At 41.3% G+C, this 487587-nt stretch overlaps 4 protein-coding genes across 12 annotated transcripts; 2 read left to right on the forward strand and 2 right to left on the reverse strand.

Moving 5' to 3' along the window:
* The first annotated feature begins 57261 nt into the window (after positions 1-57261).
* NWD2 (NACHT and WD repeat domain containing 2) lies at positions 57262-184275 on the forward strand. Of its 2 annotated transcripts, none has more exons than XM_019962128.2 (3): positions 57262-58503; positions 156302-156390; positions 184115-184275. In XM_019962128.2, exons 1-3 carry the CDS (start codon positions 58353-58355, stop codon positions 184268-184270), a joined length of 396 nt encoding a protein of 131 aa, XP_019817687.2. In that variant the 5' UTR covers positions 57262-58352; the 3' UTR covers positions 184271-184275. The 2 variants fall into 2 exon arrangements, 1 of the variants encoding a protein (XP_019817687.2); XR_011567144.1 differs by lacking the exon at positions 57262-58503 and adding an exon at positions 105750-105857.
* Positions 184276-231352: 47077 nt separating this feature from the next.
* Positions 231353-337748, reverse strand: LOC109560143 (uncharacterized). The gene is made up of 5 exons (XM_070790735.1): positions 337692-337748; positions 329526-329641; positions 301421-301916; positions 263906-264011; positions 231353-231618 (listed from the first exon to the last, which is right to left on the reverse strand). The coding sequence occupies exons 1-4, from the start codon at positions 337746-337748 to the stop codon at positions 263910-263912; spliced, it is 771 nt and encodes a 256-aa protein (XP_070646836.1). The 3' UTR covers positions 231353-231618; positions 263906-263909.
* Positions 301737-383700, forward strand: PGCKA1 (PDCD10 and GCKIII kinases associated 1). Of its 8 annotated transcripts, none has more exons than XM_070791271.1 (5): positions 301778-301854; positions 342819-343115; positions 359617-359672; positions 380510-380563; positions 381960-383700. In XM_070791271.1, exons 4-5 carry the CDS (start codon positions 380532-380534, stop codon positions 382891-382893), a joined length of 966 nt encoding a protein of 321 aa, XP_070647372.1. In that variant the 5' UTR covers positions 301778-301854; positions 342819-343115; positions 359617-359672; positions 380510-380531; the 3' UTR covers positions 382894-383700. The 8 variants fall into 8 exon arrangements, with proteins under 8 accessions (XP_070647370.1, XP_070647375.1, XP_070647372.1 ...); XM_070791270.1 differs by lacking the exon at positions 301778-301854 and adding an exon at positions 333838-336786; XM_070791269.1 differs by lacking the exon at positions 342819-343115 and having other exon boundaries at positions 301737-301854.
* Positions 383701-400201: 16501 nt separating this feature from the next.
* RELL1 (RELT like 1) lies at positions 400202-480479 on the reverse strand. Its single transcript, XM_070791276.1, has 7 exons — positions 480256-480479; positions 440253-440477; positions 436052-436123; positions 427009-427066; positions 424082-424318; positions 419656-419794; positions 400202-402251 (listed from the first exon to the last, which is right to left on the reverse strand). The coding sequence occupies exons 1-6, from the start codon at positions 480341-480343 to the stop codon at positions 419659-419661; spliced, it is 816 nt and encodes a 271-aa protein (XP_070647377.1). The 5' UTR covers positions 480344-480479; the 3' UTR covers positions 400202-402251; positions 419656-419658.
* Positions 480480-487587: the final 7108 nt, after the last annotated feature.

Genomic DNA, 487587 nt, shown 5'->3' on the forward strand with positions numbered 1-487587 from the left:
GAGTCAAACAAGAGAGCTCAGGGAAGGGTAGAAGATAAAGCATAGAGACCAAGAAAACAGAAAAACGAAGTTGAAGAGTGATAAACAACAGGAAGACAGAATCGCGTTTTGGATTAGTCCAACAGTGCAGTGAGTAAACTAGAGCTATGCAGATCAAATGGGGGAATCTCAAAACATGGCAACGAGTGAGAAAAGCACATCACGGTAAACTATATGCAGTATGGCTCAATGATACAGGAAAAATATATAAATCAAAAATGAAAGGGAAATTTTGCTTCTATTGATAGTATACTAAGTAATGGCATGTTAGTTGCCCTCTCTGATAAGGATGACTAGAGAAATGGGACACAATATATTAAAGTTCAGTTTGAAAACATTGGCACACTAGCAAGTTATATAAGTACTACCATGTGATGATAGAAATCCAGATAGAGGAGCTCAGCACTTGCGGTTTATGTCAATAGGGACCAGAAAGAAATACATGGTTCATTCAAGTGGCATGATTGAGGCATGATCTGTGAGGACACAATTTGTAAAACCCTGGGTAGTGTAAAGGGAAGCCAGTGAGAAATGAGGCACCATAGGATGAACAACATGTTGTTAGAGCACCGTTCTCAGCCCTAGCCATAATAGAGTGGAGAAAGGAAGTAGTTGCAGAACCTAGAGAGAGCTGTGGGAAATGATGGTTTTTCTGGTCAGGGACTTAGAAAGAACAAGATTGGAAAATTGGTGCCAAGGAATTCTGGGGAAGAGCTGTGTTATGGACCCCTTAAAATGTACAGACTGTGAAGATATTTGTGCCCTATCTGAATACCCACCCATGGGTTTCTACTGCAGAGTAGGCTCTTAACCAGGTGGACAAAATGATGTAGTCTGTGGGTGTTAGTCAGCTTCTCTCCCAAGACAGAGTGCTTCCTCTTTATGCCCACGAACAAAGTAGCCATAGGGCAGGGATGGAGGTTATGCCTGGGATCAACAGAACGGACTTCCCCTTACCAGAGCTGATCTTACTAAAGCTACTGCTGAGTTCAACACTGAGTCCCCAGCATGGCAGCATTCCATGGAGGGACCAACTGATAAACTATTAGCAGGTTGATTACATTGCACACCTTTTATCATGGTGGAGACAGAGACTCATTCTTATTGAAATAGACATATATTCTGGGTATGGATTTGCCTTCCCTACCTATAATGCTACCACCATAACTACCATCCATAGTGTCACAGAATTAATTGGAAGTTGAGACTGCCACCTGGCCATTTGATGCTTTTTATGCCACTGACCTAGGAGGCACAAAAGATAGGAACTCTACTCCTAGAGGCACTGATTCTGATTTCCAACACTTGGAAATCAAATCAAATTGTGGAGATCAAATTGTTTCCACACAACAAAGGCAGGGAAGCCTGTGCCTAAAAGCCAGGGGTTTCCAGGGCACCTCACAATGGTTCACTGCACAATAGTAAAAATTAACAGAAAACCACAGCAACAGAAAAGGCAGGACAATTGTGAATTGTATTCCTTAGAAACGAAGGTTTGGGTCACTCCTCCAGGGAAAGATGCTTGCTCCTTGGAAGAAAAGCTATGACAAACCTGGACAGCATATTAAAAAGCAGAAACACCACTTTGCCCACAAAGGTCCATCTAGTCAAAGCTGTGGTTTTTCCAATAGTCATGTATGGATGTGAGAGTTGGACTATAAAGAAAGCTGAGCACTGAAGAATTGATGCATTTGAACTGCGGTGTTGAAAAAGACTCTTGAGAGTCCCTTGGACTGCAAGGAAATCCAACCAGTCCATCCTAAAGGAAATCAGTCCTGAATATTCACTTGAAGGACTGATGCTGATGCTGAAGCTCCAATACTTTGGCCACCTGATGTGAAGAACTGACTCATTTGAAAAGACCCTAATGGTGGGAAAGATTGAAGGCAGGAGGAGAAGGGGACGACAGAGGATAAGATGGTTGGATGGCATCACCGACTCGATGGACATGAGTTTGAGCAAGCTCCGGGAGTTGGTGATGGAGAGGGAAGCCTGAAGTGCCACAGAAAACTGGGTCACAAAGAGTCGGACATGCTGCTGCTGCTGCTAAGTTGCTTCAGTCGTGTCTGACTCTGTGCGACCCCATAGACAGCAGCCCACCAGGCTCCCCCATCCCTGGGATTCTCCAGGCAAGAATACTGGAGTGGGTTGCCATTTCCTTCTCCAATGCATGAAAGTGAAAAGTGAAAGTGAAGTCGCTCAGTCGTGTCCGACTCTTAGCAACTCCATGGACTGCAGCCCACCAGGCTTCTCCATCCATGGGATTTTCCAGGCAAGAGTACTGGAGTGGGGTGCCATTGCCTTCTCCGGAGTCGGACATAACTGAGCAACTAAACTGAATGATCTTCTTCTTGCAAATCTCAGTCCGTGTTTTCCTGCCATCCAATCTTGGCCCATCAAATGTAGACCAACTTTGGTCCAAAGTAGCCCAAAGACTTTCACCACCAGCCATGGTGGGCTGCAGACATACCCTCTTCAACAATACCTGAATCTGATATTTGGCAAAACTAATACAATTATGTAAAGTTTAAAAATAAAATAAAATTAAAAAAAAAAAAAACAATATCTGAATCTTAGCCTTGTGTAGGGCAGAGGAAGGGTTCCAGGTATGTCCTTCCTTGAGTTCTGTCCCTCAGCCCTGAGGTATTCTTTAGAGTTCCCCTTTATTCCTTCTTTCTTTTATAAACAGCACATTAAAATTTAACCATGATAGTCTTTGTCTTTTAATTGGAACATTCATCCCATTTGCTTTTTTAAAAAATGTTCTATATATTTAAAAATTCCCCATTTGTTTTTGTATCAACCAGGATCTTGGATACAGAAAGCATGAAAGGTCACAGAAAAGACAAAGATATCCCATGTAAAAGGAAGCTGGAGTACTCATATCAATATTAGATAAAATACACAGTAAGATAAAAAGTATTTCCAGAGATTAAAAGGGACAGTTCACAATAATCAGAACTGCAATTCAGCTGAAATATTGCACTTTCTATCTGCTAAATAACATGGCTTCGAATATATATAAAACTAAAACAAACACAATAATAGTAGGAAGTTTTAATAAACCTGTCTCAGAAACTAATAAAACAAGCAGAGAAAGAATTTGATAAGAATATAAAAGACTTGAATACTGAATTGATAAACCTGATCTGACAAACTAACATCTGCAGAATATACTTTTTTTTTTAAGAGCACGCCAGAATATATTTGTTAACCTACTAAATGCTGGGGCAAAAAGCATAACTCAAAATATTTCAAAGGATTTAAAACACACGCAATATGTTGAGTGCCAAATCTACATACCACTCATGCTGAGATCCAAAGCTTTATATCCAAACCATGACGATCGGAGTAGGCTTGTGAAAGTAGATTTTGCCCATCTTTCTCAATTCGACATTAGTGATGTTACAGTGGTAGCTTATGATTGGACACATCATGGTGGGGATGTTTTACACCATGGAAATGGACAAATGCTACTCCCCAAAAAGAGCTTTCTTCTTTATTGCTTGAGAGTTGGTTGTTGAACATTGCTTCCCTGGTAGCTCAGCTGGTAGAAAATTTGACTGCAATGCAAGAGACTCCAGTTCGATTCCCAGGTTGGAAATATTCCCTGGAGAAGGGATAGGCTATCCAATCCAGTATTCTTGGGTTTTCCTGGTGGCTCAGACAGTAAAGAATCTGCCTGCAATGAAGGAGACCTGGGTCTGATCCCTGGGTTGGGAAGATTCCCCTGGAGAAGGAACAGCTACCCACTCCAGTATTCTGGCCTGGATAATTCCATGGACAGAGGAGACTGGCGGGTTACAGTTCATGGGGTCTCAAAGAGTCGGACAACCTAGCGACTTTCACTTTACCTTTGTTAAACATTTACCAGCACACCAATGTACCCAACCAGTTCTGAACTATCTCCACAAGGATGTTGTAAAGGCATCTCAGTATCTATACAACTTAAATCAAATTTATCATCTCTGCTCTTCAAGCTTGTGCACCCTATATCAGTTTTCTAATGACATCACCAACTCTCTAAGTACATAAACTAAAACCCCAGAATTTTTAACACTTCCTCTTCTTTACTCCCACATTTAACCAGTCACCAAGCCTTCTACATTTTATGTTCAAAACTTGTCTCAAATGTGTTCCCTTTTCTCCTGCTGCTTTTTAACAAAAGTACCCTATGATCTGTACACAGGCTTCCAGGGATGCTATTCAAAATATTTAAGAACTAATTATAACTAAGCTTGCCCAATCAGAGAAGAAGTTAGCTGCAGTACAAGACAGAGTCCTGCAGACATACTGGTTGTTATTAATAGATCAAGAGAAAGTCCTGGGTTCCTAGGGGTAAGTCAGGTAGCCAGAGCTGCAGTAGTACATGGCATTCAGAAGCTTAAGAAAGCAATTTAACAAGCTGCAAGGGTGTTATTTCAATAGATTAACAACATTAAAGATACACCAGTGTGTACCAGCTAAATATTTGTCCTGAGTATGCTGTGTGTACTATGGAGGTGCACACGATAACTTAAATATTATATATATATATATATATATATATATATATATATATACTGTTTAAATAAGATATGTGTTTCTATTATTAATGCATGCTTAAAAGTATAATATGCCAAATTTGGAAATATACTTAGTATAAATTAGATAGATATATAGGTACACAGATAGAAAATACCCTGGGCAAAAATTAGGTAAATGACAGGACTGAGGAAATCATGGTACCCAGCCTCCACTTTCTCCCCATTCTGATTTTTCTCCTTCAGTGCTGCCAGAGTATTTTTTCTAAACACATATTTGATCTTTTAATTTCATAACTGAAATTGTTTGACATCTATCCATTGCTTATGGAATAAAGCACAAGCTCCCTGAAAAGGAATACGGTGGTCTTACAAATGTGGCCTCAGAGAACGACTTTTACAATCTCTAGAGCCTCTACATTTTTAGCCTCATGGTCTTGGATCAGATATTCCCCAGCTGGCAAATGCTAGCTTATCATTCAAACCTCAATACAAATGTCACTCTTTCTGGGAGGCTCCCCCAAACATTTTACATAGGATGAATGGCATCTTCCATTTGCTTCTGATGCTCTATGTTTGCATCACCATTTAGAAGGCACAGTGTACTGACGGGAGGAAGATCCCCCTCCTTCCATTGCCGTCTGTTGAAAGGATTTGATTTCTCACTGGCAACCTCTCCCAGAGAATGGTCACACAATATTAGAATTCTATATTAATTATGGTGCACTCTAAGTTTTTGTAACAAAGAGAATACAGAGTGCATAGGTTCAACAAGACAGAAGTGTCTTGTTTTTTTGCATGCAATAGTCGAGGAATGATGGGACAGGTCTAGGGGAAAGGGCCTAGAATGGTGGACCATTCTCAAAGTGCGATGTCCATCTCTGCTTCCACAGTGGCTGCTCTGCTCTCATTCTCAGATCAGTGTCCAGCAAGTAGGAGAGAAGCAAAGTACGAGCACTTCATCTACAGGGGATTTGGTGGAAGTTGCAAAAATCACGTCTTACCAAATCCTGCTGCCTAGAACTTGGTCAGATGTCTCTACCTACCTGATCACAAAAGAGCCTCGGGAATTTAGTCATTACCTGGTTTAACAAAGTCAATTCATTCAGTTGCTCAGTTCTGTCTGACTCTTTGCGATCCCATGAACCACAGCACGCCAGGCCTCCCTGTCCATCACCAACTCCCAGAGTCCACCCAAACCCATGTCCATTGAGTTGGTCATGCCATCCAACCATCTCATCCTCTGTTGTCCCCTTCTCCTTCTGCCCCCAATCCCTCCCAGCATCAGGGTCTTTTCAAATGAGTCAGCTTTTCGCCTCCCTGTCCATCACCAACTCCCAGAGTCCACCCAAACCCATGTCCATTGAGTTGGTCATGCCATCCAACCATCTCATCCTCTGTTGTCCCCTTCTCCTTCTGCCCCCAATCCCTCCCAGCATCAGGGTCTTTTCAAATGAATCAGCTTTTCGCATTAGGTCGCCAAAGTATTGGAGTTTCAGCTTCAACATCAGTCCTTCCAATGAACACCCAGGACTGATCTCCTTTAGGATGGACTGGTTGGATCTCCTTGCAGTCCAAGGGACTCTCAAGAGTCTTCTCCAACACCACAGTTCAAAAGCATCCATTCTTCAGTGCTCAGCTTTCTTCACAGTCCAACTCTCACATCCATATATGACCACTGGAAAAACCATAGCCTTGACTAGATGGACCTTTGTTGACAAAGTAATGTCTCTGCTTTTTAATATGCTGTCTAGATTGATCATAACTTTCCCTCAAAGGAGTAAGAGTCTTTTAATTTCATGGCTGCAATCACCATCTGCAGTGATTTTGGAGCCCAGAAAAATAAAGTCAGCCACTGTTTCCACTGTTACCCCATCTATTTGCCATGAAGTGATGGGACCAGATACCATGATCTTAGTTTTCTGAATGTTGAGCTTTAAGCCAAGTTTTTCACTCTCCTCTTTCACTTTCATCAAGAGGCTCTTTAGTTCTTCTTCACTTTCTGCCATAAGGGTGGGGTCATCTGCACATCTGAGGCTATTGATATTTCTCCCAGAAATCTTACCCAGTTGAAAATCTGAGAGGTTCTATTACAGAAGGAAAAGGGAAAAATGGATGGTGAACACAAATTACCAGTTGATGCCTCAAACATGAAACACAAATTTCCATTTTATCTATATAGTAGGCATGCAGATAAAAGGTTTTATGGGGAAACTATTGGATTGTTGGTCCCAGTGAGGTTTCTGGTTACTACGGTATTTTAGCCATTTATGGTCTCTTTTATTACTGTTAGTATTGCTGCAGCTTATTCTATAAAACCAGGCATATATATGATCAAGTCTCTCGGCTCACATATAAATCCTGTTATTTTATAGGACCACTAAACTCTGGGTCAGCTTGTGTGTGTACTTTATTTATATAGATGGGAAAGTAAATTAAGTCAATCTTATTTTTATTTTCCACTTCAATAGTATAAACCTTGTTTCTTACAAGTAATCCATTTTCCAGAAATACAGTTATCACATCCTTTTTTAAAATTGTGTGCATAGCTCTGGAGTTATCTACAAGTTCATACCTTAAAATGTTTAGCTGACTCATAACTCTTGCCACATGGCTTCAGTTCAGTAAATGATGCACTAAACCTGAGCAAGAAAGCATTGCAATCAAAGTATGTATTCACTTTGAAAGTGCTTCACTCAATATGCCAGCAAATTTGGAAAACTCAGGAGTGGCCACAGGACTGGAAAAGTTCGGTTTTCATTCCAATCCCAAAGAAAGGCAATGCCAAAGAATGCTCAAACTACCGCACAATTGCACTCATCTCAGATGCTAGCAAAGTAATGCTCAAAATTCTCCAAGCCAGGCTTGAACAGTACATGAACCGTTGAATTCCAGATATTCAAGTTGGATTTAGAAAAGAAAGAGGAACCAGACATCACATTGGGTCATCAAAAAAGGAAGAGAGTTCCAGAAAAATTCTACTTCTGCTTTATTGACTATGCCAAAGACTTTGACTGTATGGATCACAACAAACTGTGGAAAATTCTTCAAGAGATGGGAATACCAGAACTACCTGACCTGCCTTCTGAGAAATCTGTGTGCAGATCAGGAAGCAACAGTTATAACTGGACATGGAACAATAGTCTGGTTCCAAATAGGGGAAAGGAATACATCAAGGCTGTATATTGTCACCCTGCTTATTTAACTTATATGCAGAGTACATCATGAGAAATGCTGGGCTGGATGAAGCACAAGCTGGAATCAAGATTCCCAGGAAAAATATCAATAACCTCAGATACGCAGATGACACCACCCTTATGGCAGAAAGTGAAGAGGAACTCAAAAGCCTCCTGATGAAAGTGAAAGTGGAGAGTGAAAAAGTTGGCTTAAAGCTCAACATTCAGAAAACGAAGATCATGGCATCCGGTCCCATCACTTCATGGCAAATAGATGGGGAAACAATAGAAACAGTGACAGACTTTATTTTCCTGGGCTCCAAAATCACTGCAGATGGTGACTGTAGCCATGAAATTAAAAGATGCTTGCTCCTTGGAAGAAAAGTTATGACCAACCTAGACAGTATATTAAAAAGCAGAGACATTACTTTGGCAACAAAGGTTTGTCTAGTCAAAGCTTTCGTTTTGCAGTAGTCATGTATGGATGTGAGAGTTGGACTATAAAGAAAGCTGAGCACCAAAGAATTGATGCTTTTGAACTGTGGTGTTGGAGAAGACTCTTGAGAGTCCCTTGGACTGCAAGGAGATCCAACCAGTCCATCCTAAAGGAAATCTGTCCTGAATATTCACTGGAAGAACTGATGCTGAAGCTGAAACTCCAATACTTTGGCCACCTGATGCGAATAACTGACTCATTTGAAAAGACTCTGATGCTGGGAAAGATTGAAGGCAGGAGAGAAGGGGATGACAAAAGACAAGATGGTCGGATGGTATCACCAACTCATGGACATGAGTTTGAGTAAACTCTAGGAGTTGGTGTTGGACAGGGAGGCCTGGCGTCCTCAGTCCATAGGGTTGCAAAGAGTTGGACATGACTGAGTGACTGAACTGGACTGAACTGAAGCACCAATTATATTTTTTAAAGTGCTGTCTTGGGCATCATAGTAAAATCTATCAAGCTTTCCATCTGGTCTCAAATTAATAAACATTTGCCTTCCGCATTGAACAAGACTACAGTGATGCTAGGGTTAAGGAACCTTAATCAGATACAATTATGAACTGTAAGTGTTTTGGCTTGAAGCAGTAACATACTTTGTTTTCTATGAGAGATACTTTCACTTTTCCTACTGGGGGTTCTTCTTTCTGCATCACTGTGTATAAATTACTTCTGGAGGCCAAACATGTCCCAAAGTGAATATTCAAGCATGATTGAGAGTTGCCTCACTGAGCTTGCCTCCATTAAGAGCATTCTCCAGTGCAAAATTAAATTTAAATTAATAGCCTTTCATGATCCTCTGGATAATCAGAAACTGAAGGCCTGCATGTCAAAGATGGCAAACTGGTCTACGCATGTCTCCACAGTGCTTTCCATGCCGCATATGAAAGGAGCTGCCCTTCACACCCTCACTCCCTGTTTCAAGAGCTGGTGCTCAACCATACTTGTGTTAGTGGACAGGTCATTAGTATAAGGGTTTTCTAGGCTTCTTCCTCTGCAATCAGCTAATGAGGATTCTACCTTGACCCTCGTACTCTCTTTGCATCCTCTGCCATGAGAGGAGAAGCTCTGTGATGCAAAGTGAAAAAGACAAGCATGTGCAGACTTAAGCTAGAAGAGATGTTGCAGAGGAAGTTTTGAAATGAGAAATGGGAGCAGCCACTGTACATGAAGGCAGGGGTTGATACAGAAAATTGGAGATACTTAGAACTGAATGGGAATTTTAAGAATCATGATATTTAGTAAATATAAGAATATATTTAAAAGACTTGAATTGCTTTGAAATTGTTTGTGGTTGCTGAAATTGTGTCCATTGATTATCAGGTTGATCTGGCATTGAATCTAGTGGATACTAGCTTTCAGGCATTATACCTATCATATTTCCCTCAGCACTCTTTATTTCTGGAAGAAGGGAAGGGGCCAACTTTGACATTATATTTCTTAAATATTGGCAACTCAATGCTGACCTCAACATTCATCACTTTTTAAAATCACATGTATAGATAACTAGGAGAACAGAGTCCCTGTTGGTTGTATTGAGTGTAGACAGGATCAGAAAAGAGATTGGAATGCTTCCATGGTGATGGAGTAAACCAGAGACAGCCACCTGGCAATTTCCCCTTCCTCATGTAATCTAGTTAAACTTTCTAATACCTATGCTCTCTCTCAACTGTTCCACCTTCATTCCTTTGCTATCTCATATCTGGTCTCTGCAGCTCTTTTGAGAAGCCAAAGGGTTCTGGAAACCTCAATGATATGGAGATAGTATAACAAAGCAGGGGAGAAGAAACAGTTCATAATCAAGCAGTGCTATACTGTGCTTAGTCACTTGGCCATGTCCGACCCTTTGCAACCCCATGAAATATAGCCCGCCAGGTTCCTCTGTCCATGGGGACCCTCCAAGCAAGAAAATTGGAGTGGGTTGCTATGCCTTCCTCCAGGGTATCTTCCCAGCCCAGGGATTGAACAAAGGTCTCCCGCATTGCAGGTGGATTCTTTACAGTATGAGCCACCAAATCAAGCAGAGCTGAGTTCAAATTGTGAGTTCATCATTTACTTCCTTGGGGAAGTTACTTGAATTAAGAAGCTGCAGTTTCTTTCTCTATAAAGTAGAGATAATGATAGAAACTGTCACATGGAGTTATTTTGAAGATTAAGTGAGATAGCTATTATAAAGTACTTAGCCTGACACCCAGGCTCTTCCCTAGTGGCTCAGATAGTAAAGAGTCTGCCTGCAAAAATAAACAAATGGGATCTAATTAAACTTAAAAGCTTCTGCACAACAAAGGAAACTATAAGCAAGGTGAAAAGACAGCCTTCAGAATGGGAGAAAATAATAGCAACTGAAGCAACTGACAAACAACTAATCTCAAAAATATACAAGCAACTCCTACAGCTCAACTCCAGAAAAATAAATGACCCAATCAAAAAATGGGCCAAAGAACTAAATAGATATTTCTCCAAGGAAGACATACAGATGGCTAACAAACACATGAAAAGATGCTCAGCATCACTCATTATCAGAGAAATGCAAATCAAAACCACTATGAGGTACCATTTCATGCCAGTCAGAATGGCTGCGATCCAAAAGTCTACAAGCAATAAATGCTGGAGAGGGTGTGGAGAAAAGGGAACCCTCTTACACTGTTGGTGGGAATGCAAACTAGTACAGCCACTATGGAGAACAGTGTGGAGAGTCCTTAAAAAACTGGAAATAGAACTGCCTTATGATCCAGCAGTCCCACTGCTGGGCATACACACTGAGGAAACCAGAAGGGAAAGAGCCACGTGTACCCCAATGTTCATCACAGCACTGTTTATAATAGCCAGGACATGGAAGCAACCTAGATGTCCATCAGCAGATGAATGGATAAGAAAGCAGTGGTACATATACACAATGGAGTATTACTCAGCCATTAAAAGGATACATTTGAATCAGTTCTAATGAGGTGGATGAAACTGGAGACTATTATACAGAGTGAAGTAAGCCAGAAAGAAAAACACCAATACAGTATACTAACGCATATATATGGAATTTAGAAAGATGGTAACAATAACCGTGTATACGAGACAGCAAAAGAGACACTGATGTATGGAACAGTCTTTTGGACTCTGTGGGAGAGGGAGAGGGTGGGATGATTTGGGAGAATGGCATTGAAACATGTATAATATCACGTATGAAACGAGTCGCCAGTCCAGATTCAATACACGATACTGGATGCTTGGGGCTGGTGCACTGGGACAACTCAGAGGGATGGTATGGGGAGGGAGGAGGGAGGAGGGTTCAGGATGGGAAACACATGTATACCTGTGGTGGATTCATTTTGATATATGGCAAAACCAATACAATATTGTAAAGTTAAAAAATAAAATAAAAATTAAAAAAAAAAAAAAGGAGTCTGTCTGCAATGCGGTAGACTTGGGTTCAGTCCTTGGGTCTGGAAGATCCCCTGAAGAAGGAAATGGCAATCCACTCCAGTATTCTTGCCTGGAAAATCCCATGGAAGGAAGAGCCTGACAGGCTACAGTCCATGGGGTCACAGAGTCAGGCAGGACTGAGCGACTAACAGACAGTAGCTTGACACCCAACCCACAGTAAGTCCCAAACAATGCTAGCCATTTTAATTACTATTAACACTTTTATAATGTTGTGGCCCCGTATTCAGTAGCTGCAATTATCATTATTATTGCCATCCTATATCACTCTCCAACTCCTCTTTATCTCTGTACCCTTTCTTTCTTTCAAGACCATGGTCAGAATTCATCACAACCTCCGTCTGAGGTTCTCAAGGTTAAAGAATTTCCTGGACTCCCTGCTGATATCCATCTTGCCCAACCAACAATTTCTCCCCTTCATCTCCCTGGTGCCTCAGTCTGGCCTGAACTCACAGCTCTTGCCTGACACCACTAATTCTAACCTCCAGAAGACAAAGCAAGTCCAGTGTTTAATCAAAACAATTTTCCCTGTATTGTAACCTTGATTACGGAAACTCCCACCATCAAAAAAAAAAAAAAAAGAACTATTCAAATGTTAACTTTTACCAGGTGATTGTCTAAGGACTTCTGTGAGGAAAGGAATTGGATTTTTTTCATTTAAATCTGAAACATTTCAATTAAGTATACAAATTTGAAAGGAGAACTTTAGAGAAAACCTTTAAAGGAATTATTCTGATCCTGAAAAATCTAAACCAACTTACCCACAATTATTTTTCCTCTAATGAGGGAAAAAACTCATAGAGGTCAGAAGAAAACAATTTAAAAATGGAGCAAATAAATCTAAAATTTTATGATTGTCTATCCTCCCGTTAATCCTGTGAGATAGGTGGTGTCATCTCCATTGCACAGATGAGGAAAAGACTGAAACAACCTAATTAGAAAGCATCAAGGCTGAACTAAAAGCCTCAAGTGTCTGACTTCAAAGATTATTACAGAACTAAACATTATACTCAACAGCAGACCGAACCCCGTGACAGGGTTTTTCCCCACACACACACTTCCTTGTTACTCTCATAGATGTCCGTGATAACACAGTTCTGTTCAGTTCAGTCGGTCAGTCGTGTCCGACTCTTTGCGACCCCATGAATTGCAGGACACCAGGCCTCCCTGTCCATCACCAACTCCCGGAGTTCACTCAAACTCATGTCCATTGAGTCGGTGATGTCATTCAGCCATCTCATCCTCTGTTGTCCCCTTCTCCTCCTGCCCCCAGTCCCTCCCAGCATCAGAGTCTTTTCCAATGAGTCAACTCTTCGTATCAGGTGGCCAAAGTATTGGAGTTGCAGCCTTAGCATCAGTCTTTCCAAAGAACACCCAGGACTGATCTCCTTTAGAATGGACTTATTGGATCTCCTTGAGTCCAGGGGACTCTCAAGAGTCTTCTCCAACACCACAGTTCAAAAGAATCAATTGTTCGGTGCTCAGCTTTCTTCACAGTCCAACTTTCACATCCATACATGACCGCTGGAAAAACCATAGCCTTGACTAGACAGACCTTTGTTGGCAAAGTAACGTCTCTGCTTTTGAACATGCTATCTAGGCTGGTCATAACTTTCCTTCCAAGGAGTAAGTGTCTTTTAATTCCATGGCTGCAATCACCATCTGCAGTGATTTTTGAGCCCAAAAAAATAAAGTCTGACACTGTTTCCACTGTTTCCCCATCTATTTCCCATGAAGTGATGGGACCAGATGCCATAATCTTAGTTTTCTGAATGTTGAGCTTTAAGCCAACTTTTTCACTCTCCACTTTCACTTTCATCAAGAGGCTTTTTAGTTCCTCTTCACTTTCTGCCATAAGGGTGTTGTCATCTGCATATCTGAGGTTATTGGTATTTCTCCTGGCAATCTTGATTCCAGCTTGTGTTTCTTCCAGTCCAGCGTTTCTCATGATGTACTCTGCATATAAGTTAATTAAGCAGGGTGACAATACATAGCCTTGACATACTCCTTTTCCTATTTGGAACCAGTCTGTTGTTTCATGTCCAGTTCTAACTGTTGCTTGCTGACCTGCATACAGGTTTCTCAAGAGGCAGGTTAGGTGGTCTGGTATTCCCATCTCTTTCAGAATTTTCCACAGTTTATTGTGATCCACATAGTCAAAGGCTTTGGCATAGTTAACAAAGCAGAAATAGATGTTTTTCTGGAACTCTCTTGCTTTTTCCATGATCCAGTGGATGCTGGCAATTGGATCTCTGGTTCCTCTGCCTTTCTAAAACCAGCTTGAACATCAGGAAGTTCACGGTTCATGTATTGCTGAAGCCTGGCTTGGAGAATTGTGAGCATTACTTCACTAGCATGTGAGATGAGTGCAATTGTGTGGTAGTTTGAGCATTCTTTGGCATTGCCTTTCTTTGGGATTGGAATGAACACTGACTTTTTCCAGTCTTCTGGCCACTGCTGAGTTTTCCAAATTTGATGGCATATTGAGTGCACAACTTTCACAGCATCATCTTACAGGATTTGAGATAGCTCAACTGAAATTCCATCACCTCCACTAGCTTTGTTCGTACTGATGCTTTCTAGGACCCACTTGACTTCACATTCCTGGATGTCTGGCTCTAGGTGAATGATCACACCATCATGATTATCTGGGTTGTGAAGGTCTTTTTTGTATAGTTCTTCTGTGTATTCTTGCCACCTCTTCTTAATATCTTCTGCTTCTGTTAGGTCCATACCATTTCTGTCTTTTATCGAGCCCATCTTTGCATGACATGTTCCCTTGGTGTCTCTAATTTTCTTGAAGAGATCTCTAGTCTTTTCCATTCTGTTGTTTTCCTCTATGTCTTTGCATTGATCGCTGAGGAAGTCTTTCTTATCTCTCCTTGCTATTCTTTGGAACTCTGTATTAAGATGCTTATATCTTTCCTTTTCTCCTTTGCTTTTCACTTCTCTTCTTTTCACAGCTATTTGTAAGGCCTCCCCAGACAGCCATTTTGCTTTTTTGCATTTCTTTTCCATGGGGATGGTCTTAATCCCTGTCTCCTGTACAATGGCACGAACCTCCATCCACAGTTCATCAGGCACTCTATCTATCAGATCTAGTCCCTTAATTCTATTTCTCACTTCCACTGTATAATCCATAAGGGATTTGATTTAGGTCATACCTGAATGGTCTAGTGGTTTTCCCTACTTTCTTCAATTTCAGTCTGAATTTGGCAATAAGGAGTTCATGATCTGAGCCACAGTCAGCTCCCGGGCTTGTTTTTGCTGACTGTTTAGAGCTTCTCCATCTTTGGCTGCAAAGAATATAATCAATCTGATTTCAGTGTTGACCATCTGGTGATGTCCATGTGTAGAGTCTTCTCTTGTGTTGTTGGAAGAGGGTGTTTGCTATGACCAATAGAAAGGCATGTTTTATTGTGTGATACTCCCTCAGTTTGAGCCAACTACCCTCTAGCATGCTGACAACTTCTGCACTGAGTTCTCATGAAAACCTGGTGTACTGAGTCACGGGTCAACACAATTCTGTTGACCAAATTCCCAGAGACTTTTAAAAAATCACTTTACTGGAGTTACAATGATGAGAAAACAAGTTATACAGAAAGACATGCTGAGAGGGCAGCTGGAAAATGTTCTGAGCAATTACAGATAAGCAGCATTTCTCCTATTTCATTTTCAGAATCACAGCAGATTCAACATTTGGAGGAGAAAATAAGAGAACTCATGGAAAATCACCATGAGTGAGTAAGAATGTCTCCAAGTTCTACTGTGCTGTGTACCTCTTGTGAGGATCCCACCTGCCTCCATGCCAATTACTAGCAAAACTCCACTCTGAACTAATATCATGTAGGAAATATAAGAGAGCTGGATTATTTTCTAGCACCAGAAAGTTTTGCTTTAAGCATTGATTTTATCCACCCACCTTAATGCATTTGCCCTATAATTTTTTTCAACAACATCGCTCCTTTACTTTTCAACTGACAATGAAGATCTCTGATGTGTGGTAGACATTAGTGCTGCTCACCAATTTCCAGGCTCCTTTTTCTAGGTTGTAAGGATATTGTTCTCCTCTGCACTCTAGAGGTACATTCTGGCCAGGTGATTTGGCTTGGCCAGTGAAATGTGTACAGATATAAGGTGTGTCAATTCCTGCCAGAGTACTTATCAGTACTTGATTGAATCTCCAATGCTGGCTCTTTGCCTTTCTGCAGTGATCAGGGGGCATGTGTTGATATAAAGTTGCCATAAGAGCTGGAAGGATGAACTAACACATGGAAAACAGGCCTGTGAAGAGTCATCTAAACTACTGCAGGCATACATGAGCAAGAAACAAACCCCTTTCATGCAAGGCCACCGAGATTTCCAAGTTGTTCATTACTGCCATTGCAGTGTGTATTCATCACGTTTGTCCTTGGCTGAGAGGAGTAGAAAACTCCATTACAATGGCTTAAACAAATAAGAAGTCTTATTTAGCTCGCATCATAAGGAGATCCAAAGAGGCAATGTAGGATGGCTCAGTGGTAACTTCCACGACCCAGTCTCCTTCCAGCTTCCTACTCTTCCATCTCTGGTCATGGCATTAGTCCTCATGGTATCAAGTGGTTCCTGCTCCTACAGATATCATGTTCATGCTGAGAGCAAGAAGAAGAGGCAGGGCTTTGTCTTTTACTTTAGGAAAGAAAGTCCTCTTTGGAGATTTTTACCTTTGTCTTGCTGGCTAGAAATGCATGCTGTGGCCAACACTAGCCACAGGGAGATAGGGGAAGATGTTTCAGCTTTGAACTCTCTAAAGTAGAGGAAGATAAGGGAACAGAGGTTTGTGAGGTAGCCAGTCCATGGTTTCTGTTACCACATGATTATGAAGATCATTCAAGTAATGCCTAAATAGTTTTTTGTTTTTTGTTTATACATTTATAGAGTGACTACCACCTCCATTCTCTTGTTCTCTCTTTTCTACTGAAAAATAATTGACATATAGTATTGGGTGCTTTTAAGGTATGAAGTGTGTTGGCTTAATACATTTATACATTGCAATATGATTACCACCATAACCTTGGTGGTAATCTCTATTAAATAACAAAATGATCGAATTCTCATTGTGTGTGTGTGTGTGTGTGTGTGTGTGTGTGTGTGTGCATGTGTATGCAGGGAAAATGATTAAGATCTTAGCAGCTTTGAAGTTTAGAGCATGGTATTGTTGACTATAATCACTATGTTGTGCATTGAATCTCCAGAACCTATTTACTGACTAGTTGCAAGTTTTCATCCTTCAGCAACATCTCCCCAGTTCCCTAACTCCCCTGCCCCTGGAAATCACTATACTGCTGTTTCTATGAGTTCAACTTTTTTAGAACCCACAGAAAAGTGAGATCATACAGAATTCATCTTTCTCTCTGACTTATGTCACTCAACATAGTTTACTCAATGTCCATCCATGTTGTCCCAAATGGAAGGGTTCTTCTTTCTCATGGCTGAATAATTCCATTTGACATCTGCTGATGGACACTTAGGTTGTTTCCATATCTTGGCCATTGTGAATAATGTTGCAATAAACATGGGAGTACAACCATGCAAATTGCTTTTAAACAACTATTAGCTCACAAAACCAAATTTCAAATACAGCATTAAAAAGAATATTTATATAATAATACATTTTATATTATAGCTAAATATGTACGTGTCTTTTAGTTTTGTATGGCTCATTCTGTCCTGTATCAGTGAAAGTGTCACAGAATGACAGATATCCACAGATTAGCAGAAGGATTGAGCCCATCCACTGAATCACTAGTTCTAATCTTCATGAGCTGACTCTTTAATATTCTTGAGCCTTCAGACACACATCATCTAATTTCCATGTAAGCACAAAGCCTGGGTAGGTCACAATATGTGGATACTTATTCATTTATCCCACAGATATTTATTGAAACTCTACTCTGGAATAGGCAACTTGCTATGCACAATATCATAGTTAGAAATATCAACAACCTCAGATATGCAGGTGATACCACTCTAATGGCAGAAAGCAAAGAGGAACTAAAGAGTTTGGTGAGGGTGAAACAGGAGAGTGAAACAATTGGCTTAAAACTCAACATTCAAAAAACTAATAGCATGGCATCTCATCCCATCACTTCATTGAAAATAGATGGGGGGAAAATGGACAGTGACAGATTTCATTTTCTTGGGCTCCAAAATCACTGTAGATGGTGACTGCAGCCATGAAATTAAGACACTTGCTCCTTGGAAGAAAAGCTATGACAGATCTAGACAGTGTATTAAAAACAGAGACATCACTTTGCTGCCAAAGGCCCATATATTCAAAGCTCTGGTTTTCCAGTAGTCATGTATGGATGTGAGAGTTGGACCATAAAGAAGGCTGAGCACCAAAGGGTTGATTCTTTCAAACCGTGGTGCTGGAGAAGACTCTGACTGCAAGGAGATCAAACCAGTCAATCCTAAAGGAAATCAACCCTGAATATTCATTGGAAGGACTATTCTCAAAGCTGAAGCTCCAATACTTTGGCCACCTGATGCAAAGAGCTGACTCACTGGAAAAGATTCTAATGCTGGGAAGGTTTGTGGGCAGGAGGAGATGGGGATGACAGAGGATAAGGTGGTTGGATGGCATCACTGAGTTTGACATGAGTTTGAGCAAACTCCAGGAGATAGTGAAGGACAGGGAAGCTTGGCGTGCTGCAGCCCATGGGGTGGCAAAGAGTTGGACACCACTTAGGGACTGAACAACAGTGACACACTGTATCTAAGTGAGGCACCAGCTCCCCTTCCAAGAACTCATGATCTGGAAAAATCTAGACTGATCAGTAAGTATCCACAGTGCAATGAGAGCAATGGCATTGATACTTATATCGTTATACCTCTAAAGGGGAAAATAGACTGGGGAGTGCAGAGAGGATGGGAGAAGATGGGAGGAAGTGATCTTTGAACTAGGTGTTGAACATTTGAATAGGAGCTTTCCAGGAAAAAGGGTTGGGAAAGAGATGCTTCCACAATGAGAGGAAAAAAACATCCATAGTATTTATTCCAAGAATTGCAGAACTTGAAGATTCTCCAAGCTTTGTTTCATCAACCTTTACTTCATATATTTTGAAAAATACTACAGTAATAGCATGGCGGGACTATGTATGTCTGTTATCACTAGATTTCCCCCCAATAAATTATGCAAAGAAATTGGGGGAAAGGAGTGGTAACTAGAATATAAGAAGAGATTCAAGCTTCACTTGTAAGATACATTGAGTTCAAAAGGCTGCCCTGTCAAACCTGCAGCTGTGATTAGGAAAGCCAAGTGTGCTCTTTCTTTTATTTTATCCCACAAAATAGAATTTGAAGTTACAGATTTTTTCCACCAGGGCTGAGGGAGGCTTTTGTGAGAGCCTGTGATATTACTGAAAACAGTGGGAACTGGTGGTCCTTTTGTGCCTACATTTAAATAGATCCCTCAAGCAATTGAATTCTTGTATCAGACCTCGCTTGTATTCCCTCTTAGCACTCTGTGTACTAGACGCTGGAATATAAAGGGAAAAAACCTGCAGAACATGGCTTATCAAATCTTCCAGTTACATCAGTTACATCATGAGTGGGTAAAAATAGGCCTTTTCATCACTACAACTATGTACATTTTATTCATTTGCACCAAGTACAATTGTCTTGGCTTCAGACCCCTTGGATAAGGGAAAGTTCTCAATAAGGCAAATGTCTAGAAAGTTCCATGAAAATACGAACCATGTTCTCTTTGCTTTTGTACTTTTCTGTAACTAGTGTAATGAATGTCCCAGCTGCATCATACAAACGGATAGGCTGGTTGGTCGAATGAGTTCATAAATGAGAAGAGAAGCTGTGGAGTTTAAGATAAAACAGCAGAATATCATTATTCTGGTGGTTTGTATTGTTGCAAAATCTTATAGATATTACTCAGAAACAAAGGAAAAAGAGCTCTACGTAACAACAGTACTTATTAAGTGCCAGCAGGCACTGTTTCTTATTAGTGCTTTGCATATGCTGACTCATTTAGTCTTCCCAACACCTCCATGGGAGTAGCCTTGGTGTTGACTGGGGTTAATCAACCCAAATCACATGTCTGAGAACAAGGGAACTTTGAATTTTCCAAAGAGAAATTGGGGCTCTGAGTAATAGATGATTGGGTGGAAGCCAAAAAGTGCCTACCACACTCATAGAATGAGTAGCATAGCCAAGACTGAGCCCACATCTCCTATTTCAGACTAATGAGCCCTCACTATGCCCTGCAATCCACCTCCCAGAGCAAAAATATATATGATGAATCACAATACATTCATTGTTTTTTTCTCATTCATACAATAAATATTTCATTCATTAAACTAACATTTACTGAGCAGATTATTTCTTTCTTTACATGGATGCAGAAGCTATGGCTCAAATACCTTACTTACTAAGTTTACGAAGAAGCTTTTAGAAGACATTCTTCAATTTACTGAAAGCCTCATCTTTTCTCCATGTAGTATTTTGAAGTGATTCACTTTCAGCTCAAAGATGTGTGGGACATAATGTTTGCAAATGTGAGGTTAGTATTTGTGTAAGATACTAACACACAAGACCGCCACACCTGGGGATTCATAATCAATTCATATATTAGGCTACATTCAGCTTAGGGGCTAAGAACTTCCCAAAGACTACTCCAAAATGAAGCAGCTTCACAGACTTTCTCTTAGCAGCCCATGAGAATCAGCCCTTCCTGTGAACACCTATGTATTCTTTTAATTTACCATACCATATGCAGAGGGGGTCCAAGCTTTAAGCCATGAGCAGAAAAAAGATGCCCTATGCCCTCTGTCTCCTCTTTTGTTTTTTAATCAAAATGTAGTTGACATAACGATGTTATGATGGTTTCAGGTGTACTAAACAGTGATTTGACTTTTACATATAATATGAAATGATCACCATGATAAGTCTAGTAATAATCTGCCCCACACAAAGTTATTACAATATTGCCCAACATATTCCTTGTGCTGTATATTACTTCCCTATGGCTTATTTAAAAGGCAACAAATAACAACTGTTGGCAAGGATGTGGAGAAAAGGGAACCCCTTACACTGCTAGTAGTTTAAGTTGGTACAACTGCTATGGAAAACAGTATGGCGAGTCCTCAAAAAATTTAAAATAGAACTAATATATGATCCAGCAGTTATAGAAGTTGTTCTAGGCTTTTACCCAAAGAAAACACAAATTCAAAAAGATATATACTGCCCAGTGTTCACTGCAGCATTATTTACAATAACCAAGATATGGAAGCAATTCAAGCACCCATCAATAGGTGAATAAATATAAGAGATGTGGCATATATATCTATAGTAAAGTATTACTCAGCCATAAAAAATTGAAATCTCGCCATTTGTGATAACATGGATGGGTCTAGAGTGTATTATACAAAATGAAGTACAGATAGAGAAAGACAAAGACCATATGATCTCACTTATATGTGGTATATAGACAAACGAAACAAAATGAAAACAGATTCACAGATAAAGAGAACAAATGGTGGGGCAGTGGAAGAATGGGCAGGGTAGGCAAAGGAGATTAAAACATACTAACTTCCAGTCTCTTCTTTATATACATTTTAGAATTCTATTTCTAGGTAAAGAAAAGTATAGCAGGAAAAGGATAAACGAAAATGGAGTAAGCAGTATGTTAAAGATGCCTCACTGCTCTCTTTTATTTTTAGACCCTGTTCCTTCAATAATTTTCCATCACACCCAACATGTGACAGGGCCTGTTCTGCAGTGGACAAAATACACACGCCAGTTTCTGACCCTGTGAAACTTATGTTCTAGCGGACTTTATGTTTCAGTAATATTCAAAGAAAACAGGCTGGAGCACAGAAAATAATTGAAATACCTTATCAAACTTTTTCTAAAGTCAAACTCAAATTGTCAGCAATGAGTCTTCAGTCTCAAAATGTCATGAATAGGACTCTCCCCACCCACATACTCACCCCACCAGCACGTAAGAGAATGGAAACAGTACATCATAAATGATGAGGTGAAGATGTGCCTTGAATGTCAGAAATTCCAAACTTAGGTGAAGGGAAAATTGAGAAGGAGTAGGCTTTTCAGTTAATACAATGTCACCTCAAGAACTGGGTTGAAATAGTCCAGAGTTAGCAAGTCAGACTTGAAGTACTGTAGAAGAGAACGAGATAAAGTCAACAATCCCATGGAAAGGAAAAAAGATTGTTGAATTACATCATGTAAAAATAGCATTTGATAAATTAGATTTCAGGGAAGTTTTGACTCACTCTCTGTTAATGCTCCCTGGCAGCCTGTGTCTAGAAGTGGAGAGCTGGTCAATTGTCCAGACCCTGTCAGAATCTTCTTCTTATTCTGAACAGATGCCTTATTATGCAGGATAATTTATTATAATAGTATTATCAGTGAAGGAATTAACTAAATGACTCACGAAATTTGTAACCAAGCCCAGGAGTGCTCACCTGTAACACCTATGAGCAAGACCTCAGGTTGGGGTATGGTTTGCTAATGACCACGTGTTATTAATCACAAGGGACACTTCTCCCTGATTTTAGACCTGGAAAATAAAAAGCTCTTAAATTTCTGTGAAACCAAAGGGTAAAGTCTTCTGTGATTCATTAAGCACAGGCTCAAAGTAACACAGCAATTCAGTAGTGCAACATCGGCTGAAAAGTTAATGGCATTTGAATCGAGTGACTATGCCGTGCAGTAAATTCAGGTGCAGTAAATCCAACTAGATAGAAGTTGTTAGGTATTTTTTTTCCAACAAGTTTTGAGAAAGAAGGAGAAGAAATCTAACATTTATTAAATGACAACCACCTGACAGCTATCTTATCACATTTAATCTGTACAGAAATCCTACATCCATTTTGTAGATAAGGAACCTGAGACTCAGAGAGGTAACGTAACTGGAGTAACTTGCCCTTGGCCACACCCTCAAAAAGGTAGTGAAACCAAGACATGACTCTAAGTCTTAGCTTTCCAGGCGCTCACACTCTGCATAAAACTGCTCACCACCATGAGGGTTCCCAGTGAGTGGCACCTATAATTCCTACCTTTGATGGATTTATATCTCTGTTAAGGAAATGAATACATAGACGCAGAAGCTCAAGAACAAAATAATAGAAACATCAGAAAAGAAGTGCAATAATGCCTTGTGCATATATAAGCTTTATAGTTTTCAAGATGCATTCATTTATGTTGCTTTTCTTAATCATCAAAAAGCTCCTGACTCATATATTTCAAGCAAGAAGTATTCCCATGTCTTTGCTTAGGATTTGGTATTTGAAAGAAATTGGATGCAATCCTCACACTTATAAAAACGTAATCTTTACTAAAATATATGGTACATTCTGAAAACATTGGCCTGGACTGTCAGTTCCCACATAAGTTCAGGAACCAGAGCACCCAGGAGCCACAGACCTCTCAGAGGAGGGCTATGAGATATTGTCCCATAAATCCAAAATACCAAAAATATAATGGTGTGCTATATTAGACACATTATGCTAGCATAAATGAGTGATAGCCAGCGCCAAAGGTTTAAGGAGAATGTGTGGGAGGCAGTGGAGAGACAACATTGAGAATGGATCGTCCAATACTTGTGGTTGATATTTCTGCAAACTATGTAAAAGCATCTTTCTCAATAATGAACTATCCTGATTCATTTCATGGAATTCCCAAGAGGAGCCCTAACAGCATGGAAGGTGATGATCCAGGAATTCAGACCCAAAATAAACATACAGATGAATGATGCTTATTCATTTCTGTGGCTGTGACAACACAGTTAATATTAAACTTGGTTCATCAGTGACCACTTCAGGATCACACTTTCATTTTAGAGAAGTGGAGTCAATGTATAGTGAGAGACAGCTGTCTATAGGCTCAGTACCAGGTGCTTTGCTATACATACACAAAATGCTGAAGGATATACTGTTATCTTCATTTTTAGATGAAGAAAATGATATCTCCAGAGTCCAAAGCCACACAGGGTCAGTAAATTATAAGACCTTTTAACATGATGATAGCAGTTTTACTGATCTCATAAAATTAGATTAAGGATCATATGAAATAACAGGGAAAGAGAACTTTGAATATTTTACACTTTCATGATAAGTTTATTGTATCGTCATCACTGTAATTACAATGATCATCAACATCAGCAGTTGTCATCAACAATTCATCTCTTTTTTAAAGAGTTATTTGCAAAACTGTCACTCGATAACAAATATTAGCATCAAAATTATTTTACTTGACTTGCATATCATTTTCATCAAGACAGTTTTTATGATAAAAAAAGCACATCTCATCAAAGACTGAACCATAGGATTTAATTTAGCCTCGAAAGGAGCAAAATAAAGACCCAATAACTATTTAGCAATGATATCATTCACTTTAGTCACATAGGCAATCTAATAAGAAAGCAAGAATGGGGAGAAACAGAGGAAGAAATGTCATGCTTAACCCAACCACACTAAGCCAACATTTTAGTGTAAGTGCCTTCTGGTTTCTTAATATTCATATCCTGCTGCTACTGCTGCTGCTAAGTCGCTTCAGTTATGTCCGACTCTGTGCAACCCCATAGACAGCCTCCTACCAGGCTCCTCTGTCCGTGGGATTCTCCAAACAAGAATACTGGAGTGGGGTGCCATTTCCTTCTCCAAAGGATCTTCCTGACCCAGGGATCTAACTTGCCTCTTCTGTGATTCTTGCACTGCAGGCAGATTCTTTACCGCTGAGCCACCAGGGAAGCCTGTCAGTTTAAAGTGTACGACATGTTAATTTGATATACTTACATATTGCAATGTGACTATCACATTGGTCTTAACTAACACTTCAAATCATATTTAAAAATTATCATTTCTCCTTTGTAGTGAGAATATTTTGTGAATATTCCCATCAAGTCCTTTACCCATTGATCTGTCCCATTCTCAGTGATATTTCCTTAACAGTTTATACAAGCTCTTTTTCTAAAGATGGTATTTTTCTCACCATAAACAATTGCTAAAGTTTTCCTCCTTTTCATGCTTGCCTTATGGTTTTGATTGCTTTAATGTTTGAAAGGTTTAGTTCTACATTTATGTAAATCTCTCTATTCCAATGTGACTTTTTTATTTGCGGAGGTGGATTTCTAAACTTAGAAATGTAGGGCCTCAGTAGAGGTTTAGTAAATATTCTGTTCTGGTTTTTTTCAAGATCTTGTAAAGTATAATTTTAAAATTCAACTGTCTTGATCAAGTACAACTTGTAGTGCAGTGATGCCAGTCTCTCTTGGGTCTAACCAGTTTATCTGCCTTTTCTCCCAAGTTTCTTTATACTCTTCTTGCTCTGCTGCTGCTGCTGCTGCTGCTAAGTTGCTTCAGTCATGTCCGACTCTGTGCGACCCCATAGACAGCAGCCCACCAGGCCCTGCCGTCCCTGGGATTCTCAAGGCAAGAACACTGGAGTGGGTTGCCATTTCCTCCTCCAATGCATGAAAGTGAAAAGTGAAAGTGAAGTCACTCAGTCGTGTCTGACTCTTAGCGACCCCATGGACTGCAGCCTACCAGGCTCCTCCATCCATGGGATTTTCCAGGCAAGAGTACTTGAGTGGGTTGCCATCGCCAAATGCTGGTACTTCTCAGAAATCTGCCCTGATCCTCTTCTCTTTTTCCTATGCATTTTACTGCCCCCTGGACAGTCTCACCTACACCCATTACTTCAGTTACTCCCAGCACAGCTTTGACTTCCACATCCCTATCTCCAGACCCAGTTGTCTGTGTCAGAAACCCAGACATCATTGTTAAGTGCCTTTCTCCTTCACAAGCTTGACAACCAGATTCAATGGATTCTGCCTCCCAATTTAGCTCCTCTTCCTTTGCCCTCCTTTCCATCCCCTTGCCATCCTTCTAGCCCTGGCTTTCATCTGGACAGCTGCAATTGCCTCCTTACTAGTTTTCTTGCCTCTGCTCTCATCCCTTCCAGCAGCTCTGGGTGATAAGGTATCAACATGCTGTAGCTTCCCTGTCCAAAATTATCTATTTATCAGCAGATCAATTAACAATCACAGAACAGGAATTATAATAAAGTCATGCAGGGAGGTCCAAAGACAGGGGTACCTAACGAGACTGAGATGAGGAGATCAGACAGGTGAAAGAGTTGATGGTAACTGTGAATAAAAACTTGGAAAGAAAACAAGGACTTCTTCCCAGGAAACCTATGGAGATAGATTCTAGTATCTAACATGTATTGAGGGCCTGACTCAGTCAGGCATTTTATCTATAATTACTCATGGTCTTCATAACAACCATTTGAAGTAGGTACAGTTACTAACCTCATCTCAAAGATGAGAAACCCCAGCAAAAGGATAGCAAAGACTATGCCTTTAGTCATGTTGCTGGAGAACAGAAGAGTGAGGCACTCTAATCCCCAGGTCCTTGTTCTTAGCCATTATGCAAAACTGTCCCTTTTCAAGTGAAAGGGCTGTGGGGTGGGGAAGGAGACAAAGACAGTGTTAGAGGTTGAAGACGAATAAAGATATGACTTTAGGTATCCTGGTTAGGTAAGCCATGAGTCCCAGTCAGGAATTCTGGGTAATGACCCTACACTACTGTGTTAACTTTGGAATAGTAATTAATATTTAAGTGTCTCAATTTCAGCATTTGAAAAATTAGGCTATTGGCACTTCCTCTTCTAGTTTCTCATGAGTCAAAAATGTTATTCCTTAGAGTATTACTAGCATTGTTAGCAGAACTAGTAGCATGGGGATCAAGGGATAAGAGAAACTCGTCCTCTTTACAAACATTTCAAATATTGTTCTGTTGCAAAATGGGAGGAGGAAGCTTGGTTTCCAGAGGCCTTGAGCTCTACAATTATTTACAGATCTTATTCAGTGTCATTCAGGTATGGAGTCTGCTTTCCTTCTTCCTCCAGCTTTTAGACTCACTGGAGAACTTCTCAAAGCTTGTGAACCTCACTGTCAAATACTCTATCCATCTTAAAAAGGAAGCAGCTTTGGGGAGTATAGTACAGGTTCCTAAAAACAGGAACAGCCATCTTTAAGAAACAATCTTTCTGATTGGCATCTCTGCCTGCCACCTTAGCTCATCCACTGTAAGGCTTGGATCTGGACCTTACTGAAAATGAAAATGCTGCCCATGAGTTATTCTAGAGATGAAACATTGACATCAATTTAATTCAATCTGCCTCCAAGGCATTAATCTTGTTTTATCCCATTGAAAGAAAATTTTGTTGAAGAACTTTGTGTCAGGGACAAAGTTAATCAAAAGGTGTTAAGGATTTTCTTTCCTTCTTCAGGAATCTTTTAACTAAACTGACACTTAGCCACCTACACTGTTTCTATAGTAATCTTTTATTAACCAGAGTCTTCTAAACACAAAAAATAAGCCTAGACTATCAGCCTAGGAAACATTCAAAATTCTCATATTCTGTATGAAGCCGTATTTTTTATTTCCTTGCCTTAGTAATTTGAAACTATTGCTCAGTGACTCAGGGCATCTCCTTCTAAACATATTTGTTGGAAAGAACTTCAGTATATGCTATAGCTCAGAATAATATATCAACATTTGAGAAGGAAGTTATATATTTGGCAAATTCTCCTCCCATTTTGGGAATCCATGTGTAGATCCATGGAATGTTATTATAAACTATCCCTGGGTTCTATTAGACTTTTGTTTTCCATTGATTGCTATGTACAAGAGGCCAAAGCAATTAAAGGTGGTATCAATAATCGAAAAAGAAAATGTCATAACAATTAAATGGCAGCTGGAAATTTGCTGCATTGTACAATAGATCAATATGCGTTACAAAATCAAAAAGAATCTGAGCATTTGAATTTAAAAACATGTAAGAAATGGGAGCATAATTTTTTACTCTAGTGCTATTACATAACTTACTTCTTAAACTGTAAGGAAAAATACAATAGCAAGTGTTAGTGAAATTAGCCTGTCTTACACAAAGATTCAGGGACTTCCCTGGTGGTCCAGTGGTTAAAACTCTGAGCTCCCAATGGGCCTGGGTTCAGTCCCTGATCAGAGAACTATATCCCACATGCCGGTCAGTGTGTCAAACACACACACAGAGGCAGATAACCAGCCTTGGGAAATGTTTGTCATTCAGTTCCGTTCAGTCGCGCAGTCATGTCCGACTCTTTGTGACCCCATGAATCGCAGCACGCCAGGCCTCCCTGTCCATCACCAGCTCCCGGAGTTCACTCAGACTCACGTCCATCCAGTTGGTGATGCCATCCAACCATCTCACCCTCTGTCGTCCCCTTCTCCTCCTGCCCCCAGCATCAGAGTCTTTTCCAATGAGTCAACTCTTCGCATGAGGTGGCCAAAGTAATGTTTATCGTTACCTATATTCAAAATATTTTAATAAGTATATTCAGTCCCAATGCCCCAACCTACCTTAAGACCAAGAAAGAAGAAAGTATCTTTTGAAGATTTGATTGATTGGTGGTGGTTGCCTGTGGAGCCAGGTTGAAAAAAATTGTGAGGCTAAACCAAGACTCAACAAGAAAGACTGCTGGGACCAATTGTGGTATCCCCCATGGATATTTAGGGTTGGGGAGGGGTGTAGAAAACATTATAACTACTTGTCCATCTTAAATCTCAAGGCATGTTTGTGGAACGTGAGTGATATGTGTGAACATTCTTATGCATGTCTCTCAGTGCATCAGTGAGCTACCACTAGGTTGTATGTGTTAGTCTCTCAGTCATGTCCAACTCTTTGCAACCCTATGGACTGTAGCCCACCAGGCTCCTCTGTCCATGATATTCTCCAGTCAAGAATACTGGAGTGGGTTACCATTCCCGTCTCCAGGAGATCTTCCCAACCCAGGGATCGAACCTGGGTCTCCTGCATTGCAGGCAGATTCTTTACCACATGAGCCACCAGAGAAGCCCCACAGCTAGGTTGTAGAGAATGCAAATATTCAACTTTACAAGATAATACCAAATTGCTTTTCAGAGTGACTTTACTAGTTCACACTTCTACTAGCAATGAGGACTCTCAGATATGGAGAAATTTCCATAACTGTAAGTGCCAGAGACAGATTTGGATATAGATATATCTCCAGAGAATTCTTTTTACATTGCATTAACTACTTAGGGATATATGATGAGCTCACAAGACTCAAGGAAGAGAAGCTTGCTCAAGAGGTTTGAGGTAAAAATCAACATATGACAGAACTCCAAGAAAATTCTAGTGGGAATAGAACAATTTTGACCAAAATTGAGGTTTCTGTCTGAGCTTATCACATAAAGAATGAGAATTCTGGATTTGAAAGATAGTGTTGAGTGTGGTCCAGTTAGAGTTGAATGAGTCCAGCTTCAGAGAACAAATCTGGCACTTTCCACATTAACTACCAGTTTCCACCTTAAAGGTTAACTTTAAGTAACCTTTAAAAGTAACTTTGCTTGCTTCAGTATTTTCTTGGTAGGCTGAAGTTAAAACAGTCCACAGAGGGAAAGATAAAGTCCTATTCTAGGAGGATATTCTTGATCCATGGATAGAAAGTTGTCTTCCATTTGGGGGTATACCATTCGGTTTTGTTACAATGATAAACAACATGTTTTAAAATGTATTAGGAATGGTTTTCAGCTATATCTGCAGTAAGCAAGTGAGGTGAAAACATCTAAAAATGTTTTAACTTGACATATATTGATAACACAAAATGGGAAGATAATAGGCTAAATTAATTGCCTTTTATGCCCTATAGTTATAAATACCAGCCTCTATGCATTTAAGCTGAATCAAGATGTTTAAATCTCTTGACACTGAAAGGAAAAAAGTGAACTTTTCCCAAGCCACATAGAACATACAACATTTTATAAGTTGCTTCTTTTGTGTCAGTTTGATTTTTTTCAATATTGTAACATATGATATAAAACTTAAAGAATTAGAGATAGTCCTAAGACATATTCACTTCTCAAACACATTAATTGATTCTCAAATTTAAAATGAGTCCTAGGTCTTGATATAAAATTGCCAAATTCTTTTTTAATCTCAACCCAAACCAACTTTTTAAAAAGTTCTGTTATCTCACTGAATTTTTTTGGTTTCATTTTTTATCTTTGGTGAAATTAAACTTTACATTAGATTTTATTTTTATGAAACATCCAAATTCTAACTTCTTGCATAGTTTCTATTTTTATTTATTATAAACAAAAATATTATTATTATTATTATTAGGGAAAATTATTTTCCCCTAAAACTATTATGCACTTAATATAATTTTTAGATTTCAAAAATAACAAAATTTGCTTAATAATTCCTCTTTAAAGGGTAATATCAGACTGAAGGCTATCATTTAAAAATCTGTTTCAAAAGAAGCATTGGTAATTTTGCTGACCTTTATGGTATCATATTTCATTGATATTCAGCCAGTAACATATTATTTGGTCCAAGGTGGTTTGTTTTGCTTTAAGTGGCATCATTTGGTTTCATCTCATTTTAATCCAACGTCAACAACTTTTAAATCCCCATGACAGCTCCTTATAGTGTTCGTGTGTGTGAGAGTGTGTGTATATGAATGGGCATGAGCCATCTCTTTCATATTCAAGTTACTGTTGAAGACAAGGTCATTATCCACAGGTCCAAGTAGCTAATTAAGCCCAAATGTGCAGGCAGGCATGCACGCAGGCTGTTGTAAACAGGATCTTCATCCCTGCTATCCAATGCCCACTTCCCATTCATTGTCAGTCGTTACAACTCTGTCTCTTCCTCTCAGGCTTCTTTGGAACAGGTTCATCTGCCCCTACTCGTTTGAGCCAGCAGTCAATTTGTTTTTGGTTTTCTAAATTGCATAGATAGGTTCTGTTAAAGTGCTTTAGTCAGTTATCATGAAGCATTTTCCTCACATCCCCTTTCACCAAGGAGCCAATTCATTAGCCACACAATATCTCCTTATCTGTTATGAAGTAACAAATAAAACAAAGTGAAGAAATCCCAAGCAAATTCAAAGTATAGACATATTCAACAGTTTTGATTCCGATTCCAGTGGCGCTCCACTTCCGAGCCAATGACAAATGAGATAGGGCAGCTGTCTGGAATGCGGTCATTTATCACCCATTAGGTAAAACCTCTATCGCAACTGCTATCACAAAAGCTTTCTAATTAGGAAAATGTGCAATTCTGTCCAGCCTCTCTTTCTAAACTTACTGGGAGCCCTGTGCTGTGATTCTGAAGCACAAGGCTTGCTTACCAATTAGCAAAACAAACCACACTGAAATGTGTAATCGATTCTTTAAACTGGGCACAGAGCCCAGGAATGAAAATTCTCTGACCTGTTATAACTAATGTTACCACCATTACCTCTTCCTTCAATTATTCAGGCTTCTTCCAAGCCGGGACTGGATTCCTGCTGACAGTAATGTGGAACACACTCATTAATCATTTTCTTGTCATTGTCTTCTGGCAGGGGGAAGGGAGTGATGCTCACTACCAAAAATAGAATGCCTTCTCTCTCTGATAAATAGGAGAAAACTGTAATGAATATGTTGTCCTGTCATGGGCAATTCCATCTTTAATTGTCTTGAGAAGAAGCATATAATATTGGTGCTATGTGTCTACGTATCATAGGCATACAGTACTAAAGACATAAATAGATACTGCGTTAAAATAAGTGCTTTTAAAAATAACTGTGAACATAAACTTTAGCTATACTAATAATTTCTGAGTCACAGAACATTGAATTTTTTAAGCAATAAATGTTTGATGCATGAAGGCTGACATTTAAGTTTTCATTATACATGAAAAAGACCCATTTGTGTGTGTGTGTGTGTGTTTATGCATACAGGAACATTTTTATCTCCCTATATTTGTTTACATTTGTTTGTAAAACCCATCATGCTGGATCACAACTTTCAAAGATTTCCAGAAGGTTGTCATTACACACAAACCCAATATAATAATAACATCATAAAGGCTATCATTTTGAAGAGAAGGAATCACTGCTAAAATCCATCTAGTCACATGTCTTCATTTTATAAGTGAGGAAGTTGAAGCTCAGATAATTATTATTCAAGAGACTACAAATCCTTACCGACACAGGCTCCCAGCATGGATTTTTTTTCCTAATCCTGTGTATCCATGTGCCCATTCTGGTTTAATGTGAAGTCTCAAGCAAGAAGGCAAGATACTCAGTGCTCCTGGATCATCTGTTCAAACCCTGATATATGCTAGTTTGAGTTTAGTGAGAGAGCATCAGCCCATTTTTCAGTTGAGAAAACAGAGCTAGAAAAGTTAAGTTGAGTAGTTAGTTAGAGGCAGACTAGTCAGTCAGAGTTAGGCAGAGTAGCGGTTGGTATCCAGGCTTCCTGGCATCTAACAACAAGAAGTGAACAGGATTACTATGATTAGATGCCTGATAGTCAGCTCCATTTCTCTTCTTTTATTCAGAAAAAAACATATATATGGAGAAGAAAATGGCAACCCATCCAGCATTCTTGTTTGGAGAATCCCATGGACAGAGGAGCCTGGCAGGCTGCAGTCCATGGAGTTACAAAGAGTAAGACACAACTTGGCAGCTGAACAACAGCAACAATATACATGTGTGTGTATATATATATATATATATACACACACAAACACACATACATATATATGGGCTTCCCTGATAGCTCAGTTGGTAAAGAATCCGCCTGCAATGCAGGACACACCGTTTCAATTCCTGGGTCAGGAAGATCCGCTGGAGAAGGGATAGGCTACCCACTCCAGTATTCTTGCCAGAAAATTCCATGGACTATACGGGGTCCATATGTGTGTGTGTGTGTGTTTATTTTTTGGCATAACTGTAAAAATGGCTATGTTTGTCTTTATACAGGTATAAGTTAAGGACTGAAAGGGCATTGGTGACTCATGTGTTTGAAAACATCACTTGGATTATTCTGCCAGTGAGTCTTCCTAGCGGTCTCTGGGAGTCATTCTAGGGCTGCATGCTTAGAAAGATGGTTCTTAAATCACTCCAATTAGCTTTTAGTTTCATCCATCACCATCTCTCACTCCTATAAAATGAAATACCAAAAGCAAACACTTATGGTTTTCAACATACTGGCCTGTGGATCAAAAGCGTTAGCTAATCATTTTAGTTGATATGTACATGGTGAGAATGGCTTGAGGGAGGTCAGCCACCACCCACCGTGTCATACAGCAAAGTCAAGTGGGGAAAAAAGACACAATCACCCATTATTTAAAACTCACCATTTGTTTTGCAAGTTGTTTTCTTCCTTTTGTCTTTCCCTCACCAACCCTTCCTTTCATATTTCATCTTTTATGACTTTTCTTTTCTCTACACAGTATTACCTTTCACAAAACAGAGAAACCAAAACCTATTTGTTCAGTAAATTAGCTTGTTAAATTGCCCTGATAAATAATTCCCCATTGATAAAATGAACCCCAGGTTGACAAGCATGGGGATATAGGATATATGGATCTGGGTTTGTGTCCTAATTCTGCTCCAAATAAGAAAAAGCTGGGTTCCCTTGGGTAAGTTACTTAACTTCTCTGAGCCTATTTCTTCACTTGTAAAATTGATAATCATCAACTGGAGTAATTGCAAGACACAAAGAAGAAACTATATACAACAGTGCTTAGTAAATTAAGTTCTACATAAATGTTATTTTTTTTAACATTACCAGATTTTAATTAGTTTCTAATCTTGTTTCATATGACAAAGTAAAATTAGTGACTATTCTACAGATATGGGCTTCCCAAGTAGCTTCAGTGGTAAAGAATCTGACTGCCAATGCAGGAGACATGGGTTCAATCGCTGGGTCGGGAAGATCTTCTCAAGTAGGAAGTGGCAAGCCACTCCAGTATTCTTGCCTGGAAAACTCCATGGACATAGGAGCCTGGTGGGCTACAGCCTATAGGGTCACAAAGAGTCAGACACAACTGAGCAATTGAGTGTACACGTATGCATTGCTATAGATTGCACTATAACATTTATATGTTCAAACTTTTGCCAATAGTAACTTGAAAATTTACTTCAGCATTTGATACCTAAACCAAATGTTAATGAAATAAATCACTGTAGCATGTAACTCAATTCACATCTCGGTTGATTGGTTTGACACAGAATCACTGACAGTCTGAAAAGAATATCTGCTTGCAGAATATCTGCTTAGGCCTGAAAAGGCCCAAGTGTAAACTGCATTTATAAAGTTTATCTGCCATCAAACCTATCTAAATTTCAACTAAAATTTATAGCACTCTTGGTTACACCCTCTCATCAGAGCTTCAAGCTGCATTGGATATTCTTATCTTTCTGTGTCTTATCTGATTGACTGGAGCAGAAAAAGAAATTATGTTCTATTTCCTGCTGTCCTGTGTTTCTGAGCTAAAAGTGTCTGGCCCCAGGTTGTCACCATAAGTGAGCCCAGACATTTCTCAAAAACATTCGAGTGTCCTTTATTGTGGAGAGGTTTCCACAAGAGTTTTTCCAGAGCTCATCTTCAGAAAGTTTACAATCTTCTGATAAAAGAAAAAACTACTTTGGAAGAGCAGCATATCAACCAAAGTAAACGGCAAAACACACACTTCTAAAGTCACACGAGGTGCAGAGTCAAACGTCACTGAAATGCAGGTCACAAATTCAGAAGTAATAGCACTATTTTAAAAGGTGGGTTAAGGGAGGTGGTGAAAGTGAAGATAAGTTTTTGAAGAAATAATAATATTGTTCACAACAAATAAAGTTCCCAAATTGTTTCTTATAACGTTCAAGGATCCTCTTTGCCCTGACAATGAAGCTCAAACCTCTACTCAAAGCATAATTCACTGGACAAGTAGTTATGGAATAGTGCCCTGGGCCAGGTAGTGGGGAGCCCGTACCAAACACAGAGCTTCTGGGACTGCTCTTTTACACCTCACCCACATCTTGCTCTAGAGAGGAACTGCATACACCTATAAAGTTCCCCAACAGTTTCCTTGTTTTTCTGCTTACTTGCCTTTGCTCTTCAAAGAATGACCTTCTATTTCCTTTGAAATCCTTCTCATCTTTCAAGGCTTAGCTCAAAGGCACTGCCTTCATAAACTTTGGCTAATAAACCTTTTGGAGCCAATTTCCAAAGCCCTTGACTGTAACTCTGTAGTTACTGCTACAACAACATATGATCGACTGGGTGGCTTATAATCAATAGAAATTTATTTCTCACAGTTCCAGAGGCTGAGAAGTTCAAGATCAAAGCACCAACAGATTCAATGTCTGGTGAAAGTCCACTTCTTGGTTCAAAGGTGGCCCTCTTCTTACTGTGTCCACAGGTAGCAGAAGGGGAGCCTCTCTGGAGCCTTTTTTATGAAGTCACTAATCCCAATCTTGAGGGTTCTACCCTCATAACCGAACACATCCTTGAGGCCCCATCCTAATGCCATTGCACTGGGGGTGAGGTTTCAACATCTGAACTTGGAGGAAAACAGAAATATTCAATCTGTAGAAACCCCTATTATTAATAATTGAGTAATTAATTGATTAATTAATATTCAGTTAATAAAAATTCATTCATTGGGAAGCATGTCATAAATGGAAGGAAAGTATATGCTGGTAACACGGTTCATTAGAGGATTCAACAATAAGCTGTTCCTACACACATCAAGGATTATCTCTCTCCCTGCCCTGATCTTCCCAAGGAGATGATATCACAGGTTTGCTCTTAGTGGCAGTTGGGTCAGTAAGGCCAGCCTCCAAGCACTGCTGACAATTTTGAAGTAGAAGAATAACAAATATGAAGACAAAATAATGAGATTGCAGTTCTGTTCAGAATCTAGTTGGGAAGTTCAGTTCAGTCCAGTCCAGTTCAGTCACTCAGTTGTGTCCGACTCTTTTTGACCCCATGAATTGCAGCACACCAGGCCTCCCTGTCCATCACCAACTCCCAGAGTCCACCCAAACCCATGTCCACTGAGTCGGTGATGCCATCCAACCATCTCATCCTCTGTTGTCCCCTTCTCCTCCTGCCTTCAATCTTTCCCAGCATCAGGGTCTTTTCCAATGAGTCAGCTCTTCACATCAGGTGGCCAAAGTATTGGAGTTTCAGCTTCAGCATCAGTCCTTCCAGTGAACACCCAGGACTGATCTCCTTTAGGATGGACTGGTTGGATCTCCTTGCAGTCCAAGGGACTCTCAAGAGTCTTCTCCAACACCACATTCAAAAGCATCAATTGTTCTGTGCTCAGCTTTCTTCACAGTCCAACTTTCACATCTATACATGACCACTGGAAAAACCATAGCCTTGACTAGACAGACCTTTGTTGGCAAAGTAATGTCTCTGCTTTTGAATATGCTGTCTAGGTTGGTCATAACTTTCCTTCCAAGGAGTAAGTGTCTTTTAATTTTATGGCTGTAATCACCATCAGTAGTGATTTTGGAGCCCAGAAAAATAAAGTCTGACACTGTTTCCACTGTTTACCCATCTAGTTGTGGAAGTCAGATATGTAAGAGAAATAGCTCTCATTGATAAATGGACATCAACTCCTAAAAGACTTTGCGTGTGGCAATTTTAGTATAGCCATATTACTTCTTAAAAAGGGCACCATGAGGAAGGCTTTGGTCAGTGATGATGGGGAGGTAAATGTGTTTCCTTTTTCCCTTTTGTGGCCTGAGGAAATCATGTCCTTAAGCCCTAGCTAATCATCAGAGTGAACTTGGACTCCAAGGACAGAACAACCCATTAAAAGGATATAACAGGCATTTGAGATTCAGATTTATCACACCTTTTCAATTTTTTCTTGGGAGAAATCTATTTAGAAATAATGAATAATTAAAATTAATATTAAAAATATATTTTAAATGTCTATTGAAAGTCTCATTTTTTTGTTTTTTATTTCCTTGTAATTTATAATCAGAATTGGGAGCCCATAGCAAATTTCAAGCTCTTATTTTTCACCAGAATTCTTCACAAGGGATAGTTGGTAGGGTTTTCTTTACTTGTTTTTTTAGTGTACTCTCCAACTGTAGTGGGAAAAGTGCCTACAAATATTGCTAATGGGTGAGAAACTGCACATTCTCTGGTAACACTGGTGAGAAGCCAAGTACTGAGTGAACACTACTATTTCCAAAATGATTTATGTGAAAGAGCCCAAAACTATGGTTAACTGTTTTTCACTTTGCCCTATTTGATAAGAAATTGCTTTTAGTAACAGGCAGGTTGTCTGCCCAATTTTTCACCTACCGATGAACTTCACTTTGCCTCTTCTTACAATTAATGCATTAGGCATGCTAAGCAGCTCTCAGGTTCTATTCTATAATAGGAAGCAGGAAATTCTGCAGGATCTGCAGGCAACCTGTGATGAGAGTCTTTTGAGACCATAGCCTGTAACTTTGATGAGGAGTCTCTCTCTGACTTCTTCAACCCCGCAATTATATTCCATTAGTAAATGGAGGGATCAACTGTGATTCTTAAGTAGTTAGCCAAAGAACCACCTGATTTAAGCTGGAAAGGAATGTATTAAGGACTCTAGATAGCTTTTGACATTGCTTGGAGGATGGAGAACCAGGCTTGGAGGCTTTGTGGCCAAATGTAACATCCACTTTACTCAGGAGCATAGTCCCAAGAGAGACCCAGTACATCTGGCAACACAAATATGAGCCCTGGATACACCTTCAGAGTCTCCTTCTCTGCTGGCTCTGGAAGCCATGTGTCTCTGGGGCTGCCTTTGTCACAGTCAGTTCTTCTCAATGCTTGCTTCTCTTCTTCTCTACCTTCCAGATCTATGACTTATAAGTAAATGTCTTGGTTGACAGCACCTAGATTCCCTGCTGAGGCCATAACCACTTAAAAAAAAAACAAAACTGGAAAAAATAATTTCTGATACCCTCCCTAGGGACTCTTATAGTAGAAAACTCCCCAGAGTAGGCATGTTCAAAGGTGCCAGACTGCCAAGAAGAATGACAGAAGTCCAGTCTTCCTTGGTTTCTCAGCAGAGCCGGAGTATCAGCCAACATTCTAGGTCAGGGAGAAACAAGAGGGTCAGGAGGGTATGGTGTGTTTCTGTTCAACTCCTCCATTCCCACGGAACCCTTACCACTTTTTCTTGACTTATTAACTGAATGTCTTTGAGCCAATTACTCAATATTTGTAGTCCAAGCCATCCGCCTGACTGGAGTCCCTGCAATTGCACTCACACCCTCCAACAGCGCATTTCCATGCCTAGTTGAGCTTTAACAACATAAGACTGATGATGATATTTCTATGCTTAAGACATTCCAAAAACTGCCTAAACACACCGTATGACAGCCTGCAAGACCCTACAGGAAGTGGTCTCTGCCTAGATTCCCTTCAAGGCATCTAGGACCATCCTTCCCTTCATTAACTGTTCCTCAGCCCCACTGATTCTCTAATACAGGCAAGTCTGACTCAGAGCCTTTGTCCTGTGGCTTCCCATACAGGTAATGTTCTAACTCCAAGTCATCACCTGGGTGAACCCTTCTCATCATTCAGGTCTCAGCTCAAATGCCACTTCCTCAGAGAGATTTTCCTGACCACCCTATTTAAATTGGACACCTCTTCCAACTTCTTATACCATACTCTTGTTTTAAAATCATAGTTGTTATCAATACCTAGATTATCTTATTTATCTATTTATCAAACTATCTATTTTCTGTTTGCACTACTGAAAAATGAGGTTTATCTTGGTATCTCCAGTGTTTAGAACTGTGCCAGATTCCTGAGCTTCTGGCTCAATTCCTTCCACACTCTTCTCATTCCAGACTTCCCTCTGCCCCACGTCCTTGCACCCTAACTGAATTCCCTGTCATGTGTTTGAGCAGATGGGACCTCCTACTTCCCATGTAGCAGATGGTGTCTTTTGTGGCTAGTGTATCAGGGTATCAGTAATCTGGCTATTGAGCACATGACCTAAGTCTATACGGCTGTGAAGCTGGGGAAAAATTGAGTGGGGGAATGAAGAAGAAAGATTGGCGATGTCAGGCAGGCTGGAAGTCATATGGGCAAAGATGTGACAAAGGTGGCTATGGATACGGGGTTGATAACAAGAGTCAAGAGTTGCTTGACTTGCTGTCTAGCAAGAGCCTGACCCCAGCTGTCATTTCTTAGTGACATTTTCTTAGATGAGCACAGCAGAGAGGAGTAAACAGGACTAGGCATGTAAACTATGTGTCTCATCAAAGATCTATTTCTTAGAGACACAAAGACAGCAGGATTAGCTACAACATCCATATGCTTGGTAAAACTTCTTGTTATTAATAATACCAAGTCCCAAAAGTCAGGGTAATCCAAATGGAAGAGGGGCCTATTTGGATTATCCCAGTGATATCTGGACTATATGAACTTCCTTAGCTTCAAAAGACAGATGGCATCTTTTACCTTCAAGTAAAGTTCTATTTTAATTGTCTCCTTTTAATGTTTAGCTGAACTGACTCCACCTTAAGTAAACCAGCAAACAAGCACGTCCTCAAACAGAAGTGTGTCCTCAGACAGGCATCCACTGAGATCCCTACATCTTAGACCTTGAATGTTGTGATGAATGAGTGAGGTAATAGTTTTCAGTCTTAACTACTTTCTCTTTAATTATTTGAAATATCTAAATAATTACTTTCATTTCATTCTGCTAATGGAGAATTAGACATGATGTTATAAAATGCGGTTTGTGGTTTGCAGTTGTGTTACCCTAACCCCATAAAGAAGTCCAAATCTCCTACTCTCTAATCAAAAAACTTACCAAGGCCCAGGAGTATTGAATGCCAAGTGATGAGTGAGTGGGCAGGGAAGAGTTCAAGCTCTTAGTTCTTCCTCTCTACTCTTGGTCCTCCTGACTGAAGGTTTACACTCTTGTCCCTCCAAACCATCTTTCCTCTCCCATTGATTGTTAGATATGTTTCTGCTTTCTCTCTCCTCCCCCCAGGGACAGTAATGTCTAGTCATTTCCTACCTGGGAAGAAAAGAACCTTCAGGCAAGCTTCTCACCTGTCACTTAGGTGGACGACTTGTTTGAATCACTGTTTCTACTTTGATGTGAGGTGGTAGAAGGAGAAAATCCCTCCTGGATCAAGAACAAGAAGGGGAAATAAATTCCAGAAACAACCACATTATTATTTGGAGATACAACATTGACAAGGTTGCAAACAATGGAAACCACATGAGGTATTTAGATAAACAAAGGTCAGTTCATTACAGGAGGAAAGGTTTCTTTCCTCTTTCTATGGCAGGGAAAGGCTGGGATGCTGGCCGACCTCAAGAGTAACCATGACGTAGAGGTTCAAGCTCTCCCTGAACCCATTTTCTACATCTTGCCTTTTGTCTCTGTGTCTGTTGCATGTCTTTCCCTCTCTCACCCGTTCCCTCTTCTCTCTTGCTTTCTAGCTCTTTCTCTCCTGGTGCTTACTGTAGTCGTCAACCTACTCTGACTCTGTCTTAGCTAGCTTCTACTGCTTCTCTGGTGCATGTGGAAGAAACATAGCATGGATGCTTCCTGGATTTACCTGTTACGGGTCCAGCCACCCAAATCCCCAGGGAAAGGACTTGACAAGCCTACTGAGTTAATGTTACATGAACACGGCAGCCCGAGACAGCACTTCATCCATGTGAAACGCAGTCACATTATGGAAGAGCAAGGGACCAAGGATAAGTGGCACAAACAACAAATATCTACCATATAATTTACTTACAATGCATGGCAAATTGTCTTCCTAATGTGTGAGTGTCATACCAGCTGCAGAGTGTATTTCATTTCACTTGAGAACAAAGAGGAGCAGTAGACTCTTGGAAATAGATCTTTCTGAAATCTGTATCAGCATACTTAACTAAAGACGGGATCCTGCTTTTATCATTTCAATTGTGAGAAATCTGTTGGTGCTCTGTGTGGCTGCCCACAAGATTAATGCTTTATTCTACATTTTTAACAGATGGAGAGCTTTCTTCATGTACTATAATTCTTACGTCTAGAGCCAGATGGAGTAAGGGAATTAGAAAATAACGATGCATAAAGTAAATATCAGTTGCTGCTCCTTCTTTTTCTTAGGACTAAATTTTAATGTCATTTTTCCTTTCTGTCTTTCCTCAAGGTTCTCCTTCAGTCTTCATCTTCAAGTATCTTTGGTGACATGTATGCACTTCACAGTACAAAAAGGTTAATTGGTGCTCAATAAATTCTTGCTGAAATAAACTGTGTTTGTCTAATAGGTGCAAAGTATCACATGGCTGATTTTGCTATTTCTCCATTGATGGAACAAGCAAATAGGGAAAAGAAAGATGTTAAAGTATTTATCAATTCACATTAGAAGTCCTTCATGGATATTTCTGCAGTGTTGTGATTATCTTTGCAACTCTAAGCTGTGAATGTACTTTCTTTTTTTCAGAATTAACAGTAGTGTGGTTCCCTTAGGGAAATACTAAAAATATTCTGTTCCACATATGGCTTTCTCAGTGTTAATGCAGGTGTGTATGCCTTTGCTGGATGCAACCACTTGTCTTTTATTTTGAATATATTCCAAGATTATTTGAAATGATGTGGGCAGCTCATTCTAAAAGCATTTATTAAGGACTTCCTCCATGCTAAGTGTTGTGTAATTCCAAATAAAAAGCTCAGATAAACAGTTAAGGTAAGAAAATGGTTTTCTTCTCACCTCTTGTTGACATTTTGCATCTTTCCAAAAACCCAACTCATAAAGTAGGCTGTATAAATTCTAATTTATAACCTCTTCACTATTCCTATTTTCAAATGATTCATATTTCCCTATTCTTTCCATAATCAAAGAGTTTTCAAAAATTGAAATCTGCTCCCATATTTCCTAGTTATTTTTTCTCATTTTAAAATAGATTAAACTAAGATTTACATGTGCTACTGCTAAGCACTTTTGTTGTTATTTTTTTTTTCTCCAGATTTTTTAACTCAGATGTGTACTGTTCCCTTTTGGTGGTAGACGGGAAGAAATATTTTTAACAGAAAAAAATTTAACTGAATATTTAAAGAACCAGAGACTATTTTCTAGAAATAGGTTAACTGTTCTCTCCATACGTAGGGTTGTGTGTAACCCAAGTAGTGGAATGTGGCTACTATCAGGTTAATTTTGGTCACTATAACAACCAACACTAACAAAGAACATGCAAAAAGCTTTCTTAAGGGAAAAGGTCCTTTCCTTAAGAACTGAAATAAATATCTAATAAGAATTTTAAGGAAGTAGAGATTTTTATCTCTTCCAGTTCTTAAATATATTAAATTTTTGCTTGAAAGTCCACATATACTGAAAGAATTAGCAATGCCTTGAAAGCACTCTTATCAATCCTTGTAATTTAGTAACCTCTTCATGATGTAAAAATGACTCAAGTGTATGTGTAACTCTACTGCCTAATGAATTTCTGGAAAGAGGGGGGTTTTCATTAATGCAAATCTGTGAAAAATCTGAATTCAGTGAAACAAAGGTTTAACTACAGATTGACTATTGAAGCTTTGACATATTCTGCAACTCCACATCCACGAAGTATTGTTTTACTCCCTAAAAGAGTTTGCATACAGTACTAATAGCATCTTTAATCACAGGGCTTTAAGGCATTATGCAGCTACTTCTGACAATGTTGATTTGCAAATGGAGATTCAGAAAAGTTAAGTAATTTGGATGCTATTCTTTTCTGCCCTCATTAAGTTCACAGGGCTCTGCCCAAGCTCTATCTAGGAAGAAAACAAACTGTGACACAGATTACACTGTCCATCTGGGTCACTGCAGCAGTTCTTAGTGATCCATCTGTACTGATACCGGAGATACAGGTTGGGAGCACCCATTACTGTGTCGCCACCACCCCCACTCACCTTAATCTCCTCTTCCGAACTCCTGCTGTACTCATCCATACATTGAATTATTAATCACTCACAGTTCCGTACCGTTGCTTAATCATGTCATGGTCATTTGTTCAACTGATGCATAATTATGAAACATTTACTATGGAAAAAGTATTATTCTAGTCTGGTGTATGTGTTCTTTTTTTTATCTTACTCATATAAATACTTCTATCTCGTTCAAAAAGAAAAAAAAAGGTCTTAAGAAAACTTGGTTTTCTATGGCAGTGAGGAACTGTGGAGTCACTGTTCTCAGGGAAATCTAGGAAATCTAGGAAAGAAGATAGGACTAGTGTGGTTTTCATTAAGACACTCCACAAATATTCCAGTTCTTTATTCCTACTTGTATATTTGAGTTGAAATTACTAACCATCACTAAAGTTGGGTGTGACCCTGTAACTTCTTTGGCTAATGAAACGTGAAGTCATGCATATAATTCCCAGGTGGAAGTTTTAAGGGCCAATAGGCAATTTACCACATTCTTTTTGTTCTACCGTAGTAAACCACTTCAGTATTCTTCCCTTGAGAACCCCATGAACAGTATAAAAAGGCAAAAAGATAGGACACTGAAAGATGAACTCCCCAGGTCGGTAGGTGCCCAATATGCTACTGGAGATTAGTGGAGAAACAACTCCAGAAAGAATGAAGGGATGGAGACAAAGCAAAACAACACCCAATCGTGAATGGGACTTGTGATAGAAGCAAGGATCGATGCTGTAAAGAGCAATATTGCATAGGAACCTGGAATGTTAGGTCCATGAATCAACGCAAATTGGAAGTGGTCAAACAGGAGATGACAAGAGTGAACATCGACATTCTAGGAATCAATGAACTCAGATGGACTGGAATGGGTGAATTTAACTCAGATGATCATTATATCTACTACTGCAGGCAGGAATCCCTTAGAAGAAATGGAGTAGCCATCGTAGTCAACAAAAGAGTCCAAAATGCAGTACTTGGATGCAATCTCAAAAACAACAGAATGATCTCTGTTCATTTCCAAGGCAAACCATTCAACATCACACTAATCCAAGTCTATGCCCTGACAGGTAATGCTGAAGAAGATGAAGTTGAACTGTTCTATGAAGACCTACAAACCTTCTAGAACTAAAACCCAAAAAAGATGTCCTTTTCATTATAGGGAACTGGAATGCAAAAGTAGGAAGTCAAGAAACACCTGGAGTAACAGGCAAATTTGGCCTTGGAGTATAGAATGAAGCAGGGCAAAGGCTAATAGAGTTCTGCCAAGAGAACACACTGGTCATAGCAAACACCCTCTTCCAACAACACAAGAGAAGACTCTACACATGGACATCACCAGATAGTCGACACCAAAATCAGACTGATTATATTCTTTGCAGCCAAAGATGGAGAAGCTCTATACAGTCAACAAAAACAAGACCAGGAGCTGACTGTGGCTCGGATCATGAATTCCAGACTGAAACTGAAGAAAGTGGAGAAAACCACTAGACCATTCACAGGTATGACCTAAATCAAGTCCCTTATGATTATACAGTGGAAGTAAGAAATAGATTTAAGGGACTAGATATAATAGACAGAGTGCCTGATGAACTATGGATGGAGGTTCATGACATTGTACAGGAGACAGGAATCAAGACCATCCCCAAGAAAAAGAAATGCAAAAAAGCAAAATGGCTGTCTGGGGAGGCCTTACAAATAGCTCTGAAAAGAAGAGAGGTAAAAGGCAAAGGCGAAAAGGAAAGATATACCCATTTGAATGCAGAGTTCCAAAGAATAGCAAGGAGATATAAGAAAGCCTTCCTCAGCAATCAATGCAAAGAAATAGAAGAAAACGATAGAATGGGAAAGACTAGAGATCTCTTCAAGAAAATTAGAAATACCAAGGGAACATTTCATGCAAAGATGGGCACAATAAAGGACAGAAATGGTATGGACCTAACAGAAGCAGAAGATATTAAGAAGAGGTGGCAAGAATACACAGAAGAACTGTACAAAACAGATCTTCATGACCCAGATAATCATGATGGTGTGATCACTCACACTCATCTAGAGCCAGACATCCTGGAATGTGAAGTCAAGTGGGCCTTAGGAAGCATCACTATGAACAATGCTAGTGGAGGTGATGGAATTCCAGTTGAGCTACTTCAAATCCTGAAATACAATGCTGTGAAAGTGCTGCACTCAATATGCCAGCAAATTTGGAAAACTCAGTTGTGGCCACAGGACTGGAAAAGGTCAGGTTTCATTCCAAACCCAAAGAAAGGCAATGCCAAAGAATGCTCACACTACCGCACAATTGCACTCATCTCACACGCTAGTAAAGTAATGCTCAAAATTCTCCAAGCCAGGCTTCAGCAATACGTGAACCGTGAACTTCCAGATGTTCAAGTTGGTTTTAGAAAAGTCAGAGGAACCAGAGATCAAATTGTCAACATCTACTGGATCATCAAAAAAGCAATAGAGTTCCAGAAAAAACATCTATTTCTGCTTTATTGACTATGCGAAAGCCTTTGACTGTGTGGATCACAATAAACTGTGGAAAATTGTGAAAGAGATGGGAATACCAGACCACCTGACCTGCCTCTTGAGAAACCTGTATGCAGGTCAGGAAGCAACAGTTAGAACTGGACATGGAACCACAGACTGGTTCCAAATAGTGAAAGGAGTACGTCAAGGCTGTATATTGTCACCCTGCTTATTTAACTTATATGCAGAATACATCATGAGAAACGCCGGGCTGGAGGAAGCATAAGCTGGATTCAAGATTGCTGGGAGAAATATCAATAACCTCAGATATGCAGATGATACCATCCTTATGGCAGAAAGTGAAGAGGAACTCAAAAGCCTCTTGATGAAAGTCAAAGTGGAGAGTGAAAAAGTTGGCTTAAAGCTCAACGTTCAGAAAACTAAGATCATGGCATCCAGTCCTATCACTTCATGGGAAATAGATGGGGAAACAGTGGAAACAGTGGCTGACTTTATTTTTTGGGGCTCCAAAATCACTGCAGATGGTGATTGCAGCCATGATATTAAAAGACGCTTACTCCTTGGAAGGAAAGTTATGACCAACCTAGATAGCATATTCAAAAGCAGAGACATTACTTTGCCAACAAAGGTCCATCTAGTCAAGGATATGGTTTTTCTAGTAGTCATGTATGGATGTGAGAGTTGGACTATAAAGAAAGCTGAGCACCGAAGAATTGATGCTTTTGAACTGTGGTGTTGGAGAAGACTCCTGAGAGTCCCGTGGACTGCAAGGAGATCCAACCAGTCCATCCTAAAGGAGATCAGTCCTGGGTGTTCGTTGGAAGGACTGATGTTGAAGCTGAAACTTCAATCCTTTGGCCACCTGATGCGAAGAGCTGACTCATTTGAAAAGACCTTGACACTGGGTAGATTGAGGGCAGGAGGAGAAGGGGATGACAGAGAATGAGATGGTTGGATGGCATCACCGACTCGACTGACATGGGTTTGGGTGGACTCCGGGAGTTAGTGATGGACAGAGAGGCCTGGCATGCTGTGGTTCATGGGGTCGCAAAGAGTCAGACACGAGTGAGTGACTGAACTGAACTGAGCTGAAATGATCATAGAAATGTATGAGAAAGTAGTGCTTCCATCAGCCATGGCTTTAGAGCATCCACTATGAGCAAATCTCCTCTCCCAACCTTCACTCAATATGTAGCATGAGTGAGAAACTTTTGCCGTATTAAACCACTATGATTTTTAAACAGTTTTATTGAGATATAATTTATATGCCATCAAATCCTTCTGTTTAAAGTATACAATAGTTCTTAGTTATTTTACAAATTTGTATAACTATGACCTGATTTTAGAACACTTTCATCAGAACAACATCATTTAGAAGAGTTCATCAATAAGAAATCTCATACCGATTAGCAGTCACTCTCCGTTTCTCCTTCATCTTCTCAGCCCTAGGCAATCACTAATCTACTTCTGTCCCTATAAATTTACCTATTCTGGGAATTTCACACAAATTGACTTGAACAGTATGTGGTCTTTTGTTACTGGAGATTCATCCATATGGTAGTATCTCTCAATAATATATTCCTTTTTATTGCTGAATACATTCTATGTATGTACTACATTTTGTTTATCCATTCACCATGCGATAGACTTTTGGGTTATTCCCACTTATGGGCATTTATGAATAATGCTGTTAGAAAACATCTGTGTGAAAGTTTGTTTTGATACGTATTTTTGTTTATCTTGGAATTTCTCTAGGAGTGGAATTGCTGGATCCTATGATGAGTATGTTCAACATTTTGAAGAATTATCAAACTACTTTCCAAAGTGACTGCATCATTTTAAGTGCACATCAGCAATGCTTAAAGTTTCCAAGTCCTTCACATCCTTACCAACAACTGCTATTATCCGGTTTTTCTTATTATAGTCATTCAAGTGGGTATGAAGTGGTATCTACGGCAATTTTGATATGCATTTTCCTACTGAGTAATGATGTTGTGTGTCCTTTCACATATTTATTTATCATTTGTAAATCTTTTTTGAGGAAGTGTCTACTAAATTGATCATTTTATAACTGGTATATTACTTATTATTGAGTTAAAAGAGATCATTATATAATCTATACACAAGTCCCTTATCAAATATTTGATTTGCAAGTATTGTTTCCCATTCTGTGGGTTGCCTTTTCACTTTCTTGATGACATGTTTGCAAGACATAGGTTTTCAATTCTGATAATGTCCAATGTTTTTTTTTTTTTTCTTTTATTCATTTGTGCTCTAGGTGATATATCTAAGAAAGAATTGCCTAAACCATAGTCACAAAGATTTACTCCTATAACTTCTTATAGGAGTTTTATAGTGTTAGCTCTTACATTTAGATCTATGACCCATTTCAAGTACCTTTCTATGTGAGGTGTGAAGCAGAGGTCTAAATTCATTCTTTTGCATGTTGATATCCTGTTGCCCCAGAACCATTTGTTGAAAAGATTCTTATTGGCACCTTTGTCCAAAAGCAACTGATCATAAATATAAGGAATTCTTCCTGGTCTCTTAATCCTGTTCTACATGTGTCTATTCTATGCCAGTACCACACATAGTTACTGTAGCTTTGTAACATGCTTTAAAATCTGGTGGTGTAAGTCCTTTAACATTGCCATTCCTTTTTAAGGATTTATTCAACTCATGTAGATTTTGCAGTTCCATGAGTTTTAAATTCAGCTGAAATTATGCAGAAATAAAGAGGGAGGGAGAGAAGGATTATATGAGTTGGAATTTCAGGAGATAGCATTAAATCTGTAGATAAATTTGGGGAGTATTGCCATCTTAATATTGAATCTTCTGATCTATGAACATAGAGTATCTTTGTTTATTTAGATCTTCCTTTTTTTCAACAATGTCTTGGTTTTGGTCTTGCACTTCTTTTGCTAAATGAAAGTGAAGTGAAAGTGTTAGTCGCTCAGTTGTGTCCAACTCTTTGTGACCCCATGGACTATAGCCCTCCAGGCTTCTCCATCCATGGGATTTTCCAAGCAAGAATACTGGAGTGGACTGTCATTTCCTTCTCCAAGGGATCTTCCCAACCCAGGGATAGAACCAAGGTCTCCCACATTGCAGGCAGACTGTTTACTGTCTGAGCCACCAGGGAAGTCCCAAGTTTATTTTTAATAATATTTTAATCTTTTGGGTGCTATTGTGATTGAAATTTTCTTAATTTCTTGTTTGTATTATTCATTGCTAGTGTTTAGAAGTGGAACTGATTTTTGTAACCCTGATAAATTCATTTATTAGTTCTAGTATTTTTTTAGTAGCTTTTTGGGATTTTCTACATAGATGATTATGTTGTCTGCAAATATAAGCAGTTTTATTCTTTATTTCTAATTTATCGCCTTTTATTTATTTTATTTTCCTAATTGCCCTATCTAGAACCTCTGGTATGATACTGAAGAAAAGAATCTCTGAGATTTTTGAGGTTGGTTGCTATTGCAATGTAACCTTGTCTTTATATCAATAATGCAAACATTAGAACGAACGAAATAGAGATGGATTCCATTTAGCTGGCAAAATCAGGGAAGGCTTTTATAAGAATGATTTGGAAATGATAAGCCTTGAAGGGTGAAAGTAGAGATATTCAGTCCCAGAAATTACAATATTGAGTTCTATACCTTGATTTGCTCAAAGTTGAGTGGTAGATAAAGAGTAGAGAGAAGACAGGAAATAAGAGTTAAGAACAGAATATTTGTGACATGGTGTACTGGAGACTTCAGAATGAAAGTAGAAAGATCAATTCGGAGGCTACTGCAGAAGCCTAGAAAAGAAACAGCAAGTGCCAGAGCTGAGACGTAATTAATGCTGCCCATTCCCAGACCTCTCCCGTGCTCACATTTAGACCTTCGGCAGTACCTACACTCCATCGACCCAGACTCCTAGAGCCCCCCAACTCCAAGCTAAAGGCTATTTACCAGCTACTGAGCATGAATCTTTATGTACTTTGTTCCTGGCTCTCTTTTGATCTTGGACCCCAATGTCAGAAACAGTATGGCTTTCCCACTTTTAAATTGCTAGATTACTTTTGAAATTCTGTGATCTTTTCTGTTTTGCCATAGAGCCAGGAATCAATGTCTTTCTCTTCCTTTTTCATGTTACTCTAGCCTTTGGCTTAGCTAGATTTCCTCATCTCAGCTGGCTTGCAGTGCAGTAAAATGCAAGGTCCTTGATTCCTACTGGTATCCTGACAACCCTCATCCCCAAACACACAAAACAAGATGCAAACAGCCAAAATTTCTCAGTGGAGTTGTAGTAATTGACTGGTTTGGTTTTGCTTGATTTTACTAGATTTATAAGGATTTTTAAATCTACACATTTTTTAAAATCTGGCATAGTTTTGTTGTCATGGCACCTGCTTCAAATCAATAACTATGACTAGCTGGGCTTCTAACAATTGTTACCATTCCTGACTATCAGGCATTGTACTAGGTCCTGTAACATGCCTACTGTTCGCAGCAAAGTAGGCAACTCGTGTTCATTTCACAGAGATGGACACTGAGGCTTAGAGAGGAAAATTTATTAGGCTATAGCCACAATTTTTAAATGTTGGAGCAAGTATTAGAACCCACATTTATCAATTTGTCTCTAAAACCTGCTTCCTCCTATTATAGTCTACTACTTTTTTGAATAGAGCTCATGAAACACCTTTTAGATTCTTGCTCTTATATTGTTGGTCATTTGACTCTTTGCTTCCATGTAGTCCTTTTATCTATAGTGTCAACTAATGTCTTTTCAAGTAGTTACTTGTCTTATTGGGTTTACTTGTGTTTAAGAAACCTCTAAAGTGATTGGTGTTCATGTTCTTAGAGTCTTGCTCTACACAGACACCATCATTTTGGTGTCCCATACTAAAATGGACTTCCTGAGAATAAGGTTTGTCCTTGGAGCAACAAAGTGTTTAACAAGTGTTTTTTTATGAATAAATGAACAAATAAATTAAATGGATGAATATATGAATGGTAAAGTTTAATAGTTCATTCTTATGACTGGCATTTGCACTGTTTAAAGGCAGTGTCACCCAGTAGCAGAAAGAGCATGGACATTGAATCTCAGCTTCATTGCTCATAAGCTCTGTGAGGATGAACCATTGCTTAACCTAAGCCTCAGATGGTGCCTTTGTATAATGAGTAATGGCATCATATGGTATATTGAAGACCATATGAGAAAATGAAGGTAATGAATGCAACATGCAGTAAACATTCACTGACAATACCTCCCCTCCTTTACCTTTAAGACCAATTTTGCAACCTAAGTTTTCATCCAACTTTCCTTGTCTTGAGCTAGTTCTCCTTTGCTTGGGTAATTGCATTGGTATACTATCTAGCATTGAGAGATGGAGTGAGTATATCATGATGTTTGAAACTCAGATTGTGGAGCCAGCCTGTCTGCATGAGAGTTCATGCCCCACCACATCCTGGTGATCTAGACAAGCACCTTGATGTTATCTTGCCTCAATTTCCTCATATGGAAAATGGGAATAATAATAGTGCCTTCTTCCCAGGGATGACAACTTAGAGTTAAATAAGTTAATGTCTATGAAACTCACAGGACTCTAGCTAGCCCAGTGAAAGTCACTGAAGTGTTTACTTTATTACTATTATTGTTATTGATATTATTGTTATTACTACTACTACCACCACTGCTTCAGGCACTTTAGTAAAAGTGCCCTACGTTTTTCTTGGAAGTAAGAATCTGACTGAATCTCTGGCTTCTTCATTTGCTATTGATCTCCAACCACTGATGCTTACTACTGGATATCACAAGTGCCAAATGCCTCTGCCTAAACTCTCTGAGTTTTTTGCTGCTGAAAATTATCTCCAAGTACTTGCAATATCCGTAAGTTAGTCTGTCTCAGTTTCAGGATCTATTCATTCACTGTCATATTTTGAGACATACAGAGTTCAAATGTTCCAAAATTAAGTGGTCCCTAGATCACTGAGTGGGGTGTGTGCGCGTGCATATATATAACCTCTGCTGTCATGTTTTCTGATTCTCTGCTATAAACAGTTTTTTTCTCATTTCCAGATAGCAACCCTTCCTCTTCCAATTCATTGTCTCGAATCTGTTATGGTTCTGCCAACCAGGATAACCTCGTTTCTTTGAATTGTGAATATAGTAAATGTGAAGAGACTCTGACAGAATGCCTCTGGGGATCTCCTAAGAGTCAAGGGAATGAGTAAGTGTTCAGTATATGAACATTCTAACATATAGTATGGCTGCTTAGAGTATCTTCTTAGCTCATTTTCTTAGTCACTGTTGTGGTCCAGGAGAGGTAAGCTTTTTCATGTTATCTATGTCTTAAAGAGGTGGAGCCTCATTATTCTAATTTTATTACAAGGAATGTAAAAAGCATTCAATTCATCCCTTGTCCGCATCTTCCAGATACTCTGGCCATGTTAAGAGCAGAGGAAGTGTACTGTACACTGCTGGGGTGGGGTGTGTAAGAGTTTTAACTATCTGACCTCTGACCCTCCTTCTTGTATTCAGAAAACTCTGCACTTCCTGAGTCAAGATGCAGGACAGATGGTCACTCTCCCTGGCCTCCTGGCCTAGGAGAATCCAGAGTGAAGATTACAGGGCAAGAGTGATGGCAGTGTTTAGTGTCGCTGCCAAGGGCGCCAGGGGTAGTATGCAGCGAATGGTGCCCATGGTGGCAGGGGTGCCCAGCACTGTTCAGGCTGCAGCAGCAGAGTCCGTGCTGTCCTAGGTGTCTGTGCTTGTGACACTTTAGGTTGTGGATCCAGCGAGCTGACCTCTCCTGGCCCAAAGCCTAGTTCTCCGTCCCTTCCAACAATATTATTACTATCCAAAAAACTGCTTATATGCTTAAGCCAATCAGCACCTGTTCTGTTGTTTTCCACCTCTGTGTTGGACAGATGGCTTATTTATTATTTTCTGCCCAAACCATTCATAGAGCAAGCACTTGACTTCAAATGACAGTTTATTATTTGAATTGAATTGGACCACATATTGGATTATGGTCTGTACATTTTATCATCATATGTTATTAACACAATTATTCAGAAAAGGTGGCAAAATTCTATTTTGACTTATGAACTTCCTCTTTAATTTTACTCCCCTGAGCACTTCATAAACTAGCAAATAGTGTTCAAATCATTTTTAAAAACCATTTTTTCCCTCTGTTTTCTGCTAGGACTTTTACAATTTCAAGACTTAAGTTTAATCCATTTTGAGTTGATTTTTCTTCATGGTGTAAGATAAGGGCATATTTTCATTCTTCTACATATGGATATCTAATTTTCCTAACAATACTTATTGAGGAAATTATCCTTTCCTCATTTGGCACCCTTGTAGAAGATTAGCTGACTGTGTATGCGTGGATTTATTTGTATTTTGTTCCATTGATTGATGGGTCTGTTTGATACCAGTAATATACTGTTTTGATTACTATTGCTTTGCAACATAATTTGAAATCAGGTAAACAAATGAAATGAAAAACAAATGGGCTTTGTTTTCTTGCTCAAGAATGCTTTGGCTTTTTGGACTCTTTTGTGTTTCTGTATGAATGTTAGGATTGTTTTATCTATTGAACTTGGCAATGATATTTTTGGATATGACACCAAAATCACAGGCAACAAAAACAAAAATAAACATATGATATTATATCAAACTAAAAAGCTTTTGCACAGCAAAGGAAATCATCAGCAAACCAACAGAATGGGAGAAAATATTTGTAGGCCATATATCTTATAATGAATTAATGCAACAAATATATAAGAAACTCAAACAACTTAATAGCAAAACAATAATAATAATCACCCAATTAAAACACAGGCAACTAACTGAATCAGTATTTCTCCAAAGAAGACGTACAAGTGGATATATGACAAGATCATTAACTGTCCAGGATACGTGAATCAAAACTACAATAAGATATCAACTCACACCTACTAGGGAGGTTGGTATTTAAAATATGAAAGACTAATGTTGACAGGACGAGGAGAAAAATCAGTCCCTGTACACTATTGGTAGGAAGGTATATTGGTACAGCTTTTATGGAAATCAGTATGGAGAGTCCTCAAAAATTAAAAATAGAACTATCATATGATCCAGCAATTCCACCTCCTGGATGTATATTCAATACATTCAATTTAAATTCTCTGGGCCTCTTGTACTCATCTTTGAAACTGTTCATAGAATTAAAGGATATGGAGTTTATCTTTGACTCAGTGAAAATATAAAAATTAGTGTAAATCAGCAATGTAGCTAACATTGCTATCAAAGTAGAATGTTTTATACCCTATATTATTTGGTTTTTCTAACAACTAAAAATGCAAATGATATTCATCAATTTGGCTAAATGTATCTTATGTGTTGGTATCCATGTGGGATATTATAATTAATCTATAGTTTGGTGTCCAGAGATCTAGTTTTGACACTGGTTTTGCCAGCCACCAACTGAGTGATCTGGGACATGCCATTAAAATTGCTTGATCTGCTTTTTCATATTAGAAAAATAGGGAGGAGGTAGAAGTATAGTTTATCCATAACCTACCTCACGGGGTTAGAGTCAAAATGAGTTAACAGGTACGAAAGTGCTTTGTAAAAAGTAATTCTCTAAGTAAGTATCAGATTATGGAAGAAGAATGTCATGAGGTGGAAAAATATTTGATGATCATAATACAAAAATAAAACATTTAATTTAGAAATATAAACTAATCTATAAATTTTTATTAAGAAACTTACTTTCTTCTACTTTGTATGATGTGCATTGTGCTATCATAACAATGTAATTGTTTAGAAGGTTGCAAGAAGCAGAAGGCTCAAAAAATACATTAAACAGATTTGGAAGGGGGTGGATATAAAGTTAGAATTTCTGAGTCATGAAAACATCAGATAGCAATTTCAGAAAGGTGTAACTTTATTTAAAACCAAGCTGCTGTGAATTCTATCATGCTGCAGACACCTCTGAATCAACCATCTCTGTCGGCAAATTATTATGGTGACAAATTCTCACATAAACTGAAAATTTCCATTTTGTAAACAAGTGGGTTCCTGATGGTTTGGATGATATCCTGAGCTGGAACTTTGGAAAATGAACTCCTTGTTTGAATGACCCTGTGTAATCCATTTCTCACTTTAGCAAAGAAATTCAAATATGTATCACCCTTATCAGGGAGCCACTGTGAACAATTAATGTAACATTAAGTTTAATGTACTCTTCTACAAGTTTCAGACACACAAAAACACATAGTTGGCTTCAACAGCTAGATTTTATGAAACAGAACAGTATGTGTTTTATTGGTCATCTTTATAACACTAGGAGTTCTATTCCCACTTTTATCCACAATAGGATAGATGCTGAACACTGGCTCAGAAGCATCCAGGCCAGAATATTTGTTGTACAAGCAGGTAAATACTTGGATCTTTCTTCTGCTGAGTCAGAGTCAGTCACAGGGACTCTGATTATGTCCTTTACAATCACCACCCCCATCATCTAAGTAAGATAAACTGAACAGGTGATACAGCCATGCAGGTGGGTGAAAAGCCACCAGGCTTCATGGGGAAGGGAAGGAGATGAGGTACTTTGGCATACCATTGACTTTGGAACAAGCAACCTGTACATACATCACAAGAGGTATACAAGGGTTATCAAGTGGAGAGATAAGAGAGGTATTTGGGATCCAGGGGGATGAAATGAGACACCCATTAAAAGTCTTATACAGAGTCTTAGTGTCTAGCTTACAGATGTTTAGCATATCAATATTATTGTAGTTCTTTTTCTCCTGTTCTATAAAATTATTTTGGGGGGGGCATCATCTATATACTGACAGGAGTTGAATTCCTTGACAACAAGGAATCCTTCTAGCATTATGAGTAGAATAAACATAGCAGTTATTTTACCTTTGAGCAGCCCTTTTTTATCAAGGGCTGGCATCACTATTTTATAAAGATAGGAACCTCTTTGTGGTCCTCTGGTCTGCTAATTGGGGTGAGTGAGAGGACAGAGAAGGGAATCCCTCTTCCTGATCACAAGTTTGGCCCTGAGTCCACTTTTATTTTCCAGTTTCTATTTCCAGGTGCTCTTCCACATGCTCCAGCCAGCTTCAGGGATGATATGAGTTTACCTGTGGTCTTATGAGGAAAAAACAGGACCTAAAGACAACAAGGAATCTAGAAGTCTTTGTCATCAGATCAACAGCTGGAAGATCAACAGATCAACAGATAAAAGCTGGAAGTGTCTAGTCTTGTGAGATCTTACGGCAGACCTTCTTTCCTATTTTGGTCTATAATAACCAGTCTTCCACACCTGTGAACACAGGCCTGACCATCTATTGTTCAGGTTACTAAAGATGTCAGCCAGGACCAGACCTGGGCAAAATTAGAAAACAGAGGTGGTGTACTGCAAAGACTACTGAGATAGGGCCCCAAAGCCTGGATTCCAGCCTGGGCATCAACTAGTACATGACCTTGGACAAGTCATTTCTCCTTTTTGAGACTTGGGTTTCTTTTGTGTATGTAAAATGGGAGTAATAATAACATGTTTGTAAAGTGTTTTAAACAGATAAAGCAATCTCGACACTGTAAGTCAGGACCTTCTTTCCACATTGATGCCCACCCATTCCCTTGCCTTTCCAGTTTCTCGCCTTCCCCACTATCCACTTCCATAGCCTACAGTTAGTTCCACAGGGTGGGAAATATATCTAGTTAATTCATAACAAAGTGTTAGCACCATGCCTTCCCTTATGCCATCTGCATGCTAATGAATGAATCTCTCGTTTTAGGCTACCCGATGTTAGCAAGAGACAGGATGGAAGAAGTAAATGGGTGTGCCTGTCTGTGTGTATGTGGCAGGGAGGTCATGTATCCTCATGTAGAAACCTCCCGAATAACCCAAGACAGCAGCCTGCTCTACCTAATGCAAAGCTGGCTGTACTGTGCCGGGAGCTTTCTGAAGCTTGGCCCCATAGATACTGTTAAATTCTCTCTCCTCTGCATCCTCGGTCTGCAGTGACACTGGCAGATGCTAAACTTCGGCCTGTCTAGAACAGTTAATTAGGTTACAGAGGCTGCCAAAACTCTCAAAGTCATCCTATGAAAATGAAATACTCTGAGATCTGAAACAAAGGTCAGAAGACACAAACACTAATTTGATTTTTAAGAGAGAAACCACAAAATGGGGGAGGGGGGCAGTGAGAAAGAAAGGGAGGCAGGTAGGTCCTCGACAATCTGGCAACTCTGCACCATAAAACAACATGGAGACGTGGCATGAAGTGGTCCTGGCTCCAGCAACAAATACTGTATATTCATAAAGAATGATACTGTAATAGACATACTATATTCATAACCTCTTCCAGAGAGCCCAGTCCAAACCTCCTGGGACATCAGGAGAGCTTTCAGACAGTTCCCCTTCCTACTGGAGAATGTCCCCACCTGGGAGTAATGACGCTGGAGAGAGGAAGGAGATAAACTGCTAAATGGAAATCAGTTGAATGAATACGTGGGCATGTTCAAGGTCTCTTTATTGGTTTCATCAAATAATTACAAAGTAAGAACTGCTGTCTGCCCTCAGGTTCTCAGTACTGAAGAGGCAGCCTTAAAAACCTAGAGACACAATTCTTCAAAATGGTTACCCCGAAAGTGTGTGTTGGTGCTGCGGTGGGGGTAACAAAAGGCAGCGGTGCGTAGGACTTCACTGCCACCAGCAGGGGCCAGAAGTGCATGTCAGGAGCTGCCTACAGCAGAAGCCCCAGGCCAAAGGCTAAAACTGGTAGCTGAGGCTGTCTTCACCCCGTGCCCACCCGCCCCCTCCACAATCTCAAAGATTTGGAAAAGCTGTTCTTCCTCTCTAAAACACAGTTGTTCCTGCCTTAAAGCTCAACATCAGGGGTTTGGAGACCAAACTCCAGTTAAGGTTCCAAAACACCCTCCTCCCTTACCCCACCTCACAATCCCACTTCCTGCGTGCCCTGGGATTTGCAGTATTTTGAAGGTGCAGTGGAGTGTGGCCCAGAGATGGCAATTTTAGGTTCAGTCCCTTTGCATCCCATGTCATCCCTTGCACTGTCCACCTCACGTCCCGACCCCTGGTTTACAGCCCCGCAACCGCTCTGGCCGTGTTAGATCCGCTTCAGGTAAACCCAACTCACGCTCTGCACGGACTTGGAAAAGCTGCCCTATGCCAACTCTGATCTCTCGCACCTTGCGCCAATCTGCGGCCACCTGCACTTTGCGGGACGTTGCGCTGGGAGGCGCTCCCCGGAGTCCGCACTAGCCTGCGGTGCCCAGGCGCGCGCCATGCCGCGCGGGACTCCCGGCATCCAGCCTCCCTTCCGGCGGGTCCCGGAGCCTCGGCTCTGGAGGAATGGCCCGGGAATGCGCCGGGGCGGGGGCAGGAAGGACCCCCCTGGAGCCTTAGAGACCTCGGGAGGACTCCCCGCGGAGATCAGCTCGAGGAAGGGTTCCGTGACCACGCGGCGAGGAGCACGTGAGCAGCGCTGCTTTGCTATAAGAACCCCCGCTCTGCTGCGCGAGGGGAGCGAGCGGAGCGGCAGGACGCGGCCACCTGCGCCAATAAAAAGGGCGACGGTGATACTCCCTCCAGGACACCCCAGACGGTCCCAAGTTTTGGTGCTTAGGACCCTGGAGGTCCGGGCTCCGCGGTGCGTCTAACTTTGAGGCGAAATTCCCAGCACTTAGGCAAAAACGCGCAGACACCAGCACGCGTGCGTTTTTGAAGATGCTCAGAGCTTGTTTGACCTCTAGTAGAGTTAGAGGAGGAGTAGCAGAAACCCTGAGCTAATTTCTCGTCCTCCACTGAGCAGGCAGCTAGGAGCGCCCGGGCTCGCCTTCAGAGAAGCTCGGGAGATCCCTAGCGGCCCGAGACCCCCGGCGCCCCAGCCGCCCTTTAATTAAGTCGCAGGATGTTCCTGCGCCCCGCCGGAGGCAGCTGGCGGTAAACTCCAGACGCCTTTTGTAGATAAAGTTTGGTCCGCTCTACTTGCCGGCTCCATCCCGGCCGCGTTGTCCGCCCCCTCCTCCTGCAACGGGCGCGGGCGGGGAGATGGCCGCGGGCTCGGCGACCGGCGCGGGCGCTTCCCGGCGCAAAGGGGCGCCGCGCGCGTAGCCGCCGCCACGCTGACCTCCAGCTCCCTCCTGCTACTGCGCTAAGCCGGGGCAGCGAGCGAAGGCGAACGCCCAGAGGGGCCGGAGGAGGCGGCGAGAGGAGCCAGAAGGTCCATATGGCCTCTCTCCGCCGGCCGGTGGTGTGCGCCACGGAGCTCTCCCGCGGCCCCTCGGGTTCGGAGCGGCTCTGAGCGGCGCCGCCTGCGGGAATCTACCTAGCCGTTCCGCGGAGCCGCGGGCAGGAACCCGAGAGCAGGAGTCGGCATCTATTCCTCCCTAAGGGCAATGTGGCCGGCCGGTGCGGGCACCAAGCTGCCCTGTCCCCGGGACTCTGCGCTCCGGCGGGCGGCTTTCTCCGGGAACCTCACCGCCCTGCCTTCTCACCTCGTGCCAGCCGGCCGTAGCGTCCGGGTCTTCATCAGCGCCAACCCCGAAGGTATGTCCCTCGCTTGCTCTTGTCCGTCTGCGCGGCGGGAGCCGAGAAAGTGCCAGGGCACAAGCGGGTACACCGGGCGTCCCCCGCGCTCCCTGCCTCTGGACCACACCGAGGCTGCCCTGAGCGCGTGGGAATTTCATTAGAATCACTTTTCTCCTTCCCTTGCTCGTTTCTTCTGCTTGCTGACTTTGCCTGGGGTGTCCATTTCTCGCCCCCTGCATTATTTCTGCCGGTCGGTCTAAGAAATATCGGAGAAATTAACAGACGCTTCTGGAAGCTTCATCCTGCCACCCCACCCCCACCTCGTATTTCTTCCCTTCAGCGGTTTCTTCTCTGAGGTTATAAACGCAAATAAATTTTCTCGGCCCCGCGACAGATTCCTGAATGGGGGCACCCTCCTTAGCCACTTGTTAAGGCCGAGGCGAAGTGGGAGCATAGGATTCTCTGAGCCTCGCCTTCTGCCGGTGTGCTAGTGGTGCCTTTGGTCTTGAGGGTCAGAGGAGACCCTGGCGAACCCAAGATCTACGGAGATCTTGGGGAAATGTGCTGTGCGGTCCCGAAAACAGGCTGGCGCTCAGCCCGGCGCTGGTTTCAAGGTGGAGCGTTCAGGATGAGCTCATCTCTATGGCTGGCTCTTAGGCTGGATCGTCCCGGTCTAGAACTTGGCCTTCTCAGTCGTGTTCCTGCTAAGGTCTGGGCACCTGGTAGCTGTTAAATGAAAACTTGTTGATTTATTACATTCACGAGCCACAGCGACTGAGCCCTGCGTCGTCAGTTTCTCGCTCCTGCTCATCCTGTGCCTTTCTGTTCTCAGTCCTAAATGTTAACTTTTATTCTCAGTAAGTGAAGAAAAGGTAGGATGCATTTGACTTGGACCAGATAAAACTGTAACTTGCTCTTTTCTAGAAAACTAAATGTTTGACCCTAAGATGAGATTATAGAAGACTTAAATAGACGTTTGTTATCGGAAACTTACTTTTGCTGCACTCTATCAAGCCTTGGGTCTGACAAGTAAAGAGGAAAAAAAAAGTTATTCAGTCATTGGATAGAATCATCATTTGTGAAAGCCCAAGACTCTGGTTGCTTGTGAAAAGCATTCAGAGGACCAATAAAAAATATCTTTCAAAAAAGTTGTTTCAAAAAACACTAGAAGCAATTTCGGGTGAAGTCCGAATTATGAAAAGAGGATTGGGAAAAGAATCATATAGATAACCCACAGTGATGAGTATTAGAAAAGCTGTGCACTCATCAGAGAGGGTGTGAATGGTCGTTTATCAGTTTACAACTGTGTTTCACGGAACTCAATAATTAAGGTGGCTTTAGGGCAGCTGCAGTACATTGTTTAAAATTCCTGTCATTTGAAATATGTCTTACAGGATTTTTTACTTAAATCTGGAAAGAGAAAACTGGAGCTGTGTAACCTGTTGCAGGATCTAAGAAAATCTGCAACTTAAGTGTTTCCGTGTTGTTTTTAAAGTTTTCGAGAAAATATCATTTTCCTGAGCTTAAAAAAAAAAAAAAAAAGCCACTCATGAGACAAGTTGAAATGTGCTGATGTAAAACCAACTAAGTAACATTTTTCTTTAAACAAGTTGTTTTTAAAGTACAATGAAAGTCTGTTAATGTCATCAGTAGTTTGCCTTTCTTTAAATTTGTAAAAATAATTCTAGGATAAACAGTGATAGTGAATTTTTATCAAATAAGATTAATATCGAATTAATAGTCACCATTAATGCTATTTTTCTTAAGCCTGTACACATGATTCTGTTAATTTTGAAGTTTCTTGAAATAGAAACTTTAGTGTGTATTAATCTTAGGACAGCAAACAAGAGGGAGGGGTGGATCTTGCCTTCTGGTCACTGAGCTGGGCAACTTGCACATTTATCTTACAAGACCAGATATGTGAATCTTACCCTGAGAAATTGCAATAGCGGTAGGACTTCAAGTTTTATCCCAAAAGGAGAGTCCAGGGTATATTAAATAGAAAAGATGGAGATGGGTTTTTTTTTTTTTTTTTAAGAGCCTGAACATGAGGCTTTGCAATCTCCGTAAATGCTCTGTCCAAGACAGCACTTTACTGCAAGATCTTTATGGATATGACTCAGGAAGCAAATGGTTGTGTTTTGGTGTGATCCAATATTAGATTGTTGGCCAATACTCAAGAGCCTCTCCACTGTCAAATTAAGACAGAGAATATTATCTCATGCTTTCCTTTACCAGCGGAAATCCAATTTATGCTCTAGATAAAAGCTTGTCTGTGAGCTCATAGCAGTTTAAGAATCCAGCAAGGGTCTCCCTTTGATTGCTTTACAAGGCTTGTGTGGCATTTCCCTATCAGTACTTAAAATAATACATGTCTTTAGAACATAGATTGGCTCATTCAGGTTTTGCTCTCAAACACCATCAAAGGATGGTGGACAAGAGGGTGTTCTTCCTATTTTACAGATGAGAAAACAGAGGCACCAGGTTAAACTAGCAGAATGAAATAAGCCAAAGCCTGCAGGGTACTCTTTGGCCCAGCCTAGATTAGTGTCCAATTTCTATAAATATCTACACTCATATGAACAAGAAAATCAGCTGGCTGTAGTCAGTAATTCTGGTCTTCCTCTTGAAGCCTGACAGCCCCAAGAAGCTGAATAGCAGGAAGGGACCATGGTTGCCCTGACCCACTGTACCCCCATGAAAAGGTAGCTTTACAAGCATTCAAGGAAATTTCAAGATTTTTTTAATTCTAATGGACATATTCCTGTTCAGAAGTATATCTACATCTGACTTGTTCTCACCATGTGATAGACACTGGGTAAGAACCAGCATGAGGGAGGCTGTAACTGTCCCCAATTCTCCTACGTGGATGGGTTTTGGATCTCATCTAGTCCCACCTCCCACCAATGTAGCTGTCCCATCTGTGGCATCTTTATTAATCCTTAGAATTTTTCTAGTCATTTAGTCACTGTCTCTCTGCCAGAATGGCACTTATACCTCCTTGGAACAGTGATTCTAAAACATAAAAATTCTCCAGTGTGATTATTCTGGATTGAATTGTCCATGAAGATGTGGAGAAGAGGAGCCTTCACAGCTCTCTCCCTATGATTGAAATTTGAGAGGCCTGTTAAATAATACTCCTCTTCTCTGCTTCAAGTCTTACCCAAGGCTCCTTTTCATACAAGGACATTAATCTCATATTGGGGACCCCACTTTCATGATCTGAGCTAAACCTGATTACCTCCCAAAGGCCTCACTTCCAGATATCAAATTGGGGGTCAGGGCTTCACCATATGAACTGGGGGGAAGGGTGGGGACAAACATTCAAGTCTTTGCCCCTGATCCCTCAAATTCATGTCCTCTTTGCATGCCAAGTACATTATTCCATCCCAAAGCTGCAAACAGTAGCATTAACTCTAAAGTCCAAAGTCTCATCTAAATGATTTGTGGGTGAGACTCCAGATAGGATTCATCCTGAAACAAAATTCCCTTCCAGCTGTGAAGCTGTTAGATGAGTTATGTGCTTCCAAATACACAACGAGGAGCCAGGTGTAGGATATAGTTTCTCATTCCAGAAGGGAGAAACTAGAGCAGTAGGAAAGAAGGGACGAAGGGTTCCATGCAAGTCCAAAGGAACCTATTATACAGAGTGAAGTAAGCCAGAAAGAAAAACACCAATACAGTATACTAATGCATATATATGGAATTTAGAAAGATGGTAACAATAACCCTGTGTATGAGACAGCAAAAGAGACACTGATGTATAGATCAGTCTTATGGACTCTGTGGGAGAGGGAGAGGGTGGGGAGATTTGGGAGAATAGCATTGAAACATGTCTAATATCATGTATGAAACAAGTCGCCAGTCCAGGTTCGATGCACGATACTGGATGCTTGGGGCTGGTGCACTGGGACGACCCAGAGGGATGGTATGGGGAGGGAGGACGGTGGAGGGTTCAGGATGGGGAACACAGGTATACCTGTGGCGGATTCATTTCGATATTTGGCAAAACTAATACAATATTGTAAAGTTTAAAAATAAAATTAAAAAAAAAAAAGCTTAGGGTCAGAGAAAACCATAAAAATGAGGAACTAAAATGTCAAACTAAAAAAAAAAAAAAACCCAGCAAGGCAAATACCATTAGGTCTTGCGGCTCTAGAATATTCCTTTTTGGATTGATGCTTTGCCTTCTGGACCCACTAGAGTGTTTGTCTCTCCTCTTATGTCTGCAAGGAAGGAGTCACCCACCAAAGTCCCAGGAGGCCCTGCCCCCAAGGCTTTAGGCAGAGGCCACCTCTCCTATTGAACTCCAGGTGATGCCATCCCTCAGCTTTGAAACCAAGGAAGCAGCCCTGATGCTCTCTGAATCTTTGGGGTCATTCTTCCTCTGTCTCGAAGAATAACCCATGTTCACAGGCAGAAGCCCTGTGGTCCAGTCCTGTAGGTCTGACAGCTTTCCTTTCTGTCATCCTGTCTCCACCAGTTCACACTGGCCATGCTTCTGCCAGGGGAGGGGCCCATGGTTCACACCCATCCTCATTTCTTTACCAAATGGTTGTGTGACCACACCCTTACTGTGCTTTTCAGAGCATACCTCCACATATTTTTGCAATATGGATAGGCTGAGAGCTTTCAAGATCATCAAGTTCTGATTCCCTTTTACTTAACAAAATTAGTTCTTTAGTTCATCTCTTTCTCATTTTACTATAAACAAACCAAGGTACTCCTGCAAAACTTTCTTAAAAATCTCCTTAGCTAACTATCTGTTTCATTGGTTCTACTTTCATTGGTTCTACTTTGTCTTCCACAAAACACTAGAATATTGTTCAGCCAAGTTCTTTGCTATAACAATAACTTTTCCTCCATTGCCCAAAACTTGTTCCTCATTTCTGTATCCTCCCAAGAAGGCCTTTGAAGGCCTTTGTTATCCATAGTCTGGTGATGATTATTTATGTGTTCTCTGAATAGCTGTCACTCCAACTCTCCTTTTTCTGAGCCTCACCAGAGTCCCCTTTATCAGTCCCTCATGGCATTCTTGGCTTTTTCTAGTGCACACCTCAAAACTCTTCCAGCTTCTACCCTGTTCCAGAGTTGCTTCTCCATTCTTAGATATTTGTTACAGCAGCACACCACTTGTTGGTGCCAGAGGTCTCTTAATTTCCTAGGGTTGCCGTAACAAATTACCGCAGATTGGGCTTTAAATAACACAAATCTACAGTCTTATGATTCTGAAGTCTGGAGCCTGAAATCAAGCTGTTGGCAGGGCTGTGCTCCCACGGGAAGGCTCTGGGGAAGAACCTTTCTCTGCCTCTTTCTACTTTCATGCCAATCCTTGGTGTCCCCTGGCTTGTGGCTTTCTCTCTCCAGTGTGTGCCTTGTCCTCATATGGTAGAAAGAGAACTTTTATGTCTCTTTTTCTAAGGCTAAGAATCCCGTCTTATGACCTCATCTAATTATCTCACAAAGGCTTCACCCCAAAATATCATCATATTGGGGGTTAGGACTTCAACATGTGAATTTTGGGAGACACAGCCCTTAGTCAATAATACGTAAAATGTAAAGCTGAAGAAAAACCAAAAACTTGCCTTTGTTACTAATAAAAGCTGAAGCAGGCCAGTGCTCCTTATCTGTGATCCTTTGAGCCAGATGTGATTTTACAATTCCACATTTTTTAGATTTAGGGCAAAAATGGTACATATATTGTTACTAATATCCTATAACCAGATACGAATGTGTTTATAAGAAAACATGACTAAGTGCTATACCGTAGAACTTTCTGCAATGCTGAGGGTCTTATCTGTATTATCCTATGTGCGAGCACTAGTTACATATGGCTATTGAGCTTTTGAAACTTGGCTAGTATGATTAAGAGTCTGAATTTTTAATGTCATTTCATAGTAACTGACTTAAATTTGAATAGACTCTTGTGGCTATTGGCTACTATATTGGACACAAAGCTCTAAGAAGGGTAATAAGGACTATAAGTGGCTTCATCTTCATAAGGTTGGGTTTTGCCACCAGGAGTCAGGTCACTTCAGGTTTTGCTGCCAAATGAATTAAGGAAAATTTTGTTTTCGATTCTTGGGGGATTTTGTCATTTCAAATAAGGGCTGTGGATCTTTATTGGGAAATATAGCTTTTAACTTTAGGCAAGTGGGTTTCCCAGTACTGAGCCTCTGAACTGTACAGACTAAGTAAGTCACTACAGCGATGGACAGACCAGACTCTCCCCTCCCCCATCATGGACAGAGCTGACCCCTTAAAATGTATGATATGGAGGAGCTGAGAATGACAGGTTTGCTTACAAGAGAGAAAGAAGGGGCTGGGTTATTTGTGCCCAAATTTTCCTTCCAAATGCAGCCATCAGATAAAGACACTTCTCCCCGAGGGATAAATGCCAGCCCTATTCAGGGCTACTAGTGGATCCCTCTGTGTGTCAAGAGACATCTGCAGTGGAGACAGAGCTATCTCTAGCACCTTTTTTTTGTTCATCCCCCCACTCCCACACAAACACAGATCATCTTTGAAGGTTGTACACAATGTTAATGATAAGAACCTGAGCCCATCCCCACTTAGGTTTTTTACTTGACTTGTCTTTGCATCTTTCCTGACTCTCTTCTCCATTTCTTTTTAAAAAATAATTTTATTTATTTATTTTTGGCTATGCTGGGTCTTCACTGCTGCACGGGATTTTCTCTAGCTGGGGTGAGTAGGGACTCCTCTCTAGTTGTGATGTGCGGGCCTCTCATGGCGGTGGCGTCTCTTGTTGCAGAGCATGGGCTCTAGGGTGTTTGGGCTTCAGCACTTGCAACACCTGGGCTCATTAATTGTGCATTTCAGTAGTTTGGTGCATGGGCTTAGTTCTTCCAGAGCATGTGGAATCTTCCAGGACCAGGGATCGAACTCGTGTCTCTGTATCGGTAGGTGGATTCTTCGCCACAGAGCCCTCTTCCCCATTCCTTTGGAATCTTATATAGGAAACCTTATTCTCCAGTTGGCAGAAGTCAAAATAACAAGAGATCTATTCCCTACAGTTGCTGCAGCCAGTGGCCATTGACCTTAACTTGTGTTCTCAGACAAGAGGCAGAAAGATATGCATCAAGAAAACCACAAGAAATTTGTGAATATTCTTCACCATGGTTCTTCTTTCTTTTCCTACAATGCTAATTTCCAAGCTCCATAATTTTTTCATTGTTTTATGAGTTATTGAAAAAAATACAGTTAGGCACAATAAGAAGTGTGTTATATATACACACATACACGCTTTTGATAGGCTGAAACATCTTTCAAAATTAAGAGTCTTAAATGAGAATATTGCAAACTGCTATTTTACAATAAATGCACACAAGATGTTTATAATAAATGAGTTCTAAAATTTTAATAGTTGAATCTTCTGGTCCTTCAGCAAACATTTTTCAGGCAGGAGAGACTACAGATGGCTTAGTGGTAAAGAATCCACCTGCCATGTAGGAGATGGGGGTTCAGTCCCTGGGCTGGGAGGATCCTTTAGAGGTGGAAGTGGCAACCTACTCCAGTATTCTTGCCTCGGAATTCCCATGGACAGAGGAGCCTGGTGGGCTATAGTCCATGGGGTCACAAAAGTTGGATATGACTTAGGACTAAACAACAATAACAGACTTGAGAGCCAGACTAGCTGGGATTTACCCTTCCTCAATGCACCATTTAATGAAGTGATTTCTTAAGCAAGTTGTTTAACGTCTTTGTTCTCAGTTTCATAATCTCTGAAAGAGAACTCTGCCTAAGAGGGTTATTGAGTAGTTGAAATAAGTTAATAGATGTAACTTACTTAGAACAGTGCTGGACACTTGTTAAGCATTATTTGCTGTTATTCTCTTTAAGTTTCCACTGTGATCCAGACACCCTGTGGGTATGGAAGTGCCGAGAGGAACAAGGAATTAAGGAATGCCATCTGCCGAGGCATCAGTCAGAACTCAGCAGTAAAAATGAAGAGCATTCCAGATATGTTCAGGAACTAGATGTTTCCCCCCAAACATTGTGAGGGTCAGAGAAGTGAAAGTCAGGGGCACTATTGGGCATTTAGGTCACATTGCCAAAGCTGTCACCCAGAGGACAGGAGAATGTAGAAGCCACTGCCAGTCTACACCGCTGGAGACTCGGTAGCTGGCTGGTTTCTCCAAGTACCCTTATCTGCTGAACCTGCATGTCAGCCACCACAGCTGGTGACAGAAGAACCTCTTGGCTTCCCTAGCCCTCCAGATCTCACACAGATGTGTCCCCCTGGCCGAGCGGGATTACCTGTGGACCCTGGCAGCAGGTGTGACCAGGAACCTCTAGGCTTCCAGCCGCTGTGCCCCAAGGGAGAGGGTGAAAGGCGTGGTAATGGATCCTCAACCCCAAGAAACAGTATCTGGCAAGAAGCAGTTACATGCACTCGTTTGCTTCCACAGCCAGTAGGTGTTCACAGAGCACCCACTCCCTATGGGTGCTGTTCTGGTGCTAAGAATACAACAGTAACAAAACAGGCCAGGTCTCTGCTCTCACAGAATTTACGTGAATGATAAAAATATATGTGATGAGCACAGAGCTAAAATATGAGCAGAGAAGTGAAAAGACACTGAGGAGTAAGCCAGCTTGGGGCTCAAGAGTGAGGGTTTGGGAGGGCTCCCCAGAGGAAGGAGTAGAACCAGGATGTAGAAACTTCTACAGGATAATTGAACCTGAGGCAAAGAGGTGGGAGATCTCTACAGGGAATAAAGAGGGATAATCTTGATTATTCCACAAAGAGCTTTTCTCCTTTTGAATAAGAGTGGAGGTGATGTATTGAGGTGATGGTATTTTTTGTCCTTTGAAAGTGGCTCATTTAGAATGACACTGAATGGAAAGTGTGACTTGGGCCATATAGGTACTCTATACAAATAGACCGTGATTTTATGATTTAATAGGACTTCTTGGTGGCTCAGACAGTGAAGAATCTGCCTTCAATGCAGGAGACCCAGGTTCCATCCCTGGGTCGGGAAGATTCTCTGCAGAAGGGAATGGCAATCCACTCCAATATTGGGCCGTATAGGTACTCTGTATACAAATAGATTATGACTTTATGGTTTAACAAATCATCTGTGCATGCTGCGTGCATATTCAGCCACTTCAGTCTTATCTGACTTTTTGTGGCCCTGTGGACTGTAGCCTGCCAGGCTCCTCTGTCTGTGGGATTATCCAGGTAAGAATACTGGAGTGGGTTGCCATACCCTCCTCCAGGAGATCTTCCTGAATCAGGGATCAAACCGGAGTCTCTTGCATTGCAGGTGGATTCTTTACCCCTGAGCCACCTGGGAAGCCCAATAAATCATCTACTGATTTTTAAAAACTCTTGTAACACCATAGCAGTGATGTTAATTGCCATTTTAAAGATTTTCTGCAAGTTCGTATTTTGTTTCAGTTGTCTATTGCTGTGTATCAACCAGAGGCTTCCCAGATGGCACTAGTGGTACAGAACCTGCCTACCAGTGCAGAAGACATAAGAGACGTGGGTTCGATCCCTGGGTCCAGAAGATCCCATGGAGGATGACACAGCAACCCACTCCAGTATTCTTGTCTGGAGAGTCCCATGGACAGAGGAGCCTGACAGGCTACGGTCCATAGGATCACAAAGTCAGACACAACTGAAGTGACTTAGCATACATGCCTGTGTACCAACTCGCCCCAAGATTCAGTGACTTAAACCAGCGATTTACCATTTCTCCCTCCTGCATCTGGCTCCTCTGTGCTCCTCCATGAGGGCTTGCTCACTCCAGCTTTTTCTCATCATTTGGATTCATTGTAGGGATTGCTTTCCCAGAGAAAGGAAGTGGAAGCTACCAGGCCTCTTCAGGCCTGGGCTTGGAAGTCCCAGAACATCTCTGTACCTGCATCCCATCTGTGTGAGTCATTAAGGTAAGACCAGAGTCAAAGGGATCTTAAAAAAGTCTTAGGAAGTAGACTCCATCTCATGATGTCAGGAGAGACATGTACATGTAGGCAGGAGAGGTTTTCATGATGGCCAACTATAAAAGCTGCGGAAACCCCCAGTTATGTCTTTGACATAACTGTATTAAATGACATAATACATGAAAATGTAGTAAATTCATAACCTGAAACATAGCAAATGCTCAACAAGCATTGCTAATAATGATAATTGTTGTGACGATGATGATTTGTTAAGGCTGGACAGTGAGTCTGTAAATTCCACCCTTCTAAAACCTTGCAGATTCTGAAATGAGGGGAAAAAAGACCAAAGGCTATGCAGATAGGAGATAAATTATCACCACTGCTGGTGATAAAGATAACGCAGAGCATTTTTGTACCTCCTAACACTAAATACAAGAATTGGACAATCTTCCATTCCAACACTGGTGTGAGGGGCAAGGCGGGGCGGGGGGTGGGGGGGTCTGCTTCATAGAACCTGAAGCCTGGCGCATACCCACGCTCTCCGAGGACAAACAGGTCCATTCCCCATGAGAGGGGTGAGCAGGTGGGTTAAGCTTGCCTGCTTTATTCTTCCTACATTTTCCAGTCAAATAAGTCACCTTCTAACTTCCCACCTGAGCTCTGGGGAGGGTAAATGAGACAGAAAAGAGAGGCCAGGAGCCTTCCACTCCAGAAGAAACTTCCAGTTAGGAGAAGAAAGGCTTCTTGCCTAACACAGATATTCACTTATTTCCACTTAAGCATTCATACATGATGAAAGCCTTCAGTTACCCAGAACCATTTAAATTGGATATCTAGTTTGGCATAGCCCAAATTATATCACTGTGAAATATCTTAATAGAAGAGAAGACAGTGAACAATAGGGTGTTACATATCTTAAATGTAAAAGAAGCAATTACATGCAAATATGCATATCAGAATACTTTCATAGGGTAAGTGCTTAGCAAGGCTTTGGAAAAAGTCACTTTATCTGTCTAGAAATAGTTTGTTTTAAATCACTAAGTTTTGGGATACATTGATATGCCACAATACACAACTAAAAAGAAAAAGTGCAAACTCACAAACACCTTTGAAAATGGTTAATGTTGAAATTCCTACAGAGTAACAGGAATTCAGCTACAAAGTAATTGGGTATGACAAAGTATGCTGGCCAGTCTTTTCAACTCAGATTCTTGTAAGTCTTTTTGTTAATGGTCATATGATTTAAATAAAAGTAAGTCTTGTGGTAGATGGCTCACAAAGATCCTAGGTGTTGAGTTACGTACAATCTAAAAGTGAGGTGATATTGATTTAAAGATAGCTATCACTTCAGGGATTTAGCTTATATCATAATTTTGCTGCAATTAAACAGAATTCATTCTACAAATTAAAGTATGTTGGCTATTATATAGTTAGGAAAACAATTTGTATAATACTGGAATCAAGATTGCCAGGAGAAATATCAATAACCTCAGATATGCAGATGACACCACCCTTATGGCAGAAAGTGAAGAACTAAAGAGCCTCTTGATGAAACTCAAAGAAGAGAGTTGAAAAAGTCGGCTTAAAGCTCAACATTCAGAAAATTAGGATCATGGCATCTGGTCCCTTCACTTCATGGCAAATAGATGGGGAAACAGTGGCGGACTTTGTTTTTTCGGGCTCCAAAATCACTGCAGATGGTCACTGCAGCCATGAAATTAAAAGACGCTTACTCCTTGGAAAGAAAGTTATCACCAACCTAGGCAGCATATTCAAAAGCAGAGACATTACTTTGTCAACAAAGGTACATCTAGTCAAGGCTATGGTTTTTCTAGTGGTCATGTATGGATGTGCGAGTTGGAGTATAAAGAGAGCTGAGCACTGAAGAATTGATGCTTTTGAACTGTGGTGTTGGAGAAGACTCTTGAGAGTCCCTTGGACTGCAAGGAGATCCAACCAGTGCATCCTAAAGGAAATGGAAGGACTGATGTTGAAGTTGAAACTCCAATACTTTGGCCACCTGATGCGAAGAAGTGACTCATTGGAAAAGACCCTGATGCTGGGAAAGATTGAAGGTGACAACAGAGGTTGAGATGGTTGGATGGCATCACTGACTCAATGGACGTGAGTAAACTTTGGGAGTTGGTGTGCTGCAGTCCATGGGGTCACAAAGAGTCGGACACAACTGAGCTACTGAACTGAATACTGAGTTAATGAAAGGATTAAAAAAATTGCAGCTGTGGATCCAATTCAAAGGGAATAATACCCACTTCCAAGGAAATACTTCCTTGAAATCTCATTTTCATTCCAGAGTATTTTAAAGCTTTGACATGGGTACACTTAAAACAGAGAGCAAAGCCCAGATGTCAGGTGTCTTATTCCAAGAGTGATTACAGAATCTAACTCAGAAATGAAATCACAAAATTGAAAGGGTGTCCTTCATAATGCTTAATCTGATCCATTATGTATCGTGTCATTCAGAGGGTTTCTTGTCACTGAGTATATTTCCTTCAGATTTTATTCTGAGCATCAGCTGAAATATTTATTGGCTAGGCATTGCATAGACCAGACTCTGAACTGGTTGGTGTGCAGAGTTACAAAGGAAGTAAGAGGTCCATACTGCTCCCTTTATTCTTTAGGCTCATCCATCTAGGAGGCAGGACCACCACAACTGTCAGGAATAGGAGCACTGTGAGGGGGATGTTTGCGTGCAAAGGTCAGTTGGAATAATTGGAATCAAACTGTCATATCTGATATCCCAGTCAAGCATGAGCTGGTCAAATTTAGTTAAAAGGGAAAAGCCAGGATGTATCTAATCTAAGAAAGAGACCTCTGAACTGGAGTGGAGGGCCCAGCGGGGAAACTGGTCCATTTGCGCATGATGAGAACGCTGAAAAGATGTTCAGAAGCCCAAATAATCTATGTAGAGTATCAATTATGATAACAATAAAAAGGAACATGTAGGAGAAATGTAGACAGATCCAGAGGCTCCCACCTCTGAGAAGCTACCATCTGTAAGTATGTATCTGCAAACTCAAGGGGGATGAGAGCCTTTGTAAAATACGAATTTCATAATTTAATGAAATTACTCTGAATTAGGAATCTTATAAAGGGTGAGGCTGCGAGGTTCTTGTCACATGGGTCTCCCAGTTTTTTGGCATACCTCCCCTTCACAGGTGGGAAATGGACTTCTCTCTGAATCTAGACGCTGTTTTTGACCAACAGGGTGCAGAAGAAATGGCACAGTGCCAGTTTCTGAGTCCAGGCTCTTAGAAACTGGCCCCTTTATTTTCTGTCTCTTGAAGCACCAGTTCTTTAGACCCCAGTCACCCTTGGAGGCTTCCCAAGTTGTTCAGTGGTAAAGAATCTGCCTGCCAATACAGAAGATGCAGGAGACACAGGTTTCATTCCTGGATTGGGAGGATCCCTTGGAGAAGGAAATGGCAACCCACTCCAGTATTCTTACTTGGAAAATCCCATAGATAGAAGAGTCTTTCAGACAACAATCCATGGGGTCACAAAGAATTGGACAAGACTGAGCACACACAGACCTCCTTGGCTGCTGCTGCTGCTGCTAAGTCGCTTCAGTCGTGTCCGACTCTGTGCGACCTCCTTGGAGAGATCCCTTAAGACAAGTGAGTGGTAGCACCATCTTGTGGGCAAGGAGGAGGAGCTGTCTTGGAAGCAGGTCTCTACCCCCACTTCTTCCCATACCTACAGTCTGCCCAGCTGATGGATACTGTATGGAGCAGAGACCTTCTCCCAACTAAAACCTGCCCAAATTGCGGCTTCAAGAGAAAAATGATTATTTTAAGCCAGCGATTTTTATTTGTTATACAGTAATCAATAAGTAAAAGTGGTAAAATGAACAAACCCAGTGTAGTGTGGACCAGCTAAGGTGAGTTTGTGGGGTAGATCTGGATTTGTATCTTGAGATTTGTTAAAATGTTGGGTAAGTCTTCTAATTTCCTCAAGTTTCATTGCCCCTCCAGCTTCTGAGAGTTGAGCGTAATAAAAACCTCCTTCCAAGGTGAGCTTGAGAAATAAATGAAATACTATACATAAGCGCCTAAAACAATACCTGAAAAGTAGCGGGGACTTAAACATCCTGAATCAGAATTTGTGAAAAGCCCTAGGCAATACAGAAAAGAGGTTTTAGTTTATAAGGAAATGAGAATTACTTGAATAGCTGCTTCTTTGTAAATTGTGGTATGAAATGGGTCCTTATTCTCAAATTATGCCACCTATATAATCATATATGCTTTAACTAGAGGAAACTATATTAAAGCAGTGTATTTTTAAAATGTTGATATAACACATAAATATGAATTCAGCCCAGTTTATGAGGTATTAGGTTAATAAGTTGCACCTTTAAATAATAGAGCAGCCACACCTTATAACTTATTTTTTAAAAATCATCTGCCCCCCCCCCAAAAAAAAATCCCTTGAAACTATAGGTAGAAAGCAGATTTCAATAAAATGACATTCAGAATAAAAAGTTAGCATTTTCTCCTTGTAATGTCAGATGTGCTAAAATCTTCTACTAAAAACTGTCACTTCTTTCACACATAAAGGATCCCTTTAATGTTGCTTTAAATCTCCATGAGGGTTCAGAGATCACTTTTTAACTCCTGTTAATCTTTTAGATCTAGATGCACAGTTTGCTTGCCACAGATGTTCCAAAGAGCATGAAGTGCCCACATTTATGAGGGAAGGACTACTCTTGATAAAACTGAGCAGCCGTCTTTATCTAAGGAAAGATTTCAATACAGATCTCATGTATGATTGAAACCTGTCTCATTCCAAGTGGCTACTCTGATAGAATGACCCAGCTTTGCATAAGCTGGTCATTCTTGTGTGCGTGTGATGGTTATTGTAACCCCGCACAATATTGATGTTCCTGTCCATGTTTGGGATAGAGGAAGGTAGAGAGGAGGCATGACGAGAAGGGGGAGATGGAGCTCTTGAGTGAATGAACACATGATTCCAGCCAGAGTTAGATGGATGATAACTTGAATCTGGAAAGGCTTGATTCATTTGTTCATTGATTCAGCTCTATAAATCTGAGAGTAGAATGGAACAGGAAGAGAAGGCCCTGGCATCTAAGAATTTTGAAACAGAAACAGGTTTTGTTTTTTAACTTTGTGTTTGGTGTTCCTTGGAAAGGGCTGGATACTTGGGCAGTCTGGTCCCTCTGGGGCAGGAGAGCCAGGATACTGAGCATCATCAGGACGGGTGGAGGGGGGCAGTTGGGCAGGAGCCTTCCTTACTCCATGTCCCTCACATGATTATCTAAAGAAAAGGAACTGAGAGCATTGGCTAAATGCTTTCCTTCTTTTACTGAGATTTCTAAAAAATATTTGAAGCTCATTCTTTGGATCCAGTACTTATTTTATAATCTTTTCTTTTTGTTGTTCATTACCCTTTTCCTTTTGGAAACTTACAGTCTGTTTCACTGTGTCAAAAAGAAAAACAAGAAGGTTTTCACTTTTGCTGATATTATGAATAGTGTTAAAGCAGACTCACGCTCTGCAGGCAGTTTCTATTGTTGTATAAGCGGGAAAGGGGTCCCTTTTTATACTCAGCTGATCCCAAAATGCGAATGTAAATTGCCTGCCTGTAGTACCTGCAGATGGGGGTAGGGCAGTACAGGTTTCTAGGACCCAGGTTTCATGTGATACCACAGCATCCAAGAATCACAGCACTGGCATCGTGGATTCAATTCTGCCCAGTGTTTCCCAGCTGTCCGACCTGGGGCAGGTTCAAATATCAGTCTTTCTGTCAGAACAAAAAACGCCTATATTGTATATCTTACGGAGTCCTGAGGATTAAATTCTTACGTTGTATACACACAGTGATCCCTACATAGAAAGCATTCTTTTCTTAAAACTCTTCCAAATATAATAAACAAGTCTTAAACTGACTCGAAGTCACTATTAAGTAATTAAGTTTCAGTAAAATAACTAAAATTTAGTACTCACATCGGAGAAGGCAATGGCACCCCACTCCAGTACTCTTGCCTGGAAAATCCCATGGATGGCGGAGCCTGGTAGGCTGCAGTCCATGGGGTCGCTAAGAGTCGGACACGACTGAGCGACTTCCCTTTCACTTTTCACTTTCACGCATTGGAGAAGGCAGTGGCACCCCACTCCAGTACTTTTGACTGGAGAATCCCAGGGACGGGAGAGCCTGGTGGGCTGCCATCTATGGGGTCGCACAGAGTTGGACACAACTGAAACGACTTAGCAGCAGCAGTACTCACGTGGAGTAGATGCTCAAGAATTCAATCTCATCTTAAGAGAAATGAAAGTGGAGAGGAGGTGGGGGCCAGTTACCTCTGGACCTAGCCTTCTCAGGCATTCCTGCAGCACCAGCTCTGCCAAACCAGCTCTAGTTCCCAGAACCCATCCCTGATCATTCCAATCCCTGTCATCTCCCACTCCTGCCCACAGTGGGGCTAACCCTCTCTCTGTCAATATACCCAGATTCCTCATACCTGTATGACTCACCAACTCCTCTGGGTGAGGCCAGCTAGATGCCCACAGGAATGGTGGTAGAGACACAGCCTTTGAGACCCATCCTCCAGGCCAGGGCTTCCATTAAGCCACATTCCCTGAGTGCAGCTCCTGATTTTTTTTGTTGTAACAGCCCAAGGGAGAGGAAATTGGAGGAAAAGGGTATCTTTCCCCACCCCGCAGGAAAAAGCAGGGACTGAAGGATGATGAGGTGAGACGAGATTTCTGCCATGAAGCCAGACAATGGCAGTGCAGTTTTAAATCCCCATGCAATTCTCATAAAAACAATGAGAAATCAAATAGCACTGAGGTAATGGTCTAGCTACTATGACTTTTGGGACCAGTTAGCAACTTTGCCACTTTCTTTACAGCAAGTTTCATTTTGTGTTCCATTTAAGTCACGCACAGCCCGGCTTGTGTAACACCCATTTAGAAGTTGGAGAGATTTGAGTTTTTCTGCTAGAGAAATTTCTGGTCTTCTAACAGCCTTGTGTGTGCATGTAGTATAACATTTGTATCCTAGAGGTGATATGAGGTGGTAAAGGGACGTGAAATGGGCTGAAACATCTTGGCTTCTATGTGGGATTTGGACAGTACCTCTGTGACCTTGGGCAGTTCTCTCTGGAACTCTTTTCCTCATCTGTGGAATGAGGTGGATGAAAAACAGGACTTCTGGGACCTCTTCCAACTTCAGTATTGCATTATTCCATTTCTTTGAAACTACCTAGCAGTTTTGTTTTATTTTTTTTTTCATATTGAGAGGAAGTCAGGAGTCTAACTCTACCTTTGTGATTATGACTATGATCTGAAAAATGATGATAATATCACCTATTTTCCTTGACTCATAAATTTGTCATGATAATGAATGGAAAAGCACTTCTGAAACTGAAGTATATTATAAAAGTGAACACTGTTGATTATTTGAATGTGGAAAGTATAACAGAGGACAACCAAGACCGTTCCCAACTGTCCTGTATTGAAACTGGGGGCTGTGAGTATGATGAAATAAGCAAAAAGGACATCTTGTCTAGGCCTACCAATGGGAATTTGAGGTTTACAAAATCATCAGGACTTTGGATAAGGTGGTTAAACATAAACTCCTTGATAGAAGGGGTTGGATCTCCACCCTGAATTGTGTGATGGGATTAATCACGTGTGTACATACAGCACATGATACACACAGAGATCACTGAGTAATCAAGGTTGAAGGTTCAGAACCTGGAGCTGGAAACACTTGAGTTTGAGACCTGGCTCTGTGCCATTTTCTGACTCAGTGACCTTGTTACTGCTGCTGTTCAGTTGCTCATTCGTGTCCGACTCTTTGTAATCCCATGGACTGTAGCACGCCAGGCTTCCCTGTGCTTCACCACCTCCTGGAGCTTGTTCAAACTCATGACCATCAAGTCCATGATACCATCCAACCATCTCATCCTCTGTCATCACCTTCTCCTCCTGCCTTCAGTCTTTCCTATCATCAGGGTCTTTTCTAATTAGTCAATTCTTTGCATCAGGAAATAAATATTGGAGCTTCAGCATCAGTCCTTCCAATGAATATTCAGGGTTGATTTCCTTTAGGATTAACATGTTTGATCTCCTTTCAGTCCAAGGGACTCCCAAGAGTCTTCTCCAACACCACAGTTCAAAAGCACCAGTTCTTTGGTGCTCAGCTTTCTTTATAGTCCAACTCTCATATCTATACAGATCAGATCAGATCAGTCATGACTACTGAAAAAAACCATTGCTTTGACTAGACCGACCTTCTTTGGCAAAGTAATGTCTCTGCTTTTTAATATACTGTCTAGGTTGGTCATAGCTTTTCTTCCAAGCAGCAAGTGTTTTTTAATTTCATGGCTGTGATCATCATCTGAAATGATTTTGGAGCCCCCCAAAATAAAAGTCTGTCACTGTTTCCACTGTTTCCCCATCTATTTGCCATGAAGTGATGGGACCAGATGCCATGATCTTAGTGTTTTGAATGTTGAATTTTAACCAGCTTTTTCACTTTCCTCTTTCACTTTCATCAAGAGGCTCTTTAGTTCCTCTTCGATGTCTGCCCTAAGGATAGGATCATCTGCATATCTGAGGTTATTGATATTTCTCCTGGCAATCTTGATTCCGGCTTTTGCTTTATACAACCCAGCCTTTCTCATGATGTACTCTGCATATAGGTTAAATAAGCAGGGTGACAATATACAGCCTTGACATACTCCTTTTCCTATTTGGAACCAGTCCTTGGTTCTTGGTGTTGCATCTTTGCCTGCATACAGTTTTCTCAAGAGGCAGGTAAGGTCATTTGGTATTCCCATCTCTTTCAGAATTTTCCAGTTTGTTGTGATCCACATGGTCAAAGGCTTTAGCATAGTCAGTGAAGCAGAAGTAGATGTTTTTCTGGAATTCTCTTGCTTTTTCTGTGATCCAATGGATCAATGGCAATTTGATTTGATGCCTCTTCTAAATCCAGCTTGAACATCTGAAAGTTCTCAGTTCACGTACTGTTGAAGCCTTGCTTGGAGAGTTGAGCATTACTTTGCTTGCGTGTGATATGAGTGCACTTGTGCAGTAGTTTGAACATTTTGGGCATTACCTTTCTTTGGGATTGGAATGAAAACTGACCTTTTCCAGTCCTGTGGCTGCTGCTGAGTTTTCCAGATTTGCTGGCATGTTGAGTGCATCACTTTCACAGCATCATCTTTCAGGATTTGAAATAGCTCAACTGGAATTCCATCACTTTCACTAGCTGTGTTCGTAGTGATGCTTCCTAAGACCCACTTGACTTTACACTCCAGGATGTCTGGCTCTAGGTGAGTGATCACACCATCGTGGTTATCTGGGTCATTAAGATCTCTTTTGTTTAGTTCTTCTGTGTTTTCTTGCCACCTCCTCTTAATATCTTCTGTTGAGAGGTCCATACCATTTCTGTCCTTTATTGTGCTCATCTTTGTATGATATGTCCCCTTGGTATCTCTAATTGAAGAGATCTCTAGTCTTTCCCATTCTATTGTTTTCCTCTGTTTCTTTGCATTGATCACTTAGGAAGGCTTTCTTATCTCTCCTTGCTATTCTTTGGAACTCTGCATTCAGATGGGTATACTTTCCTTTTCTTCTTTGCCTTTAGCTTCTCTTCTTTTCTCAGTTATTTGTAAGATCTCCTCAGACAACCATTTTTTCTTTTTGCATTTCTTTCCATTTGGGATGGTTTTGATCACTGCCTCCTGTACAGTGTTACGAACCTCTGTCCTTAGTTCTTTAGGCATTCTGTCCACGAGATCTAATCCCTTGAATCTATTTGTCATTTCCTCTGTATAATTGTAAGGGATTTGATTTAGGTCATACCCGAATGGCCTAGTGGTTTTCCCTACTTTCTTCAATTGAAGTCTGAATTTGGCAATAAGGAGTTCATAATCTGAGCCACAGTCTGCTCCCAGTCTTGTTTTTGCTGACTGTATATAGCTTCTCCATGTTTGGCTGCAAAGAATATAATCGGTCTGACTTCAGCATTGACCATCTGGTGATGTCCATGTGTAGAGTCATCTCTTGTATTGTTAGAAGAGGGTGTTTGTTATGACCAGTGCATTCTCTTGGCAAAACTCTGTTAGCCTTTGCCCTGCTTCAATTTGTACTCCAAGGGCAAACTTGCCTGTTACTCCAGGTATCTCTTGATTTCCTACTTTTGCATTCCAATCCCTTATGATAAAAAGGACATCTTTTTGGGGGGCATTAGTTCAAGAAGGTCATGTAGGTCTTCATAAAACTGTTCAACTCAGCTTGTTTGGCATTAGTGGTTGGGGCGTAGACTTGGATTTTTGTGATATTCAATGGTTTGCCTTGGAAATGAACAGAGATGATTCTGTTGTTTTTGAGATTGCACCCAAGTATTGCATTTTGAACTCTTGTTTATTGTGAGGGCTACTCCATTTCTTCTCAGGGATTCTTGCCCATGGTCATCTGAATTAAATTCACCCATTCTGGTCCATTTTTGTTCACTGATTCCGAAAATGTTGATGTTCACTCTTCCCATTTCCTGTTTGACCACTTCCAATTTACCTTGATTCATGGGCCTAACATTCCAGTTTCCTATGCAGTATTGTTCTTACAGCATCAGACTTTACTTTCACCATCAGACACATCCACAAGTGGACATCGTATCCACACGCGGGTGTTAATTCCACTTTGGCTCAGCCTCTTCCTTCCTTCTGGAACTCTTTCTCTGCTCTTTTCCAGTAGTATTTTGAGCACCTATTGACCTGGGGAGTTCATCTTTCAGTGTCATATCTTTTTGTCTTTTCATACCTTTCTTCGGGGTCTCAAGGCAAGAATGCTGAAGTGGTTTGCCATTCTATTCTCCAGTAGACCATTCTTTTTTCAGATCTCTCCACCATGACCCGTCAGTCTTGGATGGCCCTACATGGCTTGACTCACAGTTCCATTGAGTTAGACAAGGCTATGATCCATGTCCATGTGATCAGTTTGGTTAGATATCTGTGATTGTGGTTTTTATTTCTGTCTGCCCTCTAATGGATGAGGATAAGAGGCTTGTAGAAGCTTCCTGAAGGGAGATAAACTTCCTGGCTGTGGGGTAAACTGGTGGGTGGGGCCATGCTCAGTAAATCTTTAATCCAATTTTCTGCTGATGGGTGGGGCTGTGTTCCCTCCCTGTAGTTTGGCCTCTTCAAAAGGACTTATGCCAGCACCCTGAGGCTCTCAGAAAAGTGCCCCTGACTGTCGACCCATGCCTCTGCTGGAGACTCCTGGATACTCACAGGCAAGTCTGGGTCAGTCTCTTGTGGGGTCATTGCTCCTTTCTCCTGGGTCCTGGTGCACATAAGGTTTTGTTGTGCCTTCCAAGAATCTGTTTCCCAAGTCCTGTGGAAGTTCTGTAAATCAAATCCCACTGGCCTTCAGTCAAATTTCCTGGGGATTCTTAGTCCCTTTGTCAGATACCCAGGTTGGGAAGACTGTTCTGGGCCCTAGAACTTTTGCAACGGTGCGAGAACTTCTTTGGTGTAATTGTTCTGCAGTTTGTGGGTCGTCTGCTCTACAGCTTTATAGTGGAGTTAATGGTGACCTCATCCAAAAGGACTTAGGCCACATGCCATGCCTCCCAAGTGTGCTGCAGTCAGAGCCCCTGTTCCCATAGTAGGCCACTGCTGACCCGTACCTCTGCAGGAGACAAATGCTCAAAGGCAGGTCTGGTTCAGTCTCTTGTAGGGGTCAGTGCTTCTTTCCATGGGTCCTAGTGTGCACAAGGTTTTGTTTGCACCCTCCGAGTGTCTCTGGCAGGTGTGAGGTTTGATTCTGAATGCGATTGCACCCCTTCTACCATCTTGTTTAGGCTTCTCCTTTGCCCTTGGACATGGAGTATCTTTGTTTGGTGGGATCCAACATAATCCTGTCAATTGTTGTTCAGCAGCTAGTTGCAATTTTGATGTTCTCGAGGAAGATGAGAGCATGTCCTTCTACTCCACCATCTTATTGTTAATAGTGACCTTAAGCAAATTATTTAAGCATATATATGGTTAGAGAAATTCTCTCTAAAATTGAACATATCATAGAATTCTTATGAGGCCTAAATGAGGTAAAGCTTGTGAAATGCTTATCACAGGCCTGGCACATAATAAGCTCTCACTGAATGTTAACTAGATTTATTTTTATCATATTGTTATTATCTATTAGCTCCAGTACCTCCTTGCCTAGAAGATGTTGACAACTCAGCTAGTTAAAGAGGTGACATCAAGCCTGCTTCTACTAGCTGGCAGTCATTAAGGAAAGAAAAAAAAAAAAAAAACTCATCTGCCAGTGGTATCTTCGTTGCCCACTCAATTAGAAGAGGGAAATCTATGTGACATGATGTTACAGTTGGGAGACATTTATATTCTGTTTGTTTGTATTAATCCAGAATGTTTATTTCCAACTGTCTGTCAAGGTTGACATCTTAAGAGGCCATGGTTGTTATAAACATACTAAAACGTGCTTTTGTAAAATTATCGTCAGAAATAAGTTAATGAGCTAGAAGAATAGGCATGCCCTCATACTTTCCAGTCAGACCACGTTTTTAATCAGAAATTCACAACAATTTAACAAATATTTATTGAGGGATTTCTTCATGCTAGACACTGTTCTAAGCACAGAGGATGTAGAATTTAACGGTGTTAAATTAACTGTTTATTTAACATGCACATCACTTCTGCTGTCATGGATTTCAATTTCTAATGGAGGAAACATGTGAAAAAAAGCAAATAAACTAATATATATTTAAATATCTTTGTAAATCTTATAAACTCCATGGGATGACTCGTGCTGTGAAGAAAAATGAAGCAAGGTAAGGAGAAAGAGTAATGGGCAGAATTACCTTTTCCCCAGTAATGAGTGGTCAGGGAAGGTCTGCCTAATGAGGTAGTATTTGAATAGAAACACAAACAGAGAGGAGGAATGGAGACAGTCAGAGACCTGGAGGACAAATGTCTCTGCCAAGAAGTACGTGCAGAGCAGAAGGGGTAACTGCAAAGGTCCTGAGGCAGAGCACACCAAGAAGAAACAAGCTCACTGTGGTGGAAAATATACAGCCTTGACATACTCCTTTACAGCCTTGATGTACTCCTTTTCCTATCTGGAACCAGTCTGTTGTTCCATGTCCAGTTCTAACTGTTGCTTCCTGACCTGCATATAGGTTTCTCAAGAGGCAGGTCAGGTGGTCTGGTATGTCCATCTCTTTCAGAATTTTCTACAGTTTATTGTGATCCACACAGTCAAAGGCTTTGGCATAGTCAATAAAGCACAAGTACAGTTTTTTCTGGCACTCTCTTGCTTTTTCCATCCAGGAGATGTTGGCAATTTGATCTCTGGGTCTTCTGCCTTTCCTAAAACCAGCTTGAACATCTGGAAGTTCATGGTTCACGTATTGCTGAGGCTTGGCTTGGAGAATTTTGAGCATTACTTTACTAGCATTCGAGATGAGAGCAACTGTGGAAAATTCTGAAAGAGATGGGAATACCAGACCACCTGATCTGCCTCTTGAGAAATTTGTATGCAGGTCAGGAAGCAACAGTTAGAACTGGACATGGAACAACAGACTGGTTCCAGATAGGAAAAGGAGTACATCAAGGCTGTATATTGTCACCCTGTTTATTTAACTTATATGCAGAGTACATCATGAGAAATGCTGGACTGGAAGAAACACAAGCTGAAATCAAGATTGCCAGGAGAAATTTCAATACCCTCAGATATGCAGATGACACCACCCGTATGGCAGAAAGTGAAGAGGAACTAAAAAGCCTCTTGATGAAAGTGAAAGTGGAGGGTGAAAAAGTTGGCTTAAAGCTCAACATTCAGAAAACGAAGATCATGGCATCCGGTCCCATCACTTCATGGGAAATAGATGGGGAAACAGCATCAGACTTTATTTTGTGGGGCTCGAAAATCACTGCAGATGGTGACTACAGCCATGAAATTAAAAGACGCTTACTCCCTGGAAGGAAAGTTATGACCAACCTAGATAGCATATTCAAAAGCAGAGACATTACTTTGCCAACAAAGGTCCGTATAGTCAAGGCTATGGTTTTTCCTGTGGTCATGTATGGATGTGAGAGTTGGACTGTGAAGAAGGCTGAGCGCCAAAGAATTGATGCCTTTGAACTGTGGTGTTGGAGAAGACTCTTGAGAGTCCCTTGGACTGCAAGGAGATCCAACCAGTCCATTCTGGGGGAGATCAGCCCTGGGATTTCTTTGGAAGGAATGATGCTAAAGCTGAAACTCCAGTACTTTGGCCACCTCAGGGGAAGAGTTGACTGATTGGAAAAGACTCTGATGCTGGGAGGGACTGGGGGTAGGAGGAGAAGGGGACGACAGAGGATGAGGTGGCTGGATGGCATCACTGACTCGATGGACGTGAGTCTGGGCGAACTCCGGGAGTTGGTGATGGACAGGGAGGCCTGGCGTGCTGCGATTCATGGGGTCGCAAAGAGTTGGACACGACTGAGTGACTGAACTGAACTGAGATGAGTGCAATTGTGTGGTAGTTTGAGCATTCTTTGGCATTGCCTTTCTTTGGGATTGGAATGAAAACTGACCTTTTCCAGTTCAGTGGCCACTGCTGAGTTTTCCAAATTTGCTGACATATTGAGTGCAGCACTTTCAAGACATCACCTTTTAGGATTTAAAATAGCTCAACTGGAATTCCATCACCTCCACTAGCTTTGTTCGTAGTGATGCTTTCTAAGGCCCACTTGACTTCACATTCCAGGATGTCTGGCTCTAAGTGAGTGATCACACCATCGTGATTATCTGGGTCGTGAATATCTTTTTTATATAGTTCTTCTGTGTATCCTTGCCACCTCTTTTTAGTAACTTCTGCTTCCATTAGGTCCATACCATTTCTGTCCTTTATTGTGCCCATCTTTGCATGAAATGTTCCCTTGGTATTTCTAATTTTCTTGAAGAGATCTCTAGTCTTTCCCATTCTATTGTTTTCCTCTGTTTCTTAGCATTGATTGCTGAGGAAGGCTTTCTTATCTCTCTTGCTATTCTTTGGAATTCTGCATTCAGATGCTTATATCTTTCCTTTTCTCCTTTGCTTTTCGCTTCTCTTCTTTTCACAGCTATTTGTAAGGCCTCCTCAGCCATTTTGCTTTTTTGCATTTCTTTTCCATAGGGATGGTCTTGCTATCTGTCTCCTGTACAATGTCACGAACCTCCGTCCATAGTTCTTCAGGCACTCTATCTGATCTAATCCCTTCAATCTATTTGTCACTTTTACTGTATAATCATAAGGGATTTGATTTAGGTCATACCTGAATAGTCTTGTGGTTTTCCCCACTTTCTTCAATTTGTCTGAATTTGGTAATAAGGAGTTCATGATCTGAGCCACAATCAGCTCCCGGTATTGTTTTTGCTGACTAGATACAGCTTCTCCATCTTTGGCTGCAAAGAATATAATCAATCTGATTTTGGTGTTGGCCATCTGGTGATGTCCATGTGTAGAGTCTTCTCTTGTACTGCTGGAAGAGGGTGTTTGCTATGACCAATGCATCATAGTTCTTAGCAGTTCTTAGCAGAACTCTACTAGCCTTTGTCCTGCTTCATTCTATAGTCCAAGGCCATATTTGCCTGTTACCCCAGGTGTTTCTTGACTTCCTACTTTTACATTCCAGTCCCCTATCATGACAAGGACATATCTTTTGGGTGTTAGTTCTAAAAGGTCTTGTAGGTCTTCATAGAACTGTTTAACTTCAGCTCCTTCAGTGTTACTGGTTGGGGCATAGACTTGGATTACCCTGATATTGAATGGTTTGCCTTGGAAACGAACAGAGATCATTCTGTATTTTTTGAGATTGCATTCAAGTACTGCATTTCAGACTCTTTTGTTGATTATGATGACTATGATAGGAAAAGGAGTATGTCAAGGCTGTATATTGTCACCCTACTTATTTAACTTATATGCAGAGTACATCATGAGAAATGCTGGGCTGGATGAAGCACAAGCTAGAATCAAGATTGCTGGGAGAAATGTCAATAACCTCAGATATGCAGATAATACCACCCTTACAACAGAAAATGAAGAGGAACTTAAGAGCCTCTTGATGAAAGTGAAAGAGGAGAGTGAAAAAGTTGGCTTAAAGCTCAACATTCAGAAAACGAAGATCATGGCATCGGGTCCCATCACTTCATAGCAAATAGATGGGGAAACAGTGGAAACAGTGGCTGACTTTATTTTTCTGGGCTCCAAAATCACTGCAGATGGTGATTGCAGCCATGAAATTAAAAGACACTTACTCCTTGGAGGGAAAGTTATGACCAAGCTAGACAGCATATTAAAAAGCAGAGACATTACTTTGTCAACAAAGGTCCATCTAGTCAAGGCTATGGCATTTTCAGTGGTCATGTATGGATGTGAGAGTTGGACTGTAAAGAAAGCTGAGTGCCAAAGAATTGATGCTTTTGAACTGTGGTGTTGGAGAAGACTCTTGAGAGTCCCTTGGACTGCAAGGAAATCCAACCATTCCATCCTAAAGGAGATCAGCCCTGGGTGTTTATTGGAAGGACTGATGTTGAAGCTGAAACTCCAATCCTTTGGCCACCTAATGTGAAGAGCTGACTCATTTGAGAAGACCCTGATGCCAGGAAAGATTGAGGGCAGGAAGAGAAGGAAACAACATCAGATGAGATGGTTGGGTGGCATCACTGACTCAATGGACATAAATTTGGGTAAACTCCCTGATGGACAGGGAGGCCTGGTGTGTTGCAGTTCATTGGGGTCACAAAGAGTCAGATACTACTGAGCAACTGAACTGAACTGAACTGTGGTGGAGAATAGATGGAAATAGGGCAATTTTCACAAAATATAGCATCCTGTATGCTAGGCACCCACCAACCAGAATAGGTACCATCTATCAGCAGCCAGTAAGCTGCACCTGTGTGTCTCTGCTGAGCATTAGCCTTGTGGAAAAGGAGGTCAGGGAATGTGTGGAGATCATGTGCAGCCATGTATGTCATCTCACCCTCATTTCTAGACTTAGCTTCATAAACTTTACCCACAAAAGATAAGGGTTATCACTATTTATTTGGATAGCATCTCATTCATTGATTACACTTATTTTTAAAAGTTATTCTAAAAGAAAATTCCAGAAGTATTTCCAAGATTGTTGAAAAAGAGGGTATGTCACTGTTGACTTGGATATATGGAAGTTTGTTATAAATAGATTAGATCAGTGTTTTAAGTTCAGCAGTTGTTCAGTGTCCTAATGAGGTAGAAAGGCAAAGCCTAACCTGCGTCTCCTGCCTCTTGGGTCCCTGGAAACTAGAATGGGAAGGAAAGAGACATGGTAATCGGATCTTCCAGAAAGCAGGTGGAAAATGGCCCCAAGCTTTGGAAATAATACTCTTACAAGAGAGGAAATACCATGTACACATATGTGTCCTAGGTAAACAGGAAATTCTCTCTCAGGTGGCAGAAGGTGGGGCCAGCTTTGGTCTCTGGGTGCTGGAAAATGGCATTGGCTTTGCTTGGTGTAGCTCCAAGTGGATCCCTTAGGAAACCTGTTACAAATTCCTTAAGAGGGAAAACTAAGGCAGCAGTTCTGGAGCCTCTTATAAATTTGTTGGCTCAAGGAACACCAGCTTTATCTTGTCTACATCAAGGAAAACAGAAGCAGTGAGATTGTTGGAAATCAATAGCTGAGGCTTAAGTGAACTCACCTGAAGCATCTCGGAGTCCAGCAGGAGCTGCTGTGATGTGACCTTCCTCAGGGACAGTGGGGATGCATGATACAGTTTTCACAACTGCTAAGACCCCAGGGCACTTTGTAAATATTAGAGTCTGTCTTTGCAGCAAAATGCAGCGGCACACAAGCAGGACGCATAAGCCACATGTTTCATAGCAGATCCTCAAGGTAATCAAGAGTCTCATACTGGCTATTACTTTTACCTTCGGACATCCACCCGTTCACTCAGGGCATACTAAGTGCACGGCTGAGCTGTCCACCACTTGCTTTCCCCCAGTCTGATCTGAAAGTTGAGGGAACATAAGATGCACAAGGTGTTAACAATGTAACACAGGATTATGTGGCTTTTGGCTCTGAAATCCGAGATGCCAGGTCCAGTATTTGGAATTCACCACTTTGTGTGTCTTCTTTCTCTCAGCTTTGGTTTTCTCATCTTTTAAATGGGACTAAGCCATGAAATTAAAAGACGCTTACTTCTTGGAAGGAAAGTTATGACCAACCTAGATAGCATATTCAAAAGCAGAGACATTACTTTGCCAACCAAGGTCCGTATAGTCAAGGCTATGGTTTTTCCTGTGGTCATGTATGGATGTGAGAGTTGGACTGTGAAGAAGGCTGAGTGCCGAAGAATTGATGCTTTTGAACTGTGGTGTTGGAGAAGACTCTTGAGAGTCCCTTGGACTGCAAGGAGATCCAACCAGTCCATTCTGAAGGAGATCAGCCCTGGGATTTCTTTGGAGGGAATGATGCTGAAGCTGAAACTCCAGTACTTTGGCCACCTCATGCAAAGAGTTGACTCATTGGAAAAGACTCTGATGCTGGGAGGGATTGGGGGCAGGAGGAGAAGGGGACGACAGAGGATGAGATGGCTGGATGGCATCACTGACTCGATGGACGTGAGTCTGAATGAACTCCGGGAGTTGGTGATGGACAGGGAGGCCTGGAGTGCTGCGATTCATGGGGTCACAAAGAGTTGGACACGACTGAGCGACTGAACTGAACTGAACTGATAGTACTTGACTTATATTGAGAATTAATGAGATAGTGTATGAAAAGAAAAAGGGGCAGCAGAGGATAGGATGGTTAGATAGCATCACTGACTCTATGGACATGAATTTGAGCAAACTCTAGAAGCTAGTGGAGGAAAGAGGAGCCTGGCATGTTACAGTCCATAGGGTCACAAAGAGTAGAATATGACTTATCGACTGAACAACAACCAATATGAAAAGCACTTAACTTTGTGTCTGGCATAGTGGACACATTAATACTAGTTGTTCTGATGATTCAAAATGGAGACATAATTATAAAAGACTGGGGATGGTAGAGGAAGATTAGAAGAAACAAAAGGAAGGAGGAGGAGCAGAAAGATGCAAGGAGATGGGGAGGAGAACATGCAGGGGGAAAATTAGCCAAGAAAATCAAACAAGTGTGCCAAGCTATGTGAAAACAAAACATTGAAATCCCCTATAAATTTTACCAGAGTCAGAGAAATTACTTGAGAGCAAGAGACTGATAGACTGGAAGGGGCCCTAACTGGTTTTTTTTTTTTTTTTTTAAGGAGCAGGAGGTAGAAGAAGAAGTGATTTTAACAGTAGGATTTTGTGTGGTCATTGGAATCAAATGATGATTGTTTTTATTCCTAACCATTTACTGAGTGTAAACAGTGAGATGAGTAATACTTTCTGAGCATCCCTGAAACAAAACAGCAATTAAAGAGAGTGCTGGGGTTGTACCTGATGGTTATTAAGATGGAGATTGCAGACTACAGTTAATAACCATTCCATTTATTTCAGATTAAACTAACCAAGCCATTCCAAAGTGAAAGAGAATTTTGGACCCAACTCCTTCAGTCTGTCTGCATGCGTGCTCAGTCATATCCAACTCTTTGCGACTTCTTAGAGAAGGAAATGGCAACCCACTCCAGTGTTCTTGCCTAGAGAATCCCAGGGATGGGGGAGCCTGGTGGGCTGCCATCTATGGGGTTGCACAGAGTCGGACAGAACTGAAGCGACTTAGCAGCAGCAGCAGCAGCAGACTGTAGCCCAACAGGCTCCTCTGTCCATGGGGATTCTCTGGGCAAGAATATTGGAATGGGTTCCCATGCCCACCTCCAGGGGATCTTCCCAACCCAGAATCAACCCAGGTCTCTGTGTCTCCTGCTTTGACAGGCAGGTTCTTTACCACTAGCGCCACCTGGGAAGCCCTCAATCTGTCTGTCCACTCCCAATTTTAAGAGGTAACTGTCAGCTTAAAATTCACATCTGACCAAATTCAGATGTAATAGGTGATTATTTTTAACCAGTCCCTTCCTATGTTATAGGAAGATATGGAGAATTTGAGTGGCTTGTTGAAAGTTAAATAGCTGGCATAAATCTCATCTGTCAATAGCATTTCAGATCTTGCTTTCTTCTGGATGTGATTTGGGTAGTTTCTTCCCCTTCGGTAAAATGATATTTCTGTCTCCTCCTCGTCCTATCATTTCGGTTTTTTACAACTTGCTGACCTTTTTCCTAAATAGGTCATTTGGCTGTACAACCAGTAAACTTCATGTTCTGGAAATTTTTGCCCAAGGAAGTTGAATATATTTTTATCTGAATGTGTCCATATTTAAAAACTGCTAAGGTTATCAGTCAGTTCAGTTCAGTTCAGTCGCTCAGTCGTGTCTGACTCTTTGCGACCCCATGAATTGCAGCACGCCAGGCCTCCCTGTCCATCACCAACTCCGGGAGTTCACTCAAACTCATGTCCATCGGGTCGGTGATGCCATCCAGCCATCTCATCCTCTGTCACCCCCTTCTCCTCCTGCCCCCAATCCCTCCCAGCATCAGGGTCTTTTCCAGTGAGTCAACTGTTTGCATGAAGTGGCCAAAGTACTGGAGTTTCAGCTTTAGCATTCAGTGCTCCACAAAATAAAGTGAATGCCCTTATCCTGTAACAAGACATTTTCAAAGGTTCAAAAGATGCAAAAATGAGGTTTTATTCTGTAAGAAGTAAAATCAGAAGTAAATACAGGATATAGCTCTTTCTCATTAATGCCATTATATTCTGTATACATATGTAACATCCTACTTAAGTTCTATAAAAGACTGGTCATATTATATTTAAACTTTTTATATTATATTGGAGCATGATTGATGAACAATGTTGTGATAGTTTCAGGTATACAGCAAAGTGATTGTTAAACATATATATTTTTTTTCAAATTCTTTCCCCGTTTAGGTTGTTACATGATATTGAGCAGAATTCCCTGTGGCAAACAGTAGGTCCTTGTTGGTTATCTATTTTAAATATAGTAGGGTGTACATCTCAATCCCAAACTCCCTGAACTATCCCCTCCCCTCCCCCCAGTAACCATGAATACATTCTCTTAAGTCTGTGAATCTATTCCTATTTTAAATAAATTCATTTGTATCATTTATTTTTAGATTGCACATATAAATGATATCATACAATATTTATTTTTCTTTGTCTGACTTACTTCACTCAGTATGACAATCTCTGGGTTCATCCATGTTGCTACAAATGGAATTATTTCATTCTTTTTAATTGCTGAGTAATATTCCATTGTATATATGTACCAGTTCTTCTTTATCCATTTCTCTGTTGATGGACATTAGTTTGCTTCCATGTCTGCATTGAACATTGGGTGCATGTATCCTTTCAAACCATGTTTTACTCTGGATATATGCCCAGGAGTGGGATTGTATGATCATATGGTAGCTCTATTTTTAGCTTTTTAAGTAGCCTCCAACTTCTATCCATAGTGGCGGTACCAGTTTACATTTCTACCAGCAATGTAGGAGAGGTCCCTTCTCTCCACACCATCTCCAGCATTTACTGTTTGTGGATTTTTTTTTTTTTTTTTTATGATAGCCAGGCGTGATACCTTATAGTTTTGATTTGCATTTCTCTAATAATCTTTTCATGTGCCTCTTGACCATCTGTATGTCATCTTTGGAGAAATGTCTATTTAGGTCATATTTTTTTATTGCATTGTTTGTTTTGATGATACTCTGTTGCTTGAGCTATTTGCAAATTTTGGAGACTAACCTCTTGTCATTCACATCATTTGCAGATATTTTCTCCTAATCCATGGGTTGTCTTTTCATTTTGTTGTTATGGTTTTCTTTGCTGTGCAAAAGCTTTGAATTTAACTAGGTCCCATTTGTTTGTTTTTGTTTTTATTGCCAATACTCTTGGAGACAGATTTAATAAGATATTGCTATTTTTAGTGTCAGAGTGTTGTACCTATGTTTTCCTCTAAGACTTTATAATATCAGGTCTCACATTTAGGTCTTTAATCCATTTTGAGCTTATTTCTTAGGTATGGTTTTCATTTCATTATTTTATATATAGCTGTCCAGTTTTCCCAATACTGTGTATTGAAGAAACTGTCTTTCCCCCATTGTATAGCCTTGCCTCCTGTGTTGTAGATTAATTGATTATGTGCCTGGGTTTATTTCTGGGCTTTCTATCCTGTCCCAGTGATCTGTTTTTGTGACAGCACCATGCTGTTTTGTTGGCTGTAGCCTTGTAGTGTAGTCTGAAGTCAGGAACCTGATTTCTTCCTGCTCTCTTTTCTTTCTCAAGATTGCTTTGGCTATTGGGGTCTTTTGTGTCTCCATACAAATTTTAAGATTATTTTGTTCTAATTCTGTGAAAAATGTCCTTGATAATTTGATACAGACTGTATTAAATCTGTAGATTACCTTGAATAGTATAGTCATTTTGACGATATTGATTTTTTGAATCCAAGAACATGGTCTTTCCATCTCTTTGTGTCATCCTTGATGTCTTTCATCAGCAACTTATAGTTTTCAGAGGACAGGTATTTTGTCTCCTTAGGATTATTCCTAAGTATTTTTTTTGGTACAATGATAAATGGGATTATATCTTGAATTTCTCTTTCTGATCTTTTGTTGTTAGTGTGTAGAAATGCAATAGGTTTCTGTGTATTAATTTTGTACCCTGTAAGTTTACCAAATTCATTGAGCTCTGGTAGCCTGATTAGGATTTTTTCTCTTTAAATTTTAATCCTCTGGTAGCCTCTTCAGGATTTTCTATGTATAGTGTCATGTTATCTGCAAACAGTGACAGTTTAACTTTTTCCAGTTTGGATTCCTTTTCTTTTTATTCTCTGATTGCCATGGCTAGGACTTCCAAAACTATGTTGAATAAAAGTGTCAAGAGTGGACATCTTTGTCTTATTCCTAATGTTTGTGTTTTTTTGTTTTGTTTTGTTTTGTTTTACAGTTTTTCCTTATGACTGATCTTTAGTCTCACAACGTTGTGGTTGGAAAAGATGCTTGGTGCTTCAATTTCTTAAATTTATCAAGGCTTTTTTTGTGGCTCAGTATGTGGTCAGTCCTAGAGAATGTAAGACTGATCACATTTATATTATACAGTATATGTTTCTAAATATTTTAGCCACTTAATACCATTTTCTAATCAAAATGACATATGTAGGATAAAAATAAGAACTTTTATTTGAAGTAACTTTTCTACCATACTATCATAATATGCTGGAGATGTTTAATGCAGAATTTATAAGGTAGAATGCACCTCAGAATAGGTCTGCTAGCCATGAAGTACTTAAATTAATACAAATTTCAGCAATAGTAAAATCAAATCACAGCATTCTATCTCAATCCCAAGTCCATACCATTACATGGCTTGATTGCAATTTTTTCTGCCCCTCCAAACAAGTGGAGGAGGGCAGAAGAAAAAGAAGGACTGTAGTGACAATACTGAATAAGGGATAAGACCTAAAAATCCTGATGTAAAGTGATATACAGTCGACCCTTAAACAATGCACAGGTCTATTTACATATGTATATTTTTCAGTTTAGATAAATAGATATAGTGTATTACTATAGTGTAGTTAGGAAGTATCTAGCAAGTATCTGTATTAGTTTCATATTGCATCAATAACAAGCTACCACAAATTTAGTGGCTTCAGATCAGATCATATCAGTCGCTCAGTCGTGTCCGACTCTTTGCAACCCCATGAATCGCAGCACGCCAGGCCTCCCTGTCCATCACCAACTCCCAGAGTTCATTCATCACGTCCATCGAGTCAGTGATGCCACCCAGCCATCTCATCCTCTGTCATCCCCTTCTCCTCTTGCCCCCAATCCCTCCCAGCATCAGAGTCTTTTCCAATGAGTCAACTCTTCACATGAAGTGGCTGAGGTACTGGAGTTTCAGCTTTAGCATCACTCCTTACAAAGAAATCCCAGGGCTGCTGCTTGCAGTCCAAGGGACTCTCAAGAGTCTTCTCCAACACCACAGTTCAAAAGCATCAATTCTTCGGCGCTCAGCCTTCTTCACAGTCCAACTCTCACATCCATACATGACCACTGGAAAAAGCAGAGCCTTGACTAGACAAACCTTTGTTGGCAAAGTAATGTCTCTGCTTTTCAATATGCTATCTAGGTTGGTCATATCTTTCCTTCCAAGGAGTAAGCGTCTTTTAATTTCATGGCTGCAGTCACCATCTGTAGTGATTTTGGAGCCCGGAAAAATAAAGTCTGACGCTGTTTCCACTGTTTCCCCATCTATTTCCCATGAAGTGATGGGACTGGATGCCATGATCTTCATTTTCTGAATGTTGAGCTTTAAGCCAACTTTTTCACTCTCCACTTTCACTTTCATCAAGAGGCTTTTGAGTTCCTCTTCACTTTCTGCCATAAGGGTGGTGTCATCTGCATATCTGAGGCTATTGATATTTCTCCCGTCAATCTTGATTCCAGCTTGTGTTTCTTCCAGTCCAGAGTTTCTCATGATATACTCTGCATATAAGTTAAATAAACAGGGTGACAATATACAGCCTTGATGTACTCCTTTTCCTATTCGGAACCAATCTGTTGTTCCATGTCCAGTTCTAACTCTTGCTTCCTGACCTACATACAGATTTCTCAAGAGGCAGATCAGGTGGTCTGGTATTCCCATCTCTTTCAGAATTTTCCACAGTTTATTGTGATCCACACAGTCAAAGGCTGTGGCTTAGTCAATAAAGCAGAAATAGATGTTTTTCTGGAACTCTCTTGCTTTTTCATTGTTGGCAATTTGATCTCTGGTTCTTCTGCCTTTTCTAAAACCAGCTTGAACATCAGGAAGTTCACAGTTCACATATTACTGAAGCCTGGCTTGGAGAATTTTGAGCATTACTTTACTAGCGTGTGAGATGAGTGCAATTGTGTGGTAGTTTGAGCATTCTTTGGCATTGCCTTTCCTTGGGATTGGAATGAAAACTGACCTTTTCCAGTCCTGTGGCCACTGCTGAGTTTTCCAAATTTGCTGGCATATTGAGTGCAGCACTTTCACAGCATCATCTTTCAGGATTTGGAATAGCTCAACTGGAATTCCATCACCTCCACTAGCTTTGTTCATAGTGATACTTTCTAAGGCCCACTTGACTTCACATTCCAGGATGTCTGGCTCTAGGTCAGTGATCACACCATCGTGATTATCTGGGTCGTGAAGATCTTTTTTGTACTGTTCTTCTGTGTATTCTTGCCACCTCTTCTTAATATCTTCTGCTTCTGTTAGGTCCATACCATTTCTGTCCCTTATCGAGCCCATCTTTGCATGATATGTTTTTTTGGTATCTCTGATTTTCTTGAAGAGATCTCTAGTCTTTCCTATTCTGTTGTTTTCCTCTATTTCTTTGCATTGATCGCTGAGGAAGGCTTTCTTATCTCTTCTTGCTATTCTTTGGAACTCTGCATTCAGATCTTTATATCTTTTCTTTTCTCCTTTGCTTTTCGCTTCTCTTCTTTTCACAGCTATTTGTAAGGCCTCCCCAGACAGCCATTTTGCTTTTTTGTATTTCTTTTCCATGAGGATGGTCTTGATCCCTGTCTCCTGTACAATGTCATGAACCTCATTCCATAGCTCATCAGGCACTCTATCAGATCTAGGCCCTTAAATCTATTTCTCAATTCCACTGTATAATCATAAGGGATTTGATTTAGGTTATATCTGAATGGTCTAGTGGTTTTCTCTACTTTCTTCAGTTTAAGTCTGAATTTGACAATAAGGAGTTCATGGTCTGAGCCACAGTCAGCTCCTGGTCTTGTTTTTGCTGACCGTATAGAGCTTCTCCATCTTTGGCTGCAAAGAATGTAATCAATCTGATTTCGGTGTTGACCATCTTGTGATGTCCATGTATAGAGTCTTCTCTTGTGGTGTTGGAAGAAGGTGTTTGTTATGACCAGTGCATTTTCTTGGCAAAACTCTATTAGTCTTTGCCCTGCTTCATTCCGTATTCCAGGGCCACATTTGCCTGTTACTCCAGGTGTTTCTTGACTTCCTACTTTTGCGTTCCAGTCCCCTATAATGAAAAGGACATCTTTTTTGGGTGTTAGTTCTAAAAGGCCTTATAGGTCTTCATAGAACCATTCAATTTCAGCTTCTTCAGCATTACTGGTTGGGGCATAGACTTGGATTACTGTGATATTGAATGGTTTACCTTGGAAATGAACAGAGATCATTCTGTCGTTTTTGAGATTGCATCCAAGTACTGCATTTCGGACTCTTTTGTTGACCATGATGGCTACTCCATTTCTTCTAAGGGATTCCTGCCCGCAGTAGTAGATATAATGGTCATCTGAGTTAAATTCACCCATTCCAGTCCATTTCAGTTCGCTGATTCCTAGAATGTCGACATTCACTCTTGCCATCTCTTGTTTGACCACTTCCAATTTGCCTTGATTCATGGACTTGACATTCCAAGTTCCTATGCAATATTGCTGTTTATAGCATCGGACCTTGCTTCTATCACCAGTCACATCCACAGCTGGGTATTCTTTTTGCTTTGGCTCCATCCCTTCATTCTTTCTGGAGTTATTTCTCCACTGATCTCCAGTAGCATATTGGGCACCTACTGACCTGGGGAGTTTCTCTTTCAGTATCCTATCATTTTGCCTTTTCATACTGTTCATGGGGTTCTCAAGGCAAGAATACTGAAGTGGTTTGCCATTCCCTTCTCCAGTGGACAATATTCTTCAGATGTCTCCACCATGACCCGCCCATCTTGGGTTGCCCCACAGGCATGGCTTAGTTTCATTGAGTTAGACAAGGCTGTGGGCCTAGTGTGATTAGATTGACTAGTTTTCTGAGTATGGTTCCAGTGTGTCTGCCTTCTGATGCCCTCTTGCAACACCTACCGTCTTAGTGGCTTAACACAACACAAATTGACTGCTTTATCAAGAAATAATTCGGATCAGAAATCTGAATTCACTCTCACTGGGCTAAACTCAAAGCATTGTCAGGCCTGCATTCTTTCTGGAGGGTGTAGAGGGGAATGTGGAGCAGGTAAGGCAGAGACAGATTAAGAAGAGTACACTTCTTAACTCCTGGCTGAGAAACCAGTCTGAAGTCAGACATTACTAAGTAATGTCAGAATTACTAAGTACTGTTGTTGTTTTTTTTTAAGTAACTATGGAGATTCCATGTAACTGCTTCACTTTATCTATTCTGAGCACCTTGGACAGTAGATACTACAGTACTACCGTTGGTGGTTGGTTAAGTCTGTGGATGTGGAGGATGTGCAGAAACAAAGGGCAGACTATTATACATGGATTAAACTCTTGTGTTGTTCAGTGATTAACCATACTTCTAAGATGGTGACTTGTGGTAAAGTATAGAAAGTAGTAAGATTGAATTGACCTTGCTCTGCGTAGTCTCTCTATATAAAGTCTCAGGGAAATCTGGAATATGGGATCCAGATCTGGGACCTTGAAAAATAGCCACTGGCATTGACATCTGAAAAGAAGCATCTACCAAGCATAAAACATGTACGTTAGTTTCTGTTAGCTTCATATTGCTTCCATAACAAGCTACCACAAATTTAATGGTTTAATACAACACAAATTGACTGCCTTACAGTCCTAGCGATCAGAATTCTGAATTCCCTTTTGCTGGGCTGAAGTCACAGCATTGACAGGACAGTATTCTTCTGGGGAGAATCTATTTCCTTGCTTTTCCCACGTTGTGGAGTCTGCTCGTATTTCTTGGGTCATGGCCCCTTCTGTATCTTCAAAACCAGTAGTGTAGCATCGTCCACATCTCTCTATGATTCTATTTCCATTGTCATTTCTTCTTCTCCTTCTAACCTCTCACTAGGGTCTTAGTGTATGTTTTGAGAACACAGATTTGAGTCCTTTACTTGTACCAAGAATTAATATTTTTCTTACAACTAAAATATTAACTCATAACAGTTGCAACAATTAATGATAAGTGGGCTCTGCCCCCAAAGACTTCATGTCTGATGTCTGATAAGGGAGAGAAGCACAGAAATAGAACATTGGATGCAGTGAGAATTGTAAAAACCAATTGATCCCTTTATGGGACTACTGCATGTCTGACTTCAGACTGATTCCTCAGCCAGGAGTTAAGAGGTCTATTCTTAATCTGCCTCTGCCTTACCTGTTCCACATTCTCCCCTAGACCCTCCAGAAAGAATGCAGGCCTGACCAATGCCTAGACTTCAGCCCAGCGAGAGTGAATTCAGATTTCTGATCTCTAGGACTATAAAGCAGTCAATTTGTGTTGTGTTAAGCCACTAAATTTGTGGTAGCTTGTTATTGATGCAATATGAAACTAATACAGATGTTTTATGCTTGCTAGATACTTCCTAACTTTTCAGATGTCAAGGCCAGTAGCTGTTGTGTAGTTCCTGGGTGTAGATCCCCAGTCCATTTCCTTCAGGAGCCCTCTGTGCAAAGAAGATAGCTTTATAGTCAGAAATTACCCATGTGCTCCTCATCAACCCAGAAACATCTACAGTACCCCATATCACATGTGGAATAAAGTCTCCTCTTCAGGAGCCTGATTTGCCAACCCTTCAATTTGGCATTATCCTTCCAGCCAGCTGATTTCTTTCTGTACCCTGCCCTCACCTGTTTTCCCAAATGAAGTCTTTGTGTTTCAGTTTTAAGGTTGATCTAAGGAATTATTAAGTACTGTGTTTTTTTTTTTTAATAACCATGGAGATTCCACGTAATTGCTTCACAAGGCAATGGCACCCCACTCCAGTACTCTTGCCTGGAAAATCCCATGGACGGAGGAGCCTGGTAGGCTGCAGTCCATGGGGGTCGCCAAGAGTCAGACACAACTGAGCAACTTCACTTGCACTTTTCACTTTCATGCATTGGAGGAGGAAATGGCAACCCACTCCAGTGTTCTTGCCTAGAGAATCCCAGGGACGGCGGGGCCTGGTGGGCTGCCATCTATGGGGTCGCACAGAGTCAGACATGGCTGAAGTGACTTAGCAGCAGCAGCATCTATTTTGAGCACCTTGGACAGTACCTTGCCTGACAGGCACCCAGTGAATGAATGTGCAGTATTACAATACATAGCTTGAATGTTGATAAAACAATTACAAATGTAAATTATACTATGGTCCTTTTATACAGTAAGATCACTCTTCAGTATTAGTGATATGTTCTATAATTATTAAGACCTTTTAAGAGGCTATTTAATAATACTTAGTGGGTAAAAGCAGACCATTGGCATGAAGAAGTCAGTTTTTAAGAAGATTTTTCTGGCAGCCATCTGCATGAGGGATGAAGAGGTGAGGGAAACTGGAGATAGGTAGACAAGCATAAGGCCTATGCACTAAATCAGGCATAAAAGGTGAGTGTCCAGGACAGGAGTTTCCCAAACACCTACCATAACCTATTAACATCTGTTATTATTTAAATATTGCTAAAGCTTATTTGACAAATGGAAATAAGTCATCAGGCTTTTTTATTCCATTAATTGATCCAGAAAAAGTCCATTTTTAGCCAAGTAAGATCAAAGTGAATTTCAGATTTCCCACAGCACTGATTTTTAAGCCTAATCTTAAGAATTCCTTTGCCATTATGAGATTTATTTTTATTAGTATTACATGGATGTGTAAGTATATCAATAGTTTTATAGGAGTTGAGTAGCCTGCATCTTTGGCTAGGAAAAAGAGCAAATAATTGTATCATAATCACAAATAAGACTTTTAGAATAAAAGTTGCACATATTGACAGGGATGCCAATCACAATTTGGTTTGATTCAAGACAGCCAGATGCTTGTCTCTTTTCATGCTCTTGATGGTTGATTGTACTTTTTAATTAGGGAGAATGTGAGCTGTGCAAAACTGATGTCTAGAATAGTAAAGTGAAAAAATGGAAGGTTTATCCATAGTCTTCTTAATAATCATCATTTTATGCAATAAAATTTATATACAGTGAAGCACACAGATTTTTTTAAGTATACAGTTTGAATTTTGACAGTGGTTCACTTGTGCATCCAGAGCATAACAAAGCTATAGAACACTTCCATCACCCCCAAAACTATCCATGTTCTCCCATCTGTCAAACTCCACCTTACATAAGCATCATTCTTATATCCATCACCATGGATTGATTTTATTTTTGAACTTCATTCCAATGGAATCATACAGTAGGTACTTGATCCTGGGTCCTGTCACTCAGCGTAAGGTTTCAGATATTCATCATTGTTGGGTTTGTGTCAGTAATTATTTTTTTTATTGCTGAGTCCTATTCTCTTTTAGCAGCGTACCACAAATGGTACATTATCCTTTTGATAGGCATTCAGATTGTGTCCAGGTTTTTGCCCTTAAAAACTAAGCTGCTAAGAAAGTTAAGGGGTCTCTATGTGTATGTTTTCTCATTGATTAAATACCTAGAAGCAGAGTTGCTGGCTCAAAGGCTGACTGGGTGCTTAACTGCATAAACTGTCAGTTTCCGAAAACAGTTGTACCATTTTACACTCCCATCAGCAACAGATGAGCAATTCATATGCTTTATATAATTTGGTATTGTCAGTCTCCTGATGCATGTGAAGTAGTACCTCACTGAGGCTTTAATTTGCATGTTTCTGAGTAAGATTTGTATTGAGCATCTTTCATGTGCTTATTGAATGTTTATATATCTTTTTTATGAGGTGTTTTTCAAGTTTTTAACTGACTTTTTGTTGGGTTTGCTTTTTATTATTGATTCATAGAATTATATATTCAGTATACAAGTATTTTTGTCAAATACACATACTACAATTTTTTTTTTGCAATCTAACATGCTCTTTTATTTCCTAAACTGTCTTTTGATGAGCAAAAGTTTTCACTTTTGGTGAAATCTACTTTTATCAATTTTTTTATGTGTAGTGATTTTTGTATCCCAAGAAATCTTTTCCTATTTCAAGATAGCAATTAATTCTCTCATGTTTCTTCTCAAAATGATACAATTTTACCTTTTAAGTTTAGGTCTCTGATGCAGTTTGAATATTTATATATGGTATGAAACAGAGGTTGGGATTCATTTCCTACACATTATCTAGTTGACCCTGTGCCAAAAGACTTTCTTTTCCTCACATTGATTTGCTTTGACAATCTTGTTGAATATCAATTAACCATATATGTGGATCTGGTTTGGGATTGTTTCATTGGTCACTTTGTCAGTCCTCATTTCACTACCTCACTGCCCTGATAAGTGTGTAGCTTTATAGTAAGCCTGGAAACTGGATAGTTTAAGTCCTCCAACTATGTTTTTTATTTTCAAGATTGTTTTGGCTATTTCAGATCTTTCTAGTTTCCATGTAAATAGTAAAATCAGTCCATTTCTATAAAACAGCCTGCTGGAATTTTGGTTGGGATTCCATGGAATCTGTAGATGAATTCGGAAATAATTGATATCCTGACAATGATGAATCTTCAACCCATGAACATGAGTATATCATCAGTGTATAGTAGATTTCTGATGCTAAAGCTACAATACTTTGGCTACCTGATGAAAAGAACTGACTCAATGGAAAATACCCTGATTCTGGGAGAGATTGAAGGCAGGAGAGGGGATGACAGAGGATGAGATGGTTGGATGGCATCATCGAATCGATGGACAAGTTTGAGCAAGTTCCGGGAGTTGGAGATGGACAGGGAAGCCTGGTGTGCTACAGTCCATGGGGTTGCAAAAAGTTGGACACAACGGAGCAACTGAACTGAACTGATAGTAGATTTCAGTGAAGAGGTCTTACACTTCCTTTGTTAAATTATTTCCTAAGTATTTTCAATTTTGTACAGTTTTAAGTGAAATTATTTTATATAATTTTCTAATTGTTTGAATATTTGTTTCATAAATTCCTTTGTGGTGGGATTTCCTGGCGGCTCGGCGGTTAAGAATCTGCCTGCCAATGTAGGAGACACGGCTTTATCCCTAGATCAGGCAGATCCCCTGGAGGAGGAAATGGCAACCCACTACAGTGTTCTTGCCTGGGATATCCCATTGATAGAGGAGCCTGGCGGGCTACAGTCCATGGGGTCACAAAAGAGTTGGAGACTACTTAGAGACTAAACAACAACAAAAAATTCCTTAGCATTTTTTAGATAGACAGCCATGTCTTTTGGAAATAATAGTTCTGTTTCTGCCCTTTAGGTCATTACATTTTATTTCAGTTTCTTACCTTATTGCACAAGCTTATTGTACTCCAGAATAAGTTGTTGAACAAAAGTGATGAGCAGGTATATTTTCTTTGTTCCTGGTCTCGGGGAGACAGTGAATGTTCCAAATCTTAGGGAGAAAGTGTTCGGTGTTTCACTGTAACATATTATGTTAGCTTTAGGTTTTTTTGAGGTTGCCTTTTATCAGATTGAGAATGTTCCAATCTGTTCCTAATTTTGTGAGTAATTTTATTATGACTATGTTTTGAATTTAATTAAAGGCTTTTTTATATCATTTGAAACAATCACATGGGAGTTTTCTGCTAATTCTGTTATTGTGGTGAATTATATTGTTTATTTTAAAATGTAAAACCAGTTTTTTCTTCCTGGGATAAGCCTAGCTTTCTTGTGATGTATTAACTTTTTATATGTTGCTGAATTTTATTTGCTAATATTTTAAGGACCTTAACTATGTACTCGAGAAGGCTATTAAGCTAATTTTATTTTCTTCTTTTTGATTTGAATATTAGTAGTACAGACCTCATAAAGTTAGCTGAGAATTACTTCTGCTATTTCTGTTTTTTTAATCATTTGTGTAAGATTGATAGTCTTTCGTGGTTATATGGTTGACAGAATATACCACTGAACCCATGTGAGTCAATGTTTTCTTTGAGGGAACACTTTGTTCTTCAATTTCTTGAATAGATAGAGGACAATTTAAAGTTTCTGTCTTATCTTGCATCAACTCTGTGAGACTGAGATTTTCAAGGAATTTGTTTATTTCATTGTTGAATTTATTAGCATAAAATTGTGCATAGTATTCTGTTATTATTGATATCTGTAGGATGCCTACTGGTATCCCCTCTCTTCCTGAAACTTATAATTTGAGTTTTCTTCCTATTTTGCTTAATCAGTTTTGCTGATATTAATCATCTTAGTAGTATTTATTAATCTTATTTATCTCCCAGATAGCCATCTTTCAGCCATGTTAATTTCCTTTGCTTGCTTTCTTTTTCATTACTTCTGCTCAAATCTCTTACCCTCTACTCATTTGGGATCAATTTACACCTTTCCTGTTTTCTTATAGTGAAACTTAAATTATTGATTGTGTGTGTGTGTGTGTGTGTAATAAAGTTTTATTAAAGTATAAAGGAGATAGAGAAAGCTTCTGACATAGGCATCAGAAGGGGGCAGGAAGAGTACCCGCTTGCTAGTGTTAACAATGAAGTTATATACTCTCCAGTGAATCCAAAGAATGTCTGGAGGTTGTAAAGACCTCATCAGACCCACTCCCATAATTTACATTTTAAGGTAACACCGTCCTCAGGCAAGATACATCCTTGTAAAGACCAGGTCTACTCCCATAATTTACATTTTAAGATAACAGAAGGTTGAATCCAAAGACTGTCCTTAGGCAGGATACATTATTGTTATATAATCCTAAGGAATGTGGAGAAAGAAAAAAGTTTGTCCTTTCTTCCTCCTTGAGAATTCCAGACCCCTCTCTCCTTGGGGACCCCTAGACTCCTTATCAACCTTCCTAGGAAATGACTTTCTCATTCCCCCCTTTTCTTTTAGGAGAATTATGTTGCCTAGGGAAAAAGGGCGTCGTTCTCGTTCCATAACTACTTCCGAGCTGACAAGGGGTGTTGTCCCTAAATTGGTGAGGCAACATATTCTCCTAATCCTCATATTGAGGATATCTGATCCAGGGGCAAATTATTGATTTTAAACACATTTTTGATATTAATATAAGATTTTATGGCATTGCATGGGTCTGTCATGAAGAATGCTCCATATAAGCTTAAAGAGAGTGTGTATTCTGCATTGAGGGAAGTGTTCTATAAATGTCAGTTAGATTGAGTTGATTGATAGGCATTTTATATCATTGCTGCAGCTCTGCTCAATTGAAATTATTGAAATCTCCAACTGATATTCTGTTTTTCCTTTTAATTCTGACCATTTTTGCCCTGTTGTTGTTTTAGTCACTAAGTCATTTTTGCCACCCCATGGGCTGTAGCCACCGGCTTCTCTGTCCATGGTGTTTCTCCAGGCAAGAATACTGAAACGGGTTGCCATGCCCTCCTCCAGGGGATCTTCCCAACCCAAGGATAGAATCTGCACCTCCTGCATTGCAGGTGGATTCTTTACCATCTGAGCCACCAAAAAATTACTCTTAATAATTTGCCTGAGCTAATTCTGTGAAATCTGTCTCACTTCTAATATGCTTCCACTGATATCTCTACTCAGTTTGTACATAGACATATATGTAAGTTTTAAAAATTGTTTTAGTTTTTAGGTCTGGTATTCTGGGAGTCATCTCATGTTGTCTATGTAGGTTTTCATGAGAGATTGTGCTTGACTACTTTGTCAGTAAGTTCTCTCTTCACAATTTATGAATCTATATATAAAGTGGATAATGCATTTCAAACTCAGCCTATTTCAAATCCTGCTGTGGTCTTTATCTGAGCTCTTTGAGGTCTTTGGAGCTTCTCTGGTGGCTCAGATGGTAAGAAATCCACCTGTAATACAGGAGACTGGGATTCGATCCCTGGGCTGGGAAGATCCCCCAGAGACAGGTCTGACAACCCACTCCAGTATTCTTGCCTGGAGAATTCCATGGACAGAGGAGCTCATGGCTACAGTCCATGGGGTCACAAGAGTCAGATATGACTGAGCAGTTAGCTCGTTTGAGGTCTTTCATGTATATTTGCATAACTTTTGGTGTGAGTAGGAATGTGAATAGCCTGGATTCTCTCTGGTTTTCTCTGCATGTGCATGAAGCTTCAGCCATAACTCTGCTTTCCCCAACCATGACTGTATCCTCAGGTCAGTGGAACTACTTAATTCTTCCCATTTGTCCACTATTGAGATCATCATTTCTACCAAACATGCCTCTGCAAGTTGGTATTGTTCCCACTCCTGCAGCAGATAAAATGCCAACCCCAAGGCCTGGCCTGCCCTGACAGAACCTTTATGTCAACCTTGCTGGCCAGCAGCAGTTGTAAAACACCAATAATTGTAAGTGACATTTCTTCAAATATGCAACTAGATTGATGAAACATGGTTATATCAGGTGGGAGAGCAACAAACCAGCACGTACATGAATCTTGAAGTGCATTCCTGCCCTTGAGAAGGTTTTAATCAACCAGTCAACCCCTGAACTTTCATGGAAACAAGCACCCACTTCCTTGACCACTTCATTGTGGTTAAATGGACACAGCAACAGCAGCAGAAAATAGCGTATTTCCCAAAACATGCACATCTGCAAGGTAAACATTTAGTCCATTTTCTGACTTTACTACCATCCTCACTCATCCAATTATGTGCAGTTGGCTTTACAGCCCCTTCCCCGAAAAGAGGAGCGTACACAGCCAGTCAGTTTTGTTAAATGCAGCTTATTCAACTCCCTGAGAGAGATCTTCTGACTGTTATTGTCAGTTTTGTTAAAACATTAGGACAAGACAGAATAAAACGGACTGACTTAGTACAGGTATTTACCCCTGTTGCATTTGGCTGTTTTGTATAACATCCAGAATAATGGTCATAAAAGAGAAGACAAAATACAAAGGTAGATGAAAACAAGATGAGAAGTACACATGGTTAATATCAAACCTTATTTTTAAGTAGAGAAGGTGTAGACTTCACTGCTAAGCTTTTCTGGGTGTAGTTCTGTTTGTGACAAAGAGCTTTACTTTTTAATATAATTTATTTATTTTGGGCTGTGCTGGGTCTTTATTGCTGGGGGCAGGCTGTTCTCTAGTTGCAGCGGCAGGGGCTACTCTTTGTTGCAGCGTGCAGGCTTCTCGTTGCAATGGCTTCTCGTTGCAGGGCACTGGCTCAGTAGTTGAAGTGCATGGGCTCAGTAGTTGAGGTTCCCAGGCTCTAGAGCACACACTCAGTAGCTGTAGGGCAAGGGTTTAAGTGCTATGTGGCACATGGGATCTTCCCAGACCAAGGATCAAGCCATGTCTCCTACATTGGCAGGTGAATTCTTTACCACTGAGCCCCCAGGGAAGCCTGATGAGGAGCTTTATTATCACTTTGTTTTACAGGGGTTTTTTTCTTCCCTATTTCTACTGTTTACTTTCTTCCTGAATATCAGTCCCTTTGGAAGCCTAAATACAGAGAAATAGGACAAAGCCTTTAGTAGAAAATCTTTCTCACCAAATGGAAATATTGATTTACGAACAACAGCGAGTTGTATAACAGTAAAACTACACCTGCAGAAGAAAAGAAATTAACATGGTAATTTGCTGTATACTTTCATAATTCCAAAGATGAATCTCCAGAAATAATATGTAGAAGCAGAAGTTCATTGTAAATGAGTATCAGTTGCTTACTCCCAAATGTATTGTAAAGCTCCTGTAACATCTGGGCTAGATTGAAGGAAATACACAGTGAAAAGCAGAAGCATTTCCATTATATCTGTATTATCTCAAATTATTTTACATTAAGTATAATATAAAATAATTGTTAATGGCATGTTTCTAAGTCTATTTTAAACTCTCTCATTCACTTACTCATTTAAAAAAAAAAAACAAGAACAAAATCTCTTTTGAAAAATGTATTGCTTTATTCTCAGATTATATTATCAGCTATAGTTAATGTTAAACATGAGCATAATAATAAAATAAGTAAAAATGTGCCTCTAAAAAGTAAAAAATAAAACCAAAATAAAAATAAGAAAATTATTCCTAGATTGTAGCCAAGATCTTTTCTCTTAAAAGAATTTCCTGAAGGAAAAGAATGAATAAAGACACCTTTATCATTTCAGAATTAGATTGATAGCTACTGGAGTCATGTAGGAGTTGTGAGGGTAAATCATTGGGTCCCAACTGGGCATGCAAGAGGAGAAGCAGTTGCTGTCTGGTTGCGGAGTGGTTTTATGGCTCCCCGCTACGCACCTACAGTGCTGCATTGATCCAGGTTCCAGCAGGAAACAGATGGCCCCCTCAAACTAAATTATTTCTAGAGGGTTTAAGAAACAGACTTTTTGAGCAAAGCTTAGGGAAAGTGGAGAGAAATTACAGCACCCTGGGACCAGTAAGAGTAGAGCTGTTACCACTCCAGGTCCAAAGTACTCAGAAGAAAACATATTTTCAGAGACCCAGAGAGAAAGCCCTCTTGAGAGGACCCTTCAGTTCAGAACTCTGGGGAACAGAGACCGTTGCTTTTCGTTACTTTCTGTCTCTGGTCTCTTGCTGTGGTTCCCAGGCTCCACACATCACAGGGAGCTGGAAGATGAGGAGACTCACTGATGGAATTTCTACACATCAGCCTCCTGGCTGAGGAGAGAGAAGGTAGAGAAGGGAGCTGGAGGGGCAAGTGGAAGAAAGCCGACTCCTGTGTTTGTTTTAGAACCCTGCTCTTCTGGAGCTTATAGTCCAGTGGGGAGGCATGGTTAAAAACAGCCACAACAAAATTAAACATTAACACCAAAAAGCAAAGTATAAATGCAGGACTGTAGTCCAGACTTTTTTATGAAGGACCTCCATCCTTTTTCAGATGAACTACATAAAGGGTAGCCCCGTGGGGCAGTCTCTGGTCCCCACTCTTTTGAACCATACCAAGTATCTATGGGACCAGTTAAGTTTAGAATTCTGTTTTTTGAAAAGCTCCTATGTGCTAGACGTATAGTATAAAATTGGCATTTTAAAGTTGGTAAAATAAAGACTCGGTTCCAACCCTCCAGGGCTTGGTAGGATGAGAAGGAAAGGCATGTTTAATAGGTCTAGATGGACCTGTCAAAGGAGACCCTCAGGGTAAGGAGAGGACCAGGATTCATTGCTCATCTTGAGCACCCGTATGTGTAAATTCAGTCTTCCCTTCACTCACCCTGAAGGATTCATCCTTATGTTACATATGAGAAAACAGGCACCGAAAGGTAAAAGCCCAAGGTCACACAGTAAGTAAGCCTTGAAGGTAAGATTTAAGCTAGGTACTGTGGCTCTAGTCCCACGGTCAATCCTAAGCCTTACACTTCCCTCCCAGCCACTTCCCAACTCAAGAAGGTTAAAAAAAGAAAAAAAAAGAAAAAAAAGGAAGAATGGGAGGAGGGAGGTGTTTTTATTGATAATAATAGTTGTTGTTTAAAGAGGAGCTACAGGCTTACCTTGGAGATACTGTGGGTTCAGTTGCAGACAACCACAATAAAGGGAATATAGAAATAAAGTCAGTCATATACATTTTTTTGTTTCAGTGCCTGTGAAAGTTTCATTTGCACTATACCATAGTCTTAATTCTGCAATAGCATTATGTCTAAAAAAAGTGTACATGCCTTAATTAAAAAATACTTCATGACTGAAAAACGCTAGCTGTCGTCTAAGCCTTCAGCAAGTCACAGGCTTTTTGCTGATGGAGGGTCTTACCTCGATGTTGACAGCTGCTGGCTGATCAGGGTGAAAAGTGAAAGTTGCTCAGTCATGTACAACTCTTTGCGACCCCATGGACTGTAGCCCACCAGGCTCCTCTGTCCATGTAATTCTCCAGGCCAGAATACTGGAGTGGATAGCCGTTCCCTTCTCCACGGGAACTTCCCTACCCAGGGATCAAGCCCAGGTCTCCCTCACTGCGGGCGGATTCTTTACCATCTGAACCACCAGAGTGGTAGTTGCTAAAGTTTGGGGTGTCTGTGGTAATTTCTTCAAACAAGACAACAATGAAGTTTGCATCTATTGACTCTTCCTTTCATGAACAATTTCTCTACAGCATGCGATGCTGTTTGATAGAATTTTATCCACAGTAGAACTTCTGTTAAAATGTTACATCTTCTCAAAGTCCCTGCCACTGCTTTATCAGCTGTTTATGTTATATTCTAAATCTTTTCTTGTCATTTCAACAATCTTCACAACATCTTCACCAGGAGTAGATGCCATCTCAGCAAACCACTTTCTTTGCAGATCCATAAAAGTGATTCCTTATCTGTTAAGTTTTATCATGATATTGCATGAATCCAGTCACATCTTCGGGCTCCATATCAATCAAATTCTACTTTTTTTTTAGTACTGCCACCATATCTGTAGTTCCTTCCTCTCCTCAAAGTAAGTCATCCATGACAGCTGGAATCAAGTTCTTCCAAACTCCTGTTAATGTTGGTATTTTGGCCTCTTCCCATGAATCTCTGATGTTCTTAATGACATCTGGAGTGGTAAATATTTTCTAGAATGCTTGCAGTTGATTCTGCCCAGATCCATGAGCAGAATCACTGCCTATGGCAGCTATAGCCTTAAAAATGTATGTCTTTTTTTTTTTTTTTTGATGAGAATTCTTTTTTCCTTCCACTTTTATTGAGATATAATTGACACCTGTTAAGTCACTTCAGTCATGTCCAACTCTGTGACCCCATGGGCTGTAGCCTGCCAGGCTTCTCTGTCCATGGGGATTCTCCAGGCAAGAACACTGGAGTGGGTTGCCATGCCCTCCTCCAGGGGATCTTCCCAAACCAGGGACTGAACCTATGTCTCATACCTCTAGCATTAGCAGGTGGGTTCTTTACCACTAGCACCACCTGGAAGCCCCATAATTGACATAGAGCCCTATAAGTTTAAGGTGTACAGCATAATGATTTGACCTATATACATCATGAATGATTGTCACAATAAGTTTAGTAAACGTCGATTATCTCATATAGATATATACAAAATTAAAGAAATAAAATTCTCTTTCTTGTGATGAGAATGCTTAGGGTTTATCTCAACAACTTTCAAATATACAGCAGTGTGAATTATATTTATCACACTGTACATTACATTTCTAATTCTTATTTGTGTCTTTTAACTTGAAGTTTACCTTTTGACTGCCTTCATCAAATCCGCACCACCCCCCCAACCACCACATCTGATAACCACAAATTTCATCTCTTTTTCTATGAGTTTGTTTTTGAAATATAATTGTCTACCACATTATGTTAGTTTCTGTTACACAGCACAGTAATTCACTACTTCTATGCATCTCAAATTGATCACTCTGATAAATCTAGTTACAATGTATCACAGATAAAAAGATATTACATAGTTTTTGACTGACAGTATTCCTGCATTACATTTCATTCCAGTGACTCATTTATTTTGCAGCTGGAAGTTTGAACCTCTTAATTTGTCTCACCTACTTCTTTGCTCCCCCTAACACTTTCCCTTCTGGCAAACAGCTGTTTGTATCTATGACCATTGTTAGGTTTGTTCATTTGTTTTGTGTTTTAGATTTCACATATAAGCAGGATTTGTTTGACTTATTTCACTTAGCATAATATCCTCTAGGTCCATCCATTTTGTTGCAAAGGCAAGATTTCTTTCTTTTTGGCTGAATAGTATTCTGATGTGTGTGTGAATATGTGTGTATCACATCTTTATCCGTTCATCTGTTGATGGTTGCTTGAGTTGCCCCGTATCTTGCCTATTGTTAAATAATGCTGCAGTGAACATAAGGGTGCATTTATCTTTTCTAGTTAGCTTTTCATTTTCTTTGACTGGATACTTGGCTGAAGTGGAATTGCTGGTAATGTGGTAGTTGTGTTTTTTTCAATTTTTGAGGACTCTCTGTACCATTCAGCATACTAGCTGCACCAGTTTACCTTCCCACCAGCAGTGCCCAGAGGTTTCCTTTTTGCCACATGCTTGCCAATACTTTTTCTTTTTGGCAATAGCCATTCTAACAGGTGTGAAATGGTATCTCATTGTGGTTTTGATTTGCATTTACCTGATAATTAGTGCTGTTAAACATCTTTTGATGTGCCTGTTGCCATCTGTATGTCTTCTTTGAAAAAAATATCCATTCAGATCACCTGCCCATTTTTTAATCAGTTGGTTTGTATTTTTTGATGTTTAATTGTATGACTTATTTGTATATATTGTGTGTATTTTGGATATTAACCCCTTACCAGATATATTGTTTGCAGATTTCTCCTCCCATTCAATAAGTGGCATTTTTGTTTTGTTAATAGTTTCCTTTGCTGTACAAAAACTTCTTAGTTATATTAAATCAAATTTGTTTATTTTTGCTTTTGTTTCCTGGCCTGAGGAGACATATACCTCCAAAATATTACTAAGATTGATATCAATGGGCTTATTGCATATGTTTTCTTTTAGAAGTTTCATGATTTTCAGATCAGTTCAGTCGCTCAGTCGTGTCCGACTCCTTGCAACCCCGTGAATTGCAGCATGCCAGGCCTCGCTGTCCATCACCAGCTCTGGCAGTTCACTCAAATTCACGTCCATCGAGTCGGTGATGCCATCCAGCCATCTCATCCTCCCTTCTCCTCCTGCCCCCAATCCCTCCCAGCATCAGAGTCTTTTCCAATGAGTCAACTCTTAGCATGAGGTGGCCAAAATACTGGAGTTTCAGCTTTAGCATCATTCCTTCCAAAGAACACCCAGGACCGATCTCCTTTAGAATGGACTGGTTGGATCTCCTTGCAGTCCAAGGGACTCTCAAGAGTCTTCTCCAACACCACAGCTCAAAAACATCAATTCTTCAGCGCTTAGCTTTCTTCACAGTCCAACTCTCACATCCATACATGACCACTGGAAATGCCATAGCCTTGACTAGATGGACCTTCGTTGGCAAAGTAATGTCTCTGCTTTTGAATATGCTATCTAGGTTGGTCATAACTTTCCTTCCAAGGAGTAAGCGTCTTTTAATTTCATGGGTGCAGTCACCATCTGCAGTGATTTTAGAGCCCCCAAAAATAAAGTCTGGCACTGTTTCCACTGTTTCCCCATCTATTTCCCATGAAGTGATGGGACCAGATGCCATGATCTTAGTTTTCTGAACGTTGAGCTTTAAGCCCACTTTTTCACTCTCTTCTTTCACTTTCATCAAGAGGCTTTTTTCCTCTTCACTTTCTGCCATAAGGGTGGTGTCATCTGCATATCTGAGGTTATCCATATTTCTCCCGACAATCTTGATTCCAGCTTGTGCTTCTTCCAGCCCAGCGTTTCTCATGATGTACACTGCATATAAGTTAAATAAGCAGGGTGACAAGTACAGCCTTGACGTACTCCTTTCCCTATTTGGAACCAGTCTGTGGTTCCATGTCCAGTTCTAACTGTTGCTTCCTGACCTGCATATAGGTTTCTCAAGAGGCAAGTCAGGTGGTCTGGTATTCCCATCTCTTTCAGAATTTTCCACAGTTTATTGTGATCCACACAGTCAAAGGCTTTGGCATAGTCAGTAAAGCAGAAATAGATGTTTTTCTGGAACTCTCTTGCTTTTTCCATGATCCAGCGGATGTTGGCAATTTGATCTCTGGTTCCTCTGCCTTTTTTAAAACCACCTTGAGCATGTGGAAGTTAATGGTTCACGTATTGCTGAAGCCTGGCTTGGAGAATTTTGAGCATTATTTTGGTAGCATGTGAGATGAGTGCAATTGTGTGGTAGTTTGAGCACTCTTTGACATTGCCTTTCTTTGGGATTGGAATGAAAACTGACCTTTTCCAGTCCTATGGCCACTGCTGAGTTTTCCAAATTTGCTGGCATATTGAGTGCAGCACTTTCACAGCATCATCTTTCAGGATTTGAAAGAGCTCCACTGGAATTCCATCACTTCCACTAGCTTTGTTCCTAGTGATGCTTTCTAAGGCCAACTTGACTTCACATTCCAGGATGTCTGGCTCTGGGTCAGTGATCACACCATCGTGATTATCTTGGTCATGAAGATCTTTTTGTACAGTTCTTCTGTGTATTCTTGCCACCTCTTCTTAATAGCTTCTGCTTCTGTTATGTCCATATCATTTCTGTCCTTTATTGAGCCCATCTTTTCATGAAATGTTCCCTTGGTATCTCTAATTTTCTTGAAGAGATCTCTAGTCTTTCCCATTCTGTTGTTTTCCTCTATTTCTTTGCATTGATCACTGAAGAAGGCTTTCTTATCTCTTCTTGCTATTCTTTAGAACTCTGCATTCAGATGTTTATATCTTTCCTTTTCTCCTTTGCTTTTCGCTTCTCTTCTTTTCACAGCTATTTGTAAGACCTCCCCAGACAGCCATTTTGCTTTTTTGCATTTCTTTTTCGTAGGGATGGTCTTGATCCCTGTTTCCTGCACAGTGTCACGAACCTCATTCCATAGTTCTTCAGGCACTCTATAAGATCTAGTCCCTTAAATCTATTTCTCATTTCCACTGTATAATCATAAGGGATTTGATTTAGGTCATACCTGAATGATCTAGTGGTTTTCCCTACTTTCTTCAATTTAAGTCTGAATTTGGCAATAAGGAGTTCATGATCTGAGCCACAGTCAGCTCCTGGTCTTTTTTTTGCTGACTTTATAGAGCTTCTCCATCTTTGGCTGCAAAGAATATAATCAGTCTGACTTTAGTGTTGACCATCTGGTGATGTCCATGTGTAGAGTCTTCTCTTGTGTTGTTGGAAGAGGGTGTTTGCTATGACCAGTGCATTCTCTTGGCAGAACTCTATTAGTCTTTGCCCTGCTTCATTCCGTATTCCAAGGCCAAATTTGCCTGTTACTCCAGGTGTTTCTTGACTTCCTACTTTTGCATTCCAGTCCCCTATAATGAAAAGGACATCTTTTTTGGGTGTTAGTTCTAAAAGGTCTTGTAGGTCTTCATAGAACCATTCAACTTCAGCTTCTTCAGCATTACTGGTTGGGGCATAGACTTGGATTACTGTGATATTGAATGGTTTGCCTTGGAAACGAACAGAGATCATTCTGTCATTTTTGAGATTGCATCCAAGTACTGCATATCGGACCCTTTGTTGACCATGATGGCTACTCCATTTCTTCTAAGGGATTCCTGCCTGCAGTAGTAGATATAATGGTCATCTGAGTTAAATTCACCCATTGCAGTCCATTTTAGTTTGCTGATTCCTAGAATGTTGACGTTCACTCTTGCCATCTCCTGTTTGACCACTTCCAATTTGCCTTGATTCATGGACCTAACATTCCAGGTTCCTATGCAACATTGCTCTTTACAGCATCGGACCTTGCTACTATCACCAGTCACATCCACAGCTGGGTATTCTTTTTGCTTTGTCTCCATCCCTTCATTCTTTCTGGAGTTTTGGTTCCTACTTATTTAAGTCTTTAATCCATTTTTAATTTTTGTGTCTGTGTATGGTGTGAGAAAGTAATGCAGTTCAATTCTTTTGCATGTAGCTGTCCAGTTTTCCCAATACCATTTATTGAAAAAGCTGTCTTTTCCCACATTGTATATTCTTCCCTCCTTTTCATAGACTAATAGCCCTTGTAAGTGTGGGTTCATTTTTAGGATTTTTATTCTGTTCCATTGATCTGTGTGTGTGTTTTGTTCCATATCATACTGTTTTGATTGTCACAGCTTTGTGATATGATTTGAAATCAGGAAGCATGATGACTCCAGTGTTGTTTTTCTTTCTTCAGATTGTTTTGACTATTTCGGAGTCTTGTATTTTCATGAAAATTTGGAGATTATTTTTACAGTTACCAAGCCTTCTTCCTCAGAGGAATCACTATATGGTAGTTATAGCCTTACAAAATGTATTTCTTAAATAATAAGACTTGAAATTCAAAATTAGTCCTTGATCCGTAGGCTAATTCATGGATGTGTGTTAGCAGATGTGAAAACAACATTAATCTCATTGTATATCTCCATCATAGCTCTTGGGTGACCAGGTACCTTATCAATGAAGAGGAATATTTTGAAAGGAATCTTTTTCTGGGGAGTAAGTCTCAATAGTAGGCTTAAAATATTCAGTAAACCAGGTTGTAAATAGATGTACTCTTATCTGTGCTTTTTTTGGTTAATTTATAGAGCACACACAGAGTAATTGAGCCTAATACTTAAGGCCATAGGATTCTGAGAATGGTAATTGAGCATTGGCTTCATCTTAAAGTTACCAACTGAGTTAGCCCCTAGCCAAGACAATCAGCCTATCCTTTGAAGCTTTGGAGCCAGGCATGGACTTCTCTATAGCTATGAAAGTCCTAGATGGCTTCTTCCAATGTAAGGCTGTTTAATCTATGTTGAAAATTTGGTGGTTGGTGTAACCACTCTTATTAATTGTCTGAGCTAGATCTTCTGGATAACTTGCTACAGCCTCTATGTCAGCACTTGTTGCTTCACCTTGCACTTTTATGTTATGGAGATGGCTTCTTACCTAAAACCTCATGACCTAGCCTGTGCTAGCTTCAGACTTTTCTTCTATAGCTGCCTCACCTCTCACAGCCTTCATACAAGTGAAGAGAGTTAGGGTCTTCCTCTGGATTTGGCTTAACAGGATATTGTGTCTGATATGACCTTTATTCAGACCACTGAAACTTTCTCCATATCGACAGTAATGCTGTTTCTCTTTGTGTGTTCATTGCAGTGGCACTTCTAATTTCCTTCAAGAACATTTCCTTTGCATACACAACTCAGCTGTTTGGTGCAACGAGACCTAGCTTTCCACGTGAACTTCCTCAATAAGCTCAGTCATTTCTAGTTTTTTATTTAGAGTGTGTCTCTTCCTTTCAGTTCAATGCTTAGGGGCCATTTTAGGGTTATTAATTGTCCTGATACCAATATTTTTGTGTCTCAGGAAATAGGGAGGCCCAAGGAAAGAGAGACAGGGGAGTGCCTGATTGACAGAGCAGTCAACAGTTTATCAAGTTCATTGTCATGTGGGCGAGATTCGTGGCTCCCCCAAAACAGTTACAGTAGTAACATCAGATATCACTGATCTCAGATCAGATCAGATCAGTCGCTCAGTCGTGTCCGATTCTTTGCAACCCCATGAATCGCAGCACACCAGGTCTCCCTGTCCATCACCAACTCCCGGAGTTCACTCAGACTCATGTCCATCGAGTCAGTGATGCCACCCAGCCATCTCATCCTCTGTCGTCCCTTCTCCTCTTGCCCCCAATCCCTTCCAGCATCAGAGTCTTTTCCAATGAGTCAACTCTTCGCATGAGGTGGCCAAAGTACTGGAGTTTCAGCTTTAGCATCATTCCTTCCAAAGAAATCCCAGGGCTGATCTCCTTCAGAATGGACTGGTTGGATCTCCTTGCAGTCCAAGGGACTCTCAAGAGTCTTCTCCAACACCACAGTTCAAAAGCATCAATTCTTCAGCACTCAGCCTTCTTCGCAGTCCAACTCTCACATCCATACGTGACCATAGGAAAAACCATAGCCTTAACTAGACGGACCTTTGTTGGCAAAGTAATGTCTCTGCTTTTGAATATGCTATCTAGGTTGGTCATAACTTTCCTTCCAAGGAGTAAGCGTCTTTTAATTTCATGGCTGCAGTCACCATCTGCAGTGATTTTGGAGCCCAGAAAAATAAAGTCTGACACTGTTTCCACTGTTTCCCCATCTATTTCCCATGAAGTGATGGGACCGGATGCCATGATCTTCGTTTTCTGAATGTTGAGCTTTAAGCCAACTTTTTCACTCTCCTCTTTCACTTTCATCAAGAGGCTTTTGAGTTCCTCTTCACTTTCTGCCATATGGGTGGTGTCATCTGCATATCTGAGGATATTGATATTTCTCTTGGCAATCTTGATTCCAGCTTGTGTTTCTTCCAGTCCAGCGTTTCTCATGATGTACTCTGCATATATGTTAAATAAGCAGGGTGACAAGTACAGCCTTGACGTACTCCTTTTCCTATTTGGAACCAGTCTGTTGTTCCATGTCCAGTTCTAACTGTTGCTTCCTGACCTGCATACAGATTTCTTAAGAGGCAGGTCAGGTGGTCTGGTATTCCCATCTCTTTCAGAATTTTCCACAGTTTATTGTGATCCACACAGTCAAAGGCTTTGGCATAGTCAATAAAGCAGAAATACTCACAGATCACCTATCAAATATAATAATGAGAAAGTTTGAAATATTGTGAGATTAGCCAAAATATAACACCGAGACATGAAGTCTCCAAATGCTGTTGGAAGAATGGTACTGATAGATTTGATTGATACAGGGTTGCCACAGACTTCCAATTTATAAACACATGCAATATCTGTGAAGCATAACAAAGCAGACCATAATAAAATGAGGTCAGCCTGTGCTGTGTCCCAGCATTCTCTTACCACTTTATATTCTTGCAGCCAATACTAAATAATTGATTGGTGTTTATTTAATCTTTTCAAGCCACCTGTACTATAAATAAGTTAAAAACATGGAGTAATGATTCTCTGAAGTCTCCCATCTTTGCACTGGGTACCTGCCATCCAAAACACATGATGATACAATGAGACTCATCACCTGTCTAAAAACAGCAGAAATTATAGTAATAAAACATGAAGATCAATACAAAAACTTTTATTATACTGTGGTTTTACTCTCTCCTATTATATTTTAATCATGATGTAAAATATTTTGTACTGACTTATAGATGTAAGACTCATAACTAACTTAAACTCTCTCCTTTACACAGGCAGTAACATTCTTGTAGCTAAATCAAAGTAGTCTGACTGAATATAGCTTCCTAAAACCTCTACATCATTGTTAATTCCCTAGGGAAAAATAGACCTGTCTTTTCCGTACAATGTCTCTTCAATACAGTGAGCGTAATGTTGCTTATCTCATGCTATATTTTAGAGCAGTTATGCATAGACTTTTAGTGTTCAAAAACATAAGATAATAGTCTATTTAAAATTGCCATCCTATTTCTTGTAGATGCAACAGTTCTTTTAATGGAGGGCTGATAAAAATGAAAAACAAAGACATCCCAAGACCTTAAGCACAGGGTATGTAATCTGTTCTCAGACCAGAAAAAAAAAAAATATATTGCTTATAAAATGATTACACTGTAGCCATATTTTATTTCTGAGGTAGGGAAAAATACAGAATAGCAATAGTTTTTTCTACCCTGAACCTTGCTTTATTCCCTGGCCTTGAAGGTGCTTAGGAAAGCCTGTTGAGAAATTCAATCTACCTAGATACTGTTTCTTACACAGCAAATGCAGTTTGGGCTGTAAAAACAGTTAAGCCTCTTTCTGTTAAACATCAGTAATTATTTAAGTCAGACCCGTTGACCTTGCCTGTCAGTCCGCATCCTTGCGCAGTTTGAGTTGTAGAAATGTTCAGGTGCAGTCCTGTCACTCATACTCACCGTTTATGGACTATGTATTTGGCTCTGGCTGTTACATTGGGCATATTCGTGTAACATCTCTCTGTTTTGGATTTGGCGACACTGGTTTCTCCTTTCCTGGGTTCTGCTTGTATGGCACTTACGATATTACAGATCAAGTTGCACCATGAGTACCCTTGGAAAATTACTTTACCTCTCAAGACTCCCATTTCCATCACTGTAAACATTGTTCCATAGTTCCTTCTGTTAAAATTGTTGTGAGAAATAAATTGACAAATGTCAGTAATGTAATTATAATAGGTCACCTCTAATCAACATTTACACAGGACTTTGCATGATTACTGAGTTATTTTCAGATTATTATGATGGCATTAATACTACTTCTCTTTTATTGATAGGGAAACCTAAGTTCAGAGAGGTTTAGTAACTTGCCCCAAATCACACAGCTAGTTTGTGCTGGAGGCAGAACTCACATCCTCTGCCTCACTCTGATGCTGCAGGCCTCTTCCTTGCTACTCTTTAATCCTTATAGAGTCCATACTGAGCTTGCCTCAAATCCAGCCTTTTGCAATCAATGAATCAGTCGTGTCCAATTCTTGGCGACCCCATGGACTGTAGCCCTCCAGGCTCCTCTATCCATGAGATTTTCCAGGCAAGAATACTGGAATGGGTAGCTATGCCCTCCTCCAGGGGATCTTCCCAACCCAGAGATAGAACCCACATCTCTTATGTCTCCTGCATTGGCAGGCGGGCTCTTTACCACAGCATCACAGTTTATTGAAATCTTAGTCTTCTGTTTAGACGAAGACTCTTTACATCTTTTTAGAAACTGGTGTATTTCAGTGATTTGACACTTACCAGGATAAGACTCAACATTGTATAAGTCTTAAGATTTTTGTAGTATTTGTAAAGAATTGGAACATAAATATTATAAATGGAAGCATTTGGAAATTTACATGTAGTGAAGAGAGTCAGATAATTTGACAAAGATTTTTCTTGATACCTCAATAGTATCTGAGGAGTGTAAAGTGATCTCTGTCATCTGTCATCTCTGGGAAGAGCATTTAATTTCCTTCTGTTTACTCTTGAGTGGGCTTAGGAGATGAGGATCCTGGGGAATGTCCTCAAAGCTCTTGGGACTTAAGTTTTCTCATTTAAACTGAGAGGTTGGCTCTTAGTTTATTATATACATTCTATGAGGCTGAAGGATCACTGCAGATGTTTTATTTAAATTCCTTTAAAATATGTTTTGGCAAAATCCTCTGGAAGTTCCTTCACATTAAGTTATTCTAAATCAATATAGCCCTTCTAATCCATAGCTCAGAAAGCTCCACCTCAGGATCTCACAGTGCATCTCGGGGGACTTCCCCCAACTCCTTGGCCCCAAGTTCCCGTTGGACTTCTTTGTAGGGCACCAGACCACTAGGTTCTCCTTCAGCCAGGGTGACCCCATGTATCTGATGGTCCTATTTTACAGCTTATTTACAAGGATTTCCTCTTGGCATGAATCACATAAAAGTGGGGAATGAAGGAAGACCATTCACTGGGAAGAGTAGAACGTGGATGAGGTGTGCACACCTCTCCGCCCAACACCAGTGAGTGTCTGCTGCTCGGGATTCTGTGCTGGTCCTTGTGGGTAGTTGTCGCCAGGAACCAGGGCTGCACATCTGTATTTGCAGCCATGCACTGTCCTTGTATTCCTGCAGTGACTGGAGACCTGTGCTTGGGAGTAGCAGAGAGGGTTGTGGGCAGAAATGCAAGGAGCCTGTTTGCCTTCAGGAATGACATCCTTAGTAGTTGTTTCACTAGCGAGGTGCCTCTCTGCCAACTCCACAGTCAGAGATTTTCTTCCGTGTCTGATGATGGGCAGGACTGATTAAAAAAATCTTGCAACTGTGTATGACCTTGGATACCATCTTGGAAACTATTTAATTTAGCACTCCTTCGTGTACCATCACTGAGCCCACAATACGCTGATTTTATCCAGAAAGGAACAGAAGCCTATTTAATCTACGGTCATTATTGGCAGAATTTGAATTTAGTTCATGGGTCTCCGTTTCTGGCCAGCTTTGTAGCACATTATATAACTTGTAAGGAAGTAGATTTTTTATTTTGTGGAGTTTCTTTTAATGATCTCTGATATGTGTTCCCTGTAATTCAGTAGCATTTGGTTATTTTTCCAAAGCCCTAAAGTCATTAGAAAAATGGGTTGCTAAAACAAATTTATAAATAATTATCCTAAATGTTTCTCCTGTATTTTGAAAGGTGGTTTAATTGGCCAATATTTGAGACCTTCTGGTAGTATACAATATAAAAGTATAGTAATCTAGAAGAGATAAATTTGGCCATCCTGATTTATAATTTTTATAAGTACCCAAGAATCAAAAGAAAAATATCCTTTGGCATTTTCATAAATTCATTTGAATTGCATTAACTGATTTGCTGTCCACATGATGGATGTTTCTAAACATTTAACTTTCTTTGAGAAAACATGTAAGTTTTAGTTTTATTTGGACTAGACAGTATTTTCTAAATTACCTTTTGATAACAATATATTTTTTATTTGGGATTCTAAAATTTAAAGAAAGGCAGATTCTTTACCGTCTGAGCTACCAGGGAAGCCCTTCTAAAATATATCTAAGTATTTTATCTGCATGTCATTATTTTGATAGTTTTATGTAGAACTTTATAATAAGCTGATTTTTTTTCCATCAAAAATTTTTATACACAGAAAATTCTTTCCGCTTTGATGTTCAGAATACAGGGCATTCTGTTTACTAGTGTCACTGTTTATACTAGTCACATGATCACAGTTTTTAAATATTACTTTATCAAACCTACACTGAACAGAATTTCACACTGAATTTTTTGAAGACTTATCAAATATATTCAAGAATTTTGAAGCAGCCTCTTGTTAGAATCATGGCATCAACTGGCCTTAGGCCATATGTGTGGACGAGAGTCAGTTAAAAGCATTGCTCATAGAAATCTGCAGAGACAGTTTTCTGTATTTAGTTGACTGAACAATAGGATATAGCATCAGAGTATCACTTAATATATAATGGTTGTTTTCAAATAAAACTTTCATTGTCATCTGTCTAAGAAAAAGTCTTAACTTTCAAATATGATTGGTAAATTCATCATTTTTATGTAGTGTGGTGTTTTATCTGCATCAGCTTTAGAGACTCCTTTACTTAGCACTTCTGTTCATAGTAACAGCAGTGATGATGAAATCCCCAAGATGTCCTAGTGTTGACATATCATCCAAATCCCACGTCTGCTTATTGGGTCAGATTCCCCACACTGTCAGAGTTGGAGAAGTACATTACCTTTTTCCTGACATGTTACATTACTGTGAGCAGGCTCTTGATTTTTGGAACATAAAAGTAGTCTCACGAGATACTCACTTAGATATTAATCAATTCCAATTTTCATTGAGCTGTGCATGTGCAAAGACAGTTTCATGGCTTAGAAAGAATTAGAATCACTATTGTGGCAGGAGAAAGAATGTGGACTCCATGGTGTGTAGCCCAGATTAAACTATACTTTGGCCAGTACAACTTGTGTGTGCTTGGGCAAATTCCTTAGCAACTCTGAGTTTCCTCGAGTGTGAAATAGAGATCATGATATCTACTTCAAGTGATTCTTGTGAGGTTTAGTGAAACAATGTAGGTCACAGTACCTGAGCAGTTACTGAAAAGGTCTTAATGAACGTTACCTGACTAGACATCTTTACCCCTGTATTCTCACAGAGCTTAGCTTGATTTAATGATACCAAAAAAAAAAAAAATTAGTATAAAGAGAATAGGAGATTTCCTAATGTGAAGTGTTTTTTGTGGATCCTTTATGTCAACGGGAATAAAGCTGGTGCAAGGAAAATTAATTTCACACTTTAGCCTTCTGCAGATGCCTCCTGTTCCAGTATCTCTTTGGCCAGTATCACTTAACCCTGAGGTGAAAATGAATATAGCAAGAGGGAGAAACAGTTGTTCAATTTATTACAATAGCCAGGCTATCAAATTAAACATGTTATTTATAGTATTTCTAATTGTCAACCCAATTTGTGTATTAATTTGCAGGCTAACATGTGCAGAAATTTAATCAGCAGCCCATTATTTCCATGGAGGTTTAGCGGTTGTATTCAGGCATCAGAAACTCTTCTGCTGCCTCTGACGGAGTCCATGGGCACAGCAGAGGGCTTTATAGAAAGCACACATTGCTGTAAGCTGCTTATTTGCATTTGTTACACAATGCTAAACAATTGAACTAAATTCATGATTGGTTTTCAAGGGATTAACTAAACCCAATTGTTTTAGGAACATAAAAGAAATGGTTATGATTATACTAAACGAATCATCTGTTAGCTATTTAAATAAAACTGAGCTCTAGAAAAAAGACTTCTAAATTTGTGACAATTCCGTTCAGATGCTCAGTCCTGTCCGACTCTTTGTGACCCCACGCACCTCAGTATGGCAGGCCTCCCTACCATCACCAATTCCCGGAGTCCACCCTAACCCATGTCCATTGAGTCGATGATGCCATCCAACCATCTCATCCTCTGTCGCCCCTTCTCCTCCTGCCCTCAATCTTTCCCAGCATCAGGGCTTTTCAGTGAGTCAGCTCTTCGCATCAGGTGGCCAAAGTATTGGAGTTTCAGCTTCAGCATCAGTCCTTCCAGTGAACACCCAGGACTGATCTCCTTTAGGATGGACTGGTTGGATCTCCTTGCAGTCCAAGGGACTCTCAAGAGTCTTCTCCAACACCACAGTTCAAAAGCATCAATTCTTCGGTGCTCAGCTTTCTTTATAGTCCAAATCTGACATCCATATATGACCACTGGAAAAATCATAGCCTTGACTAGACGGACCTTTGTTGGCAAAGTAATGTCTCTGCTTTTTAACATGCTATCTAGGTTGGTCATAACTTTCCTTCCAGGAGTAAGCGTCTTTAATTCGATGGCTGCAGTCACCATCTGCAGTGATTTTCGAGCCCCACAAAATAAAGTCTGACGCTGTTTCCCCATCTCTTTCCCATGAAGTGATGGGACCGGATGCCATGATCTTCGTTTTCTGAATGTTGAGCTTTAAGCCAACTTTTTCACTCTCCACTTTCACTTTCATCAAGAGGCTCTTAATTTCTTCTTCACTTTCTGCCATAAGGGTGGTGTCATCTGCATATCTGAGGTTATTGAATTTCTCCCGGCAATCTTGATTCCAGCTTGTGCTTCCTCCAGCCCAGAGTTTCTCATGATGTACTCTGCATATAAGTTAAATAAGCAGGGTGACAATATACAGCCTTGACGTACTCCTTTTCCTATTTGGAACCAGTCTGTTGTTCCATGTCCAGTTCTAACTGTTGCTTCCTGACCTGCATACAGATTTCTCAAGAGGCAGGTCAGGTGGTCTGGTATTCCCATCTCTTTCAGAATTTTCCACAGTTTATTGTGATCCACACAGTCAAAGGCTTTGGCATAGTCAATAAAGCAGAAATAGATGTTTTTCTGAAACTGTCTTGCATTTTTGATGATCCATCAATGTTGGCAATTTGATCTCTGGTTCTTCTGCCTTTTCTAAAGCCAGCTTGAATGTCTGGAAGTTCACGGTTCACGTATTGCTGAAGCTTGGCTTGGAGAATTTTGAGCATTACTTTACTAGTGTGTGAGATGAGTGCAATTGTGCGGTAGTTTGAGCATTCTTTGGCGTTGCCTTTCTTTGGGATTGGAATGAAAATTGACCTTTTCCAGTCCTGTGGCCACTGCTGAGTTTTCCAAATTTGCTGGCATATTGAGTGCAAAACTTTCACAGAATCATCTTTCAGGATTTGAAATAGCTCTACTGGAATTCCATCACCTCCACTAGCTTTGTTTGTAGTGATGCTTCCTAAGGCCAACTTGACTTCACATTCCAGGATGTCTGGCTTTGGTTAATGATCACACCATTGTGATTATCTGGGTCGTGAAGATCTTTTTTGTACAGTTCTTCTGTGTATTCTTGCCACCTTTTCTTAATATCTTCTGCTTCTGTTAGGTTCCTACCATTTCTGTCCTTTATTAAGCCCATCTTTGCATGAAATGTTCCCTTGATATCTCTAATTTTCTTGAAGAGATCTCTAGTCTTTCCCATTTTGTTGTTTTCCTCTATTTCTTTGCATTGATCACCCAGGAAGGCTTTCTCATCTCTCCTTGCTATTCTTTGGAACTCTGCATTCAGATGGGTAAATCTTTCCTTTTCTCATTTGCTTTTTGCTTCCCTTATTTTCACAGCTATTTGTAAAGTCTCCTCAGCCATTTTGCTTTTTTGCATTTCTTTTTCTTGGGGATGGTCTTGATTCCTGTCTCCTGTACAATGGCACGAATCTCCATCCATAGTTCATCAGGCACTCTATCTATCAGATCTAGCCCCTTAAATCTATTTCTCACTTCTACTGTATAATCATAAGGGATTTGATTTAGGTCATACCTGAATGGTCTAGTGGTTTTCTCCACTTTCTTCAATTTCAGTCTGGAGTTCATGATCTGAGCCACGGTCAACTCCCAGTCTTGTTTTTGCTGACTGTATAGAGCTTCTCCATCTTTGGCTGCAAAGAATGTAATCAGTCTGATTTTGATGTCGACTATCTGGTGATGTCCATGTGTAGAGTCTTCTCTTGTGTTGTTGGAAGAGGGTGTTTGCTATGACCAGTGTGTTCTCTTGGCAGAACTCTATTAGCCTTTGCCCTGCTTCATTCAGTATTCCAAGGCCAAATTTGCCTGTTACTCCAGGTGTTTCTTGACTTCCTACTTTTGCATTCCAGTCCCCTATAATGAAAAGGACATTTTTTTTGGATGTTAGTTCTAGAAGGTCTTGTAGGTCTTCATAGAACAGTTCAACTTCAGCTTCTTCAGCGTTACTGGTTGGGGCATAGACTTGGATTACTGTGACATTGAATGGTTTGCCTTGGAAACGAACAAGATCATTCTGTCATTTTTGAGATTGCATTCAAGTACTGCATTTTGGATTCTTTTGTTGACTATGATGGCTACTCCATTTCTTCTAAAGGATTCCTGCCCACAGTAATAGATATAATGATCATCTGAGTTAAATTCACCCATCCCAGTCCATCTTAGTTCACTGATTCCTAGAATGTCAATGTTCACTCTTGTCATCTCCTGTTTGACCACTTCCCATCAATTTGCCTTGATTAATGGACCTAACATTCCAGGTTCCTAGGCAATATTGCTGTTTACAGCATTGAATCTTGCTTCTATCACCAGTCCCATTCACAACTGGGTGTTGTTTTTGCTTTGGCTCCATCCTTTCCTTCTTTCTAGAGTTATTTCTCCACTAATCTCCAGTAGCATATTGGGTACCTACTGACCTGGGGAGTTCATCTTTCAGTGTCCTATCTTTTTGCCTTTTAATACTGTTCATGGGGTTCTCGAGGCAAGAATACTGAAGTGGTTTGCCATTCCCTTCTCCAGTGGACCACATTCTGTCAGATCTCTCCAACACGACCTGGCCATCTTGGGTGGCCCATACGGCATGGCTTAGTTTCATCGAGTTAGATAAGGCTGTTGCAATTAGTAGTTGTGACAATTAGTAATTGATTTTTATATTAATTCCACATATGGTGTACATCAGTGTTTTAAGCTTTGGCTTACTTTCATTTTGAGCAGGACTGGGAAAGGTCAGTTTTCTCCAATCCCAAAGAAAGGCAGTGTCAAAGAATGCTCAAACTACCGCACAATTGCACTCATCTCACATGCGACCAAAGTAATTTTCAAAATTCTCCAAGACAGGCTTCAACAGTACGAACCATGAACTTCCAGATGTTCAAGCTGGTTTTAGAAAAGGCAGAGGAACCAGAGATCAAATTGCCAACATTCGTTGGATTATTGAAAAAGAAAGAGAGTTTCAGAAAAACATCTATTTCTGCTTTATTGACTATGCGAAACCCTTTGACTGTGTGGATCACAATAAACTGTGGAAAATTCTGAAAGAGATGGGAATACCAGACCACCTGACCTGCCTCTTGAGAAATCTGTCTGTAGGTCAGGAAGCAACAGTTAGAACTGGACATGGAACAACAGACTGGTTCCAAATAGGAAAAGGAGTATGTCAAGGCTGTATATTGTCACCCTGCTTATTTAACTTATATGCAGAGAGTACATCATGACAAACTCTGGGCTGGATGAAGCATAAGCTGGAATCAAGATTGCTGGGAGAAATATCAATAACCTCAGATATGTAGATGACATCACCCTTATGGCAGAAAGTGAAGAAGGACTAAAGATGAAAGTGAAAGAGGAGAGTGAAAAAGTTGGCTTATAGCTCAACATTTAGAAAACTAAGATCATGGCATCTGGTCTCATCACTTCATGGCAAATAGATGGGGAAACTTTATTTTGGGGGGCTCCAAAATCACTGCAGATGATGACTGCAGCCATGAAATTAAAAGTTGCTTGCTCCTTGGGAGAAAAATTATGACCAGTTATGACTAGATAGCATATTAAAAAGCAGAGACATTACTTTGCCAACAAAGGTCCATCTAGTCAAGGCTATGGTTTTTCCAGCAGTCATATATGGATGTGAGAGTTGGACTATAAAGAAAGCTGAGGGCTGAAGAATGGATGCTTTTGAACTGTGGTGTTGGAGAAGACTCTTGAGAGTCCCTTGGACTGCAAGGAGATCCAACCAGTCCATCCTAAAGGAAATCAGTCCTGAATATTCATTGGAAGGACTGATGCTTAAGCTGAAGCTCCAATACTCTGGCCACCTGATATGAAGAGCTGACTCATTTGAAAAGACCCTGATGCTGGGAAAGACTGAAGGCTGGAGTAGAAGGGGACAACAGAAGATGAGATGGTTGGATTGCATCACTGACTCAATGGACATGAGTTTGAATAAATTCCAAGAGTTTGTGATGGACAGGGAGGCCTGATGTGCTGCAGTCAATGGGGTCACAAAGAGTCGGACACGACTGAGCAACTGAACTGAATATTTTCATTAATTCCTGAGGTTTCCATTGACTTTTCATGGTACATATCTTAGCTTAGAATACAGGTTGGTGCCTAAATATTGATGGATTTTTGGATAGATACCTCCAACATGGTGCCATTATTTCAATTTTGCTACCTCAGTGAATATAATCTAGCTTTGGGTGTTGTAAATTGGAAATTTCCACATAACTTCTATATTTTTCATGAGTCATCATCAGCAGTTCTCATTTGAAATATGCTTATACCAAATAGTTGCACAGAAGCACCGTTTTTCAAAAATAAGCAATTTACTAAGAAATTAATACTTTGATTTAATTCATTTATGTCAGAAATCGCGATTCTAGTGAGTATTGTTTCTTAATGTCATTTCATCCATTTCCCCCCATATTGTTTTATATGAAAGACTACTTCTCTGAATCTATTAAGAAAAACAGTTTTACTCAGGAGGTAGGTTATTATTTTGATAATTACATTTTTCTTCATTTTTTCCCTCTCTCCCCTGAAGTGCATTCCAGAATACCCCATATAGTCTGTGGTTAATTGATGCCGTTGGTACTCCCATTATAGTTTGTCAACTTTTTTTCTTTAATTATAATTTTTTTGTATTCTGAAAAATATTACACATGCTTTGGCACCAACCAGGTTTAACCAATATAGGCTTCCATTTGTCTAAAGAAATGTTATTCATGTAGTGAAAATCCTTGCCACTGTTCTCTGCCTCTTTCCCTGGAGAAAGCAAAACATAAGTTTGTATCTGGTGTAGTTACGTCTGAAAAAGTTGCAAGATACAGGTATTCTATATACTATACATGGTACATTCTGCCAGAGAAGAAATGTGAGTTAAGAAAATGAAAGGCACTGATTTCTTTCTACTTTGGAAGGCATGCTGATGCCCCACCATGAACTAGAAGTGGTCTCAGTAAAGATGCTCTTACCTGAGATGGATGGTCAGGCCATTCCAGTTCACAATGCCTTGATCCGTGTTGTGTCCTCATGGGGTGGTGTTCTCTTTAAGGGATGACCTTAGGCCTGAACAGAAAGCTGCTGCTAACCCCTCTGCCTGACCACCCTTTCTTCCCATCTTGGGAAGAATCCCCTTGAAATTATGATGAAAATCAGAAATTCCAAGAAGACCCAGACTTTTATTTGTTCCATTTATTGTGTCTAAAAGAGTTTCTGGTATGTACTATGAATTCCATAAATATTTATTGATTGAATGAAGGTGTCACAGAAAATGAAAACTTTGCATTTTCCTGAGATTTTTAGAATTTCTTCAGTACTCCATCCTAACCTTTCACAACTCTGTGCTTTTGTGTGCTAACATCAGTTCAGTTCAGTCGCTGAGTAGTGTCCGACTCTTTGCGACCCCATGAATTGCAGCACGCCAGGCTTCCCTGTCCATCACCAACTCCCGGAGTTCACTCTGCATCTAAACAAAACCAAGCAACCATTTTCCCCAGCATTTTTTCAATGAAATATTTGAAACATACAGGAATGTTGAGAGAATTGTAAGTAATCATATGCCCACCACATAGATTCTACAGTTAATATCTTACATGTGTGCTTTCTCATACATTTCTCCATCTCTTTTTGTTATATGCATTTCATACCAAATTGTAATCATCAGTGCACTTCACCCTTCACATATCACACTATGAATATTATTAGATAGAGTTCAGTACTTGTTGACAGAGCTTTCATCTGCCTTTTGAGTTAAATTTACAATGAAATGAAATGTGCAAAAACCTAAGTGCATCATTTGATGAATCTTGACAAGTGCCTACATCAGTATGGAATAAACCTTGAACTAAATATAGAACATTGTCATCCCCTAAAAGTTTCCTCATGTAGTTTCCCAGTCATCCCCCATCCCCACCCCCAGAGGCAACCACTGTTGTGATTTTTTTCCACCATAGCTTAATTTCAAGCAACCAGTTATTGGCAAATGCTTTTATTCTCTGTTAAATAAAAGTACTGGTTGGATTTGGCCACATACATAGGTACCTGCCTGAAGGTTAAATAAGCGATCCATTTTCCATTTTCACATCCGTGCAATTTTCTGAGGCTGGAATTTCTGCCTCTCTTCTAATGGCTTACTTGCCCTTCTCCCTAACCATTTAACCACCTTCTAATCCTTCCTGATCGTTTCAGGTAAGCTACGAGAAGACGAAGCTGCCGTTAGAAAGTTAGAAAAGCACACCATTTCAGAATTAAATTCAGCCAGCATATATTAATAGCATACTTTGTGCCAGGTACCGGTCTAGACATAGAGGCTGCCAAGATGAATAAAACATGTAGAAGTTGCAGCACAGGAGATTGACACAAAAGCCAATAACTATTAGTCATTTGTTTACAGCATTTTAAAAATAGTTATTGAGCCTCTCCTGTGTGCCAGGCAGCAGGGATACAGCCCAGAACAAGACAAGCATGGTTCCTGCCCTCAAGAACTTCAGCCTAGAGTTGAAGGTGACCCTTAGAAGTGTGCCAAGGATCCCAAATCAGAAGTTCAGGGTGTTACAGGAATTGCAGAGCCAACAGATGGAACACAGGCCTTCTGAAGGGCTATAGGTGGTCAGAAAAGGCTTTGTGGAAGGAATTGCCTTAAGCTGTTATCTAGAGGACAAGCAGGAGTGAACTTGGTGAAGTGGGTATAAGGAGTTGATTGCAGGCATGTGCAAACAGCATGAGAAAACAAGTGGCAGGTTGGAAAGTGGAAATAAGGTGTAGGAGCAAGGGAAACGTGCCCCAAAAATGAAGGCTAGAGAAAGAGATAGGGGAAGTCCAGTGGATTCTTGTAACATTTATCAGGAGGAGGCAAAGGTAGTTAATTAACAATCTGAGCCACTGTCGTCTTCACTCTTCACCCCCCAGATAAAACTGTGGATTTATTGGATTAGCTTTTGAGGGTCATCTAGAATGGGCTGCATCATTGTTCTGGAAAGAAGCAATTCTAAGAGGAAGAGTTCAAGAGTCCTAGAGTTAAGAGATGATATGACCAAAAGAGTACAACACTTGGGAATATCTTTCACTAAGGAGGTGAAGAAAATAAATGATATGACAAGTTTAGGTTTAATTGACTTCTTAAAATATGCATCTCTGTCTAGTTCGGAATCCTGAGACCAAACCTGAAAGGGATCACAGGGATTCTTTGACCAAAGGCATGAATTTCACCATCTACTTCAGAGGCCTGAGATCAGCTCAGGGCGTGCTGCAGGAGTAACCATTGTCACGAGCAGGCCTTCCCCTGGGTCGTTAGTTCAGCAATTTAAAAATAACTAAATGTGGCCAGGCCCTCACCTTTGTACCACTTTGATTTTCTTGCATTATTTAATACCTTGTAGTAAAGTTTAGATGCCATAAAGAAAATAATAGTCCAATCTAAGGATTTGCTGTAAGATTGTTTCTTAAAAATACCTTAAATTGCAACATTTTGTTCATCCCAGATTATACAGGAAAGAAGCTGCAATTATTCAGCTGCTGCGTTGAACTACATGCTAGTGCTGATAAAATCTCCATTACCTTTTTGTAAATTTAATTTTAATTACATCAGTCTAGACGACTCCATGCAGATATTTACTTTTAGTATAATGGATTTTTAAGGGGAAATTTTCCATGAAAGCATTGAGCGTTGAATATTTCATTTGAAAGTAAATGCTAAAAGTATTTTTACAACATTCAATATTGATACTTTGGGGAAAAGTCAAGTAAAAGCATCCTTTAAAGGATTAAAAGGAAACGTGTTTTACAGGCTTTAGCTATGAGAAGTATTTAGAATTTCACACTAATAATAATAATAATGTGTTTTTGACAAAGAAAGCTTCCCAGGTGGTGCTAGTGGTAAAGAACCCTCCTGCCAGTGCAGGAGACATGAGACACGGGTTTGATTCCTGGGTCAGGAAGACCCTCTGGAGTAGGACATGGCTACCTACTCCAGTATTCTTGCCTGGAAAATTCCATGGACAGAGGAGCTTGGTGCGCTACAGTCCATGGGCTCACAAAGAGTTAGACACAGCTGAGCACACATGAGAATTACTGATAAATGCATTAGAGTGAAGGATAATGCTAACCTTTTGACTGTTTCTTTTTTCCTGTGTGAAGTTATATCAGTGTTCTTCACATGGTGTGACATGACTGAGGTATCTCACTCCTTTAGTTATGAGACCAGATGAACACATCCAAAAATACATAAGATCAGGATATTAACACTTAAAACAAAATGAAGGCACTATCCAGTACATACCTTTGGGATTCAGTTCAGTTCAGTTGCTCAGTTGTGTCCGACTCTTTGCAACACCATGGTATAGGTATCATATTAAACTGCCAGAATTTTCAGTTCTTGAAAATTTGGAAAATTCTCTGAGTGTGTGCTGACTCCTTAGACACTGAAGCACCTCTAACTGAAGATCAGTTGAGGTTAATTAAATTAACAGGATCACACAGCATTAGATTTAAAATATTTATGTTCAGTTCAGTCGCTCAGTCATGTCCAACTCTTTGCGACCCCATGAACCACAGCACGCCAGGCCTCCCTGTCCATCACCAACTCCCGAAGTATACCCACACTCATGTCCATTGAGTTGATGATGCCATCCAACCATCTCATCCTCTGTCATCCCCTTCTCCTCCTGCCTTCAATCTTTCCCAGCATCAGGGTCTTTTCAAATGAGTCAGCTCTCCGCATCAGGTGGCCAAAGTACTGGAGTTTCAGCTTCAACATCAGTCCTTCTAATGAACACCCAGGACTGATCTCCTTTAGGATGAACTGGTTGGATCCAGTCTAAGGGACTCTCAAGAGTCTTTTTCAACACCACAGTTCAAAAGCATCAGTTCTTCAGTGCTCAGCTTTCTTTATAGTCCAACTCTCACATCCATACATGACTATTAGAAAAACCATAACCTTGACTAGACGGACTTTGTTGACAGAGTAACGTCTCTGTTGATCTGATATGTGTGTGTGTGTGTGTGTGTGTGTATGTATGTTGCTGAAGACCAGACTTAATGACTCTTAATCAAAGGCCCTTACTTTAATGTATTTGATGACTACTAAAAGGCAGAGGAACCAGAGATCAAATTGCCAACATCCGCTGGATCATGGAAAAAGCAAGAGAAAGTTCCAGAAAAACATCTATTTCTGCTTTATTGACTATGCCAAAGCCTTTGACTGTGTGGATCACAATAAACTGTGGAAAATTCTGAAAAAAATGGGAATACCAGACCACCTGATCTGCCTCTTGAGAAATTTGTATGCAGGTCAGGAAGCAACAGTTAGAACTGGACATGGAACAACAGACTGTTTCCAAATAGGAAAAGGAGTATGTCAAGGCTGTATATTGTCACCCTGCTTATTTAACTTATATGCAGAGTACATCATGAGAAACGCTGGACTGGAAGAAACACAAGCTGGAATCAAGATTGCCGGGAGAAATATCAATAACCTCAGATATGCAGATAAACACCACCCTTAAGGCAGAAAGTGAAGAGGAACTAAAAAGCCTCTTGATGAAAGTGAAAGAGGAGAGTGAAAAAGTTGGCTTAAAGCTCAACATTCAGAAAACGAAGATCATGGCATCTGGTCCCATCACTTCATGGGAAATAGATGGGGAAACAGTGGAAACACTGTCAGACTTTATTTTTTTGGGCTCGACAATCACTGCAGATGGTGACTGCAGCCATGAAATTAAAAGACGCTTACTCCCTGGAAGGAAAGTTATGACCAACCTAGATAGCATAATTGAAAAGTAGAGACAGTACTTTGCCAACAAAGGTCCATCTAGTCAAGGCTGTGGTTTTTCCTGTGGTCATGTATGGATGTGAGAGTTGGACTGTGAAGAAGGCTGAGTGCCGAAGAATTGATGCTTTTGAACTGTGGTGTTGGAGAAGACTCTTGAGAGTCCCTTGGACTGCAAGGAGATCCAACCAGTCTGAAGGAGATCAGCCCTGGGATTTCTTTGGAAGGAATGATGCTAAAGCTTAAACTCCAGTACTTTGGCCACCTCATGCGAAGAGTTGACTCATTGGAAAAGACTCTGATGCTGGGAGGGACTGGGGGCAGGAGGAGAAGGGGACGACAGAGGATGAGATGGCTGGATGGCATCACCAACTCATGGACGTGAGTCTGAGTGAACTCCGGGAGTTGGTGATGGACAGGGAGGCCTAGCGTGCTGCAATTCATGGGGTCGCAAAGAGTCGGACACGACTGAGCAACTGAACTGAACTTAAGGTATATTCCCTTAGAAGATGCATTACTAGTACAAATTCTAAGATGCTTCAAAGAGATGAGTACAGAGAATTGGGGCAGGGGAGTCTTACTTGGCTCACCTCCTAAGCCAAACTCCGGTTCAAAATGATGTTAAGACACTGAGATGTCCGACATACATAAAGATCCGAACTGCATTCTCAAAAATATCTATGCCTATTAAACATAGACTAAATCTATTTCTGGAAATGTTTTTTGAAGTGATCAGTTGCTACTGATCCGTCCAATCACTTGTCAGTAGACTAGCACTGGGACCAATGATAGCTTGCTGCTTCCAACAAAATGGTTTGTTTCAACATGTCAGTATTTTTCCCAATTTGCATGGGAAATCAGCCAAAAATCGCTCTCCCTCTTTCCCGTAGAAAACATTATTTTTAACTTTTAAACACCACATGCTCTTAATTGATAGACATTTGTATCAATGGCCACCTTCTCATTATCTGTTACACTGCCTGACTACAGTGTTGGGGCACATTTCTCATTTCCTCTGTACCTCTGGGACAGCTTTGCATGTGGCCAGAGTGCAATACATATTTGCTAATAATTTAATTCATTAGCAGTATCTAGCAAATTCACATTTGTGCCTAAAAGCAGTCATTATGGGAGCTCTTTTGATCCCTCTTTGATGTCATCATGAGGAGTTGTTTTTTTTTTTTAAGAACAAAAATGTGAATTTAAATATAATCTTCCAATTTGCCACTTGTTGATGAACATCAGCTCTGACATGTGAATATTTCACTTTTACACTTCATATGTTGCCAAAAGGTTTGATTACCTTCCTTTCTAGCTCTGTATAGTACATTATATTAACTCCCTTTGAAGTACATTTCTCTTATACATTTGTACATTTAGTTTATTTTTATAGCCAGGCAGTAGATTGTATATATTTGGAGGATAGTGTTGATAGTGTGCAATAAGAGAAATTTATATGAAGAATGAATATTTACTTTTACTAATGATAGTAAGAATTTAAAATGCTTTATTAACGCAAAAGAAATCTTCATCTATCAGTTCTTGCAAACTATGTGTTATTGGTTAGTACTTAGCAAATGTTAAGCCTGGGACACTGTTCATTAAAAAAAAAAGAAAAGATTTAGAATTCAGAAAACCAAAGGAGGCCTATCAGTGAATATTCTAAACTAATCAAAAGCACAGTAAAAGGCTTATAGGTAAATGTCAGAAGACTAGCCAAGATTGTTCCACAAGTCACAGAAAGTCTCTCCTCTCCCCTGCCCCACACCCTGAGGGGAGAGGGAGGTGGTCTGTGTTGTCAGGGAAAGTAATGGGAGGGGAGCCACAGAGCTGACCAGATCTGATGCAGTGAGACAGGTGTGAGAGCTTCCAATTTTGTTGCTGTAATAATGGCCGTTCTCCCCAGGGCTCCCACACACCGGTGAAAAAGTACATTTATGGAAGTTCAGGAATGAGTATTATGCTCTTCACAGTTTTAACTTCAGCATACCACTACCTACCAGTTGATGGCTCGCTATTTCAGAGAAATCCTTGGCACCAAAGACTACAACCTAGTATGGTATTCCCAGGACTGTCTTTTTAAAAAAATAAATAAGCCTCCCACCCTTGAGCCCCAGGTATTCATTTGTGCTCCGTAACTCTTCTCATGCTGACTTTCCATAAGGAGCAGCTTGGAGAAGACTCTTGAGAGTCCTTGGACTGCAAGGAGATCCAACCAGTCCATTCTAAAGGAGATCAGCCCTAGGTGTTCTTTGGAAGGACTGATGCTAAAGCTGAAACTCCAGTACTTTGGCCACCTCATGCGAAGAGTTGACTCATTGGAAAAGACTCTGATGCTGGGAGGGATTGGAGGCAGGAGGAGAAGGGGACGACAGAAGATGAGATGGCTGGATGGCATCTCTGACTCAATGGACGTGAGTCTGAGTGAACTCCAGGAGTTGGTGATGGACAGGGAGGCCTGGAGTGCTGCAATTCATGGGGTCGCAAAGAGTCGGACACGACTGAGTGACTGAACTGAACTGAACTGAAGTAGGATGTGTCCCAGGCCCCAGATGTCCATCTCACCTTTTATTTTTAAGATAGCAGCAAACTAAGGGAGAGGGTGGACCACATTGATGAAGATGCAGCTTCTGCCTTTATCTCCATGTTTTAGATATTTCAATGAAATGGACTATGGTGACAACATTTTGCCTAGGTCAAAAAATTTCAGCTCTGATAGGTCTGATTATTTTTAAGGATCTGGAGACCTACTTCATGGTTGATTGAGTATATGGGAATCACTTAAGACTCCAGAGAAAATATTCAGCAAAAATTAGTCACAGGATATTAAAATCATTGTACAGGTCTTAAAGTATTATCCAATCAGAATATTCGATAGTGTGCTCATCCTGGTAAATAACCTGCACCCTGTGTTTGATTACCTCCAATAGCAGTGGCTCTATCTTTGGATAGATAGCTCATTGGATCTGGAAAGCTCTATCAAGTCAAATCCTTATTTTTAAATTTTTTTTATTGAAACTGTCTCACTGAACCTATCTGCTGCTCCTTACTCAGTGCATCTATTTGAATAGCTTTGCCAAAAAAGAGGCAGTTTCACTATATTCCCCTTTCTTGATTCTGCATGTCTTCACTCTAATGATTTAATCCTCCCTTGTGTTACGACTTAAGCACAAAATCTGGGTCTTCCTTTGCTCTAATTATGGCTTCAGTTATCCCTACTGTATAAACAATAATTCCCATAGACTTCATCTCTTTCTCTAATTTGGCTTTCATCAGCTCCTGGATTTCCAAATGTATCTAAGGCATTTCTGGGACAACCTTCCAAACCTATAATATCCTGAATTAAATACTATCTGCTACAGCCCATGGGGTTGCAAAGAGTTGGACACGACTGAGCAATTTCCACTTTCACTTTCCCTCCCAGAACAGTTCTCCTGCCCAAAGACCATGTCTTATTTTATTGTACTACTATTTTTCTAGTCTTCCAGATTGAAAATATATTTCCTTTTTATTTTGATATACGGTCAGCCAGTCCTCATTATTCACAGATTCCATATCAGTGAATTCATCCATGGCTGAAATTTGTAACTGCTAAATGAGTCCTTGTGCTTTTCCAGTCATCCTGCACGCATGCAGATGGTTGAGATACTCAGGTCACCTGATGTGCCCAGTTCCCTGCTGAGGTTGAACAAGGGGGCGCCGTGCCTTCTTGTCTCAGCTTAATACTGCAAACAAGTGTTCTTGTCACAGTCCGTTTAGTGCCACATTTTCCAGACTTGTGTGGGGGTTTTCTTGGGGATTTTGCTATGTAAAGGGGCTCCAAACTACAGTGCTGAAGTGTGTGTGCATAGTACTCCTGAGCACAAGAGGTTTGCAGAGCATGTTTGAGAGAAAATCTATGCACTAACGAGCTTCGTTCAAACATGAGTCATGCTTCATAGAACTTTACTGCAGGTGTGAGAATGGACTGTAATTTCAGACTTACAGAAAAGTTGTAAAAGAGTACAATTAATTTCCATATACCTTCATCTGAATTCCCAAATGTTAGTACTCTATCACGTTTGCTTTATCACACCCTCCTACTCTCTCTGTGTCTCTGTGTGTGTTTACATGTGTATTCACACATATAATTTTAACATATATGTATGTGTGTATGGGCTTTCCAGGTAGCACGGGCGGTAAAGAATCTGCCTGCCAATGCAAGAGGCGCAAGAGATGCAGATTCGATCTCTGCGTCGAGAAGATACCCTGGAGTAGGAAATGGAAACCCACTCCAATATTCTTGTCTGGAAAATTCCATGGGCAGAGGAGCACAGTGGGCTACAGTCCATGGGGCCCAAAGAGTAGGACGTGACTGATAACTAAGCACACACATGTGTGTATGTAATTTTAACATACATGTATATTCTTTGCACTTAAGTGCTTCAGTGTGCATTTCCTAAAAAGGATATCTCCTTATATAACAATACAGTTATCAATTGAGAAACATGAACTCAGTCTCACCTAATCTGTAGATCCTAATCTACCACTTGCCGCAGTAAGGCTGGACCCTGGGTTGCGTTCAGCTGTCACGTCTCTATAGTCACCTTTAATTCAGTATAGTTCCTTAATCCTTGACGTTAATATTTTTGAAGAGCATGCTGCAGTTATTTTGTAGAATGCCTTCAGTGTGGTTTGACGTTTCTGCATGATTAAATTGGTATTATGCTTTTTGAGCCAACCCAATTCAAAAATGATGCATTCTCCTCGGGACATTGTATCAGGAGGATTAGGATAGTGATTTGTTCCACTTCTAGTAATATTTGTTGATTGCTTGTTTAAGGTGGTGTCTGTCAGATTTCTCCTCTAAAATTATTGTTGATGCCCTCCATTCAGACCTCCCAGGAATAAACATCTGGTTAAACAGAGTTGGGTTTCTTGGCTCATGGCAACAAGTGAGGGTGCACACCGTGAGGAACTGGAGGATATCTCAGTGAGGGTGTATTCCAGTGTGTTAAGAGGTTCTTATTTTCATATTTGGATCTACCTGCTTAATTGGAGAAGGAAATGGCAACCCACTCCAGTGTTCTTGCCTGGAGAATCCCAGGGACGGGGGAGCCTGGTGGGCTGCCGTCTATGGGGTCGCACAGAGTCAGACACGACTGAAGCGACTTAACCAGCAGCAGCAGCAGCTCAATTATTGGGGGGAGATTTTAAGGAAGTGTGGTTTTACTCTCAAGTGGGTGCTATCAAAAATGGGTGGTTTCTCTATTGGTTACAGTAATAATTTGTATATAGGAGGCAAGAGGAATGGAGCAAAACTAAACTTGTATTTGGTAAATAAGCAGCACTCACATCAGCGGGAAGTGGGAGGTATTGATCATTTTTTGTGGTTTGGACAGTATTCTTGGTTTTGTTTTTTTTATGTGTCCACATGCATTTATGGAATGGTTCTGCCTATGTTTCACTCTAGCATGGTGACAGACCATCTAATACTGGCATTGTAATAAATTACTTACTTTCAGCAAGAGAACATGTATGTTCTCACATGTATGTGAGAACCAGATCTGTTCCTGTTCAGTAAGAGTCAGGGACTGTTTTTCTTCATGTTTATTACATTTTCTCCCTTTGAAATTAATGTAAGCACCCCTATTGAGGTAGATAGATGGATAGCCAGATGGGTGGGTGGCTGGGTGAATGAAGGTACAGATGGATGGGAAGGGAGAGAGTGCTTCCTGACAGTAGAAAGTTAATTGATAAATGTAAAAGATAATGGAAATAGAAAATCATTATTTGCCAACTGTAATAATTTAATGAAGCAGGGACCTTCAATAGATGCCCTAACTAATGGGTGAAAGCTTGAGGAATAACAGGTCATTCAGTTCAGTTCAGTCGCTCAGTCGTGTCCGACTCTTTGCGACCCCATGAATCGCAGCACGCCAGGCCTCCCTGTCCATCACCAACTCCCAGAGTTCACTCAGACTCAAACGTCCATCTAGTTGGTGATGCCATCCAGCCATCTCGTCCTCTGTCGTCCCCTTCTCCTCCTGCCCCCAATCCCTCCCAACATCAGAGTCTTTTCCAGTGAGTCAACTCTTCGCATGAGGTGGCCAAAGTACTGGAGTTTCAGCTTTAGCATCAGTCCTTCCAAAGAACACCCAGGGCTGATCTCTTTTAGAATGGACTGGTTGGATCTCCTTGCAGTCCAAGGGACTGTCAAGAGTCTTCTCCAACACCACAGTTCAAAAGCATCAGTTCTTCGGCACTCAGCTTTCTTCACAGTCCAACTCTCACATCCATACATGACCACTGGAAAAACCATAGCCTTGACTAGACAGACCTTTGTTGGCAAAGTAGTCTTAAATCATGTCTCTGCAAGATACCTGTCAATTAAAATGGACAAAAATAGTTATTTTTTAAAGTAGAGAAATTGTAATCACTCTGATGTGATGGTGGTGGTGATGCAACCAACTTTTACTGAGACATTACTGTATGAGAAGTACTTTATATTGATTTAATCTCAGTAAGGTAGGTAGTATGGACATTCTCTAAGGTTTTTAAAGGCTTATGGTCCAGCTCTAGGACATGCATGTTATTTAACCAAGCCAGTAATCAAACCCATGATTCCTCTTAACAGCCATACTATGACAGCTCCCTCTCACATGTATAAAATCTGTCACTCCATTTCACTTAAAATGTCTCTCCTTTGCACCCTTTCTTTTACTGTTGTAATAAAGATGTGAGTTCACCTTACCTTGTGTATGGGTTACTGTGGCTCTTTTGGGGCAATCCTCCCTGTTCCCATTTCTTTTTTGTCAGATCTGCCATTAGGGAATGTATCCCTTTGTACCTTCCCATAAGATCACATGTATCATGTCAGCAGATACTTCATCAGATCCAGACTCCTCATTTTCAAGACCCTCAGTAAGTTGCTGCCAGTACCATAACTTGTTTCCCTGTCCCATTAGGAAGTTTTGTTCTCAGACTCCTGCCTCTTTCTATAATAGGCTCCAGGTCTTCTTCTGCATCAGGAAAGCTCTCTTTTCTACCCTGCTCTTTTTCTGAATTCTACTTATTTTCAAGTCATAACTTTTCTAAAACATTTCCCCAATTTGGGCCTATAAATTAGCCTGGTGTCTAGAATGTGTTCCACTCAGTTTAATATGGAACAATTTTCTGTTTTCTACAGGTACCTTAGTTTTGACTCTTATCTAAAGCAGGGTTCTTTGCACTGGGGACCGGGCAGTGTTTCCTTTGATTCCCTGACGCCCAGCTGAGTGTTGGGTACACAGTAGAGTCTGGACAAATGGAGGACTGACTGACTGATGAATTACTCTAAACAGACAGGTCAGCCAGGTGCAGGGAAACGTCTGTCAGTAAGGGACAGCTGCATTGTAGACCTAGTATGAAAGCGTTTTTCCTGTAGTTGACTGAAAAGAATGATGAATTGCTTCGGTTCTGCATATTCTGCCATATGTATTCTTTCCTTTCCCATTTGATGAAAAGAAATAATTGCTGTTATCCCCCAGACTCCCAGCACACAAAGAAACAGCAAAAGACTAATATTTATAGACTAATTATATGTAACCCCTGTAGAATCCACCTGCAATGCAGGAGGCCTGGGTTCAGTTCCTAGGTCGGGAAGATCCCCTGGAGAAGGAAATGGCAATTCATGCCAGTATTCTTGCCTGGGAAGTCCCATGGACAGAGGAGCCTGGTGGGCTACAGTTTATGGGTCACAAGAGTTGTATACAACTTAGCAACTAAACAAAAACCGCCACCTGTACATTGCACAACAAACTACACGACCTGATGCTCCTCTAACACATCACACGCTTCTTAAATTTTCCTTGTTTTCCTCATGCTGCTACTCTTCTAGAAAATATTTCTTCCTTTCTACCTAAGAAAAATTTTATCTATATTTCAGGTCTTAATTACCTTCTCTGGTAAACTTTCCTCGATATTAGACAAATTAATTACTCCTATCTTTCTGCCCCAGTAGCATTTTCCCTATCCCTCTATTCTAGAATTTGCTCTGCATTACTGGGAATCCCATTCTTAGCTGACTGCTGTCTGGCCCCAATATACTGTGAATGCTGGGGGCAGGGATGTGCCTTGTGTGTCTTTTATTTTGGAAGAAACACTATAGCAACCAATAAATTTTAATGTGACAGGCACTTGTTGAGAACTATATGTGAATGAAGTCATACTAGTGGAGTGTGAAATTCCAATTATATTTGAATGAGGAGATCTGAGATGCCACTTATAGTTCTTACTGCGTGTTATTTAAATAGACTTTAACATGAAAGGAAGAGAATAATTAAAGATGAATTATGCTAATTTGAAGAAATTTGCTCTCAAAATTTAAAAGAAATCTAAAATTCCAAAGTTACCAATTTTGCAGTAACTTCACTTATTATGATTCACTTTGTAATAAAAACGAACTGTTTTTGAAAGGAAAAATATTATATTAAAACACAAAGAAGTATTTAATATCATTCAATAGTATGCATGGCTGTAACATTAATATCTAGTTGCATGATTACCTTACAAATATTAACAAGCAGAATGAACAAAGAATAAAGACACTCAAAACATCATTATTCTCCAGAAAACATGAGGAACTAAGATTTTAATTCTCATCCTGCTAGTTTTATCCGTGGATGGACGTGCTGTCGGTATGCACTGCTAGCCTGTCACATCTGTGCTTATCTGGGGCTGTTTTCTGGGTCCGCACCAGGGGACTGCAGGTAGCTTGGTGCTGCTCATCAGTGTGGAGTGGGTGGAACAGGGTGGCAGCCTTGGGGAGTACGTTCTTGTTCAGTCGCATCCGACTCTTTGCAACCCCATGGACTATAGTCCTCCAGGCTTCTCTGTCTAAGGGATTCTCCAGGCAAAAATACTGGAGTGGGTTTCCTTGCCCTCCTCCAGGGGATCTTCCCAACCTGGGGCTCAAACTCCCATCTACCTGCATCTCCTGCATCGCAGGCAGATTCTTTACCCAGTGAGCTGCTGTAAGTGACATACAGCATTATCAGTTTCGTATATATATAACAGTTTATTGTTTTGTTTATATACCTAGAAGTGGAATTGCTGGGTCATATGGTAGTTCTGTTTTTAATTTTTCGAGACTTTCATATTGTTTTCCCTAGTGGCGATACCAGTTTACTTTCCCACCAACAGGGCGTGAAGTTTCTTTTTTCTACACATTCTCACCAACGCTTGCAATTTCTTACCATTTTGACAAAAGCCATTCTGACAGGTGTGAGATGATTTTTTCACTGTGATTTTGATTTTCATTTCCCTGATGATTAGTGATGTTGAGCATCTTTTCATGTGCCTCTTGGCCATCTGTATGTCTTCTTTAGAAAAATGTCTGTTTAGATCCTCTGCCCATTTCTCAATTGGATTGTTTGTTCTTTTGTTGGTTGAGCCATATGAGTTCTTTGTATAGTTTGAAGATTAACCCCTTATTGGGTATATGATTTGCAAATACCCTCTCTCTTTTTCTTTTGTCATTGTTTTTCTTTGCTGTGCTGAAGATTTTTAGTTTGACGTAGCAACTAATTTATTTTTAGGCTTAGCTATATATTTACTAGTTTATTTGCATACCAGTACTTCTTGTATCTCAAATTTTTGTCTACTTGAAATAAATCCTCTATAATTTCTTTCTAAAGAAATAAGGCACAGAATAGAGAACCCAGAAATGAACCAACATTTATATGGGCAATTAATCTATAGCACAGAAGGGAAGAATGTACAGTTGGTAAAAGACATCCTCTTCAATAAATGGTTTTGGGAAAACTGGACAGCTACATGCAAAAGAATCGAATTGGACTACTCTATTACACCATACACAAAAATAAATTCTAAATTAAAGACTTGATTGTAAGACCTGAAACCATAAAGTGTACAGAAGAAAATATAGGCAGTAATTCTTTCACACCGATCTTAGTAATTTTTTTTAATACGTTGCCTTAGTCAAGTGAAACAAAAGCAGAAAAAAATGAGAGTACATCAAGCTAAAAATCTTTTGAACAGCAAAGGAAGCTATCAACAAAATGAAAAGGCTGCCTACTAAATGGGAAGAGATATTTATCAACAGTAGCTGATAAGGGGTTTATATCCAGAATCTACAAAATACTCTGACAACTCAACATCAAAAAACAATCTGATTGAAAATGGGAAAAGGAACTGAATAGACATTTTTCAAAAGAAGAAATACAGATGGACAACAGACACATGAAAAGATATTCAACATCACTAATCATCAAGGAAATACAAAACAAAACCTCAATGAGATATCACCTCATACCTGTCAGAATGGCTATTATAAAAAAGACAAGTGTTGGTGAGGATGTGAAGGAAAGGGGACACTTGTGCACTGTTGGTGGGTATATAAATTGCTGCAGCCACTAGGGAAAACAGTATGGAATTTCCTCAAAAAATTAAAAATGGAACAATCTTATGATCCAGAAATTTCACTGCTGGCTATTTTATCCAAAGAAAATGAAAACACTAAGTAGAAAAGATCTGTGTACCCCTGTACCCATTGCAGCATTACTTATAGTAAGCAAGATATGAAAGCAAACCAAACACCCATCAATATATAAATGGATAAAAATGATGTGATATATATATATATATATTTAAATATTAATCAGCCATAAAAAAGAATGAAACCTTGCCATTTGCAACAACCTGGGTAGACATACAGGGCATATGCTAATTAAAATAAGTCAGAGAAAGACAAATGCTTTTAATTTCACTTACAGTGTGGCATCTGAGAAAACAAATGAACAGAAACAAAACATCTGAGAAACAAAACAAACTAAACAGTTACAGATACAGAAAAGAAACAGGTGCTTGCTAGAGAGGAGGGGGGTAGGGAGAGGAAAGAAATAGGTGAGTGGGATTAAAAGGTACAAACTTACAGTTGCAAAATAAGTGAGCCACAAATATGAAATGTACAGTGTGGGGAATATCATCAGAAATTATGTAATATCTGTATGGTGATGTATCTTAAATACTTAGGTAGTGATCAAATCGCCAACATCCTCTGGATCATCGGAAAAACAAGAGAGTTCCAGAAAAAAACACCTACTTTTGCTTTATTGACAATGCCAAAGCTTTTGACTACGTGGATCACAATAAACTGTGGAAAATCCTTAAAGAGCTGGGAATACCAGACCACCTGACCTGCCTCCTGAGAAATCTGTATGCAGGTCAAGAAGCAACAGCTAGAACTGGACATGGAACAACAGACTGGTTCCAAATAGGAAAAGGAGTACATGAAGGCTGTATATTGTCACCCTGCTTATTTAACATACATGTAGACTACATCATGAGAAATGCTGGATTCAATGAAGCACAAGCTGGAATCATGATTGCTGGGAGAAATATCAATAACCTCGGATATGCAGATGACACCACCCTTATGGCAGAAAGTGAAGAAGAACTGAAGAGCCTCTTGATGAAAGTGAAAGAGGAGAGTGAAAAAGTTGACTTACTATTCAGAAAACTAAGATCATGGCATCTAGTCCCATCACTTCATGGCAAATAGATGGGGAAACAGTGGAAACACTAGAGAGACTTTATTTTGGGGGCTCCAAAATCACTGCAGATGGTGATTGCAGCCATGAAATTAAAAGACACTTGCTCCTTAAAAGGAAAGCTATGACCAACCTAGATAGCATATTAAAAAGCAGAGACAATACTTTACCAACAAAGGTCCATCTAGTCAAGGCTATGGTTTTTCCAGTAGTCATATATGGATGTGAGTTGGACTATAAAGAAAGCTGAGCGCTGAAGAACTGATGCTTTTGAACTGTGGTGCTGGAGAAGACTCTTGAGAATCCCTTGGACTGCAAGGAGATCCAACCAGTCAATCCTAAAGGAAATCAGTCCGGAATATTCCTTGGAAAGACTGATGCTGAAGCTGAAACTCCAATACTTTGGCCACCTGATGCGAAGAACCAACTTATTGGAAAAGACCCTGATGCTGGGGAAGATTGAAGGTAGGAGGAGAAGGGGACGACAGAGGATGAGATGGTTGGATGGCTTCACTGATGTAATGAACATGAGTTTGAGTAGGCTCCGGGAGTTGGTGATGGACAGGGAAGCCTGGTGTGCTGAAGTCCATGGGGTTGCAAAGAGTCAGACACAACTGAGCAACTGAACTGAGCTGAGTGATCATTTTGAAATGATACAGAAAAAAAATCACAGTTTTGTGTATCTGAAACTAACATGGTGTTGTATGTCCGTTATATGTCAAAAACAAGCATACAAACTCAGAAAAAGAGACCAAATTTGTGGTTATCAGAGGCAGGGGTGGGTGAGCAATAGATGAAAATGGTCAATATGTACAAATTTCTAAGATAAATAAGTACTAGGGATGTAATATACAACATGATAAATATAATTAGCACTTTATATGTGAAAGTTAGGGTAAATTGAAAGTTGTCATCACACACAAATTTTTTAGATTTATTTTTGAATCTATATGAGATAATGGGTGTTCATTAAACTTACTGTGAAAAGTCAAGTCCTTATTCTGTACACCTTAAACCTATACATTGTGTGTGTGCTCAGTCATGTCTGGCTCTTTGCAACCCATGGATTATAGCCCTCCCATCTCCTCTGTCCATGGGATTATCCAGGCAAGAATACTGCAGTGGGTTGCCATTTCCTCCTCCAGGGGATCTTCCCAACCCAGGGATCAAACCCACATCTCTTCTGTCTCCTGCATTGACAGGTGGATTCTTTATGGCTGAGCCACTTGGGAAGCCCAAACCAATACATAACTGTATGTCAATTGTGGTATGTCAATTATATCACAATAAAACTGGGGAAAAAATAAAATAATTGATAGGGAGAAAAAGAAGGAAGGAAACTCACTTTTTGCTTTTCTAAAAATATTTTCTTTTGCCCCTTTTGTTTGAAAGATTACTTTGCTGCCTATTTAATTCTAGGCTGACCGTTGCTTCTTATTTCAGCCTAGTAAAGATAATGTTCCAATCTTTGGCTTCTGTTGGTGGTGCCATGTCAGTTGAAAGTATAATTGTCATTATGTTGTAGGTTATCTGTCCTTTTTTTTCTCTAGCTTTTTTTAAAATCCTCTCTTTTGGTGTTCTTCATTTTCACCATAAAATACAACTTCTATATTTGTGTGTAATTCTTTATTAATGTCTGGAATTTGTTGGCCTTGCTAAAGATGAGGACTGGAATCTTTCAACAAATTTGGGGAAATATTTAGCCATTATTTATTCGAGTACTGCCTCTTTCTAAGCTCTCTTCTCCATCCTTCTGGAGCTTGAAAGATGAATGTTAGATTTTACTGTATTATCTGAATCTGTCAACTTTCCAGATTTTTTTCATTTCTTTCTACTATATTCTGGATAATTTGTTCCCATCTGTCTTTCTGTTCACTTAGTCTTTTTCAGCTACTTAACAATTCCACTGAGTTTTAATTTAAATTATTTTTTTTTTATTTCTAGAGGTACTGCTGTATTATTCTAAAAGACTGCTTTATTGATTTTTATGTGTGCTTCTTGTTCCTGTTGTTTTATTCAGTTCTAACTTTCATTTCTTTAAGCACCTATATTCCAGATAATTCAGTAATTTTTCTGTGTGGATGTGTTTTAGCTATTTTTTTTGTTTGTTTGTTTGTTTCAGCTGGTTCTAACTCATGGTGCCTTGTTTTCTTGTGTGTTTATTGATTTGTGTGTGTGTGTGTGCCTGTGCACATGTGGCTTAATATTCTTTGAAACTTTTAATTTGCTGAAATTCATTAACGCCTCATTAGAGATTATGCTTCTGGAGCACCAGGGGTCACTACCAAAGCAGGACAGTTTTTTGTTTGTTTTTTGTTTTTTAGCATTAATAAGAGATTTTAATCAAGAGGGTAAGGGAACCAAACAAACCTTAGTCTTATGCTTCTATTCAAAGACACTCAAAACTATTTTTTTCCTCCCTGTCCTTTCTAACTGCAACTTTATTTGTGACCATGTAATAAAGGCCAGTTTAAAATCTTTGTTTTTTGAAAAGTTTAAACCTTTTTTAAAAATATTAAACAACCAGGCTAGGGGGAAAAGTACTCAATACGTACTTTATTTATATCAATTGAGCTAATATTTCAGTACAATGTAACTATACAGAATATATACAATGCACATATATTATATATTCACAAAGCAAACACTATAGGCTCAGAACAGATTTGAAAAAAACATGATATTCACATCAATTACAACAACTCTAAAAATGATTGTAACATTGAAATGGCCCTTAGTATACAAAAAAGTCACACACACACAAATATATATATATATATATATATATATATATATATAGTCACCAAGAACTCTGGTTCCTGTAGAATACTAATAGCCAGATACTAGTTTATAAAATGCAAAGTTTCAACATCATATATATTTTTAATAAACAAAATGCAAAACCATTTTAAAATAAATTATAGGCTTGATATTTGCCAGACTTTAAATAAGATTAATTTGCACTGCTGATCTACAAGAGGCCAAGCTCGTGATTACAAATATCAAGGAGATTGTTTTTTCTGCCAAGTGCAAATGATATGGCAGCACATTTTCCTGGTGATGAAGATTTATTTCTGATTGACTCTCACACTGAAGATCTTGACTCTTTGAGGTCATGGCCTTTTACAAGGGTTTCCTGATAGACTCATCACTTTGGGGCTCTTTTGTGACCAGTGTACCCTGACCCACAGAAGACAAAAATCAACACTAGAGATCACCAGGATTTAGTGGAAAATAGCCAAAAGCTGGCCTTGAAGAATCCTTATTTTCTGAGATTACTGCTTTCACTGTGTTTTGGGCATTGCTTGGTTTTATTCAAAGTATGTGACATGTTTTAAAAGATACATTTTTAAATATTTGTATGCCATATTTGGGTCGTCTTAGTGTCATATTTGTGCAGGTTTCTTTTCCTCAATATTACCAGAAACAAGCCCAGCATTGTTATCTTTTATAGTTTACCCTTTTTTCCTAAAATGTATTGAAGTGTAGCAATAATACAGCTATTGAAGTTCTACTGGGAACTTTTAAGAGTATTTGGATAAACTGGTGGTATTTTTTAAATTTCATTTTAACTATGGCTTTCCCTAAAGCTTTGAAAAATATCTTGAAAATTTGATCATTTTTTAAGAAATACAGTGTGGGACAAGTTCATGATTGTTGTAGCTACTTTACTATTAATCTTTTAGTGCTGAAAATTCTCATAAGTAATAAAAAAAAATGCTTTAATCTTTGATTCCCCAAATTATTTGCTAGAAAAATTGCAGTGCTTATTGAGCATTTACCACATGCCAGGTGTTGTTGAAAGATTCCATCCTAATCTTGACAACAACCTCATAAGCTTGATGCTAGTAATTTTCATTCCATATGACAAATGAAAAAAATGAGACTTAACAATTTGCCTGAGATCACACAGCTAGCAGGTGAAGAAGCTGGGATTCAGACACGGGGAGTTTGGTTCTAGAACCACGCTCAGTCCCTCTGTCTTCCCTGTTTGATACCGGTTGGTATACTTAGATTGAGTAATGAGCAAGATTGACTAGGGTGTGCTTTAAAACTTCATTTAAATAATGGCAATGACAACATAATTGCAGAATATGCTGGAATTTTGATAGGGACTGTGTTGCGTCTGCAGATCACTTTGGAGAATCTCAAGCCTGTATTTGGTGAGGGTTGCCATTCTAGTAATATTGAGCCTTCCCATCCACAAACATGAAATGTCTCTCTCTCCTTTCAGATCTTTCTCTCAGCAAGGTCTTGCACTTTACAATGTATGTCTTGCATTGTTTTTGTTAAATTTCTTTCAGTGTTTTATTATTTTAATGCCATTGTAAATGCAGTTTTTCTGTTTCATTTCTGAATTGTTTGTTGTGAATATAAAGAAATACTGTTGTAGTCTATCCAGTGACCTTGTTGAAATCATTTATTAGTTATTATAATTTTTCTCTGGATTTCTCAGGATTTTCTACATATAAGACAATGTTGTCTGAAAATACATTTTCTTTCCTTTTCAATCTCAGTTTGGTTCAGTTGCTCAGTCGTATCCGACTTTTTGTGACCCCATGGACTTCAGCATGCTAGGTGCCTTTATTTTTCATTTGTTCTTCACTACACTAATTACAACCTCTAGTAAAATGTTGAATAGAAGTGATAATGTGTTCCTGATCACAACTGGAAAATATTCAGTCTTAAGCTGTGAAGCATAGTGCTAATTGTAAGGTTCTGTATAGGTAGCCTTTATCAGAATCAAGAAATGCCTTTCTGTTTTGCATGGCTGAGTTTTTATCCTGAATGGGTATTAGATTTTGGCAAATGTCTGGTTTGGGGTTTAGGATCATATAGACTTAATAAGTTGAAGTGTTCCTTCTACTCTATTTTCTGAAAGTGTAAGGGAGTATTTCTTTACATATTGTTATAATTTATCTGTTAAATTCTCTGGGCTGGTGATTTTCTTTGGGAAAATTTTTAATAACTAATCCAGATTTTTTAATTTGTTTTAGATTTCTTCATATTTTCTTTTCCTTGAGTCAGTTTCAAGAATTTCTGCTTGCAGAATTTGGTCATTTCAACCAGGTTTTCTGATTTATTAGAAATAAAGTTATTGTTCATAATTTTATGCCCTTATAACTTTTTAAAATTTCTGTAGCATCTTTATGCTATATTTCATTACAAATTATGATAGTTTGCCTTCTTTTTTCTTAATCAACCTAGCTAGAAGTTTGTAAAATTGTACTATGCAGTCAGAGAGCTAACTTTTGGCTTTATTGGTTATATGGGATTTTTTTTCCCTATTTTCTATTTCATTGATTTTGACTCTGTATTTTCCTCCTTCAGTTTTTGATTAAATTTGTTCTCTTTCAAGCTTTTTTTTCTTCTAGTTTTATTGACATAAAGTTGACAATACAGCACAGTATAAGTTTAAGGCATATAGCATAATTATTTTATTTATATCATGAAATAATTACTACAGTAAGTTTAGTGATTATCCATCATCTAATATAGATACAGAGTTAAAGATCAAAAACTGTTTTTGTGCATGTGATGAGAACTCTTAGGATTTACTCTCTTAACTTTTATATATAACATAACAGTGTTGAATATCTTTATTATGTTGTACATTACATCTCTAGTACTTCTCTGTCTTGGAGTCTGTAGCACTTTGGACTACCTTCACCTACCACCTCCATCTACCCCATCTCTGGTAACCACAAATCTGATCTCTTTTTCTGTGAATTTGTTTGTATGTTTGTTTTTGAAATATAATCGACCTGCGACACTGTCAGTTCTTATTACACCATAGTGATTTTTTTCTGTACATCTGAGAATGATCACCGCAATGTCTAGTTGTGGTATGTCACCACAAAGACATTATTTAGTTATTAACTATATTCCTTACACTGTATACTTCATACTCATGACTCATTTATTTTGTAGCTGGAAGTTTGTACCTCTTTAATCTCGCTCACCTATTTCTCACCCCCTCCCCGCCATCCCATCTCCTCTGACAATCACCTGTTTGTTCCTGGTATCTTTAACTCTTTCTGATTTGTTGTGTTTGTTCATTTGTTTTGTCTTTTAGATTCTGTATATAAGTGAAATCACATAGTATTTGTCTTTATCTGACTTATTTCACTTAGCATAATACCCTGTAGATCCATCCATATTGTTGCAAATGACAAGATTTCATTCTTTTTTATGGCTGAGTAATATTCCATTGTATATATGTATACCACATCTTTTTATCCATTCATCTACGAATGGACATTAGGTCACATTCATATCTTAGATATTATAAATAATGTGTCAATGAACATAGGGGTTCATATATCTTTTCTAAATAGTGTTTGAGTATTTTGAAAAATACCCAGTAGTGGAATTGCCGGATCACATAGTAGTTCTATTTAATTCTCTGAGGAATCTCCATAGGGTTTTCCATAGTGGCTGCACCAATTTACATTCACCCCAATAATGCATGAGGGTTCCCCTTTCTTTACATCCTTGCCAGCAGTTACTTTGTTGCCTTTCTGGTAATAGCCATTCTGACAGGTGTGAGGTAACATTTCATTGTGGTTCTGATTTGCATTTCTCTAAGAACTGGACATGGAACAACAGACTGGTTCCAAATAGGAAAAGGAGTACGTCAAGGCTGTATATTGTCACCCTGCTTATTTGACTTATACACAGAGTACATCATGAGAAACGCTGGGCTGGAAGAAGCACAAGCTGGAATCAGGATTGCCGGGAGAAATATCAATAACCTCAGATATGCAGATGATACCACCCTTAAGGCAGAAAGTGAAGAGGAACTCAAAAGCCTCTTGATGAAGGTGAAAGAGGAGAGTGAAAAAGTTGGCTTAAAGCTCAACATTCAGAAAACAAAGATCATGGCATCTGGTCCCATCACTTCATGGGAATTAGATGGGGAAACAGTGGAAACAGTGTCAGACTTTATTTTTTGGGACTCCAAAATCACTGCAGATGGTGATTGCAGCCATGAAATTAAAAGACGCTTACTCCTTGGAAGAAAAGTTATGACCAACCTAGATAGCATATTCAAAAGCAGAGACATTACTTTGCCAACAAAGGTCCATCTAGTCAAGGCTATGGTTTTTTCAGTGGTCATGTATGGATGTGAGAGTTACACTGTGAAGAAAGCTGAGTGCCAAAGAATTGATGCTTTTGAACTGTGATGTTAGAGAAAACTCTTGAGAGTCCCTTGAACTGCAAGGAGATCCAACCAGTCCATTCTAAAGGAGATCAGCCCTGGGATTTCTTTGGAAGGAATGATGCTCAAGCTGAAACTCCAATACTTTGGCCACCTCATGCGAAGAGTTGACTCATTGGAAAAGACTCTGATGCTGGAAGGGATTGGGGGCAGGAGAAGGGGACGACAGAGGATGAGATGGCTGGATGGCACCGCCGACTCGATGGACATGAGTTTGGGTGAACTCTGGGAGTTGGTGATGGACAGGGAGGCCTGGCATGCTGCAGTTCTTGGGGACACAAAGAGTCGGACACAACTGAGCGACTGAACTGACCTGAATAATCAGTGATATTGAGTGTCTTTTTCTGTGCCTGTTGGCCATATGTATGTCTTCTTTCTTTCATCTTTTTCTGGTTTCTTAAGGTAGAATCCTAAATTACCAGTTTGAGATCTTTCATTCCTGCTGTAGGTATTCAAAGGTATAGATTTCTCTCTAGCCATTGCTTTAGTTGCATTTCTTAACTTTTGACCTAGATTTTCATTTCATTAAGTGCAAAACATGCCAAGTTTAGTGCAGAGTGTCTTAATCTGTCCCAGCTTTTACTTTTCCACCAGGCCTTCTCATGTTTCTATGCTCCATGTACGAGGCTCAAAGTCAGCCTGAAGCACGTGGATAGCTTTTGATCTTTTATGTCTGTGAGTAGCCTTCTTCAGCCAGGAATTTTCAGAGAGCTTATCAAGACTGTCTTATGGCTGTTTATTTCACTGATTTCCTTGTAAAATTTGAATGAAGCCACAGGCTAGCTGAGCCACCGGGCTTCCCCGTTTGTCTGCTTCTGAGACTGCTACTACTGCTAACGGCGCTCATGGGCATGGAGTTTTCCCTTGCTCAGCTGCAAATCAGGTGAGCTTTCTGTGACAGTGAAGATGCTGATGTTCATAGCTTGACCCTCTCTGACATGGAGTCTAAGAAAGGGAGTGGTTAAGGAGGGATGGGAGAAACCCCATGCAAGAATCTGACAGACTCCACTGTTCTTATCTGAATAACTTATCTGAAGTTCAGTTACTTTTGATTAATAATCACATCCCAATTTGTTTTATGCCCTTGGTCTTTGGTTAATTTACATTAAAATGCTTCTTTTCATAATTTTGTCCAGTTTCATTATTGCTAATTAGAAAGAGTATTTGCTAAGTAAACTCCTTATTATGCCATACTTTGTCATTATTTTCTGACATCACCCCAGATTCACACATTGCTGTTAATCCTATTAACATAGTCAACTATTAATTTAAGATAAAGTTGAATTTTCATTTATGTTAACTTTATGGAGATAAAATAGTTTTTGAGTTTAATTAATGTTTTAATTATAGTAGCATCTATTTTCCCTTTAATTTATTGAGTCCTAGCTATGTGCTGCAGAGAAGGCAATGGCACCCCACTCCAGTACTCTTGCCTGGAAAATCCCATGGACGGAGGAGCCTGGTAGGCTGCAGTCCATGGGGTTGCTAAGAGTTGGACACAACTGAGTGACTTCACTTTCACTTTTCACTTTCATGCATTGGAGAAGGAAATGGCAACCCACTCCAGTGTTCTTGCCTGGAGAATCCCAAGGATGGCAGAGCCTGGTGGGCTGCTGTCTATGGGGTCGCAGAGTCGGATACGACTGAAGTGACTTAGCAGCAGAGGCAGCAGCTATGTGCTGGGGTCTGCTCTATTTTCTGTGATATAAAGATGTATGAGGATGTCTCTGCCTTTCATGAATTCACAAGTTTAATGGGGGAGACAGACTAAAAATAAATTACAAATATTATAATAAAGCATAATGCATGGTGTTATATAGGGGTGAGCAAAGTGCTCTGAGGTGACCAGGATATGCTTGTCTCTAGCCAGTAAGAGTTCACAAATTGTGGTGCTTTTGACTGGGACTCGGGAGGGTCTGAGTCTGCCAAACAATGGGATGCAGTAAATAGGGAATTCTGAGCATGGAAAGCAGTATGTGTAAAGACAAGGTTCAAGTAATATCTGAAAAATACTCTGGAGGGTGCATGGTAAACAGTGGTAGAAGATGAAACTTAGGTCAGAGATACATTTACATCTGCTGAACATTCTGGCCTTCGCCCTCTAGGCCAACAGATGCCAGTCAAGGCTTTTAGTGATCAAATTAGTTTTTACTTTTGTTTTGTCTTAGCATGTATCTCCAGCAGTTCTGTGGAGCATAAGACTGCAATGAGGAGAGACAAGTAACAGATCAATGAGACTGGAGACTTTTGGACTCTTAGAGTTGAGATGATGAGTACATAAATAGAGATTATTAGGAAAAAAAGCATAGCCAGATTCAGAGATGGTTATGATGAAATTGACAGGATTTAGTGACATTGAAATGAGGAACAGTAAGGGTAACTGGTTGGGCACAGAAGACTTGGAGGGCATGGGGATGAGGCAGCCTCTGGGAAGCCACCAAACAGGAAATCAACCCAGACCGAAGTCAGATAGGATGTTCAGTGTTTACTGGCTAAGGGGCCAGGAAAAGGAGGGAGGATCCAGGCAAGAAGAGATGTAGGGAAACTTGGGAAACCTGGCTGGAATGACAGCTGCAGGTAGATCCCAAATAAGTTTTCTGAGCTGCCAAGAGGGAAGTGACTTCACCTAAGGTCCATCCCCTTAAGTGTGGGTAGTGGGGGCGGTAAAGAAGTTCCAATCCAACGTGGTCAGTTTGACACTCTTATTTTTAATAAAAACTTGGAATTAATCTAAACCCTACTTGAAATAGGATAATGATATTGACTGATCATTCTCCCTCAACTAGTATTCCTCCTGAAGGTAATTCAGATACTGCACAGAGACCATCATTAATTCTGAAATCAGAGAGGAATTATTCAGAAAGCAACTCTTTGTAAACCTCTATAGTGCTACTAAAGTGTTTTACATCTTTTCAAAGGTGGGCAGATACAAATGGACACAATGATGGTGAAGAATAAATGATTACATACTTTGTCTTGATCTACACTTTTTTAAGAGGTCCCTTTTTATGGGCAACATTCTGTGAGTTAATTTTTCCTGTCCATGACATTCTAGTGTTTTTTTAATTGCTAACCATCCGGATTTGCTGTCAGTATGAATCAGGTTTTTTGTATAATTAAGCCAGCTTATCTGTCACCCAACATAATGAATCCATTCTATTTTAATTACTTTTCCATTTCCAGAACCAGTCATCCTGTATTAATACAAATATAGGAAAATCTGAGTCACTTTTGTACTATAAGTAATAACACAGAATGTCTATCATACACTTACCTCACATTTTTAGAAACATTCAACATAATTTGATAAAATATTAGTATTTTGCCAGAAACACAGAAACCAGGAAAGACATCCGTATTTTAGTTCATTCACTCTCTTCATGAAGCAGACTTCGTAAACCCTATAATTTATTTCCCGGAATTTCACAGTGTTGATTCTATATCCAACCAATGACACATTGTAATGTATGAAGCCTTTCTGTTTCCGAGGTAATTTCAGAGAAGCATTGTCTGTCAGCTCAGTTTTATCGCTTGTCCTTTTGCAGGTTTTTTTTTTTTCATTTACTCCTTCCTTAACTGAGCATGATTCTCGTCACTGGGGATGCAGCAGTGAAAGAGACAGAAAAAGGTTCTGAGTCCCATTGAACTCACGTGGCAGGTGGGAGAGACAGATGGTAAACAGCTGTCACCAATAGTGATGAGTAATGTGCAGAGAATTTGAAGAAGGTAGTGTGATAGAGAGGGCTTCTGTAGCTGGAGGGCTCAGGGGAGACCTCTCTGAGGAGGTGGCATTAAAGCTGACACTTGACTGACAGGAGATGCCATGAGATGATCGTGGGATTGAGCATTCTAGGAGGAAGTCATGGCTAGAGCAAAGGTCACGAGTGAAAATGTAATCCAGAAACCAAATGAACACCAGTGCTGCTGGAGTGACGTGAACTAGACAAGTGGTAAGAAATGGGCTTAGGGAGGGAGAGGACATTCAAGGTAAGGCTTGGGGATTTCGTCTCAAGTTCCATGAAGAGATCCTGGAGGATTTTAAATGAGAGAGTGATGTGATCAGATTTGTTCTTACAAGATTGGGCTGGCTGCTCTGTGGAGAATAGATGGATGGAGGCAAGTATGGAAACAGCAAGATAAGGTTCAACTGAGAGATGAGCTTGGCTTGCATCAGAGGTAAAGAGAAGTAGATAACTCAGATTTTTTGTTTCATAAGTATCAGAACTTTGGCATCCCTTAATCATTCAGGGAAGTTATTGCACTTGTCATTTTCAAATATTCTTTGCACAGTTACATATTTTCCATGGCTAGAGCAACGTGTGACATTTAGCTCTCTAGATTCAAATCCAAGTTCTCCAACTTAGTGGTCATATGACTTCAAGCATGTCTCTTAACCGCTTTATATTTGTTTCATCTAATATAAAAAATGGACTAGTAATCTTACCTATTTCATTGTTGACAGAAGTGACTAAGAAAATGCACATAAAAATACTTAGCACACTACTAGTCTACAGTAAGAACTCAATGAATGTTAGTAATTAGATACTGGATTTCTGCCTTAGCCTTCTTACTAAGACACATTTAGGTCTCAATACCCAGGAATAAAATTTACAGTAATAACAATTTTAAGAAGCAGATTTCTGCTCTTCATTTCATAATTTTTTCATGTATTATTAGGATACAGTTTTTTTAATATCTTACCAGTAATCTTTATTTAATATACTCCCAGATTTCACATCAGGTAATACTTCATTTTTAAAGTGACTTTTTGTTATCTGGGTTTTGAACATCTGTAGCCTTTTAGAGAGATTGAATATAATCAGTTTTACTGCAGAGTTTGTGTTTTCAACCCTTCAAACAGGGTGAAGGAGGATGGGCATGTGATGCCAAGATTATGTAAATCATGTGAAAGCTTAGTTCCCCACCCCCACCGGTGCCATAACAGCACCTGGTCACTGTTCGGGTGTGCCCTGCTCAAGTGTGGTCCTCCCGCTTATCCTGTGGACTTAGGTCCATGTTGGATCTGTGGTGGGAAAAGACCCTACTTGTTTGGATCACAGAGTAATCTCAAAGACCTTGTATAGAATCTTTGGTTCCCTTGTACACACTGGTTCCTGTCACTCTGTTGAGCTGCCGCTGCATCTCAGACTCTCAGGACTGGTTGTTTGCCTCTCAAAACAGGCTTGAGAACAGTAGGAAAGTAGAGTAGGTCAATGTGGCATATGGTTGAGTTTGTATGCACAGATGTTGTTAGAGAATAACAAGGACAGTCTTTTAAATTGGCTCCTCAGTTATAAATGTGGCATGCAGATGTTTCATGGTTATGGCTGGGATTGAGGTACATTTAGCAAATGGTCCTTTTCGTGAGATAACACATTAACCTAATTTTGAAAAGCTCTGATTCTCATCTCCATCTGAAGTTACTTGGAGAGGGCAAGTCAGTCTGTGCTGTAAGCATCTTATAGCATCATCCCTGATATGGAGCATCATCCAGCACAGATGGAATCTAGAATCCCCTTCTGTGCAGAACATTCAACATTAAATACATACATATTTTGTGGTTCTTCTGGTTTCGGGTTCTCTGTTTCTTCTTGTATTTTTAATGACAGATAATTTTTAAATATTTAATTCTGAAGCTTTTACACACTGTGGCACAGGTAAAGCAGTCCCCTCTCTGATGTAACAGCTCCCTAAGCCCAGAGTGGGAGATATTACTATTGAACCACTGGCTCGTTTCCAAGTACCATGTGTGGAATCTGCTAGTTTTTAGATGTTGACTCCTGCAGTTTGTCCCTCCTCATTATTGTGCTGATTGCACAGATGCTATTGTTTCTAAATGCTTTAGGAAATGACAGAGTCTAGATGTTTTGGGAAATCGGTAACAAATATGTGTGTGTGTATTGGAACATTTATACTCAGTGGAGATACACCCGGTAATCCTATGATTTTTCCTTTTACCTCTTTGAAAGTCAGTGTGGTTGTGGCTATTAAGAGATTGATGTGAGGGTCTCCATTAGTTTAGAGAATCAGCTGTGAATTCTCAGCTCTGCCAGCACCCGCAGAACTTACCAGGGGGCTCCCATCCATCCTGTATGCCTGATAGAGGGATCTCGGCTCTCCCTGGTCTGTGAAGAACAAGTCCCCTCCAGTAGATAAATATCCCATCATTTCACAGTGTAGCACCCCAGTTTGATTATATTCATGTTTATTTGTAAGCTTTCTTTTTTTTCTGCTTTCTTTTACATACGTGGACATAACTCACTTTCTGTGTGTTTGCTTTTCTACCACAGACACGGGAGCAGAAAGACAGGCACTAAAAGAAAATGTGTATCCTAAATTGAGAGAATTCTGCAGAGAAAACTATGGATTAGAATTTCAGGTAACTATGATATTAATTTCACATTTAACTTTATCAGCTAAACAACTAATGTTTGTTTCTTGTCACAACTTAGGTGTTATAAAAGACAAGTTTTAAGCTCTGGAAAATGTCATTTCTTTAAGCATGGATAAAAAGAAACACTGGAAAATAGAAGTAAAATATTTCATCATTTTTGAGGTTTTGCACTTTTACTCTCTGCTTCTTGGACCCTACTTATTATTGGCTCATCTTTCTCTTTGAACCATGTTTATCTGCTTTGTTACTAACCTCCACTAACATAAAAAGGCGAAGGTTGCAAAGCACCTGCCTTCACACTGGCGTCTCTAGAAACGTTGTGCATCTGAAAATTGCAGCTGGAACTTCCCTGGCAGTCCAGTGGTTAGAACATCATGCTTTCACTGCCGAGGGTATGAGTTCAGTCCTTGGTCAGGGAACTAAGGTCCTACAAGCTGTGCAGCACAGCCCAAAAAAAAGGAAAAGAAAAAAAGTACAAATTGGGATCAACTCTCTTACAAGTACTTATTTTTAGCATCTTGACTAGTCCTTGCCTTCTGTTTCACCTTTTAGTTTTTATTCACATTGTCAAATGTCCTTTTTCCCAAGTATTTCAGAATTTACCGTTTACCAAGAAAAAATATCAGCATTTCAAGAGGCTGTAACTGTGCACATCATTGCTGAAATTCATAAACATGGCATTGTAGACACCGTCAATTTGCCCATCTAATAGAGAAGTACTAGGAGACATTGGTCATATCCTCGACATCCAAAGTTTTTTGAAGTAAATGTCTCCTGCAACAGATAGCATTATGTAGTGAGAATTTGTTAACCTCATTCGCAGTGAACATCTTAACTGCTATCCGAACTACATGTTTACATTGTTAAGTAAGGAGAATGGACTAGAGGTTTGTAGTGTAAGAGTACAAAATGTGCCATTATTAATGGAAGAAAATTTCACCCTTCATTTGTTTCTTCCTGAATACAGTTGACCCTTGAACAGTGCAGGGGTTAGAGGCGCTGACCCTCTTCACAGTTGAAAATCCACGTGTAACTTTACGGTCAGCCCTCTGCATCCACAGTCCCTCTGTATCTACCATCTCTCCATATCTGCAGATTCAGTCAACCATGGATCATTTAATACTATAGAACTTACTAGTAAAAAAAAAAAAAAAAGCCACACATAAGTGGGCCCATGCAGTTAAAACCTGTGCTATTCAAGAGTCAACTGTAAATATTCCATCTTGGTATACCTCATAATGCCTTCTAATATGATGTATAAAATAATAGTTTCTAAATGACTTTAATCCTAATGCTTAGTGTCCATCAGCAACAAGCTAATACAACACAAATATTGAAGAGTTAACTCGTAAGTCACTGTTTACTTGAAAAACTATGAACCTAGATTCCTTGTTGAGAAATCAGCACTACTTTATATAAGGGCTCTGGTTCTACCGATAACAAGGTCTGGACTGTTAAAAAAATATGTCAGTTTCCAAAGACTAAGACATTCCTTGGGGACTCAGTTAGTATATAACCCAATTATTCCTTGGGTTGTACTAATAACAGGGTCTCGACTGTTTTAAAAAAAAGATTATATGTCAAAGTTTCCAAAGACTAAGACATTCCTTGGGGGTTCACTTAGTATAAAGAAATATGTCTAAGTATATTGATCCCATCTTTGAGTTTATTTGGGTTTTCATCACTTTTGTTAGTAGAAGATTGAGCTGCAGAACAGCTGCCATAAAACATGAAACTGATTAGGATTAGCTGAAGGGGGAAAAAATACACATTTTCTAAATTATAAGCATTTACAGGAGAAGAGAAATAAAGCCGAAGGAAAAATGTAGAAGGCAAGGTCCGTAGAAGAAATTAATGGCAAGGATCATTCCAGGCAAGTATATTGAATCCATTGATGAGAATCTCACAGCAGGGGAAATAGCATTGGGTAAAGTGTGATGTGGAATTGACTCCCAGCTCTTGACTGCGAGTGATTTAACCCATCCCCATATCCTTCACAGGCTTCCCTCCTAGCTCAGTTGGTAAAGAATCCACCTGCAATGCTGGAGACCCCAGTTCGATTCCTGGGTTGGGAAGATCCCCTGGAGAAGGGATAGGCTACCCACTCCAGTATTCTTGGGCTTCCCTTGTGGCTGAGCTGGTAAGAATCTGCCTGCAAGGAGGGAGACCTAGGTTCGGTCTCTGGGTTGGGAAGATCCCCTGGAGAAGGGAAAGACTACCCACTCCAGTGTTCCGGCCTTGGACTATACAGTCCATGGGGTCAGGAAGAGTCGGACAAGACTGAGTGACTTTCACTTTCACTTTCTGGTCCTTCACTATGTAAGATGGGTTGTGACAGCTTACAAATCCGAGGTTGTATTTGCTTTTTACCTTCCAAGCTTCTAAGCTCAAGTACATAATATCTGAATCTAAGAATATACCTCTTAGCATAAGGTTGATTATAGATCTTCCTGAGGCTGTGTTGAGCTTGCTGTGTATGGTTCTTGGAACCATAAAGAAATGGTTCTCTTTTCCAACTGCAGCAGAATGTGCCAGAAGCTTCATGAAAAAAAAAAAAAATAGTTTACCTGTACCATGTCCTGAATTCCATGTCTGTGCATTGGACCCAGGAGAAATGTATTTCCTAGAATTACTCAGACATACCGGGCTATTTCATGCCCTCTTGCCTTTGCTGTTCTCACTGCGTACAGTGCTTTTCTTCTGGTACTTGCCCTGCTTCACCTCCTAAGTCCCACTCACGGAGATTCTTCCTGCCTCACCTTAAGTCGTGCCCCTCCTGTTCTTGCCCACTTCTCTGCAACTGTGTGTCTTTTCATTTGGTTCCTTGAACACTTCAAGCCTATTCCCATTTAAGGATTTTGCACTGGCTGGCTGTTCTCTCTGTAGGAATGCTTACTGCTTCATCTTTACATGGGTGCTTTCTTACTGTTCTTCAAGTCTCTGCTGAAATGTCATTTCCTAGAGATGCTTCTATAATGACTCAATCTAAAATAAGGCCCTAGGTGTGCTCTCTTTTATATCATCCTGTTCTAGTTCTTTGCATAGCATATGTCAGTGTTGAATATTTTTCTTGTTTACTCATGTTTCTTCAAGAAGCAAGAAACAATCTTTCTCTCAAGATTGTTCCACAAGTACAGAGACTTGTCTGTCTTCATGACACCTACATTTCCTAATCCTAGAATAATGCCTAGCTCATAGTAACACTCCAAAACAATGTGTTGAATGAGTAAAGTCTCAGCCCAACCATTATCTGCTTAAAGAATCATTCTCTGATAGCCCTATTCGTCTCAGTTTATGCCACATACCCTGATCCCCTAAAACCCTGTGTATAACTCCCAGTCATTCATCTGGTTCATTTAAGAAGTATTTGTTGACCATCAGCAACATGCTAGACAACATTCCAAGTGCTGGGAATACAGGAAGAAATCATCACCCTCTTTCTGTGGAGCTTTGAATATTGTTGAGAGAGGCAGACAATAAATAGTAAATTCCAGTGATAACAGATGCATTTTATTGAATAAAAGATTTTTTAAAAAGTAAAGCATGATAAAAGGAGGTAGGGAATACTGGGTGGTCAGAGAAGGACTCAGTCATAAGATAGCCTTTGAGCAGATATCTCCAGAAAGTGATAGAGAAAATCTTGCAGATGTTTTAGAAGGAAAATCCCAGGTATAGGCAACCAGAAAAGCGGTTTTGGATGAGAATGTATTCAGAACATTCTGGTCTTGTTAAAAAGGCCTAGCGGTAATAGAGTTGAGTTGAGTAAGGGAAATGATCGTCGGAGATGACATCAAAGGCAGATCATACGGAAATTTACGGACGGAGATTAAGGACTTACAGTTTTCCTCAGTAAGAGAACATGATATGATTTATGTTTAACGGGTTCAGGGAGCTGGTAAGGGGTGGGAAGTGATGGCAGAAGCAGGAAGATGGTGCAAGTAAGAAATCATCATGGTACAGACTAGAATGAGCAGTTAAGAGATATCTCGTTAGATGAATTTTTCATCACCTGTCTATAAAGTCTCAAAGTTCTCAGGACTGGAATTGTGTCTTATTCAACTTATCCCAGTAATCAAGTAGCTGACGCATAGTAAGCCATTTAGGGTTAAATCTTTATTGAACTAAGTTGATAGACTGTGGAGTTACACTTTAACAGTGTCATGTACTTTTATCTCTGTGCCTGTTTGGCAAACTGTTTTCTAGTATTCCCTTTATTTTTTTTAATTTAAACTAAGAAAAACATCTGCTTCTGCTTTATTGACTATACCAAAACCTTTGACTGTGTGGATCACAATAAACTGTGGAAAATTCTGAAAGAGATGGGAATACCAGACCACCTGACCTGCCTCTTGAGAAACCTGTATGCAGGTCAGGAAGCAACAGTTAGAACTGGACATGCAACAACAGACTGGTTCCAAATAGGAAAAGGAGTACGTCAAGGCTGTATATTGTCACCCTGCTTATTTAACTTATATGCAGAGTACATCATGAGAAATGCTGGGCTGGAAGAAGCACAAGCTGGAATCAAGATTGCCGGGAGAAATATCAATAAACTCAGATATGCAGATGACACCACCCTTATGGCAGAAAGTGAAGAAGGACTAAAGAGCCTCTTGATGAAAGTGAAAGTGGAGAGTGAAAAAGTTGGCTTAAAGCTCAACATTTAGAAAACAAAGATCGTGGCATCTGGTCCCACACTTCATGGCAAATAGATGGGGAAACAATGTCAGACTCTCCAAAATCACTGCAGATGGTGAGTGCAGCCATGAAATTAAGAGACGCTTACTCCTTGGAAGGAAAGTTATGACCAACCTAGATAGCATATTCAAAAGCAGAGCTATTACTTTGCCAACAAAGGTCCATCTAGTCAAGGTTGTGGTTTTTCCTGTGGTCATGTATGGATGTGAGAGTTGGACTGTGAAGAAAGCTAAGCGCCAAAGAATTGATGCTTTTGAACTGTGGTGTTGGAGAAGACTCTTGAGAGTCCCTTGGACTGCAAGGAGATCCAACCAGTCTATTCTAAAGGAGATCAGTCCTTGGTGTTCTTTGGAAGGACTGATGCTGAAGCTGAAACTCCAATACTTTGGCCACCTCATGCGAAGAGTTGACTCATTGGAAAAGACTCTGATGCTGGGAGGGATTGGGGGCAGACGGAGAATGAGATGGCTGGATGGCATCACCAACTCAATGGACATGAGTTTGAGTGAACTCTGGGAGTTGGTGATGGACAGGGAGGCCTGGCATGCTGCAATTCATGGGGTCGCAAAGAGTCGGACACGACTGAGCGACTGAACTGAACTGAACTGAAGATTGTTTTTGGCTGCCCTGGGTCTTGGTTGCTGCATGTGGGCTTTCTCTAGTTGTAGTACACGGGCTTCTCTTTGCATTGGCTTCCCTTGTTGCAGAGTACAGGCTTGGGGCGCATGGGCTTTAGCAGTTCCATCTTCTGGGCTCTAGAGTGTAGGCTCAGTAGTTGTGGTGCACAGGCCTAGTTGCCCCTTTGCATGTGAGCTCCTAGTCCCCCAACCATGGGTCAAACCCATGTCCCCTGCATTGCAAGGCAAATTCTTAATCACTGGACCACCAGGGAAGTCCCTAAAATAAGATCTTTAATGAAAATGCATCAGCCTGTCTGATGATGTGAACTTAAGCTAATTTAATGTGTGATATATACCTAGTTGACTGCTCAGAGATGGGACCATTGAATGAAAAAAATGTCAAGCCTACTCAGAGGATTAAGCATACTTGGCTCAGGGAAGGACAGGGTATGTAAGTAAGAGGTTATTTGATTGGCCAGTGTTCAGTAAGTGCCCTTGGCTATGGGAAAGAGGGTAGAAAGGAAGAACAGGGAAATAAATGGGGAAAAATAAAGATGATTGGGGTAAAAGCAAGTGGTACAGGACTAGTAAATAAAGGGCTTTAATTATATGTCCACAGGCCATCCATCTTGCTTTCAGATGCTTTCTGTCCATTCTCACTGCTAAGCCCCTGATCTAATACTCATTGCTTCAAAAAATCAAATGAGCAAAGACAATCCTAACTGATCTTGTTCTTGGCTTACCCACAATAGGTTGCAAGTCCTAGAGGAAGAGACTAGTCCTCACTTATTTTTAAGTCCCCAGGGCTTGGGAAGAGGGTTCAACATTTACTGGATTTGGTAAAAGAGTGTCAGCAGAACTGCCTTACATCATCATCCTACTTGAGTTTTCCTATACATCACCAGAGGAACCGTACTTAAATGTAAGGTTGTCAGTTTCTTTGCTTAAAACTTTACAGTGGCTCCCTGCTGCTTACAGGCTCCCTCTGTAATATGATCCCAGCTGTCTTTCCACCTTCATCCACCATTCTTCCCAAAATAAACAGGCCATCCTCGACCTGTCCTTGGATCCCATCTTGCCACTTATTCATTCCTGACTTTAAAAGCTCATTTGCTCCATCTGTTTCAGTTTTCCTTTCTTATTACAAATACTCTTTCTCCTGTGCTTCCTGCCTTTCAGAATCCAGCTCCAGGCCTTGCTTTCTAAGAAGTTTTTTTCAGATTCCCAAATATCCCCTTTCTCCTCCCTGAATTCTTAGCAGTCTCCCCCATCCCAGCAGGTACCCTGAGCACGAGTAAACCTGATGAGGGCAGGGACCACTAACAGGATATCTGATTGATCTGGGCACTTAGCCGCTGGTGCATTTTGAAAGCAATTTCATTTCAGTCCAGCCACTCAACTTAGTATCATTTCTTAAGAATTCCTTCTGATAGCAAACATTTTGACAGGCACCTCATATTTATCTCACATCATCTTAGAAACCGGGGCTTTCCTGATAGCTCAGTTGGTAAAGAATCCACCTGCAATGCAGGAGACCCCAGTTCAATTCCTGGGTCAGGAAGATTCCCTGGAGAAGGGATAGGCTACCCACTCCAGTTATTCTTGGACTTCCCTTGTGGCTTAGCCAGTAAAGAATTCACCCACAATGCAGGAAAGCTGGGTTCGATCCCTGGGTTGGGAAGATCCCCTGGAGAAGGGAAAGGCTACCCACTCCAGTATTCTGGCCTGGAGAATCCCGTGGACTCTGTAGTTCATGGGGTAGCAAAGAGTTGGACATGACTGAGCGACTTTCACTTCACTTCATCTTAGTAATCCTGTTTCCTTTTCTTCACCTTTAGCATCCACTAAATCCCAAATACCTGCAGGATTTTCCTCCTAAATATTTCTTCAGTCTGTGCCATCTGTCCTAGTCTATATTACTGTCATCTTGACTATGCAGTAGATTATCTTGCTGGCCTTCATCTCCTCCTCCTCCTTCCCAACATCAACCCCTCCATCCCCAGACCTCCTCCATTGTATTACTGCTGTGGTATCTCTGAAATACAAACCAACTCATTCATCCGCAAGACACGTTTTGTACTTCTCAGCCTGGAATGTGAGGTTCTCTTTTCCATTTCCCCCATTCCCCACCCCAGTCTACTACTGAGTCCTGTCTGTCCCCTCTTCCACAGGCAGCCTGTTTTAGCCTTTGTAATCTACATTTGTGGGCTTCTCTGGTGGCTCAGTGTTAAAGAATCTACTTGCAATACAGGAGACATGGGCTTGATCCCTGGGTCGGGAAGATCCCTTGGAGAAGGAAATGGCAACCCACTCCAGTATTCTTACCTGGGAAATCCCATGGACAGAGTAGTCTGGCAGGCTACAGTCCATGCGATCGGAAAGAGTCAGACATGACTTAGTGACTCAGTAACAACAATCTACGTTCAGTTTCCCAAATAGATTCTTTTTATTCCCCTGAGTCTGCAGACTCACTGTGCCCTTTGTGTGGTGTGCCCTTAAATTGTCCCCCATGCCAATGACTAGAAAATTTTCTACTTTAATAGCATGTATCGTATTGTTTTAATTGCTTTTAAAATGTTTTTTTTTTTTTTTCCACCACTAACCGGAAGCTCCTTGAGATCAGAAGTCATATTATTTATATCTTTTTATCACCAGTCTTTTTTAGAGACCCTAGTTCATCTTATATACATAATAAATGTTGATTACAGTGAATTTATTGATTAAATGAATAAGACCCAGAAGCTGAGAGTCTTGACCAGGGCTGTGCAAAAGAAATATAATGGGAGCCACAGGTACAAGTCACAAATGCAATTAAACTTTCCAGCTACATTTTAAAAAGTAAAAGGAAACAAAAAAAAAATTTAAGAATGTATTTTATATGTCACTTTATATCCAAAGCATCGTTTCAACATACAAGCAACATAAAAATTACTGAGTTATCCTATATCCTTTTTTCACACTAAGTCTTCAAAGTCCAGTGTATATTTTATACTCATAACACATCCTGATTCAGACTGGCCACATTTCAGGTGCTCAGCAGCCGTATGTGGTCAGTGGCTTCCATGCGGGTCTGTGAAGTTCTAGAGGGAGTGGTCAAGGTGAGCCCATTCTAACAGCAGGGAGAGCCTTACTGCCCAGGGATGTGTCCTGCTGCAGGTGATGGAGAGACTTTATTAGAGGAACTGCAGTGGGGATGGAAATTCATTTGAACATGTTTAAAAAAATCCAGATGATGATTCAGAAAATAATTTTTCACTAGTCACATTAGTAACTTATATTTGATCACTTTGGGACATTGCATTAGTATAGCATGTCAACAACAACAAAACACACACACACAGTGTAAAAGCTATGAATCATGTTTTTTTGTGTCTTACTGTGGACTGTAGCCCAGGAGACAGCTTCTCAGAGAGCTCTGAGAAACTGTTCCAAGAGGTAAGGAGGAGATGGGTACATATGTGATTTTGGCAAAGTAATGAGCATGCAATAAACCATGAATCTCAGTAGCAGGTTGCTTCTGGTCACCAGGACAGGGTATCTTAATTAATGACTTTAGTGCTTTTCTAAGTGCACTCATCTCCAAGCCAGGCTTCAGCAATACGTGAACCGTGAACTTCCTGATGTTCAAGCTGGTTTTAGAAAAGGCAGAGGAACCAGAGATCAAATTGCCAACATCCGCTGGATCATGGAAAAAGCAAGAGAGTTCCAGAAAAACATCTATTTCTGCTTTATTGACTATGCCAAAGCCTTTGACTGTGTGGATCACAATAAACTGTGGGAAATTCTGAAAGAGATGGGAATACCAGACCACCTGACCTGCCTCTTGAGAAATCTGTATGCAGGTCAGGAAGCAACAGTTAGAACTGGACATGCAACAACAGACTGGTTCCAAGTAGGAAAAGGAGTACGTCAAGGCTGTATATTGTCACCCTGCTTATTTAACTTCTATGCAGAGTACATCATGAGAAAACTGGACTGGAAGAAACACAAGCTGGAATCAAGATTGCTGGGAGAAATATCAATAATCTCAGATATGCAGATGACACCACCCTTATGGCAGAAAGTGAAGAGGAACTCAAAAGCCTCTTGATGAAAGTGAAAGTGGAGAGTGAAAAAGTTGGCTTAAAGCTCAACATTCAGAAAATGAAGATCATGGCATCCAGTCCCGTCACTTCATGGGAAATAGATGGGGAAACAGTGTCAGACTTTATTTTCTTGGGCTCGAAAATCACTGTAGATGGTGACTGCAGCCATGAAATTAAAAGACGCTTACTCCTTGGAAGGAAAGTTATGACCAACCTAGATAGCACATTCAAAAGCAGAGACATCACTTCACCAACAGAGGTCCGTCTAGTCAAGGCTATGGTTTTTCCTGTGGTCATGTGTGGATGTGAGGGTTGGACTGTGAAGAAGGCTGAGCGCCGAAGAATTGATGCTTTTGAACTGTGGTGTTGGAGAAGACTCTTGAGAGTCCCTTGGACTGCAAGGAGATCCAGCCAGTCCATTCTGAGGGAGATCAGCCCTGGGATTCCTTTGGAGGGAATGATGCTGAAGCTGAAACTCCAGTACTTTGGCCACCTCATGCGAAGAGTTGACTCATTGGAAAAGACTCTGATGCTGGGAGGGATTGGGGGCAGGAGGAGAAGGGGATGACAGAGGATGAGATGGCTGGATGGCATCACTGACTTGATGGATGTGAGTCTGGGTGAACTCCGGGAGTTGGTGATGGACAGGGAGGTCTGGCGTGCTGTGATTCATGGGGTCGCGAAGAGTCAGACACGAGCGACTGAACTGACCTGAACTGAAGTATGGAAAGATGCAAAAATCCAGGTTCATAAAATTTCTATGAAGGCCTATCTCACCAGGTTACCCAGAATACAGAGGGCTCCAGTCTCCTTTCAGGGTGTGTTTAAGGTCAGTGACTCCAGTGGCTAATGACTTAATTCTTATAGAACTGGATAGTGAGCACCTTTCTACAGTTTTCAGATGCATAACCTGAAATCATTAATGCAACTTTCAAATATGCTGTGGAATTGGGACTACATAACTAAATGAGGCAACAGACTAAAACTTATGGTCAAGCAGTTCATTTGCCTGCTATCTAAAGACTTAAACTTTACTTGAAATTAAAAGGTGAAGGTGATGGAAATGCTTATTTCCCAGTATTAGATGAATAGTCCTTGTCTTGATAAGTGCCATTTGTTACCTTTTTCAGTGTTGCTAAGTACAGATTTTTTTTTTAAATTCCCTAAAACTCTTGCAATTATCTGTAACAACTTGGTCTCAGAACAGGAACTCCTGTGCTGGCCTAGTCCTTTTCCTTCTCTCCGCCAGGCAGGTGTTGAGTTCCTAGGGTGTAGGGAAGTGTGAGTGAACTCTGCAGCTCCAGTCAGCAGGAAGACCTTGCCAAACCTGCTCTCTGCCCCATGTTGACATTGTGGTGCTGCTTGAAGGCACCAGAGTGACCAGTGCTCGTCCTTGGTGAAGGTGCTTCCTGAGGCCCCTTTGGTCTAGAATTTTCTCTTCTTTGCTTGAGGTTCCATCTCTTCATATTTCCTTTGGCAGCACAGATCCAGACCTATCTACCTTTTTTATCTCTAGACCCCCAGTTAGATGCCATCTTCTTAAGCTGGTGCCTGTGTGAGTGAGCCCCATGGCAGCATCTCTGCCCGCTCCTCTAGAGTTACAGGAGTAATTACATATGTTTCTGCTTTATTGACTACGCTAAAGCCTTTGACTGTGTGGATCACAACAAACTGTGGAAAATTCTTAAAGAGATGGGAATACCAGACCACCTTACCTGCCTCCTGAGAAATCTGTATGCAGGTCAAGAATCAACAGTTAGAATCAGACATGGAACAACAGACTGGTTCCAAATTGGGAAAGGAGTACATCAAGGCTGTATATTGTCACCCTGCTTATTTAACTTACATGAAGAGTACATCATGAGAAAGGCCAGGCTGGATGAAGCACAAGCTGGAATCAAGATTGCCAGGAGAAACATCAGTAACCTCAGATATGCAGATGACACCATCCTTATGGCAGAAAGTGAAGAGGAACTGAAGAGTCTCTTGATGAAAGTGAAAGAGGAAAGTGGGAAAAGCTGGCTTAAAGCTCAACAGTCAAAAATCCAAGATCATGGCATCCCATCCCATCACTTCATGGCAAATAGATGGGGAAACAATGGAAACAATGGCAGACTTTATTTTCTTGGGCTCCAAAATCACTGTAGATAGTGACTGCAGCCATGAAATTAAGAGACACTTGCTCCTTGGAAGAAAAGCTATGACCAACCTAAGAAGCATATTAAAAAGCAGAGACATTACTTTGCCAACAAAGGTCCATCTAGTCAAAGCTATGGTTTTTCCAGTAGTCATGTGTGGATGTGAGAGTTGGACCGTAAAGAAAGCTGAGCACCGAAGAATTGATGCTTTTGGACTATGATGTTGGAGAAGACTCTTGAGAGTCCCTTGAACTGCAAGGAGATCAAACCAGTCAATCCTAATGGAAATCAGTCCCAAATAGTCATTGGAAGGTCTGATGCCAAAACTGAAGCTCCAATACTTAGGCCACCTGAAACAAAGAACTGACTCATTTGAAAAGACCCTGATGCTGGGAAAGATTGAAGGCAAGAAGAGAAGGGGACAACAGAGGATGTGAGATGGTTGGATGGCATCACCAATTCGATGGACATGAGTTTGAGCAGGCTCTGGGAGTTGGTCATGGATAGGGAAGCCTGGTGTGCTGTAGTCCATGGGGTCACAGATTCAGACGCAACTGAGCAACTGAACAGACCTGAATTGTTTTTTGATGTTAAAGTATCAAAAATGGAACCTGTCTTTCTCCCTTTTCCCAGTTTCCCAGTTGTTACCGTTTCTCAGTCTTCTAGACTTTAAAATCTTGGCTCACAGTCCATTCTACACTCTTTACAACCTAGATCCAAATAGCCGTTCCCCTTGATTCACTGGACACTGTTTCCTAGAAGTTCGCCTTGTCTTTTGATCTCACAGGGCTCTGTCTTTACTCAGGCTTCCATATCTTGATAGCTGAATATCTATGGTAACATTCTCTTGATCTTTCCTTACCCTGGGTGGTGGTGTGTTCTGGTCCAGACTGTACACAGCACAGCAGCTACTCAAATAACCTTATTTGAACTGTGTTTACCAAATTTCATTCATTCTAAGATGCATGTTTTTTCATCTCAGAAATTAGTATTTGTCTTACAAATAGTGTGTCATGGTGTAATTGACAGTGCATTTCTTTTTTAGTGGAATGTACAATATTAGAGCAGCCTACTACTGGTGATGCTTTATATTCAGTAGGATATAACACTTTATGTAATTTATGGGATACAGTGGAAATAGCATATGTTTTTCTGTTAGAAAAACTAGAACTCAAATTCTAGGTCTGCAAATTATCTATCCTGTGAGTCTGGGGAAATTGTTTGATCATTTTGACACACAGCTGACCCCTCTGGAAAATGAATGGGATAGTATTTATCTTCCAGGATTACGAGAATTCAGTGAGAGAACATAGCATTCCTGGCATATGGAAAACACTTAACCAGTGTTCCTTTTTTTTTTTTTTAATCCATCTTTTAAGTCTTGCTCCTGATTAAGAATCTGGCATCATGAAATTATTCACATGCATTTTTCTTTTGCCTTTTTTTAATATAGTAAAAGGCCTTTCATCAAGACATCTGTCTGAGGGGTGGTGCTTTGTGTCAGAAGAAATGTGAATGGGAAAAAGATTCAAGAAATATGTCTTGTACACAAGAAAGGTTTATGCAGCCAGACAAAAACCTTGGAAATCACACTGTTAGCTTGTGAGAAGATAGCTCTGAATTCCTTAAATCACTTCTTTAGCATATCAATCAGCACTGAGGACTCTGATCCTGAAGATCTGCTACGTAGAGAAGGCCCAGCTTGTCAGTAAGGCAGAGCTAGGACCCACCTGACGTGGTCTCTAGGAAAATGATGAAGAAGACAGAGGGGCAGAGTTCAGTAGACTTGCTAGCCCTTTCCCTTTCTTGGAGTTGGGCTTCAAAAAAGGGGAGGTGGGTTAGATAAATGAGAACAGCTTGCCTCTGCTCCCTGCTTAGGACTCTGAAAAGAGTTGGCCTCACAGCAGTCCCCGCTCTGCCCCTACCTCTCCCAGCACACCCAGATGTGGCCACATGATGGCCATGGCAACAAGGGACCATGAGATTGACCTTCTCAAGCTACCCTCAGTTACCATGTATCACATATGCTGAGGTAAGAGCTATTGTTATTCTCGAGGACAGGAAGAAGTGACCACACCTCTCCTAGGGTGGAAACACTGGATGGAGGGTGGGCCCAAGGCCTGGACTTCTCATCCCCAGCAGGGCAGGGTAGCCGTAGTTGGCTGCAGAGCAGTACCAGGCTCTGACCAATCTGAGAGGGAAAGGCCAGTATACCTAGGTTAGAGCTGCCCCAACCAGCCTTGCTGCCAGTGATGGCCATCACCTGGGACTGTGCCCTAGCGATCCATTTTTCCCCTTCAGAATGAGACCACCCAGACATCATCTTAGGAAAAGAAGGAGGGGATTGGAAAGCTGCAGTTTTTTCAAGAGTCAGCATCTTGATTCAAAAAAGAATAACCACTTACTAAAGATGGTGATTGCAGCCATGAAATTAAAAGACACTTACTCCTTGGAAGGAAAGTTATGACCAACCTAGATAGCATATTAAATAGCAGAGACATTACTTTGCCAACAAAGGTCTGTCTAGTCAAGGCTATGGTTTTTCCAGTGGTCATGTATGGATGTGAAAGTTGGACTGTGAAGAAAGCTGAACGCCAAAGAATTGATGCTTTTGAACTGTGGGTGTTGGAGAAGACTCTTGAGAGTCCCTTGGACTGCAAGGACATCCAACCAGTCTATTGTAAAGGAGATCAGTCCTGGCTGTTCTTTGGAAGGACTGATGCTAAAGCTGAAACTCTAGTACTTTGGCCACCTCATATGAAGAGTTGACTCATTGTAAAAGACTCTGACGCTGGGAGGGATTGGGAGCGGGAGGAGAAGGGGACGACAGAGGATGAGATGGCTGGATGGCATCACGGACTCGATGGACATGAGTTTGGGTGAACTCTGGGAGTTGGTGATGGACAGGGAGGCCTGGCATGCTGCGATTCATGGGGTCGCAAAGAGTCGGACACGACTGAGCAACTGAACTGAACTGAAAAAGTCCTTGGAAATATTAATTCAAACTAGGGTACCTGAATAGAACAGAAGCTCATTTTATCCTGATAACCAGAGGATAGAGACTTAGACAGCAGACCAAAGAAACTTTAGACAAAATAAAGAAGCTATATTCTCTGTGTCCATCCAAGATGTACACAGGTCAGTGAAATTATGAGTCTTATATTAGTTTGACCTTACTAATGATTACTGAACTAGTCAATTCCTTAGTCTCACACCGAAGGTCCATTGTCAGTTGTGTTGACATGCTTTTCCTCTATTGCATCTTCTTCCACCACCACCCTCATATTCAGTTGAGCCCAGTCTCCTCTATATTCATTTTTTCCTCCCGACTGTCTGCCTGCTCAGGAATCTCAAAATGCATTTTGCTTCCTGAGTTGCCAAAATACATCATTGGCTTTGTAATTAACAGGATGTGTTGTCATTCCCTTGGTCTTTTCTCCACATTGTCAACTAATCACTCCTTTCCCATTTTCCATTAATCAAGTGTGTGCCTCTTTCTAAAGTGAAATGCATCTCCCCTTATTGAATCACACATCATTTCACTCAGGCCAGCACTTCAATTTGTCTAGCTTGCTTCGCATTTTGGTTCTGTCTGTCAAAGCCTGGGCAGGTCTTACCAAGATTGCTATTCTGTAAAAGTCTTATAAGCGTGTTACATCATCCTGCTCCCATCCATGAGCCAGTTTATAAAAAGGGGGAAAGGAAGATTAGTAGCTAGTAGAGGTGATAAAAGGAAAGAAAAGCATTATGTCACCATTGACCTTTCTTGCTCCAGCTGAATTTTAAATACTGGCTCAACATTTCTGCAGTATGGAATGGCTCCTCTAGAATTCTTAAGCCTGACTTCCCAAGACAGGATTTTTGTTCCTCCTTTACTTTGTACATATAGCTGATCTTCTATAGAGCAGTGGCATTGTGGGAAACTCCAGAATTTATTGGAGGAGCTGTACTTTGCTGAACATGTAACTCTGCTAAATTGTGACTGTTCCTTACACAAACTCTGGAAATCACCCAAGAGGATTAGTCCCTCAATAAACAGAATGAGAGATCCCCATTTGCAGGTGACACTTAAGTACCCCAGTCAGGTCCAATCACCATGAAGTCTTTCTCAAACTCTGAACACAAGGTAGCTATTTCTTTCCATCCTTATTTTCTATTTCTTATAGAAAGGAGAGGAGACCTTTTAACAAGTCTTTGCACAGTTAAAGAACATTCATTTAAGAGGTCTGCTCTGTCAATAATCAGTTATAAACAACTGACAAAGTAACTGAAGCCCAGTTTTCTTATCTATAAAGCAAAGTGTTTCTTCAGCCCAATCTTGTTTCCTCTCAGCTCCAAAAATTATGATGCCTCGAGCTTCTGTCTACATTGGCAGGCCACATCACCTTTCTGTCATTGTTGCTCTATCTTGAGGTGCCTCTAGATACCCTCTCTGAAGAACAGTCTCCTGTGCCTGTATCCTTCAGGTCCGGCCTCCTGTCTTACTTCCTCATAATGTCTACCCTACATCCCCAGGGCAGGTTAAGGCACTTGGGTCCCATGGGCTTCACTCATTTATTCACAGACATTTATTGAGCCTCTGCTCTGCCTAGGCCAAGTCGTGCATGCAGTAGATACTCTAGTGTTGAAAACACACCTAGTCCCTGCCCTCAGGGAGTTTACAGTCTCACAGAGAATACAGTCATCGCGATGCTGACTGGGCTGGTGCTTGCTGCAGAGGAAATGCACAGAGCTTGGGGCCTGCATGATGGGGATGCCTTGTGGAACCTAGAGGCACAGGAAGGCCAGCTGAGGAACTGGTACCAGTCTGTGGAAAATTCTGAAGGCTGGGTAGATGGCCAGGTTAAAAAGAAGACCGTTTCTGGCAAAAGGAACATATTTTCATAAGCAAATTTGGGAAGGAATTTTATGTAGCACTCACTGCCTGCCAGGCACTTATTCTAAGTGCAGTATGTATATTAACTTGTTTAATCTTTCCTAGGAGCCTAGGAGGTAAATTCTGTCTTTGCATTTTTTTAGATAAGGACACTTAGAAATATTGAAAGTAACTATTAGAGATCCCACAGCTAATAAGTGGCAGAGTCAGAATGTGAATCAGTGCTCTTTGGCCCTAGGGTGTGTGTTCTTAGTGTACCAATAAAGCCTCTTATATATTCATGAAAATTTATATAAATGTTTAGGTATATAATTTATACCTGTATATATGTAAGTCTATGTGAATATATAAATGTGTACTCATGTATACACATGTTGTACAAATGTGTGTGAGGAATATACAGCTGGAATATGACCCATGAGTGACAACATGGTATAAGGTGAAGCTGGAGGAGAATCCCCATGGACAGAGGAACCTGGCCGGCTACAGTCCATGAGGTCGCACAGAGTTGGACACGACGGAGCGACTAAGCACAGCTCAGCTCGTGCAGGGTCTCATAAATCAGGTCACAGATTCTAGACTCTGTCTTCGGGTGATAGGAAGCATAAGCCTGGAAAATACTGTAAAGCGATGTTAGCAGCCCAGGTTCAAACCCCGCATCTGCTGCTTGCTACCTGTGTAATTTTGAGCAAGTTACTTCTCTATGCCTCAGCCTTTTCATTTACAAAATAGGGATATTTCTGCCTATTCCTATGTTTTAAGGAGTAAGTAAGTTACTCTGTATAGTGTCTGGTAGAATGAAAGGAAATCTTAACTAGGCCATCAGTTTGCATTTTAAAAAGATTCCTCTGCCTGTAGGGTAGTGAGTGGATGAGAAGGAGCAAGGAGAGGAGCAGGGAGATGATTTAGGAAACTAGCAGTCATACAGGCATGGGTGTGCACAGCAGGTCACTCCTGTACAGTGGTGGCTGATATTCCCCAGACAGAGCAGGGCCATCCTTGGGTCTTTGCCTGTGGTCAAGTGCTCTGCCCCTGAAGGAAGTTGGTATCTCGTTGCAGCCTGGCTAAGGTTCCTTTATGCAGTGAGTTTCCCCAGCTTGGTCTCAACATCGATGCATGGAGCTCCTGACCTGCAGCTTCTTTTCTGCCTTCAACAACTTCTGGTACCTTCTTTGTGTCCCCAAGTTCATTAAGCCTTAGTCAGAGGTCCTGCCTTAGTTGAGTGTTTAGTCCTTCCTTACCATCACATTACCATTCGTTGTTAGGACTGTCCCGAGGCCACATCTCCCAAGACACAGAGGCATCAGGTTTGAGGAGTTAGTCATCTTTGTGAGGCTTTGAATGAAACATTATCCTCACTCACGCTATTGGATCCTCTTTCTGAGGAGCGTGTATGACCACTGGGGCCAACCTGTTCTTGTGCTTGATTTAGGACTCAATTTTCTCAGAAATCAGGATACCTTAGTCATGCTCCCATCTATCCTATCAGATAACACTCGACCAAGAGAAAATCTGCAGGTGACCTAAGTCATCAGTATTTGCAATAGTTCTAATAAAGTGACTACAAATAACGTGCCTGAGTGAAAAACCCAAAGTTGGTTCTGTTCTTGTCAGGTTGGTTTTTTTTCCCCTTTCTTGTATCCCATGCATCTGGGGAAAGTCACTCTTAACCAGAGTAAGAATTTCCAGATTCATAAACCGTAGCTTATCACTGAAAACAGTATCTGACAAACCTAGTCTGAGGCATAAGAATGCATGTATACCTGTGGCTGATTCATGTTGATGTGTGGCAGAAACCAACACAACATTGTAAAGCAATTATCCTCCAATTAAATTTTTTTAATTAAATTTTATTTTTTTTAAAGAGCAAAAGGTCTTTTCAAAGCCATGTCTTGTAAAGACCAGTAAGACTAGAGAAATACTATTTTAATAGAAACAAACTCCTAACTATAAGTAATGTGAGTTTTTTCAGTACAAAACAAGATAATTCCTACAGAGCAAATGCCCTAGGCAAGGGCAGAATCATCAGAGTGAGTGTGTAGCCTCCCATGGTAATACCTTTGAGAAGCAGCCTCCATCTTAGTACCGTGTTTGTTCAACACCAGAACCAGTCATCTTGTCTCTGTAGTTACATTTTTTTGCATTCGGATAGTGTCATATGGCTTCCCAGGTGGCACTAGTGGTAAGAATCTGCCTGCCAATGCAGGAGACACAAGAGACTCCTGGGTAGGGAAGATCCCCTGGAGTAGGAAATGGCCCCCCACTCCAATATTCTTGCCTGGAAAATTCCCTGGGCAGAGGAGCCTGGCGCACGACAGCCCATGGGGCTGCAAAGAGTCAGACACTACTGAGCTACTGAACACACACAGTGTCCGATAGCATGGGAAAATTAAGAAGGAAAATATTTTGGAAAATACTTCAATTTCAGAGGCTCTTAATGTGAAACCATTATAAATTGTTTTTGTTTTATTTTGATAAAGCGTAAGGTTATTATTTGTTTCTTACACAGTTGCTTTATTGTTTGTTCAGTAATCTTGGTATTTAAATGATTGTGTCTGATTTCAACTGGTAAAATTTGTTAGAGCTTTTATTTTCTGGCTTTTTTTGTTTTCAGACCAATTCAGCACATTATAATGAGCATGATAAATTAGCTTCCCTGAGAATATTTTTAAAGAAGTTAGATAGTTTTAAGTGAAAAAAGATAAAATCAAATTACTTTCCTAAGCTTTTATATTTAATGATGTAATAAGCAAAGACACATAAAATGTGTTGTCAACAAGGTAGTATTCCAATAAATAGTAAATTAGATTCTAGTGTCTGCAGTGCTTGGACATTAGGCCAAAAGCTAAACTTAATTTTTAAAGTATATGATAAATCTTGTCTTTTTGAGCACTTTGGGTTCAAGCCACTTCTTGCCAGTTATTGATTATGTGGATATATGGCATTTCTGTTTGCCCATAATGGTGTTTTGTGTGGCATAAGCTAAATGTTTCATTTATTTATTTCTTCCTTGTCTTCATGGTTGCTTGATTTTATTTTTCATCATTTTCTGCTCATAAAGACATTTGAGAAAGAACAATTTAAATATTCTCTTACTTCCAGCTTTTCTTTAAACAGTGCAATTGAAGTAAGGATACATGTACCTATGAAGGCCTGGGTGAAGGCAGGGGTGGCCAGATTTTAAGGAAATAACAGGTGCAAAAATGATTATAAAAACTCCCATAGATGGCAAATAAATCTTGTGACATTTAGGCTTCTATTTAAAAAATAAGTGAATGCCTTGTTTTGACTTTTACCCTGGTCATTTGTTCACATATATTTAGTGAGATCTTATTGTTTAGCTCTTCATGTACCAAGTGCATGATTTAAACATTTCTGTTCTTACTCTCTCAGTTCTTTGAATTGGAGTTGTAAGACCTGTAGAAAATCACAGTCCAAGCTAGATGTGCAGAGTATTCCTGAGTGATAATTCAGTTCATGTATCATAAAAATTTGCCCACTTAAAGTATACAATTCAGTGTTTTTAGTGTATTCACAGTTATGTAATCACTGCCAAAATCAATTTTAGAATATTTTCATCATCCGAAGAAGAAATCCTGTCCCTTTGGCATCACTTCCTAATTGCCCTATTCCCCTCCCTCCCAGCCCTGGCCAACCAGTGATCTACTATTTGACAGTATAGATTTGCCTGTTCTAGACCTTTCATGAAAATGGAATCATGCAACAGGTGATCTTTTGTGACTAGCTTCTTTCCCTGAGGATAGCATTTTCAAGGCTCATCCATGTTGTAACATGTATCAGTATTTCATTGCTTTTTTCTTGCCAGAACATACCCCATTGTGTGATGTATATCATTTTTATTTATCCGTTGATCAGTTTATGGACATTTGAAGTGTTTCCACTTTTTGGCTATTATGAATACTACTGTTATGAACATTCATGTACAAATATTTTGTCTAGAGGTAGGTTTTCATCTCTCTTGGGTATATACCAAGAATAATTTGCTGGATCATGTGGTAATTCTGTTCAGTTATTTGGGGAACTGCCAGACTGTTTTCTAAAGTGGCTGCACTGTTCTATACTCCTACCAGCAGTGCATGAGGTTTGTAATCTCCACATCTTTATCAACACTTGTTATCAGTCTTTTTGATCATAGCCATCCTAGTGGGTATGAAGTGTTATCTTGTAGTTTTGATTTGTAATCCCCCTGATGACTAATGAAATTATCTTTTCATGTGGTAATATTGATTAGATTATTGTTTATTGGCAATCTGTATATATTCTGTGAAGAAATATCACTCAAATCTTTTGTCTATTTTAAAATGGATTGTCTTATTGAGTTGTAGGAGTTCCTAATATATTCCAGATACAAACCTATTATCAAATATGATTTGCAAATACTTTCTTCCATTTTAAGGGTGCCTTCTTCACTTTCTTGTTAGTGTCTTTTGAATCACAATTTTTTTTTAATTTTGAGAAGTCAAATTTAATTTACTTATTTATAACTTCGCAATAATATCTAAAAAATCATTGTCAAATCCAGGTCACAAAGATGTTTTCTATAAGAATATGATTTTATAGTTTTAACTCTTAATTTATGTTTAGGATCCATTTTTAGTTAATTTTTATATATGGTGTGAGGTAGGAATAAAACCTCACTCTGTTGCATGTAATTGTCCAGTTATCACAATACTGTTGACTGTTTTGCCACCCTTGTTGAAATTAGTTGACCATAAGTGTGAGAATTTGTTTCTGGATTTTTAATTTTATTCCATTGAATACACTTATGCCAGTATCACACTATCTTGATTATTGTAGCTTCATCAGTTCAGTTGCTCAGTCATGTCCGACTCTTTGCGACCCCATGAACTGCACGCAGCACGCCAGGCCTCCCTGTCCATCACCAACTCCCGGAGTCCACCCTAACCCATGTCCATTGATCATTGATGCCATCCAACCATCTCATACTCTGTCATCCCCTTTTCCTCCTGCCCTCAATCTTTCCCAGCATCAGGGTCTTTTTCAAGGCTGCAGTCACTATCTGCAGTGATTTTGGAGCCCAGAAAAATAAAGTCAGCCACTGTTTCCCCATCTATTTGCCATGAAGTGATGGGACCGGATGCCATGATCTTTGTTTTCTGAATGTTGAGCTTTAAAGCCAACTTTTTCACTCTCCTCTTTCACTTTCATCAAGAGGCTCTTGAGTTCCTCTTCACTTTCTGCCATAAGGGTGTTGTCATCTGCATATCTGAGGCTATTGATATTTCTTCCGGCAATCTTGATTCCAGCTTGTGCTTCTTCCAGCCCAGCATTTCTCATGATCTCTGCATATAAGTTAAATAAGTAGGGTGACAATATACAACCTTGATGTACCCCTTTTCCTATTTGGAACCAATCTGTTGTTCCATGCCTAACTGTTGCTTCCTGACCTATATATAGGTTTCTCAAGAGGCAGGTCAGGTGGTCTGATATTCCAATCTCTTTCAGAATTTTCCACAGTTTATTGTGATCCACACAGTCAAAGGCTTTGGCATAGTCAATAAAGCAGAAATAGATGTTTTTCTGGAACTCTCTTGCTTTTTTGATGATCCATTGGATGTTGGCAATTTGATCTCTGCTTTCTCTGCCTTTTTTAAAACCAGCTTGAACATCTGGAAGTTCATGGTTTACATATTGCTGAAATCTGGCTTGGGGAATTTTAAGCATTACTTTACTAGTGTGTGAGATGAGTGCAATTGTGTTGTAGCTTCATACTGAATTTGAAATCTGGAAGTGTGAGTCTTCCAACTTAATTCTCCTTTTGCAAGATTATTTTGGTTGTTTTGGGTCTCTTGAATTTCCATATGATTTTTAGGATCAGCTTGTCAATTTCTGTAAGCCAGCTGGAAGTTTTATAGTGATTGCATTGAATCTATAGCTTTATCTAGAGGTGTTGCCATCTTAATATTTACTCCCCCCAGCCATTTATAGGGGATGTCTTTCAATGGTATTTTGTAATTTTCAAAATGTAAAATTTACATTTCTTTTGTTCAGTTTATTTATGAGCTTTTTATTCTTTCTCATGCTCTTAAATGGACTTTTTAATTTATCTTAGATTGCTGCTGCTAGTATATAGAAGTACAGTTCGGTTCAGTTGCTCAGTCATGTCCAACTCTTTGCGACCCCATGGACTGCAGCACCAGGCTTCCCTGTCCATCACCAACTCCTGGTGCTTACTCAAACTAATGTCCATCAACTCGGTGATGCCATCCAGCCATCTCATCCTCTGTCGTCCCCTTCTCCTCCCACCCCCAATCTTTCCCAGCATCAGGGTCTTTTCAAATGAGTCAGTTCTTCACATCAGGTGGCTATAGTATTGGAATTTCAGCTTCAGCATCAGTTCTTCCAATGAACACCCAGGACTGATCTCCTTTAGGATGGACTGGTTGGATCTCCTTGCAGTCCAAGGGACTCTCAAGAGTCTTCTCCAACACCACAGTTCAAAAGCATCAATTCTTTGGCACTCAGCTTTCTTTATAGTCCAGCTCTCACATCCATACATGACTACTAGAAAAACCATAGCCTTGACTAGATGGACCTATGTTGGCAAAGTGATATCTCTGCTTTTTAATATGCTATCTAGGTTGGTCATAACTTTTCTTCCAAGGAGCAAGCATCTTTTAATTTCATGGCTGCAGTCACCATCTGCAGTGATTTTGGAGCCCAAGAAAATAAAATCTCTGTTTCCATTGTTTCCCCATCTATTTGCCATGAAGTGATGGGACCAGATGCCATGATCTTAGTTTTCTGAATATTGAGTTTTACAGTTGGATCTTATACATTGATCTTGTATTCTACAACCTTGCACAACTCATTAATTGTAAGTTTTTTAGTGGTTTCCTTAGAATTTTCAATATATAAGATTTTGTGATCTATGAATACAGGTGGATCTGCTTTTGCCTTTCCTCTATGGACTTATTTTATTTCTTTTCTTGCCCAGTTGCCCTGACTGGAACCTCCACCTCCAGTATAGTGTAGAATAAAAGTGGAAATACTGGGTATCCTTCTTCTGCTTCTAATCTTAGGTAGAAAACTTTCAGTGCTCCTTAAGTATCATGTTAGATATGTTTTTCTTTAAAACATGTCCTTTACTCAGGTGGAAGAAGTTAATTTCTATTAATAGTTGAGGGTTGTTTTTTTTTAAATCACGAAGCAGTGTTGGATTTAGTTGGACTCTTTTTGTATCTGTTGAGACTGACTATATGGGTCTTGTCCTTTATTAATATATAGTGTCTCCCATTAGTTGATTTTCTGATGCTAATGCTACATTTATGGAATAAATCCCACCTAGTTGTGTTATATAATTCTTTTTATGTGCTACCAGGTTAGGAATTGTAGTACTTTTGTTGAGGATGTTTATTTTCATAAGAGATGTTGCTTTGTATTTTCCTCATAATATTTTTGTCTAGCTGTGATACCAAGATCATACTGGTCTCAGAGTAAGTTAGGAATGTTCTTTTGTAGACTGAATAATTGATACAAATGCTTTTGTAAACATTGGGTAGAATTCACCAGTTTATCCATCTGAACCTAGGCTTTTCTTTTTATGCAGCTTTTTAAAACTTACTACTTAATCTCTTGTCATAAATATCTTCACATTTTCTATTCAATCTTGAGTCAATTTACATAGCCAGTGTCTCTCTAGGAATTTGTCCATTTCATGTAAGGGATCTAATTAATTGGCACACAGATGTCCATAGTATTCTCTAATAATTCTTCTGTTTCTGTAAGGTTAATAGTTATAGCCTCTTTCACCCCACATTTTAGATAGCTTTTTTTTTTTTTTTTTTTTTTGGTCTGTTCATTTAGTTTTGTCCCCTTTGTTGATCTCTTCAAGAACCAATTTTTGGTTTGTTTTTTCTAAGTTTTCTATTCTGTTTCATCAATTTCCATTGTCATCTATTATTTCCTTCCTCCTGCTTGCTTTGGCTTGCCCTTGATCTCCTCTTCCTATTGTCTTCAGTTAAATTATTGAAATCTTAATTTTTATATAGGTGTTTATAGGTCTAAATTCCTCTAAGTACTACTTTACTTGCATCTCACAGTTTCAGTATGTTGTATCTTCATTTTTCATTCATCTCAAAGTAATTTTTAATTTCCCTAGTAATTTCTTCTTTGATTCATTGGTTATTTAGGAGTGTTAATTTCCAAATACTGGTGAATTTTCCAAGTTTCTGTTATTGATTTCTGATACCATCCCATTGTATTCAGAGAACATACTTTATATGAATTAAATCTATTTAAGGTTATTGAGGCTTGTTTTATCATCTAACATATGGTCTATCCTGGAGAATGTTCTCTGTGGACTTAAGAATGTACATTCTGTTGTTAGATAGATTGTCCTAAGACATTAGAACTAGTTGGTTTATGGTATTGCTTCAGTCTTCTAGGATTTTGGTGATCTTCTTTCTAGTTCTTCTTCCCATTATTGAATGAGATATTCAGTCTCCAGTCGTTACAGTTGAATTGTCAGTTTCTCCTTCACTGTTGTCAGTTTGTGGTTCATGTATTTTAAGGCTCTTTGTTGCACATACATTTATGATTGTTATATCTTCCTGTTGGATGGACCCTTATTATAAAATGTCCCTCTTCATCTCTAGTTATATTGTTTTAAAATTTATTTTCTGTGATATTAAAATAGCCCTGTGAGCTTTCCTATGGTTGGTGTTGGCGTGATAAATCTTTTTCCACCGTTTTAACCAATCTGCCCAATGTATCGGAAAAGGCAGTGGCACCCCACTCCAGCACTCTTGCCTGGAAAATCCCATGGACGGAGGGGCGTGGAAGGCTGCAGTCCATGGGGTCGCTGAGGGTCGGACGCGACTGAGCGACTTCACTTTCACTTTTCACTTTCATGCATTGGAGAAGGAAATGGCAACCCACTCCAGTGTTCTTGCCTGGAGAATCCCAGGGATGGGGGAGCCTGGTGGGCTGCCATCTATGGGGTCGCACAGAGTCGGACACGACTGAAGCGACTTAGCAGCAGCCCAATGTATATCTCCTGTAGAAGCATATTGTCAAGTCTTGCTTTTATCCAGTATCAGTCTCTGCCTTTGTATTGTTTAAATCAGTCACACTTAATGTATTGACATAATGGTATTATTGACATAATGGGATTTACTTCTGTCATTTTACTTTTATTCTACATATTTGTCATTTGTTTTCCTCTATTTGCTTTGCTTTGCAGTGTGCGACTGTTTTCTAGTTTAACATTTTAATTCCTTTAATGATTTTTTCACTATTTTTGAGTAATTTTTCTTTGTAGTTAAAGACATATACATATTGTTAGTATAAATCATAAGCAGATTCTAAGTTAATTCCATTGAGCTAGGTGGCTCAGTGGTAAAGAATCTGCCTGTAAAACATGAGACATGGGTTCAATCTCTGTATCAGAAAGATCCCATGGAGAAGGAAATGGCAACCTACTCCAGTATTCTTGCCTGGGAAATCCCATGGACACAGGAGCCTGGCGGGTTACAGTCCATGAGGTCACACAGAGTCAGACATGACTTAAGTGACTCAGCAATAGAAAGACTACTCCCTTATAGCTCTGTTCCCTTTTCTCCCTTTTTGTGCTATTGTTATTATATATTCAACATCTAATAAGTTACAATGACATCATTATTACTTTATATAATTTTATGTCACTTAAAGGTTTGACTGGAATAGCAGGTATATATTTACAGCTTTTGTTACATCAACTTTTCATTTTTACCATTTCTGTATCTCATTTATTCTAAATCATACCTTTCCTCAGATCCTCAAACAGTGTCAGCCAAAAGGATGGGGACCAGGTTCTGTGTATGGTTGTTTGTGTATGGCACAACCGAGTTATCATTCACATTGCAGATTCGTGTGTTTATTTTGACAGTTTATTGGCAGATGGTCAAAAATGTCTTGTTTAGTAATTTCAGTATAAGAAGTTCAGTAATTTACAGTTCTGTCCAGTTAAACTTTGTGATGGTGAAGTATATATAAATATATCTGCACTTTCTAACATGAAAGTCAGTAACTGCATGTGACTAGTAAGCATTTGAACTGAATTTTTTAGTTTATATTAACTTTTAGATAACCACAGCTAATGGCTCTCATATTAGACAGTGAAGTTATATCTCAGATGTTCCCCTTTCTTAATATTAAAGCAAGAACCCTAAAATAAGTGTTCATAGTTTCATATGTTATAGAACTCATTGCCTGGGCCATAGGAATATTTTTTAAAGAATCTGTTATATCTCCATCAGCCACCTAAAAATTCAAGTGCAGATAGACAGAGATTTTGGTACAGACACTTATGTGGGGTGTTGGCCAAAAGAAGGGAAGTACACAGTACTTGGGGCACACTGGAGGATCCATGCCCTGGGTCTCCATCTCACTGGATGCCTTGCAAACAGTAAGGAGAGGGTTCTTTTTTCTGCTTATAGGAAATAAGGAAAAGAAGAATTCTTCAAAGCTACAATTAGAAACGTTTACCTTATGCAGATAGCAGTTGAGTAAAGGGAATGAAACTCATACTGCTCTCCATAGCAAATTTTTCAAAGAGTGTAATTGTACAAGTTCTTACAGATTCTCAGAATCTTTCCTTGTAGTCTTTGAAGTAAGGAGACAGAGGATCCCATTATCCTCACTTCTCTGTAAGGTATCCCTTTCATTGTCTTCTATATACATTTTTTCAGATATGTAGTGATGAAAGCTGAGCTGCTTAGGGGCTTAGAGATAACAGATATAAGCAAAATGTCCCCATGGGATAACAGGTTTCTTTTTTTTTATTTTTTTAAAGAAATGTATTTATTTAACTTTGGGTCAGTATATGCGAATGCCCATTGTGGTTTTCCCTTCTCATATTGAGACACAGTGTAAAATTACACACTGTTCCTTATCTCAGATAATGTAGTAACTACATCCCAGCTGCTTTCAGACTTCTGAAATCCTGTTGCCATTTCAATATAATGAAAGCCTGCACTGAAAAGCCTCTGACATTTAACATTTCATTTTCTCTGGGCCCATGTCAACAGTATAATCAGGGACAAAAAAAAGAAATTATAGTGTTCATCCCCAAACCATCATGGTATTAAAAAAAAAAAATACCCCTTTAGATTAATCTTAAAAATCATTTTCCCTATCAAAGGCAAAACATGCTGCCAAGAGAAAAGTTAGAAGTCATATTAGCTTAATATTGTGAATAAGAATAAAGCCTACATGTCAGTTGAGTTTTCCTGCAGGTGAATTAACACTGCCTCCTCTCTGGGTCCCCAGGTCATAGATCTGTACTGGGGAGTTCATGAAGATGAATGGGACAGCCCTGAGCTCCAGAAGACCCGCATGAAGCTGCTGGAAGATTGTTTGAAAACTTCTGCAGGTCCATGTTTTGTTGTGGGTATAGAAACACTAATGCTTTATATTAAATTGTAGATGAATGTGAGAATTCTTGATTTGTGATTCTTAAAAGGCTTTTAGAATCGGGGGAGGGAAATACTTGCTCTTCTATATCTATTTAAAATTCTTAAACTGTCTCCTTGTCCTCAGTGTGTGAGGACAAAATCCTCCACTTGCCATGAACAGCACTGCAAATTAATGGTTAATAATTTGAAGTGGTAATCAAAGGGAGGGCTTGGGGTTGACAACAATTTCCAAGCACCTTGTGATCACCAGTGAGGATTACTCAGTCCTCCAATAAGTATCCTCATTTTCCTTACATTTTATCATGTGGTATTCCATCCTAGTATCTGTTTCTCAGCATTAGAATTTCTGGCATATTTCTTTAAACACTGTGGCTGAAACATTGTTCAACTAAATACACTGTGTCAGATCCACCAATAGGAATTGATATCATGTGGAAAAAAATTGTTTTTATGGTGATTTTCAGCCAGAGATGCTCAAGTGGAACATTATCATTAATTTGTCATTATTTTCTAAAGGGATATCCAAATCCAAATCCAGTCCTCTGTGTAAACACAGTGGTGGTAAGAGAAGCAGATCACTCTGTGACAGATGATGCACTAAATCATGGCCTTAATTTAGCTGAAGAAAGACCTTATCTTGAACCCAAACACTACCAGCTGATAGGGAAGTTGGCCCTTTCCACACAGATGTTCTGAGGTTGATGGATGCTTGTGAATTACTAGTGGAGAAAATGTCATAGTATACAATTAAAAGCTAGATTCAGTGTATCAGTAAAAGCTTTTAATATGTATTTGCATGTCCATTTATATTCAAACTCCACATAAGGGGTAAAGTACATAAAGGATGTTCTATAATATTTTTAGTATGTGGATAAATTATTCATTTATTCACCAGCTACTTAGTGAATGCTGTTCCTAGTGAATGCTCTTAGTTTTGGGGCAAGTAGATTTATATGAAATGATCATTTTGTAGGTCAGTTTCTTATGACTAATGTTAGAGTTGTACTGAAAAGGTAAGACTTTGTTTCCTCATGGAGGATTATTCTTATGTGGGACTTGCATCATTTTTATGTGGGACTAACAAGAGAGGGCAGATAAATATCAAAGCAACAAGTAAACAACAAGTCAGATGGTAACAAGAGCTATGGAGAAAAATACAAAAAGGAAGGAAGAGAGGGAAGAGAAGTGAGGGGAGAGACTTGTTATTTTGAGTAGAAAGGTGGAGAAAGCCTCACCAGTAAGGTGACTGTGGAGGCGGTGGCAGGACGAGGGACAGGGAAGAACCAAGTGGACGGTGCACGCACAGCTTTCCAGGAGAGGAATTGGGGAGCGTGCGTGGCATGCTCAGGAGAGAGGAAGCAGGTGGGTGCCTAAAGCAGCATAAGCACAAGAGTGTGGGAGTGGGGTCTTGTCACCTTGAAACTGACCAGAAAGACTTTACTGTACTCGGTCATGAGAAGCCAGAGTATGTGGAGCAGAGGACTGAGATCCGACTCATGCTAAAGCCTACTGTGGCTGCCGGGGGTAGGACAGAGGGCAAAGCATGAAAACTAACGTGATATGCAAAACAAGAACATACATGGTTGGGGGGTAGAGAATGGACATCCAAAAACAGTGTCCTGTGGTCTGAACAGAATGCAGAAAATCCTAAAAAAGTCTATAGATACCCGAAGAGCTAGTAGTGGAAGAGGAATTAAGACTTTTTCCATGAATCTTCAGAGGATAGAGAGAGAGCAGTGGGTAGAAATCACAGGGAGACAGGTTTTGGCTCCAAGTGAAGCTGTTAGAGGCTTTAGCTTTCTCTCAGATTTGGGAGTCAGAGATCCCTGGGTCTCACTGACATTTCACAGCTGTGGGACATGGGAGGAACTTCTTTACCATTCTAAGCTTTGGCTTTCTTATCTGTAAACTGGAAATAATAGTTACCTGCCTCCTGGTGTCTTTCTGAGGATGAAATGAAATTACAGGACACTTTTTATAGTGTCTGATAAATAGTAACCCACAAAAAGTATTATTTTTTTGTCGTAATCATTATCTCTCAAAACTGCCTAAATTGTTGGTGATGCACTCTTTATAGATTCATCAAACTAGAGAACACAGATCACTCTGACAGAGATGCTGTAGGAGAGATAGACAAATTAGACCAAATTCCACCATGCTTAGAAAGCTAGATTTAGAAGACAAAGAGCTGTGTGTGTGTGTGCCCTGGGGCATCTCTATTGCTGTGATCTTCATAGCTTTAGACCGATCCAGCCTCAGAAATTCAGGGATGAGAGAGACATTCTTCTCCTTTTATCTTCCTGTAGAGTATCATACCCAAAGTAACTAAAATTAGTCATGGCCATTAATCCCTAGAAGTTGCTGGCAGGGGGATGAATAAAGACTTCGTAAGTTCATGCAGGTTCTGAGAGTAAAGGTTAACTGATAGAATACCAGTAACAACTTCACTGAACATAAGCAAATCATTTATCCCTCCTTCTGTTCCCTATTGCACGTTGAAACTCAAGGCAACCATAATAAAACCCTGTGGACAGAGCCAGGATTATTCACCCCAGTGATCCTAAATCATGCAAGGCCTATTTCACTGCTTATAGGAAAAAGTACGTCTCTTATGGCCTTTCCTGTTGTAACTATGGTAACAGTGGGCTATGTGTGTCGCTTTTGAGCTCCAGTTTCCCTGCCCACTGCTCCCTTGTGATATTTCGAGAAGTCATGATGACCCCCCTGGGATGCAAAGCATGGCATATTACTTCCCTGGTGCTGAAGTCTTTGGCAAGAAAATTTACTATTACTCAATGAAAAAAAAAATGTGTTTTTATCTTCAAAGCCTTCACAGATACTAGCCCTTATGTTAGTTACAAATTCAGTACCAGACAAAGCTTTCATATTTGAGTACCTCAGGAATTGAAGTCCAAAGGGAACTTGGACTTAAATGTTGTATGCAGATGGTTCTTTTCAACTTCCTTTCCTAAAAGTTGTCCTTTGAGATGGGGCCTGGGGTCCCAGAGACAGGCAGGCTATGCCTGCTAATCCCAGGAAGTTCTTTGCACACTTGCTTTGAGTCACATGGAGGACAGAGAGATGGAGTAAGGTACCTAGACAAGTGTCCAGTTTCGCTCTCAGGATTAACTTGGGAGATATACCACACTGAAATTCATCATCTCTACTAAGAAAGAACAGCTTTTGTAGACGTGGATTAGAAGGCTCAGACAGTGAGGAAAACCTACAATTTTTATTTCACAACTGGAGTTAGAGCCCTAGTTCTGACAGGGCAGGTCACTGACCTCACCTTGCTTTAATTATCACATCCATAAAATGGGAAAAAATAACAGTAAACTGAAAGTAAAATAAGTATAAAAGGCTTGTTGTAGAAACCAAATGTGATGGTGTATGTGAGAGTTCTTTGTAAACTATAAAGAGCTCCACAAGTATTAGTTATTATTCAGTGGTGATTTTGTTATTTTCCAATGAGAATAAAATGTTTTTATTAATACTGGGTGTTTATGTGATACTGGAAAATTTTCCCTTTGAAAATGTGGAGGATAGTCTCAGTGTAGAAAGGGTTAATACCTGATTCAGACAGTCAAATATTAAAGGGTTTTTGAGTTCATTCTTAACATTATAAAATGTAGAGAGTATATATTAATTTGCTGAAATTTACTTACTAAGACCTTTACCTGCTCCCAAGAAGGGATTCTGATCAGGACTGCAGTTAACAAGGGGGCAGCTCACAGCTGGGTCCAGAATCACTATCTGTTTCTCCTTTTAAATGCAGAGAATTGCCTCAGCCTTCACAAAGTATGCAAAGTTCAGCAGAATCTTTCCCCACCAGCCTGTTCCACCCACTTAATTCAGGAAAAGTCCTGATGAAGGGGAGAAAAATATCACCTCCTGGAGAGAGCAGAGTCCATATACATGCTGCCTATCTCAGCCCCATTCCTCTCCACAAGATGTGTTTATGGGGAGAGAGCATTTTCTTCTTGTCATCCCTCCAGACTCAGAGCAGCCCCAGAAAATTGGTTGTGGAGTTTGGGCATTGACTCTGGATCTTGAGTTAAGTCCCATCTCATAGCAGAAGTTGATAAAACCTTAAGTAATCTGCTGGCTTAAACTGGAGTTTGAAAAGCTTAGATAACTTTAGGGATGCTGCACCGAAATATGTGGCTGCATGCTCTGCTCTGTGGGGTACAGACAGTATCGCACTGCGTTCCCTCAATCCACAGCGTGGATGATGTAGAAATCTACTGAGAAAGGTATTGGCAGGTTCCCCTAGGAGAGCCATGACTGGCCTCTGCACCCAAAAAAACAAAAAAGAGCACCAGTTAGAGACAGAGATTCCATGACTTAACATTCAGAGAGGTGTTCCCCACATCTTAGAGTCAGGACAAAGAGAATATGCCACCTGTAGTATTGTTTTGTTAATTCTCAGGAGTCTCAGGAAGCCAAAGCACATGTAGCATTCTCATTGGGGCTACCCGATTGCACAAATATGTTAGCAAGATCAAACCAGTCAACCCTAAAGGAAATCAACCCTGAGTATTCATTGGAAGGACTGATGCTAGAGCTGAAGCTCCAGTTCTTTGGCCACCTGATGCGAAGAGCCAACTCATTGGAAAAGATCCTGATGCTGAGAAAGATTAAGGGCAAGAGGAAAAGGGGATAAGAAGGGATGAGATGATTGGATGGAATCACCAACTCAGTGGACATGAGTTTGATCAAACTCTGGGAGTGAAGGTCAGGGAAGCATGGTGTGCTGCAGTTCATGGGGTCTCAGAGTCAGACATGACTTAGTGACTGAACCAACAACATATTAGCACTGAAGAGAGAAATAGTCAAGACCAAAGGAATGGGACTGTTGCCATCATTCTTACCTGAGTGTAAGCAGATGCTGAAGCAGCCTCCTTACCTGCCCCCCAGCATTCACACACACTGCCATCAGTGGCCAAGGACAGAGAAAGAAAGGCCGTGGTCTTGCCTACCACAGACAGCTCCAGGCGGCCGCTTTAAAACCACTATGCACCAAGGAAGCAGAAGAAAGCTTAGCAGGCTAGGTTTTAAAGCAGAAGCATGAAGACTTAAGGAATTAGACTGAGAAATCTATTACTTAGCAAGTTTAAGTTTTTCCACTAGCCAAAAAAGACAAGACAAAGCCACAGCTGTTATTGATAAAAATTAAACCATCCCATATTTGTACATCACCAAGTAAATTAAACCTATAGCATTTAGATCAGTTCATCATGACCTGTGTCACCAGTCTCCTTCAGAGTTAAATTATACCCCCTTGACAGTTGAAGTTTAGTTTCTTACTTTAATTTTTAAGAAAATCATACAGTGAGAGTTAAGTCATTCAATTTAAAGAAAGAATTATTGTTTTTATAACAGTTTTGCTTTGGAAAATAGTTCATTTTATCACATTTCAACTTTGGTTGACTTACATTTTAGGTACACTAAAAAAAAATACATGAAAAATTAAAATAAGTGCTTAATGTTTGTACTTTAACAAAATGTACAGTTTTTTATGACTTAGTTTTCAAATTTGTAAGTACAGATTTATTATTTTAAAAAGTACTAAAATGGGGACACAGATTTGAACTGGAAAGTCATCTAAATGAAACAATCTAGACATTTTTTAAGTTTTTTTAAAAAAATTTTTTAATAAAAATTAATCTAAAATCTCAGATTTTCTAGGTATGTTTTGCTTGCACAATCAAGAATTCTTTACATATAAAATTAAGCTTGTCCAAGGACTTGCCTTAATCACTAATGGTCCAGGGGTTCAATCGCAGGTCAAGGGACTAGTTACATGCCATAACTAAGAGTCCACATGTTGCAGCTAAGACTTGGGGCAGCCAAATGTTTAAAAAAAAAAAAAAAAAGCCAAAATTAAACTTTTCCAGTTGAAATCATCCAGATATTACAGTTCTAAAATAGGTTCCATTAATAAATAACTTGAGCACCACCAAAAAAGTTAGAATGGGCAAACATTAAAAAATACTGTTTAAAAAAAGTAAAAGCTAGTTATCTCACAGGTATAAGCCAAAATAGCACCATTAGGTTAATTGTTGCTAATATATAAAATGTTTCCACAATAAATTTTTAATACTAATACATAAGCTATTTTCACAGTTTAACTCACTATTTCACAGCTTATGTAAAGTAGCACATTTTATATGGTTAAAAGAATTACAAAGTCAACTGGAGAGCAGTTAGCCTCCTTATAACTTAATTGGTAAGAAAATTTTCACTTAAAACAAGGACTGTAACAACTTAAAGAGCTTAGTGGAGCTGTGGAGACAAAAATGATTAAAATCTCCAGAGAAAAATGGTCCTTCCTTGGTGAGCTGGCTTTACAGATTGATGTGTTCCAAAAGCATCAGTGGTTGTCATGAGTCGTTTGCTGACCATTGGGCAACACGGGTGATAGAAAGCTGGGGTGGAAAAGCAAAAGTAAGGTCTTCTACAAACTCTTGGTATTTAGGAGACACAGTCCACTAGATTGTAACAGAAAATTCAAGACTCTTGAAACACTTTAGTTCAAAGCAAACTGAATCAAACTGTAACCTGTTGCACCCAGTTCAAATACTGAATGGACTATCATGATTAGATTCTCACCTTATCAGTCTAACATAGGAAAATAAACCCCTCAATAAAAGTTCTTTTAAATACAATGCCCAGAATACAATGAAAATTACGGAATGTGCAAAGAATCAAGAAAACATACATATAAATTTTTTTTAAGTATACAATAAAAGTCAGTCCCAAGGTGAGCAAGATGATGGAATGGGCAATCAAAAACTGTTAAAAATACGTCAATGAAAATTAAAGACAGGTAAATGAATGAGATTGATTTCAACAAAGAAATGAAATCTAAAAAATTTATATTTTAGAACAGACACCAGATCTAAAATTAAAAATGTATTTGATGGGATTTAACAGAAGATTGAACATAAGACTGAATTAATGAACTCAGAGAGAAGTCAATAGAAAATATCCAAACTGAAATACAGATTTTAAAAAATAGTAAAAACAGAATGAAGCAGAAGAGACATGTGAGCCACAGTCAGTCTCACATAAGAGTAACTGGAGTCCCAGAAAAAGAGGATGGGGAAAGTGAGAATTTTTCCAAAAATGTTTAAAGACATCAACCCATATAGATTCAAAAAGCTCAGTTAACTGTAAGCAAAAAAATTACATCTGAGTTTGGACAGAGGAGCCTGGCAGTCTACAGTCCAGGGGATCTCAAAGAGTTGAACACGACTCAGCACACACATTATAGTAAATGCTGAAAACAAAAAATAAAGGAAAAAATTAAAAGCTATCAAAAGGAAGAAAAACATTGCCTGCACAAAAACAACAGATTTTCAGCTGATTTTTAATATGGAAGCTTTAGAAATCAAAAGACAGTAAAAGGTCCCAAATGTTGGAGACGAGATGGCAGAGTAGAAGGCCCTCCTCTCATAAGCACACCAAAATCACTGACTGAGAACAACTATCAATAAAAAGACTGGGATCTGTTAACAACAACAACAACAAAAACTCTGCATCCAAAGACAAAGAAGAAACCACTAGCTGGTAGGAGGGGCACGCTTGCAATATAATCAAAATCCCATACCACCCAAGGGAGCAGCCCACAAACTGGAGAATAATTATAGCCACAAGTTCTCCCATGAGAGAACAGTGAGCACCAGCCAGGCTCCCCAGCCTACAAGTCTAGCTTCCAGAGGAGGAGCCCCCAGAGTGTTGAGCTTTCAGAGCTAGCAGGGCTTCATCGCAGGAGCGCCACAGGACAGGGGGAAACAGACTCCACTCTTGGAGAGTGCACACAAGGTCTCACGTGCACCAGGACCCAGGGCAAAAGCAGTAACTCCTAGGAGCCTAGGTTAGACCTGCCTGCTGGTCTTGGAGAGGCTCCAGGGAAGGCAGACTCGGGGGACATGGGGAAGGGTGGCATGGAGCTATGGCTCTCTCTGGGGTCATAAAAGAGAGCATGGCTCTCTCTGGGGTCATAAAAGCTGGTGGCAGAAACAGTGGGGACCTATGTGAACTCTAACTAGAGGCAGACATTTTGGATTCTGGGCACAAAGACCTGGCCCTACCCAACAGCCTGTAAGCTCCAATACTGGGATGCCTCAGCCCAGATAACCAATAGAGCAGGAACATAGCCCTACCTATCAGCAGACAGGCAGCCTAAAGACTTCCTGAGCCCACAACAACCTCTAGACACACCCTGCTCACCAGAGGGCCAAAACCCACCACCACCCACCAGAAAACCTTCGCAAGCCTCTAGACCAGCCTCACCCAACTAGGGGTGGACATTAGAAACAAAACTACAGTCCTACAGACCCGAGTCCACAAACACAAGTCAGAACCTACCCTGGAACTGGCTGGTCTCCGGACCTAAGAAAAGCTGAAGGCAAAGGAGAAAAGGAAAGGTATACCATTTGAATGCAGAGTTCCAAAGAATAGCAAGGAGAGATAAGAAACCCTTCCTCAGTGATCAGTGCAAAGAAATAGAGGAAAATAATAGAATGGGAAAGACTAGAGATCTCTTCAAGAAAATTAGATATACCAAGGGAACTTTTCATGCAAAGATGGGCACAATAAAGGACAGAAATGATATGGACCTAAGAGAAGCAGAAGATATTAAGAAGAGGTGGCAAGAACACCCAGAAGAACTATACAAAAAAGATCTTTACAACCCAGATAATCACGATGGTGTGATCACTCATCTAGAGCCAGACATCCTGGAATGTGAAGTCAAGTGGGCCTTAGGAAGCATCACTATGAACAAAGCTAGTGGAGGTGATGGAATTCCAGTTGAACTATTTCAAATCCTAAAAGATGATGTTGTGAAAGTGCTGCACTCAATATGCCAGCAAATTTGGAAAACTCAGCAGTGGCCACAGGACTGGAAAATGTCAGTTTTCATTCCAATCCCAAAGAAAGGCAATGCCAAAGAATGTTCAAACTACCGCACAATTGTGCTCATCTCCCACGCTAGCAAAGTAATGCTCAAAATTCTCTAAGCCAGGCTTCAACAGTATGTGAACCATGAACTCCCAGATGTTCTACCTGGATTTAGAAAAGGTAGAGGAACCAGAGATCAAATTACCAACATCCATGGGACCATCGAAAAAGCAAGAGAGTTACAGAAAAACGTCTATTTCTGCTTTATTGACTATGCCAAAGCCTTTGACTGTGTTAATCACAATAAACTGTGGAAAATTCTGAAAGAGATGGGAATACTAGATCACCTAACCTGCCTCCTGAAGAATCTGTATGCAGGTCAGGAAGTAACACAGAACTGGACATGAAACAACAGACTGGTTCCAAACAGGGAAAGGAGTACATCAAGGCTGTATATTGTCACCCTGCTTATTTAACTTATATGCAGAGTATAACATGAGAAACACTGGGCTAGATGAAGCACAAGCTGGAATCAAGATTGCTGGGAGAAATATCAATAACCTCAGATATGCAGATGACACCACCCTTATGGCAGAAAATGAAGAACTCAAGACCCTCTTGATGAAAGTGAAAGAGGAGAGTGAAAAAGTTGGCTTAAAACTCAACATTCAGAAAACTAAGATTATGGCATCTGGTTCCATCACTTCATGGCAAATAGATGGGGAAGCAATGGAAACAAGGACAGACTTTATTTTTTGGGGCTCCAAAATCACTGCAGATGGTTACTGCAGCCATAAAATTAAAAGACGCTTACTCCTTGGAAGAAAAGTTATGACTGACCTAGACAGCATATTAAAAAGCAGAGACATTACTTGGCCAACAAAGGTCCATCTAGTCAAAGCTATGGTTTTTCCAGTAGTCATGTGTGGATGTGAGAGTTGGACTATAAAGAAAGCTGAGTGTGAAATAATTGATGCTTCTGAACTGTGGTGTTGGAGAAGACTTTTGAGGATCCCTTGGACAGCAAGGAGATCCAACCAGTCCATCCTAAAGGAAATCAGTCCTGAATATTCATTGGAAGGACTGATGCTGAAGCTGAAACTCTAATACTTTAGCCACCTGATGTGAAGAACTGACTCATTTGAAAAGATCCTGATGCTGGGAAAAATTGAAGGTAGGAGGAGAAGGGGACGACAGAGGATGAGATGGTTGGATGGCATCACGAACTCGATGGACATGAGTTTGAGTGAGCTCCAGGAGTTGGTGATGGACAGGGAAGCCTGGCGTGCTGCAGTCCATGGGGTCGCAAAGGGTCAGACACAACTGAGCAACTGAACTGAACTGAACATCTGTCCTTCTGAAATTATTCCAAAAATTGCATAAGAAGGAATTTCAAATTGATTCTGTGAGAACACCCTCAGCCTGATAACAAAACCCAGAAGTACCACAAAAAAGAAAATTACAGGCCAACATAACTGATGAACATACACACAGAAATCCTCAACAAAATACTAGTAAACCAAATCCAACAATACATTTAAAGATAATACATCATGAACAAGAGGGATTTATCCCAGGGATGCAAAGATTTTTCAATCTCTGCAAATCAACCAGTCTGATGCACCACTTTAACAAATTAAATGGAAAGTATATGACACAATAGATGCAGAAAAACCTTTTGATAAAATTCAACACACAGTAAGTCCCCTAGATATAGATGAGTTCCATTTCAAGAGCATGTTTGTGAGTCCATTTTGTTCATAAGTACAACAAAGTGAGCAACTGCAGTACCAACTACTACAAATTAGCTATATAGTACTGTAATAAGTTTATAATACTTTTCACACAAATAATACATTAAAAGGAAAAATAAAAGTTTTAAGCTTACAGTACAGTACCTTGACAAGTACAGTAATACAGTACAATGGCTGGCAAATAGGAACTGGCATCGAGTGAACAGGAAAGAAGAGCTACTGAATGGCGTAGAGGAGATAGGTGATGGTAGTGCTGAAGGACTGTCAGCAATAGGAAGCACAGGGCAAGCTACAATTTCATTCATGCCTGATGTTGATGGCACAAGTTCTGGTTTTTTACTGGATTTACTTCTATCTACCCTCTTGAATAAACAATCCAGTGACACCTTGGTAGTATCTTTTTCTTGTTGTAGATGACATGGTAGCCCTGGGTTGTATTCTGAATGGCTGCTACAACATTCGTGTACTGTTCTATATAATGGGTCCTGTGCCTCCAAACTGGGGAAGGCAATGGCATCCCACTCCAGTACTCTTGCCTGGAAAATCCACTGGACGGAGGAGCCTGATGGGCTGCAGTCCATGGGGTCGAGAAGAGTCTGAGTGACTTCACTTTCACTTTTCTGCATTGGAGAAGGAAATGGCAACCCACTCCAGTATTCTTTCCTGGAGAATCCCAGGGACAGGGGAGCCTGGTGGGCTGCCGTCTATGGGATCGCAGAGAGTCGGACACGACTGAAGCGACTTAGCAGCAGCAGTGCCTCCAAACTAAGTGACTCCTCAAATAAAGAAAATTCCCATGCCCATGCCATTCCCTGCATCATGAATCTCCTCAGTTCTCCAGCAGTACCAGCTTCATCACTGCTGCCTTGACGCTTGCTTCTGGACATCCTGGGCTTGAACTAAAGAGACTGTACTTCTCAGTACTGTACAGTAGAGGATCCAAAAACACAACCACTGGTAGTGGATCCACACATGTAAGTGTACACCAGGTGTGAACTAATTTACGTGATTGGACTTGCAAATACACATTTGCATCTTTGAAAGGTCACAACTTGAAGGTTTATATGTAGGGGACTTACTGAATATTTCTGATAAAAATTCTCTATAAAGTGGCCATAGAGAGAATCTACCTTAACATAAAGTTGGACCATAAGGAAGGCTGAGCGGCAAAGAATTGATTTTCAAATTGTGGTGTTGGAGAAGACTCTTGAGAGTCCCTTGGACTGCAAGGAGATCAAAGCAATCAATCCTAAAGAAAATCAACTCTGAATATTCATTGAAAGGACTGATGCTGAAGCTGAAGCTCCAGTCCTTTGGCCACCTGATGTGAAGAGCCAACTCATTGGAAAAGATCCTGTTACTGGGAGAGATTGAAGGTAAAAGGAGAAGGGGTCAGCAGAGGATGAGGTTAGATAGCATCACCAACACAATGGATATAAATTTGAGCAAACTGGGAGATAGTAGAAGACAGAGGAGCCTGGTGTGCTGCAGTTCAACCGATCACAAAGAATCAGACATGACTTAGTGATAACAACACCTCAACAAAATAAAGGCCATACATGACAAACCCATAGCTAACATCATACTCAACAATGAAAAGCTAAAAGTATTTCCTTCAAGATAAGCATGTCTACCCTCTCCACTTTCAATCCACATAGTTTTGGAAGTCTTAGCCACAGCAATCAGAAAAAGAAAAGAAATAAAAGGATCTAAATTGGAAAAGAAGTGAAACAGACACTCTTTGTGGATGACATACTATACATAGAAAATCCTAAAGACACTACCAAAAAATTACTAGAGCTTGTCAATGAATTCAGTAAAGTTGCAGGATACAAAATTAAAACACAGAAATCTGTTGCATTTCTAAACATTAACAATAAAAGATCAGAAGAAGAAATAAAGGAAACAATCCCATTTACAATTGCATCAAATAGAAGAAAATACCTAGGAATAAACCTACCTAAGGAAGCAAAAGACCTGTACTTCAAAAACTGTTAAGATGCTAATGAAAGAAATTGAAGATGACACAAACTGATTGAAAGATATACTGTGTTCTTGGATTGGAAGAATCCATATTGTCGAAATGACTATACTACCCAAGGCAATCTATAATTTAATGCAATTCCTATCAGATTACCAATGGCATTTTTCACAGAACTAGAACAAAAACTTTTTTAATTGGTGTGGAAATGTAAAAGTCTCCAAATGGCCAAAGTAATCTTGAGAAAGAAAAACAGCTGGAGGACTCAACCTCCCTGACTTCAGACTACAGTACAAAGCTACAATCATCAAGACAGTACATTACTGGTACAAAAACAGGGGGAAAAAATCAAAGGAACAAGATAGAAAGCCAAGAAATAAACCCATGCACTTATGGTCATAGTCTATGACAAAGGAGGTAGGAGTATACAATGGAGAAAAACCAGTGTCTTTAATTAGTGGTGCTGGTCAAACTGGACAGCTGCATGTAAAAGAATGAAATTAGAGCATTCTCTAACACCATACACAAAAATAAACTTAAAATAGATTAGAAACCTAAATGTAAGACCAAATACTATAAAACCCCAAGAGGAAAACACAGGCAAGACACTCTTTCACATAAATTGAAGCAATATATTTTTTGATCCATTTCCTACAGTAATGCGGAGAAGGAAATGGCAACCCACTTCAGTACTGTTGCCTGGAAAATTCCATGGATGGTGGAGCCTGGTGGGCTGCAGTCCATGGAGTCACAAAGAGTCAAACAAGACTAAGCAACAAACACATACACACACCACTACAGTAATGGAAATAAAAGCAAAAATAAACAAATGGGACCTAATTGAACTTTAAGATTTTTGCGCAACAAAAGAAACCATAAACAAAATGAAAAAATCTAAAGAATGGGGAGAAGATATTTGCAAATGATGCAACTGACAAGGAATTAATTTTCAAAATATACAAATAGCTGATATGCCTCAATATCAGAAAAAAAAAAATCAAAAAAGGGCAGAAGATCTAAATAGACATTTCTCCAAAGAAAGCGTACAAATGGCCAAAAGGCATATGAAAAGATGCTTGATGTCACTAATTACTAGAGAAATGCAAATCAAAACTACAGTGAAATATCACCTCATAACAGTCAGAATAGCCATCATCAAAAAACTTACAATAATAAATGCTGGAGGGGATGTGGTGACAAAGGAACCCTCATGCACAGTTAGTGGGAATGTAAACTGGTGCAGCCACTATGGAGGATAGTATGGAGGTTCCTTAAAAAACTAAAAATAGAGCCACTATATGAACCTGCAGTCCCACTCCTGGGTATACATCTGGAGAAAAACACGGTCCAATAGGTACATGCACACCAGTGTTCATTGCAGCACTGCTTACAATAGATAAGACTTACAAGCTATCTAAATGTCCATCAACAGATGAACCGATAAAGAATATTGTAGTACAATGGAATATTACTCAGTTTAAAAAAGAATGAAATAATGACATTTGCAGCAACATATATGAGCCTAGAGATTATCATACTAAGTGAAGTAAATCAGACAAAGACAAATATCATGATATCACTTATATGTGAAATATTGGGGAAAAAATATACAAATGAACTTATTTCCAAAATAGGAAGAGATTCACAGACATAAAAAACAAACATGCCAAAGGGAAAGGAGGATGGGGAAGGGATAATTGGGAGGTTGGGATTAACATATACATACTACTGTATATAAAATATATAACCAACAAAGACCTACTATATGACACAGGGAACTATATTCAATATTTCCTAATAACCTTTAAGGGAAGGTTATTAGAATTGCTGTGCTTATACACCTGAAACTAACATGATACCATAAATCAACTATACTTCAATTTTTTTATTTTTTTAATCACAATGTATTTTTTTTTACTTTATAATATTGTATTGGTTTTGCCATACATCAACATGAATATGCCATGGGTATACACGTTCCCCATCCTGAACACCCCCTCCCACCTCCCTCCCCGTACCATCCCTCTGGGTCATCCCAGTGCACCAGCCCCAAGCATCCTGTATCCTGCATCGAACCTGGACTGGCGATTAGTTTCTTATATGATATTATACATGTTTCCATGCCATTATCCCACCCTCTCCCTCTCCCACAGAGTCCAAAAGACTGTTCTATACATCTGTGTCTCTTTTGCTGTTTCTCATACAGGGTTATCGTTACCATCTTTCTAAATTCCATATATATGCATTAGTATACTATATTGGTGTTTTTCTTTCTGGCTTACTTCACTCTGTATAATAGGCTCCAGTTTCATCCACCTCATTAGAACTGATTCAAATGTACTCTTTTTAATGGCTGAGTAATACTCCATTGTGTATATGTACCACAGCTATCTTATCTATTCGCCTGCTGATGGGCATCTAGGTTGCTTCCATGTCCTGGCTACTATAAACAGTGAAATTAAAAAATATTTTAAAATGTTTAAAAATAATGGAATGTCAGATTTAAAGAGCTAAAAGAAAAATAGTCAAACTAGATTCCTATACCTATTCAAAGTATCCTGCAGAAGTGAAGACAAAACTAAGATATTTACAGACAAAAACAGTTTGTCATCAGCGACCCACATTTAAATAAAAGCCAAAAGGTTTTTTTTTTTGCCTTTGTAATAATGACTATAGATAGAAGCTCAAATTCATAACAAGTAATTAAGAGTGCTGAGAAGAATAATATGAAAGAATATTGACTGTTTAAACTACAGTAATAATGCTTTGTAGAGATTATAACATAGAAGAAAGTAAGATATTTGGCAGTTCACTCTTTTAAAGATAGTCTTATGTTATTTGGGAAAGGATAAAAATTACAAATTTAGACTAAACTGTACTAAGAGTGAGTGCTGTAATATCCCTATATATATATAGGAGACATACTAAAAGGGATACAAAAAGATGTAAATAAAAATCTCATGGCAGAGATCCAACAAAATAATAACAATAATTCCTTTAAAAGAAAACTGGAAAAGAAGAATAAAGAATGGATAGGGAAGATGGAGGAGCAGGATAACACTGAGCTCACCACCTCTCACAGAAACACCAGAATTACAACTAATGATGAGAAAGACCAGAAAGACTACCCACACAAGTAGTTTAACACCAGCTCTGGGACCCCTGGACCCTGCAGCCAGAGACCCCAGGCCCCAGCTCTGCCTGCTAGTGGGCTGGCACTAGCAGTAAGTCCCAGTTCCATTCACCAGTGGACAGGTAAAGCAGTGGGATTTCCTGGTCCCAGTCCTTCCCACCAGTGGGTAGTCACCATCACCAGGACCATGACAGCCCCACAGCCTGATTTGTCAAGAATCAAAACACATACCAGCAAGCTGGCACTCTCCCAAGGAGCCCCCAGGGCTCTGACTTACCACAAGCAGGCCAATTCCAGCACTGAGACACCTTGGGCCCCTCAGTAAGTGTCCTCAGGATCTAGCCACACTCACCAGAGAAGCTGACACCAGCTTTAAGAACCCCAGGGCTCTGCAGCCAGAGACCCTGTGACCCAGGTCCACCAGCCAGTGAGCCAGCACTAGTCCTGGGAACCCCTGCCCCAGTCCCTGGTCCTGACTACGAGCAAGTCAACACCAGCGCTGAGTTACCATGGATTCATCACAGTCAACCACCCTGGGATCCAGTTACACCAGCCAACCAGCACAAGCTTGAAGAATACTGAAACCTTCAGCCAGATTTGTCAGGAGCCAGCCCCACCCACAAGCAGTCCAATACTAGATCTGCAAACCCCTGCTTTGTAACCACCCACCCCAAAACCTGACTCTGCCCAACAGTGAGTCACAAATAGCCCAGGGACCCTGCCCCCAGGGTCACAACCCAGTCCTGCAAACCAGAGGCTGGCAGCATCTGAACAAGGTAGGGCCTGGCAATCAACCAAACCAGGGGCCAGTCACAGCTACCAGACCTCCCACAGTAGTCAGCCCACCACAACAGAAGAACCCATATAGCCTCTTAGGGGTACCCCTAGAGTGAATAGTTCTGGTGACCAGAAAGGAGTATGCTACTGGGAAACATAGTCTGGAACCATAACCTATCAGATGTATATAAATAAAAAAAGCAAATTAAGCAAAACAAGATGACAGAGGAACATGTTCAAATTAAGGATAAAAATCCCAGAAGAAGAACTAAGTAAAGTCGAGATGGACAATCTACTCAGTAAAGAGTTGAAGATAATGATTGTAAAGATGATCAAAAAACTCAGGAGAAGAATGGATGAACAGAATGAGAAGTCAGATGTATTTAACAATGAATTAAAAAATAAAGAGAGGAACCAAACAAAAAATATAATAATTGAAATTAAAAAATACACTAAAAGGGATCAACAGTAGACTAAATGATACAAACCAATGGGTCAGCGAGGTTTAAAATAGAGTAATGAAGCCACTGAACAGAAAAAGAAATGAGAACAGGGTCAAAGGCCTCTGGGACAATACCAATTGTACTAACATTTACATTATAGGGTCCCCAAAGGAGAAGTGAGAGAGAAAGGGGCAGAACATATTTGAAGACATAATATCTGAAAACTTCCCTAACTTGGGAAAGGAGACATCCCAGACAGGATCAGCACAAAGGGGCCAAACCAACACACATTGTAATTGTTGTTCAGTCGTTAAGTCATGTCAGACTCTCCGTGACCTCATGAACTGCAGCATGCCAGGCTTCCTTGTCCTTCACTGTCTCCCAGAGTTGGCTCAAACTCATGTCCACTGAGTCAGTGATGCCACTCAACCATCTCATCCTCTGTTGCCCTCTTCTTCTCCTGCCCACAATCTTTCCCAGGGTGTTTTCCAGTGAATTGGCTCTTCCCAACAGGTGGCCAAAGGATTGGAGCTTTAGCATCAGGCCTTCCAATGAATATTCATGGTTAATTTCCTCCAGGATTGACTGGTTTGAACTCTTTGCAGTCCAAGGGACTCTCAAGAGTCTTCTCCAGCACCATAATTTAAAAGCATCAATTCTTCGATGCTCAGCCTTCTTTATGGTCCAACTTTTACATTTGTATGTGACTACTGGAAATACCATAGCTTTGACTAGATGGATCTTTGTCAGCGAAGTGATGTCTCTGCTTTTTAATACACTATCTAGGTTTGTCGTAGCTTTCCTTCCAAGGAGCAAGTGTCTTAATATCGTGGCTGCAGTCACCATCCACAATGATATTGGAACCCACAAAAATAAAATCTTTCACTGTTTACACTTTTTCCAAAAGTTAGTAGAAAGAAAGAAATCCTAAAGAATAGAACAGAAATAAGTGAAATGGATACTAAAAGATACATTTAGAAAAGATCAAGGAAATAAAGAGCTGGTTCTTTGAAAAGATAAAGTTGACAAACCTTTAGCCAAACTTATTAAGAAAAAGAGAGGGCCCAATAAAACCAGGAATGAAAAAGGAGAAATTACAACTGGCACCACATAAAAAAAAAAGATCATAATCAATTACTATGAACAACTATACTCCAATAAAGTATACAACCTAGAAGAAATGGCAAATTCCTATAAATGTACAATCTCCCGAAACTGAACCAGGAAGAAATAGAAAATACCAGCAGATCATTTATCGGTAATGAAATAGAATCAGGAATGAAACAAACTCCCAACAAGCAAAGGTCCGGAATCCAATGGCTTCACAAATGAATTCTACTAAACATTTAGAGAAGAATTAACACCAATAGTTTAAGTTAGTTCTCACACTATTCCAAAACATTGCAAACCAAGGAAAGCTTCTGAACACATTCTGTGAAGCCAGTATCCAAAGATATCACACAAAAAAAGGAAGATACAGGCCAGGATCACTGATGAACACAGATGCAAAAATACTCAATAAAATATTAGCAAAATGATACCATAAAAGGATTGTACACCATGATCAAGTGGGATTTATACTAGGAATACAAGGAAGGTTCAATATACACAAATCAATCAATGAGAGAAACCTTAAATAATAAAAATCATATGAACTCAATAGCTGTAGACAAGGTGTTTTGACAAAATTCAACATCCATTTATAAAAAAAAATTCTACACAAAGTGGGTATAAATGGAACATACCTCAACATAAAAATGAGAGACATATGATCATATATATGATATATGATAAGCCCAGACATCCTTTGTGGCTCAAGTGGTAAAAAATCTGCCTGCAATGCAGGATATGCAGGTTCCATCACTGGGTTAGGAAGATTCCTCTGGAGAAGAAAATGACAACCCACCCCAGTATTCCTGCCTGGGAAATTCTATGGACAGAGGAGCCTTGTGGGCTGTGATCCATAGCGTCACAAAGGGTAAAAAACGACTTAGTGACTGAACAGCAACAGGATAAGCCCACAGCTGACATCATACTCAGCAGTGAAAAGACGAAAGCATTTCCATTAAGGTCAGGAACAAGACAAGGATACCCAGTCTTTCTAGTTTTACTCAATATAGTATTGGAAGTTCTAGTCACAGCAATCACACAAGAAATAAACAGTATCCAGATTAGAAGGCAAGAGGTGAAACAGTCAAGAGGCTAGAAAAAGAGAAAATCAAACCTAAAGAGATTCAAAGAAAAAAGGCACAGTCATCAGAATGCAAAAGCTTTTAAAACATTTTCAAAAGATTCTCAGTACCATTTGCATACCTCTAAGGAAGGTGAAAGAGGAGAGTGAAAAAGTTAGCTTAAAACTCAACATTCAGAAAACGAAGATCATGGCATCTGATCCCATCACTTCATGGGAAATAGATGGGGAAACAGTGTCAGACTTTATTTTGGGGGGCTCCAAAATCACTGCAGATGGTGACTGCAGCCATGAAATTAAAAGACGCTTACTCCTTGGAAGAAAGGTTATGACCAACCTAGATAGCATATTGAAAAGCAGAGACATTACTTTGCCAACAAAGGTCCGTCTAGTCAAGGCTATGGTTTTTCCAGTGGTCATGTATGGATGTGAGAGTTGGACTATGAAGAAAGCTGAGCGCCGAAGAATTGATGCTTTTGAACTGTGGTGTTGGAGAAGACTCTTGAGAGTCCCTTGGACTGCAAGGAGATCCAACCAGTCCATTCTGAAGGAGATCAGCTCTGGGATTTCTTTGGAAGGAATGATGCTAAAGCTGAAACTCCATTACTTTGGCCACCTCATGCAAAGAGTGGACTCATTGGAAAAGACTCTGATGCTGGGAGGGATTGGGGGCAGGAGGAGAAGGGGACGACAGAGGATGAGATGGTTGGATGGCATCACTGACTCGATGGACGTGAGTCTGAGTGAACTCCGGGAGTTGGTGATGGACAGGGAGGCCTGGCGTGCTGCGATTCATGGGGTCGCAAAGAGTCGGACTGAGCGACTGAACTGAACTGAACTGAAGGATAAAAGGAAATGGCAACCCACTCCAGTACTCTTGCCTGGAAAATCCCATGGACGGAGGAGTCTGGTAGGTTACAGTCCACGGGGTCGCAAAGAGTAGGACACAACTGAGTGACTTCACTTCACTTCACTCCCTTCACTGACTTCATACTATATTGCTGCAGAAGGAAATTGCAGCCCACTCCAGTGTTTTTGCTTGGAGAATCCCATGGACAGAGGAGCCTGGCGGGCCATGGTCCATGGGGTCACAGAGAGTCGGACACGACTGAAGTGACTGAACAAGGATAAAAGGAAGATAGGACTTTAGGGCTGGAAAGAGACATGAGATCATTAACTAGGCCACTATTCTTCTAACTCTCTTAGTGAGGATCCTGAACTTAAGTAGTCTCTGAAATTGGCCTAAAGCGCTACAACTGTTAAGATATGGAGCCAGGATGCCAACCTAGGTCTCTTTAATTCCAAAACCCATACTCTTCCTACAAGACCCTAAATGGCATAATTAAAAGCCATAGTAAGGTGTAGAACCAAAGTCCATATTTCCCAGTCTATTTTTACTTCCACTACAAAAGTGCAAAAAATGGAAAAATAATGCCCTGTTTTATGGAATTGTTCAACACACAGTTGAATGAATCAGATAAAATTATCACTGATCTAGTAGGCAGTGTACTTTTCTCCAGTGAGGAATGAAGCTTTGTTTCCCAAGGCTTTATTAAGATTGTTTAAGCCAACCATTAAATTCTGTAATAAACTTCCACTTTTTAAATCTAATTTCCCTGGAGAGAAACTTGAAGCTGCCACAATCTGTACTTGGAAATGTCATACATGCAAATTGTGAAAACAGCAAACAGATCTCTTCGGTTTTTTTTCTTCACACTTACCCATATCTCATAATACAAACAAGGTGTATGTCTTTCATACCAAACCAACCTAAAGTCTCCATGTGATTCCAAAGATACGCGCTTCTCACAATGTTGTTCAATAAAACAACCAAGAAATCTATGTAATATCTATCATGTATAAGACTTGATGCTGCTGCTGCTGCTAAGTCGCTTCAGTCATGTCCGACTCTGTGCGACCCCATAGACGGCAGCCCACCAGGCTCTCCCGACCCTGGGATTCTCCAGGCAAGAACACTGGAGTGGGTTGCCATTTCCTTCTCCAGTGCATGAAAGTGAAAAGGGAAAGTGAACTGGCTCAGTCATGTTTGACTCTTCGAGACCCCATGGACTGCAGCCTACCAGGCTCCTCCGTCCATGGGATTTTCCAGGCAAGAGTACTGGAGTGGGTTGCCATTGCCGTCTCCTGTAAGACTTGATGCTAAGAGGTATAAAAGTAACATACTACCTCTAAACTCTTAACTACCCACCTAAATAGAGAAGAGGGAAAGAGAAAGAAATTTCCATGTAGTTCAATATTTTTCAGTTTGGCAAATTTGAAAATATGGTATTAAGTGCTGTGGGAGCCAAATGGAGAAAGTTGTCCTGATTCTGTGGGTCAGAAAAGACCTCCAGAGGAAGTAAGGTTTGTAGTGAAGCTAGAAGGACTAAGTGCTTTCCATCTTTAGATCTAAGGCACAGGACATGAGGTGCCTTGAATGTATAGAGACAAGGAGTTCCTGCATGTAGTTAGAATATAGGTTTAATTATAGGGCATTAGGGAACACGAGCCAAGAATTGTAGTTTGAGGTCAGATGTTTTAAGTTTCAGATTACAATTTCAGCAGTGAGAGGGATGTCTGTTCCGATGTGTTACTCTGGAGCTAGTGTTGTGAAGAGGGTGGAGGTATGACAATTAGGAGCCGAACCACCGCTGTCATGATCCAGATAATTTAGTGTAGTGAGAGGTAAAATAGTGAGGAGGTCATAGATCAGAGATGCTTAAGATACAGAACTGATGTTGGCTATTTAAATTTGGGGACTAAAGGAGAAGAATGAGTCAAAGCTGATTATGCCAGTACCCAGGGTGTTGGCTCTTTCATCATCATAGATGCTTAAGTATACACACAAATCACATTTTAGAGTAACCTACAATCCATGTTTTTGAGCTCCAAAATCACTGCAGATGGTGACTGCAGCCATGAAATTAAAAGACGCTTACTCCTTGGAAGAAAGGTTATGACCAACCTAGATAGCATATTCAAAAGCAGAGACATTACTTTGCCAGCAAAGGTTTGTCTAGTCAAGGCTATGGTTTTCCAGTGGTCATGTATGGATGTGAGATTTGGACCGTGAAGAAAGCTGAGCACCGAAGAACTGATGCTTTTGAACTGTGGTGTTGGAGAAGACTCTTGAGAGTCCCTTGGATTACAAGGAGATCCACCCAGTCCATTCTGAAGATCAGCCCTGGGATTTCTTTGGAAAGAATGATGCTAAAGCTGATACTCCAGTACTTTGGCCACCTCAGGCGAAGAGTTGACTCATTGGAAAAGACTCTGATGCTGGGAGGGATTGGGGGCAGGAGGAGAAGGGGACAACAGAGGATGAGATGGCTGGATGGCATCACTGACTCGATGAACGTGAGTCTGAGTGAACTCTGGGAGTTGGTGATGGACAGGGAGGCCTGGCGTGCTGAGATTCATGGGGTCGCGAAGAGTGGGACACGACTGAGTGACTGAACTGAACTGAACAATCCATGTTTATAAAAGATGATTATATGCTGAAAATCTATACTGACTGACAAGAACGTATCATATTCCTCATTACTTAAAATCTGTGTTCTCTGATTCTTTTCTGTCTTAATATAAGAAGCGAGTGAAAATGGTAACCAAGAGTGAGTAAGGAGGAAGTTGAATCACAGTTTGGTTATTGATGGCCTGGTGGATTGTTTAGAAAACATTGTTTAAGAAAAATGGGCTAGCAGCTCTTGTATTTTCAATCAGAAGCATGTTCATTTATGTAGATGTCACGTTAAACTTGATCAGAATTAAATGTGAGATTTCATCTATGAAAAAAAATATTCTATGAATACTTCTTATGTTCTTTTTACTTCTTTATAAAGTTATCAGGAACAGAGCTAATCTGTAAACATCTGTCATGGTTGCAAGGCAAAGAAAACTCTGAGACATGGAGGTCAAAGCTGGTGTCCCAACCAGAAATACGCACCAATATAGGACAGCCATGTGGGTCTTCTGTTTTATAGCCCCATCTGTATTCTCAGCTCTCCATAGCAGCCATGCAGGTACCAGGTGGGTGCTAATGAGTGCATGTCTGCTAAGTCACTTCAGTCGTGTCTGAATCTTTGTGACCCTATGGACTCTAGTCCTCCAAGTTCTTCTGTCCATGGGATTCTCCAGATAAGAATACTGGAGCAGGTTGCCATGCCCTCCTCCAGGGGATCTTCCCAACCCAGGGATCAAACCTGCATCTCTTTGGTCTCCTGCTTTGGCAGGGATGTTCTTTTATCACTAACACCACCTAGGCAGGTACCAGGAGGTGCTGCTTTTCTTCCTGTTCTTTCTCTTCCTTCCTTAGCATCTGAGATGATAGAGGATGTACAGATCTAATTGTGGAGTTATCATTGCTCCTGACCCCTTTCCTGCTTTTTTGTGACAAGTTGCAAAACCATTTTCCCAGCCATTCTACAAACCTAAATTGAATGGTTTAGGTTTACAATTTAAAGACTGTAGCATTTTTACTTATATACACATGATATATGGAAGAGGTAATAATTTTAATTTTTTAATTGAAGGTGAAGCTACAATATTCTGACCACCCGATACAAAGAGCTGACTCACTGGAAAAGATCCTGATGCTGGGAAAGATTGAGGGCAGGAAAACAGGGCAACAGAGGATAAGATGGTTGGATGGCATCATCAACTCAATGAAGATGAGTTTGAGCAAACTCCAGGAGATAGTTAAAGACAGTGAAACCTGGTATACGGCGGTCTATGGGGTCTCAAAGAGTCGGACATGACTGAGTGACTGAATACCAACAAATAGTTTTCATTATTTAATTTTTAACTTGGAGAAAAGGAATCTCTGCTTATTTTTACTTAGTTCAGCATTTATACTTTGTCTACTATACAAAACAATTACTGTTATTAATAAATGCTTCAAGGTTTCCAAACCCACCAGTAAAATTAGTGTTTCTGGACTGGAATCAAATATTCATTTACCACCAGTGATATTATGCATAATTTAAAATGTGTATTATCCTGCAAATGGATTCACCATGGTACTTTCCCTGAACTATGAAAATTTTTCTTATCCCAAATGGGAGCAGGCTTGGGGATATTTGCCCAGCCTTGGAAGAAACAGCTGAATAAGCATTTGGAAGGTGCTTTAAATTTTGTCCCTGCAAAAATGGAATTAGTCTCCAACTTAAATACATTATAAATATAGAGGTGACTGAGATTAACCAATACTAAAGAAACTGATGTCTTTAATCGCCTATAGTAGTCTTAGTGAAGTACTGGACTCAACTTTACCCAAAATGTAGCTGTCAGTGTAAAAAGAATCTAGATTAGTCAGTATATCCATCTCTATACCCCATTTCTTCAAGATAGGGAAAATACTGAAACTAAAGTTTTATTATAAAATGTTCAGCCTGCCTTAGTTTCTACTATTTTACTAACTGTGTAATCTGGCATGAGCAGACCTACAGATTAAATGGAAGTGGTATTTTTTTGGTTAGTCTTCCTGTAGGACCCCTTTATTATATAAGCCAAGAGTCTTGGGACTCTCACATGGACCGTCACCGTTGCCTTTACTTTCTTAGTAATCATAATTGCTATGTTTTCTTTTCTAATTTCTTCTCAATAGGTGGTCAAAACAGACTACTAAACAGCATCTTTAATAAAGTTCAGGATGGAAAGCATCTTTAATAAAGTTCAGGATGGAAAGCTGTTTCTGTTTTTATAAATGATGTCATAATGATTTCTGCTTTTGTTCTAACTCAGTCTGTTGAATTTTCTCAGGAAATTAAGGAGGCAAGAGGCCTCTCTTTTCTCAGTTTATCAAATAGAACCAATAATTATGGTTGACATGAACTGGCTCACATTTACTGGAAGGTTCCAAGTGTCTCACCCAATACTCTTTTTTGACATTACAAACCAGCCAACTGAATTTGTGTTCTACCTTTTTATTCCCTGGAGAAAATGTTAAAATATGTACTCCTAGATAATTTTGCTGTTTAGTACAGAATAATTTTTCCCTTCTTACAAGTTTTTCTAATGCAAATAAATGAATAATTACAAAGAAAAACTGTTTTAAACCCTGTCCTCAATTGAAGCAGACTGGTATTCATGGTAATCACATTCATAAAGTGTGAAAAATGAATGCAATACATTTTAGGAGATCAGAAAGTCATTTCTATTTTTGAAGTATCATGTATTTAAGGTAATTAATAGTATCATACTTATATATAGTATGTGGAAAATATGCTACTAAGAGTTCTTTCAAATCATTGTTATACAAAATTAAAATGGGTCTTCCCTCATGGCTCAGAGGGAAAAGAATCTGCATGCAATGCAGGAAACCCAGGTTTTGTTTTTTTTTTAACTTTACAATATTATATTGGTTTTACCATATATCAACATGAATCCGCCACAGGTATACACGTGTTCCCCATCCTGAACCCTCCTCCCTCCTCCCTCCCCATACCATCCCTCTGGGTCTTTGACTCCAGGGTCTGGAATATCCCCTGGAGAAGGGAATGGCAACTTACTCCAGTATCCTTGCCTAGAGAATTCCAAGGACAGAGGAGCCTGGCAGGCTACAATTCATGGGGTTGCAAAGAGTCAGACATGACTTAGTGACTGAACAACAACAACAAAATTAAAATAAACATTTTATCTAAATAATAATTGTACTTTGAATATCTTTATTTGTATCTCATTTTTTTACTACCTTTATTATCTCTACCTCAAAACTATTATTAAAATTAAACATGTTTCTTTGCATTATATTCTTCATTTTAAAAGTGTCCAGCTTCTTACATTTGGAGATTTATGGTTCTACATAAACATATAAAACATTAGTGGTACACATATATAGACTGTACTATGAGTCCTTTATATGGATGATTCATTCACTGTTCCCAATAGTTTATAAATTACTCTTGTTATAAGTGAAGTTGCTCAGTCGTGTCCGACTCTTTGATACCCAGTGGTGTGTAGCCTACCAGGCTTCTCAGTCCATGGGATTTTCCAGGCAAGAATACTGGAGTGGATTGCCATTTCCTTCTTCAGGGGATCTTCCCAACCCAGGGATCAAACCTGGGTCTCCCGCATTGCAGGCAGATGCTTTACCCTCTGAGCCACCTGAGGTAACTGAGGAGAAAAGAGGATTCCTGACTCTTGCCAGAATGTACTGATGGTAGGAGCGATGCAAGCCGTGAGCCCGGGTCATCTGGTACTAGGATTTGCGTGTTAAAACCATTCCACGCTGTTGCTTCTCAACTTGTCTTCCCTCAGCTTTTGTTTTCTCTGAATTAAGACATGTTCATTTCAGTGTACAGAGTCCTTTTAATCAATAGGTCTTGAATTCCCCTTGGAACACAGGCATCTATTAGTACCACACCTTTTTTAGTGTGTCTTCAGCTCAGATATGGCAGGGTCAAAGGATAGCATTCCTGACTTCCACCTTTCCCCTAATTTCAGTCTATCTTCTTCATTCATCTTTGGGGTTCACTCATGCTACATCACAGAAGACTCTTCATTTCTAGGAATGATTAGTTCGTGCTGCTTTATCTCCCATAGAATCCATCCTTGGGGAGAAAGTGAATGAAAGAATACAGACTTACATTATAAATACCCTCTGAGTGTACCAGCTTTACATTGAACTGTGAGGATATAGGCAAAGATAAAAATTTACAATACTAAAATCAAAATCAAATCAAGGAAGAAATTCAACTGGTTATAAGATGTGTAGAGTTAAATTAAGACTCACAAACTCAAGACATAAAGTAGGTTAAGAGCAACATTTACTTGGTATTATTTATGTGTGAGGCCCCGTTCTGCATTGTATGTGCAGTAGTCTGTGTAACCTCATAACAATAGTAATGAGGTGTGAGTACTGTTATTTCCCCCATGTTTCAGATAAGGAAGCAAGCACACAGTTGGGATTTGAAGCCAGACGGACTGACTCTGAGGTTCATGGTCTTAACCACTTTAAACACCGAAATGGCAACCCACTCCAGTATTCTTGCCTGGAGAATCCCATGGACAAAGGAGCCTGGTGGGCTACAGTCCATGGGGTTGCAAAAGAGTTGGACACGACTGAGCAACACACACACACACACACACCAATTGATAGGAGATGCTTCATTTTGACCATAGTACCTACTTTTTCCTTCAAAATCAGGTCAGTTACATGCAGTACACTAGCCAACTGCCCATGGCTGTGCATGTACAGCTTTCCAAAAGGGTTGTTCAATCAGTAAAAATTAAGGGGCTACAAATGACCACAAACAAGGAGCATGATAGGTTTGGTAGCTTATTGTAATTTGGCATGGATATTCCCAATAAACTAGCTGCTGGTTGGGAAACCTTAATAGTACTGCACTCTGAGAATTCTGAGTATCTGTATAGCCTTTTACTGAAAACGCAGAGAATTAGAAACAGTTGTGGATAGAAGAAGCTGGATCTTCTTCTATCCCTATTAGACACTGGTTCTAAATCAGAATGGGCATCCATTTGTTCTCCAGTAACAGATGGAGGAGAGTTGACCAATACCCAGATGGACAGAGATCAGGACCAAAGAGCAAGGCAGACATCTTGGATATTCACCAACCTCAGGATTGGGGAAAAGAACTTTTGAAAAACATTTTATATATAAGAAAGATGAAGAAGAAGGTAATATATCTGAAAATTATTTTCTACAAAAACAAGACTTTAGCAAACACGTCAGTATCTTAGTAGCATTTGAGACTGAAAAATCATGGTGAGAACAGACTAACTTGAGAAAAACAGCTAAATGGTAGGGATGGGTGTCTTGCAAGGAAAACAAAGACTAGAATTCACACAGTAAAAGTCAAGTCAGTTTAGTGACAGAATAAACATGAGATGGTTTCTCAGTATTCAGAAGAAAAAGATGAAAAATTTAAAAAAAAAAAAAAGAAAGATCAAGGGCAGAGAAAGGAATCTAACCCTAAAATTACAGGTATTTCCAAGAAGGAAAACACTAGACTCAGAAGCAATCATCAGAAACAATATTAAAGAAAGAAAATCTGCACAAATAATTTTTACTAGCAATAAAAACATAGATCTTTGACAAATGTAATAAAATCAGGAAAATACATAGAAGTAAACTTAAGAATAAAGAGTGATTTAGCCATAGGTTTAGAAATAATAGGGCTTCCCAGGTGGCACTAATAGTAAAGAACCCGCTTGCCAGTGCAGGAGTCAGAAGAGACATGGGTTTGATCCCTGGGTTGAGAAGATTCCCTGGAGGAGGAAATGGCAACCCACTCCGGTATTCTTGGCTGGAAAATCCCATGGACAGAGGAGCCATAGGGGTCACAAAGAGTGGGACACAACTAAATCCACTTAGCACATAAGCATGCATGCATAGAAATAATAGCTAGCTATAACACTGTGTAGAACTGACTCAGTTCAGTTCAGTTGCTCAGTCGTGTCCGACTCTTTGCGACCCCATGAATTGCAGCACGCCAGGCCTCCCTGTCCATCACCAACTCCCGGAGTTCACTCAAACTCATGTCCATCAAGTCAGTGATGCCATCCAGCCATCTCATCCTCCATCATCCACTTTTTTTTTAACTTATATGCATAGTACATCATGAGAAACGCTGGGCTGGATTCTTCCAGCTGGAATCAAGATTGCCGGGAGAAATATCAATAACCTCAGATATGCAGAACTGACTAGGTGCCATTAATCTAAGAGTTACATGTATACAATTTTAAACATTTTCAGCACAATTAAGAAAACTTTTGAATTGAAAAAACACTATGTAAAACTCAATGCTGAGAAAGTTTCAAAGCTGAATATATGAATACTTTTCTAAGAAGTATCAATTACCAAAATTGATTCAATGATTTGGATAACTGGTAGTTGTGAAAGAAATTCAAAGTTCATCACAGAACAACTTTCAAAAATAAGCTTCCTTTTGCTTTCAAAAAAATTTTTTAAAAAGTGGGTCTACCTGTGTACTCTTCTATACTTTAAAGGAACATATTCCCATGCTAAATAAGTTATTCCACTGCACAGATAGAAAAAGGTGTAAAGCCACCCTATTCACTTTTAAGCTAGCATAATCTTGACCTCAAACCTGATGGAACATAAAAATTAATATCCTTTGACAATTTTAATATAGATTGGAAAATCCTTTATAGAATAATTACTAAACCAAATTCAAAGTAGGTTTTTAAAAGTATTTGCTTAAAAGAGTTTACCCTAGAAAGATAACAAAGATAATTATTAGAAAGTCCACTGATAAGTAAATCAATGCTGAAAATATATTAATTCCAACTGATGTCGGAAAAGGAATTTAACCAAAAATCACAACTCTTTCCTACCAAGCAGTAAATTCTGTAAACCAACCAACAGATCTCTTCCTCTTAAGAATATCTACCACATGTCAATAACCAACTTTGTGATTACTATAAGCATGCCTATGACCTATGTAATAATTGTAAAAGTAATGCTTACTGACTGGAATTTCCAGATGACTATAAAATAAAATACAAAAGTAACTCATAATCTCACCATCCAGAGAGTCTCATTTAACGAATACTCATTAAAAATTTTAATTAATACCTTAAATGTATGCCAGGCCCTATGTTAAGTGTTTCTTTGCACATTTTTACAGTTGACCTTTGAACAATAGGAGTTAGGAGCACCAACTCAACATGGTTGAAAACCCACATGTGTAGTCTGCCCTCAGGTACACCATTCTTCTGTATCCATAGTTCTACATCCATGGATTCAACCAACAACACGTTGTGTAGCTCTGTAGGATTTACTATTTAAAAAAAAAAAAATCTGCATATAAGTGAACCCATGCAGTTCAAACCTATTTTAAGGGTCAATTGAACTGAACTTTGTTAAGAATATTCTGCCATAGGTATTATTGTTGTAATTCTCATTTTCCTGATGGGGAGACTGACATACAAAAAGGGTAAGTGTGTATGAAACACAAAAAGGTTAAGTAGTTTGCCCAAAGTTGCTGAGCAAGCAGTCACAGAATTCCTTAAATAATGTGTTAAATCCTCTCTTTCAAGAAATTTTTTCCAATATTTTTTCATAAGCATTTCCCAAAAATATACTTCTAAATTATTTTTAATAATTTATCATACTGTAGCATACAAATGAACTATTATGTATTTAAATATTGCCCTTTTTATATATGTAGGCCATTTCTGATTATTATAAATATTAATGCATTTAACATTTTTATGTAAATTCAAATGGCCTAAGTTTTTTCTTTGAAGATAAACTCCAAGACGCAGAATTACTAAGTCAAAAATTGAGCCATCCAGATTTTCTACTTGTTTTCTGGAAAGATTTTACAATTTGTATTTCTACCCACAGAAGATGAGAATGACCATTTCATAGCAACGTCATCAGTTCTGAAAAGTACTCCTAATTTAAAACTTTTCTAAATTTGATAGGTGAAAAAGAGTATCCTATTTCACACCTTTGGCCACTAGCGAAGAGTTGACTCATTGGAAAAGACTCTGATGCTGGGAGGGATTGGGGGCAGGAGGAGAAGGGGACGACAGAGGATGAGATGGCTGGATGGCATCACTGACTCGATGGACGTGAGTCTGAGTGAACTCCGGGAGTTGGTGATGGACAGGGAGGCCTGGAGTGCTGCAATTCATGCGGTTGCAAAGAGTTGGACACAACTGAGCGACTGAACTGAACATTCAAAAACGTTTTCATGTTTGTTAGCCGTTGGAATACGGTTTTGTGAATTGCCTGTTAATTCCTACCTCTGAGAAAGCAGCATAACTAACAGTTAAGAACAGTAACTTTGTCAGAGGCTCTGGAGTTCTGAACTTTTAAGAAATAGAATATCACTACAGAGGAGCCTGATGAGCTACAGTCTATAGGGTTGCAAAGAGTTGGACATTACTGAAGTGACTTAGCACGCATGCATGCATGTTATATGATTCTCACACAAAGGCTGACATGGAAAGTTGTCCCATTAGTCCCAGAAATCTAGGTTAATCTTGATCCCACAAAGTTTAATCTCACTGAACCTGTTTCCTCATCTTTAAAGTAGGGATAATGATAATAATACTCATTGATTTATTTTCAGTATTAAACAAGACACTATGTGAAAGTGTTTAATGCACAAATAGCAGCCTTCAAATCGTAACTTTAAAAAAAATACTGCTCCGTGCTTTTATGTCACTTCCTTGGAGCTCTATTTAGACTTAGAGTTTTGTATGCACTTATCAGTGGACACAATTCTCAGAAGGAATTTTATTTCTTTTTACTGTCCCGAGTGCTCCAGTACCTAGCAAAAAGCCTGATATGTATTAGGAATACATACCTACCATGTTGGGCTGAATGTAAAATTACTCTGCCTTCAAAGGACATCTTGTGAATAGATGTCAAGATTCCATCTAGCTAGCCTCTAAAACATTTTCTCATTTTCCTGTTGCAGAATTAAAAAAAGAAAAATCCTCATATTTAAGTTCTGAAAGGCAGGATTTAGAGCTTTAAATATTTACTAACCACTTCATCTAGGACAGACTCATAAGCCAGTGCAATAAGAGAACCAAACTCAAGGAAAATGCAAGAGTGGTGACCAACCCAATGACAATGGATTTGGTGACCAGAGGCAGAGCAGCTAGTGTGGACCTTGGCAAATGGAGGAGTGCTCACCCCACCTTCTCTTTCATTGGAAAATAAATGTTTCCAAAAGTATTTCCTAACGTTTGGTGAAGTGAAACACAGATAAATGAAACTCACTGATATGATTTATAAAAACCTACAAAATTTTATAAAAATCAGCATGGTTTTTTAAACTATTTTAACTATCAGACCAAAGTTGTTACAAAAGCTCAAGGCAAAAAAGATTTTTAGATATTTTAGGTTGGAACATTTTATATAATAAAAATATAAAGTTGTAAGCCTGCTTTTGTCTATGATAATTAGGAAAGTAAATTTTGTATGGCTCTCTATGCCCTTTATCCGACCCCAGCCCTCCCTTCCCAGCTTCTGAGCCGGAGTCTGCTCCACAGCCCTATTCAGAATCACTTCATAAAATGCCAATTGCAGTGACTGATTTGGAGAATTTTAAATGTTCTGTTATTATCTTCTTCTATTACTGAGGCCTGAATTGAAATAAAAGGCATATATAATAGTCATCTTTATAGACAGGTTTAGGTTCCGTTTTATTATCTAAGCTTTCTCAAAGAGAAAAGTGAAACCCAGGTCAAATAATAATCCTAAGCCTAATTATAGTGATAAGGCTCTTGATTAAGAAGGTGAGCAGTGTAATAGCGTATCAGAGTGTCATTTCGTTCATTTAGTTGTCTTTCATGTTGGGTCCATAATTTCAAGAGAGGTAGGAGGGAACTCCAATTTCCCCTTTGTAGCTATAGCTGATGCCAGCCAGATTCTAACCTGATTTTGCATGGATCTTAGGACAGTTCCTTGACCTGTTATGTAATTGCCTTTCTGCTGGCTCTTGTGTTTTGCCTTATTTCCCTAAGCATTTTTTTTTTTTTTTGAGTGACCTTTAAGTCACAGGGACTTATAATTTGGTGACTGTTATAAAAGTGTTTCTTTCAATATGCCCTCCATGTGTCCTAAGTAGAATTTTATAAATCATTTTTTTCCTGTAATTCTGGGCTCAGCAACTGATTTCTTTAAAAATGGAGAAGTTTAAAGAATTGGGCATTGTGCTGAAATTCACAAGAACTTATTTGTTGCTTTAAAGCTACTGAGGGAACCAGCATTTGTTTTTACAGATTTACAATTGTAAAATATAAAACTAATGGAATAGTTTGGTCTGAGTCTGTAGAAGTTATAAAACTGGCTATAATTTCAATTCACATTTTGTCATTCAACTTTCAGACTAACTGTATAAAGGAAAGCTGCTGCTGCCAAGTCGCTTCAGTCGTGTCCAACTCTGTGCGACCCCATAGACAGAATCCCACCAGGCTCCCCCGTCCCTGGGATTCTCCAGGCAAGAACACTGGAGTGGGTTGCCATTTCCTTCTCCAATGCATGAAAGTGAAAAGTGAAAGTGAAGTCGCTCAGTTGTGTCCAGCTCTTAGTGACCCCATGGACTGCAGCCTACCAGGCTCTGCTGTCCATGGGGTTTTCCAGACAAGAGTACTGGAGTGGGGTGCCATTGCCTTCTCCTAAAGGAAAGCTAGAGCTTAGCAAATGCTTGATAACTTGGGCTCCACATATCCCCTACCAGCCACCCAAAACCTTTTTTCACTCTGGTGGTTGTGGCAATTCGGTGGAAAACCACATGACAGTCCATGAATTTGCCCAGTCTTTTGTTGTATTTAACCTTCAGAAAAAGGCAGCATTTTCTGGTCTGTTTTGCAGAGGTTTTCACAGGAAGAACTGTGATGGACAAAGCCAACATGGTCATTCAAACCTGAGAGTAAGAATAAATGTAACAAAACACTTACGGGACAGTGTTTGCACACTTTCATCCAGTTAGGCCTTCCAACAGTGTGTTGAAGATGCTGCTGTTCCCTCCACTTCACAGGACAGCTAAGGTACTAAGAGGGTGAATGGCTGGCCCAGAGTCACAGTGGGAGAGGGAGCCAGAATTCAGGTGTGGCGGGTCTGGCTTCAGGATACATGCACTCTGGTGCCGTGCTTTTGTGTGTCACAAAGCACATTTCAGCGTGTATCCCCAGGATACATTAAAGGTGTATTATAGTGTGTTCACTTGAGTAAACTGAGACAGAGACGCTGAGGCAGAGTGGCCCACGGCCCTGCACTGGGGAGTGGTGACGTCACCTCAGTCCCAGGCCACGGCAAGCCTCCTGCTCCCATCTCGTGTGCCTCTCACGTAGGTTTGTTTTCGTTCTGCCAAGAGGCATTAAAACAAACTCTCTTAGGCAGACAAATGAAGTCTGAAGTAGCCCAGTTGGAGCAGAGTGGACAGGGCATTTCCACATCCCTCCTACCCTACCTGTGCCCATTCCACCCACAAGGCCCCTAAGGTGGCTCCATGGAACACAACTGGGGACCTTTCGAAAGGTACGGAATGGATTTGTTCTCCCCTGGAAGGACTGAGTGGTGATGGGAAATTAACAAGAAGAGGCTAAAAATTCTTAGGAATAGGAAAAGCAGAGAGGAAAAAGCAAGGTTTTAGTTGGGTAAGTCAGGATTTGAACCTGACGTTTGTGAACTTTATCATCTGTTGTTCATCATAAAATGGGAATGAGAGTTGATGCCTCTTATTGATTGCTTCTAGTGGGCCAAGTTACTAAGCATTTTTCCATTTAATGCTTACAGCGAATCTGTGCGGTATAGGTATTGTTGTCTACAATTTACAGGTGAAAAATTGAGACTCAGAGAGATGAGCTTAATCTCCCCAAGGGTACTAGGTCAGAAAATGGCAGAGTTGGAATTCGTCATCACATGTGTCTGACTATAAGGTCTGTACCCTTAGACCTGCATAGGATAGGGGGAAATTATGAGACAAAGCCCCTAACATGTGCTAGGTACAGAGTAGGCAGCCAGTAAATGGTCAATGTTATTTTTGAGAGATAGCATATTATTTAAGAGTCTTGAATCTGAACTCAGAGTTCAAATATCTGCTTTACTATTCACATAACATGTAATCACAGACAAATCTTTTTAATCTAGGCTTCGGTTACCTCGTTTATAAAATTGAAATAATACTAGTACCTACTACACAGTTTTGTGACAGTCAAATGATACCCTGTGTTACTTAGCACTGACCCTTATCCATTGCGTGTGTTAAATAAATGCTGATTATTACTAGGAACTCTATGCCAAAGAACCTGGGTCAGGAGATCCAAAAAACTGGATTTTACAAATAGCCTACATTACCTCATTTTGTTTTCACCAAAACTTTTATGAAGTGGTGCCACATTATTCCCAAATGTCTATATGTTCATAGCCAGGAAGTGATGGAGCTGAATGTGAGCCCAGGCAGGTGGGATTCTGAGCCCTCATCGTCACTCTGCATCAATTCCGACAAGCCAGTTAAGGCATACTTTTCCCATTTCTGAGGAGTACAAGTGTCAGGGATTCAGTATATTAGGAGATTGTACTTCTTTTCCTTGATTAAATTCAGAACCAGTGGAGGGGCTTCCCAGGTGGCACTAGTGGTAAAGAAGTTGTCTACCAATGCAGAAGACATAAGGAAATGCAGGTTCAATCCCTAGATTGGAAGGATCCCCTGGCGGGCAACCAGCTCCAGTATTCTTGCCTGGAGAATCCCATGGACAGGAGCATGGCAGGCTATAGTCCATAGGGTTGCAAAGAGTCGGACACAGCTGAGGCAACTTAGCACCCACAGAGCGGTGGTTGCAGCAATCAGATAGGTAGAGATTGAAATGTTACCTTTTTCATGACCAAGCTGTTGAACAACATGGCTTAGAATTGATACCAAGCAAAATTCTTAAGTATTTCGTGAGGCAGAATGACCCACCCATGGGCCAGCCTAGCACTTCAGCTCCCACCCCCATCCCACGAAGCCTGCCCTGGTGGATCAGAGCTGAGTGAGGTTTCAGCAGAGCAGATACCAGGAAGACAGAAGGGCCGATTCATTTGGCTTCCATCCTCTCTCCCACATCAGTCAAATAAGTGACACCGCCTCACCTGGATGGAATGAGGAGCGACAGCAGAGAAAGGGCAGCGATGTTATTCTAATAAACACCCTGTGTGGGGTGTAGGATTCCATTTCATACTCCCGAGTTATGGTCTCTCAACTTCTCTGGGCTCAACCTTTAAGACTGTGGGTCATCTGGGTGTGTGACCACCCCCTCAGTGAGACTGATATCTGTCAGAGCACTTCCAAATTCATGAAGCCATCTTCCAGACCAACTACTACTACTCTGACCTTCCTCCCTGGACCATGGCTAGGCAGCATCCAGTTCTGTCCCCAGAAAACACCAAAATAGGTCAGAAATACAGTTATTAAGTTAATATGAAAGCTGCCCTGTACCTAAATCTGAAATTCAGTGTGTATTCTATTTCCCATCCCAAATTACGTACAGCCACATTGTTCAAAATAGCCCTTCAGAGGTTCTGTAATGAGATTAAAAGACAGCATATAGCTATTTCTAATAATGAAATGCTCGTAAAACAGTTCTACTGAATATAAATCTCATCCCATTACTAATTACACAGGGAGAAATTAAAGATTAACATCCAAAGGAGTAGAAGGTAAAGTCAAATTTCAAAATTAATTGAAAACTCTCTTACTTTTTTGGGGAGAATATTTTAAATTTAAGCTTAGAATTGATCTTGAATATCTTATTCTGTTCAGTCTCATTCACCTAGGATGAGCATGGGCTGTCCTCCTGTGGATAGGTGTTACGACTTCAGCATTTCAGAAATGAACTATTATTTTGTGCTTCCAAATGATAATAAAATATGGCTAGCCACTGTGGTGCTGATCCCACACCCATGAAATGCAGAAATGAAGCCAACCCCAGGTAAAGAAGGTAGCCCTGACACCCTTACGTTCCACAAACCCGTACTTCATGCTGCCAGAAACCATAGCAGAGATTCAATGGTAGAAAGTGAAAGAGTCAGCAGAGAGAGTCCTGGTTTCCACCTTGCCAGCTGGTCTGTGCATGCACTCCAGCGACTATGACCTAGATTCATCTGGGAGAAAATTCCCATCAAGAGATTAATTTTGGCATTTATGAATTCAGGAGGACATTTCTCCTTGCATGTAGTGTCTCCCTTAACAGGATGTAACATTGAGACTTTCCTGCCTTGCAAACTGAACCATTTGGAATGGTGGCAAACCCAGGTATCAGGCTTTGATAGTTGCCTGCCATTTCCAGTGGAAATACGAGTGTTGGAAAATGGTGCTGGTCCACATCTCTGCCACTCTGTTTCCCCTTTCAGCCCATGTTTCTGGAACCCCAATCTACACTGAGGGTACAAGACTTTAGTGACATGACCACAGGCTTCTGTGAAACTCTTATGACAAATGTCTGTTCCCATCTCTTTCTCTGGCCTCACTTATATCTATGAAATATGGTTCATTGGGTGGATTTTCACTGAATCCACAAATGGTTCAAACTGGAGGACTGCTCTAAGATTCCTGAGCTAGAAGTGCTTTGGTGTCTCGGGAGCCTGCAGAGGACCATTCCCTCTGCCCTTTTCCTCTTAAAACACTGGTTTCCTTCAGGTTTTGACCACTGGAATCTAGGGAAGCATTTCTCTGTGTAGTATTTCTCTACAGTGGCATCATCTAGCCTTTTAGGCCATCTCAGGGAGACTTCTGATAGTTTAATCCTTAGCTTGGTCTCTTCCCTTTTCTAACACACTTGAGACTAGCCCTGTTTACTGAATTTGTGGGCCTTCTTTCCCCTTTGATTTATAGATAAACCAACTAACTTTCTAAGATACCACTTTTGATCTTATCCTGTGGGTCTCCTATGGTGAGAGATAAGAAATTATGAGCCCAAGAAATCTACTGTTCAAAAAAAAAAAAAAAATACACCTCTCTGCACCCACCCCCCCACCTCCACATTAGAGATTTCACCAGGTGATACCCTTCCACAAGATCAGCATGGAACCAAGACCTGAACTCACTCCATTATTATCCTGCCTGTTCTCTTGTAGTATGTCTCACCTTCTGTCTTCAAGTTCTAATCTCATCAATTTCTCGAGCAAGTCCCTCAGATCATGGGAAACACCTGCACACCTCCTGCAAGATCTCTATCACCTGAAAACCCACCCAGGAAGTCTTTGCTGCCTTCCCAAGTCTTTCCGTAACCAGTCTGTCTACATAGATGACTACCTTCTATTTCACTTTTCACTTTCGTGCATTGGAGAAGGAAATGGCAACCCACTCCAGTGTTCTTGCCTGGAGAATCCCAGAGACGGGGGAGCCTGGTGGGCTGCTGTCTATGGGGTCGCACAGAGTCGGACACGACTGAAGCGACTTAGCAGCAGCGGCATACCAACACAATCAGCAGGATATGGGTCCTCCACGGCTCTTCCTGGAGATTCTGCAGTAGTGTTTGCAAACGTTTCCTGGGCTTTAGCACCCTCTGGAGGAGTAATTTCAGGTGTTTTCGGTCCTCTGTGGGGTTTCCTTGGGCTCAAATCACTCTTTCCCATCTAATATCAATCTAAAAGTCTCTCCTTAATAGGAACTGACAGGCTTAGGCATACCTTCTTACGTTTCATAGCTGTCTCTTCAGATGTCAAAGGTATCATATTTATGTAGCATGTCTTCTAAGATGTCAGCCTCTCCCTCAAGGAAATCTTTCTTTGCTTCAACTTTTGATCAGTTTGTTTATTTTGTTTTCAGTCTTCTGCTGCTTTTGATATGATTGTCACACTGAAGCACACTTTTCAAAGCACCTGAGTCCTTCCTTTTTTAACTCATTCTTAGTGATGCGCCTTTGGATTTGTGACCATTGCACTGAGTTGTTTTCTACTTCAACCCTGTATGAAACTTCTACTTTCATACATGGCATATGCTATGTATTTATTCTGAATATACTACCTTTCACAGGTGACTCTTGAGAGCCTTGGGCCAGCACATAATTACAAGAAGTTAACCATATTAATTCTCTCTTTTGGCCCTGAATGTTCATGTATTTTGAGGCATCCAGAGTAATGCTACCTCCCTGGGCTGAATGCTAATTATTTAAAGCTAAGAAGTAAGTCAAAAAGAGGAAGATAAATATATGATATCACTTATATGTGGAATATAAAATATGATACAAATCAACATAAACAGAAACGGACTCACAGATATAGATAACAAGATTGTGGTTGTCAAGGTGGGGAGAGGAGGACTGGGAGCTTGACATTAGCAGAGGCAAACTATTATATATAGGATGAATAAACAAATAAAGGTCATACTATATAGCACAGGAAACTATATTCAATATTCTGTGACAAACCATATGAAAAAGAATATATATGTATAACTGGGTCACTTTGCTGTTCATAAAAAATTAATACAACATTGTAAATCAACAGTTTATTGTTGTTTAGTCACTCAGTTGTGTCTGACTCTTTGCAACATATATATATATGTATATTGCTGTTGCTCAGTAACTAAGTCATGTCTGACTCTTTTGCAGCCCTATGAATTGCAGTCTGCCAGGCTCCTCCATCCATGGAATTTTCCAGGCAAGAATACAGGAGTGAGTTGCCATTCCCTTCTCCAAAGGATCTTCCCTACCCAGGCACTGAACCCCTGTCTCCTTCTAGCCTTCTGCATTGCAGGTGGATTCTTTACCTCTGAGTCACTGGGGAAGACCTAAACCAACTGTTTACTTCAATAAAATTAAAAATAATAATAGCACTAATAATAATTTAAAGCTAGAACCTTTCAATGTCAGCATTGCACATGGAGCACAGCTATATTTGCTCTTTTGAGTCAAGCAGCAAAGTCACTCAGCTCCTGATTATCTAGAAGGCCCATACCCAACAAACACTTTCCCCGTCTTGGCCTCCAATATGACTGCTTTCCAAGGCTGGCAGCAACAGTCCTGCCAGGATATAAATATTGGGTTGGCCAAAAACTTTGTTCAGGTTTTTCCATACGCTGTTACAGAAAAACCCAAATAAACTTTTTTGGCCAACCCACTATCTTTTTACCAATTCAGAAACAGCCATTCACCTATAAATAAAGCCATCCTAAGCTACAGTTGGAATCCCACAATACCCACACTTGCCAAAGCCTGAAGCCTTTTGCTCAGCCTCTCTGGTTAAAAGCCAGTGGTCAAAACTAGTCATACGGTACAAAATAGACACAGGCCAACTACCAAGATTTAAACACACAACTCCCCTGCTGACCCCAGAAGCCAGAGCGTGTGACTAGGCCCCACTAAAACCTCTTTACTCTTGGTCTATTTCTCAAAGTTCCCAGCTACACGTACCAGATGTTGAGAATTCAAGATGAGTAAATAATACTCCTCTTCCCTGTGCTTAAATTCTGAACCCACTAAGATGAACAAGGGTCAGGCAACAATTTAAAAATACACCTTTTCTGAGAATTAAGCTGTTGGGAATTCCCACATTTGTCTGTCACATTTCATAATCATTACTTACCATCCACAGCAGGACAGTCTCAGGCCTCCCCCATGGGGGTCTGTCCATATGCAACTGACCTCTCAGAGGGGAGAACAGAACACATTATCCTTGCCTTCAGGTGGATTCTGAAAAGAGAGCTCCATTTCCCAAAGCCTCTATATAGTCACTCCCCCAACCTGGAGAGAAGTGACTGATGGAGGGTGGGAACGGAAAGTGCTACTTTAATGGGGGTGGGGGGGGGCGTCCCCTCCACATGATAACACCAGGAGCACAAATTTACACCTTTAAACCAAGTCAAAGAACACATCCACAGGGAAAGCAGTGCTGAATTCTCAGAACAGGATGGGAAACACCAGCTGAGTTGACATAATGTTACAGGATATGATCACATACAGTATAAATATGTGTGTATGTGTGTGTGTGTGTATATACACAGATCTTCAACTTACATTGGGGCTACGTCCCAATAAACCCATTTTAAGTTGAAAATATTGTAAATCAAAACTACATTTAATATACCTAACCTAGCAAACATTGCAGTTTAGCCCATCCTTCCTTAATGTGCTCAGAACAGTTAACCTATAGCTGAGCAAAAATCATCTAACACAAAGCTTATTTTATACTGAAGTGTTGAGTATCTCATGTAGTTTATCGGATACTGTTCTGAACGTGAAAACCAAATGGTTGTCTGGATAAGAATGGTTGTAAGTGTACAGTTTATCCTGCAATGTGCTGCTTGTGCTCAGCATCACTAAAGAGGATTAGACAGCATATTACTCACCCAAGATCAAAATTCATAGTACAGTTTTTACTGAATGGGGATGGTGGCAGGGGATTTTTGGTATTATTAGTAAGATAAGAACAACAGTAGTACTTACCAAGTGTTCACCACAGGCCAGGAACTCCACTAAACGCATTTATTAACTTGCGTATGTGCATGCTAAGTCACTTCAGTCATGTCCGACTCTTTGCAAGTCCACAGGCTGTCGCCCACCAGGCTCCTCTGTCCATGGGATTCTCCAGGCTACTATTTCTCCAATACTGTAATGGGCTACCATTTCCTCCTCCAGGGGATCTTCCTGACCCAGGGATTGAACCCACATCTCTTATGCCTCCTGCATTGGCAGGCAGGTTCTTTACCACTAGCGCCACCTGTACTGGACAACTTTGAGCTCTTAACTATGTGGCCATTCATTGTTATCTGAAACTGAGTTCTTTAAAGAAATATTTAATTGGAGGATTAAATAAAATTTTCTAAAGTCTCTAAAAATGTGTCCCTCTCTCAGAGAGCACATCACCCTACCAGGGCAGTTTCCATGAAGAAGCTGTCACTTAAGAGCTCAAGGGGCATTTTTTTTTCCCTCCATGTTGGATATTTAGAGATTTGGTGAGATGCATCTACAGTACTATTTTTATCATATTGAGTTTTGTTATTTCTACACAAAGGAAGTTTTCCAGGGATTTCTGCCGCTAACCTCCACAAACATAGTCTAAAGAATAAAAGCAATCCTAAGCATATATTGCAGAGAAGGTGATGGCACCCCACTCCGGTACTCTTGCCTGGAAAATCCCATGGACGGAGGAGCCTGGTAGGCTGCAGTCCCTGGGGTCTCTAAGAGTCGGACATGACTGAGCAACTTCACTTTCACTTTTCACTTTCATGCATTGGAGAAGGAAATGGCAACCCACTCCAGTGTTCTTACCTGGAGAATCCCAGGGACAGGGGAGCCTGGTGGGCTGCTGTCTGTGGGGTCACACAGAGTCAGACAGGACTGAAGTGACTTAGCAGCAGCAGCAGCAAGCATGTATTGAGGTTACTGACATTGATAACCTCAGTATACACTTGAGGTTAAGACAAAGATCCATATAGTCAAAGGTGTGGTTTTTTTCATTAGTCACATATGGATGTGAGAGTTGGACCATAAAGAAGGCTGAGCACCGAACAATTGACGCTTTTGAACTGCGGTGTTGGAGAAGACTCTTGTAAAGACAGCAAGGAGATCAAACTAGTCAATTCTAAAGAAAATCAATCCTGCATATTCACTGGAAGGATTGATGCTGAAGCTCCAGTACTTTGGCCACCTGATGTGAAGAGCTGACTCATTGGAAAAGACCTTGATGCTGGGAAAGATTTAGCACAGGAGGAGAAGGGGTGGCAGAGGATAAAATGGTTAGATGGCACCACTGATTCAGTGCACATGAATTTGAGCAAAGTCCGGGAGATAGTGAAGGACAGGGAAGCCTGGAGTGCTGCAGTCCATGGGGTCGCAAAGAATTGGACCTGACTTGTATTTGAACAACAACAGCAAAGCATATATTGAAATCAACTGTAATTCACACAAAAATATTAATTCCAAGCAAAAGTACATTGATATGAAACCATAATGAATTTATAGGTATTTTCTTAGCTAGAAAATTGAATGCAGCATCATTTCTGCAATGAAAGTGTTAGTCAGTCAGTTGAATCCAACTCTTTGTGACGCTATGGACTGTAGCCACCAGATTCCTACTGGAGTGGGTTGCCATTTCCTTCTCCAGGGCATGTTCCTGACCCAGGGATCAAACGCAGGTCTCCTGCATTGCAGGCAGACTCTTCACTATCTGAGCCACCGGGGAAGCCCATATCTGCTGTTTATTTCTAGCCAGCCCCTAACTGTTGGTGCCTCGGGTCTTGTTTCTGGGTGCTGACTGATTTCTTCCAACAAATAGATTATCCAGAAAGGGTCTTTAGTGTCATCTGCAGGTTGATGGCACCTACAGGTCCAGTGCCAGCCCTGACCTCTGCTTCAAGCTTCGTGCTCCCCATCTCCACCTGCATGTCTCACGTACATTGCAAACCTATTAATATATTCCAGAACATAATTTTTAAATGTTCATCTTTAAATCTCCTTCTCTCCTTTTCCAGCTCAGCGAATGTGCCATTACTTGCATTGTTCAAGCAAGAAACGAGGATGTTATCCTAGATCAGCACCTTCAATAGAAATACCATGTGAACCACATGTGTCACTTCACATTTTCTAGTAGTCACATTTAAAAACACATTTAATATTACAGGCACACCTCGTTCTGTGCTTTGCTTTATTTCACTGCAAATACTGCGTTTATTTTGTTTTACACATCGAAGGTTTATGGCAACACTACATCACCAGATAATGGTTAACATTTTTTAACAACAGAGTATTTTTTAGTTCAGGTATGTACGTAGGTTAGACATAATGCTATTGCATACAATAGACTACAGTATAGTGTAAACATAAATTTCTTTATAGTTTCCAAGTGCATTTTATTTGGTTTTCCAGTGCATAAACCAAAAAATTGATGTGACTTGCTTTATTGTGATATTGCTTTATTTTGGTGGTCTGGAACTGAACCAGTATCTTTGAGGTATGCCTGTATATTGTATTTCTTAATAATCTATTGTATTTAATCCAATATGTCAAAAATAATGCTATTTCTATATCAATATAAAAATTACTTGTAAGGTAGTTGGCTGTTTTGTGCTCAGCCTTTAGAATCCAGAATGCATTTTATACCCAATAGTACATCTCATGTCTTACTAGCCTCAAGTGCTCAGTAGCTACATGTGACGAGTGACCGCCATATTGGACAGTACAGTCTTAGATTGAACTTCATCTTTCGTTCCTCCAGTTAGACCCACTAGCATATCCTGATAATGGGTACTTGTCTCTATCTTGCAATATGTGTAAACCATCCGCTTGCCTGTACCTCCAGGACGTTGGCATATTTCACTTCCTACAGAAGCCTTCCTGCTGATCGCCATGCTCCTCTCACCCCTCCAGTCTGTTCTCTACCCAGCAGCAAAGTAACCATTTGAAAGTAGTTACGCTTGTAACAAATATTAGATGATTATATGCTAGGCTCTATGTTAGGTGTTACAGACTGTGATAGTAAGTTAAGAGCAGCTTGCTACTGCTGCTAAGTCGCTTCAGTCATGTCTGACTCTGTGCAACCCCATAGACAGCAGCCCACCAGGCTCCGCCATCCCTGGGATTAGCTTATCCAGGTACAAATCCTACCTCTACTTATTAGCTGAGTGACCTTGAGCAAATTGCTAAACCAGTCTGTACCTCAGTTTCCTCATCTGTAAAATGGGAACAATAATAGTGTCTACCTTATTGGGTTACTGTAAGGATCCACTTAGTTAATGGATATAAACTACATGCTTGGTACATAGAAAGCACTTCATAAGTGATAGTAATATTTTCCAAGTGATTCTGCAAGTTTGAAGTTTTGGTTACTGATTTTTTTAATAATTTGATTTTTTATGAGAAAATATATATATATAATTTGCCATTTTAACCACTGTACAATTCTGTGGCATTAACTACATTTACACCATTGTTCAATCATCACCATTAGCTATTTCCAAAACTTTTTCACCATCCCAAATGACCCTCTGTTCACATTAAACAATAGCTCCTCGTTTTCTCCCTCCCCTGGCCTTCACTGTAAGTTACTAACATTCAACTTCCATTATGGAGTCCACATCTAGTTGAGGAAAGACAGATTAAATAAAAAGATATTTAACATCATGTCTGTCAATGGTAAATCCTGATGAAAAAAGAAAACCTCATAGAGAGATAGAGAACAGGAATGTTCTCATCAATGATCAAGACAGGCCTCTGAGAAAAAAATGTTGCCCAAGAGAGGAATGAAGGAGTAAAATCCTTCCCCTGTCAAAAACCCTTCAGTGGGCCCACCCGCCAACCCGGCATTTCAAATAAAACCAAAATTTGTTCCTCGTTGTAGGAAGCCTCTCATCAGAGCCTCTGCCTCAGGCCTTTCTGCTTCTCCCTATAGTGCTTTGTATTCCCCTTTTCTTTAAAGTATGTACTTTGAAGTCTGGATTTAGAGAAGAGAAGAAATTCCAGTGTGCTTCTATTTTATACAAATTTAACCCGTGTATTAATGTTGTGTGTGTGTTCATTGCTAAATTGTGTCCTCTTCTTTGTGACGCCCATGGATTGTAGCCCACCAGGCTCCTCTGTCTACAGATTTCCCAGGCAAGAATACTGGAGTGGGTCGCCAGTTCCTCCTCCAGGGGATTGAATCTATGTCTCCTGAGTCTCCTGCATTGGCAGGCAGATTCTTTACCACTGAGCCACCTGGGTTACAAACCTTAAATTTCTTACACTTTGTCATAGGAACAAAAGGTGAACACATTTGGACTTAAAATTCTGCTTCTGTCTCTTTGTGCCTTTGTGTCTGGATTTCAAACCTTTCTCTGCCCACAGTGAATGGGGGCTGCCGTTGTTTAAGGGCAAGTCATGTCACTTCACCTTTCTGGTACTCAGTTTCCTCAACTGGGAAAGGGCCAGAATACAGACCTTACCAGCTGGTTGTAGTGGTGAAGGACTCAGAGTAATGCACAGGGTCTTATCTTTCCTTTGATGTTAGTTACTGTTAATATAACTATTATTTTTTTCAATAGCTATGCTCCTTTTCTTATAACATAATTTCTTGGCCAGATGTAAAATTAATATTAAATCATGCATGTTTATTTTTCCTTTGCTCTATGGAGTCCTTAACTAGGAGGTGTTTTCCAGTTATTAAACACAAGGGCTCCGTCTAGTGGCCAAACTGTATATAGTGTTTTTAACCTATGGGTCTTGGGGAAAACAATGTTTCTGGTGGAATAAAATTGAATATAAAGTACCAGAGTGATGACAGTTGTTTTGTAAATTTAACAGTCCACAAAATTATTTTATTGAAATATTAAAACATACCCACGTGTGTACTTAGGCACAATATGAACTACTTTTTCTGATAGTGGCTGTTTTAAAAACATTCAGCAAGTCACTGGTTTAAGCAGTTTGGTTTAAGTTAGGCGTAAACATTGGGCTTAACTTGGGCTGAATATTGGAATTATTGGGGGAGCTTAAAAAATACCATTGTTTTGTACCAGCTCCAGAAATTCTGATTTATTTGGTCTGGAATGTTACCTGGACATTAGGATTTTTTAAAAAGGTACTCAGGTACCCTGTGTAGCGAAAATTGGAACTTATCATCTTAGGTCCATCAAAAATCAGTTTTATATGTGAGAGAATTGTGACCCAGAATGTTTAAATGACTTACCAGAAGTCACAGTGGTAATTACTAGAAAAGTTTCATGAAGGACCTTGATGGATATTTGTTAGAAATTCAGGAGATGTTTCATTTCATTTTTTGGAATGCTTTTAAAAGAGAGAGAGAGAAAAATGGAGAATATACAATGTCTGTCTAATCTGTTTTACAAGTTATAAACGGACTTTTATATTTCAATAGATTTGTAGATTTTTTCTGTTAATTTTTCATTTACAGAATTAATTCAAATTAGATTCTGTGTCTAATTTATAGAATCAAATGTATAAATTTGATTTATACATTTATAAATACATCAGTGATTTAACTACATCAGTGATTTTTTTGTTTTCACAATATCCAATTTGAGGGCATTTTCCATATATATCCCTGAATATAATAAGATAGTTTCACTTGCCTGTTATTTTCTCACAAGGTTTGTGTTGCTGATGCCTCGTCTCCTACTAATAGCTAGGAAAGCACTTGTGACCATCCATCCTGTATGATGATTAAATACAGAGGTGCTCATATTTCAGAACTCTGTGGTCTACAGAGAGAGAAGACACACACCTGGATTTCAGGGTTAAAGGGGCACATAAAGCATTAGAATATAACATGAGGATATCTGTTATATGTCAAAGTGCCCTCAGCCAACTGATAGGATAATATGTATGTACTGGTGCAGTAGGTATTTGGGGTCAAGGGAGGCTTTGAGGAGATGATTTTTGAGTGGGGAAAAAGAGGGATTTAGATGTAAATAAAGGGATGAAATAAAGCTAATAATCATTTTAAGTTAGAATAAAAAGCTTTTTATTTAGAAAAGGAAAAATTGGGGAAGGTGATTTGGTTGCTGAGAGAAGAGGGAAGAGAAATACCTGATAAAAACATAGGAAAAGGTGAAATGGGTGTAGGGCTTCCACTTCGAGGTGTTTTCAGTGGTAGGAAGTCAGAGCCCCCAGAAGAACCTAGATAAAGCCCATCTTCCGCACCATCCAGGGGAGGAGCTGAGACATGGAGAGCTTGACGAGGTGGCACCATCACCCACATCTTCCCTCCTGCTTCAGTGTCTCCCTCAGCTGGAGCAGGTGGCCTCGCCTCCCTGAATTTGAGAGGCAATTAAGATTCAGTATATTCTGTATGTCTTCATCAGCTTAAAAATATTCATTTGATAAATTAAAATATGAATACACAGAGATACAAACAATTTCTTAAACCATTATGCCTGCTCAAAGAAACTCTAGTGTGTGTTAGTCGCTCAGTCTTGTCCTGCCTTTTTCGACCACATGAATTACAGCCCACCAGACTCCTCTGTCTGTGGAGATTGTCCAAGCAAGAATACTGGAGTGAGTTTCCATGGCCTCCTCCAGGAGATCTTCCCAAACCAGGGATCGAACCTGGATCTCCCACATTGTAGGCAGATTCTTTTACCATCTGAGCCACTAGGGAAGCCACACACTAAAAATTTTAAGAACTTGTCCAAAAACCAATTTGAATTGGGAAACATCTAATCTAGCAGATATAACATGGGCAGACTCCAAGAGATGATGAGGGACAGGGAGGCCTGGCATGCTGCAGTCCATAGGGTTGCAAAGAGTCGAACACGACTGGGCGACTGAACAACAACATCAGCAGATATAAAGGAGGAGCAATACAAAGTGAGAGACTTTTATAGGCAGAAGGGAACAGGAACGAGGAAGTTATACTAAACCAAAAAAAAAAGCTAGCTGTTTATTTCAAGGTCACTTTCCTTTAGGGGAAGGCAATGGTTCCCCTAACTGTGCCTATCAGGCAATTCCTGATCAACTGGTTTAAGATTCCATCTCTAGGAGAGCCAAAACTGTAATTCAGTTAGTTAAGTCTCAGTTTGATGACGTGAGGCTTAGCATAAGTAACTCCATTTAGTGCCTATTGTTCTGTTTTTAACATACTTATGAGTGTATTACAAAGGTTTGAGCCTAATAAAGCGCCATTAAAACTAAAGACTAGAGCACAGATAATAAAACATGATCATTAAACAGCTGAAATCAGACATTTAGTTCAGGGTTTTCTGAACCTCAGCTCTATGGACGTTTTAGGTTGAGAGTTTATTGTGTGCATTGTAGAATGTTTGGCAGCATTCCTGGTCTCTACCCATCAAATACCAGTAGCAACCCTTCCACCACCACCCCCAGGTTATGACAACTGAAAATGTCTTCAGTGGGCAGAATACCTCTCTCTCCTCTCCGTCCCTGCTCCCTCCTTCCTTCCCCTCCCCCTGCATTGAGAACCATGGATGTAGATTATATTGATATAAGGATGTCTGGGGCTTCCCTGGTGGCTCAGACAGTAAAAGAATCTATCAGCAATTCAGGAGACACAGGTTTGATCCCTGGGTTGGGAAGATCCCCTGGAGAAGGGAATGGCTATCCACTCCAATATTCTTGCCTGGAAAATCCCACGGACAGAGGAGCCTGGTGGGTTACAGTCTGTGGGGTCGCAGATTCAAACATAACTGAGTGACTAACACTTCCACTTTCTGGTTTTTTCAGCTAGTTGGTCTAGGATTTGAGATAAGAAGTGGCCAGGGAGCTGTACCTCCTGCATCTCAGTCTGTATGGCTCAAACTCAGCTCTGGATAACTGCTCCGGCAGAGCTGGAGGGGTACTCAATCAAAGCCTCCAGGAGCAGAGATGGGCTCCGCAGCTAGCCCTTTATTCCCCTCAGCATCACCCCTGCCAACTCAAGTTGCCTGACCCATCTAGAGTCTCTTTAGAACTGTAGGAACTGGTCTCCCTCTCAGAGAATTTCCAAGTATTAAGGAGTTCCCTTGTTCACACTGGGATGTCTGTGAACGTTATGGCCGCTTCAGAGTGCTCCTGACCCCAGTCTCAGCCTGACATAAACTCCTTCCAGCCACACTCCAGTGGCCAGCAGCCCTGGAGCAGGATGTGTTTCAGTTCCCTGTCCAAAGCATTGGCTCTGACCCATGGAGCCTCAGGAAGTGGGAAGCAGCGGGCAGGGAGGCCCAGCCATGAATGTTGGGCCTTTTTCTTAGAAAACAAAGGATCCACTTTAGGCTAGCAAGAAATATCCGGAAAAAAACCTCTGACCTTGATTATAATCAAATAAAGGATGGGATTGAGAGAAAACTATCTTTCATGCTATGAATAATTGTCATTGTGTTAGACTTTTTAGCATATCATTTCTCTTTCAGAACCATCTCGATTACCTAATTTGCAAGAGAAGCAATTAACCCTCAAAGCAAATTTTTAGAAGAGATTCTAGAAGGATTTCATTAGTTTTTATTTTTTTAATAAACATCATTATTTCCTGGGCTCTGTGTTTTCTTAAGAAATGCCTGATCATCATAAAAAGTGGAGAAAATTCATAATTATCCAATACAACTTGAAAATTTCCAGAGAAAATAGTCCAGGCATATTTTTAAAGATGCAAATACCACCATCACAGACACCTTAATGGATCCTAGTGACTCTTAGTAAGGCCCATTCATTCATTTTTTTTTTCCAAAATGTTTAGGAAACTGAATTCTGTACAGCAGCTAGCACTCTGCTGGCTTGAATTTGGGGTTACTGGCTTCCTAACTTCCCTTCTGCCTATGTTTTACAGCTCCTGATGTCACATGGCCTTCATCCATTCCTACTCCTTCTGTGGTTTTCCTGTTAGCCAGCACCTCTCTCTCCTGTCAGACTTTTCTTCTTAAGGCTCAAAACCATGAGTCAGCCACTTGAGTTAGCTTGATTCCCTTAGTCCTCAGGCTGGGAATACAAGGTTAACCTTTGAAAGAGAATCTTTTACTTTGGTGAAGAATTGCAATAATGAATGATCCTCCAATTGCAAAAAAAAAAAATGTTCCTCCAAACGTGTATTATTCTTTTCAGACATCTTCTGAGAAAGAAGAAAGATGAAATGGGGGAGGAGAAACCTTTGAGGTGAATATGGAAGGCTCTGCAGCTCTCATCTGCCTAATATTTGCCATCCCTTAACATAATCACACTAAGCACTGAAGTAAATGCATGATCTCACCTCACTGTTAACCTGTTTAGCATCAGTTTTCATCCTGAGATCTTTCATTGTCAGTATTATGTATTCATCTGTATTGTTTCACTTGATTAAACAAGAAGTCTCAACAGGAGTGGGAAGGGGAGACCAAGGCTTTTCAAACAGTAAAATTAGTTCACACCATAATGCCCCAGAACAAAAGCTGGACATAAGTAAATTATTCATACAAGCTGAAAAAAAATCAACCCGTTGATTTGTAATAATGTCTAGCACAGCAAGTGAAAGGGATATCTGGAAATAGGCATTTAAGTATTTATTGATAATACCCATAACTTCGGGGCTGACTCTCTCCACTTAATTTAAAAAGGGGCTACATATAATAAGCCATAGTATCTTGCAGACATCACTAACTCTTTTATTTCAGTTGTCTGCATGCTACTCTAACCCTAGAGAAACAGCAGGATTATAAATGAGTGTTTGCAGTGGAAACTTCACCTGCTCTGACAGGCTGCTTCAGTTGGCACACGGCACACATTGGCCTGTTACACTACTAATTGCATTTGCCTCAATTCTTGGCCCCATCCTCCTCCTGACCCTCGGGTGACAGAGGTACAGTGCCCAGACATGTGAAGGGCCACAAAGCATTGCAAATCAGGGCAGTATGATAATCAGGGCAGTGACACATATGAACTCAGACAGGACTGAGTCTTTAAATTTGTATAACCAGTGTACTGAGAGAGCTGAACTCAACGGAGGACACAAGGAAAGAGACGTTTTCTTGCGTCACTGCCTTCAAACATGCTTTGGTAGATTCCTTCCCCACCCCAGAAGCTCTCTCATCCAGACGCTTTCAAGACTCACTTTCAAGTATTAAAAAGTCCAGGTGAATCTAAACCAAAGGGTCGACTTCACACCCGGCCTGAGGTGTCAGCCTCCCCTTGGTTCACGCTCTCAGGCCTGGCATAGACAGTAGAGCGGCCTGGACAGTTCTGCACCATCTTTCCTTATTATTCCTTCACATCCCACACCCAGCCACGTGGTCCTCAAAATGCTGCTTCTGCCTGCAAGCCAAAAAAGAGGAAGGAGGGTGGTTGGAAAGAAAAGAGCAAAAACTGACAGAAACTTATCCAGCCTTGTCTGCCATTTTGCATTTCCACATCTGGTGTCCAAATGCTGGCTCTGTCATGGAGCTCACAGTGAGGAGAAATTCAGTGGGACCTCTATGTACCCTGACATGAGTGATGTTATCTGATTCCTGTGCCTGCAGCCCCCCTTCATTTTCTCTTACCGGCAGGGTCCCCATATGGCCAACATGGGTAAAGTCTCATCCGAATGGCTGGAGCCTGGCCATCTGTCATGATTCCAGTTAGTTCCTGAGAAACTCACTCATCCTTACCCCTTACCTTGTCCAGGCGAGTCTCTGAAGGCACAGGCCACTCTGCGCCTCCTCTACCTTTGTGGGCAGCTCTCTTCAGGATGTTCTTCCCACAGTTCTCTAGGATGGAAGTGGAAACTACTCTCCATATTTGAGAATCTTCCAAAGCTTCTGGGGCCACATCTTGGGTTCTCTCAAGAAGTCTCTAAGTGTGATCCACCTCTGGTATTCACTGGAGCAGAATCTATGGGTTTCTGTAGCTCAGCAGGTCTTAGAGAGTAAAACGTGTTCTCTCAGTCCCCACAGATAGGACTTCCTACTTCCCTCCCTTCGTGGGGGCAGGGGTAGAGGTGGGGGAGGCAGTGCCCACCCCAAGGAGAGGCAAAAGCAAAGCAGACTCCCCTCCAGTTTCCTTCAGTGAATCTCTTGTAGTTTTCCGTTCTGTTACATAGACTAGAGGTGAGTGATGGAGACAAGGGTCACAGGAATAAGGTGATCACTTTACAGTCAGCCCAGCAGGTTTGTCTAGCAACTCTTTACAGTGTTGCAATAGCCTATGGCTCTGGTTCCAGTGAAAATTCTGAGATTTCAGGAAGAGTCCCAGTGATGGGTAATTTTATGTGTCAAACTGACTAGACTACCCAGATATTTGGCCAAATACCAATCAAGATGTCACAGTGAGGGTATTTTTAGATGAGATTAACATTTAAATCAGCTGAGTAAAGCAGATTACTCTCCATAATGTGAGTGGGCTTCAACCAATTGAAGGCTTTTAAAGAAAAACATTGGTCCTCCAAGAAAGGAGGAGGAATACTGCCTGCAGACACCTTCAGACTCAAGCTGTAACATCAGCCCTTCCCTGGGTCTCCAGCCTACCAGCATACCCTGCCAATTTCAAACTTTCCAGCCCTCCACAACCGTGTAAGCCAACTTCTAAAAGTATATATAGAGACAGACACACACACACACACACACACTCTGTTGGTTCTGGAAGCTTCTCTGGAGAACTCTAAGTAATACAGCCCCCTTTAACATTTTACAGTTAGTCTCAGTTCTACTAAGACTCATAACTTGTTTCGCTCACTCTGGACACCATGATCTCATTGTCAGGAGTCAGTGGATTCTATCCATTGTTGTTCAGTCGCTAAGTTATGTCTGACTCTTTGCGACCCCATGGACTTCAGCACACCAGGCTTCCCTGGTAGCCATATGGTAAAGAATCTGCCTGCAATGCAAGAAAGACCCAGGTTTGATCCCTGCATCAGGAAGATCCCCTGGAGAAGGGAATGGTTACCCACTCCAGTATTCTTGCCTGGAGCATTCCATGGACAGAGGAGCGTGGCGGGCTACAGTCCGTGGGATTGCAAAGAGTCAGACATGACTGAGCAACTAATCCTTTCTATCTATTGTAAACATCTCTTTGTCAGTACCTGGAACAGTTCTTCAACTCAGAACTTTACAAAAAAATCATCACCAAGAAATACAACACGTATGATGAGATGAGAACAGTTTGTAATGGTCTGGCATACAACTTTACACAGCCACATATAACTATCCATCTGTGACTTTTGCTTCTGAATTGTTTTCCCCAAAATATTAACTAAATCTATCATGATCAATTCCAGACTTTGTGTCACCCACACTCTTACTGTCTTGGGCTTCCCTTGTGGCTCAGCTGGTAAAGAATCTGCCTGCAATGCAGTGAAACCTGGGTTCGATCCCTGGGTTGGGAAGATCCGCTGGAGAAGGGAAAGGCTACCCACTCCAGTAGTCTGGCCTGGAGAATTCCATGGACTGTATAGTCCGTGGGGTCGCAGAGTTGGACAGGACTGAGCGACTTTCACTTTCACACTCTTACTGTCTAGTCTTGTGTGACCATATTGTTCTTGCCATAAAGTAGCCCATGCTGCAGTGAGGGTAATTTCAGATGCCTTATTTCTAATTCATCAACATCCTCAGGTTCAAGTCACACTTGCTTAAAGTTCAGTGTAAGCACTCTCATTAGATGTAGTTCAAGGAAATTGTATTTCTCTGGCTCCCTCTGCCAAATGCTTGCCCCTAGCAACCTGTTTCCCTGGGAACGGTCTCTCCCCCTCTCTGCAGTGCTGCATTTTTCTGCTGCTCTCTGTATGCTGCCCCAGGGTTCTGCACTGGCCACACCATGGCCATAGAAGCTTCTCATCATGAGCACTCATTCTTGCAAATTAAGTCCAAATTAAAACCAGAGCTCCCATCACCCAGAAACGTGATCCTGTGGTTGAAATGGTACTGCTTAACTCCACAACTGAGTGGGTCACAAAATCCCATCACCAGTGTTTCTAACCGACAGAGCTAACATTTACTAAATATTTCCTGTAGTCCAGGCACCATTCAAAGCACTTTATTCAAAGCACTAATTAGTCCTCCCAAGAATCTTTGAAGCTTGCATTGTAATTAGGCCATCTTACTGAGGTCCACAGAGGTTAAAGAAAGAATCCACATAGCCAGTGGGGCAGGAATAGGCTTCAAAGCCCATGTTCTTTGCGATAATGTTATGGTCCCCAGAAAGAATATCCTGCCTGAGGGTCAGCCTTATCCTTATAGACGGAGAGACATTTATATATTTAGGGCTTCCCTGATGGCTAAGTGGTAAAGAATCAGCCTGCCAATGCAGGAGACATAGGTTCAATCCCTGGGTAGGGAAGATCCCCGGGAGAAGGAAATGACAACCCACTCGAATATTTTTGCCTTGGAAATCCCATGGACAGAAGAGCCTGGTGGCTACAGTCCACAGTGGTCACAAGAGAGTCAGACATGACTTAGCAACTAAGCAACAACAAAATAGGATTCTGTACACAATTTGTAAAATTTATTATATGTGACAGTGTCTACACCAGAAAAGCTTTTGATAGGAAGAACATTTACATGAGACCAAAAAAAAGTCTTAAGAAATAAGGGGCTTCGTTCTGCGTGTGTGTGCTCAGTTATGTCTGACTCTGCAACCCCGTGAACTGTAGCCCACCAGGCTTCTCTATCCATGGACTTTTCCAGGCAAGAATACTGGAGTGGGCTGCCATTTCCTCCTCCAGGGGATCTCCCCAACCCAGGAATCAAACCCTCATCTCTTGTGTCTCCTGCATTGGCAGATGGATTCTTTACCACTGGTGTCAACTGGAGAAGCCCTCAGGGGGCTAGGGAGAGACAACTATCAGAAAAGCATTTCAAAGGAAGCTGCCAGACTTGAACAGAAAACTTAGCTCTTGGATTCCTGGCTGTCATGACCAAAACAGGAACAGAGTAAATTTAATATCTTTCATCATGTGATAAAAAGAAATCAAGACAGTTTGTGGGGCTTCTCTGGTGGTTCAGTGGTAAAGAATCCACCTGCCAATGCAGGAGACACAGGTTCAGAACCTGGTCTGGTAAGATTCCACATGCCTCAGAGCAACTAAACCCACGCCCCTCCATGACTGAGCTTGTGCTCCAGAGCCCGGAAGCCGCAACTCCTGAGCACAGGTGTGGCAACTCCTTAAGCTCTCGAACGTTGTAGCCCGTGCTCTGAAACTGGAGAAGCTACATCACTGAGAAGCCTGAGCACAACAGCTAGAGAGGAGCCCCCACTCTCTGCAACTAGAGAAAAGCCCACGTAGCAAAGACGCAGGACAGACAAAAACAAATAATAATTTTAAAAATTAAAAAAAAAGATAATGGAGAAAGCCACTTTTTTCATACTGAATTGTGAAGGGAACTTACCCTATGTCTTTGGTTTTGTTTTTTTAATGGCTGTTGGATCTTCCAACTACATTTTCAAGACAAAGCAGATGTCCACATATAAAGGTCAATGAGAAATTTATGTCTTTGCAGTTTTCCCACCCAATCCCCTCAAGAAAAATTCAGATCAAGTTTTTCTTACAGGCAGGACCAATCATGTTTTCATTAAGTGAGTAGCTCAGGCCCTAGGACTCACTTGTTTAAGCCTCTCTGACTGTCACCTGGCTCCAGGAATACTGTAGGAAAAGACTGGAATTCAGCCAACGTAGACTCCTTAAGCCAGATTCTTTTCTATTTTTAATTCCAGAAGTCTTAGTTTAAAATTTTTCAAATAAGTTTCTATTTTTTGCTTATTTCAAATGTACTTCTTTTATGAGCTATAAGTCTTAAAGTTAGTACTTTGGAACTAAAATGATGAAAGATTTCCCTTTTAGATCACTCATTTGAAGAATCCATCCTTTAACTTTGCTGGCTAAATATTTCCCTTATATCTAACCTTACAATGGCTCTCCTTGCCACTTAAGGCCACTTTCTCCAATTCTGCAGATTATTGATTTCAAATGAATTTCTGACTCAGTCCTTCCTGTGGGTAAGATAGTTTGCTTCTTCATCCTCTTTGTCCAGAATAAAATCAGTTCCTTTATTCTTTCACTAAATTCCAGTCTCCACTCAGGATTGTAACTTATTCTTCAATTATAGTCTCATACCAGCAGCAACTGTATCACCTGGGAGCTGCCTAGAAATGATCCTCTGGCCCTACCCTGTGGTGTGTGTTAAGTCACTTCAGTCGTGTCTGACTCTTTGTAATCCTGTGGACTGTAACCAACGAGGCTCCTGTGTCCATGGGATTCTCCAGGCAGGAATACTGGAGTAGATTGCCATGCCCTCCTCCAGGGAATTTCCTGACCCAGCGATTAAACACACATCTTTTATGTCTCTTGCATTGGCAGGCAGTTCCCCACTGGTGCCGCCTGACCCTACCCTAGACCTACAGAATCAGAAACACTGGGGCGGGGTTCCGCATATTGTGTTTGAACAAACCCCCAGGTGATTCTGACACATGCTTAAATTGAGCACCAATGCACCAGCCTTTCCTTTGTCAAGCTTTTTATTTTCCCTGATCAGTAAGCAGCAGGTAACCAGAGCTAAGCTATAGACCTCATTCCCATCTTAAAACTTGGGAGTTTCAACAGCCTTGGAAACCAGCCAAATCTAAACAGATAGACCTAGGTAAATTGCTTCTTTTAAATCCCTTCTCATCAATTTGGCTTTCCATCCACTCTAAGATTCCTGCTGTTAGTGTCCAAATGTTCTCATCTGTCCTATAGATCTTAAGTAATGAAGAAGCACTGAGTTTACAGGTCAGCCTCCCTTGATGATCACTGGGGGGAAAATAAAGAGAAATTACCTTCCTGAATTGTGTTTTGGAGCATAAAGCTTGCTGTTCAGCATGTATTTTTCATTTGCCTCTGGCTGTTAACCAAACTTCAGTGAAAAGGAGTTGCCCGGCCTTAGTCAGAAAATTGGAGTGATGGCATGTATATTCCTTCTCCTGAGACAGCGTTCCTAGTCACCATCAACACACTTAGAAGGGCCATTCTCAAAATAAAAATAGTCCTCAGTCTTGCCAAGTTATAGAAAGCTGAGCAAAAATTCTCAGACACTCCACTTTAACTTTGTGACTAATTGTGTTGTATACTGCTCTTGACAGGTGACTGACAAATGGGCATTTTATGAACGTCATGATGGAGTGTTTGCTTTATTGTGACTCCTAGTGCATTATAAACAGAATGCAAAGTGCATTTTGTACAATTTTAATGTCATTTTAAGTTTGTGCAAATTTTAATGTCAATGAATTTGCATTTCTTGAAATGAGGCTTGGAAAAGCCAGATAACCTTTCCCTACCTTTTCCTGAAAACACTGTTTGTAATATATATATAGTTTTTTGCATATTATTGTATATAAATATTTATATATATAGTTACAGTTCCTGCAGCTATGCTTAGAAGTTAACTTAAAGAGGATTAAGTTGACAAGAGAGCTTCCCTGATGGCTCAGTGGTTAAGAATTTGCTTGCCAACATAGGAGACACAGGTTCGATCCCTGGATCGGGAAGATTCTCTGGAGAAAGAAATGGCAACCACTCCAGTATTCTTGCCTGGGAAATGCATGGACAGAGGAGCCTGGCTGGCTACAGTCCATGGGGTCACAAAATAGTTGGACATGACTTAGCAGCTAAACAACAACAACAAAATTTGGCAAGAAGGAACATTAAGGTGATATCATTCATTGATGTTATATAGTCGTTCTGTCCAAGGCACGGATATTGTCAAGCAGAGCAAGTGAGAACAACATGCATTTTAAAATATATATATATATAGATAAGTATCAATAAATCTTCCCTGGGTTGGGAAGATACCCTGAAGAAGGAAATGGCAACCCACTCCAGTATCCTTGCCTGGAAAATCCCATGGACAGAGGAGCCTTGCAGGCTACAGTCCATGGGGTTGCAAAGAGGGTTATCTTTTTAGCCATCACCTTTTCCTCTTTACTGAGGGACAGAGGACATCCACCAAAAACCCCTTGATCACCCCTGCCCATCTCCATCTCAGAAGTCTCCTCACCTCCCTCTGACCCAGTCTGTAAAGTATCTCAGCAGGAAAGACTGCTCTCCAAAGATACTGCTCAGCCTCAGCTGCCCCAGGTGTAATTACAAACTCAGAGTCTCTCCCCTCAGAACACCAAGCAGACCCTCATTTTCTCTCACCTGCACTCTTAACTAGTCCCTCCAACTGCAGCCTTTTTCTTCTCAACACTTTACACCTGTTTACAAGGTAAGACTTACCTTGTTATAAGACATATATTACTATGTTGGTCCCCTACTCGAAAACTCAGTATTATCTAAAAAGAATTAAAATTAGAAAAATTATTGAGTTTGAATCTCAAGGTCCTCCACAACCCACCTCAAGACCCTCTGCCTTCCTTTTCAGAATAACTGTCTCCTTTATACGTCTATTTCCAGCTCGTAAAGCTGCCTGCTGTTCTCTGAGCATCACTGCCCACCTTCAGACCGCTTGCCATTTTTCCCTTCTACAGTGTCCTATCTCTCTGCTTGTTGAAATGCTTGTCCTCAGTGTGCTTCAGTTCCAGTCAGTGGCACCCACTTCTGTGTACCCATTTTACACGTTTATCACAACACTGCCTTCCATTATGGCCAGTTGTTTGTGCCTGAGAACAGGAACAATGGCCTTTTCATTTTTTTATCTTTTGCAATGACAAATATGTTAATTTACCAAAATTAGATATTTAGGCACTGAATTAGATTGTGTGCTGTTAACCAAGTGGATAATCACAGAGGTATTACAGGGAAGTAAAGAATGTTAACTCATTTTTATCATTTTCTTCTAATGTTGCTTTAAAAATGTCTAGAATATGTTCTGTTGACACGCAGTTAAATTTTCATTTGAAGAAAGCATAATGGAAGCCCTTGTTTAAAGTAGAAAGATAAGGCTGGGATTAGAAATTCAAAGTCCTAGCCCTGGCTGTCTCCACTAGCTGCATGGGTTCATGCATGCTAAGTCACTACTGTCATGTCCAACTCTTTGTGACCCTATGGACTATAGCCTGCCAGGCTCCACTGTCCATGGGATTTTCCAGGCAAGAATACTGGAGTGGGTTGCCATGCCCTCCTCCGGGGTAATCTTCCCATCCCAGGAATCAAATCTGTGTCTCTTGTGTCTCCTGAATTGGCAGGCAGGTTCTTCACCACTAGTGCCTCCTAGGGCTTTCTCCACAAACCTAGCTGCATGAATTCAGGCATGTCGTTTAATCTTTGGTGAAGACAGTTTCCTAATATGTAGAATGAAAAGTTGGTACTATATTCTCCCCAAGGTGTCTATTATGTCTAGATTTTATCTTTTTAGCCATCACCATTATCTTTTATTTTTATTTATTTTATTACCTTTTGCTATATAAAAATCTACAAGTTATTCAGTCTGATGAACCATTTTTCCTACAATAGGTTAATTATATGTTAAACGTTATAAGGTTTTCTTGATGGCTGAAAGGTCTCAGTCCAATCTCAGTCAAGTAATTAACCCCTGAGAGAGAAGATGAGGCTTCTTTCCAGTCTTTCCATGGAATAACCAAGAATTAAGCTCATTGGAAGAAAAAGTATTGGGAAGAGTGCTAAACCCACAGCACACCACTCACATGAGCTGCCGTCTATTCATCCAACAATATCTACTGAACCTGTTATGAGCCAAACACTGTCGAGGCATGAACATATGATGATAAACAGGACAAAGACCTTGCTTTCTTGCAGCTTATAGTAGAGGGGAAAGATAATGAACAAGAAAACAATGAATTTCTTTTTAAATTGGGGTATAGTTGTTTACAATGTTGTTAGTTTCTGCTGTACAATGAAGTGAATCAGTTATACGTATACAGATATCCCCTCCCTCTTGGACGTCCCTCCTACGCCAGCCCCCTACCCATCTAGGTCACCACAGCACTGAGCTGAGCTCCTTGAGCTACACAGCAGGTTCCCACTAGCTATCTTCTTTACACATAAGAGGAAAATATTTGCAAACAAAGCAGTTGGCATGGAATTAAGCTACAAAATATACAGTCCATGCAGCTCAATATAAGAAAAAAACAACCCAACTAAAAAATAGGCAGAAGACTAAATAAAGACATTTCTCCAAAGAAGACATACAGATAGCCAAGAAGCACATGAAGATGCTCAACATCACTAATTATTAGAGAAATGCAGATCAAAACTACAATGAGGTGTCACCTCACACCAGTCAAAATGGCCAGCATCAAAAAGTCTACAAGCAGTAAATGCTGGACGGGGGTGGACAAAAGGGAACCCTCTCCTCCTGTTGGAGGGAATAAATTAATTTTTAAAAGGTAATTTTAGTTGGTGATAAGATACAATTAGAAACAATATGACAATAGGTACTTCAGTGGCTAATTTAGCTTGAAAATCTAGTTGAGGAGGCGACATCTGAGCTGATGGTTGAATTTAGAATGACTGGACCAGTCATACCGGAAAAATCTAGGAACACTAGGAAAGCTACCCAACTGTAAGTCAGGATTTTATGGGCCTATTCCAAGAGGAAACGAGAAGTTATCCATTTTCTCCTATAGAGATGACGTCAAAGTTGAGACCCAAATCAAAGTTCACAATCTCTCTAAGACAAGCTAAAGTGCATTGATCATCTTTCACATCCTCTAGCAGCTACTCACACTTGTTTTTCCAATACACACATAAGATGGGGTTCATACTTGCAGACTCAGGATTTTCATGGCCTGTGGCACAATAAAGATAGACCTGGGTCATGAGCAACTGGCGGAACTCTGCCCCTTGTAGTCCCATTCGGAAACATATATGAAAAGCAAAGTGAGTGAGAATGTCGCTGTTAGAACTAGTGGTTGCCAGAGGGGAGGAAGTCGGGGGAATGGGCAAAATAGGCTAAGGGCATTAAGAGGAATATAGTCAAATAATACTGTAACAACTTTGAGTGGTGTGTAAGGTACAAAAATATTGAATCACTATATTGTACCCCTGAAACTAATGTTTAAGTCAACTGATTTCAATTAAAAAGAGAATGTTACTGTTAATAGCCCTAATAATTTTTCATTCACCAACTTTAGTAATTCCTTTCAGTAACATGTGACATCTAGTGGCAGATTGAGTCATAGTAATCAGTCTGCAGAATTTGGTCCCTGTTCCCCAGTCAGTCTGCATTTGAGTCAGCCATCCTTCAATACCATTGTGTACCAGTGCCGGCAGACTATTAAGGTGAGCTCTGTCCCAGTCATTCTCTGGAACATAATGGATAGCACAATGAATTTGAAGTTCTGTAGACCCAAGCTTGGATCTTTGTTCTCCCATAAGCTTGCATTCTCAACCTTGGGAACAATAGTACCTAAATCACAACTTCATTGTAAGTGCTATGTTATTTAGTCACTAAGTTGTGTCCAACTCTTTGTGACCCTATGGATGGTAGCCTGCCAGGTTCCTCTGCCCATGGGATTTCCCAGGCAAGAATACTGGAGTGGGTTGCATTTCCTCCTCCATGTAAGTGCTATGATTATAGATAAAAAATAAAACCTTTGTTGTTATTGAGAGTTGCCTCTTAAAAGCACCCTTTTCATTTATAATTGCAAGCACTATAGAAGGAAGCTACTAACTCCATCTGGAGGGTCCTTTCCCAACCTCACCCCAATTTGTCTATTTAAATCCTATTTAACCATCAAGTGCCAGTTCAAGCTTAGCTTCCTTCCCGATCCAGTAAAACTTCTGATTAGTTTTATCTTCTCTGGAGGTCTACCAGGCTCTTTGTCCCTTTGTATCCAGCTTTCTTTCCCATCCCGTCTAGCCTATAACCTCAGGAAGAGAAGAATCTTGCCCTTCATTTATTGTGCCTTCCTCTTTACTTAGCTGATGAATAAATAAATGAATTCTTATTCTCAATGTGAAGCACTCCCTTGAGCCTATATTTCAAATCGAAGGCACCCACCTCTTTGAACCTGTTTCATATATATATTTTTTAACACCACCACCTTGCATTAAAATTGGTTGTGTGTGCCTGAGATCAGGGGCACTAGTATTCAGGCAACCAAATGATAAGAATGAAACAATTACTCATATAACTCAATAACAAATAAGCAAAACAACCTAATCAAAAAATGAGTAGAAGACCTAAACAGACATTTCTCCAAAGAAGACAAACAGATGGCCAACAGGCACATGAAAAGATGTTCAAAATTGCTAATTAAAGAAATGCAAGTCAAAACTACAATGAGGTACCACCTTACACCAGTCAGAATGGTCATCATTAAAAAATCTACAAATAACAAATGTTGGAGAGAGTGTGGAGAAAAGGGAAAAACCTCCTACACTGTTGGTGGGAATGTAAATTGGTGCAGTCACTATGGAGAACAGTATGCTGCCTTCTGCTGCTGCTGCTGCTGCTGCTGCTAAGTTGCTTCAGTCGTGTCCGACTCTGTGTGACCCCATAGACGGCAGCCTACCAGGCTCCCCCGTCCCTGGGATTCTCCAGGCAAGAACACTGGAGTGGGTTGCCATTTCCTTCTCCAATGCATGAAAGTGAAAAGTGAAAGTGAAGTCGCTCAGTCGTGTCTGACTCTTTGCGACCCCATGAACTGCAGCCCACCAGGCTCCTCCGTCCATGGGATTTTCCAGGCAAGAGTCTGGAGTGGGGTGCCATTGCCTTCATTGGAGAACAGTATGGAGGTTCCTCAAAAAGCTAAAACTAAAGTCGCCATATGATCCAGCAATCCCACTCCTGGGTATATATATCTGGACAAAACTATAATTTGAAAAGATGCACACACCTCTATGCTCATAGCAGCACTATCTACAATAGCCAAGACATGGAAACAACCTAAACCTAAACAAACCGAAATATACCATTTGTACATATATATGTATCACACACACACACACAATGGAATACTACTCAACCATAAAAAAACAATGAAATGATCCCATTTGCAGCAGCATGGATGGACCTAGAGATTATCATACTGAGTGAAGTAAATCAGAGAAATACCACATGACATCTTTTATACGTGGAATCTGAAACAGGATACAAATGAACTCTACAAAACAGACTCACAGACATGGAGAACAGACTTGTGGTTGCCAAGGGGGAGGGAAAAGCAGAGAAGGGATAGTTCGGGAGTTTGGAATTAGCAGATGCAAACTATTATATATAGAATGGATAAACAGCAAGGTCCTATTGTATAACACAGGGAACTATATTCAATATCTTGTAATCAACCATAATGGAAAAGAATATGAAAAAAAAGAAAAAGAATGACACGATCTTGTGGAGAGTGAGTTAGAACCATGTAGGAGAAGACCATTTTGTGAAAATGTGGGCTGCAGTCTAACAGTGCATCAGGGAATCATTCTAATCCAGTAGGTTACCACCAACAATTCTTAGTGGAATAGAACTGAAAAGAGCAAAATGAAAAGCACCAAGATAGATAGCAGACAGTGGAGCTAACAGTTACTGGTGAAACACCTTATGGACCTACCCACAGAATGTCTGATTCCATAGGTCTAAGATAAAGACCAAGATTTGCCACTTCTAAGAAATGTAAATCTGTGTGCGTGAGAGAAAGAGAGAGAACAGGATCACAGCATAAAACATGTTTTTCTGTAGGTCACTGTCCATGTTTGGAAACATTGCTCTATCTCATAGAAGAGTCAGGTCTAAGAGACACATTTTCATAATTTACCCCAAAGTACTCTGACATACATTATCTCAGAATATGTTAAAAATCTTCATCAGGCAGAGAAGAATACATGATATTACTGTCATCACAGAGTAAGAAGACCAGGACATTTAAACATAGATCTAAGAGACAGATCTTGGTTGAGGAGCCTTTTTGGCTTAACACAGGCATAAAGACAGACAGTAACTGATTCAAAATCAGAATCCAGATTCAAATCCAGTTAGATTGTAAATTCTTCACTACTTAAATGAATGCTTTCTAAGCCAATGGAAAACAAGGGTCTGTGCTTATCATAAGGGCTTTTAAAAAATTCTGTAAAGTTGTTTTTAATTTGTAAACAAAAAGTCTTGTTAATTCATACTGCTTTTAAACTACACATATTCAATGAAAACAGCAAGGACCTAAAGAAGCAGAAGAGATCAAGAAGAGGTAGCAAGAATACAAAGAAGAACTGTATAAAAAAGGTCTTAATTACCCGAATAGCCACAATGGTGTGATCACCCACCTAGAGCCAGACATCTTGGAGTGTGAAGTCAAGTGGGCCTTAGGAACCATTACTAAGAACAAAGTTACTGGAGGTGATGGAATTCCAGCTGAGCTATTTCTAATTCTAAAAGATAATGCTGTGAAAGTGCTGCACTCAATATGTCAGCAAATTTGGAAAACTCACTGGTGGCCACAGGACTGGAAAAGGTCAGTTTTCATTCCAGTCCCAAAGAAAGGCAATGCCAAAGAATGTTCAAACTACCAGACAATTGCACTCATTACTAGCAAAGTAGTACTCAGAATCCTTCAAGCTAGGCTTCAACTGTAAGTGAACCAAAAACTTCCAGATGTTCAAGCTGGATTTAGAAAAGGCAGAGGAACCAGAGATCAAATTGCCAACATCTGTTGGATCATAGAAAAAGCATGGAAATTCCAAAAACATCCACCTCTGCTTCACTGACTATGCTAAAGATTTTGACTGTGTGGATTACAACAAACTGTAGAAAATTCTTAAACAGATGGGAATACCAGACCACCTTACCTGCCTCCTGAGAAACTCCTGTATACAACTCAAGAAGCAACAATTAGAACCAGACATGGAACAATGGACTAGTTCAAAATTGGGAAAGTAGTACATCAAGGCTGTATATTGTCACCTTGATTATTTAACTTCTATGCAGAGCACATCATGCAAAATGCTAGGCTGGATGAATCACAAGCCGAAATCAAGATGGCTGGGAGAAATATTAACAACCTCGGATATGCAGATGATACCACTCTAATAGGAGAAAGTGAAGAGGAGCTAAAGAGCCTCTTGATAAAGGTGAAACAGGAGGGTGAAAATGCTGGCTTAAAACTCAACGTTCAAAAAACTTAGATCATGACATCTGGTCCCATCACTCCATGACAAATAGAAGGGGAAAAAGTGAAACAGTAACAGATTTTATTTTGGGGGGCCCCAAAATGATTACAGATAGTAACTGCAGCCATGAAATTAAAAGACACTTGCTCCTTGGAAGAAAAGCTATGACAAACCTAGACAGAGTATTAAAAAGCAGAGACATCACTTTGCCCACAAATGTCCATCTAGTCAAGGCTATGGTTTTTCCAGTAATCATGTATGGATGTGAGAGCTGGACCATAAAGAAGGCTGAGTACCAAAGAATTGATGCTTTTGAACTGTGGTGTTGGAGAAGACTCTTGAGAGTCCCTAGGACTGCAAGGAGATCAAAGCAGTCAATCCTAAAAGAAATCAAGACTGAATATCCATTGGAAGGACTGATGCTAAAGCTCCAATACTCTGGCCACCTGATGTGAAGAGCTGACTCATTGGAAAAGACCCTGATACTGGCATACCCTGATATTGAGGGTGGGAGGAGAAGGGGCCGACAGAGGACGAGATGGTTGGGTGGCATCACTGACTCAATGGACATGAGCTTGAGCAAACTCAGGGAGACACTGAAGGACAGGGGAGCCTGGTGTACTGTAGTTCATGGGGTTTCAAAGAGTTGGACATGACTTAGCAACTGAACAGTTCTATGAGAGTTGCCATGGTCCCAGAAAAGCAATAAGAATGATAAAATGCTGAAAATGATTAATGAATACAGAATGGATGATACTAGAAATCTTTATCTCATGATCCCCAAGGAAATAATAAGACGGCAATAATCATCAGTGGTTGGTGAAACCCTTCAGTACAGCAGGTACCAGGTGGACACCACCCAAGCACTGGAAATCTCAGCATCACTATCATTGGGTCAGACAGCACTTTTGCGCCTCATGGTTGATGCAACATGAGAGCATAGCACCATCTGTGAAGTAGTCTTGCCTTAAAAAAATAATAATAAATTGAACCTGAATGTAATCAAGGCTTTACATTTAATTGTGAATCTATAGGAAATATGGAGACTTATTGGAGAAGATAAATGCCAACAGGATGCACAATGAGCCAAATTTATCTTGAGGGCTAGTCAACAACAGTGGTACCAGGTTGGATCCTGGAGAGCTTGTTAAAACACAACTTGCTGGCCTACATTCCCAAAGTCTATTTCAGTAGGACTGAATGGGACTTGAAAAGAAATTTGCATTTCTCACGTTTCCAGGAGATGCTGAAGCTGCTGGTCCACACTTTGAAAACTACTTGCTTACAGAACAAATAACTCACTATTAACCAGTCAGTGACATGAGAGATAGTGGTGATGTTACAGAATAAAATACATTTAAACCCAGTGCATTATATGGACTTTCTCTGGATCTTGATTTTTAAAAAAGCTGCAACTACAAAAAAAATTGTGGAACAACTGATGAAATCTAAAGATGGACTGAAGATAAGATTAAGTTAGTAAGTTACACTTAATTCTTTTAAGAATAATAGCATGATGATTAAAAACATTTTTAAAGTTAAAGATATATGCTGAAATTTCTTTAGCTTTTGTTTTTTGATAAAATGGTAGGATTCCTAAGGGTGGATGAAACAAGATTATCAAAATATTGTTGAAACTTAATAGATATCTGGGGACTTATTATTAGACACTCTATGCATTGTTTGAAAATTTTCATGAGTTTTTAAAGGCCATTGTTTACACTGAACTTCTCCACTTTAAAAAATTACATTTTTCTCATCTAGAGGTCAGCCTTCCAGTGCCCTCAACACTGAAAAAATAAAAATCTAACAGTCAGAAATAAAGATAAATTACCTTTTATGCTCCAGAACTCACTGTAATGAAACTATACTTAAAGCCATGAAAAATCTTCAGATGTTATTCAGACTTAACTTACAGTTCTGCAAGAATTGGTTGGTCTAGTTTCTGATTCCACATTAGATAGTAAAAGAAGACTACCAAAAATAAGTATACAGTGACATCAGGAAAAGTCATAGCTCATAGTCTGACATTTATAGAACAAAAGGAAGGGTATAAGAAACAGACCCACAGACTTAGAGAATGATCTTATGGTTGCCAGGGGGGAAACAATGATAGGAAGAGATAGGGAGTTTGGGATCAACATGTACACACTGCTATATTTAAAATGGATAACCAACAAGGTCCTACTGTGTAACACAGGGAATTCTGTTCAATGATATGTGGCAGGCTGGGTGGGGGTGGAGCTGGAGGGAGAATGGATACAAGTATAGGTAGGGCTAAGTCGCTTTGCTGTGCACCTGAAACTATCCCAAGACTGTTAGTTGGCTACACTCTAATATAAATTTTTTTAAAAAGCAAGAGAAGTATATAATGAGTTGAATCAACACGTTATACACTGATAGAGCATTAACTAATTCATCAATAATAAAAATATGAGCATTTATTTATCAGTTACCATTCTCATTCCCTTACTTATATTAATGCTTTTATCCAAATGACAACCCATAGAAATTGGCAATGCTGTAATATGCAGTTGACATATAAAGAAATTGAACACAGAGAGGTTAGATAACTTGCCTAAAGTCACACAGCAGAGGACCTGTGCTCTTAACCACTTTCAGGTCCAGTTCATCAATAAAAGTTAAACACAAGACAATGGGCAAAGTTTAACACATATCTAGGTGAAATGAAATTATAAGAGACAACTTAGATATTTTCTTCTATTGAAATTTCTTTAAAGAGCTTTTAAGGTGTCTAAAGGGAAATAGATGGGGAAACAGTGTCAGACTTTATTTTTGGGGGCTCCAAAATCACTGCAGATGGTGGCTGCAGCCATGAAATTAAAAGGCACTTACTCCTTGGAAAGAAAGTTGTGACCAACCTAGACAGCATATTCAAAAGCAGAGACATTACTTTGCCAACAAAGGTCCATCTAGTCAAGGCTATCGTTTTGCCAGTGGTCATGTATGGATGTGAGAGTTGGACTGTGAAGAAAGCTGTGTGCCAAAGAATTGATGCTTTTGAACTGTGGTGTTGGAGAAGACTCTTGAGAGTCCCTTGGACTGCAAGGAGATCCAACCCATCCATTCTGAAGGAGATCAGTCCTGGGTGTTCTTTGGAAGGAATGATGCTAAAGCTGAAACTCCAGTACTTTGGCCACCTCATGCGAAGAGTTGACTCATTGGAAAAGACTCTGATGCTGGGAGGGATTGGGGGCAGGAGGAAAAGGGGCCGACAGAGGATGAGATGGCTGGATGGCATCACCAACTCATGGATGTGAGTTTGAGTGAACTCCAGGAGTTGGCGATGGACAGGGAGGCCTGGCATGCTGCAATTCATGGGGTTGCAAAGAGTTGGACATGACTGAGTGACTGAACTGAATTGAACTGAAAGGGATTAACTATATATTTGGAGGTCTTTCTGAAGAAACTATGATATGATAGTAAGATCATGGACTCTGAAGTTAGAGATACCTGGCTCAGATTGAGCTCCATCTTTAACTAGCTGTGGGATCTTAGGCAACTTACTTGACCTCTCTGCTCCTTAGATTTCTCAGCTTTTAGAGTGGAAGCAGTAATATACAATACTATCAAAGGCTCAAATGAGCTAATCACATATAATTAATTCATAGTGCTGCTTGATAAATGACTTGTTACTTTATAATAGACACAATTACTGAAATTACTAGAAGATGCATCATAGAATGATCCTAAATAAACTGCCCTTATCCAGAATTCAGCCAAGTTAACAGAGATGAGAGGACTGGTAGAGGGCCTCTTCAAAAGGTGGTACATGAAAAGCCTACAGAAATGTCTTATCTCCAGGAAAGGGAAATCAAGACAGACGAGTTTGGTCATTATGGAAATGAGCCAGCATGGAAAGGAGGAGTGGATGTGCTCAGATTGAGAAGTGGGAAGGGGCTCAGAGCAAATGGAGCTGTGAACAGTGAAGGCCTGGGGACCTCAATAGTACAGGAGCTGGTGTCTCTATAGTGACCAGAGAGAGAAGCATTGGGCAGTCGGGAGTGGGAGGGTGGGAGACAGGGACAATCTGCTGTGTCAACACACCTGACTTTGTCATCAGTCACCAGTAACCTTGGCATAAATGTCATCAGGCACTGGCTCTAGCATCATGGTCCATGGTGGGTACTGATGGTAGCTACTGCACATTTTAGACTTCAACAAGACAGAGTGCCTGATGAACTATGGACAGAGGTTCATGACATTGTACAGGCGACAGGGAGCAAGACCATCCCCAAGAAAAAGAAATGCAAAATAGCAAAATGGGTGTCTGGGGAGGCCTTACAAATAGCTGTGAAAAGAAGTGAAAAGCAAAGGAGAAAAGGAAAGATATACCCATTTGAATGCAGAGTTCCAAAGAATAGCAAGGAGAGATAAGAAAGCCTTCCTCAGTGATCAATGCAAAGAAATAGAGGAAAATAATAGAATGGGAAAGACTAGAGATCTCTTCAAGAAAATTAGAGACACCAAGGGAACATTTCATGCAAAGATGGGCTCAATAAAGGACAGAAATGGTATGGACCTAACAGAAATAGAAGATATTAAGAAGAGGTGGCAAGAATACACAGAAGAACTGTACAAAAATGATCTTCACGACCCAGATAATCACGATGGTGTGATCACTCACACTCACCTACAGCCAGACATCCTGGAATGTGAAGTCAAGTGGGCCTTAGGAAGCATCAGTATGAACAAAGCTAGTGGAGGTGATGGAATTCCAGTTGAGCTATTTCAAATCCTGAAAGATGATGCTGTGAAAGTGCTGCACTCAATATGCCAGCAAATTTGGAAAATTCAGCAGTGGCCATGGAAGAAGGCAATGGCAACCCACTCCAGTACTCCTGCCTGGAAAATCCCATGGGCAGAGGAGCCTGGTAGGCTACAGTCCATGGGGTTGCGAAGAGTTGGACACGACTGAAGCAACTTAGCAGCAGCAGCAGCAGCTGCGGCCACAGGACTGGAAAAGGTCAGTTTTCATTCCAATCCCCAAAAAAGGCAATACCAAAGAGTGCTCAAACTACCACACAATTGCACTCATCTCACACGCTAGTAAAGTAATGCTCAAAATTCTCCAAGCCAGGCTTCAGCAATACGTGAACCGTGAACCTCCTGATGTTCAAGCTGGTTTTAGAAAAGGCAGAGGAACCAGAGATCAAATTGCCAACATCCACTGGATCATTGAAAAAGCAAGAGAGTTCCAGAAAAACATCTATTTCTGCTTTATTGACTATGCCAAAGCCTTTGACTGTGTGGATCACAATAAACTGTGGAAAATTCTGAAGGAGATGGGAATACCAGTCTACCTGACCTGTCTCTTGAGAAACCTGTATGCAGGTCAGGAAGCAACAGTTAGAACTGGACATGGAACAACAGACTGGTTCCAAATAGGAAAAGGAGTACATCAAGGCTGTATATTGTCACCCTGCTTATTTAACTTATATGCAGAGTACATCATGAGAAACGCTGGACTGGAAGAAGCACAAGCTGGAATCAAGATTGCTGGGAGAAATATCAATAACCTCAGATATGCAGATGACACCACCCTTATTGCAGAAAGTGAAAAAGAACTAAAGAGCCTCTTGATGAAAGTGAAAGAGGAGAGTGAAAAAGTTGGCTTAAAGCTCAGCATTCAGAAAACTAAGATCATGGCATCTGGTCCCATCACTTAATGGCAAATAGATGGGGAACAGTGGAAACAGTGGCTGACTTTATTTTTCTGGACCCAAAATCACTGCAGATGGTGATTGCAGCCATGAAATTAAAAGATGCTCACTCCTTGGAAGGAAGGTTATGACCAACCTAGATAGCATATTCAAAAGCAGAGACATTACTTTGCCAACAAAGGTCCATCTAGTCAAGGCTATGGTTTTTCCAGTGGTCATGTATGGATGTGAGAGCTGGACTGTGAAGAAAACTGAGTGCCAAAGAATTGATGCTTTTGAACTGTGGTGTTGGAGAAGACTCTTGAGAGTCCCTTGGACTGCAAGGAGATCCAACCAGTCCATCCTAAAGGAGATCAGTCCTGAGTGTTCATTAGAAGGACTGATTCTGAAGCTGAAACTCCAGTACTTTGGCCACCTGATGCAAAGCGCTGACTTATTTGACAAGATCCTGATGCTGAGAAAGATTGAAGGCAGGAAGAGAAGGGGACGACAGAGAATGAGATGGTTGGATGGCATCACTGACTCAAAGACATGGGTTTGGGTGGACTCCGGGAGTTGGTGATGGACAGGGAGGCCTGGCGTGCTGCGGTTCATGGGGTCGCAAAGAGTCGGACATATCTGAGCGACTGAACTGGACTGAACCCAGTGCTACTTTTGGCCACTGCTTCTGAAGACACTGCCTTAGACATGGAAAGCTTTACAAAGGTAAAATGGCAGAGCAACAACATCGAGACCACGAGCCACCAGAGAGCACTTGAAATTCCCTCAACACCTCCCAGAGCCCTTCTGGAGGAGTTCCAGGCATTCTGAGCTCCATGGAGGATAGATGCAAAGTCAATAAATCCTATATTGTGGTCATGATTTTGGTCCTAGTTTATCCAACTGTTAGAGCCTACAAATTATGCATGACATAAATACTTTCATGTGTAACTCAATATTTTCCATCAGAAAAGAGGTGATATTTCAATATTCCTTTTTATTAAAACCATTTTAATGTATTTTAAAATATTGGGTCCATTTCCTACCATCTAAGGAGAGAAACTATTATGTAAGATATCAGAAGTACTTTTTAAATTGAAGTATAGTTGATTTAGAATATTGCAGTATTTTCAGGTACAGCGTAGAAATTCAGGAGTTTTTTGCAGAGTGAAGTGAGGTGAGGTAAGTGTTAGTTGCTCAGTCATGTCCAACTCTTTGCAAGCCCATAAACTGTAACCCACCAGGCTTCTCTGTCCATAGGCTTCTCCAGGCAAGAATACTGGAATGCCCTGCCATTCCCTTCTCCAGAGGATCTTACTGTATATTCATTTTATTTATAATGCTTTTTATCTGTTAATCTGATACTCCTAATTAGTCTCTTTCCCCTTGGGAAACCCTAAGTTTGTTTTCTATATCTGTGAGTCTGTTTCTGTTTTGTGTATAGATTCATTGTTTTTTAAGGTTCCACATAAAAGTGATATTCTCTATGTTCATCCATGTAGCTGCAAATGGCAATATTTCATTTTTTGTAGCTGAGTAATATTCCATTATATATATACACATCTAGACTAAATACATATATATATACACACACACACCGTATCTTCTTAAGCCAGTTGGTTGTTGATGGATACTCAGGTTGTTGTCTTGTCTTGGCTATTGTAAATAGTGCTGCTGTGAACACTGGGGTGCATATATCTTTTCAAATTGGAGTTTTTAGAAGGATTCATAAATGTGAAATTCCAGTTACAGATTAGACATATACTCTAGGGGGACACTTGTAAGTTACAGTAGGCCTTCATGAGCCCAGGCATTAATAACACTGCTCTTGGGAATTCACTGGTGGTCTGTGGCTAGGACTCTGCACTTTCAGCACTGAGGGCACAGGTTTGGTCCCTGATTGGGGAACTAGGAACCTACAAGCCCCACAGTGCAGCCAAAAAACAAACCAACAAAATAAAACCCTGCCCGTCATTAAAATAGTTAACACCTAATGAGCCCAGCTTTCTTCTCTTCAGTTCTTGGGCCCATGGTGCACATGCCAGGCTTCCTCCTAGGCCCGTCTGCTCTGTCCTTAATTCAAAAAAGAAACTTTGCTTGGAACTGTGGGCCAGCAGTACACGCACGGGCGATTCAGCTTCTTTTGTAAGGCTTTCAAAGCAGCACTGAAAGCCCTCAGCAGGATCTACACACACACAGGCAGCTCTGAAAGAACCCTTAGACACACAGACCTGGGTTGACCCCTGCAAGGCAACAGGAGGAACAGTGAGAGCCTGCTGTGGGCCAAGCACTGTACAATGTGTCCAGGCCAGGACAAGGACCAGCTAGCCGGACAGTGGCTGTCAGCACCAGGCTTCATACGCACGAAAAATTGCTAGAATCCATATTTTAAAGTAAGGAGTCAGATATCAAATCTGAGCATGGGACTTTTTCTATGTTAACATAAATTAATGTCATTTCTACTGACATAATGCCCTCAATATTTGCTAACTTGATAGGATATTTACTACGTTGTTATTTACAAAAGTAAAAAACAAACTAGAAGAATCTAAATACTCATCACCAGGAAAGTGGTGAAGAAAATGTTTAATATTCTTATGATGGGATGTTTGGCTAGACATAGAAATGGCCTAGATCTAAATTTATCAACATAGAGGCATCATGAAAAAAAAGCATAAAAATAGTAGAATATGCCTCCTATATAATTTATTTAAGTTTTAAAATAAAATGCCCATATCATGTATGTATAAAATATAAAAATAGATTATATTTATACATATAAAATATAAAAATAGACTGAAAGACTATATAATATGTGAAGACTTATAGTTTGTGCTCCTTGGGAAGGAAGAGGAGAATCCTCTTGGATCTGCAGATCAAGGGAGAATTCAATTTTATCTGCTATATTTTATTTATTTTATTTTAAAAATGTCTGTTGGAAACGGAGTCTGTAAGACTAAAGGCAAAAGGAGCTACACTTAAGAATGGTATTTATTTCAATAAGACCATTTCCTACAAGGATGGAGGCTTGTAATCCTGATACTGCTGTCATGTGTATTGGAATTGAACTAAGTAAATGAATGGCAGATGGTGGGATCCAGATTTCTTACAGTTGGAGTCAAAATGTAAAGATCAGCAAGAGGAGGTACCTAGAATGATCCATGTGGTAAGAAGTTAGAGTTGAAGATATTAGTTATGAAGTTGATGGAGAGCTCACATTTGAGATAATTTAAGTGTATGACTAACAACTCAATATGGAGCACAGATGGTTACCTATGGAAATATTTTTTGATATGTGTATATACACAGGTTAGTATACACACATATCCAGAGAAGGCAATGGCACCCCACTCCAGTACTTTTGCCTAGAAAATCCCATGGATGGAGGAGCCTGGTAGGCTGCAGTCCATGGGGTTGCGAAGAGTCGGACACAACTGAGCAACTTCACTTTCACTTTTCACTTTCATGCACTGGAGAAGGAAATGGCAACCCACTCCAGTGTTCTTGCCTGGAGAATCCCAGGGACGGGGGAGCCTGGTGGGCTGCCGTCTATGGGGTCACACAGAGTCAGACACAACTGAAGCGACTAAGCAGTAGCAGCAGCATACACATATATCATTCTGAGAGGGCCTAAAATAAATGAACTGCAGTAATAACAAACACATGTTGCACCCAGATCTTGGTTTCCAATTCCATTCTCCAATAAAAAGAATAGGAGCTCTTTGGAGAAACAGATTCTGAGACTGAAGCAGGAAATACACAAGATAAGCCTGGAGCATCTTATGCCAGAAAATAAGTAGTTCTTAGAAAATAAAAATTGCCACAATCTTGGTGGTACGTTAAAGGGACCCAGAAGTCAAGTGAAAGAACTTCCAATGGCCAAAGCTGGAATAATTTGAGCAACAAAATAAGGTAACATTGGATTATAACCCAAAATATAAAATAGCCACAAGTCCCTACTGACATAAAAATGTAATTGGAAGACCTCCCTGCTGGTGCAGTGGATAAGAATCTGCCGGCCAACGCAGGGGACATGGGATCAATCCCTGGTCCAGGAAGATTCCATATACTGCAGAGCAACTAAGCCTATGCACCACAACTACTGAGCCCGAGCATACAACTGCTGAAGCCTGCACACTCTAGGGCTCTCGAGCCACAACTAATGAGCCCCTGTGCTGCAAACTGCTGAAGCCTACTCACCCTAGAGCCTGTGCTCCATAACAAGAGAAGCCACTGCAATGAGAAGCCCACACACCATAACTAGAGAGGAGCCCCCAGGCACTGCAACTAGAGAAAGCCTGTGTGTAGCAGCAAAGACCGAGCACAGCCACTAATAAATAAAAAAGTAAAGCAGTGTGTACATTTCAAAAATAACTTTTTTAATTAGAAAAATTAATAAATTCTGTGCACAAGTCTAAGTTAGGTAGATTATGTAAATTATGTAGATACTTCACCCTAAAGGAGGGGAGTACAACTCCCACCCCTTGAGAGGGGGCTACACGTAGTGACTTCCTTCCAGAGAGTACACTATGATATTGGGCCTGGGGGGCAATTTTACAGTAGAGAAACCCAGCCAACACTACTTCAGTCAGGTGACCAAGGTTACTATTCATATGAGCCTAAGTACCATTTTTATGAGGAAAATTCTTCCCAGAACCAATAATTCAAGTCTAATAATGAGAAAAACATCAAGTAAATTCCAGTAGTGGGCATCCTGCAAAATATGTGACTCCCTTGATTATTTAGAGGAATATTAATCAAAAATAAAACCTAAGGAAATGGCCATGAGTTTGAGCAAATTCCAGGAAGATGGTGAAGACAGGGAAGCCTGTCGTGCTACAGTCCATCGGGTCGCAGAGTCACACACAACTTAGTGACCAAACAACAACAAGAAAGGGTCACATTTGGCAGGAGCCTAAGGAGGTGGTAAAGAATCCGCCTGCAGTGCAGGAGACCTGGGTTCCATCACTGGGTTGGGAAGATGCCCTGGAGAAGGGAAAGGCTACCCACTCCAGTATTATGCCCTAGAGAATTCCATGGACTGTATAATCAGTCCTTGGGGTCACAAAGAGTTGGACACGACTGAGCAACTTTCACTTTCAAGGAGAAATGACAGCTAAAAGTAATATGACATCCTGGAACAAGAAAAATATTAAGTAAAAACTAAAGAAATCTGACTTGGACTGCAAGGAGATCCAATCAGTCCATTCTAAAGGAGATCAGCCCTGGGAGTTCTTTGGAAGGAATGATGCTAAAGCTGAAACTCCAGTACTTTGGCCACCTCATGCGAAGAATTGACTCACTGGAAAAGACTCTGATGCTGGGAGGGATTGGGGGCAGGAGGAAAAGGGCCCGACAGAGGATGAGATGGCTGGATGGCATCACCGACTCGATGGACATGAGTTTGAGTGAATTCTGGGAGTTGGTGATGGACAGGGAGGCCCAGTGTGCTGCAATTCATGGGGTCACAAAGAGTCAGACACGACTGAGCAACTGAACTGAGCTGAACTGAAAGAAATCTGATGAGAGAAGTGAGAGTTGGACCATAAAGAAGTCTGGGCACCAAAGAATTGATGCTTTTGAACTGTGGTGCTGGAGAAGACTCTTGAGAGTCCGTTGGACTGGGAAGAGATCAAACCAGTCAATTCTAAACCAAATCAACTCTGAATATTCACTCGAAGAACTGATGCTTAAGCTCCAATACTTTGGCCACCTGATGTGGAGAGCTGACTCGTTGGAAAAGACCCTGATGCTGGGAAAGATTGAGGGCAGGTTGGAGAAGTGGGTGTCAGAGGATGAGATAGCTGGATGGCATCATTGACTCAATGGATAGGAGTTTGAGCAAACTCAGGGAGATAGTGAAGGATAGGAAAGCCTGGTGTGCTGCAGTTCATGGGGTCGCAAATAGTCGGACATGACGTAGTGACTAATCAACAAGGAAATCTGAATAAACTGTGTTTTAACTCATAAAATGTGCCAATATTGGTTCCATAATTATAGCAAATGTACCATACAATAGGAGATGTTAAAAATAGGGGAAATTGGGGGAGAAGGGTGATATGCGGGAACTTCAGTACTCTCTGCTTAAGTTTTCTATAAGTCTAAAACTTCTAAAAAAGAGTCTGCTAATTTTCTAAAAATCACTTGAAAATATGACCAAATGTTGAATTTTCAAGCCAGGCTGTGGGGGCAATTATTTTACGCTTTGTATGTTTCTCTATTTATCAATTTCTCAGAGTTAGAATATAAAAACTTAAGCAGAATTCTGTCTCCCCCATTATGTAAATTAGTAATATGGTGGGTGATTTTACTGTTTTGTTTATATTAACACTGATTTTAAAAATTGATAAATTAAGTCTCTTATGGAATAATGCAAAGATATAAGCTAAAAATTGCTGAACTTCTTTGTACACAAATCTTTATATATATAGTAAGATGGATTTCTAAAAGTGGAATTTTATACCTACTGCCAAATTACATTCTCAGCAAAGTTCTACCTACTTTTACTGGCACTCTTTGTCTTGAGTGCCCATTTGCTTATTGCCTGGACACCACTAAGTATTATTTTTTCTGTTTGATAAGCAAAAAGATCTGATCATATGTGTTTTCATTTGCCATCCTCTGAGTATTAATAGAGTTAAGTATTATTACTATCTTTCATGCTTACTGGCATTGGTTCTTCTGCTCCTAAGAACCTGTCGATGTGTTTGTCCATTTTCCCATTGCTATATAAGAACTCTGTACAAAAATTTTGAATATTACCATTCTCTCCTCTCTGCTCTTTTATGACACCATTCTACTCTTCCACCTCCTGCTTCTGTTCCCACTCAAAGGTTGGTGATCCTCAACCTTGTGCTCTTTTCACTCTAATTCCTTCTTGAACTATTTAATGCATACAGATCTCTGACTGCTCTCCCAGAAGGAAAGCCCAAAAGGAGTGGGAGACCGTGATGGTCTTGTTAGTATCACCAACCTTCCTGCCTTCCCTGGGAATAAGGGGGCTCCAAGGATGTTCATTGCTCAAACTGGGATGTGCTGTGCTTAGTCACTCAACTGTGTCTGACTCTTTGCATCTCCATGAACCATAGCCCACCAGGCTCCTCTGTCCATGGAATTCTCCAGGCAAGAATACTGGAGTTGGTTGCCATGCCCTCCTCCGGGGGATCTTCCCAACTCAGGCATTGAAGCCAGGTCTCCCGCATTGCAGGTGGATTCTTTACCATCTGAGCCACCAGGGAAGCTCCTCAAACTGGGATAATCCTGAGCAAACCGAAATGATGAGTCACCCTGTGAGTCAAGTGCCCAATAAATATTTGTTGAATGAATGCATGATGATTTTCAGGATTACGTTTCCAGCCAAATTGCTCTTTTGACTTTATAGATCCATTTCTAATCGCTTCATAGACAGTACCACTTAAATAATAGCATCTCACATCTAATATGTCCAAACTCTCTCCCCACTGAAGTGAAAGTCACTCAGTCGTTGTCCAACTATTTGTGACCCCATGGGCTATACAGTCCATGGGATTCTCCAGGCCAGAATACTGGAGTGGGTAGCCTTTCCCTTACTCCAGAGGATCTTTCCAATCCAGGGATTGAACACAAGTCTCCCACATTACAGGCAGATTCTTTGCCAGCTGAGCTACAAGAGAAGCCCAAGAATACTGGAGTGGGTAGCCTATCCCTTCTCCAGCGGATCTTCCCAACCCAGGAATTGAACCAGAGTCTCCTGAATTGCAGGCGGATTCTTTACCCACTACCCCCTGTAAAAAACAAGCAAGCAAAACAACAACAATAAAACCCTGCTCTTCTGTATTCACATTCTCAATGAATTCTTTCTCTAGCATTTTAGAATCTGAGTAATCTTTACACAGTTCTTGGTTTTATAAGGCAACTGTTTGCAGTTAGGGTTGTAACCTGAACTTTGAACTGATTTAAATTAGCTACAAATTCCAACATGGTATTATTGCCCAACCCTTTTTACCCTTTTGGCTGTTTCCTCTGCTCCAATGTATTTTAGGAATTGTCAACTTAAATAAAAGGGTAAAATAAGGCAAGCTTGAAATTACAAAAAGCTGAGTTTATTCAGGAGTAGGAGAAGAACTGCAATTTGAAATATGCAAACTGTAGCGAGTCTGATGAGCCTTTGAGGGAGGCTGTCTTTATGGGCAGGAAATGTAAAGAGGGGAGAGTTCAGGGAGAGTCTGTTAAAGTCAAAAATAAACAGAAGCCAACTTTAAAAATTCCTCAAGCAGATAAAACCAGTCCAGTCATACAAACAAAGCTCAACTCAGCTTATTTTGTGAGACCAACCCCACCCTGGTCACTTCTTGCTCATGCTTCTGGAAACCATCAGCCTAATTTTCCGAGGTTAATGTGAGACAATCCCTGATTAATTTAAGAAAATTCCAATATTATCAGTTCTCTGTAAATCAGGATTTTACAAGAAATCAGTCTCTCAGACCTTAAGATTTGCTTTCCTAAGAATATATATCCTCTGGTTCCATTTTAGACTGAAATTTTTTCACAGAATAATAGTTGTGTTATTTTTCAGGTAATGAAACTTTGTTACAGAGAAAAGCACATGGCACTAAGTAAAGGGTAGCAGAATTACATGGATATAAGTAAATATTATTTGTATCAGTTAAGTTCAGTGATGGGTTTCAATGTATAAATTTAATAACCATAGTTAAACTATGAATATAAATTTTAAGAAAAAAAGGTAAATTATAATTTTATAGGAGATGAGACTCTCGAAAAAACTAAATCATAGCATTAACTTAGCTATTCTGTTAGGTAAATCACTTAATCTACAGCTTTGCCCTCTCAATACATTTTAGGATGAATTGCCAATGATACCAAATATTGTGTTAACAAAAACTGCTTCATTTTTTTTCATCTTTATGCTTATATTAGCTCAGACTTCCATAACAAAATACCAGAGAAGGGGTGGCTTAAACAACAGAAACTTACTTTCTCACAGTTCTGGAATTTGGAAGTCGGGATCAAGGTAGAGCATGGCGGGGCTGTGATGATAAAGCTCTCCTTGGCTTGAAGATGGCTGCCTCCTCTTGTGTTCCTGTTTGACCAAAAAAAGGGGTTTTAGCGTTACTACCTTGTCTTAGAAGGGCACCAGAGTGGATTAAGGCTCTACCTTTATGACCTCACATAACCTTAATTACCTCCTTAAAGACCCTATCTCATTCACATGGAAGGTTAGGTCTTCAATTTTTTTTTTTAATTTATGTTTTGCATGTGGGTTGTCAGCTCCCCCTAAGCCTGCCTGTGTTCTCTGTAAAGTTAATTCCACACATCTGTTGCTGTTCTAGACACTGACACTGTTAACCCAGGTTCATTCTTTTAAGCCTCTTTTTCCCCACCCTGAAGAGTGGAGGAGTTTGTTCTTGTCTCCCCATGTAATGTCTCACCTTCACACCACCTGTAAACAACCATTTACCCATTTTTTCCTCCTTTCTATCTTCTGTTTGTCTTTCTTTAATCAAGAGACATTTCTTTCCCTTCTCAATCTATCCAGGTGTATATTTCTATTCAGTTCAGTTCAGTTCAGTCGCTCAGTCATGTCCGACTCTGTGACTCCATGAATCGCAGCACGCCAGGCCTCCCTGTCCATCACCAACTCCCGGAGTTCACCCAGACTCACGTCCATCGAGTCAGTGATGCCATCCAGCCATCTCATCCTCTGTCATCCCCTTCTCCTCCTGCCCCCAATCCATCCCAGCATCAGAGTCTTTTCCAATGAGTCAACTCTTCGCATGAGGTGGCCAAAGTACTGGAGTTTCAGCTTCAGCATCATTCCCTCCAAAGAAATCCCAGGGCTGATCTCCTTCAGAATGGTTGGAACTCCTTGCAGTCCAAGGGACTCTCAAGAGTCTTCTCTAACACCACAGTTCAAAAGCATCAATTCTTCAGCACTCAGCCTTCTTCACAGTCCAACTCTCACATCCATACATGACCACTGGAAAAACCATAGCCTTGACTAGATGGACCTTTGTTGGCAAAGTACTGGCTCTACTTTTCAATATGCTATCTAGGTTGGTCATAACTTTCCTTCCACGGAGTAAGCGTCTTTTAATTTCATGGCTGCAGTCACCATCTGCAGTGATTTTCGAGCCCAAAAAAATAAAGTCTGACACTCTTTCCACTGTTTCCCCATCTATTTCCCATGAAGTGATGGGACCAGATGCCATGATCTTCGTTTTCTGAATGTTGAGCTTTAAGCCAACTTTTTCACTCTCTTCTTTCACTTTCATCAAGAGACTTTTTAGTTCCTCTTCACTTTCTGCCATAAGGGTGGTGTTTATCTGCATATCTGAGGTTATTGATATTTCTCCCAGCGATCTTCATTCCAGCTTGTGCTTCTTCCAGTCCAGCGTTTCTCATGATGTACTCCGCATATAAGTTAAATAAGCAGGGTGACAATATACAGCCTCAACGTACTCCTTTTCCTATTTGGAACCAGTCTATTCTTCCATGTCCAGTTCTAACTGTTGCTTCCTGACCAGCATACAAATTTCTCAAGAGGTAGATCAGGTGGTCTGGTATTCCCATCTCTTTCAGAATTTCCCACAGTTTATTGTGATCCACACAGTCAAAGGCTTTGGCATAGTCAATAAAGCAGAAATAGATGTTTTTCTGGAACTCTCTTGCTTTTTTCATGATCCAGCGGATGTTGGCAATTTGATCTCTGGTTCCTCTGCATTTTCTAAAACCAGCTTGAACATCAGGAAGTTCACAGTTCACATATTGCTAAAGCCTGGCTTGGAGAATTGTGAGCATTACTTTACTAGCCTGTGAGATGAGTGCAATTGTGCGGTAGTTTGAGCATTCTTTGACATTGCCTTTCTTTGGGATTGGAATGAAAACTGACCTTTTCCAGTCCTGTGGCCACTGCTAAGTTTTCCAAATTTGCTGGCATATTGAGTGCAGCACTTTCACAGCATCATCTTTCAGGATATGAAAGAGCTCAACTGGAATTCCATCACCTCCACTAGCTTTGTTCGTAGTGATGCTTTCTAAGGCCCACTTGACTTCACATTCCAGGATGTCTGGCTCTAGGTCAGTAATCACACCATCGTGATTATCTGGGTCATGAAGATCTTTTTTGTACAGTTCTTCTGTGTATTCTTGCCACCTCTTCTGAATATCTTCTGCTTCTGTTAGGTCCATACCATTTCTGTCCTTTATCGAGCCCATCTTTGCATGAAATATTCCCTTGGTATCTCTAATTTTCTTGAAGAGATCTCTAGTCTTTCCCATTCTGTTGTTTTCCTCTATTTCTTTGCATCGATCACTGAGGAAGGCTTTCTTATCTCTTCTCGCTATTCTTTGGAACTCTGCATTCAGATGCTGATATCTTTCCTTTGCTCCTTTGCTTTTCGCTTCTCTTCTTTTCACAGCTATTTGTAAGGCCTCCCCAGACAGCCATTTTGCTTTTTTGCATTTCTTTTTCATGGGATGGTCTTGCTCCCTGTCTCCTGTACATTGTCACGAACCTCATTCCATAGTTCATCAGGCACTGTATCTATCAGATCCAGGCCCTTAAATCTATTTCTCACTTCCACTGTATAATCATAAGGGATTTGATTTAGGTCATACCTATATGGTCTAGTGGTTTTCACTACTTTCTTCAATTTAAGTCTGAATTTGGCAATAAGGAGTTCATGATCTGAGCCACAGTGAGCTCCTGGTCTTGTTTTTGCTGTATGTATGTTTGAGTGCACTGAGTATGTATGTTTCTCTATAAACTGTTTAAAGTAATGGTGTCTTAAATATTGCCAAGTATTTACACTTCACAGAGCACTTTTACCTGGAGTAACTATTCGATTCGCAAAAGAAACCAGAGCAGATATATGACCAAAGGTAAAACTTTATCTCTACTTACAGATGTAAAAGCTGAGACCCAAGGAGGTTCAGTGACTTTCTAAGGTTACTCCAAACATTTTGCCTTTTTCTAACCTCAAAATATATTTTTTGCATGCATTAATGTCTCTGTGTCTATATATCCTATTTCAGAAACTCTTGTTTGTGGTACATGAAACACAGACTCACTGTGAGAATGGATATTTTTTCCCCAGAAAGATACAAGATGTAAATAGTCATTATACACTGACAGTTTCATCATGGGTATCTGGATAATTGAATGACATGAAAAATGCTAAACATTATGTGCTAAGTATATCTGCTAACATCCAATCTTGGCAACCATGAATACAAGAGTGTATCTCTAATGACTGAGAGATGAACAGTTATCTAAAGGTATTACCCTTTTGTCTGTTGATGCTAAACATATCTTTCTTAAAGATCTTATCTAGATCATCCTTAGTATGGACATTATGTAGTCCTAAGAAATAATGTTTTAGTTATTTGTCATTATTAGTTCCAATTCATCCCCTGTATTAGTCACAGTTCTCCAGAAAAAACAGAACCAATAGGAGATTATAATATAAAGGGGTATATATATTTATGATTATAAGAAATTAGCTCATATGATCATGGAGGCCAAAAGCTTCCATGATCTTCCCTCTGCAAGCTAGATCCTCAGGAAACCAGTTGTGTAGTTCCAACCTGAGTCCAAAAACCTGAGACCCACCAATGCCTGTGATAGAAGTCCCAGTCCAAGTGCTGGAAAAGACCAATGCCCCAGCTCAACACAGTCAAACAGAAAGGGACTTTTTCCTTCTTCCATCTTTTTATTCTATTCAGGCCCTCAATGAACTGGATGATGTCCACTCATACTCAAGAAGGCAGTCTATTAACACTTCACTCAGTCTGCTGATTCAAATGCTAATCTCATCCAGAAACACCCTCACAGACACACCCCAAATAATGTTCCGCCAAATATCTGGGCACCCCATGGTCAAGATGATACATAAAACCAAGCATCATATCCCCCTTTCTCCAGTTTCTTTCATTCCCTGTGACACAGGACACAAAGTATGAGTAATCGAGTTGCAATCCACTGCTAACTAAGTTATCTTATGTTTATTTAGAAAATCTTAAGTCAGTTGTGAAGGTGTTTCTTGACTTTGGAAAAACATTGAGAAAATAGCATCAAGTGTGTGAAGCAGGTTCAGATGATTCTTGGAATTGTTTATTTATCTCATTCAGCAACAGAGGACTGACTATAAATGTTGGCTGTGAGCTCCAGGGACTACATCACAATCATCTTCGTCTCTCCACCCAATGGCAGATAAATCGAATGCAACACCCAAGGCCATAACACTGAACATCCTGCAGTCCTTGTGAACAGTGGCCCCTGGAAGTGTGCAGTGCATGCTTGCACAGACATGTGTAATGGCCTGACTAAAACAGTCATCACAAGGATGTAAGCCATCTGCAGGTACTCTTAGGAGGGAGCACAGCACCATATAACTTGATGAAGTAGAAAGAATGAGATTACTGAAAGCCCTATATTCAAGCGTTAGTATCTCCACACCTTCTTAGAGAGGTGGTTTGGACAAGCCAGGTGAGGTCTGTAAGCTTTGGTGTCCTCTGCTGCAACTCCCTATTTCACAGAATCATGAACATTAAATGAAATCAAGTACAACAGCAAACTGTATGTATTAATGTGAATTTTATCCCTTCTACAGGGGATCTTCCCAACACAGGAATTGAACCAGAGTCTCCTGCATTTCAGCAGATTCTTTACCAGCTGAACTACCAGGAAAGCCCCTTAAGAAATAATAGAGAGGCTTAAAGAAAGGAAGGAATAGTTCCACCTACCTTGCATTAGTGACTGGGTTGAAGGGAATGGGGCATTTGAAGAGTATGTACTTCGGTTTGTTATGGCATCAATGGGGGGAGGGGACGCAGGTGATGGAATCTCGCCTTTCTCTTGCAGCTTTCCCATGAATGATGGCTCATCAACAGTAGCCCAGGGAGCAATTGCCCACCTGCCTTTGAAGCCTAGCTTCCATAACCCTAGAAAGACTGTCCTCACCAGTCTTTCCTGATATCCCACAACAGAGAAAAAGCAAAGACATACTGAGCTCACCAACACTATGGAGAATACATCAACCTCTCTCTTCTGTTTGCTGCAAGAAAAACTGCATGGCATCAGACTCAGACTTCAAAGATTCTCAATTGCACACCCAGGCAGAACTAACCACACATAAAGAACTTGGGGGGGAATGGGAGAGGACAAGGACAAATCAAAAAAAAATCAATGCTTGTGCAAAGGAAAAGAAAAATCAATTGAGGGGAAAGAAAATGTTATCCCTAAGCCTTTGAAAGCAGTGGCTTAGACATATCCATATCAGCATAAGGAAGGAAAAGATGATACAAAGAGTAGAGAGTCCTTTTACACTTAAGTTCTCAGTTGCAAGGAAATCAATAGCTCAAAAACTATTTCTTTAAAAAAAAATTGACGTGAAATTCATATCACATAGAATTAACCACTGTAAAGTGAACAATTCTGTGGCATTAGTACATTTACAATATTGTGCAAACACCTCTATCTAGTTCCAAAGCCTCTAGAAGTATTTCTTATTCTAGAATTTTATATACAGAAACTACACTAGAAGTTTTTCTTAGACTTTTCAATCATTTGGGCTTAATTCCCAGGTTGTATTTAAGGACTCATTTGGATTGTTGCTTCCTACCTAATATTAGACATCTTCAGTGTTTCAAGATGGGCCATTTGATTAGGTGAATGGGAGAGGCAATTATGAATTTCCAGACTCAGGAGAAATCCCATAAACTTATGTTCATGTGTATATTGACAGAATATTCAAACAACTCAATGAAAAGTTGAAAATTATTTCAGCCATATGCATTTCTTTAATTCAGGGTCATGCAGGCAGACTGAGCAATGATATAACTAATATATATGGACCTCGATGCAATATCAAATATCAGTTCAGTTCAGTTCAGTTACTCAGTCATGTCCAACTGTGACCCCATGAATCACCCCACGCCAGGCCTCCCTGTCCATCACCAGCTCCCAGAGTTCACTCAGACTCACGTCCATCGAGTCAGTGATGCCATCCAGCCATCTCATCCTCTGTCGTCCCCTTCTCCTCCTGCCCCCAATCCCTCCCAGCATCAGAGTCTTTTCCAATGAGTCAACTCTTCGCATGAGGTGGCCAAAGTACTGGAGTTTCAGCTTCAGCATCATTCCTTCCAAAGAAATCCCAGGGTTGATCTCCTTCAGAATGGACTGGTTGGATCTCCTTGTAGTCCAAGGGACTCTCAAGAGTCTTCTCCAACACCACAGTTCAAAAGCATCGATTCTTCAGCGCTCAGCCTTCTTCACAGTCCAACTCTCACATCCATACATGACCACTGGAAAAACCAGAGCCTTGACTAGATGGACCTTTGTTGGCAAAGTAATGTCTCTGCTTTTCAATATGCTATCTAGGTTGGTCATAACTTTCCTTCCACGGAGTAAGCGTCTTTTAATTTCATGGCTGCAGTCACCATCTGCAGTGATTTTGGAGCCCAGAAAAATAAAGTCTGACACTCTTTCCACTGTTTCCCCATCTATTGCCCATGAAGTGATGGGACCAGATGCCATGATCTTCGTTTTCTGAATGTTGAGCTTTAAGTCAACTTTTTCACTCTCCTCCTTCACTTTCATCAAGAGGCTTTTTAGTTCCTCTTCATTTTCTGCCATAAGGATGGTATCATCTGCATATCTGAGGTTATTGATATCTCTCCCGGCAATCTTGATTCCAGCTTGTGTTTCTTCCAGTCCAGCGTTTCTCATGATGTACTCTGCATATAAGTTAAATAAGCAGGGTGACAATATGCAGCCTTGACGTACTCCTTTTCCTATTTGGAACCAGTCTAGACAATATGCGCCTTGACGTACTCCTTTTCCTATTTGGAACCAGTCTATTGTTCCATGTCCAGTTCTAACTGTTGCTTCCTGACCAGCATACAGATTTCTCAAGAGGCAGGTCATGTGGTCTGGTATTCCCATCTCTTTCAGAATTTCCCACAGTTTATTGTGATCACACAGTCAAAGGCTCTGGCATAGTCAGTAAAGCAGAAGTAGATGTTTTTCTGGAACTCTCTTGCTTTTTCCATGACCCAGTGGATGTTGGCAATTTGATCTCTGGTTCTTCTACCTTTTCTAAAACCAGCTTGAACATCAGGAAGTTCACGGTTCACATATTGCTGAGGCCTGGCTTGGAGAATTGTGAGCATTACTTTACTAGCGTGTGAGATGAGTGCAATTGTGCAGTAGTTTGAGCATTCTTTGACATTGCCTTTCTTTGGGATTGGAATGAAAACTGACCTTTTCCAGTCCTGTGGCCACTGCTGAGTTTTCCAAATTTGCTGGCATATTGAGTGCAGCACCTTCATAGCATCATCTTTCAGGATTTGAAATAGCTCAACTGGAATTCCATCACCTCCACTAGCTTTGTTCGTAGTGATGCTTTCTAAGGCCCACTTGACTTCACATTCCAGGATGTCTGGCTCTAGGTCAGTAATCACACCATCATGATTATCTGGGTCGTGAAGATCTTTTTTGTACAGTTCTTCTGTGTATTCTTGCCACCTCTTCTGAATATCTTCTGCTTCTGTTAGGTCCATACCATTTCTGTCCTTTATCGAGCCCATCTTTGCATGAAATATTCCCTTGGTATCTCTAATTTTCTTGAAGAGATCTCTAGTCTTTCCCATTCTGTTGTTTTCCTCTATTTCTTTGCATTGATCGCTGAAGAAGGCTTTCTTATCTCTTCTTGCTATTCTTTGGAACTCTGCATTCAGATGCTGATATCTTTCCTTTTCTCCATTGCTTTTTGCTTCTCTTCTTTTCACAGCTATTTGTAAGGCCTCCCCAGACAGCCATTTTGCTTTTTTGCATTTCTTTTCCATGGGGATGGTCTTGCTCCCTGTCTCCTGTACAATGTCACAAACCTCATTCCATAGTTCATCAGGCACTCTATCTATCAGATCTAGGCCCTTAAATCTATTTCTCACTTCCACTGTATAATCATAAGGGATTTGATTTAGGTCATACCTGAATGGTCTAGTGATTTTCCCTACTTTCTTCAATAGGTCTCAACTATTCATCAGATTTCTCCAAAAACTGGTTTACCCAAGCTATTTGTGCAAAAGAAAAGAGAACTCCTCTAAGCAGTGGCTTAGATGTATCCATTTCAGCACATAGGAAGGCAAGGATGACAAAGAGTAGAGAGTTCTTTTACATTTAACTTCTCCGTTCTCTCAAGACTGGTTTGCTGCTGCTGCTGCTGCTAAGTTGCTTCAGTCGTGTCCAACTCTGTGCAACCCCATAGACGGCAGCCCACCAGGCTCTGCCGTCCTTGGGATTCTCCAGGCAAGAACACTGGAGTGGGTTGCCATTTCCTTTTCCATTGCGTGAAAGTGAAAAGTGAAAGTGAAGTCACTCAGTCGCGACCGACTCGTGGCGACCCCATGGACTGTAGCCCACCAGGCTCCTCCATCCATGGGATTTTCTAGGCAAGAGTACTGGAGTGGCTTGCCATTGCCTTCTCCAAAGACTGGTTTAACCAAGCAAAAAATTACCCTCTTGAAAATTGGGGTCAGAAAGATGTAGAAAATCTGACTCTTCTTCTGTTATGGGAGTGAATAGTCTACTGACAGTGAACAGAATAATGCTTTCTTGGGCATAGTTTCTACAGCTGCTGTAGGGTCATCCCTACGGCATGTCTACTCTCCATGGCTACAGGGCTAAGGAACAGTCTGATTAGGAAACCAAGACTGGACCTCCATCTTGCCACTGCCACTTTTATTGTTAGCATTTTAGACTTAGCCCTGAATCTCTACCCCTGCTCTGAACCATTGGCCATGGAAGCTGAACTTTGTAACTGAGTTGGACTGTATCTTCCTCTAAATTGACTGTTGCCATTCCTGACAGATACAGGTATGCTGTGTGTGTTACCTTGTAACTGTAGTCACTGCTGCTAAGTCGCTTCAGTCGCGTCCAACTCTGTGTGACCCCATAGACAGCGGCCCACCAGGCTCCCCCATCCCTGGGATTCTCCCGGCAAGAGCACTGGAGTGGGTTGCCATTTCCTTCTCCAGTGCATGAAAGGGAAAAGTGAAAGTGAAGTCGCTCAGTCGTGTCCGACTCTTCGTGACCCCATGGTCTGCAGCCTACCAGGCTCCTCCATCCATGGGATTTTCCAGGCAAGAGTACTGGGGTGGGGTGCCATTGCCTTCTCCAACTGTAGCCACATAGAACCCCAAAAAGTCTTCCCGAAAAGTGTGGTAGCAAATTCCCTTTTTACTGTTTCTCTTTTTGCCATTTTTCAAATAGTGAGATAATACTGAGACAGAATCCTATTTGGGACTCCTGAAAAGTAACTGCTTCATGATTTATGAGCATTCTACCCAAAGGAAGAATCAATAGAGAGAAGGCAAAGACTTGGGGAGAACAATCCAATAAGTAACTCTAAGCCTATCTCACATTATTACTTTTCTGAAGTTCTGTGTTAGCACTTTATATATAGCAGGCGCTCAATATAATTTGCTATTTCAATGGGATAAGGATATTTTTTTCTTCTTTAGTAATCTCCCTGGGATTTCTTTGGAGGGAATGATGCTGAAGCTGAAACTCCAGTACTTTGGCCACCTCATGCAAAGAGTTGACTCAGTGGAAAAGACTCTGATGCTGGGAGGGAGTGGGGGCAGGAGGAGAAGGGGACGACAGAGGATGAGATGGCTGGATGGCATCACTGACTCAATGGATGTGAGTTTAAGTGAACTCTGGGAGTTGGTGACGGACAGGGAGGCCTGGTGTGCTGCGATTCATGGGGTCACAAAGAGTCGGACACGACTGAGCGATTGAACTGAACTGAACTGAACTGAAGGAATATTTTACCTTACTATATTGATCAAATAATGTTAGTATTTGGTGCCAGCTGTTCAACTCAAATAATTATTTTTAAATAGCCTTCTATTTGTTTTGTAATGATCTGCTGTGTTCCCTGTCTTGTCCCTTTGGTGCTTGTGAACCATTACTCATGAGACCACATATGCATTGCCCACAGCAAGTGGTCCTTAAAGTCTATTGAGAAATCAATAGATTCATTTGTAACCACATTTTAAAATCCAGATTTCTAGGTTCCCCAAGCCCAGTGGTCCTCAGGTCTGAGACGGCATCTTGTAACCTGCTAACAAACCCCCTGGGTGATGTGGTGCATGTCATCATGAAGCATGTTTCAGAAACTGATCCATAGATTTGATCCTGGCCTAGACTCTGTGACCAGCCTTATTTAGAGCAGAGAGAAGATGAAGAACCAACAATAAATTGATAATATAGAGATGATGGTCCTTCCCTGGGACATGATCTTATTTCACTAGTCGCTATTATGTCCCCTTTCCTACTTCATGCCTGAAATCCAGCTGGTATTTCCCTGGATCTTGGTTGCTGAGTCCATCATATTCTTAGGCTTCACTGGTTGCTGGCTAAAGAATTGTCAATTACTAAACCCCATATTTAATGTTCTGGTTGTTTACCAAGTCTTTCATCCAATGACCAAACTCCATTGTTTGCTTTGAGAATTCTTCCAAAAAGTCCTACCCCTACTGTTTAGAAGTCCACTTAGTCCCTCCCTTGCCTAGGTAAGTTTGCAGCTAACTCTCCCAACACAAACACCTCACTCTTCACAACAGATATTTCTGACTGAAGATCCTGACTATCCTTATCCAGAATTACCCAAGAGGAATAGGATACTCACCAGACTGTGCTGTGCTGCGCTTAGTCACTCAGTCATGTCTGACTCTTTGTGACCCCATAGCCTGCAGCCCACCAGGCTCCTCTGTCCGTGGAGATTGTCCAGGCAAGAATACTGGAGTGAGTTGCCATGCCCTCCTCCAGGGGATCTTCCCAACCCAGGGGACGAACCAGCATTGCAGGTGGATTCTTTACCATCTGAGCCACCAGGGTAGTCCATTCACCAGGCTGGCTCCCCATAAAAGGATCATCTCTGCCTGTATCTGTGGTAGAATGAGAGGTCATGCCTGCTCATTTAGCCAAGTTTAACACAAGGGATTTTAGAAGAGGAATTGTTAAGTGAAAAACAAGTCTAAATGGTGTTATTTTTGTTACATACAGCCTGTTGTCATGAATAGCCCTAAACAAATGCAGATTCAAATAAAAGTGCTCTTAATTGGTGTTCAGGATTGAAGTGAAGTTTGCTGACAAAACTGGTACTTTCCCAAATTGTTACTTTACCTGCTGAGAGCTGAAATACTATCTTTACACAAAAGATGAAGTTTCAAATAAGAACAGAACAAACTCCAAGGATATCTTTCTCTGTCTTGGTTTGTTCAAGTAGTCAATAAATATGCTTTTTAATACTTCTATGTGCTAGGAATAAAAAGCTCTGGTCTCTGCCCTCATGAGGTTTATCATCTTATATTACAGTTTAGGTCATGAATTTATGTAGGAAACAGGTCTATCCAGGACTTTTCTTCTCCCACCTGCCTGTCTGAGATGAAAAGAAAATTCTGGGTTGCAGAGATAGTAAGAAATGCTCCCAAGGAAGCCAAACCACAATTCACCTTCCAGTGGGTAGACTTCCAGTAGTGGAAGCTTATGGCAAAGGTGCTAGTCAACAGGAAGAAAGGATGAAGATGGCCACAAATTAAACAGAAATCTTCCCATGGATATTATAAAGCGGACCAACATGCCTTGGATAGTATAGATCTATGTTAGAGTTCTGTATATTCCTTCTATTTCTACCAGATAAGACACTGAAGATTAATTGAAACGCCAGGTGCCATGTAAGCTAATATTTTTGACAGTTTACACCAGTGGTTCAGACACCTGGAGGGCTCGCTAAAACACAGATTAAACTCAGCTATATCAGCAGAGTTTCTGATTCAGGAGGTCTGAGATGGGCCTTGAGAACTTGCATGCCTACCAAATTCCCAGATAACACAGATGGTGCTGCTCTGAGGACATTTTGAGAACCATGGGCTTAAGCAAACACCTAGAGGAGCCTTTGAAAGTGTTGCTCCACGAGGAGTATAGACAGCATCATCAGGTGTAAAAAATTTAAATATCTGTAGTTTTTCTCACTACAAAATAATACATTTTGTATTGTAAAAAAAATTTTAATACAAAAGCAATAAATTCATAAAACAATCAAAATAAATTTAAAACCATTCAGTGAAAAGTAGCCCTTGGTAACCTTGCTGTGTATTCTTATAAAATCTCTATGTGTATATGTTATGTTTATATCTGTACATATATATGATCTCTTTCTCATATATATATATATATATATATATATATAATGTATATACAATATCAGATTCATCTTATACACACTGTTTTGTAACTCACCTTTTTACTTAATAGATTATAAAAATCTTTGTGCAGCAATAGAGTTCTAAAACATAATTTGGTACATCCTTTGAATAGAGATACCAAATTATGTTTAAATGTATTCAAGTGTTCCCACTTGCTGGACACTTAGGTTCAACTCCTTTCTGTTCAAACAGGTTCAGCATAAATATGCTGATAAGTCGTTATGTACATCCTTATTTTCTTTTTTTTTTTTTATCCTTATTTTCTAAAGACAGATTTCCAGAAGAAAAATTGCCAAAAGTCATGTATTTTAAGTCTTTTCGTATGTATTATCAGAATACCCTTCAAAGAAATATTGGATCAATTTACATACCCATCAGCTCTACAGAGGCATTTTCTCATATGTCCACATAACACTGAGCACATTTTCCTTTGCCAGTTTAATAGGGACAAAATGATATCTTGTTTATATTTTTAATTTTTTTCAGTTACCAGAGGGATCTGTCATACTCAGTGATTTCATACTTCTTTCTTTGTAGCTGTGTAAATCTGGGGCTTAGAATCAAACTATTAACTCTATACAAAGCAATTTTTGTTTGTTTGTGAGTTTATATGTTTGATATTTCATAGAGTCCAACACATCATTTTTCTTTGTCATGAACCAACCAAAATTCTCAAAATAGGTAACTTTTGTTATATTATGTAAACTCTGGGGAAATTTCTTTGTTACAAAATTCTGTAGTTTGGATTTGTCCAATATGCAATCTCAGTATGTGAATTTATTACACTACAATATAAATGGTCTAATTTTACTTACAAAATAATCCATGTGCAAACATATCCACTGTGATGGAATAAAGTATCTTGTTATCTATTCATTAATACATATTGAGTGGTCATATGACGTGAACACTAAAACAGACTTTCTTGCTGATACACTAAACTGAATTCTCTTGGTGACACACAGGGACTATTAGGTGAGAAATATGGGAACATCCGAATCCCCGGAGAAGTTGAAGCCTCAGAGTTTGAAATGATCTTGGATGCTGCCATAGAGGCGAAGCTGGACACCAAGTTACTGGAAGAGTGGTACTGTCGGGATGAGAACTCGGTGCCAGCCGCTTATTACCTCAGACCCAAATCAGAAATGCTGAAAAGCAATACAAATGCAGTAAGTTATCTTTCTCTCCAAAGTGTGTCTCTCTCTCTACATTTTTAAACTGTTTACATCACACAGGAGTGGTTTTTCTCCACAGAAAAGGCACAGGAGACAGAAAGTTATTCTGCCCTGGACTCTAAATTTCCTTTTAACAACTAAATCCAAACCTAAGAAATCTTCCAAATTCACCTTTCTTTTTTGATATCTTAGACTTTCCTTCTGGGGTCATTTCCTTCTTCCTGAAGTATATCTTTTGGAAGTTCCAAAAGAGTGATAAGTTCTGTTTATCTGAAAATGTGTATTTTTATCATCTCACTGTAATGTATATATATTCCTATTGGTATATGTTGTGCTTCCTACATTTGTGAATTCATATATTCTATCAGTTTTAGAAAATTCTCAGCCATCATCTCATCAAATACTGTCTCTCCTCTATTCCTTCTTTCCTTTTAGCTCGTCAGTTGCATGTACAATAGATTGCCTCACTCTATCCTCCGTATCTCTTTTTTTTAATTTTTTAAATTTTATTGAACTATAGTCGATTCACAGTGTTGTGTTAATTTCTGCTATATAGCAAAGTGATTTGGAGAAGACAATAGCAACCAACTCCAGTACTCTTGCCTGGAAAATCCCATGGGTGGAGCAGCCTGGTAGGCTGCAGTCCATGGGATCGCACAGAGTCGGACATGACTGAAGCGACTTAGCAGCAGCAGCAGCAGCAAAGTGATTGCTATATATATATATACACACACACATATACATACATTCTTTTTCATATTCTTTTCCATTATGGTTTATCACAGGATACTGAATATAGTTCCCTGTGCTATGCAGTAGGACCTTGTTGCTTATCCATCCCATATACAATAGCTTGCATCTGTATCCTCCATGTCTCTTAATTATCTTTCACATTATCAATTTCCTTATCTTTCTGTGCTATATGGAAAGTCACTTTTGATCTTTTTCCCAGTTTACCAAATTTCTTCTTCAGCTGTGTCTCCTCTGTGCATTGAGTTTTCAAATTCAACAGTTATATTTTTAATTTGTAAAAGATTTTTTTTGAGGAGGCAATCTTTTAAAAAATCTGCCAAGTTATTTTTTATAGTCTCTATAAAAAAGTTTTCTTTTAATTCAGTATGTTCCTTTAACATTTCATACACTGGTAATTTATTTTCTTGTGCCTTATGTAGAACCTTGCAGAGAGGTTGTGGCATACATGAGTGAAGAAGAACTAAAAAGCCTCTTGATGAAAGTGAAAGGGAGAGTGAAAAAGTTGGCTTAAAGCTCAACATTCAGAAAACTAAGACCATGGCATCTGGTCCCATCATTTCATGGGAAATAGATGGGGAAACAGTGGAAACAGTGTCAGACTTTATTTTTGGGGGCTCCAAAATCACTGCAGATGGTGACTGCAGCCATGAAATTAAAAGATGCTTACTCCTTGGAAGGAAAGTTATGACCAACCTAGATAGCACATTCAAAAGCAGAGACATTACTTTGCCAACAAAGGTCCATCTAGTCAAGGCTCTGGTTTTTCCAGTGGTCATGTATGGATGTGAGAGTTGGACTGTCAAGAAAGCTGAGCGCTGAAGAAATGATGCTTTTCAACTGTGGTGTTAGAGAAGACTGGGTTTTCATTGGAAGGACTGATGCTAAAGCTGAAACTCCAATACTTTGGCCACCACATGCAAAGAGTTGACTCATTGGAAAAGACCCTGATGCTGGGAGGGATTGGGGGCACGAGGAGAAGGGACGACAGAGGATGAGATGGCTGGATAGCATCACCGACTCGATGGACATGAGCGTGGGTGAACTCCAGGAGTTGATGATGGACAGGGAGGCCGGGCGTGCTGTGATTCATGGGGCTGCAAAGAGCTGGACATGACTGAGCGACTGAACTAAACTGAGTTGAGTGTGATAGAAAGTGTCATTGTCTCTTCTCCAACTTTGTTCCCAAATGTATCCATCATGTGTCCCCTGAAACTGAATGAAGGAGGTGGAGAAAACAGATGGGCCTAATTATTGCCTGGACCTTTTAAAGAGGTTGAAAAGAAGCCATAGGACTTCCCTGATGGTCTAGTGGTTAAGAATCCTCCTGCCAATGCAGGGGACATGGGTTTGATTGCTGGTCCAGGAAGATTTCATATGTTTCAGGGCAACTAAGCCCAAGCACCACAACTACTGAGCCCACATTCTAGAGTCCAGGCTCCGCAACAAGAGAAGTCCACCCATTGCAAATAAGAGAGTAGCCTTCACTTGCCACAACTAGAGAAAGACTGCACAGCCAAATAAATTAAAAAATAAAATTTTAAAAAGAAAAGAAGGCATAGATATCCATTCCTCTTCCAAAGAAAATATCCTTGATAATGCAGTACCCAGGAGATCCAAGAGAAGAAGAGCCCTGGGTTAGCAACAGCTCTTCATTTAAGATCCCTGTGTTTTGGCCATTCTGACATTTAACAGAAAGCATTTTCTCCATGCAAAATGAAATCATGTCAGATTACTCAATTCTTCTTCTTCCTCAAATGTATTTTTTGAAGTTATTATCTGGAAGAATACGGAGAATACTGGGGTAAATCCCAAACCATTCACCAGGTAAATATGCCAGGAGTAAAGGCAGTAGCTGGTAAAGTAGATATCAAAAAACATGATACCTCAATAAACCAGTTTTGCAAAGCTGTAAAAGTTACACCTATATTTAATTGGCTTTAGCTGTTCCTTCAAACCTCTGCTGCTGCTAAGTCACTTCAGTTGTGTCTAACTCTGTATGACCCCATAGACGTCAGCCCACCAGGCTCCCCCATCCCTGGGATTCTCCAGGCAAGAACACTGGAGTGGGTTGCCATTTTCTTCTCCAATGCATGAAAGTGAAATGTGAAAGTGAAGTCGCTCAGTCGTGTCTGACCTTCTGCGACCCCATGGACTGTAACCTTCAGGCTCCTCCACCCATGGGATTTTCCAGGCAAGAGTACTGGAGGGGGGTGCCATCGCCTTCTCCACTATGAGCCTCTAGGGAAGTTTAAATTATTGACTGAACCATGTTTCTGCATAAATTGTTGTTAAGTAAATGATTGTTTGAATAAGATTATCAGCAAGATTCTATAAATGTTACTTTCTTGGTAGGCACTCCTATTTTATTTCCTAGAGAATTAAAAAAAAAAAAATGAGGAAGAAACAACTAAAGACAATTAAACAGTAACATATGAGTCAGTCAGTTCAGTTGCTCAGTCGTGTCCAACTCTTTTCGACCCCATGGACTGCAGCACACCAGGCTTCCCTATCCATTACCAATTCCCAGAGCTTACTCAAACTCACGTCTGTCGAGTCAGTGATGCCATCCAACCATCTCATCCTCTGTAGTCCCCTTCTCCTCCTGCCTTCAATCTTTCCCAGCATCAGGGTCTTTTCCAATGAGTCAATTCTTTGCATCAGGTGGCCAAAGTATTGAAGTTTCAGCTTCAGCATCAGTCCTTCCGATGAATATTCAGGACTGATCTCCTTTAGGATGGACTGGTTGGATCTCCTTGCAGTCCAAGGGACTCTCAAGAGTCTTCTCCAACACCACAGTTCAAAAGCATTAATTCTTTGGTGCTCAGCTTTCTTTATCGTCCAACTCTCACATCCATACATGACTACTGGAAAAACCATCCTTTTGACTAGTCTGACCTTTAACTGTATTGAAGATATGATTTTTGTTACAACATTTGAATCAAAACTCAAGAGTGAAACACACAATATATTGAGAAAATCAAACAAACAAATCCTGTTTGGCTTCACACCGTTGTGTCACTTGGGCGAGTTCACATCACTTTCAGGGTACTAGGGAGAATAAATGAGATACTATCCATTAAGCACCTGTCATGGTAAGGCCCATGGTAGACTTTCAAATAACAATGATTCTCTTCCTCTTAAATATTGAGTTTTATTGATGATTTAAGACTAACATCTCATTTTCACCTTTCTAAAGATGCAACCTTCTGCCAATGCCGAGAATGAGAAGACCTGGCAAGAGATATCAGATGAGATCAAGAAGATATTTAAGACTGCTGTAAAACTGTTACATGAAAAGGGGAAGATGAAACATAGCCAAGCCAAGAGGTACCTGTTCTCAGGTAATTTTTTTATGCATCTTCCGTAAACTGAGGAATTGATCATTAATAGATATATTCACTGTTTCCTTTTATGGTTCTGTAAATTTAATAGTATTTACTGCCTGATGAAATTTAATTTTTCTAAATGTTTTTATCTCCTGGAGAGACAAGTAAACTTTTTACTCAAAGATAAGCTTTTACTTACTTAACTTGAGGAATTCTCCAAAAATATGACTTTAAAAGAAATCAGAGGAGGCTGAATATAATAGACCAGACTCAGCCAGTATTTCTCAGTTGAACTGTTCATTAATTCACTTGCTCAGCAAACATTTATTGAGGGCATATATATGCCAGGCACTGGGGCTACAACAATGATGAAGAAGGCAAGGTTTCTGCTCTCCTGGAACTTATTGTTTAGTGAGGAGAAAATAAGTGATAGGCAAGTAATCAAATAAATGAACAATATCATGTCAGAAAGGATAAGTGCTATGAATAAAATACAGTAATACAATAATAGGGCCTGAGGAAGGCTGTGGGGGTCCAGATTTAGATAGGGCAGGTGATAAGGAAATGACTTCTGAGCTAAATGGCAGAATGAATCAGAGCTGGCAGTGTCATATCTAAAATAGAGAATTCTAGGCAGAGGGATTGCCAGCTTCAAGATTCCTGAGACAGGAATGTCCTAAGCAAGTTCTAGGAGCAGGAAGAAGGTAAAGATTGCCAAGCTCAGAGAAGGAGAGATGAGGTTAGAAGGTGGGCACAGGCCATAATAACAATAGAAATAATCAATAGGCAATCTGTAATAGAAATAGAATAGAGTTTTATTCAAGCCAAACTGAGGACTGTAGCCTGAGAGAGACAGCTTCAAGAAGCACTTGAATTGTGTTATAATTAGAGCTGGCAAGAAGTCAGGATGCATGTCAAATAAGGACTGGTTGGGGTCTGAAATGGTCACATAGTTACAATGGGTAGACCTTGAGACCTAGGCAGCTGCTAGCAGATATTATTTTGAGAATGAACTGGTGGTGTTCTTCCATCTGATACAGTTCAGAGAATTCAAGTTCTCAGTGATGCAGGAAAAATGTCTGAAACCCATACACAATGGCCACTGGTTCCATTTTGGATGCCTGAATCATAGATATTCCATTTTGATTTTTAGATGTATTCTTTCCTTTAGTGGTTAAATCAGATGTACAATGCATGTTTGATGGGCCAGAAGACAGGCTGTTCTATTTAACATGCAGTTCAACCCAAATCAAGTATAAGCCAGAATGACTTCCTCATATTTCAATCTGTGAAAATTTCTTCCATCACTGCATAAGATGGGAAGCTATCAGAGGTTGGGAAGTAAGGGAGTGGCAGGGTCTAGATTAGCCTTAAAATAAAAAATATCCCTAACTGCTGAGCAGAGACTCACTTGTGGGCCTTTTTCAGCTGTGGAAAAGAGGTTTTATTTTTAGGAATTGCCTAGGAAATCACATATCTGAAGGAATATGTCAGTCATAGTTTCCAGGGGATGCAGACTCCTAGGTAAAATAATTGGTTAAGTAGCATTTATTTTAAGAGGTGATAGCAAAGAATTATTGAAGAAGAAAGCAACAGTAGTTGCATTTTCAGACTGGTTTTGTGAATGATGTGGCAAAATGTTTGTGAAAAACTAAGAAGCACTTGATACCATTCTCGCCGGATATGCTTGTATTTCAACCTCAGAGAAAGTATGAATAATTTTGACAAATTCATTCTCCAGAAGATGTCAAAAATTGGGTCTTATTTTAGTTCTCCCTAAAAATGCTAAAATCACCAGGAATAAGTACTATCTTTAGAATATACAGGTAACATATATCCTTATTCCTCTGGGATCTTTTTGATCCATTTTTGAAGCCCTGGTTCTTTGTCTTTATCAAGGGCAAAACTCCCCTATTCCTAAAAAATGTGCTGTATCAGGAAAAAAATACCAAGAGCAAACACTCTGCTATTCTTGATATTAAGAGACACCAGTTGGGGAGGGCATCCTCTGACTCAGAGTTAGTTAGACAGCCCAAGTTTTAAAAAATTCATAAGCAAATACTTTCTCTTAATTTTCTCCACAATAAAGAACTTGGTCCACATGGATAGCCATATGAAGATTAATCATTTTGTACTAGGTAGTATGAAATACTATAGCTGGCCTATTTTCTATTTGGGGTTACATCTCTAAAAGATATGCATGCTCATGAAATTTTAATTTACATTCCAACTCATTTTAAGACCATGTTTGCACAGTGAAAATTGCTGAAGAGGGGCCAATTCTTTGAAAAGGATAGAGTATATTTGTTTTGTGCCAGTCTATCAATAACCAATGTGGTAGTTAGACCAGCCTTTTTGTCTCTTATTAGGATTGCAAGATACTCTTCAGCAATCACCATCAGGTAACTTTGAAAAAATAAAGGCTTATAACTTGTAAGTGGAATAGGAAATGGCAACCCACTCCAGTATTCTTGCCTGGAGAATCCCATGGACAGAGAAGCCTGGAGGGCTACAGTCCATAGGGTCAGAAAAAGTTTGACATGACTGAACACACATACACATTACTTATAGGACCTGGAAATTCCAGAGCACATCTAAAGCTACACAACAAGGTCAGAAGCAGAGAGAGAAAGAGAGACAGAGCACACACATCTAGGGTTCTGCTTTTACTGGGCTCACTCTTTACTGGTAAATTTAAAACGTAAAAGTGGGAATTTAAAGCACAGGAAGAGAGAAAAACAAGTGGCCAGAAAGGTTAGTTACTGAAGTCCACCAAGAGCTCTTAAACAAAGGAGTCTCAGTGAGGGGGGCTGGCCTGCTCTGTATGTGTGGCTGTTAATGAGTTTATTCAAGATAGGTCTCATTGAAATGGACGCCTCAGCAATCAAAGCTTAAGTCAGACATTTGCATTATTAAAAAACAGTGCCCCCCCCCAAAAAAAAAAACTGTCAGGGTTTACACTACAATATTACTTTAATATTTTCCGAAATCTTCAAATAAGAATACCAGATAGAGGGATTTCCCTGGTGGAACACAGATGGCTGGATAAGAAGAGGTGGACCAAAGGCTACTTTCTGCAGGAGTTCAGAATATCCAAATTTCTTGCATCTTTCCCTGTATATATTATAACAAATTTGTACTCTTCTACAAAAAGAAAAGTAGACATATGTTATATAAGCTTCCTTATCTGGCCTCCTGATACAATTTTCCTGAATAAAATCTTTGGTAAAACATATTGATTTGGGACTTTCCTGGTGATCTAGTGATTAAGGGCCCACATGCCCCTGCAGGGGACATGGGTTCAAGAAGATTCCACATGCCTCAGGGCGACTAAGCCCGTGTGCTACAGCTACTGAGCCCATACACCACAAGTACTGAAGCCCCAATGCTCTAGAACCTGGGCTGTGCAACAGGAGAAGCCATCACAGTGAGAAGCTTACACACTACAACTAAATAAAGCCCATGTGAACTAACGAAGACCCAGCGCAGCCAAAAATAAATAAAATTTAAAAAAGAAACTATACTGATGTGAATAGCACAGCTTATTCAACACTGGTGGATATAAATACATCTCTTTTACTTCAATCACAAATCTTTATCAATTGCTATCATTACTGAAAAAATATTATCACAGAAGTTCTGCTAAAAGCTACCATTTTTAAATAAAATCCCCACCTCCCTTCATAGTTACTTTATAGAATATACCTGTTTCATTTTTGCTTGATGTGAGAGGTGTGGCCAGTATATTGAGATGGTCTAAGTTACAACCAGCCCCATCCCCTGCCCCCATGCTTCCACCAGATCCCAGCCCAGCAGTCACCGCCTTAAGAAAACCTTCTCTGACTTCTCCAAGTGGATTAGATTTCTCAATTGTTTGCTCTCAAGGCACCATATCATTCAACTTCCCAGGCATAAAAATAATACATTTCTTTGTGGGACTCTGTGACTCATGTCTGCCATCTTCCACTGGACTATAAGCTTCATAATAGCTTTTTCTCTCAGCATTCTGTTTTCTCCCACCACTGTATCCTAAGCAACTAGCAGCATGCCTGGTACATAGCAGATGCTCAATTAAGACCAACTGGATAAAGAAAAGCAGAGGGGACAAAAGTTTCAAAAGACTGCTTGTTTTAAAATTCATGTCCATTGGTTTAATTATTTTAAATTTTTCCCTAAAATTGTGCATAATTGTTGCTTTTTATTGGTACTGATACAACTTTAAATGTTCTTATGGGGCCTCAAATGATTTAGAAAGTATATTTACTTTTATGTGAGCATATGTATTACAAGCCCTAACATGGTTTATCTCAGAAGAAATAAAGTTACATACTGAGTCATTTTCCTGTTCCTGCTCTGATGGGTGTAATGGGATTTAACAGTGACATGGATAATGGATAAATGAAATTAGCACATAGTTATATTTTGAACATGCTTTTACATTTATATTTACACATATATGTCTGGGGTATGCATCTCAAGCAAAATGGTGAAACCACAGTGGAGGAAAGACCCACGAGGAAGAAATAGACTAGATACGTCATGTGGCCTCTTCCTCGTTCTCTCCTTGCCCCAGTTAGTTCCTGCTCTCCACTCTTAGAACCTCTGGAGTCTGGGAGGAAAGCCACGTGGGAACTTAGAAGAAGCAACTATAAGCTTAGTGTGCTTTCTTTCTTATGATTATGTTCAACCTCTCCCTCAGGTCTTGGAGGAAATTAAACAATTGTATTTAGAATCCATTGTTCTGGGATCCAGGCTGTTCAGGAAAAGACAAATAGGAAATTAAGGACTTGAGAAATTATTCTAAAGATAACTCAGCTACACACTATAAGCAAAATAAACTACCACTACTGACTTGAGAGCCACATGCTAAAAGCGTGGGTGCGTTGCTTCTTGGTTCTAGACAGTAAACTCCTTGTTGTATTTTCTTTCAGCGATAGAGGATGAATTTGACTTTGCTCTAGGAAAGCAAACTCCAGCATTCCTGAAGAAGTGTGTTTGCTATATTAGGAAAATTGCTAACATTGAGCGTTTCGTGAAAATCCCGGAAATGGGAAAATACATGGATATAACTGGAACAGAACCAAGAATTATTCGGGACCCTGAAGCCCAAGAGAAGCTGATAAAACTCAGGGATGAATTTATTCCTACCATTGTTGCTTCATCTAATCTGAGAGTGTACACATCTGTTACTCATTGTGACATGAAACTAGGCTATTCCCAAGAAATAGAAAACCATTACATAGAAGGACTTGGTAAACAATTTTATGAGGACATGATTGACATAATTCAGGCCACGGTTCAACAGAATTTTGACACAGAAACTGATACGCTCTATGATGAAATCCTTCAGCATTCGTCCTTATGTAAAACATATGCCTCCTTCTACGAGTACAAATGTGAATCTCTAAACATCGTGCATAAATACATTCTTCCAAGCAAAACTGGGCACATCAACCCACTTATTATATACGGTGGACCATGCACTGGAAAGACCCTTCTGCTAGCTGAAGTAGCAAAGAAGGTAAATACCTATTCTTTTACATGTATGTTTGTAAAAACTGGGGAAAAGATCGAGTCAACCAAATTCACTTCCATTTTCTGTGTTTACTATGAATTATAATGGGTCCTTTTGGAATGGATACTTCAGCTTTTCTCTTTTGCTAGTGTAACAATTATACTGAAAGATAAGACTCACGAGGTTCAATCCTAGAACAGCTTTGTTTTGTCTCTTGCTGTTCAAACTCATGTTGTGGAGCTAGTTCTCATCTGGCTGGAAACAAGGGCAGATCTCACAACTCTTCTCATCACTCTCAGCAAAGACAAGCCCTCTGATTGCTTCTGGATACTAAATCCATCTCAGTTCAGCAATTAATATGTCCAGTTGAAGATGATAATGAATACTTCAGTCTACATCTCCTTCCCCCGACTGAGGCCAACCATATGCCAGGCCCCTCCAGCAGGAAGTAGGAACATGACCATCTTCTCCTTTCTTACACCACCCCGCACTTCTTCCCCTCCATCCCTAACCCCAACCACGCTCTGACTTCTATAGGTTGTGATTTAGGGGATGTAGGTAAGGTGGCCAGAACATTCTTATAGACCAGTATTCTTCTGACCTGGACTCTGCATTCTGGTCTTGGAAGGTGTTTAAAACTTCCTCCTGTTTCTTCTGAGGCCTTTTCCTGGTTTCCCAAAGGTCTTTTCCCTCTCACATAACCCGACCTGTCCTCACTGAGCACCTCTCACCTGCTGTTCCCTAGGCACAGGGAACCGCATTGTTTTTCCATCTGGTCACCCCATGGCTCCTAGACATCCAGCAACACATATCCTAGTATCTTTAGGCCAAGAGCCTCTCCACAGCCCAGCAAGCTCCCTTAGACAGGAACTGGGAAAAACAGAACCAGCAGAAACCCTCACCACTCCCACTTACCAGTGGCTGACATCTGAAACATGGGAAACACTTGGGTACTGTTTTGCCCTGAGAAACTCCAGTCCCAAAAGGGCATCTCTCTATCACTCCTCCATTGGAGCAGCTAGCCAGGCTCACTCACTCAACCTCCATATTCCTCAGCTGTCATCAGACCCAGATGGCTGTTTCTCAAGCCCTAGGGGACATCCTGAAAGTGGTCCATTGCAGCCTCTTTCCCAAAGGTAGAAGTGAGAAGTGGGCATCTATCAGTCCTCCACTTTGGGAGTAGGGTGGTGAGACATATAACCCACAGCATCCTCATCTCCCCACTTCCCTGGTGGCTCAGTGCTAAAGAACCCGCCTGCCAATGCAGGAGACACAGGCAACACGGGTTTGATCCCTGGGTCGGGATGATCCCCTGGAGAAAGATATGGCCATCCAGTATTCTTGCCTGAGAGATTCCATGAACAGAGGAGCCTGGCAGGCTACAGTCTATGGGGTCGCAAAGAGTCAGACACGACTTAGCCACTAAACAACAACAATAAAATCCTCCTCTCCCATTTTTTTTTCTTGGCCCCTTTTTCAGGCTGGAGGCAAGGAGTCCACCAAAGGTAGCAAAACTAGTTTTCAAAATTCCCTTTCAAGTCTTGCAAGATGGGCTGGAGCTTCACTCTGGAATGTGGTGTCTATTGTCTAAACTCGGTGAAACTAGTACCAGTTTTAACCTCCTGTTACACTTGATACCAAAGTCTGATGGTTTATACTATCCAGGGGTTACTTCAGAATCTTTGTATTGCTCTTCTTGTGGCTACTGTCTTAAAAACAGAGGTTTCCTTAACTGTGTGAACATTCTCATGATCTATCACGTGCTACACAATCTTATCTTGAGGACAAGAAAAGGGACGATTGTGTTGCACCTCATGTGGGGATTAGGTCCCAAAGTGAGGACACAGGTGACAACCACGTATATCAGACTTACATTTAAAGTCCCTAGGAAGGCCCATTTACTGTTTCTCAATCTGCCACACCCAGCCGCTGGTTTTCCTTCTGGTGTTAGGGTATGAGCCCTTTCTTCAACTGAGACGGCAGGCTTATATTTAGGGGCCACGTTGTGTCAAAATAGGTGTGTGCATGTGCATGTGTGTGACCATCTGCCTGTGCCTGCATACTACTTTGTAGGTGTGTCTTCAAACTTTAGAATTATTCCAAGTGAGCAAGACAGTAATGCTACAAGGGGAACTGAAATCAAATGAGAAAACACTTGGTGTATGCACTTCATCGGAGAAGGCGACTGCGCCCCACTCCAGTACTCTTGCCTGGAAAATCCCATGGGCGGAGGAGCCTGGTGGGCTGTAGTCCATGGGGTCGCGAAGAGTTGGACACAACTGAGCGACTTCACTTTCACTTTTCACTTTCTTGCATTGGAGAAGGAAATGGCAACCCACTCCAGTGTTCTTACCTGGAGAATCCCAGGGACGGGGGAGCCTGGTGGGCTGCCGTCTATGGGGTCGCACAGAGTCAGACACAACTGAAGCAACTTAGCAGCAGCAGCAGCAGCAGCAACACACACTTCGCACTCACTCTAGGGCTTTTTCCTTGTGGAAGAGGGGAGGATAAAAGTGGTTGCAGGAACAATGCACATGTGACGCAACCCTGTGTGTCCAGCACGGTAGTCGTGTGATGTGTATGATATGGCTGTACACACACGCAGTCCCCGTGGGCAGAGTGTGGTGACAGTCAACTTAAACAATGGCCTTCCGAGTGCTCGCTGTTCTGGGTATGTTGTGCAACCACCATGGTCTCAGAGGAGCCTTGCCTAGTTTTAGGTCCCCTGCCTGGACTCTGCTTGCTTCTCCTCCCTCCTGGAGAACATCTGCTCCAGTCCCTCCCTCATCTCCACCAATCTGTGCTCTCGTGACCTGTGTCACTTGTAAGGATCCAGACAGGCATCTCAGGTTTGTCTCCAGGTCATCTCTTGTGCAACCTGTCCCAACATTTCCTGGGACATGAGCTCATATCAAAAGGCCATTCTTTATAGATATCGCATATCCTCCAACCCGGGATTGGGAAGAAGGATGATGCATATAATCATCATAAGCCATCCACACAGGGACAAACAGATTGTATTCTGTTTCTTATTTGCCACCGAAGGACAGCGGTAAAATGGAGGGATTCTGTGTGTGCGTGCATGTGCGCGTGCTCAGCCATGTCTGACTCTTTGTGACCCCATGGACTGTAGCCCGTTAGGCTCCTCTGTCCGTGGGATTTTCCAGGCAAGAATACTGTACCTTCCTCCAAATTAGCTTCAAAGGTTGGGGCCAAACACCAAAAATGAGTTGCTTATTTTCCTTAGCAGTTAGTTTTGAAACTGACATCCATGAATCTTCTAAACTTATTCATCTAAACTACCTATTGGGGAACCAAGTTTCATAAACCTACTTCTTAATGTATTAGAAAATAAGTCTTTTTCTAAGGAATATCCTTGGTGAATTCCAAAGATTACTGAAAAACATTATCTCCCTAAAAGTATGCTTTGGAATGTTTATACTTTGATCATATCCCTTTTTGTCCTTACCTTTCCAGACAGAAAAATACTAAACCTAGCAGCCCTCTCACATTTGTTATCCCTTTAACTGTAAATTTAAAAAAGAGAGAGTGGGAGAGAGAGAACACTCAAATGAAAGTCAGATATGACTTCTATTCCATTTTCATCTCTTGATAATCATTGAACTACGAGCAAACTATTTATCTGGCTTGGGCCTCAGTTTCCTCTTCTGTTACATGATACTGTAATCTATAATCCCATGTGTCCTACAGAGAGATAATGTGAGGCCTGATGACTGCCTGTTTATATAGTAAACTGTCTGTTATAAAGCACAAATTCAGCCAAACTCATTTAATCCACATTATCAGATTTTTATGATAATAATAAAAAATAATAATGATGACCTTATATCATCATAATAGAGTAAAAGTCTCTGAGTCATAAAAGATTATATTCAATATCATTTTATTGCTGAATATTTTTATTACATTCTAATTAACTAGAAGGCTTCCCAGGTGGCTCAGTGGTAAAGAATCTGCCTGCTAAGCAGAAGATACAAGTTTGATCCCGGGGTCAGGAAGATCCCCTGGAGAAGGAAATGGCAACCCACTCCAGTATTCTTTCCTGGGAAATCCCATGGACAGAGGAGTCTGGCGGGCATAGTGCCTAAGGTCACGAAAGAATTGGACATGACTCAGTGATTACAACAAAAGTTAACTAGACCATGGTCAGCCTTATGTAACCTCAACCAAGGAAAATAATTGACTTGACCTAATGTGTAGGTCCCAGGTGGCTCAGTCGGTAAAGAATCTGCCTGCAATGTGGAGACCTGGGTTCAATCCTTGGTTCGATTCTTGGGTTGGAAAGATCCCCTGGAGGAGGGCATGGCAACCCACTCCAGTATTCTTGCCTGGAGAACCCCCACTGACAGAGAAGCCTGGTGGGCTACAGTTCATGGGGTCACAAAGAGTCGGACACGTCTGAGAGACTAAGCATACAATGTGTAGGTCATTACTTAATCTATTCATTAAATATTTACCAAGCACCTACCATGTGCCAACAACTGTGCCAAGAAATGGAAATTCAGTGATGAGGAACTAAGCATACTAGATATTCAGATTTACAGTTGGTGAAATGCTTTGTAACTTTTAGAATACAAGCCAAATGCTGCCTTGTGGTTGACTGCTACTGTTACCATTGTTTTATTACCTTTAGTGGAGTGATCCTGAGCATTTCACCAATAGACTTGCGTGCATGAGCTTTGTGACAGCTCTCTGACCATCTCAGGCTTTTCCATCTCCTGGGTCTAGGTTACTTTCTGCCTGGTTGGGGTTACCAGAAGGCTGATCTCTGCAGAGAGGAAGTGTTGTTGCATGTGACCATGTGAATATGTATCTCCATTCTAAACGCCACCTTTGTGTTTTAGGCTTATGGCTGGCTACATGAAGACACAGGACCAGAATCTGACCCAGTTGTAGTCGTGAGGTTTCTAGGAACCACAGACTTGAGTACTAATCTTAAGTCTCTCCTTCTAAGTGTTTGTGAACAGTTGGCTGTGAACTACCGGTGCCTGGTTCAGAGCTACCCTAAGAAGATCCATGACCTCCGTGACTTATTCATAAACCTTTTGAATGAGTCTTCATTGCAGAGACCTCTCGTGGTCATATTCGATGCCCTGGAGCAGCTCTCAGAAAGCGACGAGGCCCGGAAGCTCTGGTGGCTTCCCGTGCACCTTCCCCGCTTCGTCCGGATCGTCCTCTCCACACTGCCCAACAAACATGGGATCCTGCAGAAACTGAGGTGCCTTATCCATGAAGAAGACAACTATATTGAGCTGATTCCCCGGGACAGGAAGATGTGCAGCCAGGTGCTCAAACACCAGCTGCTGCGGGTCAAAAGGAAGGTCACGTCAGGCCAGCAGATTTACGTGAACAACGCCTTCTCCAAGTGCACGCTGCCCATGTTTGTGAACCTGACCTTCAGGGAAGTGAGACACTGGCGATCTCACAGAGACGTCGACGAGTCCTCCCTCTGTGTCACCGTGCACGAAAGCATAGAGCAGCTCTTCTGGTCCCTGGAGCGAAAGTGTGGGCAGAAACTCGTCTCTCGGGCTCTCGGTTACATCACCATGGCCAAAATGGGTTTGAGTGAGATGGAGCTGGAGGACGTGCTGGCCCTGGACAACAGTGTGATGAATGAGCTCAATGAGAACACCAGGCCCAGCAATCCCCTGAGGGTACCTTATCTGTACATCGCAAAGCTCAAGGAGGGACTCAGTGGATACCTAATTGAGAGACACGTGAAGAATGTCACCCTGCTGGTCTGGGCCAATAGACACCTGCAGCTCATAGCCCAGAAGCTATATCTGCAGGACAAGAGCGACCTGCATGAAATGCATACCATACTGGCAGACTACTTTCTGGGAGTCTGGTCAGGGGGCAGGAGGAAAGCTTTCTGCCTGGAAGACCCCTACCTGAACGGCTGCCTTGACTTGGAGAGCAGAAGCCTGCTGGAGGAGGAGAGACACTTCATGGAGCAGGCTTCCTTCGACAGGCAGGCCCCTGACCAGCCCTGGGTCTTCCAGTGCAATCCACTTGAGCCTGACATCTTTTTTGTCAACCATCGGAAAATGTGTGAGCTGCTGTACCACCTGACAAGGTGTGGGAAGACTGAAGACCTGCTCTATGGCATCATCATGAACTTCAGCTGGCTTTACACCATGATCAAAATCGGCCAGTTCGACAAAGTGCTCGCGGACATTGAGCTGGCTTACATCTACTCGCAGGAGAAGGAGCTGAAGTTCCTGGCAAGCACCCTCCGCAGCATCAAAACCAAGGTCGTTGCATTCCCCGGCTCCCTCTCCGCAGAGCTTCAGCAGAGGCTGCTGCCTGTTGTGAGCTCCCTGCCCAAACTTAGACACCTTCTCTTAGAATGTGACAAAGATGGGCCCAAATACTGCTCCATTGTGCCATTACACTCATCCATGGACGTGACCTACAGCCCAGAGCGACTTCCCTTGTCATCTAGTCACCTGCATGTCACCGAGATTCTGCCCACCTGTAACCCCAGTACAGTCCTCACGGCTTTAGAAAATGGTTCCATCAGCACTTGGGATGTGGAAACGCGTCAACTGCTTAGGCAAATCACAACAGCCCAGTCTGTCATCCTGGGCATGAAACTCAGCAATGATGAAAAGTATCTCGTGGTGGCAACAACAAATAATACCCTGCTGGTTTACGACAATGTAAATTCTTGCCTCCTGTCTGAAGTAGAAATCAAAGGGACCAAGCATGGAAGTGGCTCCACCTACATCAATGGATTTACACTGTCCGTCAAACATGCTCTGGCCTGGCTCGAAGCCAGCAAAGATGTCACTGTCATTGATCTCCTCTATGGATGGCCCCTTTACCAGTTCCACTGCTGGTACGAAGTGACCTGCGTCCAGTGCTCACTAGACGGTGTGTATGCCTTCTGTGGACAGTACCTGAACACCACCACCATCTTTCATCTAGGGAGTGGAGAAAAGTTATGTACAGTGACATCTGAATTTTCAGGTGGGTTTGTGAAGTTCCTTCTTATCTTGGACACAGCTCAGGAAATGGTAATGGTAGACAGTGAGGGCAGCCTTTCTGTTTGGAACACAGAGGACATCTCCAACCCCCAGCTGACTGATGACTTTGACTGTCGCAGGGAAGACAGTGAGGTGGTCAGCATTGAACTTTCAGAGGACCAAAGTGCGGTTCTTATCTGTAAGGCCCTCAGCATCGAGCTCTTAGACACTGGCCTGTGGAAGGTGGCGGAAAAGTTCAGAGCAAAGCACAATGAACGCTTTATATCAGCTGTGCTGTCCAAGAACGGAGACTGCATCATTGCGACCATGGAAAACACCTCGGCTGTGTTCTTCTGGAGGCGGGACACGGGGCAGTGTATGGCGAGCTTACAGGAAATCTCAGGTACCATAGTCAAGTTGGTGAAATCCAGTCACCACAATATGCTGCTGTCTTTATCCACCAGTGGTGTTCTTTCCATCTGGGACATAGATATAATCACAGCTATGTCCAACATAGATAAGACTGGAAAACCCATCCAAAGTCTCGTGTTACCTGCTCGCGGGGAGATCATTTACTCCCTCGATGGCTCGGATTGTGTTCACAAGTGGAACTTCAGCAGCGGGTTCCTTGAAGCAGTGTTCAAGCACGAAGGAACGGTTGAGCACTGCGTGCTGACGTCCTCTGGAGACGTCATGGTGACGTCAGATGATAAGAGCAGCCAGTATGTCTGGCACACCAGCAGTGGTGAAAACCTCTTTCGAATTAATGGGCAGAGAATCTCTCAGCTGCTGATTACACACAATGACCAGTTTGTGGTCTCTCTCTGTGAGGAAAATGCCTCCAGGGTTTGGAGACTGGCCACGGGCCACAGGGTGTGCAACATCCTGACCAGTCTGCAGAATGCCTTCATCACCTCTGCGAACACCTTCGTGGTGGGCATGACCAAAAGCAAGGTGATGGCGGTCAGTCTTTGGACAGGAAGCATCACCAAGAAGTTCTGCTGCGAAGACGGCACCACCATTGTGAATTTTAAATTGATTCCTGACTGCCCGGATATCATCGTGTTTATCACGTCGGCTGAGACGGTTAATATCTGGAGTCTGACAGAAGAAGTGATCTGCCGCCGTGTGCAACTTCCAAACAACTTCCTGAAAAACCTAGAGGATTTTGAAATCTCTCCCAATGGAAAGCTAGGCATTATTTCCAGGGGAGATGAGAATATCAACGTGCTGGATTTACACAGCGGCAAATTACGGGTGGTGCATGCCTCGGGGGTCATCTGGAGGCAGAGGTTGTCTCGAGACGGTCGCTACCTGGTATACATTTGTTTCCGAAACGGGGAAGAAGAGGATGAAAATGGTGCAATATCCAGTTTGATTGTCATGAGACTGGCCGATGGCAAAAATATCGGTGCTTGTTCCCTTTACAAAACACCAACTTTCCTTGCCCTCTCCCAGCGGCACCTGAACATCATTGTGGGTTTTGACGATGGCAGCATAGGGATATACACCGTGGTGGACCGTGTAGATGCTGCACTGAAAATTAAAATCGCCACTTCAAACAGCAGACAAATTTTCAACAACGCGACACAGACATCCAGGCCAAAGTGTAATAGTTACTGTTTTAAAGTATCTGTGGATTGTCTATGGAGAGAGTCGACTGAGGTTTTTGCAAGAGACAGTCCCATCACCGTGAGTGACTCCTCAGAACCCAACGAGTCAACACCCTCCAAGAAACACAACTCCTGCTACGAGCGGGTGTGCTCTGCCCTGGAATCCAGGGGCCACAGCTATGCCCCTGACAACTAACAAAATGTTTTTCCTGCTTAGCAGAACTACATCATACACACATAAAAGGAAAAAAAAATACCTTCTGTATCCCAAATGATACACATTCATTCTTAAAAGACAGGAAAGATGCTGGAGTTCCAGTATTAATTATTGCCATTCTCATACATTGAGACAATCCCCTGGAGAAGGGAATGGCAACCCACTCCAGTATTCTTGCCTAGAGAAAACCATGGACAGAGGAGCCTGGCAGGCTACAGTCCATGAGGTCACAAAGAGTCAGACACGACTGAGCAACTAACACACACACATGAAATGTACAGAAATGTGAAATTATTTGTAAAGTCAGTCTTTTTGACAAAGTTTACCCAAGAATGAAGTCTTGACAGAATTTCTAGAAATCACATTTACATGGCTATATCAGTGGAAAGGTAGAGAGTAGTTTTTAAATTAACTGGACTGGAAGAAGCAGCTTAACTCATCCCATTGTCCAGATGAGAGAGGTTAGAGCTACACACAGACCATCTGGACTGGAGTTAGTCCTACAGCAACAGGTTGAAATTGTGAACACAAACTGCTGTTGGACTTCAAATGATTGTGGATAACTAAACACAGCCTTAATCTCTCCTTACATTTTTACGATCCTGACAACTGTGTCAATCCAGTCTGCAGATGGAAGGTCTAAAGGTGCAAAATAATGTAACAAAAATGCCCAGAGGTACTCCCAGTTTCCCAACAGAAGGGATGTGAGGTATGAGGCCACAGACTGGACTGGGGCAAGAGCTGCCTCCTGCTATTACAGGGCTACTGAACATACACAGTCAGTCTTCATTACAACTGCATGCAAGGGTTTCTGTATCATGGAACACACAATTTTTAAACTATTTTCTGGGCTGCAAAGGAACACATTTAATATGAAATCACAATCTTTTCATGCCATTTTGAAATGCCTGTTTGTGCTGGGTGTAAAAATGTTACAGAAAGGGCATTATAAACGTGGTCAAAACACCTGTTCATTTCTATCATTGTACCAACAAAAGGCTGTGCTATAGAAGTTGGTTGTGTGGAAGCATAAACTATTTCCTAAATCCCTGCAGTAAATCTTATTAGAAGGAAAGCTTTCTCAACATGCCATCTGTGGAATACTGACGACATTTGCCTTACTTATTCTCATTCTTCTTCTTTCCTGTGTAAAACGCAGATAGCTGACCAAATACTCTGGGACAAACTGAATATGCCTGTCTTCGTGCTAAAATATTGCATAAATCTCAAGGGTGTCCAAAGGCTCTTTACTGTCCTGTTTGTAAGCACTTTCTTACTTCTATACACTATATGTATCCTCCTTTATCCGTTATCCTTTCTGCCTGAGGATTCTCTAGAGTCTTTTATAGTCTTAGCCGTTTCAAAGCAGAAGCTATGAAATTGGTATTTAATGTTTTTTAAAAACTACTTCTCCTGTTTAAAATAAAATATTACATCCCAGTAGGGGAACATGATTTTTTCCTTCCATATCCCCCTCATGGCATGTCCTTGGATGACTTTCCAATGGTGATCAGTAGTAGTGGTTTGGTTTAAAAGGGACCATGATGTCTTGAGAAGACAGAAAAATGAACAAGGCACTGACTTTCGGCCAGCTCTGCCTTGAACTCATCTATAGACAGATCTTTAACGTCCCAAACGTATTGTTTTCTTAAACTGCAAGAATAAAGGTAGTGATAGTTCCTCTGTTGACCTCACAGAGATGTAGGGGAAAAATGTGAGAAAAAAGGAGAGCTACATCCTAATTGTTAATGCTAATGGCAGAAACAAATGATCTAACCCACGGGGAATCCAATATAGCTGTATTTCACTTTGGAAAGCAGTTTGACACATAAGCATACAGAGATGAGGTTCAGATAGGAAACACCCCAGTGAAAAGATTTTTTTCCAGTATGTTCCTCCTTGTCTAGCTACCAACCAGGGAGGTGGTAGCCCAGAGAAGTTTCAGCCCACGTACAGATTACTTGGAGTTGATTGTATGAGTCAATGCTTTTTTTTTTTTAGCTCTTTGGAGGTAATACATTCTTATTCCTGTCGTTATCAGTTGGACCTCCATGCTACACCTTTCTAAGAATTAAATGCCTAGATGGATTCAATGTAGTGTGAATGTTCTATGTAACAGCTAATAGAGTTTTAACAAGTGACTTGAATGATTTTTCCTAACTTGTTTGCAACTGATAGCTCATATTGAATGTTTTTATGTAAACTTTGTATTGTTGGGAAGAATTACCCAATCAGAGATTTATATTTTCATAAATGTTACATTTAGTTAAATTTTGTTACAGAGTTGTTACACTAGAAAATTATTGCAGTCTTCAAAAAAGGTATAGTCTTGTGTATGTATTGTTTGTATGAATAAAGGATAAACTACTTAGATTTGCATGGTGTTTATTTTTCTCCCCCAACTTTAGCAGGTTCAGTTCAATATCTTCAATAATATTAATAATTGTTTATGCTTACTGAGTGCTTACTGTACATGAGACACTTTTTGGAGCTTTGCATGTTCTAAGCCATGTAATCTTCACAAGAGCCATATGAAGTAGGCACTGGAAACATTCCAAAGGTACAGATGAAGAAACCTAAAAACAGAGGTCCAGAGGGAATCGCTGAACAGGATTTCAGCACGTCATCAATTTCTTTTTGTTACCTTTTCACAGCACATAAAAATAAAGCATTGAGTATCTAGCAGACACTTACTAATAATAACCTAGAAGAATATTCTCTAATTTCCAGATTATAGACCAGACTAGGCTCTGAAGTTTACTGGAGGTCCTTGCAAACTCCCAGAATTTTCAGGTATAACCATAACCACAATAGTTGAGGCATTCATTCAGCAAATATTCACTTGGGTATGCATTCTGCCACGATGACAAATTTGAGTAAAATAGGTTATACCTTCTTTGATTTCAGTCTTAATAGGAAAACAGGAAGCAAGTATTATGTGTAGTACATCAAATTCAGTTCTCAGAGAAAATGTAGAGGAGTGGATCATTATTATTTGCATAAGACTATTTAATATACATGAAGTTTGCTGTTTATATAAATATCTTCCCTCCTAGGAGCAAGAATACAACAAACACTGTACTTGCTATGTCCAAGATATTATGTTATGCCTAGGATGATTTAAAAATTAGTCATGCACACCTCTGCCCTCCAGAATCCTATAATCTAAGGGAGGTGCAACTAAATTACATATAAGACAGACTATGATTTAAAAAAAAAAAAAAAGTTGTTAAACGTGAAAGCCAGGTGCTAAGGATACACTGCAGCTGCTGCTGCTGCTCAGTCACTTCAGTCATGTCCGACTCTGTGCGACCCCATAGACGGCAGCCCACCAGGCTCTCCCGCCCCTGGGATTCTCCAGGCAAGAACACTGGAGTGGGTTGCCATTTCCTTCTCCAATGCATGAAAGTGAAAGTGAGGTCATTCAGTCGTGTCCAACTTTTCGCAACCCCATGGACTGCAGCCCACCAGGCTCCTCCATCCTTGGGGTTTTCCAGGCAAGAGTACTGGAGTGGGTTGCCATTTAATTCTCCAAAGCCAATACTATAACCTTTTAAAAAGTTTGTCTCTTCTTTTGTTTAGAACTATGTTGACAAATATTTGACGGGAAAGAATGGAGACACAGACGTAGAGAACCTACTTGTGGACATAGTGAGAGAAGGAGAGGATAGGACAAATTGAGAAAGTAGTACTGCCATATATACAGTGGCATGTGTAAAATAGATAACCAGTGGGAAGCTGCTGTGTAACACAGGGAACCCAGCCTGGTGCTCTTCGACAACCCAGAGGGGTGGGATGGGAGGGGGCAGGAAGGCTCAAGAGGAAGGGAATATATGCATAATTATGACTGAACCACCACAACACTGTAAAGCAATTATCCTCCAATTAAAAAAAAAATGCATATCCACTCAAATTACTGGGTTGGCCAAAAAAGTTTGTTTAGGTTCTGCAAGCTGTTACAGGAAACCCAAATGAACTTTTTGACCAACCCAATAGCTTTCTTAGCTTCCATGACTTAGCATCAGAGAACAATTTATATGCCAATGAAAACATAAACACACCTTAAAAACTAAGTGAATCATGGTGTTTCATTCCCATATGCATGAAGAAACCATAGGCTTTTCTTCTGTATTTTTTTATGAGGGGCCCCTCTGAGCTCCATTTGGCATTCCATGTGATCTGCATTAACTACAGATTACACATTGTACGGGACACATCAGAGGGTTTGGGTTAGTGTATCAACATGACAGGCTGGTATCAACATGATAAACTGGTAACTTGAGGTTAACACCACTACCTGTGGTTTATAGTATCCCCCCAGCCTTTAATAGATGAGGATAACCTAGCCAGCAGTTTGAGCAGACTGAGGGCAGTGGTGCCTCATTTGTTAAAAGACATATTTTTTCACCCTCCCTGACCCCATGCATCCATATGTCTAGGATGGAGCCCAAGAATCTGCAGTTTTACTAAATTCCCCCAGATGATGCCGATTCTGCTAGTCTGGGAAACATACTTTAAAACCCAAGATAAACACCCAAGTCTTTTTGGTCAAAATAACCAACTAAAACTTACCATCATCCTGTGAACATGTTTAAAGCATGGGTTAGAAATTGGATAAGATGGTTCTTTACAGGGACAAAGTGTTTTATCAGAAAGTAATGTAAAACAGCATGCACGTGTGCTAAGTCCCTTCAGTCGTGTCTGACTCTTTGCGACCCCAAGGACTGTAGCCTGCCAGGCTCCTCTGTCCATGGGATTCTCCAGGAGAGAATAGTGGAGTGGGTTGCCATTTCCTCCTCCAGGGGAACTTCCCAATCCAGGGGTGGAATCAGTGTCTCCTATGTCTCCTGCCATTGGCACGCAGGCTCTTCACCACTAGCGCCCCCTGGGAAGCCCAAAACAGTATGTAACATCCCTAATAATCTATCATTTTAAAACATGCAGCCACTACATAAGTGGAATGATTCAAAAAAGGAGTTTTCCCCGTAAAGTGTGACAAACGTTGTCATGTAAATAGCGCTGGAATCACTGGAGTGGACAGATTACATCTTTAAATGGCATCCTTCCCTGTTGCTTCTCCAGCCTACTGTTTCATGCTGACGCTCTCTGAATGAACGAATGAAGGGCAAAGAGAGAAAAGGACAAGCTAGGTGGCGCCCTTGCTTAACAGATTTCCCTGTTAAGGCCAACACCGACGCACTTTGGCGCACAGGTGAAAAGAATCTCCAACACTTAAGTTCTATTTTAGGGTAAATCAACCCACCGTAAGTGTGTGGATGGCTACAAGCTCAGGCTTGGAGCTCAGAATGGCAGACGGAGTGTGGCAGCCGAGGTTCCAACACCCCAGGAACAGAGAGGCAAAGTGGGTAACAGGGGGAGCATGACTTCGTTAAACTCCCACCGCGGTCTCCAGGGTGCCGGAGAGGCTATGCAACTTCCCAGGGAATTCTCATCCTGGTAGCGTCTGCGCTCTTTCCCAGAATATTTATCCCTTAAAGGCAGGCGACAGTGCGTACGCCAGGCACGCACTTGCCAGAACGAGGGAGGAAACAAAACCACAAGTTCACGGGAAGAAGGGGGGATACATCAGTTTGCCAGGGAGTGCACTTATGTATCTCCTCACTTACGTCCCGCATCTTAGGAAGCTCCCCTCTCCCCGCAGCATGACGGTAAAGTAGGCACCAAAAAGTTTCCCCGAGCGAGCGGGCGGCTGGCATGCAGCCTGAGTGTCGACGATCAGAAGCCGAGCTCCGGGATTTTCTGCTTGGGTGCGCCCCGGAGGCCAGCGTGGGTTCCGGGGCGGAGGTGTGGGGAGTCAGTAGTCGGGCTCGGGGAGCCCTCTGGAGCGGCGCGGGCAGCGCAGGTAAAGGGTTACGCGGGCCCTGGAGGCTCGCCCGCCGGCCAGGCCACGTGACGCGCGGGCCCAATGACGGCGCCGGGGCGGCAGCTGCGAGCGCCGCGGGTCCGGGCGGCACTGAGCCGCCGGCGTTTCCCAGCGCGGCCGCCTGAGGCCGGCGAAGCCATGGGCGCCAGGACCCCGCCGCCGCCGCCGCAGCCCCAGGTAGGGACCGTCTCCAGCCCCGCGCTCTCCGCCCCGCCACGAGCAGCACCAGAGCTTGACTTCTGCGGGGCTCGGCTTTGTGGCTTAATTGCCCCCACTTCTCTCGCCGGGTATTTTTACGTCTTTATTTCCTTTTGCCATGAGGGAAAAAGTGGGGGGTGGGAGTGAGGCAATTCTCAGTTTGATTGCTTTGGAAAGGTCAGGTCATTCAAGAAAAGGCTCTGGAAGAGAGGCAAAATGCAGAATGGGGTGAGGTGGGGGGACTTTTACTAACTCCCCCAAACTGAACACCAAGACAGCTTACAAAGCTTGGCATCTAATTGGTGTGCGAAACACTTTTGTGTTTAAATCTCTAATTAATGAACTTTCAAGAGTGCCTGAGAACTTGGATTGGAAAAACTGCAAAAGATTTCCCACTATTTCTAAGAACCCCGTCTTTCCCCCATTTTTAAGCATCTGAGTGTTTTTTTTCTTTTAAGGAAAACGGAAATGGACGGTGACCGCCGTTGTTTCTTTGAAATGTCCTTGAGTCCCAGGATTTTGCTCTTTCAGGGGTGCTAGCGCCCTGGGTGGCGATGAGTAGGGGTGGAAGAGGGGGGCAGTGCTAGGAAGCAACGCGTGTTGAAGGCGGGTCCCAGGTGCAAACGGTTAAATGGTCACACATGGTTTGCTGAATATTTAATAATTAGGCAAATATCTCCCAGGTCAGTTACTTGGGTCTCAGTGACCTTGGGAGTCCAGATGAGGTGAAATTTTCATAAACCACCACTGAACGAATTTTCCAAAGATATAAGACAAAAATCTTTTTTTTCCCCTCAAGCCCTGCAATTAACCTTAAAAACAGAACAAAAACTCCCTTTAGTAATTTAGTACATCTTATTTTCCATTGTGGTATAGATGTTTGCCCAGTGAATTTAGAGGAAGTCAGTGTTCCATGAGGTGGTTCAAATTATTGAAGAATAGGATGCTTATTTTCTTTCTGTCAATATCAGAGAGAATTACTGATGGCACTTCTCACCATGGCTTGTGAATGTTACTGGGTGGTTGTAAACAGGCTATTTAAGAAATGTTTGAGAGTTGAATGAGAAAGAAGGGGAAAGTTGTCGCTTCTTTTAAAGACAGTAGATTCTGTTATTTGCCGGTTATTCCCCCACAGAATCCTCAAGATGACACTGTTTTAAGGAGACATGTTAAAGTCTTCTAAGGCTAAGCACTCAGGTCTCTGGGACAGCCTAACAGTCATGAGGCAGACCACTGAAACAATTACAAGGCTCTGAAGGTCAAGTAAAGTTCTGGGGTAGCTTGTATTTCACTAAAGTGTGAAGAGTTAGTTATAGGAAACTGCCTTGATCACAGAGGTGAAATGGAGCAGACACTGACAGAGGCGGGGTTCTGCTGCTTTTTCTTCTTGGCTCACTCTGTGCCCATCATGATCTTGTTCTTTGATTCAGCAAGTATGCAATAAGCACCTATCTCAAGGCATCTGACCCTGGGGTGTGGTTCTCAAAGGTTCTGAAGATTTAGATGTGTAATGACATCTACAGATTAAGTCGGCCAGTCTTAGCTAGATTCTAAAGAGCTTTTACATATCTGGAATTTTAAAACAAAACAGTAGCTTGAGTATCAACTAAATATGTTCATTAGCTTAGGAATGGAACAGTCCCTCTAACTTCCCACCTAGTCCCTGTCTGAACCTGGAAACAACCCAGCTAAGCTCTGGCCCGAATCCAGCATCTGCCCAAGGGCAGAGCAGGGGCTATCCTCCTTGCTCCAGGAACTGCTCTGCCCTTGGTGCCCTGGGAGCCCATTGATTGTGCTTCCAGGAATGGACTTCAATTTCCAAATAGTTAAATACCAATTCTTGGTAGCTGACTTTCCTCCACCTGGACTGTCAGATTCCCCTAGTTCTACAGTTCTTTTTAGTAACTCAGAATCTTGAACTCTTTTCGGATCTTCGGAAAACAGAACCTAGCTCCCTTTTCTCTCTCTCTTTTTGAGGGTATTGCATTGAGGCTTTCCAGGTGGCACTAGTGGTAAAGAACCCACCTGCCAATACAGGAGGCATAAGAGACACACGGGTTTGATTCCTGGGTTGGGAAGATCCCCTGGAGAAGGGCATGGCAGCCCACTCCGGTGTTCTTGCCTGGAGAATTCCATGGACAGAGGGGCCTGGCGGGCTACAGTCCATGGGATAGCAAAGAGCTGGACACGACTGAAGTGACTTAGAACTCATATACAGCACGCATTTTGATTATTGGTGGCAGATAGACTTACTGGGTATCTAGAAAAGAGGAATTAATAGATTCATCCTCAGGCAGGCCTGAGCTGTCACCCATCTGCCAGTCAGACGGGTCATCCTGTTACAGTCTCATAGTCTGGTTATTACCTGAATGCTATTTAAGAAAATAAAATGAAAATGAAATCTATCTACTCTCCCCTTTCTAATCTGAGAAAATCATGGTCCCAAAGAGTTTGGAATCTTCAAGAGGAACACATATCACCAAAATGACCCTACCCTAAAGAATACTTGCAACACACCCATCAGGTGAATGTATATCCTCAAGCAAAGACTTAAATACCTCAAATGCTAATTCAGTGTTATCAAGCATCTTCGAAAAGACTCTTCTGAGCTGCAGTGAACAGTATTAACATAAGGCAAAGGGTATCATGTCTCACATTTTCCCATGGGCAGTAAAACTCCATGTACAAACAGCTCTCGAAAATTGAATGAAACCCCAACCTGGTCTTGGAGACAGCATATTTGTAGACACTCGACGAGGTACTAGGAATACAGTCCTTGCCTTCAGGGGTCTTACAGTCTTCAGAAAAGCCATTAGAGGATTTTAAGCTGAGCAGATCTGTATTTGAGAAACTTCACTTCCGCTGCAGTGAGAATGAAATGGGGAATCACTTCCGCTGCAGTGAGAATGAAATGGGGAAGATACAAGCAAGGTGGGTGCTGAGAAAAATCCCCCCAGAGGAGAGGGTGAATTGACTCAAAAGATACTTGGGCAAAGGTATGTAAGACATTAACTCAAAAAATACCAGATGATTCAAGTCTCTGAAGTTAGTTTACATGTCATTTCAAAATACGTGTGCTCCAGGTACATAAGCAGAAGCCACTTCCCATTGCAATGTTGTCCCTATTGAACGGAGCTACCCTGGGGCCCCACCTAGTTCGTTTCTATCACAAAAGAAAGTTTTTGATACAGAGTGAGCTGATTTTTTTTTTTTTCCACCCTTTCAACAACCTTGTGCCTCTTTATACAGACTTAACTATACACATAGGGACTTCCCTGGTGGCTCAGTGGTAAAGAATTTTGCCTGCTAATGCAGAAGACATGGGTTTGGTCCCTGGTTCAGTAAGATCGGCTGGAGAAGGAAATGGCAACCCACTCCAGTGTTCTTGGCTGTGAAATTCCATGGACAGAGGAACCTGGTGGGCTATGCTTCAGGGTATTGCAAAGAATCAGATACAACTTAACAACTAAAGTACTATCCAAAGGCAAAATTAAGATAAACAGTTGCTCCCTTATTTCCTAATTTAGCTTAATTCCTCCCAGGAATAAAAATACCCTGACTTTTGACTATGTAACATAATGGAAGTGGGTGTAACAGTCTTTTTTTTTTCTTATAAATTGCCTACCTTATGGCCTGCCATATATCACAGGGAAGACTGTATTCTATTTGCTAAGGGCTGTGTTAGAGCATGTACTAGTGGTATGTTAGAGGTGCTGAATGCCTGTGAGAAAAGAAAAACCATCCTAGTCACTGCCACATGCATAACTCTTTAATACAACATGTATTTGGATGTATTTGCAGTTTACTTGTTAATTCCAGAGTCAGTCTCTGAAATTCTCCAGGCCAGAATACTGGAGTGGGTAGCCTTTTCCTTCTCCAGGGGATCTTCCCAACTCAGGGATCGAACCCAGGTTTCCCACATTGTAGGCGGATTCTTTACCAGCTGAGCCACAAGGGAAGCCCCAGGGAAGCCCAGAGTCAATCGCTACATGAGAGAATTTTAAAACTTAAAATTCTGGTGTTAAGTCTTTCTCCCCCTATTTCATAACTGATTTTGTATCTTGGGTCATTTATATGCAATAACTGCAAATTTGATTTGTACTTTATGGCTATAAAATAGTATCCTCCTTGTCTGGTAATCACACTGCACAACTCAGTCCTCCAAAATATATATTACAACCTAGAAATTAGTAAAAGAAGTCCACCTGCACCTGCAAAGAGTTAAGAGCCACTTACTTTGATTCCCTCTAGAACTTACATGGCATTATTCATCTTTTGATTCCTAATGAGCTTGCCTATCTGGGTTCCTGGTCCACAGCAAGGAGGGCCACCTTCTAGGTCCGGAGCATGACTGTTAGAAGTGTGAAACTCAGTCACAACCAAATGCTGAACAGTGACGGAAATACAGGAAGGGTTATCTGTGATTAAATCCTGAAGTCTACAAGAAAGAAAAATTGGGTTCAGAGCTATCTGTTAGCAAGGAAATAAGTGTTACATTTTGTAAAAATGGATCCTCAGTCCTTTTTAGAGCTAAACAAAAAATTAAAAGTCATTTGGTCTAACCACTTTACCTTGCAGATAAGGAAACTGAGGCTCAAGTAAGTTAAATGATGTTTTCAAGGTCATATGGCTGCCAATTGGAAAAGCTACTTGAATCAGAATCTATGAACCCTAGTTTCCAGCTCAGCCATCTTTCTAAATACTGATCCAGAAATAGAATTTTTAGCAATATGGAAAATTCATTTTTTTGACATTGTGTCTTTTTTTCTGACAAATGTTGTTGTTGTTTAGCCTCTAAGTTGTGTCTGTTTTTTGTGACACCATGGACTGTAGCCCCACCAGGCTCCTCCATGCATGGGATTTCCCAGGCAAGCATACTGGAGTGGGTTGCCATTTCCTTCTCCAGAAGACCTTCCTAACCCAGGAATGTAACTCACATCTCCTGCATTAGCAGGTGGATTCTTTACCACTGAGCCACCAGGGAAGCCCCCAAATATTGTAATAGCCACTATTTATGGAGAAATTACTTATATATACAGTATCAGTTATATATTTCTGCATAACAGACACCCCAAAACATAATGGCTTGAAACAACCACCATTCATTTAGTTTATGACTTTGTGGATTAGCAGTCTGGACCTGGTGAACCTATTGGTCTTGTCCAGTCTCCCTTGTGTGACTGCGGTCACCAGGGTGGCTCTGCCTCTGGGTGTTCGATGACTGCTGGCTGAGTCCTTTGGGGCAGCTGGACCTCCTGCTTCCTGTCACATGACAGGCTGCCCTGCGTTTGGTGACATGTTGGCTCAGCATGGGTGAGAGCAGGAGCACGGGAGCAAGGCTCCTTGAGGCCTAGGCTGAAATGGACACAAAGTGCTTCTCCTCCAATATACTTTATGAAGAAATAGACTCTTTACCTTTTGATAGAAAGAACTGCAGAGTCATTAGAGAATGTGAATTCAGGGAGGGGTAGAGTGTTGTGGCCATTTTTGCATGCTGCTGCATTGGCCAAGCACTTTATGTAACATCCCTAACTCTCACAACAACACAGGAGGTAAAGGCAGAATTTTACAGGTGAAGTAATTGAAACCCAGACATGTTAGTTCACATTCAGCAGGAGACTCAGCTGGTGAGTGATCGAATCAGCACTGGAACTTTGATGTGCCCCTCAATGTGCCCCTCCCTACTCAGCTGCAGGGAGGATGGAATTAAGTTTCATAAGCTCAAAGTTTGTAAGAACAAAACTTAACTTTAAGAATTCCTTTTTCTTGATTTATGTGCTAAAAGAAATAAAGTCAGGTAAGATCCAGAGTGGGCTTCCCTGGTGGCTCAGATGGTAAAGAATCTGCCTGCAACAGGGGAGACCTGGGTTCTATCCCAGGGTTGGGAAGATCCCCTGGAGGAGGGTATAGCAACCCACTTCAGTATTCTTGCCTGGAGAATCTCCATGGACAGAGGAGCCTGGCGGGCTACAGTCCAGGGGGGTCAAAAAGAGTCAGACACAACTGAGCGACTAAGCACAACACACAAGATCCAGAGTAAAGAGAAATAAACTGGATTATCAGAGAAGCATAGTAAGGAACAAGATGATAAGGTTAGGGGAGCCAAGTGAAAGAGATTTGAAAAGCCTAATATCTATTTATAGTCAAAAGATCCTCCTATCACTTCCATAAAACGGGTAATATTCCCCCTATACAGATGGAGATATTTGCCTGATAAAGATTGCATTCAAATCTATGTCTGTCTGTCTCCAAGAACTACCTCCTCCCCGCCTTTTTTCCCCCTGAGTCAATAGGTTTGCTTCTCAAAGTGGGGTCCATGGGCCAGCAACATTGGCTGGGAGGTGGTTAGAATTGCAGAGTCTTGCCCCCAACCTGAGATCTGTTGAATCAGAACCTACATTTTAACAAGATGTTACGACGATTCATAAGTATGGTAAAATCTGAGAAGCACTGCACTAAAGGGACTGTGGGAGAGTGATTTGTAGTAAGATGGGCTGGTGGAAGGACATTCTAGGCGGAGAGAACAGCAAGAGCAAAAGGCCCTGAGGCTGGCGTCTGGGCAGGTGAAGGAATTCCTAGACTAGAGGAGGGGAATGTTTTTGGAGTAGAGGGAAACAGGATGAGATGGATGGAATCTCTGTGGATCCTGAGTTCTGCTTTTTAGGAAGGCGGATCTGGCAGCACTAAGTAAGGGTGGCCCAGAGAGCCTGGCAGTAGTGAATCCCGTTGTGAGGGTGCTGAGGGGAGGGCTCCGACTGAGGCAGGGATGGGGAAATAGAAGAACCGTCCAACCTGAGAGGCCTTGCAAAGTTTATCCCACGACACTTGTTGCTAAGTTGGATTCTAAGGAAAGAAGGAGAGGAAGTGAAGATGGTTCTAGACTGCCAGGTTCTGAATTGTGCATCGCAAACTTTAGGTTGGGGTGTTATCTTTGCATTCTTTACTATTGAAAAAGAAGATACTTTTTGGTGGTAATGATGGTTTCAGGCAACTTTCCCCATTCCTTTGTGGCAATTTTTAAACTTTTACTAAGAGGCCATTCAAATTTTAAAGTTCCAAATCAGCATGCTCATGTAAATTTCATATTTGTGTGTGTGTGTGTGTATATATATATAAATTTTTGACAGGCAATTAGTTATAATGAAGCAGTTCTTTATATAGTTCTTGAGTTTATTAGACCTTCCCAACTGTCCTGTGACATTTGTATAGGTAGAATTATTAGGCTGGTGCAAAAGTAATTGCGGTTTTGCATTATTGAACTTTGCTATTTGATATTGGTACATTCTTAAATAAATCTGGTTATGTTATACATCATTTTAATGCACATTTCTTCTTTTACTATTTTTTTTATTTTTGCTGATGACTTATTACTTGCTGTTTATATTAATTTTAGACTAGGGAAATGATGTTAGATAAAAAGCAGATTCAAGTGATTTTCTTATTTGGGTTCAGAATGGGTTGCAAAAAGCAGCAAAGACAACTCACAGTTTGAACAATGCATTTGGCCCAGGAATTGCTAATGAATGTACAGTGCAGTGGTGGTTCAAGAGGTTTTGCAAAGGAGATGAGAGCCTTGAAGATGAGGAGTGCAGTGGCCAGCCATTGGAAGTTGACGTGACCAATTAAGAGGATCATCGAAACTGATCCTCTTACAACAACATAAGAAGTTGCTGAAGAACTCAGTGTCTACCATTCTACAATCATTCAGCATTCAAAGCAAATTGGAAAGGTGAAAAAGCTCAATAAGTGAGTGCCTCATGAGTTGACCAAAAATTTTAAAAAATCGTCATTTTGAAATGTTGTTTCCTATTCTATACAACAACAGTGAACCATTTCTCCATTGAATTGTGGCATGTGATGAAAAGTGGATTTTATTCAGCAACCAGCAATGACCAGCTCAGTGGTTGGACCAAGAAGAAGCTCCAAAACACTTCCCCAAGCTAACTTACACCAAAAAAAGATCATGATCACTGTTTGGTGGCCTGCTGTCCATCTGATCCACTACAGCTTTCTGAATCCCAGAGAAGCCATTACATCTGAGAAGTATGCTCAGCAGATCGATGAGATCTGCAACGCTTGCAGCCAGCATTGATCAACAGAAAGGGCCCAGTTCTTCTCCAGGACACCCCCTGACCACATGTCACACAACCAGTGCTTCAAAAGTTGAACAAATTGGGCTATGCAGTTTTGCCTCATCTGCCATATTCACCTGACCTGTCATCAGTGAACTACGACGTTTTCAAGCATCTCGACAACTTTTTGCAGGGAAAATGCTTCCTCAATCAGCAAGAGGCAGAAAATGCTTTCCAAGGGTTCACTAGACAAATCAACTTATTTCTCATTGGCAAAAATGGGTTGATAGTAATGGTTCCTATTTTGAATAATAAAAGTGTGTTTGAGCCTAGTTATGATGATTTAAAATTCACAATCTGAAACCACAATTACTTTTTCCCCAACCTAAATATTATGCCACTTTCACAGAGAGATTTAGGGGTGTCACCCAGTCAATGTTTGAACCGATTCTATTGATGCTAAGCCCAATCTTCTATCCACTGAAGTACTCTGCAGGTTTTATATTTGGTCTTTGGCAGAAATTATCCAAATTATCCAGTTTTAAGTTTGGGTTTACTTTTTCCTCCCGTATACACTGTGCCAAACTCAGAGAGATGCTTGAAGGTTTCTATTGATGATTCCAAATAACTATTTCATGGAAACTTGAAAATACCTCACAAAACCCGATTTCCTCCCTGGCATGATTTTCTTATTTCATTGAATCCATATGATAATTGTAATAACAACAAACCATGCTTTATATTTCCAGTGCTTTGAATTAAGAATTAGTTTGCTAAGTACAATTTCTGTGCATTCTCTTTTATACTTGATGGGACATGTTTTATGATCCTCACTGGGATTCGGTTTTGATGAAGGAAGCCAAGTGTTCTAGGAACAGACGTGATAGAAGCTTCAGAGAGTCGCTGCAACCCAGGCCGAGGTCCAGCCCCAGGAGACCACTACTGCTGCTGCTGCTGAGTCACTTCAGTCGTGTCCGACTCTGTGTGACCCCGTAGACAGCAGCCCACCAGGCCCCGCCGTCCCTGGGGTTCTCCAGGCAAGAACACTGCAGTGGGTTGCCATTTCCTCCTCCAATGCATAAAAGTGAAAAGTGAAAGTGAAGTCGCTCAGTCGTGTCTGACTCTTTGAGACCCCATGGACTGCAGCCTACCAGACTCCTCCGTCCATGGGATTTTCCAGGCAAGAGTACTGGAGTGGGTTGCCATTGCCTTTTCCACAGAAGACCACTAATGGAAGCCTGATCCCCCAGCTCTGTAAAATGAGTTCAGTCTCTATTATTGATGCAGAGCTTGCTTTCTCCTTTCAAAGGTAAAGTGCGTTAGTCGCTCAGTCATGTCCGACTCTTTGTGACCCCATGGTCTGTCCTTGGGATTCTCTAGGCAAGAATACTGGAGTGGGTTGCCATTCCCTTCCCCGGGGGATCTTCCCGACCCAGTGATCAATCTTGGGTCTCCTGCCTTGGAGGCAGGTTCTTTATTGTCTGAGCTACTAAAAGGCAAATATTTCGTGGTGCTGAAGCCCAAGTTGAAATGAAAATTGTGGATCTGGGGGAGAGCCTGAAAACAAAAGAAGGTGTGAAGAAGTCACAACAAACTGAGAGAGTTGGAGGGTTGTTTTTATAATTCCCTACCTGCAATCAAAGGTTTAATGGGGCAAAAGTAGTGTGACCTGCATCTAGGCAAAAAAATCAATAAAACTTAAAGCTAAAGTAGCTTCAGAGAAAAAAAATTACTGAAACTACAATCCTGGACAGGCAGTTGTCCTGTAAGATTAATTAGACAAAAAGCAAAACAAGTAAACCAAACAAATTTCCAGAATTCACTGCCCCAGAACCTTGAAGGGCTGCACTGACAGGTGTGACTGGGTGAGACTCAGAAACAGAATCATCCTCTTAGTCTCACAGATGACTGCGTCATATGCATGTTGGGTTCCTCTAGATGTCTTTACGCACTCTGTTTGCAGGTGCTTACTGTCTGTTTAGTTTATGGGAACCCTTAAAAGAAACTGTATTAGGCTCCCCAAGTGGTAAAGAATCCACCTGCCATGCAGGAGACTCGGGTTTGATCCCTGGGTTGGAAAGATCCCCTGGAGAGGGAAATGGCTGCTGCTGCTAAGTCACTTCAGTCGTGTCCGACTCTGTGCGACCCCATAGACAGCGGCCCACCAGGCTCCCTTGTCCCTGGGATTCTCCAGGCAAGAACACTGGAGTGGGTTGCCATTTCCTTCTCCAATGCATGACAGTGAAAAGTGAAAGTGAAGTCGCTCAGTCGTGTCCAACTCTTCGTGACCCCATGGTCTGCAGCCTACCAGGCTCCTCCGTCCATGGGATTTTCCAGGCAAGAGTACTGGAGTGAGGTGCCATTGCCTTCTCCAAGGAAAATGGCTACCCACTCCAGTATTCTTGCCTGGGAAATCCCATGGACAGAGGAACTGGTGGGCTATATATAGTCTGTGGGGATCACAAAAGAGTCAGGTATGACTTAGCAACAACAACAAAAGAAACCAAGGTACTTTCTTCCATTCACTAAGCCAGTGGGTCGCCTATGCTTCCCAGGTGAGTCTCAAGGAAGAACGGGTCATGACCCCCTTTGAGTCAGGCCTGGCTCTCCCAGAAAAGACAGGAGTGAGGGCTGGACCCCCATCAGGTTTGCATCCTAACTCTGCCTGGAACCTCCCTGGGTTTCAGTTTCCATATCTGTAAAGCTGCATTTGTCTGCATTTAGTAAATACTTAATCAACCTGATTCTCGATCTCTGTGGCCCACAGTTTTCTCAAAAGGGAGATGAGAGGTTAGTTAGGACCAGAGCAGCGCCATGGGATACAAGATGCAAAGAAGGGTCTGAGTAGGGCAGGTGTTCAAACAATGCACTTTTCCTCCCAGCTCACCTCATCTTTACCTTGGACAAAGGCCACACGAAATAACAGGAAATTTCTAACTGAAACTCGTGGGATTTCCCCGGAATTTCTAACTAGATATGTAACTTTCCTTATCATAAAATGTCCTTAAATAGCTGTCCAGGGGTAGTTTTAAATCCTCCTCGAACCTCAGCATGTACAGAAGTTTGGGGTGAAGTGTGTTCCGTGTTTGTATAAGTGGGAAGTAGGGAGAATGCCAAGGACTTGATGTGTGGAGACAAAGTAAAATGGAGTTCTCTGAGAAAGCAGAACTTATTTGCATACTGAAATGATCCTCCTGTAAATGTTGAAAGGAAAGGAAACTATGAAATATGCAGAGTGAGTGAGGAAGAAGGTGGCTTTCTTCTGGCCCTTCTGTCCGTGAAGGGTTTTCAACAGAATTAAGTTGGCGTGGATAGTATTTAAAAGAGAGGGTCATTGCTTCACCTTTGTATTTTATATATCCTTTGCCCTTCACTTTGTGAGTTTGGTTGGATTTTTTTTTTTTTTAATACTGTTAAGTGTTTTCATTATGGAAGGCTCACTCCACTTAGTGAACCTAGTTCCATAAAATTTTTTAAAAAAATACTAATGCTGTTGGGCGTAAAATCTAAATGCTCTTTATTGAACAAATGTCCATAGTCTGTGCCAGACAGTGGGAATACAAAGGTAATTAACACAGGCCTGGAGGCAGTACCATAGGGCTTGGTGCAGTTAGCAAAAGGACGCATCATCATCCATTCCCTTAGGGAAAGCAGGGAGAACTGCCCTGGGCTCTGTGAGGGTGGGGGCATGACCTGGCCTGAGAGGCCAGAATGGCTTCTCTGAGGGAAGCCTGTCCCGCCAAGCTGGGAAGGATAAGAGGGATCTGATCAGGCAAAGTGGGTCCTCCGGTGCAAAGGCAGGCTGTAGGCTCAGACATCCCCCAAGGTACGGTGTTCCAGAAGTCTCCTGAGCAGGAGGAGGACCAGGAGAGGTGGCAGAAGGTCGATTGTGCAGGGTCTCTTAGGTTACATACTATAATCTGACCTCAATCAATCCGACCCTTATTTAAGGTCTTGTTTAGGATTTTTTGGGGGTGGATGTTGAAACCTTCAATATTTAGAGGTGGTTGAGGGTACAAGTCTCCTTCCCCACAGCCTCACACCTGATCCCAAAGCAAATGTCAGGCTCAATCTAGCCTCACGTTGTAATACTGACTTGTAAGCAGAAGTTGAAACAGTCATGCAGCCTGTTTGTAATCTGGATGAAGTTCCCGTTTCTGTTCCTTTTGTTTCTCCAATTAGATCTTTCATGGAAAGTTCATTAGAGGCAAATGGAACACTCCTCTAGGGACAGGGTTCAGCTAACCTAAGGGTTTAATTAAGCAGCAAGAACTAGACAAGGCAACACTCACCAGCATGTCCTGGGAACCGCTGGGAAGGACAGATCCTGAATCACTACCAGGTACCATTTGATGCAAGAGTGTTGATACCTCAACACTGTTTCTAGCCTGTCCACACATCCTGTACAACACTGACTTCACCGAGGAAAAATAACTTCTAACAGTTATTTGCTAATTAGTCAAGTCCTTTGTGCTGATGACAGATAAAGAAAGTAACTTGCTTGTAGAAACCACCTCTGAATTCTAAGCATCTGATAACATCCTTACTAACCATCCCAGAAGTGTGTTGTCCTGACTGAGTAACTAATTTACTCTACATACTAATTTAATCTACATCCTAGGGTGCAGGGAAAACACATACAAATTCCAAACTCTATGCTGACCTCAAAGTGCAGCACCGACAATAAAACCATTACAAGGCAGTGGTCTTTATCTTAGGAACAGAGAGAAGCTACTGAAGGTCGTAAACTGGGAAATAAGATTTGCATCTCTGGTTGCAAGTTAGGAAGCTAGAAGGAAGACATGGGGCTAAAGAAGGCTAGCCTCAAGTAAGGGGCTATTGTGTGAGACATTGTTGAATCTCCACTTGAATAAAATAGAGAGAACTCAGTGGAGAGAAGTGTGTGGGTTCCTGAGGTATTAGGTGAAACCACCAGGACCTGGTGATGGATTGGAAATGGACAGTGAGGGAGGAGGTGTCAAGACTGAATATTTGGACAGGGCATACAAAGGAATTTTGTTGCACTATTGTTTATGATCACAAAGAACAGTGTATTTGTTGTCAATATATGCTGGTTAAATGAACTACAACTTTCAGATACAATGCAGTACTCTGTGTTGATTTAAAAAAAAAAAAATGAGATGTGATGACATGGAAAAATCTCCAAGATATAATCTTAAATTTTTTTAAGTTTGTTAAAGAAACACGTATTTTATGTTCCATTTTAATATAATTAGTAATGATTATATTTGGCACCTAAAATGGCAATAGTAACAGTTATAATTAACACGTATAATATCCAGAAGAAAAAAATTCTACCAGTGGTTATCTGTGAGGGAGAGATTACCAGAGCCATCTGCAATCTCTCTGCTGGATTTTTTACAACTGAGAAATCAGATTTTGCAGAAAATGAGCAAACCACCCTAATTATCTCCTGAAAACTCTTGATCATTCTATCCCAATATGATTACTCCTCCCTTTGAACATGCAGTCCACAGTCATTCCAGAATGGAGGATCCAGAAAGGGCCTTAGACGTCATTTAGTTCACCATTACACAGATGAGGAAACTAAGGCCCAGAGAGGTTAATGGCCTAGCTAAAACCGTATGCTGCTGCTAAGTCACTTCACTCGTGTTCTACTCTGTGTAACCCCATAGACGGCAGCCCACCAGGCTCCCCCATCCCTGGGATTCTCCAGGCAAGAACACTGGAGTGGGTTGCCATTTCCTTCTCCAATTAAAACCATATAACCCTAAATTATTCAGAGGGCCAAAACTAGAACCCACGGATTGTGCTAACTCAGAGTCTGGAATTCTTTATACTGCAGCAAAGTCTCCTCTAACATTCACTGCATCTGGGAGTACCTTGGCTTTTATTGAACTGTCCAGTGAATAAACCCAGAGAAGGCAATGGCAACCCACTCCAGTACTCTTGCCTGGGAAATCCCATGGACGGAGGAGCCTGGTAGGCTACAGTCCATGGAGTCGCAAAGAGTCGGACACGACTGAGCAACTTCACTTTCACTTTTCACTTTCATGCATTGGAGAAGGAAATGGCAACCCACTCCAGTGTTCTTGCCTGGAGAATCCCAGGGACGGGAGCCTGGTGGGCTGCCATCTGTGGGGTCGCACAGAGTCGGACACGACTGATATGACTTAGCGGCAGCAGTGAATAAACCTGTTTCCTGCCATAAACAGTGTGCTCAGAGAGTGTTTAGCTTCATGCTCAACAAAGTGTAAAACACTCATTTAAAGCAATGGTTGGAATAGTTAGACTTAAGATCCTAGAGGCAGGATTAAGATTAGAGCAGGAGAAAGACTCACACACTCAGCTGCACTCAACACAGAGAGCAAGCTCCTCCAACCCCCACCCAGACCCCTTCACACAAGTAAGAATAAGTTGACAGCTCTCGGCTACACTGCCTAATTGGTTATGCTGGGGAAATGGACTTTGGATTTAAGTGAGGGTCAACAGCACACCCATATCTTGAACTTCCTAAAGGAAATGGCATGGCTCTGGAAGGACACTTGTATTTGTTGATGAAGTCAGTGATGATTTCTTGCAGCTGTCTTCACATCACTTACTTGCCACTGTTCTCATAGCCCCTCTTCACAGCGTGGGCTTTGGGGACTGTTTCTTATCTTAGAGAAAGGCAATCTGATTGTGGGCTCAGAGCAGGGTGTCACGTGGTGGTGCTCCAGAGAACTGGACACTTCTGGATGACAATCTGCTGACAGAAATGATGATAGAGGTCTGCCTTGTCCTTAAACCAGGAGTTACCTAGGGGCAGTTAGGGAGTCACGTGCCTCCATCTGCTAGGGGCTGTTTGGCTTTCCTACCTTTGGTACCTGGTTCTTTTCTCCTTCTCCCCTGAAGCTAATTAGAATACTTTTATTTGTAATGAACTACCCTTGGCATCTGGTTTTCCTCACCCAAATGGGCCTCTACCTTTCAGATTCTTCTGCTCCCATTGTGCACATTTGATGAGCTTGTTTGCAGTGTTCTATTAATTTATTTCAACTCAACAGTTTCCATATCTTAAACATTGCCATGTTTTAAGTTACCATGGTATATTTTTGTTTAGACTCTATGCACACACACATTTATATAAAGTTTAGTTTTAAACGCTTTCAAACCAATTTTTCTTTATCTTGTTGCTATTCTTACGTGGATTTACAGCGCTTTAAGTATTTAAGGTATCCTTATAGTGCATTTGTAAATTTTATCTTAAAATTGGGGGAAAAAAGCAAAAATAGTTAAGTGTCACAACTCTGTTGTTGTTCTTACATTGCTAAGCCATGTCCAACTCTTGGCCACCCCATAAACTGCAGCACACCAGGCTCTTCTGTCTTCCCACTATCTCTCAGAGTTTGCTCAAATTCATGTCCATTGAATCAGTGATGCTATCTAACCATCTCATCTTCTGCTACCTCCTTCTCCATTTGCCCTCAACCTTTCCCAGTATCAGAGTCTATTCCAATAAGTCAGCTTTTCACATCAGATGGCCATAGTATTGAAGCTTCAGCCTCAGCAACAGTCCTTCCAAACCGTGATATACCTTTAAATTGTATTAAGCAAGCTAGTATTTTTATGTAATGAAACTAAGGATAAATTTAAAGTACAAATAATGATTTCCCCTTGGTCAACTATGTGTCTGCCTTTCAGTAAGCTCACACTTTGCTTTTCACAAATGCAGAAATTGTGACCTCCCTGGTGGTCTAGGACTTAATACTTCACCTTCCAATGCAGGGGGTGTGGTCAGGGAACCAAGATCCCACATGTCTCATGGCCAGAAAAGTAAAACATTAAACAGACAAAATGTTGTAACAAATTCAATAAAAGACTTTACAAATAATTCACGTCAAAAAAATCTTTAAAAAAGCAGAAATTTAGCTTCCTGAATACTGGGAATATGTGTAGAGGCTGGATGTATAGGCAAGGGGAGAATGTACAACCTTCCATAGACCTTCACTAAATACTGTAGGAAGGAATGTGAGTGAACTCAGATCTGAAGAGTCAGAAAATTCCAAGATGAAAGGACAGTTGAGCCTGGGAGGGATTATTAACAATACATAACCCAGCCCTGGACTCTGTGTGTGCCATCAGAAATACTTAGGATGAGTTACCTTTCTCGTTGCTCAACTGTGGGCAGTCCAAGCCATCATCTTTCTGACAGATGGTAATTTTGCTATGAGATATAGGTACCGGATCTTCTAGTAAAATGCAAAGCACTTTGTATGGACAACAAGATAGACTATTTGAAATCAGACTTCCCTGAAAACTCAAGAATTCATATATTCCTTTACTTCCCCAAATACTATAACTAACAAAGCGTCTGTGTTCCCCATAACTTGCCCAAGTGACTGTGACAAAGCATTTTTATGCCAACACTGTGACATTGTGTATACCTAAACATTGAAACATTTTAATTATTAACCAGAATAATAGCCTCTTTTGGAAATTAAAAGTTCCGTGAAAGAATTAGAATGTTGGGGTGTGTAGGTATAACCTAGACCAGGTAGATTCACTAATGTCTCTTAATATCCATAATCAACAAACATTTGAATGCTTTCTGTTTTCATATCTTTATAAAGTTTTGAAAGTCGAGAAATATAAGACAAAGATTAATTACCTCACAGTCAAAAGAGCAGAAATGTTTTCCTGCTAGCATTATTTATTTCTGATAAGAGTATAAAGGAAAACCAAAGGAGAAAAGGATGCTGTGCCTTTAAACTAGGACATACTTTATAATTGTCCTTGAAGTTTCTATTTTCATTTGTTTGCTTTGAGGTGGGACATGGAAAAGTATTTGCCTACACTATGGTACTAATCTTCATGCATATGTTCATGAATTTTCTTTCCTGAAAAAGGTGGTAGACAATTCATTGGGGATGACTTTTATTTTTAAATGTTTGCACATGCATGAATTTTTGTCCTAAAGCTTGGTAAGTTCAAGTTCACTTAGTGTCATGAGATAAAATGTCTCTGAGACATTCCAAAGTGTAAAGCTTTAGGAATTAAATGTTAGGTTTTCCAATTATATATTATCCCAGAAGCTACCTTAATTATATAGTCAGTATTTTCATTATAAATTGATTATTAACAAAGTATTGATGAACTCTAAGATTTATTCTAAATTACACTGGAAAATTTTAATTTACTTGTTTAAATACTTTTTTCTTTTCATGTTTAGGTAGTATCTTTAAATTATTTTCAGTGGCTCGGAGGCACAGTGTGGTGGTGTTTTTTTTTTAAGAGAGTGAAAATAACTGGTGTGGAAATTCACTTATTCATTCAACAAATATATATTGAGCACTTCATATATGCCCAGGGAATATATAGGTCAGTCTTCTTGCCACCCCACAGTGGAATCTTTTCACAAATGCAGAACTTTAATTTGCAAATAAAATTCTTGAAAACTATCCTACACTATATGCTTGGAATATAAATTCATTCATCATGTTTATTGAGCACCAACTCCATCTAGACTTTGAGCTGTGTGCTCACCAGGATACAAAAGTGAACAAATAGGATCCTTGTCCCCATGTGGCTTATAATATCTGCTGGGAAAGAAGAACATTAAATAATTACGTAAATAAAACTAGAATTTCAAATTGTTCAGTGAAGTGCAACAAAGGAAAGTAAAGGGGACGTTGCAAAGCTTTTATGAGATCTGCTTGACAAGAGGGAGGAGAGGCCAGGGAGGAGTTTTCAGAAAAAGTGATGTACTTCAAAGCAGAAGAATGAGGGAAAGACAGCCAGGAAGAGAGAGAGAAAATTGATTGTGTATATTTTTATAACAGCGGAGGGAGGCAGAAGCCAAGAAACCCAGTTTGTAGTTTGAGAGTCACCAGTAACTGCTCTTGAATATGTCTCTGGTCTGATTTTCTTTACCTTAGAAATCAAAATTGAAGAGAAACCTCTAGATTCCTCCTGTGACCTGTGATACATGTGAATTACTGCATAATCAGGAGGCCCTCTGATGGTTCCGTTTGGCCATGTCTGGAGCTGTTGTCATCCCAGTCCAGATTCCTTCTGTTCCCAGGAACTTAACTGTGTTGAGTCCTGCCAGGCTGGCCAGAGGGGGCCAGATTCAGGCAGCTCAGCTGGGCTACCTTCACTTCCTGCCCCGCCCACGCCCACACCTGTCTCCCTTGGTATCCCTTGCCACATTCCCTCCATTCTTAGAGGACAAGATGTTCCTTTTCCTGTTCAAGGTCGATCTTTTCACCTGGTCTCCTTATCTCTTAGCTGAGATCCTCTGGTACACTGCCTCACCCGTCAATCCTGTCTCCAACCCAAAGCTTCAAATTCTAAGCTCTCCATCCCTTCCCTACGAAAGGAATCAACTCTCTCCTCAGCAAACACACTCAGATCTATTTTTAAAATTAAAATATAGAATAAATATCTCTTCCCATTGAACCTCTTTCTTCCACTTTTTGGTTACCACTCCATATCTTTCACTCCCTCTCTCTTATTCTATCTACTTCTTCCCTGCCTCTCTTTACCCCTTATTAAAATACAAACTTAAATTAAAAGATCTTAATTCTTGAGTTGTTGCTGCCTTGAAATGCAATTCCAAATTTCTCACTTCTAGCTCACTCTTCCTATGTCGCTCTTTGATTTCTACCCATACAATGACATGAAAATCTCACTGATGCAATTTGAATCTTAAATTTAAGTATATGACCATCTAACCTAATGGTCCTGTTTCATCCCTTTACTTTACAAACTTCCCTGCTGCATTTCAAACTACTGATGTTAATGATACCTTCCTTCTGGAAATTCTCTCTTTCCTCTGACTTCTATTCTACTATTGCATTTCTTTCTCCAGGTTCTAGTTCTTCTTCTGTGACCAGCCCCTATTCATCTGCCACCTATTATCCATCAGAAGAAGGGTGTTGATGCAGAGTCTGTTGGCAGGTCTGTGCACACTTGTGGGCTTCCCTCACAGTCCAGTCAGTAAAGAATCTGCCTGTAATGCAGAAGACCTGGGTTCGATTCCTAGGTCTGGAAGATCCCCTGGAGAAGGAAATGGCAACCCACTCCAGTATTCTTGCCCAGAGAATCTCATGGACAGAAGAGCCTGGCAGGCTATATCTGTGAGTGATAATTGTCGTCAGGGAAGGGTGTACAGAGAATTCAGGGTTAAATGGTGAATAGAGGTGTTGATTTGGGTCAGTTGCCAAGTTCAGCCCGTGTGGGAGATGGAAGAATCAAAGAGGTCTTGAGAATTACGTGACTAGTAATTAGAATCTTAGGGACAGAGATGAGAAGACGGCACCCAGTGTCAAGTTTGGGTTCCATCTGAAAACAAATTATTTCCTTACAATGTAGTGTTTTAATGCTGGGAAGGTTTAGAATCAAGTACGAATGAGATGGACTAAATAAAACCCAAGGTATTTGTATCTTTATATATAGTTGTGGGGAAGTCTGTCTTTACTATTTTAAATATATACACTATTCACAATGTTTCAGATAATTTGTTAATTAACATGACTAGCCTTGTGACTCCAATTTAAAATATGTCCCTGAGCAATTGATTCAGACCGTGGACCTGTAAGTTGAAATGTTTAAGATAATTTGCTGTTTTATACTAGATTGAAACTTTTAAGAACTGAAGATTCACCTTAAAAGACTTAAGCACTAGGAAAGGGTTTGTTTACTGGTCAAAAACCTGAAAATAAAAAAAGAAAATCAAATATATTACATCATTCTTAGAGGGATTCCTAGGGGACACCCAGAAAGCCCTGTTGCCATCCCCCACTCCCAAGCATCATTGTGGCCAAGGCTCCCTCCCCACGCCCTGGATCTTCAGAAGCCAGGCAGGCCTCTGGCAGTGTCAGCCTGTATGCACCTGTGCACCCCTCAGAGCTCAGATGCGCCCCTCCAGGCCTGGTCTCCCCACCCAACTACAGATCTATTGAAAACAGCTCTGCAGGGCAGAGCTACTGGCACGTCCCCAGACCCCTTTCATTTAACCCATCTGACCAGTCTGAGTTCATTGTCCTACCCGCACTGATTCATTTATAATCATTTAGTCTGGCTTTTTCCCACTTCCTTATGAAAGAACTCACTTTACCTTTTTAGACAGATCAAAATACCAACACTTAATGATTTCAAAGGTCAGCCTTGTCACTTAGTGAAGATACATCAGCAGAAGCAGTTCTCCCAGCTTTGCTACCTGACCGTCTGCTGATCAATGAAAACTCTTTCTTGATCTTTCCATGTACTGCCAGATGTGTCTCAGTCCGGTTGGACACACAGTGTTGGATTTAGGAGGAAATGCAGCCACGAGACTGCCTTTTAAAAGACAAAATTGAGAAATCATCCTTCTCACATTTCCTCCTGCTCTCTCCTTTAAACAGTTCATAGAAACAGTGCTCTTTGTCCCCGCTGCATATTTCAACCCTAGTAACAAAATTAATAAGCGTGGTAAAACTGGAACTGCTGTCTCACCCAAGTCCACCCCACCTGTGGTCCACGCCTGGAGAATAAGCCATTTTAATACAGGCTGCCAAATGCATGTTAAAGACTGAGATAACAAAGATCCTTTGCTCAAAGTAAACATTTTAAAAACAATCAGCATTCTAGTTTCTATTTCTCATTTTCGATTTAACTCTGTCTCATCCAAAACTAGTGTGCTTTTTGGGGGGAGTGGTTAAGATTCTTGACATGAAAGTGAAAGTTGTTTAGTCGTGTCTGACACTTTGCAACCCCATGGACTGTAGCCCGCCAGGCTCCTCTGTCCATGGGATTCTCCAGGCAAGAACACTGGAGTGGGTTGCCATGTCCTCTTCCAGGGATAAGATTCTTGAAGTTGGAGGAAATTCTGTCTAGTTTCTTGGCAGGAAATTATGTATAAAAGTGTTTATGAATTGGTTATTTAGAAAATCGATTCCTTGAGCTCCTCTATTTAGTTGAGTCTTGTATATAAATTTGGAAATTGTAGGAGAAGGAAATGGCAACCCACTCCACTATTCTTGCCTGGAAAATCCCAGGGACAGAGAAGCCTAGTGGGCTGCCGTCTATGGGGTCGCACAGAGTTGGACACGACTGAAGTGACTTAGCAGCAGCAGCAGCAGAGCCTAGATAAAGATATAATCATTATATATGTCATGCTGTGGAATAGATTTCTAGGTGGTAGTGAGCAGGAACTTTTTACCAATAATGTTTAACTAGAGCCTGAGGAATTTTAATTTCCGGAATGGCTTGTGATTGTGGCTAATCTGCAAAATCAGTTTTCCTCAACAACAAGGAGTTAAAAAAGAAAAAAAAACTACATAAAGTGGGAAATAATCACAAAACTGAATCACCTCTCTGGCCTCATTCAGAGAATGCAGTGACTCAAAAGTACCTGGGCTTGGTCTCTGAAGTGCACAGACCAAAAGGTAAGTGTACTTAGCATATGTTCTATTTATCACCATAGCCCTAGGATAATTGTGTGTGTGAAGTCACTCAGTTGTGTTCAATTCTTTTTGACCCTGTGGACTGTAGCCCTCCAGACTCTTCTGTCCATGTGGTTTTCCAGGCAAGAATACTGGAGTGGGTTGCCACTTCCTTCTCCAGGGTATCTTCCTGACCCAGGGATTGAACCTGCATCTCCTGCATTGGCTATGACAACCTAGACAGCGTATTAAAAAAGCATTACTTTGCCAACGAAGGTCCATATAGTCAAAGCTATAGTTTTTCTAGGAGTCATGTATGGATATGAGAGTTGGACCATAAAGAAGGCTGAGCACTGAAGAACTGATGCTTTCGAAGTGTGGTGCTAGAGAAAACTCTTCAGAATCCTTTGGATAGCAAGGAGATCAAACCAGTCCATCCTAAAGGAAATCTGTCCTGAATATTCATTGGAAGGACTGATGCTGAAGCTGAAGCTCCAGTACTTTGGCCACCTGATGCAAAGAGCTGACTCATTAGAAAAGACTCTGGTGCTGGGAAAGATAGAAGGCAGGAGGAGAAGGGGACGACAGAGGATGAGATGGTTGAATGGCATCACCAACTGAATGGACATGAGTTTGAGCAAGCTCTGGGAGATGGTAAAGCACAGGGGAGCCTGGCTTGCTGCAGTTCATGAGGTTGCAAAGAGTTGAACATGACTGAGTGACTAAACAACAGAAACAAACAGATTAGATGGTGGCCAAATGCAATTAACAGTTTGTATTAATTTAAAAACACACCCCCACTCACTTTGCCCTGTTAGGAGTAATCTTCCCCTCTGCATCACATTTGTACCAAGTTGTGGTCTTATTCATTATTTGCCTGATTCCAATTTCTCTAGACGTACATGTGGACTTCTGGAAATAATGGGTTAAGAAGGAAATGCTCCCCGGATCTCTAGGCCTAGGGTCCAGTTCACTGGGAGGCACACCCTCCCCAGGGCATGTCTTAGCGTGAGGCTGACTAAATACGTCAGGTGAATATAGTAGCCTATTCTTTGTCAGGGGAAAAAAATGGATTAATTACTTGGCTTAAGTCCACCAAACTAAGGTTGACCCTTAGAGGAACAAATACTTCCCTGAGCTTTGGATTGTCCTTCTAGTAAAGAATAAAATAATTGTAAAATATCGCTGTGTGTTCACAAGAGAAATATGTACTTATTTATAATTTGCCTTATAAAATTAGTTTCCCAAATTGGCCTTTAAGTACTAGGAAATTAATTGATAACAGGATATGTTACTTTCCATAGGAAATTCATTTCTGTGAAGAAACATAAATAGAAACAGTTTTATCCTCTTCATATTCTCAGTGTCTTCTGCCTTCCCTCTGCCCCCAACACTTATCTGTTATTTTTATTGCTGTTTATTTTTGCAGTTGAATTGCGTTTTGTTTTCTCAAGTGGCTGTAAGTTTTTTTTTTCAGTGTGGCCCCTAAACATCATTTTATTTCCTGTAGTACCTTATTTAAGATTGAGCCCTAAATATTTCTCAGTTAAATTATTCACCAAAAGGCATGTCTAGCCCTCCTGAACTATGAGCATTTGTGATCTAATTGCATAGTCATATCTTTCTGAGGGCGCTATTAGAATTACATTGATTACAGTAAAGCAGAAAAGAACAGCTTTTTGGGAGCAAAATCAAATCATTACACAGGTTTCTTAAAGTATGTGGCTGTTCATACACTCATCTTCCAAGTCTTCAGTAGGTTTGAAAATTTCCAAAACCAAAAGTATTTTTTTTTTACGTCACACACCCACATTTATTTCCAGAATTTAGTCCCAATATCACATTTTTCCATGTTCAACTTCTCAGATGGGTTATTTATTTCAAAGAATGCTAAGCTACAGCAAGCAATCGCCTATTTCTAAGGACCGAAAACCTTTCTCCTTGAACTCTGTTCACTGTCTTTCTTCATAAACATTCTTCACAGTGTGTTTTAGAGGAGACCTCCCCAAACCTTCATCAATAAATTAACTGGATCATTCACAAAAGATATTTTACTAAGAGTTTTCAGTGTAGAAGAGGAAGATTCCGACATTAGCCAAAACTCACATGTGTGTAAAGCTTCGGTAGAGACACGTGTCCCCAGGTTTGGTTTCTCCTGAGGCCTCTGTCCTTGCTGGCTCTTCACGTGGTCCTCCCAACAGTCTGTGCTGTCTGTGTGTCCTGTCTAGTGCTGTGCTTAGTCGCTCAGTTGTGTCCAACTCTTTGGGACCCCATGGACTGGGGCCCACCAGGACCTTCTGTCCATGGGATTCTCCAGGCAAGAATATCGGAGTGGGTTACCATTCCCTTCTCCAGGGGATCTTCCCATCCCAGGGATCAAACCCAGGCCCCCTGTGCTCCAGGCAGATTCTTAACTTTCTGAGCCACTAGGGAAGCCCCTGTGTGTCCTAATCTCTTCTAATAAAGACACTAGGTTGAATTAGGACCTAGCCTAATGACCTCATTTTACCTTAATTACCTCTTTAAAGGTCCTCTCTCTAAACACAGTCCCGTTCTGAGGTGCTATGGGTTAGGGACACAAATCAAGCCACATCAACCCCAGAAGCATAAGTATTTCTGCTAGAGCTGGTGCCACCACTGAGCATTCATAGCCTGCACTATATCCCAGGTCTGGTGGTCCCATGTCATGAAGGGTCGTCCATCCTCAACTCACTCAATGGAGCAGTCCCCGTAAGTGCTGGGGCAAGACTTCTGTTACTTACTCAGATTTCTTATTAGTAATCCTATAAAATACCAATAAAGGAAAAGAAAAATGCAACCAGTTGTACCCCTCTGATCAACCCCATGCCCAAGTTCTGGAAGATGAGATGTTAGTGGAGGAGGAAGAATGCTTCTCAATTTTTCTCATAACTTAATGGGACCAGCATTTCAGCTTGAAGCAGCAGAGCATCTGAGCTAGGTGAGCTGAGCCAGGTCTGCCCAGTTCCACTGCCCAGCACTGGTGTGGCCAGGTCTCTTAGATGCAGAGTTGGAGCGAGCTGTGTGTGCAATACATGGGGACTAGAATTCAAATTCTTTATTTTATTTTTAACTTTTTATCTTATATTGGAGTATAGCCAATCAACAACGTTCCCATAGTTTCGGGTGAACAGTGAAGGGACCCAGCTATACATATACATGTATCCATTCTCCCCCAAAGTCTCCTCCCATCCAGGCTGCCACGTAACATTGAGCAGAGTTCCTTGTGCTGTACCTTAGGTCCTTGTTGGTTATCTGTTTTTAATATAGCAGTGTGTACATGTCAATCCCAAACTCCCTAACTATCCATTCTTACTTCACCCTCTGCTCAGAAAGCAAGTCATTCAGCTTTTCTCTGTTTCTTATCCTGGGAGAATGGCTGAAAAGATTATGTTGATAGATTATCCCATCTTTAAGAACAAAGAGCAAAAACCACTCTGTGCATGTAAAAGTAAGGCTGTCACTCATCCCACTCCACCAGAAGGCTGAAACAGTATGGCTGTATGGCAGCAATTCATAAAACCCACCCAAAGAGTGAATATTTTATTATTTTGCACACTATTTTGTATTCTATATTCTCTACCAAAGTCACCTTCAGGTTTCCTACATTTCTAATTTCAGACAAGCTTTAAAATCTCATCCCGTAATCTTTATTGGAATTAAGTGTGACATGAGTCACAACCCAATGAAAACTACCTGCTGATTTGCTGATTATATACAATTTATGTTAGGAAAGGAGCCAGAATTTTTTTTTTCCCCCTCCTCAATCCAATTAAGTTTCAAAGTTTGTCTGCTACTTTCTGGAACCTAGGTACCACTAATTGAGTCATTGTTTGAAACATGTCTACTATATTTTCCCAGTGGGACAGGCAGAAGATGCTTGATTTGCACATCAGTCAGTTACTTCTCAGGAAGAAGATGGTTTGACCTGGCTTTACAGGAACCCACCCTTCTCTCCCTAACAATAACACAGAGATATCCGCACAAAATGAACCAGAGATCCTGAACTTGTTCAGTATGGGGTTACTGTAGCTGATCCAGTTCTGATACGTTGCCCCTGTACGCAGCCAGAATTGTCTGACACTGTTTCATGAATCTGGTTTGAATTATGGCCTCCAATCAGAGTAAAGTTAATCAGAAAACTGATATGTTTTTTTTCAAGGCTGGCTTATTGTCTTTTTAATTTTTTTCCTGGTAGGTATTTACCTAATTCATACATTCTTTCTAGTGCTAGCATAGCTGTGCCAGGGGTCCTGAGATCCCTTTAGCTCAAATCCGGCTTCTGCCTCTTTAGCACCTTAGCATTTTGTCAGTCGGAGCTGAAGATCAAAGCCTGACTCCTGGTTTTAGGTGAAGATATTTTATCCCTGCCCTCTTCTTAAATGCATGGCTGTACAGGTATCAGGAGCCGCAGGGATGAGGCAGCCTGCTAATTACAATGTTTACCTACCAGTTTCATACAAAACCGAACCAATCCCAGGCACGCCACCAAGCAGCCTTCAGGGAAACAGATTCCGAAAAGCTTCACCGAAACCACTTATTTATTGACACTCAGAGACGTTTAATCATTCTACTGAGCAAGAAACACGAACCAAACAAGGAAAAACCCGACCTTTCAAACCCCTGACCTTTGTCAAAGGTTTATTGAGAAAAGGAAGCTAGGAAAGAGCTGGGGGTGCCAAATCCAGGCAGCCTTTGTCACACCCTTTGGCAAGGTGACAGTATCAAATGGCACTGGATACAAGGAGTTTAAGGAAAAAGAGAAAAGGAACAAGGTTTCTCTCTCTACAAAAACTGGATTAAAGTTACTCTTACTTTATGATTTATACTATGTATCTTTTTCTAAAATGTGCTCACTACCTGGATACACACACACACACACACACACACACACAGAGTCCCACACCTTCATATTTGAATAATACATTCTGCTAAAAATACCCACCATCGCAGACATAATCTTCCTCTTAGAACATCTGTTCTAGTTCCTGGCTGTCTGGAAGTTCTGAAGATGTGACTCAGCCTAGAGCTTTTTGTTAAACAATAAAGAACACCATGAAGTTCTCTATAGGAGGCTGACATGTGTAAGGTAATTAGCACCATGCTGGGACAGCCCCAAGATCCAGAGGTGGTGGTGGCGATGTACTCATGGATGATTGTTGTTATTAAGGGGGCGGAGGTGATGTGTATGACACTTGAGGTTCCATTTATTAAAATAGAACAAGAACTATATGAAATGCTTTCCTTATTTCCAAGTCTCTTTTTTGGCCCAACAGTTAATGAAATAATCCAAAAAGGCAAAAAGAGATGCTCTGCCATACACTCACATTGTTTAGTGTGAAGTTTTCAAGTTACAGAAAAGTTTAAAGAATTGCACATCCCACCATCTAGAATCTACAATTCACATTTTGTGTCTTTTTAAAACTCACATACTAACCACCTGGCTATCTACCAATCCCCCACCCTTTTTTCACGGGGCGGGGCGGGGCAGGGGGGACTACATTTCAGAGTATATTGCAGACCTCACTTCATTTCAAACATTTCAGTATGTGTTTTGTTGACTGTAAGTTCAGTTTTTATTTACCGTTCTCTTTCTCCTCTTCTCCTTCACTTTCCCCCCTCTTCTTCCTTCTCCTTCTTCTCTTGTAATTTACATGTAGTGGAATGTACAAATCCAAGTGTACAATTTGGTGAGTTTTGGCAACTGCGTACAACTGTATAACCCAACTCATCCTCGAGAAATAGAACATCCTCACCAAGGAAAATTTCCCATGCCTCTCTGCAACCAGTTCTCGTCCCCACCCTGATGGAACCAGTCAATATTCTGATTTTTTTAATTGCCATGGATGAATGTAGCCTACTTAAAACTTATATAAATGAATCACACAGTCCGTACGAATGTATTCCCCCTTTTGTGTACAGCTGCTTTTACTCAACATGTTTTTGAGTTTCATCCATGTTGTTGCATATATCAACAGTCCATTCATTTTTCTTGCTTGATAGTATTTCATTGTATGACCACACCACAGGTATACTGTTGATGGACATTTGTGTTATTTCCAGTTTGGGGCTACTCTGAATAAAGATGCTGTCAACACTCTTGGACAAGATTTTATACAGATATATATTTTCATTGCTCCTAGATAAATACTTAGGAGTCACATTGCCAAACGATAGGGTTGCTCCATGTTCTTCATAGCCGTGCCTGCTGGGCCCAATCTTAGAGCAGCAACCTCCAAATCCATTCAAGTCCAAAATATGCCCAGCCTGCTTCTTGTTGCTGTTGTTCTGGACGGTAGCAGAACAAGGGGCAATAACAGTTATTTTTAGGTTCTAAATGTTCTCCATTATCCTTCTGCTTCAAGAAAGTGTGTTTTCCAACCAGCATGTTAAGACATGTTAGCATTTTCGATCAGTGGAAGAAACAGTACTTTGGACATTGTAGGTGATTCCAGCCCATCTCATTTGTAAGTTGGCACCTGCTTCACATATGCTATTGGTGGCAGACTGTCCATCATTTGAATATTCATGTAGGAAAAATAAAACCCTGAAAACCTCTTCTCTCACCCATAGGCTCCTCTGTTCATTTAGCCCTCCATATTTGCAAGTTCTGCATCTATGGACTTAACCAGCTACAGATTAAAAAATTTGAAAAAAGTAAGTTGCAGAAATTTCCAAAAAGGAAAATTTGAATTTGCCACACACTAGGAACTATTTACATTGTATTTGCAATTATTTGCATAGTATTTATGTTGTATTAGATATTTTAATCTAGAGATGATTGAGAGAGTGTGTATAGCTTATGCAAATATTCTACCATTTTATGTAAAGGACTTGAGTGTCCTTGGATTTTAATATCCACAGTGCATTGGAGAAGGAAATAGCAACCCACTCCAGTGTTCTTGCCTGGAGAATCTCAGGGACGGGAAGCCTGGTGGGCTGCTGTCTATGGGTCTCACAGAGTCGGACACGACTGAAGCGACTTAGCAGCAGTAGCAGCAGCAGGGTCCTGGATGGCCCAAAGGATACTAAAGGATGACCACATTTGATTTCATCTGGTCCCCTAACATCACTCAATTGTATGTTTCTTCAGTCACTTCTGTTTCCCATCCTCTGGTGCATCCATTTTTTAAGCCCTCTCTCCTTCAGGCAGAGTAGTGGCTCCCAGCCAGGGTCACTTTTGCCCCCAGGTGACGGCATCTGTGATGGTCATGTGATCAGGAAGAGAGCTACTGGCATAGTCAAGGCCCTCAGTCACCCTGCAGCGCAAAAACAGTCCCCCCAGAGAAAGAAGTATCCATCCTAAAATATCATTAGTGCCAAAGTTTAGAAACTCTACAGGGAAAACAAAAGACGTTAAAAATTGTGATATAATACTGTGTTTTATTTTTTATATTCCATTCTTTAAAATTGAAGTACAGTTCATTTACAATATTTGTTTCAGGTATACAGAATAATGATTATTTTTACAGATTATATTCTCCATTAAAAGTTATTATAAGACAATGGCTGTAGTTCCCTATGCTATACAGTATATCCTTGTTGCTCATCTGTTTTATACACAGCAGTTTGTATCTCTTAATCCCATACCCTAGATCTGTGAGTCTGTTTCTGTTTTGCATATATGATCATTTATATTATTTTTGAGATTCCACATATAAATGATATATAGGATTTCCTAACTCTGACTTACTCCACTAGGTATAATATTCGCTAGGTCCATCCAGATTGTGGCAAATGAAAGAATTTCATTCTTTTTTATGGTTGAGTGATATTCCATTGTGTGTATATGTGTATGTGGATGTATGTATGTACATCTTTTTCTATTCATCTGTTTATGGACACTTGGGTGGCTTCCATATCTTGGCTATGGTAAATAATTCTGCTATGAATATTGGGGTGCCATGTATCTTTTCAAATTTTTGTTTTCTTTTTGCTCTTTGTTTTTTTTTTGGTTTTTTTGGGGTTTTTGTATACATACCTAGGAGTAGAATTGCTGGATAATTTGATTACTCTATTTTTAATTTTTTGAGGAGCCTCTATACTGTTTTTCCATAGTGTGCTACCAATCTGTGTTCCCACCAACAGTGTGTGATGATTCCCTGTTCTCCACATCTCCAACATTTGTTATTTGTAGATTTTTTGATGATAACCATTCTGACAGGTGTAAGGTGATATCTCATAGTTGTTTTGACTTGCATTTCTCTAATAATTAGTGTTGTTGAGCATCTTTGCATGTGCCTGTTAGTCATCTGATGTCTTCTTTGGAAAAACATCAGTGTGTGTATCTTTATAAATGTATTATAGAACAAGATCTAGCAGGAGTCTAATAAATACCATAGTTATGAGCATAAACAATGTTTGGGATCTACAACAGCTCTAAAACATTGTGAAAATGCCTATTTTCTGTTAGGGGTGAAGTCACAGGAACTGCCAGCAATGCTGTAGTGTGATGCCTACATTCAGAATTGAAGAAAATACTAAATTTAAGTTAGAGATTCGGAAAGAAGGAGATATGGCTTTTACTCATTTAAGTTTACTGATGCCTTGAACCCTATCCAGGAACTCCTTGAGACTCTATAACACCATAGCTTAAAAACTCCTGCATTTGGGGAGATTTTCATCACACACACACACACACATTTATCTACATGTACATCCATTTTTCCTTCCCTCTCGATACAAAAGGAGATGTCCCTCTCAATCAAGAAACAGAAATTACTTAGCCATTTCAAGCAAAAGGAAATTTAATACAAGGAATCGAATGCTTACAATATCCCCAGAAAGGCTTGAGTAGCAGGCTCAGTAACACCAAGACAACAAATACCACCATACAACTAACCCTCCCAGGGAGCTGCCTCCTCCTACACAACCAAAATGAGGGGGAATTGGAAATGGTCAGTGGAACACTACCTTAGCTGGGGTTAGCCTGTGAGCTGCCGTGAACGATGGCCCGAGACGTACACCATGACTCAGGGGTCTGCACAGACAAGAATCCAATGCCCCACATTCTGCCTCTTGACATCCATAAAGCACCAGGCTGCTGGGACACTGCTAACGGAAAACCCAGTGCATCCCTGTGGGGTTTACCAGCAGAAAAAGCAGAAGTAGCTGAAGTACAGCCTCTGCCTCCCTTCCTTCTCCCTGTCTCATCTTGCATGCATGGGTGCTCAGTTGCTCAGTTGTGTCTGACTCTTGCAACATTATGGACTGTAGCCCACCAGGTTCCTCTATCCATGGGATTTCCCAGGCAAGGATGCTGGAGTGGGTTGCCATTTTCTACTCCAGGGAATCTTCCCAACCCAGGAACTGAACTTGTGTCTCCTGCATTGCAGGTGGATTCTTTACCACTGTGCCACGTGGGAAGCCCCCCTTCTTGCATAGGATTGCCTGAATCTAAGTGGATCTGGGAACCCTACTTCGAGTGAGGCTGGGAACTCTTTTCTGCTCTCTAGCCTCTGCAGAACAGGAAGACATAAAATAAAGACACTCAGCACAGGTCCATCTCATTTCTCATCATCTCCTGTCTGAGGCAGATTGACCCACCATCATTCCCTTCCGCCTGCGAACAGACCTTATTCCAGTCATAATCCTCTCTCTTTCCTCTGTCTTCAACTCCTCCCTTTCTTCCCACTGTCTCCAACCAGCATATCCAAACAGCTTGAAAACTCCCAACTTAAGCAAACCTTCCTTTAATCCTACTTTCGTCTTTCTCATTCTCTCTCACTTCCTTTCACAACCGGTTTCCTTCTAGAGTTTTTATGGGTAACTTTTCCACTTCTTCACCTACTGAGGAAGCTGGGTAACCCATAGCAGTCTAGCTTCCAGATTCACCCCTGCACCAAAACTGCCTTTGCCAAGGTCACCAGTTACCTTCTTGGTGCTGAACTTGGGAGGCATTACAGTCCTTTGCTCCCCTGACCCTTGAGTGTCATTTAACCCTGCTGGGCAATCCTTGCTCACTGAAACTCTTTACCTGCTTCATTACCACACTCACTTCTGTTTATGTATTTGATTGATCGGTTTTTTGTTTTTCAAATAAGAGGTCTCACATATTTATTACTAAACCAACTTATTAGGATAGATGCTTTTTTTACATTAAGCAATATTCATCAGGATTCAGTCTTTTCTTTAACTCTGAATAATTTTTCATGTTCATTGTCTTTAATATTTATTCACTTCTTAATCGGTTGGTCTTGTCCTTTGTTGCTGATATCTTTAATAAATATCCTACTGAATTATGAACCCTTTTAAAGTTAAAGATAGTGACCCTTTATCATCTGTCACAAATGTTTCATTTGATCTTTGTAGTTTTTCACATTTTAAGGTGAAAAATGTTTGCTTTTTATGTAACTTATTAATCTTTTATTTATCTTTTTCCAAGAACTTTAGTAACCAAAAAAAAAAAAAAAAAAGTCTTCCTTATTCTTTAATTAGGTAAATATTCACTTGTATTTCCCTCCAAATATTTTTATTCTCATTTAATTTAGGATATAAGTTTTCTCTAATAACCTGTTGTCTAACAGCATTTATGAAATGATTATAAAAATCCACAGGATCTTACATGTAGAAAAGCCTGAAGATTTTACACACATGCAAATTAAAACTAATAAAGGAATTCAGTAAAGTCACAGGATACAGAATCAACATACAAAACCAGCTGCATTTCTATGTGCTGAAAACAGATTATCCAAAAAGAAAATTAATAAAACAATCCCAGTTGAAGTAGCATCAAAAAGAATAAAATACTCTATTTGTATGGGAATAAGTTTAACCAAGGAGGTGAAAGAACTGTACACTGAAAACTGTAAAACATTGATGAAAGAAATAAAGACAGAAATTAACAGACATCTCATGTTCATGGATTGGAAGACCTAATATTGTTAAGATGTCCATATCACCCAAAGTGATTACAGATTCAGTGCAACATCTGTCAGAATATCAAAATCTCAATGTTTTTACAGAAAAAGAAACAATTCTAAAATTCATATGGAGCCACAAAAGACCCAGAAGAGCCAAAGCAAACCTGAGAAAGAAAAGGCATGAGATATCACAGTTTCTGATTTCAAAAGGTATCACAAAGCTGCAGTAACTAAAACAGTTTGATACTGAAAACAGACGTACAGACTAATGGAAAAAAATAAAAGCCCAGAAATAAGTTTATAACTACATGGAATCTTAGTCCATCGAAGATGCTGTAACAGAATACCATAGAATGGGTGACTTGTAAAAAACAGAAATGTATTTCTCACAGTTCTGGAGGCTGGGAAATCCAAGATCAAGGTGTTGGGATTCAACATTTGGTGAGATCTTACTTCCTGGTTCAGAGAGAACTATGTTCTTGCTGTAACCTCAGGTGGCATAAGGCACAAGGGAGCTTTCTGGGGTCTCTTTTATAAAGGCACTAATCCCATTTGGGGGGCTTCCCAGGTAGCTCAATGGATAAAGAATCCTCCTGCCAATGCAGGAGACACAGGAGACTCAATCCCTGAGTCAGGAAGATCCCTTGAAGAAGGGTATGGCAACCCACTCCAGTATTTTTACCTAGAGAATCCTATGGACAGGGCTATAGTCCACGGGGTCACAGTCGGACACGACTGAAGCAGCTGAGCACACACACATGCACAATCCCATTCTTTTGGGCACACAGACCTATAGTCTGTAGCATAAATGTAACTGATCTTTGACAAGTATGCCAAGAATACACAATGAAGAAAAGACAGTTGGGAAAACTGGATATCCACATGCAAAAGAAGGAAATTAGACCCTTATCTTATACCATACACAAAAATCAGCTCACAGTGGACTAAAGATGTAAACCTAAGACCTGAAACTATAAAACTCCAAAATATGACAGAAAACCTTCATGACATTGATCTTGGCATTGATTTCTGGGATCTTACACCAAGACCACAGGCAACAAAAGCAAAGATAGACAAGTGGGACTGCATCAGGCTAAAAAAGCTGCACATAGCAAAGGAAATGGTAGTGAAAAGCCAACCTATGAAATGACAGAATATATTTGGAAACCATATATCTGATAAGGGATTAATATTCTTTGGGGGTTTTTTAACACAAAAAATAGCTCGCAACTAAACAGTATTACTTCCCTACAATGAGTCTTCTTTATTAATTTCTTTAAATGTAAATTACACATACTGTAATGATATAGTAACATTCCACTTAATATAGTGATTTAACCTATAAAAGTTTTAGTATAAACAGAAAAAAATAGAAAAATAAGATTACAGTCATAGATGAGAGAATTGTGAGTAACTGTAAGGTATGGTTGTTCTTCTCTTCAACTATGAGAAGCATACCAATTTTTTTTTTTTTTTTCATTTTATATTCAACAAACAATCTCCTTCTCTGTAGGCCAGATATTGTTGAGGACCGGAAAAATAAAAAGGAATGAGAGCATGTCCCTAAGCCAGTCGTTGGACTCCTTGGCTTGGCACTAGTACAGAGTCTGCCCACCACATCCAAGAATGCCAAATGCATCTGGCATCCAAAGGAAAGCTCTAGCGTCAGATACGAAACATTGGTGCAAATGAATGTAACCTGAGATTTTGCCAAACAGGATTACTATGGTCAGTGAACAATGTGTTCCTTGACTTTTTGAGATTGACTTGACCAAATTTGTCATGGGAAAGTCTCTCTTCTTAGAGCTTCCATTATTCTGAAGACCAGGTTACATAAATAAAGTCCAGGTTAAAGAGAGAGAAAGAGAGCATGCCAGAGCCCATGAAAGTGCACACCAGCCATGAATCTAAGACCCCAATAAATCAGTTCTGTTCTTTACATATGTTTTTAGAGAAGACACACGTAGGCACTGTTTTCAGTGTTCTACAGGTATTAACACATATACTCCTAACAGCTACGTGAAATAGGTATTCCAGGATGAAGAATTCAGGGCCCAGAGAGATTGAATCACCAGTCACCAAGCTAGGAAGAAACGGGAGATTTGAACTGGACAATCTTCTTATTTCTCTTTAGTACAGAGCTCCATACCTGGCCCTCCCCATTTTAGTGTTTTAGTTTTGTTGAAAGTGAAGCGAAAGTTGAAGGACTCACCATCAACTTCCTTGGCATATGCTAGAGAAGATGAGAGTGACTTGGCTGTGCTACCAAGATTAACATTGACTTTAACACAAATTTATGCTAAAGCATTAACTTTACCAGAGTTTGTAGCACTTTCCTTCTACCCCCAGCCTCCAGCCAAGTTCTCAAGCCAAGTTTAACTCCCTGAGATGGATAAATATTAACTTTTAGGCTCGCATCACCATACTTGCGTCACAGTTCAGAGTCTAAGCAGCAGGGAACTTTAGTCTCTTCCTGTGTCTCCTCTCACATGGACAGAGGAAGACTGAAATGCAACCTCAGGTGTTTCTCTACAAATCGGTAGATGGTTGCACCACCTTGTTCTTCATTCGGTAGGATCAGATTATGCCTTTGTGAATATGTGGATAATACAATTAATTTTTAATGATCAAATAATCAGGGGAATTCCACTATTGATTATCAGATTTGTGTGTGTTTATGTTCACAAGTCCAGACACATGTACAAAAAGATACAAAAAACATACACATGAGAGGGTCTAGTCCAACCCTCTAAATTTATGAAAAAGGAAAGTAAACACCCAAAATATTATTTATCAAAATTACATAGGTGTTATTTTGAAAAAGCAGTACATGTTAGCTGTCTATATACTCTTACACTTTAAATTATTTTTTAAATGTTCATCAAAATCATATATAGCAGGGTACAGCTTAAAAGACATGCTGGTTCTACAAGGTTTCTTAAGAAAATGAGCAGGTCCCAGGCTCCTGTTCCTCTTTTCCCCTTCCCCAGAGAAACTACTTTCCACTCCGCCTGCATATACTTTAATGGCAAGTAAGTCCCGCCACCTCCTGCTTTTTTCAGAGACGTCACTGTACGCTGACTTTCCCCTACAAACACGAGGACCTAGTTCTTTATTCGCTTCTACCACGGGCAGCTGCCATCCTCACAGGGTAGGGTCATCTCAGTTTTGATTAGAAAAATATTCAAAGTTTACATTATTATGACCGTGCTGTTCAGAAATGGAGCATATACTATTTTTTTCCTATCAGCATAACCTATGCCTAGAGTTAATAATTTTCTTTTTACTTGTTTATTTATCTTTGTTTGGTTTGTGTGCGTGTGTTTTATGTACTTAAACATTCATTCAGCACTGAAATATTTGCCAGTTGTATGAACATTCTCCAAAGGTGTTCCGTGATTCTATCAGTTTCGTATCAGGTATTGTATCCATTCTATTTCATGCTTTTGAAGAAATCTCTCTCAGAGACTGCTCACCTGCTCATCTGGACTGGTTGCCCCCTCTGCCCGGTTATTGCTGAGATCTTCTGTCATTGCGGTTCCACAGGGTCCCTTCACTTCTCTGCTATGTTGGAGCTCCTGTTTCATAGACCTCTTTTTTCTTGTTTTATTTTCTCATTTTCATGGACTATATCCTACAGTAGCTCCCTGACACAAAGCATATGAAATTTAAAATTATGTAAGAACTTGCCTGTCTAAAAATGTCTGTATTCTACCTCACTGGACTGATAGCATGATTTCATAGAGAGTTCTGTGTTGGAAATTATTTTCACTCAGATTTTTCTTTTTTCTTCCAAATTTTGAAGACCTTGCTCTACTGTTCCCTTGTTCACAGTACGGTTGCTGTAAGTATTCTAATTCCAGCCACCACTACAGTTCCCAGTCACGTGTGTGTGTGTGTGTGTGTGTGTGTGTGTGTGTGTGTACGTATTTTCTTCTCTGAAAGTTGGTTGAATATGTTGGGAAATTTCACAGTGATATCACTTCAGTGCAGATTTTTGTGTTTTTTGTTTTTGTTTTTTTAATCCATTGTACAGGAAACTCAAGGGCTTCCGTGGTGGCTCAGTGGTACAGAATCCGACTGCCAGTGTAGGAGACATGGGTTTGATCCCTGGGTTGGAAAGATACCCTGGAGAAGGAAATGGCAACCCCTTCCAGTATTCTTGCCTGGGAAATCCCATGGACAGAGAAGCCTGGCAGGCTACCGTCCATGGGGTTGCAAAAGAGTCGGACACAGCTTAGTGACTAAACAACTACAAACTCACTGGGCCTTTTAAATCTAGAAAATCTACCCTCCAGTTTTGAGAAATTTTCTTGGAAAATATTTGATATTTTCTTCTCCTGTGGCTGTTTTCTTTTGTTTTACTCTAGATCTGGAATTCCTGGATTATTTATCTGCTTTTCTTATTCTTGCTCTCCTCTGGTCTGTTTGTCTTTTCACTCTAATTTCTTCAGTTTTAACTTAAATTCTTTCAAGTCAAGTTTTTATTTATGCTGTCATATTTTTAATTCCTAAGAGGCTTTTTTGTTGTTGTTCTCTTAATTTTCTCTTTTTTTAAATAATATCATTTTCTTGCTTCATGAGACAATATATTTCTCTTATCTCCATGAATTCTTTAACAATCTTTTTTGAAATTTTCTTTTTACTCCATAGTTTCTGATCTCTCCGTATTGTTTTTTGGTTTTCCTCAGCTATTTGATAATCATTTATGTTAGAGTGAGGGAGTTTAACTAAAGTTCCAAATGAAAACGTGAGAGTGAGAGATCGATTGCACTTTCTGATGGTGACTTGTAGGATCTGGCTGAGCTAGTTGTTAGGGAATTTCCACCGTCACAGTCATTTTAGGGTTTTCCTCTTGTGTTGGCCAGATCCCCTTAGAAAATGCCTGCAAACTCTTGCCCTGAGGGTAAGGGTCTGGCTGCCAGTGATTGTTTGGGAGGTTGAGGGTGAGAAGGAGACTGGAGGAATCTCGGGATGCTAAATGCACATTTACTTCATTCTCCTCTCTGTATATGATACCCACCCTGAATATTGGGCTTCCCAGGTGGTGCTAGTGGTAAGGAACCCGCCTTCCAATGCAGGAGACATAAGAGATTCAGGTTCGATCCCTGGGTCAGGAAGATCTCCTGGAGGAGGGCATGGCAACCCATTCCAGAGAATTCCATGGACAGAGAAGCCTGACGGGCTGCAGTCCCTGGGGTCGCAAAGAGTCGGACGTGACTGAAACGGCTGAGCACATATGTATGTGCGCACCCCGAGTATTACCTGGACCTTCCCTGATTCAGTGATCCAAGGCATCTGCTGCTGCTATTAACAGAAAGTAGGTGGATGAGTAGCCACGCGCTCAGTGGACCTGAGTAAGCTGACCCAGAAGCTGGAAATGGGGCAGATGAATCCCATCAACTTTCATGCCCTCCTCCCCACCTTATATTTTGGCCACACAGCATGTGGGATCTTAGCTTCCCAACCAAGGATTGAACCCATGCCTCCGGAATTGGAAGCATGGAGTTTCAACCACTGGCCTGCAAGGGAAGTCCTGGCAAGGGTGCGCAGAATGCTCCAGGACTCTGGCTGAGTGGAGAGGCCTCTGAGGCCAGAATGGTAGGAGTGGTGGAACTGTGTTTAAGATGCAGGTGACACCCCATCCTCCTTTTCCTACTGCAGGCACCTGGGTGGCAGCACCTCCTCCACCTCAGCAGAAGCCTGGAAGTTTCTCTCATGGTGAGAGCGAAACAGAGGTCATGAATTTGAGAGCAGCCAGGTGTGCTTTTGCAGAGTGGGGTCTCTCGTGAGGTTGCTGTCAGGCATCGGGCTGTGGCTTCAGTCACTGAGGCTTGACTGGCACTGGAGGGTGCACTTCCGAGGCGGCTCAGTGGGTTCCTCTCCACCGAATCAGTGTTCTCATGGCAGGGCAGCTGGCTTGCCCCAGAGCGAACCACTTGAAAGACCCCTGCAGGAGCAATTATGCTTTTCCTAATCTAACCTAACCTTGGTAATCACACATCATCATTTCCGCCATGTTTTATTGAACACACAGGCCAGCTCTGCATCAGTGTGGGAAGAGGACCTCACGAAGATGCGATAGCAGGAGGCAGGGATCACAGGGGCCAGCTGGGAGGTTGGCTACGCCATCCAAAGCCTTTCTGTGACAGTTTCTCATCTTTTACAGTGAAGAAAGCAGTGAAGAAAGGGGCTTTTTTTTTTTTTTTTTTTTTTTAAGGAAGTGAAGGTTAAATAGATACCCTCTTCTGAAGCATTGTCTAAGGCAAATGACTGAGGTGATATGGAGAGAGGCCAAAGCAGTCATCACCCATGGAGAGTCCAAGAGGCGTGAATGGGCACACACTGGGTTCCAGTAGAGGGTGAGGTAGGACCCCAGGTGCTAACAAAGGGAAAGGCCAAAGGACTTTAGCCTCTGATGATTCGAGGAATCCAGATATAAGTTGGAGTAATTATAGGTGCCAAGTTTACAATTCCAAAATTCTTTCAGTCCAGAGAAACTGAAACAGGAGAATAGAGATAAAGAGATTACTCATTTCAGTTCTACAAACATGCATGTGTTTCCTCTGGGATAGGAAAAGAATAACAAGGGGACATTAGTGCAGAGGAGGAAAACTAGCAATGAATGAGCCCCACAGGGCTCCGTACAGAATTGTTTTAAATTTTGCGTCACCTGGGAGGTGGGTGCTCATCCTCATTCAATGGGAGTAAACCAGTATACGTGAACGTATGCTAAGTCGCTTCAGTCGTGTCTGACTCTTTGTGACCCTACGGACTGTACCCCGCCAGGCTCCTCTGTCCATGGGTTTCTCCAGGCAAGAATACTGAAGTGGTTTCCCTCCTCCAGGGGACCTTCCCGACCGAGGGATTGAGCCTGAGTCTCTTATGTCTCTTGCATTGGTAGGCGGGTTCTTTACCACGAATGCCACCTGGGAAGCCCAAACCAGTATAATCAGCCATATAACCTGGAAAGGCCAAAGTTGCATTTGACCTTGAAGTAGCTCTTTCAAGCATCTGAAAACCAAACTAAGTGGGATCCAGCTTAGAGAATAGCAGCCAGAGGAAAGTTTGAGGTGGGTGAGAATTAGCCAGTCTCCAGCATCACCCCTGTTAGGATGTAATGAAAGCAAGTCTCAGACCAAGTTCTCCACACACACATTTTTATTTGCAAGCAGACACAAAGCAGAGTAGCAATCTGTTTGGTAAACTTGAAACCCCAATCCTCTGTCCTTCTAAGTTCTGCCGCCACCCTGCAGAAAAGATAGAGTCGGGCCAGGCAATATTCCATACACAGGATTCTGTTACTCTGATAGTCAGCATCAGGCACCAGAAACCACGTAATCCAATGACAGATCACAGGACTGGGAATCCACTTCATGCAACATGCCTAAGGGTATAAACTCTAGATTGTACTCCCTGTTTACATGAAGCCAAGGAAGCCATGACTGTGTCCCTTAAATCCCACAAGTAGTGTCTATTTCTAACATTTATTTTCCTGGTTAATACATCAGTGACTTCACCAATGAAAACCCATTTATGCCATTCACCAATTCATATCATAATAAATGGACAGTGGATTTGCATTTAATGACTTATTTTATGTTTGGACTTCCTGATTAAGTACTAGTTGATCACCCTGAAATGTAAATTTCTCACTACCCCCTAAAGTTTAATAAACAAAACATTTGTATCATACTGTGTATGGTGAAGTAAATTAAGTTGTAGAGCCAAGAGGATGTGTAAAGAGGATGTGTAAATTCTTAGACCAGAGAGTGGATGCAGGCGGAGCTAAGTTGAGGACTGGCATCAACCTTCACACTGGACTCCATGTTTTCTTATGTTTAGTTACCATCAGATTGCTTCATGTATTGGATTTGGCTTCTTAATCAGATTATAAAATTCTTGGAAAGAGTGATCATTTTTCCACAATGGCCAGCACAGTTGTAGATATATATACTTACATATGTATAATATCTTTTAATTGTTTAAATTTATGGCAATATTTGGCTTCCCCAGTGACTCAACAGTAAAGAATCCACCTGCAGTGCAGGAGATGCAGGAGACATGGGTTCGATCCCTGGGTCAGGAAGATCCCCTGGAGGAGGAAATGGCAACCCACTCTAGTATTCTTGCCTGGAGAATCCCATGGACAGAGGAGCCTGGTGGGTTACAGTCCATGAGGTCGCACAGAATCTGACATGACTGAGTGATTGAGCACGCATGGCAATATTTTCCGAAATATGGGGCCTGAGGATTTCGTATTTCCATCAGAGTTCTAAAGTGCCTCAGTAGATTAAAAACCTAACAACATTAAAAAACTGCCTAGCTCACTTGAAATGATTCAAGGCAATTTGCAACAAGTGAGGGAAATAGTATACATTTTTATAGTATTTCTTTTTTCAATGTCAATTCCCAGCCTCGGCTGTAACATACGTTAAGCTTCATCAGAAGTTAGGCCTGAATTACGAATCATAATATACAAATAGAAATGGTGATTTTGGGCTTCATTCAGAATTTTTTAAATTGTGTTTGTCCGTTTCTACTGAATTTAATGACGAGTCCCAACTCCAGGACAGTGAGCACTGGGTTTGTTTTTATTCCAGGTACTGCTTGAATACTAATGGTGGCAAAGCACTGTGGGAGTTGAAGAGCTTTGACTAAAGGAACCTCATGCTCTCGTTCGAGTCGTCAGCAAGGAGGGGCATACCGTAATCACTGTATGGGGTATACTCTGTATACAGAGGGGTATACTCTGTAATCACTACCCCTTGGCAGCAGTCCGGGCTTCGAGTTTGGGTTTGTTTAGCAATAGCAATCAGCCACACAGCCAACCTGTGGCCACACCCCAGCCAAGAAGGCCCAAGGCTGGATTTTCTGTTTGGCGTTTAACTATTGCACAGGTGTGTAAAGTTCCAAGAACATGCTAGGATTTTAACCCTGAGATGTAAGCTTTTAGAGCACCTCTCTGGGGAAGAGGAAGAAAAAGAACTAGTAGAACTGCTCCAGTGTAGGTCTGATGAGGTCAAAACCCTGGTGAAGCAACAAAAGAAAGAAAAAAAAAGTTTCAGAAAAAACAATTTCACACAAAATCCCCAGTTCCTCTGCAGTTGCCCAGAGAGAGGAAGTCTGTCTTGACTGACCACAGTGTTCTCCTAGGCAGGAAATGTGCCCCCTACAGGCTGGGAAAGGAAGGTTTCAAGGATTTAACTTGAAAAGCATAACCTCAGATACGCAGATGACACCACCCTTATGGCAGAAAGCAAAGAACTAAAGAGCCTCTTGATGAAAGTGAAAGAGGAGAGTGAAAAAGTTGGCTTAAAACTCAACGTTCAGAAAACTAAGATCATGGCATCCAGTCCCATCACTTCATGGCAAATAGATGGGGAAACAATGGAAACAGTGACAGACTTTATTTTGAGGGGCTCCAAAATCACTGCAGATGGTGACTGCAGCCATAAAATTAGAAGACACTTGCTCCTTGGAAGAAAAGCTGTGTCAAACCTAGGCAGCATATTAAAAAGCAGAGACATTACTTTGCCGACAAAGGTCCATCTAGTCAAAGCTATGGTTTTTCCAGTAGTCATGTGTGGATGTAAGAATTGGACTATAAAGAAAGCTAAGCACTGAAGAATTGATGCTTTTGAACTATGGTGTTGGAGAAGACTCTTGAGAGTCCTTTGGACTGCAAGGAGATCCAACCAGTCCATCCTAAAGGAGATCAGTCCTGAATATTCATTGGAATGACTGATGCTGAAGCTGAAACTCCAATACTTTGGCCACCTGATGCGAAGAACTGACTCATTGGAAAAGACCCTGATGCTGGGCAAGATTGAAGGCAAGAGGAGAAGGGGACAACAGAGGATGAGACGGTTGGATGGCATCATCAACTCGATGGACATGAGTGTGAGCAGGCTTCTGGAGTTGGTGATGGACAGGGAAGCCTGGTGTGCTGCAGTCCATGGGGTCGCAAAGAGTCAGACACGACTGAGCGACTGAACTGAGCTGAACTGATACATCTACTTTGCATTCCTTCCAAACTTACATTATATGGTTTAGTAGTGTGTACTCAAATTTAAAGACACTATAGTTTAAGGAAGTATCTTCATCAACAGTTCTAGCCCAGTATACATTATGTAAACTCCACCAGGAGAGAAAAACTTCCCACTTTGTTCAAGCCTAAGTTTGTGTGTGCACACACATACATTTTATTATTATTACTCTTAAAAATTCAATTTAGGTAATCTGGTTCAATGCTTATAGTTTGAGGTTTTAATTCTGACAGCTTGTCATATTTGGTTAATCATATTTTGTGCTTTTTTTTTTTCCCATTTAGAATGTTTCCCACTCAGGAACCTAGCTTGAGTTTTTATGAAGCATGATGATATAGCAGCTCTCACTGAAATTTATGAATTTGAATGATGTTTAAATTTAACAGTATATTACCTAAAGTCCTTATGCAGTGGAAACAGTGTCAGAAAAGTCTGACACTGGGGGCTTTTTTTGGGGGGGCTCCAAAATCACTGCAGATGGTGACTGCAGCCATGAAATTAAAAGTTGCTTGCTCCTTGGAAGGAAAGTTATGACCAACCTAGATAGCATTTTCAAAAGCAGAGACATTACTTTGCCAACAAAGGTCTGTCTAGTCAAGGCTATGGTTTTTCCTGTGGTCATGTGTGGATGTGAGAGTTGGACTGTGAAGAAGGCTGAGCACCGAAGAATTGATGGTTTTGAACTGTGGTGTTGGAGAAGACTCTTGAGAGTCCCTTGGACTGCAAGGAGATCCAACCAGTCCATTCTGAAGGAGATCAGCCCTGGGATTTCTTTGGAGGGAATGATGCTGAAGCTGAAACTCCAGTACTTTGGCCACCTCATGCGAAGAGTTGACTCATTGGAAAAGACTCTGATGCTGGGAGGGATTGGGGGCAGGAGGAGAAGGGGACGACAGAGGATGAGATGGCTGGATGGCATCACTGACTCGATGGACATGAGTCTGGGTGAACTCCGGGAGTTGGTGATGGACAGGGAGGCCTGGCGTGCTGCGATTCATGGGGTCGTGAAGAGTCAGACACGACTGAGAGACTGAACGGAACTGAAGAAGGCATGAGGGGGGACCTTCCCTAGTGGTCCAATGGCTAAGACTCCGAGCTTCCAATGCAGTGGGCCGGTGTTCAATTCCTGGTCAGGGAACTAAATCCCACATGCCTCAATTAAAAGTTCTCATGCTGCAGCTAATACCCAACATTCCACTATTCTTGCCTGGGAAATCCCATGAACAGGGGGGCCTGGCGGGCTACAGTCCATGTAGTCACAAAAAGTCTGACATGACTGAGCGACTAACACTTTTTCACCTTTCATTACTCCTATTCCACATTAAAAAATACATATATATAAGCCTTTTGGATTTGTAATTTTTAAATATCTACTTAAAAAAAAGAAAGGGTCTAAAGAGGCTTAGAATCCCAAATGTATTGGTAGATGTTCCAGGGCAGCATGTTTTTGAAAGTCTCAAATACTCTTTAAGAGAGTTTATCATTCATCTAAACAAGACCCTCCCCGCATGACCATTATCTATGCTGATTTCACAGGAGAAAACTCATGCCCATGATTCAACATAGAATATCTACCATAGAAGTTGCCCTTTGGGTCTGCTAAAACACTCCCAATTACAAGTTTTCCTTCACTATTTTTTTAATTTTCTGAGAAGAGATGAAATAGTGCTTTGAGGGAGCCAAGTAACCATCTTGCATACACCTACGAAATCTTGTTGTGACCTGGCTTGCTCTAACTCACTCACAGTCACATTTGCAAAGCACATCTCTATTAAGAGAAGAAGCAGTGTCCTAAAGGGTCCATGTGTGTCCAGAAAAGGAGTCTTTTCAGTGACCCTGCCGCCATCTTCAGACCTAGTTATGTTTGAGGCAGTATTTTAGGAACTTTGTATGCATTACTCTAAACCTTGTAATCATGCTAGAAACAGCAACATGCCCATTGTCAGTTCAGTTAATTTCAGTTCAGTCGCTCAGTCGTGTCCAACACTCTGCGACCCCATGTACTACAGCACATCAGGCTTCCCTGTCCATCACCAGCTCCTGGAGCTTACTCAAACTCATGTCCATCGAGTCAGTGATGCCATCCAACCATCTCATCCTGACCTTAATCTTTCCCAGCATCAAGATCTTTTCCAGTGAGTCAGCTCTTCACATCAGGTAGCCAAAGCATTGGAGCCTCAGCTTCAACACCAGTCCTTCCAATGAATATTCAGGGTTGATTTTCTTTAAGATTGACTCGTGTGATCTCCTTGCTTTCCAAGGGACTCTCAAGAGTCTTCTGCAGCACTACAGTTCAAAAGCATCGATTCTTCGGTGCTCAGCCTTCTTTATGGTCCAGTTCTCACATCTGTACATGACTACTGGAAAAACCATAGCTTTGACTATATGGACTTTTGTTGGCAAAGTGATGTCTCTGCTTTCTAATACACTGTCTAGTTTTATCATAGCTGTTCTTCCAAGAAGGAAGAATCTTTTAACCTTAATCTTATGGACATCTAATATTTATTAATGAAAGAAATGAAGGAAGGAAAAAAACCACTAGGGAAGTTTCCATTATTTTCTGGAAAATTGCTTACATAGGATTAGGAATGCTTAAATGGAAAAGATAAAAATAATAGCTGAGCAAGATATATTTGACTCAAGTTTGGACAGGCATCTTAATGGAGACAGACCATGTCTGCAGAGTTCTCAGTTCCCTTAGAAAAGTAAGTGGATTGCTAAGTAATGGTGAGAAATATAGTGCACATTTTTTGAGTGATTATTAAACATCTTCTTTTTTCTGGTTTTGACATGAAAAATATATTAAGTTCTTTATTTGGGAGGGTGGTGTCCATTTTACCTAACTCATCAGAAATAACACTTAAAGGAAATCTGAGAAAGTTTTTAGTCTCTTGGGATTTTATTGTTGCTTGGAAGAGAAGCTCTATTGGTTTTTGGTATTTGTGTGTGTGACATTTAAGGAAGCAAGATGAAATAGGTAACCCATACAGATGTACTCATTTTTTTTTTAACTTTTGAAAAATCATTGCTCCAGGAAACATACAATTTAAATCATTTGGCTGCAGTCTGAGCAGATTAGATAGATGATACTTTCCTAGAGGATGAGCACACACTGATGTAATGGCACCATCAAGTCTAGGAACTTAAATCATGAGAACCCGTGTCCAGGAAGATCCTGGGAGTCCATTAAAGTGTGGTCACAGTTGGGGTGTCTTCTGAACCCTGAAGCCATTTCTTGACCTCAGTTCAGTTCAGTTCAGTTGCTCAGTCATGTCGACTCTTTGCGACCCCATGAATTGCAGCATGCCAGGCCTCCCTGTCCATCACCAACTCCCGGAGTTCACTCAAACTCATGTCCATTGAGCCGGTGATGCCATCCAGCCATCTCATCCTCTGTCATCCCCTTCTCCTCCTGCCCCCAATCCCTCCCAGCATCAGAGTCTTTTCCAATGAGTCAACTCTTCGCATGAGGTGGCCAAAGTACTGGAGTTTCAGCTTTAGCATCATTCCCTCCAAAGAACACCCAGGACTGATCTCCTTTAGGATGGACTGGTTGGATCTCCTTGCAGTCCAAGGGGTTCTCAAGAGTCTTCTCCAACACCACAGTTCAAAAGCATCAATTCTTCGGTGTTCTTGACCTCAGCTCCCTTTAATCAGACTTACTGCCCTGAATCTAGTAGTATAAGGCCAGACATTTAGGGCCAGCTGGTTAAATATTATTGAGCTCCCACTGCATGCCTGGGGCTGGATTGAGCACCAGACAGTTTTCTTAGGGAATTTACATTCTAGCACAGGACAGCCTAGAAATAGGTAAAAATTCTTTCCTTTATTCATCTAAAATCAGTCAAAGGTATGTCAAGCACTTTTCTACAAAGCAAGGATGCAAGTGCGAAAAATTATGACTCTGGTATGAAAGGTGCGGCAGGTACTATGGGAGTTCAGAACCAGGACAACTAGCATAGCCCCGGGGGATCCAGGGTGCTCCCCTTTCTGGAAGAGGCCAAGATGGAGTGAGAAGTCGTAGTCAGCTGGACAACATGAAGAGGGCTTTCCAGGGAGGAGAGAGCTCAGGGCAGTCCAGTAAGAACTCCCAAAGTGTGAAAGAGTTGAGGATTTCTCCTCATTATCCCACCACTGTTTGGGAAGTTTTTGCAGTTGGGGTGGGGTGTGGAGCCATGGTGATACCAAGAGCAGGAGGTGGAGGAACAGGAAGTGGTAAGGGGTGTCGGGAACGGATTCCAGTGTCCCTGTCCCCTTCCTCAGGCTCTTCCCTGTCCACTTCTGCTTGTTTTCCTGACCTCCTTTTAGGTCTGCCACGGGTGCTTGGACAAAGATTGGGAAATCATTTCATTTTGATTCTATATTTGCTGTGAACTAAAAGTCAGTAGTTTTTCTTCCTTTTTTTTTCCCATACTTATTTATTTGGCTGTGCTGGGTCTTAGTTGCAGCATGTCAACTCTTAGGTATGGCAGGTAAATGTGGCAGTACCTACACTGGAGCCCCATATCCTGGGATTTGGGATCTCAGTTGATAAAGTGTGGCAGCTTCAGGGTCAGTCAGAGCTCAAATCTTGGTTCTCCTACTTGCTCACTAGAGGATAAAAGGCAGTTGCATAACCTTTGTTTTCTCCCCTATTAAATGGCCTTAAGAATAGTATCTCCTTCTTGGAGATATTATGAGAGCTGTCTTGAAGGTTAAATGAGATAATGCACATAAAGTGCAGGATGCATAGTAAGCACTCAATATTATTATTATTTATTAACAATATTATGCCATTATGAATAATAGGTAGTAAATTAGATTCTGTGGTTACAAAACTGTATAAGCCACAGCACCAGCCAGAGAGACAGACATCTGTGTAAATGACCACAAGACCAAGGGATAGAGTCTGCATAAGAGTCTGCACAGATGCTTCCATTGGAGTTGAGGACCAGGAGTTCACAAAGCTCCACAGGGAAGATCACAGTGGGCCTTTGACCTGGGAGGCAGAATTTCACTCACCTTAAAAAGGTGAGCCCAGCTGCATGCATGCATGCTAAGTCACTTTCAGTTCAGTTCAGTTCAGTTCAGTCGCTCAGTCGTGTCCGACTCTTTGCGACCCATGAATCGCAGCACGCCAGGCCTCCCTGTCCATCACCAACTCCCGGAGTTCACTCAGACTCACGTCCATCGAGTCAGTGATGCCATCCAGCCATCTCATCCTCTGTCGTCCCCTTCTTCTCCTGCCCCTAATCCCTCCCAGCATCAGAGTCTTTTCCAATGAGTCAACTCTTCGCATGAGGTGGCCAAAGTACTGGAGTTTCAGCTTCAGCATCATTCCCTCCAAAGAAATCCCAGGGCTGATCTTCTTCAGAATGGACTGGTTGGATCTCCTTGCAGTCCAAGGGACTCTCAAGAGTCTTCTCCAACACCACAGTTCAAAACCATCAATTCTTCGGTGCTCAGCCTTCTTCACAGTCCAATTCTCACATCCATACATGACCACAGGAAAAACCATAGCCTTGACTAGACAGACCTTTGTTGGCAAAGTAATGTCTCTGCTTTTCAATATGCTATCTAGGTTGGTCATAACCTTCCATCCAAGGAGTAAGCGTCTTTTAATTTCATGGCTGCAGTCACCATCTGCAGTGATTTTGGAGCCCCAAAAAATAAAGTCTGACCCTATTTTCACTGTTTTCCCATCTATTTCCCATGAAGTGATGGGACCGGATGCCATGATCTTGGTTTTCTGAATGTTGAGCTTTAAGCCAACTTTTTCACTCTCCACTTTCACTTTCATCAAGAGGCTTTTGAGTTTCTCTTCACTTTCTGCCATAAGGGTGGTGTCATCTGCGTATCTGAGGTTATTGATATTTCTCCCGGCAATCTTGATTCCAGCTTGTGTTTCTTCCAGTCCAGCATTTCTCATGATGTACTCTGCATATAAGTTAAATAAGCAGGGTAATAATATACAGCCTTGACGTACTCCTTTTCCTATTTGGAACCAGTCTGTTGTTCCATGTCCAGTTCTAACTGTTGCTTCCTGACCTGCATACAAATTTCTCAAGAGGCAGATCAGGTGGTCTGGTATTCCCATCTCTTTCAGAATTTTCCACAGTTTATTATGATCCACACAGTCAAAGGCTTTGGCACAGGCAATACAACATAAATAGATGTTTTTCTGAAACTCTCTTGCTTTTTCCATGATCCAGCGGATGTTGGCAATTTGATCTCTGGTTCCTCTGCCTTTTCTAAAACCAGCTTGAACATCAGGAAGTTCACGGTTCACGTATTGCTGAAGCCTGGTTTGGAGAATTTTGAGCACTACTTTAGTAGCATGTGAGATGAGTGCAATTGTGCAGTAGTTTGAGCATTCTTTGGCATTGCCTTTCTTTGGGACTGGAATGAAAACTGACCTTTTCCAGTCCTGTGGCCACTGCTGAGTTTTCCAAATTTGCTGGCATATTGAGTGCAGCACTTTCACAGCATCATCTTTCACTTTAGTGAAAGTCACTTTAGTCATGTCTAACTCTTTGCAACTAACTGTATGGACTGTTACCTACCGGACTCCTCTGTCGATGGGATCTCCAGACAGGAATACTGGAGTGGGTTGCCATGCCCTCCTCCAGGGGGTCTTCTCCACCCAGGGATCACACCTGTGTCTCTGATGTCTCCTGCATTGGCAGGCAGGTTGTCTACCACCAGTGCCACAGCTGTATTAGTTATCTATTGCTGTGTAATACAGTAATCCACCCCCCAAATTAGTAGCTTAAAACAACGAACATTTGTTATCTCATGGGACCCAAGCACAATTTAACCGGGCACCTCTGGTTCAAGGTCTCTCTTGGGGTTATAGTCCAGCTGTTGGCCAGAGCCATGGTCATCTCCAGGCTGCATGTGAGCTGGAGAGCCCGCTCCCAAGCTCACTCAGGTGCCCATTGGCAGGCCTCCAGAGACCTACTTCAGGTTCACTCACATGATTCTGGCATGCTTTGGTTCCTCCTCATATACTTTGTTCATCCTTTAGAGCTAGAGTCAGCACTTTGTAGAGGGCCAGAAAGTAAGTAAATATTTTAGGATTTGTGGGTCATACAGTGTCTGTCACCACTACTCAACACTGCTATGTAACTTGAAAGCAGCCAGAAACAACTCCTCAATGAATGGGCATACCTGTATTCCAAGAAAACTTTATGTAGCAAAATCAGGTAGCCTGACCCTTACTTTAGACCTCTACAAGGACAGCAGCGTGGTTCAGAAAAATTATTGCTGGGCATCACTTAGCTTCTCAGGGCTGCAGGTCCCAATCCATAGTACATGTGGGCTAGAGTAATTTTTCTCAGGGCTTCCCACCACAGAATGCTGTGATTCTAACTTTAATCTTTATTCATAGCAGTTTAATGGCTATTTCTTTGTTCTTACTGTCTCTCTGCTAAGACTAAGAACTTAACCAGAGTGTCAGTAACACCACAAATCTCACTGTAAACTCAGAGACAGTTAGCCAGGGACAGCTGGTAAGGAATCCACTGCAGTTCGGGAGACCTGGGTTCAATCTCTGGGTTGGGAAGATCCCCTGGAGAAGGGAAAGGCTACCCACTCCAGTATTCTGGCCTGGAGAATTCCATGGACAATCCATGGGATGTCAAAGAGTTGGACATGACTGAGCAACTTTCACTAGCCAGGGATGCTTAATATTTTTTTTAATATTTATGTAATTATTTATTTGGGTGCCTCGAGTCTGAGTTGCAGCACCTGAGATCTTCATTGCTGCATGCAGGCTCTTTGGTGTGGCATGTAGGCGTCTCTCTAGTTGTGGAGCACAGGCTCAGCAGTTGCAGCACGTGGGCTTAGTAGACCTGAAGCATGTGGGATCTTAGTTCTCCATAAGGATGGATGGCATACGTGCTCAATCGTGTCTGACTCTTTATGACCCCACAGACTATAGCCCACCAGGCTCCTCTGTCCATGGAATTTTCCAGTCAGGAATACTGGAGTGGCTTGCCATTTCCTACTTCAGGATCTGCTCAACCAGGGATCAAACTCATGTTCTCTGCATTGGAAGGTGAATTCTTTACCATTGGACCACCAGGGAAGTCTCAGGACAACTTAACTGACATGTTCAAGTTCCTTTTTTAATACATGGAGTTTCAGTTAGTCATGGCATGGCTGGCCAGTTTGGGGCAGAGAGTGATGGGCTCTTGTAGCAGAGCCCTTGCCCAGGAGCTCTTGCCCTTACCAATAGAATCATTATAACAGCTACTAGTGATTGATTACTTACCTATGTCAGTGTTGTTGTTGTTCATTCGCCAAGTCATGTCCAACTTCTCGACCCCGTGGACTGCAGCATGCCAGGCTTCTCTGTCCCTCACCATCTCCCAGAGTTTGCCCAAATTCATGTCCATTGTATCAGTGATGCCAGCCAACTATCTCATCCTCTGTCACTCTCTTCTCTTTCTACCTTCAATCTTTCTAAGCATCAGTGTCTTTTCCAATGAGTCAGCTGTTTGCATCAGGTGGCCAAAGTATTAGAGCTTCAGCTTCAGCATCAGTCCTTCCAAAGAGTATTCAGGGTTGGTTTCCTTTAATATTGACTGGTTTGATCTCCTTGATGTCCAAGGGACTCTCAAGAGTCTTCTCCAGCACCACAGTTTGAAAGCATCAATTCTTCGGTGCTCTGCCTTCTTTATTGTCCAACTCTCACGTCTATACGTGACTACTGGAAGGACCATAGCCTTGACTATATGGACCTTTGTTGACAAAGTGATGTCTTTGCTTTTTAACACACTCTAGGTTTGTCATAGCTTTCCTGCCAAGAAAAAATCATCTTCTAATTTCATGGTTGTGGTCACCATCACAGTGATTTTAGAGCCCAAGAAGAGGAAATCTATCACTGCTTCTACCTCTTCCCCTTGTATTTTCCATGAAGTGATGGAATCGGATGCCATGATCTTAGTTTTTTTAATACTGAGTTTTAAGCCGGCTTTTTCACTATGTCAATACCAAGTATGTAATCCATGGTTAACAGCTCTTAAGGTTCTTAAGATGCAGATACTTACAGAATCACAAACAGTGAAGTCCCTACAACAGATAGATGAGAGCTGAAAATTTCAGCTCTGAAAATTTCCCATGAAGTAATTCCCCATAAGTCTGACTTAGGGTGAATATACAGCCTGATTTTTCTAGAACAGCCATAATGTCAGATCAAGTCATTCAGAGGTTGAAAGAGGTCTGGATTACTTTTTTATTGTTCTCTTCAAGGTTCTTGGTATATTAAAGTAGTAAAATAATGACAGAATGAGATAATAAAAATTAGAGAATATTTTAAAAGCTTTCATGTACAGATCTGCAATATTGCATACATGCATAAAGGTGACAAAATTTTCCTATTTGTATGGAAAGTATTAGTTCATTGGGAACTGTAGGAAATCTACTATGGAAACATGGGGCTGAAGTTCAAAGCTGTGTGATAAACATTGTCTTCTTTCAGTCCTGTCCATGTAGCTCTGGTTGTATATTTGGAGATAGTGGTCAAGAGTCTACATTGAGGCCCTCCATGAATGGGAAGCCTGGGTTATTTGACCTCCTGTATCCCATGTTCCCATACTTCCTACCTGCCCCGATGATGATAGGCTTTATGACAGAAACCCTGTCATAAGGAAGACTCCATGATATAAATGAAAAATTTTCTGAAGCCCAGCTCCACCATTTGCTAGTTGTGTAACCTTATATGAGTTAGTTAAGCTTGCTAAACCATTCTCTATATTCATAAGATGGAGCTAGTAATGCGTATCTCCAAGTTACGGGAAGAAGACGAAATAATGAATGTCAAGCACCAAACGCAAACTGGGTGTTCAAGTGTCAGATACCATCACTACCACCACACATACACACACACACACTCATGCAGTCTTGCCTCCAATTTGGAGCCCAAGTTTGGGTTTTGAACATCTGATGAGTGTAACTACACTGCCATCCCTGGGCCTAGTAAAGAGTCCTGTGCCCACAATTTCCCCGAGCTCCCGTTCACAAATGAACTGCCAGCCCTACAACTATGGTGACTTGGCCCCCGGGCCCTGCCTCCTGTTCCGTCCCCCCTCACCTGCCCTTGGTAAATGAAGGTGTGAGAGTCAGCATGTACATCTGAGACACATCTCTTATGCCACATCTGTGAAAAAACTGATACAGAATCAGACTTTATAAATAGAAAAAGGTAATATCCAAAGGGCATTGGCATAAGCAGGTTTGCAGGATGGTTTACAGCCATTTCTCCTGGGGCCCCTGCTGTTAAGAGGGACATACCTTGTGACCGCCACCTGGGAAGAGCTTGTGCTGCAAAGAGAGAAAAAAGATAACATTCATAGAAGTTAAGAATACAGGTCAGGCTTCCCAGGTGGCTTGGTGGCAAAGAATCCACTGCCTGCCAACCAAGAGATGAGGGTCCTTGTGTCAGGAGGATCCCCTGGAGAAGGAAATGGCAACCCACGCTCATATTCTTGCCTGGGAAATCCCATGGACAGAAGTGCCTGTCAGGCTACAGTCCATGGGGTCACAACGAGTCAGATACGACTTAGCGACTAAACAATAAGGATTCAGGTCTGATTCCCTGGCATCTACTGTGCGGGGTTTTTAACTGTTTGGTAAAAGAGGATTTCTGCCTGGATAGGTGATGGCTAGGCAGGTTCCCTTTGCTTTCACCTGGATAAAGCTCTGAAGAGCGGTGATGCCTTATGGATGCAGCATTGCCTGGTTTGTGATGGAGAAACAGCCTCCTGCTGTCTCTTAACAGCTTGGTCCTATAGATCTTTACTTTGTGTCAGAAGAAAATTAAGAAATTGAGAGGCAAAGAAAATCGAAATCAGGTCACTTGTTACAATTATATAAAGCTTATGGTTGGCACCACAGACTTGGAACTTGGAAACTGCAAGGAGGGTGACTTTAACAAAAATGGAAAGTTCCAGAAATGTTAAGCAATAGAGAGAAATGGTTAACTGGCATAATTAATTGGAATAATTTGCAGCCATTTAAAAAAATCATTATGGACATTATGGATTGTCATGGAAAAGGCTCAAAATATAATGTTAAAGGGGAAAAAAGCAATACATGAAGTTGTTATATATTGTGTAAAATGGATATGCAAATGGACATAGACTAAAATAAATCCTGAGAAAAAACTGAGCACCTAACCCAAGTTAGATTCCTTGACTAAGGCTTCTTCCCACACTTTTCCTAAACTTTGTGTGCTTATATGTATTTGTGCATATGTCTGTGTAATTATATCTATTTTATATATAAATATGTACACATACAAATATATTTTTAGTGAAAAAATTCTTAAAGCATTTGAAAAAGATTGGAGGTATTTGTGAGCAGAGCAGCTGCAAAAGGGGAAAAAAGAAAAATGTTTGTATGCTTTTTAAAAAAGCACTTAGACTTTGCATCAAGGACTAAACTTAAATCCATCAATAGATGAGTGAATTTTACACTTTCTACTGCAGCTGATGTGTTACTGAAGTAATTAGGGCCTTTCTTTTTTCCCATAGAGATTCTAGAGATAAATCACAGTTTTGTTTTTCCTTGGTTTAAATGGCATTCTTCTTTGATCATTGCTTCACAGAGGGAAAAGATATTTCCTTGTGCAAAGTAGTGGTTAACTTCTCACAACCTCAGACAACAAAGGGCCCCTCTGTGAGGACGCAGAAATTCCTCCTGGAATACAGGGAAGGCCCCCAGCTGAACCGTATCCAAGGAAGATGCCGCAAAGCTTGCAAAGCTTGTTGGGAGAAAGGAGCCCAGCTGGAGGTCTTTTCTTTCTATTTAGATATTGGCCCTGCTTAGAGGTGGGGGTGGGGGCAAACCCATAAAAGAAAACCCCAAAACAAGCCTGAATGCATTTACAAATTACAAGGAAAAGTTAATTCTGGCAACCAGTGTTGGTGCCAACTGAGGCTTATCATATTTAGAATTTAACTCCACTTGGGAAGAAAGTTGGGTTTTCTTCTCATGGAAGTTAGAGAAGTACACTGAGATGGGCTGTATGGCATAAATGCTGAGTAAAAGCCAGTCTGTGGGTAGGTTACATGCTGGTTCAGTTGGCCTCGGCCACCTCTACTCTCGGGCCACTGTGAGTGCCACATGTGGCCACTGGTTGTTGTTATGACGTGGGATCCCATCAAGTCAGGCCCTGAGCGTGGCGCCCACAGCGCCCCCTACCTGACTGCTGTGAGTTTACGTGTCACCGTGCTTCCTTTTCCACCACCTGCCAGCCTCTTCCCTCTCCAGCCACCATCTCATCAGCTTGAGCTTCTCGACCCTGGGAGGGTTTACAGAACAATGGGCAGGCCAGGCTGGCATGTCCTGGGCTCCGGGTGACTGCCAGTGCCCTTCCCTCTTCTTTCTTCCCTTCGCCCTTCTTGAACTTAAATTCCTCTTCCTGATATAGTTAATAAAGTTCCTGGTCAATGAGAGAGCTTTTTGAAAAAGCCAGAAATCAGGGCGATGATGAGAAGAAATGAGAGACGAGGAGACCCTCTTCTCTACTGAGAGCCCCTCATCCCATGTAGATTAAGAACAGTGAGAAGAATGGCAGCTACCATTTCTGAGCTTCTTCTGCACCTGCTTATCCTGATTCTTACATTATCTGTATACCTCACATCTGAATAAACAAAGGCCCAGAGAGGTTTAGAAGTTTGCTCAAGGCCACACAGCTAATTAGCGAGGCAAAATTTCCAACTCAGAAGTTCTTGAGTTCCCCAGAACTATCCCCTCTTTTTGCTACACGAAAGTGCTTTCCCAAAGACTCAAAAACTATTAGTCACCATCAGTATTTGCCCTCAACATCTGTGGCCAAACAGTATCAGGACATGTAATAAAGACTCCTTTCTAGTTCCAGCAGTGGCTCCAATTGAAAAAGAGTAAAAGTTCTACTCCATGTACAGATAACTAGTTAAATATCAAACTCACCAAGGCTCTACTTACTAACAGACCCATGGAATGTGGTCCCTTCAGGGGTTCCATGTACTTGAAAACACTGTAAAAATCACCATTTAGGAACCTGTAGACCAGCACCATCAAGTAGAACTTTCCGTAGTGAGAAAAATGTTCTATGAACACACTGTCTGATATGACAGCCACTAGCCACATGTGGCTTTCAAGCTGTTGAAATGTGGCTGGCTGGTGTAACCCAGGAATTGAACTTTTCATGTATTTATTTTTTAGTAATTTAAATAGCCACATATGGCTAGTAGTTACCACATTGGACCGTGTGGCTCTAGAATATTCTGGCAGGTTGATTGCTGGTCCCCACATTTTCATGATGCTTTGCCAATAGGCTTTATTATAGGACTGGATCGTAATTACTTGTTTTTGTTTTACCCACCTCACTAGGCTGTAAGCAATTAATTTTGCTAGATCATCTGTTATTAGCACATGACCTGGCCCACAGTTGTCACCAAATCACGTCCAAACTCTTTGTGACCCCATCGACTACACCACTCCAGGCTTCCCAGTCCTTCACTATCTCCCAGAGTTTACTCAAACTCATGTCCATTGAATCAGTGATGTGATCCAACTATCTCATCTTCTACCACCCTCTTCTCTCCACAGTAGTAGGCATTAAATAATTAATGTAGGCTAAATAAATGAATGGGAATCAGCTTTATTTGAAAGCATCATTGTTATTGCTTGCTATCATCTAGTTTACACTTTCTCCTGACTTGGCTCTTAGGACTAGATTGGTTCCCAAACTTCCAGACGAAGCCCAGACTGCCCACTTATGAGTACATCTTTCATTCCTCAAAGAGAATCACTTCTTTAGCTGATTATTTTGGTTATTTGCCTCAGTAATGTTTCTATTACCATTTCTTGATTTTTTTTTTTTTTTTTCGGTTTTAGACATTATCTTCCACTGCGGAAGAAGATGGTTCAACTTCCACCCCCTGCCCCACCACACATAAGGAATGTCCCCCCTCCCTATTGAACTCCACCTCCAGTTTTAGTTAGATAAATAACTAGTATTTATTATAACTACATAACTGCTGTTCATAGCTAAGCCAAGTAGAGAATTAGAACTACATTTTCTTTCCTGCACAGTTTTTTTTCTGAAGGTAACAAATGATTTGTTTTTTTCATTTGTTCAGTATTCTGCATCCTTACCACTAATTTGACACCAAATTCTTTCCCTAGCATGTGTATTTTTCTCTGTAGGATACTTCAGTGATTCTGTCAATTTCTTCTCTTAAAAGAAAACTGCCCAGAGCCTTCTTACCTTCTGCAGTGGGAATGAGCTTCCAGTGCTGGGATTCTGGAATCTCCATGGCGGTTGTCCTAGGCGTTCCTTTTGTCTCTCTCCTGTGTTTAATGTCCTATTTCTTATATTCCTTGCCTTCCCCTCTTGGTTTACTTCCTCATTTGTTTATTACATCTTCTAATAGACTCCTTTCCAGGAACGGATGGTAAAATTTTTGAGACTTTTCTTATCTGAAAATGTCTTTATTGTACCTTCTCATTTCCTTGGTAATTTGGGCAAATTTAGAATAGTGTGTAGGAGATCAAACCAGTCCATCCTAAAGGAAATCAACCTTAAATATTCATTGAAAGGACTGATGCTGAAGCTGAAGCTCCAATACTTTGGCCACCTGATGTGAAGAGCCGAGACACTGGAAAAGACCCTGATGCTAGGAAAGATCGAGGGCAGGGGGAGAAGGGGGTGACAGGATAAGATGGTTGGATGGCATCACCGACTCAATGGACATGAGTTTGAGAAAACTCTGGGAGATAGTGAAGAACAAGGAAGCCCAGCATGCTTTAGTCCATGGGGTCATAAAGAGTCAGACATGACTAAGCACAGCACAGCACTGTGTATGTATTTAAGAAGTCTAAAGCCATTCTGATCCCCAGCTCTTTGTATATGGTCAGTTTTTCCTTTGTAGAAGCCTGTAGGAGCTTTACTTTTACCTCACTTCTGAAATATCACAATGATGTTTCTTGGAGTTGGGTTTAGTTTTATTCATCACTTTGGTCACTTGATGAGTGCTTTTATCTAAAATCTCATTCCTTCAGTTATGTAAATGTTTCTCAATAGCTTTCCTGTTGTGCTGTTTAAATCTCACTACAACCATATTTTATAGATGAAACACTGATATTTGGGTAAATGATTAATTGGGCATTAATTGATTGTTAATTCAGTATCACAGGCCTGGTAAATTTCAAAGCCCTTGTCTGCCTGGAGTCACTGGTCCAAGCCAGGAATCCTTTCCCCCACATCACTACCTACGTCTCTCTCCGGAAATGCTCTCTGTTGTTACTTTCAAGATGCATCTTGGCTATGAAAAGGAGGTAACTGGCAGGCCTGTTTTCAACTGTTTTTTGTTTCTTTTAGCTGCAGGAAGAGAAGTTAAATGTCTAGAGAAACCTAATGGACAATTTCCACAACAGGTAAGCTCTTCTCTTTGTTATGTTTTGGGAAGAAGGTCTATTCTTTCCACTTTCCATTAAATTTTCTATTATTTGGTCTCCCTCTGCAGTTTTTATTACCTGAAACATTAAATCTGGTAGACAAGGCAATCTTTCAGATTCATTCAGGTTTGAGTAAAATGCTGTTATTTTCTTTTTCCATTTGTTGTTTGGGAACAAAGAACAAAGTTTGTTTGTTCTAAAACAAGTAACATACAACATGACCCATCTAAGTCTTCACATTGAACAATGTACAGTGTGAGGCTAAAACAAGAAGGCTGAGTATTACCTTGTTTGAGCTCAGTTAACTCCACTCCAATATTTCACCACCCTGTGCATGCCCCCAAAGCACAGCAAGTATTAATGTGGGGCTTATAATTAATTTTAGACAGTAGATAATTTACACCTATGGAATCCACAAATAATGAGGAGCAGTTGCACACATAAAGCGCGTGGAACACCCGGTGCATGGGACACTCTATGGAAGTTTGCTATTTTTAGTGTCATCTTTGTTACTCTATGTTATTAAATCCTGAGGCTATTGGACGCCTTTGAAAAGTTTTTAGTTCAGTTCAGTTCAGTCACTCAGTCGTGTCCAACTCTTTGAGAGCCCATGAATTGCAGCACGCCAGGCCTCCCTGTCCATCACCAACTTCCGTGATGGAGACTCATGTCCATTGAGTCGGTGATGCCATCCAACCATCTCATCCTCTGTCATCCCCTTCTCCTCCCACCTTCAATTTTTCCCAGCATCAGGGCCTTTTCTAGTGAGTCAGTTCTTTGCATCAGGTGGCCAAAGTATTGGAGTTTCAGCTTCAGCATCTGTCCTTCCAATGAATATTCAGGACTGATTTCCTTTACGATGAAAAGTTTTAAGCAAGGGGACTGATAAGATTCAGGTTTGTGGCCTAGAAAGATCCCATGACTTCCGTGTGGCCAATGTCTTAGAAGACATGGGGATGCAGTGGCAAGAGGCTTTGCAATAACTCAGGTAAGAGAGAAGTGATAATGTCTTAGGACAGGGCAGGGGCAGAGCACATGGAGAGACAAGAGTGGGCCTCAGAGAGCGTGTCAGAGGTCGCCTTCCCCTGGAATGTGGTCTAGACCCCTACCAACCCCTTTATCTGCTCGCTTTCAGCCATAAGTCTTTTCCCAAGATTACTTGGGCACTTGTTGCCTTATAGAACACAATGCATGACACACTTTATTTTATTTTAATATTTATTCTTTCTTTCTTTCTTTGGCTGCATCGGGTCTTAGTTGTGGCACTCGAAATCTTCATTGTGTCATGCAGGCTATTGCGTTGTGCTGCACAGTATCAGTAGTTACAGCACACGGGCTCCAGAGTGCATGGGCTTCCGTTGCAGCACATGGGCTCTCGAGTTGCAGCGAGCAGGCTTAGTCGCTCTGTAGCATGTGGGCTCTTAGTTCCCAACCAAGGAGCAAACCTGCATCCCCTGCATTGCCAGGCAGATACGTAACCACTGTACCACCAGGAAAGTCCCCATACTTAAAATTCATACTCTTAGCACTCCCTCAGTCATGTATTTATGCATCTGTCTTCATTGCTAGACTGTGAATTCTTTTCAGCTCCCTGGAACTGAATTTGGTACTTGCACAAAATAGGTGCTCAGGAAATATTTGATGCGTGAATAAGTGGTGAACCCTTTAACATACAGCAGAGCTCTCTGCCTCTTGTGTCCTGGTCACTAGCAGAATGTTTTATCCTCAGATTCTCAAGGGTATTCAAGGCCTTGAAACCATGCTTATTCTTCTCAAGTGCAAACTTCAAAGAAATAATGGACATGAGTTTGAGTAAACTCTGGGAGATAGTGAAGGATAGGGAAGCCTGGTGTGCTGCAGTCCATGGGGTCACAAAGAGTGACTGAAGAACAACAAAAGGAACATCAGTGTCCAAATTCTGCACATGCAGTGTCATCTACAAACATGGGAGAGTCTGTTTTTTCTTGTCCTCTGACCAGTCCACACTTCCCACCTTGAGTGGGAAGCCTGTATTATAAAATACAGTGGTTGTGTAGTAGGATGTTCTTTAAGAGTCGCTGAAGTTTGGCCGTCTAGAATACTGGAGATTAACCAGAACTAGTCCATTCCAAGCATCCAGCCTTGAGGTGTGCTTGCTTTTAAAGTCATCATTATTTGTAGCTTTACAAGACTGTAGCATTTATAAACTGTAGAAGTTTATAAACTGCTGTCCACATCGCCTCCTCTTCAACTTCTTCATTTCCAGAACTTCATTTTTTCTAAATGCTTCAGTTATCTTCCAGACTTCCCCCACCTTCCAGATAAGGCTACTTACCAATGTTAGCGACACACCCTGTGTTGAAGACACGCCTGACTCTCGTGGGATTCCAGGGAGGATTGGGTCAGAACATCACCCATTTCTGTTCTCTGTGTCTAAAAGTCACTGCTGCTGCTGCTAAGTTGCTTCCGTCGTGTCCAACTCTGTGCGACCCCATAGACGGCAGCCCAACAGGCTCCTCTGTCACTGGGATTCTCCAGGCAAGAATACTGGAGTGGGTTGCCGTTTCCTTCTCCAATGCATGAAAGTGAAAAGTGAAAGTGAAGTCGCTCAGTCGTGTCCGACTCTTAGCGACCCCATGGACTGCAGCCTACCAGGCTCTCCGTCCATGGGATTCTCCAGGCAAGAATACTGGAGTGGGTTGCCATTACCTTCTCCTAGGCCAGGGTTAAAAAATTTTCTCATAGACGATGACCATGAAGGTGAGAGCAGCCCACATCTATTAAGAACCTGCTACTTGCTAGTCACACTCTGCCAGGTCCATCACATGTATAAGTCGTGTGGTTCTCAGAGGAACCCTTCACAATTCCGTGTCACTGTTTCCCTATCTAGTGGCTGGCAAAGCTTAGACTCTGAGAGGTTAAGCTACTCAAGATCATCCAGCTTATGTCAGACCAATCCAGACTTTTGACTCCAGAGCCCACTCCCTTAATTATGATAGACAGACTGTCCTCTATCTACTGGGTCTTAAAATTCTTCGTCCTCTTCTTCTAGAACCAGATATGATTTTTACACACATTCTTTGACCAGTCATTCTGTTGAGGTGGCTATAAAAATGAAATCAATTATGAACTAATAATGCAAGGGTATCTCTGATGAGTTTAAGCAGATATCCTACTAAAGATTAGTGATGCTGAGCTTCCTATATAACTTAAGTCAAAGTCAAGAGGATCAGCCCAACAAGCTGAGTTGAGATGAGTCATGTCAGATGATACTGTGATTACGGGTGGTCAAGAGTGTGATGGGAGGGGGGCCACCGAATCCCACATGAAAAAGACATAGAACTGCACGTGTTAAGTGAAAACACATCATCTTCACTTCAAATTTTAAAAGTCTTCTCAAATTGTATTATCTGAAGAGTCTCCAAAGTGTACTTGTTCATATTCTTAGAAACTAAAAGCCACCCAGAAGGTGATGGCCTGTCCCCATCTTCAGTTGAGCCTGAGTGTTTGTGCTGTGGACATTATCCCTGAACACATGTGGTTTGGTTTGGTTACTAGTGACATGGTCTACTAGTTCATCAGTGAACAAGTTTCTACCCAAGTAGCAGAATTCATGGTAAACACCTAATCCCATATCATTGATGATAGTCTGTCATGTTAAGTGAGATTGTGTATGTGATCCCTGGGTCAGGAAGATCCTCTGAGGTAGGAAATGACCTCCCACTCCAGCACTCTTGCCTGGGAAATTCCTTGGACAGAGGAACCTGATGGGCTACAATACAGTCTATGACACGACTGAGCAACTGAGCATGCACGCACGTATATGTGATTAGCTGAGCTCTCTGTAATGTCTCTTTCACTTCAGAGCTGTCTGTGGTCATTTGCAAGACTTCCTCAAAACATATTTCAAAAGCAACTGATAAATGCATGGTGATATCTGGACTCCCAGCTCTAAGAGTTATAGATACTGTCTTCAACTGTTGAATTAGAGACTCCCTGAAGGATTTGGAAGGAAAGTTATGACCAACCTAGGTAGCATATTCAAAAGCAGAGACATTGCTTTGCCAACAAAAGTCCGTCTAGTCAAGGCTATGGTTTTTCCAGTGGTCATGTATGGATGTGAAAGTTGGACTGTGAAGAAAGCTGAGTGCCAAAGAATTGATGCTTTTGAACTGTGGTGTTGGAGAAGACTCTTGAGAGTCCCTTGGACTGCAAGGAGATCCAACCAATCCATTCTAAAGGAGATCAGTCCTGGGTGTTCATTGGAAGGACTGATGCTAAAGCTGAAACTCCAATACTTTGGCCACCTCATGCGAAAATTTGACTCATTGGAAAAGACTCTGATGCTGGGAGGGATTGGGGGCAGGAGGAGAAGGGGATGACAGAGGATGAGATGGCTGGATGGCATCACCAACTCAATGATCATGAGTTTGAGTGAACTCCGGGAGTTGGTGATGGACAGGGAGGCCTGGTGTGCTGCGATTCATGGGGTCACAAAGAGTCGGACACGACTGAGCAACTGAACTGAACTGAACTGAAGGATTTGGGGGTGTATTAAAAATAAACTTCCTGCTACTACATTGATAATGGGGAATAGATTAATAGCACCCACATGAATAATAGAGAATGCCCTTCATATTTCAGCAGACATAAGAGACACCTAAACTTATTTATTAACCACAGTCACCCATATGTGTTAATGATATTGAGTATTTTCATGAGATTACTGAAAATAGTGTGAAGGTCCATGTGTTCCCTATACTTTCTCCAGTGGCAGTTTTAGAATATCTATCTACTAGGAAGGTTTCAGAGCTTAGAAGGGAAGACAGGAGACTTGTCTAGAAGTTGTTTTGCACAGTAAACAGACTGATCTGGGGTGGGAAAGGCAAGAGAAATTGACGGAGATGACGGAGGGGCTAAAGTCCCTTCCCCAACCACCACTGACACCCACCATGACTTGTCCTACATCAGAAATTAGCAGCAAGTACATTGGATACTACCCATCTGTACAGAGTTCAACACTCTTATTGTATATCACTTAATAACTAGCTAGGAAGCCAGAACTTCCCTGGTGGCTCAGAGGATAAAGCGTCTGCCTGCAATGCAGAAGACCCTGGTTCAATCCCTGGGTTGGGAAGATCCCCTGGAGAAGGAAATGCCAACCCACTCCAGTATTCTTGCCTGGAGAATCCCATGGACAGAGGAGCCTGGCGGGCTACAGTCCACGGGGTCGCAAAGAGTCAGACACGACTGAGCGACTTCACACACAGGAAGCCTTTAGTCAGGATATTATTTGTATTAGAGAAGGTCCAGTCAAGAATGAGAACTCTTCCTTTCAAACAGAAGGATGTTATAGTCAGTGGGTTATGTGGGTATTGGAAGATCTGGGAAACCAAATGAGATGCTGAGTTAAACACGGAGATGGTCAAGGCAGGAAGACATTACCATCCTAAGGGGAGCCCAGAACCAGGTGCTGGGTCGGTGGCTGGAGCCTGGTGAGGCACCATAGCGGGTGGGGCTCTTGCACATCTCTTGCTGTGGACGAGAGCTGGCCACTACCGGGATGAGCAGGATGCCGTCCAAAGCAGAGAGAGGAAGGGAACCAGACCCTGCCTTCCCTCATCCTCTCCTTCTTCCACCAGTACCTTCCACTGGTGGGACTCACCCAGATCCAGACAAGGGCTCCTCAGTGTTAGGGTGCCCTGAAAAACTGAGCGGGCAAGGGAGGCAGAGACCGATCGAAGAGCAGACAGGCAGTGGACCGGCCCGATGCTGGCATTGTTTCGACTATTAGTTGGGTTTGTTTCCACTGTTCCTCAGTTAGTAAACATTTAGGTTGTCCAAACTGATCCCTTTATTATTGGACACTTGGTTTATTTTCACTTTCTCCTGTTATAGTACCCATAGAGAAGGATAGAGGAACGTAAGTTAAAAACTGTTAAAAAGCAAATTCTGAAGAACAGAATTTTTAGAAACTTAACAGGATTATAAGCTGCGCCCATTGGCAGTGGAATTGGAAGCAGTGATTACTGGTATTAGTTTCTGACCAACATAAAGTTATGTTTTGGCCAACTTGGTTTGGGCCATGCCATCTGTCACCGAAAGAGGCCAGTGGTAATGGTAACCACCTCACTGTTGCCTGAAATTCCCCAAGACACAGAGTTCTTAGAGTGTTAGGCCTCTCCCTTTAAGTAGAGCTCGCCTAGACCAACCAGTAACATTGGCAAAACAAAGACTCCTGCCTGCGTTTATTTCCTTAAAACCATAAAGCTGTAGTTCTCAGAGTGCGGTCCTTAGACAGCAGTGTTAGCACCACCTGGGAGCTTGTTGGAAATGCAGGCTATCAGGCCCCACACAGACCCAGGAGGACGCCTGATGGCCCTGGTGCCCTCTGCCTCTCAATGTCCCCCAGGATCCCACCCCTGTCACCTGCACACCTTGGTTCAGTAATGAATTGCACCCCTCCTGACCTAAGTAGGAGCCTACCCCCAGGAATTTACAGTCCAGACAATAGGGGAATAGCTTCTCAAACTTTTCCCTAGAACCTTTCTCCCCAGGGTACAGGAAGAAGGACCTGGTCTAGAGGGCTGACCACAAGTTACCAACAGAACTTGTAAATTTCTGCATACCTTTGTTTAATTCTAATAATTGAGGCACAATTTGCCTTTTCAAACACAATATTCTGAATTTCTTTTAAATACAAAGTAATGGGCTTCTTCCCCAGAAACCTTTGAACTGGGCCAGATTTATTTTATAGCTTATCTTTACCCCCTAGAATATGGTCATGTACCCTCATCCAGAAGATGGGGCCCCAAGACCAGCTCACACCGTGGGCAGCACACAGGGTCTGGGGCAAGCACAAGGATGGCCCTAGGGAAGGAACGGTGAAATGGACAGGTCCAGCTGCAGCAGATCTAACCCAGGGCAGGAAGTGAACCCTTCCATATCCTATCCTGCCTCCCCTAGTCCTTCCCCAAAACTTTCATCCAGGCATCAGATCCCATTTGTGTGAAGAGAGGTGTCTGTAGAATTGCAGGAGTCTTTTGACCCATCCATGGTCTGGCCAGGCTACAGAGTAAATCCCGTGCCCAGCCAGAGCTGGAGGAAACTCTGCCATAAGGTGGTACCGTGGCTACCAGAACTTAACACAATAATTATCTGAATGTTTACCAAATCACCTACTCTGTAACTTCGCCACATGGCAGAGCACCTACACTGTTTAAGCCCTAATTCTCCTGTATTTAAGGCCTTTCGCATACTAAGTCCCTCCCTTGAAATTAAATACCCAATATATACTGCCATCTGGTGGCTAATAGATGAAACCACATGTATGAAATACTGTTCAGTCCCTAAGTGGTGTTAGGCACTTTGCAACCCCATGGACCGCAACACTCCAGGCTTTCTTGTCCTTCACTATCTCCCAGAATCTGCTCAAACTCGTGTCCATTGAGTTGGTGATGCCATCCAACCATCTTATCCTCTGTTTTCCCCTTCTCTTCCTGCCCTCAGTCTTTCCCAGCATCAGGGTCTTTTTCCAATGCATTTGCTCTTCGCATCAGGTGGTGAAAGTATTGGAGCTTCAGCATCAGTCCATCCAGTTAGTAGTCAGAGTTGACTTCCTTTTTAATACCCTGTGTAGATTTGTCATAGCTTTTCTTCCAAGGAGCAAGTGTCTTTTACTTTCATGGCTGCAGTCACCGTTCTCAGTGATTTTGGAGTCCAAGAAGATAAAATCTGTAACTATTTCCAATTTTTCCCATCTATTTGCCATGAAGTGATGGGACTGGATGCCCTGATCTTACTTTTTGAATGTTGAGTTTTAAGCCAATTTTTTCGCTCTCCTCTTTCACCTTCATCAGAGGCTCTTTAGTTCCTCTTCACTCTCTGCAATTAGAGTGGTATCATCTGCATATGTGAGGTTGTTGATATTTCTCCCTGCAATCTTGAGTCCAGCTTGTGTTTCTTCCAGTCAAGCGTTTCTCATGATGTACTCTGCATAGAAGTTAAATAGGCAGGGTGACAATATACAGCCTTGATGGACTCCTTTTCCAATTTGGAACCAGTTTGTTGTTCCATGTCTCGTTCTAATTGTTACTTCTTGTTCTGCATACAGGTTTCTCAGGAGACAGGTAAACCTAATTCCCATTTCTTTAAGAATTTTTCACAGTTATTGTGATCCACACAGTGAAAGGCTTTAGCATAGTCAATGAAGCAGAAGGAGATTTTTTTTTTAATTCCCTTGCTTTTTCTATGATCCAGAGGATGTTCGCAATTTGATCTCTGGTTCTTCTGCTTTTTCTAAATCCAACTTATACATCTGGAAGTCCTCAATTCATGTACTGCTGAAGCCTAGCTTGAAGAATTTTGAGCATAATCTTTCTGGCATGTGAAATGAGTGCAATTATACAATAATTTGAACATTGTTTAACATTGCCCTTCTTTGGGATTAGAATGAAAACTGACCTTTTCTAATCTGTGGCCACTGCTGAGTTTTCCAAATTTGCTGACGTAATGAGTGACGTAATGAGCACTTTAACACCATCATCTTTTAGGACTTGAAATAGCTCAGCTAGAATTCTGTCACCTCCACTAGCTTTGTTCACAGTAATGCTTCCTAAGACCCACTTGACTTCACATTCCAGGATGTCTAGCTCTAGGTGAGTAACCACACAGTCATGGTTATCCGGGTCATTAAGACCTTTTTTGTATAGTTTTTCTGTATATTTCTACCACCTCTTCTTAATATCTTCTGCTTCTGTTAAGTCCATACCATTTCTATCCTTTATTGTGCCCATCCTTGCATGAAATGACCCCTGGGTATCTCTAATTTTCTTGAAGAGATCTCTAGCCTTTCCCATTCTGTTGTTTTCCTCTGTTTCTTTGCATTGTTCACTTTAGACTTTCTTAACTCTCCTTGATATTCTATCAGAACCCAAATCAAGAGGATCCAGTTCCCTTTTGCAAAACATACTGGATCACAAGCTGCTGCTTATTGTGAAATTCTGTGGACTCAGAAATGAACAGAACCTAGTAAGAGATATTATGGTATTATATTAATATAATAAGAAAGATATAATATATAAATATTATATAGTTAATGTTAATAATGAAAACAGTAACAGCAGAATTATAATAGGTACACTGTGCCTGTGTGCGCTAAGTCGCTTCAGTCATGTACAGCTCTGTGCGACCCCATGGACTGTAACAGCCCGCCAGGCTCCTCCGTCCGTGGGATTCTCCAGGCATGGGTTGCCATGCCCTCTTCCAGGGTATCTTCTTGTCCCAGGGATTGAACCCGAGTTTCTTATGTCTCCTGAATTGGCAGGTGGCTTCTATATGACTAGTGCCACCTGGGAACCACTCTCTAATTTATATATCCGCTTACTTATCCATAAAATACTGGCTTCCAACTTCTGTACGCAGCTGGTAGGAATGTAATGTTGCAGCCACTATGGAAACCAGTATGGAAGATCTTCGGAAAACTAAAAATAGACTACCATATGACTCAGCAATTCCATTCCAAGGTATATATCCAAAAAAAAACTACAACGCTGGTACAAAAAGATCCAGGCACGCCAATGTTCATAGCAACACTGTTTATGGAAGCCATGATATGGAAGCAACCTAAGTGTCCATAAACAGATGAATGGATAATGAAGGTGTGATATATGTAATATAATGGAATATGATTCAGCCATAAAAACAAATTAAACTCTGCCATTTACAACAACATGGATGGACCTAGAGTATGACGTTTAGTGAAAGAAGTCAGACAGAGAAAGACGAATACTGAACGATTTTATTCATATGTAGAGTCTCAAAAATGAAACAAAAGAATACAGCGGAACAGAAACAGACTCACAGATACAGAAAACAAGCTAGTGGTGTTAACAGTGGGCAGAAGGAGGAGAGGAGGGGCCAGGCGGTGGCATGTGATTAAAACTATCGTGTACAAAATAGATAAGCAATAAGGACATATTGTACAGCACAGGGAAATGTAACCAGTATTTTGTGGTAACTTTAAATAATTTACAAAATATTGAATCACTGTGCTGTACACCTGAAACTAATATAATATTGTAAATCAACTATCCTTCAGTTAAAATAATAATAGGGATTTTTCTGGCAGTCCATTGATTAGGACGCTCTGCTTTTACTGCCTGGAGAAGGCAATGGCAACCCACTCCAGTACTCTTGCCTGGAAACTCCCATGGACGGAGGAGCATGGTGGGCTGGAGTCCATGGGGTTGCTGAGGGTCGGACTTCACTTTCACTTTTCACTTTCATGCATTGGAGAAGGAAATGGCAACCCACTCCAGTGTTCTTGCCTGGACAATCCCAGGGACTCCGGAGCCTGGTGGGCTGCCATCTCTGGGGTCACACAGAGACGAACACGACTGAAGCAACTTAGCAGCAACAGCAACAGCAGCAGCAGCAGCTTTTACTGCCATGGCCTACGTTCATTCCCTGGTCAGGAAACAAGATCCTTCAAGCCACATGGTGCAGCCAATAAGAAACAAACAAACAAATAAAATACTGGCTTCTTCCTTCAAGGGTTATTGTGGAGTTGAAATGAATACATGAATTTTTTTAAAACAGTACTTGATGCATATTAAACAATAGAATGTTAATTATTTATAATCATTAATAAGCACTGGCAGGGTGCCAGACATAATAAATGCCATACATACTTTTATCTCACTAATTTTTGAAACAATCCTGATAAACAGGAATTGTTACCTTTCCTATTTTGCTGATTAGACAGGTAAAGTTTGCAGAGGCTAAGAAATTTGCACAGAGGTCACAAAGCTAATAAGTGGTGGAGGCAGTGTTGGAACCCAAACTCACCCTAAATTACTCATTTAACCATGGTGCTGAATTGCTGATACTATGGATTTTCTCAAAAGCTTACAAATTCCATCCTGCCTCACACATACCCCAGCCCTGCCACACACACACACACACACACACACACACACACACACTCTTACACACTTCCCCAGCCCATTCCAGTGAAGAGGTCCAGCACATACTTCTTTGTCCTCCTGACCTGAGTCCTTGCCCTTCCCAGGGAAGTTGCAGTTACACACACTGACTCTTATCTCAAGGCTACAGGGTGTTGATCAGCTCTGTGTGTGTGTATACACTCAGTCGCTTCATATTCTCTGGCAAAGAAGCCAAGAAGACCTCTTCAAAGAGCTGCAGACCTCAGGGAATGAGATGAGAACTTGGGGCCTGAAGGGAGGAAACAGGAAGAGAAGCTTTGTACATTCAGTTAGGATCATGGGTCTAGGTGAGTGTGGACTTGGGACCCAAACACCCCCATCAGTATAGGGATGTGGTAGTTCACAAACCACTGAGCAGGGCTCCCACCTGCAGAAGGGTCATATCGGTACCTACCTTGTCTGGGTGTTCAGTGCTAACAGTGTGTGACCCAAGTCAGAGAGGTCATGAGTTGAGGACACTTGCTTCACTGATTCACCGCCCCCATTGTTCAATCTGGAAGAGACCTTTGATGTCAGGGACTCACTGGGGAGATAAAGAACCTGAGGGATCGAGAGATTACACTACTTTCCCACATGTGCACAGTTGATGATGAAGCTCCTGCTGGAAGGTGGATTTCTTATACCCAGCATGGACTTCGCCTGGTTGAGTTCACAAACACCAGCCCTTCCTGACAATATTAGTTAGGGGCACAAAACCCTTCCTGACAATTAGAAATGCCATGACAATTGTTTTTCCCAAAGTTCCACAAAACATAAATTCTATTGGTTATTAATATACCAGACCACCTGATCTGCCTCTTGAGAAATTTGTATGCAGGTCAGGAAGCAACAGTTAGAACTGGACATGGAACAACAGACTGGTTCCAAATAGGAAAAGGAGTATGTCAAGGCTGTATACTGTCACCCTGCTTATTTAACTTATATGCAGAGTATATCATGAGAAACGCTGGGCTGGAAGAAGCACAAGCTGGTATCAAGATTGCCAGGAGAAATATCAATAACCTCAGATATGCAGATGACACCACCCTTATGACAGAAAGTGAAGAGGAACTTAAAGGCTTCTTGATGAAAGTGAAAGTGGAGAGTGAAAAAGTTGGCTTAAAGCTCAACATTCAGAAAACGAAGATCATGGCATCTGGTCCCACCACTTCATGGGAAATAGATGGGGAAACAGTGGAAACAGTGTCAGACTTTATTTTTCTGGGCTCGAAAATCTCTGCAGATGGTGACTGCAGCCATGAAATTAAAAGACACTTACTCCTTGGAAGGAAGGTTATGACCAACCTAGATAGCTTATTCAAAAGCAGAGACATTACTTTGCCAACAAAGGTTCGTCTAGTCGAGGCTATGGTTTTTCCTGTGGTCATGTATGGATGTGAGAGTTGGACTGTGAAGAAGGCTGAGCGCCGAAGAATTGATGCTTTTGAACTGTGGTGTTGGAAAAGACTCTTGAGAATCCCTTGGACTGCAAGGAGATCCAACCAGTCCATTCTGAAGGAGATCAGCCCTGGGATTTCTTTGGAAGGAATGATGCTGAAGCTGAAACTCCAGTACTTTGGCCACCTCATGCAAAGAGTTGACTCATTGGAAAAGTCTCTGATGCTGGGAGGGATTGGGGGCAAGAGGAGAAGGGGACGACAGAGGATGAGATGGCTGGATGGCATCACTGACTTGATGGATGTGAGTCTCAGTGAACTCCGGGAGTTGGTGATGGACAGGGAGGCCTGGCATGCTGCGATTCTTGGGGTCGCAAAGAGTCGGACACAACTGAGCGACTGATCTGATCTGATCTGATGGGGGAAGGGAAGTTCTGTGGTCAAATAATTTTGGGAAATACTGAATTAAACAGGGTGGAATCATTCTTTTTCATAATTGCAAATGTGTTCATCTTTAATCTCTGCTATTCCCATTCCCACCTGTTTGAGGGAACCCTTTGGCAGGAGTCGGGGACGAACATTTGAACACATCTCTGCACAGATACGGAGAGGCGATGGCACCCCACTCCAGTACTCTTGCCTGGAAAATCCCATGGACGGAGGAGCCCGGTAGGCTGCAGTCCATGGGATCGCTCAGAGTCGGACAGAACTGAGCTACTTCACTTTCACTTTTCACCTTTATGCATTGGAGAAGGAAATGGCAACCCACTCCAGTATTCTTGCCTGGAGAATCCCAGGGGCAGGGGAGCCTGGTGGGCTGCCGTCTATGGGGTCACACAGAGTCGGACATGACTGAAGCGACTTAACAGCAGCAGCAGCTACACAGATAAGGACATGGCAACCCACTCCAGTGTTCTTGCCTGGAAAATCCCAGGGATGGGGGAGCCTGGTGGGCTGCCGTCTATGGGGTCACACAGAGTCGGACACGACTGAAGCGACTTAGCAGCAGCAGCAGCTGCACAGATATCCCATGAAGCCCAGTTCTAGGTGATGCTGACTCGTATATGGTAGCACATTGACTACTAGGAGTGCATCAAATGGACTGTTTGATGGTGCTGATAATAAAGTCTTATAGTCTTTCTCCAAAATTACTGAAGCTCAACCTCTTTAGGAGAAAAGGAAACACCAAAAAATGTTGTCCCAGAGAGTTTGCAAAGCCTGCTCAGAAAGGAGAATATGGTTCTGCTGAGGAAACAGATTGATTTAGTAGTCAAGAATTATCTTCTTGTCCTTTTTCCACCATAAATTAAATACTGTCTATGAAGCTGGGCAGGCAGTCTTTTAATTTCTTTTATAAGGCACCTCATGATTTGTTCAATGCCTGGTAGTTATTTTTATCTACTCCTCTTGAGTCTAAGAGGTCAGTACCCAGAAGTGACTCACTAAATATTTTTCAGCTTCACCTGCTAGCCAGGTTAAGATGAAATCCTGGACTGTTTTCTAAACATTGGCAACTTGGTTTATCACAACAGAGTTGAAATTTAAGTGTTTGATTTTACTGTGTCTTTTCCAAGCACTTCAACTTCTATCAACTCAACTCACTTGCCAGCAGCTGCCATGAAAGCCCATTGACTAGAGCCCTCGAAGCAGGACACCCTTAACCCTTGGAATTACATAAAGTAATTCCCAAGCTGGGAAGGGGAACCACGGTCCCTCCTATCTCTCTTAGCTTGTGCCATGCACTTGACTTTTGATTTTGGACCACCGGGTAGAGTTGAGATTTGATTGTGGAAAGTGGTAGACCTTCTACTGGAATAATTTATAAAATCTCATACTCACCATTCATTCACTCACTTCTGTCACTCACCAGTCATCCCTTTATTTGAATAACAGATGTGACATGCTCCATACAGGTAGAGGCTGCCCTAGGTTAGGCAGGCAGCTGACAAACACCAAAGCCCTGGACAAACACCAAATCCCCTCTGAGGTGGGGCAGCCCAAAGACTGGAAACATCTTCTTTGCCTTCAGAGTTCTAGTGCCTGGGGCTGGCTATTGAGAAAAGGTCTTCGGTACATACACAGAATGACAGCGAAATGCAGAAAGCTTAGTGGGCTTTCGATGAGCTCCTTTCCAAGACCTTTCCCCATGTGCTTCTTTAGAGGGAATGGCTTAATCGCAATGGTTTTCTGTTGGTATTGGGTCCTAGCCCAGGAACAAGCAGAACAGAAACTGACATCAGATTAGTGGGTTTTTTTTTTCCTTTTAACTTTTGATATTGACATCATATCAGACAATGAAAAATTGCAAGGAAAGTACAAAGGACCCTCAGTTACTCAGAGTCCCCAAATGTTAACCTTTACTACATTTGCTTTATTCTTCTTTCTCTGTGCACACATACACACACATTTTTTTCCCTGAATTATTTTAATAAGTTACAGATACCACCATGTCCCTCTACTGCTAAATACATCACTGTGAAATACTTCCTAAGAAAAAGGGCATGCTCTCATATAGCTCCAGTACAATGATCCAAAGCAGGACGTTAACACTGATTTAATACTACTACCTAATCTACAGGCCTTATTCAGATTTCACCAGTTGTGGCAATAATGACCTGTTACCAAAAGATCATGCATTGCATTCATGTCATGTCTCTTTTGTCTTCTTTAATCTGTAATAGTCCCACAGTCTGTCTTTGTTTTTTTTCCTAAAGTTACATTTTGGAAAGAGTACAGACCAATTGTTTTGCAAAATACCCCTTAAGCTGTGTTTGACTGGTGTTGCCTCCTGCTTCAATCCAGATAATACTCTTTGACAGAAAAATCACAGAAGTGAGGCCAAGTTCCCGGTGCGCCACCTCTGAGGCTATTGACTACTCTCACGGTATAACTCTTACTCGCGGTATTACCCTTGGTTCTTTGATTTTGGTGCTGTGACCCAGGTTCCTCCACTGTAAGCATACTATTTTACCCCAAACATGTATAGGGGAGCTATTGGGGTTGGCCAAACGAGTTCATTGGTATGACGTTATGAAAAACCTAAGCAAACTTTTGGCCAGTGCCAATACTTTGAGGTTAAATATCCCATTTTCTTCAGGTTTTTACCCACTGATCTAAACATCTGTTGATGATTCTTGCTTGAGTCAACTATTAAGGTGATGGTTGTCTAATGGTGATTTATATAATTCTGTTTGTTAGCAGGCTTTCTACTTGTAAGTCAGAGCTCTCCCTTTTTTAAATTTATATCCTGAGGATTCGCAGATCCTTGTTTTAGTCAGTGTATTACACTCCTTTGTGTCTGTGCTTGCTGCGATGCTCCCATTGTTCCAGATGGGCCAGTAGGACGCCTACAAGCTGGTCCTGTGTCAGTTGACCTGTGCGTGTCATTCTTTAAGATCATCACTATTCAAAGGCAGCCCTTTCCAGCTGAGTTGAGCCTCTTTCTGTATTCCTTGACTTCCTGATGAATGCTCAGTTAATTTCTCTGCCTGGTTGCACAACTCCTGTGCCCCTTACCCTCCCACCCCTGGCCTCCTCATTTCTCCCTACCTCCGTCACCAACCCCCTTGTGGAACCGGATTTTCCAGCAAGAATACTTGACTAGTAACTGATGGGGTCTTAGCATGACCATCTTCAAACACAGGACTGTTTAATTTCAACCCTAAACACAGGACAAGAGTCAACCTCCAGCACAGGACTCCAGGAGGGGCAGGCGCCGAAGTGGGTGGACACACCGTCCTAATGGTGTTTGCTTTTCTCCTATGGAAACCAGATGATGGTTGCTTTGCCCTTTGCTTCTCTGTTGCTCTTTTATACTCCAAAGACAAAGCAAATTCTGCTTCTGCTCCATAATAAAGGGCACTGGACAACTGAGTTCTCACCTCTGACCCAGCTGTTGTCACAGTGACGGGGAAGGGAAAGAAGACAAACTGCCCATTTTGAACTTAGTCTTACTTCAAAAGAGTATATTTTGTTTCCCTGTTTCCATGGGAAATGGACATGGAATATTTCCTTTTTGCACCTGGAAATGGGAGACCTCACTAAAAGCAAGATATAGGTGTGGGAGTGACACATGAAAAGAGAAATAAATCAGATTTGATGTTAGGAATCATCATTTATGGAAGAATCATTGTAGACACAGGCAGGCAGGGGTTGGGTGTAAATGCATTAGTCCCCACCCTTTTCGTCAGCAGTCACTCGACCTTGGACCTTAGAGCCTGTCTCACTGAGAGAAGGAATGTCACTGCAAAAGGGAACACAGGATGGCAGGGTGTGAGCGAGGGCAGGACCTCTAACCAGGAAGAGGCACCGGGCTGGGGAGAGGTGCAGGGCATGGCCCTCGGGTACAGGACTAGGTCTGTAGGAAACCCAAGAGTGCACCCTAAAGGGAGGCAGTGAAAGGTGGAGGGGCTGGGGAGGATCATCAAAACACCTTTTATAATTACATGGCTTTGAAGAAAAATATAGATCCTGTGGTTTTCCAGGGAGGTGGGCGAGGAGGGAAGGGTAATGTGAAAGGCACAGGTGACTTGTCAATTCTCTAAGAAACAGAGAAGTTGAATCTCAGCAGTCAGCTCAGTTCCCGGCATGGCTGTGAGTGTGGCCAAAGCCACAGGGGCAGAGGGTGGGGTCAGGTCGACCTTGGTCAGCCTGGGAGACACTGGGAAAGCAAGGTGTTGCTCAAGACCAGCCTCTTTTGTTCTTTCTTCTGTTCAGAAGGAAACCTTCCCCACCTACAACACTTGAACCCATGATCCTAAAGTTGACCTACCTGACATTTTTCAGTGATTCATACCTCGCAGTTGCTTCAATTACATTATTAAGACTGCGGTCTGCCCTCTCTCAAACACTTCAAAGCCTGTTTTTTGTTTTTTTTTTTTCTTTGACTTTTTCTTGCCTCCTATCCTCTTGACTTTTTAAAAACAGATTCCAAGATAAACAAAGATACTGCCAGTGTGGAAAGAGGCCGGATTTTAGAGTAGGTTGTGGAGATGGAGGGAGGGGAGGGGGTGATGGCAGGGAGGAGGGGTACAGGGGGCTCTTGAACAGATTTATCAAGCTGACATATGAATTATTTACAGAAAATGGATGTAAGTGGGGAGCGGAGGCTGGAAACAAAACCCTGGGCTTGGAAAATGGAGTGATTCCATTGAGAGTGCTTTGCAAAAGGAAAAGGTTGTACACATACTGCTGGCTAAGCCCACTGTGATTTCTGTCTTGCGGAACTCTTGTTGCACTTGGGGTATGTGTCTTTCAGTTGGTGCCACAGTTGATAGAAATATACCATTTGGTCCTTATCTGGAAACAGGTATAACTTGGTACTGTTAATGCTCTTGTTTGTAGGCATATGTCATGGCAACTAAAGTACTTCTTCCTTAGGTGAAAAGCTTTTTTTTTTTTTTTTTTTTTCAAACATGCTGTATCCAGACAGAGCTGAGTAATAAGTATATGCTTATTATGAATGTTAACTCGTATAATCCCCAACAATGCTACATGGTAGATACATCATTATCCCCATTTATAGATGAAATAGCTGAGGCCCAGAGTTACAGGGCAGAGCTAGGGCCAGAACCAGATCATCCAGACAGTCTCCTCATCTCAAACCTGTAATCACATATGCAAAGACTTTTTTTTTGTTTTTTTGGTCATATGAGGTAGCAGTCACAAGTTTCAGAGATTAGGATGTGGATACTGGATATCTTTGGGGAGGGAGGTGGTATAAAACTACTTCCCTCTAGATTTATCAACCAGCTAATCTATACTTCTTAAATGGTACTGGTCATTTTCTCTGTGGTTAAAGGCTTATAAAGTAGAATCCTTGGAAATCCATTCATGATTGAAAGAAGGAAGGAGAGAGAACAGAGAAGGCAGTGACACAGCCAACAATGAACAATCCCTGAGACTTCCCTGAAGTCAGGTGGTTAAGACACCAGGCAGGCTTCCACTGCTGGGAGCACGGGTTTGATCCCTGGTCAAGGAACGAAGATCCTGTGTGCTGAGTGGCAAGATCAAAAAATAGAGGAAAGAAAAACCAAAACAGAAACAATAAGTGATCCCTCTCTCTCTCTAGCATGCGCTTCTTATGGAGACAAAGGGACTGGGGCTTTCAATTCTGTCATTGGCTTGTCTGCTTCAAGTTGGTAACTATTAGACATGGAGGATGACTTAAAGATTCTTCCATGCTAATTTCTAGGATTTTCAGAGAAAAGACCAGAACAACATGGTTGGTTTCTACATGAATAGAAGGTTTCATTCAAAGGGCAATCTTGAGGGGAAAAAATGTAACTTGGGAACCGGCAGGGGACAGAAGGCAGGCGGGAAATGAAAGCAGCACAGAGGTAAATCCATCCACCACCAGGAAGCCCCAAGGGGCATGTCTTTGACCTTGTGATGTTCAGCGTCCATGCCTTGTGATGGGAAAGGCAAAACAGGAGCAGTTTAGTCCACATGGACTTCCCTGGTGGCTCAGACGGTAAAGCGTCTGTCTACAATGCGGGAGACCTGGGTTCCATCCCTGGGTAGGGAAGATCCGCTGGAGAAGGAAATGGCAATCCACTCCAGTACTATTGCCTGGAAAATCCTATGGACAGAGGAGCCTGGTTAGGCTACACAGTCCATGGGGTCGCAAAGAGTCGGACATGACAGTGACTTCACTTTAGTCCACATAAAGCTTGTGATGATGACTCAACTGTAACTTCCACGGGTCTGTAACATGGAACGTGGATCTGTAGCTGGGATCCTCTGCCCTATCCTGACATCCTCTAGTGCTGTGCTAAGTCGCTTCAGTGGTGTTCTACTCTTTACAACGCCATGGACCAAAGCCCACCAGGCTCCTCTGTCCATGGGATTCTCCAGGGCAAGAACACTGGGATGGGTTTCCATGCCCGCCTCCAGGGGATTTTCCTGACCCAGGGGATCACACCCACATCTCTTACATCTCCTGCATTAGTAGGCTGGTTCTTTACCACTAGTGCCACCAGGGGAGCCCAGGACATCCTCTAGTACTGAAACCCCTGGGCAAGGAAGCCTCTCTGCTCTCTTGTAGCGCCTACTGCTGTACCAGGGCTTAACACCCTGGTTAAGTCCAAGTCCCATGGAGAAGGCAATGGAAGAAAACACAGGTCCTTTTCAATCCCACCTTTCTTTCTCTGGCATTGGTTAACCTGTTTTCCCTCATTTACAAAATGAAGATGACATATGTAACTCCCAGAGTCAGGGAAAGGTCTGGCACAGAGACTAGTTTGCGAATACTGAATCGGTGATTTTAGATATGTGAAGGTATTCCAGGTAACCAGTGTCCTCCCTACTCACATGTTATCCTTTTCCAAAAAAACTGTAACTCTACTGACTTTAAGTATCTAGGAAAGAAAAGGCAAACAATTCCTATTGAAATCTTATTCAGCTGCCTGCGTCCAGTCCAGACTGCAAGTGCCTGCAGCTAGCCATTTCCACTCTCTGCACAGATGAGGCACCTCAGCCAGAGAGAAGCAGAAGTCTCTGGCCAGGATGGGGCTGGAGAGCACAGCCCGTGTGGTGGAGGTGCCTACCTGCCTACAGGTGTCCTCAGTGATGTCCGACTCTGCGACCCTATGGGCTATAGCCTGCCAGGCTCCTTTGTCTATGGGATTCTCCAGGCAAGAATACTAGAGCGGGTTGCCATTTTGTCCAAAAGCAGATCTTCCCGACTGTCCCGACTTAGTCCCAGGGTTGGGACTGCCATCTCCTGCGTTGACAGATGGATTCTTTACCCCTGAGCCACCTGGGAAGCCTCTGTGAAGGTTCAGCTTCCCTTATATCTTAAACAGCTCTCCGCCCTGAGAGTGTGACCTGGTTCCCCGGGCTCACAGTGTGATTATTGCCTTTCCTTGGTGTGCTTTGACTACTTGGCTACCTTACATTTGTCCATTCCTCCTGCAGAAAAAGGAAAGAGGGATAGCTTGATTCATCTTAAAATACAAAAGGAAAATCCCAAAGTGGTGAATGAAATAAACATTGAAGATTTTTGTCTTACTAAAGCAGCTTATTGTAGGTGTTGGCGTTCTAAGACATTTTTTGCCTGTGAGGGTTCACATAATAAACACAGTGAATTAACAGGCTATGATATGTGTTCACTAATACCGAAGAAGGAACTATAATAGTAATAAATTAGGATGGAATACAATTGTGTGCTATAAAATCTTATGACAGTATTTTTTCATTCTTTATTTATAGAAGATCTTTCAAATGGTAGTCTTAATTATTGCCAGTAGTTGAATGATTATTTCTGTCAATTTATTTTCTTGTTACACTACTGTTTATATTTGATACTTTATATATTCACTCATTTATATAGAATTAAATTGTGCCGCTCCTTCATTCTGACTGCAAAGAAACCAATGTCTTCCCACAATAAAACCAACAATTTTTATTTAAAAAAAAGTAAAATGTCATTCACACTTCTCTCTTTTTTCCCCAGATGATAACAAAAAGTAATCCAGATGGGGTGCAGGTGCTGTAAAATGATACAAAGGTAAAGTTGAAAATATGGGAAATTGTGATTATCACGAAGGCACTTTTAAACATCCTGCATGGATTCAATGCCATTTTCCAACTTGGGGCATGACTAGCATTGCCAGGAAGTTAAGAGTTTGGAACCACATTAATATTATTTAAAAGAACACAGGGGCTGGATTTTAAAAAAATTTTTGTGCAGTTCTCCGAGCATGTTGGGAACACTGTCATTCTCTGAGGCTGACTTTGGTTTGGGTTGAATTTACATTTCTCCAGAGAGTTTCAGTGCAAAGAAAAGCTTGAATTTTAGAAGATGCCTGAAATGGTATCACTGAAAATAAATCACCCCAGTCATGTATGTGCTTTTAATTTTGTCCAGATTCTATGTCATAAAAATTTGGGCAACATGAATATAATTCTATATAAAATAAAGGGGGAAAATTAGCTGATCATTTTGCTTCTATAACAAAACTATCTTTATTATGTTAGTTCTATCCCATATCTGTATCTATGTGTGTATACATAAATAGGTATAAATATATACATATACATACCTACATACATATATCATTTTTTCCACTATAGTTATAATTTAATGTTAGGTGCCATTCAAAAGTATTTATTGTGAATAACTTTGATGCTAGTCCAGACGTCACAATTGTTATGCCTGAAATGGTATCACTGAAAATAAATCACCGCAGAAATGTTAATGACTACATAATATTCCACTGAGGGATTGTGGCATCAGTTCTTAACCACTTATCTTCCTATTGTTGAACGTTTGTTTTATTTATTTACTTTTTTTTTGTATTTAAATGTCATGACCCACTTTGTTCTTCACCTTCTTCCTGCCCTTTTTCTAGCTCCTTCCTAAGATCTGTTTCCTGTCGGTAGACCACTTTTATACTTCGATACCACTGTATCTACTTAATTGTTGCTGTTTAGTCACCACGTCCTGTCAGACTCTCTGCGACCCCATGGACTGCAGGATGCCAGGCTTCCCTGTCCTTCATCTCCCAGAGTTTGCTCAGATTCATGTCCAATATCTATTTAATTAGGTACACATAAGAAAAGACTCTGATGCTGGGAGGGATTGGGGGCAGGAGGAGAAGGGGACGACAGAGGATGAGATGGCTGGATGGCATCACTGACTCGATGGACGTGAGTCTGAGTGAACTCCGGGAGTTGGTGATGGACAGGGAGGCCTGGAGTGCTGCGATTCATGGGGTCGCAAAGAGTCGGACACGACTGAGCGACTGAACTGAACTGAACTGAACTGATAGGCTTAAAAGAGTAATCATGGAAATTAACAGGAACCATAGACCAGCAGCAGAGCCTGTAGTAGAAATATTAATAATGAAAGTTAGTTATTAATAAAGTTAATACTTGACTGATCTTCCTTCTTCTCATCCTAGCTATCTCTTCGATCCAGTTCACGTGCCCTCCCCTGGTTACGTTAACGAAGTAAACAGCTGCAAGTTAGATGAAGAGGACACTCTTAAATTGAAAGACAAACAGAGCAGCGAAATCCTGGTGCACAAGGGTGACCCTCCGAATGAGGGCTCCAAGAGGACTGCAAGCGGGAGCGGAACAGCCGCTCCGCAGGAGCCCTACGGGCCGCCCCGAGGACCGCTCCTCTCGGAGGATACTGTGGGGGGACCCTGTGCCGAGAAGACTAGCGGGGCCATCAATGGCCTTGGCCCCGCTGCTGTCCTGCAGCTCATTGGTGAGCCGGGGCCCCCTCAGGGGGCCAGAGACTCCTGGGCCAGTGCTGCAAACAAAGGTCACCCGACCCAGCCCTTCCTTGAAGGAGGGAGTGCTAGGGAGCTGGACTGCATGCAGCTGGGCTCGGGAGAGACGCAGGTAATCAGGAATGGGGGCTCTGGCACGCCATCCACAGCCGGGCTTGCGGCCTGGGAAGTCCCAGCCCAAGTCCTCCAGATACCCACCCCGGACTACCCTCCGTTTTCTAGCTCAGCTGAAGACAACACTGATCACGTTGATCACCAAGAGAAGGACCGTCTTTTCAAGATCCACTCTGAGAAGGAACCCCAGGAAGGTGCTCACCCCCCGGCAGGGGAGTGTGGTTTGAATATGCCCTTCTCCATAAAGAGAAGCTGGGATTCATTAAACGAGGCCGTGACAACTGAAATCCCAAGTGTCTACTTTGACAAAGACGATCCTGCTCAGGACGTGCCTGTGGTCGATTCGAGAAACGGGTGGGAGGAGGCCCCTGGCTCCCCCGGAGACGGGAGCTGGGAGACGGCGGATGAGGACGCGGAGGTGGCCGAAGCCCTCGCGGCCTTAGAAGCAGCTACTGCGGGGGAAGATGTGGATGAGGCCGAGTAGGGGAGGGGGTTCTCCAGGCAAATAAGCTAGTGATGATCTGGTCACACGGGCCTGGGTTTGCTGCTAAAACCCAGAGCTGATAAATGCAGCATATACGGCTGCAGCCTTACAAGGGGTTGACACCCAGCGCCAGTTCTGATGGATGTGAGCATCAGCGCCATGCTGCTTGTTCATTATGAAGAGTACCACCGTCTAGATGGGCTAAAGCTCAAGAGACTATAAGTCAGAGTGGACCACCGTGCTGGTGTCCACAGAACATGCAGACCTTAAACACCCTGCTGGCCAATGCGCACAACTGCAGAACGCGTGGTGCAGGTGTTCGTGAGAACGCCCTGGGATCCCAGCGCTTAATCCCAGGGGCAGAGATTCACAAGACATTCTGTTTGAGTGTAAAATTCCTTACCTTGCTTTTGAGAGCCAAACATTATACCCAGTCAGGGAAAGGTAACTACCCCTACTTAAAGTGCCTAATGTACCCCCCAGAGCATGGCTTACCTTCAGGGACAATCACCCAGGGAACCGATCACTAACCACTTGTTGGACAGAGAATGGAGCTTGGCAGCTTTCAGGGTGGAGCAGGAGCCGCCTGTAAACAAATGGTTAGTCATTAGCTGTGATATCAGACCACCTTGACCTTAACTTTTTTACATTATTACTTTTTCATCTCCTTTGGGATTGGGGAGTTTGGTCAAAAGACTTCTTTGTTTAAAATTCAGGTTTTTATGTTTGTGAGATTTGGAGCAGCAAAGAGATGGATGGAGTATTTTGTGCCACGTAATGTCTGATTGTGATTAAACAATAACCACATATGTGTCTGAGTGTCTTAAGTCAATAGTGCTTCTAATTTTCCCAGACTATTAGTGACCCTTGAGGTTTCTTTCAATTTAAAGAGATAGACTATTAAATTACAGTTGAAGAGGAGACTAGATTGATTTGCCAGGAATGACTTTGACTCTGTCCCTGTAGGTCAAACTCTTGATGCCATGACTACCTGTGCAGCTCTTACTTTAAGGATGAATAGCCCTTCCTGGGTTTCAGCTATTTTGACATGGCTCAATGGAGAATTTAGGGGATGGTCAAGACTATCTAGAAAAATATAAATATGGAGGATTCCTTATTATAGTGTTTCATAACACAAACTGAAATCTGACTCACTTTGGTTGGATTTCCAGCTTTGCCATGTAACCTGGGACAAGTAATATATCCTTTCTATTTGCCCATCGGTTAAGTGACAACAATAATAATATATATTTATAGAGATTGTCATAATGTCATTGCTCCATTTGGTTATTATTTAACATAAAACATGATTTCTGAGCCTAACAGACACATTTCCCTGGATTTGCTTGATAACAAGCCATGTCTACATACAATGTCACTCCGAGCTTTTAAAGATTAAACTGTTGGCATTGCTAATTGGATTGTAGATGTGTTCGCTATTTAGTACACCAAAAGCTTAATGTTTCAAAGTGGTTCCTTCAACAATTTCCCAAGTGTATCTGTTGTGATTAGGTCCAGCTGTATATGATAAAGTGTCTTATAAAAACAGAGATTTACTTATCTTTTATGTAAAAGAAGTCTGGAGATAGAAATCCAGGCTGGCAGAGGACTCTGTGGTATCGGTGACTTGTGTTCCTTCTATCGTTTGGCTTACTTCTCAAGACAACTGCCTGGTCCACAGTGACTGCTGGGGCTCCAGTCATTACATTTGCTTTCCATTTGGAAAAAAGAATAACAGGTCAGAAGATCTCACTCCCTCTCTAGTAAGGACCTTCTTACTAGAGGTCTTACTAGAATTCAGCGTTCCACTTTTACCTCATTGATCAACATCTGGTTACTTGGACACATTCAACTGCCAGAGAGGCTGGAAAACTTACCTTTCTAGCTATGAGCATGGCTATCCCAAATAAGTTCAGGATTCAGTTACTGAGAAGGGAGAGAATGGACATTGAGTTTTGAGATTGTTTACAATCTGCCACATCAGGTCCTCCAAACACAAAAGCCTGGTCCTCCAAACACAAAGAGCCAATTTGCAAGAGATTGAAAGATAATTGTTTTCATTTAGTGTGACACGGAAAAGGTCTAAGCCTTTGGTCCAAGGGGAAAGGAGAACTGGACAGCTGCGTAGCAACTTCCCACTGGTATCTCCAAAACAGAAGGATAAAAAAGAAAAATCTGACAAGGAAAAGGTAAGATGAGGTATTTCTGCAAATAAGTCTTTTTTCTGGGCACAGCAACACACTTCTGTGTTTACATTTACATGTGGACCTAATTTTACATTTTAGGACTGCTGCAGAGTTCATCATGATTAATAACTCTAAAGTTTTTAAGATTATGTGAACAACTGCTTCAAAAAGGTTAACAGATGACCAAGAACTTCAAGTGCTTTTTTAAAAGCAGCCTGGGCCCCTTTACCTCTACCCCAACATCCAGGCTCCACCAAAGGACGTCAGAGGAAAAGCCAGAGTCTTTAGGTTGAGAGGAAACCCCAGATTTTAGCTTCATCCCCCAGCTTGTCTAGCAGCTGAGACTCCTGCTCTGTGTAACATCTTTCTGCAGCCTGGTGGCGCGCCTTATCAAAAGTGATGCTGATGATACTGATTCTTTTCAAACATTCTCGACAGCATGGCAGCACCGATGCACACTGAATGTCAGGCACTGGCTGTGAGTAGAAGTGGACACCACCGTCCCCACGATCTTAGGAAACTGCATTTCTATATTATTTCTATATTACATGCAGTTTTCTCGACCTAAGAAGTTACATTTCACTTCTTACTGAGGGAAGTTTAACTATCATATAAATGTGAAATTAGATGTTTCCCCCCAGTTTCCAAGACAGATGGTAGCATATTGTTAGAGTTGTCAAACCAGATTCGAAAAGGAATGAAGAGAATTTGAGTTCCTTAGCACACACCCATTCGTCCACACTCAGTAACTATTAGCCACTCACCATTTTTCTCTTTAGCCCTTCCTCTGCCCTGACCCTAAGGGCAAGATTATCTCTTTTCTTCTTTATTTTGGCCACACCACATGTTTGTGGGATCTTAGTTCCTCAACCAAGGATGGATCCTGTGCCCCCTGCAAAGGAAGTGCAGAGTCTTAACCACTGGACCACCAGGAAAGTCAGGCTTTTTTAAATTGAAGTATAATTAATGTACAATAATATATGTTTCAGATGTACAAAGTTATTTAAAAATTTTAAAGGTTATACTCCATTTGTAGTTACGACTATTATAAAAGATTGGCTATATTCCCTGTATTGTTCATTATGTCCTTGCAGCTTATTTTATACAGAACAGTTTGTACTGCTTAATTCCCTATTCCTATCTTGCCTGCCCCCGCCCTCACCCCTTCTCATCTTAACTCTTCATCAGTATCTCCCAATGGGAGGCCTTAGGAAGAATGAAGGAGGCACCAAATGCAAGTACATGAGTATAGATCTGACTTCCTTAGTTTTGTCGTCTGTGTGCAGACATAGGAATGTGGCCCCTGGCATTGAACTTGAACTTTATTCACCAATGGGACTCCTATTTGTCCAATGAGTCCATATGATGAAAACGTGGGAATTCTTGCTTTCTGTTCTTATTTTTTTCCCAGATTAAACCTCATTCATTTTAAAACCTACTATTTTATAGTTGGTGATGATTAAAGAGACAAGCTGGCATTTATTTTTTATGGTAGACACTCTCTGTTAATTTACGGAGATAAATTACTCATTCATTTGTTTACTAAGCTCGTAAGTTCCCCCAATGTGTTAGTTTACAGTAGACATGTAACAGGCTAACTTTTGAAACACCCTCAAGCACTCTAAGAAACAACATTTTAGGCAAATCTATTAAATATGCCCATTATGAGCGACTCTTACCAACACATTCAAGCTAGTTGCTTGGCACTGACTATTAGCATTTTTTCCCTCAACTAAAGTGACTATAGTAAATGCCTTTTGCCTAGATCTAGGATAGTGTGGGCACAAAGTGAGTACTCAGGACATTATTTGTTGAATAAAAGACTAAAAGCTCTTCACATATAGTGGAAGAGACATCATGCAGCTGATTAAGATTCTGAATGCTAATTATTTGATTGGGATATGTTGTGATAAAGGTATGAATGCAGGGCTGTGGAAGCACTGTCTATATGAATATGACAAAAAAAATTATGTTTATTATTCACCTTCCTCACTCAGGGTCTTCTCTGGTGGCTCAGATGGTAAAGAATCCGCCTGCAATACAAGAGACCTGGGTTGGGAAGATCTGGAGAAGGGCATAGCATCTCACTCCAGTATTCTTGCCTGGAGAATCCCGTGGACGGAGGAGCCTGGAGTCACAAAGAGTCCGACACGACTGAGCGACTAACATTTTCACATCCTCATTCAGATGGCCCTTCTCCATTTGAATAAGGAGGCTGCTTGGCAGTCATTGGGAAGATGGAGGTGGAGCGGCACTGAGTATCCAGTGGAAGTTTGGTCTCCATCATGAGAGCAGGTTACCCTGAGGAACCTACACCCAAATTGAGACAAAAACCTTAAGAAAACCAATGTTTGGGGCCAAGCAGTAGGAAACTTGGCTGACCACGCTTTTCAGTCATCTTGAATTCAATCTTTCAAATCCTGGAGGGGCAAGAAAAGAAAGGATGTATGTTTGTGACACAAGACTCTGATGTCACTTTTCTCTTGGCTCCTCATGTTAGAAAAAGTACAAAGGGGTTGACTCTGCAGTTAAAACCCCTGCAGCCTTGGGTGGTGACCTCCAGGTGTTCAACGGTTCTGACCACACAGCGCAGGCTGGGCACTCACACTCATCCACTTTTTTAATCAGCCTAGGGTGGAATTAGCCTGTGCCTCTTACTCATTGTATGATTTTGGGTTTAAGTTTCTTAACCTTTGTGCCTGAGTTTCCTCATCTGTGAAATGGGGATCACTACTACATGTCCAGTGGAAAGCAGACATTCTCAAATTTGAGTGTGCTTGTTTTACGAAAGCAAGTTTCTGGGTCCCAGCTCTCAGAGACTTGGATTCAGCAGGTCTTGGGTGAGGCCCCGGCATCTGCAGCGTAGATGCGGATATTTCTCCAGCCACACTTGGAGACACACAGAGACCGGAGCAGGACTTGCTTCATCTTTTTGATCTTGCACCAGCTATCAATAAAAAAAGTCACACTCTTACCCCTAATAGAAGTATGTTTACAAATAAATGTTCTGTCCTCTTGTACTGTGTCATATACTTTGTAGAGCTGGGAGATACTGGAGGACAGAGGAGCCTGGAAGGCTGCAGTCCATGGGGTTGCAATGAGTCGGGCATGACTTAGCAACTGAACAACATCAATAACATTAAGATAAATATCAATCTGGGTTTTAATCCATTCATCCCACACCCCTGGGTTATGTGAAACCTACTTTGAAAACCCCTGATTTAGAAGCTCAAATGAACTGTGTATAAAAACACTCTAAATAGACAAAACTGAACTAAGATTTTCGACAAAATACATAGCCTACATATGCATGTGACCATACACTTAGAACAGAATACAAGCAAATGTGAACGCACACCCCAATACCACTCTGAGCTTAGTTTTTGGAAGACTTCTGTATTTTCTGCTTTTAACCATTTTGGAATAGTTCATACACAGCAAGGATAAAATATGACCCAGAGACCAGAAGATAGACAAAGAATTTTACTCATATGCCTTATCAGAATTACACATTCCCAATTCACATGACTGACCAAGCTAATTAGAGTATTTGTTGAGTGAGGATCTTGGTATTTTAAAAACAAAACCATGAAGTTTTCCCTTGACACCAGTTACTAACCTTAAAAAAAAAACCCACAAAAATAATTTCATTTCTAGGTCCTACTCAATCCCTTTTTAATTCTCCAAAGTAGTCCTAAAGCCATCAAGATTGGCACATATAAACCTTGGTTCTTATATAAACAAGTGAAGATTTTTACAGGCCAAAGAGAGTTGCTGGTCTCTTCTCATTAACTACTGTACTCTCCCTGTCTTAAATGTTGATGTCTAGAACAGTATCAAAAGTTTTTAATCACCCATTTATGAAGCCATGTGATCATAGGTTCCAAGATCTTCATGACATCAATGATTGGGCAGGAGACAAACCAAAGACTATTACAGCATTTAAATTAAAAGTTATAGGTGAAAATTTTATAACAAAAAAAGTATCTGCAAAGACACTTTCAAAATAATTTGCCAAATCATACAATTATTGATAAAAAATTTTATTCAGTAAGAATTTCTGAGAGCCATCAAGTTATGATTTTTGGTTTTTTGTTTTTCAATTTTCTTAAGTTTTTTTTTCTTTTTTTAATTTATTGTTCTTGTTGTTGTTTAGTCACTAAGTCATGTCTGATTCTTTTGTGAACCCTTGGACTGTAGCCCGCCAGGCTCCTCTGTCCATAGGATCTCCCAGGCAAGAATACTAAAGTGGGTTGTCATTTCCGTCTCCAGGGGATCTTCTCAACCCAGGGATCAAACCCATGTCTCCTGCAATGGCAGGAGGATTCTTTACCACTGAGCCACCAGGTAACTTTTTTTTTTTTTCTTTTTTCTTTTTTTTTCAGGTAACTTTTAAAATTTATTTTTAATTGGAGGATAATTGCTTTACAATGTTGTGCTGGTTTCTGCAATACATCAATGTGAATCAGCCATAGGTATACATATGTTCCCTCCCTCTTAAACTTTCCTGCCATCTCTCCCACTGCATCCCACCCCTCCAGATTGTCACAGAGCACTGTGTTGAGCTCCCCGCATCATAAAACAAACTCCCACTGGCTGTCTATTTTACATATAGTAATGGATATGTTTCAATGCTACTGTCTCAATTCACCACCCTCCCCTTCCTCCACTGTGTACAAGTCTGTTCTCATTTCTGCATCTGTATTGCTGCCCTGAAAAATAGGTTCATCAGCACCATTTTTCTAGATTCCATATATACGGGTTCACACATGATATTTGTTTTTCTTTTTGACTTACTTCACTCTGTATAACAGGCTCTAGGTTCATTTACCTCACTAGAACTGACTCAAATTCCTTCCTTTTTATGACTGAGTAGTATTTCATCATATATATGTATGACAGCTTCTTTATCCATTCATCTGTCATGGAGATCTAGATTGCTTCCATGTCCTGGCTATTGTAAATAGTGCTGCAATGAGCATTGGGGTACACGTGTTTTGTAGAATTGTGGTTTTCATAGGGTATATGCCCAATAGTGGGATTGCTGGGTCATATGGTAGTTTTATTCCTTATTTTTTTTTTTTAAGAACTCTCCATACTATTCTCCATAGTGGCTGTATCAATTTACATTCCCACCAACAGTGCAAGAGGGTTCCCTTTTCTCCACATCCTCTCCAGCACTTACAGGTGCAAATATAGCTTAACTTAAAAAAAATTTTTATTAAGCAGCTACCATAGTTGAAGTTCTGCATATGCATTATCTTGCTTAAGTCTACCATAACCCTATGAGTTGTAGGTATGGTTATCCCCATTTCACAGATGGAGAAATGGAGGCTCAAAAAAGCTATCTAACTCATCCATGGTCACACAGTCAGCGGCAGAATCTCAACTGAACTCAGATTGAACAACAAACTGGTCCTTTTTAGGAATATATAGTACCACCTCTTTGGAGACAGCTTGTTGCCATCAGGCTAAAAGAAGAGCTGAATCAAAACCAAGGAGGTGGAGGCGAGGACATCCACTTGTAGAAAAGTGTTAGTTGCTCAGTCATGTCCAACTCTTTGTGACCCCAAGGACTGGGGCTCGCCAGGCTCTTCTGACCATGGGATTCTCCAGGCAAGAATACTGGAGTGGGTTGCCATTTCCTTCTCCAGGAGATCTTCCCAACCCAGGAATTGAACCCAGGTCTCCTGCATTTCAGGCAGACTCTTCACGGTGTGAGGTCCCAGGGAAGCCCTCTCTTAGAAAAGTAAACTTACATATACTGTCAATTAGTAAAGAAAGTGGCTTTTTTTCTATGGTTCTGAGGAAGAGTTTAATAATGAATTGAAAAGTTAGTCAAGGCCTTATCTGTAAAATTCTGATGTTGTCTACTATTAATGATATTTATGTTTTAGTGATGACATGAATGACCAATGCAAAGTAACTTGAGAGTCCTTTCCTCAGTTTTGTCAGAATAGAATAGAAGTGGTGGCCACGCCTCCCTTGGTCTGTAATGCAACTTACAGAAGACACAGAATATAAAGGGCTTAGTACACACTCAGCACCAGGTAAATAGTAAATGTAAGCTGTGATTTTATTATCCAGTGATCATCTCACACCGGACCACTTTTTTCTTAGTAGCACTTACACTTTTTTTAATAACTAAATTTTGATTTCTGTGACTACTGAAGCTTTCTGCACCACTTCTAATAATATTGAACAGTTTCTAAACTAGATAAACCCTTTTCTACCTACATTACTAACAATTATCTCAAGGCAAATATGCACATTGGAGGCACTTCAAATTTAATATATTTTTATTCTCATCATTATCATGTATTTTATTTTCATCATTTAACCATTGGAGAATACACAGTAATTTATGCCTAGTTCCAATTTTAAGTCATGCTGTTTGAGGCATTAAAACTGACCTATTTCTTTTATCCTCCCTTGCCACAAATACATCTATATTAAATAAAATGCACTTTTAGTGCAAGATAGAAATCTTCAGTTTGGTAGGGTTGGTTAGTTATTTCAGAGGGATTGTTTTCTTTGGTATTTTCTCTATAATTTCTTGACAGATTAACTTGCAAATAAAAAGAAATCAAGTTTTTTTTAAGGCTGTGCCACATTCATCTCTCTTTTTTGGCTGTGCTAGGTCTTCGATGCTGCACAGGCTGTTCTTTAGCTGCGGAGAGCAGGAGCTAGTCTCTAGTTGCGATGTGCGGGCTTCTCTTCGTGGTGGTTTCTCTTGTTACAGAGCACAGGCTCTAGGGGCATGGGCTTCATTAGTTGTGGCCCCTGGGCTACAGGCTCCAGAGCACAGGGTCAGAGGTGTGGCTCACAGGCTTAGTTGCTCTGCAGCATGTGGGATCTTCTGGATCAGAGTTCAAACCCACATCTCCTGCACTGGCAGGTGGATTCTTTACCACTGACCCCCCCGAGAAGCCCGACATTCATGTCTTATCCTAACAGTGATAAGATAAAATGACAGCCTGAACATGCGGGGAAAGAGCACACCCCTTGTCTTACAGATCTGTGTCCATGTAACATCAGAGTAACGAGATAGTTCTCTCACTGAAGGTATTTGGTCTGGTTCCAGAAAAATCATGGGCCAGAAAGAATCTCAGAAGTTCCTTCTGTTACCCAATTCCTCCTACTCACCAACCTCACCCCTACCCTAGATCCATCTTCAACATTAAGCAATATGAATGTGGCAGAAACATCAAGAACCCACACTCAAATGGTCGAACTTTCATCATTGTATCATTTTTTTTCACTAAAGAGGAGCTGAATTTAGCAACTTTGAGGCAGATCATTGAGTAAGTGCTGGCTGTATCCAGCCCCATGCTAAGTTCCAGATGTTCAAGCTGGATTTAGAAAAGACAGAGGAACCAGAGATCAAATTGCCAACATCCATTGCATCATAGAAAAAAATAGAGAATTCCAGAAAAAACATCTACTTCTGCTTCATTGACTACGCTAAAGCCTTTGACTGTGTGGATCACAAAAAAACTGTGGACAATTCTTAAAGAGATGGAAATACCAGACCACCTTACCTGCCTCCTGAGAAACTTGTATGCAAGTCAAGAAGCAACAGTTAGAATCAGACATGGAACAATGGACTGGTTCCAAATTGGGAAAGGAGGCCATCAAGGCTGTATACTGTCACCCTGCTTATTTAACTTACATTCAGAGTACATCATGTGAAATGCCAGACTGGATGAAGCACAAGCTGGAATCAAGACTGCTGGGAGAAACATCATTAACCTCAAATATGAAGATGACACCACCCTATGGCAGAAAGTGAAGAGGAACTAAAGAGCCTCCTGATGAAAGTGAAAGAGGAGAGTGAAAAAACTGACTTAAAACTCAACATTCAAAAAACAAAGATCATGGCAACTGGTCCCATCACTCCATGGCAAATAGATGGTGAAACAATGGAAACAGTGAGAGACTTTACTTTCTTGGGCTCCAAAATCATTGCAGATGGTGACTGCAGCCATGAAATGACACTTGCTCCTTGGAAGAAAAGCTATGACCAACTTAGCATATTAAAAAGCAGAGACATTACTTTGCTGACCAATGTGCACATAGTCAAAGCTATGGTTTTTCCAGTAGTCATGTATAGATGTGAGAGTTGGACTACAAAGAAAGCTGAGCACCGAAGAATTGATGCTTTTGAACTGTGGTGTTGGAGAAGACTGTTGAGAGTCCCTTGGACTGCAAGGAGATCAAACCAGTCAACCCTAAAGGAAGTCAGTCCTGAATATTCATTGGAAGGACTGATGCTGAAGCTGATGAGATGGTTGGATGGCATCACTGACTTGATGGACTTGAGTTTGAGCAAGCTCCAGGAGTTGGTGATAGGGAAGCCTGGTGTGCTGCAGGCTATTGGGTAGTGACTGAACTGAACTGAGGCAGTTCATTGAGTAAGTGCTGGTTGTATCCAGCCTCCTGCTAAGCGCATACATGCATGTTCAGTCGCTTCAATCGTGTCCGACTCTTTGCAACCCTATGGACTATAGCACACTATGCTCCTCTGTCTATGGGATTCTCCAGGCAAGAATACTGGAGTGGGTTGCCATTTCCTCCTCCAGGGGATTTTGCCAACCCAGGGATCGAACCCATGTCTCCTGTATTTCCTGCATTGCAGGAGGATTTTTTACCACTGAGCCTCCGGAGAAGGTCAGTGCTAAGAGCACTACCGGCCCAAGCTTGTGGAACCCTCATGGAAGCCCTAAAAAGACACATGTTATCTTCAGTCTATAGGCAGAAGATTGAGATCTGCAAACCTTAAAGCCAGAAGTAAAGTCATCTGAATATCAAAGCCGTGCTCTTAAGGGAGCTACAGTCACAAGCCCTGTAGCAGATCAAGGAAAGATGGGGGAAGGGCAGTCATCCCAAGGCAGTGAAGTCCGGAGAGGGTTTTCATAAGCATTTCAGAGCAGAAGCTGCAAGGGCCAGGGTCCCTGACTGTGAATCCAGAGCAGCGTTGGGTGGTCTCAGCTGGAAGACTGGAGACCTGGGCTCCACTAGCCATGTGGCTCTGATACCCCTCATGGATCTACTTCTCTGTAAATAATTGCATTGCCTGTGGGGTTTTGTGGTTGTTGTTGCAAGTGATAGAAACTCTACACACACGAGGGAAGACCAGAGAGAAATGTTCTTGGAATGGTCATAAAACTCAGACGGGCAGCTGAGCCTCAGGGGCAGCTGCATCTGGGCCTTGAGAGAACCCAGAACTGCCTCTCTTCCCTCCGTATGTTCCCTTCCTTTCTTCAGACAGGCTTCCTCAGCATGTCAGGAAGCGTGGCCTCCACCAGCTTTAGCCTCCAGAGAAATGAACCACTTTCTTCAGCTCCAGTTGTTAAATATCCCAGGAAGAGACCCCACTGGGCCAGGTCACAGATGGTCATGCGCCCACCTCAGTCACGTCCAGCTGTGGTCAGAGAGTGGGCCACCTGGCTGTGTTCTAAGAAGGAGGAGAAGTGTTCTCCAGGAACAGTGGCATCGTTCACAGACAGTAGAAGAGCTGGGCTGAAGGAGTTTCAGCTGCCCCTTACACACACTACCTCTTCATCTTCAGATCTTTTGATCTTTTTCTTTTAAATATTTATTTTATTTATTTTGGCTGTGCCAAGTCTTGGATACAGCATGTGGGTTGTTGTTTTTTTTTTTAGTTGCAAGATATGGGCTCTAGTTCCCTGACCAGGGATTGAACCCGGACCTCCTGCAGTGGAAGCACAGAGTCCGTACAGGACGACAAGGGAAGTCCCCTCAGATCTTTTTTTCTACTCCTGTGCTCTGCCTCCTCAAAATATGGACTGTCCTCTATTCAATGCCTCTTCCATGAGGGTTTTGAATTCTAACTGTGGTTCAGACTCAGAGCAAGAAATTTCCTAGCTCAGCTCCACACTTGGAGAAAATTCTGTGTGCTGAGACTCTTCCCAGGCCACCTTGACCAGCTGCGGTGGGACAGAAACACACAGACACTACCAAGCCTGGCTGTTGACAATGGCAGCACTCACCATCAGAGTGAATGTGGAGATCATGGCAGGCCCCATGACTCTGCATGAATATTTCTAGTCCTTAAAAATCCTGTGAGACAGATCATTTTACAGATGAGGAAACTGCATCTCAGAGATAAGGCAATTTCCCAACACTATACCCTCATGAGCATCAGAGCCAGGATTCAAACCCAGTAGCAAAGACCAAGCTACTTCTCTGAGACCACACTGCTTCTATACTCACACCACTTCCAGGGCAGGATTCAGGAAACAGGGTTCCCTTTAAAGTGGAACTCAATGATTTCTACCAGCATCCAAGGTCACACGCACAGGAAAGCAAGTTCCTAGGTAAGAAACTGCGGTTTCCTAGCAGAAAGACAATAGAGACCAGCTGGCAGGGTCAGAAAATGAATTAAGAAAAATCCAAATTTTTACTCCCACAAAATAGGTAATAATAATCTTTCATCTTTTTAAGGTAGACTTTTGTTTATTTATTCAGTCAGCACATCATCATGAAATGCCTATATACTTTCTGAGCTCCAGGCCCTGACAGACAATGAGCCACCATCAACAAAGAGCAAAGCTGTGCCGCCTGCAGTTCTCGCGTTCGGCCGGCAGAGGGCGCGAATGCCAGCTCTGAGAGAGGCAGACGACAACCGTCGGGACAGCTGCTGAATCTGGTGGGCAGCGACACCAGCTGGGCGGTTACAGAATGCCGGGGACGGAGTCCCAGCTATCCTTTGGTGTTTGGATCTACCGTGAGAGACCTCCAGAGATCTGAGAACAGTCCTAAAGAATGGTCCTGGGAAGATGAGGAATGAAGGAAAGAAGCCCTGGACAGAAGCTGCCCCACAGACAAAAGGGTCAGAGGATTTAAGATCTGGCAAGGATCTGGCAAAATCCCATGGATGGAGGAGCCTGGTAGGCTACAGTCTATGGGGTCGCAAGGAGTTGGACACGAATGAGCCACTTCACTTCAAGGATCTTGGAAGCAAAACGGAGTCTCCTTTGACCACAGCCAAACCCTTTATTGGCGGAACCCCACTTCCAAAGCATCACCATCCTGCTGCCCTGGGTGGGAGGGGAGGAAGTGTTCCTCCATGTTTCCACTGTGTCACATCAGGGTGGAGGAAGCCTCGATATCTGATTTTGAGGAAGAGGGGCAGAAGCATACAGGGCCATGGACCCTCAGTCTCCCTGGCACTTTCACCAGGACCTACCTGTGTCCAGAGAGAGCTGAATCCTAGGGAAGATCCTAGAGAGGATATCAGATTGTTGATTAAGAACAAAACCTGTAACCTCAAATGACTCCCCGGCAGGGGGAGTCCTAACATCTGCCCTCATGCATACATTCTAGGTTACCTGGTTTTCATGAGCTGAAAATTATTAGCATAAGCTGTTACTGATCATCTTGTTTTCAAGGAAAACACACACACACACATGAAAATTCATAATCAGAACCCAATGAGGCACCACAAAGAGTGAAGTTTACTGTACATAAATTTTAAGAAACTTAACCTGGATATGAAGGAAAGATGGAATGCAGATGATGACAAATGACTCTGTGTTAAAACTGAATCACATAACCATGTCCAAGGGGTGGGGAACGAAGGTGCTGACCTAAGTAATTTTGGCTAACGGGCTTCTGGCTGGATTTTCTAAGGCTCAAAACTAGAAGAATAGTACACGGCACTGTGCTCTCATTGGAAATCTATTTCTTTAGGGGTCTATATTCAAACTACTTTATACATATGCTAGAGTTGATACGGATATAAAAAGATCATAGATCATAAGAGCCAGGTTTCTTTATTGTTGGAGAAAAATTACCAAGGGGGAAAGGGGGAAGTTTAGAGGGAAGCCTGTGAGCTGGACTGGGGTCAGAGGCAGCAGTTATTTTGTTCTAAAGATAGTTACACAGAGGGTTTCCTTGGTGGCTCAGTGCTAATGAATCCACCTGCCAATGCAGGAGACATGGGTTCTACCCTTGGTCGGGGAAGATCCCACACGCCTTTGAGCAACTAAGTCCGTGTGCCACAACTATTGAACCTGTGCTCCAGAGCCCGCTAACCACAAATGCTCAAGCCTGTGAGCCCTAGAGCCTGTGCTCTGCAACGAGAAGCCACCACAGTGAGAAGCCTGTGCACCATGACGAGAGAGCGGTCCCCATTTGCCACAACTAGAGAAAAGCCCAAGCAGCAATGAAGGCCCAGCACAGTCAAAATAAATAAATAAATAAAATTTAAAAAAAAATAAAGAGAGTTGCATAGGGACTTCCCTGGCAGTCCACTGTAAAAGGCACATATTTGATCCCTGATTGAGGAACTGAGATCCCACATGCCACATGGTCAGCCTAAAGAAAACATAAAAAGTTACATAAAGAGGTGTACATGTATAGGTTAGTAGTATGTGTGTGTGTAAATGCATGCCTGGAAGCGGTAGCATCCCAGCATCAACGAGCACACCGAGTGCCCTGATCTCTACTTCTAAACACCATTCTCCAATAAAGGGAGCCAGAGCTCCTTGATTAGTGGTGGATTCCAAGGCTGAGGGAGCCAGAGCTCCTTGATTAGCGGTGGATTCCAAGGCTGAGATGAGGAAAGCACAAGATGAGATGATGAGCCTGGAGCATCTTATGGTTTCCAGAAAGGTAGAGAGGGCAAAAGGGATAAGTGAAGAAGAAATAAAGAGGAGCCATATCAAAAGGTCACAGCCACCGACCTGAAAGAGTCCCCTCCCACAGTAAAAACAGCTGCAGGCAAGACCCACCAATGGATGGTGTAGGGGGTTGAACTGTGTCCCCTAAAAAGAGAGGTTGAAGTTCTAACTCCAGGTTCCTGTGGAGATGATTGATCGTATTTGCAATCGGGGTCTTTGCAAATGTAATCAAAATGCAGTTATCCTAGGTTACAAAGGGCCCTATATCCATATAATGATTGGTGTCCCCATGAGATGAGTGAACAGAGGCCCACGCACAGACATGTCCATGTGAAGACAGGCAGGCACTGGAGCAAGGCAGCTACAGAGCAGGAAACACCAATGACTGCCAGGAAGCACCACGAGGCAAGACGGGGCGTGGGACAGTCAGGCTTTTGCTTCCTCAACTGTGAAAGAATAAATTTTTGCTGTTTTAGGCCACCACCTTTGTTTTTTATAGGAGCCCTAATAAACTAAGACATGCAGGTCACGAAGCAACAGTTAGAACTGGACATGGAACAGCAGTCTGGTTCCAAATAGGAAAAGGAGAACGTCAAGGCTGTATATTGTCACCCTGCTTATTTAACTTATATGCAGAGTACATCATAAGAAAACGCTGGGCTGGAAGAAGCACAAGCTGGAATCAAGATAGCCAGGAGAAATATCAATAACCCCAGATATGCAGATGACACCACCCTTATGGCAGAAAGTGAAGAGGAACTCAAAAGCCTCTTGATGAAAGTGAAAGAGGAGAGTGAAAAAGTTGGCTTAAAGCTCAACACTCAGAAAACGAAGATCATGGCATCCGGTGCCATCACTTCATGGGAAATAGATGGGGAAACAGTGGAAACAGTGTCAGACTTTATTTTGGGGGGCTTCAAAATCACTGCAGATGGTGACTGCAGCCATGAAATTAAAAGATGCTTACTCCTTGGAAGAAAAGTTATGACTAACCTAGATACCATATTGAAAAGCAGAGACATTATTTTGCCAACAAAGGTCCGTCTAGTCAAGGCTATGGTTTTTCCTGTGGTCATGTATGGATGTGAAAGTTGGACTGTGAAGAAAGCTGAGCACAGAAGAATTGATGCTTTTGAACTGTGGTGTTAGAGAAGACTCTTGAGAGTCCCTTGGACTGCAAGGAGATCAGCCCTGGGATTTCTTTGGAAGGACTGATGCTAAAGCTGCAACTCCAGTACTTTGGCCACCTCATGTGAAGTGTTGACTCATTGGAAAAGACTCTGATGCTGGGAGGGGTTGGGGACAGGAGGAGAAGGGGATGACAGAGGATGAGATGGCTGGATGGCATCACCGACTCGATGGACTTGAGTTTGAGTGAACTTGGGAGTTGGTGATGGACAGGGAGGCCTGGCGTGCTGTGATTCATGGGGTCGCAAAGAGTCGGACATGACTGAGTGACTGAACTGAACTGAATTTCAAAGTGTATGTGTGCGCGCAGCACAATCAGTTGAGTCTGACTATTTGAAACTCCATGGACTGTAGTTCACCAGAGTCTTCTGTCCACGAAATTTTTCAGGAAAGAATATTGGAGTGGATTGCCATTTCCTTCTTCAGGGGATCTTCCCGGTCCAGGGATCGAACCCACATCTCGTATCTCCTACACTGGCAGGCAGTTTCTTTACTCCTGTGCCACCTGGGAAGCCCCAATCTCAAAGTCTCTCCCCTCAAAAGCTTATTCATTACAAAGGGAAAACTAGTGACTTCATAGAAATGAAAGCTGGTGGCCACCACCTGGGCCAAATAGTGGAGGCTGACATCCCTAGTGATACATACCGACCTCACATTCTCCCCCAACAGCCCCCCAGTATGGAGCAAGAGGAAAGGCATCCTTTCTATAATGCAAACCCTCAGTCTAATCAGGAGAAACAGCTGGCACACTTAGGTTGAAGGGCATTCTATAAGATAACTGATGTGTACACACTAACGTGAAGATCCTAAAAAACTGAGGGACAATCACAGGTCAGAGGAGACTAAGGATGCCAATGGCTAAACGCGGTGGGCGATCTGGAACAGAACAGGATGTTAATGGGATAAGTGGTGAGACTGGAATGATGTTGTGACTTAATTCACAGTGTTATACTGATGTTAATTTCTTAGCTTTGATCATTGTTCAGTGGTTATGTAAGATGATACCATAAGGGAAAGTGGGGTGAAGAGTATACAAGAACTCTTTGTACTGCTTCTGCAATTGTTCCATACATCCAAAATTATCTCCAGACTTAAAATAATAATCAGGGGGTGATATCACTATGGGAAGAGGAAGAACCCAATGAGGAAAGTCAGCCAAATGGTCACTTGACAATTTAGACATAAGAAAATGGTCACTGTGACATTAAGCTTGATAAATTATACCAACTACAATTGTACTTTTCAGTACCCAAGGCACCAACAATTGGATCATTCAAAAACAGCTCCCTGTGTTTAACATTTTTATTTTTAACTCTTCTTTGGTAGTACAAAAGTTGTAGAAGTACAAACCAGACAGTTAAAAATACATTTAACACTCAAAACGGTGAAAAATTCCCTTTACAAATTTTTACATCAAGGTGGTAGCCAACTCATTTATTACATCAGAAGTTAGTCCATCATTAGTGTTTTATACAGTAACTTTGTTGTGGCTCCCCAAGCCTTCTAAAGAAGGAGGAAAAACACAAAAGGCCTGTAAACATCAGTTGTACTGGAGACACTTAAGGGTTCTTATTAGATAATATAAACCAGTAAAAAGCACGTATGTTGAAAATATTGAATGCTTAACTCTTGGCATATTTGGAAGCCAGTCAGACAGCAACTGCTCAAGTATTAGAAAATATTTAAAACATATGGACTCTTGGTATAAATACAATTTTAAATATTTTGAGTATTTTCTTGTCTGTTGTATTGCTATTTAAAAAAGTGCTCTGACCTGAATAAAATTAAAAAATAATTAAAGCTGAAGAATATCTTACACTTTATCCCTCATCATTTTGAGGGCATGATATTTTTAAAACAAAAAATGATTCCTTTTTATAAAACTACTGGTCTAGACTGCATATATATTATTTATACTAATGCACACCCCCCCCCAAATTCTTATATTGCTACTTTTTGGAGCACAGTGAAATTTATTTCCATATTGCCTTCTCCTGGTCCACTGTGTAAACGCATGCACACGTACACCTTTTAATTAGTTGTCAGCAAAACTTCACATGAAATTGAACATACCATTCACTTAAAAGGTTAGAAATTTTTAGTCTGGTGCCAGAAAAAGAATGGAATGAGTATATTTACAGTAAATACTTTAAAGTACATTTTCATAAGAATTATCTTTTGAGATAAATGAGAACTGTGTTTTCTTTTTGCAATAAAGGAAGTGCCCCAAGGCACCACAGCAATACTGACACAGAGGCAGGTCTTGGAGAAGTCCCTGCACTGGACTCCTTTCCTCTTGGCCCAGACCTACCACAAATATACCACTTCCTTCACCTCTGGGTTCTTTCAGGTGTTCTATAAACTGTACAGCTTTTTTTTTAAAAAGTGGGGTACTCCAGGCCCACAGGAGGAAGTAACCTTCAAGAATCCTTTAAAAACAGGCACTAGTTACAAGATGGAGAACAGGAAGAACACCAAGGAAGACATACCAGAGGAAGGTGCGGGCCCATCTTACATCAGAAGTGGAGATTGTTTTGTCTTGGTCTTGGGTTATCAAAACAAGGCTTTTTCAGAGTGACTTTAAACCATTTTCCCCCTTATCCAATGGCTAAATAAGATTTGCTTAGCTTGAGTTAAAAAAAAAAAAAAAAAACTCAGTATTTTATGAGTGACCTAGGAGTGGCATGCTGGCAGCAGGTCAGTGCTGATTTCTGGTCTCCGAATCCAAAGTCTAGCATCTGGTTCCCTCCAACTCCATAATCTCCTGGGGGGGATCAAGTATCCAGGGCTAGACTATCTTCAAGGAGCCTTCACCAGCAAAGATGCATCTTTTATTTTCTATTACAGTTAAACTGTAAGAGGATCATCTTACAACCAGTAACAAAATGAGATCCAAGGGTTGGGGGAACAGAAGCACAGGTACACAGACATGTGTACACACACACACGCGCATACACACACACTCTGAGCATTAGCTCAGACCGTACACAAATAGTTCCACTGTACATAGTGACCGTCCTGGAGAAACTGCAGTGTGTACACCAAGGCCACGGATGGGGAATTGGGGGGGATAGTGGTTGGGAAGATTAAAAAAATGAGCTCTTTTCCTCCTTGGATAAGGAATAAAATTTCTCACCAGACATTTTTTAAACCAAAATTTGTTTCAAAGCAAACTGAATTCTGTATCCAGCATAGCAACAGTATTCCCTTTTGGCTTTCATCCACTTGCCTGTAGACTCTACCATAGAAACTGTATAAAAGATAAAAAATAATTCCCTAGGCAACTTCACACATTTTAAGTTCTCAGTCTTTTAGAACTCTTCACATATAGTCATACCTGCAAGAGAAAACAAAAAGGTAAAGCATTATAAAAGGCGAGCATCATATCCCATATTAATCTGCCTGAATATTGAAGAACATGGGGGAATTGCAATCTTCCATCCTCACCTCATCCCACCCCATCCCACTCCGTCCTATTGCATTCCTTCCCTCGTTACAGGTTCTTCTAGAATTCGGTCTAGGGAAATTTAAGTACCACAATTTCCAAAGGACCTCTTTATTTTACAAACCAAGAAAGAACAGAACTTGAGAACCACCGTGGTCTGAGGGCTTCGGTCTGTTGGACACAAGGTTCTGGGGTAACTGGTGGGTGTCCTCCCTGCAGAGCCTGTATTACTTATTCAGGAACCTGTGCTTTAACTTTTCATTTCCATTCTATGAGTAACAAGCTACAGGGTGAGCGTGGTCATCACGAGTATCCTCACGTGTGTCAGGCACAGTGTCTTTCCCAAGCCCCCCGAAACTGACTTCACTCCACATCTCCACTGAGCCCCCGGGGCAGCCTGACCGGGACTTTGCTGGGCGAGTAAGAACACGGTGACAAAATGCTCGGTCCTAGGTCTTCCTTCTCCTTCAGAAAGCTATATACGATATTTTTAGGTTCTTCCAACAACTGGCCCACGTCAGTGTCTATGTTTAAATTACAAATGACACCCCTTGTAAACCTGAAAAATAATTTTCTACTTTTTTTCTCAAAGGGTGTTTTGTTTGGTTGGTTTACAGTGGTCTCACCTAAGTGACAGTTATGTACCCTTTTACTTTCCCGTCTTGAAGATCCAGGATACACAGGCATCCTAAAATTCTATGTACGCCTGTGTATACTGAAACACACACACCACGCAGGCCAACCTACATCAGGTTAAGGAACAAAACATTCTCTTGTCTCTCCAGATCGTGTTTGCCTAAAAATGCTAAACAGAAATAGAGATGAAACCAACTTACAGAAATAGGAAGGAATAGAGAAGAGTCAATAGTATGTCTTTATTAAGTATTGCTTTTTTTTGTATTTATTTTTGTTGTTGTTATACTTATTTCATAATCCATCCTTCAGGATATGTAGTCCAACACTGTCCACATTATCCTTTTCTGTCATTGTGTCATTTATAATATTCAGTGTGTGTGTGTGTGTGTGTGAAAGACAGAGAGATTTCCCATCTAAATGGGTTGGGAAAAGGAACCGTATCCCTTTAACTGAAAAGGAAATAAAACATTGTTCTCTAAAACAGCATGAACCAAGTTCTTAATTATAAACGAGTAAGTAATTCCCCGCACTGCATTGTTACAACCTAGCACAAGTGAGCTATGGATTTGTGCCATAAGACTGAACAAAGTCAACTCCAGGAATACTGTCATTTAAGAGTTGATTAATAATTATATGGAAGATATTATCAAGGAAAAAAAGTAGAAAAGCCAGAGGTGCAAAGATAGAAAAAGTGTCCTAAAAGAAGAAAAAGTAAACAAAGAAGAGAGAATTTTCTCAGGAAAACTTCAAACTAGGCCGTTAACTAGAAAATAGGTACCCAACTATTTTTATGTCTCCTCTTTTTTATCAGCTGCTCCCTCAGCCCTGGACTTTCCTGCATCACAGAAGCAAGAAGGTCAAAAGCAAGGGATGTCAGGCTTAGAATGAAATGTTTCATCAAAGTAAGCATTTTCATCATTCCAACTTAGTAGAACTTCCCATTTAAAGTTCTTTGCACAGGTTTGACTAACTTTAAGGAGAGAGCATGTAAGACCAAGGCTGGCTAAAAAGGAAGAGTCTGGGGCCAGTGGCCTGTCCGCAAATCCAGACCCCTGTGACTAGCTGTTGAACCCTGGCCTCTTTGCAGCATCCCTCATAGAGCTGTTGGGGGTTTTACATAAGAGGATATATGTACAATGCTTAACACAAGGCCAAGCAGTCAGTAGCCTCCTAAAAGTTAGCTACCATGACCATCACCAGCATCCCATCACGGTGGCTCTCTTCCACAATAGTCTTCTGTGGCTGATTAAAACTGCCCTGCACACAATGTCTTTGAAAGAGGATGTGAAAGTACAAACTGCTGCTTAAAGTCTTGATTACTAATACCAGAAACAAGGCAGAAAAAAGGAAAGTTAACCTTTTCAGGGGCTACTGAACACTACCCAGCACTGATTACAGTTCTGGGCTCTCCCTCTTCACAAAGACACACTTAACAAAAGGGAAAACCTGACCAGCATGGCAGCTATCAATTCCCAGGTAAATACCTGTCTTATCTGAGCAATAATCCAGAGGAAAGAAAACACCAGGTTCTGAACAACTTTTAAATTTCCAACTGCAGCCTTATTTCTGGTACTGTGTCATGGTGCATTTGACGTTGTTAAATTCCTTCTCATTTCATTCTACAGCTGTGAATACAACTGTATTTATAAACAAACATATATTTTAAAATAATATTTCTCTACTACAGTGCATTAATGTTAAAAAGTGCCTTCTCTATGGGCACACAGCAGTGTGAATGCCAGGGACGGGCTGGCATGAGTGCTAAGGAAGGCTAGAAGCAGGGACCACAGGGGGAAAACCACTCCATCCACCGGTTATTCTCAGGTCCACCACCATGGGACCCTACATAGTTAATAAGACTGACCTACCTTTTTTGGGGAGTAAGATGGGGGATATTTGGAGATGATTGTCTTACACAAGTGATTACTCAAGCTGGGAGAAATGAAACAAAATTTCCATATACTGAAAAGACAATTCAGAAGTCCCAAGTGTGACCATTTCCATCATAGAACAAGACTGATGGAGAGAAATTAAGAACGTTCAGTTCAGTTGTTCAGTTGTGTCCGACTCTTTTCGACCCCATGAATCACAGCACGCCAGGCCTCCCTGTCCATCACCAACTCCCAAGTTCACTCAGACTCACGTCCAGCGAGTCAGTGATGCCATCCAACCATCTCATCTTCTGTCGTCCCCTTCTCCTCCTGCCCCCAATCCCTCCCAGCATCAGAGTCTTTTCCAATGAGTTAACTCTTCTCATGAGGTAGCCAAAGTATTGGAGTTTCAGCTTTAGCATCATTCCTTCCAAAGAAATCCCAGGGCTGATCTCCTTCAGAATGGACTGGTTGGATCTCCTTGCAGTCCAAGGGACTCTCAAGAGTCTTCGCCAACACCACAGTTCAAAAGCATCAATTCTTCGGCGCTCAGCCTTCTTCACAGTCCAACTCTCACATCCATACATGACTACTGGAAAAACCATAGCCTTGACTAGATGGACCTTTGTTGGCAAAGTAATGTCTCTGCTTTTGAATATGCTATCTAGGTTGGTCATAACTTTCCTTCCAAGGAGTAAGCATCTTTTAAATTCATGGCTGCAGTCAACATCTGCAGTGATTTTGGAGCCCCCAAAAATAAAGTCTGACACTGTTTCCACTGTTTCCCCATCTATTTCCCATGAAGTGATGGGACCAGATGCCATGATCTTCATTTTCTGAATGTTGAGCTTTAAGCCAACTTTTTCACTTTCACTTTCATCAAGAGGCTTTTGAGTTCCTCTTCACTTTCTGCCATAAGGATGGTATCATCTGCATATCTGAGATTATTGATATTTCTCCTGGCAATCTTGATTCCAGCTTGTGCTTCTTCCAGTCCAGTGTTTCTCATGATGTACTCTGCATATAAGTTAAATAAGCAGGGTGACAATATACAGCCTTGATGTTCTCCTTTTCCTATTTGGAACCAGTCTGTTGTATCTAGAAAAAAGTGTCATCTTTTTCTGTAAAGTTTACTGCTTTCTATACAATTCTAATAAAAATGATCATTGCATTACTAAGGTTCCACACAAGCCACAGTAGAGCTTTGAATAGAACACATATGTGCCTTACTAAAAGGGATTTTCCAGAAAAAAGGATCTGACCCCTTTAATAATGAGAACCATGTTTTAAGAAATTAGAGGCCTAAAAACATTCACCGACAGTGAACACCAAGACCTCCAAGGACAGGGGATTAAGGAAGGAGCACCGTCTGACTACCAACAGTGGCTGACATGTACACAGTGCTATGTACCAGGCACTGCCATGCTAAGCACTCCAGATTCAGTAACTCACTCTCCAGTGACTCCATGAGTCAAGGCCGATTTTCATAAGTGGACACTGAGGCTAGCAGGTTCAATAGCTCGCCCAAGGCTACACAATTAATAATAGGAAAGCAGTGGTTCCAGCCCAGGAGGTCACACCTGGAAGCCCATAGTCACTGCCACAGCAATCACACGGAGACACTCATGGCACCATGGGGTCTTTCGAAGCCTGCCCTTGTCTGCTCTTTCCTGAACATCACCAATGGGTAAGCTGTCCACTCCCTGTAGCTTTGAATTTTCTCACATTAGATGTGGATACTATGGAGAAGTCTGAGGGTTAATCTGAGTTATAGCTTCACAGAACTTTTTAACGACTTTTTGATGTGGCCCATTTTGAAAGTCTTTATTGAATTTGTTACAACATTGCTTCTGTTTTCTGTTTTGGATTTTTGGCCACAAGGTATGTGGGATCTTAGCTCCCTGACCACGAATCAAACCCACACCCCTTGCACTAACCGGAAGGTGACGTCTTAACCACTGGACCACCAGGTAAGTCCCAGCTTCACAGCAATTTAAAGCTGTTCATATATTTAGCAACGTTGGGCTTCCCAAGTGACAACAGGTGAGCTTGTGATTTACCAATCCAATGGATGGTGAGGAACAGAGCACTTTATTCCAAGTAAAATGGAAAGTTATTCTGTATCTGGAAAAACAAGGGTTCACTTGGGAAGGATTTAAATGAAATACAGCAGTTCCCTACTAGTCTCAGTACACCTCTGATTCAAAATCTACACTGAGCTCCAGGCAGATCCACTTATGACTCCGAACGGTCCCACCTCTTTCTACCAAGGAAAACAAAACAAGCTAAACACTGCGTCTCTGCTGCCTTGCCTTTAGTAGGTCTCCCATGGTCGTGCTAAGTCCCTTCAGTTGTGTGAGATTCTTTGTGACCCTAGGGACTGTGGCCTGCCAGGCTCCTCTGCCCATGGGATTCTCCAGGCAAGAATGGTTGCCTGGAGTGTGTTCCCATGCCCTCCTCCAGGGGATCTTGCCAACCCAGGGATTGAGCCAGCGTCTCCTAGCGTCTCCTGCATTCCAGGCAGATTCTTTACAGCTGAGCCATCAGGGAAACCCCAGTAAGTCTCTACCTGAGTGTCAAATAAACAAAACCACAACATCTTATAGGTTACATATAACCTGCCTCTCTGAGTCTCAGGAAAATTAAGAAACATCAAAAACTATTCATTTGGGGGACTTCCCTGGTGATCCAGTGGTTAAAACTATGTTTCCACTGCCAGGGGCACAGGTTCAATCCCTGGTCAGGAACTAAGAAACCACATGCCACATGCCCCCCCCCCAAAATTAATTTTTTACACTTTTATTTGCTAAGTGTTTAAATAGGCTCCATCTGACACAATATTGCAATAATAACATGAAGCATTTGCCTATTTAGCAGTTGTGAAGTGCCAATGAACAACATCCCTCTGAGGCAGGTGTTAGTATTATTATTAAGCCCATTTTGCAGATGGAAAAGCCAAGACATCAGAGGCTAAGGAACTTGTCCATGAACACACAGCTGTAAAATGCCAGGCCAGGACTTGCCATAAGGAGTCTGGTTCCAGAACCCATACTGTGGAGCTACGACAACATCATACATCCTTGTAGAAAACAGGTGACTTCTGGAAAACAGGGACTACTATTTATTTAGCTATTTAAAGTTAGTAGCTCCAAGTCTTGAGTTACAGATTAAGAAACATAAAAATCCTGAATATGATTATTAATTTTCTCTTCTTTCCCATTTTAGGCCAAAATGTCTCCAAAGGCATTTCCTAGGATGCCTTAGGTCCGCCCTTTCTTTCATCCTCCAAAATCCCCGTGAGCCTCCAGTGCTGCAGCTTCTGTGGTGAAAGGGGAGACATCCCAGCCCTCTTTCCCAAGCCTTGTCAGAGGGTGGCAGGGCCCCCTGGGAGGACAGATAAGCTCCCTGAGCGGTCAGCGGGTCACCTTCCAGCCAGGACTAGGGAGGCAGCCTGGAGCAGACCCTGCTGAGGGAGATAACTGAGGAGAGGAGACAGTTAACTTTGGTGGCAAAACAAAACAAAACCTCTGGGCCCCCAAGTTATCTAAATTCTGGGAACACTGACAAACGTTTCAGTCTCTTCTGTACACAGATCAAAGGTGTGGAGAATAATTTAGAACACTATAGTTGATGACAGCAAAGTATGTTTTAGGTCCACCCCAGACTCTCAGATTATGTCCATAAATGTTTTGGGGGCTATTCCCAACAACACTGAACCAACAGTGCATACAACATTTTAAATGAGTCCAACATGTCCACTCCTCATGGCTAAATCAATGTGGGAGAATTAAAAACAGTTCACGGAAGTTATCAGTCATCAACTTCAATAAAAAGGAAGGTGCAGACACATATCTAAGCTCTTATTTGTAGAAGGGCAAAGGAGGGGGCTGCAGACACATATGTACTTTTTAAAAAAATTATTTACATATTTACTTGGCTGCACTGGGTCTCAGTTGTGGTGTGTGGGCTTCTCTCTAGTTGCCTGGTGGGGCATGTGCAATCTTAGTTCCCCAACCAGGGATTGAATCCACATCCCCTGCACTGGCAGGTGGATTCTTAACCACTAGACCATCAGTGATGTCCTGACACATATATGTGCTGTATAAGCAGGTACACGCATAGCCTAATCCTGAAAGGATATTGAGGACACGACAACCGCGGTCCCCTCTTGGGAAAAAGACTGGGAAATGATGTGTGTGTGGTAGGGGGTGAAAGGGTGTAGACAGGATAAAGTCTTGGTTTTTCAAAGACATTTTTCACTCCACAACTTCTTAATGCTATTTGAATATTATATTGCGTGCATGTCTCAATTTTCCATTTTTAAAAGTGATTCCATTTCAAACACTTGTAATATCCAGGCCCTCAGAAGCAGTGAAGAGGTTGAACTATCAGGAAGTCCAAGCTCAGGCTCTGGAATGAACCATCCCTGATAACCTTGAACAACGTCCATAATGTCCTGCTGCTGCTGCTGCTAAGTCGCTTCAGTAGTGTCCAACTCTGTGCGACCCCATAGACGGCAGCCCACCAGGCTCCACAGTCCCTGGGATTCTCCAGGCAAGAACACTGGAGTGGCTTGCCATTTCCTTCTCCAATGCATGAAAGTGAAAAGTGAAAGTGAAGTCGCTCAGTCATGTCCGACTCTTAGCGACCCCATGGACTGCAGCCCACCAGGCTCCTCCATCCATAGGATTTTCCAGGCAAGAGTACTGGAGTGGGGTGCCATTGCCTTCTCCCCATAATGTCCTAGGGCCTCTTTATTCTTAAACGAGGGGACGGGAACATGGGGAGAAAAAATTACTATGAAAACTAGCAGGAGTTCCATGACAGCATGGCCCACGTCTGTCCCTTTTCCACACTGTTGCATTCCTAAGGCCTGGAACATAGCAGGGCCTCAATAAATACTTTTAAAAGACAAAACTGTACTGGAACTGACCTGAATTAGCCATCACAGCTCCTCTGAGATCTCAAAGCCTATGATCTCAGTCTACTTGTAAGAAAACAGAATAGCTCACAAATTTGGACTGATCCAGACACAGCTCTAACAGCCAAAAGACTTGAGGTGGTCCCCATAGGAGACGGAGCCTAGGGAAAGTTGATGATGTTGAAATGATCACCACTGTGAATTACAGGGCTACACTGAATGAGGATTGTTTTCTCTGTTGAAGCAAAGCTCCCTTGAACTTCAAAGCCACATTGGAGCATATTGGCCCCAATGTGTGGATTTTTTCCCACCTAAGCCCTCTGCCTACCTAGCTCAGGGATCTGGGAAAAATTCATCCCACTGAGCCTGGCTCTTCAACTACAAAGTGCAGAGATGACCACCCATAACCCATCAGGTTGCATTCAAATGTCTATCCCCCACTCAGCTCTTCTCATCTGCCTGGTTCTACAGGCCTGTGTTTTGCACAGGCAGTGAGCAGTCAAGGACAGACGTTAACCTCCCTCCACTTTCATATTTAAGATGGACTCAGTGGGATTGGTCTTTCATATAAGGACAACACAAGCATCAAAGAAAGTACTGCTTTTACTCTTTAGAAATGTATTCCGCCATTTCTAAATCAGCCAGGTGGTCCTATCCATGGCTATTGGAGTGCAGTTTCTGTCTATAAATGTCAAGGAACCAACTGAAGGGGTTTCCATCAAATCTGAGATCCTTTGGCTTTAAAAAAAACATATGTATTTTGCCCTGAAAAAAAATATAAGCTATAGAGAAAAAAATTAACTCATGGTACCTATAGTTTCTCAGGCTCCCAGGTGGTAAAGAATCCGCCTGCCAGTGCAGAAGACATAAGAGATGTGGGTTCAATCCCTGGGTCAGGAAGATCCCCTGGAAGGGGCAGGGCAACCCACTCCAGTATTCTTGCCTGGAGAATCCCATGGACAGCGGAGCCTGGTGGGCTATAGTCCATGGGGTCGCAAAAAGTCAGATATGACTCAGCAACTTTCACTGCACTGCCTGTCATAAGAGTTCAAAAGCAAAACAGAGAAAAGCATGCTTCCCTCACTGTTAAAGTAGGAAATGAAAGCCCTGAAGGTCAGGAGAGCTGACCTTGTGCCTGGCCGTGGTCCTGAAGAGGAAGGGAGCATCATCCCTCAGATAGTCTTGGCAAAAAGGAGACTTTTATCCCTGAGCAGAGCCCCAGCCATGCAGCAGCACAGTTAAGTGCAGATAATTCAGTCCACACTACCTCTTCATATAACCCCTCCTCCGATCTAATAAAAAAAATTTAAGCTACAACACTTTTCAATTGCCTTGTTACTAATTCTGATTCCACCTCTAGTAAGAGAGGCATGGTTATTTCTAAGCCCCTCTTAACACAAACAAGAAAATAGCCCAAATTCCTAAGGGACTTGCCAAGTATCTATTTCTGAGATGTCATCAGAGTCCAAAGCCCTAATGTTCTTAAGAAGTAAAAAGGGAGTCACAGTATCCAAAAGTGATGCTTGAGGAATGAGCTAATGAATCACGAAGACCCCTGCGAGTGGGCTGGAAATTACTGATAATAGTGAATAGTGAGTTAGTTAATACTAACTCTGTGCCAAGGCCTGACTTAAGAACTGTACATATACAGTATGTCATTCATGTCCAACACCCCACCCCACACCACTTTAAAGATGAAGAACTGAGGATTGGCAGGGTTAAGTAACTTGCTGAAAACAATTGGTAGTTAGGGGCACAGTTAAAATTAAACCTAAGCAGTTTAGGGACTTCACAAGAATCCATCTGCCAATGCAGAGGACGCAGGTTCAATCCCTGGTCTGGGCAGTAGGATCCTACGTGTCTTGGGACAGCTCAGCCCATGCCCTGCCACTGCTGAAGCCCTCGAACCCTAGAGCCAGTGCTCTCCAACAAGAGAAGCCACTGCAATGAAAAGCCGGGCTCACTGCAACTAGAGAAAGCCCGCGTGCTGCAACATAGCGCCTGTGCACAGCGCAGCCAAAAATAAAATAAAATAATTAAAAAATAAAAATAAAAGAATTTAAAGCTTAAAAAAAAGGAATTCTTAAAACAAACAACGCCCCCCCCCCGCCCCCCAACCTCAGGAAAACCTAAGCAGTTTAAAACTCAGCTGTGCTTTCTATTTTTTCTCTTGGCAGCACCTCTCGGCTTGTGAGATCCCCTTAGGTCCCCAACCAGGGATCGAACATGGGCCCTCAGCAATGAGATTGTGATGTCCTAACCACTGGACTAGCAGGAAATTCTTAAAACTCAGCCTTTAATTAGTAAGCTAAAGGATTGAAATAAGAATTAATAGAATAGCTCCAATAACAAAAAAACTTGAAACAAAAAGATATCTAATATGATTTTTGTTTTCATAAAAAACATTGTTCTATAAGCTTACCAAATCAATGTCTTCAATAAGGTACTACCATAAGTTGGAAAAAAAAAGAGGGGGGCAGATACTTCAGAAACATGTGCTGGAGAATGCTTACCACAGCATCACTTTTAAAAAGCAAAAGACCAATGATAATGAAGACAAAGCAGTGGCATTTGGAGGCTGAAAGCAATTTGATTTATTTAACTTTGAAGAACAAAAGCTTATTCTTCTAAGAAGAAATAAAAACACATTTTCTGTGGAAAAAAGAAACCATTTTAACTGCATTGCCAAAATAAATCAGGCAGAGGGCAAATCAGATCCAGCTACAAAACAGAACTCAGGCCAAGGAAACAGGGGGGAAAAAATGCCAAACAGCAGATTTTAGTTTTTAAAAATAGAAGGAAAATGCCAAAAAAAATTACTTTAAAAGAAAAAATAAAAAGAGAAGGAGAGGGAGAGAAATCCTAAATCCAGTTTGCAGTATCAGCCACTGTATTTTTTTTTTTTTTTTTTTAAGAAGGAATCCTCACCACCGGGTAGATGTGCATTTGATTCAAATATTTGAATCAGTCTTGCATTAAAACAGTAGCCCTGGGTGGCTCCGATGGTAAAGAATCTGCCTGCAATATGGGAGACCTGGGTTCGATCCCTGGGTTGAGACGATCCCTTGAAGAAGGAAATGACAACCCACTCCAGTTTAAAACAAGGCATTTCAGTAAAATAGCATGGCCAAAAAATCAAAAGGTAAACAAAAATGTTTTTCAGAAAAAAATACAACTCTAAAAACTGTATCAGACAGTGTAAAGATACATAACACTCCTGTCTTACTGTATTAGCTACATTCCACTGCAGATCTTTTGATTCGGCTCAGAACCAGCTCAGAACTCTGCCATCTGGGTCCAGAAGGAAAAACTTCCAGACTTCTCTAGTTGGAAATCAAGTCCTATTAAATAGCCATCTCTTGGAGGATGAGAAATAATAAGAAACCAAGCAAGAAAAATTTTCATGAATACACAAATATTTTTAAGTGTCAATGAATACTGCCTTCCCTCCATTCTTTGAGTCCATTCTCTGTTGGGCTCACCAGACATCCTTACTCAGCAAGTCCCAATCCCAGTAGACTCTAATCCTAGGACCTGATTTTCCCAGACCTGGCTGAGTGGTGACGCTGGGACTCCAGGAGCCAGACTGCCCGGGTTGGACTCTAAACTCTACCACATTCTTACTTCTAACTTGAAACAAGTCGCTTCAACTCTCTGTGCTTAACCTGGTACCTCCCTACTACTCCTTCCAAAGCATGCCAGGTACACAGTAGATACTCCACACACAGCACGTATTATAAATAAATTAGTCCCATGGGCATTCATGATCCTATTCTCTCTACTTTTGAGTCTCTTTGACATTTTCCAAAATAAATATTTTTTTATTCCAAAATTAATTAAAAAGTTGAAGGCTCAGAAAACACACCCCTTTCTAAGGTCACTCATGTGCTTGTTGATCCTCTGGCCAGCACAACACCACCGAGAGCCAACAACATGCCAGACGCTCTCCTGGCACTTGTACTCAATTGATGAATTCAATATCCTATTTCACATTCAAGAAAACCAAGAGTAAAATCAGTTAAGGACAATTTCCAAGCAGCAAAGCTAGGATGAAAGCCCAGGTCTCCTAATCAAATCCAATGCTCTTTCACAAAATCCTGGGAGATGATTGGATGCTTTGCAGAGAGTATCAAATTTTAAACCAGTGAGATGTGGTCACAATTTCGGGTGACTGGATCAAATCCAGATACAGACAGAATTTGGACCAAGAACACTAGTTGAGCAAGCCTAATTCTTTTAACCTTCCCAGATCCTGAGTGCCTCTCTCTGGGCAGTAGTGGCCAAAACCAGCCATGGCACATTAGCAAGGCTCTAATCCTGCTGGGCCAGACCAAGGATCACCTTGCACTTCCTGCCTGAGGGCGAACAGTGTCTTCTTACCCACGGTCTGCTCCATCCCTCAACACACTGCCAGGTTGATGACTCATCTGCAGAACTGTCATTACAACTCATGCTTTCTTTGCAGCTGAACTGGCTGGCCTTCCTCACCGTAGACTTGAATAGCCACATACTTCTCTTCCCAAAAGGCAAGCCCTCGTGCTTTCAGTCAGAATGTTTCCCTAATTGACCAAAACCACTCAGAACTCCAGTTCTAACATCTGAGTACCATCTACTCTGTCGGTAACACTTTCTGCAACGATGGAAATGCCATGGAAGTTGTCCAACATGGCACACCCTAGCCATCTATGGCTACTGAACACTTAAAATGTGACTAGTGCAACTGTAGAACTAAATGTTTTATTTTAATTAATTTAAATTTAAGTAGCCATAGATGACCAGTGACTACCATATTAGACCACCAGGTTCTAGATCATTGGTGGAAATGTTCTACATTCGTGGGTCTTCAGCTGCCCCTTCATGAGCACCCCAGGATGGCAGAAGAGTGTGGCTAGTCTTAGAGTCACAGACCTTGGTTCAAATCAGCTCCTCCTTCCAGCTGTGTGACCCACACCATGTATATAATTTATCCTTTCCATGCACTGATTTCCTCATCTATAAAGCAGGGATAAAAGTATTCATCCCATTAGGAAATGTTTATAATAGTGACATGTGAGATATATCTCACTACAACATCCAGAAGACTAGAACTCTGAACTGACATCAGTTGCTTTTATTATTATCTTCATCATCCACTTCCTTTTCCTAAATACTGGTTCCCTTCCCAAGGCCAGAGTAACTGACTAAAAAGGAACTCTGCTTTTTAAGAAAGCCCCTATTGGGCTTCTCAACTCATGGGGAGGGGCCAGATCTTCCCAAGGGCAAGACAGCAAGAGTTAGTGCTGCACCTCAAGAAACAAGAAAAAAGTCAAATAAATAACCTAACTCTACACCTAAAGCAACTAGAAAAGGAAGAAATGAAGAACCCCAGGGTTAGTAGAAGGAAAGAAATCTTAAAAATTAGAGCAGAAATAAATGCAAAAGAAAAAAAAGAGACCATAGCAAAAATCAACAAAACCAAAAGCTGGTTCTTTGAAAGGATAAATAAAATTGACAAACCATTAGCCAGACTCATCAAGAAACAAAGGGAGAAAAATCAAATCCATAAAATTAGAAACGAAAATGGAGAGATCACAACAGACAACACAGAAATACAAAGGATCATAAGAGACTACTATCAACAATTATATGCCAATAAAATGGACAACGTGGAAGAAATGGACAAATTCTTAGAAAAGTACAACTTTCCAAAACTCGACCAGGAAGAAATAGAAAATCTTAACAGACCCATCACAGCACAGAAATTGAAACTGTAATCAAAAATCTTCCAGCAAACAAAAGCCCAGGTCCAGATGGCTTCACAGCTGAATTCTACCAAAAATTTAGAGAAGAGCTAACACCTATCCTGCTCAAACTCTTCCAAAAAATTGCAGAGGAAGGTAAACTTCCAAACTCATTCTATGAGGCCACCATCACCCTAATACCAAAACCTGACAAAGATCCCACAAAAAAAGAAAACTACAGGCCAATATCACTGATGAACATAGATGCAAAAATCCTTAACAAAATTCTAGCAATCAGAATCCAACAACACATTAAAAAGATCATACACCATGACCAAGTGGGCTTTATCCCAGGGATGCAAGGATTCTTCAATATCTGCAAATCAATCAATGTAATACACCACATTAACAAATTGAAAAATAAAAACCATATGATTATCTCAATAGATGCAGAGAAAGCCTTTGACAAAATTCAACATCCATTTATGATAAAAACTCTCCAGAAAGCAGGAATAGAAGGAACATACCTCAACATAATAAAAGCTATATATGACAAACCCACAGCAAACATTATCCTCAATGGTGAAAAATTGAAAGCATTTCCTCTAAAGTCAGGAACAAGACAAGGGTGCCCACTTTCACCATTATTATTCAACATAGTTTTGGAAGTTTTGGCCACAGCAATCAGAGCAGAAAAAGAAATAAAAGGAATCCAAATTGGAAAAGAAGAAGTAAAACTCTCACTATTTGCAGATGACATGATCCTCTACATAGAAAACCCTAAAGACTCCACCAGAAAATTACTAGAAATAATCAATGACTATAGTAAAGTTGCAGGATATAAAATCAACACACAGAAATCCCTTGCATTCCTATACACTAATAATGAGAAAACAGAAAGAGAAATTAAGGAAACAATTCCATTCACCATTACAACGGAAAGAATAAAATACTTAGGAATATATCTACCTAAAGAAACTAAAGACCTATATATAGAAAACTATAAAACACTGGTGAAAGAAATCAAAGAGGACACTAATAGATGGAGAAATATACCATGTTCATGGATTGGAAGAATCAATATAGTGAAAATGAGTATACTACCCAAAGCAATTTATAGATTCAATGCAATCCCTATCAAGCTACCAACAGTATTCTTCACAGAGCTAGAACAAATAATTTCACAATTTGTATGGAAATACAAAAAACCTCAAATAGCCAAAGCGATCTTGAGAAAGAAGAATGGAACTGGAGGAGTCAACCTACCTGACTTCAGGCTCTACTACAAAGCCACAGTTATCAAGACAGTATGGTACTGGCACAAAGACAGAAATATAGATCAATGGAACAAAATAGAAAGCCCAGAGATAAATCCACGCACATATGGACACCTTATCTTTGACAAAGGAGGCAAGAATATACAATGGATTAAAGACAATCTCTTTAACAAGTGGTGCTGGGAAATCTGGTCAACCACTTGTAAAAGAATGAAACTAGAACACTTTCTAACACCATACACAAAAATAAACTCAAAATGGATTAAAGATCTCAACGTAAGACCAGAAACTATAAAACTCCTAGAGGAGAACATAGGCAAAACACTCTCCGACATACATCACAGCAGGATCCTCTATGACCCACCTCCCAGAATATTGGAAATAAAAGCAAAAATAAACAAATGGGACCTAATTAACCTTAAAAGCTTCTGCACATCAAAGGAAACGATTAGCAAGGCGAAAAGACAGCCTTCAGAATGGGAGAAAATAATAGCAAATGAAGCAACTGACAAACAACTAATCTCAAAAATATACAAGCAACTCCTACAGCTCAACTCCAGAAAAATAAATGACCCAATCAAAAAATGGGCCAAAGAACTAAATAGACATTTCTCCAAAGAAGACATACAGATGGCTAACAAACACATGAAAAGATGCTCAACATCACTCATTATCAGAGAAATGCAAATCAAAACCACTATGAGGTACCATTTCACGCCAGTCAGAATGGATGCGATCCAAAAGTCTACAAATAATAAATGCTGGAGAGGGTGTGGAGAAAAGGGAACCCTCTTACACTGTTGGTGGGAATGCAAACTAGTACAGCCACTATGGAGAACAGTGTGGAGATTCCTTAAAAAACTGGAAATAGAACTGCCTTATGATCCAGCAATCCCACTGCTGGGCATACACACTGAGGAAACCAGAAGGGAAAGACACACGTGTACCCCACTGTTCATCGCAGCACTGTTTATAATAGCCAGGACATGGAAGCAACCTAGATGTCCATCAGCAGATGAATGGATAAGAAAGCTGTGGTACATATACACAATGGAGTATTACTCAGCCATTAAAAAGAATACATTTGAATCAGTTCTAATGAGGTGGATGAAACTGGAGCCTATTACACAGAGTGAAGTAAGCCAGAAGGAAAAACACCAATACAGTATACTAACGCATATATATGGAATTTAGAAAGATGGTAACCATAACCCTGTGTACGAGACAGCAAAAGAGACACTGATGTATAGAACAGTCTTATGGACTCTGTGGGAGAGGGAGAGGGTGGGAAGATTTGGGAGAATGGCATTGAAACATGTAAAATATCATGTAAGAAACGAGTTGCCAGTCCAGGTTCGATGCAAGATACTGGATGCTTGGGGCTAGTGCACTGGGATGACCCAGAGGGATGGTATGGGGAGGGAGGAGGGAGGAGGGTTCAGGATGGGGAACACATGTATACCTGTGGCGGATTCATTTTGGTATTTGGCAAAACTAATATAATTATGTAAAGTTTAAAAATAAAATAAAATTAAAAAAAAAAAAAAAGAGTTAGTGCTGGAAAGCTATGAGAACCCCTATGTCTTATGGAATTCAGGAACACAGTTCCTCCAGATAACTTCTGGATCATCCCCAACCCCTCTGAGCCTGGGCAGGTTATCAGAGAAGCTCCATTCAAAAGCCACTTCTCCCCCGACGCAGCCACACTGACCACAAGTGAATTCACTTATAATAATTAGTAGCACTGACTGAGCATTTCCTATCTGCCAGGCCCTGGGCTTCCTGCGTTATTTCCCTCATATCTTACTGCCATCCTTCCAGGCAGGCAGTATTATTTTTATTTCCCAGTGAGGAAAGTAGGCACAAAAAGCCCAAGCACCTTGCCCAGGTCCCAGCGCTAGTGAGTGGTAAATGGGGACTTGAACCTGGCAGCCTGACTCAAAGGTTCAGGCTCTACCTTGCTATTTCCCTGTACCTTCTAGGACCCTGCCTCCCCCTCCCTTTGTAAGTGGAACCTCTCCTGCCTTAACACTCAGGCTCTGATGGTTCCACTGAAGACTCTGGAGCTGGTCACTCCCTTCCTTTTATATCTAATAAATAACATGAAAGGGATGGGCAGGACTCAAGCCAGAACAGAAAGCAAACAGGAAGATAAAAGCTAAGCCAATATCAAATTAGCAGAGGTTTTTTTAAAGTAATATCTTCTAAAGTTAAAACAGCCAAACTAAGAAGCATTCGCTTTCGCTTTTAAATTGCTTCAAAATATCTGATGGAAAGAGTAATATTTCTACTAGGGATATTTTAGAACTGTGATGCATCAAAGAAAACTAGTTTCTCAAAGAAAAAAGGATTGCTTTGCTTGCTCCAGTCTTTATCAAATCACTGTTAACCTAGAAGTGACGACAAGATTATGTGTCATTTGGCCTGAATGGTTTTTAAAAGGATTTTTACCAAGCTGCCAACATTTAAAAGTCTGTGGTGATTTCACATGTAAAAACCCTTAGATTTCCATCTTTTTTTTGCAAAGGTATAGCCACACTAAGTGCCTCCTGTCTCATGGGCATGCAAACCCTATAGATGGGGCATGTGATCTCTAGTTTACCACAATCTCCACCACTCCACATTGCCTCATAAGAAATCCTCCTCATCACCACGTAGGCCAAGCCTCTAGAGGCACCTGTGTTGATAGGCTCTTCACACAAAGCTATGGGCAGACAAGAGATGGTGTTCTGTCCCCTAGAGCCCTACCTGCTCCACTCCTATGTCCTTCCCGAGTCACTCTCATGTCACCATAGACCCCAGGGATGCTCTTCAGCACCTTCTCCCCACCATGTACCACCCCACCCCCATGCCGCCACATCTACAACTTACCTGCTACTCTGAGTCACTTTGCTGTCTCTTCACAGGCGTCACCGGCACCTCCCCATTGACACTGTCGGTCCCACTAACTGACATCAAACTTCTCCGCTCCTTCTGATTGGACTTGGGTTCCACTTTTGTAACTCTAAACCTGAGCGGGTGGAGCAGGGGGAAGAGGAGATGTGATGGGTTTTGCTTTTCCACTGAACAAGAACCATGAATGAACTAAAAATCCACCTGGAGGATCCCAAAACAAACACAGTCAAAAGTTAGGACAGCAGTGAAAATCACCACATTCACATGTGCACACTACTATATATAATAAAATGACCAACAAGAGCCTCCTATATAGCAGAGGGAACTATACTCAATATTTTGTAACAACCTATAAGGGAAAAGAATCTGAAAAAGAATATATATATGTGTGTGTGTATGTAATAAAAACCAAATCACTGCTGTACACCTGAAACTAACATGACATTTTAAATCAACTATACCTCAATCAAAAAAAAAAAATTTTTTTAAAAGAAAAGAAATTCACCATATACAACAGGAGGGACCATCCCACAGAGCAAGGCTCCCCATCCCCGGCCAAACCTCCCAGCTACTGTTCACTCAACGCATCAGAGATTCTGCGACACAGTTTATAGAGCATGTGCAAATGCACTAAGAAACAAGGGCACTCAAATATGAAACAGCCTCAGAGCTGTGGTTTCTAACAAGGACCTGAGCATTTACATCAGTTGTTTTAACCACAGAGACTGGATAAAAGCCTGACTAGTATGTACATCAGATGTTCACTAGGCAGTTGCCTTCCTCAAAATTTTCCCGGCAGAATGTCTATCTCTACACACAGGCACGCATACACACACATGGCCCCAGTCACACGTTTAACCAGAATCAGTCAGAGGCAGGGTTTTTGTGTATGCTTGGGTTTTGTCTGTTTTGTTTTTTGTTTTTTTTTAAAGCAAATTTGGGCTTTCATTAAGAGTTAAGGAATTTGAGAGAAATTTTTCTCAAGAATTAAAAGAGAAGGAAAATTTATTCAACTGGAATACTTTTCTCATCTATCACCATCAATACCCTTAAGTCTTTTCTAAGTCTCTAGTCCTGGTCTTCATTTCCCTCATAACCATCTAAAATAAATTCTCCTTCTTTGTCCAAAATGAGCTCACCGACCAGAATGGGGAGGGAGATGCTGCAGAAGTGAAGGGAGGATGAGGAAAAAAGCTGTCACCACAAACCTAGGTAGTCAAGCTCTAAGACTCTCTTGAAGCAACATATGCTGAAACACAGCCTGTGCTCATTCAACATTCATAGTATTTATTCTGTTAATACCTCCAAGACACAGAGTTGGATGTGGGGCACTTTTTTTTATTGGAGTATAATTACTTTACAGTGTTTGTGCTAGGATCTGGGGCATTTAAAAAAGCCATGTTGAATCCGAGTAGAAAGTTTCAGCAGATTTTTTTTTAAAGCAAACAAAATACACTTTGTCCAAACAACTTGCAGGTTCTCACCCCACTCCACATTCATAAGTTCCCATGACTCTGTTCTGAATAAAACAGCATGGTCACGAGTTGCACTGTTTTGCTATAAGTGGCAAAGAGCCATGCAGTCTTCTCTTTGTTGCCTGTGCAACACATGGTAAAACTCAGTGAAATTCAAATAATAAATAATAATAACAGATACCAATTCCTTATTTCTAATTTTTATTTTATATTGTAGCATAGCTGATTAACAATGTTGTGTTAGTTTCAGGTGTACAGCAGAGTGGTTCCGTTATACATACACATGTGTCCATTCTTCAAACTCTTTTCCCACTTGGGTTACTACATATTACTAAGCAGAGTTCCCCATGCTGTACAGTAGGTCCTTCTGTGCCAACAATTCTTGAGTGTATAATAATCGACAAAAACTGAATTAAGATCTTTGCATGAGTCACCTTATTTAGTCTTCACAGCCACCCAGTGAGGTGTCATTCCCATTTTATAGAGGGGGATACTGAGGCACAGAGAGAAGGAACAGTTTGTAGTGGTGCCAGGACTCAAATGAGGGCAATTTGGTGAGTCTAGGCTACTCTTCCTCGAGTTATCAGCAGAGAAGCAGGACCATATAGGCAGCACTGTCAGAGTTTGCTCAGGGCTTCCCCAGTCTGGCTCCAGCATGCTTACTCTCCACCACTACTCTCTACTGCCTTCACCCAAGCAGCATTAGCCATGCAGTTCCTGTGGGACTCTCAAAATCAACCAAAAATGCTGTGTGTGTGTGTGCTTAGTCACTTAGTCATGTCTGATTCTTTGCGACCCCGTCGATTGCAGCCCGCCAGGCTCCTCTGTCCATGGGGATTCTACAGGCAAGAATACTGGAGCAGGTTGCCATGCCCTCCTCCAGGGCATCTTCCCAGCCCAGGGGTCAAATCCAGGTCTCCCGCATTACGGGCAGATTCTTTACCTTCTGAGCCACCAGGGAAGCTCACTACGTAACATCAAATTACTACCCTGGTTGTTCAGACCGTAAAGAAACTGCCTGCAATGCGGGAGACCTGCATTCCCTCCCTGGGTCAGGAAGATCCCCTGGAGAAGGGAATGGCAACCCACTCCAGTATTCTTGCCTGGGAAATCCCATGGACAGAGGCACATGACGGGCTGTAGTCCATGAGGTCACAAAGAGTCAAACACAACTACGTGACTAACACACACACATCATCAAATTGATTCACCACCCCCAAAGACCTCCGCATCACATGTAGGTCACCAGCAAATGGAAGTTTCAGACTGGGGAACCAGGGCACAGAGGAGACGGACTAAAGAAAGCAGTCCCAGGAACCCACATGATCTTACACGGCAGACACTGGACCAGCTCCTTCTCTTTCCTTCTTCCCAGCACAGGGCTGGATGACATTTCCTACCCCCCTGGGCATTAGGTGTGGCCGAGTGATTGAATGCCAGCCAGAGGAATGTGAGCAAGAATGAAATGTGCCACTTCAGGACCATCCCATTAAAACCTTTTGTGAACAATCCTCCGAGGACTTTCTCCTGCTAGCAAACCTGGCAGAGGCACAAGACGGAAAGGACCTGGGGCTGTGGATGACTGCTCCAAGAGCCACCACCAACCTGGTCTCCACAAGTGACATGAACTGCTGTAGAGAGTGGAGATTCTTTATCTATTAGAGAAAGTGTGATGCTGTCACTTGACCAGGCCAAGGGCTGCACAGAGAGCTGATAAAACATTAGTTCTGGGTGTGTCTGAGGGCATTTGCAGAAGGCTTTTGCAGAAGATAATAGCATTTGAATTGGTGGATTGAGTAAAGATCATCTTCCCCGATGCAAATAAGAATCATCCAAACCCTCAAAGGCCTGAATACAACAAAATGGCAGAGGAAGACTGAATTTGCTGTTTTTCCTTGAGCTGACACCTCACTCTTCTTTTGCCATCAGACATGAGCATTCCGGGTTCCTAGGCCTTCAGACTGGTGCCAGGACTAACACCATTGGCTTGCCTGGTTCTCAGACCTTTGGGCTTGGACTGAATTACCACCAGCTCTTCTGGTTCTCCAGATTGCAGACAGAAGGTTGTGGGGCTTCTTGGCCTCCGTGATCATGTGAGCTAATTCCCATAATAAATCTCTTCTCATACGTATGTATGTGTGTGTGCATATATATAATATGGTGGAGGTGGTTTAGTCACTAAAGTCATGTTCAACTCTTGGCAACACCATGGATTACAGCCTGCCAGACTCCTCTACCCATGGGATTTCCCAGGCAAGAATACTGGAGTGGGTTGCCATTTCCTCCTCCAGGGGATCTTTCTGATCCAGTAATCAAACCCACATCTCCTACACTGGCAGGCAGATTCTTTACCTGAGCCACCAGGAAGCATAATATAGAATCTTATCGATTGTGTATATATATGCATGCAGCTCAGTTGCTTCAGTTGTGTCCAACTCTTTGCAACCCTATGGACTGTAGCCTGCCAGACTCCCCTGTCTGTGGGATTCTCCAGGCAAGAATACTGGAGTAGGTTGCCCTGCCCTGAGCCAGGGGACTTTCCCGACCCAGGGATTGAACCCATGTCTCTTAAATCTCCTGCATTGGCAAGTGGGTTCTTTACCACTAGCGCCACTCTGGGAAGCGCACACACACACACACACACACACAATACATACAGAATCTTACTGATTCCTGGAAAATCCTAATACAGCAAGTAATTAATTTATCGCCCTAATCAATACATCTCACATCTGATCTCACAATAACCACCTCTTAGAATTCTTCTTCTGTTGGAAAAATGCAGGACTCAAGACTAGAAAATATCAAAGAAGCCAAGAGACAGGACCAAGCCAGGCTCAGGAGAATACACGCTATGTTTAATAGGTGTACAAATCCACACGGCAGAGCAACCATGTCACACAAACCCCAAGCATCCCAGGACTCACCTGCCCACAGAGAGGACGGTGACCTCTCCTTGGCGCCTCGGGCGGCCCTCTTTGGACTTGTTGGTGGGTTTTATGAAGTGCCACCGCTTGTGCCTACACCGATGACACACGTCCCGCTCGACAGGACCCCCCACTGTGTGCAGATGGTGGCCGCAGATATGCTTCCCTGGGGTGACCCCTGGTGACAAGGGCCCGGGGCTCACCGGCGGGCTCCCAGGAGTGCTGGGCGTCACTGGGCTAAGATAGGAAGAAAAAAAGGAAGAGGTTACTTAAAAGAAATAGCTACACCATTTGCTCCCTCTGCAATGAAAGAAGTTTAAATCAAAAGGAAAAATACCTCTTCCAATTATACAAATGGGCTTTGTGGACTGATCTCAGGCAGCAGGTACTCAGCTTTTGAGACTATACAATGACAGCTCATTGTGAACAGTAATGATGTGATTTATCACTTCTAGTTAACTGGTTGGAAATAAACCACTGCTTTTAATGACGATGCACTGCTTATCTTTGAAGTACGAGGTTTCTTTTCTTGTATGGCTGATCTCCCTTCTCATACAATCTAATTTCATGCAAACTAATTTCTCATACTTACCCAAATGCCTCCTAGATCTCTAAGCAAAGAAAGGCCCTGAATATATATACACTGGAGGAAAGAAAAACTTAAATTCCAATCCAATCATTAGATGACTTAGGAAGGAATATTTGATCCAGTCTGACTATTGGGTCAAAGGAAGAAGGCTTTTAGGCCAAGATATCAAAAGTGACACTCAAAAGAGATGTTGATAATAATAATAATAAAAACCTAACAGCATTCTAAGCATTCGATCTTTACAAAACCTCTAAATCGGAATTATTTATAAAACAAGGACACTGAGCCTCAGAGCAGTTAAGCAACTTGCTCAAAGTCACACAGTGATGGCTCTGAGATCCAAATCTAGAAAGACTAAATCTGAAACCATGATCTTAACCATCATGCTACAGTACTTCAGAAACAGGGGAGACTACTTTGACAACCTAGAAGAAACCCAGCCAGGCCATCCAAAGTATAAAAAGCACAAGTCTAAAGGTTAGATGCTGGCTGCTTTCAAAAGGCATGTTTCAGGCTTCTGGTCCTCTAGAAAAGGAGGAGTTAAGACAGGACAGGGCTGGCCTGACCAGGAATCTGCACTCTGATGTGGAATAGGTGGGTGTGAGTGTGGGTGTGGGCCAGTCAGCATGTCACAGCAGAGCCTGACGCCTGAGACCAGGCCAAGAGTCCCAAAGGCACATGGAGGTCTCATGATATATCAACCAGCCTTCATGCTACAGATAACCAGCCCACCTGTCCACTTCAAAAGGAGCACGCATAATTGAAGAGAAAGTCTCAAAGACCCCAAACAGCCAAAAGTTTCCTGGCTTTCGTTAAGCATACTTTTTACGTTGTTAAAATAAAAACACACAGCTGCAGCTTTCTGGGGTAAAACAATGTTAATATCACATATTAGGAGGTTGAATTGTAAGTTTAACAACATTCATTCAAGAAACATTTATCAAAAGAAAAAAAAATGAAACAATTATCTATATGTGCTGTGCACAAAATCCAATGATGGGGACTTTAGGATGCTCTAAGATGACTGAGGTGACATGGTCCTTAGATGAGGAACCTGTGGTCAGGGCTGGAATGTGGGGGGACCCACAGCCCATGAGTCTCCATGAACTACACCACCAGGGCTCCCAACACTGGCCCTCCTGAACTGAGTCACCTCACTGAAACGCGGGTCTAACGTGGCCAGTTTCACAAACATGTATGAAACAGCTAAGATGTGCTGTGTGCACAACCTACAGAGTAAGCAGAAAAAGGTCCAAACCCCTTGCAGAAAAAGGTTCAAACCCCTGGCGAGGTCACTCAGACCCAATTTGCTTCCTTGGTCCTTCTTGCTTCTGTCCACAGCACATCCTCAGGCCACCCTAGACTGAAACTTCCCAGGGCATCCCACACTTTCACTCTCCTGGGCCTTTTGTCCTGAGCTTTGTCTCCCCACAAGCTTCCCCTACTTCTTGTTTCTACTCCCCATTAGACTGAGTCCTCCTTGGCAAGGATGTATGAAGGCCCAGCTCCAGCATCATGCCCAGCACACAGCAGGCACTCAATAAATGCTCTCTGAAGCATGAAAGACTACACAGAAATATAGTTGCCTGTGATTATGACCAACTGTGAAGCTCAACAACCATAATCAAAAACAAACATCCATACCCTAATACAAAAATAGAACTTAGCTGCTGCTGCTGCTGCTAAGTCAGTCGTGTCCGACTCTGTGTGACCCCATGGACAGCAGCCCACCAGGCTCCCCCGTCCCTGGGAATCTCCAGGCAAGAACATTGGAGTGAGGTGCCATTGCCTTCTCCAATAGAACTTAGCAGGTGCTCCCAAACCAGCCCAGTTTTTCATTTAAGCATAACTAATTGTTCATGGAGGTCTTCAGCGCCCGAGATAGTCTGTATTTCTTATGATGTTCCAGTTAGGTTGGTGTGGCGGTTACCCTCAGTTTATAGATAATGGAATTTGAGCTCAGAGTGGTCAGTTAACTTACCCAAGAAGAGGGGAGCCATAAGTGGCACAGGGAAGACAATTCAGGTGCCCAGTTCCAGGGCTTCCTCCTCCCATCATGGTTCACTAACCCAGCAGTTCTCAACCAGGGGCGACTTCACCCCCAGGGGACACGGACAATGTCAGGAGACATTGTGGGATGTCACACCGCAGGAGAAAGGGACCATGGCATCCATGCACTGGAGGTCAGGAATGCTGTTAAACTTCCTACAAGGCAAAGGACAGTTCCCCACAGCAAAGAATTCTCTGGCTCACGTGTCAATAAGGACAAAGTAGAGAAACCTGCTCCAGCAGATAATTGAAAACAAAAGCCTCATAAAGTCAGGGGGAAAGCACTCACCTTTCAGGATCACACACGCTGTTATCTTCTACCATTGCTGCTAAAATGTCAACATTTGCTAAAAAAAAAAAAAAAAAAAATTAAAATGGAATGAATTAGATGAGTGATCATAGAATTAGCATATCAGAAAAACTGGTGGAAAAACACCTAATTGAATTTCTTCAATTCACAGATGAGGCCTTGGGGCCCTGGAGAAGGCAGGGCCTTTCCCAAGGAAAGTCCAGATATGGCTCCATCTGCAGATAATTTTCAACTCACAGGAAGTTAGTGAGAGTGACAGAGGATCTATGCAAGGGAAAGCAGATCTACCACAAAGCTCTGCTTCCTATACATCATCAGCAATATAACACAGAAATTTCTTTCTCCTCTTCTCAAACCAAAGGGAAACTCAATTTAACTCACTCTGCTAAATATGTCATGAAATGCATGACCCGAGACCTATATTCTAATAACTTACATGTGTTCAAATAATTAGCCCTAAATTCTGGATACCCCATGCAATATCAAGTCTATGGGCTTCCCCGATGGCTCAGTGGTAAATAATCCGCCTGCAGCACACACAAGAGACTCAGGTTTGATCCCTGGATCAGGAAGATCTCCTGGAGGAGGAAATGGCAACCCACTCCAGTACTCTTACCTGGAAAAACCCAAGGATGGAGGAGCTTGTGGGGCTATAGTTCATGGGGTCGCAAAGAGTCTGATCTTTGGACATGCCTGATCAGAGCACAGTAACAGCATCAAGTCTATCCCACACAGCACTGGGGATGAGAAAGGGTTAGTTTTTCAGGTGGGCCATTTGGTTTAGCTCTGCTTAAGGACCATACAAGACCTTAACTCTAGCCAGGTATCTTAAAATTTCAAATGCTGGTCAGGGTCAGATGCATGAGTGCTAAGTCACTTCAGTTGTGTCCGACTCTGTGCAACCCTATGGACTGTAGTCTGCCAGGCTCCTCTGTCTGTGGGGATTATCCAGGCAATAATACTAGGGAGGTGTTGTGCCCTCCTCCAGGGAATCTTCCTGACCCAGGACTGAACCCCAGGTTTCTTATATCTCCTGCATTGGGAGGCAGGTCCTTTATCACTAGGGCTTACATAGGAAGTTCACTGGTTACACACATCAGTTATCTAATATGGACTGAGTTAAATTAGACTTCTAATGTTAATTTTTAAAAAAAAATCCAAATTTGTAGGTGGAACCTAGGCTGTCAACTAAAGCAAACTGAATCTCAGCTTCTTGGGCGCCCACCCCGCCACTGTACACAGACACACATGTTACTTCATTTTTTGTAGGGTGTCAAGTCTTAAGAATAAAAGATGGAACTGAATGGTCAAGTTCCTCTTGGGTATCTCCTGGCAAGGCCAGATGTTGTGACTGACTCCTGACCCCTTTCCATTGATTTTTTAAAAAATGTTTATTTATTTTTGGCTATGCTGGGTCTTCGTTGCTCCCTGGGCTTTTTCTCTAGTTGTGGCAAGCAGGGGCCACTCTCTAGTTGCAGTGCACGGGCTTCTCGCCGCAGTGGGTTCTCTTGTGCAGCACAGGCTCCAGGCACATGGGCTCCAGTAGTTGTAGCTCCCAGTCTCTAGTGCACAGGCTTGTAGTTGTGCCACACCGGCTTAGCTGCTCCATGGCATGTGGGATCTTCCCGGATCAGGGATCAAACCCATGTCTCCTGCATTGGCAGGCAGACTCTTTAACACTGAGCCACCAGGGGAACCTCTCCATTGATTTTTAAAGTGCTGTTCTCAATACTAACCACAACAAGTTCTCTAGACATAAAACAATTTTTTAAAAAGTCACTATTTACCATGTGAGCTAACACCAACATTTAATATTCAACAATCTCGAAATTCCAAGAGAAGGAAAATTAACTCCAGTTTCAACACTGCTGCTTTTAAGTCAACAGCTAAAGATGGATCTAGTGTTCTGCAACTTTTTTTCATGACTGCTCCACCCAGAAGCTTTTTTTTTTCGACATTTTTTCCTAATTCATCCTCCCATAAAACTATAATACTGAAGATAAACAATTGTTTATGTATTATATGCATATCTGTGTTTTACATATAAAATAGTAAGGGATTTTTTGCCCCCACAATCCAATATTATCCCCTTCACAACCCTTGCAAATGCATAGAATTTTTGAAGAAATACTAATGGAACACACCATCATTTTCAAAAAGAAATAATTTCTTTGCCTTTCATGACTATCTGTGAAAATGCACAAATACATTTCCAAATATAAGTTTTGATATAAAAAGACTCATCATTACAAAAAAAAGCACTGAAATGGATCAGTAGTGCCTTCTCCCACAGGACAAAAAAAGGCATGTTACCCTCTAAGTCAAATTTAAATATAATTTAATTATTTCCCTTGAACTAATACTAAGAATTCCAAAAAACATTTTCTTTCAGATAAAGTGTTTAGGGAACACACAATAATTTGCCAGCTGACATTTATATTATGCTGCTGCTGCTGCTAAGTTGCTTCAGTCATGTCCGACTCTGTGCGACCCCATGAACTGTAGCCCACCAGGCTCCTCCGTCCATGGGATTTTCCAGGCAAGAGTACTGGAGTGGGGTGCCATTGCCTTCTCCGTTATATTATGCTATCTTTTACTAAACTTCAAAACTATTAACAAAAAGGGGGGGAAATAACAACCAAAGAAAGAAATGGAAACAAAGATAACACTAATAGCATTCACTTATAAAGATGAGCTTTTCAAAAAGTTTATATAGTTACCTGAGAAAATTAATCACCTGCAAAATGATGACCTCTGTTAGAAACATCAAATTATAAAATGCTCCCAGGAAGATAATTAAAATATATTAAAAGCATTACTTTTTTTTAGGCTTGTGTTGTATCTCATATATTCATGTATCCCTGTACTTCACCCTTATTTCTTAGAAACAATAGTAAACAACCCCTTTGTTTGCTGTGAGCAATGATTTAAGAGTAGGCTCAAGTTTTTATGCAAATAACATGCATACTCATGCAGGACCAAGACATGCACACACGCACTCATGTAGACCCTTGTCTCTAGGCTTTCACCCAGTCTATACCAGGGAGTAAATCTCAGTGAACTATCTCTTGGGAACCTTTTTGGTTTCCTGTGATGAGAAAACCCTAACGTAACACCACCATTAGCACATAAACACATGCTTTAATTTGGTTATAAAATTACTATAAAAGAGCAAAACCCAATTAAGTTCTATTAAATATACATCTCTTTGTGATTACTCATAACTCCAATAAGCTCCAAGAGACAGTTTTCCCTACACTTTTTTAAAAAAAAATTTATTTATTTGGCTGCACCAGGATCTTTGTTGCATCTTGTGGGAATCTTTCTTTATGTTGCACAGGCTCAGTAGTTGTGGCAGAGGGGCTTGGTTGCTCCGCAGCATGAAGGATCTTAGCTCCCTGATCAGGGATCGAACCTGTATCCTCCCCATTGCAAGGCTAATTCTTGACCACTGGACCACCAGGGAAGTCCCCTCCCCTAAACTTGTCAACATTCTGTCCAACTATACTTCCTTTCATGGGTGTCCAAAGGATGGGAGGAGTCAGTTACAGGGCAAGCAAAACCTGTCAAGAACAGGGAAAATTTTCTAGTGAGCAGTCATTTCCAAATACTGCTTCCTCTCTTCTTTCCTGAACTTCTGCCTGATAATATGCATAGAGTAGTCAAAATCAGCCCTGTTTTCTCTCCCACCATTATTCTCTTTAAAGTTTTCCCTTACATTCAAGGCAAGATCCTGGTATGTGCCAGCCACTGTCAAAAAGCTTTGTAGACCTTCCGTGTCGGATTCACTCTAATAGCAGGCAGAATTATCGTCCCCATTTTACAGATAGACACTGAGGCCTAAAGACTGTACTGACTGTCCAGAATCCCACAGCTAGAAACAGACCTAGATACAAAAACCTGGTCTATCTGACTCTAGGGTGGGTGCATTTCACCCCAACCAACTCCTCCCTACTCCTTCTGAGTCTCCACCCAAATGATGATGGTTTAACAGTTCACAGGATGTTTGCATAATTATTATGGCAAGTTTCAGGGATCTACTCAGTAATGATGGTAGTTTATGAAAAAACCCTTTTAGCCATCACACAAATTGAGTGCCAAGATGAGAATTTCACCAAGGGACCCCTCTCTTCTGCCCAATGTAAATAACCATAATCCGGGGTGCTTGGACAGTAATCACAATACTGACAGGTGCTGCTATTTTCAGACAGTGTCTGGCCCTGGCAGAGAAGCCCAGCTGGAGAGTTGCAGGTACTTTCCAAACTTCCGCAGTGATCACCCAAATGCTCTTCAGTCCTGCTCTATTTAGAAAGGATTACAGACTAGTGGGAAAATAATCAGTGTGCAGTTTAGCCAATAAATTCATCCTACAAGAGATATTTGTCTAAACGAAATGTGATTTGCAACATCCAAGACATGATAGGTTTAAACCATAAATAAGAATGTCACCATAAGTACTGGTGAAGTATTACCCCCTTAGCCAAATTAAAAATGCAAAGCAGAAGATGAGTCATATATCAGGACTGAAAGTGTTTTAAAATATGTAAAATAGGCAAAGAAAACCTAAATAAACATGAGAAAAGGGTAATGGTTTGTACTCAATTTTATTCACTTTTTTCTTCAATGTTTAAAGAAAAATTATGTTATAGTGTGCTATTTTTTAAAAATATAAAGTTAATTAACCTCAACATGGAGATCTAAATGGATATTAAGTTCAGAGTCTGTTAATGACAAAAAAAAGAAAAATACATTCTGTTCTACAGAGAATTTAAGTCTCCAAGGCAAACTAATAAAACTAGGTTATAAACTGTTAAAAGCCCCAAGTACCTATTTAATCCTCCAGCTGTGGTTTTGGCACGGGCTGGAAGCTAGAGAGGTCACTGTGTGTGAGGACCCAGTGAAATCAGATGTCTCCTGGTGGCCAAGGAGAACCAAGGCCACCTAAGGATGAGGTCACAGGAGAAATCAGAGGTGACAGACGAAGGCCCTTACAGGGAGAAGAGTGAAGAATAAGAAAGACAGAAGGCAAAGAACTGGGGAGCGGAGGAGAAAGAATGAAATCAGTGCTTTGATTACTCCACTGGTAATCAAGGCAGCAGAAACTAAAAAGCTACTTTCCAAAAGGAAAAGGACATAATTAAAAAAGAAAAGAGGAGTCCTAGAGTCTGTGAGTGTGGGAGTGAGGAAATTATATAGTCTGTTTCCTTCAGGGGCCCACAGGTTTCACCTCGGCTGTAATAGGAGAAAAGAGCCCACTGCTGGCACCATCCTGCCACAGGCCAGCTTGATGACCCTTAGGTGACTTTCTTACCCTCTGGGCCCCTGTTTCCTCATCTGCAAAATGGGGTGGTAACACGGCTGACTTCATAAGGTAGTTTGGATAATTTAATGCACTAATATTTAGAGTTCTATAAAATGCCCCAGCTGTATATGTTATCTCTTTGAAAGGAGGAAGTTTATCGTTCATCTTTCCTGACACCAGGAAGAAGCAGTGACAGTACACAGGTATGGACTCTGATGTCAGAGGCTAGAGTTCAAATCTCAACTCTGCTACTTGCAGCAGGGTGACACTGGCAAGTCAGTTATGTGCTGTAGACCTCGGTTTCTCAACAATAAATTGGAAATGATATATCTGAATCATAGGGCTCCCAGAAAACCCTTAGAACAGGCCTGGCAGTTAGCAAGCATTCAGTGCCAAATATGAAGTTATACAAGAGAACTTTAGCCCCCAGCAAAGTGCTCACAGCTGACACTTCACACCACTCACCTCTCAGTAACCCCTCATGCAGCACTCACTCACTCAGCAGCTGCTTCAGCTCTCAGAAGCCCAGGTCCCACAGGTCTCCAAGCTTCCAAAAGCCATGAAGGCAGTTTCTTTCTCTTTTTTTTCCCCCCAACTTTTTATTTTGTATTGGAGTGAGTGATAATCACTCAGTCTTGTCCGACTCTGCGACCTCATGGAATGTAGCGCACCAGGCTCCTCTGTACATGGAATGCTCCAGGCAAGAATACTGGAATGGGTTGTCATTTCCTTCTCCAGGGGATCTTTCTGACCCAGGGATAGAACCCAGGTGTCCTGCATCGCAGGCGGATTCTTTACCATCTGAGCCACCGGGGAAGCTGTATTGGAGAATAGCTCTTTAACCAAGTCGTGATGGTTTCACGCAGACAGGAAAGGGACTCAACCATACATATACATGTACATGAAGGCAGTTTCGACTGTGCAAGACCCAGGAGAAATGAAGGGCCATCCACACCTTACTCGGTGCACTTCTGTAATGGCTGGAGCTTTTACGCCAAGAACAAATTTCTGTACTTCTTATGCAAATTAAAATCCACTTCTTTATGCAAAAGAAATATGCACCACTGAGTCCTCAAGAATAGCATCACCAACTACTGCTCCCTGAAGGAAAAGTGAAAAAAAAGTGAAAGTGAAAGTCGCTCAGTCATGTCCGACTCTGCGACCCCATGCACTATACAGTTCATGGAATCCTCTAGACTAGAATACTGGAGTAGGTAGCCTTTCCCTTCTCCAGGGGATCTTCGCAACCCAGGGATCAAACCCAGGTCTCCTGCATTGCAGGCGGATTCTTTACCAGCTGAGCCACAAGATCTGTTTTATCTGTTTTATAAAACAGATATTGAATCCAATTGATCACTATCTTTTTTGTTATTTTAAACATCATCCTATTAAGTTAGATCATCTGGTTTTCAATCCTGGAGAAACTGAAAGCGACAAACTAGAAGAGAGGCAAGGCAATGCTGAATAGATGCAAGAGGCCCATGCAGGGCAGCACTACTCCCTAACCACGTGACCAACCACTTGGAGTCTTCCTTTCTTCATCTGTAAAGTGGGTATAATAATATCAACTCCAGAAGAATATTGTGAGGATTAAATGATATTATGCACATGAAGCACCTAAATCAATGCCAATATGTAAAGTCCACTCTAAAGAAAAAGGAAAAGTATACTGAACCATATGAAGTTGCTGCTTCTCTAGGTCAGAAGCACTGACTGCAGCCTGGGCCAGGCAGGCGCTGTGGTTAATAGTGAGGCTATGGGGACACAGGATCCCAGGGAGGGGCTTGGAACAGAAGGCAGGTATTTACTGAGCAGCATGGAGGGATTTCAACTTTCAGACAAAGGGCTCAGCTGCGTCAGTGCATGCAGCTTGAGACAGTGTTTACCAGGGCCCAGAGAGCGCCCAAGGAAAACATTTTGTTTTACATTCTCATGAGAATTCAAAGCATAGGGCTATTGGATATGTTGGCTGAAAAAACTGTGACCTAAAAGTTATGCACAACCTAAAAGTTGAAAGTTATGTTTTATTCAGTAGACAAATCTGAGGACTTAAGCTCAGGAGGCAAGACTCTCAGATAACTCTGAGAGACTGCTATGGAAAGACAAAGGAGGGAGCCAAGATGTACAAGAATTTTTGCAATAAAGATCAGGTAGTCAGAACGTCACTGTTACTGTTAATAAAAGAAAACCAGACATCCCAAGTCAAGGAATTCAGCGCTTTTCCATGTATGGGAAGATGTAAGAGTCTGGGCTCACTGAAATCATTCCTTTGATGTGCACCTCAGCTATCTGGGGCCAGCATCCAGTGTTTTCACAGCCTGAGTTTCCTCAGGACTCATAGTCGGGGAGAGGCTGTAGTCTGATGGCTGCTGGATGGCAGGCATTCTCTCCCTCTTGGGTTCCCTCAGGGTTCACCACTGTGGCGTGTAATGGACGGCTTGATGGCTATGACTTTCTTTGTTTACTGATATGAGAGGTGGCATTTTTCGTTCACAGGTATGTGGGCAGGAGTGCCACACGCCTCAAAAGTCACTTGGGGTGTGGTATCTTGTGGAGACAATCACCAGTGTTTCAGAAAAATGACCCTGATTTATCTAATCAGGGTTAAACTAATTTAAGAAGACAGGGGTTTAGGATACATTTCAGAACGGACAAAAACGCTTAAAGTCATTAAAGCTTAGTGGTAGTGGTTTAGTCGCTAAGTCGTGTCCAACTTTGTGACCCTTTGGACTGAGCCCAACAGGCTCCTCTGTCCATGGGATGTCCCAGGCAAGAATACTGGAGTGGCTTGCCATTTCCTTCTCCAGGGGATCTTCCCCACCCAGGGACTGAACCTGGGTCTCCTGTATCACAGACGGATTCTTTACTAACTGAGCCACCAGAAAAGCCTAGACCTTTTAAAAGCTTTAACACTTAAGAACATATCATAGAATAGGTGAACTCATAGAGGCAGAAAGCAGAGGAAGGGTTGCCAGAGGCTGGAGGGGAAGAGGGTGGAGAATGGGGAGTGACTGCTCAGTGCATAGAGTTTGGGATGACGACAAGATTCTGGAACTAGATACTGGTGATCTTTGTACACTATTGTGAACATGTGTGTGTGAGTGTGTGTGTGCTCAGTCGTGTCCGACTCTTTGCGGTCCTGTGGACTGTAGCCTGCCAGGCTCCTCTGTCCATGGGATGTCCCAGGCAAGAATACTGGAGTAGGTTACCATTTCCTTCTCCATTGTAAATGTACTTAATGCCAATGAATTGTACATTTTAAAATGGGTGTAACAACAAATTCTATGTTTAGTGTATTTTACCACAGTATTTTTAAAAGCAGAAAAAAAGGAATAGATAATACTTGAGTGCTTATTATACCAAGCAGCTTCTGTGTAATATGTCACAATAATACCATGAGGTAAATATTATTTTAGAGGAAGAAACTGAGGCTCATGAGGTAATATGACTTTCCTCCAAATCAAGGCGATGCCAGGATTAAAAGGTAAGCCTCCAGGGCTGACTTGGCAACACTCAGACCCACTGACTCTTAGAAAACTCACTTCTGTGAAACTCTCCTGATAAGATAATGCTGGAAGCTGGGCTATTTGTGAGCTTAGGTGGAAGGTGCTACCAATAACTTCAGAAACATTGACAGGAGAATCCATACAGACTCTCTGAAGCAGGTTTTTAATAAAACATGTGAATAATGAATTGTTCTGGGCACTAAAACAGCCATACCTTCGTTTTTCATGATGTATTGGACAATCTGCCCAACGGTGTCACTGTTTTCATTTACACTGTCGTTCAACTCTGAAAGAGAAAGGGGAGGGGAGGACAGGTTACAATTGCTCACCCGCATCAGGTCAGAGACACAGTCTCAGAGCCTAAGACTTCTCTGAACAGTCTCCAGAAAGCTCAGCTGATGACCCATGGTGCTAAGAGCTCTGCTTTCTTTTAACCTACCTTTCTCTTAGCACACTCTTAGCACACGTGACTGAAAACACACAGCGACTTTCTCAGCAGAACAGGTGCAAACTGCCCATCAATATCTTCTCAAGTCCAGACACATGCTTAATTTCCAAGATGTCTTTATCAGTCCTTACAACTATTACTCCTCTCTCATCATTTTGTTAAACTCAAAGGGGAAATGGAAAGAATAAAGATAACTAAAATAAAAACTTCTTGGATTTTATTTTCATTGTAGATATACCATATACAGAGTATTAATTTATTTCTTAAATTGGGTAATTATTCATCTCTCTCTTCACAAGACTTTGAAATATACTTCCAAATGATCTAAATGTTGGCCATGGTTAATTACCTACAAACTCAGTTTACTTTGAGAGACTCTGTACATGGGATAGTCTTTAGGAAAAAAAAAAAGTCAAACCTTCAGTCTAAAACTGATTCCTTATCATTCGCTTCCATAACACAAGAAAGAAAAAGGAGGGTTGACCTAGAAATCATGGTGTGGTATATTACCCATGTAATCTGGAGAAGTGTCTTCTCCACCCAAGCCACTCCCTCCCCATGAACATGCACGTCCAGTTAGACAGTGCACATGCTGACCACTAAGCCAACCTACACAGCGTCTGCAGAGGATGAGAGAGAAAGGTCCCGCTTTCTGTTGACAAACATTCAGCCTCGGTTTGCTCATAAACTCACACATGACTCATCGTGCAACTGTGCTCACTCCCTGCCTCAAAGGTCAGTGGGGGTGGGAAAAACCAACAGGCCAGCAAGCTGGCAAGGAATGAAGAAGCTCCCCAACTCTGCCTGTGATCCCACTTGAAGGGTGACCTACCCAAATGTCACATTTCTGCAAAAACTGCCCTTTGAGGTCTGAAAAGGATAAGCAGAGTTACCAACTATTCCCCAAGGCCCAAAAGGATGGTTGAAAAGTACATTTGTGGTGAAAACAGGGCTTCACCTCTCAGGGTTTTCAAATACAATCCAGAAACTCCATGTGAGGAGGAAATGCTGAGACACTCTGAGGTCAATCCAAAGGTACCAGCTCTTGTCATTTTTTCATTGCACTGTTCACACAACCATTTACTTAATAAACATAAACTCCAACCTCATATTAGGTTGGTGCAATAGTAATTACAGTTTTGGACCCTGATTTTAAATCATTATAACTAGGCTCAAACACACCTTTAGTAATCAAAATAGGAGCCATTACACTCAAAATATTTTTGCCAAAGAGAAATAAGCTTGTTTATTCTTGTACCATAAAAATCCGTGCTTCAGGATTTGATGAACTCTTGGAAAGCATTTTCTACCTCCTGTTGGTTGTGAAAGCATTTTCATTTTCCCTGCAAAAAGTTGTCAAGATGCTAGAAGAAGCAGTAGTTAGTTGGCTACTCGGCAGTATGGCAGATGAGACAAAACTTTATAGCCCAATTTGTTCAACTTTTGAAGTGCTGGTTGTGCAACATGCAATCGGGTGTTGTTGCATCTTTTTTGTTGACCAATGTCAGCTGCACGCATCAGTTTTCAGTGTATCTCATCAATTTTCTGAGAATACTTCTCAGATGTAATAGTTTTTCTGGGATTCAGAAAGCTATAGTGGATCAGACAGACAGAAGACCACCAGACAGTGACCACAACCTTTTTTTGGTGTGAGTCTGGCTTTGGGAAGTGCTTTGGAGCGTCTTCTCCATTCAAACACTGAGCTGGTTGTCTCTGGTTGTTGTATAAAATCCACTTTTCATCGTATGTCACAATCTGATCGAGAAATGGTTTGTCGTTGTTGCATAGAATAAGAGAGGACGACACTTCAAAATGACAGGTTTTTTTTTTAATTTGCAGTCAGAGCATGAGGCCTCCCCCTTATCAAGCTTTTTCACCTTTCCAATTTGCTTCAAAATACCAAACGACATAGAATGGTCAACATTGAGTTCTTCAGCAACTTCTCCTGTAGTTGTAAGAGAATCAGCTTCAAAGATCTTCTCAACTGGTTGCTGTCAACTTCAGATGGCTGGCTACTGCGCTCTTCATCTTCAAGGCTCTCGTCTCCTTTGCAAAATTTCTTGAACCACCACTGCACCGTACGTTCATTAGCAGTTCCCGGGCCAAATGCGTTGTTGATGTTACAAGTTGTCTCTGCTGCTTTCTGACCCATTTTGAACTCAAATAAGAAAATTTTCTGTCTAACATAATTTCCATAGTCTAAAATACATATAAAATAAGCAGCAAGTAATAATTCATTAGCAAAAAATACAAAGCATACACATTAAAATGATGTTGAAGAAAGTATTCTAATATCAAATGGCAAAGTTCAACAATGCAAAACCACAATTACTTTTGCACAACCGAATCAATTTTTAAAGATTAACTCCCCTAGCAAAACTAGCAGCACAAAAATGGTGAGACCTATTCAGTTATCCTATTGTTCTTATTAGAATCTAATTCAACAGCAACAGTAAGGGTTACTATATGAAAAAAGTGAAAGTGTTAGTTGCTTAGTCGTGTCTGACTCTTTGTGATCCTATGGACTGTAGCCCAACAGGCTCCTCTGTCCACAGGATTTCCCAGGCAAGAATATTGGAGTGTGTAGCCACGCCCTTCTCCAGGGGATCTTCCCAACCCAGGGATCCAGTCCCAGTCTCCTGTGTCTACCAGTACCGCAGGTGGATTCTTTACCGTCTGAGCCAGGGAAGCCCAAGGGTTAATATATACTGAGTGCCATTTGTGACAAACACCAAATGTATCTTCTCTCTAATTTCACAATACTCTTACAAGGTAAAGATTATTGTCCTCATTTAAATTAAAATTTTAATTAAATTAATAAAATTAAAGTTAAATTAAACATAGCGGTGATTTACAGCATATTAATTGCCCAAGGCCACAAAGTCAATAAGAGTAAATTACTTCGTAGTTATTTAATAAATGAAAGCAAAGTTTCTAACTCTAGGTGTGGTTCCTATAATATTTACAATGATGCTATACCATAGCATCTGCCTTTAAGATGGATCATTTTGTAAAAGTGCTGGTGAGGGTGTAGAGAAAAGGGAACCCTTGTGCACAGTTGGTGGAAATTTAAATTGGAACTGCTTCTATGGAAAACAATATGGATGTTCCTCAAAAAATTAAAAATAGATCTATCATATGATCCAGCAATTCCATTTCTGGGTATATACCCAAAGGAAATGAAAACAAGAAGTCAAAGTGGAAAGATATATGCACACCCCACTCCAGTACTTTTGCCTAGAAAATCCCATGGACCGGGGAGCCTGGTAGGCTGCAGTCCATGGGGTCACTAGAGTCAGACACTTCTGAGCGACTTCACTTTCACTTTTCACTTTCATGCACTGGAGAAGGAAAAGGCAACCCACCCCAGTGTTCTTGCCTGGAGAATCCCAGTGACGGGGAAGCCTGGTGGGCTGCTGTCTATGGGGTGGCACAGAGTCGGACACTACTGAAGTAACTTAGCAGCAGCAGCATGTTTACTGCAGAATTATTCAAACTAGCCAAGATATGGAAATATCCTAATGTCCATCAAAGAATGAATGGATAAAGAAGATCCACTGATCAGTAGTCAATGAGAAGAAATAGATGTTTTTCTGGAATTCTCTTTTGTTATAATCCAACAGATGTTGGCAATTTGATCACTTGTTCCTCTGCCTTTTGTGTACTATACTTATCAAATTTATAGAGAGACTAGAACTGAATGATTCCTACCCTAAAAACAACTGACAATTACGTGATAGAGGTGTTAAACATCACTACAAGGGCAATCATATTACAATATATAAATGCACCAGAATAACGTGTTGCACACTTTAAATTTACATGATGTTATTACATCAAATATATTTTGATGAAAAAAAGATGGATCATTTGCTTTACAGAGACAGAAAACATACATGACTCATTTCTTATTAAAAAATTGTCTGCACTCACATGCCCACAAAAAAAAAATAATCCAGATTTTTACCTATCTTTTCAACCTTTTCTCCTTCAACGTCTTGCTCAGCTTCTGTTGTACATCGATAGCCTTTCTTCTTAAGCAGGTGGCAAATGAGGACGCCAAAGAGACCCATGACGAAGAACACAGGGACAAGGGCATATGCGATGTATTCCGGGTGTCCATTCCCATTGTTGTTAGTGGGTGAGGGCGTCGTCTCGGTTTTGGAGGGTAACGGGTGGCTGCCACTATGATCTGAGGAAGAAACATACACAGCCGCATCAGATGTCTACTGGAGACAAGGAACATCTGACAACCTTGGGAAATGTCCCTGTTAAATGTGAGCCTGTTTCCAAAACCACAGGTCAGGCAGAGGCTGGCGGGTCCGGCAGGACAGGCACATGGGCTTGAGTTCCTATCCTGACCCTGCTACTCATAACCTGGGCCCCCTTGGGGTAATTTTTTTTTTAAAGCTCTCCAAGCTAGCCTCTGCTTCTTCATCTGTGAGATTATCTATACATCGTGGAGTGAATGCACAGTTTCAGCAAAGGGTGCACATAGAGTACACACACCATCACTAGGTGGTATCATAGCAGAGTCCTTAGAGGTTAAAAGCACAGACTCAGGAGACTTGGGGTCAAGTCCCAGCTCCACCACTTTGCAGCTGTGTGACTCTGGACAATGACTTAATCTCCATGCCTTGGCTTCTGATGAACAGACATACTAACAGTACCCAACCCACCCCTCAAGGCTTGTTATGAAGATGAAATAAATGAACACACATAAAACATCTAGAACCATTTCTACAGCAAAGCAAATGCTCAACTACATGGCAGGCATCGTTTTAGGCATTTGTAACTTACCACTGAGCAAAACAAAGACCCTTGTCCTCATGGAGCATATGTCCCAGAAAGATTTAGTAAACTGACTGATCTAGTGCATGAAAAAAGAGAGACAAATCCAGGACGCATCAGGTTTTGGCCTAGGGGCACACATATAAAAATGGAAGCACGCGCATTTGCGTATTTGCTCACCAACCCAAATGATCATTTATGGCATGACTGTTGTATGAAAAGCACCAGCTGGGAGCTGGATAGAGAGTGGAAAACAAGACAGCATGCCCAGTGCCAACTTGGAGCCTGTAGGGTAGCACTGGAAACGGGCACTAAACACCTGGGCAGGCATGAGAGACTGGGAGAAGGTATGCATGGGGCACTAAAAGAAATAGGAACAGTGGGGACCTATTTTATGACTTCAGAAACAGTGCAGCTGGGAAGGGGGCATCTACGGGGGAGAAGGAGCCATTTGCTTCTGGACACGTCAAAGTTCCACATGGACTTACACCAGAAGCAGCAGGATATCTGGGCCCACGAGTGTGCCAGGATATACAGGGAACTGAGTCACCTCCATGAAGGAGTGAGAGGGAGAAACATCCCAGCTCATACAATATAAGATTCTACCAGTTAAGATAACGGAGAAAGAGCCAACTGTGTGGAAAATCAGCAAAGTATCAATTCACACACACAAGATAAAAAGGGAGTTATCACACAAAGGAGGGGGTCAGGAAGGATGAAGACTAAAGGAAAATGTGGGGTTTGACTGAAATGAAGTCTCGTTATTTGGGGTACTCAGATTCTGAAGTGATACAATGAGGTTTTCTGCATCACAGAGATTTACACATATTGCTTAAGAAACCCAGAAACTGGGAATCTAGATGCATTTAACTACAAACTCTCTCGAGAGTATTTTGGTGGGGAAAAAATGATCACATGAGGACAAATACCAGGTGTGAAATGACCACATTTCATCACTGCAGCAAACAATATCAAACAGAGACCACAGGACAAAGGGCTCCCTCACTTTCAGATGGAAATAACCATTATCTCTGCCCATGAAAGGAAACTGCTGGTTTCTCAGGTTTTGTAAAAGGTGGCATTCTTTATATTATCATGAAACCTCTAGAATCTGGGGATAAGCTACATATTCATTCTGATTTCTCTCCCAAGAATATAATTAAACGGATGAATGAATAAAAAAGAGTACACATACACACTTCCCTAAATATATGCAAACATATCATCCAAATTAGGGTTTAACATCAAGACTTAATTTCAGTAAAACCAGAAATATTTAACTCCCTTAGTAATTCTAAGCATTTTATTTATTAATTCCTTTTTAAAAACATATTCCATGCAACAGGAATAGCTAAAGCAGGCAACATGTTAAGACTGAAAGAGTTTTACTCAGAATCATGGTCAGTTTCAAGCTGGAAGCGATAAATTCTGTTTAGGAAGCAGCAGAAACAGGAATGAAAGCAGGGGGCTCAGACTTGAAGCCAGGCAGCTCCTCCCGAATCAGGTGGTTAAGAATGTGTATTCATCATTAACTTGACCTCTAGGAAACCCTTGAAAATACTATGAATTCACAGTTTGTGATTTACAGACAGGTGTCAGTCATTTAATCTCATAATTACCACACCATGGAAAAAGCCGAGGAAGATACGACTCTAAATTAGTGAAACATGAATTACAGAGATGCACTGTAGCTAAAAGGTCAGACTGCCTAGCATAAATAATTGCTTGGCCACTAACTAGGCATGTCACCTTGAATAAGTTTTTTAACTGCTCTGTGCTCAATTTTCTCATCTGTAAAATGGAATCAAAATGATTGTACCTCTCTACAATGGTTTCAAAATGTGGCCCCAAATTCTTTGGCAGTCATTGTTTTAAGCCACTAAGTTTTGTGGCAATTTTTTATATAGCAAAGTAACTGGAAGACTATTTGTTAAATTCACTGTGAGGATTACACACATTAATGTGTAAAGCACTTAGAGTATTTAGGAAAAGATAAGCACTATAAAAGTGTTTACTCTTGGGCTTCCCTGTGCTCAGTTGGTAAAGAATCCGCTTGCAATGCAGAAAACCTGGGTTCGATCCCTGGGTTGGGAAGATCCCCTGGAGGAGGGCATGGCAACCCACTCCAGTATTCTTGCCTAGAGAATCCCCATGGACAGAGGAGCCTGTTGGGCTACATTCCATGGAGTTGCAGAGAGTCAGACATGACTGAGCGACTAAGCACAGCACATAGAAGAGTTTAGTTATTATCTTGATAGAACTGCACTATCCAATACAGTAATCACTAACCACAAACAGCAATTTAAATTTAAGTCAATTAAAAATAGATAAAATTTAAAATTCAGTTCCTTAGGTGGACTAACCACATTTCAAGTGCTCAACAGTCATATGTGGCTAACTGGTCCATATTAGAGAGGTCAGATAAAGAACATTTCCGTCATCCCAAGAGCCTCTTGATAAAGGTAAAAGAGGAGAGTAAAAAGTTGGCTGAAAGCTCAACATTCAAAAAACTAAGATCATGGCATCTATTCCCATCACTCCATGACAAAAAATGGGGAAAAAGTGGGAACAGTAGCAGATTTTATTTTCTTGGGCTCCAAAATCACTGCGTATGGTGACTGCAGCCACAAAATTCAAAGACGCTTGCTTCTTGGAAGAAAAGCTATGACAAACCTAGACAGCCTATTAAAAACCAGAGACATCACTTTGCCAACAAAGGTACATACAGTCAAAGCTATGGTCTTTCCAGTAGTCATGTATGGATGTGAGAGTTGGACCATAAAGAAGGCTGAGCACTGAAGAATTGATGCTTTTGAAGTGTGGTGCTGGAGAAAATTCTTTGAGTCCCTTGGACAGCAAGGAGATCAAACCAGTCAATCCTAAAGGAAATCAACCCTGAATATTCACTGGAAGGACTGATGCTGAAGCTGAAGCTCCAATACTTTGGCCACCTGATGTGAAGAGCTGACTCAATGGAAAGGACCCTGATGCTGGGAAAGATTGAGGGCAAGAGGAGAAAGCGGTGACAGAGGATGAGATGATTAGATGGCATCACTGACTCAATGGATGTGAGTTCAAGCAAACTCCAGGAGATGGGAAGGATAGGGAAGCCTGGCCTGCTGCAGTTTATGGGGTCACAAAGAGTCAGAGGCGACTGAACCAGTGAACAACAAGAAGTTATGTTGTACAGCCCTGTTATAGACTACAAAGAATCACTAAAGAGCAAAATGTTGACCAGAGAATCCCTGTTATCTACCTCAGCAATTTAAGAATAACTTTTAAATCACAAATCAACTATTCACAATTAATGCCTAAGATACTGGTTAACTTAGGTAGGCTTAATTGTTTCTTCAATTTACACTAATAATCTGCTTAGAGACACCACGTCCATCTTTTGTCTTCATCCTTACCTGACTCATATTTAAATTCTGAAAAAAACTGAGTCCAAATTAATAGCAAAGGTTGTTGTAACATTATAAAAAGTCAAAAACAGCAACAAATGCATGTTTGACAATGGGATAATAATAAAATATCTGAGTCAACCATTGTCTGTCCATTTGACGGAATAATATGCACCATTTAAAACTATTCATGAAGATTTTGTGAAGATATGGGAACATACTTATTATCTAATAATGAATTTTAAAAGATGGATTCAAAAACCATACATACTGTAGGATCAAACTAGTAAAAAATAAATAAATAAATAAAGTACATGAAGGTATAAACTACATGAAGAAATAACCAAAATGGTAAGTGATTCTGAGTAATTGAATAATAGGCTAATTATTAATTATATTTTTATGCTTTTCTGTAATTTTTTAAAATTCTTACATATATATTATATATGTACCAAGGTGATAGACACTTTAAAGAAAAAAAAAAAAGATATACAGCAGAGGTTGTGAGCCATTTGAGAGTCATGGATCACCAATCCCTTTGTAAAACTGTTGGATCCTATGGTTCCTATTTCAAAATTGTGCCTCCAAATTCTGTAAGCTCTGGACCCTAAGTTAACAGAAGTGCAAGTGAGTTGATAAGGATGATGCCCAGGCATCTGCATGAATAACATGGTGAACACTGGTGCCATTCACTGAGATGAAAAATATCTGGAAAAAAAAATCAAGTTTGAATGGCGCTATGGGTTGAATTTTGCCTCATCCTCAATACATATGTGGAGAAGGCAATGGCAACCCACTCCAGTACTCTTGCCTGGAAAATCCCATGGATGGGGGAGCCTGGTAGGCTGCCGTCTATGGGGTTGCACAGAGTCGGACACGACTGAAGAGACTTAGCAGCAGCAATACATATGTGGGAAGTCCTAACCCCAAGTACCTGAGAACATGACCATATTAGGATACAGGGTCTTTTTACAAAGGTAATCAAGTTAAAATGAACTCTTTAGGGTGGACCCTAGTCCCATGTGGCTGTTGTCCTTTAAAAAAAAAAGGAAATTTGGAGGCAAAAACATGACATGAAGATAGAGATTCGAGTGATGCTTTGGAGAAGCCAAGGAACACCATAGACTGCCAGCAAACCACCAGAATCTATAACAGAAACATGGAACAGACAGACCCTCACAGCCCTCAGAAAGAGCAACCCTGCTGACACTCGTCTTGGAGTCCCAGCCTCCGGAACAATAAGACAATGAATTTCTCCTTTTTACGTCACCCAGTGTGTGGTGTTTGGTTACAGGGTACCTAGCATAGATTAGCAGAGAAGGCAATGGCACCCCACTCCAGTACTCTTGCCTGGAAAATCCCATGGACGGAGGAGCCTGGTGGGCCGCAGTCCACGGGGTCGCAAACAGTGGCACACAACTGAGCAACTTGACTTTCCCTTTTCACTTTCATGCATTGGAGAAGGAAATGGCAACCCACTCCAGTGTTCTTGCCTGGAGAATCCCAGGGACGGGGGAGCCTGGTGGGCTGCCGTCTATGGGGTCACACAGAGTCGGACACGACTGAAATGATTTAGCAGCAGCAGCATAGATTAGTACATATGCTAATGTAATTGCATGGAGAAGAACTATATGTTTTTGAACATGTAGTGATAGAGGTAAATAAGCAGGGGACCTTCAAATGGAAATACCCACTGAGCAACTGGAAATACTCCATGAGGAACTAGGAAGAGAAGTCAGGACTCTAGCTTGGAACACAGAAGAAGGAGTTTCCAGAAAGAATGAGCAGTCAGCTAGGTGAGATGCTTCAGGAGAGAGCAACTAAAACAGGAAGGAAATGTAAAATGGTGCAGCCACTATGGAAAATAGTATAGAGGTTTCTAAAAAAAAAAAAAAAAAAACAGACAAGAATAGAACTACCACATGATCCAGCAACCCCATTTCTGGGTGTCTATCCAGAAGAACTGAAATAGGATCTTCTGCACTGCCACACTCTTCGCAGCCAGGGGAACAAATGTTCTGATCTTTGAGCAGATAAAGAAATGTGACATGTATGTGACATGAATCAGATCCCATTCAGCTTTTTTAAAAAGGAGGAAATCTCACCATAAAGGACAACAAAAATGGACCTGGAAGACATTATTGTCATTGTTGTTGCTGTTGTTCAGTCACCAACTCGTGTCCGACTCTTTGCAACCCCACAGACTGCAGCACACCAAGCTTCCCTGTCCTTCACCATCTCCTGGAGTTTGCTCAAATTCATGTCCACTAAGTCAGTGATGCCATCCAACCATCTCATCCTGTGTTGTCCCCTTCTCTTCCTGCCTTCAATCTTTCCCAGCATCAGGGTCTTTTCAAATGAGTCAGTTCTTCTCATCAGGTGGCCAAAGTATTGGAGCTTCAGCTTCAGCACCAGCCTTTCCAATCAATATTCAGGGTTGATTTCCTTTAAGATTGACTAGTTTGATCTCCTTGCTGTCCAAGGGACTCTCAGAAGACATGAGGCCAAGTGAAATAAGCCAGTCACAGAAGGACAATTACTGCATGATTCCACTTCCATGAGATTATCTAAAATAGTCAAATTCACAGAAAGAGAGCAGAATGGTGGTTTCCAGGAGCCAGGGGCAGGGAGAAATGGGTAGCTGCTATTCAATGGGGATGAAGTTTCAGTTATGCAAGATGAATAAATTCCAGATATTTGCTGTACAGCATTGTGCCCTTAGTTAACAATACTGCATTGTGCACTTAAAAATTTGTTAAGAAGATAATTCTCATTTTAAGTGTTCTTAGCACAGTAAAAAAAAAAAAATAAAAAGAAATAAATAAAAAGAAAAAAGAAACACTCTAAGAAGAATCTTTTGAAAGAGAATTGAGAAAAACTCAAGACAAATTGGGCCACGTAGAAGTTCACATAAGAACAAATGGAAACTCTTCAATTGCTAACTTAGGGAGCAACTTGGAACATTTTTTTAACTATCCCCTTGTTGTGCTTTGCTACCTTTTTCTCCATAGTCTCTTGAAGTAAACTTAAAATCCTAAAACACATACATACATCATACATAAAATGAAAAAATAAATAAAATAAACAAGGAAAGAAAAACCATTCCGTGGGAGATCTTTGTGGCCTTGGAGGGAGCGGTTTTTCATAGACCAGAAGGAAAGACTAGATTCCCTGAGCTGAGGAGCAGAAACAGCTCAGTTTGCTCTTTCTAGAAGCTCGATATGAGCATTAAGAGTAAGGGAGTTCACCTTCAGCATAACGGGAAGAAATTTTTATTTGCCTTTTTGAATTCTTTTTTTTTCCGGCTGCATTGTGTGGCACATGGGATCTTAAGTTCCCCAACCTAGGGTTGGGCCAGTCCCCAGCAGTAAAAGTGTGGGGTCCTAACCACTGGACTGCCAAGGAATTCCCTGGAATTTTTTTAAAATGACTGAAAGCAGAGTGTTTCTTTACAGGCAGAAAAGGAGCAAAAAGGAGAGTCTGAGACAGTGTGTAAAGTGATGACCTTGAGGAACTGGAGGAGATGATTTCCGTAAGAAGGAAGGAGGTGGATTAAAAACTTGAACAGGTAAAAGGACACCTCGTTCTCCAAAGGCAGGGGGTCCATGAGTGATCCTTTAGGGTGGGCAGAAGGTCCACGAATGAAAAGATGCCTGGGAGCCTCCACTGTCTCTGAAGGTAAGAGATGGCATCTGTTGAGACCCCAGGGAAGAATAAGGGGCCTGTGGGGACAGTGAGGCTTAGTGGAGAGTCTGCAGGAATGGGAGAGGACTGCAAAGGCATTCAGGGCACAGCTGAGATGGGCACCCCAAACCTGCAACTGGGCTAACCCATGAGAGAGGGCCTCCGGAGCAGAAAAGAAAAACAAGAGATCAGACACCAGGGTCAGAAGGGAGTGTAGGGCAAAACAGAGGAAGGAAGAGGTTGGTAAGAGTTCTAGAAGTGCTGGAAGTCTAGTTCAGACAGGTTTGTTACTCCTCTATTAACTACCAACAAGAACTACCACCATCACACTATGGAGCATTTACAAGCCACCACTAAGCTAAGCACTGACTCTTCAAAGCAAACTTCCGACACAGCTACTGGCATTCTCCCCATGCTACAAATGGGGAAAGGAAGCACAGAAAGGTCATACAGTCTTCTCAAGGTCACGTTGCTACTACATGGCAGCTCCTAGATTCAGGCCAGGCAGTCTAGATCCTGCCTGCATGGACGCTGCTTCCTCCTCCCTGACCTGAGGTCATCATTTACCAACTCTTGGTTAAAATGCTAAATGCTGGTTTGCTCTCTAATTTCACAACTGAGATCAAAGGCTCCCCAGATCTCAAAACTGAGTTCCAATTAGCACAGCAGAAAGTAGGATGTTTTGAAAATGCCTACTACCAGACCTCAGAGCAGTTTCCTGGATGAACAAGTATAAAACTGAAACTGTCCTCCACCTCTGAGCTCCTACCCAATTCCCAAATCACAGCTCATCTTTTGCAGGCCACAAGCTTAGGTCCCTCAGCCTCTTCAAAACAAGCCCGTCACCTCACCTTTAGTATCTTTAGTAACCTCCACACACACCAATAGCCACCGAAACAGGGAGGGTCTCAGCTCTTACTGATAAACATGATTCCCTTCCACAACATCACAAGTAAGGCATGTCCAACAAAAGCCAGGGGTTATCAAAATCCTTTGGGTTTTTCCTAGACCCAGCCAGGTTGTCTTAATTCACTTTATTTTGAGGACACATTAGTATTGAGTTTTGCCAAGATCTTGTTGACAAAGTCACAAACGAAAGCAAGAAACTGAGGAAGAGGTATGAGGAAGGGCTCAAAGTCAACCCCCCAAAATCAAAAGCAGTTTTCTAGCCTAGTTTCCAAGTAATATTTAAGTTTCCAACTGACCCCAATGGTAACAGGAGCTGAGAAGCAATGGCACAGAAATGGCATTCCTCAAACCCAGTGGACATAACTCAAGGGTTGCTAAAATAATGGGGAAGACGGTGATAACCTGAGACTCCAGATAAGGAGGCCCTCATGACTCCTCCCAAGCAGCTTCATTCCAGCCAGGGCCAAGAGCATTTTGATGGTTCTGATAGCAATTCTATCAGGAAAGGGGTACGTTCTCAGAAGCTTGGGTTACCCAACAACTCTCTGATGGGAGAAAAGGACTTGGCTGGAAAATAGATAGCCTACCCAGCTTGGTTGGAACGTTGCTTTTAAACACACTCACACACCCTTTTTTTTTTTTTTTCCAGCAAAAACATTCAAATCACAGGATCCAAAAGTCTATTGTTGGACTACATTACTGACTAGGAGGGCAAAATTTGCATTTCTCTAAAGGCGTTTTTCTTCCTCCAGCTTTGCCCTGGCTGCCTCTGTGATTACTTCTCTGTGCCTCAGTTTGGTCAACTGGAATATTATGTGCTGATGCCAATGTCCTTGGTTCTTGACATTCCATACTCAGCCTTCTTCAGCTCCATCCACAATTCCCTCTGGGTTGGTAAAACATACCCTCCTGTGTCCACAAGGCAAAATCCCCAAAATTCTAAAGATAAGAAGTCTTATACCTCATTTCACAGCAAAACTCAATCCGACAAACTCACTGGTAGCAGAACTTGATCTGATATGAGGCTATTTACAACCTCTGCTCCACCGAGTCTGCTGCACAAATATGAATATACTTGATGAGACCTCACAAAGGGGCTTAGGCCACAGGGCTCAAGGGTTTTTGATGGTCACAGTCCTATGAGGTGGGTATTCATTAGAGAGAGGAGCTGGAGGTGGGGGAGGGTCTGCCACTTGCCCTGGGTCACATGGTTGGAAACTAGTAAGAGCCTGGAGGAAAAGCCAAGCAGATCTCATCTCAGGATAGTGCTCATAGCCAGCTCACACACAGCCTCTCAATCCTGCTCTGGCTGAGCTAAGATCTATTAGCTCCTGAAAAACAACCTCCTTTATTAAGCTAATTGTTTAAACACAGTTTAAATCAATTATGTACACAATGAAAGGGCAGAATGCAAAGCAAATTCTACAAAATAAAATCATTCCCAATTATTTCTATTTTTGGCTACAGAGATAACCAAGGCCATGGAGCTCTTAAGAGATACCACCCCACCCCCAGCACCACTGACTGAGACACAACATTTGCCCAAATCTTAAAAGCTTAAAATGTATGAAGAGAACAAATGAGCTTATATGGAAATTGGAAAACAATGAACTTCAGTATATAAATAAGTCCTAAACTTTGTAGTGAAACTTCAGGCAGCTACCAGTTTCCAAACGCCTCCCAGATAGACAGCTGCTACAGCCCACCCTCCCCCACTCCACAGCTGTGACAAGACAGGAAGGGGAGACCCAGACAGGACCCACTTGCTCAGAGATCACTCACCCATGACACAAAAGCCCTCCCAATACAAGGTACAGTTACCTTTACCTTATTGAATTGCCTGAAATGCTATCCTGATACTGGAAGATTCTCTTTTTCAATTTTACTTTTTTATTTTTAATTGGAGGACAATTGCTTTACAATGTTGTGTTGGTTTCTGCTGTACTTGATTCTGGACAGCAAAAACCACTATAGGAACAGATGGAGGCCCAGAAAGCCTTCCTCAGAAAAACATGCATAAATCAGCAATGTCTGGTTGTGAACCCCTGATTGACATGAGCGTTTGGCTAAGAGGTCCCTTGAAAAATGCAGCTGTCTCTGAGGTTTCTGCTCATACCCGTGAGAGACCAGCTGCACCCTGTGCTATGCTTAGTCGCTCAGTCGTGTCTGACTCTCTGTGACCCCATGGACTGTAGCCCACCAGGCTCCTCTGTCCATGGGATTCTCCAGTCAAGAATATTGGAGTGGATACTCTTCTTGGAGAATATCTTCTATCCCTTCTCCAGGGGATCTTCCTGACCCAGGAATCGAACCGGGGTCTCCTGCATTACAGGTGGATTCTTTACCATCTGAGCTACCAGGGAAGCCCCAGCTGCACCCTGGAGGATGCTAAAATGCAGGGCTCAGGGTAGCAGGAGCACCCAGGATCCAGAGACAGGCCTTAAGCATGGGAGAGGAGCACCCGAGAATGCAACATACCAGGAAGGCTCACGAGGAAAGCTCCTCGCCTCCCCCAGCACTTGGCTAAATGTGGCTTCAAAGAGCTTTTGTTAGAAATAATAGGACAAAATGAGGTTTGTAAACCTGATGGCAGTCTGGTTCCAGATTCTAAACAATAAAAATTTTAAAACAGCAATAAAGGCTATTTTGAGGACAACAGGAAAATGGATTAAACAGTATTACAGACTTGAATTATTTTCTTAGCTGTGATGATGGTGTTGTGGTTATGCGGAAGGAAGTCCTCAGTCCTACAAAATGATAGCAGAGGGATGTAGGTGAAATGCAACACTGAATACAACTTGATTTCCAAGAGTTCAGCCAAAAAAAGTAGGTAAATGGATGGATGGACGGGTGGACAGATAGGGTGAGCAAGTGAATATGGTAAAATGTTGAATCCAAGTGGTTCACACAGCAGTCCACTTTACTTTTCACCTTCTCTGTAATAATAAAGTTCTCTAAGTCCTATGTTGTCACTTTTTAAATAGCCTTTGTGGGAGCCTAATTATTATTTTTAATGGGAAAATGCATTTCAATTTCTAGCGTACTTTCCAATTACTCAAAACAGAATGTCTGGAGCATAACCCTTCCTTAAGCCGCAGTTTCTTTGTATAAATACCACAGGAGGTGAGAAGGGAAGTATAATTAGTGTGGATCCAAGAAGAAAAAAGACTTTATATTAGGTTTCAAAAGAAAAACTGAATTTGGCTGGACAAAAAGGAAATAAACATTCTTGACAAGCAGGAGGTTGGGAGGACAAAACTGAATTACTCTTGAACCCCAGGTAGCAACCAGAACAAAGGACTGAAACTGGGGTGACGTCAATATAAAGATACAAAAATACTAAAAATAATGCCGGAAACTGTAAATATTTGCCATTCCAGGTTTCCATTTAAACTAGAATGGGAAAATGAACTCTGCAGAGTAAAAGTTCCTAGCATTCTCCACAACTGTCTCAGATTTACTATTTAAAGTGATTTCTTAAGGCCACAGAACTTTCTGACCAAACACAACTCTTCAAGGGCACCAAAAGACTGAACACAGAAAACAACTACAGCCTCATAGCTACTCCTTGGGAAGGGATTCAGTTTAGGACACAGGTGTTTTGAGAAGCCAAGGAGCTCAACTTCTAGATTCTTCCCAAATCTTCCAGAATATCTCAAAGGTTTACATTCAGACAACACAGAAGGTTCATCTAACCTGAGCTCACCCCAAGGGGTAAAGTCAGCTTGCCAGTGTCTACACTGGGACACAGGCCAGGAAGCCACCCACCATGCCTCTAAGACAGAAAAGGCTGAGGAGCTCTGAGGGGAGCCCAAGGGGTGGCACATCATGGGGTGCTCTGAGAGGGGTGTTGTTGTTCAGTCGCTCGGTCATGTCTCACTCTTTGCCACCCCATGGACTGCAGCATGCCAGGCTTCCCTGTCCTTCACCATCTCCTGGCACTTGCTCAGACTTGTAACCACTGTGCTGATGATGCCATCCAACCATCTCATCTTCTGTCATCCCCTTTTTCTGCCTTCAATTTTTCCCAGCATCAAGGTCTTTTCCAATGAGTTGGCTCTCCACATCAGGTGGCCAAAGTACAGGAGCTTCAGCTTCAGCATCAGTCCTTCCAATGAATATGTAGGACTGATTTCCTTTAGGACATCCCAAGAAAAAGAAAGGCAAAAAAGCTGTCTGAGGAGGCCTTAAAAATAGCTGTGAAAAGAAGAGATGTGAAAAGCAAAGGAGTAAAGGAAAGACATACCCATTTGAATGCAGAGTTACAAAGAATAGCAAGCAGAGATAAGAAAGCCTTCCTCAGTGATCAATGCAAAGAAGTAGAGGAGAACAATAGAATGGGAAAGACTAGAGATCTCTTCAAGAAAATTAGAGATACCAAGGGATCATTTCAGGCAAAGATGGGCTCAATAAAGGACAGAAATGGTATGGACCTAACAGAAGCAGAAGATATTAAGAGGTGGTAAGAATACACAGAGGAATTGTACAAAAGGGATCTTGACGACCCAGATGATCACGATGGTGTGATCACTCACCTAGAGCCAGACTTCTTGAAATGTGAAGTCAAGTGGGCCTTAGGAAGCATCACTACGAACAAAGCTAGTGGAGGTGATGGAATTCCAGTTGAGCTATTTCAAATCCTAAAAGATGATGCTGTGAAAGTGGTGCACTCAATATGTCAGCAAATTTGGAAAACTCAGCAGTGGCCATAGGACTGGAAAAGGTCAGTTTTCATTCCAATCCCAAAGAAAGGCAATGCCAAAGAATGCTCAAACTACCGCACAATTGCACTCATCTCACATGCGACTTGACTTTCCCTTTTCACTTTCATGCATTGGAGAAGGAAATGGCAACCCACTTCAGTGTTCTTGCCTGGAGAATCCCAGGGATGGTGGAGCCTGGTAGGCTGCCATTTATGGGGTTGCACAGAGTCGGACACGACTGAAGCTACATAGCAGCAGCAGCAGCAGCACAAGCTAGCAAAGTAATGCTCAAAATTCTCCAAGCCAGGCTTCAACAGTGATTGAACTGTGAACCTCCAGATGTTCAAGCTGGTTTTAGAAAAGGCAGAGGAACCAGAGATCAAATTGCCGACATCCGTTGGATAATCATAAAAGCAAGAGAGTTCCAGAAAAACATCTACTTCTGCTTTATTGACTATGCCAAAGCCTTTGACTGTATGCATCACCACAAACTGTGGAAAATTCTGAAAGAGGTGGGAATACCAAACCACCTGACGTGCCTCTTGAGAAACCTGTATGCAGGTGAGGAAGCAACAGTTAGAACTGAACATGGAGCAACAGACTGGTTCCAAATAGGAAAAGGAGTACGTCAAGGCTGTATATTGTCACCCTGCTTATTTAACTTATATGCAGAGTACGGCATGAGAAACGCTGGGCTGGAGGAAGCACAAGCTGGAATCAAGATTGCCAGGAGAAATAGCAATAACCTCAGATATGCAGATGACACCACCCTTATGGCAGAAAGTGAAGAAGAACTAAAGAACCTCTTGATGAAAGTGAAAGTGGAGAGTGAAAAAGTTGGCTTAAAGCTCAACATTCAGAAAACTAAGATCATGGCACCTGGTCCCATCACTTCATGGCAAATAGATGGGGAAACAGTGGAAACAGTGTCAGACTTTATTTTTTTGGCTCCAAAATCACTGCAGATGGTCACTGCAGCCATGAAATTAAAAGACACTTGCTCCTTGGAAGAAAAGCTATGACCAACCTAGAGAGCATATTAAAAAACAGAGACATCACTTTGCCAACAAAGGTCTGTCTAGTCAAAGCTGTGGTTGTTCTAGTAGGCATGTATGGATGTGAGAGTTGGACCGTAAAGAAAGCTGAATGATGAAGAATTGATGCTTTTGAACTGTGGTGTTGGAGAAGTTTCTTGAGAGTCCCTTGGACTGCAGGGAGATCCAACCAGTCCATCCTAAAGGAGATCAGTCCTGGGTGTTTGTTGGAAGGACTGATGTTGAAGCTGAAACTCCAATAATTTGGCCACCTGATGCGAAAACCTGACTCATTGGAAAAGACCCTGATGTGGGAAAGATTGAAGGCAGGAGGAAAACAAGACAACAGAGGATGAGATAGCTGGATGGCATCACCAACTCAACGGATATGAGTTTGAGTAAACTCCAGGAGTTGATGATGGACAGGGAGGCCTGGCGTGCTGCAGTCCATGGGGTCACAAAGAGTCAGACATGACTGAGTGAGTGAACTATACTGATCCTTTAGGATTGACTGGTTGGATCTCCTTGCAGTCCAAAGGACTCTCAAGAGCCTTCTCCAATACCACATTTCAAAAGCATCAATTCTTCAGCATTCAGCCTTCATTATGGTCCAAGCCTCATATCCATACATGACTACTGGAAAAACCATAGCTCTGACTATATGGACCTTTGTTGGCAAAATAATGTCTCTGCTCTTTAATACACTGTCTAGGATTGTCTTAGCTTTTCTTCCAAGGAGCAAGCGTCTTTTAATTTTGTGGCTGCAGTCACCATGTGCAGTCATTTTAGAGCCCAATAAAATAAAGTCTGTCACTGTTTCATGGTTTTCCCATCTATTTGCCATGAAGTGACGGGGACGGATGCCATGATCTTAGTTTTCTGAATGCTGAGAGAGGAGTGTAAATAAGGGTAATGCCCAAGGTGCTGTGGGGCCCAGGAGAGCTCAGCAGTTTGGACCCCAGCTGAATCCCCCCTCCTCTTCTCCTGTTCTCTTACCCTTTCCTCTTCTCTTTCTTTTGCTATTTTTATGGTTGTCCATTTGTGGAGTTTTTTAAGTCTTTAGTTACCCTAGCACTGTCAGTCTCTTGAAAATGGGCTGGGTGGCTAGAGGACAGGAGTGGAATGAGACTTTGTAGACCTTTCTATGCCTTTCAAATCATAAACTATGGGGCTTCCCTGGTGACTCAGTGGTAAAGAATCCAGCTGCCAATGCAGGGGACAGGTTTGATCCCTGACCTGGGAAGATCCTATAGGCCATGGAGCAACTAAGGCTGTGCACCCCAACTACTGAGCCTGTGCTCTGGAGCCCAAGAGCCACAACTACTGAAGCCTGAATGCCCTAGAGTCTGTGCTCCTCAACAAGAGAAGCCACCACAATGAGAAGCCTGGGCACCGCAAGGAAGAGTATCCTCTGCTCACTGCAACTAGAGAAGAGCCCATGCATCAGTGAGGACCCAGCACATCCAAAAATAAATAAATAAAATTATTTTTTAATTGTAAATTATATCCACTCAAGAAAGAAGTGTAATTTATTTAAAGACATTCTTGATATGACTGCAAAACAATGGGACTTAAGGAATTTAGTATTCACTTCAGATTCTTTTCTAAAGGTGGCGTGTTATAAAGAATGAATTGCTATAAGAAGGTAACCATAGGGCAGCATTTACCTGGTGTCTGCAGTGCTCCAGGAAGTGTTCTATCAACAGATGGTTCATACACAATTCCATTTCATTTCCACAACATCCGTAAGGTAGGTTATCTCATTGCCCACATGTGCAGATGAGGTCCACAGGGGTTCAATATACATGGGGTTCAATAACAAGTCCTAATGTATGGTGGGACAGGATTTGAGCCAGGCCATGTAATCCCAAGGCCCCACACTTACTTTTAGCCACATTGTTTAACAGTGTCTGGAAGAATGGAGATTGGTTTTCAGCTTTACCTAAGTGGCACATAATTGACCACAGAGCTGGGCTGAGACCTACGTCCATATTCATCCACACAAATGCCCTAAAGCTGCTTCTCTTCAAATGACCCTATTATGTGTGATAAACACTGGAATCTGCATGCATCTTGTTAAGTGTAAAAATTGTCTTCATGAAAAAGGATTAAAGTCAACGAAAGAAGTATGAAATTTGTATTGACTTTTTTTTTTAATTTTCAGCAGCTTAAAATGTCCCAGTATTAATTTTAACTACAAAAAAGCAAAAGATCACTCTATAGCAGAACTCTATCTGATTCCTCCTTAACTATTCTATTATGAAAATAAAAGGGAGACTTGTTCCTATCTATTGAAAAGCATCTTGTTCACAGTGTACATTTTCACATTGTTACTCACAAACTATTTTACTTAGAAGCAATTCTATAGCCATCACAAACATAATTTGTGCTAACAATGTTCACTGCATGGCATCTAAAAATCAAGAAGAAAGAAAGAAGAAAAGAAGGAAGGAAAAATAGAAAAGGACAAAGAATCTTCAATCATACATATAACTAGCTAGAGACATTGTATAGGATATAAAAGTTTCCACGCAGATGACACTATTTTTTCATTGTTTTATCTGAAACCTCTAATCCCAAGGAGGTAAACAAAAGGGTGGATGAGATTCTCACTTTGCAAATAAATCAGTGGTGTAACATGACATCACTGGGGAGAGGCAGAGAAATAAGCCAAGTAGAAAAACCAACACTCAGAGCCTATAACAGCCTCTCCAACCACTTTCCTATAAACACATGGTTGGGCATACAGTAGCCAATGTTAAGAAAGCCAACAGAGGTGACAGAATTCACAGGAAAAGCCCAGTTTAAGTCAAACATGCCTATTTCCCCACGTAGTAGGAAAAAGGTCCTTTTGTTGAACGCCTAACCCCACCACAATTCCTGGAACACAGTTCTGCTGTGCTATGCTTAGTCGCTAGTTGTGTCCAACTCTTTGCAACCCCATGGACAGTAGCCCACCAGGCACCTCGCCCATGGGATTCTCCAGGCAAGAATACTGGAGTGGACTGCCATGCCCGACCCCAGGGGATCTTCCCAGCCCAGTTGGCAGCACCTTAAACATTTGCCACATAGAACCTGGGAATCTTGAAAGCAGATTCCATCCTCCCAGAGGGGCTCCTCAATTACTGAGCAAGCATCCCCTTTCACTGTAACTGGACCAGCAGTTTTATTAAGATGCTATTTGATGGAACAGAATTACTAATGTACTTGTGTCTGCATTTGCCAAATACAGCTTTTAAAAACATATATAAATAGGTTCTTGTCAAAGCTTGGATGACTGATCCACCCTGCAGCTTTACCCACTTATTTATTAGGTAAGCCCTTTCCAAAAGGTATACATATACCAGCAAGCTCCTGTATTCTTCAAAATCAACAGAAGTTTCCCATTAGCAAACATTCAAAGGAAGGCCCACAAACAGCAGTAGGTACCCAAACCCAGTGCAGGGGAACTGGCCCTCCACTGCATTTTCACCAGACTCGATCACATTCCACACTGCCATGTCCTGTCAAGGGGTGGAGCTGACACACCCTCACAAAGGCACTGCCCTCTTTACACAGGGGCCTGATCTCCAACAATCTGTTCCTGCACACTCCTCACCAGTGGCCAAGCAGGGACTAGGTCAGGAATTATTCAAAATATGGGAGGAAGCTAACCTGCAAGTGCCAGGACAAAACCACCAAATGGGAAGAGAGGCCAGGATGGCCTGTTACTGGCAGACACTGCAAGAGAGGGACCCGGGGATGAAGGGGTTTCCTTAGGAACCAGTGATTCCCTGGGGCTCCACAGAGAGGGCGCTGACTCAGAGGACCAGGCTTCCAGGAAGTAGGTCCCTGGGTTTCTGGGTACAACCAGCCCCTGCCAGGGTGGGAGTCCAGCCAAGTAATTTCCACTGCGCAGAAGACAACACTTACTAACCATGTGGGAAAGTAAAGGGTGTTGCCGAGCTGGCTGGTGCTAGTAAGCAAGGGCTTCAGGAGGGAAGACTGCCCGGCACCCAGCCCTACAGAGAGAGAGGAAGATACGGGCAGATTTTCAGGGGGTGCGTTGGGGGTTCACCATCCCTCTTCCAGGGCCTCTGGGATGCTCCACCACTCTATCACCAACCCCTAACAGCAGCAAACCTTCACCGAGTACTTACATATGAGCCTGGCATCTTTACTTGCATTTCTTTTTTTTTTAATCTTCAGGACTCTTAGGTGTTACAATGAAACCCATTTCAGAAATGTAGGCATTAAAGAACAAAGTATTGAAGTCAAAGTCACTCATCTGGGGCATGGCCAGGATTTGAACCAAGGTCTGCTGCAAGCACAGCAGGAGCTCTCAACCAAAGCTGCTCCCGGAAAGAAAGGAGGCAAAGCAAAAGCAAGTTTTTTCTTGGCTGCACTGTGTTCATTCAACTTGCTTCCTGGCTGTCAGACCCCAGGCAAGTCTATTAACTTCCCAGTACCTCAGTTTCCTCACCTCTAAAATGCAGATAATAACAGAATGGTTTCTGAACAGGAAATGAAATGAACTCGGGTTTAGGAGAGGTCTTTGCACAGAGTAAGTGCTCAGTAAACGTTATCAAACCAGTTCAAGGAAATCAACCCTGAACATTCACTGGAAGGACTGGTGCTGAAGCTGACGCTCCAAAACTTTGGCCACCAGATGTGAAAAGCCGACTCTTTGGAAAAGACCCTGATGCTGGGAAAGACTGAGGGTAGGAGGAGAAGGGGATGACAGAGGATGAGCTAGTTGGATGGCATCACCAACTCAATGGACATGAGTTTGAACAAACCCCAAGAGACAGTGAAAGACAGGGATGCCTGGCACGCTGCAGCCCATGGGGTCGCAAAGAGTTGGACATGACTATGAGACTGAACAACAACAAAACATTATCCAGCATTGCAGTGCTGTTTATTATCAGTGGTAATAAGTGTAAGCGCTGCTATCCTCACAAAGTTCCCAGCTCAGCTGGAAACACAAAGCCAAGAAACAGGAAACTGAAACTAAAGAACATGAGCCTGACTGGAGGGCAGTGTTAAGTGCGGGGAACAGAGCAACACCTTACGACCTGAAAGTGAGGAAGCAGCTGCCCTAGGAAGCGCTCTCAGGGCCCATCTTCAGCTCCCAAAACTCTTGACATCAGTCCAACTTCTCTTCCTTCCAGGAACAGGAAACAGGTAACGATTAAACAGAAAACTACAGGAGTCCTAAACACAGGGTTTTTCCAATTAGTCACAGGTTAGGTCAGGCAGTGTTCTTGCTAGACAGGCATGTGGCCAGCCTTCTGGGAATATGGGAACTGGCGAGCAGAGGTGGTATATGTGGAAGGTCACGGTCCAGTCCCTGCAGGGAAGTCACGAGTCCTTTGACGCAAAGTCTCCCCTGGGGCTGTTAGAGAAAAGGGAAAAGGAACTAGGGTATTCTCTATCCTAGACCGCTTCAGAAAAGGCAAACAAAGTCAAGATTAAACAAATGAAGTTAGAAAACCCTAGATATAGAGAGCCTGATTTTGAAGGGGAAGAAATGAACGTCAAAGAGTCGGACACGACTGAGCAACTTCACTTTCACTTTTCACTCTCATGCATTGGAGAAGGAAATGGCAACCCACTCCAGTATTCTTGGCTGGAGAATCCCAGGGATGGGAGCCTGGTGGGCTGCCGTCTATGGGGTCACACAGAGTCGGACACAACTAAAGCGACTTAGCAGCAGCAGCAGCCTGAACTCAAATAACTCTGGAAACTGTAGCAAAGGTTAGACACAGAGAAAAATTATAAAAATAATAGTCACATACTGATGCATAGTATCAGTGCTTTAGCACTGGTACTGTATAATGACTAGACCAAGCACTTCACAGGTATGAACTTGCTTAACCCTTACAATAATCCTATGAGGTAGGCACTATCGTTTTCAACTCCATCTTTCAGATATGAAAACTACAGCACAGAAAGGTCAAATAACTTATACCAAGTCACATAGCTAGCAAGTAGCAGAGGTGAGTTTTTAATCCAGGCAGCCTGTCTCCAGAGCCCCAAACTCTGCTCTATTGCTTGTGAGAGTTAACAGTTTTAATATTCAGTAAAGTTCCACAAAATGGGATTATCCATTGCTCATCTCTATGGTGAGTTAGAGTCTTGAGTAGAAAAATCTATGGGTAATCATTACTCATCCAATTCAGTAATAAACCGACAGTGAGAAAATGGTGAATCACCTATCGGGAAGAGAAGGTACATTTAAGTTGTATTGTCTCCTGGTCAATTTATCTATTTTTTTGACATTAGGTACTAATTTTAAAAAAATTCCTGCTATGATTTATAAGAAGCAAATCAAAAAAGCCATCTGATCTGCATTGAACACTGTTGAAACTGCTGATTACTTATTGAAATTTCTAAACTTCCCTTTGACTTTTAAAACAATAGGAACTATTCGCCTTAAGGGATCAGATTTGCCATATCCCTTTGCCCAAAATGATCGCAATTGTTAATGAAAAACATTAAGTGAAGGAATAAACATAAAGTAGTATTTTGAGCTAACATGATCTCAGTTTTTATTGAAAGAAAAAAAATACCAAACTGTTTACATTCGTTATCTATGAGTAGTGAGATTATAGGTTATTTTTTTCTTTTTATTATTTTGTATCTTTTGTTGGTGGAATTTGGGAGTATTTTTTTTCTTTTTTGACTTTTAACATTTTTTAAAAGGTCCTGATGACAGTCACTACAGTTGTTGGCTTTTTTTTTTCTACTGCAAGTAGAAAGTTAGTAAAGAACCTTCATTCCTATTAAGTTGAACCCTATGAAACTGCTGTCACTGTAGATCAAAAACAGTGGAAGACTGGTAATTTCATGTGGCTTATCCAAATAGTAATAGTAATGCTGTAGAGGTAAACCAAAATACTGAAAATTCCTTAGTAAGGAGATGACCTATAACTGCAGTCCATAAATATTTACATACTAGATATCCCCACTGACTGAAGGCAGAGAAAATGCTATGCAATCTTTGGTCTACACCTTAGGAGAGAAGATTCAACAGAAACCACAGAGTGGTGTAACTTCTACTTTTATTACACTATAAAACACAATGTAAATACATAAATAATATGGCATGGGCCTGATAATTTTTTTTCTTTCCCAATATACTTTTTTTAAGTCAGTTTTTCTTTTTCCTTATTTTCGGCTGTGCTGGGTCTTCCTTGCTGTGCCAGCTTTTCTCTGATTGTGATGAACGGGGACTACCCTTCCTGGCAGTGCACTGGCTTCCCATTGTGGTGGCTTTTCTTCCTGTGGAGCGAGGGTTCTAGAGCACACAGGCTTCAGCATTTGTGGCACAAGGGCTCAGTAGTTGCAGCTCCCAGGCTCTAGAGCACAGGCTCAATAGTCATGGCCCACAAGCTTAGTTGCTCCGCAGCATGGGGGATCTTTCTAGATCAGGGATTGAACCTGTGACTCCTGCACTGGCAGGTGGATTCTTTACCATTGAGCCAGCAGGGAACCCCCACTATACTTTTTTTTAAAGCTTTTTCAGTCTTTAAATAGTAAACAACCATAATTTCAAAGAGATTATTACAGCCACAATAGTATTAATATTATGAACTGATGTTTCCCAATAGGAAAGACGACTATTTCATTTCCCAACAGCCAATTCTCCATCACCAACTGGATGTCCTGCAAGTCAGTTCATTCTGACAACAGCTCCCTGGAGTTAGTACAAACCCCACAGGTTTAAGGGCTCAGTCCCACAAGGACCGCACCCATTTCAGACACCAACTGCAAATAGCATCTACCAATTTAACCGAAATGCAGTACTTGGGTATAATCTCAAAAACAACAGAATGATCTCTGTTCATTTCCAAGGCAAACCATTCAATATCACACTGCTGCTGCTGCTGCTAAGTCACTTCAGTCATGTCTGACTCTGTGCGACCCCATAGACGGCAGCCCACCAGGCTCCCCTGTCCCTGGGATTCTCCAGGCAAGAACACTGAAGTGGGTTGCCATTTCCTTCTCCAATGCATGAAAGTGAAAAGTGAAAGTAAAGTCACTCAGTCATGTTTGACTCTCAGCGACCCCATGGACCGCAGCCTACCAGACTCCTCCATCCATGGGACTTTCCAGGCAAGAGTACTGGAGTGGGGTGCCATTGCCTTCTCTGCAATATCACACTAATCCAAGTCTATGCCCCAATCAGTAATGCCAAAGAATCTGAAGTTAAATGGTTTTATGGAGACCTACAAGACCTTCTTTGGAGAAGGAAATGGCAACCCACCCCAGTGTTCTTGCCTGGAGAATCCCATGGACGGAGAAGCCTGGTAAGCTGCAGTCCATGGGGTCCACAGAGTCGGACACGAAGCAGCAGCAAGAAGACCTTCTAGACTAACACCAAAAAAGATGTCCTTTTCATCACAGGGGACTAGAATGCAAAAGTAGGAAATCAAGAGATGCATGGAATAACAAGCCAGTTTGGCCCTGGAGTACAAAATGAAGCAGGGCAAAGGCTAATAGAGTTTTGCCAAGAGAACGCATTGGTCATAGCAAACATCCTCTTCCAACAACACAAGAGAAGACTCTACACATTACATAACCAAATGGTCAACACCAAAATCAGACTGATTATATTCTTTGCAGCTGAAGATGGAGAAGCTCTATACAGTCAGCAAAAACAATACCAGGAACTGACTGTGGCTCAGATCATGATTTCCTTATTGCCAAATTCAGGTTTAAATTGAAAAAAGTAGGGAAAGCCACTACGCCATTCAGGTATGACCTAAATCAAATCCCTTACGATTATACACTGGAAGGGACAAATAGATTCAAGGGAAAAGCTCTGATAGACAGAGTGCCTGAAGAACTATGGACAGAGGTTTGTAACACTGTACAGGAGGTGGTGATCAAAACCATCCCCAAGGAAAAGAAATGCAAAAAGGCAAAACGGTTGTCTGAAGAAACCTTACAGATAACTAAGAAAAGAAGAGACGCAAAAGGCAAAGGTAAAAAGGAAAGATATACCCATCTGGATGCAGAGTTCCAAAGAATAGCAAGGAGATAAAAGAAAGCTTTCCTAAATGAACAATGCAAAGAAATAGAGGAAAATAATAGAATGGGAAAGACTAGAGATCTCTTCAAGACAAGTAGAGATACCAAGGGAACATTTCATGCAAAGATGGGCACAATAAATGACAGAACCAGTTTGGACCTAATAGAAGCAGAAGATATTAAGAAGAGGTGATAAGTATACACAGAAGAACTATACAAAAAGATCTCAATGACCTAGATAACCACAGAGGTGTGATCACCTGCCTAGAGCCAGACATCTTGAAGTGCAAAGTCAAGTGGGCCTTAGGAAACATCACTACAAACAAAGCTAGCAGAGGTGATGGAATTCCAGCTTAATGATTCCAAATCCCAAAAGATGATGCTTTTAAAATGCTGCACTCAGTATCCCAGCAAATTTGGAAAACTCAGCAGTGGCCATAAGACTGGAAAAGGTCAGTTTTCATTCCAATCCCAATGAAAGGCAAGGCCAAAGAATGCTCAAACTACCACACAATTGCACTCATTTCACATAAAAGCAAAGTAATGCTCAAAATTTTCCAAGCAAGGCTTTAACATTACATGAACCAAGAACTTCCAGATGTTCAAGCTGGATTTAGAAAAGGAAGAGGAACCAGAGAACAAATTGCCAACATCCGCTGGATCATAGAAAAAGTAAGAGCATTCCAGAAAAACATCTACTTCTGCTTCATTGACTATGCCTTTGATTGTGTGGATCACAACAAACTGTGGAAAATTCTTAAAGAGATGAAAATACCAGACCACCTTACCTGCCTCGAGAAATCTGTATTTCTGTATACAGAGAAATCTGTACAAAATCTGTATACAGAGAAATCTGTATGCAGTCAAGAAGAAAGAGTTAGAACCAGATATGGAACAATGGACTGGTTCCAAACTGGCAAAGGATTAAGTCAAGGCTGTATATTGTCACTCTGCTTATTTAACTTATATGTAGAGTACATCATGCGAAATGCCAGACTGGATGAAGCACAACCTGGAATCAAGATTTCTGGGAGAAATATCAATAACGTCAGATGTGCAGATGACACCACCCTTATGGCAGAAAGCAAAGAGGAACTAAACAGCCTCTTGATAAAGGTGAAAGAGGAGAGTGAAAAAGTTGACTTAAAACTCAACATTCAGAAAATTAAGATCATGGCATCTGGTCCCATCACTTCATGGCAAATAGATGGGGAAACAATGGAAACAGTGACAGACTTTATTTTCTTGGGCTCCCAAATCACTGCAGATGATGACTGCAGCCATGAAATTAAAAGAGGCTTGCTCCTTGGAAGAAAAGCTATGACAAACCTAGACAGCATATTAAAAAGCAGAGACATTACTTTGCCGACAAATGTGCACATAGTCAAAGCTATGGTTTTTCCACTAGTCACGTATGGATACGAGAGCTGGACCAGAAAGATGGTTGAGTGCTGAAAAATTGATGCTTTTGAACTGTGGTGTTGAAGAAGACTCTTGAGAGTCCTTTGGACTACAAGGGTATCCAACCAGTAAATCCTAAAGGAAATCAACCCTGAATATTCATTTCAAGGACTGATGTTGAAGCTGAAGCTCTAATACTTTGGCCATGTGATGTGAACAGTCGACTCATTGGAAAAGACCCTGATCCTGGGAAAGATTGAAGGCAGGAGGAGAAGGGGATGACAGAGGATAAGATGATTGGATGGCATCACTGACTCATTTAACATGAGCTTGAGCAAGCTCCAGAGATGATGAAAGACAGGTAAGCCTGGAATCCTGTGGTCCATGGGTCATAGAGAGTCGGACATGACCAAGCAACTCAACAACAACAATTTAACCAGGCTAACCCACCACAAACTCAAGGCCTCCCAGGATCTCCTTCAGGTTCAACAATTTGCTATGATGACTCAGAGAACTTAGGAATGTGGTATACTTAATGATTACAAGTTTATTATAAAGGATACAATGTAGAAGTGGCCAAACAGAAGAGATCCATAGCACAAAGTACAGTGCAGGGGCAGGGGGTGGGGGCTAGGGTGGTGCAGACCCTCTATGCTCTCTCCAGACACATCACCCTCCCAGCACATCCACAGAATCACCAATCCAGAAGCTCCTTTAGCCTTCTTATTTCAGAGCTTTTATCAAAGTTTCAAAAAATTTCATTACATAGGCATGATCATTTTGAAGTCACTGGCCTTTGGTGATTAACTCAGTTGCCAAGACCTCAACATCCCCTGAGTTCAGGGGATGCAGCTAAAAGTTCCAACTCTCTATAATCCTGAAGTTGGTTCCTCCGGCAACTGGCCCTCATTCTGAAGCTATCTAGGGGCCCACCAAGAGTCATTCATTAGGGCGAACTCTGGTATGGTCTAAAGGGCTCATTGTGAATAACGAAAGACACTCTGATCACTCAGGAAATTCCAAGGGTTTTAGGAACATGGGATAAAAGCCAAATATATAACCTTTATTATGCCACAATGACTCCAGGTCAAGAATTTATTTACATATCAAGATGCAGCACTGAACAACATGGAAAAGATCAAATATTTTATCATATGGTTCAAGCAAAAGAATTCTTCCCTCCTTGAAGACACCCCCCTTCCTATCCCACCTTTCTATCCTACCTTCCTATCCCACCTTCCTATCCCACCCATCCAGGCATTAAGACACACCAACTCGACTGTCTCCGTACCCCTATTTCCATAATAAATAGGCACCCATGTACACTAAACTACTTTCAAGTGGGCTATCTTTCCTCCCCCAAATCTATTCAGTCACATTGTAAGAAATCAAGGGACTAAGAAAATGGACTTGCAAGAAACAATGGAGAAAGAGAGCCCTTAGCCAAGCAGAATTTAATAAATTGACCCAAAGTTGATCTGTATGTTTTATGTAAAGACGCTGCCCTAAACACTGATGGCCAACACTGCCCTCCTGACCTGGACTCGCCTGGAAAGAGAAGAAAACAATGAGAACTTGACCAACAATGGGGCAAAAACTGGAAACACACAACAATCCTCTAAAAATAAATGTTAAGCAATAAAGAATTCAGGAGTCAAGATGATTTGTACAGTTTTAGAGGATATGCTCTAACTTAAGATATACACAAACAGCTGGCTTTTACCATTAATGAACACTTTTTGGTCTTCATACCACCAAGACTATTACTGTTGTTCAGTCGCCCAGTCATGTCCAGCCCTTTGCAACTGCATGGACTGCAGCATGCCAGGCCTCTCTGCTCCTCACCATCTCCCGAAGTTTGCCCAAGTTCATGTCCATTGCATCAGTGATGCCATCCAGCCATCTCACTCTGTGATGCCCTCTTCTCCTTCTGCCCTCTATTTTTCCCAGCATCAGGGACTTTTTCAATAAGTCAGCTGTTCACAACAGATGACTTAAATACTGGAGTTTCAACTTCAGCATCAGTCCTTCCAACAAGTATTCAGGGTTGATTTCCCTTAAGATTGACTGATTTGACTCCCTTGCTGTCCAAAGGACTTTCAGAAGTCTTCTCCAGCACCATAGTTTGAAGGCATCGATTCTTGGTTCAAAGGCACCAAGACTGTACATTGCACCTATTCCATGGTTTTAATTTCCCAGCAAACTTTGAGGACTTGTTTATATCTATATATCAAACACATTATATTAAACCTATACATTATAGAGGTCATATTCATATTACTTACAAAGGACTAGTAATATTCTTTTGAGAATCCAAACTGCTTTGAGATATACTAAAAACACATATATTCATCCTCTCTCCTCCCTCCCCATCTCCCTGCCCACCCCTAACCCTCATCTTTCTCCAGATGAGGAAACAGAACGGCAGTTTCAATGGCCTTGCTGAAATTACTAGGTCCTTGTCTGGTACGCAGGTCTTATTCAGCTCAGCATCTGGGGCTTTTCTATCACAGTGCAATGCCTGAGGGCGCCTTCTAGTCCCCTCCCCTCCACTCCACCCCATCCTCAGCCCCTGACCATCTACACAAAATGCACCTGGTTTCAGGAGCCCCACAGCCTAGCATCATTCTCCCTTCTGCAGTAACTTCTCCTGACCTACCTCCACACCTCTGCACAAACTATGCCTTTTGTTGGGCTGCCATGCCCACATTCCCTTTTAAGGTTTTGCTTAACATGCCAAGTTTTAGGCTCTCAAGGATTCTCCACCCCTCCTATCAGAAGGAAAATCTTCTCTGAGATCCCATGTGGTATTTCGTTCGTAGGTCTCTGATGATTCCAAACACATCCTCCTTTATTCTGTACCGATTTGTATTCAGAGCTTATCTCCTCTGCCATTTCCATCTCAAATTGGTGGAGAACAGAAACCAAGATTGTTGTTCGTTTCATGTACCTACACAGCACCTAACAGTATTTCAAAGAAGGCCCTCATTTTTAAATGAATTGCATGTTTGTATGGAATGTATATACATGTTTTACTTGCAAAGACTATTAAGACACTGACTTGACAATCATGCATGGGGAATGAGTCTTACCTTCAAAACCCAGCTTTCTTGGCTCTGGGTTAAGCAATAGCCCATGCCTCTTTTTTTTGGTTCTGTGTTTTGCTTCAGTAGAGGAGGAGTAGATAGGAAAGAACTGAGGAAGTTGCAGAAGCATTCAGGTCATACAAACATGCAAAGAAAAATGAAGGAATGCCAGTTCATCAGCCATCTGCCACTTTACCAATGCCAGGAAATTCCGGGCTGCCGTTCCTTATAATGTGAATAATTCACATGATTGTGTTGGAGACTTCCAGCTATGAAGAGCTGTTGCAATATTTGGAAATTAGTGTTTCCGAGTTAAACTGTGAGACAGAAAGCCCAGCGAATTCTCCCAGCTTCCCCCCGTTACAGGAATCTCTAAGAACCACATTATGTTGGTTTCTGCACGGGGGAGGAAGGCTTGGCATGTTACTGATACTGAAAAGAATTGTTTGTTTTTAACCCTACCTACCATGTGACATTTTATATACAGATTCTTTTTCCTTTCTTTCTTTTTCTGCTTATTTTTATTGAAGTATAATTGACGTACAGTGTTGTAATCGTTTCAGGTACACAACACAGTGACTAGACATGTCTATGCATTATAAGATGATCACCACAATAAATCTGGTTACCATCTGTCACCATTTAAAGGCATTACCATACTATTAACTACATTCCCTATTATGTATAATATATCCCATGACCTATTTATTATATAACTAGAAGTTTGTATCTCTTAATCCCCTTCATCTATTTCAGCCATCCCCCACCTCCCAACCCCAGGTCCTTTATAAATCTCCAACCTCTCTACTAAAGTTATCTGGCCACTTAAGAAGGGCGTAACTGTCTAACCTGTGTCTTTTCAAGAAACTGAAACTGATTATTAAAAATATCTCCCTCATGCCAGAATTTTATAAAAGTCATTTAGAAATCAAATGACACGTAAACTGAATTAGTCCCTTGAAATATTTACTCTAAAAGTAAACAGACAATCTCCGAAGAATTCTTTGGATAATCGCCCATTTTCCACTAAGAACAAAATCTACATTCAATTAATGAGCCGCCTTAGTTTTCTCTTTAAGTAGATGGACCTACAATGAAAAAGTACGTGATAATAATAATAAACATATATAAGACCTTCCTTTCACCAGTAGTGCTGAGCATGGAGTACATGCAATTTCACATATCAAAAAAGAACATTTGGGATCAATGAACATGTATATAGCTCTGGCTTCCCCTCATCTAGGGAAGCCCTCATAGCTCAGTCAGTAAAGAATCTGTCTGGAATGCAGGAGATCCAGGTTCAATTCCTGGGTTAGGAAGATCCCCTGGAGAAGGAAATGGCAATCCATTCCATGGACAGAGGAGCCTAGCAGGCTACAGTCCATGGGGTCTCAAGAGTTGGACACGACTTAGCGACTAGACCACCACCACCATCCCCTCACCTAGGACTTGAATGAGACATTTCCCTTCTCTTCATCTTGGCTATCCCTCTGTACGTCTGTTTCCTCATCTCTACAAAACAGAGAATACAGCAACCTGCTCCTGATACCGGTTGCAAAAAATAAATCTGATCAAGCAGTCAAATGCTTGTATGCCTTATATGCTCTGTTGTCTACTTAAGACAAAACACAGTGGAAACAACTGCCTATAATTCTATGTCCAATAACATAGAATACTGACTTGGCAATCATGCATGGGAAATGAGCTTTACCTTCAAAAGATGTATTAATGGACTCAAGGTATATATTTGGGCTTCCCTTGTGGCTCAGCTTGTAAAGAATCAGCCTCCAATGCCAGAGACCTGGGTTTGATCCCTGGGATGGGAAGATCCCTTGGAGAAGGGAAAGGCTACCAACTGCAGTATTCTGGCCTGGAGAATTCCATGGACTGTATAGTCCATGGGGTCACAGAGTCGGACACGACTGAGTGACTTTCACTTTCACTTCAAAATATGTATTCACAGACTCAAGGCATATATTCACAGAAGGAGATATTCATGGTAAGAATACATAGGAAAGCTTTCCTGGCAGTGTTATCCACAGTTTCAGCCTCAAGGAAGGAGAGGAAAACAGGATGACTACCCCAAGAAGAGGGGAGGGATTTCCAGGTTAAGATTCTTAGGCAGCATCATCCAGGGAGGAGGTAGATATGCAAATTCTCCAGTCCCTTCTGGGACCTACAGACACTGGGGGAGGGGGAGAGTGGCTATCTGTGTTGTGACTAGTCCTATAGTTCATTCTGATGGCCCTCACCCCTCCCTTCCATGACCACCTGTCCTCTTCATCTGATTAATGCCAACACGTTCACAAGTATAGGTTTAAACTTCATTTCCTCCAGTACTTGCTCAACCAGTACTCCACTCTCGTCCACCCCCAGCCCCAGGTCAGGCACTCTGGCCCTGTGCCACACTTTCCTTATCGAGGTAGTAATGATACTTTATCATGATGGCTTGTTTAATTGTCCTCCTGATAACCTGTGCTGGCTCCATAAAGGCACAGACTGTGTCTGTTTTGTTCTCATCCCTTCAACCTAGCGCCTCGCACACCAGTAAGGCACTTGGCTAGCATTTTCAGAATGAATAAGTAATTTAAAGAATTAACCTGCAGGATTTCCCTGGTGGTCCAGTGGCTGAGACTCCATGCTCCCAATGCAGAGGGGCTTGGAGTTCAACCTCTGATTGGGGAACTAGATCGCACACGCCAAGACTAAGAGTTCACGTAAAGCAACTAAAGATCCCGCACGCCAGGACTAAGACCCAGTGCAGCCAAATAAATACATAAATATTTAGTGAACCTGTGAAAGGTATAAAGGAAAGGTATAAAGTATTATAAACTTGACAATATGATATGAAATTAACAGATGCATATAAAGGACCAGTTAGGTAAAGTAAACTTCATGCATGGATTTGGGTTTTGAAAATCTTTGCATTGAAAAATTTTCACTAACACTTTCAAATATATCAATCTCCCATCATATTCGCCTGATAAGGCAGTACTTGCTTACTTTTGTATTGTCATTCTTTTTTCTCCAAGACCAGAGTCTTCATCTTAGACTTTGGGAGCAATATAGCCCATAAAACAGTACTGAGATCAAACGATGCTGGATGGGCCAGGGGTAGCAGGCAGTGTCTCTTAAGTCTCCTGCATTGCCATCAGTGCCACCTGGGAAGCCCCAATAGACAAGCAGACCTGGGATCTGAACTTGTGTAGCTCTGCTCCAAAATCCAGGCTTTTACCCAATACAGGTGGCTCTAATGGTGAAGAATCTGCCTGCCAATGCAGGAGACATGAGATGCTGGTTTTATCCCTCAGTCAGGAAGATGCCCAGGAGGAGGGCATGGCAACCCACCTCTAGTACTCTTGCCTGGAGAATCCCCATGGACAGATGAGCCTGGTGGGCTACAGTTTATAAAGGTTGCAAAGAATAGGACATGACTGAAGTGATTTAGCACGCACACACACAGCCCATAAAAACGGACAGATAAAACTGTCTTTCCAATCTAGGAGGAGAGAGAAGAAACTTACAGCTAAGATAGGTGGGTGACTTTGAAAAGCCTAAGTCTACGCTTTATTATAAAGAAAAAGCCTCGGGCTGAGTCAGAACACCTGGATTTCTCAGCTCAGACTTCCTTCCTTCCTGCATTCATTCAAAGGTTTTTAAGCCTCTGCTCTGTTCCAGGTCCTACACTTGGATCTGAGCCTTGGACAGTGACCAGCACACACATACACACTCACACACACACACACACACTCCCTCACCAGAACTAATGTTCTGCTCCTCCACCACGGACTATGGCCATTCTGACTCACATAGACTCCTGAACCTGAAGGTCCCCCATCAGCAAAGGGAGGGTTTAATTAAGATGACCACGGCGTCCCCTCTGACACTAACATGACATGATTAAAACAACACAATTACTCTCAGAAGTCAGTTAGCCAAAGTCATGCTTCTCAGGGCCTGCTCACCCACCCCAAAGCCAGAGAGCCGAGAAACCAGACCCTGGAGCATGAGGGCAAAGGGCAAGAGGAAAACTTGCCAGAAGCAGCAAAGTGGGGTCCATGCAGTGGAGAAGCAGCTTTAACTCAATGAGAAGAGTTCAAGACAGACTGCAGGATTTGCTTGAGACCTGGGTAAGCCAACTTGGTGTCATCTGCTGAACAAGGTTTGAGGAGACGATCAGCTCTAACGCTGCAGGGCTGTAGCTCATTTGTCCCAGTATGAGATAGTAGGATAGCATCATCGAGTCAATGGACATAAGTCTGAGCAAGCTCTGGAAGATGGTGAAGGACAGGGAAGCCCGGCAAGCTGCAGTCAGTCCATGGGGTCACAAACAGTCAGACACAACTAAGTGACTGAACAACAACCAAGCAACTAACTCAGTCCCTCCACTACCCGAAGCAAGTGTCCTCCCTAACAGGTTCACAGGCACAAGGCTGCACCCCCACCCTGCCCCCAGCAGAAACCAATTCCAAGTCCATGTTGTCATCTGTGCTTCGGACCAACTGACTATACACCCCCTCATTGAGTATGGTTTAAGTTATAGAGTGGCTCAGGGAAACATTTGACTTTGCAGATCACCAGTTTATTATAAAAGGATATAACCCAGGAACAGACAGACGGGAGAGATGCACAGGACGGGAAAAGAGTGGGGTTTCCACTCACCACACATTTCAGGCTCTCATCAACCCAGAAGCTCACCATCTTGTTATTCAAATTTTTAAAGCACTTAATCTGTGATCTTCCCCCTGGCTCTTCCCCTTCTCAGAGGCGGCTGGGCAAGGCTGAAAGTTTCAGCTCTATCCCCACCCTCTTTCAGGCGACCAGCCCATCCTGAGGCTATCCAGGGGCACCACCCTAAGTCATCACCAGATTAGTATTCACTCAAAGGGGGCTTCTCACAGAAAAAGATCCTAAATATTTAGGAAATGTCAGGGGTTTGAGCAACTCTGTCCCAAGAACTGAGGACAGAGACTAAATATATTTATTATACATATATTACATTTCCCTTGTGGCTCAGATGATAAAGAATCTGCCTGCAATGCAGGAGACCTGGGTTTGATCCTTGGGTTGAGAAGATTCGCTGGAGAAGGAAATGAGAACCCAGTTCCCAGAATACTGGGAATGGGAACTCCAGTATTCTTGCCTGGAGAATCCCATGGACAGGGGACACTGGCAAGCTACAGTCCATGGAACTGCAGAGTCTGACATAACTGAGAGACTAACACTTTCACTTTCTTTTCATATGTATATTATACATTATATATTATTGTTTATGTTACATATATTTCTAATTATATTCTACTTCAACATAACATTCACTACTGAACAATGAGAAGATGAACAATGAGCAGTTATACTCGGGATCCTCAAAAAGGATGTCACTAGGACAATTACACCAATCCTAGGGGAAGACTGTCAAAAACAAGATCCACTGGCTAGACAAAAATCAGTTGGTGAATCTTTCAAAATTCTCCCAAAAGAAACGGCTATGTTTTACCCTTATCAAGATGAACAGTTTCTTCCTTTTTTCTTTCTCTCCTACCGTGCCTAATTTTGGTAGATTAGGCTAAGCCCTGCACATCCCTTGCACCCCGAGAGAGCGCTCTGCCGAGTTCACTGGTCCCTACTCCTCCTCCCCTGGGGCACTGGCTCTGCCCACCTTGCCTCCTCAGCTCCCACCCAGGACACCCCAGACTCAGCAGCTGGGCTCTGAGCAAGATGAGTCAGAGCAATAACAGAGGACCTGAAAGGAAAATTCTGGAGCAGGTAGCAACTTTCGTCCCATCTGAGAGCTGTGACAGGGAGTCTTTGGTTAAGGACACAGAAATATACTTTTGTAGCACCTGCTGCATGTCAAACACTGAGCCATGCACTCTTGTTTTTATCTCATGTAATCATCATAACAATCCCAGTGAAGCAACTCTGCCGTATTTTCTCCACAACACAGACGAGGGAAGTGGTTCAAAGGTTTTTGACTCTCTGTACAACAGGCATTTTCTCTGTGGTTGGAATGCAGTTATACACAGGGATGTGCACACAAAATGGGATGGAGGAGGGAGCTGGGAAGAGCTGGCAGCTGTTTGAGATGAAAAAGACAAGAAGGCAGGAAGCTTGGGGCACTGCACAGTTGGGTAGAAAAACCCTGAGTTCAAGAAGTTTGGCACAAGGATCTTCAGGGTGAGATGACTGGGCACAGGAACTCAGTTTGCCTGGGGTATCCAGCACCCTCTATCATCCCTCCCTCCTCAAAGAGGCCCTTGGGAGGACTCTGGGTTTTTTTCTCCCTTACAAAGAAAGCTGTGTCAGTAACTGGCAGAGGAACGCAGAGTTTCCATTATAATGTGTATCCTATTATGTCCCACTCCTAAACCCACCTAAAATACTCGAATGCTCAGCTTTACCCAAGCTATCTTTACTTTATTAGATTCCATGCTAAAATACCCAAGCAGTGCTCCTTTTCACAAAGTGCCACGCGTCGGAGGAGTTCTTTTTCTCCATAAGGTATTTTACTACTGTGAGCAGTTTTACATTTGACTGCCCAAAAACAAGAAATAGATGAGTTGTGGAAGAGGAAATGCAGGACCATAATCCCTTATCTGAAAACCTGGAGGTCAGATGTACCTGGGAATTCAGGCTGCAATCCTCAAAAGGTAACACACGCATTTAGCACACATTTTGTAACACTTAGAAATCAAATTCACTAATATCACTGCAGCCAAAACTTAGCAATATTCAAACTAAGTGAGATAAATAGACACTGTAGAATCCCACACTGGTTCAGGTTAGGTATTACCCACCAAGAGGGTATGCAAAAAACCTCAAAAATCTTTCTGTTTTCAGATTTTGGAATTGTCCATGAAGAATTACAGACATGTGCAATCAGTTCAAATACTAGAAAAAAACAGGCAACCTACCCATAATCAAAGACATACCAATTTAAACAAGCAAGGTTCCAATTTTTGCCTCGTGTGTGTTAGTCGATCAGTCATGTTCAACTCTTTGTGACCCCACAGACTGTAGCCGCCCGGCCCCTCCAGGAAGAATACTGGAGTGGATTGCCATTCCCTTCTCCAGAGAATCTTCCCAACCCAGGTACAGAACCCTGGTTTCCCGCATTGCAGGCAGATTCTTTACCGTTTGAGCTTCAGGGAAGTCCTACAGGAATTTTTGCCTTATAAGTTAGCAAATATGTTTTGCAGAGAAAATACCAACACTGTCAAAAGTGAGTCCTTTGACCAATGCTGTGAGACTGTAAAATGGGACACCCTTTAGTCACTAAGGTTGGTGTCCCCAGTGGCCTCAAACATAAATACCTTTGACCCCCAACAGTGCCTTTTCAGGAACCCATTTTCTCTGGAAGTCATTGATATCTAGACAAAGCTTTATGCATAGGTATTCACCTAAACAATGAGCTTTAAAACTCACTTTAAAATAATCAGCAAAAACTAAAATGGAAGCCCAGTGAGGTAAAATATAGAGAATCCATACAATGGAATATTACGCAGCCACTTTTTGAGTGTATAGAGAAATGGAGAAACCTGCAAGTATAACATTAGGTAAAAAACACAGGGTAAAAAAGTATATTTGCATTAAGATCTCCTCCAAGTGGAAAATACATATAGAAGACCAGGCTGACAGGGGTAAGTGCCTTGGGATAATGAGATCAAAGGTGATTCTCTCCCTTCTTCTCCAAACTTTAAATCTTTGGGGGAATTCTCCAGAAATATCAAGAGCACTGTGTTTTAGCTGAAGGGAAACAGGGAAAAAAAGGCCTGGCTACTTAACTCCCAGGCAGCGGCAACAAATTCGTGAATCTGAGGTGTCACTCCAGACTTTCATATGTTTATAAGGAACCTATGATTGCAAACCATCACCACCTCCAGAATGAAAACATGTGTGGTCTACATTTATTAGACAATTTGACTGACACTGTAAGTCTAGTCTAAGGGGCACTGTGGGTAAGAAATACAGGGGAAAAAAGATACACAAGATAAAAGCTATATACCACTTTGCCATTTGCCAACACCTTTCAGAGGCAATAGCTCATTTGTTCCTCACTAGCAGCCAGTAAGGCAGGCAAAGACAGGAGTTGGCACATACCCATTTTACAGGCAAGAATATAGAGGCAGAGAGAATCACATTCCAGAAAGTGCAGGCACACTTTAAGTCCGGGTTATGACTTAGAGGTTGGTACTCTTTCCACTCTATCACGTCTTTACAGTATTAATGACTTTTTATAAATATCTTTGGGGCTTCACAGGTGGTACAGTGGTAAAGAATTTGCCGGCCAGTGCAGAAGATATAAGAGAATCAGGTTCGATCCCTGGGTTGGGAAGATCCCCTGGAGAAGGAAATGGCAACCCACTCCACTATTCTTGCCTGGAAAATTCAATGGACACTGGAGCCTGACAGGCTATAGGTCATGGAGTCACAGAAGAGTTGAACACAACCTAGGGACTAAACAACAGCAACAATGTGTAAAAGAAAAACCTATTTCTCTAAATATCTTAGAATAAAAAGAAATTCCTCACTAGAGGGCAAAACAAAATGATCTGGTAATAAAAGTCCTCAGAATTGAACAGATGTGAGTCAAGGTCAAAATCCAACATACATACTCAAGTGACTTGTTCAAGTTAACTTCTCAGGATTCAATTTCCTCATCTATACATAGAGGAATAAAATTATACAGCTAACAGGATGCTGTAAGAATTAAATGATCTTAGTACTTAGACCAGAACCTGCCACAAAACAGGTAAAATAAATACTGCATTCCTTCCTCCAAAAAAGAGTAAAGTGCCTACAGGGTACTAACTGCAAATTCCAATTTTAGTCCTGTTAGCCACACCAGATTTACTAATACCAAATCTTTAGAATTACTGAAGTAACTACCCTACAATTCTCAGAAACCACTCAACATAATAGTTTTAACCAGTGACAGTTTCAATCATTTTTTATCAATTTTTAAACAACTTCTCTTCTGTCCCAATATGTAATTGAACTTCAACATCAGAGACAAACAATTCTTTAAAAAGTAACAACAAAACTTTTTCCTCCATCACCTGGGTCTTTAATCTCTCTTGTTCAAACTCAACTACTCAAACTCCCAAATAGCAATGGTTGTTTAATTTACTTTGGGGGGATATGCGGGGAAGATGGGAAATGGCAGGCACATCTCGAATTTTTCATTTCCTCTTTCAATACAATTTGGGCTGGAAAGCCCAAGCCCCAAAGGGTTGCTTTCTCAAAACATCCTGCCCACTGACTATGAATAACATAGATACACAGCCAAGCAGCTACCTGGCTAAAGGACAACCTGGAATTTAATGAAGTTTATCGTGAGCATCTAAATGAGGAGTCAGGAGGCTGGATGGAAGCCCACAGAGCCCCAGGAGAGAGCACCTCTTATTCACCAGTCCCTGGTCCTTTTCAGTCCACTCCTTACTCAAAGGCTATGTCCATTGTCTGCAGAGAAACTAAGCCCTAAGTAACCAGAGAACTTAAAGACATAAATAAGCCAAGTGTGGAAAACCATCCCTTCTGGTGCAGTGGTATACAGTTTCAAATGCTGCTACTAAGACAGAAGCTTAAAGAGGTTCTACTAGGCAGGAAGTCAAAGAGACATTGCCACTACCCATCGTTCACTTACCTGTCCTTATTTTCTCTGCTTCCCAAAGTCTGATAACCCCACACTTAACAATACTATGATGTCCTAAACTCCCTATCCTAGAACCCCAACAAGACACCGAAGTTGATTTCTGTTCTATTTTTTCTCTGCGGAGCAGTGAGGTATAGGGGAAAGAGAATGAACTTTGGAATCAAGCAAGCTGGGTTATCAAAGATAAAGATACATGTAGACACACACACACACACACCTCCTAATGGTTCTGCCTCTCTGACTGAACGCTGAATGATACACTACATATGGGATCTTGGACTAATTTTTTAACCTCTCTGGGCCTCAGATGCTGTACTGGAAATAAGAACTTCATAGAATTATGAGAAATAACTATAAAAATGAATATAAAGTGCCCAGCTCAAAGCTTGACAAATAACAGTTACTCAACGTTTCTCCCAACTTTCTCCCTACTTCCCTAAACTAAGCCTACAAAAGTTAACACTGTCTTAGATTCCATGGGCACCAGATGTTAGCTGCTCAGGGCATCTTTTCTTCATGAAACAGGTCTCAAGTCACACTGGCACATCTGTACTCTGGACCGTTTCCTTTTAGATACCTCCTTCTTCTCAAGCATTATACTGTGTAATTAAGAGCTTTCATCATCACATTCCAGTTTGGAAAGCTGCTGCTGCTCAAAGATCTATCAAAATACATACTCACACTATGGAAGGATTTCTCCCGCTATGACTGATTACATGCATCATGTGCTGAATTTTTAACAACTTCCCTCCCAGGTTAAGCTCTTCAAATTCTGGAGCAACTGATTCTAGCCCTGTAAGTACCGTCTACAACCTGAGGTCCAATTTGAACCTGATGATTCCCCTATCTGGGCTTCCCTGGTGGCTCAGACGTAAAGAATCCACCCGTAGTACACGAGACCTGGGTTCGATCCCTGGGTCTGAGAAGATCCCCTGGAGAAGGGAATGGCTATCCACTTCAGTATTCTTGCCTGGAAAATTCCATGGACAGAGGAGCCTGGCGGGCTACAGTCCATGAGGTTCCAAAGAGTCAGACACAACTCAGAGACTAACTTTTTCACTTTCATGCCCCTACCTGTCTCACTAATGGTATGCAGAGTGAAACCCAAAATCTCTTATCCAATAATACATGTCACTAGTGGCCATTTCCTCAGGATGGTTGGCTGAAGGAAATACAGATCTGCTAATAAAGACTCAAGAGACATACCGTTCTGTTCCCTTCCTAAGGTATTCTGGTTTCTATGAAAGAGTGAAGACCAGGGAGATAAGCCAGTTTAAAAGCTGCAAGCAAGCAGAGTCTTCTCAGGAGAGAAGAGCAGTATGTATGTTTTTAGGGAGGAGATAGTAATGGTTGGAAGGCTTCCAGTTACTTGCTTATTATTTGGACCTGAAGAGGAGCTACTCAAGCTTGGAAGGGTTTGCTGACCTAAGATTCCAGGCTGTAGTAACCCCAACTGGCCAAGAAGGTATAGATTTATTATTTTAACTACTGCTGTGAGGTGGCAATTAAGAGGGGACAAATGGTAAGGAATCCCTAGCGTCTATAGTTATAAAAACAAGAGTGTGAAAAAGGACTTCCGTGAAAGTTACACCTCGTCTTAGATTTCAATTAAAAACTCCTGTTCCATGTTCATCACTGGAGACAGTATTTTATCATCTCTGCTGATGGCTTCCTGCTCTGACCACAGAAGGTTCCTCTTGTGGTGACAGGAATCAACTCAAAGAAGAAGGAAAGGTAAGTTTACAAACTCGCCTTCCCTTTTTCCAAGACTGATGCTAAAATAAAACTTGGAAAGAAAGTGGAACTCGTCAAGGCTTTAATATTTAAATTTAAAAAAAAAAAGGGGGGGGGGGAGCGGAGAGGAAGCCGGCGACGACAGCGCACCCGGTCGCCGGTGTCACAATCTTCCGCTCGCGGGCCCTTTGAGGACAAGGGCAGGAAAGGGGTCCGCAGGGCTCTGGGTCGCTGTACCCAGGCGGAAGCGCTCCCCAGGAAGGCAAGAGCCGCCCGGGTCCCTACACGCCAGACAGCTCAGAGGTGGGGGCGGGGGGACTGGTAACAGGTTCTCTCAGCAGCAGAGAAGAGAGAAGGCGGGAGCCGAGCGGGCGGGAAGGAAGGGCCGGGAGCCATCGCCACGCGCCGCGCCCGACCCGGGCCACCCCCGGGACAGCCAGATGCTCAGCGCCAGGATCCCGCGGCTGTGCCAAGACCAGGGGAGCTGGGCTCAGCGGGGGCGGCAGTCCGGATCCCTCGCGCTCTCCTGCGCGCCCCAGCCGCGACAGGGCACTCACCCGAGCGGACTAGTGGCGAACTCACGGCTCCTCCCACGAAGACAGCAGCGGCGAGCACGGCGGACCCCGGGAGTCCCCGCGGAGCCATCGCTCTGTCCCTTCGCCCTCCTCCCCCGGGGCGCCACGTCCCGGGCTCCGGCAGTGAGTGCAGCTCTGGGGACCGCAGGCGGACAGGGTTAGTCTTGGCAGGGTTCAGCCCCCGCGCTGAGCAGCCCGCCCGCCAGGGCTCCTCCCTCAGGCCCCACCCACCTCAGCCCAGCCCCGCCCCGCCTCTCCCAGCCTAGCCCCAGGCTCCGACTGCACCAGCAGGAGGCACATCCAGTGACCCCGCCCCCGAACCCGCCTACCTCGGCCTGGTCCAGCCTCTCCCCTTCGCCTCCTCTTCCTCTTCAAGCAGGTCTGCAGCTCCCGCTGCCCGGATTAGTCCATGGCCCCGCCCACAGAGCGAGCCCCACCCTCCTGTCCGCGCCCGCGTTCTCCCTTTCCCAGAAGCGGTGGACAGCCGCTGCCCATTTAGTGCGAGAGCCTGGGGTCGGGGCAGGGTCGCCGGGGCTTGTCCTCCCGGACGCCGAGACTAGACGGGCGTGGGAAGAGAAAAAGACACAACAGGTCTGGAAGCTCTGTATGTGCAGACATGGACAGCGCTGGAATGGGCAGGATCTCTTTTTCTCTGCTGGCATCTCTATTCAGGTGGCATTCCCCTCGGTGACTGGTCTGGAGAGGGGCCCTTCACGGGATGTCAAGTTCCAACGTTTGAAAATGAGGAAAGTCAAATCATTTAAATTTCTTCCTATCTCCACTTCCATTTAAGCTGCTCCTGTTAGGGAGAAAAACCTCTACGTATCTCCAGAAACAAATTGCCTTTGTTTTTAAATCGTGTGCCCACATTGCACCTTGCCAATACTTCTACGAAGTAACTCTTCGAGTGCTTAGTCACTTATTATCTCTTTGTATCGTCACGCCAGCTCTGTGAAGTAAGTAGTACCCTTATTTCACAGGCTAGGAAGTAAACCGACGATGACCAGGACAGCGTAATAAATTCAGATTAACTTGTCTTCATTGTGTTTGCTGTGCCCTCCCCGCCTGGCTCAAGGACTGCACGCACACTACGCGTGAGGTCAGAAGTGGAATTATCATCCCAAGGAGCCGCTGATCTCAGAGCCTTTCTCTGAGTAGTTCCCTCTTTGCATGCGTCCTCATGGACTGCAACCCACCAGGTTCCTCTGTCCATGGAATTATCTAGGCGAGAATACTGGAGTGGGTTGCGATTTCCTCCTCCAGGGGATTCTCCCAACCCAGGGATCAACCTGTTGTCTCCTGTGCTCCTACATGGGCAGGCAGATTCTTTACCACTGGACCCCCTGGGAAGCCAGTTCCCTATTTACTGCTCTTTGGAGACTCCTTCTGAAACAAAGTGGTCAGGTCTTGAACAAATGTTCAAGAACAACACAGGAGAATGAGGTGGGCACTGGAAGTTTTCACAGAACAGGCTCTTGCGTGACCTGTCAGTCTTGGATTTTCAAAGGAGGACTCTTTAGTCTCTTCACTGAGTCTTCTACACAGTCTACTAGACTCTTGCAAACATTTGCACTGATGTGGGAATTCCCAGTGAAAGCAGTTTAGGCCGCTACCGATGGCTGCAGCTGAGGGATGGCCCTTTGAAGACAAAGGGGGGTATGCGTGTCCTTTGCGCTGCTGTCCACACATCCTGCAGTCTGGCAGGTGAAGCAATTTATTCCAGCACAAATACAGAGTAACTGCAGGAGAAAGAGGCCCATGTGGGTTTCTAATTTAAAAGAAGAAGAAGAAGGAGTCCTGGGCCTAAAAATTAAACTATAGATTATAAGTTGTAGCCAGAACCAGTTACATAATTTGCAGAGTCTCATGTAAAATGAAAACCTTTTTTCAAAATTAAGAATTTCAAGATAGCCATAGTCTGGTATGGAGCCGCTCTAAGCTTGAGGCCCTGTGTACATCACATACCCATAAAGCCAGTTTTAGTTTGGGAACTTAAAATGTAGCCAAATGATTGGACCAAGATATCTCTTCAAAATAACAAATATTTTAAAGAAGAATAGTGTTTCACTCTTTTCTTACAGACTGAACTTACTATTAAAAAGACAGGACCATTTTTAACAACATATTTGAATTGGATGTCTGCTTGTAGCTCTCCAGAAATAAAAGTACAATCCAGTAGTTAAAGTTAAAGGAGACCTCAGTAATCATCTGCCAAGCCACTTACTTTACAGATAAAAGATAGTTAAGTGTCTTGCCTGCTATCTCTTTGCTAGTGTGGGCCAGAATTGGAACCTAAGGCTCTAAAATTTTCCTTCTCAGACTTTTCCATAACACTTAGCTGCTTGACCAAGTGTTTTACTATAGATATTTTACTGTCACGGAACTTCATGTATATGCATTTGCGCATCTTGTTGATGGAGAGAGAGAGTGGGGGGGAAGATGGGAGGAAGGAAAGAAATGAAGCTTCACTTATTTTCCAGGTATTTAACCCTACAGATTTGTTCACCCAATTTAAAAAGCCCCACATATGCATTATCTAAAAGTCATTCATCAGTTCAGTTCAGTCACTCAGTCGTGTCCGACTCTGCAACCCCATGAACCACAGCACGCCAGGCCTCCCTGTCCATCACCAACTCCCGGAGTCCACCCAAACCCATGTCCATCGAGAGTCGGTGATGCCATCCAGCCATCTCATCCTCTGTCGTCCCCTTCTCCTCCTGCCCTCAATCTTTACCAATATCAGGGTCTTTTCAAATGAGTCAGCTCTTTGCATCAGGTGGCCAAAGTACCAGAGTTTCAGCTTCAATATCAGTCCTTCCAATGAAAACCCAGGACTGATCTTCTGCTGTTTTACTTTAAATGTGAAGACATCAATGGGATCAAAGTTCTCATTCATATTAGGAATGGTTTGCCATATTTCTTCTGAGGAAATAAAAATTTAACATCCCAAGACTAAATAATTTGCCCTTTTTGTTTCAGAAATAAAATTAAAGAATCATAGGTAGAGATAGTTGTAATATTAGCTCTCCTTTACTCATCTCTTAGATTCAGCTCAATCCTGGGGCAAGCACTTTTCCTGTGTTCCTTCATCAAATCTTCACAATTTTATATTTGGGTAAATATTATTACTGATTCTCACTTCAGAGCTTAGGAGACTAGGATTTGCAGGATGAAGGCATTCACCCAAGTCACACAGCTGCCTGGACTCAAACTCAGGATCAACTCATTCCAGGCCTACACTTGAACTTCTGCTTATACTGTTCTGCCTCTGAAATGTAGGATAGTAGCCAATTAGCTCACCTTTTCAAATATAAAGTCTTCTTCTGTCATTTTTTACTTAACCTGGCCTCTTTGAATTCTGTGTCAATAATAGCTTAAATACATTTTTTTTCAGGGAAAATTAAGTTATTTATGGGAATATGTTATAACTAAAAGCTTCTAGGAACCAAATTTACAAATATACAATTTTCCATCCTTTCTGGTTTTTGTTGAATTTTGTGAGCTTTTTTTCCAGTTTCTCTATATGAATTCAGTTAATCATTCCCCTGAATAGAAACCTTTCCTGTTTTCCTCTGTGCTAGAAGGTGGCAATTTTCATCACCATCATTTAAATGCATAAGACTCAGTTGACTGGTATTTACTTTAATTAATGTTGAAATTACTTCCGCAGAAGGTCTCTGTAGAATTTCTTCTTTCTGTGATTTAGATGTAGTCATCTTTTGTTTTGAGAGATTATATCCAGGAGAGAAGCATACCGTTCTTTGAAAAATATGTTTGTAGGGGTATCAAATGACGTTTTATAAAATCGAAGATTATTGTGATTTGACAACAAAATGTGTACTGTGTTCCTTGTATTGGGCTGAGGGGAGGAGGTTGGAGGGGACAGTATTGCAGGTAAATTAATGGATCCTAACCTGGCTTATCGGAGAAAGCAATGGCACCCCACTCCAGTAGTCTTGCCTGGAAAATCCCATGGATGGAGGAGTCTGGTGGGCTGCAGTCCATGGGCTCGCTGAGGGTCGGACACGACTGAGTGACTTCACTTTCACTTTTCACTTTCATGCATTGGAGAAGAAAACGGCAACCCACTCCATTGTTCTTGTCTGGAGAATCCCAGGGACGGGGAAGCCTGGCGGGCTGCTGTCTATGGGGTAACACAGAGTCAGACACGACTGAAGCGACTTAGCAGCAGCAGCAGCAACCTGGCTTATAGAAGCTTTTAAAGTGTACCTGGGAGAAAGGAAACAATTGCATTGTGAGATGGAAATGGTCAAAGACACAGGGATCAGGATAAAGCCATGCCAGAGACTCACTCTGTGAGTTTCAGCATCTCTTGGGTCAGTCTTCTTACCCAGACAATTCAGGCAGGAGATAGGATGATTTCTAAAAGTTCCTATCCAACTCTAAGATTCTATACCATAATGAGCAATCAAATGATAGGGCATATGGTGCCAAAGTTGGGCTAGACTGTAGGGTTTCTCAACATTATCAATATTTGTGGAATGGATAATTCTTCGGAGGCTATTCTGCACATTGTGTAACATTCAGTAGCCTCTTTGCATGTGTTCATGCCAGGTCACTTCAGTTGTGCCAAGCTCTTTGTGACCCTATGGTCTGTAGTCCATCAGGCTCCTCTGTCCAAGGAATTCTCCAGGCAAGAGTACTGGAGTGGGTTGCCATGCGCTCCTCCAGGGGATCATCTGGATCCAGGGATTGAACCAGTGGCCCTTTACGTCTCTTGCATTGGCAGGCAGGTTCTTCACCACTAATCCCACCTGGGAAGCCCAGCAGCCTCTTTGGCCTCTACTAATTAATTCCCTTCCCTAGTTGAGACAACTAAAAATATCTCCAGATGTTACCAAGTGTCTGGTAGCAAAATTGCCCCTGATTGAGAACCTCTGGGCTGTTGTTGTTCAGTCACCAAGTTGTGTCTGACTCTGTGACTGCATGAACTGCAGCACACCAGGCTTCCCTGGCCTTCATTATCTCCTGGAGTTTGCTCAAACTCATGTCCATTGAGTCAGTGATGCCATCCAACCATCTTGCCTTCTGTCCTCCACTTCTGCTCCTGCCCTCAATCTTTCCCAGCTTCAGGGTCTTTTCCAATGAGTCAGCACTCCACATCAGGTGGCCAGAGTATATTGGAGCTTCAGCTTCAGCATCAGTCCTTGAAATGAATATTCAGGGTTGATTTCCTTTAGGATTGACTGGTTTGATCTCCTTGCTGTCTAAGGAACTCTCAAGAGTCTTCTCCAGCACCACACAGTTCAAAAGCATCCATTCTTCAGCACTCAGCCTTCTTTATGGTTCAACTTTCACATCTGTACATAACTACTGGAAAAACCATAGCTTTGACTATATGGACCTTTGTCAGCAAAGCTAGGTTTGTTATAGCTTTTCTTCCAGGGAGCAAGTGTCTTTTAATTTCATGTCTGAAGTCACCATCCCCAGTGACTTTGGAGCCCAAGAAAATAAAATCTTCACTGTTTCCATTTTTTCCCCATCTATTTCCTATGAAGTGATGGGACCAGATGCCATGATCTTTATTTTTTGAATGTTGAGTTTTAAGCCAGCTTTTTCACTCTCATCTTTCACCCTCATCAAGGGGCTCTTTAGTTCCTCTTCACTTTCTACTATTAGAGTGGTATCATCTACATATCTGAGGCTGCTGTTATTTCTCCTGGCAATCTTGATTCCAACTTCTGATTCATCCAGCCCAGAATGATGTACTCTGCATAAGTTTAAATAAGCAGAGTGACAATATACAGCCTTAACATACTCCTTTCCCAATTTTGAACCAGCCCATTGTTCCATGCCCAGTTTTAACTGTTGCTTCTTGACCTGCATACAGGTTTCTCAGGAGGCCAGTAAGGTGATCTGGCATTCCCATCTCTTTAAGAATTTTCCACAGTTTATTGTGATCCACACAGTCAAAGGCTTTAGCATAGTCAATGAAGCAGAAGTAGATGGTGTTTTTGTTTTTTCTTAATTCCCTTGCTTTTTCTATGATCTAACTGATATTGGCTATTTGATCTTGGTTCCTCTGCTTTTTCTAAATCCAGCTTGTACATCTGGAAGTTCTCGGTTCATGTACTGTTGAAGCCTAGCTTGAAAGATTTTGAGCATTACCTTGCTAGCGTGTGAAATGGTGCAGCTGTACTGTAGTTTGAACATTCTTTGACATGCATTACCAAGTGTCACCTGAGGGCAAAATTGCCCCTGGTTGAGAACCTCTGGCTTTAGAAATTCCAAAACCAAAAGATTGCAATCAGAGGCTCTGAGCAAGGCTTCATGAAGAAGGTGCAATTTGGGCTAAATTGAGGGAAGTCCAGGGATTGGTGGGAAAAGTGTGTGAGGACAGGCACAGTGACAGGCTAAGCATGGTGTAGGCTGCACAGTGGCGAGTATGCAAGAGGGGAAAAGGGAGGCGAGAATGGATCAGCAATGGCTGTGGGTCAGAGGTGAGCACAGTGGTCAATAAAGGAGAACTGAAAACTATAGAGGCGAGAACCTGTCGTAAATTAGACCAACATAGATTGTTTTAGGGATGCTGAGATGAATTTCAGTTGTTCAATTAGATATATTTTTTATCATAAGTCAGGAACCTGCAAATATAGAGAAGTCTCAGTTTTGCCAACTTTTTCAGTAGACATCAGAGGCCTCTGATTGCTGGGTTAGCAATGATGGCCATAATCTGCCTCATTTCTGACCACCAAGTCAGATTTTGTTTCATGGACACAATCTCCTTGAAAATGTCACATAAACAACTCAGACCATCTGCTTTTAGAACCTCAAAACCAGGGAGATATACAATGATGTGGTTTTCTCCATAAAGAACAAGGTAGAAATGTAGTGATGAATCACATGGTTCTAGCTCAATGAAACCCACAAATGCACATTTTAGAGAACAAACTCTACAAAGTATAAGGTGTCTGTCTTAGGCAAGCTTCCTTTTGATTGTAATACACAGAAACATCAACACTAGCTGAATAAACAGTACATTTATTATAAAGGTAAAACATTTATAGTTATAAAAAGGACCAGGTCTCAAGCCTTCAAGCAGAGACAGAGACAGAGAGGAAGTATATCGTTGCTAGAGGTGGAAATGAGAACAATGGGGTAGCCCATTGAGAGAGAGATGTAGAGGGAACCCACACACCCTACCTTTCTTATCTACTGTTCCCAGTTCTGATTTGCTTGAAGTCATGCTGAGCAAGGCCTGAGTGCCAAGGAACCATGTGGTTCATCACTGCATTTCATGCCATGCATGCACGTGGAAGAGTACACTTGTACACTCTCACTGATGCTCACACT

Source organism: Bos indicus, chromosome 6, assembly GCF_029378745.1.
Source record: "Bos indicus isolate NIAB-ARS_2022 breed Sahiwal x Tharparkar chromosome 6, NIAB-ARS_B.indTharparkar_mat_pri_1.0, whole genome shotgun sequence".
NCBI classification, from domain to species: Eukaryota; Metazoa; Chordata; class Mammalia; order Artiodactyla; family Bovidae; genus Bos; species Bos indicus.

Excerpts from the sequence above, each read along its gene's own strand:
- LOC109560143 (XM_070790735.1), bottom strand. The coding sequence starts at position 337,748 with ATGACAGAAGATCTCAGCAATAACCGGGCAGAGGGGGCAACCAGTCCA. Across the intron at positions 329,642-337,691 it reads CAACCAGTCCAGATGAGCAG|AACAACAGCAACAAGAAGCA; the intron begins GTGAGCAGTCTC and ends GCTACCGTCCAG. Across the intron at positions 301,917-329,525 it reads GAACATGGAGCAACCCTATC|AAGTCAAGCTCTGGTGCTGC; the intron begins GTTTGGCAATGT and ends CGAGCCCCGCAG.
- PGCKA1 (XM_070791269.1), top strand. The coding sequence starts at position 380,532 with ATGGGGTGCAGGTGCTGTAAAATGATACAAAG. Across the intron at positions 380,564-381,959 it reads TGCTGTAAAATGATACAAAG|CTATCTCTTCGATCCAGTTC; the intron begins GTAAAGTTGAAA and ends TTCTCATCCTAG.
- RELL1 (XM_070791276.1), bottom strand. The coding sequence starts at position 480,343 with ATGGCTCCGCGGGGACTCCCGGGGTCCGCCGTGCTCGCCGCTGCTGTC. Across the intron at positions 427,067-436,051 it reads ATACATCATGAAAAACGAAG|CAAATGTTGACATTTTAGCA; the intron begins GTATGGCTGTTT and ends TTTTTTTTTTAG. Across the intron at positions 419,795-424,081 it reads ACCGTCCTCTCTGTGGGCAG|GTTTAGAGTTACAAAAGTGG; the intron begins GTGAGTCCTGGG and ends CCACCCGCTCAG.
- NWD2 (XM_019962128.2), top strand. The coding sequence starts at position 58,353 with ATGTGGCCGGCCGGTGCGGGCACCAAGCTGCCCTGTCCCCGGGACTCT. Across the intron at positions 58,504-156,301 it reads CATCAGCGCCAACCCCGAAG|ACACGGGAGCAGAAAGACAG; the intron begins GTATGTCCCTCG and ends TTTCTACCACAG. Across the intron at positions 156,391-184,114 it reads ACTATGGATTAGAATTTCAG|GTCATAGATCTGTACTGGGG; the intron begins GTAACTATGATA and ends CTGGGTCCCCAG.